General features: G+C 38.2%; 76 protein-coding genes, 5 long non-coding RNA genes, 6 other non-coding genes and 5 pseudogenes across 141 annotated transcripts; 49 read left to right on the forward strand and 43 right to left on the reverse strand.

Annotated features, from left to right (window-relative positions):
• Positions 1 to 18,147: 18,147 nt before the first annotated feature.
• Positions 18,148 to 21,726, forward strand: LOC110767156 (plasma membrane fusion protein). The gene is made up of 7 exons (XM_088247067.1): positions 18,148 to 18,456; positions 18,538 to 18,645; positions 18,746 to 18,876; positions 19,490 to 19,590; positions 19,886 to 19,945; positions 20,148 to 20,239; positions 20,999 to 21,726. Exons 1-6 carry the CDS (start codon positions 18,225 to 18,227, stop codon positions 20,230 to 20,232), a joined length of 717 nt encoding a protein of 238 aa, XP_088103193.1. The 5' UTR covers positions 18,148 to 18,224; the 3' UTR covers positions 20,233 to 20,239; positions 20,999 to 21,726.
• LOC110767148 (Leucine carboxyl methyltransferase) lies at positions 20,815 to 22,908 on the reverse strand. The gene is made up of 2 exons (XM_021970604.2): positions 22,204 to 22,908; positions 20,815 to 21,746 (listed from the first exon to the last, which is right to left on the reverse strand). Exons 1-2 carry the CDS (start codon positions 22,664 to 22,666, stop codon positions 21,118 to 21,120), a joined length of 1,092 nt encoding a protein of 363 aa, XP_021826296.1. The 5' UTR covers positions 22,667 to 22,908; the 3' UTR covers positions 20,815 to 21,117.
• A 1,576-nt stretch (positions 22,909 to 24,484) lies between these two features.
• LOC110767139 (methyltransferase, putative (DUF21)) lies at positions 24,485 to 28,620 on the forward strand. The gene is made up of 12 exons (XM_021970593.2): positions 24,485 to 24,975; positions 25,466 to 25,542; positions 25,624 to 25,707; positions 25,805 to 25,918; positions 26,053 to 26,139; positions 26,333 to 26,472; positions 26,566 to 26,653; positions 26,779 to 26,852; positions 27,025 to 27,215; positions 27,442 to 27,665; positions 27,833 to 27,879; positions 28,127 to 28,620. The coding sequence occupies exons 1-12, from the start codon at positions 24,798 to 24,800 to the stop codon at positions 28,356 to 28,358; spliced, it is 1,536 nt and encodes a 511-aa protein (XP_021826285.1). The 5' UTR covers positions 24,485 to 24,797; the 3' UTR covers positions 28,359 to 28,620.
• Positions 28,621 to 29,129: 509 nt separating this feature from the next.
• LOC110767279 (S-adenosyl-L-methionine-dependent methyltransferases superfamily protein) lies at positions 29,130 to 34,004 on the forward strand. The gene is made up of 8 exons (XM_021970783.2): positions 29,130 to 30,823; positions 30,931 to 31,080; positions 31,475 to 31,745; positions 31,858 to 31,950; positions 32,439 to 32,613; positions 32,817 to 33,059; positions 33,161 to 33,355; positions 33,511 to 34,004. Exons 1-8 carry the CDS (start codon positions 29,999 to 30,001, stop codon positions 33,707 to 33,709), a joined length of 2,151 nt encoding a protein of 716 aa, XP_021826475.1. The 5' UTR covers positions 29,130 to 29,998; the 3' UTR covers positions 33,710 to 34,004.
• Positions 34,005 to 35,748: 1,744 nt separating this feature from the next.
• On the forward strand, positions 35,749 to 39,968 carry LOC110767167 (uncharacterized). 3 transcript variants are annotated; one of them, XM_088249461.1, is made up of 3 exons: positions 35,749 to 37,141; positions 37,331 to 37,744; positions 39,595 to 39,968. In XM_088249461.1, the coding sequence occupies exons 1-3, from the start codon at positions 35,749 to 35,751 to the stop codon at positions 39,966 to 39,968; spliced, it is 2,181 nt and encodes a 726-aa protein (XP_088105587.1). The 3 variants fall into 3 exon arrangements, with proteins under 3 accessions (XP_088105587.1, XP_088105558.1, XP_021826322.2); XM_088249432.1 differs by having other exon boundaries at positions 35,749 to 37,139; positions 37,227 to 37,744; XM_021970630.2 differs by having other exon boundaries at positions 35,749 to 37,744.
• A 505-nt stretch (positions 39,969 to 40,473) lies between these two features.
• Positions 40,474 to 44,555, forward strand: LOC110767288 (flavodoxin family protein / radical SAM domain-containing protein). The gene is made up of 8 exons (XM_021970791.2): positions 40,474 to 41,551; positions 41,661 to 41,776; positions 42,144 to 42,319; positions 42,711 to 42,901; positions 42,988 to 43,074; positions 43,411 to 43,568; positions 43,651 to 43,861; positions 43,949 to 44,555. Exons 1-8 carry the CDS (start codon positions 40,700 to 40,702, stop codon positions 44,087 to 44,089), a joined length of 1,932 nt encoding a protein of 643 aa, XP_021826483.1. The 5' UTR covers positions 40,474 to 40,699; the 3' UTR covers positions 44,090 to 44,555.
• A 1,862-nt stretch (positions 44,556 to 46,417) lies between these two features.
• Positions 46,418 to 48,531, reverse strand: LOC110767312 (uncharacterized). The gene is made up of 2 exons (XM_021970821.2): positions 47,647 to 48,531; positions 46,418 to 46,592 (listed from the first exon to the last, which is right to left on the reverse strand). The coding sequence occupies exon 1, from the start codon at positions 48,071 to 48,073 to the stop codon at positions 47,663 to 47,665; it is 411 nt and encodes a 136-aa protein (XP_021826513.1). The 5' UTR covers positions 48,074 to 48,531; the 3' UTR covers positions 46,418 to 46,592; positions 47,647 to 47,662.
• Positions 48,532 to 50,950: 2,419 nt separating this feature from the next.
• LOC110767221 (Erythronate-4-phosphate dehydrogenase family protein) lies at positions 50,951 to 54,677 on the forward strand. 2 transcript variants are annotated; one of them, XM_021970700.2, is made up of 3 exons: positions 50,951 to 51,363; positions 52,251 to 53,062; positions 54,109 to 54,677. In XM_021970700.2, exons 2-3 carry the CDS (start codon positions 52,355 to 52,357, stop codon positions 54,340 to 54,342), a joined length of 942 nt encoding a protein of 313 aa, XP_021826392.1. In that variant the 5' UTR covers positions 50,951 to 51,363; positions 52,251 to 52,354; the 3' UTR covers positions 54,343 to 54,677. The 2 variants fall into 2 exon arrangements, with proteins under 2 accessions (XP_021826392.1, XP_021826400.1); XM_021970708.2 differs by lacking the exon at positions 50,951 to 51,363 and adding an exon at positions 51,486 to 51,675.
• A 232-nt stretch (positions 54,678 to 54,909) lies between these two features.
• LOC110767237 (Sec14p-like phosphatidylinositol transfer family protein) lies at positions 54,910 to 58,045 on the reverse strand. Of its 3 annotated transcripts, none has more exons than XM_021970720.2 (6): positions 57,762 to 58,045; positions 56,653 to 56,767; positions 56,377 to 56,553; positions 56,196 to 56,294; positions 55,866 to 56,111; positions 54,910 to 55,488 (listed from the first exon to the last, which is right to left on the reverse strand). In XM_021970720.2, the coding sequence occupies exons 2-6, from the start codon at positions 56,713 to 56,715 to the stop codon at positions 55,189 to 55,191; spliced, it is 885 nt and encodes a 294-aa protein (XP_021826412.1). In that variant the 5' UTR covers positions 56,716 to 56,767; positions 57,762 to 58,045; the 3' UTR covers positions 54,910 to 55,188. The 3 variants fall into 3 exon arrangements, with proteins under 3 accessions (XP_021826412.1, XP_021826419.1, XP_021826429.1); XM_021970727.2 differs by lacking the exon at positions 57,762 to 58,045 and adding an exon at positions 57,120 to 57,533; XM_021970737.2 differs by lacking the exon at positions 57,762 to 58,045 and adding an exon at positions 56,956 to 57,099.
• A 6,498-nt stretch (positions 58,046 to 64,543) lies between these two features.
• LOC110767174 (uncharacterized) lies at positions 64,544 to 69,186 on the forward strand. 2 transcript variants are annotated; one of them, XM_088247319.1, is made up of 5 exons: positions 64,544 to 65,156; positions 65,749 to 65,810; positions 65,914 to 68,073; positions 68,187 to 68,286; positions 68,365 to 69,186. In XM_088247319.1, exons 1-5 carry the CDS (start codon positions 65,048 to 65,050, stop codon positions 68,985 to 68,987), a joined length of 3,054 nt encoding a protein of 1,017 aa, XP_088103445.1. In that variant the 5' UTR covers positions 64,544 to 65,047; the 3' UTR covers positions 68,988 to 69,186. The 2 variants fall into 2 exon arrangements, with proteins under 2 accessions (XP_088103445.1, XP_021826336.1); XM_021970644.2 differs by having other exon boundaries at positions 64,546 to 65,156; positions 68,371 to 69,186.
• Positions 69,187 to 70,188: 1,002 nt separating this feature from the next.
• LOC110767181 (Glycosyl hydrolase family 17 protein) lies at positions 70,189 to 72,864 on the forward strand. Its single transcript, XM_021970657.2, has 5 exons — positions 70,189 to 70,454; positions 70,607 to 71,271; positions 71,372 to 71,695; positions 71,963 to 72,308; positions 72,461 to 72,864. The coding sequence occupies exons 1-5, from the start codon at positions 70,370 to 70,372 to the stop codon at positions 72,496 to 72,498; spliced, it is 1,458 nt and encodes a 485-aa protein (XP_021826349.1). The 5' UTR covers positions 70,189 to 70,369; the 3' UTR covers positions 72,499 to 72,864.
• Positions 72,865 to 72,940: 76 nt separating this feature from the next.
• LOC110767195 (protein LIKE COV 3-like) lies at positions 72,941 to 75,297 on the forward strand. Of its 2 annotated transcripts, none has more exons than XM_088252936.1 (7): positions 72,941 to 73,269; positions 73,551 to 73,603; positions 73,930 to 74,039; positions 74,259 to 74,426; positions 74,508 to 74,732; positions 74,836 to 74,958; positions 75,062 to 75,297. In XM_088252936.1, the coding sequence occupies exons 1-6, from the start codon at positions 73,120 to 73,122 to the stop codon at positions 74,940 to 74,942; spliced, it is 813 nt and encodes a 270-aa protein (XP_088109062.1). In that variant the 5' UTR covers positions 72,941 to 73,119; the 3' UTR covers positions 74,943 to 74,958; positions 75,062 to 75,297. The 2 variants fall into 2 exon arrangements, with proteins under 2 accessions (XP_088109062.1, XP_021826368.1); XM_021970676.2 differs by having other exon boundaries at positions 72,956 to 73,269; positions 75,059 to 75,297.
• A 403-nt stretch (positions 75,298 to 75,700) lies between these two features.
• TRNAE-UUC (transfer RNA glutamic acid (anticodon UUC)) lies at positions 75,701 to 75,772 on the forward strand. Its single transcript has one exon. It is a non-coding gene; the product is annotated as a tRNA-Glu (tRNA).
• A 289-nt stretch (positions 75,773 to 76,061) lies between these two features.
• Positions 76,062 to 83,833, forward strand: LOC110767254 (Sugar isomerase (SIS) family protein). The gene is made up of 24 exons (XM_088252942.1): positions 76,062 to 76,473; positions 77,231 to 77,309; positions 77,395 to 77,471; positions 77,635 to 77,716; positions 77,810 to 77,857; positions 78,055 to 78,210; positions 78,288 to 78,384; positions 78,533 to 78,575; positions 79,205 to 79,272; positions 79,369 to 79,453; positions 79,767 to 79,815; positions 80,322 to 80,394; positions 80,473 to 80,533; positions 81,041 to 81,107; positions 81,465 to 81,521; positions 81,608 to 81,661; positions 81,739 to 81,867; positions 82,087 to 82,150; positions 82,249 to 82,322; positions 82,600 to 82,653; positions 82,727 to 82,795; positions 83,082 to 83,171; positions 83,328 to 83,435; positions 83,607 to 83,833. Exons 2-24 carry the CDS (start codon positions 77,259 to 77,261, stop codon positions 83,655 to 83,657), a joined length of 1,707 nt encoding a protein of 568 aa, XP_088109068.1. The 5' UTR covers positions 76,062 to 76,473; positions 77,231 to 77,258; the 3' UTR covers positions 83,658 to 83,833.
• Positions 83,834 to 83,937: 104 nt separating this feature from the next.
• On the reverse strand, positions 83,938 to 85,058 carry DUT1 (DUTP-PYROPHOSPHATASE-LIKE 1). The gene is made up of 3 exons (XM_021970758.2): positions 84,670 to 85,058; positions 84,478 to 84,569; positions 83,938 to 84,363 (listed from the first exon to the last, which is right to left on the reverse strand). Exons 1-3 carry the CDS (start codon positions 85,005 to 85,007, stop codon positions 84,119 to 84,121), a joined length of 675 nt encoding a protein of 224 aa, XP_021826450.2. The 5' UTR covers positions 85,008 to 85,058; the 3' UTR covers positions 83,938 to 84,118.
• A 1,632-nt stretch (positions 85,059 to 86,690) lies between these two features.
• Positions 86,691 to 95,046, forward strand: LOC110772300 (GYF domain-containing protein). Its single transcript, XM_088251223.1, has 10 exons — positions 86,691 to 86,871; positions 87,892 to 87,980; positions 88,123 to 89,046; positions 89,134 to 89,245; positions 89,340 to 89,531; positions 89,967 to 90,737; positions 90,877 to 93,520; positions 93,728 to 93,921; positions 94,003 to 94,062; positions 94,381 to 95,046. Exons 1-10 carry the CDS (start codon positions 86,802 to 86,804, stop codon positions 94,749 to 94,751), a joined length of 5,427 nt encoding a protein of 1,808 aa, XP_088107349.1. The 5' UTR covers positions 86,691 to 86,801; the 3' UTR covers positions 94,752 to 95,046.
• A 976-nt stretch (positions 95,047 to 96,022) lies between these two features.
• LOC110772301 (uncharacterized) lies at positions 96,023 to 97,470 on the reverse strand. The gene is made up of 3 exons (XM_021976737.2): positions 96,933 to 97,470; positions 96,600 to 96,830; positions 96,023 to 96,308 (listed from the first exon to the last, which is right to left on the reverse strand). Exons 1-3 carry the CDS (start codon positions 97,245 to 97,247, stop codon positions 96,231 to 96,233), a joined length of 624 nt encoding a protein of 207 aa, XP_021832429.1. The 5' UTR covers positions 97,248 to 97,470; the 3' UTR covers positions 96,023 to 96,230.
• Positions 97,471 to 99,901: 2,431 nt separating this feature from the next.
• LOC148297934 (small nucleolar RNA R16) lies at positions 99,902 to 99,988 on the reverse strand. Its single transcript, XR_015833329.1, has one exon. It is a non-coding gene; the product is annotated as a small nucleolar RNA R16 (small nucleolar RNA).
• A 587-nt stretch (positions 99,989 to 100,575) lies between these two features.
• LOC110772307 (DUF620 family protein (DUF620)) lies at positions 100,576 to 102,335 on the reverse strand. Its single transcript, XM_021976744.2, has 3 exons — positions 101,796 to 102,335; positions 101,358 to 101,702; positions 100,576 to 101,259 (listed from the first exon to the last, which is right to left on the reverse strand). Exons 1-3 carry the CDS (start codon positions 102,093 to 102,095, stop codon positions 100,759 to 100,761), a joined length of 1,146 nt encoding a protein of 381 aa, XP_021832436.1. The 5' UTR covers positions 102,096 to 102,335; the 3' UTR covers positions 100,576 to 100,758.
• A 2,106-nt stretch (positions 102,336 to 104,441) lies between these two features.
• Positions 104,442 to 105,608, forward strand: LOC110772312 (uncharacterized). Its single transcript, XM_021976750.2, has one exon. The coding sequence runs from the start codon at positions 104,619 to 104,621 to the stop codon at positions 105,606 to 105,608; it is 990 nt and encodes a 329-aa protein (XP_021832442.1). The 5' UTR covers positions 104,442 to 104,618.
• A 42-nt stretch (positions 105,609 to 105,650) lies between these two features.
• On the reverse strand, positions 105,651 to 110,498 carry LOC110772295 (uncharacterized). The gene is made up of 7 exons (XM_021976732.2): positions 110,250 to 110,498; positions 109,979 to 110,044; positions 107,721 to 109,322; positions 107,554 to 107,641; positions 106,288 to 106,661; positions 106,082 to 106,180; positions 105,651 to 105,997 (listed from the first exon to the last, which is right to left on the reverse strand). Exons 3-7 carry the CDS (start codon positions 109,245 to 109,247, stop codon positions 105,824 to 105,826), a joined length of 2,262 nt encoding a protein of 753 aa, XP_021832424.2. The 5' UTR covers positions 109,248 to 109,322; positions 109,979 to 110,044; positions 110,250 to 110,498; the 3' UTR covers positions 105,651 to 105,823.
• A 3,452-nt stretch (positions 110,499 to 113,950) lies between these two features.
• On the forward strand, positions 113,951 to 116,292 carry LOC110772305 (outer envelope pore 24B-like protein). The gene is made up of 3 exons (XM_021976741.2): positions 113,951 to 114,225; positions 114,312 to 114,671; positions 115,991 to 116,292. The coding sequence occupies exons 1-3, from the start codon at positions 114,028 to 114,030 to the stop codon at positions 116,069 to 116,071; spliced, it is 639 nt and encodes a 212-aa protein (XP_021832433.1). The 5' UTR covers positions 113,951 to 114,027; the 3' UTR covers positions 116,072 to 116,292.
• Positions 116,293 to 116,731: 439 nt separating this feature from the next.
• LOC110772297 (DNA ligase-like protein) lies at positions 116,732 to 121,422 on the forward strand. Its single transcript, XM_021976734.2, has 12 exons — positions 116,732 to 116,778; positions 116,996 to 117,663; positions 117,752 to 117,806; positions 117,932 to 118,031; positions 118,142 to 118,295; positions 118,576 to 118,629; positions 118,717 to 118,856; positions 119,010 to 119,613; positions 119,807 to 119,918; positions 120,006 to 120,055; positions 120,292 to 120,435; positions 120,691 to 121,422. Exons 1-12 carry the CDS (start codon positions 116,769 to 116,771, stop codon positions 121,042 to 121,044), a joined length of 2,445 nt encoding a protein of 814 aa, XP_021832426.2. The 5' UTR covers positions 116,732 to 116,768; the 3' UTR covers positions 121,045 to 121,422.
• A 137-nt stretch (positions 121,423 to 121,559) lies between these two features.
• Positions 121,560 to 123,894, forward strand: LOC110772298 (putative membrane protein At1g75140). Its single transcript, XM_021976735.2, has one exon. The coding sequence runs from the start codon at positions 121,813 to 121,815 to the stop codon at positions 123,730 to 123,732; it is 1,920 nt and encodes a 639-aa protein (XP_021832427.1). The 5' UTR covers positions 121,560 to 121,812; the 3' UTR covers positions 123,733 to 123,894.
• A 709-nt stretch (positions 123,895 to 124,603) lies between these two features.
• COP8 (Proteasome component (PCI) domain protein) lies at positions 124,604 to 128,446 on the reverse strand. Its single transcript, XM_021976745.2, has 14 exons — positions 128,163 to 128,446; positions 127,916 to 128,061; positions 127,546 to 127,649; positions 127,390 to 127,450; positions 126,956 to 127,048; positions 126,756 to 126,856; positions 126,340 to 126,448; positions 126,181 to 126,225; positions 126,003 to 126,071; positions 125,822 to 125,913; positions 125,690 to 125,732; positions 125,529 to 125,588; positions 125,118 to 125,177; positions 124,604 to 124,949 (listed from the first exon to the last, which is right to left on the reverse strand). Exons 1-14 carry the CDS (start codon positions 128,290 to 128,292, stop codon positions 124,875 to 124,877), a joined length of 1,188 nt encoding a protein of 395 aa, XP_021832437.1. The 5' UTR covers positions 128,293 to 128,446; the 3' UTR covers positions 124,604 to 124,874.
• A 315-nt stretch (positions 128,447 to 128,761) lies between these two features.
• Positions 128,762 to 134,745, forward strand: LOC110772306 (alpha-1,6-mannosyl-glycoprotein 2-beta-N-acetylglucosaminyltransferase). 2 transcript variants are annotated; one of them, XM_088247495.1, is made up of 17 exons: positions 128,764 to 129,077; positions 129,511 to 129,583; positions 129,672 to 129,883; positions 130,268 to 130,420; positions 130,507 to 130,617; positions 130,726 to 130,827; positions 131,003 to 131,111; positions 131,207 to 131,407; positions 131,845 to 132,013; positions 132,189 to 132,270; positions 132,360 to 132,453; positions 132,624 to 132,720; positions 132,914 to 133,007; positions 133,161 to 133,233; positions 133,479 to 133,652; positions 133,747 to 133,869; positions 134,259 to 134,745. In XM_088247495.1, the coding sequence occupies exons 3-17, from the start codon at positions 129,819 to 129,821 to the stop codon at positions 134,418 to 134,420; spliced, it is 1,809 nt and encodes a 602-aa protein (XP_088103621.1). In that variant the 5' UTR covers positions 128,764 to 129,077; positions 129,511 to 129,583; positions 129,672 to 129,818; the 3' UTR covers positions 134,421 to 134,745. The 2 variants fall into 2 exon arrangements, with proteins under 2 accessions (XP_021832434.2, XP_088103621.1); XM_021976742.2 differs by lacking the exon at positions 129,511 to 129,583 and having other exon boundaries at positions 128,762 to 129,077; positions 130,284 to 130,420.
• Positions 134,746 to 137,669: 2,924 nt separating this feature from the next.
• LOC110772304 (zinc finger protein GAI-ASSOCIATED FACTOR 1-like) lies at positions 137,670 to 141,181 on the forward strand. The gene is made up of 4 exons (XM_021976740.2): positions 137,670 to 138,140; positions 138,231 to 138,627; positions 138,740 to 138,963; positions 139,879 to 141,181. The coding sequence occupies exons 1-4, from the start codon at positions 137,996 to 137,998 to the stop codon at positions 140,751 to 140,753; spliced, it is 1,641 nt and encodes a 546-aa protein (XP_021832432.2). The 5' UTR covers positions 137,670 to 137,995; the 3' UTR covers positions 140,754 to 141,181.
• A 1,274-nt stretch (positions 141,182 to 142,455) lies between these two features.
• CYP721A1 (cytochrome P450, family 721, subfamily A, polypeptide 1) lies at positions 142,456 to 144,739 on the forward strand. Its single transcript, XM_021976733.2, has 4 exons — positions 142,456 to 143,065; positions 143,299 to 143,543; positions 143,719 to 144,082; positions 144,234 to 144,739. The coding sequence occupies exons 1-4, from the start codon at positions 142,577 to 142,579 to the stop codon at positions 144,651 to 144,653; spliced, it is 1,518 nt and encodes a 505-aa protein (XP_021832425.1). The 5' UTR covers positions 142,456 to 142,576; the 3' UTR covers positions 144,654 to 144,739.
• Positions 144,740 to 148,245: 3,506 nt separating this feature from the next.
• LOC110772302 (Protein phosphatase 2C family protein) lies at positions 148,246 to 151,731 on the forward strand. The gene is made up of 5 exons (XM_021976738.2): positions 148,246 to 148,771; positions 148,991 to 149,951; positions 150,108 to 150,432; positions 150,733 to 150,882; positions 151,210 to 151,731. The coding sequence occupies exons 2-5, from the start codon at positions 149,194 to 149,196 to the stop codon at positions 151,504 to 151,506; spliced, it is 1,530 nt and encodes a 509-aa protein (XP_021832430.1). The 5' UTR covers positions 148,246 to 148,771; positions 148,991 to 149,193; the 3' UTR covers positions 151,507 to 151,731.
• A 462-nt stretch (positions 151,732 to 152,193) lies between these two features.
• Positions 152,194 to 154,680, forward strand: LOC110772293 (arabinosyltransferase RRA3). The gene is made up of 2 exons (XM_021976730.2): positions 152,194 to 152,862; positions 153,303 to 154,680. The coding sequence occupies exons 1-2, from the start codon at positions 152,677 to 152,679 to the stop codon at positions 154,416 to 154,418; spliced, it is 1,302 nt and encodes a 433-aa protein (XP_021832422.2). The 5' UTR covers positions 152,194 to 152,676; the 3' UTR covers positions 154,419 to 154,680.
• A 420-nt stretch (positions 154,681 to 155,100) lies between these two features.
• JAC1 (J-domain protein required for chloroplast accumulation response 1) lies at positions 155,101 to 159,137 on the forward strand. 2 transcript variants are annotated; one of them, XM_021976728.2, is made up of 9 exons: positions 155,101 to 155,983; positions 156,210 to 157,024; positions 157,104 to 157,516; positions 157,619 to 157,724; positions 157,908 to 157,963; positions 158,234 to 158,299; positions 158,388 to 158,465; positions 158,659 to 158,835; positions 158,940 to 159,137. In XM_021976728.2, exons 1-9 carry the CDS (start codon positions 155,499 to 155,501, stop codon positions 158,976 to 158,978), a joined length of 2,235 nt encoding a protein of 744 aa, XP_021832420.1. In that variant the 5' UTR covers positions 155,101 to 155,498; the 3' UTR covers positions 158,979 to 159,137. The 2 variants fall into 2 exon arrangements, with proteins under 2 accessions (XP_021832420.1, XP_021832421.1); XM_021976729.2 differs by having other exon boundaries at positions 156,222 to 157,024.
• Positions 159,138 to 161,046: 1,909 nt separating this feature from the next.
• Positions 161,047 to 164,795, forward strand: LOC110772289 (PPPDE putative thiol peptidase family protein). Of its 2 annotated transcripts, XR_015835995.1 has the most exons (5): positions 161,047 to 161,337; positions 162,541 to 162,794; positions 163,049 to 163,336; positions 163,873 to 164,245; positions 164,370 to 164,795. XR_015835995.1 is itself a non-coding variant. In XM_021976722.2 (4 exons), exons 2-4 carry the CDS (start codon positions 162,584 to 162,586, stop codon positions 164,115 to 164,117), a joined length of 744 nt encoding a protein of 247 aa, XP_021832414.1. In that variant the 5' UTR covers positions 161,047 to 161,337; positions 162,541 to 162,583; the 3' UTR covers positions 164,118 to 164,323. The 2 variants fall into 2 exon arrangements, 1 of the variants encoding a protein (XP_021832414.1); XM_021976722.2 differs by lacking the exon at positions 164,370 to 164,795 and having other exon boundaries at positions 163,873 to 164,323.
• LOC110772288 (Phospholipid/glycerol acyltransferase family protein) lies at positions 164,540 to 168,235 on the reverse strand. 3 transcript variants are annotated; one of them, XR_015835991.1, is made up of 9 exons: positions 167,474 to 168,235; positions 167,241 to 167,360; positions 167,026 to 167,063; positions 166,803 to 166,867; positions 166,491 to 166,559; positions 166,083 to 166,216; positions 165,531 to 165,671; positions 165,009 to 165,379; positions 164,540 to 164,914 (listed from the first exon to the last, which is right to left on the reverse strand). XR_015835991.1 is itself a non-coding variant. In XM_021976720.2 (9 exons), exons 1-9 carry the CDS (start codon positions 167,996 to 167,998, stop codon positions 164,895 to 164,897), a joined length of 1,176 nt encoding a protein of 391 aa, XP_021832412.1. In that variant the 5' UTR covers positions 167,999 to 168,235; the 3' UTR covers positions 164,540 to 164,894. The 3 variants fall into 3 exon arrangements, 2 of the variants coding, with proteins under 2 accessions (XP_021832412.1, XP_021832410.1); XM_021976720.2 differs by having other exon boundaries at positions 165,316 to 165,379; XM_021976718.2 differs by lacking the exon at positions 164,540 to 164,914 and having other exon boundaries at positions 164,916 to 165,379.
• PEX11A (peroxin 11A) lies at positions 168,045 to 171,221 on the reverse strand. Of its 5 annotated transcripts, XR_002529061.2 has the most exons (3): positions 170,319 to 171,221; positions 168,349 to 168,418; positions 168,045 to 168,185 (listed from the first exon to the last, which is right to left on the reverse strand). XR_002529061.2 is itself a non-coding variant. In XM_021976726.2 (2 exons), exon 1 carries the CDS (start codon positions 171,126 to 171,128, stop codon positions 170,340 to 170,342), a length of 789 nt encoding a protein of 262 aa, XP_021832418.2. In that variant the 5' UTR covers positions 171,129 to 171,221; the 3' UTR covers positions 169,014 to 169,199; positions 170,319 to 170,339. The 5 variants fall into 5 exon arrangements, 4 of the variants coding, with proteins under 4 accessions (XP_021832418.2, XP_021832417.2, XP_021832416.2 ...); XM_021976726.2 differs by lacking the exons at positions 168,045 to 168,185; positions 168,349 to 168,418 and adding an exon at positions 169,014 to 169,199; XM_021976725.2 differs by lacking the exons at positions 168,045 to 168,185; positions 168,349 to 168,418 and adding an exon at positions 169,014 to 169,202.
• A 512-nt stretch (positions 171,222 to 171,733) lies between these two features.
• Positions 171,734 to 173,410, reverse strand: LOC110772287 (UDP-glycosyltransferase 72E1 pseudogene; annotated as a pseudogene).
• Positions 173,411 to 177,951: 4,541 nt separating this feature from the next.
• On the forward strand, positions 177,952 to 180,331 carry LOC110772286 (DNA glycosylase superfamily protein). The gene is made up of 4 exons (XM_021976714.2): positions 177,952 to 178,643; positions 179,189 to 179,330; positions 179,453 to 179,594; positions 179,742 to 180,331. The coding sequence occupies exons 1-4, from the start codon at positions 178,280 to 178,282 to the stop codon at positions 180,081 to 180,083; spliced, it is 990 nt and encodes a 329-aa protein (XP_021832406.1). The 5' UTR covers positions 177,952 to 178,279; the 3' UTR covers positions 180,084 to 180,331.
• Positions 180,332 to 180,621: 290 nt separating this feature from the next.
• Positions 180,622 to 182,218, reverse strand: LOC110772284 (BES1/BZR1 homolog protein 1). The gene is made up of 2 exons (XM_021976712.2): positions 181,725 to 182,218; positions 180,622 to 181,549 (listed from the first exon to the last, which is right to left on the reverse strand). Exons 1-2 carry the CDS (start codon positions 181,965 to 181,967, stop codon positions 180,908 to 180,910), a joined length of 885 nt encoding a protein of 294 aa, XP_021832404.2. The 5' UTR covers positions 181,968 to 182,218; the 3' UTR covers positions 180,622 to 180,907.
• Positions 182,219 to 182,676: 458 nt separating this feature from the next.
• On the reverse strand, positions 182,677 to 184,779 carry LOC110772285 (putative NEDD8-conjugating enzyme Ubc12-like). Of its 2 annotated transcripts, none has more exons than XM_088246615.1 (6): positions 184,646 to 184,779; positions 184,298 to 184,411; positions 183,565 to 183,673; positions 183,358 to 183,436; positions 183,125 to 183,241; positions 182,677 to 183,033 (listed from the first exon to the last, which is right to left on the reverse strand). In XM_088246615.1, the coding sequence occupies exons 2-6, from the start codon at positions 184,404 to 184,406 to the stop codon at positions 182,893 to 182,895; spliced, it is 555 nt and encodes a 184-aa protein (XP_088102741.1). In that variant the 5' UTR covers positions 184,407 to 184,411; positions 184,646 to 184,779; the 3' UTR covers positions 182,677 to 182,892. The 2 variants fall into 2 exon arrangements, with proteins under 2 accessions (XP_088102741.1, XP_021832405.1); XM_021976713.2 differs by having other exon boundaries at positions 184,573 to 184,779.
• Positions 184,780 to 184,929: 150 nt separating this feature from the next.
• Positions 184,930 to 185,001, reverse strand: TRNAD-GUC (transfer RNA aspartic acid (anticodon GUC)). Its single transcript has one exon. It is a non-coding gene; the product is annotated as a tRNA-Asp (tRNA).
• A 3,276-nt stretch (positions 185,002 to 188,277) lies between these two features.
• LOC110772294 (Methyltransferase MT-A70 family protein) lies at positions 188,278 to 191,441 on the reverse strand. Its single transcript, XM_021976731.2, has 9 exons — positions 191,083 to 191,441; positions 190,761 to 190,974; positions 190,396 to 190,535; positions 190,262 to 190,295; positions 189,866 to 189,941; positions 189,189 to 189,366; positions 188,999 to 189,088; positions 188,789 to 188,891; positions 188,278 to 188,568 (listed from the first exon to the last, which is right to left on the reverse strand). The coding sequence occupies exons 1-9, from the start codon at positions 191,362 to 191,364 to the stop codon at positions 188,429 to 188,431; spliced, it is 1,257 nt and encodes a 418-aa protein (XP_021832423.1). The 5' UTR covers positions 191,365 to 191,441; the 3' UTR covers positions 188,278 to 188,428.
• A 1,640-nt stretch (positions 191,442 to 193,081) lies between these two features.
• On the forward strand, positions 193,082 to 196,325 carry LOC110772309 (uncharacterized). The gene is made up of 6 exons (XM_021976746.2): positions 193,082 to 193,223; positions 194,283 to 194,491; positions 194,637 to 194,863; positions 194,974 to 195,135; positions 195,340 to 195,664; positions 195,827 to 196,325. Exons 2-6 carry the CDS (start codon positions 194,332 to 194,334, stop codon positions 196,099 to 196,101), a joined length of 1,149 nt encoding a protein of 382 aa, XP_021832438.1. The 5' UTR covers positions 193,082 to 193,223; positions 194,283 to 194,331; the 3' UTR covers positions 196,102 to 196,325.
• Positions 196,326 to 201,066: 4,741 nt separating this feature from the next.
• LOC110772311 (histone deacetylase complex subunit) lies at positions 201,067 to 204,703 on the forward strand. The gene is made up of 6 exons (XM_021976749.2): positions 201,067 to 201,490; positions 202,929 to 203,055; positions 203,562 to 203,701; positions 203,805 to 203,867; positions 203,950 to 204,018; positions 204,260 to 204,703. Exons 1-6 carry the CDS (start codon positions 201,290 to 201,292, stop codon positions 204,329 to 204,331), a joined length of 672 nt encoding a protein of 223 aa, XP_021832441.1. The 5' UTR covers positions 201,067 to 201,289; the 3' UTR covers positions 204,332 to 204,703.
• Positions 204,704 to 219,113: 14,410 nt separating this feature from the next.
• On the forward strand, positions 219,114 to 221,033 carry LOC110772310 (calcium uniporter protein 5, mitochondrial). Its single transcript, XM_021976748.2, is given in 3 exon segments — positions 219,114 to 219,876; positions 220,231 to 220,659; positions 220,661 to 221,033. Coding segments are annotated over 3 exon segments (1,074 nt in total). The 5' UTR covers positions 219,114 to 219,291; the 3' UTR covers positions 220,721 to 221,033.
• Positions 221,034 to 227,983: 6,950 nt separating this feature from the next.
• LOC110762610 (metalloendopeptidase / zinc ion binding protein) lies at positions 227,984 to 234,190 on the forward strand. The gene is made up of 18 exons (XM_021965260.2): positions 227,984 to 228,283; positions 228,364 to 228,540; positions 229,263 to 229,619; positions 229,730 to 229,873; positions 230,098 to 230,230; positions 230,362 to 230,475; positions 230,577 to 230,650; positions 230,727 to 230,801; positions 230,947 to 231,039; positions 231,224 to 231,284; positions 231,549 to 231,881; positions 232,027 to 232,153; positions 232,254 to 232,353; positions 232,520 to 232,589; positions 232,685 to 232,837; positions 232,923 to 233,018; positions 233,159 to 233,484; positions 233,589 to 234,190. Exons 2-18 carry the CDS (start codon positions 228,460 to 228,462, stop codon positions 233,841 to 233,843), a joined length of 2,592 nt encoding a protein of 863 aa, XP_021820952.2. The 5' UTR covers positions 227,984 to 228,283; positions 228,364 to 228,459; the 3' UTR covers positions 233,844 to 234,190.
• Positions 234,191 to 234,684: 494 nt separating this feature from the next.
• On the reverse strand, positions 234,685 to 235,753 carry TLP-3 (thaumatin-like protein 3). Its single transcript, XM_021965268.2, has 2 exons — positions 235,613 to 235,753; positions 234,685 to 235,497 (listed from the first exon to the last, which is right to left on the reverse strand). Exons 1-2 carry the CDS (start codon positions 235,668 to 235,670, stop codon positions 234,806 to 234,808), a joined length of 750 nt encoding a protein of 249 aa, XP_021820960.2. The 5' UTR covers positions 235,671 to 235,753; the 3' UTR covers positions 234,685 to 234,805.
• A 2,059-nt stretch (positions 235,754 to 237,812) lies between these two features.
• Positions 237,813 to 240,502, reverse strand: LPAT4 (lysophosphatidyl acyltransferase 4). Of its 2 annotated transcripts, XM_021965262.2 has the most exons (5): positions 240,135 to 240,502; positions 239,784 to 239,988; positions 239,085 to 239,687; positions 238,462 to 238,592; positions 237,813 to 238,285 (listed from the first exon to the last, which is right to left on the reverse strand). In XM_021965262.2, the coding sequence occupies exons 3-5, from the start codon at positions 239,654 to 239,656 to the stop codon at positions 237,825 to 237,827; spliced, it is 1,164 nt and encodes a 387-aa protein (XP_021820954.1). In that variant the 5' UTR covers positions 239,657 to 239,687; positions 239,784 to 239,988; positions 240,135 to 240,502; the 3' UTR covers positions 237,813 to 237,824. The 2 variants fall into 2 exon arrangements, with proteins under 2 accessions (XP_021820954.1, XP_021820953.1); XM_021965261.2 differs by lacking the exon at positions 239,784 to 239,988.
• Positions 240,503 to 241,758: 1,256 nt separating this feature from the next.
• LOC110762614 (fatty acid elongase 3-like) lies at positions 241,759 to 243,052 on the reverse strand. Its single transcript, XM_021965264.2, has one exon. It carries the CDS (start codon positions 242,812 to 242,814, stop codon positions 241,900 to 241,902), a length of 915 nt encoding a protein of 304 aa, XP_021820956.1. The 5' UTR covers positions 242,815 to 243,052; the 3' UTR covers positions 241,759 to 241,899.
• Positions 243,053 to 244,571: 1,519 nt separating this feature from the next.
• On the forward strand, positions 244,572 to 246,231 carry LOC110762615 (RING/U-box superfamily protein). Of its 2 annotated transcripts, none has more exons than XM_021965265.2 (2): positions 244,572 to 244,729; positions 245,269 to 246,231. In XM_021965265.2, exon 2 carries the CDS (start codon positions 245,271 to 245,273, stop codon positions 245,976 to 245,978), a length of 708 nt encoding a protein of 235 aa, XP_021820957.2. In that variant the 5' UTR covers positions 244,572 to 244,729; positions 245,269 to 245,270; the 3' UTR covers positions 245,979 to 246,231. The 2 variants fall into 2 exon arrangements, with proteins under 2 accessions (XP_021820957.2, XP_021820958.1); XM_021965266.2 differs by having other exon boundaries at positions 244,580 to 244,729; positions 245,259 to 246,231.
• Positions 246,232 to 250,002: 3,771 nt separating this feature from the next.
• On the forward strand, positions 250,003 to 251,598 carry PARVUS (Nucleotide-diphospho-sugar transferases superfamily protein). The gene has a single exon (XM_021965263.2). It carries the CDS (start codon positions 250,061 to 250,063, stop codon positions 251,189 to 251,191), a length of 1,131 nt encoding a protein of 376 aa, XP_021820955.1. The 5' UTR covers positions 250,003 to 250,060; the 3' UTR covers positions 251,192 to 251,598.
• Positions 251,599 to 256,053: 4,455 nt separating this feature from the next.
• LOC148297935 (U2 spliceosomal RNA) lies at positions 256,054 to 256,249 on the forward strand. The gene has a single exon (XR_015833173.1). It is a non-coding gene; the product is annotated as a U2 spliceosomal RNA (small nuclear RNA).
• A 1,768-nt stretch (positions 256,250 to 258,017) lies between these two features.
• Positions 258,018 to 258,213, forward strand: LOC148297936 (U2 spliceosomal RNA). The gene has a single exon (XR_015833365.1). It is a non-coding gene; the product is annotated as a U2 spliceosomal RNA (small nuclear RNA).
• Positions 258,214 to 258,448: 235 nt separating this feature from the next.
• Positions 258,449 to 259,512, forward strand: LOC110762642 (putative calcium-binding protein CML41 pseudogene; annotated as a pseudogene).
• Positions 259,513 to 259,605: 93 nt separating this feature from the next.
• On the reverse strand, positions 259,606 to 264,787 carry DA1. Of its 4 annotated transcripts, XM_088246785.1 has the most exons (13): positions 264,186 to 264,771; positions 263,950 to 264,112; positions 263,447 to 263,598; positions 263,191 to 263,281; positions 262,600 to 262,861; positions 261,922 to 262,042; positions 261,705 to 261,788; positions 261,467 to 261,586; positions 261,089 to 261,301; positions 260,727 to 260,789; positions 260,498 to 260,616; positions 260,236 to 260,294; positions 259,606 to 260,107 (listed from the first exon to the last, which is right to left on the reverse strand). In XM_088246785.1, the coding sequence occupies exons 2-13, from the start codon at positions 263,954 to 263,956 to the stop codon at positions 259,791 to 259,793; spliced, it is 1,608 nt and encodes a 535-aa protein (XP_088102911.1). In that variant the 5' UTR covers positions 263,957 to 264,112; positions 264,186 to 264,771; the 3' UTR covers positions 259,606 to 259,790. The 4 variants fall into 4 exon arrangements, with proteins under 4 accessions (XP_088102911.1, XP_088102912.1, XP_088102913.1 ...); XM_088246786.1 differs by lacking the exon at positions 261,089 to 261,301 and having other exon boundaries at positions 264,186 to 264,787; XM_088246787.1 differs by lacking the exon at positions 263,950 to 264,112 and having other exon boundaries at positions 264,205 to 264,781.
• Positions 264,788 to 266,047: 1,260 nt separating this feature from the next.
• 5PTASE11 (inositol polyphosphate 5-phosphatase 11) lies at positions 266,048 to 268,400 on the reverse strand. Its single transcript, XM_021965316.2, has 8 exons — positions 268,243 to 268,400; positions 267,917 to 268,085; positions 267,671 to 267,801; positions 267,462 to 267,538; positions 267,215 to 267,340; positions 266,873 to 267,060; positions 266,533 to 266,670; positions 266,048 to 266,448 (listed from the first exon to the last, which is right to left on the reverse strand). Exons 1-8 carry the CDS (start codon positions 268,275 to 268,277, stop codon positions 266,287 to 266,289), a joined length of 1,026 nt encoding a protein of 341 aa, XP_021821008.1. The 5' UTR covers positions 268,278 to 268,400; the 3' UTR covers positions 266,048 to 266,286.
• A 363-nt stretch (positions 268,401 to 268,763) lies between these two features.
• Positions 268,764 to 269,301, forward strand: LOC110765640 (uncharacterized). Its single transcript, XR_002528055.2, has 2 exons — positions 268,764 to 268,989; positions 269,100 to 269,301. It is a non-coding gene; the product is annotated as an uncharacterized LOC110765640 (long non-coding RNA).
• A 2,293-nt stretch (positions 269,302 to 271,594) lies between these two features.
• Positions 271,595 to 272,863, reverse strand: LOC148297937 (protein FAR1-RELATED SEQUENCE 5-like). The gene has a single exon (XM_088249029.1). The coding sequence runs from the start codon at positions 272,861 to 272,863 to the stop codon at positions 271,595 to 271,597; it is 1,269 nt and encodes a 422-aa protein (XP_088105155.1).
• A 2,004-nt stretch (positions 272,864 to 274,867) lies between these two features.
• Positions 274,868 to 274,942, forward strand: TRNAE-UUC (transfer RNA glutamic acid (anticodon UUC)). Its single transcript has one exon. It is a non-coding gene; the product is annotated as a tRNA-Glu (tRNA).
• A 35-nt stretch (positions 274,943 to 274,977) lies between these two features.
• LOC110762676 (F-box/FBD/LRR-repeat protein At1g13570-like) lies at positions 274,978 to 277,362 on the forward strand. Of its 11 annotated transcripts, none has more exons than XM_088245103.1 (6): positions 274,979 to 275,169; positions 275,249 to 275,367; positions 275,578 to 275,648; positions 275,777 to 276,607; positions 276,717 to 276,872; positions 276,981 to 277,362. In XM_088245103.1, the coding sequence occupies exons 4-6, from the start codon at positions 275,777 to 275,779 to the stop codon at positions 277,257 to 277,259; spliced, it is 1,266 nt and encodes a 421-aa protein (XP_088101229.1). In that variant the 5' UTR covers positions 274,979 to 275,169; positions 275,249 to 275,367; positions 275,578 to 275,648; the 3' UTR covers positions 277,260 to 277,362. The 11 variants fall into 11 exon arrangements, with proteins under 11 accessions (XP_021821036.1, XP_088101229.1, XP_088101233.1 ...); XM_088245107.1 differs by having other exon boundaries at positions 275,255 to 275,367; XM_088245101.1 differs by having other exon boundaries at positions 274,979 to 275,160.
• A 3,028-nt stretch (positions 277,363 to 280,390) lies between these two features.
• Positions 280,391 to 283,987, forward strand: LOC110762617 (MATE efflux family protein). Its single transcript, XM_021965269.2, has 9 exons — positions 280,391 to 280,824; positions 280,916 to 281,111; positions 281,979 to 282,324; positions 282,420 to 282,506; positions 282,609 to 282,665; positions 282,807 to 283,045; positions 283,132 to 283,250; positions 283,369 to 283,455; positions 283,575 to 283,987. Exons 1-9 carry the CDS (start codon positions 280,570 to 280,572, stop codon positions 283,632 to 283,634), a joined length of 1,446 nt encoding a protein of 481 aa, XP_021820961.1. The 5' UTR covers positions 280,391 to 280,569; the 3' UTR covers positions 283,635 to 283,987.
• Positions 283,988 to 286,917: 2,930 nt separating this feature from the next.
• Positions 286,918 to 291,601, forward strand: LOC110762550 (putative E3 ubiquitin-protein ligase ARI2). 2 transcript variants are annotated; one of them, XM_021965198.2, is made up of 6 exons: positions 286,920 to 287,313; positions 287,902 to 287,934; positions 288,040 to 288,319; positions 288,740 to 289,223; positions 290,265 to 290,810; positions 290,964 to 291,601. In XM_021965198.2, exons 1-6 carry the CDS (start codon positions 287,185 to 287,187, stop codon positions 291,142 to 291,144), a joined length of 1,653 nt encoding a protein of 550 aa, XP_021820890.1. In that variant the 5' UTR covers positions 286,920 to 287,184; the 3' UTR covers positions 291,145 to 291,601. The 2 variants fall into 2 exon arrangements, with proteins under 2 accessions (XP_021820891.1, XP_021820890.1); XM_021965199.2 differs by lacking the exon at positions 287,902 to 287,934 and having other exon boundaries at positions 286,918 to 287,313.
• Positions 291,602 to 295,814: 4,213 nt separating this feature from the next.
• Positions 295,815 to 298,711, forward strand: LOC110745094 (uncharacterized). The gene is made up of 4 exons (XM_021945171.2): positions 295,815 to 295,848; positions 296,113 to 298,217; positions 298,305 to 298,370; positions 298,454 to 298,711. The coding sequence occupies exons 1-4, from the start codon at positions 295,815 to 295,817 to the stop codon at positions 298,709 to 298,711; spliced, it is 2,463 nt and encodes an 820-aa protein (XP_021800863.2).
• A 713-nt stretch (positions 298,712 to 299,424) lies between these two features.
• Positions 299,425 to 299,820, reverse strand: LOC148297938 (uncharacterized). Its single transcript, XM_088249039.1, has 2 exons — positions 299,728 to 299,820; positions 299,425 to 299,643 (listed from the first exon to the last, which is right to left on the reverse strand). Exons 1-2 carry the CDS (start codon positions 299,818 to 299,820, stop codon positions 299,425 to 299,427), a joined length of 312 nt encoding a protein of 103 aa, XP_088105165.1.
• Positions 299,821 to 303,837: 4,017 nt separating this feature from the next.
• On the forward strand, positions 303,838 to 319,252 carry LOC110762579 (uncharacterized). Of its 3 annotated transcripts, none has more exons than XR_015834545.1 (2): positions 303,838 to 307,313; positions 307,588 to 319,252. It is a non-coding gene; the product is annotated as an uncharacterized LOC110762579 (long non-coding RNA). The 3 variants fall into 3 exon arrangements; XR_015834546.1 differs by having other exon boundaries at positions 303,838 to 304,175; XR_015834547.1 differs by having other exon boundaries at positions 303,838 to 304,175; positions 308,970 to 319,252.
• Positions 319,253 to 324,174: 4,922 nt separating this feature from the next.
• LOC110762584 (uncharacterized) lies at positions 324,175 to 334,835 on the forward strand. Of its 2 annotated transcripts, XR_015834548.1 has the most exons (3): positions 324,249 to 332,468; positions 332,639 to 332,748; positions 332,872 to 334,835. It is a non-coding gene; the product is annotated as an uncharacterized LOC110762584 (long non-coding RNA). The 2 variants fall into 2 exon arrangements; XR_002527602.2 differs by having other exon boundaries at positions 324,175 to 332,748.
• A 13,205-nt stretch (positions 334,836 to 348,040) lies between these two features.
• LOC110762581 (uncharacterized) lies at positions 348,041 to 355,559 on the forward strand. 5 transcript variants are annotated; one of them, XR_002527594.2, is made up of 3 exons: positions 348,096 to 353,297; positions 353,410 to 353,451; positions 353,616 to 355,559. It is a non-coding gene; the product is annotated as an uncharacterized LOC110762581 (long non-coding RNA). The 5 variants fall into 5 exon arrangements; XR_002527597.2 differs by having other exon boundaries at positions 348,096 to 353,094; positions 353,229 to 353,297; positions 353,410 to 355,559; XR_002527598.2 differs by having other exon boundaries at positions 348,096 to 352,889; positions 353,029 to 353,094; positions 353,229 to 355,559.
• A 2,107-nt stretch (positions 355,560 to 357,666) lies between these two features.
• LOC110762636 (exocyst complex component SEC3A) lies at positions 357,667 to 367,658 on the forward strand. The gene is made up of 25 exons (XM_021965297.2): positions 357,667 to 357,961; positions 359,063 to 359,133; positions 359,556 to 359,636; positions 359,799 to 359,866; positions 359,999 to 360,101; positions 360,442 to 360,587; positions 361,020 to 361,137; positions 361,679 to 361,783; positions 362,295 to 362,396; positions 362,500 to 362,637; positions 362,900 to 363,028; positions 363,122 to 363,202; positions 363,296 to 363,370; positions 363,730 to 363,903; positions 363,992 to 364,133; positions 364,275 to 364,339; positions 365,017 to 365,187; positions 365,275 to 365,354; positions 365,614 to 365,695; positions 365,884 to 365,981; positions 366,067 to 366,175; positions 366,521 to 366,589; positions 366,943 to 367,008; positions 367,085 to 367,174; positions 367,418 to 367,658. The coding sequence occupies exons 1-25, from the start codon at positions 357,787 to 357,789 to the stop codon at positions 367,526 to 367,528; spliced, it is 2,649 nt and encodes an 882-aa protein (XP_021820989.1). The 5' UTR covers positions 357,667 to 357,786; the 3' UTR covers positions 367,529 to 367,658.
• Positions 367,659 to 368,156: 498 nt separating this feature from the next.
• Positions 368,157 to 370,626, forward strand: LOC110762633 (putative E3 ubiquitin-protein ligase ARI8 pseudogene; annotated as a pseudogene).
• A 413-nt stretch (positions 370,627 to 371,039) lies between these two features.
• On the reverse strand, positions 371,040 to 373,017 carry LOC110762634 (uncharacterized). The gene is made up of 5 exons (XM_021965295.2): positions 372,452 to 373,017; positions 372,143 to 372,220; positions 371,924 to 372,023; positions 371,677 to 371,810; positions 371,040 to 371,557 (listed from the first exon to the last, which is right to left on the reverse strand). The coding sequence occupies exons 1-5, from the start codon at positions 372,803 to 372,805 to the stop codon at positions 371,318 to 371,320; spliced, it is 906 nt and encodes a 301-aa protein (XP_021820987.1). The 5' UTR covers positions 372,806 to 373,017; the 3' UTR covers positions 371,040 to 371,317.
• A 627-nt stretch (positions 373,018 to 373,644) lies between these two features.
• Positions 373,645 to 375,988, reverse strand: LOC110762635 (cytochrome C oxidase assembly factor). 5 transcript variants are annotated; one of them, XR_015833153.1, is made up of 5 exons: positions 375,766 to 375,987; positions 375,574 to 375,625; positions 375,207 to 375,447; positions 374,717 to 374,805; positions 374,313 to 374,600 (listed from the first exon to the last, which is right to left on the reverse strand). XR_015833153.1 is itself a non-coding variant. In XM_088247656.1 (4 exons), exon 3 carries the CDS (start codon positions 375,429 to 375,431, stop codon positions 375,216 to 375,218), a length of 216 nt encoding a protein of 71 aa, XP_088103782.1. In that variant the 5' UTR covers positions 375,432 to 375,447; positions 375,574 to 375,625; positions 375,766 to 375,988; the 3' UTR covers positions 373,645 to 373,663; positions 375,207 to 375,215. The 5 variants fall into 5 exon arrangements, 4 of the variants coding, with proteins under 4 accessions (XP_088103782.1, XP_088103780.1, XP_088103781.1 ...); XM_088247656.1 differs by lacking the exons at positions 374,313 to 374,600; positions 374,717 to 374,805 and adding an exon at positions 373,645 to 373,663 and having other exon boundaries at positions 375,766 to 375,988; XM_088247654.1 differs by lacking the exons at positions 374,313 to 374,600; positions 374,717 to 374,805 and adding an exon at positions 373,668 to 374,059 and having other exon boundaries at positions 375,766 to 375,985.
• A 352-nt stretch (positions 375,989 to 376,340) lies between these two features.
• Positions 376,341 to 378,543, reverse strand: LOC110762558 (tRNA-processing ribonuclease BN). Its single transcript, XM_021965205.2, has 5 exons — positions 378,389 to 378,543; positions 378,207 to 378,273; positions 377,690 to 378,061; positions 376,761 to 377,101; positions 376,341 to 376,676 (listed from the first exon to the last, which is right to left on the reverse strand). The coding sequence occupies exons 1-5, from the start codon at positions 378,467 to 378,469 to the stop codon at positions 376,458 to 376,460; spliced, it is 1,080 nt and encodes a 359-aa protein (XP_021820897.1). The 5' UTR covers positions 378,470 to 378,543; the 3' UTR covers positions 376,341 to 376,457.
• A 2,492-nt stretch (positions 378,544 to 381,035) lies between these two features.
• Positions 381,036 to 382,920, forward strand: AOS (allene oxide synthase). The gene has a single exon (XM_021965255.2). The coding sequence runs from the start codon at positions 381,146 to 381,148 to the stop codon at positions 382,712 to 382,714; it is 1,569 nt and encodes a 522-aa protein (XP_021820947.1). The 5' UTR covers positions 381,036 to 381,145; the 3' UTR covers positions 382,715 to 382,920.
• A 973-nt stretch (positions 382,921 to 383,893) lies between these two features.
• On the reverse strand, positions 383,894 to 388,382 carry LOC110762586 (wall-associated receptor kinase-like 14). The gene is made up of 3 exons (XM_021965230.2): positions 387,175 to 388,382; positions 385,680 to 385,757; positions 383,894 to 385,391 (listed from the first exon to the last, which is right to left on the reverse strand). Exons 1-3 carry the CDS (start codon positions 387,935 to 387,937, stop codon positions 384,109 to 384,111), a joined length of 2,124 nt encoding a protein of 707 aa, XP_021820922.1. The 5' UTR covers positions 387,938 to 388,382; the 3' UTR covers positions 383,894 to 384,108.
• Positions 388,383 to 395,579: 7,197 nt separating this feature from the next.
• Positions 395,580 to 397,585, forward strand: LOC110762587 (Transducin/WD40 repeat-like superfamily protein). The gene has a single exon (XM_021965231.2). It carries the CDS (start codon positions 395,887 to 395,889, stop codon positions 397,318 to 397,320), a length of 1,434 nt encoding a protein of 477 aa, XP_021820923.1. The 5' UTR covers positions 395,580 to 395,886; the 3' UTR covers positions 397,321 to 397,585.
• Positions 397,586 to 397,708: 123 nt separating this feature from the next.
• On the reverse strand, positions 397,709 to 402,265 carry LOC110762585 (inactive protein kinase SELMODRAFT_444075-like). Its single transcript, XM_021965229.2, has 8 exons — positions 401,971 to 402,265; positions 401,709 to 401,842; positions 400,566 to 400,660; positions 399,271 to 400,316; positions 398,954 to 399,111; positions 398,588 to 398,664; positions 398,136 to 398,460; positions 397,709 to 398,031 (listed from the first exon to the last, which is right to left on the reverse strand). The coding sequence occupies exons 1-8, from the start codon at positions 402,146 to 402,148 to the stop codon at positions 397,882 to 397,884; spliced, it is 2,163 nt and encodes a 720-aa protein (XP_021820921.1). The 5' UTR covers positions 402,149 to 402,265; the 3' UTR covers positions 397,709 to 397,881.
• Positions 402,266 to 403,669: 1,404 nt separating this feature from the next.
• On the reverse strand, positions 403,670 to 405,693 carry LOC110762619 (cytochrome P450 CYP82D47). Its single transcript, XM_021965271.2, has 2 exons — positions 404,678 to 405,693; positions 403,670 to 404,595 (listed from the first exon to the last, which is right to left on the reverse strand). Exons 1-2 carry the CDS (start codon positions 405,623 to 405,625, stop codon positions 403,969 to 403,971), a joined length of 1,575 nt encoding a protein of 524 aa, XP_021820963.1. The 5' UTR covers positions 405,626 to 405,693; the 3' UTR covers positions 403,670 to 403,968.
• An 18,400-nt stretch (positions 405,694 to 424,093) lies between these two features.
• On the reverse strand, positions 424,094 to 424,207 carry LOC148297939 (small nucleolar RNA R71; annotated as a pseudogene).
• A 2,625-nt stretch (positions 424,208 to 426,832) lies between these two features.
• Positions 426,833 to 428,965, reverse strand: LOC110762620 (strychnine-10-hydroxylase-like). Its single transcript, XM_021965272.2, has 2 exons — positions 427,982 to 428,965; positions 426,833 to 427,896 (listed from the first exon to the last, which is right to left on the reverse strand). Exons 1-2 carry the CDS (start codon positions 428,927 to 428,929, stop codon positions 427,273 to 427,275), a joined length of 1,572 nt encoding a protein of 523 aa, XP_021820964.2. The 5' UTR covers positions 428,930 to 428,965; the 3' UTR covers positions 426,833 to 427,272.
• Positions 428,966 to 432,286: 3,321 nt separating this feature from the next.
• On the forward strand, positions 432,287 to 434,764 carry LOC148297940 (uncharacterized). Its single transcript, XR_015832840.1, has 2 exons — positions 432,287 to 432,528; positions 434,460 to 434,764. It is a non-coding gene; the product is annotated as an uncharacterized LOC148297940 (long non-coding RNA).
• Positions 434,765 to 439,850: 5,086 nt separating this feature from the next.
• On the reverse strand, positions 439,851 to 441,588 carry LOC110762618 (cytochrome P450 CYP82D47-like). The gene is made up of 2 exons (XM_021965270.2): positions 440,635 to 441,588; positions 439,851 to 440,554 (listed from the first exon to the last, which is right to left on the reverse strand). Exons 1-2 carry the CDS (start codon positions 441,586 to 441,588, stop codon positions 439,931 to 439,933), a joined length of 1,578 nt encoding a protein of 525 aa, XP_021820962.1. The 3' UTR covers positions 439,851 to 439,930.
• A 3,140-nt stretch (positions 441,589 to 444,728) lies between these two features.
• Positions 444,729 to 446,655, reverse strand: LOC110751860 (cytochrome P450 CYP82D47-like). The gene is made up of 2 exons (XM_021952392.2): positions 445,576 to 446,655; positions 444,729 to 445,414 (listed from the first exon to the last, which is right to left on the reverse strand). Exons 1-2 carry the CDS (start codon positions 446,518 to 446,520, stop codon positions 444,791 to 444,793), a joined length of 1,569 nt encoding a protein of 522 aa, XP_021808084.1. The 5' UTR covers positions 446,521 to 446,655; the 3' UTR covers positions 444,729 to 444,790.
• A 15,415-nt stretch (positions 446,656 to 462,070) lies between these two features.
• Positions 462,071 to 462,885, forward strand: LOC148297941 (uncharacterized). The gene is made up of 2 exons (XM_088249050.1): positions 462,071 to 462,809; positions 462,875 to 462,885. The coding sequence occupies exons 1-2, from the start codon at positions 462,071 to 462,073 to the stop codon at positions 462,883 to 462,885; spliced, it is 750 nt and encodes a 249-aa protein (XP_088105176.1).
• Positions 462,886 to 466,284: 3,399 nt separating this feature from the next.
• LOC110762574 (strychnine-10-hydroxylase pseudogene) lies at positions 466,285 to 466,752 on the reverse strand (annotated as a pseudogene).
• A 1,776-nt stretch (positions 466,753 to 468,528) lies between these two features.
• On the reverse strand, positions 468,529 to 470,478 carry LOC110762644 (cytochrome P450 CYP82D47-like). The gene is made up of 2 exons (XM_021965306.2): positions 469,411 to 470,478; positions 468,529 to 469,255 (listed from the first exon to the last, which is right to left on the reverse strand). The coding sequence occupies exons 1-2, from the start codon at positions 470,353 to 470,355 to the stop codon at positions 468,632 to 468,634; spliced, it is 1,569 nt and encodes a 522-aa protein (XP_021820998.2). The 5' UTR covers positions 470,356 to 470,478; the 3' UTR covers positions 468,529 to 468,631.
• A 4,969-nt stretch (positions 470,479 to 475,447) lies between these two features.
• LOC110762667 (cytochrome P450 CYP82D47-like) lies at positions 475,448 to 477,415 on the reverse strand. The gene is made up of 2 exons (XM_021965330.2): positions 476,310 to 477,415; positions 475,448 to 476,164 (listed from the first exon to the last, which is right to left on the reverse strand). Exons 1-2 carry the CDS (start codon positions 477,291 to 477,293, stop codon positions 475,541 to 475,543), a joined length of 1,608 nt encoding a protein of 535 aa, XP_021821022.1. The 5' UTR covers positions 477,294 to 477,415; the 3' UTR covers positions 475,448 to 475,540.
• An 11,600-nt stretch (positions 477,416 to 489,015) lies between these two features.
• Positions 489,016 to 490,622, reverse strand: LOC110762562 (xanthotoxin 5-hydroxylase CYP82C4-like). The gene is made up of 2 exons (XM_021965212.2): positions 489,969 to 490,622; positions 489,016 to 489,747 (listed from the first exon to the last, which is right to left on the reverse strand). Exons 1-2 carry the CDS (start codon positions 490,587 to 490,589, stop codon positions 489,124 to 489,126), a joined length of 1,245 nt encoding a protein of 414 aa, XP_021820904.2. The 5' UTR covers positions 490,590 to 490,622; the 3' UTR covers positions 489,016 to 489,123.
• A 7,581-nt stretch (positions 490,623 to 498,203) lies between these two features.
• LOC110762557 (putative transcription factor KAN4) lies at positions 498,204 to 501,548 on the reverse strand. Its single transcript, XM_021965204.2, has 6 exons — positions 500,341 to 501,548; positions 500,163 to 500,239; positions 499,821 to 499,860; positions 499,479 to 499,560; positions 498,671 to 498,770; positions 498,204 to 498,589 (listed from the first exon to the last, which is right to left on the reverse strand). The coding sequence occupies exons 1-6, from the start codon at positions 500,831 to 500,833 to the stop codon at positions 498,407 to 498,409; spliced, it is 975 nt and encodes a 324-aa protein (XP_021820896.1). The 5' UTR covers positions 500,834 to 501,548; the 3' UTR covers positions 498,204 to 498,406.
• A 5,179-nt stretch (positions 501,549 to 506,727) lies between these two features.
• On the forward strand, positions 506,728 to 508,839 carry LOC110762630 (seven transmembrane domain protein). Its single transcript, XM_021965290.2, has 7 exons — positions 506,728 to 506,887; positions 507,023 to 507,092; positions 507,243 to 507,302; positions 507,498 to 507,612; positions 507,748 to 507,863; positions 508,133 to 508,257; positions 508,492 to 508,839. The coding sequence occupies exons 1-7, from the start codon at positions 506,811 to 506,813 to the stop codon at positions 508,613 to 508,615; spliced, it is 687 nt and encodes a 228-aa protein (XP_021820982.1). The 5' UTR covers positions 506,728 to 506,810; the 3' UTR covers positions 508,616 to 508,839.
• Positions 508,840 to 509,170: 331 nt separating this feature from the next.
• Positions 509,171 to 512,103, reverse strand: LOC110762628 (B3 domain-containing protein REM6-like). 9 transcript variants are annotated; one of them, XM_088247398.1, is made up of 7 exons: positions 511,740 to 512,103; positions 511,106 to 511,609; positions 510,846 to 510,990; positions 510,700 to 510,733; positions 510,294 to 510,381; positions 509,785 to 510,178; positions 509,171 to 509,705 (listed from the first exon to the last, which is right to left on the reverse strand). In XM_088247398.1, exons 5-7 carry the CDS (start codon positions 510,311 to 510,313, stop codon positions 509,379 to 509,381), a joined length of 741 nt encoding a protein of 246 aa, XP_088103524.1. In that variant the 5' UTR covers positions 510,314 to 510,381; positions 510,700 to 510,733; positions 510,846 to 510,990; positions 511,106 to 511,609; positions 511,740 to 512,103; the 3' UTR covers positions 509,171 to 509,378. The 9 variants fall into 9 exon arrangements, with proteins under 9 accessions (XP_088103524.1, XP_088103519.1, XP_021820980.1 ...); XM_088247393.1 differs by lacking the exon at positions 510,700 to 510,733 and adding an exon at positions 510,569 to 510,663 and having other exon boundaries at positions 509,785 to 510,162; positions 511,740 to 512,101; XM_021965288.2 differs by having other exon boundaries at positions 509,785 to 510,162; positions 511,740 to 512,101.
• A 788-nt stretch (positions 512,104 to 512,891) lies between these two features.
• LOC110762629 (B3 domain-containing protein REM5-like) lies at positions 512,892 to 514,392 on the reverse strand. 2 transcript variants are annotated; one of them, XM_021965289.2, is made up of 4 exons: positions 514,218 to 514,392; positions 513,908 to 513,995; positions 513,400 to 513,777; positions 512,892 to 513,307 (listed from the first exon to the last, which is right to left on the reverse strand). In XM_021965289.2, the coding sequence occupies exons 2-4, from the start codon at positions 513,986 to 513,988 to the stop codon at positions 512,993 to 512,995; spliced, it is 774 nt and encodes a 257-aa protein (XP_021820981.1). In that variant the 5' UTR covers positions 513,989 to 513,995; positions 514,218 to 514,392; the 3' UTR covers positions 512,892 to 512,992. The 2 variants fall into 2 exon arrangements, with proteins under 2 accessions (XP_021820981.1, XP_088103398.1); XM_088247272.1 differs by having other exon boundaries at positions 513,908 to 514,134.
• Positions 514,393 to 516,520: 2,128 nt separating this feature from the next.
• LOC110762661 (B3 domain-containing protein Os01g0723500-like) lies at positions 516,521 to 520,250 on the reverse strand. Its single transcript, XM_021965325.2, has 6 exons — positions 519,899 to 520,250; positions 519,037 to 519,502; positions 518,680 to 518,873; positions 517,492 to 517,987; positions 517,118 to 517,281; positions 516,521 to 517,010 (listed from the first exon to the last, which is right to left on the reverse strand). Exons 1-6 carry the CDS (start codon positions 519,986 to 519,988, stop codon positions 516,717 to 516,719), a joined length of 1,704 nt encoding a protein of 567 aa, XP_021821017.1. The 5' UTR covers positions 519,989 to 520,250; the 3' UTR covers positions 516,521 to 516,716.
• Positions 520,251 to 520,529: 279 nt separating this feature from the next.
• On the reverse strand, positions 520,530 to 526,072 carry LOC148297942 (uncharacterized). The gene is made up of 3 exons (XM_088249056.1): positions 524,698 to 526,072; positions 522,734 to 524,605; positions 520,530 to 522,514 (listed from the first exon to the last, which is right to left on the reverse strand). Exons 1-3 carry the CDS (start codon positions 526,070 to 526,072, stop codon positions 520,530 to 520,532), a joined length of 5,232 nt encoding a protein of 1,743 aa, XP_088105182.1.
• Positions 526,073 to 531,947: 5,875 nt separating this feature from the next.
• Positions 531,948 to 534,730, reverse strand: LOC110762680 (B3 domain-containing protein REM14-like). 2 transcript variants are annotated; one of them, XM_021965348.2, is made up of 5 exons: positions 534,548 to 534,728; positions 534,383 to 534,447; positions 533,665 to 533,926; positions 533,484 to 533,581; positions 531,948 to 532,554 (listed from the first exon to the last, which is right to left on the reverse strand). In XM_021965348.2, the coding sequence occupies exons 2-5, from the start codon at positions 534,440 to 534,442 to the stop codon at positions 532,273 to 532,275; spliced, it is 702 nt and encodes a 233-aa protein (XP_021821040.1). In that variant the 5' UTR covers positions 534,443 to 534,447; positions 534,548 to 534,728; the 3' UTR covers positions 531,948 to 532,272. The 2 variants fall into 2 exon arrangements, with proteins under 2 accessions (XP_021821040.1, XP_021821041.1); XM_021965349.2 differs by lacking the exon at positions 531,948 to 532,554 and adding an exon at positions 532,561 to 532,961 and having other exon boundaries at positions 534,548 to 534,730.
• Positions 534,731 to 541,861: the final 7,131 nt, after the last annotated feature.

Consider the following 541,861-nt stretch of genomic DNA (forward strand, 5'->3'; position numbering starts at 1 on the left):
GATTATACCGTTGCATAGAGCGCAACAAAACGAGTCCGTAGACACGTAGTGGACTCGAATCATACTTGTAACGAAGAAGTTACGAGCAAATTACACAAGAAGTGCAAAATTGTAAATTTCAAAAATCAGATTTAAAAATCTGATTATGTCTCTCCTCACTTCCTCTTCTTTTTCTTCGCGAAACTTCGCCTCCCCCCTGTTGCATTCCTAAGAGGACACAAATTAATGTGCAAACAACCAATTAAAAATACCCGCAAGTGCACGAATCTATCGAAGTATAGATTATGTAAGTACGGGGTCGATCCCACGAAGAACTTGTCGGCTTCCTATAAGTTCTAATTTGAGTACATAAAGAACACTTATTTAACACACCACAAATGCACAAATGAAAGAGGGAAACTAGAAATGAGTAAAGAAGTGTAAAAGAAATGGAACAACACAAGAAAACTAGAGAAAAACACAAACAGCACTTTCTATCGCCATTTTATCACATGTTTATCACCTGTGAACAGTGCCGTGAACAGTGAACATTGACATGAACAGTGCCGCGAACAGTGAACAGTAACGACCGGTCGTGAACAGTAACGACCGGTCGTTTTTGGGCAGATTCGTTTCTCTGTTTTTCAATTTCGACCTCTGTCCAGTGTTTTGCCTATAACTTTCCAACCGTACGTCGAAAATTCACGTTCTTTATACGGTTGGATTCAGAACAGAAAATGCAAGAACACAGCGCGGACCAAAAGTCCAAAACAATTACGGAAACAAATAAAATTCAGTATCAAAGACACACCACGTATCAAACACACAACTCACACACACATTGGGGGGGGTTTTGATTTGTTTCAAGTGACCTATTTCTATTGCATGAAAGTAAATGGACTTTGAATTTAAATGAGAAAGGCAGAGATGAAATATCAAAGAGTGGAATTAAAAAGTAACAAACACTAGGGTTTCGGAATCCACCCTAAACAATTCTACCCAAGTTCATGAATACTCAAGTGATGAACTCTAAACGTGTTGATGAAAATGTTCGCAATCAAGGCCATGGGTCGTGGCTCAAGACGCATTGATTCTCTCTAATATACGTAAAGTGCATGGTTCGTGCTACAATACTTGTGCCCTCCCCATAACCGAACCTAGGTATGGTTCGTACTTTGATTCAATTACAAGGAGAACCCATTAAGTTCAAAGAGAATATGAACATCACAAGAATCCTAATAGCATGGTGTTTACATTAGGTATTCAAGAAACCAATTCACATGGATGATTCTTACTTCATCCATTTATTGCTTAGGATAACATGAAGATACACATAATCCCAACAATCTCAAGAAGCATGCTTTCAAAGATGATCAATCAAAGAAGAACATACATCAAGGATAGATTAATTTGGTGAATTGGAATTCATCAACAATATCTAGAAATTCATACACTCAAGCATCAAAACAAAAAGGTAATCATGTTTAGGGCTTCAACCTAAGCCCTAGCTATGGAGTTTAGTTCCTCATAATCATTTCAAACACAAATTCAAAATGAAATTAGAAAGAGTTTACAGATTTTCAGAAAATGATGAAAGCTTCAAGATCATCAATGGTGGAAGTCTTCTTCTCCACTTTTCTTGACTGCACCTTGGCTTTCTCCTAGCTCCAAGCTCCAAAATCTGCTCTCAATTGTGTAGAATCTGGAATAGCCTGATTTCCCACGATCAAAAGGCTCCCAATATCAGATTGCAATTTTGACTTCTCCTCCCTCTCTCCTCCTTTCCAGCTTTTACCTTTTAATATAAAACTACCACCTTTGATAAAGCCTTAGCCCATTGTCCCCTTGCCATGATGGAGCTTTGACTTCACAAAGATGCCAAAAGCTCAGAAAATATCTATTTTACAAATGTAATTCCTTGTTACCAAGAGTTATGGTAACAAGAAGTTAAGATGACACAAGGGAGGTAAAAGCTGGCCAAATCCGGATTTCCAGAACTGTGGTAACATGATGGATTGGTTGGATAGGCAATACTTGTCCAATGGAGCTAAAATTTGGATATGTTGTAGTTAACATCCATTGGAACAAGTCTCATGAAGATCATGACCTCATCCGAGCACCAGAGCATGTTGATCCCAGGCCAAGAAGTTGACCTACGAAAATGAACAAAAACAGAATTTATAACTAATAATGCACTTTTAGCTCATTTTCATCCCAACCAAGGCAAAATCTAAGAAAACACAAAAAGGAAGTAAAAAGCTATAAAATGTCAAGAACTAACTCAAAATAGTGGGTGAATAACATGAAAAATCATGTGTAAAAATGAACCGAACACCCCCCCCCCCCCGCCCTGTTTTTCTTTTGCTCCAGCCAACACCCCAAACCGCCACTAACACCCAGCCACTAACCACCTCCAACCACCAAACTGGCCAAGGAAGCATCGCCGCCACCTCCGCAACCCAGCCCAGCCGTTAGCCGCCGCAAGTTTCACCGGAAAACTGCAGAAAAACGGGCTGGTTTTTGCTCAAACTTCTCACCACTCGTTCTTCCTCCTCCGGCCACCAAATTGGACGAAATAGGCACCCGGGCACCAGGTGACCCGCAGGAGGGACCTTCAAATGGTCCAGCTAGCTCAGAGTATCTGTGAGTGGACTGTTTGTTTTATAAACGTTTTATGCATTTTAATTTCATTATTTGATCTTGAATAAGTTTTACTGAATACGGCTTTCCTAGCATGACTTGATAGATTTAAATATTTATGTTTATTTACATGCTGCCTAGTGGAACATTTAAAAAGGGATTTGGAAAGTCAGAATTGAGGTATTATCAGATTAAATGGCAACAGGATTTAAGGAATAGTTTTATAAGTAGTTTTATAAACTTTAATCTTTTTCAGAATTATATATATATATACATTTATTTTAAGCCACCATAGGTACCCAAGGTTACCTTCAGTATAACAAATGTTGCCTCGAAAATAAGGTTGCCTTCGGAATAAATTATGTTGCCTTCGGTATTATTGATGTCGACGGACATCCAGTTGCCTTCGGGTAGGTCAGCATGCTTGACACAGCCCCACGAGTCTCGGGGACGCTCGAACCGTGTGGTGCTAGGATTGCGGATCAGGCCGACCAAGTGTCCCCTGAATTCTGCTAGGATTGCGGCTTGGGTGACCTTGTGTTTCCCGAGGTCTGCTAGGACGTGTCACTCCGGTGGCACAAGGATGGAATTGACGGATTATATGGAATTGACGGATTATAAGGAATTGACGGAAACTAAAGGAATTGACATAATTATAGATGGGTACACCTGGTGGTAGATTAAAAGTTGATTTCAATACTTTCAATGATTTAATGCTTGATCAAGTATGTGATTGATTATATATATATATATATGAATGCAGTAATTCCAGTACGAGTATTTATATAAGAAATGATTTAGTTTTTATAACAGTTTTTACAGTGGGGTTAGTATGTTCTTATACTATGTTTTAAAACCTTGTTTTTGATCCACTCACCCTTTTTAATGTTTTACGCCCCCAGGCAGTAAGCGTGCAAAGTGAGCCACCACTGGGCCGAGTCTGTCTTCCGCCACCTTCCTTGACAAAGTAGGGTTTTATTTAATTATTTTATACCTGAAATCTAATCTGTGTAGAGCTCTGATATTGCCCTAAAACACTTGTCTAACTGTTAGTATGTAAATTTTTGTATGCTGGCAGTTGGTGTATATTTTTATATGCATGTTTGACAGGTGTAATCTTGGGTTTGGTCCGTTTCAGGGAGACTCTGTTGAGTTTTTCAGCAAAAGTCAAACCCTAGTTGTTTTTGAAATTTGACTAGAAGGGCAATTTGGTCATTTGTGCTCGGCACTTGCCAGGTGTCGGACACGCACAGGGTTCAGCTCGGATTCCAAAGTGGAATTTGGGTCGGGTCCTGTCAAAAATAATAAGAGTATTTGTGCCAAGTCAAAATGAAATGAAATGTTATTATATATATGATTTTTTTTTCTTCAATTTAGGCAAGTTATAAAGTCCACAAACCAATACTTGTGCCGGTTATAAACTAATCACTTAATGAAATTTTATAGTCTATTGAGTCAAAATTTCGTTCATGTACATTGATGAAAATAATATATATAAGGAAAATTTATATAAATACCACATGAATTTTTAGGCACCATGCACAGTTACCACATGAACTTTTAATTTATACTATTAACCACCTTAACTTTATAACGTGTTGCAATTTACCACCTACGTCTAACTCCGTTAACATTAACATTAAGTCAAGTCACATGTGTAATAGAATTTAAAAACAAACCAACCGAATTATCCAACGACCATTTCCACCTTTTTACCCCATTGTCTAGCAGCCAGTGACTGACCTATTAAGGCGCAAGGAGGTGCAGCTGCAACTACCCTCACCGGAAAAGTCATTATAGGTGCTACATATTGCACCTTAACTCAACCTGGGAGGTGCACTCTAAGTGTTCGATGAAAAGCTTAAACGAAGTCCGTTTGCTGCTGCACTGCGTTATAGCATTCGAATGCAAGTACTTTCAAGGGCAAAGATTAAATGTGATTTTATTATTTATTTATTTTATTTCGATAACATAACAAATAAAATAAAATATTAAACTCACCACTTTTCCAGGTAACATAAATGTAGGCTAAAATCTCTCCATCTCCTCCAATCTCATTTATTCTCACGTTTTGAGTTTGAAATTTTTTCTGATTTAATTTTTTTTTTCCATTGTCTGGAAACAAAGTTTTGAGTTGATCTCCAAACACGCAAGGATCTGTTCCAAATTTTTCCACTCCAACACTTCATGCAATTTTCGCTAAATATTCTGGAGATTGTTTGAAAATCTTAATTATTAATTGTGCTAAGAAGCTATGGATACTTTTTGCTGCAGTTAGATGCTAAACTGTTTGAGAATGAACTTGAACTTCTCATGGTTGTAATTGGCTTTCGGTTTATCTTTTGTCATGTAAAAGACATTAAGAAATCCACACATGTAAGACGAAAAAGAAATTCGAATAGAAAGTAATCCAAGGATTTAGAGACTCAAAGCTCAAGAATAGAACAAAAGAACCAACATACAAGACCGCAAGATAAACCTCTCCAAATTTTGCTGCAAGATAGAGAGAGACAATAGTTGAACCAAACCCCAAACGAATGAAAAAAAAAAAAAAGATCAGAAAAAAAAAATCATACTCAGAGAATTAGATCATACCATTTATTTATTATATTAATTGAAATCTTAGGGGGAAAAAATTAATGGCTAACATGTGAAATATGGGAGGGAGAAGAGCTACTGTTGCGTCGATTCAGCTGCACCAAAATAGATTCAGCTGCATCCTCAACTTGTGATACTCGCAAGTGCACGAGCCGTTTGGTAGTATAGCATATGTAAGTGCGAGGTCGATCCCACGAGGATTGGTGATTGAATAATCCAATTCAGTTTTCCTACACAAAACAGAAGAACAATAAAGAAAATAAATAAAACAAGAAAGAAAGAAAAGAAAATAACTCAAGTAGATAAGTTCCCAAGTTCAATTAGATTAACGGATTGATTCTAGCTAAAGTATGATTAAGCCATGGTGTTTGGTCATAACCTTGTGTTCCTAATTCCCTAATTTGATCATTTGTTGTCTAACCTAAAACTAAGCATTAGGAACCCATTAAGCATAGAAGAACAATTTAAACAACCAAGCATGTATCTAATCCCTGTTGTCGAATGTCCATACATACTCTTCTTATTCATAGTTCAATTCGAATTAAAGCATGGTGTCTACTCTTAATTCAAACCAAGATAGCTAACATGCAAGCCTAAATGGTGATCAATCATTCAAACTAGCCTATTAACTTATAAGCATAATGAATAAGAACAAAAACCATAATTGAAACTTGGAAACTAATTAAACTTGAATACTTAAGAAAGAATGTACATTACAAATAAAAGTAAAGTGAAACTAAGAAAAACTTGAAGGAAAATTAAGTAAACTCATTTTACTACAACAATTGACAACTTGAAAGGAAACTAAGAGAATTTGAGGGAGAGAAGGGAAGGGAGCTCTAGAGAAGTGTTTGAGAGCTCCCCCCCTTGGGGTGTGATTTGAAGCTTGAAGGCTTCTCTATTTATAGGGCTAAGAGGGAGGAACATCATGATGGATTTCCACACCATCCTTCATCTTTTGCTGCTGCACCTCAAGCATCTTCACATGGGTTCAAAGGTGATCAGTTGTGGCTGCCTTTGCTGCCAACCCATGTGGTTGCCTTTTGGTTGCTGAAAAACGAGTTTTCTGAACCAGTCTTGGTGTAGGAAGGCCAGAGGTTTCAAAACGTATCCAATGGTGCTCAAATTTGGATATGTTATACTAGACACCCATTGGAACAACTTCTATGAAGAAAGTATTCCCATCGGAGCGGTAGAAGTGTGCGTTTTGGGCCTTGCAAGTTGGCAGCTGAACAGAGACTGGAATTGACTTCATTTCATTTCTTTGCTTTACATGCATGCACATGCTTTCTCTATAATAACTCCAGCATGTACCAACTTGCTCCTTTAGAATTTCATAGCTGGAATGCCTCCCCACTTCACTCATTATGTTGGATCCAAAGTCAGTTGCAGCATGGGTGAGGCACATGGCTTAAAGGAGGAGACAAGGCTCAAAGCTGGCAGCTGCAAATCCTCCTGAGCAGGGTTGGGTGTTGGACAGGCTGAGCACTCCACAAATGTCCAATTGGGCTGAAATTTGGATATGTTGTAGTAGACACCCATTGGAACAAGTTTCATGAAGATCTTCACCTCATTCGAGCCCCATAGCATGCTGATCCAAGGCCAAGAAGTTGACCTACGAAATTGGGCTGGAAAGGGGTTGTAGCCAAAATGTGTTTGTCTTTAAGCTCATATTCCTCATATGCCAATCAGCCCTTAACATGCATGGATTGCATCAAATGTTATCTCTTGCTATCTTAACCTACAAAATACACAAACATAGGTAAGTGACTCAAAATAAAGAGAAACTAAGCAAAATCACTAAGTAAAGAAGGCATGCAAGTGTATGAAATTATGGACTTATCAAAATAGAAAATGAATTAAAAGCACAAGTTTAACTCAATAACATAACCAAATCATAAGCTAGAAGGGTACAAAATGATATACAATTATGAACCGATCAAATACCCCCAAACCTAGATTTTGCTAGTCCTCGAGCAAAACAACACAAAACAAAGTTAAAAACAAAACAAGAAGTTAACTAGACCACTTTCGTAGGTAACTCGATTGCATTGAGCGTATGCAACAAGCCTTTAAACCTCTAGGCATCCCTAGTAGGAGGAGTTGTGTCTCCTGAGGGTTTAACAGAAACGATACCCACAAACGTTTTACTAACTCTACAAAACAAGGTGGTTAGAAAACTTATTAGATTTGTTAGTCTTTAAGCAAAATAAAATAAACACAAAATCCAAAATAAAAATAATTACAAAACCAAAATAAATAAATAAATAAATAAAAAATGTAAAAAGTAAACTCAAAACAATCTTTCCGAACATTTTCTGAAGAGAGATGACTCATGCACATAACTCAAAAGTTTTAACAATAAAAGCTCAATTTTAGATATTATTTACAAGGCGGCAAAGTTCAAAACACAACATGCTCAAAGTGTAGTAGTGTGATAGCCAAATGCAACAAATTCCCCAATCTTAGTTTTCACACAATTTCAAAAATCATACCAAGCACAAATGCAACTTCAAATCTCACCAAAGTTGTCCTCTCACAAATGAATTACTCAGAAGAGGGCTACAATGCAACACTCAGTTATAAACATGAGATTAGAGTTAAATCATAAAGGAGTTAACTCAAAATAGGAAGATGAAGAACTTGCATTAATATGATCTCAAGAAGGATGCCAAACACTTAAAAGTAAGAAAATGCATGCAATTCAACCATATGACATTTAAGATCAATTTAGGTCTTTATTATAGGTTGTAATGGGGCCAAGGGTGTAAGGTGAGTAAGAAATGAAAGGTATGGATAATACAAAGTCCAAGGAACTCAAAATGTAAGAGCATAAAATAATAGTTTACAAGACTTCGAATCATCACGATTAGATTTTTTCTTTTACATGATCAAAACTCCTTATACCTTCATTTACATTGATTCACACTTCTTTCCAAACAACAATTATTTTTGAAGGCCCAAAAATGAATTTTCAATCAACCACCACTTAATCACAACATTTTTTTTTTTTTTCTTTTCTTTCACCAATTGTGTGAATTTCTCTTCTTCTTTTTTTTTTTTTTTTTTTTTCTTTATGTAATATCCCTTCCCAAACTTAGCATGAAAAACACATCCGAATTAGAGCTCATGAGTTCCTTAGAAAGGTAAATATTTGTTTTTCGGGCTAAGGTGAGGAAATATAATTGGTAAAATGAAAGAAAAGGTTTACATGTAGGCTCAAAATGGTTAACAATGGAAAATCATGCTTAAGCATGCATAAGGTTAGCTTGAAAGGCACAAACGATCCAAAGAGGGCCTTAATATCATTTCTTAAATGTCATGAAATCAAATTGCAAAAGAATGAATGACTTTTAAGTGTTCAACCAAATCAATGAATAATGAGATCAAACAACAACTTTGATGACAAGAAAATAAGAGTATGTGTATAACACTCATGAAATGAAGCACAAGGCTCAAAAGCTCACATTATATGGTTATATAAGTCTAATTTATGCTTGATACAATTCTTTAGGTCATGCAAATCCTTTAATTGGAGAATTATGAAACAAATGGCAAGTGCAAAGAAGGTTTCGAACATATCATGCTAGAACGATGCCAAATTAATTAATTAATTTTTTTTTTTTTTTTACAAAAAAAATTTACAAGGAAAATAAATAAATAAATAAATAAAATTCAATTTTCATTTAAGTCATGCAAACATTTATCACAATCTCATCAAATGTGTTCGGAAAGTGAATAAAATCAAAATCAAAATAAAATCAAAATCAAAATAAAAATAAAAGCAAGACTTAAACAAAATAAAATAAAAATAAAAACAAGCAAATAAAAAAAAAATTAAAATTAAGGAAAAACCAAATTTACATGCTAAACTCCAATACCCCCAAACCTAGAAATGAACATTGTCCTCAATGTTTAAAAATTAGCCACAAGCAATGTCATAACAACAAATGAAGGTATTAAAGCAAATAAAAATAACAAAATACAAAAATAAAATAAAAGAAAATAATTACAAAATAAAAATTATAAAAATTAAATTTAAAATAAAAATAAAAATAAAAAAAACAGTAAAACACTCGAAATAGAAAGCTCTAAACAAATAGTCTTACACAAACCAAAACCCAAATAATTGAAAACCCAACCCAAAAGAAGTTAACACACTTTGAAACCTAACAACGGTGAAAACCCGACCCGCAATGAAATCCGAAGCCCACACGTTTGTTTTATTTTTATTTTTATTTTATTTTTATGAAAAGAAAGAGTGTGGTCCCTGCTGCCTCGGTTCCTAGGAAGTGACAGGCAAAAGGAGTTAGGGACGTGTCGGCGCGCAGAGGCCGCTTTCACATACCCCAAGCCTGAATTACTGGCCTCTTGGGTGAAGCGGGACGACTTTTTCACTTTGAAGGTTGTAAAAGGTGAAAATGCAATTAAGGGGAGGTTGGGAAATGGGTGCGGCGATATATAGAGATAAGCCGTAAGGGCCGCACATAACCCAGAACCGCAGCGGCTAGGGTTTAGCAGACTAAGTCTATAAAAAGGTAAAAAGAACGGGTGAAAAACACAAACTCAGAAACACACAAAACAGAAAAGAAAGAAGAACAAAGAGTGAGAAATCAAATGGCCTCTTCCTACCCTTTTTCGTTGGATCTCAACCTAGCTCCACCGACTCAGACACGAGGCCAAGCAGCGGCACCAGTATGGATGCCCTACTTTGCTTCCGCACGGGGGCCTGTGACAGTAACTGACTCAATACTCCTGGACAACGATGTTGCCATTGGAGTGGCTAGAAATTTAGTGACTCCTAAAGATATACGTGTGCTGGGGACAAGGGATGACAACCGGGTCGTGAGCGATGCCCTGGCACTGAGCGTGCAGAGTACGGCAACAATCGCAAGTTTGGGTCATCGCCTACTTGCGAAGTCCCATGAGGTAGAGGTGCTAAAGGGTCAGTTGGCGGCGGAGCGAAGTATGGTTGAAGAGTGTCAGAGTGCTATAAAAAGCTTGAAAAGGGATAGGGCAAGGATAGTGGAGGTGAATCGACACCAGCTAGAAGTATTGCGGGACGAGAATAAAAACCTATCAAAAATGGTAGAGTTGTACTCTCGCGACATGCGAAAGCAGCTAGAGGACCTAGACCGATCGGGTAAACACAAACAAGCAGATCGCGAGAGTAGTTACGCTCAAGCTAAGATTGCGATCTTTGGGAGCTCAAGTGATGAGCCCCAAGAAGCTGTGCGTGAAGCCCCGGAAGAGGACAGCCAGAGGGCCAAACTCAAAGCTCCAATGGTTGAGACACCAAGCACCGAGAAGAAATGATTTCTACTGCTAATTGTTGTTTTTATTTTATTTTGGTTGTTTTTATTTTTGGTTATTTTGTTTCGGAAATAAAATAGTAAAGTTGCAGAAGGAAAAAGAAAACGGAAAAGAAAGCGCATCTCCCAAACTTAAATCAAACGAAGACGACAAACGGAAAAGAAAGCACAGTTCCCTAACTAAAATAAAATAAAGATGATAGCCGAAAGGAAAAAGCAGAAACACAAAACTCTAGAAAATGAAAGTAACGGGCAAAAATATAAAACACCAGAAAACACGGAGGAAAAAAAAAAAGTAAAGTAAAGTAAAGGTGCTCCCCCTTGAAGCGATTAGGTCGAGCATGCCCGGGAAATCCGAAAGGGTGTCGACTCCTTCATCAGCATATGTCTATTTAAAGCACACCTCTGCAAGCGGATGATACCCAGCATTTCTTCCTGCAAACTCAAGGAAAAACATCAAAAAAATTCAGAAGCAAAACAAATGGCATCCTCATGCACTCACCTTGATGATCTCAACCTTGAGCTCTCACTTGCACCACCGAATACCCAGACAAGGGCTTCTCCAACTCCTGTCTTCCCAAACTCCACATATCATCACGGCACGGCCTCAAACTTTGCTGAGGCAATACCGAACTTTGTTGAGGCAATGCCGAACAGAGCAGTGCTACTGGGTGGCATGATTAGTAGTATACTCACACCGGCAGATCATCTGCATGTGGCACAGCGGTCGGACAAGGTGGCAGTGGAGGAGTCCCACACTTTATCTGTGCTCCATGCGGTCTCGGCTACCAATTTGGGCATGCGATTACTGGCGAGGACACGTGAGTGTGCCGCGCTGAGCGAGGAAGTGGCTTCCTTGAAGGCTATGGTGGCAGACTTGCAGAAGCGACTTTACTGTGCCAATCAGCATGTGGAAGTACTGCAGAGAAAGAATGAGGACCATGTAGAGCTGCTGCAGATTCTACAAGTGCGAGACAATAGAGGCAAGCCATGATGATGATGAAGATGAAGATGAAGAAGAAGATGATGATGATGTTGTTTTTTATTTTTATTGTTTTTGTTTTTGTTTTTTGTTTTTTGTTTTTTTTGTTTTTTTGTTTTTTTTTAATGTAACGTTTGAAATAAAAATGTGTTTTAACACTCAGAAATAAACTAACCAACCAAACCACGTAAATAAATACATAAACTAACTTAACAAAACAAAAACAAAAACAAATCAAAAACAAAGACACAACAGAAAAGAAAACAAAGAAAATAAAAATAAACTTAATTTAAAAACACACGAATATACAATCAACTCACGGATGACCAGTTAAGGGCCTCAGAAAACACAGCCAGGGGATCCGGGAAGGTTGGAGGGGTCACAATGGTCCCGCTTAAAACCCAAACTTCTTAGACACCGAAGGTGTCGCCTAAAGAACTCCTAGACACTGTATTGATGAAGGTGCTCACTGGGGTTACCAAAAGTTAGCTTATATGAAAAATCTTTTCTTTTTTAAATTTTTAAGATAAAAAATAAAAACAAATTAAGATAAAATGAAACAACAAACCATAAATGAAAATGAACTAAGTACTCTAAACAAACTCAAACAAACGAAATAAATTGTTGTACTAAAAGAAACAAACCAAGAAACCAAAGAAAAACACAAACAGCACTTTCTATCACCTATTTATCACCATTACGGAAATAAACAGAAATCAAAGAAGAGAAAGGATTGAAATGCTTCCCCTTGAAGCGATTAGGTCGAGCATGGATGCACTTGGAGGGCGCGACTTCTCCCATTGCTCCACACTTCCCATTTTTATGATTGAAGTTGCCATCTCTCTCCATTTTTATTAAGCTATCATAAATTGCTAAAACAAACACACACACTTGAAATGGAATTAAAAGGATTAGGAAATAAAAACTAAAATAAAAAGGAAAATCAACACCATCCAATTCCATGCTTCAAAGCAACAAGCACCAATGGGTTGTGTAAGCTGGGACTTAAACCCAGTTCTCTTGCTTGTTGGGCAATTGTCATTTTCTGTTGGACTACAAACACAACTTGTCCATTAACGTCATTAACTTTAAAACAAGAAATTGTGCAGTTAAGAAAAAAAATAAAATAAAGTAGGAAAGGCAAATAGAATCAAACAATGTTACCGATCCCCGGCAACGGCGCCAAAAACTTGTTGCGTCGATTCAGCTGCACCAAAATAGATTCAGCTGCATCCTCAACTTGTGATACTCGCAAATGCACGAGCCGTTTGGTAGTATAGCATATGTAAGTGCGAGGTCGATCCCACGAGGATTGGTGATTGAATAATCCAATTCAGTTTTCCTACACAAAACAGAAGAACAAGAAAGAAAATAAATAAAACAAGAAAGAAAGAAAAGAAAATAACTCAAGTAGATAAGTTCCCAAGTTCAATTAGATTAACGGATTGATTCTAGCTAAAGTATGATTAAGCCATGGTGTTTGGTCATAACCTTGTGTTCCTAATTCCCTAATTTGATCATTTGTTGTCTAACCTAAAACTAAGCATTAGGAACCCATTAAGCATAGAAGAACAATTTAAACAACCAAGCATGTATCTAATCCCTGTTGTCGAATGTCCATACATACTCTTCTTATTCATAGTTCAATTCGAATTAAAGCATGGTGTCTACTCTTAATTCAAACCAAGATAGCTAACATGCAAGCCTAAATGGTGATCAATCATTCAAACTAGCCTATTAACTTATAAGCATAATGAATAAGAACAAAAACCATAATTGAAACTTGGAAACTAATTAAACTTGAATACTTAAGAAAGAATGTACATTACAAATAAAAGTAAAGTGAAACTAAGAAAAACTTGAAGGAAAATTAAGTAAACTCATTTTACTACAACAATTGACAACTTGAAAGGAAACTAAGAGAATTTGAGGGAGAGAATGGAAGGGAGCTCTAGAGAAGTGTTTGAGAGCTCCCCCCCTTGGGGTGTGATTTGAAGCTTGAAGGCTTCTCTATTTATAGGGCTAAGAGGGAGGAACATCATGATGGATTTCCACACCATCCTTCATCTTTTGCTGCTGCACCTCAAGCATCTTCACATGGGTTCAAAGGTGATCAGTTGTGGCTGCCTTTGCTGCCAACCCATGTGGTTGCCTTTTGGTTGCTGAAAAACGAGTTTTCTGAACCAGTCTTGGTGTAGGAAGGCCAGAGGTTTCAAAACGTATCCAATGGTGCTCAAATTTGGATATGTTATACTAGACACCCATTGGAACAACTTCTATGAAGAAAGTATTCCCATCGGAGCGGTAGAAGTGTGCGTTTTGGGCCTTGCAAGTTGGCAGCTGAACAGAGACTGGAATTGACTTCATTTCATTTCTTTGCTTTACATGCATGCACATGCTTTCTCTATAATAACTCCAGCATGTACCAACTTGCTCCTTTAGAATTTCATAGCTGGAATGCCTCCCCACTTCACTCATTATGTTGGATCCAAAGTCAGTTGCAGCATGGGTGAGGCACATGGCTTAAAGGAGGAGACAAGGCTCAAAGCTAGCAGCTGCAAATCCTCCTGAGCAGGGTTGGGTGTTGGACGGGCTGAGCACTCCACAAATGTCCAATTGGGCTGAAATTTGGATATGTTGTAGTAGACACCCATTGGAACAAGTTTCATGAAGATCTTCACCTCATTCGAGCCCCATAGCATGCTGATCCAAGGCCAAGAAGTTGACCTACGAAATTGGGCTGGAAAGGGGTTGTAGCCAAAATGTGTTTGTCTTTAAGCTCATATTCCTCATATGCCAATCAGCCCTTAACATGCATGGATTGCATCAAATGTTATCTCTTGCTATCTTAACCTACAAAATACACAAACATAGGTAAGTGACTCAAAATAAAGAGAAACTAAGCAAAATCACTAAGTAAAGAAGGCATGCAAGTGTATGAAATTATGGACTTATCAAAATAGAAAATGAATTAAAAGCACAAGTTTAACTCAATAACATAACCAAATCATAAGCTAGAAGGGTACAAAATGATATACAATTATGAACCGATCAGCTACTTGTTGTTTAGTGCCGGTAGTGATAGGGAAATTGTCAAAGGCGTAAAGAAGGATTGGAAGAAGAAGAAAAAACAGAAGTGGCATAAAGAAGAAGATGATGTGAGAGAAAATGTTAATGCCTTTAGGAGGTTAGGAAAACGTAAATGAAGAGAGAGAAAATATTATAGCTAGTTAATTAAAATTAATTTCAACAAATAATTATCTATATATATAAAGTAAAAGGCAGAAAATGGTAAAATATTCAAAATACCAGAAAATGTCATTGGTTAATGCAAACATTAAGAATTAAAATTATTAATTAAGTGAAGATAATATGGGAAATTCACACCTTTTCATATTAAAGAAAAATAATTAGTTTGTTTCATCTTAACCATTCATTATAGCCTAATCTAATAGTTAAAAAAAATGTGTCAAAACTTGTGTCAAATTTGTGGTGCCACATATCTGCGCCTATATATATCTTCCAAAGAGAGGAAATCATGATGAATTAAAAAAGAATATGAGTTTATGTAATTCTCTATTTGTGTACAGGTGCAATTTCCCCCATAAATAAACTATGGTTTTTTATCTCCAGATTTGGTGTGTCAAATCTATTCTATTCATAAGATCAAATCATTACCATATTGATGAACAACTTGGCGGCTCTCTTAAGGTATAGATATGTTAGTTGTACAATAGTTGTTTGTGCAAAAATCTTCGTCAGAGAATATTCGCTTTGTGATTCTTCAACCTTTGATCTATCTTCTCTCTCTTCCTCAATTCCTATAAAAAAAAGACCGGAGTAAATAGACCACACCCGGGGGTATTATCTTCACTCTCTTATCTAAATTAATGGTATTATCTTATTAAATAAAGATAATATCCTATAATTAAGATATTATCCTTATTAATTAATTGGCCAAATAAATTGATTCAATTAATTAATTTAAGGGATATTATTCTTTTTCACGTGGCGTGCTATAATTGAAGACGAAAATATTTGCTCCTACAATAGTGTTTGGGTGTGATTAAGTAATCTAATGCAGTGGCGGATCCATAAATTTTCATTCCATGGGTCAACGTGTAAAAGGTTAAAAAAAATTCAATACAAAATAGACCCATCAAAATGAAACAATAATATTATAATTCATAGTTAATAGATAAAACCATACAAAATATTTATGTTCATTATCAAAGAAAACTGCATCAACTTCAAAAAATAGACACACACTGCAATAACTATAAATATCTCTAAGAATGTGATAATAAACCAAAATTTTAGCGCAATCTTGTTCATTTTAGGGCATTTACGTCATTTTTTAGGTCCGTCGTCATTTTGATTTAGAGCTTTATCTCCATTTCTTTTGGGCTCTAGCTTTCAAACTTTGGACCTTTATGAGTACTGTCTTAGGGGGAGCTTATTCAAGCAAATATTTCTTCAATACGTAAGAATTAGGTTATTCTTGTAAAACTCTTTGTGAATTGAACATCTAAGGCTTTTTACCTAGATTGACCTTACGTCCCTTTATTCATACATGAAAAGTTGTTTTATGTAAAACTATTGGCTAAGTATGAAAAATGGTTTTTCGGAATAATCACTTTCTCAAGATAATTTTTGGCGGCTTTTATTCCTTACACATCAAATAATAAAACTTGAGGGGATTTTAGTATGAAGTATTTACTGACTTAATGAGCCATCATTTTTAGACTAAATCGTATTTTGCACTAAAACCGATTTTCCATATTTGGATTTGGTGGGAATTTGATTTTCTAGTATTTTTATTTGAATCCAAATGAGGAGTACTTTCTTATTTACATTGTAAACCTAAGTAAATAGAGTAATATAAAAATAAATGAAAGTAAAAGGACAAAGATATTTACTTAAAAGCTGAAAATGAAAATAAAGTAATCTATACAACTTTGTCGTTTTGACGTCAGGAGCATTACATCAAGTAGTTTGTGGGCAATTTGCAGAGGTCAACATATTTGCCTATAATGGTGGATTCCATGCTTGCATGGAGTCAATTGACCCCTCTTGCCTCTATGTGGATCCACCCCTGATCTTACATGCTAATCTATTGAGGTCTTTGGGGACATAACAAAATTTTCAAAAAAGAAACGCATGCATGCATAACCATGTTAACATTGAATTCGTTAAAGAGAGAGATATGGAGTAGGGAGGGTAGTTATCTATGCAAATGGTGGGGATGGGGTTGCTGGGCAGTGGGGGAGAAAGGTGTTGGAACTTGGAAGGGATTGTGGAGGTCCCCGAATAATTAGTTTAGTTTAGTTATCACATACGACTTAATGGAAATTTTAACAGTGTTAGACATAAGCATTTAATTGTAACACTTTACAAAGTTCATATAGTTAATAGTTAAAATTAAAATTCAAGTGATAATAGTACACATACTTAAAGTTCAGATGATATTTATGTAAATTTTCTATATACAAATAAGAAATTTGATACCAATGACTATTCGGTCTAGTAACATCTAATCCTCCAGTTATTGAAATAAATTATAAATTCAATTATTAAAGGACACAATATTTAAAAAACGAATTTTGGTGAATTTTTTAGAGCATCTCCAAGACGCTAAACCCACTTTTTAAATGACCCAATCTTATTAAAAAAATAATTAAATATGTAACGTTACTCAACATGCTGGATGGGTTTTACTTGAAATCTGGTGGGCATCGCATAAAAAATGCACTCCACATACACATGCGTCCAAAACTAAAACAATTGATTGATGCGTCAGCTCAGCTCTCTCTCTCTCTCTCTCTCTCTCTCTCTCTTAATTTTCACAAGCAACCTGCACAGCGAGTCCACGAAGGACGACGCATACCCACGAAACCATAACAAGGAAAACGTGCACGCCTTCTCCCAAAAAACAAACAAATTCAAGCCCAACAGCTAACGCCTAAAATTATTGTTTATTTATAAATTTAAATTAATTTATTTATTCCGTTCACTATCACACTCAATATTGTTTATTGGCATTGCTGTGCTGTGAAAATAATCGCTGTCAGATTTGCTGTGAGAGAAATCAGCTATGAAGGAAAGCAGTTTGGCATTTGGTAAATTTTTTGTTAAAAGTGTTGTTGGTATTGATTTCCTCATAATTAGAAAATGATTGTGACATAATCATTAAACCCAACGCCTCTTCAAAATTGATTCCTGCATAATTAGAAAATGAAAGCACCTTATTAGCTGCTTTTCTTTATAGCTTTCTCTCACAGCAATTTTTAACAATAAGTGATTTTCTCACAGTTTACCAAACGGGCTGGACTTCTCAAAATTTTTTAAAAATCACTTATCACCCTAAATAAGCAGTGTCAAACGGGCTCTTACTATAAATTAAAAAAATAATAGGATCTCATTTTATGAGAATAATTGAGCTAAAAAAAGATTTTTTGTATTTATTTATAAAATTTACATAGGGGACGAAAAGCCCAAGACCAACTAAGCCTAAAGGTTCCTAGCCCAGTAAACTTAAAAACTCCCCTTGAGGCCCATTTACAAGACAAATAAAGTGGATTATTTTTAATTAATTTGTTCTGGCTAATAGTATCCCGCCACGTCAGAAGTGCGAAACGTCTAGTTGCATAGCGCGCTGACTCACCCCCGCCACCACACGTCGTCGCAAAAGTAAGAACCGAAACGCAAGAACTATGGCACTTGCTGGGCACCGCCTTATCTCAAGCTCCTCATCATCCACTGTAACTGCCGTTTCATCGTTCCCTCCAAAACCAAAACCCCCAATTTCAAATCACAACTTCTCCTCCAACCATGAAATTCCAAACTTCTTACACAGTCGCAGAGACGTTGCTTTGCTCTCCTTCATCGCTCTAATTCCTTCTCTTTCGCGACCCGACCCGGCATTCGGAATCTCCTTCGGCATTTGTTAGCACGCATCATTTTGATTCTTAATTTACTTTTCTAGTCATTTGCTGTCGAATCTTTAATTTGTCCATCTTTGCGCAGCAGGACCAAAGGATTGGCTCCGAGAACAAAAGAAGAAGGCCTCCAGGTTCCTCTTGGCCCCAATTGATGCCTCTAGAGAGAGCCTCCTCACTGCTCATCGAATACTCAGTCTCTCTCTCTCTCTCTCTCTCTCTCAATATATATATAAATCTATATACAAATATGTAAGTGTATTTTTTCATGGTGTTAATTTGGTAGTTTTTGACAGCGGCTACCGATTCTAATAGTACAAATGAAGAGATAGAGGAGGTTCAGAGACTATTTAAATCTGCTGCGAGGGATTGCGTTCCAGAAGACAGGAATTCATTTGTTGCATTTCAAGCCAATACAGGGGTTGAGGTTCGGCATTTCGCTCCCTTCTCATTTTTGTTTAATCTGAGTGATTACGCCGCTCTTAATTTCTAATTAGTGCATACGATAAAAACTGTACTCATGGTGAGGCTTCTAAGGACGTGTTTGAAAAATCGGCCTAGGCGGCGGGCCTTATATTTTTTATAATTTGTTTTTTCCTGACTTTAAAGAAAACCTACCTAACGCTGCCTCTCATTTCAAGTATTTTTCTTTGTAGTACTATTATTTTCTTTATGCTTAACTTTTTCCCTATGTTTTATATCAATTATGGTACTTTATAATTTAGATATCCTTTTATTTTGCATGATTTTGGTATAAATTTATATTTTGTAGTACAAAATAATTTTTTTATAAAGAAAAGCCTAGGCGCCCGCCTAGGCCCCGATTACTCCTCTAGGCGCTAGGCCCCTGCCTGCCGCCGGCCGCCTAGCGATTTGTCGAACATTGCTAAGCAGCATCTGATGCTAATTTGAAGGAATTTTTAAGACTATTTTGCATGACATTGAAAGCATCTTGTTGTAGGATAATGGAGCTGTTGAACTTTTGCTAATTGACCTCATATTAGCTATAGCTTTATTGTCCAAATTCATTTACTTCACAGGTTTGCACATTCCGTCTGGTTGTAAAGAATGCGGCGTCGTTGCTTGGTGATAAGGATCCTGTAAAATTGGAAGCTGAATCCATACTAAATGATCTTATAAGGTAGCCAAGCCAGTGTTCCTTGCCTGTATTATCCAGGCTGGTGTACATTTTATGTCTGACATATTTTCATGGTCAAGATTACTATAAAAAAACATGTTTTTTTTTCTGCATATATGTTTGGTTGTCCATACCCTGGTTTTTTTTTTCTGGCAAAAAGATTATTGGATAAAGCATTCTTCATTTCATCAAATTTTATACCCTGGTTATCGAAATTTATTGTTTCTCTATAGAATTGTTGTATTATTTCTAACATTTTCATTTTTGTTTCTGTTTTCCATTGCTTATTGTACTGCAGATCATTCACTTCTCTTAATGTTCTGGTAAATGAGACTGACGTTCAATTTGCCTCTGAAAGGTATGTCTCTTTTGTCAAGATAAACATGGGCAAGGGAGAATTTTCTTGAAAACATGCTATAGGAATTGCATGTAGAAGTTTATTTACTTTCAGCTTTCTCTTTACCCTTAGATGGAATTTTGTGAGTAACCTGTTTGGGTTTATAGGCACCAAGTTGTAGTAGTAACCATTCTATCTGACTAATTTTTTTGTTGGGCTGCAGAAAGAAGGTTGCAGATTCTCTTATGGATACCATATCATCCCTAGACAAATTTGAGCAGGGAATTAAGGACTGCCTTGAAGCTTGACCAATATGTATTTGTTTTCCTTGCAGAAGAAAACTATCTTGTGGACGTCATGTTTGAAATTCTGCAGATGCATGTTTATTCCAGATTCAGAAATCTCTCTTTGCTCTGTCTGTTCGGTGTCTTGATTTTTCCTCTGTCATGTTCTTTGACCTTATTTTGGTGCATTCTTTTTCCTATAAGATAGATCCTTATAATTTAGTATCGTTATTGAATTAAGTAAATGCTAGTTCTGCTCCAACCAAAAAGGAAAAAGAAAAAAGAAGTAAATGCTAGTTTTGTTGCGAAGTCTTTGTGTTGCAGTCTCAGTTTCTCATTGTAGAAATATCATTCTGGTCGTTGTTATCAGAATGGGATGCAATTAGCTCTGTAGAAATGTACATTTCGTCACATCTTAAGTCATTCTAGTCATTCAGTTCAATCTAATTGTGAACATGAATCCACAAACTAACTAAATGTCTGGCTTGAAATAAAGCAAAATGCACACTTATAAATTTGTGTACTTTGCATACTGAAGGTTACCAATTGTCGGTGAGCATTGTTGATAATTTGCCTAACATAATTGAACAACTGAATATGTACATATTTGTTTGCTAATGAAATTGTCAGACATCTTAAATTCATTTGAGTTCTCATTCCAATGGAATATATTTTCCTTTGACAGTACTACAAATATTGATGCCTACTCCTGTGCTGCTTTAATTTTGAGTTGACACTTGTGGTATCAAATTATAAATGACCTGTTGGTCCCTGTGGAGTGGTCTAATAGGTAATCAGATGTTGCTACACCAACTGGCTGTGAAGTGTTCCATCATCTGGCTGTGTTTATACTGACCTAGACAAGCTGCGCAGCTAGTTGGAGATATTTAGTGAACATCAGCTGGCCATCTATGGAATAGTTTGCTTTGGTGAACCAGAAGCCTCAACCAAATACAAGCGACAACATGGTGTTCCATCATCTGGGTGGGTATATACTGACCTAGGCAAGCTGCGGAGCTTGTTGAACAGATTTAAGGGATCGTGCATGAGCCCAAAATGAGCATCTGGATCACCAATTTGTGAAAGTTTAACATGAGAAAAGCCAAGAGATGGCAGGAGATGATCAGGCCAATCGCTGTAGAAATGGAAGATGGAACTGGAGAGACTGGTTGATGGTTTGTTCATAAAATCTGCCAAGAGCACTGTGTTAGTAAGCGAGCACTTGTCTGCTATGATTTCAAGTACTTGTGTGGCCTCAGAGTGGGATAGGTAGTAGAGGATGCCTTCCAGAACCCACACTGTGTTCTTCTCTGGCACAAACCCTGATATTTGAAGTTTTTCGAGCCAGTCATTGCTTCTGATATCAGCCGCCACTCTGGTTATGGATTTTGCTGTTATCTTTAGATACTGGTGATCGTTTGTAGAATCCATCGCTGCTTGCAGAAGAGTGGCTTTAATTTGCAGGACTTCAGGAAAATCAACTTCAAACACATTGCTTTCCTTCAAGCAACTCAATCGGTAAGCCCTTGCATCCATTCCTACAAAAAGAAGTGCATATTTCATTTTGGCTGAATTTTTACTTTCTATACACGTGAGATTTGAGAAATTTACGTTCCATATACATGCTATTAATAATTCAATATTCACTACAATTAGTATCTCAATGCATGGTCCAAAAGTTTGTCCTGGTTTCCTAAAGCTAGCACGCATAAATGACCAATAAATCCTGACCTGCATAAGGGGATCAGTTTTACTAGAAATGGTCACAGCTCTACAAGGATTCTCCCAGTAGATTGTGATAAAGCAATGTAAATGAACAACTAATACAGTGTGGGGATTTTCTAGTACCCAGAACTCATATGCTTTGAAATCTACTTTACAGCAAAAAATGCCCCAACATCATGCATCGTAGGCACGAAGTTCACCTTGATGCATGCCGCATTGGTTCAATAAATGCTGTTAACAAAAAAAACTTGTGGTAGAGTAGTTACCAACCTGCCCCAAGAAGAACTACTTGTGCTTCTCTGTCATTGAAGGAATGAAGTGCTGCTTCAAGTTTTGAATCAAACCAGAGGGTTCGAACTGCAAGAATGACTCCAGAGATTTCTCGTGCTTTGTTGACACAGTCTTTCTTTATCTTCTCATGAAAATTTTTTAGGTACGTCTCTCCAGCAAGTATGTCTGCCAGGGGATCATGAATCACATGCTTCCACAAGGCTCTACCGGCTGCAGTTTGGCATGCAGACAGCTGAAGGGGATCCCATTCATTCTCAATTGTTGCATGGACTTGTCGAACGGTGTGCGTAGACAACAAGTCAGGAAGCTTGAACTCCGGCCATGTTGGGTGTTCAGAAGAGCCATTTTCTTGACTTGACATGGTCTTTAGATTGCAAGGAAAGGTCTTTAGAGTGCAGGGAAACTTAGAAACTAATAGAAAGGAATGAAGAACATATGGCATGCTATGTGTAGGGATCAAAGGTTGCAGGTGATATAAGGGATAAGAAAAGAGAGCCACACACAAAAACCAAGGGTTTGAGGAGAATGGGTTATAAGTCGCATCCAGTTTTTTTTTTATGAAGATTTTTTCCTGGATGAAAAAGGGAGGTAGCAATGTAGTCCACGACTACCACAATTCACGCTGTATACGCTTATTACTAGTAGGCTAAGTACTTTTTATTGATAATTGACGACTGACGAGGAAGAGCTCCACAGAAAAAGACATTATCTGATGCGAGTGGCTCCCAGGAAACTAATATTAGATGGCTAATAAAGGAAGCACCAGTACGTGCTCATATAACAAGTACTCGTTTGTTTGTTTGGTTTTTTCGCATACGACAAGAAGGCATCATACTTGGAGCTCTTGGTGGTACAACTTTTACTTTGCGTTGCACCAAGGGCAAATTGGCGTGAGGCTATTCGCGGTTCCAAACAAATCCCCGCAATTGATTGGCTAATTGGGTCGCTGCGATTGCAAATTTGCACCACACTCATCAATAGTTAGCAAAAGATCTTCAGCCGTGCTGGTTAATTTCTCTAGATTATTAGAAATAAGCTCATTTTAACATGACATAATAAATAAATAAACCGCATATAGAGCCTATTTGGGGAGAAAAACCCAAAACTAGAAAATGACAATGACAACAAGTGGCTAGTTTTGGGTTTCTCTCCAAATAGACTCTAAGGATTTTTGTTTATTATGTCATGCTAGAATGAACCTATTAATGAAAAGCCATGACCCTCCATTTGGATGAGGGAAAATAATTCGGAATTTAGTTAAAAGTCGAGAATTTAATAGGAGAAATTGACAATTCTCTTGTTGGCAACTTAAGTACGGAATTTATTAAATGACGCATGGAAAAAATCGTGAAAATTGGGGCATCAAATTTCCTAGTTTAATTTTCATCAAAATAGACGTCATTTCACAATTTTCATAGTAACATTTATAAAATTATGTCATTTACAAAATTTGACATGCATAAATCCAAATATTGAAATATTCAATTGTCAGAAATTCGAGTGATAGAAATCTAAATTCTGTCATTTTAGAATTCTATGTAATTTTTATTTTAGTCAACGTTAGAGTTATTTTATTATCAAGGTGCTTGGGGACCATACAGTGAAATCGAGAGCCTTATTACATGAGAGCGACATACATTTGTTTTATAGTCGGGTAAATCCAACTGTAAAAGTGAAGGAATAATGCTACTATTATCACATTTGTATACCACATTCTTATACCACCTTATGTGGCAGATGAAGTGAACAACACATCAATTAAATTAAATTAAATATTTTTTTTTCTTTAGTGATTTATTGACACTTTTTAATTGATGCGGTTGTCCACTTCATTTGTCACATAAGATGATATGAAAATGTGAGATAAAAATGTAGTAAGTGTAGTTGTACTCTAAAAATGCTCAAAGTCAAAGGTCTCAAACTTGTTTTAACAAAATTGAGAACATCTGCGGGGAAAACGAAAAGTAGGTTTGGCGCCCTTTTTTTTTAAGATAGAGTTTTTAGTATTTTTAATAGAATTTACGAAAAAAATGGTTAGGACAACATAACTAGAAAAAATATTATTTTGATTTGCTTTCTGGTTGTATTTTGTCTTTTAGTAGGGCCAGGATGAGTAAAGTGACAAATGGCTGGGTCCACAGGCAGCGAGGCATTGGCGCATAGAAGTAAAAATGGCCGGAAATGGGAGGCAGTCGTGGCATAGAGAGGACCGTTACTTATCTGCAAAGATACCTAACATATTCGAATCCACGGCTGACGAGGTTATTATTATTCCCGAATTAAATTATCATCGCTCAATGCAGACGTCACGTAAGCGTATCGTGTAAAATCACAAATGACAGGCCCAAGTGGGTCACACAGCAGCAAGACTCTTCCATTCTCAACTACCGCGCTGGTGAAAAAAAGAAGACAAGTGGTCAAAATGGGTCGTGATAAAATCGAGGGAAAGGAACCGGCAAAATAGTTATCCAAGAGACAATCATGTGGTACTGAGAGACAAAACCCACACGCACCGCTACAAATTTCGGTCTTCGGTCTACAGTCTCCAGCAACCCAACGAGCGAGCAACAGAGATGGCTGCGGAGGTGACCTGTTGTGGGACGAAGTTCTGGCTGTATGTGCTTATCATCATAGGGCTGGTGTGCTTTGCCGGAATGATGGCTGGGCTGACGCTGGGCCTCATGTCTCTCGGCCTCGTCGACCTCGAGGTCCTCATGAAGTCCGGTCGTCCTCAGGATCGCAAGCACGCCGGTAAACTCATACTCACTCTTAATTTCATTGTTTTTTGCTTGCCTTTTCGAGCTCATCTCTCAAGTTTTAAGACGAAGTAACTCATAGAATTTCGCATTTTAATACTTGTTACTCTGGGCCTTCTATGATCATCTGGGTTCTGAGCTAATCGGTGATGACGACTATTTCTCTATTGAATCCATTCAAAGGATAGTTGGTGTTAATATTCGCTGCAATTGGCTCAGTTGGGCTTATTGTGGTTCTGTGGAGGTTTTAGTTGGACGGTGTAAATGATCAAGTAACAGATGTAGCTTGTTCAGCAGTTTTGCCTGGCTTTAAGAACGGTTTGTGGATTGAAAATGATATAATTGGTTTTTCAAGATGTCGGACACTAGGCAAAAGTACTAGATGACTGAGTTGATTGTAGACCAAGTCGAACCAATAGATGACTGTATGAATCTGCAAAAACTAGTTTATGTTTAGAGGTCTAAAACTAGTCTGATTTTGGCAGCTAAGATTTATCCAGTGGTAAAGAATCAGCATCTGCTACTTTGTACACTTTTAATTGGCAACGCCTTGGCGATGGAGGTAACTATGTGATTTTGTGTCTTTATATTGGCATTCAGTTCTGTTTTCTTACTAATCAATGAACGGTTCTTTTGATATTAGGCTCTTCCTATATTCTTGGACAGTCTTGTGCCCCCTTTGGCAGCCATTGTGATATCAGTCACTCTCATCCTCGTGTTTGGGGAGGTGGGTTGTTATAATAGCTTATTACGAATGATTAATTTGAGAAGTTATATACATACAAAAGATATTCACTTCTATTTCTTTGTACACATTACTTCAGATATTGCCACAAGCAGTCTGTACTCGCTATGGATTGACAGTTGGGGCAACAATGGCCCCGTTTGTGCGCGTTCTTCTTATTCTTTTCCTCCCAATTTCTTATCCAATTAGTAAGGTGATCTTAATATGTGAACTCACGTAATGATTACCACAACTCTAAATGTATGTTAAGTTGTGTTATGCAGCTTAGCTGAATATATTCTAGCCTATCATGTTATTTTCTCTATTCTAAATATGTTCTGTCAGCAGGTTCTGGATTGGATGTTAGGTAAGGGGCATGCCGCCCTTTTAAGGAGAGCAGAGCTAAAGACTTTTGTGGATTTTCATGGTAATGAGGTATATAACTCAACTAAGCTCTGGCTTGTAGCAAGTTCACTTTAGGCACTATATTGTTAGGAACTATACTAGTAGTCTAGTGGCATATGTTAGGAAATTTTATGTTCGGACCTATGTTTTAACTCTCTGAAATTCCTCCTGTTTCCCATGTTCTCTGATTAAATATCGGATATGCATATGATTTGTTATTTAGGCCGGGAAAGGCGGGGATTTAACACATGATGAAACTACCATCATCGCTGGGGCACTTGAGTTGACTGAAAAGACTGCAAAAGATGCCATGACTCTCATATCAAGCGCATTTTCCCTTGATCTGGATGCACCTCTTACTTTGTGGGTTTGTGGATTCCAGTTTGTTCTCTCTATCATATCTTATGCATTCTTCCATGCTTCTAAACCTTGCTCTCTCTCTCTCTCTCTCTCCAGGGAAACACTGAATGCAATAATGACAAAGGGTCATAGTAGAGTTCCAGTTTATGCTGGGAATCCCAAAAATATTATTGGACTTGTTCTGGTAATGTCATTTTGACTTGATTATATACTTTTGTCAAAGTTGAAGTGATGCTTCATGTCTGACCGAGAAATAAGAAAAGGTGAGGCTGTGCGAAAACTTATCAGTTCAATCTCATCTACGTTCAGGTTAAGAATCTCTTGATGATTGATCCAGAAGATGCAGTTACTTTGAGAAAAATGATGATGAGAAGAATTCCTCGGTATGATAGTACCACATTATCTTTTTCTCTTTTGTCATCTGATAGAAGACATGAGTTCCTGTGATTTTGAGGGGTTCACACACCTGAGATAGTTCATTTCACCATCCGTGTATTATTTCTTGTTGGGCCAGAGTTGAATTATTCTTGACTGAGCTTTTCATTTGTTCCACAGGGTTTCAGAAGACATACCTCTGTATGATATTCTAAATGAATTTCAGAAGGGTCACAGCCACATAGCTGTTGTATATAAGGATCTAAATGGGAGAAAGGAAGCACTAAAGAATGGCAAAGAGGGTGAAACATCCGTGTTTAAGGATGACTGTAAGATGCAAGGAGGCCAATCTGAGGCCCCATTGAAGAATGGTGTGTGCATACGTTGTATTTTTTTTCCCCTCAACATCCTCAAGGAGTATTCCTGATAAATTATGGCGATATCACTGCAACTTCTTTTACATGCTTTCTTCCTCAACATCCTCAAGAGATGTGTTCTCCAATGACTCTAATCTGATAATTTATGGCTGAACCACTGCCACTTCTTATTATGTCTTTCATTTCAACTACGTAATTTGTGTTTTTGGGAAATTACCAGATGGAAAAGTGGGTTTAAACAATGCTCAGATAGCAATGGACAATGGTGACGGAGGTCAACAAAATAAAAAAAGCCCACCAGCTACTCCGGCTTTTAAGAAACGACACAGAGGTTGTTCGCATTGTATTCTGGACATTGAGAATACTCCTATCCCAGTTTTCCCAGACAATGAAGAGGTTGTAGGAGTAATAACCATGGAGGATGTCATTGAAGAACTTCTTCAGGTAATGGTGGTGTTTGAACATGTTAGATTTATATATTATAGGATTAAGTAACTGAATCTGCTTCTGCAGAATTTTACTAAAGTTGCAAGTATTATATGGATACTGGATTTTTGTGTTCATAATTGTTGCATATGTTGATGCAAATTGTAAATTTTTCCTTATGCCAGGAAGAGATATTGGATGAAACGGATGAGTATGTCAATATCCACAACAGGTAAGATTTAAGTGATTTTCACCTGCACATATTAGCACCACACATTTCCTGTTAAATCATCGGTGCCCTGTCATGGTATGGGTTTGTCCATCATTCTGCTTAGAGAGCAGGACAACAAAATTGCTGAAACTTCCCTGCTTGGATAATGAAGGAAGAACACATTCCCCTTTGATAATACCTGCTACTTTGGGAAGTTAACACTATCAAAGCTTGGACAGAAAGATGATAATAATTCTTGGACATGCAGGATTAAGGTCAATATGCATGCATCTCAGGAAAAGGATTTTCACTTGAATTCACCCCAACTTTCCCCAGAAGGGTCATCTGCCACTCCAACGATAACATCATCAGTGCCTACAGATTTAGGTTCTACTCAACATCAAGACTCTGCTAAGGTTACTACTATCGGTCCCATGCCAACCAGCTCACATACCCCAACACATCAAGGTTCTGAAGGTGACATGTCGAGGGATCGGTGAGATTTGTCATTGTTTTGTTCCTCGTACGAGTCAAATTTGGATGCAGAAAAGCCAAATTTTAATTAAAAGCTCACGTAAAATTAACCAAGACTACCTACAAGTATGGTACTCTAATTATGTAGAAAGAGATACTCCACTCCATGTTTGATCAAACCCGCTTTAAAGACAGCTCTCTCTTTGTTTTTTATTTTTTGAATGTAAATTCTACTTGAAGTGTTACCAAAAGGGTAATTAATGACAGGCGCGGAACATTTTTTTGATCTATGCATTTTGGGAAGTGGATTAGGGTTCTAACAGCAAGCCTGTGATCCAAGAGGCCCTCTCTTCCAAGAGGAGACCTATAATTGGTGCAAATCGAAGCATGTTTTTTCAAAGATAATAAAACTTCAAAAAAAATTTCCCGAAAATCGTATTTCATATTCACGTGTTTGCTTTCTGCAAAAGATAATAATCATTATATCTTATATTAATTTCAGCAACGGAAAAAAGAAAGAAGAAAAACTAGAGGAAGATTGTGAGACCAAGGAAGGAAGATAAATAGTACAAAGCAAAGCATTCCAAAGTCTACCGTTAGTTGGTATGTAAACGATTTCCGTTTTATTTATTTATTTCTAAATTTGATAACTACTTAAAATATCTTTTGAGAGTTATATCAAGAAGAAAAAGGAAAGCAAACGACTTTTCAAAAATTAAAAGAAGTTAATTTTTCTTTATTTTGCTAGACTTTTGACGACTATAACAAACAGTCGAGACGAGAGCATACCCATTGCTCAAACCCAAAGGAACCATGAATTTGATTGATTGAAGATCCAAGTTCCAACTATGAGTAAAAATTGATTTGGCAACTGCAATTTGCCAACTAAAACTTAAAATACCAAAAAAATATACTTTTTATTTTTATTTTTTGAAGCAATCTTAGAGCACAACGCACCATAGCGAAACTTGACAGAAACCCGAAACTTGTAAAGCTGGTTCTTCCCGTTGATGGCGTTAGCTGCCAAACGCAAATATATCTGAGTTCTTCCACATGTGACGTGCTTTCTTTGCTACTCTTGACTTCGAGCCTCCAAACCTTTAGCAGCAATGGCCAGACAATATAATTCTGTCATTCCGACATAAATATATGATTTTCACATTTTCAAAAGTTTATTACTTTATACTTGATTATGCTTATTTCCTCAGTTAACTCGTTCTTTCACTTTTCATTTTCCTTTTTGTTTTCTGGGTGACGGATAAATTTCTCCTGCGTTCTGTGTTTTGGATAATATACCCAAGTGAAGCTCTTCTTTAATTTCTCGCCTGAAAGAAAAAAACAAAATGAAGCTAATCTATCCATGTGCTTCAGATTATAAATTCTTTCAGGGGTGATCTTGATGTGGTTTTTGTTCTACTTTGATCCAGACAGTGACTTTCCCATTTGGGTTCCCTCAGTTTCAGTTTCAGTTTCAGCTTCTCTTGCTTTTCTTTTCTTTTCTTTTTTTAGAAATACACCATAGATCTATCTTACCTCCTGCTCCAGATTTTTGTCAACTTTCCGTTTTTAGTAAGTTTTTATACTGCTATCTTTCTTATTTGATATTCTGTCTCATTTTGGCGGGGTTTTTCATTGGGGGTTCGGATTTCATTGTTTAGTTAGAGTGATGGCCGTAGCTCGGTTTGGCCGCCAAGTAAAACGCCCAGGTGGGTTCTGTATAAAAATGACTGCGGTGGCCATCTTAGGCCTCTGCTTTATATTCGTCTGGTCTATGTTTTCTTCTTCTTCCTCCTCTGTGACTACTCGAATAGAAAGCTTTGACAACATAGGCGCGCCTCCTGGATCAAGGAACACAAGGGTAAACATTCCTGCTGCACAATCTTCTATTAAGGGTGAGGATGAGAAAAAGTTCAATGGGTCTGTGACTTTGTCTGCCCATGAGCATAAATCTGAGAAGAAGGACCAGAAAGAAGTAGCAAATGTGAAAAAAGAGAAAGGTAAGAAAAAGTTACCAGAGAAGGTGTCGAAGGAAAAACATGGGTCTGAGGAATCTGAGAGTGAAGATTCAGAGAAGGAAAAAGAAGATGAAGATGAAGAACGAGAAGTAGTGGATGGAAAGGAAGAAGCTTTGAATGATGAAGGTGAAGTAAATGGGGAGGAAACAGGAGGGGAAGGTGCTTTGATTGTGTCACTGGATCAGGAATCTGAGGAGAAGCTGGAAGATGACGGTGGTGAATCGGAAGAAAGGGGGAAGAAGAGATATAAGATTAAGGGTCCATTGTTTGATCCCAAAGCACATTATCATTGGAAATTATGTAGCACAAGGAGCAAGCATAATTACATTCCTTGTATTGACATGGAAATTACCACTGGAAGGCTGCAATATAGGCATACAGAGAGGAGTTGCCCGAGAACAGAACCAATGTGTCTTGTACCTCTTCCCCGTGATGGTTATGGTCGTCCAGTCCCCTGGCCTGATAGCAAAGTACAGGTATATGCTTGGGGTTTCGATATGTTTTTCTCTTGTTCTATTGTAGTGCATTGAGAGTTAAAAATATTTTCTGATATTTTCTTTTTGTAACTTCTCATGTTTTGCAGATATTGTATAAGAATGTGCAACATCCAAAACTTGCTGCATTCATCAAGGAACATAGTTGGGTGATGGAGTCTGGAGAATATCTTACTTTTCCTCAAAACCAGTCTGAATTAAGGGGTGGAATTCTTCACTATCTTGAGTCCATTGAAGAGGTGAACTTTCTTCGTTGTCGTGAATTTGAGTTGTGCTATCTTTATGATGCTTCTTTTATTCCAACCTGAAATAAAATGATATAAATTGGACAGGATTGTTTAGGTAGATAGACAATTTCTCTTACAGACATCTGTTTTTATATATGAAATAGCACCTTTGAAAATCTTATATTTCTAGAATAAGGAGTCTAATTGCTTTCTGTCTACAATTTTCTTGCATCCTAGTATTGTGAGAGATGGGAATTTTTGAACGCAGCGGCTATTTATAGATAGAAGTTAAACTCCACCATACACATATACTGATGTGCATATATATGCTTTTTATCTCCTAATAGTAATTTAATGCTGTCAGTCCTACCATAAATAGCAGTTTGAATTTCATTTCATTTGATAGATGGTACCAGACATCGAATGGGGAAAGAATATCCGTGTAGTGCTGGATATTGGTTGTACAGATTCTGCCTTTGGGGCTTCTCTCCTTGATAAGGATGTCTTATCATTGGCATTGGGCTTGAAAGATGACCTAGTTGACCTAGCTCAAGTTGCCATTGAGCGTGGTTTTCCTGCTTTAGTTAGCCCTTTTGGAAATAGAAGGCTACCTTTTCCTAGTGGTGTTTTTGATGCTATTCACTGTGGAGGGTGCACCATACCTTGGCATTCAAATGGTTTGAGTTTACCCCTTTTTTTGTCCCTGCCTTTCAATTTTTGTTTAAATCTTTTCTTAAATTTTCGAATCCTACTTCAAGTTACATTCGTGTGGTATTCTTTCATTTGCAGGGGGTAAGCATCTTCTAGAAATGAATAGGATTTTAAGGCCTGGTGGATACTTTGTCTTGTCAACTAAACATGACAGCTTTGAGGATGAAGAAGGTTTGCCCTATGCTACTATTTATTTACTTTTTTGATATGCTTGAAAGCTGGAACGGTAGACTGTTTGCTTGGAAAATCTTACTGTTTATACTATTCTTGCGAGGAGTGATTTCCTTAGTTAGTGCATCTAGATCTGTTTGCTTGCCGGTATTCATATATTTTTACCCTGAATGCACCTGTGCTGAAAAATTGAAAGTTTCATTTCTATGGAACTGCAACTTGTTTTATTCCAAGGTTATGGTCCACTTGTACGGATTGACTGGAACACCTGTCTCTAGTTACTCTGAAGTTATGTGCAGATCTATGCATTGTATTGTAAGATAGCTTTGAAGCCTTTATAGACTCAGATCCTCTATTAATTTGTTTACACTTTTCTAGTGTCGTTCATATGAAGTTAACCCGAGACTAGTATTTACACTTGCTGTCTAACAAGGTTTCTTAGGCTCTTTGATATTGAATAACATGCAGCATTTTTTTAAATTTTCCAGTCATGAGTAAATTGGCAGCATCTATCTGTTGGAATATTTTGGCACATAAAACTGACGAAGTCAGTGATGTGGGTGTCAAAATATACCAGAAACCGGACTCAAATGATATATATGAGTTGAGGAGGAAGAAATATCCACCTTTATGCAAGGAAAATGACAACCCAGATGCTGCATGGTAAGCTTAAACGAACTTGCTTTACAATATTCATTTTCGTGGTTTTTAACATTATGTCCGTATTCACTTTGGGTTCGTTAATTTGGTATATGGAATTAATACGTTCATTGTTTTTGCATGGAAGACTACTTTTCAATTTATTTGATTTGGAAAGCAATTGTTGTATATAGAAGGCACACTTAACCTTATGTGCTCCTTAACAGGTATGTTCCTGTGAAGACTTGCTTGCACGCCATTCCATCTGCTATTGAACAGCACGGGACAGAGTGGCCAGAGGAATGGCCCAAGAGGCTTGAAAGGTATCCCGACTGGTTGAGTGATAAAGATAAGTTGGTTGCAGACACCAAGCACTGGAAAGCCATTGTTGAAAAATCCTATCTCACTGGACTGGGTATTGACTGGTCAAATATTCGAAATGTGATGGACATGAAAGCCATCTATGGAGGGTATGTAAAGAAAAACAACTAAACGGTGTCTTTTCCTCTCGTTTCCATAAAAAGTACATCAAACTTGGTCATTGAATAAAATTGTAATGTTCTGTATGCAGATTTGCTGCAGCCCTCTCGCAACAAAAGGTGTGGGTGATGAATGTGGTCCCTGTCCATACACCTGATACACTTCCTTTCATATTTGAACGCGGGCTTGTTGGCACCTACCATGACTGGTGTGAGTCTTTTGGTACTTATCCCCGATCATACGACCTTTTGCATGTCGATCATCTGTTTTCACGGCTTAAGAACCGGTGAGAGTCGACTTCTCCACTTAGAGTTCTTTCATCTTGCTTATGCAACTAATACATTCCGTCATAACAACCAACAAGTTGAATTTGGAAGATAGCTGCAGCTAGTTTTTCAGTTAGGCCTATATCCTTTACATCTTGAATACTACTATCTGTAGGTGTAAGCAGCCGGTATCGATTGTTGTTGAGATGGATCGCTTGTTACGGCCTGGAGGCTGGACAATTATACGTGAGAAAGTTGAGATACTGGAACCCTTGGAGGGCATATTGAAGAGTTTGCATTGGGAGATCCGGATGACTTATGCTCAGGGAAAGGAGGGCATATTATGCGCACAGAAAACCATGTGGCGGCCTTAAACTGATACCGCAGAGCCTAAGTCATAACACTATGAAAGCCGGCAAAGCCATGCTTACTGCCGGATGCTTCATTTTTCCAGCGAAATATACAAACCTGCAACCGGTGGTTATTGTAAACACAGACATTAATTTTGATACACACCACTTGTTAGATTTTGTGGGTTCTTGCACTTTGTGTAGAGGATGAGGCTGAGTGTGAATGAGTTCTTCACAGGAGATGACATTATTTACGTTTTTGTAACCATTTTCAGTGATGGTTTTTTCTCTGTATAGATTTATATGTTTTCCGTAATGAGATCCTAATCTAATGAATAATTTTCTTTTAGTCAAAAAGAGAGGAGAAGCTATACGAAAGAAAAACAGTTTGGCATTGCTATGCTGAAAATAATCGTTGTTAGATTTGCTGTGAGAGAAATCAACTATGAGATAAAGCAGTTTGACGTTTGGTAAACTTTTTGTTAAAAATGTTGTTGGTACTGATTCCCACATAATCAGAAAATGATTCCCGCAATCCAGCATCTCTTCGAAATGGCCAAAAGTCACTTTTGGTCCCTGTAGTTTGGTACTTCAACCACTTTTGACCCTGTAATTTCAATTTTGTCAATTTTGCCATTGTAGTTTCGTATTTGTAGCAATTCAAGGACATGTTAGTATTCTTGTCAATTTCTTTAACGATATAAGGGGCAATTTCGTCATCCCTAAACCCCTGAGAGTAAAAGCTTGTCTGAAACTCCAAATTCAACCACTAATCCCAATTTTTGAAGAACCCTAAACCCATATGACCAATTTCAAGCCCTAATATGAAATTATGGGAGTTTCAGACGAGTTTTTATGCTCAAGGATTTTGGGTTGATGAAATTGCCCCTTGCACTGTCAAAGAAATTGACAGGAATACTAACTTGTCCTTGAATTGCTACAAATACGAAACTACAGGGTCAAAATTGGCGGAATTGAAACTACAGGGTCAAAAGTGGTTGAAGTGCCAAACTACAGGGACCAAAAGTGACTTTTAGCCCTTCGAAATTGATTCATGCATAATCAAAAAATGAAAGCACCTCATTAGCTGATAAATTGGCAGTATTTCTCATAAATATGGAGAAGGAAATTGCCTTGCGGATAAATTGGCAGCTCTAAGCTCAAACCTAGATTTGGGGTGTAATTTTTGGGAGGGTGTGCCTGAAGGGTTTGGAGATTATCTACTGGAAGATTTGAGTGGGGTTGCTAGACCCAAAAGTTTGTTTATGTAGTTTTTTTTTTTGAGCTTTGGCTCCCTTCAGAGGCGGATCCACCATGGGGTCAATGGGGTCAGACGACCCCGTGGCAGATCTGGAGGTTAGTGTTAGGGACTGGTTTTTGCCCTTGGACGCCATGGAAATGACCCCATGGAGAAGAAGAAGCTTCGGTGGCTGGGGTTCTTTTCAGTTTTTTTTTTAAAAAAAAAACTGCCTTGCAAAACGACGTCGTTTTGGGCAATGCAATTTTGTTTAAATGACCTAGCCAAAACGACGTCGTTTTGGTCTAGGACTTTAAAAAAGAAAAGAAAAAAAACGGGCTGCAACTTCTTAACAGCAGACAGACCCGAAAACAAACCCTCCAAACTCCAAATTTTCATATTTCTCCTCCCTAACCCCAATCTCCCCAAGACCTCTACCACCATCTCCTCCCTTGCCACCGCCGCCAAGGGTGCTAGCTGCCGTTCACCACCAGCCGTTCCCGTTGCCGCCACTATTTTTGTGAAAGTTTACAATTCAATTCAAGTAAGTTCTAATTTCTAAATCCTAAGCCTAAATTAATGTTGAAGTATGATATATTTAATTAAATTGAAATCAAATTCGTAATTATTTAGATGAAATTGATGGTTTGAACTTTGATTATAGGTTATAGATTTATTAGTTGATGTATGTATTGATTTGTTGAATAATTGGTTATTTTTACATATATGGGTTTAATTTATGAATTTTGTTGTGCTTAATTGGTATAGATTTGGTGTGTTCTTTAATTGATTGAGTTTTTATTTTGATTAATTTATGTGTAGAATTATGGAACGATTTTTTAAGAGAAAGTCATCTTCGGTTAGTAGTTCGAATAATGTTGGTACTTTGGGTTCAACTTCAAGTTCAAGACAAAGTGAGTTAGATGGGGTTTTGGCTAATCTTCAGGCAGACCCTGGACTAAGAACTCGAATGATTGATTATGATTCTAATATTAGAGATGAGATCCGAAGGGCATATCTACAAAAAGGACCTTGTCAACCTAGAGGTCATAATTTCCCACAAAGTAGCATTTCGGGAATTAATAGACGATTCATTCCTAAATGGTTTGATGAATTTGATTGGTTGGAGTATAGTATATTTAAAGATGCTGCATTTTGTCTGTATTGCTATCTCTTTAAATCCAATTTTGAACAAGTGGGTAGTGAAGCATTCATTGGAGCAGGCTTTAAGAATTGGAAGAAGGGGAGAGAAAGAATGAAGACATATGTTGGACCGGTTGGTAGTGCTCATAATCAAGCTAGAGAAGAGGCTACAAATTTGATGAATCAAAATGCACATATTGAAATGGCCGTGAACAAACACTCTGAGCAAGCTCGTATGGCTTATCGCACATGCTTGATTGCATCAATTAAGTGCACTAAGTTTTTATTGCGACAAGGTCTTGCTTTTCGTGGCCATGATGAAAGTGCCACTTCAAGCAATAGGGGAAATTATTTGGAGCTATTGCAATTCCTTGCAGACAATGATGAGAAAGTTAGGGCCGTTGTGTTTGAAAATGCTCCGGGGAATCTCAAGCTAGTAGCTCCTACCATTCAAAAAGATCTTGTCAATTCATGTGCCCTTGAAACACTTGTTGCTATAATGAGTGATTTAAATGATAGATTCTTTTCTATAATGGTGGATGAAGCACGTGATATTTCGGTAAAAGAGCAAATGGCTATGGTGTTGCGTTATGTGAATGACAAAGGACATGTAATTGAAAGGTTTGTGGGCATCCAACATGTTACCGATATCACTTCAACTTCACTAAAGGATGCTATTGACACATTCCTTTCTTCCAATGGTTTGAGCTTTTCCAAGCTACGAGGACAAGGTTATGATGGAGCGAGCAATATGAGAGGTGAGTTGAATGGCCTTAAAACGAAGATTTTGAGAGAACAACCATGTGCTTATTATGTTCATTGTTTTGCTCATCAACTTCAACTAGCTCTTGTTGCCGTGGCAAAGAAAAATATTGACATTGCTTCTTTCTTCACAACGGCTAATAGCATTGTTAATCATGTTGGAGCATCTTGCAAGAGATGTGATGCACTAAGAGCGCAACTCCAAGAAGAACTTGTGATAGCTTTTGAAAATGATTGTCTTATAACGGGTCGAGGCTTAAATCAAGAAACAAGTCTCAAACGTGCCGGTGACACACGATGGAACTCACATTATGGTACCTTAATTAGCATCACTTCTATGTTTTCATCCGTGATTCATGTGCTTCAAATGATTATTGATGATAATCCTAATGATATTGCCGGTGAAGCAAATAAATTAATGAGGGAAATGCTTACTTTTGAGTTTGTATTTCACCTTTTCTTGATGAAAGCCATATTGGGAGTGACAAATGATTTGTCACAAGCATTGCAAAAGAAGGATCAAGAAATTGTGAATGCGATGGCTTTAGTGAAATCATGCAAGGAAACGCTACATTGGATGAGGAATAATGAGTTTGATGCATTGGTTGATGAAGTATCTTCATTTTGTGACAAACATCATATTGAAGTTCCTAACATGGATGAGGCATTTGTACTTCCCGGAAGGTCAAGGCGTAACGCTCCAATTAAGACAAATCGTCATCATTATCGTGTGGAGCTCTTTATTTATGTCATTGATGAGCAACTTACGGAGTTAGATGATAGATTCAATGAGGTAAATACTGAGTTGCTTAATTATTTGGCATGTTTGAGTCCGGATGATTCATTTGTAGCTTTTGATAAACAAAAGTTACTTCACCTTGCTCAATTTTATCCTCAAGAGTTTTCAGATATGATCGGTTCATAATTGTATATCATTTTGTATCCTTCTAGCTTATGATTTGATTATGTTTTTTGAGTTAAACTTGTGCTTTTAATCATTTTTGTGTTTATCTTTCAGTTCATTGAGCTTTAGGTAACAATGATGGCTTTGAATAGGAAATGATGCAATCCATGCATGTTAAGGCCTGATTTGGGTGAATGGAAGAAAAGCTTAAAGACAAACTAATTTTGGCTACAAACCCTTGTCAGCCCAGTTTCGTAGGTCAACTTCTTGGCCTTGGATCAGCATTCTATGGGGCTCGGATGAGGTGAAGATCTTCATGAAAGTTGTTCCAATGGGTGTGTACTATAACATATCAAAATTTCAGCCCAATTGAACATATCTAGAGTCCTTAGCCCGTCCAACACTGAACCCTGCTCAGGAGGATTTGCAGCTGCCAGCTTTTAGCCATGTGCCTCCTTTTAGCCATAACTGACTTTGTACCCAACATAATGAGTGAAGTAGGGAGGCATTCCAGCTATGAAAGTCTAAAGGAGCAAGTTGGTACATGCTGGAGCTATTAAAGAGAAGCATGTGCATGCATGTAAAGCAAAAAGAAAGAAATGAAATGAAATGAAGTCAATTCCAGTCTCTGTTCGGCAGCCAACTTACAAGGCTCAAAACGCATACTTCTACTGCTCCGATGGGAATACTTTCTTCATAGAAGTTGTTCCAATGGGTGTCTAGTATAACATATCCAAATTTGAACCTCATTGGATACGTTTTGAAACCTCTGGCCTTCCTACACCAAGTCTGGTTCAGAAGAATCATTTCTTTTCAGCAATCAAAAGAAAACCACATGGGTTGGAAGCAAAAGGCAGCCACAATTGAACACTTTTGAAAACCCATGTGAAGAAAGCTTCAAGAGCAGCAAAAGAAGTATGGGATGGAATTGATTCCAACCACACTAACATAGACAAGATGAAGTGAGAGTTATGAGTTGTATTAAAAGAGGAATGGTGGTGTTGGAATTCATCATGATGTTCCTCCCTCTTAGCCCTATAAATAGAGAAGTCTTCAAGCTTCAAAACACACCCCAAGGGGGGAGCTCTCAAACACTTCTCTAGAGCTCCTTTCCCTTCTCTCCCTCACATTCTCTTAGTTTCCTTTCAAGTTGTCAATTGTTGTAACAAAATGATTTTACTAAATTTTCCTTCAAGTTTTCAAGTTCTACTTTAATTTTATTTGTAATGTACATTCTTTCTTAAGTATTCAAGTTTAATTAGTTTCCAAGTTTCAATTATGGTTTTTGTTCTTATTCATTATGCTTATAAGTTAATATGCTAGTTTGAATGATTGATCACCATTTAGGCTTGCATGTTAGCTATCTTGGTTTGAATTAAGAGTAGACACCATGCTTTAATTCGAATTGAACTATGGATAGGAAGAGTATGTATGGACATTCGACAACAGGGATTAGATACATACTTGGTTGTTTAAAATGTTCTTCTATGCTTAATGGGTTCCTAATGCTTAATTTTAGGTTAGACAACAAATAATCAAATTAGGGAATTAGGAACACAAGGTTTTGACCAAACACCATGGCTTAATCATACTTTAGCTAGAATCAATCCGTTAATCTAATTGAACTTGGGAACTTATCTACTTGAGTTATTTTCTTTTCTTTCTTTCTTGTTTTATTTATTTTCTTTCTTGTTCTTCTGTTTTGTATAGGAAAACTAAATTGGATTATTCAATCACCAATCCCTGTGGAATCGACCTCGCACTTACATATGTTATACTACCGAACGGCTCGTGCACTTGCGAGTATCACAAGTTGAAGATGCAGCTGAATCCATTTTGGTGCAGCTGAATCAACGCAACAAGATAATGATCTTTTGGCACTTGAAGATCAACTTGAGGTTTATATTCATTATGTGCGTTTGAGTAGTGACTTCTCTCAATTGAAAGGGATTAGTGATCTTGCAAAAAAAATGGTGGAGACAAGGATACATCTAGCATTCAATTATGTGTATTTGCTTATTGAATTAGCTCTAGTTTTACCGGTTGCAACAGCTTCAGTGGAGAGGGCATTTTCCGTCATGAATATTATTAAGGGTCCACTTCGGAACAAAATGGGAGATGAGTGGTTGAATGATAGCTTGTTGGTTTATATTGAGAGAGATGTTTTTGCTTGTATTGAAAATGAAGCTATAATGCTACGTTTTCAAAATATGAAACCTCGTCGTGGACAATTGTAACTTGTAATATTATTTTTGACATTAATTATGAGTGAAAGTACTATCGTTTCATTTTCAATATTTTTTTCATCTTAAAAAATTATTTGGTAGTTTACACTATGACCCCATGAGTGGTCATTCCTGCATCCGCCACTGGCTCTCTTAGAACCAAAAAAAAAAAACACACACACACACATAATTAACTGCTTTCCCTTATAGTTTTCTCTCACAACAATTTTTATCAATAAGTGATTTTCTCATAATTTACCAAACGGGCTAGGTTTCCCATTTTTAAAAAAAAAATCACTTATCACCCCAAATAAGCAATGCCAAACAGGCACTTAATTTTAAACTGTTATAAATATATGAGAATGTGGATGACCACCATAGCAATTAACTATAATTTGTGAGTAAAATGCCTATAATAGCAAGTTTTAGAGAATAATTTTTATTGTCTTTCTCTATTTTTCATTTCAATTTCCCTTAATTATATAACAGGTTATCAGCATAACACGTTATTAGCACGAGGAATAAGAAGAAGGAATAGACCCCCAAAAATTCGAATCATATTTTTGGGCCGAACAAGTTTGCGCACCCAAATTCCAATCGCCGTCTTCTGCTTCCTCTCTCACTCTTCGCGGCTCTGAAATTGAATCACTCTCACGGTCGCGGGCATGACTCTTATTCGCGCCTCCTCCACAACACTCAGGTGAATTTCCGAAATAACAAAACCAGAAATTTCATTTCCCGCCATGCCCCTATCCTCAGTCCCAGCACGGCTCACTCTCCTAGCCCTCCTCTCAGCCACCACCTTCTACTGTTTCTACAAATCACGCCGCCTCAAGCAACTCAAACTCTCCCTAAACCCTAACCCTAGCTCTTCTCCTCGCAAAGGCAAGCTCTTCTTCATCTCCCAAACGGGTACCTCCAAAGCCCTAGCTCATCGTCTGCTCGATCTTCTCACCTCCAACGGCCTCGCTTTCGACCTCGTCGACCCCAACCACTACGAGCCCGAAGACCTCCCTAAAGAGACCCTCGTCCTAATCATCGCTTCGACCTGGGACGATGGGAAGCCTCCGGCGAACGCCAAGTTCTTCTCCAATTGGCTCGCTGAGAGCGCGGAGGACTTCAGAGTGGGATCACTGTTGCTCTCTAATTGCAAATTCGCGGTCTTCGGCGTTGGAAGCCGAGCCTATGGCGCTACGTTCAATGCGGTGGGAAAGGACGTTGCAAAAAGGATGAGGGCGTTGGGCGCTTATGAGATATTTTCAATTTGGGAAGGTGATGTGGATGGCGGTGATATAGACGAGGTCTTTGAGGCTTGGAGTGGGAAGGTGCTGAGGTTTTTGAAGGGTGGCGTGGCTGAAAATGGTGGGGTTTTGAGTAATGGGGTTGGTGCTGAATGCGAAGCTGAGAGTTTTGATGGGTCAGACGAGGATGATGAGGAGGAAGATGATGTGGAGTCGGAGGTTGTTGATCTTGAGGATATTGCAGGTAAAGGACCTTCAAGAAGGAGGACAGTGACGGTGACTAAAACTAATGGGACGGTGAATGGTCAAAAAGAGATGGTCACTCCAGTGATTCGGGCAAGCTTAGTAAAACAGGTAAGCTTGTTTAGTCAAACTCTTTCTGGAAGATTTTCAGTTGTGTAATTGCCTTTTAGGATTTGTATCCTGTTGTTTGGCTTTGATTTTATTTGTGATAAAAATCCAGGGGTATAAAATTATTGGTTCACATAGCGGTGTCAAAATCTGTAGATGGACAAAGTCACAGCTTAGAGGTCGAGGAGGTTGCTACAAGCACTCATTTTATGGCATAGAAAGTCACAGGTAACTGAAATTGTTCTAGATTTGGAGCAGATTTTGCACCATCCTTTCGCATATGTGCATGTCTGTGTGACTGTGAATACATGTCTATGTGCAGATTTTTTGCTTATTATTTAACTGTTATATGTCAGTTTTCATGAAGTGAAAAAAAAAAACATAAGGCCCCCCTTACAGTTTTCATAATGTATAGGTTTGTTGTGTATTACATAAGCTTTATGTAATGAGCGTGAATTGCCAGTCTTTTTATAGCTTATAAATTCAAATTGCTATATATTACATAGTTTCATGTACTTGTATATTGGCAGTCTTTTTATGTGTTTCACATTGCCTCAACTAGCAGTTTAAATTTGTCAACTTTTGAATGGAACAGGTGCATGGAGACAACCCCTAGTTTGGCATGCGCGAACAAATGTGTTTTCTGTTGGAGGCATCACACAAATCCTGTTGGAAAGAGTTGGCAGTGGAAGATGGATGATCCATTAGAGATTGTCAATTCTGCCATAGACCAGCACACAAAAATGATCAAACAAATGAAAGGAGTTCCTGGTAAATCTTGTGTGTGTCTTTGGGAAGAAATACTTTCTTGGATAATGGACTAGGTGTTTTGAGTTCCACAAGCCTGCCTGACTCAGTGATGAATTAAAGAAATTTTAGGCAGACATGTGATTTTGTAGGGTTCCCAAACTATTTGGTTATACTATCATCAACTATCCAGTAATTGACTGAAAGCAGTTAACTGTGATTCATAGTTGGTATCATCAACCTTGAATTTCTCCTTAGTAATTCTTTTAAAGTCGTTGATGTCCAACTGCTGAACTAATTAAATCTAGAGTTCTAGATTTGTGATTTCTACTTTGGATCTTTTAATAAATCCTTAGGAAATTTAATACTGTCTAGATCCACTAAGTTTATTGTTGTGAAATATCTTCTCCTGCAGGTGTTACATTGGAGCGATTAACAGAGGGTCTCTCTCCCAGGCATTGTGCCTTATCACTTGTCGGTGAACCTATCATGTATCCAGAGATTAATGCACTTGTAGATGAGCTGCATCGGAGACGGATTTCTACGTTTCTAGTCACAAATGCTCAGTTTCCTGAAAAGATTAAAATGCTGAAACCCATTACACAGGTTTGTGTGCCCCTGTTTTATTGTCTTACATCACGGTATTTGTGTATTTTTTGGGAATTGTTTGTTGACTTCTTCAATGCATTCAGTTATATGTAAGTGTGGATGCTGCAACTAAAGAGAGTTTGAAGGCAATTGACAGGCCACTTTTTGGGGATTTTTGGGAGCGATTCATTGTAAGTATCTGATCCACTTGAAACTTTGAATTCCCAATTTTTTATGCCTTTCTTATTTTTTTGTATGCCCTGAAGTACCAAATGTTTATACCAAGGGTATTTTGCTACATAATATTTTACTAATATAACTGGTTCAGAATTTTGATTCTCATGGAGCTTGTTCTTGGACAGAAAAAATATGTTTCAACCTATTGTCAGAGTCTAAATTCTGTATGAGTTTCAATAGTCAATCAATGAAACAGTATCTAAAAAATCTTATTGACACCATTCAGTTTCCTCTTGTATGATTTAGTATTTTTGGTGTTACTTATGTGCATGCTTGAATTTTGTTGCAAGGATTCCTTGAAATCTCTTAAGGAAAAACAGCAACGAACTGTTTATCGCTTAACTCTGGTGAAAGGGTGGAATACAGAAGATATTGATGCTTATTATAACATCTTTAGCATTGGAAATCCTGATTTTGTTGAAATCAAAGGAGTTACATATTGTGGATCGTAAGTTTTCTTTTCTTTGGTTTCTAAGTAGTCTTATCATTTAAAATGGTCGAGTTCTATAATCAGAATGATCTATTGACAGGTCTGCTACATCAAAGTTGACCATGGAGAATGTGCCATGGCATGCTGATGTTAAGGCCTTTTCAGAGGCCTTAGCTTTGAAAAGTAACGGGGAATATGAGGTGGCATGTGAGCATGTCCACTCATGTTGTGTTCTCCTGGCAAAAACTGACAAGTTCAAGATCAATGGCCAGTGGTTCACATGGATAGACTATGAAAAGTTTCATGATCTGGTGTGTGCCTCTAACAATTATATACTCTTAAGAGTGCCTTTTGGGTGATAATATTTGTTCATTCATCGGTTCTTATGGAAAATTCAGGTGTCTTCCGGAAGACCTTTTGACAGTAAGGATTACATGGCTGCCACACCTTCATGGGCTGTTTATGGTGCAGAGGAAGGTGGATTTGATCCGTATCAGTCTCGATACAAGAAGGAGCGTCATCACAGATCAAACCAGTGACGACCAGGTTTGGATCAGTATGGAGTTTTAGGAAACAGTTTTGCTTGTAGTTTACTTCTTTGAAACAGTTTTGCACAACATGACTACAGTCTACTGATATAGGCACAAGTTATTGTTTAAATGTTGAAATAGTTTATCCCCCTTGTATTCTAGTTATCCTCTGCTTGTTTTTGGGAAAATTTTACTCTCTGATGCTTTTATGTTTCAGCAAAGTCTTTTAAGTTTTTCTATACACCCTTCGCAGTCGAGTCGATGAAAATGTTTTTCCTGTGCTCCTACCGTGTTGTCAGCTCAGCATCCATTTTGGCTCTATTATCCTTTGAACCTAGTAGTAATATTTGGCGATGTATCCTGCCTCAGTGGCCCCTGTATTATTATTGCTGATGTTTTTTTTACTAATTATGTAATTGTTGTTCGCTGGGTCATTCTATAAATGGAAAATTGTCATCTTCGGACCCCCTCCAAATATCGTACACGTCTTTGACAAAAAAAAATATCGTACACATCTTTACACATCATCCACCTCGTTCTTGCATTATTAGTATCATGTTGTCTCCTCCGGGTGTTTATTTAATAATTTGTGATTGCTACAAGGCCAAGGAAATTGTGTCATATCAGTGAATTTATTTCACGAGCATGCTTCAGTCAATTGTGGATATTCCCATTCATGAGAATTTTCAGTTCATTTTCAACCAAACAGACCACCCAAAAATTGAAAGGAAAAAAAGACCTCTTTCAAAAGATTAGCCCGACAAAATTAGAGGCTCATGAATGAAATATTTTGATATTATCCACATGATCATTTCATTAAACTTAAGTTACTATTTAGATGAATCTTGTGCTTAATATGAAGTTAGATAAATTATGTGGTTAATATAGAGGTTCACATTTATGATCCATATATGGCATCTTCACCATAGAATGACTTGTGTCTTCATCTCTCCTGTCTTGTTCTTGTGTGTATAATAATGTTCTTATACACAGAAAACGAAGATGTATAAAAAGAGGTTTTAGTAAGTTCAGTTGATCATGCGTTTGCCGATTTGAAAGCAGTCTAGTTTAAACTGTTGATGCCAATTTGAAACAGGCATTAATTTTAGATTTAATTATTGTTTTACCCTCTGAAACGGGTACTCAATCTCACTTTATCTATGAAACTGAAATTCTCACTTAACCCCCTAGAATCTCTAAATATTGACAATTTTCTCGCTTTATCACTTCCGTCTATTTGACCCCATAAAACCGTTAAATATTTTTCAACCGAAAAATACCATTAAATGAACTGACGTGACATGTGCATTTAAATAATTTTAACTATTAAAAGACTTTAATTAAGACTTGATGAGATATAAGATCTCCATATGCGTCAACAATCAGAAATCGCAATGCCTATGGACCATCGAGCTCACCACAACTCTAATCCTATTCAAGCTCTCTCATCCTAATATGTTTCGGAAAATGCTAGAGGCACCAACTTTGGGCACCAACTTGCTCACCAACTCTCTAATAGAGCGTGGGACCCGTTGTATTGGCGGGCTCCACCTCTATTAGAGAGTTGGTGAGCAAGTTGGTGTCCAAAGTTGGTGCCTCTAGCACCACCCATATGTTTTATGCTAGCAACCTTCTCTCTAACCTTCTCCTTTGGACCTTCTCCCCTCTTTGCTTGACATGTGTCATTCTTTCTACACTTAAAACAATGCCATGAACATATTATACAAGCTAACTTTTGCTTTCCAAGTTTACCCTTATTACATGTATTCAATTTATCCAAAAAAAATTCACAACTTTCTTACCATCTTATTAATATTTTTTTAATGTAAATTATATTTTTTAAGAAAATATGTGCTTTTTTTCTTAAAAGAGGAAATGTCCCTTTTTTTTATTTTTTTTTATAAAACACAAAGGGTTTAGATTTTTTTTTTTTAAAAGTCTAAACTTGACGTTAAAAAAAAAGGGGACATTTCCTTTTCTTTTTTTTATAAACAGATATTTTCTTTATATAAAAAAATAATAAGATGGTAAGAAAGTTGAGAATTTTTTTTGGATAAATTGAATACATGTATAAGGGTAAACTTAGAAAGCAAAAGTTAGCTTGTATAATATATTCATGGCATTGTTTTAAGTGTAGAGAGAATGACACATGTCAAGCAAAGAGGGGAGAAGGTCCAAAGGAGAAGGTTAGAGAGAAGGTTGCTAGCATTTCTCATGTTTTTATTAAAAAAAAAACAAAAAGTTACTTAAAAATAGATGAAGAAAATAAAAAAGGCCCGCGATGACATTGCGCAATTTAATTTGCTTTTGTAGGAAGTGTCATACAACCCATCGCGCTTCAATCAAACAGTGGCTGGTTTGAGTTTATATTCAGGTGGGCACAACAAGTTGATGAGTGGAAGCAGGAAATATGGACCCCACCCCAAAAAAAATAAAAACCACGTACAGACGCGGCTTCAGCCCTGCGCCAATCCATTCCATCCTACTCTCTCATCTTCCTCGAACAAAGTTTCTGAAACAATAAAAGAAAATTACTTTGTATTAATAAATTGGACTTTTCTACTTCTTTTTTTGTTGCCCACAGGAAAATAAGAAGCTGCTTTGTGATTAAACACGTCCTGCTGTAACTTATGACCTTTACTTCCACAAGCTACATCTTTCTTTGACTTTGTCCTTCATTAAGACTCAATGGACGAGACAGTAAGCTAAGGCACCTAACGCGCCCATGTAACCCCTAACTGCCACGTCCTCCCTATCAAAACCACTTATTGGGTTCCTGAGGCGGCTAGAGCTATATTTATAAAAGCAGCTTTTTCTGGTAGCTTGGATTGGAGTGTTTTTCTTTTGCTTCTTAGTATTAGAACGTGAGCATCACGTGCCAGATGCAGCGACTTGGAACTTGGCATCTACTGGGAATTACTCAGAGCTGGCACTGGCAGTAGCTAACTCAGCAAGAATACGATTTCTGTTTCGATCTTCCCCACCTCCAGATTGCAATCTTCTTCTTTCTGAGAACCCCAAACGCTTTCTCACTCCTCATTCATTGCCCCCAATTCCCTTGTACTTATTTCATTTTCATTTCTATTGTTTTTTTTTCTTTCCCCTTTCAACCTAGAAGTAAAATAACACACAAACCTCCATTTTCCTCCAATCCTCAAATATACACATGTGAAAGAAAAATAATAATAATAATAATAATTTTGATGATAGGAAGCTGAACTAATATATTTTCATCAACCAAACAAGACACAACAAACCCAGTTGCTCAATCTCAATACATGAGCTACTAGTCAATATAAAAGTATCAAATCCATGTCTTTTTAATCTTTAACTACTTGGAAAGTTTTTTGCATACAGAAAAGAAGATGATTATGATAAAAGCCAAGTCCACCTCTTTCTCTTCTCACGTGTTGTATTATCAATCAATTATGCAAAAGAGAAAGAAAGTGAAATAATATAATCAAACCCAGGAGCTGCAAAACGAAGGGAACATCTCAAAGATCAAAACTTTTTTTTGTTGCAGACATAACGTAGAAAGAGGGAAGAACAAGAACAACAAATTTTACCATGAAAGTAACTAATTTAGCTACTCTTTCTGGGTTTGCTTTTCCGCCTAGCTCTACTTCTTGAAGGCTGCCTAGCTTGTCCCTCTTCCTTTTTAGCACCTCCTCTCACAGAAGCCGATGAGGGTTCTTCTTCTTTTATCTTTGGCTGCTCTTGTTGTTCTTCTTGTTGTTGATCTTCATCCTCCGTGGCTTTTGCTTTTTTAGACTGTTCTTCAACATCTTCAGCTGCAGCAGCAGCTTCTTCTGTTTGTGGTGTGGATTGTTCTTCAGTGCTTTCAGTTTTCTCAATGATCTTGCGAGGTCTTCCTCTCTTTCTTGGGGTATGAGGCTGAGGCTGTGATTGCTGCTGCCCTTCATCTCCAGTTGATGGAGCTTCAGCTATAGCTACTGAAAGCTCCTTCGTTTTCTGAGGCTTCTTCTTACCCATAATAGAATTTTTTTTCTCTATCAAATAAATAATAACAATAAAGCTTTTGATAATTATAATTCCAAGACAACAACTTTTCTCTTAATCTGAATTCTCAAGAGAAAATTAAACCCCACACCGCCAGAAATAACCCTTAGCTTCTCTCTCGCTCGCTCTCTCTCTCCCTCCCTCCCTGAGGTCTCAATGGGGAGAGCAACTAGACTCGTATCTTTGACCTGCACCTAAATTCTGGAAATCCCATTAAAATAATTTCTTTGAGTCATATCCAAGACCCAATAAAAATCGACCTCCTCCTACTATCTACTGATTAAAATAACCAAATAATCTTTAAAAGCTCAAAGGCCAATGAAATAATTATATTTCCCTTTTTTCCTTTGTCCATTTTTCTATATAAATAAAGAAGCTAGAAAAGACAAGGAGGAGGAAATGAGGTCGAAAGGCAGTGAGAGAAAATAAGAGCCTCCATCCATCCATCAGCCTCTTATGAAAATATATGGGGGTGGCTGAGCCTCAGGGTAACCATATATTTACCATGGTTAGTGTCTTTTTTCTTTTTATATTTTATTTTGTTTTTGGGTACGATTATTAGCTAGCTACAGCTAGGGCTTCAGGGTTGGACCAAAGGGCTAATGGCTTGTTTTTGTTTTTGTTTTTTTTATTAATAATAATAATATTATTATTATTAGTATTATGGTGATGAAATTTGAAAAGAGGGGGAGGGGCATGTGCTTTGTATTTTTACGTGGGTAAAGATGGGATGCACTTGTACTGTGAGACTCAGTGTTGCAGTCTGACCACCTGTGTCGCTTCCCCGGGTTTCGCGCCTTTTGAGCTTTGATACCCTACTTCTACTTCTTAGCTGTACCCTACAGACTACCTCTTGACCCTTGATGTTTGATCTTTCATCTTTGATGGATTGATGGATGGATGGATGGATAGAAATCGATCATCTTCATCAATATTCGTTTGAGAGTGTGCCCCACTTTATCAGCCTTCATCATTGATGCGTATGCGTTTGGCACCTGTCCCTTTGTTCTTATTTCTATTCCTACGAAATTAATTAATTAAAGGAAGAAAAAGAAACACACAAAATCCACTACAAAATTAATATATGACTTTTTGAGCAAGCCTGCTTATCCAAATGTCGAGTTCATTTTTCCACTCTCTTTTTATCCATTTATATATTATCTTCCTTAAAAAGAGTAGCCATGCGTGACAATGATACTAACAGTTCCAACTAGTAATATGGTTTGTCACTCATTAATCATCACCCATCCTTTGGGTTTTCTTATATAATAAAATTAGAATTCATAAAAAAAAAATTCAGAAAACCAGAGGGTTTTTTTATTTTTTTGAAAAAAAGGAGGAAGTGGGGGGAGTTCATGATCTTCTTGCAAAGCTCAAAATGTTTTGTGGGCCTGACATGCACGCTATTGATAAATGAAGGAATTCAATTGAGTTTTCCATACTAGTGAATGTCAATATAATATAACAAAAGTACTAATAAACATTTTGCCTATTTTATGATAATAACAGTACGAAAAAAACATTTCATTTATATATATAAGGTTGGGTTGCCGAAAGGTTTTTAAGATTTATTTGACCGACCAACAAGGTCAAAGTTTGTAAATAGTCCCCGTAAGTTCGTAACTCGCACGCGACTCGTGGAAAGTTGCGTAGACGCGTCATCCGACTTGTCTCGTAAGCATTTGACAGCTGCCGACGGCGAATATGTGATGGCCGGTGGGTCCAAGAACGGATAAATCAACTATTACAATTTTAATCCTATAATTTTTCCAAACTGATTTTAATTTATTTTCGTCTAGAAACAAATGGGACTTCACATATGATTTGTTATCGTGATGTGGCATTAGGAAGCTGCCACATGTTGTCAAGGTCAAATGGTCAACGAGAGGTTGAGCAGCTGCCACATTTCTTGTTTCTTAAAGGAGGCTAAATCAACAATATAATAATGTATGACATTCTAATACAACATATGTTATATAAACTAAGCAGGTTGTATTAAACATACGTTACCAAATTCAATAAGGCCAGATTGGGTTTGTTCTTCACCTACACAAACCTGTAATGGGCTATTTCTGTGCCCTATATAATGAACGCTTTGAAATGCATTACAATTTTACTTCAAGCCCAAAGCATTTGGACTAGAAATGGCTATTATGATCCTTAGTTTTTGTGTTATCAGGCTTGTTTAAATTGCACCGACCAAAGAAAGATAAATACAAAGAGAAGGTGCTTCCATACATCGAATCATTGCAGGCTTAGCAAAGTTTGCTAGAGTGGGTGTGCTTCTTATTTTATATCTGAGTTTATAAAAGATTTGGTGTATTCAATTCAAATTTCAATTTACTTTAAAAACGTGAGAAAGGAATCTTCCATTTCATGAACTGAACAAGGCCTATAAACTTTAAACATGCTCTACACTTTCTATTCTTTAAACGGGTGTGCTTGTCAAGTGGAGGTAAAAAAATCTCCTATTTTTCTATTACACTTTCATATATGCATGATCTCTTATCAATAGTTTTCCCAATAATTATTGTTGTACATCATATATCATATATCTTCGATATCGATATTCTTTGAACGTGTGTTCTTCTCTTTGAATAGTTGCTGTTGTTGTACAACATATATAGATGTACAGTAGCATCCCAATTATTCCTTCTTCTTTTTTTATTTTTTATTTTGGTTGCTGTTATTTTTTATTTGTTTATGTACATCATTAGTTTACATTCATTTAAGGTAGATTATCGTATATATATATAATACATTGAATCCTTAGTTTTATCCTTCAAAGAAGGAAAATAAATAAATTTAAAGACATTAATTTTTTTTTTTGGTTGAAATAAAGCCATTAATTTCTCACTAAGCTTTTGGCCATGCCTATCCCTTTCAGAGACAGCAGCCTCGTGAGTGCAAATTCTTTGCCTCCCAATCGGATAAGAAGATGAAGATGAGTAAAGGTCAGAGAAGGCCCATATCACCATCCTCCTACAAAACCCATCACCCCATTTCAGACATTTCTTTGGAGACTTTCAGAATACACACACTTCAACCTTTTTTCGACCCAAAAAGAGGAAATAGACTTTGCTTTTTTATTTTGTTTGATTTTTTTGACGACTTGGGTCACTAATATTGGTAGCCACGAATTCTGGGCGAGTATCAAAAGATTCAACCTTGGAGTTGGAGGTGGACACCGGAAAGCGATTTTGTTTTTTCGAGAAGTCAATCTCTTTTGCTGAGATTGTGGATGGAATTGAAACAATTACTTGGTAAGTTTGGTTTATTTCAAATTTCATTTCATAGCCATTTATTTGTTTGTGGCTCTGTATGGTTCGAGACCGAGAGACATTTGGCTGCTTGCGTGACGTGTGCTTTGATGGCTAATTGTGGGCGGTTTTGCAGCATATATGTATATGTGTGTTTTTTTTCTTTTCAGTACTTTGTAATATTGTCTTGAAAATAATTACAGAGTTGTATATATTGAGTTTCAGTTCGTTTGCTTTCTTTTGAAACTGCACGAAATTGAATTTGAAGACGGAGATGTGAATTGTTCAGTTCTTGTTTAATTCCAGGAGCTGCTGGTGGGTCTCCCTGTTTCAATCCCCTGAACAAAAAATATATATATCTTCTTTGTGTTTTTTGGTTGAAGTTTCTTTTTCGTGGAAGATTATGTCAGTGCAGTGTTAAGCTCTAAACTTTAATCTGTAAAACAAGTGTTTTTCCTATTTTCTCAGCTTGTTCAATTAGTTTTTGTGGATATTTGATTCGAATTGGATTGATTTGCTATATTTTTTGGCTAACTTTCTCTGCTAATCCTATTTCTGTACATATCTTTAGCTTTTATGAAGTTAGGTTTCTGTTTATCTTTCGCAAGGAGAGTGAGAATGTATATTTTTCTTTTCAGATTCTATTTATGAGCCTGTACCCTTTCAGTTGTGAGTTTGACTTATTTTTTTCCTCATTCCAAGGGTTTCTGTTCCTAAATTTAGGTTTCTATTTTTCTTTTTCCCCTTAAAATACGTTTTTGCTTGGAAAGCCAACCTTTTCTTCATTATGTTCTGGTTTCATGGATTGGAGTTGACCATCCGGATTTCTGGGGTTTATTTTTTGGTGTGATTATCTGAACATAGAAAATATTCTTGTCTTTTGTTAACAGGTTTCTTATGCCAGTCTGAGTTCACCTTGTATAGTTCATACTACAATGACATCGCCATTTTAGTCAATATTGAGGGATTTGAGTAAGGATCACCCTCCTTAACAATGGATGGTTTGAATGGAAGAGCGAACAATGGGGATGTTGCCAATCCTGACCTCCAGATTATTAGATACTCACCTTACCAGCCCTGCAGTAAATTAGCTTCATCCTGGTTTGATCTGAGAGTCTTCTATGTGAGGGTTAGCAACTTTAAGGTCGATGATTCAACCCCAAAGCATCTTACTCTCAACCACATTCCTCTATTCCCAGATACCCTTTTGGAAATCAATGGTGCTAAAAGTAGCATTTTTTCCGAAGGTGTCTCTTCACATCTTAGAAGGGATCGGGTCGATAAGAAATCTGAAGAAGCCACATTTGTGAATACAGACAGCATAAGGCTGACGGGAAGTGCAAAATTTGAGGTGTTTGACAAAGAAGATCTCATCCTGTCTGGGGTGTTAGATATGTCTAATAGCAATGGTTTCACTGGTGAATCAAAAAGCAATGCCAAGCGATGGAGCATGAATTGTGAATCAGAGATTACCGCTGGCACTGGATTTTTGAAGGGGAAACAACTTGGTGGCGCTGAATTACCTGCACCAACCATTGAGGTTTACATCACAGGCTGCTTCTCTGGGACACCAATCATCTTAACCAAGACCCTGCAGCTTAATTTCCGGAAGAAACATAGTAGGATGAGCACGCTGGATGCGATCCCCGAGTACGAGACAACTGAATGCCAGAAAGATGTCTCTCCTGGGCTTGCTATGGAGGTACATACTGAAATTTGTGTGATAATATGTTCTCTCAGTTTTTTGCCTTAGTTGCGTTCATATGGTGTCTTAGGGCAGTGTTGGCATGTGCATGTTGTAAGGGGCTAGGTTCTGATTCTCCAAAATAGTTTCCTGTGTTCATCTAGTGCTTCAGTCTAGGCTCAGTATTTGTTTGTTATCATGGAGAAATTCATCTTAAGTTTTGTTCTCCAGTCCTTATAGTCATATGGGTAGATGAGGTTATTGAACAATCTCGTCGTGTGAGAGGCAGGGCTCCGTGATCTGAAACTATATAGCGGTATGGGGAAATTGTTGCTCTTTGTTACCTTATTGTTGCGGGTCTTTTGACTGCCTGTGCTTCCTACTCAGAAACATGTTTCTTGTTACTGAAATCCCTTATTGTTATACAAGCACTTGGAAACAGAATCTTATCTTAATGGTTTGTCATGGCACATGGGTCTCATGGGCAGGGCACAGTTTTCAAGTGATGGGGTTATACTCAATTGCCCATTTTGTTTTCTGTTGCATTGTTTTTCAAATCCTTGTTTTTCTGGAGTCAGACATGGATTGGCCTCGTCCAAAGACATGTGCCGATGGCCTGTCGTTGTGGGGACCACATTCTGCTGGGTAGTTGTAGACAGTGCTCTGAGGTTGGATTGGCCTTTTATTATCTTGGATTGTTCATAAGTTGTGTCCTGTGTCCATTAAAAAATCGGACTGAGCTTGTTAACTTTGATCCATAGTTTGTACCCTAACTCTCCCTCTTTTCCTTTAGATCGGATAGGTAATGAGGGCAAGAAGTTAGTAGTTGAGAGCTTTAATTACCCTGGTTAGGATGGCATCCATGAAATTTTTTCAGCTGGTTTCCCTCCTTCTTAAAGAGGGTAAGGAAGGGGTAAATAATTAGACCTTATGTCTTCCTTCATTTGTTGGATATCATTCTTCGTAATCCTTATCTGATGCGTTTAACTGTTTCTATCTCATTTATTTTCATTATTTATTCTTTGCTTGGGGTGTTGGATTCCCTAATCTTTCTTGAATTACAGGTAGCAGAATACGGAAACTACAAGCCAGAGAATGAGGAAGAGTACAGCAACCTGTACTGGAGGAGGACAGAATATATGGATGGGGAAGATGGCGAGCTCTCATGGTTCAACGCTGGTGTGAGAGTTGGCGTCGGTATTGGACTCGGCGTTTGTCTCGGAATTGGTATCGGGGTCGGTTTGCTGGTCCGTACTTACCAAACGACCACTCGAACTTTCAAGAGGCGGCTGGTGTGATTCCTTTAATCTGGGCATACCGAATTCCAAAGGCAGCTAAGTTCGTCTATGTCTGACATGCATCGTGAACTACAGATTTTGACTTAGCACTGTTTGTGTAGCTGACAGTTATTTGTTTTTGTATTTTCTCTTTAATTTTCTCCATAAACGCTTGATGAGAGGTTTGTTTAGAAGGGAAGGGTATGATAGATATCTAGTTCCTGGGTAATGGAAAGGGATAACAGTCTTTTATTTGGCCGCCAATGTATATACCTTGTCTAAAGATTGTATTTCGTTGTAAATAAGATCTCTTTCTCCAAAGCTAGTAAAGGCAAAGCTATATTGTTTCATTGTTACTTCCGCGTATACCTTCAAGAGATTACATTCACATGAATTTCCCAGACTTGCTTTAATGTCAAGGAAACTTCATTGGGCAGGGTAGAGATGGCGTAATGGTGGGGTTCATTACGAAAATTTGATTAAGTTGGGATATGATGAGACATAAAAATGTATTTCAAGATCTGCTTTAATTTCTCAGTTGAAGTCAAATGATCCTACCACTTTGGCATAGGACTTGAGAGGTATATATCAGATGAGGAACAATATCCATATAATATAATAAAATAAAATCAGATTGCTACTTTGTTTTTTTAAATGGTAATGTCTAGCTGTAATGTAGTCTCTCTCGCCAAGGCACTCAGATACCTCTCCTGCAAGAGAAAAGGTCCCCAAGGAACTAATAATTTCCTGCCGGATTGTTGCTTGCAGGCTTTAAGCTCATGTTAGCTTACCAGCACACCCAGTTGGTCCATCTCACTTATTCTCATATACTTATGAGCTCCTGCTATGGAGGTTTCCGGTGACGATTCAGCTGGCTACCGGTGCAAGGCACACCGGTTCAGGAGCCACCTCAGCTCCAGAATGCCCGTTACCATAATGTGGTAGCTTGTCATCGCGACCCCAAAAGGCAGCTGATCTCACATCATCTTGAGTCATTAATTTCGAGAACTCCTCATGGTCATAGTTTAGTATGGCATGCCCTCCAAACTCAGTAGGGAGATTTTTCTCATCAAAATATTGCTTCATAAGCTCCACGCTGTCTTTATTCTTGGGGTAAACAAACTTGACCTTGTGGAATGTCTTGTTGTCCAAGAAGTACTTGACAATCTGCACCAACAGAATAGGGCAACACAGCTTCTCAGATTCTCAATTGAATTCTCTCATGAATTTGAATGATTTCAAAATCATAACAGTAATTCAATTTCATATTGTTGACGGAAAAAAAAACAAGCGTGAAGCAACTCTTAAAATTTAAAACAAGTTAACTTGGAACAGCTGCAAAAAGATCATAAGTTAATGGAGATATCTGCTTCATATCAACAACAAACTCATAGGCCTAGTAGTTTGTCTTAATTTGTACTGTCTGGGAGCATGTGAAGGAAAGGACCACAGCGTTAGCATGAACCAAGAAGACTATTGATCCTTGTGGCAGAGGTGATATTAATGAAGCCGTGAGAAGCAACTAGGAAGAATAAAACTCAAACCTTCCAAAATGCTTCAAAAATCCGTGGGGGGTTGTAGAGAAATGCTACGCCTAATCTCTCAGGGTAGTGGTTCTGTAAAATATTGATGGTGTCTCGTGCAGATTTGACAGGCACGGTAGTACTTAGCGTCCACCCGGTGAAGTCTATCAACCACGCCATCTGCTCTTGGCCCTCAGGAAGGTTGAAGACAGCATTCTCTATGAGATAGACTAGATGACGCATTTGATTGTCTATTGAAACCGTGTTCTGCGACATTTCTAGCAGCATTAAACTTCAGCCTAATGAAGAAAGCTGAAGGAATTAACTATATGAATTGACAACGCTTAATACCTGCATTCCTGGTCTCAGTATAAGAACAGTCCTCCCACTACGATCACGAAAACTTGCTCTGTAAACTTTTCCAGTCTCACCCTCATTTGCAACTTCGCGCTGACAATATAACCCATGTAAATAAGTCAGCAGAAATTTAAAGCACGAAACAGAGACCATTATAATATGGAAAGCGATTTACCCAGCAGATTTCCTCAGGCTTGTAGGTTGATCTCCACTTAAGTGTTTCTTCCAACATTTTCTTGGCTTTGTCTACGTTCCAATTCCGTGCCTCCAAATATCTCCTGAAGCATGCATCAGTGCAGAACTGTAAACTACGCCCGGATAGCGGTCCAATTGCAGCCTTCAGCTCGTTGATCTGCACTTAATTGCAGTATGAAGTCAACTAAGAAATATTTCTTGGCAAGGTGAACATCATTTTCCCTTCAAAACTTTTAAATTTCAAACTTGTCATTACCTTCACTTCATGCTGTAATGGATCATTGTCTTGGTGCTGGGAACTGCTCCAGCGGCGAAACATGCTCACGGATTATTTGATACCACAATCGTTTGGAAATTGAGTTCAAATTCACCTAGAACATCAAACATCACACAAGATAAGAAAGTACCATGCGTAATTAAGCAACAGAAAAGATTGAAATCGCATCACAAAGAGAGGCCAGATTGAACATTCAAGTTTGTTAAACAAAACACGAAGCATAACTTTGCTGAAAACCGCAAAATAAAAAGCAGTAATTCTGCATTTAGCAGTGAACCTCACCAGCCAACAAGTAATTTAGCCACAAGGCCATAAACTTGACGACGAGGTAATATATTCTAGGATGTTTAGTTTCATGTCGTCAAAACTACGTAGTTTCCACGGTGAGATTTTGACTTCTAAATAGGTTTTAGTGAATAATATAATACTGTAAATCAGAAACTAACCAGACCAGAGTGGTTCCAATTTCCACTATCTCAAGAGTTGCAGAAAAAATGATAAATAAATGAAGAGCAATCACGCAAATTGCGCTACACATCAACTAATGAAACGTGATTCAACCAAACCCATCTTCCAAGAAAGAAAAAATCAGACAAGACCCAGAAGTCAACAATGAAATAACCCAATGCTCCACAAAAAACTGAACCTGAATGAAAAAAATAATGACCCGAAAGAAAATTAAATGAACAATATTGATTGTTGACCGTTCAGCAGGAGATATTTCCACATATGGGCCCCGGAAATACAAGGTCTCTGTTTTATATGCTTGTCTGCCTATAATAATCAATCCTAGGTAGTCAAAAGGTGACTGTTCCATTTTCCAAGCTCAATTCTTTTGACTTTTATTAAGGCAATCCGGAAGGATCACAACAAACCCAGAAATCAGAATTGCTACTATGCATTACAAAATAAAACAAAAATTCATTATTAAGGAAACGAAAAAAATCCCATCTTATGCATCAAACAATTTTCAAGTGAAATATGCAACATAAAAAAACAGAATAAAAGACATGAACAAATTGTTAGAAGGCAGACACATGAACAGAGAAAAGGAGCTCCAAAGAAAGATTTAAACAGAGAAAACTTACCTCTACCTGCAGCTCCAAACCTCAAACTTTGCCAATTGCCAGGAAGAGAGAGAGAGAGAGAGAGAGAGAGAGAAGGGGGGCTGTTTTGTTCACGAAAATGTCATGACTTACACATGAGAAGAGAGCCGGTGACGAAAAATGAACAGGAAAAAGGGGGAAGACTGAAACCCTTTTGGAGTGGCTTGCGTCCTGTTATGACAGGTCCAGATATTTTGGCCCTCCAGAGTGGGAGAGAGTGGACTCACTCTCGTCTTCTATGCTGCTTGCTGCTGCTTTCTTCTTCTTTCCTTTAGGTGGCGGCAATATTAAAGGCACTGTCCGGTGTCGTTTCAAGCAATGACAGGCGGCCAAAGCCACCCCCACGTGTTATCTGGAACAGGTCAAGACAAGACGCGACAGGCAAGTGGGGCCAAGTGGTGACGGGTAAGTACGTACGCCTGTCAGTTTTTCAACCTCTTTAGTTGCATGTGTGGCCTGTGCGAGAGAATCAACGGTCCTGGTTTGCTGCCATACAACGTGGCAAAATCTTAGTGGAGGATTTAATGATCTTCTTGGACCTCTCTCTGTTGGGTAAGTTGAAAAAGTGGAGCATATGCGAACACCGACCCCCAAAAAAAAAGTTTGTGGTTGTGGAAAAACTAAAAAGATGTGGATTTTTCAAATAAAAATGGATTCTAGAAGGAGGTGTATTATTAATGAAAAGGAGATGACTTTAGAGCATCTACATTGCAAAGAATAAAGGGAAATGTAAAAGACATTTACACCCACAATTGTCCTAATAGTGAGATGTAAATATAGTATTTGGCCAAAAAATGTAAAAGAAATTGACATTTACATCCCCACTTGTTGGGCTCCACAGGCGAAAAAGAAGGAGAGAGAATGCAGAAGTGGCGGTTCCACCAAACATAGAAAAGGTGAGATAGCTATCAAAATACCAGAAATATCATTTTACATCTATCTCATTGAAGAAAAAACGATATTTACGTGTAAAGGAGAATTTACACCTCTTGCAATGGAGAAGGATTTTAAGGGTTTTACAATCGGAAGGCCTGTCTGTCTGGTAGCAGGAGCCCCGTTCCCCATCGGAAAAGTAAAACCTGTGGGTCTTGTCTCTGTTTGTTTGTTTGTCTGTGTGGGCGTCTTCGATACGTGGCGGGTTCTCTACGTCTTGTTGGCAAGGGGCAAGTCAATATCTGCCAACTTTAAACTAGAAATACTTTTATTTTCTGTGGTTCATCTGTTGCGTTGTGTTGCATAACTTGTTTGAATTCAGGCATCGTACAGGCTGTACAGCAATTTGGTGTTGGCCTTTTGCACTGATAGCAAGAATACGATTCCCCATTCCCAGCAAAAGAAGCTACCACCATACTATTACTGAAACATAACTCACAAGTAAATAGCAAAAGATTTTTCTTCGATCTAAAGACTTCGCAGATAGAAAAATACAATATCTCTGACTTTGCAATGCAATCCCAAGTTATTCCAGGCGTATCAGGTTCTCTTTTTCCTGCATAACATAAGTTTACGGAAGCAACACCCCTACAAAATAGTTTCATTAAAACAGCCGAAATGATTTCATATAGAAAAAAAATGGAAAAGTCGCTTGAATTGGTATCTTAAAAATTGATTTAGTCAGTTGATGTAACGGATCCAGGTGGATTCGAACCACCAACCTCCCAAACCTCTTATAGTTTGGGCGCTCTAACCAATGAGCTTATGGATCCACATAAATAGATAACACCCCTCCACGACCAAGCCACACCCAAATTTTAGAAGCCCAAACAATATATATATATATATGCACATCATTCTAATAAAAATGGAGCTCACTTGGAGCCCACCAATACACTGAGACCCAAATATATTAAAGATGTAGCACTCACAATATGATATATAAATGTCATATCCCTAGCATTTTCCAATTTTTAAGGAAAAGATGTTGAGTTAGACACTGCATATTAATAATCACCTCCATTGACAATAATTTCTTTGGAACCAAAAGCATCAATATAATTACATAATATTTCAGTCCCCCTCATGGTCACATTAACACATTACTTAAAGGGAGAGGGAGACAAGAGGAAGGGCAAAGAGAACCGCAGCATGATAAATAAAAGGCAGTTCTGTAAGTTAAGTCAACAATGGGCTTTATATCCACACAACAGACAACACAATACGGCTAATTTCAAATCGATGATAAATACGCATGCATTGTGGGTTCCCATGGAGACAATTCCAGAACTAGTTGCAATTTACCTTTGATCCAAACAAACTGAATTTCAATCTCCTTCAATAAAAAAAGAGACAACACTGAAGGATAATTGACAAGGCGAAAACCAAATTTCAAAAAACCACACGATTTATGTCGTCTTTTGCTGATCACCAAATACTAGAGCACAAAAGAAGCGAGCATTTCCATTATGTTGTTGTTGCCTCTGATGATCACCAAATTACAAAGGGAGGTCCACAGCACAGCACAAGAATAGCAGCAGAGATCAACAAATTACATCTCCATCGTGTTATAGCTCCATCCATGAATAGCTGAACAGCTACAGACAAAAGCAGATGCCATAATATTTAGTTCAGATCAATGACTGGTCAGGAAATTAGTCAGTATACTATAGATGAATGCCGGTCATCAAACAGGAAAATTAAGTAAATGCTAGTATTTCACTTACCAATTATATATTCAACCTCAAAACTGTGTTTCCAATGCATCAACCAGTAGGACAGCCTCTGAACTCTTCCACACGAGAAGTTTGTCGTAAACCAACTCTCAGATCAGAACTGCATTCTTCCACATGAGAAGTCCATGGTGGAACATATTGTTTTAGGATTCGTGAACCATACAATTCTATTATGCTTAGAGAGACAATGACGTTCCAAGCTGGTAGGAGAGTAAAGTTTTTATAGGTACATATGGAACAAACTAATCACAGACCATCCCCAATTACAGCACCAAGGATCATGTCTATCACTCTCCCAATGCCATTACACAAACAAACCAAAATAATGATACATTTTGCCTTGAATACTGTGATAACATCTCACATCCACATATTGACAAAATAATCAAACTACCAAATATAGCATACAAGTCGGGAGAAAATCAAATTAATAGCAAAAAATAACTCGGCTCGAAGAGATTGAGAATTCCCATAAAAACTTTTATTCAATTCAGTGAGATATTCTCCTGGTTGTTATGTAAAACTCAAATGGGGCAAAAGTGCACAGTAGAAGTGTTTCTTTATATTGTTATCCACCAGGAAACATGAATATGGCAAATAAATGCGCACTGGGCATGTAAATTAAACGCAGATCCACACTAGGTAATAGTAATTTGAAGGCCTTGCAAAAAATGCTACATCTTCACAATTTATATAAACACAATGTTGGAATGTTTTTTGTTACAACTATCGTATATGTGTGGGAACAATTCCATTTTGTAGATTTTCCCGATTGCTATGATAGATTGAAAAGGAGCTTCCAATAGAGCTTCAATAGTTTACCTCATTTCTATCTGTAGCCATTAGGAAACATGAATATGACAAATAAATAGCAAATGCTTTCTTGATGTCGGTGTGTGCAACTAATTCCTACAGAAGATGAGATACACGGTTTTGGAATGTTTGCTGTTAACCTAACTATATGTGAACTAACTGGCGAGAATGTTTCTCTTGATCGTTGTTAAACTAACTATGTTCTAAGAATGATTTTGTTTTCTCTAGATTTTCTGCACATTGTTTTTGAAATTAAAGAATCAATAAGTGCGTTGAGAGCTGTTAATTACCTTCTCCGTGAAGCCAGATTGGTATCCTTGTTGGCCTTATCCGTGCCAGCAAATTATGATTGGCGTGCAAATGTAGATATGCAAGCATAGACCAGACAGAATAAACGAGAGAGAGAGAGAGAGAGAGAGCGCGCGCGCGCGCAGAAGGGGGAAGAGCCGGGCGGGAAAAAAAAATATTAACCCCGTGCCTCTTCCCCCCAAAACCCAAAAAAATAAATTTATTAGGGATTTTTTGACCTGCCATGCAAGCGCACCTGCAATGGCAAAGGTCTGAGAACAAACACTCATAATATTAACAGATCATATACCTTGGATCTCACTCTTTCCTAGCTTCCCTCGGTCAGCCTAGATCCATTGTCTTCATGATTAAATTATTATAACAACTTACAAAGAGAGTATCAGTTTCATGATTATGTGGATCATCCATCGTCTTCATCACAATCCAAGCAAGTTAAGCAGAGAATCGTACGAGCAAAATTAAGCAATTACTCCGTTGACAATTAGCGACGGTTTATCGTCTGAAAAAAATAATAAAAGAACAAAGTAAATGAGGAAACAGGCAAGCTCAAGAAGCATAAAGTTAAATTTAATCGGATCCAATATATACCTTGACGGATTGATGAGGGAGAATATTCCGATCTTTCCCGATTCGAAATGGAAACGAGATTGTTACGTTTCGGTATGAACAGATCCAGAGCCACGACCGGTAAAATTCATAAGGGAAGATTTCCGGTCTTTCCCGATCGGATAAGAAATTGAGATTGAGCTGATGTTATGTGAACAGAAATCGGAAACGAAACTGGATTCAGGAAGAACGATTTCCGATTTGCGGATCGGATCGCTCAAACTTATCCGATCCGAAACGAAAACCAGAAACTGAACATGTGACATAGACAACAAATTCATAGCCAAAATTGGCCGCGAAACTTTGAGCGGGAAAAGAAACGAGTTACCGAAACGTAAATCAAGAAACGGTACGGTCGAAATTTGTTTGAGAAAAATCAAGAAGAAAAGATCAACAAGAAAACAAGAGATCTATGATAAAGGTTGCGAGAGGCCGAAAGAAAACAAACGATCTGTCGGCAACGGTAAATAATGATGAAAAATGACCTGGGGTCGTGTATTTATATTGGAATGTATGCACAATCCAACGGCTGTGGTGATTGGCTTAAAATATCAACCGTCGGATTCACATTGTTAAGGAAACACCTGAAAATTTGGCGATTCAAGCCCGTAGATTTGGGCAAGGAATCGACGGCTCTTATGCGAAGAAGGTTCTCGATGGTTGAGATATTTTTTCTAACCGGCACACGTGGTTTGCATGTTGCCTGGTGGTTGGTTCAAAATAGACGAACTTGGGTTCGAATTCGGAAAACCAGTCGTGGGCTGGGCTTTCTCGAAAAGACAACTACCTTGCACATAGGGTTCGGAAAACCAGTCATGGGCTGGGCTTTCTCTAAAAGACAACTACCTTCCACAGAGGCCCAACTATAAATTCTTTGTATTTGTTAACGAAAAGCAAGTTTTTGTGTGTGTGTGTGAAAATAATAAGGGCCCTTAATTCGAATGGAAATCAAATTAAGATTATTAATTTCTCAACAGTGGTCTTAATTAGGGGTGGGTATCAATCCGGCAGAATCGATAAAATCAGCTTAATTAAATCGTAATTATTTGTATGGTTTGGTTTTGAAAAAAAAAAAGGTTAAACGGTTTAAAAACCGAACCAGATCGTATATGACTTGGTTTAGTTTGATTTTGAGCTTTTGTAAACTGGCCTAAACTAAACGGGACCGTTTATGTGTATATTTATTATATTTTACACGTGTAATACTCTAATTAGGTAATAACCATATATGAATATTTGAATTGAGCTATATTAGTAATTGAAATTTGAAGTTTTATGACATGTTAGGCTTTAGGATGGTTTCGTACTCTTAAAAATGATTTAATTATGGAGTAAATTGTGAATTTTTTTGTTGTAATTGGGCTAGCAATATTTAAAAAATGCAAAAGGAAAGAGAATTGGGCTTAGGCCCTAACCAGCCAAACCAACCTGAAATCAAACTGTCTTAAATTGGGTTGGTTCGGTTTGGTTTTCTTTCGGATTTTTATCAAAATCGAACCGAACTAAACCGTTATAGTGTAATTGGTTCGATTGTGATTTTAAGGTGAAAGAGATCCAATCTGGATCATGTCCGCCCCTAATCTTAATCAACAATCACACGCAAGTAGGAGTAATGTGATGAAAATTAAGTATGATGAGGAAATCTAAGGAATGTGAGATAATTAAGAGTGAATGGGTTTCTCTTTCAATTAAAACAGTGTTTGCTTTAAGAGTAAATATTAGTCGGATAATATAAGAAGTAAAATTAGACACTAAATGCCAATGGGTTCCCACCACAGTGGTGGTGGATTCCCCCTTCCCCCCATGGCACCCAGGATCGAACCCCAGTGGGGTTTCTTTCCTCCAATGTAACCAAAAAAAAAAAATTAGACACTAAATAGGAACGGTATAAGTTTTTTGTTTTGTTATTATTATAAAGAATCGAATTATAAACTTTTTTCAACATTGGAAAGAGAAGGATGGTTAGTCAATTGAGCATGCGAAGGTTATGTGTGAGAGGAGGCAGTCGGATCTGCTGTCTCCATCTTTGCTTTATTTTACTAATGTTATGAGGTTAAATTTTATTTTTTTAATAAAATTTTAAATTCTATTATTCTAAAATTATCTTGTTATAGAAAGCAAAGCATAAAAAACTCGGTGAATGGAGATGACATCACAAACGATGCTTTCCATGAGTCACGACGGAGAAAAACTAGAAGACACTCAACCAAACGCAGATACCATATTTATTCATGGAACCTGCATCATGCACTTAATAATAGTGTCATTGTTTTTTTTGTTTTTGTTTTTTTGGAAAGTCGTCTCATCCGAACTCAAGATGTTAATTGCTTATTTAGTTGTCAATTTCAACCCTTCATAATTGATTATCCTCTGTCGTGAGTTATACGTTTCCCATTTTCCACTTTCTTCCGAATCATCATGAAGAGTAAAAGTTTCAGAGACTCTTCCCATGGAGAGAGAAGCAGAAGCAGATACTCATACCCATTTTAAGACCAAGCGAAACAGGAAAAAGTTGCTGAAAAAGAAAGCTTGGAAGAGAAGCTTCTTGAAATCTCAGCCATTGCTTAGATTGGAATATAAGTCAGGCACACGAATGTCACACAGATAGAGAGAGAGCTGACGTTCACTCAAACCTTTCTATGCTATTATGATCAAAACAATTTCTATTAATATTATTTTTATTTTTATTTTAGCTGGGACTAGACTTCCCACCTAAACCAAACTTTGAAAGGATCCTGCCACCCACAAATTAAAGTAACAGACCATCCCTTCTCATTTCTGTATTTGTAAATGAAATCTACCAATTTGTAGCTGGATGATATTGGAGAGAGCTGAAACAGAGTTGCTGCACTGCAAGTCTGCAAGCACAACATGGCGAAGCGATCGGATTTTGCGCAGAAGCTGTTGGATGATCTGCGCGTCCGGAAGGAAAAAATGGCTGCACCTCAGAGCTCCAACCGTTCTAACTCAATGGCCATAGGTAAAGTATTTAAGAATTCCACATTTAATTGTTCATCATTAGCAAAGAGCATGAATTAAGGCTGCAGTTTAAGCTATATTACTTAAAGCAGAAAGAAATACTTCTTGAAGAAAAGCTAAAACACAAACACAATTACCTTGTTTGTACTTTGTTTGTGAGAGCTAGAAGTGATCAGGTGATGGGCCAAGGAACATCCTTTTACCAGGGCTGCAAGTAATCATAAATTCATTGTTGTTGTAGAAGTAGACATGTTTGGGGTGTTTGTGTTCTCAAATTAAAATAGGTATAAAAAATAAAATATTTAGGCACTGCAACAAATTTGACAAGCTTAGATTTCTAAGTAATCTATATAACTCAGCACTTTTGAAATTTTTTAAGGGGTTGGGGGTGAGTTATTGGATAGTGATTTTAAGTTTTATCTAAACAAACGGCAAAGGCAAAGAAGGATAAATAGGCAAAAATACTCTGTTTTTCTTTTGCTATTTTCTACTTCTGAGCCAAAGAAGGTGTAACAGGGCAGATATCTACATGGAGAAATGAATGATTGTGCTTACTCCCATCTCACTCTGTCAACTTTCATGTCTTGATACAGATGCATATGCTTATTCCAAGCAAACTCATAGAGGAAGAGGGGATATGAGGACAAATGGAACAGTAAGAAATCATTACCTGAAATTGTTCTGATCTGATTATTTGCTAAGCAGACAAAATGAACTTCATTTAGTCTAAGTGTTTTTCTTTTTTTCCACTTACGCAGATTGGCTCAAGAACTGGGAACCCCCAAAACAGTTATAGAGGAAGTGGTAGAACACCTATCATTCAAGAGGCTTCAAATCAGATTGTTGCCTATGGGAGAGATAGGAGCTCAGGACAAGTAGGAGATCTGTCCATGGCCTTGGCTTTTGCACTTGAGAATGGAGGAAAACTCGGCAGAACAGATTCATCTAGCAGAAGTACAATGCTGGGATTTTTGAATCAATTTGGAAGGGGATCCATAGACTTCAGAAAGCTGGAAAGAAAAGGAAGTGTAAATAGTTACTGGGGTTCAACTAACCAGTTTCCAAACCTTTCTAATATCCATATTGAAGAAATATCAAGAGGGGCACAGAAATTAAACCAAATCCTAAGAGCATGCTCTAATGGCATTAATGTTGATAATTTTTCAATAGAAATTGGGAAAGAACTCATGAAAGGAGCCATGGATTTGGAAGAGTCCTTGAGAATGCTTGTAAACCTGCAGGAAGCTTCAGAATACATGGTCAGCTCACAGAGGAAAAATCGGATCACATTACTAGATGAAGATGATGAGGATGATGAAGACAACACTGTCAAACCAGCTGAACAAATGCAACTGGATCTGCCAAGGTTCTCCTTCGACAAGTCCTCAAGACACGCTCATAAAATCCGAGAAGTTGGAAGGACGGGCCTCAAGCAGAAGGTGACTGCAGCTCTCACTTACTCTACTGAAGGTAGTAGCTTCAACCATGAAAAGCAAGGCAAAATAACCTCCACATCAGTTTCTCAGAGGAAATCAGTCAGCTATAGCCCTGGTGTCAAGAACCAATCAATATTTTCAGACCAGAAAGAGTCTAAACCAGAAAAGGAAAGGATTCCTAACGTAATTGCAAAACTAATGGGGCTGAATGAGCTTCCAGAAAATGAGAACTTGAAGCACACCGCACAGAAAGTCTCCAGTTCCAAACCAAAAAGAGAAAGCCGGGCGATAGGGCAAACAATACAGGAAACCAGTAAGATTTCTGGAGTTAGGACTAAGGATATTGAGAATCTGGCATCTACAAATAGACAAAAAGTTGTAGAAGGCAATAAGTATCCTTTGTTGCAGAATACTAGTTTTGTTTTGCAAGCAGAAAAAGGCAAGATTGCCAACAATGTTAGCCTTGAGGTGGTTATTCATGATGGGAAACCACCCTGGAAGGACTTGGAAGGACCAAAACCTGTGAAAGGACCAGGAAAGACAACCACCAAAACAGATAAGCAGCAGAAATCCCCTCAAATCATCAAACCAGACAAACCTATGGGACATAACAGTTTTGAAGCTGAACTTATGATGCAAGGAAAAACAGGGTTCAAGGTTCTCCCAAGCAATCAGCACAAGTCGCAGAACAATCATGAATTTCAGCAGCCATCCATGCTTTGGAGTTCAGAGTCACCAGAAGAAAAGTGTAGAGGAGAGGTGAAGGAGCAGCAGAGTGCACAACAAAAGCTGCAGTCGAGAAAACGAGGAAGTGAAACGATATCCAAGAGTATATCAAAAGGAGCAGTAGATTTGCAGAAGAAGCAGCTACATACAGACCAAGCTAGGGTAAATAGGAAAAGTGCGAGAGAAGCCGTTGCTGCGGTGAAATCCAAAGGAGTTCCAAATGGCACCTACAATGGAAATCTGGCCAGAAGAAAAAGTTCTGCTGAGTTGAATTTGAGTATGAAAGATTTTTCTCCAAACGACCAAGGCCCTGAACCAGCAAAAGAAAATTTTGGCATTCCAGCAGTTATGGAGGAGAGACCTGTGAATGTAGCACCCTTACAGAAAGCAAAATCTAGAAGAGTGAATAAAAGCGAAATCCCTGGAAGGATCGACGAAGTAGTGACCAGAAGAAATGGAACGGTGAATAACTTGACAAGGCCACTAAAACGTCAGAATTCCATTTTGCAAGAAGTTGCACACAGAAGCCATGAAAAACTCGGTGGCCATAATGTAGCAGAAAAAGTCAAAGCCAGCAGGTTGAAGCAAGCAGAGCCACGCATCATCAAATCCAACAAATCAACATCAAGCATTCAACCATCAGCTTTGGCACAAAACATACAAAAGGAAGATGAGCAGGCTTCGACTTTGTATGATTTCAATGAACTTGAATGCCGAAGCCTCAAAGAACCACAAAATCTCGTTCCAAATGACATTGTAAGTTCATATTTACTCCAGGACACATGAAAATATACTTTTTCATTTACATTAATTTCGCTCAATCCAAAATAGATGGGGAATTGAACTAAGCTTTGTTGGATGCTATGCAGTGTCAAAACTCAGTCCTAGTAGTAACTGATAATCAGCAAGATCAAGCACAACTAAGCTTTGGATATGACGAGTGCACAACTGGACCAAATACACTTAATGGTAAGTAGAACCTCTGCTTTCAATTCAACTTCCCATCTTAGATTGTTGAAGAAGCAAAAATCGTTACTTTCCTGAAAGTTGCAGGAACCCATGAAGAAAGCTTGGACATTTCTCATCCAGTGCAATTGGAGCACCAGAAAACTTTCAACTGGAGAAAACAAGAGCCACTTACAGAAAGTGAAGACCGCCTGAAGCAGATAGTGATAAAGAGTCAACTTTTCCTCAACACAGCGGAGGCACTTTTCAAACTTGATATCCCATTTGGCATTCTTCATGACAGTGGTCGTGATTGCAGCCAAGATGAAGATAGCAAGCTCACATTAGACTGCGGCTATGAAGTAATGAAAAGAAAAGGGAGAAGGCAAGAGCTCAGTGTTCATCCTAATTGTGTGAAGATATCAATAAGTTTCATCCAGACACAGTCCTTGGATGACTTGGTTAAACAATTGCATAAAGATTTCGAAAAGCTCAAATTATATGGTAGAAATGGAAAACTGGAATGTGAAGCTGAAGAGTATGTGCCGAAAATGCTCCAAAGCGATATGCATAACTTGGAGCCTGACATAAGTTGTATGTGGGACATGGGTTGGGACGAGACCATGTTTGCAATTCTTGAAGTAGATGAAGTTATAAAGGATTTGGAGAGGCTTGTGCTCAGCGGACTTGTAGACGAGCTTACCAGAGACCTCTTTCATGCGTGACACTCTTTTCATTGCTGCAACAAGTTGAGAAAAGTTTGTTTCATTATTCAACTGGTTTACTTGGTTTTGTAAGAGATAAATTATAATGCAATCCTTTATTGAAGGATTTCTCGTTCTTACGTTGAGCTTGTAATGAGTGCACTCTTTTGTTTTGTTACGAGGAATTATTCCAGCAATCAAAATGTTCATCACAGTTTCATATTTGGTTTTTGAAGTCCTGAGTACGTTTGCTTCATTGGGTTTAGTTTTTTGCTTCATGCGTATTTCTGTTTCTTCATTAAGTTTGGGTTTGTTCAGCTTTTTGTTTCATTGGTTCGATTTTCCCTTCAAACCATTCAACTTTTGGTTTTTTTCTTCAGAGTTATGTTTTGGCTTCACAGAGTTCATTTTTTGGCATTAGGACTCAAGATCTCACATTGGAAAAATAGCACATCATATCGTGGCTTTAGAGTTCACGACCACCCTTCCTTTACAAGCCGAGGTCTACCCATGGTTCTTAACATAAAGTTCGTACTTTTACTTGATTGGACCTTTCAAAGCCGAACAAACCAAACACAATAATGCAAAAAATCGAACTCTATGTATGAACCCAGTAAAGCAGAAATTAAACCCTATTAAAGAAAAAGTCGAACCCTATGAAGAAAAATATCTTAACCCTATTAAGCAAAAACCAAACTCAATAAAACAAAAGACAGAACTTTGTTAAGCAAAAAATCGAACACTCTGAATAAAAAACCGAACACATAAGATTACTTGTGCACCAATTATACCCAACTTCTTAAAGTTGGCTTACCTTTACGTGTTTGTTCTTGAAGTAAGCAATTCATATTCTACTATTATATAAGAAGCTTTTTTTTTCTTTTTCCAGTGTGCTTTAATGGCAAATGCCTTACTTTTCTATGTTGCTCAAAGTTCTTTTAAGCTGGAAATGTCGTCACGTTCTAAAAAGGAAATGCCATTGCTTACTGAGTAAGTAAAATATGGTACATCATAGAACATAGATCAACAACAAAAGAGGTTTTTTGCTTTAGATATTTTTGTCTTCTTTTGATTAACATATTGAACTGCCTTATAAATCAAATGCTTAACTTAATCCGACATGTCTTCTTCCTACGTTGGATCCGTACCACATGTCTGATAACCCGGCCCATAGCGGGTTTGTATTATTTGTAACGGTCATGATGGAAGTGTATTTACGATTTTAGTTCCACAGTGGAGAGAGACTAGCAGTGGTGCCATTCTTGCTTTTGTAAAGTCGAAGCCCACCGAAAGATCACTTTACGATTTTGCCCCAAGTCCTGTTGCTGCCTGCCATCTATTAATTCCTTTGCACACTGCTTCACTCTGCTTCACCTTCAGAGAAACAGAGCACTCTGTTTACCATGCGAAACAGAGACCTTTCTACAGCCATGGCGATTATGCTTCTTCGTACTCTAGCGTTTTTCACTCTGGCCGTTAACCTCGCAAGTAAGCTCTTAATTCTTGTTCCCATATAATAAAATTCTTTTAAAGAAGAAAAAGTGTATCTTTGTTTGAGGAATTAAATTACTGAAAGAAATGCTCTGTTTGGCAGAGCCGCAGAGCTATAAAGTTATGATTCTTTTTCTTTTTAATTGCAGCCTGCCAATCATTTCTCGGCGTAAACTACGGCCAAGTCGCCGACAACCTCCCACCACCTTCAGCCACCGCAAAGCTACTACAGTCCACCTCAATCCAAAAGGTCCGGCTGTACGGATCCGACCCGGCCATAATCAAAGCTCTAGCGAACACGGGCGTCGGAATTGTTATCGGAGCGGCGAACGGCGACATTCCAGGTCTTGCATCCGACCAGAATTTCGCCAAGAGCTGGGTCGACGCCAACGTGGCCCCGTTCTATCCTGCAAGCAACATCATTCTCATCACCGTCGGCAACGAAGTCTTGACCTCCGGCGACCAGGGCTTGATTTCTCAGTTGGTTCCGGCGATTCAGAATGTCCAAAACGCTCTCGATTCCGCATCTTTGGGCGGGAAGATTAAGGTCTCCACCGTCCATTCCATGGCGGTGCTTAAGCAATCTGAACCGCCATCTTCTGGAAGCTTCGACCCCGGTTTTGGCGACGTCATGAAGTGGTTGCTCGCGTTTAACTCTGCCACCGGTTCGCCTTTCGCAATCAACCCGTACCCCTACTTCGCGTACCGAAGCGACCCGAGACCGGAGACGCTAGCTTTTTGTCTGTTCCAACCGAACGGGGGCCGGTTCGACTCGAAAACAAATATTAAATACATGAACATGTTCGATGCTCAGGTGAGTGAACCAGGTTTACTCGGTTAAGTAAATTGTCTGGGCCGGTCGGTCCGGTCCAAGACCGTTTAATTGTCAAGTAAAAGTGGCCAATTCTGTGCAGGTGGATGCAATAAGATCTGCATTGGACTCAATGGGAGCCAAGAATGTGGAAATTGTAGTGGCTGAGACTGGTTGGCCCTACAAAGGGGACAGCAATGAGGTGGGTCCCAGTGTTGAGAACGCCAAAGCTTATAATGGTAACCTGATTGCACACCTTCGATCAATGGCTGGGACTCCATTGATGCCAGGGAAGTCAGTTGACACTTACCTCTTTGCACTGTACGATGAGAACTTGAAGCCTGGCCCTGGTTCTGAGAGAGCTTTTGGTCTCTTCAAGCCTGACCTCACCATGACTTATGATGTTGGCCTCTCCAAGACAAGACAGGTGAAAAACTGAAAATCATCATGATCAAGTATCAAATTTTCGATCTTTAATGTGTACATTTTAGATATGGTGTAGATTTTTTTGTTAATATCAATTATATCATGTCATTAATGGCGCTTGATAAGAACAATGAACAAGAAAAACTTACCAATCTAAAGGTTTCAATTCATGGATTATGAGCTACTTATATGTTTAAGCAGTTTTTGATAATTGTCATTGGTATTTTTGTTGTAGCCATTGAATTTAACTTGATTTATTTTGCTTCAGACCCCTTCCACGCCTTCCTCCACGCCGTCAACGCCTTCCACCTCGCCCTCCACGCCCTCTACAGTACCCAAAACGCCAGTTAATCCATCTGCGCCAAAGCCAAAGAAGGCAGCGTGGTGTTTGCCGAAGGCCGGAGTATCAGATTCCCAGTTGCAGGGCAATATAGATTATGTCTGTGGACATGGTTTTGATTGCAGCCCAATTCAACAAGGCGGGGCTTGTTTTGAACCCAACACAGTACAATCCCATGCTGCTTATGCCATGAATCTCCTCTATCAAACTGCTGGTGAGGATCCTCGGAATTGCGATTTCTTACAAACAGCTACACTCTCATCCAACAATCCCAGTAAGTGTTTCTCTGAAATAGCCGCACATCTGAAATAAAAATCTGTTCCCAACTCTTTTGTGTGTCTTCAAGCATTGATCTTGATCTCCTTTTTTAAATTTTTTTTTTTTTTAATTAAAAAAAAAAAACTTGTTTTGTTTTCTGTTTTGTAGGCTATGATGGCTGCCACTACCCAGGTGGAAGTACCTAAAGATAAAGGGACAGGGGGGCTTATATGTAACCAGAATTACCAAATAAAGGTTGGCAATGGCATGCAGGTGCTAAACCTGCAGGAACTTGAGAAGAATTTTCAGTGTTGTGGCTCTCCTTTTATGTATGCATAGGAATTAGGATTCTTTGTGAAGAAATGTTTTTATATTATTTAGCTCAAGTTAGAAACTTTCCCCCCTTCATGTAAATTATTTGTGATTTTTCTGAGAATGAGAGTGAGAGTGAGAGCTGCAGAGTTTTATCTTTTATGTTTATAAGACTGAACTCTGTATCTGATTCTGAATGCTTCCTTGGTTGTGATTATAATATTTCTTCCTATATATTATAAGATATGCTATTTGAAACATGGTTTTTCCTATATGCATTGGCTTGGTGTATTTCTATTGACAGACTTTGAGGAAAAAATGAAATGAAAAAATAAATAAATTTATTCTAGAACCGGTTCAACCCGGGAGGGATTTATAAGTAACAGGTGAGGAGCTATGATTGGTTAAATTTGATTTTCAGTTATAGTGGTCCTAGTATTTCTGCCAAACTCAAAGGGAGGCAGAAGAGAGAGAGAGAGAGGGAGAGACAACCCCAACACCCAAACAGCAAAACAATGGCGACGAGAGAGAGAGAAAGGGAGAGGGATCTAGAGCTCCTCATCCCAGTTGCACCAAGTAACGAAAATGCAGATTCCAAATCCTCCTCCCCAGCCAACTCTCCACCTCCTACCACATCCCATCCCCATCATACCACTGGCCGCGAGGTGATTCACTTTCTTCAATATTAATTTGGATATATTAAATGATCACAAATATGCATGAAATATATATATATATACATGGCATAGATTTTATGTTGAATTTGGTTTGATCGATCTTAGCCCTAGCCTGCAATATCGTGATCTCTTTGTCTATGTTCTCGTTACTTGTCTTATGATATGTTGGATGAAATATTTTCTTCTTGACCCAGAAAGAACCCAAAAAAAAGATCAAAATATTTTCTTGGGAAAGTTACATGAATTCTATGCTTATTACTTTTGTATAGGCATTTTCAAAAGTCATCCGCAGCTGGGCCTCCAAGAAGTTTATGACAGGATGGTAACTTCTTATCTCTTCTAATTCCAGTTTTTCTTGACTTAACAATGTTTAGTTCCTTTCGTGGCATTCTGCAAGAGTTTAGGATGCAAATAAATTGTCCGAAAAATTGATGCAGTATTAACACCGTAATTTCCCATGTTTATGGAGCCATTTCCAACTACTTGGTACTTGCCATGAAGGCTTAGTTAACTAGTGTTGAACTAAAATTTAATATTTTAAAGCTATTTGGTTCATATTTACCATTGCATTCTCTTGAAATGCATACACTGCAGTAAAAAAATATCGACTTTTCCTGATATGTTTCCTGATTTTTTTTTTCTTTACAGTGTCATTCTTCTTCCAATAGCTATTACATTCTACATCACATGGCATTTCATTAAATTTGTGGATGGTTTCTTCTCCCCAATCTACAATCGCCTAGGGATCAATATTTTTGGTAAGTAGAATTACTTCATTTGTGAGAGGTAGCTTACAAAACAAAAACATGCCTGTAGTTGCCAGGAACTTTTCTGTATGGTCGGGGATAGTGGAATAGATTGTTGTTGCATGTTAATGGCTGAATTAATCAACCAGTAACATGTGATTTAATAGTCTCTTCTTGTCTGAACTCTGAACCATCTTATTATTTTTCCATGTGACTTGTTTGAATCTGCAGGTCTTGGATTTGCCACCTCCCTCACATTCATCTTTTTCGTCGGTGTTTTCATGCAATCGTGGTTGGGAACGTCTGTTCTTACTCTTTGGGAGTGGTTTATTAAGAAAATGCCACTTATAAGCTATATCTATGCTGCCTCAAAGCAAATTAGTACAGCAATATCACCAGGTATATGCTGCTAACCAACCATATATTGTTGTCTGAGCTTCCGGATTCTGAAACTTTGAGCCATTTGACCTCACTTTACAGATCAGAGCTCTAATGCTTTCAAGGAAGTGGCTATAATAAGGCATCCAAGAGTTGGGGAGTATGCATTAGGATTTATCACTTCAACAGTTGTTCTTGATCAAAGGAGTGTAGGAGAAGAACTCTGTTGTGTTTATGTACCTACCAACCATCTTTATCTTGGAGATATTTTTCTGATTAGTCCCAAGGATATTCTGAGACCCAACCTGTCTGTTCGAGAGGGGATTGGTATTAATTTTTTGTACAGAAAAGATTTGCAAGATAATGTACTATCTGATTATGAATATTGACTTCTTAAACTAGTTTGGCTTCTGCTGTTCATGTGCTGCAGAAATTGTAATCTCCGGAGGTCTGTCAATACCGCAACTGTTAACGACGGTGGAAGCACAAGTCCTTACACCAAGAAGAGTTCCTCACTTTGAAGAGCCAAAAGTATGATGATGTTTCGAGGATGGTAAGAAATTGAGAATCTACTTCACTGCTTTTTCCTCATAGATTATTTGTCCTTGAGGTTGATGTAATGATACTTAAACTAGTGTTTCATGTTGCTACAGAAGTTCTCAAACTCAAACAAAGTTTTGCAGACGAAGCTTAGAGGCTTGAATCTAGATCAGGCCTGGAATGAAGTGAAGAAACCGTAGCAGAATCCTGAAAAGCAGTGAAGCCCCTTTAGAAACAAACTTATATACAGCTACAACTGATGCTAGCTTACATGCTATATTTGTTTACAAGGGAAATACCCCTCTTAAGTACACCATTTTATGAATTTTAATTTGTAAATGTTTTCCTTTTATCCCGTCTGTTTATTTTTGGTCCTAAATATAAGCGATACTGAGAAATGGGAGACTTCGAGTACATAGTTATTCGATTTCGTCAAGTCAGCACAGTCACAACTTCACTAAACAAAAATGATTCAAAATGGAAAGTAAGATTGACTAGCAATTGAAATGATAAAATGACCAAATATAAGCATGAAATGGGGGAATTCGTATTACACATGCTACTGTTTTTGAGTGCATGAAAAGCATGGACAACAATTACAACTTTCTACATTCACCAATATTATGATGGAAGGGTTAAATAATATTTTTTTCATTAAAAAAATAAAAACAATATAGAATGGCAGGGTTACATTCTTGTCTCACATTGTTAACGCAACAATTTAAAAATATTTTACGTTGTAATCATAACAACAATCCGTTGTCGTCCAGCGGTTAGGATATCTGGCTTTCACCCAGGAGACCCGGGTTCGATTCCCGGCAACGGAACTTTTTAAAATTTACTTTTTTAGTATGCTGACGTGGCATAAGCATTTTTAGTAATTTTAACTATTAAAAACGTTATAACTCCAAATTAAATATAAAAACAGATTTTAAATATGAGTGGTGCTAGAGGCACCAATTTTGGGCACCAACTCTCTAATAGAGGTGGAGCCCGCCAATACAACGGGTTCCATGCTTTATTAGAGAGTTGGTGTCCAAAGTTGATGCCCAAAATTGGTGCCTCTAGCATTTACAATACAAAATAATTATAAAAAATCCCTCTTCCCCTTCTTCCCTTACCCGTCACCCCACCAGACCCCCAACCCACTCATCCCTCTGTTCCTCTCTCTCTCTTTCTTTCTCCCCCTTGCACTCATAGAACTTCGAAGCCAAACTCAAGCTCCCATCTTCTCTCTCTTTCTGGCTCCTTCCTCTCTTGTTCTCTCTTCTCTCTCCCCTTCTCGAACTCTCTGAAAAGTAATTAAGCCTTAATACAATCGGGTTTGCCACGTGTCAAAACATCTGAAAAGTACCCCCGATTTCACGTGACGACAGACACGTCACCGGGTCACCGGGTCACCGAGTCACCGAAAGTGACAGTTGGAGCCCGAAGCTTCTCTTTTCCCTTGCGTAATTCTAAGGCCTATTTCCATCTGCAAATCTATCTTCTTCTACACCAAGGAATTTTGACATTCTCAAAGTCTCAGGTACACTGACATCATCTTTATCCTATAGTTTAGTCATCTCGATTCTGTTCTCGCAATTTCTTTGTTTTCACTCGGATTTGATTTCCTTATTTCCTTCGTTTTCTTCTTTTGCATCGTTTTTTTCACGCCACCTTTTTTTGTCGAAATTTTGGTATACCATCGAGTACGATGTGCTGTTCTTGTTACGGTCTTAGATGATACGCAGTCAGTAAAAATGTCGATTTTGTCTGTTGTTAGCAAAGAAAGGATCAGCTAAACGAAACAAAAAATGAAGGAGAGAAACATGGCAGGTTGATTATATGTTCTGTTTGGTTTGAGAAACGCTGGGAAAAAAGATAGAAACATTGTTCTACAGCTTAGATTATCCGAGTTTTCTTCGGAAACCAGGGTATTTAAATACAGTTTGATCGGTTTTTTGCATTATTATCTGTCTCTGTCTCAAGAAATAAGTCCATGGAGCTCTGCTGCTGGCTTCGACTCTAGATTGGACATGAAAAAATTGATTCAGGGAATCAGTGCTGATGTGCCCTTTCACTTTGTCACTTTGAGCTTGCTAGAGAGGGAGAGAAAAAGTTGATCCAAAAATTTAAAGAAAGAAAATCTCTTATTTCTTCCATAGTCAATGATTTGCTAGATGGCTTAATTGTCTTGAATTTATCTGTTCCAAACAGTACGTGAGAGTAATTTGCACATATTTGCATTTTTTTACTATGAAAATGGGGCAATGGTTTATTAGTAATAACGCATTTCAACGCAGGAATTTGGTTGTGAAGTGTTTCAGCGTCATGGCTTCATCTGTTCTGATCTCTGATACTGAGCCTTGGAAGGATTTGAAGGTATTTGAGACAGTGCCTCTTTGCAATGTGCAGTATGAAAGTTTTCTGATCTCTGTTCTAAATGTGGATAGTTTTCATTGTTCAGGCCCATGTTGCGGACATAAACAAGACCCATTTGCGTGATTTGATGAATGATGTTAAGCGGTCCCAGTTAATGACGAAGTAAGGCGTCTGCTGGAACTTTTTGAAAGCTTTAATCTTACATCATGTCATCCTTGTTTTATATGATACATGAAGTGTATGACATGAATATTGTTGTAGGCTGTATCAACTATTATATGTGAAGTCATGAATAACTTGATAATGTGTGTGTATATTCTAATAGTGAGTTTGATGGGATATTATTGGACTACTCACGGCAACGTGCCACACCTGAAACCTTGGAGAAGCTTTTCAAATTAGCAGAGGTGGGGTTGGCCCATTCATAACTAGTCTGTCTTGGGGGGCAAGGGATTGGGTGAATGTGTTTTCTAAGTAATGTTGTCTATGCCACAATGCAGGCTGCGTCCCTCAAAGAAAAGATTAACCGAATGTTTGGTGGAGAGCATGTAAGTTCAAGTTTATCTTCCTTTGGTAGAGTGCGGATAAATATGGAATTAAAATGCTAATTTGGACACTTTTTATCTGCAATTGGCGAGAAACTTTTTTGTGAGCACAACAATAGACCAGCTTATTTCTGAAACCATCATGTGATTCTTTTGCATTCTATTTATTTTTCTTTTTTTCTTCTGGGTGGTGCCTTCAGATAAACAGCACAGAAAATAGATCAGTGCTTCATGTAGCTCTACGTGCTCCAAGGGATGCAGTTATACAAAGTGATGGGAAAAATGTGGTCCCAGATGTTTGGGAAGTTCTGGACAAGATCCAAAAGTTCTCTGAGAGTATTCGAAGTGGATCTTGGGTAATCAACCACAATTTTTTTAGTATCCGTTTTGGGTCCATATTGCCTGAATTCTGAAGTAATTGCAATTGTGGTAGGTTGGAGCCACAGGAAAAGCCCTGAAGGATGTCATTGCTGTTGGTATTGGTGGCAGCTTCTTAGGTCCTCTGTTTGTGCACACAGCTCTTCAAACAGGTTCAGATGATGCCTTCCATATTATCCATTTATAACTCTATTTTGCAGTCTTATTTACTATTTAGTGTGAGTTTCGTTGTGAAAATTGATTAAGCTTGCTTTGGAATAAAGTTTGGGCAGTGTTCATTGGTTTGATTACATCTTACAGATCCAGAGGCTATTGAAACAGCAAGGGGAAGGCAGCTGCATTTGTAAGTACTTACATATTGATTTTTTAATTGATTAATTTCCAGTTCTCTATATCAATGACTTAAAATCTGGTATGATATTAATAGTAAGAATCCATGTCTTGAGGCTTTTGAAGTGATTTCCCACTACAGTTGTCAAACATTGTGGATTATCTTTCTTTTAGCTCCTTCTACCTGATTGGTTTTTTTGTGTTCATGAGTTTATTTCTATGGCATAGTTTTTGAAGGAAGGATGCGTTCATCTGTTGAAGACATGTAGAGAAGCATTTTGTATTTGATACGGCACATAAGATTTTAGGACACCACAAGCTTTTGCTTTTGTTTTCAAACTTTCTTTTGTTTTAATTTTGAAAGCAATCTGTATTCTGTGTGTTTGGTTTTAGTTGTGGTGGTTGAAGAAGCATAGCCCATACTCGGGGACTATGTTAGATGCATTATCTGTGTAAATATTTGGTTGTATTTTTGGTGGTTGGGTTAAAAGATTAGATGCATTCTGTAAAAGCCAGTAACATGGCCCAGAACGAGTGGCAGTATTCCACTTCTGATAATTATGTGTGGCATATTTTTTTTATCCAAGGATTGATGATTCCGGTCTAAGGGTATTCTAATCTTTTGTTTTCCTCTGTGTGCAGTCTTGCAAATGTTGATCCTATTGATGTGGCTAGAAATATTGCAGGATTAAACCCAGAAACTACCCTCGGTAAGCATAAGTTTACTTATATCACTAAATATTGACTTTTGTAAACTTAGCTCTATGTTGGGTATCTTATCGTTTGTATTCTTTTGATATTTGCAGTTGTGGTAGTTTCGAAGACTTTTACAACAGCTGAAACTATGTTGAATGCTCGAACCCTTAGGGAATGGATTTCATCTTCTCTCGGGTTAGTGCACTGCTAACACTTCTTCAAGTATATGAACAGTTATTTCAGATTAAGGATTTGCTTCATATTTGATGATTTAATTTAGACTTAGTAAGTAAGCTTTGGGAGTGGGCAGAATGAATCATATTTAGAATAGCTTAGTAATGCTATAATTGAATAATTTAGTACTCAAGATATTAATGATGGAGTGAAGGTTTATTATGTCTTTTTGTAGTTTAATTATTGATTTTGTCAGATAAAATTTGAGTTTTGAAGATCTGCCTGCCCCTCTCTCTCTGTGTCTCTCTCTCATGATTGAGCGTAACATTTTCAGGCCTGATGCAGTTGCAAAGCATATGGTAGCAGTCAGCACTAATCTTACAGTATGAGTTTTTCCCTTTGTCCTCGTGCCTTTAGTTGATTAAACATTCAGATTATCATTAATTTTAATTAACTATTTTTCATTATTCGTTGGTCATTCTAAATTTCTGTGCTTTTTTCTTTTCAGTTTTTATGCTGATGCTATTTATTGAGTTCATCAGGACTAAGGTTGTGTTTTTAGATGGAAATATTGGCAGATTTAGGTGCTCTATTGAAAACCTGTGAAAAGTGTGCATTCCATCTTCATGTGTTCCTTAATTGTTATATAAATTTGATCTTAGTCCCTCATATAGTTTTATACAAACAGATCTTAGTGCCTTTTATTTGTGATGGATTATCAAAGATTCTCTAATACAACCCGTTAATTTACAGTATGCGTATTTTTTTTTAAGTGGTTATAAAAACAGATATGATTTTGTTCCATCTACAATCTTCGTAGACATTGAAGTTTGGTCTATTCGCAACGAAAGCTATCCTTGTGTATTATCTTTGTGTGTTTCTGTTTCAGCTTGTAGAGAAGTTTGGGATTGACCCAAATAATGCTTTTGCATTTTGGGACTGGGTTGGTGGCCGGTATAGTGGTAAGTTATTTGCCCTCTTGTGTATATATTTTCAGCTAACTTGATGTTTAATTATTATTTTTGAATTTCTGGTTGCAGTGTGCAGTGCTGTTGGAGTGTTGCCTTTATCTCTTCAATATGGGTTCTCAGTTGTTGAGAAGTACGCTACTCATGGTTGTTTCAATTGTATTTTAATCATTTCTGAAGTTTGTGATACATAGATTCGATTTCTACTCCATTAGTCAATGCGGATTAGGTTTAAATTGTTTATCCTGTTTTCTTATGTAGAAGAAAATAAATTTGTTGCTTTCTCCGGTAAATATATGTACTTGAGAAACAATTTTGAACCTGCACTTTGAATCAAAATGACAAACATAGAATGCATTACTCTTTCCAGAAAAAAGAAAAACCTGAAGATAATATTTCAGATAGGGCGCGGCATGATGTTTTAAAGATATTTTATGTTATTTGTTAACAGTAGCTTTGAAAACAATATCTACATAAACACTGATGCTGATGTAACTCGGTGATCTGATTCTCAAAAGGCATTTTCCAGTTCTCTATCAATGCCTTTTTTTCTTAGGAAAAAAGGCTCTTGTTTTGTTTCAATGGTTGTTTAAATGATATTTGTATATACTAACTAGGATGTTATATTTCCTACGCAAAGGTTCTTAAAGGGAGCTTCAAGTATTGATCAACACTTCTACTCAACACCATTTGAGAAAAATATCCCTGTAAGTGCCCACGGTTGTTATCATCATGATTATTGCTAGAGTGATTGTCTTGCATTTCCTACTGGGAATGGCAAGGATGGTACCTGTAACACTGGTGAGTTATAAAAATACCTGTAACACCGGTGGGTTACAGAAATGTCGGTGCACAATGAATCTCATCAGAGTTTGAGTTCATTCATATAATCATTTTGTTTCACCTTTTAGTGTGATTCCTCTCTAGTTGAGTGACACCTTAGCCACCTCTATATTCAAGTTTGGGGTAGATTGTTGTGGTTACCTATTTAGATAGGTAGCTTAGCTGTAAAGCTTTATGAGATAATTATTGGTGTGTTATATACCGTTTCATCCCTGCTTCAGGTTCTCTTGGGTCTGTTGAGCGTATGGAATGTTTCATTCCTTGGATACCCTGCAAGAGTGAGTGTTACTTTATCCTTTCTAGACTTCAAATTTGTAAGTCTCAATCAATTTTGTCTTTTAACTTCTTTATGCTTATTTTTTAGGCTATCTTACCTTACTCCCAAGCACTGGAGAAGTTTGCTCCGCACATTCAACAGGTAAGTTTATACTAGTCATCTATCTGCATTTTTATATCAAATGCTCTTATACCTTCCAATTTTTTTCTGCAATGTAGGTTAGCATGGAAAGTAACGGCAAGGGTGTATCAATTGAGGGTGTAATACTTCCCTTCGAGACCGGAGAAATTGACTTTGGTGAACCTGGAACAAACGGTCAGCACAGCTTTTACCAACTAATTCACCAGGTGATCAACGTTCTATTATTTGTTTAATTCTAACAATTTTCAGTGATCTCATGTATGAAAACTGATTTTACATTCAAAAGTGTTACCAAACCTTCAGCTTTTCAGTCTTATGTGAAGGAACACTGAGCAAATTTCTGAGCTTCAGATAATTATTCTTAGTATTTTGATTTATGTTGTGATGTACTTTGATAATTAATTTTTTCCTTCTTGAATGTTCAGGGCCGTGTTATTCCTTGTGATTTTATTGGTGTTGTGAAGAGTCAACAACCTGTTTACCTGAAAGGTACCTAATTTAAAACTCTTATGTCTTGCTCGAAGTTTTTATTTTGATGTTTGGTTTGTGGGGTATGCAATATAGAATTCCTCACGTGTTTGCTGCAGGTGAAGTGGTGAGCAACCATGATGAGCTCATGTCTAACTTTTTTGCACAGCCAGATGCCCTTGCATATGGGAAGGTATGTTTTATGCTTACTCCTGGACACTGGAAGACTGGGTTTACATTTGAACCAAACACCGCCCAGTATTCTAAAAGCTTTATATGTTAAAACGACAACATTTTATACCCTTTCTTTTGAGGTAATTGAGTTTGCACTATGATTCTAGAAACAAAAACAAAAAAAATGATAAAACCAAGATTAGCAAAGAAATTTCGCCATTTCTCTCACTAATATGAGAGCACATATTACTACCTTGGATTTTTTTCATGTCTAACCAGAATTAAGTTTCTTGTAGCACCCAGAACAGCTGCAGAAAGAGAATGTTCCAGAGCATCTTATCCCGCATAAGGTGAGTTCCTATTGGCTTCAGTCTTTGGCTTATAAGTGAATAAGTGGCGCTAATTATAAGATCTCTCTCACAGACTTTCTCTGGAAACCGGCCCTCTCTCAGCATTCTTTTTCCATCACTGAATGCTTACAATATTGGCCAGGTTTGCTATTTGATTTCATTTTCTACCTTTTGTTATGCGTTTTGGTCATGCCTAATTGTTTGACGTTTCAATTTCAAATGGTTTTTCTGCTTCTGTGTGAGCATATGCAAAGTCAAACAGTAAATTGCTTGATGAATTGTCATTTACTACATATTTGCTAACTTCTCAATTCTAAAACATAACATTCTAGGCCTGCATGTTTAGTCCGAGTGCTTGTTCATGTGCTATGTGAGGTCTTCATTTACTGCTCTTGTATTCTTTCTAATACCTACTTGCCTGTATCCAGTTGTTGGCAATCTACGAACACAGAGTTGCAGTCCAAGGTTTCCTATGGAGGATCAATTCTTTTGACCAGTGGGGAGTAGAATTGGGGAAGGTACAATGGAACCTTATCAGTGTTGTTCTCGTACTGGACCAAAATGAATATAAGAATTGCATCGACTTTCATCTGTCCGCTGATCCAATTTGAAGTTTATTTTGTTTTGCCCCCTTCATATATTTTAACATATCTATTTCATGTTTGTTAACGCAGTCATTGGCCACTCAAGTTAGAAAGCAACTCAATGCGTCTCGTACAAAAGGGCAACCAATTGAAGGCTTTAATTACAGTACTACAACATTGTTAAAAAAATACTTGGAGGTAAGTACAGCCAAAAATAAAAATAAAAATAATGCTTGGGAGGCATCATGGCAAATCACATTTTCATTTGGAAACACTCACACAACTAAAATGCAATTAATTGATAATACATTTTGATATTTACTACTTATAGGATCTTCCTGACACTAGATTACTGTATCAATTTGGCAGGCAAGTTCAGATATTCCTGCTGATCTTCCTACGCTTCTGCCGCGGATATAGTTACCTTCTTCTGGAAATATTCAACTTTAAAGTCAGTTGAACAAATAAAGTTTTAACCTCGTGTATATGAACCCAGTATGTAGCGATCTGGGTCTTAGTTATGCTTGCAGTTTTTCTAATGTTTAACTTTACATTGAGCATCATTATAATTAAATTGAGGCTACTTCAGGTACGAAGCAATGCTGCCCAAACAACTCAGTGGTAATCCATTTTAGTGATTAACCTTCATGTTGCTATTTTTCTACTTTCATGAATCCATTTTGGTCTGTCTGAAAGCATGTTATGAATGTGCAAAACAAAACCAGTTAGCCATTGACTGAAAATATTTGCATTACAAGAGCAGACCAGTCACCTATGACTTGCAACAAAATTAACCCTAACTAGCTTGATTCACCAGTCCCCGATCTCAAAAACACAGTTAAGCCCAGGAAGACATCTCTCGTGGCTGATAAACAGGCAGCCTAGATACCGGTGGATCCAAACCCGCCGGCGCCCCTGGCAGTTGAGTCCAAATCCTCAACCTCCACGACATCAGGGGTGATGATCTTCTCAATGATCAGCTGTGCAATCCTATCGCCCTCCTTGATTTCAAAATCAACATCAGAATGGTTGAACAATATCACCCCAACTGAGCCCCTGTAGTCAGCATCTATGACTCCCGCTCCCACATCGATCGAGTGCTTCCAGGCCAACCCTGACCGCGGCGCTGTACACCCAAGAGAATGTTAGTGAAACACATTTCTTCAAAAATCTAAAAAAATCAAAGTTTAATTTTCTTTTTTTTGAAATTTAACAGGAAAATTGGGGATCCGGGTTTTACCAATTCTTGCATAGGTTCCTTCAGGGACCGAAATGCTCAGATCAGTCGGGACCAGGGCTTTTCCTCTGGCCGGTACCTTCGTCTCCGTTGCACTACACAAAATCAAAGAACCAAAGAAAAACCCACATGAGATTACAATAATTTTTCTCGTAAAAATTGACCATGGGAAAAAGGGGGGGTTTCGGGGTTTACCTTGAGAGGTCATAGCCTGCAGAGAGAGGTGAGCCTCTCGAGGGCAAGACGGCCTTCTCGGCTAGCTTCTTCACCCTGAAAAATGAGGTGGGGTTTCCCGAAACGTCGCTCTTTTCGTGAAGCTTGGCGATCTTAGGAGTTGGCTCCTTGACTTCGTGGCTTCCGTTCTGCACGTCTTGCTGGGCCATTCTGAGTAGCTGAGAAAGAGGACGGCGGTAATGTGGGTATTTGCAAATACCTGGTTTTAGGGGCAGATAGGAAGACGGGGTTCTTTTAAATAGAGAAAGTACCGCCAATAATGGCGTTTCCCGCGCGATGGCGCCAAGTTTTCCCGCCATTTTGATGTAGGTACGAATTTCGCGTGTTGTGCGCAGACATGCATGTAAATGGTCTCTTCTCTCCACACCTTTCTCCTGCACCACTTCCAGCATCATTTCACTTCTCATTTTTGGGGATCTTGGGCTGAGGCTCATGTTATAAGCAATGGAGGCCCTCCTACGTTCACAGCTGGACCATAAATTTCAGCCCAATGGTCAAACAAGAAAAGATCGAAAGCCCGGTCAAGTTGTATTCACTTTCATTTTCAGTCCAACCAATTTTTTTTTTTTTGGGTGAAAACCAAGGTATCCCCCGCGCGATTGCGGAGACTAACCCTCGATGTACTGTCGGGCGCAAAGCGGGGACCTCTCCCAACAAATTCTGCTCTATTCGCAAGCGCCTGGGATCGAACCCAGGACCTCTTGTTTAAAGGATCCAAGCCCCTTCCACTTTGACCAACTCCTGTTGGTAACCAAATTTATTTTAATGTTACGATACCTTGAAGTTCACGTGGCGATCTTCCAAGGTTCATGTGGATGTGGCTATGAAGTATGAAGTCATTGGCTATGAAGTATGAAGTCATTCTATAGTGAGGGCTTTATATAACACCATTAGGTGATGTTTTATCTCTTAATTGTTAGATCAAATTGATTAACTGTAGGATTAAATTAGTTAGCCTAATTCAACGATTAAAAGATAAGATCTCATATAAAAGCCATATATAAGGCCCTCGCTATAGAATTCTTGATGAAGGATGAAGCATTTTGACAAACAAGTTTGAATACAATTTCTAAAGCTAAGGGGCATTTTATTGAAGGTTCATGTGACGATATCTTGAGGTTTACCTGACAATTTTCTAATATTCAAACAATTATTTAATGTTCACACAATTATATATAGGATTCACGCGAGAGAATATGACCTTTAGTTTATTAGAAGCATGAATCATTGTATGTATTCATATAAGTTATAACTATGCAAAAGGCCATACAAAGAAATTCAATAAAATCCTTTTTTTATGTTCCAAAAATGTATAACCATATATCTTCTTTTCAATTATTTAATTTACAGATCCAAACGGATTAAAAAGAAAAACATAATATATTTTTTTTTCTTTTTTGTTGGAGAGAAAAACATAATTGAAAAATTCAAATTAACCTAAAAAAGACACGGTGAAAATCGCCCCACCTCCTATTGTACAGAAATCCTATTTTTATTATTTTTAAAAAAATATTAAATTAATAATGAGTTCGAGTTGGGCATGACCATGTCCCAATAATTTAGATCGGTCCGCTTACCCCTTCGTTGATGAACCAAGCCGTTGGATCAGCTCCACGTAATGTACAGCAACTCAACTGCAAAACGGTTAGGAACTGAGGTCGTTTAGTCCCTCTTGACATGCGCGGCTTACGGCACAGTACGCACCCCTCATATGCAAAACCCAAACAAAATGCGAGGGAAAAACGAAAAAGTCACCTGGCATTAGCCTTTTGTCACCTTGGTAAACTTCTGCGTAAGCGTGTTTTACAAGGCATTATTCAGACGCGTGTGGATAATATCTCATGGAGTAAAAAAGCAAAATACGCATTCGTTCAACACTAAAGTAGGGTGAGGTGGGAGACAATAAAACGACGACACGCTAACATGCGCCCGTAGGTTAATTGTTTTAACCTACCCCTCTCACATTTTATCTTTTTCTATTTTTTTGCCCTTAAACTTATATTCCCACCCTTCGCCTTCTCTCTGTCTCACCTCACTCAAAGCGCAAAAGGGTTTCTTTGCTCGCTCGCTCTCTGCAACTTAACCGATCATCAATGGCCGACCTTACCAACTCCGATTCCCGCCACCACCTCTCTGTCACCACTCCTCCCCAGATCTCCAGAGGTATTTATTCTTTCAAGCTCCATTTCCTTCTTCGGTTTTTCACATTCGCCTCCATCATCTAATTTTCCACCAAAACCCTAGATTGTCACAGAGATTCTTGCTCTTCTGGCACATTTATAGTTTTCGTTGCCGTTTGTGTTGGTGTTGTTGTTTTAGGTAGCTGAGTTTAGGGTTTTGATAAATATTTCGTACTTAGGGTTTTGATAGATATTTTGCGCTCAGGATTTTGATTAATCTTAGTAAATTCAATTACTTTTCTTTGGTTTTTTAAACGCGATTTTATATTTTTCCCGTTTATTGGTTGGGGCAAATAATATTATGCAATCGGTTTTTTAAAATTCTTCTATTATTTTTTCATAAGTTAAACTGGTTTTTGATGGAATGTGATAGTGATTGTATCCTATGCCACTGTTCGTGTTTTCCAATTTTCGATTAAACCCTTTCTTTTTTTGTTGATCGCTGCATTTTATGTGGCGTAATTGGGACACAGGGCTTATTTAGTTCTTGTAAAGCTATTTAAGCCATTTTGTGGTAGAATGCCTTTTGCCACTCAATTACAACGGGTCTGCTGGAGTTAAATTTTCGCTGAAATTGTGTCAATATATGATTGGAATTTTTGGGGATTTTAGGGGACATGGTCCTACAAGATGTTAAAGGAACCTTGGGTTCATGTAAAGTCTATGAAGAATGTCTTTAGTATTTCTGTAAAAAAAAAAAAAGGGGAGTCTCATTCTAGGAATATTCTTAAATCATAAAATTTATCATAGTTCTAAGTTCTGAAAAAGTATTTTCTCAATTCATATTTTGATTGATTTCGATAAGTAATATTATAATGTTTTTCAGTCAATCATGCTTGGGTGTTTAGGTTTCTCCTCATCTCTGAAATAATGTATTCTCACCAAATCCACGGTGGTGCTAGTTGGATTTGTTTGATAATTGTTTGGTGGCAGTAATGCAATGTCTTTGCATTATATGTGTATATGACATATTTAATCCAATGCTTATTTCTGATGTACGCAGCTGGATCAGGTTCTGAGAATCCTATTCCACTGTCACCGCAATGGCTTCTACCAAAGCCGGGGGAGAGTAAACCTGGAATGTTAACTGGGGTGTGTTATTGTAACTTTCATGATTTTATATTAATCTGCTTTCCTCCGTTGCTGCGTAGTTGCAGAGGAGAAGTTTATTACATTGTTTCCAGTTAGCATGCACTTCTATCTTAGCTCTCATAATTCTTAACAAAAAATGCAGGAAAAACCTCCCAGCCCAAATCCATCCTTTGGCAATCGCTCGGATACCATGAAATCATCAGGTAATGGTGAGGAGATTCATGATACCCAGAAGAAGAAGGATGTTTTCAGGCCATCATTGATGGATATGGAAACAGGTGGTCGTCGTGAACGCTGGCGCGATGAAGAAAGAGACACCAACTCCTCCGGACGCAAAGATCGGTGGAGGGATGGGGATAAAGAGCTTGGTGACCCTCGCAGGATGGATCGACGAACAGAAAATTCATCTGCAAAACACTTTGGAGAAGCACGCCGTGCTCCACCCGAGCGGTGGACTGACTCTAGTAACAGGGAATCCAATTATGACCAACGGCGAGAGAGCAAATGGAACACACGCTGGGGGCCTGATGACAAAGAGGCGGAAGGTTTGCATGACAAGTGGGCAGAGTCTGGCAGAGATGGCAGCATGCATCTTGATAAAGGTTTGCCTCATGTTGGAAATCATGTAAAGGATGAGAAGGATGGGGATCTCTACCGGCCTTGGAGATCGAACTCCTCCCAAGCCCGAGGAAGGGGAGATCCTTCCCATAATCAGACTCTAGCAGCAAGCAAACATGTTCCTGCGCATTCATCTAGTTGGGGACGTGGGGAAAATACACCACCAACTTTTTCTCTTGGTCGTGGAAGGGCTAGCTCTGGTGGAGGCTTTATGAACAGTAGTCCTACTATTCCTCAGTCTATAGGAACTGTCTTGGACAAAGTTGAGAGTGAACATGGAGAGCCTTCCCCTTTAAGGTATAGTAGGACAATGCTGCTTGATGTATACAGGAAGGCTGATATGAGATCATATCGAAAATCAGTTGATGGGTTTATAGAAGCAAGTTCTCTTACAGTGGATGAGCCGTTGGAGCCTCTGGCGCTTTGTGTACCGAATCCTGAGGAACTGGTAATGCATATTCATTCATTAAATTTTGTGAACATTTCTTATACTTTCATCAGTTCATTTCATTTGAATGGTTTTCTGCTTGAGCAGGCTCTTTTGAAGGGAATTGACAAAGGAGATATAGTAAGTAGTGGTGCTCCTCAAGTCTCTAAAGATGGAAGGAACCCGATAGATTTTACTCAATCAAGAAGACCAAAGCTTGGTAGTTTACTTGTAAAGAATTTTAAAACTATGTATTCATGTTTTTTTTTTTCAAGTGGGGATTGACTTGTGTTGGAACTGTTTTGTTTGAGCAGGCAGTAGGGAAGATTTACCCCTCGCACTTAATGATTCTAAAGATGAAAGCACTGGTAGTTCAAAAGGTGGTATTCCAAATTATTTAGAGGGATCTTCTCATGAAAGGCAAGTTTTCCATCAAGGATCCAGCCTAAAAGCAGAAATAATGCAGGATCAGAAGACGTACTCAGAGAACAATTTCAGAGCAGAAGGTATGTTAATTGAAGATAGGAAAAGGATTTTGAAACAACATTTCTTGTGATTGAATTGCGATGCGCATGTTGGTTACTATTGTGTGGGCTGTGGGAAAAATAATCTGGATAATATAAACTCTACCATGTTATGTTGATTCAAATGGAATGGGAAAATGGTAACCTCTGGGTCAGTGCTCATGGGGAACTGTTTTATTTGATTCTTAATAAACATTTTTCCTTTTGTTTTCAAATTTTGTATCAAAGTTCCTCTTGCATGTGTTTCTATTTCTTTATATGAATCTGGGTGTAAGGATGATGATCTCTTTTTCCTTTAGATTTTCTTTTAAGAAAAAGAAAGTGAAGAAGACTGGTACTTGAATCGCTACATGCGTTACTAGCATGAGATAGCTCTCCCCATTTAAACATTTTACTCAATGTAATTTCTGTTTGCAGCTCTTAAAGAAGACAGTGGTCCTTTCAGAAGGGCGGAGGAGGCACCTGTTAATACAGATTTGACCATGAAGGGAAGTATTACTCCCCATTCTGGCACTCCATGGAGATCTCCATCACAGGGAGAGCGTTTGCATGCAGGCTTGCATGATTGGAAAGAGATTCCAGGTGATATCAAGTCAAGAACCCCTGATATGGGCTGGTCGCAAAGACAGAAAGATCTTAATAATGAATGGGAAAGTAGAGATGAGGCAAAATGGAAAACCAGTGAGAACCCTATAATTAGAAGGCAGCCATCTGGAGTTCTAGATAGGGAGCAGGAAGTGAGAAAACCTCTGCAGCTTTCTCCTGAGGATCTACAGCTTTATTATAAAGATCCTCAGGGTATAATTCAAGGCCCTTTTGCTGGGGCTGACATTATTGGCTGGTTTGAGGCTGGATATTTTGGCATAGATTTGCTAGTTCGCGTGGCAAATGCATCAACAGATACACCGTTTTTGGCACTTGGTGATGTTATGCCTCATTTAAGGGCTAAAGCTAGACCACCGCCTGGATTTAGTGCCCCTAAACAAAATGAAGTTACAGATACATCAAGTAGGCCAAACTTTGGTAATGTGGGGAAGATTCATGCTGGTTTAAGTGAGACAGATATAGCGAGAAATGAACCAAGGCATAAACAGGGTTCGACAACAGAAGCTGAGAATAGGTTTTTGGAGTCGCTGATGTCTGGTAATACAAGTGGCTCACCTCTTCAGAAGTTTACTTTTTCTGAAGGTTGGTTTTATTATCAAGTCTTTTTACATTTTGAGTTATAAAATGAGGGAGTTTATCAATAAGCTTATTCATATTATCATTTTATTTGTCCTACTTATCGCATGATACCTTCTTGTGAATCTCTTTGTTTTATTTTTAGGTTTGCAAGGACTTATTGGAAACAATTCTCATGGTTTGCCTCATTCTGGATTGGATAATCTGTTGGCCAAGAGAATGGCGCTTGAGCGACAGAGGTCTTTTCCTAATCCTTATCAATATTGGCCTGGGAGAGATGCTTCATCTGTAATACCCAAGTCGGAGGTTGTCCCAGATCCAAACCTCCTCTCTTCAGTGGCTGAAAATCAGCCTTCTCAAACCCAAAATGCTGAAATTATGTCCATCCTTCAAGGATTAACTGACCGGTCGTCATCTGGAATTAATAATAGTGCTGCTGGTTGGTCAACTTTTCCTGTCCAAGGTGGGTCAGAACCAACCCAGAGTAAGATGGACTTGTATGATCAGAATTTTCCTCCCCAGGCTCCACTTGGATTCCAAAAGCAGAGGCTGCAACCTCAGAATCAACCGTCTTTTCCAAATCTACTTTCTCAAGCGGTTGATAGTTCTAGTATTGCAACACAGGAGAAATTACTCTCTTCTGGTTTATTACAAGATCCGCAACTGTTGAATATGTTGCAACAGCAGTATTTATTGCAGTTGCATTCCCAGGCGCCTGTTCCAGCGCAACAAATGTCATTGTTGGATAAGATTATGTTATTCAAGCAGCAACAGAAACAGGAGGAGCAGCAAATGCTGATAAGGCAACAACAGCAGCTGCTTTCGCAGGTTCTGTCAGAGCATCAATCTCGCCAGCATTTTACTGAGCCATCTTTTGGACAGATGCAGGCTTCTGCAATTCCGAAAGGGAATGCATCTATAGATCCTCCCCGGCTTCAGCCATCACAAGAAATGTTTCCAATTGGTACAAACGTTCCAGTTCCTAATATGCAAAATGAACTTGTTAATAACTTCATGACTTTGCCTCCACAAGGTACCCAAGATATCTCTCAAAATGTAAGTGAGGGAGCCGCCTCGTTACCTTTACTGCATCAAATGTTTGGGAATATTACCCATCAAAGAACTTGGGATGTTACTCCTGTGGTACCAATTGCTATCCATCAAGAGTCGTTGCCAGTGTCGACAAATGTTGAGAGCTCAACTTTGCTTGATGTGACGACCAAATCTAGAAAAGAGCCCCTTGTGCAGAAATCCATACCTGATTCTGACTTTCATGCTTCTAAAACTATGGAGCAGGCATCTGAAAACACTTTCACAGCTAACGAAACTGGTTTGGTTGCAATCTCTGAGGGTGTTGCAGATTCTATTCCACCAGTAGGTGCTTCTGAGGGAGATATGCCTGAGCATGTCAATGATGTGAAAGTTCAATCAGATAGTCAGGTTGAAGAACAGCAGATTCAAAGGGAAAAGAGCAATGATGAGGTTCCTGCAGTGGCTGATATGAAGAATGTTGAAGCACGTGGGCAAAGAAAGACTTCTGAGAAGAAGTCCAAGAAGCAAAAATCTTCCAAGGCACAGTCCTTGAGTGACCAACCAAAAGGAGTATCCAAATCTGTCTCTTCACAGCAAATAAAGCAGTCTGAAACTGAGAAGCCTGTTGTTGGTGACACAAAATTGGAGACAAGAGGCAACCAAGGCAGTAAATCTGAAATTGTTACTGTAGAGGTTTCAGAGTCACGACAAGCTGAAAGATTAGAGCCACTTTCCGGAGGTGATACTGAACCTTTTGAAGTCAAGGGTGATTCTAAGCTTGTTGAGTCTGGACAAAGTACCCAAATACAGATTGGGCAGAGAGCTTGGAAACCTGCTCCTGGTTTTAAGGCCAAATCTTTACTAGAAATTCAGCAGGAAGAACAGAGGAAGGCACAAACAGAAGTGATAGTACCTGAGGTTTTCAGTTCTGTCAATTCCTCAAGTTTGCCAACTCCTTGGGCTGGGGTTGTAGCCCATTCAGAACCAAAAGTATCTAGAGAAACTCCAAATGATGCAGGTATTAATGAGTTAAATGTTGGGAAACCCAAAACTTCCCAAAATTCAAAGAGCAAGAAGAGCCCATTACATGATCTATTAGCAGAGGAGGTTTTGGCCAAGTCTAGTGAAAAAGATGTTGAGATTCCTAATGGTGTATCAACTCAGCCTTCTCCACAAGTTATGCCCGCCCAATCAGAATATGTAGATGACGATAACTTCATTGAGGCAAAAGACACGAAAAAGAGTCGCAAAAAGTCAGCAAAATCAAAGGGTACTGGAACTAAGGTCTCAGTGTCAGTTACCCCAGTAGATGTGCCTATTAGTTCAAGCCCCACTGAGAAAGTCAAAAGCTTCCGTTCTGTACAGCAAGAAAAGGAAGTATTGCCCGCAATCCCGTCAGGGCCTTCGTTCGGAGATTTTGTTCTTTGGAAAGGAGAAATGCCTAATCCAGCTCCTTCTCCAGCATGGTCTACTGACTCTGGGAAGCTTCTTAAACCCACATCTTTAAGAGACATCCAAAAGGAGCAGGAGAAGAGGGTTTCTTCTGCTCAGCACCAAAATCAGATTCCAACACCTCAGAAATCCCAGCCAACTCCAGCCACCCACAATAGTGTTCCTTCATGGTCACTTTCGGCATCATCTCCGTCTAAGACTGCATCTCCCATCATGATTAATTCCCATGCTTCTCAGTCGAAACACAAAGTAGAAGATGACTTATTCTGGGGCCCAATTGACCAATCAAAGCAAGCAAATAAGCAGTAAGATATTTACTCTTTTACTTATTTGATATTAATTCATTGAGTTAGGTTGTGTAGGCTGTGTGTCGCTCTGAGATAGAAACCTTAATTTGCCTCTCATAATTGTATTGTGGGATGCATGTGGGAGTTTGCTCACATCTTTTATGTTGGTAGGGAACTAATTTGAGCTGAGCTTGTCTTTTTGTTTGTTTATTTCTCTGTGAGCAGGGCAGATTTTCCTCATCTTGCAAGCCAGGGCAGTTGGGGAGTGAAAAATACTCCTGTAAAAGGAACTTCAGCTGGTTCATCGAGCCGGCAGAAATCAGTGGGTGGCAAACCAACTGAGCGATTACTTTCATCCTCACCTGCCTCTTCTCAGTCATCTGTAAAAGGAAAAAGAGATGCCATGACCAAGCAATCAGGTGTGCTATCATGATACTGTTAATTCTTCTGTCAAAGATATTAATTGATGCCTATTTACCCCGTCATATTTTTCTTTGCAGAAGCCATGGACTTCCGAGATTGGTGCAAGAGCGAGAGCATTAGGCTTATTGGGACAAAAGGTAAGTTGACCTTCCGGCCTGCTTAATAATTTGTATGTAAGTGCCTTAATTAAATTATGCGTGAAATCCATAGCATAAGGTTGGTATTAGGAGTTGATTTTCCTTGTAGCTTAAAAAGTGAATTTATAGCAATCTTTGCACCCCAAGAAATGAAAACCGGCACGCAGCAGCACACACACAATTGAGGCATGTGGCTTCCTTGATCAGAGGTGTAATACTAATATAGGCTTCTTTTTTTGTTGGTCCAAATGCGTTCTTCTTGCGATATTAATTGTCATAATTAATTGTATCACTGATTTAAATTAAAAAATTTGCTAGATACGAGTTTCCTTGAGTTTTGCTTGAAGCAATCCAGATCAGAGGCTGAGTTGCTTCTAACAGAGAACCTTGGGTCGTACGATCCTGATCATGAGTTCATCGACAAGTTTCTCAACTACAAGGAGTTGCTATCAGCCGATGTCCTTGAAATTGCGTTTCAAAGTCGGAATGATCAAAAGCTCACCGGGTTTGGTGGTGGAGATGTGAATTCGTACGGTGCAGAGGCTGGGGATGTTGACCAAGATGGGTCCTCCAAGGGGGGTGGCAAGAAGAAGGGAAAGAAAGGGAAGAAGGTTAGCCCTGCTGTCTTGGGATTTAATGTGGTGAGTAACCGCATCATGATGGGTGAGATCCAGACAGTGGAGGATTAGAGAGTGGTTTTAAGAGGCAGGCAGGCAGGAAGGAAGGCAGTTGTAAATAGATTTTGGCTTTTGGACTGTATATGGCTTTTTTACCTTTTCGCCCTTAGAATTTTTTGTTTTTCCCTTTTTGTAGTGCCACAGCAGCAGTGCTAATTTTATCTGCTCGAGCGATTTTGTGTAATGTTCCTTCCAGTGGTAAGAGTACTTTTGTTATTTTTATTCGCTTTACTTTAGTTGAGAGATCATCCTGCGGGAGACTTTGAATCTCCTTCAGTCGAGGTACCCTTTCCCTTTGTTTCATTCATTTGCTTGCTTCCCATCTTTCTGTCATCTGCTATCTTTTATGTCGCAGTTTAATGATCGATTTGAGTTTTAACTCCCTTCTTATTTTCATCATGCTATCATGGATTTTATTGCAAAAAAGAAAAAATAAATGTTATTTCAAGTTCAGTCCTTATATCTCACCAAGTATAGAGGGTTTTCGGTTAATTTTATTTCTTTATTTTTCGTCACATTTTATTTTTGTTGGACCAGACAATAAATAAATAAATAAAATCCAAATAAATTCAAAATTGTCATTGAAAATCAACATTGATCTATTTTTATGACAGTGAAAAGGAAAATAAATACGGGGGTATTTTCTGATCCAATAATGAAGTTACGTGACGAGTCTCGTGGATTTTGTGGTCATTTGCTTCTCACTGTCACTTCTGCAGTGGCGTGGGGGCAGTGGCATCGTCTGAAGTTTACGTGGACGTGGGACCCACTGGAAGACAACTTTTGACTGACATTTCTCTACTCTCTTATTTGAAGCTCAGCCTTTTCTTTCTTTCTTTCTTATATATTAAATTAAATCAAACTCGAAACATATATCTTTTCTTTTCTTTGGTTGAACTGGGGAAAAAACCCTAAGCAACACAGCCACATAAAATCAACACAAACAAGACGGGGACGAGACATCCCAATCAAGTTTTCAATAACTAAAGAACCTATCCAACTTGGAGCAAAATCGCCAAGACCCATGTTATTGCTTCAATTAGCTAATACGTCCAGATATCTTTTGATACAGTGGAAAATTTAAAGAAAATAAATATTAATCATGTGACGCAGGATCGGTTTCACGCTTCCTCTCTTTCTAGCAGTTGAACGCCTAATTTAGTTTATTTTATTTTATTTTAGCAGAATCATACCACAACTTGATTCGGGAATTCAAAAAAAACAAAAAATACTTGGTACGTAAATGTCTGACTATTTTGTAAAACTTTCTGAAAACACTAAAATAAAAACAAACAGTTGAATTCACCGCAATCCTCCTTAATATAAAACATGGTACATGCATGGGTTCAGATTGTAATACAGATCAGATGGGTCTTCGTCTTGCTCTGATGGGCAAATATTATATATAAATTGTGTGTATAGTCCAGGTGGACTTCTTCTGAGCAGGAGTTGAATGAGTAAGTAGCAAAATGGAAGGCAGGATTGTAGTTTTCAGCTACTTGCTACTGCTGTAGCTACCTTGTTGCTTTCCTCTGCTTTCTTGGATCTCTTTTTCAATTCTCTATTGCTCTGGAAATAAATAATTAAACAGCATAAGTCTAGTAAATTTTTATATTAAGGATCAAACAGAAACTTTGCTATCTATGACTGGTGAATTTTCTTTATGATTATGAAATGCCCATTTTGATTCTAGGATCAAACAGAAGACAACAAAACAAAACAGAAGACAACAAAACAAAAGCAGAGGACCCCTTGACCTCATGTGTCAAAAAGCAGTGAGTAAAGTTTTGAGAGATCACACCACCAAATTTATCTAAAATTCAACTTGGATGTAAATGAACTTAAGGAAGATGTACTGACCGCTGAATGAAGTTGAACGGGAAAGGGGTCGAGTATGATGGAGCGGATGGACATCTTGGCTATCTCCAAAACGGCAGCGTCCCGAACAGAGGCAACATCACTGCTCAAATGCTCGTAAGCTGCTTCAAAAGCCTCCTGCCAAAACCGAGGCAATCGATTGCTGCTACTTCTGCTGCTCTGGGTGTACAAATCCCACATGTGCCTCACCACCTTCTCTCTCTCCTCCACCTCCTGTGTTTATATACACAAATTAATTTATACTACACAGTACAGTAATTTAATTTGATTTGATTAAACCATGAAATTGAACAACATATGCAAACATATTAGTACCAGAATATCAAGATCGTCGAAGGATGGAAGGTCCAAGTCGTCGGAGAAGCGAGTTAAGTTGCCGGCGGACCACCTGAGGGTAACGGATCCGGTGAACATGGACCAGAAAGCCAGCAGGAGAATCGCAGCTAAAACCCAGAACTTGTAGCGAGTCTTGTCCAAAAAGCTTCTGCCTTTGGATGATGGAGAAGAAGAAGAAGAAGAAGAAGAAGAAGAAGAAGAAGAAGAAGAAGGTGATGTGTCCTTCCTGAAGACCTTTGGTGTGGCGGTGGTTGATGGGATTGTTATGAGTGTCGGTGGATCGTTCTCTTTCATTTTTAGAAGATGGAGGAGTTAATAATCTTCAACAGTGCGCAGGCTAAAGGCTGAAGAGCGGAGGAGACAGAGAGACAGAGACTGAGGAGAGAAATTATTTTTTGGTCTGCGAGGCTCTGTGGACTTTTTGGGACACTAGTGTGTGTGGGTGTGGCCCTGCCTGTAGACTTGTTGGGTGGGGGTGAGTAAATGTTTGGGTGTAGAATTGTAAATTAATTAATGGGTGGCATGGCATGGAATGGGGTGGGTGAGGAGGTGAGCCATCAATGTATCAAATTCGATTCGTCATGCATGGTATCATTAATCACACTGACGAAACGGCCATGGATGATGGATAGTGTTTGGCCATCTACCATTCCAAATTTAGCCGGTGGAATTTGTTTTGTTTCTGCTAATTATGGAGATGTGGGGTCCAGTTAAACGAGGGGCGGGCGGGAGGGAGGGAGCATATAGCACTTGCCGACTAGCTTTGACTCTTGGTTCAAAGAATCGTCACGTCAAGTCCTTCCTCTCACCGTCACGACTCACTCTGTTAAGCTTTTTTAATTTATTATTTCATGGAATTTATTTATGGATATTAACCCTGACGAGATGACTGGAAATTGACAAATCTTAAATCCTCTTATTTTCCCATCGTCCCATCGATATTTAAAGAATGCTGCTAAATGAACCCTAAAATTAACTGAGTACACCCTATGATCTAAGTGCACCCTAATATTTAAATTAAAATGTAAAATTAACTAAGTACACTCTATTTAACTACCAAAAATACCCATAGTACACTTTAATACACTCTATCTTGCCAAAAAAAAAAAAAAAACCAACAACATTCATCGATCTCCCTATGATCCCTTTTTCTCCATGCTTTGATTCTCAAAAATTTTAACTGTACAATCTGGACAATATTGTTCCTTTTGATATATCCTAAATCTAACTAATTATACAAAAACGTTCTCATAATTTTTTATTTATTTAATGAATCCAATATCTAAAACCAAAAAACAACTCTGATTGCCTTCTTAGTCAGGGGTTGACAAGGTTAGGCTATCTGTAGTCTCTGTCTTTTTTTCAATGAAATCTTTGATTCATGACCACCCAAAAAAAAAAAAAACTGATTGCCTTGCTTGCTGATATAAGCCCCAATATGATTGGTGTGGCTACTTTTGACGAGGGAAATTGGAGAAAACAAGTTTTTACAAGGAGCTTCAAATATTTTAGGGAATTTTCTGAATTGAAAGATGAGAAAAATGAAAAAATTATAAGTTTGGAGAAGAAGAGTGATTGAAAGGAGAAAAGGCTCTGCTAGGCTTGGTTTTGAGAGATAAAAGAGTTCGGCTGTCCAAATGCTAAGATGGAGAAGAAGAGAAGTGTAGGGAAAAATATGCGGTGTCATATTTTAGATGGTGTTTAAAAAGTGCTGCTAAACGAATCCTAAAATTAACTGAGTACACCCTATGATCTAAGTACACCCTAAAAATATGTGGTGTCATGTTTCACAATTCAAGATATCCTTTTTAGTCATTTTATATTAGGATAAATTAGTAATCCAAAAAATACTTTGATAGTAGGGTGTACTTAGTTAATTTTAGGGTTCATTTAGCAGCACTCTATTTAAAACCTCAAATCAATCCGAAAACAACAGGATGGAGGATGATTGTGTAAAGTAACAGTTTTAACCCCTTTCTAAATATTATCCCTCCCGTTTAGTCAGACAACCAAAACACTCCATAATATTATGGACGAAACGCAACGGCTCGTCAACTTTCGAGGCCCAATGGGCTTCCCCTGCCTCCACAACTTCAGAACATACTCAAGCCCTAACACTTTTTTGCCCATTTCTGATTGGCAATGAATTATTGAACACATCGACCTAAACCACACTTTATTATAAAAGCTAAATCAAATTTATTGATGAATAGATGATTTTACAGACAAACCCATTCGAATTCCAGTACACTTAATAACCATAATCACACAAGTACATAATTTATAACGTGTAATTTCTCACATACTAGATTACAAAAATACATTTGGGACACGATTAAAATACAAATGAAACAAAGCTTATGAATCCTCCTCAAGAAACAAGTGTGTGTGGCAAAGGGAAAATTCACTGCAACTGAATTCAGCTCAAGTATAATATAATTATTTATTAAACAAAAGAATTAGATGAATCACGAATGCAACCTCAACCAAAAGAAATGTATATGGCGCTCAGAAAGGGTGCATATCATATCATGGATTATCTCTCATATGTCCAGACATAAATTAGAGCAACCTCATCATAGCAGCCAGTCTCCCAATGCACACATATCTAGAAAGAAACCATAACACATTACACAAGATCAAACAAGTAGAATTATATAAAATTCAAAGATCCTCAGAGCCATTCCACAAGTGGAAGTTGCAGACAATCTACATAGCATCAGATTCTGTCCGCCCGTCTGCTTTTCCTCATCATTGAACATTTTCTTCAAAACTCAAAATCAACGCCAACAGAAAACAAAAACAGGGCAATGCTTCACATAATAAGCGGAGTAATTTTGTCCACATTTATTTCGGTGATTGTTATTTGTAGCATCATATGCGTTGCCCATAGGCCAGAAATAAAATAAACAGATAGTAATTTACAAATAAATAAATAAAATTTTGAAAATGGCATCAGATAATAAGCGGAGTTTATGTCAACACAAACAATCAGTATATCAATAAGCGGAAAAGATTATTCATCACTTGCCATTTGACTCCACCAACATTAATAAACAGAAAATCAAAAAATAAATCTGCAAAGGAGAAAAAAGGAAGTTTCGGTAGGTCCATTTGACCCCAAAGCAATCCTATATATGCAATGGGCTGGTAAGCCAACCTTGTCGCTCTCTGCATCCGTTATAGCTCCTCCAGCATTGATTTTTCGCATGGAAGGAGCGGGTAAACAGATGCACACACAATCAAAACCTAAATACCCAAACAGACGCTCAATATATAGATCCAGCAGGAAGTAAGGCAGGCAAGCAGAAACCAAACAAGGAAATTTGATTCGGATTTGTATTGAAATCAGGAGAGTGATTGAGAACTGAGAAGAATGAGAGGCGTCAAGCAGAGCTTAAATAGGGGTTTCTGTGAATTAGGGTTTTTTTTTCCCTTTTGGGCTTTGAAATCTGAGGACTTTCATGGGCTTTTACATAGCAAGCCCAAGCCCATATTTCAGGCCTGGTTCACCAAATTAAGTTAATTTCATTATTTGTTTTGTTGGTTCAAATGAAATGAACTTTTCTAATGGTTAGTATTAGAGACACACTTGGAAAAAAAAAATTAATTAATTAATTAATTTCTTATTGGAGGAGACCAAAATTAGATTAATCTTGGTTGTTGTCTAATTGATCAAAAACCACAGGCTTTCAAAGCAAAACCGATTGCGTTTTACCTATATGTACATGCAGTTCTTTCTTTCTATTTTGTACTTTGCTTCTATAAAATAAATTGAACAAAACGCAATGCCGTACGTACTAGCTCACTCCACTCCTTGTTGATCTCCACCGTCTTCTCTCTTAAGATCCGCAGGAGGCAGAAAGCACTCCATGGACAACCCACAAATATTGAAATCAACCTCTTCAATCTTCCACGTCTCCTCAATCCTTCTCTTCTGGTTAAATGCATGCCCGTACCTGTACAGCAAGGCAGACGTCTTGCCGCCGTGTGCTATGTTGATCCCGTCCACGTATCTATAGTCTCCGATCACCGTCTCCATCGTCGTTTCCCAAAACACATTGTCGTATCTTGACTTCATCTTGACCAACTTGGTGTCGTCGAATTGGATGAGCAGCCCCGTCCGTTGGCTGAAATAGCCCCATATGGTGTGGTGAACAATTTCCGTCTGGGGTGTGCTTTGGGATTGTAGGATCTCTGTGGGGGTCTCAAGCTTGAGTATGAAAGCTTCCTCTTTGTTAATGGTTTTCTCCCCTATGCATACTGCGTCTAGGAACAGGTTTGCTATGCTCCGAGGGTCCAATCCCTAAGAATTTAATCATTAGTTTGAAACATAACTTAGTATATGTAACATTTTCAATGTGAGCCAAATATGTTAATATATTATTCATATGTGATCAATACCTGAAAGAAGCGACGGAGGGGTCTTGGGGGGCCTTTATTGGCATGGCAAGGTTGAGAGCCGGATTGATTCCATGCAACCTTGCCGTCGCTTCCGGCGCTGACCTTGAAGCCGGAAACAACCAATTCCAAGTACCACAAGTCGGGATTCTTTTGCCATAGAACAAACCCTCCAACCTCACTATTGCCTTTGGTTTGCACATGCACAGAGTCATCACCTTGACGCATTTCCGATCCCACCATCTTCACCTCGCCCACGGCGTACATACTATTCACCGAGTTCAATACCGCCAGTCCCCCAGTCGCCGCTACATATTGCTGCACTATATATTTTGCCGTAGAAGCCTCCTGCATGCATGCATGCAAATTTCATTTATATTTCCGTCATAATAATGAAAAATGCACATAAATTGATATTGTTAATGTAATTAGGTTACGTACGATGGAACAATCTTTAATGGGGCGGGTGAGGGCATTGTCGCAGTGAACCTGGAGGGGGATGAGAGGAGAGCCCACAAGCTTAAGCAAGGCCATGAACTCATTGTTGGATCGTGATGAGAAATTGGATTTACCATTTGAAGACCTGTCGACGTGGGACTGAGCTTTCATGAAAGAGCGTAGGTTTGCCCAACGCAACATGGCATTGCTGCCCATGTTGTTGAACATTTCCTCAGGAATTGGCACCTCAAGGACGGTGTCGAGGCCATCTTCTTTGTCAAGGTTAGGGCACAGCTTCCTCATAGATATTAGGTTATTAATTAATGAAGGATTGTGGAAACAAGTTAATTAGTAATTTATTGAGAAACACATGCATGTAGGAGGGGTAGAGGAGGAGGAGGAGAGATTAAGTTAGAGAGAAAGAGGAAAAGGGAAACTTTCCCCTTTCTCGCCCTGAAGGGGCTTTAGGGTGTTTGAAACTTTGAATGGATAATGGGGTGTTTCTATTTTCTATCGAAATTTCAATTTTTAATTAGTAGGAGATTAAGTGGGTATTTGGAAATGAGAAGGGAGAGAGGGAGGGAGGGGGGTTTACTTTATTGCCTAGGGTGATGCTTGCGCGTAGGTGTCGCATATGGCTTTGGTATGATAATTTTAAGGACACATATATAGTAACCTTATTTTAGGAACCAACCACCCCTACCACAACTAAATTCAACAATATGCATAGCAGGAGGTCAAGATTATGTTATGTTATGCTGATATGCATCGAATTCATTGAGATTACGTAGACAAATTCATCATTCATTGTAATATATTCATGTCTAAATTTATTTTATCTGCCAACTTCCAAATATAAAGTTGTAAGCATGCACATGTGATTTCACTGCCTAAGCTTTGAACAAGTCCTACATCAAAAAAGAATTTGAAGAGAGAAAACAGAAGGGTAACGAAAGCGAACTCATTCTTTATGCTTTTGTTGCCTCCTCCCTCCGGCTCGATCCATAATGCAAAGTCAAAAAGCCAAACGCGTGTGTATAGTAGTAAAAATGGTAAGCATGATTTTGTTTCTACACATGTCACAAAATTGTATCTTTCTGGCTGTCTGGTCCTCAACCATATAGTATAGGTTGTCCATGTTTTCTTTTATTTTTTTCCGTGGGAAGAATAGGTTGTCTTTTAATATAATATATGAAGTTGTAAGAATGAGTTAGTTGGGCCATGAACATGACCATGGCTACCATGAGTGAATTTTATGGGTCTAAGCTCAATTTACTAGTTAACGTGTTATGTGGATGTGTAACTAATGACACACATTGAATTTGGAAAGATCTTCAAATGGTTGTAATGGATGTAGGAATTAATTTAGAAACTTATTTGAAATTAAATATTAAATTCAACATTAACATATTAGTAACGTTTTGGTTTATTAAATAAATTTTTGTTGTTGTTTTCCTTTTATGAATTATACTACTAGTAATCTATTTTATTATAGTTTTATGAATAATAGTGTACATTCTAATTATGTTGAAAAATATTTTGATAATCTATTTATTGTTTGTTTTATGAAAAACATTTTTTTAAATGAACCTATTTTTTCTCTAAATAATGTACCTATTTTTTTTCTCTAAATTATGTACCTTTTTTTCTCTGAATAAAGTACCTATTATTTGTTTTATGAAAAACAATTTTTTTAAATGAACCTATTTTCTCTCTCCAAATAATGTACCTATTTTTTCCTCTAATAATATACCTAGTAAAATAATGTACATATTTTTATAAATGAACCTATTTTTCCTCTCCAAATAATGTACCTATACACATTTATAGGTATATTGTAAAATAATTTACCTATGGGTAAATAATGTACCTATATTTTCTATAAATTATTGTGTACCTATTTTTAATTTATGAAAAATGTACGGAAATTTCAATTACAAAGTAACTAACTTAGTTTTTTTTTTAATTTGGTAAATAATATACCTATATTTTATTTAAATAATATATTTATATTTTATACGTATATATTTATATTTATATTTTTTTATAGGTACATTATTGGATATGTAATTTACATATATTTTTTTTGGTTTGCAATTTTAGGGGGCGGTATGTGAGAGGGAATGACAACCAATAGAAATGGGGTGATTGATATGCTATTAATAGGGAGTGTTAATTACAATTATGATAGTTAATGAAATGCTTGAAATAAATTATAAATAAAATATGAAGTTTGGTAGCAACAATGTAAAAATATAGGAATACTACGAACTCTTATATCCTACTGGTCATTTAAATTTGAAATTGGGTTTTACATATAGATTTATAGAGTGATGGGTATATGTCTAGGAAATAGAAAATGTAGAGATCTATATTGAACAAGCCCTTTAATATAATATATGAAGATGTAAGAATGAGTTAGTTGGGCCATGACCATGACCGTGGCTCCCATGAGCGATCGAGTCTTTGATGTGTTCTGCATGGAATTCGTCAAACCCATCACTGGATACAACCAAATCCTCCGCCTCCTGAAGAGGAAATGAAATTCCTTAATTTGATACGTAGCTTTCAACCCTCATTTGAATATTATAAACCCAGCCATATATCTAACACACATTTTCGAACCAAACAATCACTAATTAAACTCCATGCATCCTTAATCTCTCTTAATTAACCATCCGATCACTTGGATTTAGCATCATAATCCTACTTTCTGTGATTCTATGGCCGGCCTCAGCCTACTATATATATATATGTAAACCCCAAATCATCATTCTACTATCGCAATTCACAATTCCCAAGCTTAGCTTAATTTAAAGGTAATTAATGGCTAAACACTACTTCAAGCTCAAATTCCCTCGGGTTATTCCTCTAATCCAATTCTGTCGTCCCAAACACCATGCCACTTTACCGGCAATTTACCGGCTGTCTCCCGTCAACTCCAAAGCCTTGGACATCGGCTACCCCAACCTCCTCCCCGCCCCACCACCATCCACACCCGAACAACCCCGCGTGTCAACCAAGACGACGACCAAATCCTCCCGCATCGGCTGCGGATCATGCAGGTCCAGGTCATGCACGCGATATATCTCTGACTGCAACGTCGAGATCAAATCATCTGCAGATTACGAGCGCAACAACAATTATATGTCCCCGATTTCGGAGACCGAAAAGTACTACAAGAAGAAACGCAAGGAGAAGAAGAAGAGAGCCAAAGCGAAAGCCGAGCTTCCTTTTATAACTACTTCTTCGGGATACTACGGTAACTGGTTCAGCGGCGAATTCGAAGGAGACGAAGAAAACAATGAAGAAGGCGAAACCCCAGTTTACTCTTCCAGAAGCTTCTCGAACGAATTCTCACTAGTGTTAGAGAGTATAGCAGAGAAAATGTCAGACAAACAGAGCAGCCTGCAAAAGAAGAACAACAAGAAAACTAATAATGTTGATTATAATAACAGCACCACAAAGAAGGTTCGGAGAGCCAATTCGGATTCGGATGTGAAGAAATTGACGAGTGGTGAGATTGGGAGGATAAAGACGGTGATGAGGGCGTGCAGGGGAAAAGCAGGGAAGGTGAGAGAGAGCATGGCGGTGGTGAAGAAGTCGGAAGATCCGTACGAGGACTTTAAGAGGTCGATGATGGAGATGATCATGGAGAAGCAGATTTTCGAGGCTAAAGAGTTGGAGGAGCTTCTTCACTGTTTCTTGACTTTGAACTCCCACCACTATCAGGGGGTTATTGTGGAGGCCTTTTCTGAGATTTGGGAGCTCTTGTTTTCTGATCCTTCAGAACAATTGGGAAAGTTGAAGAACTGAATATATATAAGATGCTATATGTTATGAACTTAAGATGCTATATCAGAAATCAGAATCATCCATTTTCAATTTATACAAAGTAATGAATGTTACACGGAAACAGAATTGAGATGAACCTTGCAGGAACTACATGCACTCTATAATATTAAATTGTGCAGCCTCAATCATGCAAAAAATAAAATGTACATGTACAACAAGCAAGCAAGCTTTTCAAGTTATTTAAGCAGAAATTCCTGCTCTTGATCGCCATCAATTCCCGGAAATGATGCCATGTCATTCTCAAAAAATTTGACATGACAGAGCTTTTCCCCAGCTTCATCAGCAAAAGTAATCTTCTTCTCCTTGTTTGCAACATTCTCAGAAGCATTAGAACCATTGTCAGCCAATTTCTGCAATTGATGAACGGAAATGATCAAAGTGATGCCACGGACCAAGAAAAAATTATATAAAATAATTCAGGATGAGGAGCAAACCATGATTTTACAAAACCGGTTACAGTCCCTCGACATCATGGAAAGCAATCTTCTAGCAGATGCTTCAACTCTTGTAACATTCTTGATTGCCATCCTCGCCTGCCACCATTCAAATCTCATAGATTAGCATAAAGAATTCATGCATGTTCGCATAATAAAAGGGTGCAGCAGCAAACGTATGTGAAGAAAAAAGAATATTGGCGCACCTCATTTGCATTGTATCTCAAGGATGTAGCAGGATAGGCTTCACGCTGTAATCTTTCTTCTGCAATTTCCTTCATGGTCTTTAACTCATTTGACAGTTTTGTTGTAAGACATTCAATGTCGTGCATCTGGCGTTGTGAGAATGCGATGGCACTCTCTGAACAGGCTCGGATAGAAGTGCATCCGGTGCTAAAACGCGGTGCTGCAGCAGAAACATTAGAACCTTTAGGGATGCCTTTAGGATGGGAATGAATCTTCTCGTATTTGGGATTCCTATTGTTTTGCGTTTTGATAGCTCTCCTGATCTGATCAGGGCCTCCAGCTCCACCAACTGTATTCTCGGCTTGTTTTCCAAAACATAGATTCCCCTTGCAAGCTGAAATAATCGGAAACGCATGAAAGTCAAACACATGGAGAATGAAAGAGAAATAACAGCATGCGGAGGAGGGATTTGATATACATTTCAAACCATATGATAAATGGAGTAATGATCATAAAACCAAATAAAATTTCAAAGTACCCGAAAAATTTATCGGCATCTCGAAATGAATTTATTTCAGAAAGGAAAAAAGAATTGAAAGGAAGTTTAAACATTAAGAGGCTTTAATAAAATTGTGTTTCTTTGAAAAAAATAACAGAAATGAGTAGAAACGGAATCTACACAAAGTTGTAGAGGACACAGGGTGTCGTTTGACAAGCCAAACCTAACAGCTACTTTGCACTGCAATTAACAGCCATGAGCATGTATGAATTGCAACACAATAAACAGCTTTTAAATAACAAAAAACAAACTTTAATCCCTGCACCTTCTTCCCTAATGTTATCAAAAGTCCCATTCCTTTCCAGCCACACTATCAGAAACCCAGCAAGCTAACCACATCTCCCTGAATCAAAATGAAAAGAAAAAATACACAGCCCCCAATCTGGACACCAAAACTTTTTTTAATTTAATTAAAACGGATGGAAAGAATTCTGGACGATCATACAATACACCCTGTTGTCTACTTGGCCACACGTCAACAGACTACAAAACCACAGTAGAGAATCTGAAAGCACAGGTGGAGATCCCAATTAACCCATCAACTGGCTTTCCTCTAACCAAAAAATATATATATTCCATGCTAAAGCCTCAATTTTGTTAATAAAGTCAAATATCTAATATACTTTTAAAATTAAACTTCAACTTTACTGTATACTTGTAGCATCCTAGCTCACAGAGTATGTTATGATTGTAAGCATTCGATAGGCACAACATGCTTTACACTTACTGCGATGTATCTTTGAGATATCTTCGTCCTGTAACTCAATTGACTTCATAGCCTTACACAATTTTTCTTGGGAAGCTGGTGAAATGATCTGAACATGAAAACAGTTCATAAGAAACAACCTCCACACAACAATAAAGCTATATAAACAGCCAATAGATATTATGTACCTTTCTGGTCTGAAAGAGCCTTTGAGGAGGACGTTGCTGCTTTAAATCAGGACTCCCACCATTCACCAGTGTTGTAAGCTCGTCATTAGCATCAGAAGAAAAGATCCCCGGAGACAAGTTTCTTTCTGCAACAGCACAGGGAAACGTTTGGGATTGCTTCTCCTCCTCAGCCATGGGAGAATCAGCAGCAGCAGAAACCAAACAGCTACCAGAGCCCAAGCCACAGTCACTAATGGAGCTAGTGCCGGCTTCAACATTAGACGTTACATCAGCTCTGTTGTCAGCCTCAGGCAGGCATCCATCAGTTCCATTAATAGGTCCCCTGCACTGAAAGGAATCATCAACAGCCATATTGGACATTTGGACCTGGGTCTCGCTGTTAGTCTGGTATAACCTTCCATCCCCAGAGGAAAGAGTGTCATGTGTATCAAAATTATGATCTTGCGATGAAGATATTGCTTCAATGAAGATGTCAGGGTGAACTGAATCCGTGATATATCCTTCTATGTTATATTCTAATAAAGGAAAATCGAAGCACTGGTAACTGGTTATCTCTGGATCATCCACCTTAATAATATCCCAACCTGAGGTAGTTAAAATCTGAATTGGCGTGGGATTATCATATTCCATATCTTCGTACCAGTCTTCATCAACACCACAAATCTGACATTCTTTTGTTAATGAAATTGGTAACCTAGTCCTGGAAACACAATCAGCAGCTGTCTCAGGTAATTCATTAGCGATCACTTCACAAGAACCCACCTGATTGTCACAAGCCAAAGAGGTATTACCGAGAAAACAGGTTGTGTTTTGGAAATCTGAAGAATCAGTTTCAGGAACCTCTACTTTAATGTCAAGAACAGGTGTAGGCACATCTCGACTGAATTGGAGTGTCTCCGGCTCACTTGGGATGTGTTCCAATTTGGTAGTCAATATGGCACTTTGAGACATAGTAGAGACACAATTTTTCATACACTTGCTCTTAGTCTTGGCATTTGCCTTCTTTGAGAGTTTAACTTTCCAATTACTAAGAGGCTCTACGAGATCACAATCCTCTTCATCAGTTTGCAACTCAGAATACTCTTGCTTTATAGGGTAGCACATTTCAAGTTTTTTCTTCAAATCAACAGATTTTGAACGCTTTCTTTTCTTGCTCTTGCATGTCTCTTTGATCTGCTTCAGTGTCATATTACCAAAGCCATCCAAATCATCCCTTCCATCATTGTTGTCGCTACTATTAAAACCAGAATCTTCACGTTCAGTTTTGACTGTTATATTTCGCACAGTACAGTTCCTTGTACTTTCGCCCATGACCCAATCCCTGTCCATAAACAAGCCCCTGAACTCATCTTTTGGTGGAATTGCTGGAAACGAATCACCATTTTTGGCATCTAATGTTTCACATATGTCTATCAACTTCTTGAATTTGAGAACTGGCCTTCCACGAGCCACATTCAGAGTTTTTACCGGTAAACCACCTTTCAGAGCTTGGATGAAGTGCAAATGAGTGCAACTTCTTAACTCCATCAGAGCTTTTACAGGTAAAACTCAATTCTTCTTGTTAGTACTGGAATGATTGTTACAATGCATGAGATGCTTTTCCTGCAACAAAGGCCAACTTTACTCAATATAATGATAGTTTCAATAATGGTAACCATCGATTTCATCACATACAAGGCAATGCAATGTAACGCCCAAAGAAAAATAAACGATAAACAATATGAACATGCAGTGAAATTCATATTTACACATATAGTATAACCATAGGATATCATGAAATACTAAAAAAATTGTTCTCAGAGATAAAACAAACTTTGCAGAATTTGATTATATAAGTGGGTCATTATGGGTAATTACAAATTGATCAAGTATGCATTACATTTTCAACTAATTCTTAGTTCTCAAACCAGTACTGCAACCCAAAATGCACAACAGCCTGAAAACACAGATACCCACGAAGTGGAAAAGCAAAAAAAATCTAATTTCAGGAAAGAAGATCATGTGTCAAGCTTAGAAGCAAGGCCCATACCTTAAAAACTTAATATACAATCCACACACCAAATCACACTAGTGATAAAAAAAAATCCGAGTATTGAATATTCCAAAACTATTAAATCAAACTATTATATCAACACGGAAAACATAAAAGTGACCAGTAACTATTCTAATTTAGCAGCACGTAACAGTAATTTAACGAAAATCAAACCCTAAGCCCCAAAAAGATGATGATTAAAAAAATTGAAAGACAAAAAATTTACCAGATTCCTCCACGAGGAGCACCACTGCTGCTAGGTCTTTGCTCCAGCCAATTGAATCGGAGACGCCTGTAGGGAAACAAAAACTTTCAGACGACCCCCATATTACACAGACGAATTTAACTTTAAATAAATCGTAGATCCAGAATATTAAAAATGAAAACCTTAATTGAAGCCCTAATCAATTAGTGGGTTTCAACTGTAAACAAATCAAAATCAAAACTTCAAAGTGGAAATTAAAATTAGAAACTTAGGTTAGCTAGAGAGAGATTACCTTCTATAAGATACCTCTGTTTGGGGATTCCGCACGAGCGAAGAATGGCAATAAGAACAAGGGGTAGAAAGGGGTAGGTGAGAGAGAAAGGGCGCAAACGGAACCACAGAGAGAGAAGCTGATGAGCTGAACAGGCTGGGCTTGTTTGGAGTTCCAGTGAGAGCGAAAGAAGGAGAAAGTTGAGATCTGAGAGGTAGAGGGGCCTGCAAGGGCTTTAGCTCGGGGAAAGAGGGAATTTAGACAAAAGAAAGCGCGCCAAATTCTGTTTGGCGGGAACTCAAACGTTCTCTCCATTTAATATTCGGGTGGGAAAGGGGATAATAGGGTACAAAATCAAGTATAGGATTGATGATACGCTGTTCATATCCAGCCGTTGATCTGTCTGTCTCTCTTTTTCGTTCTTTTTAAACAAAAATTCGTATTTTGCAAATAGTAGTAGGTAGGGGCAGGATGGGAAATGGAAACATACTTTTTTAAGAAACAAAATTACCTTTTCTAACTTTTTGTTCTTCAACCCTTTTCTTACAACATGTTAAATGTTAAATCCTTAAATAAAAATAAAATTTAGTAAGTGTATTAACAAACGACAGTCCCGTTCTTTTGGACCCCTATGGTCCAAGGAACTTGTGGTCACCCACTCTTGAATCTAATCTAAGGGTTCAGAAAAAACTAGTTAAAAATCAAGATATTAATTTAACTTAATCAAAAATCCAAATTAAAAAAATAAATTATAAAAGTTCACTGTAACAAAAACACGTTCAAAGGAGAAAATCATGAACGTGTTCTTCCTCCCATCACTGCCACAGCACCTCTGATTCCGGCGTCGTAGACGACCCTCTGTAGACATGATGTTACTCGAGCCACCAATAGTCAGTTGAATGCAAAGGCATAATTAGAAGAATTTTTTTTTGCAAACCTAAAAAGTTTTTCTAATTTGGCTCTTTCACTTTTTCGGTTTCTACAATTGGGTTTCCTCCTCTTTTACTAGTTAACATGATTTCCATGAATCTTATACCATCAAGAAGCGATTAACATGTGAATAGGAAGCGATCTTAGGTGGGCATCCTGCAATTACATCATATGAATTTTATTTTTTTTGCAGACCTTCATTCATTTGTTTCTTTAATTCTAGTTTTCCCTTTGTTTATTACATAGTGATCACTTTAAATTGCAAGGGGATGGGTGGATTTGGATTTTCTTATGGGAAACCAGAGTTGGGGTTACTGTGGCGGCGATGGAAGGAAGAACCCATTCTTGATTTTTTCTGCCCTGAACGTGTTGTTTGAGTGAAGTGTTATTATTTCTTTTTTAACTTTTAGTTTTTGGTTAAGTTAAATTAATATATTATGCAGCAAAAAAAATTTTATTTTAAAATATATTTTTTTGAACCCTTAGATCTAATCTAAGGGTGGGTGACCACAAGTCCTTAGACCATAGGGGTCCAAGAGAACGGGACTGTAACAAACGAATATGATAAAATTTGAAACAAAACATCATAGCATCTACAATGGTGAGAGTCATTTCAATTTTATTTTAATAAATTGAATTTTTTAACTTGCAGTTGTAAAATTCAGTTCATTTTAAAGATTAATATTTCATTTCAAGGATCAATAGTTCATTTTAGAGGTCAATAAAAAGAACTTTGAAATGAAATTCATTTCAATAAGCTGGTACACCATAATCACTATACAGCCTCTCTCTTATTGATACATGTACAATATTACTTTTTACTTTTTCTATTACATTTAATTTGTGTAAACTAGCTGTTACTTTTTTTTTTCAAAGCAACTAGCCGTTTCTGATTTATTTCACTCTTAAACACAAACAAATATCTAGTTAATATATATACTAGCCATTACTGATTTGTTTTCAAAAAAAGAATAGCTAATTATATATGCTAGCCATTGCTAATTTATTTCACTTTCCAAAACACAAATGGCTAGTTCCCTTTTCAAACATATTTACCCATAAATACATATGTAGAAAACAACTCTCCCACAACTTCCTACACCCACAAAAAATTATTTATGTTGAAATTTATTTTTCAATAAAACATTGTTTATGTTTAAATTTTATTTGTCAATAGGAATTTTGTTTGTTTTAATATATATTCAAAATTGGTATCTTTTTAAAGATCTCTTTGAAACCATTTTAATTGTATAATTCTTCTCGTAATTAACTTTATTCATTTTATTTTATTCAATCATTTGAGCATAAAGCCTACAAATACTAGTTGATTTGATGATATATCAAATATTAATTAAACATTATCACGAACTAGCAATTAGTATATCGAGATACATTTATCACTTAGTTGGAATATATTTTCATAAAAGAAAAATAAAATTATTATGAGAGCATTCGAAATGGTTGCTCAACTAAACACCCTCCGTTTGGATGAGGAATTCTAAAATGAGGGAATTTCAATTTCCATCATTTCAATTTATGGCAATTGAATATTTCGGTGTTTGGATTTATGTATGTCGAATTTTGTAAATAACATAATTTTGTAAATGACACTATAGAAATTGTGAAATGACGCCTATTATGATGGAAATTTAACTTGGGAATTTGATGCTCCAATTTCCACGATTTTTTCCATGCGCTATTTAATAAATTCCGCGCTTAACTTGCCAAACAAGGGAATTGTCAATATCTCCTCGTAAATTTCCGACTTTTAGCTAAATTCTGAGTTGTTTTCTCTCATCCAAATGGAGGGTACAAGTAATTAACCCTAATAAGGTGCATGCCTTAATCCTCTTTCATTTTATTGTTTTAAACTAAATTTACAATTATTTATGAGATTTAATTGCAAATCATAAATCTTCATATATACACAATTCATTCATTTATTTCTTAGTTGTCGTTCATCATTCGTCATCATTGTTATTCGTCGTTCATTATAGCTGTAATATTTTCTTTTAAATGTTTACATAACATATATACGAAAATTAGTTAGTCATCGTAGAAATGTGAATGTCACCATAAATTACATGTGTATTGTATCTTTGATAGAGTAGATACAGTGTTGTTGACCATTTCTTTTTTGTTTTTGGTTTCATATTGTTTTTCATCGAAAGTTTTTTTGTTTGTTTTTGTGTGGTCTGAACCACGAGGTGGTCCTGAATGGGCCCCAACTATGGGTGGCACCTTTAAGCCTTAACCATAACCCAGACTAATCCCCAATCACACCGGGTCGGCCCGTAAGGGGTAAAGTGCTGGCCAAAGTGGTGACTTCATACGAGAGCAGATCAAAAGTTTTTTTTTATGAGTGAAATCCTAAAGAGGAATTATAATTATTTTGTTTTCAATTAGGAGCATAAAAGCTCGCCCACACATTCATTGAACCTCTCACACCCCAAGTCAATGCAAAATAAATCTCCTACAAAAGCAAGACTCAAATTTTCATCACTATATTTATTGCAATCCTTTAGCAATAAAATTAGGCTGTAATTTGAGTCTTGGTTTGATGGAGATTTTTTTTTTACCACAATAGAAAGTAAGGAGGAGTTTCTCCTTATGGATAAGGAGGGAAGTATCGTCATTAAATTTGACTTATTTTTATCGTCTTGTTTATTATCGAAAATTATAGATAAATAGAAATGAAAGTTTATAGGTGAAAAACCCGAAAAGGACACGAAGAGGCGCCACCAACCAAAAGTGACATGCCCAAAGTTAATCGGGAAAAACACCAAATAAAACAAACATTTGCGTTCACAAAAAAAAACCATTTGAAACCCTCAACAGCATTAGTCCTCACCTTCCCACCTTGTCAACGATGAAGGCATCTCTGAAGGGCAAGTACGAGACAGACAAGAGCGGCGCGGCAGCAAACATCTCCGTTTTCGCCAGCGATGTCAAGTTCCGAGTTTCACTTACCGACGCCACCTTCGCCGCCGGACCCAGCTTAAACGGCTTGGTTCTAGCCGTAGAAAAACCCGGCTCCTTCATCGTCGATTACAACGTTCCCAAAAAGGTAAACAGATTTTGACAACTGGGTAGTGTAGGAATTGGGTGCCCTGAGTGATTTTAACTGTGACTGTGGTGTCTTTGGGTGTGCAGGACTTTAGGTTTCAGTTCTTGAACTCAGTTAGGGTTGCTGGTAAGCCGTTGAATTTGAATTACATTCACAGCAGAGGTGACAATAGAACTATTTTGGACGGAACCCTGGTGCTCGATTCGGCCAACAAGGTCTCGGCTAATCACGTGCTTGGCTCGAGGAATGGCAAGTTCAAGTACTCTTATCTGCACGGCGGCGTGACCACGTTTGAGCCCTCCTACGATTTGGCTAAGAACTCGTGGGATTTTGCGGTTTCTCGGAGGGTTTATGGTGATGATGTGTTCAGGGCTTCGTACCAGACGTCGAGCAAGCTGTTGGGGTTGGAATGGTCGAGGAATTCAAAAATTAATGGCTCTTTCAGGGTAATTGACTTTTGTTGTTGCGATTTCTTGGTTCTTTGTTTGGTTTTTTCTTTGCTTTATCTACTTGCATTAGAAATTTGAATTATCAACCAAGCATGCGCTTTGAATTTTGGATTATCAATTTAATGAGAGCTGTCTGTTGCGTGTTGCTTGCTTTCTGATTCTGGTCTGAGCTTTCTTTCGGTAATTTAGTGTGTAATAGCTCAATTGTGCTTCAATCTCTGCACGTATATATCTATCTATGTATGTATTTTGTCATGTGGTAAAATTGTTTCCATTGAAGGCTTCCCTGAGTTTTCACTTGAGATCCCATGAGACAGGGAGGTAATGCGGAATAGGATATGCTTTTATCACTTCGAACAGTTAGTTGATGGCGCGTAGCATGCATGTTTTCGAATCGTTGAGGTTCATTTCTAGTATGCATTCAACTTGATTATACGCTCACCTACTGAGGTGACAGGCTAGTTTTGAGGGAACTCTAAATCTGTCAAGGAATTGAGCTAACCTTAATTTGGGGACACTAGGCGACCTTGTCCTTTCCAGATGAGGGTGCTAGAGGAGTTGATGATTGTGTAATTGGGAGTGATTTGTGACACTCTGGAAAGGGCGCTGTTGGAAGGGCTGCAGTTTGGAACATGAAGGTGAAGTATTGGGGATTTTATATCCTTTGGTATGTCGGTCAGCCCAAGTACATAGTATAGGCATATAGATTTCTTGTAACAGTTTATCCCGGGAATTTACGAGGAATTAGGATCAACAGGTCTCAACTCAAGTCTGTTGTAGAGGCAAGGGATCCAACTTTATTCTCTATGTTGCCACCTATTACGAATTCTTTTAATCTTGTATATTGCCAACAGGGGTTAGAGGTGTTGAGGTTGTGGTAGTGACGAGGGCTATGTTAGTGGTTTTTCTTTTACTAGTGGTGAGTTGGATTTAGTTGTTGGCGATGGCAGCATCAAAGGTGAAAGCCACTTGTCCAAAATGGGAGTAGTAGTCTTTGCGTGGCGGAGACGACTGCAATGATCGATAGTGTCTATAGTGTCATTACAGTGGGAGGAGTTCAATTGTTTTGAGTCTAAATACGCAGCCATCCAATTCTTGGGAATGTTAATAAATGCTGTTAACTGGGACAAACCGGCTTGTGATTTTTCTTATGATGGGACTATTGAGAATTCAATATGTATGTTTGTGCTTAACTTGTAGCTGTCTGGACTCTGTTGTGAAACTATTTTTAGGTTTTAACTTTTTGCTTTTTATTGTTTTTGAACGATACTGGACTCAAGCTTTTGCTAATAATGTTGTACTTGGATTTTTTCCAGGTTTCAGCATCCGTCAATTTGGCTGAGGAAGAAAAAATCCCAAAATTAACTGCTGAGAGTACCTGGGATTTCGAGATGTGATTGTTATAGTAATTATCTTGTTTCATTTGTCATTAAAATTTCGTAGTCTGATAAACAGCTTACGATTGTCTCCTGATGGCTGTAAACATCATTGTGTCATTGATTAGTGTGTTTTCATCATTGGGCTGATTCACCTGATATCCAAAATATGAATTGTGGATCTCTCATGTTGTAACCATAAATCTTCATTCGATATCGGAAATAATTCTCTCTTGGAGGAACCGCGGGTTATTTGCGACTTTTTATACTGAAATTTTACGTCTTTATTGGCTTGAGAATGGTCTTCAGAACTTTTCCAACGAAGTTAATATTGTGATTCAAAATCCCTAAATAAGACAAATTGGATTATCTCCGATCGAAGAGGCTAGAAGGAGGGGTTATAATGAGAGGTCCTTAATTACCGTTCGACTCAGTGCAAAGTTATTGTTAGATTGAACCCCATCATTGTAACCCCTGTTAATCTAAAAATAAAAATAAAAATAAAAAATAAAAAATGCTATTTTTCTATAGCAATGAACTGCTCCGGCCAGACCTGTTGACTGCTAATCTAAAGTGGGCCTTAAAGCCCATTATCTGCTTAAGTGGAGCCCAAAATCGAACCTATCATACTTTGGTATTATATATAGGGCACGATCTCGCCCTTTAATCACAACCGTTTACCAAAACCTAAAGAATCTGACGGTTCAGATGTTTCGTCATGAAAACAGGTAATTTTGGCGGTACTACCTTCACGAAAAGAATTTTGAACCATTTGGCGCTTAAATTAAATCCGAGAAATTCCTACTACCACTAGTCTTACAACTGGACAATAGAATCACACTGCGTTTATTTTTCAGGAATTAGAGTAGATCCGCCCTAAAGTTCCATTGTCTGATAAACCCTAATTTTTTTTCTTCAACTATTACGCTGAGAAATTCATTGCAGAGATGGACAGCGACGAAGATTTTGAGCTCTTTTCCGAGGAGGCTGCCCCTCCAGTCCGCGAAACGAAGCTGAAGCGCTTAAAGAAAGCAATTAGGAGGGTTTCCATTTCTGAAGAGCCTCTCCTCGATAAATCTGAAAGTGACCGAGTGAATTCCTCCGAATTTGAAGCCCTCAGTTTGGAGGAATCGAATGAGCTATCGAGGTTAAGGATCGGATCGGAGAGTCTGCGTGGTGAGAGTGAAATAAATCCCGGTTTCGATGGTTTTGGTGGCGAAGCTGAAACGAATTCCGGTTTTGATGGTTTGGGCGGCGAAGGTGAAGCTAATTCTGGTTTAGATGGTTTGGGCGGTGAAGGTGAAGCTAATTCTGGCTCTGATGGTTTGGGCGGTGAAGGTGAAATGAATTCGAGTTTCGATGGATTGGGTGGTGGGGAAGATGGCTCAGGAGCTAAGAGGGTCTTGGATTTTGGGTCTGTAGTTGAGGAATTCAGCGATGAGGGTGAAGATCGAAACCAAGAGATGCCAGAAGAAAGTGGGGATATGAGGATGAATGAACCGGATAAGAAACGGCGTAGTTCTGATGGCTTCGAGGAAGACAAAGACAAGAAGAAGAGTAAGAGGGCCAAGAGTGAAATCACCGCTGCCAAGGGCAAGAGGAGAACCGAAAAGGTATTCAGTTTTTTCACATTGTATCCATAAATTGCACTGCAATTAGTTTATCTTCTTCTGATTATGTCGTCTTGTTCTGATCTTATAGGAAAGACAAGATCATCTAAAGCAACTCCATGCTGAATCTCAGAGACTTTTGCGAGGTATAAACCTTGTCTGGAGCTATTTTATATAAATTAATACATGTGTATCTTCAACTAATGCCAATTATATTAGTACTCATTTATAAATTATTGTAGTTATTTGTGTCTATCTGCTCACTTGTTAGAAACCAGAGATGCGGCATTTAAACCTATACCACTTGTTCAGAAGCCAATATCTTCAGTTCTGGAGAAGATTCGGAAAAGAAAACTGGAGGTTTTGCAAAAGTTAGTATTTTACTAATGCATCTAGAAATGATCTTAGGCTTGCTGTTTATTCAAATAATAAATGTCATAGTAATATGTTATTGAATATTTTTTTTTTGGGAGTGTTGCAGATGCAGTGGTACAATAATGGGCAGCCAATTGCATGCCATTGAGGAGCCAATTGCATCCCAGACTGAAATGGGTAGTATTGCAAATGGGGTAAGCATGGATCGGTCTAATGATGATGAGGAGCAGTCAAGTGGTGAAAATGTTTCTTCACAGATGGTAATTGAAGACATGTTTCTTGATCAATTTTGTTTTTGCATATCTAAGAGTACACTAATAGGGTGTTTCTTCTAACCACAAATAGTGGGATTTGAGAGAATGTTGCAGTTTTACGAATGAGCTATGCTTATGTGATACCTGAATTATGCTTCTAATATTATGTTAATTGCTGTCAAAATGTTTCATGGAATCCTTTTGATACTTATTATTATGGGAGTTTTCTGCATTAGGTTGAGACAGATTTTCCATTCATTATATGGTTGTATTTGTTGAACTGCAGGATGTTGATAAGGATTCCAAGCAAGCATTTCGAGCACCTATTGATGATACTCAGGTTCTTTTCACATTACAACCAGTGTTATCAGTCTTCCAACAGATTGTGTATTTAAACATGACTGTTTCACCTTTTGCACTGTTGTAGGAGCTGTTTTCGGATTTCCAGACTACTGATTCCAAAGATGATCTGCCAAATGATGCTCCCAGCAGCCCTCTGGAAGAGGTTTTTGCACCGTCCATACTTGCAATGAACTTAAAGCTTGACTCTGCGCCTTCTTATGATATGTAAGTGTTATTAATATGTCTTCATATCTTGTAAAGGGAGCACTCAAGTAGTTTGTTTCGTTTTGCATTCCAAATTATCTCTATAATGAAGTAAGTTGGATCACTTCTTTGAGTTTTTCTGATGAATGGGCAATGACACTGTTCTCTTTATAGTTCTTCTGACGAGGACGACAATGACAAAGAGAATATTAATCCCCATCCTACTGGAGTGTCTGACTTGCCTTCATCTCCAATTGGCGATCCTGTCAAAGCTTTTGTAGATGATGAAGCCGAGGAAGAAGATGACAGTGATCATGACCTGTTTCGGTTCCAAGATAGTGAAGAAGATGAGGAGGATGGTGATGCTGCAGAGCTTAATGATATGATAGCAACTGGATATGAAGAAAGGCCGATGGATAGTGAAAGACGGAATGAACACCATCAAAAGTGGCTTGAGCAACAGGATGCTTCTGGAACAGAAAAACTTATGCAGAAACTGAAGTTTGGTTCTAAGCTAAAAGAAACAACATTACCTGAAGAGAAGGATGCAGACAGAGAGGAATATGCAGATGGAGAGGAGGATGCAGATGGAGAGGAAGATGCAGATGGAGAGGAAGATGAATATGGAGAGGAAGATACAAATGCTGTGCAAATGAGCTTAAGACAAATTAAGCAAATGATTCCTCTAATGTTTACTGATAAGGATGATGCGTACTTGTCATCTGATGATGATGAAACAGAGAAGAGACTAGCTAAACAGCGCCTGTCTGAGAAAGCTGTGAGTCCTTAGCGGTTTATTGGATGCGACTTTTAAAATTTAGGTCCATTATACCATATGACGGTGGAAATTCTTTTTACTGTTTCAATCATGAATCCACTATTTTTTCTGGAAATACTCTTTTAACTGCATGTCATGCTATTTTTTCTGGAAATATTCTTTTAATTTACAAGAATATTTTGATTTGAAACAGGAAGAGCAGGCTACTTTCTTGTCACCAGCAGAGGATGAAAGTTGTAGGGAAGTTTTTGGTTTTATAAAGAAGCTGAATGTTGTGCCTGATACTAAGAAGGCCAAAACACCTTGTAAGATCTGTCATTTGTCATATAATTTATGAGTGTGTAAAATTTTGCTTTGTACTCTGCTGATTTCGTTGTTTTCCTATTTTGCAGCCTTTTCTAGTGTGCCGCTCATGGGAGGAGACAGGGGCATATCATCAAAGGTAACTTGTGGTTCTGGATGTTGAATGCACATATATTCTCTGCATGTAGTCTCCCTTTTGCGTTCAAACAAGCTTGAACCTAGGACACCTTATGCATACAATCATTTCAGTCATTTTCATTCCAATCTTTATATAGAAATTGATGGAACATCAAGGATGATAAATCATGGCTGATTTTAGCAAGGTTATTGTACGATGATATTGATCATAAGCTCTGCCATTGGTAAATGTTGCAGTCATCCTTCTTAGGCCGGGGATCTAATCATTCACTGCCCTCATCCCGCAAGCATGGGTTGGGCGCAGTTCGCTCTATAATTTTTGGACGAGGTGGCAGCAATAGTAGGAGCACAAGTTCAGTGTTGGAGGATTCTTCAGATACGGTAGGGTCTTTATACGGAATTGAAGTGCATCTAGTTCTTAATTCTTTCCATATGGTTTTTCTGAAAGTTGCACTAGGTTCTTTAGCAGTTTAATTTTCTTCTGATTGTCAAATCATCAATGGCAAATGGAAATAGGAATAACTTCTTGTTGTTATGCCTTGACTCTTTAGTAAGTACTCAGTATTAGATAGAAACCAAAACCATAAATTTTTACCAAATGCTGAAAATGTCTATTGGTTATGGGATGAAATGCAGATTCAGAGAGAGAATCCACCAACCAGGACTACTTCAGCCAGGCTTAGCAATTCCAAAGTAACCACTAGTTCTCAGAAATCGTCACCTGAAGCTGTTGTGCAGACAGACTCATCAGCTGAAGCTGTTCCCAAGGCAAACACATCTGCTGAAGTTGTTGCGCAGACAGACGCATCAGCTGAAGCTGGTGGGAAGAATACGGGCACATCACCTTCGTTACTCAAAATATTAAGGCAGTCTTCCTTGCATGCAAAGCGCTGCACTGAGGAGACTATGATTGGCCAAACCCAAATTGAATCCGTCTTAGCTTCATTCAAGGTGGGCAGGAAACCAGTGCAGACAAAGAGAAGAACTTGATTGTCAAACATTCTTGAATGATGGTGACGTGGACAAACTTTTTAATTGTAGCTTTTTTGTAACCCTTGCCCCTTGATCCGTTAAAAAATGCATTAATTAAAGCATAGCTGACATTTTACCATTTGTATACCAAAGTCCCATAAGAGGTGATGAGTTATACCACCTGCCCGTATTACGATACCACACTAATTACCGGTGAGGAGGCCTTTGCGTTTCGAAGGGACAATTTGTTATTGTTTTGGTGTTTTGGTAAAGGGAAAGAAAATGATGTGCTTCCATAATTCCATGCGGGGAGCGAGGGCCAAACTAGTCCCCGGCCCCAAAGCAAAAAGCTTAGGAACCATTTCCGTGTCACCTTGTTACAGGTCGGTGAGCTGGTAACATCTGGTATATGGATAAATCTGTTGCCACCGAATCTTTCCTCTTTTTTTTTTTTGGTCCGAATCTTTCCCATCTATTACATAATAATTACGCCGAAAACTGAAATTGTTGCCCTAAAATCGAAAATCTAAAATCTAGAGTCTGAAATCCAATCCAGCTCCGTACAAAAAAGAGACCCAAGTCAAAAGCTCACAGGTCCCTCAGCTGACCCGCACACGACCGCACCGCAGATTCCTCAAAATCTAACACAAAACTTGATCCAAATCCCTCAAATCGCAGATCCAAACACGTCGCAGATCCGCAGCTCAAGCTCTGCTCCAATGGCGAAACTCAAACAATAGCGAAGCAAAATGATTTCCGAGCTGTAATATAGCTTCTTCTGCTCCAATGGCGATTAGTTCTATCAAAGGCAAGCTCATTTTGCTCTACTTCCTTTTCATTTTTTCTTCTCCCTCTTCTGTTTCTAAGATTTTCGTGAAATCTAACTCCCACGATCAAGATCCTTACCATGAACCCGAACCCGATCCCAATCAACAACAGCTCGTATTGCAAAGGCTCGAAGAAGTGGTGAAAAACCTGACCGAAATAGTTGCTAGATTAGAACATAAATTATCGGACCCTCCGAAAAGCTTAGCACCTGCCGATGAGGGTTTGACTTTGGCTCTTCAAGAGAAGGAAAGATACGATGGTCACAAATTGATCAAGCAAGTTCCAGAAGAGGGCTCTGATCGGCGTAAAATTGGAGAGAGGGCGAGGTCAGTTTCGGTAACCAAGTACAGTCCGTTCTGGTCGGACAGGTTTCAGTTTGTTTCGGCTGTGAAATTGGATTCGCAGGCGACTTGTATTCATGTCCTGCCGTTTCGGGATTTCGAGGGGGTTACTAAGTACGTTGCGGTTGGAGATGAGAGAGGGAGGGTTTATGTGTTTCTCAGAAACGGGGACGTTTTGGTTGAGTTTGATACGTTGTTGGGTTCACCCATCATGGCCATGGCTTCCTTCTTGTCGGTTTACAAGAACGAGAGTTTTGTGGTGACAGGGCATAAGAATGGTGCAATTTTGATGCACAGAGTGTGGGAGGGAGTGAGTGGAGAAGAGTGGAGCTCGCTTGTAATGGAAACTGTGAGCAAGTTCGATACTGGGGAAGATGGATTGACCATTGCTATTTTGGATGTGCACCATGTTGGTAGGGTTAGTTATATATTGGCCAGTGATGTTAGTGGGAAAATTACAGTGTTTCGAGAAAATGGTTCGGTTCATGGTTCCACCATGCCCTCCAGTAGGCCACTTGCCTTCTTGAAGCAGCGCCTTTTGTTTTTGACGGAGACCGGTGCAGGGTCTTTAGACCTGAGGAACATGAAAGTCAGGGAGTCTGAATGTGAAGGGTTGAACCGTTCCCTTTCTCGGTACTATGTTTTTGATGCCACAGAGCGGTCTAAAGCATACGGATTTACATCAGAAGGTGATCTGATTCATGTGTTGTTGTTAGGGGATATAATGAACTTCAAATGCAGGGTTAGGTCTAAGAGAAAGTTTGAGATTGACGAGCCTCTTGCTTTTCAAGCAATAAAGGGGTGTTTGCTTATTGTAAGTGGGGAGAAAGTTTTCGTGTATAATGTTTCTACCCAGCATTATGTTAGGGTAGGTGCTCCTCGGATTATTTTCTCCGCCGGTCTCGATGAGATTAGGTCATCTTTTCTTAATTATCAGACCGTGGATGTTGATGCTGAGAAAAGAAATGTGATGCCCTTAATAGCCAGTGACCGGGAAAAGCTTGTTGTTCTTGGTCTTGGTGGAGGGTACGTGGGAATGTATCGTTCCAACCTTCCGGTATTTAAGGGTGAATTTAACACAATGCTATGGACCAGTCCTGTATTCTTCTTTGTGCTTTTCCTGTTTGGAGCATGGCAATTTTTTGCTAAGAAGAAGGAAGCACTCACTTCATGGGGACCAGACGATCCTTTTAGCTCAACCTCGGCTACAACCGGAGCTCCATTGGGGGAAAGCAGCACTGGAGATAGGTCTTTTGTGGACTCCTCATCAAGAAATAGTGACATGATGGATCTTAGAGTTAGTGGTCTCAGAGGTCCATCAAGGAGGTATGCCTCTCCTCCACGGTATACAGGGGCAGCAACCAGTTCATTTAGGCCAGGTACTGCGGATCATAACCCTAGACCATCGTCTGTTGATCCTAATTTTAGAACAGCTTCAGAACTAAAATTTAGAGGTTCCGGGTTAGATTCTTCAGGTTTTCCAAAAAGGAGAGAGAGTTTGTTTGTAAACACCCAAGTGATGGATGATAGCAGTTAGACCTTTATAATAAATTTCATCAACTTTAACTTCAGAGGTTTGTTCAAGGCTTAGTTCCTAGACCATTCATTTGGCAAGTCAGGGCCATTTGAACTTGCACTAGCAGTATTTTGTAACACTACTACAAAGTTTTCAATCAAAATAAAATTATAGAACACTCAATATATTTATAATTAAGAATGTTCTCACTGTATGTTATGCTTTCGCTCTTCCAATAAATGGCCTTGCTTCCTGTAATTTGGTACTGCTTGATTATGTTTGTGTTTTTGTTTTGTTTTTTGTGTGTTATTTATTTATTTAAATATATTTAACTGTTTGTTTATAAGAAAAATTGGCATTTTCCCTACTGAATAAAAGTTGCAACCTGCAGCAATAAACAGCGTCCTTATCAGCAATTTAATTTAAATTATGTTTTAATTGCACTCGCGAAATACCAAATTAAAAAGCAATGATAAAATTGATTTCAAGTTGCCTTGCAAATTAAATAGGAGTGGGAAGTTATGCATAATGTTCACTAGGAAATCTATCAAAAGATCTCCATGTCTGATTATCAGGACGGGTCGGGTCAGGTCAGGTGCTTCTCGTTCAACTATTAAAGCGACCATAGCTATATATCGGCAAAACCAAGTGTTTGAGAAACCTATACTTTCACATAAAAGCCCTGATTTTCTCGACGAAGAGTTCAGGACCAGATAGATAACTAGATTTGGAGGTCAGTAGAAAGCAGCAATGGGTTCGACGTTGCTTAGCCGTTGAACATTCGAAGCTTCATTTATGGCCGTTAAATTTAGAGCGTCAACCACACAACAGAGCGAAATAAGTAAGCTATAAAGCTACAACTATATGCTCTACTTGAAATGACGGGGCAATGTGACCTCCCTCCTATGGGGGCTGCAAAACAGTGCTTGCCATTAACAGCCACAAACAAGTTATGCACAAATCACCTTCCAGGGGATATTTACGTCTTTTTCACAATATATGAAATTTACGTCTGAAGCTAATCTAAACAATTAATTCTCATAACAAGTAATTCTCAAGAAATTGGAATCGCTACAACATGTAATGGGAAAGGGACACCTATCAAAATGTATAGAGGTGAAAACAAATTCACTGTTCAATTTCTGAATCAACGTCAAGAAAGATCAGACAGGAATTGGCAAGCCCTTCTTTGCCATGCTGTCCAAGACGTCATTGAGCGCTTGACACAGGCCAACAATCTGCAAATATAGCCAGCAAATAAGAAGAAAATTTGAGCATTTATATGATACATGTGGTGCTTAAAAACTACCTTACAAAAATGACAAGGCAGACACATTGACATCAGTTTGTGAATTTTGAAATTGGACACTACCATATCTGATGCTAATTAACGCAGACAAATTTACCTGCTGATCCCATTGTTGCAGCTCTTCAGTGTCGTCCTCAAAATGTATGACAGCTTCCACCTGTTATAAACTTATCAGATACATGCTAAGATGTGCGCTAGAATAAAAGATTGTCACAAAAAGCCACATATTTAGAATGGATTACAAAATCAAACATTAATCTGAATCTCATCCCAATAAAAAATTTCCCTTGCATCAAATATTGGAGTTTTAAGTTCCTCATAGTGGAAGCAGCATTCATGAAAACAAAATGAAACTCTGGGTCATACAGTGGATTGATGAACACTTAACATTCTTCCATATAATGAAACTGGAAGAGGTTCTCACAACTAAGGAGGCCTGATTTCTACGTCATAAGCACTGATGATTTAAAGTCCTCGGTTGGCATACACAACAATTTGTAATTCATACCTGATCAATAGATCCCCTCATTCTGTCCTCATAGATCATTTTTGATGCAATCTTCTCAGCCTGCAAGCCAGATATATAATCCATTTGAGAAACATGAATGGTAATATAGGGAGAGACAGAGAGGGCAGCAAAGTGCCCAACTCGACAGAAGAAAACTGTACCTTATGAGGTTCAATTCCCAGCAAAGTGCCCAACTCATCAAAACTGCCACATAACTCGGGATAATTAGACCAAGTTGTCCCCCTAGAATAACATAAATCAAAAAGAAAAATCAACAGCAACATCTCTCCAACCTTATATTTGTGTAAAGTTTGCTGGCACTGAGAAGATTATGTTCAATCATTGCACGATCTAACACCGTAAAGTTGTCCGGCAGAAGCGCTTTCTGTTCAGATAAATAAGACAACTGTTATGGCCAACGAAAAGTAGTTTGCAGATACAATATCTGAAATAGAGGAGAAGAAAGTTTATAACCTGATGCGGCTTTAACTCTTCAGAAAATGCATCAATTTCTGGTTTCCTCAAAATTCTCTCCAAATACACCTAAATATATATCCGTTAAAGCAACAGTTAAAGTGTAATATAGAGTCAGGAGAAAAAAAGAAGAAAAAAGTAAAAGATAAAATATATATATGAACCAGAGAGCAAGCACCTTTTGTAGTATTGGATAAATTTTTAATTTTGAGCATCTCTCATCCTGAACCAAAACCCCAAGGTATCAGAATAATGTGAAATGAAGAACCGCATTCATATATATATATATATATATATATATATATATATATATATATCTCCCGGTAAAGAAATTTACTTTGTACAGAGTGGCAAGAACACGAGAACGTTGGGGTCCTGCCGCGGCCAAAATTGTACACGTAACTGCAGCAGACAAAGCTTGCTCCAATGCTTCCTCATCAATCTCTCTGAAACAAAATGAATGAACTTCTATGATCCGTCATTCAAATGTTACGGCCAACAAGAATGAAAAAGTGGGGAGGATAAAGGGGAGGGGAAAAGCAAACCACAACTATTAATGAGTCTACCAGATAAATTATTCATACACAATATGCTCAATTTGCAAAAGTCTAGATCAGTTTAACTTGGCATAGTCATGTCCTAATGGCCTCTTTCAGAAACCACAACTATCAAGTCAACCAGATAAACTATTGATACTCACATACAAATCAAAAGGAAATTTTGCACAAGACTAATCAATTCAACTTCACATACTCATCTCCTATTTGCCTCTTTTCAATCTGAGAAAATTCATAATAACGTAATGCTGCCTCCAAGAACCTCCTCTTTAAATCTAAAATCCTCGCGTAACAAACCTGATAAGAGGGAAACAAGGGGGAAAAGCGATTAAAAAGTGCTTTTAGCATGTAGACTTTGATGCAAATGTTTTCACTAACTACCCAACAATGTCAAACCTTATACTGTAAATTCAAAACTTCATGCTGAATAGAGGTAATCAAGAATGAAGCTTTATGAATAAAAGCTTCTGCATTGACGGCATCATCATCCTGCAAAACAAACATACAAAACCTTCAATTACAATTACACGATCACCTATATTATTAGCATCCTATAGACAAATCTTTTGATTCCAACATCAATAGCAGAAAATGTGCATAAAAAAATAGTCATAGTGGATACTGAGGCATATTTCTCCAATGAGAAGGCAACCATCTAGATAAAACAACTCTTAACAATCAGAACATGGGAATATTGCAGTCATCAACTTGTCAAAAGTTTCTATATGCAGACGCTCATGGTCCAGTCTGGTATCTTATCAATTGAGGATCACAACAACCACCATTCCAAATCACAACATTTGTATCAATGAAGAAAAATAAGCCAATACCTCAAGATATAGGCGAGCAATTTGGACACACTTTGATAACTTGAATGTATCATCAACCACTCTGAAGGAATACCACGAAAACATATAGACTGTTAATTCCAGAGTCCATTATGAGAAAAAATACACACTAAAAGCAAAAGTATCTTACTATCAGACCTCATTCCAGAGTCTAGATTAATGCCACTGAGCATCTGAGCTGCTTTTGACCATTGTTGCTCAGACTCGTACAATTCCGCGAGTTTCTCTCTTATGATTAGCACCTGCAACACATGAAACCATATGGTACTTTCTAAATCAAACTAACCCCAAAGTTCTAAAATTAAAATAAAAAATATTTCCTTAAATGAATGGATTGGTCACCACCAGCAATCCCTATATTCTGTACATGGGAGAATGACATCTACATCATTCCTAACAATGCGGGTAATGTGAAATCCAATCTCAAAGAATTTGAAGAAAATAAATACAAAGGACTGATTCTCGATATTAATATATAGATGGGGACTCATAGAAGTTCCAAACGAACCTGCTCTTCAAATGAAACGGCTCGAATCTGAGAAAGGGCATAATGGGCAATCTCCTTCTGGGTCTCCGGCTCCCACCGCCCTAACTCTTGAGCAAAATTCTGCAAAAGTTGCCGCGAAACCACCAAAGGAACATCCTCCGACAACACTGGAGAGTAGAGTAAGATATACAAGGCTCAACAAGCTGCTAAAAGGAAAAAACGAAGTCTGCAAAAGTTAAGAGAGGGAGTGAGAGTGAAGGAATATAACTGTGATCGATGAACTTCTTGGCCTGAACGACGTCGCTTGAGGAAATCACGGTGGAGAGAATGTGCTTGTACTGCTCGATCTTTTGCCTCTGGTCAGAGATCGCAGAGGCGCTCGCGAAGGCACTCTCCATGGTTCTTCGGCCTTGGCTTCGTCACTGGGGGTTTGGTTATGGTGCAAACCCTAAACCCTTTGAGAAAATTATCGTTCGGTCCACTTCTTCTACAAGGCTACGGTGGCGTTGGTTCCGTAACCTCTTTTGACGGTAAGTTTCAGGGGCTCATCATAGAACAAGGAGCAGTAGTTGGGCTATTTGCATCCAAGTGCAGTGTTGCGTTATTTTCCAGCTAATCCAGAAACGACACGTAGTGAGTACAAAGGGTAATTTTGTCACTAGATTATTTATCCATTGTATCGGGCCCCGCCTGGCCCTTTTGGGTGGAATATTCCTATTTTTGATTATTTTAGAGGAGTGCCATAATAATTTTCAGATAAAAAACCATAATGGTTAATTAGTAAAAAAAAAGACTAAAAAACAAAAGAAAAATATAAAACTTCATCTGTTTCGACTTTTCGATGCTATTTTATTTTTTTGTGCAACAACTCCTCACAGGGGAAAAAAAAAATGAATAAAGAGGCACAAACCGCCATCAATTATTTGTTTAATTTCTTTTTAGATACAAGAAGTGCATTTAAGAAAGAAAAAAAAAACTGGAATACTTACGGAAACAAAAAGAAACGGAAAATTCTGGTATAGTTGTATCATTTGGCTTTCTGCAACGGGATCGTTTCTCTCAGGCTCAGGCGACCCTTTGCTTCTTTACCTGAAAAGTGAAAACGGAGAACGGAGAACGGAGGAAGAGACATATCGATCTTCTGTGAATTGCAAATTGTAATTGCCGGAAATGGATGACTCAGGTTAGTGCCGGCGATTGTTTTACCTTTCTCTCTTCGCTTTTCTAGAGTTAGTTTAATATTTCCTTCAAGTCGCTGCTGTTCAATTTTTACCGTTATCTTGACGAATTACTCTGTTTCTTGATTCCTCAATGCACTGTTTGGTTCCTGAGAAAAATGGCGGAATGAGGTAGAAAATATAAGAAATTAAACTTGAAATCTTATGATCAACGGTTATAGTTCGACATCAAATGACGTTTAAAACTTTTCTTTATTTCACTTGTAATCACCAGGAAATTGAAATTTTTTTCTTCTTTCTTCTTTTTAATTTTTTTGTTTTTGCTTCTAATCGTGTAGGGCCTTTTGCATTTGCGTTGCTGTTTTTACTTTTTGCTTAGGCGATCGACAATGGTTATTTACTTGAAAGCTGTTAGTAACTTCCAATTTTGTTTTGTAGGGTTTACGATTTGGTTTTTCTGATTGGATACAGATTACAGAGAGCCTTTAAGTTGAATTTGCCTTCAAATTGAGTAAATACTTTTGAATGTAGAGATGCTTATGTAATTATTTCATATGAACTGATTTGCTTTATTCTTTGAACGTTGATACACCTACCAGGGAATCCTCAGGACGTCAGTGTACCACCAGTTGAAGGTGTTGCTGGAGGAGGGACGGCATATGGATGGACTGATGGCGGCTTACAAGGTTTAAATCCACACAAGGGATCAGTTGACCCTACAGAGGTTCCAACTGCTGATTTAGTGCATGTGTGGTGCATGCCAAGTACAGCAAATGTTGGGCCACAAGAAATGCCTAGGAATTTGGAGCTGGTATGTATTGTTCCATGATTTAAATGGTGTCTTGCTAACTAGCTTCTGAATAGTACGAATTTCTTGACATTTATTCAAGAGCTCAGGTGGCTTATTGTCACACCTAATGTAATTTGGATTACAATCCTTCACCAAATCTAACAATGTGTAGTGAAAATTTTTATTTTTTATTGTATCAATTTGCACATCAATATTTTCTTTCCTGGCTATATGCATATTCACTTGAGACTTACTTTTGTTTGTTCCATTTAGTTTCTGTTAAAATATTTAGGAGATATCATACATTGTAAACACCGACATATTGGTGACTTCTTTACTTAATAGAAAAGGGTAAAGCACATGTCCTTCTGTTTTTTGAGGTATTCTAGTCTTCTGGCTTCTAAGGTGGGCTTATTTGAAGGTTAATCTTCTGGCTGCTAGAAACGAGAGAGAAAGTATTCAAATTGCAGTACGTCCAAAAGTTTCCTGGGGTGGTCTTGGAAATGCAGGGGTTGTGCAGGTCCAGTGTAGTGACTTATGCTCCACATCTGGTGATCGGTTAGTTTTTTGAAGTCATATTTTTCTTGCTTCAGGTTTACAATTAATTTTCCAATTCCTTATTTTTTGATATTGGCTGCATGCAGGTTGGTTGTTGGACAATCAATAAAGATGCGGCGTGTGGTGCCCATATTGGGTGTCCCAGATGCTCTTGTGCCTCTTGATCTTCCAGTTAGTCAAATAAGCCTATTACCAGGGTACTGACCACATTAGTAAGCTTTATATTTGGCGTGAAATAATGCTATAAGACAAGTTATTGCAAGAGACTGACACAATGTGTTTTGTCTCCGCACTGGTGCCTCCAGAGAGACAACTGCTGTCTGGGTTTCCATTGATGTTCCTAGTGCGCAACCCCCAGGACAGTATGAGGGGGAGATCATCATTACTGCTACAAAGGCAGATGCAGAGTGAGTCTATTCACATTTTTTTATTTCAGTTGTTTGAGTGCTGTGCTTTTGTTTTTACTCAATAAGTTATTACTCTCTTAGCTCTCTAGCCATTTAGTAGTATTGAATTCCTTTCCATATACGTTGATATATGAACACGGAATTTGCTACAATTATTGATTCTGACTTGGACCAGGATCCCTTCACAATGTTTGGGCAAATCCGAGAAGCATCAGATTTATAGGGATCTTCGAAGCTGTCTTGAAATGGTGGAGCCCATTGACGGAAAACCGGTGGATGAACTGGTTGGTTTCCGAATTGAACTTCGTACATAATTGTATTATTCTATTTAATTTTGGCGGTGTTATTAACTGTCCATTTTACCATTTTTCCTTTTTAGGTAGAAAGACTGAAATCTGCAACAACATCTTTAAAAAGAGTTCTTTTGTCGCCATTATTTTCAGAATTTGTTTCATATAATGGGTCAGTTGATATGATGGAGGAAGATGCTATTTCGAGCCTTTCAGTACGTGTGAAGATTCATATGACAGTTTGGGACTTCATTCTTCCTGAAACTCCATCACTTCCTGCTGTATTTGGCGTATCCTGTCTTAATTTAATTTTTTTTTCTAAAGTTGGAGATTCGTTATTTAACTTCTGACATATTTAGTGGTAGTTTGCTCATACAAGCAGAGGTCTAGTCAATATGGAATTTAAAGGAAATAGAGGCAAATGTGCACTAGTTGTTTTAGTATAACTAGATTTGATATCTATACATGACATGAGCTTAAGAGGGAAGTTCTGAACTATATACTATATTAATTCAAGTAACTGGGAAGCATAAAAACTTATTAGTAAGTGTAGAATTTAGAAGTGGAAACTTGAGAATTTCTGTCTGCAAGATAATACCCACATGTGAAGATGTAGATGTGCTATTCTTATGACAAAGACCAAAGCTCTGTAGAAAATAATATAATGTTCCATGTTCTACCAATGTATGATCCTAATCATGTAATTGCATCTTTAACCATATGTTAGATATCTGATACTGTAATTGAGGATCGTTTTGGTGTTGAACATGGGAGTGATGAGTGGTATGAGGCATTGGATCAGCATTTTAAGTGGCTTCTTCAATACAGACTCAGCCCATACTTTTGCAGATGGGGTGATAGTATGCGTGTCTTGACATATACCTGCCCTTGGCCAGGTACTTATGAGCAAGCCATAAGTTACTCTTCTATTATCAATTACTTATGCTGTTAGCTCTGATTGCTTAAACTTTCTCATTTTGTTGCCATTAATAAATGCCTCCTAAGAAAGATGCATTAATTGCTTTACTGAATCTGATGTATTTTGGATCCCTTTATTTCTTTCTGTTGTAGCTGATCATCCAAAATCAGATGAATATTTTTCAAACCCACGATTAGCAGCCTATGCTTTGCCATATAGTCGATCTGTCTCTGGGTATACAGCTAGTCATCCAAGTTCACTTCTATCTGGTATATGTGTGATGAAAACTGATGAGGTTGTACCCATTTGCTGATGTGCCACAGCGGTGATGCAGCGAAGGATTACATGCAGAAACAAATTGAGATATTGAGGACAAAGTCTCACTGGAAGAAAGCATATTTTTACTTGTGGGATGAGGTATGAACACTATTTTGCAAACTGATAGGAAAGTGAGCTTTTTTGGATTATGTTGATGATTCCCCCATTTCCCTTAATTCTGCATAAGTTTTTCAATTTAGAATTATTACTTTTTCCAAATGGACAATTAATTTGTAGAAAGTTAATATGCATGCAATAATATATGCCAGCCACTGAATTTGGAGCAATATGAGTCCCTTCGCAGCATAGCCAGTGAGATCCATGCCTACGCTCCTGATGCTCGTGTTTTAACTACTTACTACTGTGGTATGAATTCATCCGTTCCTTATAATTGAATGTTTTTAATTATTGTATAAAGTTCCATGGGTGGTAGTATGACTCTGACTGTTTGTTTTGTTATGGTGAATGTGGTGTATATTTTACTATATTTTGGCCCCTTCTACTTGGCTAGTCTTTTATATTTGAAGATGTTCTTATATTGCTCTTTTCTGCCATGTAGGACCAAGCGATGCACCTCTTGCACCCACTGCATTTGAGGCTTTTGTAAAAGTTCCAAAGTTTTTACGCCCACATACTCAAATTTATTGTACAAGGTGGTGTTTTCCATTTGTTTTGTATGTGTTCACTAAGGAACCTTTTATATATGAAAAGTTGAAATTAAAATCTGTGGTATTTGACTTCTGTTGCTTTCTAATTTTTGTCAATGCCAATGTCTGAATAAATACAATTTGGTTTGAAATTTGCAGTGAATGGGTGCTTGGTAATCGAGAAGATTTGGTCAAGGATATTATTGCTGAAATACAACCAGAAAATGGCGAGGTGATATGACATAAATTTTGCTTGACTCATCTAATTTCTTTGGGGAACTTTCTTAAAATCTGGGCTCCCTTTATTTTATGATTGTGGTCTTTGTTTTTGTGGTTTGAATTTGTTCTTCCTTAATGATTGCAATTAGGAAAACATGGTCACTGTACATTTTCTAAGAATTACGTTTTGATGCCTAGTTATAATCCTTGCATCTCATTTGTTACCCGCTGAAGAATGTGAACTCGTCAATGTTGTAGGAATGGTGGACTTATGTGTGCATGGGACCGTCTGACCCCCATCCCAATTGGCACCTTGGGATGCGAGGTACTCAGCACCGGGCTGTAATGTGGCGTGTATGGAAAGAAGGTGGAACAGGTTTCTTATATTGGGGTGCCAATTGCTACGAGAAGGCAAATGTTCCAAGTGCAGAGGTACTTTCCTGGCATCTAGATGATTTATGACATTAATTAACAATTATAAAAAGCTACTTCCTTACAATTTGCTGATAAATGTGCCTTTGAGCAGATAAGATTTAGGCGCGGTCTTCCCCCTGGAGACGGAGTTTTGTTCTACCCTGGCAAAGTGTTCTCATCATCAAATGAACCAGTGGCTTCAGTCAGACTTGAGCGCATTCTCAGTGGCTTGCAAGTAAGTGAAGCTTATTGTGATAATTAGTTTATCCCAAACCGGTTTGTTTTATTCTTCCTTTTCTTCTTCTTTAACGCATATAAAACAATCTTGTACAGCAATCCATGCATAGTTCCTTGAAAATGTTGTTTGGTAATATATCTAAATCATTAATCAGAATTACTGAAACTTTTACCCAAAGAAAATTCATGCTTTAACCATCAAATTCATTTTCATTATAATTAACCATTAAATTAGTCTTCCGTAAAATTTCACCCAACGTTTATGGATCTGGAACTCTAAATCCTGATTCTTTTCCTGCTCCAAAAGTTTTGAATTTTAAACTAGTGTGGTGTTTCTTTCATATAATTCCTGTTTCATGCTGATTAGACATTTGTGTGGGTTATCAGGACATTGAGTACCTCAGACTCTATTCTTCAAGGTATGGTAGAGATGAAGGGTTGGCTCTCCTTGAAAAGACGGGCTTGTACCAGGGTCCGGAGCGCTACACGCTTGAGCATATGCCAATTGATGCGATGCGGGGTGAGATATTCAATGCATGCCGGTCATGAGAAAATGCTGTATGCAAAAGGGATGTGGTAGAGTTTTTCAGGTCAGGCATGATTAGGTCTTGATGGTCGGCACACACTTCCAGACATGCCTAGACTTGAGATCAACGTTTTTGCAGCCAAGCCTGCACACGATCATAGATGTTTTTGTCTTCCACAACTACCAGTTTTGCATTTTCCTAACTTTCATAATCATTTCATGTTAATGTTAATGTACAGAGATCATCTAGTCGGATCCTTTATTTTTTCCCTAAATTTGATTGATTGACTGTATAGATGAGAAACATGAAAAAAGAAAAAATGTTTAGAAGCTAGAATCTTCTTGCTACTTTTTTGTGTGTACCCCCTTGTGAAAATCTTATGCAAGCTATCGTCCATAAATACGAGACGGCCTATTTTCTGCCAAACATCATCATCTCACTGATAGATACTGCTGGTTCTATGCATTTAGCAAAAACCCAGAAAACAAGAGAGATATGGGATCTTGATCCCGCAAGGGTCAAACAATTCAAAAGGTCGACATATTCTCAAATCACCCAGCTTCCCTCTTTTTATCTCACCCCCCCAAATAGCCTCTTTTTACCTTCAATAATTAGTAGGCCATTGACTCCTGCATTCACAAAGCAAAGTATTGTGGACCCCCACACACACACAGTGCAACAGACCATTGTATAACAAAGGGGAAAAAGGCAAGGGAAGGGAAGGGAAGGGAAGGGAAGGGGGCCATGTAAAACTCAAGATTCAAGGTGGACCTTTTGTAGCACATATTGGAATCAGAAAAGGGAGGAAAAGCAACAAGAAGATAATCAAACTAGTGATGATTGCCTGTTGCTGTGTGTAACTGTGCAATCTCATTTAATCTTTTTGATATAATGCCAAGCCTCACAACCTTACAGCTGTGCATTTGTACAATCATTTTATCTCACTGGTCAGGAATGAATGCACATATGAGAAAGTCTCTTCTCTATTAATAAGAGATGCTCAGCCTTTCCTTCCTTCACCTTAATAAAACTTGTCAATAAAATAAAAAAAGATTGCTTTGAATTTGAACAACATGTTCTAAAATTTCAGCTTTCTATTTGCTTTGAGCCCATAATAATTTCGAATTTTAAACCAAGTCTTTGTTGCAGCACCCTTTGTAGACTCTTGTTTCCTGTCACATCCTGGTTTTGCTTTGAATTTAGTCCATGAAGAAATTTGAAACTCCTATCCAACCACTCTTTCCCTTCCCAAAGTGAAAGTTCCACGTCTCTGGTATTGGATTGGCTGAACTTTAAGAAATGTACTTATCTGAATATGCGTAATAGGACATAATTAAATAGATGCGTAGACGCAGTGGCCTTTTTTGTAGAAAATGTTTTTCTCTTTCCAAGTCAAATTTACAAGGATAAGTAGTAAGTTTTCTTTGAACATAATCATTCCAAGTTTGATCCCATTGGGTATTGAATTATGATCTTAGCAGAAATTAATTCGTTTTTAAATCATGACATTGATTAACATTTTCTTTATTTGGTAAGCTTTCATCAATCCCACTTGTCTTTTTCTTTGATGGATTATATATATATATATATTATGTTTTTATAATAAATTCATTATAAAAACAGCGGAAAGCTGTGCTTGTTTTTGGGGTCAGAAGTCTCTCAACACTATGAAACAAAAAGAAAGAACCAAACGAAACAAAAATAAAATATAGAGATTAATGTTTCGGCTGAGCCAAAAGGCCCCAAAACAAAACAAAACAAAGCAAGCAAACCAACTTTGTTTTGACTCATTCAGTTTGGGAACAAGTTTGCTTTTGCACAACCCAGGTTGTGGCTGCACTGTTTTCTTCCTAAATTGGCAGAGCATAAATGATGAGCTTTAATGTTAGGTGGGATATAAAATATAAAATATAAAAAACAGAGGTTCATAATCGTAATTAAATAATTATTTGGGGCTAACTTCCTTTAGATTATGTTTAGATTAGATGGAAATCTGTGTGTAGTGTGTTCATACTAAGTACAAACAAATAGCAGATCAGATGCAACTTTCTTTACTTTCTTTTCTTGCTTTTCTTGCTTTTCTTCATAAAAATAATGTCCATGGTTCTAATTATTTGAGTATAATGACCATCGCAGATTAAAACAATAGCATAAAAGTATCTGTCAACGATTTTAAACAAATACTAGGGCTGTGTTGGCTGAATGCATCTGGGCCGTCCATCTCAGCATCTGGAAGCTCCCAGTTTGTGGGCCCCAAGTTCTACGGACCGTCGACGGCCTGCAACCAGTCCACTGTGTCTATTTCTGATTAGTATATACTATACAGCAAAAAGTCCAAATTGCCACTGGGGCTTGTTCTCATGATCGGACTTTTGAAAAAGATGGTGGCCTTTGCGTAGCTGTCCATTTCGAGATTTAGGGTCTACTGGGAAAGACAAAAGGGTATTTGCCTTTTCAGGCAACATTATATTATTCCACCATCTTCGCTTTGCATCTGCCCCATCTAACGTCCACAACACCAGCAAGTCCATTATATTATAATGGGCTTTGAAGCAGGGTATTGAACCTCTTTAGTGGCAGACTCAAGCACGTGCTAATGACTCACGAGGGCTTCAGTGACATTTGACCTCCATTTGGTACTGTAGACTGTGAAGCACAGGTAAGCCCAGACCCACAAGGGCAGTAATTTTGACGAGGAATATGCCCTATAAAAAAAAAAGCAACAAGAAATCAGACAAGGTTTTCAAGAGAATCACAAGAAAGCCACTGTGGATCGGGAGTGTGGGCAAAACGTTTAAATTGTCTTGTCCACATTTCACTTGCTCGTCCTTATCGGCTCAGTGGCATTACTGGTAATTCAAGGATAACACAACTCACTGGAAAGACCGAAACATCCTGCGTTGCAGAAGCAAGACGGTGGGTTCAGTAGGGTTGTAAATGTCTTTTTTAGGCAATGAGAATTAGGCAAAGTTTATGTCTCTATATAAAAAGGTTTAGTAATAGGATAGAAAAATAGTTGGGTTTAGCCTTTTGTGCTAAAAGACAAGCACCGCCTAGTCCGACTTCCTCCGACAAATGACATCTGCCAGCTTATTGTGACACGTGGACGGCCAGATCGAAACTATCAGCGACCGGATCAGACTTGGCTCATTGGGCTCAGGTATATTCCCTAACCACGGTTAAAAATATACTGCTTCAAACCTTAACCGTGGTTAAATGCCGCCGCTTCAACCCATTTTTCAATATATTTAATTTTTTCCACTCCGTTCAAATCTCTTTCTCTCTCTACTTGTATCTCACACTCTCTCTCTCTCTCTCTCTGTCAGCTTCCTTCATTTAAATTCCAGCTATGGAGCCGCCGCCTAATGGGACTTTGGTTCTCCGTCCATGACCTCGATGACTGAGTTGAATCGGTGTTCCCGTTGGTTTTCGTTGAACGAGCAAAGAGTCTAGTAATTCAGCTCGAGCAATTTGGTCGGTTTTTCTCGGGAACAATCAGAAAGTGTTTGCTTATTTTAAACAATCAGAACTAAAACCCCAAGTAGTTAGCTTGTTCTATAGGCTTTGAGCTCAGAGATTGAAGTGAAGGGAACAAAAATGGGGGACCTGGACAATTCCTCATCCCCGTTACTGACAGTTTCAACAGCTTCAGGGGAAGCTAGTTTATCTTCCTCTGCTCACGAAACCATGACTCTTCCAGAGCCACCTGCGAAGAAAAAGCGAAACCTCCCCGGAATGCCAGGTATACAAGATCGGAACTCGATAAGCCTTTAATTTTTGCTAATTGACGCTAAAATAACATCTAATATCTTGTTAATTTCAAAATTTTCAGATCCCGAAGCGGAGGTGATCGCTCTGTCGCCGACAACGCTCCTCGCAACCAACCGTTTCGTGTGCGAGATCTGCAACAAAGGGTTCCAGCGTGATCAGAACTTGCAGCTCCATCGGCGAGGCCACAACTTGCCGTGGAAGCTGAGGCAAAGAACAACCAAAGAAGTCCGGAAGCGGGTCTATGTGTGCCCTGAGACCTCCTGCGTGCATCACAACCCGACACGAGCCCTTGGCGATTTGACGGGAATAAAAAAGCACTTCTGTAGAAAGCACGGCGAGAAGAAGTGGAAGTGCGAGCGGTGCTCCAAGAAATACGCCGTACAGTCCGATTGGAAGGCGCACATGAAGACCTGTGGTACCCGAGAGTACAGATGCGATTGCGGAACTTTATTCTCTAGGTGTGTTTGGTTCCCGAGAAACTAAACGAAAAAAATTTCCTCTTTTTTCTAGTATTATTTTCTCGGAAACCGCCGATTATTAAGATGTTGTCGTTTTGTTTGGGTTTTGAAGGAGGGATAGCTTTATAACGCATAGGGCTTTCTGCGATGCGTTGGCGGAGGAGAGCGCGAAGGCTCAAACCCTAGCGATTGACGGCTCAGATGGAAATCAGAACTCCAATCTCAATAATCAGAGTCCGAATCCGAATGCGAAGGGTGTGGTGGCTTCGCCGCCTCCACCGCCTCTCACGCCGTCAAACACTGTGGTGTCCCCGGCTTTGTCCATTCAGAGCTCAGGTAACAATAAATAAAGTAAATAATTGTGTTTTTATGATATGATATGATATGATAATCCATATGATCATAATGCCACATGGCCGCCTTTAATATCGTATGTACGTCAATGCTAAGCTTGGTAGTATTTGATACGTAAAATGAGTTTTGGGTGCATTAGTTTTAGAACATGGGGTCAACGACAATCTTAGCGTGACTTAATTTGAAGAGTAATTAATTCTTGAACACCACCAGATTAATTATGAACGTTGAAGTTTCAGTTCAGATCATGTTTTGAAATGCTTTGCCTAGTGATTCAATTCAAGTTTCAACTGCGGCATTTTTAATTATGTGGCTCGTTTTCAAAGAAAAACAATTATTGTAGTTTAAGAAATAATGAAGGCCGTGCATTTTATGGCTGTGTTTTGTCTCTTCTTTGATGTCGTTCTCGCGTGGCTGAGTAGGCTTGGAAAAATGCAACTTTCACATTAGGTATGGATGTAGGGATTGAGAGAGAGAGAGAGAGAGAGAGTAGTTGTCCCACGGCGACAGGCAATGGATGGATGCACGATTGATAAGGGAGCTCTAGAATCGAGGTTTAAAAACATAAAAAAAAGAGAAAAAAGTTGAGGGAAAGGACGCCATTATTGTCTGAGCCTCTCCTTTCTTCTTTCTCCTTTTTGCTTATAAAGCAGGGAGTTTTAGCTTTCAAGTTCTAAGTTGTTTCCAATGACGACTTGGCAAAAAATTTAAATGAATTATGCGGCCCTATTCATGTCTGCGCCTTGCTTTCACTTTGCTTTTTATATTTGGATTGCAACATTGCCCGTGTATCTTTCCATGCCTGCTTTTGTACAATTAAGTTTTGTTTAGTTCTTCTTCATTATATGTATGTATTTTATATTCATAATTATTTAATTATCTTCTGTTTGTTGACAGAATTGCCGGAAAACCCAATAGGCCTCTCGCCGCCAACGCCAGCCACAACGTGCTTAACCACCACAGCAATTAGCACCACCACTACCACCACCACCACCACCACCACCACCTCAACAGGAAACTGCAACAACGGCAGCAGTGTATTTGCAAGCATATTTGCACCTTCCACAGCCTCAGCATTGATCTCACAGCCACCTCAAACATCATCACCATCCTCATTCTCCAATCAAGTCTCCACCTTGGGACGCCCCGATGGCTCCACCACAATCCCAACCGTTTCCTCCATTAATGAACCCACATCCCTCTCCCTCTCCACCTCTCTTTACCTATCCAGCAACGGCTCCTCCCTCTTCCCAACACCTGAACCACAAGACCATCGCCACTACACTCAGCCCGCTGTCATGTCCGCCACCGCATTGCTCCAAAAGGCAGCCCAAATGGGCGCTGCCGCATCAAACGCGTCATTGCTTCGTGGGTTTGGCTTGGCCACGTCATCCTCGTCCCCATCTCAAGAAAATAGCACGGCGCTGCAGTGGAACAAACCGGAGAGCGGTGGTGGTACTACCCAGATGGCAGCTGGGGTTGGGCTCGAACTTCTCTCAACTGCAAGTGCTGCCCATTTGACTGATCTAATGATGGGCCCACCTTCCCAATTTGGGGGCCAGCCCATGACGCGTGACCTTCTTGGGCTCAGCATAGGTGTTGGCAGCAGCGGCAGCGGTGCTTCCACAGGCGGGCTTTCTGCGTTGCTAAATTCCTTTGGTGGTGGGGGCAGTGGCTTCGACGTTGCAGCTGCAGCAGCTGCTGCGTATGGAGGAGGAGGAGGGGCTGGGAGTTCTCAGAGAGAGTCATGGGAAGGTGCACAAGATAGATAGTCCAATGGGCCTGCCTTGCTCTAGAACAGCCTCATTTTCGTTCCTGTGATTGATTTTGTTGGCATAGGTAAAGAAAGAGAGCGACTCTGGGCAACTCGCTGGCGCTCCTGCTTTTGAAGAATCTCCAAGCGCAGTGGCCTTGTGTGTTTTGTGCTGCTGATTATAAATATATTGCCTACATTTTGTCTTTTGAATCGTAGCTGTTTTGAGTATTAGCTCATTTAAGTTGTAATCTTTTGATTTTTCTCGGTCGAAAAAAAGTTGTAGTCTGTAGGGATGTGAATGGGAAAAAAAGCAGTGTACAGGAGCTTAATTTTCAAGTTACTAGCTAGCGTAGCAAAAGTGCACAGCACAAAATTAAGGGAAAACATGTAATGTGCGTCCGAGTCTGCACTACGTAAAAAGTGAGAGATTCAGTTGTCTTTCAAGTTCCTTCTTGTGCGATTGTTGGAATAGTCTTGTGTGATCAGATTCATCTTTGCATCTAGAAATCTAAAACAACAAACTTGTGCACGCAACTGTGACGCTTACGGAATTAAAGATCCACATGGACTGTGGATCGCAATCCGAGAGAGCTGAGGGTTGGACCAGATATTAATTAGACAGAGAGTGAATGATGTGAAGATGAAGATGTATTTAATTTGTGAGCTGGCGGATGCATTTGTTTCCTCCCGCCTGACTGCTCTGAATGAATCTGATCACGAGTGGGTCCGGTGGGGTTAGCTCCTGACGGTTGGTCTCGTTTGGTAGCTGCATTTGCTAATGCCACCCAGCTGCCTGTGCAGTGTACGGTACGTGCTATTTTTCCCGTCAAACGGTCACGGCGGATAAACTACTAGATTAGTAGATTAAAGACAAACTTAATCTCGAGTGAGTGTGAGTTTTATCTTATGGTTAAGAATAAGATAACCCCATTAATGATAGACATCTCTTTACAAAACCCCCACGTGTAACTGAGAAGATCCAAGAAATACATAAATAACATAATCACCAAACAAAAAGGTTCTCTCTGTTAGATTTTCCAATTGATTTGTTGTCGGTAATGTTATATAGGATATTTCAAGACTTTCCATTACTTCAAAACCAGTGGGAAATCAAAGAAAATGTTTCATTCACAACAACACAAACATGAGGACACTTGCACAGCATAATCCAAGGAAATGAATTGGATCAAAGATTGACATTTCATTAAGTTTCTGGATATGATACCAAACCAGGGAAGAAAATGGATTTGCGGTTGCAGAGAATTTGAATGAGCTTTAAGATTGTAAGTTCAGTATTTCAGTTTCTTCCTATGCAAGTATTTCAATGAGTTAAATATACAGTCACTTTTGCCTAATTTGACGTTAATCGCGAGCCTTATCGCTTAATCTAGACGGGAAATAACCAAAATCGTTAACAAATTAAAACACAATGAAAATTAAACCAGAAATAGGTATTTAAACTAATTTGAATTATCGATGCTCACATGTTTTTCGGTGCAACTCAACCCTTCGCCGGCTATGTTTCTATTAAAGCAAACATCAGAGAAGGTTAAGCTTGGGAGCCTTAACATCCCTGCTGGCACAATACGATCTATTTTGGCATTGTACGTTGTCCGTCACTTAAATTGAGAAATATAAGAAAACTTGGCAAATCTTGTAGAATTGCTTAATACTATTTTCTAATCTTTTGTGTTTTCAAAGATACTTTTGTCTACGTCATGCATGATGTATGTGTAGCAATTAGGAAGTGTAGGCTCACTCTCTCATTAAAAGTAATAAATCTTACCCTCTTCTCAAATCTCCATATTTTTCACTCTCTTCTGTCTCTGGGATTTCAAGATGCATCTTGTTCTTCTCCTTGTTTTGCTTGTCCCTCCTCTTATCCTCCTCTTCAAATTTGTGTGCTCAACCATATGGGTCCCACTGAGGACACAAAGGCACTTCCTAAATCAAGGCATAAGGGGCCCGGCCTACCGTCCGATCTTCGGCAACTCGGCCGAGATCCGCCGTCTGTTTGCAGAAGCTCAGTCAACGCGAGGCGTATTTGACCACGACATCCTTCAACGCGCGTCCCCATTTTACCATCGGTGGTCCCGTATGTACGGGAAGAATTTCCTGTACTGGTTTGGGCCGAGGCCCAGGCTGGCAATAGCAGACCCGGATATGATCAAAGAAGTGCTTATGAATACGAGTGGGTCGTTTCAAAAGATACCCTTTACCCCATTAACCAAGATTCTATTTGGAGAGGGCCTTGTTGGGCTCGAAGGCGACCAGTGGGCTTTTCACAGAAGGATTGTGAACCAGGCCTTCAAAATGGAGAGAGTCAAGGTAACCCAAACGCAAATCCCCCTCTTCGTATTTGTAAATTAAATTAATTTAGAGTAGTTTATCGCTTGTATTATATTAATAGAAGTGAAATTCCGAAAATGGGTATTAATTTCTGATAATGTAAGTTGTACTATGTGTAATATAGTCAAATTTGATTTGCATAATAAGTTGTACATCCCAAGTGCTTTCTATTTGATGTTGTTGTTGGGTTATTTTTCTTTTCTTTAATGCAGGGTTGGGTGCCAGAGATTGTGGCTAGTACCATGAAGATGTTGGAGAAATGGGAGGATGTAAGAGGAGGGAGAGATGAGTTTGAGATGGATGTGCACAAGGAACTTCATGAGCTCTCAGCAGATGTTATATCCAGGACAGCTTTTGGAAGCAGTTTTGAGGACGGAAAGCGAGTTTTCAACTTACAAGAACAACAAATGCATCTTTTCTCCAAGGCAGTCAGGAGCATCTACATTCCTGGCTTCAGGTGACTTTACTTCTCAAATTTAAAGGCAAACTGAGACTGGTTTAGGCCTCATAGGTTGAGTGAACTATAAAGCGTGCTTTCTTTGTTGTATATTGCATCAGGTGGTTTTCTTTCAATAATTGAAAAAGGGATTCAATATCCACCGTGTTTTCTCATCAAATTCATTTGCAAACAGGTTTTTGCCTACCAAGAATAACAGAGAGAGATGGAGACTAGATAAGGAAACTCGTGAATCAATACGGATGTTGATTGTGAATAACCGCAAAACAAGAGAAGATTCAAGAAATCTGCTTAGTCTGTTAATGTCTTCTTACAAGAATCAGGATGGTGAAGAGGAGAAATTAGAGATACAAGAAGTTATTGATGAATGCAAGACCTTCTACTTTGCAGGAAAGGAAACAACTGCTAATCTTTTGACTTGGGCACTTCTCCTTCTTGCGCTGCATCCGGAATGGCAAAGCAAGGCTCGAGAAGAAGTAAATCGCGCTTGTGGAAGCAATAAGCTTCCGGTTGCAGAGAATTTGAATGACCTTAAGATTGTAAGTTCAGTATCTCAGTTTCTTATAAGTTCCAAGATATTGGCAGGGAAATAATTTATTTTTGTGCTTTGGATTAAAGTAGTACTTAAATTATACAAATTTGTTGCTGCTTCCTCTCACATGTTGTTTATTGATGTCCCCTTTTGAACAGGTAAGTATGATAGTTAACGAAACACTTAGACTCTACCCTCCGGCTGTGATGCTAATGAGGCAAACATCAAACAAGGTTAAGCTTGGGAGCCTGGACATTCCTGCTAACACACAACTTTACTTGGCCTTGACTGCTGTCCATCACGACACTGAGATATGGGGAAAAGATGCCAATGAATTCAACCCGATGAGGTTTTCTGAGCCTCGAAGGCATTTAGCGTCATATTTTCCGTTTGGTCTGGGGCCTAGAATATGTGCAGGTCAAAATTTAGCTTTGGTTGAAGCAAAACTGGTCTTGGCAATCATCATCCGGCACTATTCTGTCACGGTGTCACCTACATATGTTCATGCCCCAATGTTGTTTATAAGTTTACAGCCCCAGTATGGCGCTCAAATCCTCTTCCGGAAGATTCCGAACTGAAATTTTTTGGGGTTTATATGTCTTTTTGTACATCAAATGAAATTCTGAAATGAGAAATAATTGAAAGAAGGTTTGTTTATTATGTACATTATCTTAAGGCTCGTAACTTTAGCTAGTAATTCCAACAATACGAACGCTCTTTGGGCTGGTCAGTGAGAAATGGGCTCTTCACATGTGGATTGCCAACCAGGTTTCACCATGGCGCAAGTCGATAGCCACCATAATCATATTTCTTGTTGATTTCCTAATTTCAAGCAAATCCACAAAACTCTCTGACTCTTAGTTGGAATAGGCACGAGCATCTTCAAGAAAGACGACAAAGCCACCACCTTCATTCTGCCAAAATGTGTAAAGGAGAAGAAACAAGAAAATACAAAAGGAACTATTAGAATCCACTTAAATTCTTTTGCATAGTTTAACAATATATTGAAATCCAATGATAATTGATAGGCATATATCACACTTTAACTAAATTAAAAAAAATAAAAATTCATCAACATCCCACTTCCAACTATTTTATACTTTTATTCTCATTTTGCTTATGATATATCTTACATAATCTTATTCTATTTTAATTCTCATTGTACTACACGTGTAAGATCATTATCAGTTTTTTTTGGAGAGTGGGGGCTTTTTCGTTCCGACAATTATAGATGAGCCTGGGCTGCTGTAAAGAGCAAATGGGTGGACTTGCCCCTGTGTCTGAGTTCAAGAATCATACCCCAAGAGTGTTTCGAAAGAGTTGTGGAGCCTTAGGAAATACCTTGGTTTCCTTCACCAACAAAACCAACAGTTGCTTACAGATAAATATATGGCTTGCCTTGAGAAGTTTGTGGTATGGAAGCTAAGCATTCATAAGTTTAGCATCAAAGAGAGAGAGGGCTTGGATTTCCTATGAGAAATAAGGGTTCGAAGTAAGGGGAGAAGGAATTTCGAGAGAATTTGTTGAGGGGAGAGAGGAAGAGATGAGAGAGGAGAAGTGAGTAGTTTGAGCAATTTTCCGGCAGCTTGACGAAAGCTTCGTCAGGCTCTGGAATGGCTTGCCAGAAAAGAAAATGGAAAGAGATAGAGGAATAAGGCTTGAAATTAAAAGGTTTCAGGGATGAGAGGTGATGCTTGCTCTCTCTGGATGTGGTTGTTTTGCTGGGTATGGAATGCCTCTTTTTATAGGCGCTAGAAGCTCATTCTTCCTAAGAAACCCTAGATGGTTCCTCTCCAATCTGCCAAGTCTCCCCCTCCCTTTCTCTTCTCTTCCTTTGATTCATCCTTATTTTGTGAAATCCTCCTTAGTCCAAATATACAAAGACAAGATTTTTGGAGGCTCTAAAGCCTTCCCGTAGCTGTTCCAGTGGCAATCTCCTATCTTTGGTTACCATCTCTCCTTCTTTCCTCCCCTATTCATGGCAAGAGCTGGTAGGAGAAAGAGATGGATAACAACGTTGGTCTGAAGGGTGCTTTTTATCCTAGCAACCTGCTCGCGCTAATATCCGTTGGTTCTTTGAATGGTTTGCCTTGGGTTTGCCTTTGGCCATGTGCTGGAGGCTCCCAGCAGCCTGTGCATACAAATATCTCTTGGTTTTCTATCGTGGCTTTGTCTCTAGCCATGTGCTGGAGGCTTTCAGATATTTTATAAGCCACTTGAGCCATTCCCTAAGGTGATGGGCTAGTATACTAAGAGGATGGGCCAACTTTCTAAAGTGATGGACTATTTTTATTAAGGCCATCTCCAGCCCTGGGCTATTTCCTAAATATAGCCCTAAAATAATACCAAAACCATCTCCAGTCATGGGCTAAACAAAATTTTGGCCAAATTTGGAGGGCCACATTTGGCCCTTAGCCCTCCAACCAGGCCATATGTAGCCCAACTTTAGGAATGGGCCAAATTTGAAGTGGGACCCATAATCTGCTTCTCAACTGCCATCTATCCCTAGGATGCTACATCTGCTGGATCTATATAGATTTTTAAAATAATAAAAATAGTCAGCTTTTCAAATTTGAAGTCATATTTTTAAAATGACCGTTGGACCTAACCACTCCCTTTTAATATATATATATATATATAATATGGTTAGCTTTTCAAATCTTTTCAAGTGTTGTTTTAAAAAAAATTATAAACAATATATTAGACAGTAATTAAATTAAATTAAACAATATATAGTTGTTGAATGTATGAGTGTTGTACCATAGTTTTTCTCAAAATAATAAAATATGAAGGACCCTAAAATATAGCCCTGCATGGCTAGAGATGGAAAAATTTAGCCTTGCACTATTCTTTAAAAAATTAATATTTTGGGGGGCTACATTTTTAGCCCTGGACTGCATTTAGCCATATGGCCGGAGATGGCCTAAGGTGATGGGCCAAATTTCTAAGGTAATGGGCTACATTTTTCTTTCATTCATGTTTATCCACATATTTATGCTCAAGAAATGAGCTCGAGTTTTGGGGCTCTCAAGCAGCCCAAAATTTTCACTTCTTGGCCCATCAATGGGCCTCTTGAATACTCGTAACTATCCATACCACAACCCACTCAGCAAGCCCCAGGCATTTGCGTGGCTTGGGCTCACTTAAGCTTGTAGCATGGCTAGGTGCAAAATAATGGTTTTCCGCTTGGCATGGCATGTCTATTGGCGTGCTCGTGCTCTAAGGTTATGACGCTTGATGAGATAATTAGTATGGGTTCATAGAGCCAGTGCATTTTATAGGCTCGCTTCAACTCTCAGCATGACGGATTACATATTTATTTGGCATGGCACGTGGATCATAACTTGTACGAGCGTGTATGACAAACTTTCGCATGCCCATACCGCGTTTCTTTTCAGTAAAGTATCGCATTGGGCCGGGAATTTATTTGGGTACAACCTTGGATTTTTTGGGCCTCAACAAGGGGTAAACTGGAGGGCAAAAGCCCAGCAAGAACACTAAGGAACAATTAGTATAAGTAAAGAAACTCTACACAAATCATTAAAACTCAACTTGTTCGCAGGTGGAGGGGCAACATCCCAAATATAAAGACCCAAGGGCTTGGTGACTCTGTGACTCTGATACTAATAGCAAGCATATCAGCAAACAGAATTACTTTCTCTGAAAATATGTTGAATTTAACACACAACACCAATCATTATAGCTTTGCAGCTAGAAATAAGGCTGAATACAAGGTGAAGAATGTCACAACAAGGCGCATTCACAAGCTCCACAACCAATTGAGAGTTGGACTCCACAATCAAAGGAAAACAGTTAAGTTGGTTAGCAAGACGCAAGCCATAGTCGAGAAACCACCAATCCAGTCCCATTGACCATTATGGTTTATTTTATCTTTAACTGTTTTATTTTATAAAATGATCACTATAGTTAAAAGATTAAATTTGATTAAGATCTGGGGTTATTTTGTCATAAGGGTAAAGTATGGGGTTGGTTTGTAAGCATATGGAGATCATTTTGCAAATATAAGTAAAATCCGACGGCGGATGTATTTTCCCAAAACATAAAGTATATTCGCAGCGCACCAAAGCGAACGAAGACCACCAGCTTATCTTCCTACTATATTGGACAAAATCATGAAAATATGGTAAAAGCATATAATAGATTTCTTCACGTACCGGTCCAATCTGGTTGTTTAGTTGTCCTCATAATTACCAAACCCCCCTCGTTTCAGATCAGAAACGAGCAGACGTGTTCCGTAAATATCAGTACGACCAGTGGTGAAATAGTCACAAAACAATCTGAAGTAAAAACCCTAGCATAAAACCCGCACCATAAGAAACTTCTGGACTCTTACCTTTTTTTAACCGTTGAAGGCGATCGTGAAATTTGTGGGAGTTTGAAGGGGAAGAGAGTTGGATATGGAGGCTCGTGGTGCCACCTAACTCCAAGATTGACATCTAGCCCGAGCTCTGTTTCGTATAATATAAGTGGAGATCGTGAAATTTGTGGGAGTTTGAAGGGGAAGAGAGGTGGATATGGAGGCTCGTGGTGCCACCTAACTCCAAGATTGACATCTAGCCCGAGCTTTGTTTCGTATAATATAAGTGGAGATTTGGGATTCGAAGAACTCGTAGTGGTTTTTGGGTCTGCTTCTTGCTTTTTAGGGCTGGAGTTTCGATTCCGATCAATAAGCTTGGTGAGATTTCCATTTTTTTAATTTTTCGGCTATTTTCCATTATTTTAACTATGGCTTCTGGGTTTTTTGGTTAATTGTATTTTTATTTTACTGTTTTCCGGGAATTTTGTTATATCTTGATGTTGATAGATACGTGTTAGCTAGCTACTGTATTTTTTTCTTTTCAAATTTTCTGATTTGTGTGTGTGATTATATATGTTTGTCTGTGGCTATGTGCAGATACGAATTGTGCACCATCTTTGTTTATTTCTCAGGTTTCTGAATTATTGTGATATATTGGTGGGAGAAGGGGATCACGTATTGAATTGATTTAAGAATAGATGTGCAGATAGTTATGAGATTTAATTTTGGGCACAGTGGTAACCTTCGTGTTCTCTGCACTAGAGGGGTTGAAGCTAAGCTCTTTTGTTTAAGTGGGTAAGATGCCATCTTCTCATTTGTCAAAGCTTAGGACTGCATTACAGAGATCGATTGTAGGGCAGGAAGGTGTGCTTCAGGACTCACTAGATGGGCTAATTGGGCAAGGAAAATTGTTGTTTGGCAATTCTAAGTTGTTCCAATCCAGACCATTTTCAACTATCTCAGATCTCCATGCGTTTCTTTCACCAGGCACCGTTTTCACTGCGAGGTCGGATTCGCAGTTAGTTAACCAAAGAAAGAACATATCTGTCGTTGGAGAGATTTCGCGTATTATTTCAACCCCATCTGTGTCAGGGCCTTCACTTCAGGTTTGTGGCTATCATATTGATTGTGCGCTTTCCGAGCCCTGTCAGTTTATAACCAGAAGCAAGTTTCAGAATAAACCTATGGCTGCCTGTGGTTCTAGAACTGTAGTTGGGGGATGCTACCCAGATAATTTTACTTCAAGGCGTGGGCTTCTTTCAATGGTACCTGAAAGTTCATGTACATTTTATAACAACAGGAAAGGTTCTGACTGTTTTCAAGCAGCTAGCATGAGTTTGAAAAAAAGAGGGCTATCCAACACTAATGCAATTTATGGATATTTCATATATGAAGTTGGAAAGAGATGGTCGTCTAATTCCTGCCCAACTAAAGGATCAGGGTCAAGAGAATTTCATAGTTCGTCTACATGCTTATCTGCTGGGACTGCCCATGACGTGTCTTTTGATAATTCTGCTCCTGAGGAGCAACTTTCAAGTTCTGCAGATTCATCTGATCAGTGAGTAGCATTCTCTTATCAAGAAAATGTTTTTCCATCTTTGTTTCTTAGATTCTATTTATTTGTGGTTTTATGTAGTTGTACTGGGATTTAAGTTTGTATTTAAGTAGTGCAATAAGTCTCAGCATTTGTTAAAGCATGTTACAATGATTTCAGGAAGATTACAGATGGAAAGTCCCTAAAACTAACTTCAGGATCATATTACCTGCCCCATCCTGATAAAGAGGAAACTGGCGGGGAGGATGCTCACTTCATTTGTGTGAATGAACAAGCAATAGGGGTGGCAGATGGTGTTGGTGGCTGGGCAGATCTTGGCGTTAATTCTGGATTGTATTCCAGAGAACTGATGTCTAATTCTGTAGCTGCTGTTCAGGAGGAGCCCAAGGGTTCAGTTGACCCTGCTAGGGTATTAGAGAAAGCTCACTCAAGCACAAAGGCCAAGGGTTCCTCAACAGCATGTATCATAGCACTCACAGAACAGGTATGGAACTTCCCTTCATTTTAACCATGTCTGTCAAAGTGATACTCTTGCTTCATGCTAGTCAAGGGAACACATATCCTTTTTTTCTGAGGCCATTTAAAAAATGGCTTATGTTGAACTAATTAACTCTTTATGTAGCCGGATGTAGTAAAACTAACTTCGGAAGTCTAAACTCTTCATTGTTTTCTTGTAAGAGCAGTTTGTGTTCATTTATTATATATTCAAGAATCTTGAAATATTGCTATCTTATCATACTGACTATTTAGAAACTTAAATTAACCGTTTGCGATTTCACTGCAGGGTATTCATGCAATTAATTTAGGTGACAGTGGGTTCATAGTGGTTCGAGATGGGTGCACTGTCTTTAGATCCCCTGTGCAACAGCATGATTTTAACTTTACCTATCAACTGGAGAGTGGAAGCAACGGTGATCTACCTAGCTCTGGCCAGGTCAGCAACATATCTTCTTTAGGACTGTTAACTAATGGCTTACGTATTATTCTTCATCACATTCTTGGTTTGTAATATATCTTCCACTTGTGAGTTTCATTCTTGATTTCTTTGCAATACTTGCTGTCCGATATCTGGTTTTTGTTTCTCAAACTTTTTTACGATGGTTGATTATTATCTTGAAATAGATCTTTTTGAGTTTGTAGTAGAAACAAGTTACAACTAAATTCGGACAATGTGATTTCATGATTTTTCAGCAATGTGTCAAATGAGACCTGGAATGATTGTAGTACATATCACAAGCTAAGTTTCCTTTGTTTGATTCAGGTTTTTACAGTTCCTGTTGCACCTGGGGATGTTATAATTGCCGGAACTGATGGCCTGTTTGACAACTTGTATAACAATGAGATTACTGCAGTGGTAGTTCATGCCATAAGAGCTGGCTTGGGGCCTCAGGTGACAGCGCAAAAGATAGCGGCATTGGCACGCCAACGAGCTCAGGATAGAGACCGGCAGACACCTTTCTCGACTGCTGCTCAAGATGCCGGGTTCCGTTATTATGGTGGCAAGCTCGATGATATAACTGTTGTAGTTTCATATGTAACCAGTTCGAGTGATGCATGACACAAAATTGGACTCTCTCTCTCTCACACTCCCTCATTTGTATATGCTACGTTTCACTCTTTTTTTGTAAATTTTTTTTATTTAGTTTCATTTCTCTCTCATGTGTGGATAAAATCCATACGCACTCTTCTTGGTTCTGAGTCCCATCTGTGCGAATGGTATCAAATGAATGTAGAGATATATGGTGGGCTCTTTTTGGAAATATATCTGGTTGTCCTTGTCTTATCTCCCATGTACACGGTTTTTTATTTCTTTCAGAAAATGTAGATGAGATAAGTAGGGAATATTCCCTACCAAGTAGAAAGCCTTGCTACTACTGCGTTTCCTTCTGCTTTTTTCTTATTTTTTTTTGTCTGAATCATGAGGTGGTCCTGGATGGGCTCCAACTATGGGTGGCACCTTTAAGCTTTAACCACAACCCAGACTAATCCCCACTCACTGAGCTTTTTTCTTTTTTCGGTAAATTTTTTCGGTAAAGCATTTCCTTTCGCTTTTTTATTTTGGCGTAATATTGAACTTTTTCTTTATCATATTCTTCGTTTTCTTTTTTATTTATTTGTTAACTGTTTGAAAGGTAAAAGAGTTTTGTTTATTTTTTGGGGTCGAGGAAAGGTAAAAGAGTATTATGGTAAGCATTTAGACGGTAATTGGAAAATTTGAAAAATACCACCTTCACTTCACGCACCAGATTTAAAAACTGCGCGGGGCCTGAAGTGTGAGGCCCACTGGGCCAGGGCCCGTCTGCATTACTCCCTTCCGTCTGTCGAATTTTTATTTTATTTTCCGGGTTGTCGGATGTCAAAGTCAAACTACAGCAGCATAAAAAACCACCGAATCTTGGCCGATATGCCAAAAAACGAGAGCAATGATGGTCCTTTAGTTCCTTGTATGCAAAGCACCGTATCCTTGCCCGCTCGATCCAGCTCGTCTCTCTGTCAGACTCTCTTAGAGAGGAGAGAGTAAGCAACGACAAAGCCTTCCTCGTAGCTCCGCTTGCATTTTCGATAATTCATAAAAGGAGAGAGAGAAGCTCCACCTTCGCTTCCCTGACTTTCAGTTCAAGCAGCAGCACTAGAACCCTAATCAGCGACTGTGTTATTCAATCTCTCTCTCTATCTCTTACTCTCTCAAGAACGACTGTGTACGGCTCGAGGGAAAGGGAAGGAGGGCATGGCGGGTCGTAGAGACGGGTCGTTGATGCGGGATAAGACCCAGTCATTTCGTGGATCTCGAATAGTGACAGCCATTGTCGTCGGAGTCCTTCTTGGCTCTGTCTGCGCCTTCTTCTTTCCTCACGGATTCATCAGCTCGGATCCGCCTATCCAAAGCCGTCGATACGGGAAATTGGATCTCCAGGTTCGGATCTCGGTTCCAAATTGACTGACCTTTTGCTCCTTTAATTTTAATGTTAATTTAATTTCTTTAACTTTGAATTTGGCGCTTATACAATCTTAATCGCGTCATTGAGTGATTTGGTTATGCCAGTTTGCATTTGCTGGGATTTCTTTTCTTTACTTAGATTTATTGTGATTCCCTTTTAATCTTCAACGGCATTAAGCTGACGGTTGAACTTATATATGTAGAGTGAAACTTATATATAGAGCTTACGCTTTGACCATATGGGTTAAATTCACCGATCAATTCTAGTCCGTAAAACAATAAGGAACTGCATTATATTTACAGGCTTGTTCAATGATTGGTGTTTTAAAAAGAAAGTATTATAAAGCTGATCTCTTTAACTTTCGATATAGTATAGCTTATGTTATGGGGCCTTACTTGCCCACCTGCATTTGCAGACTAGCTCATCCCAATGTGAATCAACAGAACGGATAAATATGCTGAGGTCTGACATTGGATCACTGTCGGACAAGAATGATGAGCTGAAGAAACAGGTTCAAGATCTAACTGAAAAGCTACGGCTAGCTGAACAAGGAAAGGATCATGCACATAAGCAGTTTTCAGTATTAGGTAAACCGCATAAGGCTGGCCCTCTTGGTACCGTCAAGGGCTTGAGAACTAACCCGACTGTCATTCCCGATGAATCTGTGAATCCGAGGTTGGCAAAGATCTTGGAGGACGTTGCAGTTCAGAAAGAGCTTATAGTTGCACTTGCAAATTCAAATGTGAAAGCCATGTTGGAGATATGGTTTACTAGCATCAAGAGGGTTGGTATAACCAATTATCTAGTTGTAGGATTAGACGACGAGATTGAAGAATTTTGCATAGCTAATGATGTTCCTGTATACAAGAGAGATCCAGATGAGGGTATTGATTCAATTGCAAAGACAGGAGGTAACCATGCCGTCTCTGGGTTGAAATTTCGTATCTTGAGGGAGTTTCTGCAACTAGGTTACAGTGTTCTTCTCTCAGATGTTGATATAGTATATTTGCAGAACCCCTTCAATCATCTTTATCGGGATTCTGATGTAGAGTCCATGAGTGATGGTCACAATAACATGACAGCTTATGGATTTAATGATGTGTTTGATGAACCTTCTATGGGTTGGGCTCGCTATGCTCATACAATGAGGATATGGGTGTATAACTCTGGTTTCTTTTACATAAGACCTACACTTCCTTCAATTGAGCTTTTGGATCGTGTGGCTGGACGGCTCTCTAAGGAAAAAGCATGGGACCAAGCAGTGTTCAATGAGGAACTCTTTTTCCCTTCACATCCGGGTTACGATGGGCTTCATGCTTCCAAGAGAACTATGGATTTCTATCTCTTTATGAACAGCAAGGTCCTCTTCAAGACAGTCAGGAAAGATGCTAATTTGAAAAAATTGAAACCAGTAATCCTTCATGTAAATTACCACCCAGATAAACTTCCAAGGATGAAGGCAATTATGGAGTTCTATGTTAACGGCAAGCAAGATGCGCTGGAACCGTTCCCCGAGGGTTCTCAATGGTAGTGATAGTTCTACAGACCCATGGATGGGCTAAACAGTACACACGCTCTGTAATTCAACTGATACAGGTAGAGGCGAAATTGATTGCATCTTCTGAGGCCAATTCAAAGTCTCTTTTTTTCTTCTTCTTCTTTTTCCCCCTGAGTTTCCTTTCAAATTTTTGTTTTGTATGGATAGTAACTTTCTGAGTTTCACTAGAGTATCTCCTGAGATGACATTTGTTCTTTATCATATATACCAAGAAATGTCACATAAGGGTTTGCCATCTTTGGTGATTGACAATTTGACAGCTTTGTCATCTGTATATTTACTTGATTGAATTTCTTCTAAAGTGGATTTTGTGTATACAATCTCGTTGGGTTGAATTATCATCGTAACGGTGAATTTGCTCATGATCAACTTGCATGATTCATGAAGAGACTTTGCTAATGACGTTTCAGAGTAATCAATTTAATCAACACAATACAACATTTGAGCATGAAGCCCGTATAATTCACATCATTTCTTACCTTTTCAATAACTTTTATCCTATTTTTGATCACCACAAAAGATATCACCAAGAGATCTGGTCCCTTCGTAATCAGGATTTCTCAGCATTTGTAGGCAATCGTCGCAATTGCTGACTTTGCTTGAATGGGATAACCAAGTTCGTTAGAGTCACAAAAAAATTCTGAATAATGGTCACCATGAGATGCACAGCAATTAACAGATTTTCCAGTGCATACCAAAACAAAATCCTAAAATCCTAATTGCCCAATAAGGCAATACTTTCCCCTGTAGTCTTTTGGACTCTTCCACTTATCCTAAAAAACTCATATCCACTGTCCTTGTGTTGTGTGGCTTCAAATCCCACTAAAACATTCTTAACCTTAAAGCCCAATCTGTCTCCATCTGAATTTTCCGACACAAAATCCTCTGCGACTGTTTCAATGAACTTGTACGGCCGAACCCATTAATTGCCGTTCTTCACTTCAGCAGAGAGATTTCAAGAACAGCTGCCCGCCAAATTTTCTCGTTCAAATTGTCTTCTGGTTGCATGCTTTGTTTCAGTGAACAGCTAGTGGGTGCTGGGTAGGGACCAAGATGGAGAGATTTTCACAAAGAGAGGGCCTTCTTCTGGGCTACAGTCCTCAAAGTTCCTTCATGAACTCTGCTTCTTCTTCGCCCAGTACTTCCAACAAAAACTCAGATGTTGATTTTCATGACGTGTTTGGTGGGCCACCTAGGAGGTCATCCATTCACGAAACGAGGTACAGCTTCAGCATAGTTACAGATAACAATGCATTGAAAAGGGTTGTTGATGACGACGACGACGAAGACGATGAAGCTTGGTCTGGTTCCACTGAGAAGCCAGTGTTTGGGGATGAGTCTATGAACAGAAGGAGGACCCAGAGCGATAACTTCTTTGATGACATATTTAGAGGCAATAGCTCGGTCAGCTCCAGTCCCAGGAGGCTTCAGCGGGACCCTTTTTCTTTAGCACCAGGTTCCAGGGTTTTAAGCCCTGCCCGGCCCCTGCCCCCTAAAGCCGAGCCCTCTGCGGCTTCTTCACTGCCCAGACAATTCAGGTACCATAGAATCTTGAGGGAGAAGAAATACAATATGTTTGAGTGGCTGCAATTTTTGTTCATTGTAATTTGGTATACTTGGCTTCTTCACATCACTCTTCTACCAAATCTGTTCTGGCTATGAACACACTTCCATGTTTTGTGTTCTGATTTGCACATGATGTTTTTATGTTTTTGGGCGTTGCACATGATGTTTTGATTACCTCAATTGCTCTAAATTTCTCAGCCTGCCTGCCAGATTAACCAAAGGGGTGGACCTGCCAACAATTGGTTCCACTAGTCGTACTACATCCCTTTCTAGATTTTCAAGCCAATCAATCCAAAGTCCTGAGGATTTGAAAAATGATATCCGATCCCGGGAGTTTTCTGGTAGTGGTGAGGGGTGCTCAGACTTGGCCACATCTGACAAAGCAGACACAGGAGGCAATTTGGAGCAGGATTCGAAGAATAAAGAAAGTCCAACATCTAGCAGTCCGTTTCAATTTCATTTCTCAATATACAAGTGGGCAAGCAAAGGAGTGCCAATTGCGATGCCTCTTAGGCGACGGACTGGTTCAAGAGGGCAGAAAAGGACTAACAATGAGGAACACTCAAATACTAATGAATGCGCTGCTAATGAGAGTATGGCAAGGCAATCAACCAAATCCACTCTGCCTAATATTGATTTTCCCTCCGATGACCATCCACTTGCGGATGCGGATGCAGATGCTAGGTCTCCCACCTTGGAACCAAACAAACAAGAAAATGACTTGCTTCTTGATGAAAGCGGTCCTGCCAAAGTAGAACCATGCCAATTTTTTGAGGAAGCAATTCTTCCAGTAGCTGAATCAGAACCCTTCAGCAGACTTCATAAAACTATTGAAGATGTTTCTGGTAATACGGCCTCATGCCGTAGAAGTGAAGATATAGAGCCTTGTCCTTTACTTGAAACAGCTTCTGGCAAAGCCCCACAAAAAGAAAGTCCTGTGCTTTTGGAACAAGTTCGCGAGCCTGATCTAAAACCTACTAGTTCTTTGTTTTTTGATGATGATTTTCAACATGGTATGTTGTATTATGTATTTACTGTTACGGGGTTCATGATATACTGCCTCTGACACCACATTTGTATTTTCTTATGCAGGCAATGATGAGATATTTAAAGTGGGTGGTAGAAAGGAAAGTGTGGTCAAAGGCACCAAAAAATCATCTGTAGATGTTGGCTCTAACAAAATTGCAAACAATCAGAATGGAAAAAGGAGTTCCTTGACGAATGTTGATGTTGATAAAGCTAGTTTCCAAGGTTCACCAAGGTACTCAAGAGATAATCTTGGAAGAAGCAAAGTTAAGGGTAAGGTCAAGGACTTTGTTAAAATGTTCAACCAAGAAGTTTTGTGCAAACCCGCATATGATGGTGACCTTGGAAGTCAGAGATCTAAAACGAAGGAGAAAGGAGCTTTCAGAGCAGAGAATGAAGTGAGTATTAGCGCAGCAAGAATGTCCGAGGACTTGCAAAAGTCCAATGTGAAAAGCCCATTTCCAAATGCTTCCATCATGGTAATAAAGTTAGAATGGTTTGAGTTCACATACCCAAAAACTAACAATATGTTTTCTTCAACATTTTGCTAAGTATCTTATTCTGTTTTCTACTCTTTTCAGATGAATGAAGATCTCAAACAGTTAGAGAAAGAATATTGTCAAGCAAAGACTACTAGCTATGTACTTAGTAATGCTCCTGGGCAGGACGTCTCAGCATCAAGTACTGGTTAGTTCTCTTAATCCTATAGAATTAATGTGGCTTAGCTAAACACTTAAGTAGAGGAAGAAGTGGTAGACAACAACACTAGAAATCGTTAGTCATTATGGGGAAATTTCTGAGCTAAGCCTGAACAGATTGCTAGCCTATGCAAACAAAACAACGTACATCTTATTCATTAAGTGTTGACAGGATCAGTTCCTCACGACCCCATGGCTATTACTGGAGATGCAGATGAGTGCTTCCTGGTATGTGGTTCTTCCGTAAAACAACTGTTTTCATCTTTTCTTGTATTCTTATAACGTGCACTCCTTTGCCATGAATGAAGTTTCGTTCAGTCCATTCTGTATTTTTGATTGAAGTAAACAAACTCGGAATTCCCATGCCAATTATGTTTCTGCATACTATGCCTAACAATAATATTAAGGAACTAAAATTTGAATTTGAGCAATGTTATACTTTTTGTGAAAGTCATAGTTCCTACCAGATTTTCTGATGAGCTATTACATTGTTGGCAGGTCAAAGAATTGACTCAAAATGAGAAGAAACAGCCGCAAGCTGGCGAAAATCATGAAGAAATCCAGGTAAAATACAAAGCAAACAAACACAGCATGCTGCTACAATTCTGTCTTTTATCCTGCTAGCAGTAATGTACTAGTTCATAAAATGCAGGCGATTGATGCGAAGATACGACAGTGGTCAAGAGGAAAGGAAGGAAACATACGCTCATTATTAACTACTATGCAATATGTGAGAGCATTGATTTGTCAAACTCTCGTATTGTCATTTTTCTGTTTTCTTTGATCAGCCTCTAATATTGCATAATAATAGTATGCTTCAAGGCATAAAAACTTGGTTGCCACTCTAAGAATGGAACTGACTAAATATTTATCTTAAGGCAAGGTAGATGCCAACTAATTCCTGAGCAACTAATGCATGGCAGGTTCTTTGGCCTGAGAGCGGGTGGAAGACTGTACCTCTTGTTGATGTAATTGAAGGAAACTCTGTGAAAAGAGCATACCAAAGGGCTCTGCTATGTTTACACCCAGATAAGCTGCAGCAGAAAGGTGCTGCTTCACATCACAAATACATTGCAGCCAAAGTTTTTGATATCTTGCAGGTACCTAATTTACTAAAAATCCCATCATAAACACTTGTGGGGCATTGCCAATTCATACTTTTTCTTTTGTTTCTCATTTATTTTTTGTCTTTTTGGGCATACAGGAAGCCTGGAATCATTTCAATTCACTCGGCGCACCTTGAGAATTTGAAGTTGAATCCGCCCGTCAGAAAAGCACACGGGTTCAGTTCTTGTTAATTTGAGGTGCCCATAAATGTTTATATCATTTTTGGTATAGCTATATATGATGGGCCGCATGCATAGCCCATTAACAATTTGAAGAAAGAAAGAAATTGCCTAAACTATCACCACCACACCACTATTGGATTAAAACGACAGTGCACTGTGCCCAAAAATGGAAAATTATAAAAGAAAGACAGTGGACACTGTGACCGGCTGGGTCCCATCCTAATTTTAAAAAAGTGATTTGGGTTACCAGCTGTACCACTCCACTCGACTCGACTCGACAGCTTTATTCACATGAATACAATACGCTTGTCGTTTCTAGCGTTTCATTTTTTAACTACATTTGTCGTCTCGCGCTAAAACGACACTGCAATCTGGTGAATACACAATACTAACACCTTATTGTTTAGATGATCGACACGATTGATTGATGCCGCCGACTGTCGCGGGACCCACATACTCATAATCAAAGTGTAATAAATTTTTATTAGATTTTATTTTTTGAAAATAACGATGATTCTAATTCTAATGTGCGAATAAGATGTTCGAACTCGGATGTAATGTGGCAAATATGCTAACTTTGTCAACTGATATAACTTACATTTGCAATTTAATATTAGCTGACTTAAGTGGATTTGTTAGGATTTTCATTTTCATTTTCCCCTTAAAAAGCTATGAAGAAAAGAAACTGGTGGTGGATCGTTATTATTTGCAAGCTTGCTGCAGCTGATCATATTATAAATGAGAAGGATTGTTCAGAGTCTTCAAACAATGCAAGTGGGACATACATATTTCACTTGACTTGACTCATAATTTAGCGATCGCTGTCTAAGTGTCTATTAATTAATTAATTAATTAATTAATTAAATTATTATTATAGATATTTTTCAGGGTAGTGGTGTTGAATGTTCATGGGAGGAGGAAATTAGAAAGTAGACGAAGACAGGCAGCACAAACAAGATGTCCGTGGAGGCCTTAAAAGATCATCTGCCAATACTGTTGCCACCCACACATTTATCAATACTCACTTCCTTGCTATAATCAAAAGACATACTAGTAGGAAAATTGTTTGAATTGGTAAATATCATTCTCTTCGCTATTAATGTTTAAGTTTGAGTCTCGTTGTCGACAATCTCTTTTGGTGGGTAATTTGTAAAAACTAAAAAATGGGATAAGACTTCCTCTGTAAGTTCTCAAAGAGAACTTAGCATACCCTGAGTAGCCTCCTCTCCCGCTAAACTTTATTTCAATAAATAAAAAAATAAAAAAAGACATAATAGTGGTAATAATTCAAATTTTAATACCAAAAATATGTAGTTTATTATTATTATTATTATTGAGCAATTATTGAATTATAGAATTGGGTTTTAAAGTCATTAATCATCTGCTTATTGTTAGCTTAAAACAATTAGTCTTTTCACAAAAAGAAGCATCTTCTTTTGAAAAGAACACTATGATTTTTCTAATCACGTTTAAGTATAAACTTTATGGCAATTCCTGTTTTCACATGTGTTTAAATCTGTAAATTGTCCTTGTGCTGCTGTTTCTTTTCTACTTCTGTTTTCTTTGAAATTTATTACCCGCAAGTCAAATTGACTAATTGTCTCACCGTCTGGCTGCAGAAAAAACTATTATAAAGCCCCCACAATAATTATGGGCACATGTGGATGTGACACCTCAGCAATTGTTTACGTAAAAAAAGAAAGATAATATCATTAAGTTGTTTATTTAAATTTCTTTTTTCTTTTGATCAATCATATTCCAGAAGAAATACAAACAGAAAACGACGACGCACCAATCCGTTGAGAAAGGGAAGTTACTTTACTCGAGTCTGCTTCTTCAGGTCACGGAGATATATCCATTAACACCAATTCAATTTTCCCTAATTATTGTTTTAGTTGTTGCGTTGGTGAGCTTAAATTGAAAAAAAGTAAAAATAAATGAAGAAAAATAAAAATAAAAATAGGTAGACTTTGTATTAAGCAGACAGTGATATTTGCCACTGTAATAATAATAGAGGTGAGATGACTGCTTTCTTACACTCTAATGATGATATTCCTCTTGCCATCAGAATCAGATTTTCCCAAAACATTGTGATTTAACAGAAACACAGCACAACTTACTAGCACAATAGCAGAGAGAGAGAGAGAGAGAGAGAGAGAGAGAGCTGGCAGCAGGATACAAAGGCCTTTCATTTCATAGCAGTTGGTTGGTGGCATTCTGGCTCTGAAAATACTGAACTGAAATACAGCTGTTTTACTGTTTAGACAAGTTTGGTTTTGCTCCTCTCTAATGACTACTGCCTTCTCTGAATCTGTGAGTCCCCCGATTCTCCATGCTTTCTTAGAATATTTCTTTCGTTTTTTCTTTAAATTACTTTCGCTTTATTACTTCCTCTATCTGCTGGGTGCTGATTATCTTTTGGGTCCTCCTGTTTGGTAGCTGAGAAATCTCGGGAAAACGAACAATTAAGTGGGAATTTTTTAATGGACTGAGTTTCGAAAAGACTGTTAAATTCCATGTTTTTTCCTTCTTTAGTTTTTCCCAGAAACCAAAAGTCTGCCATTTTCTTTTTCTGGATGAATAACTCTGCTTTTTTTTCTTCCTTTGTTTTTGTATTTGTTTTAGCGTAAGATTAGTGGCTACAATGTTTGTTCTTGGCTGCCTGTTAAGTTGTAATGAAAAAAGCAGGCTCATTTATTTGTTTTTTTCGTTACGTATTTCTCTGCTTCATCACTCGTCAAACTAGATCTGATGTAGATCTCTGTATACGGTGAGATCTGCACTGGAGAGCCTGTTATCTTGATTATCCATCTAAATTGTTCATTTTCTTCTGTTGACTTGAAGATAATGCTGCAACTCTGGTCAAAGCAGTACTTAAAATTCACGTTTAGGGTTATATTTATTGGATTAAATTTTCTCTTTCTCGATAATAGTTTAGTTAGACAGCAGGAAACTTTCTTTCTTTCTTTCTTTAAAAAAAATAAATTACAACGAATTGTATGATATTGATAATCTGCAATGACTGGAAGGTTGTTCAGAAAACTCTGTTGAGTTTGATTTCTGTTGCATGCAAATGAACCAAATTTGTGTTGAGCTTTTGGTGTTAATACTACATTTCATCCTTGGGTTGTAATACTAATTTAGGGTCATCAACACTACGTATTTGATGCATTTGGGTGATTTCAATTTCAGATGTTCTTGTTTGCCAACTGTAATTAGTTGGATTACTCATTCTTAAGATTTTTGAGTTGACTAAAAAGCCACCCTCTCTCTCTGCCAACCTCATATGTATTAAAACTAACTAACTAATTTTCAAAAGAAATTAGAACTAAAGTCAACCTGTGCGGTGCTGTGATGGTTTCTGACATGTTAACAAGTCTGTATATGGAGAATAATAGGCTCTGTTAAAATCTCTTCTTCTTTCTTTCTTTCTTGCCGTTTCCTTAATCATCCTCCGGATTTAGTTGGAGTTCTTTGAAACATAACTAATGCCTTTATGTTCACCCATATGCACAGGCTGGAAGCATTGACTGAATTCTGGCTATACTATCAAAGAAACATGAAATTTGAATTGAAGAAAAGATGGAGAGCCATTGCCCCACATCAATTGAAAAACAAATCAGCTGGCCGTTTTTGTTTATTTCCCAAATCAAAGTCAGATCGCTCTGATCCGAGAAAAGCACCAGTTTATCTCAATGTATATGATTTGACACCCATGAATGGCTACGTCTATTGGGCAGGCCTTGGAATTTTTCACTCTGGTGTTGAAGGTAAGCTTATGTTCGGTTTATATTACCTGCCTAATGTACATTGTGTTCAATACGAGCCATACCTCTGTTTGTCCCTGGGTTTGTGGGGGTTTCGAGTCTTATGTTTCTTCTTGTTTTACTGAATGCTATATAGGTTTGGTGCTTCTGAAATTCCAAGGGAATAAAGTACCAAATTACTATTGTTATTCTTCTTTTTATGCTGCTTCAATTCAATGTAATTTCTGAGTTTCTAATAGTTCACTTGCATTGTGCAGTTCATGGTGTAGAATATGCATTTGGAGCACACGACTACCCTACCAGTGGTGTTTTTGAGGTTGAACCTCGCCAATGCCCAGGATTCAAGTTCAGGAAGTCTATATTTATTGGGACCACATCCTTGGACCCTACTCAGGTTAGGGAGTTTATGGAGCGCCAGTCTTTGAGCTACAATGGTGATACATATCACCTGATTGTCAAGAACTGCAACCATTTCTGCAGGGATATCTGTCACAAGTTAACTGGAAAATCGATTCCCAAATGGGTAAATCGACTAGCAAAAATAGGTATTCTTTCATCACCCACTCTTTTCAGAGTTATATGAAATTTGATTTGGTGAATTGTTTGCACACAAAAATTTCCATCAAGAATTGTTCTTAGCCATTTTGGGTTTAAGAACTCATTTGACTATACTTGAATCATTGTTAGTTATTTAATCTCTTATTTGTTTTCTACCTCCCCATAAGTTCAGTGAGAGAGACTTTCCATTACCTTGCTTTTAAAGCTGCGTAGCCTGCCTGCCATGTCAGCCAGAAAATTTCAGAGTGAAAATTTTAGCAAACCTTAAAACATGTTCCGGATGAATTACTAATTAACCCAGTTCTTTACTTCAATAGTTGTTGGTTGCTAATTGTATCGATTGATTTTACCATAGATTTATAAATCAGTGTATGGAATTCTGATTGTCGTTTGCTAAGATCTTTCTTTGAGTGAATGCTTACAAATTGTGTTTCATCTGGTCCTCTTTGTATATTTTGGAGGAGTGTGTGGAATATCAAAAGTGAAATTAACTTTATTCCATGTGATTATTAATATGTGGTAGGTTCAATATGCAACTGCGTACTTCCTGAAGCCCTAAAGATTTCTGCTGTGCAACACGACCCAAACTGCCAGCCATACGACAGCGAGAAGAGGAGTTTGAGAAGTACGTTCAGTTGTCTGTCTTCTATTTCAATGCGGCAGAAGCAATTGTCATCATCATCGTTATTTCTACAGTCACCCCTAAAAGGCTGCTTACCGCCATGGGAATTGAGAAGGTCGAACAATGGTTCCTTGAAGGAAAGGTGAGAGAAACTGTTCTATAGTATGATGACTGGCGTGGCGTCCATAACCTTTAATGAGGGGAATTTGTTGCTAAGTTTTTGTGCGTCGGCAATTGAAAGCTGCCATCACTCAGATTGTTTTTGTTCTCCCAGGTTTGTGGACTGATGTTTGTGATCGTTGTAACTCTAGTTATTCATGAAGAAATTGCTAATCAGTTCTCTTTTTCTCCAGTTTTTTTTTTTTTTTTTAATGCCTGTATTTCCTTTTCTTCCATAGGTTAGACGTGACAAAACTCCGCCAAGTGTAAATTGTGCTGTTAGCGTAGCTTGTAACATCATTGTCTTGGCAAATGAATGCATCAACGTGCAGAAACTTTGATTCCCATCTCAAGTAAGGCTTAGGAGGCGGGAATGGGATTCACGTTTGATAAAATGTACACGAAGCAGTAGAAAGGAAGAGATTGAGATAGATCAAAAAAACAACCACAACCTAAACTGTTGTACTGTTAATGGATATGAACAATGCAATACAATATAGACCAGCTCGGCAATTACCGGCATAAAGCAACTTCCCCTATCCCATTCCCTCCATTAACTGATAGAAGAACATACAAGAGTCAGAAACGAGAAAATGCCTGCTTTAAGAATGCCATGCCACCATCAATCCACAGCTACCCATCTTATAAATACAAAATCATCTCATCTGACCAAACAAAAATTACTCTTCTGCATTCCATATCCATTTTAATTTTTCCCTATAACAAATAGAATCATACAACGAATATACAGATGGCGATCCGAATTAGCATTGAGAAAACAAACCTGCAGGAACATGAAAGAGATGCTTCAGATTTACAGGTGCAAAGTTTCGTCTAAAGGGGTTGCAATGCATTAAACATGTTGAATATACAAATACCACACACTATACTCTCTCAGATTATTGGATGCTTTTAGCGTTAGAGATCCACCAGCACATTAAAACCCCGTTTCCATCAGCTTGGAATTACAAGTCAATAATGGCACACCATGGGCTTAGCTCAGTAATCGCACATCATTACAAGTTAATAATGATGATTACCAACCCCTCACTGTGGCTGTGCAATCATGATCGAATACCAACGAAAACTATGAAACTCAACTGCCACTAGATATCATTTGGGAGCGAGGCGATGAAATTTATCAATCGTCTTTCTGATGCAAAACACTAGGACGGCTATTATTACCATTAAGAGCAGCATGATATACCCGCTTCTCAGCAAGTCCAATATCCGATTGAGTCATTTTACCCTGTAAACAAAACAGAAACACAGATGGAATCGAGTTACAAACACCATAAGCTCCCATGATTAATATCTGCCTAGTTGATCATCACAATCTCAAGCGAGAAAAGGAAGATGTAATCTTATTTTCATAATATACTTTCAAGGGGAACATATACCTCACTGGCCATCAACCTTCTGACATTATTCGCGTAGAGTTTTGGGTCATCCTTTTCTTGCTGTGAGGGGTAATAAACAGGCAACCTTGTGACCTCTATGTGATTCACAAATTGACAGAAAAGAAATATCACATGGCGCACCTGAAAACAAAGTAAATCCAGAAGACTGTGATAGGAAGTATATATAATGCATTTGACTGGGAACTAAAAAGTAAACACTCTGTATAATTCATTTGGCTGGATTTGAGCGGCCCAAGTAAAACAGAGTATTCAAGCCTGAGAGTCTATCAGCAGCACTGACTGCAAGCTCCAGTGCCTAGCCAGTTCTGTTATAAGTAACAACTCAAAATAAAAATAAACAAACCACCAGCTCTCCCAAGATTTTACTGAACTAGAGCCAAGACAGTGGTTCAGTAGGAGGACATTGAGAGACACATTCAGTAACTTTCCCAAACCCAAATTTCCTATTATTTGTATTATGTATAAATTATTGTGCATGATATATGTATTTTCTTTATAGGTAATCATGGAAAATGCTTAAGAAACACTCACCCCAGATATTGAGTCCCATGCAGGACTAAATCTCTCGTAAGGATACCTAAGAATAACTGGAAGCACTGGAGCTTTTGCTAGAAATGCTCCTGTCTTGAATGGCAGAAGAAAGTCTCCATTTGTAGTAGTGCCCTCTGTAGAAAAGATTAAAGATAAACAGTTAACAGCATAGTAGCACACAGACAACAGAAATGCTCCCAGTATAGTTACATGATAATTCATAGCTTGGTAAATGATGATTCAGACATCCAAGAATAAGAACAACTCAAAACTCATTATATTAGGAAATCTCTTCTACTGTCATGATTTGATTATAACATAATCTTGCAAAGTCGCCCCCAATCCGCCAAATAATCAGTCATGCAAAACGGGAAAAATAGAATGGCAATGGATTTTTAAAATTATAACCTGGGAAAAGCATCATTGGTGGGGCAGAATTATTCTGATGTGCCTCTTTAACTCTTTCAGTCACAAGGCCTGCAAATGATACACAAACATTAATCAAACAACATCATCACATAAGTAATATAACATCAGAAAGCAAAAGATTTGTTTCAGCAAGAATTTCATGACTTCAATATGTCTGGCATGCTTGTGTCCAGGTCACTACAGTTATCAAGTACAAGGAACCTCCCAAAAAGAATAAGAGCATCCGCAATGTTCCACAAATTTTGAGAACAAATATTACAAAGAGCATGGAAATATCCACAATTTAAGTACCTGCAACACCCTTGAAGTCAGATGACTTTGACTCCCGCTGAACATAGACACAACCGAGGCACTTGCTGTAAAAAATAAGGATCCGAAACTAAATTGCATTCCCTCCCGTAAAATTTATGGTATACTAATACTATACTAGAAAAAGAGAAATTAGAGGTATTCACAAAGACAAAATGGTGCTCTTATAATGAAATTGAAGGAAGCCAAAACGAATTTAACGAACCTGATGAGGCCAACTAGAGGAAGTTTAGCCACCGATCTCTGCACCAATAAAATCCAGACCCAAACAGAAATGCGTCAGTGACTAGATCAGAATGATTACATAGATACATAAGTAAATAGATAAGAGTGGATTCTGTCTGAAAATTTTGATAGCGGAGTGATAATTTTTATTATTATTATTTTTTAAAGAATAAAAATTTGAAGAAAGCAACAGACCTTAGCAACGAAGCTCGGAAAGGAAGAAGACATGTGATACAGGACATCCAAATACGAAACGTGATTGGATATAATAGCCCCAGGCCTTTCAGTCCCTTCTTCTCCGCTCTCATCTTTGCACTAATCCAATCAACAACAAAAAATTTATAAATTTAAAAATAAAAATAAAAATCACTACTCAAATTTCACAAATAAATTTTATTTGTGTGTGTGGTGTGGAAGAGAGAGAGTACATCGGCGGTGGGCTTGGGTTGAGCATCTGACGGTATCCGATAGGTCTCGTTGATCCAATAGAAGCCGAGGATGAAGAGCATAAGTCTGGATAAGGAGCGGCCGCACTGGACAATCACGGCCCTCCTCCAACCGCCCATGTGCGCGTAATCCTCCTGCTCCTCGTCGCGATTCGGGACGGAGAAGAGCGTACAAATCCTACAAATCAAGTAATAGATTACCAAGATGGTCATGGCCAGCACCACGCGAATCGGGACCAGAGTCACCAGGGCAAGCCCCAGCAACACCTTCTCCTTCACCGTCAACTCGCCGCGTCCCATGGTGCCGTACGCATCGCGCCGTACGTACGCCGCGCATTTCTTCTCCAGCTCCTGGAGCTCCTCGTTGGAGACTTGTGGGGCCGGGTCAGGTTTAAGGAGCGGGCGGTCATCCTTGCCTGAGGCATCTTCGTGGGCCGGCTTGCCGGAGCCCTCGTCGGCGACGGGCTTTGCCGGTTTGGAATTGAGGTCTTTGAGTTCGGACTCCATTGGAAAGTAACTGGGGAGTCTCGGAGGTTTCTAGTGAAGGGCCATCGAAACGATGACGTTTACGAGTGTTTAGATCTGGAAAGAGGAGTGTCTCTGTCTCTCTGTCTCTCTCTTTTTTGATCTCGTGAAGAAGGTCAAGGTTGTGTTGTGTTGTGCCGGGGACCGGGGCTGGCTTGCAGGTTGCTTGCTGCACGTCAAAACTCGTATTAAAAATTTAATTATAGGCCTTTAAAATAAGCTAAAATAAAATTACCACCAGGGACAAGATGAGGAGTCCATATACGAGAACGAGAATACGAACGAAAATTAGAATACGAACAGGAACGAAATGGTGGCGATTTGTAGCGTACCATGTAAGCCGCTGATGCCCGCGAACTGGAGATTGCGGGTCCCAGTTTCATTGTCCGATTCCCATCCCAACTGTAAAAACAAAAAAGTATTTTTATATGTATTTAGGCAAAAAATATATATTTATTTCTATTAAAATGCTTGGTCGTCAATGGGTCAGGTTGAGGAGGCCTGACATATTGGGTTGGTCATGGTCAACTATAAAGTAAACGTTGCTGATGGGTCAATTCAAAGGTTGGGCCTGGACCAAAGGTGAACTATTAAGTTTGGGTTGGGTTGAATCAAACGACAAAGTCAAAAACCAAAATCATCTGTATTAGAGAGATGTCTTGATTGATCCCAGAAAAAAAAATAAAAATAAAGAGAAGAGGTGTCTTATATGTTATACAGTTGTACTTGTGGCATTTGTGTTGTTGTTGCCATTAAAGATGAACATATGTTTTCGGCGGCCGGAGATCAGAATCTCCATGGCTACAATCATCCCTGATTTTCTTGAATGTTTCGTTGAATTTTAGGTTTAGAGTTTGCGTTTTTTATTTATTTATGCAACACTAAATGAAAAAGGGATTTATTTTATTTCTGGTATGTGATATCTAGTAGAATTCTACAGGGAGAAGCATGAGGCGTTCGGTTTCAAGTGAATCGGGAGGGTCAAACGAGAGAAAGATTTGTAAAGCCATAGTAAAATGCGGCATTCTAGATATATTCATAATAATCCAAATAAACAAACAGTCACCAAAGGATCAAAATCAGCTTTTGCCTCTTCATCATCCGTGTCCCAGTTCAGTTAGAAGAACAAGTGAGTTGCTTGCTGCCTTTGCTGATGATAATATGCAGAGTTTATGCCTCCACTCTGCTATTACCAAAACAATACAAGTGAGTTGCTTCTGCTCTTGTTCTTGTAGCACACCCACCCGTACTTCAAATTTGTGCACTAGTTAACAACATGAATACGAAAGTATTAAGTTGATGCCGAATAACACCAGCACCATTGACTGTGGATGCCAACATTAAGTCGGCTGGCAACTTAAAAGTCCCTAGAGTTTCTGGTATAAGACGGCTGACATACAAAATGAAACAGCAAATTTAAAGATAGACAGGAAAATATTTTCTCAGACTAACCGGCACTTGCCAATAAAGTAATCGTTATTTATACTCTTTTTCATCACACAAACCCATCGATTGATGATTGAGAGAGAAGACTGCACTTGTCACCACTCCGTTAGTTTAACTGATTAGTTAAACCAATTTTGAAATTTCTTTAAGCACTGTGTTTGTTCATGTTCTTGAAAATTAATGATAACACAACACTGCATTAAATCATATGTCAAAGCAAAGTCAAGTCCAGAAAGAACAAAACCTACCCTATATGAGCACTGTAATTGGTGAATAATAGGAAGGAACTGTGGCAACTGAATGGTAAGAGATTATAGATTTCAGATAAACAGGGTAGGAAGGAACAAGAGGAGTTTCAATTGCACTTTATCCTCATATTCTTCCACAAATGTAGAAAGGAAATATTGTTCCCCCCCCAACTAGTCAATATGCCAAGTACCAACGAAGATGCATAACACAACTAAACATGAAAATCACAAGCTTCATAGTCCATTATTGGTTTTAAATCCCAAACTTGGACCTTTTGAAATCTATCCAAAGAAGTTCCTTTCAGTCTCAATTATCTAAAAAATAGACATACTAATAAGTTCATGTACCAACTCTTGATCGATTGGTCTGAGTTTTAATCAGCTAGAAATTACATACATCCCAATTCCCAATTCCTACAAAGAAACATTTAAAACATAAAAGAAGAAATCCTTATTGAACCACTGCCTTTTACAGCCTGTATGTAGTTTTATTCATGAGAAATGTAACAACCAGAAAAACAAGGACCTCTTCCTTACAATTTGCAGTTTCAAGCTCTAAACTGATCATTCAATAAGTAAATTAAGGAACAAGTTTCCAGCAACCATACCTTGTAACAAGGACATGAAACTCAGCAAGACACCCAATTCTTGTGAGTGCTAATTATCGCCGATAGCATCCCGGCTAATGATAACGAAAGCGGCCCCAAAAACGGCCCATCGCCATCACGAATATCAGCTAATGCCATTAACGCGTCGGCCGCATCTTGAACAACAGAAAGCCTCTTCATCAATTTCTTTTCACACAATTTACTCAATCTCTCCTTTTCTTCCTGGCACTTATTTCCCCTCGTAATTGCGATCTCAATGCTCGATTTCAGGCACTTTTCATCTTCGGAAATTCGATTCAAATCCCTAAATTTCAACGAAATGCTACCGACGTACCCAATGAACTCGGCCCAAGCGCTGATTTTTTGCAAACTGCGCGAGTGTTTGCTATCGATCAAACCAGATTTGGCCAACCAAATGAATTGCTCGACGAAGAAATACAAGCCCTCGCCTCCGTAGGCGATAAGGGAGAGGACGAGGTCTTCATTCGAATCGAAATTCGAGTTTCTCAGAGCGTTCACGTCCTGGACGAACTTGCCGAGCCTAAAGGCTTTGCGGCTCACCCCTACGCTCGACTCGAAGCTCTTGAGGCGGTGAGTTAGGGTTAGGGTTTCGGGGAGAGCAGATGAGGCGAGAATGATCTTGGTGGCGTACCTGGATATCTTGAGGAGCTTGTCCACGCCATCTCTCTTTGCGAGGTACGCTTCGACGTGGTTCAGGAAGTCTCTTTCCTTCTTGGGATTTGATGGAAGATTATTAGGTTTTTCCTGGTTCAGTAGAGGAGTGGCAGTTGTTGAAGCTTTGGAATCCATGTGAGTTGCAGAGAGCGAGCGAGAGAGAACCAAACTCTTGCTTGGTCAATTGTTCGTCAGGAGAAAATGTATCACCTACAACCAAACGACACCGTTATGGCTCCTAAAATAATAAATTTCACGTTTTTGAAGCCCTACGGCGCGAAAACCGTTCCCCTTCTTTTATTGGGTCGCGTGCCACCAGTTGTCCAAGATTCTTTAATGGGCTTTTGTGCCGGGTAATTGGGCTAACTAAGAGATCGCATTAGTTAGTTACGAATCCAATTGATTTCAACTTGCACAAATTACACTTAGCCCAACTTGAGCCCGATTGGACTTTGTGGCAAGTGGTCTAAGTGTAATTTGATCAGAGATTGACCAACTCCCTCGAAACAAAACAAAGCTTGACATCATATTAGATTGATCAGATCAGAGATTGACGAACTCCGTTGAAATCTCAATCAACGAACGGATTTACAATATTTTATTCAACCAAGAAAAAGTTTGCAATATTTTCAAGTAGATGTAAAATAGAAAATTCGTAATGGTGTCATCAGTTTATTGCTAATGACAACCTTTAGAATTTGGGCACAACACACGCTTGCATGACGACTTGTAATTTTAGGATTTGCTATGTTACATAGGGACTCGAGTCCTTATATTTAGAGGTGGTGCATTTATTTGGTATCCGTTACATATATAACAAATCAAGGTGAGCCTCCCGCCCTCCATTCGTCCGCCAGGCCTGCCAGCGATGCATTAGACGACCCGCCTAAACCCAAAGCTTTGAGTGCAGTACCTTGAAGCTCTATCACCTTCTGCCTCATCGCCTTTCCTTGTTCACTTTCCATAACAGACCTCACCACCCTCTCAACCTCACCTCGCCCCACCACCGCTCTCTCCCCAGCCGGCTTCGGCCACACAGCCACTCCCATATCCACCAGCATCCTCGCGTTCATGCTCTGCTCAGCGTACAGAGGCCACGCAATCATCCCTACCCCTTGAGCTATGCTCTCCAACACAGAATTCCACCCGCAGTGTGTCACAAACCCAGCAACGGACCCATGACTCAGCACCGCCACTTGCGGGGCCCACGAGGATATCACCAGCCCCCGCTCCCTCGTCCTGTCCAGAAACCCATCTGGCAAATACGACGCCGCACCCTCCGCATCATAACCGGCTTTGAAAAAGCTCCCCGACGCACTGACTTCACTCGGGGGTCGCGCCACCCAAACGAACCGTGTTTGGCTCAGTTCCAGTCCCCAAGCCAACTCGCTCATCTGTTCACCAGACAGCGTCCCTCCGCTCCCAAACGACACGTATACAACCGAATCGGGTGGCTGCTTGTCCAGCCACGTCAGCATCTTCTGCGATTCCTTTGTTGACGTCAGCGGTTCGTCTTCATTGCCCTTGGTCAAGGGTCCGATGGGATAAACCGGCGGGGCTGGTAGACCAAGAAAGAAAGGATTCTTCCTAACAGCGCCAAGGGTGACCGGCTCAAGTTCTTCCCATGTATTTATGAAAACGCCCTTGACCAACGGAATCCGGTTGCATAGAGGCAGGACTTCTGGCATCAAAACCCCAGGGACAAGATCGTCAAGCAACAAGGGGTTGCAACCGGGGACAAGAACCTTCTCGGCGATCCTAGAATAATCGCCGTCAACCTGTGCATGAAGCGTGGGGAAGTACATGGTCAACGCCGTAAACGAAGCGGAAGTGGTCAAGAAAAGGTACGTGGGGATGGAGAAGGCGGCGGCGAATTCGAGGGCTTGCCCGCAAAATGGATCGACGATGAGAGATTGGATGGGCGGTTGCATATTGGTTATGACTGAGGGTAGATAGCTGAGGGTCTGCCGGACGACGAGAATGATGCGAACGGAGACGCCCGTGGAGGCGGTGAGTAGATTTGACACGTCAACATGAGGGAGGTGGATGACGTGGAGGTCGGGAGGGAGGGTGGAACTGTTGAGGAGCTGAATCTGGGCGGGTGGTGCGTCGGTGGAGATGGCAAGAAAGGTGACCTGGAAGCCGTGGTCAACGACGAGTCGTTTGGCTAGCTCAAGGAGAGGGGTGACGTGTCCCATGCCTGGGCTTGCTAGGACAGCTACATGGGGCTTCTTCTGGGTCGTCTCTCTGGCCACCATGTTTGTAAAATCGCAGCTCTAGAGTTTTTAATGTGAATTAGAAAAGGCAAAGCAAAGAAGTTGGTTTATGAATCGAGTGAGGAGCAAAAGCTTTCTCCACATGATGTTTCTAACTCCAACTCACCATTGTCTACTCTTTTGAGCTGATAACATTATCTTATTGTATTCATGTGCATACTCAGCTGTAAATCATCCAATTAAATAGAATACTACATCCTTCATCGAGAAGGTCAATGAATCAGCAACACACACGGAGAGAGAACATGTTTAAGAAATAATAATAAAATACATGTTCGTCGTCCCGTAACTTACGTTGCCTTACAAGTATAAAGCATTTGTCTCCTTGTACTACGCTAGCAAATTCCTTACTTACATTACAACCTTTGTTCATTTTGCACAAAAAAGACCAAGAGCCTGTTGGTTTGGTTTTGTTTTTGTTTTTGTTAGATTCTTCAAGAAAGTACCTCGGAGTTATATTATAGCAAAACAAAACCTCATCAACAACTATACATAAAAAAACACAATGTCCCTCTCCAGATCTGGGATATACTCGTCTCATGCTGCGCATGTTCATGCCCAATATTATTATTGGATTAACAAAATATTTGTACCAACAGACAGACAGCAGTTCTAAGGTAGCGTTTGGCCCCGCTTAAATTTTAAAAAAAGTGGCTTTAATAAAAATTTGGCATGAGTTGGGTGTTTGGTAAACCCAAAAAAACACGCTTATTTTAAAAACACCCATCATAAAAAGCAAAAACTCAAAGTCGCCAATACCCAGCTTTCAAAAGCTGCTTAAAAAAAAAGCCGGTTTTATGATTAATGAAAGTTTCATTATTCCTATAATGCCCCTAAACATTTTACGAAAGGACAACGTTTGTCCCTCTCCCAAAATAGATATCGCGACCTTCACTCTCTCTGAGACCTTCACTCTCTGCTCTTCTCACTTTTCTTCTTTCTTCCTCCCCTATCTCAAAATTCCAGTCTCGATCAAGGAAGAATTCATACTCAAGCGAAGTCAAAACGTGGAGAAGTAAACACCTAACACCAAACAACCAAGTTGTGGGCTTCTGTTGAAGATTGTGCCCAGAAATTACTTGCCCTTTGCATCATATCACATCTGTGATATCTTCACAAGTATAAAATCTCACTGCTTTGTGTATAAAAACAGAGACCCAGATGAGGAAATTCGCAAGCGGCAGACTCTCACCAAAATAAAATCCAATCTTACAATCCCACTCACATACATAGAGCAAAGGACCATGAACTCAAACCTCTCTTGATCTGGGTTTGGATTGAGTTTTGGGTTCTAAAATTCTTGATCTGGGTTGTTTTTTAATCGGTGTTTTGAGGCGATGGAGAAGAGAAGAGGAGAGAGAGAGAGAGAGAGAGAGAGAGAGAGAGAGAGAGAGAGAGAGAGAGATGGGGTGGGTACGGTGATGGGTTTGTTTGTTTTTAATTTTAATTTTGTATATATATTTTTATATTTTATTCATATGACAGTATATATATATATATATATATATATATATATATATATATATATATATATATATATATATATAGTTATTCTCTTATGCGGACATCCGGACATTATTATCGTGCGGATCCTATATATATATATATATATAACAATATTTTTTAGATTAAATTTTTTGATAAAAAAAAGTGTAAATTAAAAAACGAAAAAAAATTATGTAGTGAAGTTGGGTTTCTTTAAAAAAAATATAAAAAGAATAAAGGAAAAAACAAACAGATTTATCATCATGCCTTTTTCAGTCATTATACACACTAAAAGCGCTTCTGATAAAAATTTACCAAACACTTTGACTACTCACAGCAGTTTTTCAAAACCAGTTTACCAAATACCTAGCTGCTTTTTTTCACAGCTGATTATTTTCGCAGCACAGCAGAAGCAGTTTTTTTTAAAAGCCCAGCAATGCCAAACTAGCCCTAAAAGGGATCACATTCACAAGACACAGAGGTGAAATGTGTATGCTAGCAATAGAATAATTTGATGGTGTGCGCCTTACCTGCCTATTTGCATATGTGATGCAGGACCGTGTGACTTGCCATATATCTCATGTCGACACCCAAATGCATACTAATAATATTTAGGACGACACTTTTTGTCAATCAATTTTTAACAGTTTTAATATTTTGTCTTGTTTCAATTTTTACACGCTCACTTTCCCCTCTCCCACTCTTGTATTTTATTTTTATATCTCACTTATTCTTTAGTTAGAAAAAGTTGAAAAGTCTTGAACAATCTGCCATAGGATTGTAGACCCCCTAGCTAGCTAAAAAAGCCACAAACAAGAATTCAAATAAATCGATCAGGTGTAGCGGGATTAATGGAAGTTGAGGTTCCATCCCGAAATTAATTGGCAAAGGAGGGAGTAGCCCAACTCCTTATAAATCCAGGTTAGATCTCTTAATTTTTTAATATGCGACAAATACTCTCATATTGTGGGGGGCGGAGGAGGTCAGTTTGGGCAGCGGAGGATTCGGTGGTGATGTTGAGGAAGCTGACATGGTGGAGGACGAGGCGCCTGGAATTCTATTAGTGACTGGTCTCGTGATGTACGTATATATAGAGAAGAGAAGAAATGAAAGAAGATGTAAGTGCGTCTCTTTTTGTTTCTTTCTTTGTTGCTTTAATGGTACATGGGCTTAAATTAGACAATAAGCCCCTGTTTGTTACATTACATATTATTAATTGTTATGACAGGAATATTCAGCTATTTATCACTAGGACTATTGATTTCATCTCTCGTCGCACTCCTTCAGTACTAATTCCCCAACAAATAATTGTTGACTAAAGTCTAAATCAATATTTGCATTATTTGATGCTTTATGAAGGTGACCTCTTTTTTGTTTTTTTCCCATAAAAAAGGGCGGAAATCTTAATACGGTGGAATTGTCCTTGTTGACCTTAAGCTGATGATATTATTTCCCAATCATACCACACAAGCGCGACAGCAGCCTTTGCCTCTTCTCACTTGGCAACACAAATTTTTATTCAAATTTATTAACTAATTAATTAATTACGCTGTGTTGCGTGTTACATTTTCTTACCTAATAATTATCCACTCCATATCATATATTCAACTGATGGATTTTTTTAACAAACTCTCGACTCTTTTTTTTTTTTAAAAAAAAAATTTATATATAATTGTTTTGGGGCAGAAAAACTCTTAACTTAAGCAAAGCAAATACATAGATTTAAGGCTGTCAGTCAAACACGACGGCAGTCGCTGACCACAGTGAGATTCGCTTTTACTGTGTTTAGTTAAATGAGCAATAGCAATACAGGCTATATCTCCTAATTATTTGATCAAATTAACTAATTTAATTCAATAGCTAATTAATTTAATCAAACGGTTAAAAAGTATGGTCTCATCTAATGATGTTATTAGATAACGTCCCCACTAGAAATAGCAATAGGAAGCTGATCACGCCTCCTCTCCTCTCCTCTGCTAGGCCCAGCCCAATCAATGTTTAGCATACCGATTCCGATACGTAAATAGCCGTTGTATACCCACTATTGTGTTTCTTCTCTTTTTGTTCAACTTTGGATTCTTTTACTCAACGGTAAGGAAGCTAACTTCCCACCAAGAGTCCAAAGACCAAGCTTATATATATATATATATATATATATATAGGGGCATTCTCCAATGCGAACTCTAAGATGCGAACTCGTTGCGAACTTTTGTTTTTAACCGTTGGATGGCTTGTGTGGCTTTATTTTCTTTCTTTTCGCTCTTCTTCCAACGGTTTAAAAACAAATGTTCGCAACGAGTTCGCATCTTAGAGTTCGCATTGGAGAAGCCCCATATATATCATCTTTCATTCTCATCGTATCTTATAAGTTATATGCAATGCAAGTTGCAACAAACACGTAACACATAACCACGTAACCCATTTCGCAATTTACATCATCCCCCAACGTTACCAACTGACTGCGACTCATAGCCTAAGTTCCTCCAACCGCCACTTCCGCCTTCTATGGTTTCTGGTGGTGCTTCACTTTGAGTACCTGAAATACCCTTTCAATCAACTCATAACATGATGGACCCCCATATATATATAGACTAATGAATTTGATAGATTGTTTATAAAAAATAAAGGCAGCTTCATTAATTATGCTTTGAAACAAACAGTAATTTAAACTACTTTAAATTAATATAATTTAAAGAGAATTCAAACTTATGAATGGTCAGGAAAATTAATTAAATTCAAATTTGCATGTAACCAACAACAAAGGAATTATTTTACCTTAATCAAGTAATTTTGGTTCACTTCTCATTCTCGTGGCCCCATTTCTTGTTCTTGTTCTTGTCCTTTTAATTTTATTTTTTATGACAAACTTAAATACAATTTCAACAAAATTGTTACACTAACTATGATTCATTAAGCATATTTTCTGTACATGATATTGCTTTTTTATTGAATTAAGGAGAAAAAAAAATCAAATATCTCTTTCAAAAATTGTAAATGTAGAATATTAGAAAGTTATTTGGTACCATGTTCTAGTTTTGAAGCAACTCACAGCCAATGCAATTCAGGGAACTGCATATGGGCAATTTGGGCATTTCGGGAAAACTTTGCCCATACCATCGATTTCAAAACCAAAACGGTTCAATGTCTGTCACCGACACGCAAGCACTATTTACCGGGTGTTACCGGTGCCTTACCCATTCCGGCAATCCGTTTTAAATCCGCAGAAAACGGTCGTTTTGTCGTCACTTTGCGCCCCTCTGCTCTCTCCACTCCACGCTCACGCTCCTCACACCTCACACCTCACCTGCTCTGTTTCTGCTCTCAGCTTCACTCAACCTTGTTTCTTACCGTTTTACCCTGCGCTGACGCCCTAATATCCTCTCTAACCACCACCACAACCCCCAAGCAAACACACGCAACAGAAGCATAAACTTTCTTCTTCACGAGAAAATTCAGCTGAAGCGTCGTCGTTTTCGAGCTCAAAAGCAAACCCAGCTGGGCTCTCTTTTGAAACTATCTACAGCAATGTCTGTGGCTACAAAGCTTCAATCTTCGATTTGTGAGCCCCGAGCTGTACTCGGTCCCGGCGGGAACAGAGTTAGGGTTTCAGAGGCCCCGAAACGCAAGAACGAGGGCTTGAAGAAGCCATCGCAGAGCCCGAGAAAACCTGTATCGGAAATTCCAGAAGCGGCTGTACGGAAAAACGTTTCGGTGGACAGCACCTGCTCTTCTGATACCTCGTCGAGCTGTTCATCTGCCAAAACGGTGAGTCCTAGAAGGACTGTGAGGCACAAGAGCTTGAGGCCTGGGAAGCTGGTTTCGGACAATATGGAGGTCGTCAAGCCCGCGGGTCCACCTAAACGGTGTGAATGGATTACACCAAACTCTGGTAAATTCGCCGTGCTTTTGTTAATTTTCCTCTTATTTATGTTTGCCTGCTGCGAAATTGACGACAAAGATATGAAAATTTGGAATTTTGAGTGTAAAATGCTTTCCTTAATTTTTACATGCAAGAAATATGAACTGTTTTTTTTTTTTTTTTCTTCTTCTCATTTCATAAAAAGATTATAACGTTTCTTTTATAATTATATTGCTTTATATTGATAATTAGGTGGACTTCTTTACTGTGCACAATTGTTTGATTGAGGATAGGGTAGAGTGTTTGAGAATTGAGAATGTTATTTAGTTTGAGTGACATAATTTTATTACCAAGATGATGCAAATGTGTTTCTTGAAGAAACCAAAAACTCAATTAGGAATTAACACAATTCTATGCCTGAAGAGTTGCAACATTTCTTTACAAGGGCGTTGGCTTCCACCGGAATATGATCCTTAACATTTTTTTGACTTCCATTGATTAGCCCGCCTGAATCGAAACTATGCTTTCTGGCCTCTAATGAAATTTCTTGCTTGCTACTTTAACTTGAACAACAGACCCAGTTTATACTTGTTTCCACGATGAAGAATGGGGGGTTCCAGTTTATGATGATAAGAAGCTGTTTGAGTTGCTCGTCCTTTCACAAGCTCTAGCCGAACTCAGTTGGCCAGAAATTCTACACAAGAGAGACATGTTCCGGTATGCTTGTTTCCATTTATCGTACTCCATATTGCATCTATAGTTTAGCGAGCTTTGTGAAGAAAGGTATGCCTGTATGCTTATAGTTTTATACTTGTTTTGTCCCCTTGGGCTCCTTGCAGGAAACTTTTTGACGACTTTGATCCGTCATCCATAGCAAAGTTCGAAGAGAAGAAGCTACTATCTCTCAAAGTAAATGGCATTCCATTGCTATCTGAACAAAAGCTTCGTGCAGTTGTGGAGAATGCTATGCAAATGCTCAAGGTAAGCAATATGCATTGCATGATTCATTGCTTAAGCACGCGTTCATAATGTGCTTTCCCTAGTTTCCAAAATCAACAAATGATCCCTTTATTGAAATCCTTCTAAAATAATAGGTTTCCATGTGATTCACACATTTGCACTTTGCAGGTTCAGCAGGAGTTTGGTTCCTTCAGTAACTACTGCTGGAGCTTTGTGAACCACAAGCCAATAAGAAACGGATTTCGTTATGGACGCCAAGTGCCGGTGAAGTCGCCAAAAGCTGAAGTCATAAGCAAAGATTTGATGAAGAGAGGCTTTCGTTGTGTTGGTCCTACTGTCATTTACTCGTTTATGCAAGTGGCAGGGATTGTGAACGATCATCTCCTAACATGCTTCAGATGCAAGGAATGCAATGCAAATGACAAAAAATTAGACCTGAAACTTAAGACGGAAGGGAAGACGGAGGTGCTAAAACTAAGTGAAGCTATGGAGATTGGAGAGCACAAATGACAGCCAAACTTTGTTACTAATTACACAAATCCACATAATTTAGAAATTACTGTAAGAAGGTAAAAAGTAGATGTTTTCCATTTTTACTTTGTAGTCGTTGCGTGCTTTTCTCATGCCACTCTGTGTCTGTGTCTGTGTCATTAAACTAACCAACCAGAAAAGTATTGCGTTAGACTCTTACCACTATGTAAGAAGCTGATGCTTTGTAGAGATCAGTTTGAGTTGTCAAATTTGCTGCGTTATCGTCATTTTGGTGTCTAGTAATAAATATTCACATTATCATAGAAAAGCACGTGTTTGTGATCTATAATGCTTGTTTGGTGCATTGTGTTTAAAATTTTCTTCAACGTTTGCGATTGAATACAATGTTAAAAAAGGTTTAATACGATGGATTATAATTAGGCACGAAGAACGAAACCTCTGTATATATAAGCACGCGGACACATAAACCGCAAAATAAAACTTTCCAATGTACAACAACATTCCCATTTTGCTGTGGGTTTTCTGAGTCTACAAATTTGATTATAAAAATAAATAATGATACAAAAAAAGAACTGTTAATTTGAACAAGAAACGGTACACAATATTCTGAAGCTGAGAACATCCCAAACAAATTCGAATTGAGACAGAAGGAATAAAATTAACTTAAATCGCAAACGAAATCTATTTTCTTGCAAGCAATATAACCAAGTATGGTTCGAGATATGCAGTTTGACCCAGAAAGGGTTGTGGCAGATGAACAAGTACAACCTCTTTTCTTTCTCTTCCTTCATAACTCAGCAACTCACACTCTGAATTCAAACCCCCCCACCCAATTGCTGGGCTTAACTTCGAGGCTTACCACTTCCAAGTGTGAGCTCCAAATCATCCAATCCCACCTCATGAATCTTCTCTCCAATCCACGGCTTTACCTCTGGGATCTCACTGTCAGGCAAGTTTTGGTGAGCAACAACAGGCTTCATAAGATTGAAGGTGGGAGAGGCTGGCATTGCTGACAGAGAAGGAGCAAATCTCTGGAAGCAAACCCATTGCCCAGAATCAACAGTGGAAGTATCAGACTCGTCACATTCGGGAATGGTAGCAGCTGGAAAATGGAGCTGGTGACGGGTAGGGCTTGCCGGAGCAGAGACAGCATAAAACGGGTAATCGAAAGAGGCCATGGACTGTTTAGCAATGGAGTCCCAGTTTGGAATTGGGTTGGGGTTTCTGGAGGTTGGGGATGAGAGCGGTGGGGTTACAGGGGCACTATTGGAAATTCGCAGAGGAGGGAGAGACGAAGGAATTGCAGAGCGCAGATAGTGACTGGGATTGGATGAATTAGTGCTGGGATCGAAACGGCTTGGGCTTGGATAGGAAGACGACGAAGGACTGGCTTGGTAGGATGGGATTGGACTAGGATTTAGAGAAGAGTAAGGGCTGATCATGGTTGATGTGCCTGGTGTATCAATTTGGGTTGGCTTCAATCCCTGTACGACAACACCACCATCACATTATTAGAATTCATCAGTAAATTAATTTTCAGGTGGATTTTTCCTTTGGATCTGAGCTATGACAATTATGGGAAAATAATTAGAAATTAAAAAAAGAAATTGAAGAATTGGGACAATTAAAGTGAATTGAAGAAGAGAAGGGAAGAGGGACCTTGCGATAGGTGGTGCCGTCGTCTTCGACGGTCCAGCCAGCCTGGAGGCAGAGAGCTTTCAACACCTCGTTGTTGTCGCAGTGCTTGGGCAAATTGAAGTTGCCCTGAGCTCGGAGCCCTGCGAATATCTTCGCAGCTATGGCTCGCCTCCTCCTCTCTCTCCTCCGGTTGTTCTCTCTCTCCCTCCACGACGGCTTCCTCCGCGCCACCGTCGCCGCAGACGTGGCTCCATCCGACGTCATTCTCCGATCAATTATCTTCCCTCTCTTTTCTCTCTCAGTATCAGGCGCTTTGCAATGTCGAGCTCTGCGTAAGGTGCGTCGCAGGCTATTTAAGCTCGGCAGAATCAGAGATGGAGATGCGTGTGTTCACGAGGAATGCGCTTTCGCTTTTTCGCTGGTTTGTGTAGAAGAATCTCTCTCTCAGTGGTAACAAAAATAAAGCCTGACTCGGGCATGTTGAAATGTGTCGCGTGTGCACTCAAAGACCTTGACGGCGTCGTTTATTACTGGTGGGTGCACGCAAGTCCATTCTGATGCGAGTGAGAGAGAGAGAGAGAGAGAGAGAAAAACGATTTGCCGCGTGGAGTTTTTTTATATAACTGTTTTTTCTTTTCGCCGATGACCTAATAATTCTCTTGCGGGTCCGGCCGTTGCAGTGGGACCCACTTTCTGAACACTGTGGATTTTTCTGTTTGCATATGGATTTGGGTTCGCAACATAAGAGAATAAAAAAAAACAGTTTTCGAATAAATAATGGGCTTTTGAGTGCCGACATTTAATCGACAGGCCCAACCCAAATTTTCCAGGTCTGGACCAAAAAAGACTACAAAACTGATTGCACTGGGGAATAAAGGAGGAAAAAAAAGAAGCTCTCAGGTTGCTTCATGCATGTGTAAATTAAATGGTGATCATTTTGTTTAAGTTAATGTGAAAAACCAAAAACCAAGTCTTGACATGACGCCTTGTTTATTAATGGGAAGAGAATTTGAATTACTCTAGCACACAAATGGCCTCCTACTATAACAAGTATCGGCTGAAAATTGTGACACAAAACAATCTCCCTGCTCACCTGAAATGTAGAAACACTCTAGGAAAGACAACCTTCACCCCTATACAGCCTTGGACCTTGAACAAGCAACCCTAGATAACCGGATTGAAAATCTTCTCAATTGCACCCGGAGAAATAGTCGGTTCCCACCCATTGACGACCATCAATTGCTTTTCTCACATTTGATTCAAACAACTTTGGATCATCCCTCAAAACATCGGCTGCCTCATGGTTCAAGGGATCCTCATAATTGGGTTGCTGCATAAGTAGATACTCAGGATTTGAGTAAGCAACAGGGGAAAAGGGGAACATACAAATAAAACTTAGCAGAAAAAAGAATCGGAGATACCGTGAATAGGTGAGACAATCCATAAATAACAGTGTTTATGTTGAGGACAGGTTTCCAATCTTCTCGAAGAATGTTAAGACAAACATTCCCTTCCAAGTCAATGTTGGGATGGTAGATCTGCAAATGGCATACAACATCAGAAATTGTAGTGGTGAATAAAATAGTTTGCAGCATTAATACCAATAGACTGGAAAATAAATTTGGCCCAAAATGGGGCACCTAGGTTTCTTTACCTTTGTTTCACACTTGACCTTTGGAGCTTCATGAGGGTAGATAATGGGAACATGAAATGAGAAGACAAACCTGCCACCACTGTCACAAGAGGTAGAAAAGGGAGGGCATTCAGCTAGATGACATGAAATTTGCAATTCGAAACAATTTCCAGAAACCAAATTAACTTTAAGCAGAAGATTTAAATGTCCTGATCAAAGATAACTTACGTATAATATCCCTCGTCAGGTTCAATGGTGACCTCAAAGTTCATGAGATCGTCCTTTCCATTAGGGAAAGATATTTCACATGCTTTTGGTAGGTTCAACTCACTTATGTCTACAAGAAACAAAAAGGTAAAATTCATAATCTGGTCTCAAGATAGATATGAGAACAGAATAATACAATTCAAGGACTACTTGAAGGAATTAAATATATACCAAATTGTTGCTTATTCAAAGTTGCAGTTAAAAACATATTCAGGAAGCTGATAGGGTGGTATTGGCAGAGCTAACACTACATAAGTTGAATACCACATTGCAAGAATTTGATAGTTTGATCGTAAAATGGGGCAAGGAATGAGTTCGATGAGACAATGGGAGCAACAAAATAATCATAACAGAGTCGTATAAAAATTTGATTTATGTAAAATGAATGTTACAGGGGAGACTGATGGAAATTATGTGTGCAAGTACATGCTCCGGAACTACAAATACGAATAATTACAACATGTAAGTAAGCTGTTTATGAGGATGCACCAAATCATCATTGGACATGATGATATCACTTGCTGCCATCCAGATTATTCCACGCAGACAGAAAAGAAAGATGTCAATTATATGACATATCTACATTCCAAATTACTGATGAATAGGCAGGGATTGCATGGGTTATGCACATTGTTGTGAACATGCATGGAAAATAATGGTCACCAACATATACTCAAAAATGAAAGGTAAAAACCTCTATGAAGACGTAATTCCCCTGCACTTTGCTTCTTGACTAGGCCCTTCTCCTTTGCATTTTCTTCGATTTCCTTTTGCTTTTCTTTAACTTTAAATAGCCTGATCATTGTTTCTGGCAATTTATATATAAAAAAAGAAGATATATGAACAAATTAATTCATGGGAATTAACATGCGCATAAACTATAACGTCAAAGAAAATACAAAGACTGCAAATTGTTGATCATGCGCTTTGGACAAGGCAACTGACCAAGACAAAGAAAATGAAGCTAACCTGCTCGATGAAAGGCCGCAGAAAAGCAAAAGGAAATAAGTTGTTAAGTAAGCAAAGATGGACAAAGATGTACAATTTGAATGGGGAGAATCAGAAGGGAGGAGGCTTCGCTTGTCGTCCTCATTTCTCCTACTAAATACTCTCTCTCTTTTTTTCTCGTCTGCTACTTGTTCGCGGGCGCTATTTTTATTTGTTGGTTTGCTTTGATTTGTCTTTTTTTTGGTCACCCTTGAGCCTTCCATTTTCTGTTTAAATCCGAAAACCCAGGGTCCACGGGCTCCTCCTCTGATTATTAACGACATGTCGTATGCTGTATTCAATTGTGAAAAATAAAACCATCCTCTATTAAAAAGCAAACGCCGTTGCCGGGGATCGAACCCGGGTCACCCGCGTGACAGGCGGGAATACTTACCACTATACTACAACGACCTTGTTGTACATGTTTCATGTTTTCTTCTATGTTACTTTTTTACACCATGTGCAAAACAGATGGCAAGAAAATGGACGTAACGAATTTCATTTTCTTGCAGCTGAGCAGGCCGAGGTTATCAGTAACCGTTTCTTCTATGTATCCAATATTACGTACAGTTGGGTGTCATTTCCGAAATTTGTATTAAAAAAACCATTAAAAAGAAAAAGGAAAAAATTAAGGAAGAGGCCATGGCGTTGTAAGAAGCTCGCATTGCATATATGACATAGGTGTGACGTAATATTACCCAAATATTCTTTCAATTATCTCGAGTAAAAACTCATGAGCACCAGTTACAGCCACTTCATGCCCATGCACGATACAATATTGCAAAGGATCCAAACGTAACGTAGCAAATTCATGTCATGAAATGAAAGAATTACCAGAAAATTAAAGGAAAGACGATGATGATGAACCAAATTAAAACGATAGAATCAAACAGAAGATCTTCATATCTACTAGCTAGTACTACTAATCTTCCGATGTAATTTCCTTCTGGGCTTCTCCAACGGTTGAAGATGACGCCACGTCACGATGTTGATCAGTTGCTAACAGCGGCTCCTTTTCTGCTTCTTTTCCTTTTGCTTCTCCTGCTTGTTCTTTTTCTTTTGCTCCTCCTGCTTGTGCAAAATCTTGTAATTCCAAGTCTTCTTCTCCACCAAGGCTGATGATCCAATTAACGTAAACCAAAAAATTCATCAAACGAGGAGAGAAATTGGCAAGACGAGTTTTGACGGCAGGGAATAGCTCATTCGTGATCACCGCATATAATGTACGCTTTACTTCTCCGTTTTTAAACTTCTCTCGTAGTGGGTTCCTTACAAAGATGAGAATAAAGCTGACAAAACCCGTGGCTGCCGCACTCAATTTCTCGTGCCTTTTGCTGAAGTAGACCATGAAGACGGAAATTATAGCAAGAAAAAGATCCGCTACGCCCAAGTCCATCGTCGATTTGATGATTAGAAAAAACGTAAAAATCACCACAAACAGCGCGAGTATTAGCTGCAGACAAGGCCAGCCACAGTGTTCAGGATCTATAAATCCCTGGAGAAAGAGGCCTGCGATGAGAACGACGAGGTCAACGACGTCTCTGACAAAGTCAAGGTGCCGCGGCGGTGGCGAAGAAGTAAAAGAATTACTGGCTCTGGCTCTGGTGTAGTAGCGATAGGCAAGGTTGAGGAGAAGGATGTCAATGCCGAGGAAGAACAAGATGGAGGAGGTTCCAAGGGAGGCTCATTTGGTGGTAAAGCATATCTCCAACTGGGGTTAGCCAAGCAGCTATGGCTACGCAGAGAGATGCGATCAGGGATGACATACTCAGGCGACTTGGGATGCAGAAAACCATTGATATTAATGGAGATGATGAAGAAGCCTCTGCTTCTGCTTCTGTTTCAGAGAGAGAGAGAGAGAGAGAGAGAGAGAGAGAGATTCTAAAATGAGAAAAATGTGAAAGGTGTGTGTGAACGGAGCTCAGGTGGTTATTTATGGAGGCGGTGGAGGGTCTGGAATAAGAGAGAATTAGTTACAATATTACAGTATTGCAAATTCCCCCCCTCTAAAAAACAGAAAGTTCTAGAAACATCTGTAGCTCCAGCACGAAGGACTATATATAAAGTTAAGTAAGACAATCGTAGTATCAGTATATTCTTCAAAAATGTAAACTCTATTTGAGGTGTGTGAATTTCTCAATTTAAAACTTTCTTATTCTTTTGAAGCTTCATGGCATGGGGAGGTTGATTATCCTTCATTATTTTGGAGAACAATAATGTCATCAAAGAATACAAACCAGGAAAGCAAGTAAGTAGAGTACACTACTAGTTCACATATGATAAAAACTAGGGTATTCACTGTCTAGCAGGGGAAATAGATTGAATGGATGCAGGGTGTGATTAAATTCTTTAAACCAGGTTCACATTGGAGTACATGATGAGATTGTCATCCGTGTGGCACGTTTCATTTTCCACAACACAATGAAATCATGCACGCTACACTCGACTTACAAAGAATGACCTTGTTGTGCATTTTTTATGTTTTCTTGTATCTATGCTAAAGAAGAAGATTGCATTGCATATATATATATATGCAGAAACTCATAAACTGTACGGGGTACATCTGCGTCTTTGAGCTCCTCATAGTGGTTCCTTGCAACGAGCAGAAGAAAGCAGAGGTAGAGAAGTGGCAACCGCATTCAAGACCTGGTTGAGTGTAAAATGGAATGCATGCAGTGCAGACAGTTGATCTGGTGAAGTATTTAACAAAATTTCATTCATTGCAGTTGCAGTTGCAGTTGAAGTAGCCATACTCATCGATCAGTAACTGTTTTCGGTTGAAAGCTGGGCCAAGCAAATGCATCGTGGAAAATTGAAGGAGACAATATACTCATGAGTATCATTTCTGAAATCCCAAATTCTACTTTTGTTTTTACCATTGACACAGGATTTAGGCCGATGATTAATACTGACATAATTTTGGTTAAATGTTGATCGATACCCTTAAGCGAATCGGAGAGGGGACGGCAATTGCAAAAAGAGAGCAGAAACTTATATGAGCGTTATAATATAATATTTTAGTGTCATTTCCTAAATTTCCCACGTAATAAAAATCCTTTATAATAAAATCAAAAGAAGAAGGGATTACTACTTTAACAAACAAGGGAAAATAGATGGCTTAACATTAAGTCCCTAAAACCACATACACGAGCAGATGGATTTAGGGCCCCTAGCTAGATTTAAATTAATCAAATAAGCTAGCTACCACCAAGGATTTGGTGCGAACCAAACAGGTGAGTACCAAACGGCCCTAGGTTACCTCACGAAGAATCATGAACAACTCCATTGATGTAGAATCTTGTGTGGACTCTCAATTTTTTTATGTTTCACCATTTTGTTTCTTTCTTGTGATTGGGTGCTTCTTTTAATGAAAATTGTAGGGTTTAGTTGCAAAATGTAGATTCCTGAGGATTGGTGCTGCTCTGTGAAGCATATTTTCAGTGAACAAAATTGCTCTGTGAAGCATCTTTTCCGTGAACAAAATTGTGCTTCGGATGCCCTGGCTGCGAGGAGTTATGATTTTGGTCCTGGCCTAGGCTCCGGCTTTTCTTAGTGCTACGTTAGCTGCTGATGTTTGAGGTGTTGCTAGACCTCGTCCAGTTTTTTATTAGTTTCTTTTTGGTTTGGGGCTTTAGCCCCCTTTGTACCCCTCCAAAAAAAAAACAAATAGCCCACCACAATGACAAATTTCTTATCACAATACCGAAGAATATAACTAAACCCGCTGGGGTACGGGAATTGCAAAATCCCTACAGGAAGTAAACGAAAACTTATCTAGGCGTCTGCTCTGCAACAATAACGAGGCCTTGGAGGGAAGTAGAATAAAATGAATGTATAACTATGTCTTCATAAAATTTCTGGACTCCTGAAAATGGAGGGGTTCATTCCCCCAAGAAATCCATCCGGCGGTCATCTCTCTAGCAAAAAGTTCAATACATCGACCACGTTGGAGCCTCGGAGCATACTCATGTAACAATCCTGAAAGGAGAAAAGAAAGAAAAAGATGAACCTACATTGGTAAATGTAGTCTGTATTGCCTATTTGAAAACCAGATACATGAATTGCAAACATGCATCCAACAAATGATTAGTAGTAAGTACATAACTACTACAAACGAAAGAGTTATAGTGTGTTGTTGGTTAGAAGACTAAAGCTTTAATAAAGGACTGCATATCTAATAATATAATCAGTATACCACCTGCAATTGGGGGTTTCCTTGAGTAATCTCCCGGTATGCTTAACATGATTTGATTATCCGGTAGTTTAGGTTTGGTACTTGATAGCTGTTTTGAATCTGTAACCTGCAAAGTACCAACATCACAATCAGTAAACAGATTACTAATTCAAAGAAGAAGAAAAAATTGAACCCTTGCAAAGAATCCATGATGCTGCAATGGTAGTAACTAACCTTCCCATGAACGAGGCCCAATAGAAGGCACTCGTATGGCCTGTGATGAAAGAGGTCCAAATCGCAAATCAACGAACCATCTGCTTTGACCTGCGTCAGTTCAATAGAACCAGACCTTAGCAAAATGAATTTGCAAAATCGCACTCAAAAGAATTCACTATATAAACACACACAAACACCGAGAGAAAACCTTCAACCAGAAAAAAGTAGCAACATATTTGACTCCCCATGCAGGAAATAGCTCTTTCTCAACAAAACCACGCAACTTCTCCCTATTTGTCACCCATAAAGCAACAAGTGCTCCATCCTTATGACAAATTTGCTTAACAGGAAGGGATAAGAAATATCGGTTTGGCAAAGTTGAGTACCTATAAGAATGAAAAAAACCACCCCATCCAAAATGAAAGTATTATGAATAACATCACCGTATTAAAATCTGTTGTATAATATTAGTTTCAAGCAATGCTATAAAATCACATGGTTATTCAAGAAAACAACGTCAGGCATGTAGCCCATCAGAACAACTGGGCCAAACCACACTATATATTAAATTCGCATCAATCACTCATCTACCACTCCAATTTGTTTCAATGGACTTGGATACCAAAATTCTTAACAGAAATTTAGAAAAAATGTCTTGATTGCTCTGATACAATTTGTTTTAACGAGAGTCAGTTGGATAAGCATCCCTTTAGAGTCAATTATCTCTAGGGTGTGCCCCTTACTATATACATTTAAAGAATAGACATACCTTCAAGTCAAATAAAATGTTCAAAATACAGGAGATGCAAAGATATGGTAATGGTATTAGCGAACAGGCTTGCAGGTTCTTTTAAGCTATAAAATACAATAGGGTAATATGCCTACCTCTGCTTTTGACGAGCACTTCCATTTTCCCATGGTGGATCAATAACAATAAGATTGAAGCCGCAATCAGACTCAGCTACATTAAAAAATATAAAAATATAAAAATATAAAAAGTTTTAACTACAATCAGAATGCTAGTAAAAATGAAAATAAGATTTCTACCAACTTCCATAAGAACATAAAAGTATGAGCACATTGAGAATAAAAAACAACACGAAATGGTTGTGAAAACTTAATAAAGTACTTCAGGTATCAATAACCTTGGAGATAACATGAAATACTGTTGAATGCATAATGACATTTCCACCACTAAGCATCTAGTTTGGGCAATTTACTCCTACAAACATTCAGAACCAGATTCTGCAGATAAATATGGGTTTGAAATGGAGGAATTACCAGGAATTAGATTGTGAATCTGCCCCAGATCAGACTTCCACATGATAGAAAACAAATCATATAAGAAACATGGTAAAGTAGCTTGCGTTGTTTCTCTATTTTTAAAAAGAAAAATAGTCAGTAAGTCGGCATACCATGTAGAAGGAACTCTCTGGAGGTAAGATATATCGACTATTCAAAAGTTCAGCCTCCACATCTTCACTGGTCTCATTAACGACTAAGTTGTTAAACACAGGGAATGCAGGTTGTTCACAGTATTGAATAGTAGGGGCACCTAAGAAAACAGAGTAGGAGTCATTTTCAATTTCAGAAATTTGCAAAACCACTCAATATGAGAATGATAAAGGGCATGGACTTCAAATAATTAACCAACCTCCATTGTCGAGCAATCAAGCACCCTGATAAGCCAATAGTCTCGATAAAACAACAAATGACCAACATTTCAATTTACCCAAAAACAAAAGAATTAAAGGCAAAAAATTTAAATAATAAAACCAACCTCCATCTTCCCTTGCGTTGTCATTTGGATGGAAATTCAGAGTAATCTCATAAAGCGGTGCCTGCCAGACCCGCCCGAGTTCAACAAGTGACTGTTCAGCTCCAGGAGACGATGTTGAAGGACCCAAATTCCCCTTCAAATTGCTCACAACCTCTAAAAGCTCAGTTGCTCTAACTAAAGATTCATGCGCCTTCAGCAAAAAAGGTCTCACTTCCTGCAATAATCAACATCAAATCAAACACTAAGGCTCCGCTTGGAAAATCTCAAAAACATTGAAGTTTCAAACATGCAATCGCACTAAGGGCAGTGACTGTGTAATTACCTGATGGCGTTGATCGGCGGCTCGTTCTCTGTCGTTGAGAGGCTGAGGTTTCTTCTCCTTCCGCTTTCGCTTTCTGAAATTTGAAGAAACCCTAGCCTCTTGACCAGCGTGTTTGGAGTCGAATGAGCGAGAGTAGTAGGCGGAAGGCGAGACCCTAAACCGGGTGTAGGAGCGGTTGAGGACGCGAACCGGGTCGATGAAAACGGCGTTCGAATCTTCCAACCGATAAACACCGGATTCCAAAAACTCCGATAGCTTATCGCTGGTTTTCGAGTCCTCCATTATCAGGACTGGCCAGTCCCGCTAGGTTTCGCCGTCCAACTTTCGCTGTGAGAAATCTCCCGCCGCATCAAATGGGCCTACAATCCAAAGGGCCCAAATGGTCTGAAGCCAAGTTCAATAAATATGCTGGCCCAGCCCAAATAAGGCCCACATTTGAACCCACAAAAAAATATCTTTTTTTTATAATAGAATAATGCTACTCTTATCACATTTGTATACCATATTCTAAAACCACTTTAGAGCACCTCCAGCGCTCCCATTTTGCCAGGACAGAGGGGGCCTAGTGCCAAGGCTTGGTATCTAATGCGCAACAGAAGCCTGGGCAGCTTGTGTGCTCCACAAGCTTGGCCAAGCCCAAAGGCAAATCTTGCCTGGGCTATTGTATGGGTTTGCTGATGTCATTGATGATGTCAGCAACGGGAAAAAAAAATCTTTAAAAATACCGAAAATTTCAGATTTTTTTATAAATAAATACCTAGTCATATTCTTTACTTCCCACACAAAAATAATGGTTTAAGTATTATTTTTATAAATAAAATATTTATTTTAAGTGAATAGTAATTGCCATTGCCCTTGTCTTTTGAGGTGGAAACTAAAAAGGCAGGGGTTGCCACTATTCACATGAATAGTGATAAACCTTACCCTGCCTTGCCTTTGCCTTTGCCTTGTCCTTGCCCTTTGGGGTGGAGGTGCTCTTATGTGGCAAATGAAGTGGCAATAAATCATAAAAGAAACGAAAATGTTAAATTAATTTTAATTAATGTGATGTTCACCTCATCTACCATATAAGGTGGTGTGGAAATGTAGTATACAAATGTTATAAGAGTAGCATTACTCTTTTTAATATTCGGTGATGATGAGATCACTGTGTCTTACTTCAAAGTATTTTTTGTATGATATATATTTCATTTTTATATGAAACATACAAATAATAGTATTAATGGTTAGACATTTGAATCAGGCAATTACCGTTTGACCCTACCAAACCTTTGGAAATTTTTAACGATATGTGATTATCAAATTATCAAAGTGGCAAATTCAATTCGATACGGTTGAGGGAGGGAGGGAGGGAGGGGAGCTTTGCCTACGTCTCCTCCTGTAGTCTGTTCTAGAAGACCGCACACATGACATTAAAAGTCATGTCGTCACAACTTGATATTTTGACTTAATATTAGCCACCAGTTTTGTTTATCTTGTTATATTTCGCACCATTAAAAGGTGACATGGTAATTTTTATTAACGTGCCAATACATTTATCATAAGGTTACACCACGTCATATTAAATGTGACATGGTAATTTATGGATCAATACACTTACAACTAATTAAGTATCAAATCTTGACCAACTCAAAAAGGAGGTATCGAGCTTTTATAAATAAAAAATATTAAATATCAAGCTCATTACAAATATATATATCGTCATTATTATTTATGTGAGTCAAATATGAGACCGCCTCTAATTAAGTATAGACAAGTTGGTAAGAAGATAGTAATTGATAGAAATCAAAGGCTGACAATGTTATATCGTTAATATATCGCGAGTTGGGTTGAGCATGGAATTTTCCAGGAAAGCGCGGCAAAGTAGTAGGAGGAGGGCATGAGTTGGGGTGCAAAAGATTAACGGGATTGCGTGACTCGGCCAATGCTGAAGCAACACGTAGTGGTTTCTTATTTCTCAGTGGCCAAAGGTAGAAACGACGATGAAATGGGTAACCCGGGTTAACTCACCCTGGGCTTCGTTCACTAACACAGCAGCCCTATAAATACCGATGACCCCAACCCAACTTTAATTGTTTAGAGGGGAAATTAAGGAACGAGCAGGAGAAGGCAGTGGCTCTCGTCGTCTCAAAACCCCAAAGGTTAGAACTTGATCAACTTCTCACTAATGTTGTGTTAATTAATTTTGTTACTATTATATCAGATTATTTATATGATAAGTAAACAAAGTGTATGTATAATAGTTTTTGTTTTAATTTGAAGTTGGAGAACTCTCCTGGGATATTCTTCTTCTGTTCGTGGCACGCTTTCTCTTTTCTTTTATCTCTTTCTGATGTTCTTCATGGTTTTGAATCATATATCAAACTGTTTTCTTGTTAATGAGGAAATGAAAGGTTGAGTAAAGAGAAAGATGAAACTTTTGTTTTCATGTTAGCATGAGTCAGTCATCGTCAATGGGTATGTTCGGTCCTGTTGACTCCAAGTCTTGGTTCCTCTGAGAGGCTGAGACCCAAAGTTTAAGATTTTGGAATTTTGAAAACTAATTTTCTTGTTGCTCTGATACATTCTCAACTTGATCATTGGCTTTTTGACTGTTTAACGCAGATGGGTTGCTTCTGGTTGTTGTAGTAAAGTAATTTGGTTTATGGATGGTTTGTGTTTTTTGGATGACACCCCTTTCGATTCGCCTGTGAATTATTTGAATTTTAATGGATTTGTGTGATGGATTCGTTTCAGACTTGAAAAGAACAAAAATTTCAAATGTTGTTGGTCAAGTATTTTGCCCAGCAATCCGACTGGATTCAAAGAGACTCAAAACATGAGCATTATCATATCAGTGATGTAATTTAATGTTTGGTTTATTATTCTTAGATCGCTGCTGTCACATCTCGAATATTAGTTGATGATGTTATACTAGTCTAAGGTGCTGCTTGATTGTATTAGCGATTTTAAGATTTGATCTAGATTTGATCCAAGATTTTCTTGCTCCTCTTTATTTTTTTGGTGAACTCTTCTTCAGTAAGTTTTGTCATTAATTCAATATTAGTCTGACTAATTGGACATATAAGCTGCTTGAATCTTGATATTTGACTAATTCAATATTATTTTTCTCAAACATTTAGGTTACAAATAGCTGCTTCAATCTTGATACTTGCTTGACTTTTTCAATTGGTTCTTTGTGTTTAACCTTCCTTTTGCAGACTACCGATCAGAGACTAAATTCATCAGATTTTTTTTCCATTTTTCGTCATGTGTCCACAATCTACCGCCCTGCCTGCTGAGATTGGTTTTCAGTGTACCGATGAGGAGCTCTGTATTTCTCTAGGGAAAATAATTAGTGGATCCCCTCTTCCAGGCAATGTGATTGAAGATGCAAATCCTTACCAACTAGAGCCCTCAAATTTACCTGGTACTTTTCAGATCTTTGAAGCTATAAACCCTTCAATGTGGTGTGGGGAATACTTATTTTGATTTAATCAAGTTGATTAGTTGAGTTATCTGCAGATGTTATTTGGTACTTCATTCACTCTAATGACAAGACTGTTTATATGCAGATGGTTTTTGGTACTTCATTCACTCTAATGAGAACAAACCTACAAATTTTGGATATTGGAGAACCAAAGGGGAGGCCTGCAGAATATTCTCAAACTCTTCCATCACTGGTTGGAGAGCTACTCTTGAGTTCTATCAAGGCCAAGCCCCTCATGAAAGTAAAACTGATTGGGTGATGCAAGAATACTGGCTAATTCAGAAGAAGTTGTCTGAAGACAGCAAGGCAAAGGTAATTGATTGAGGCTTCCAATCCTGTATTTCTTTACCTGATTCGTTCTATTTGTTTTGTTCTCTACCCAACCTGCCAGTCAATTGCCAGTTTGGTTGGATAATGTGCAGGAACCCAGGTCACTTTGCAGAGTCTTTTGTAGCAATGAACAAAAATTGAACTGCAAAAATCTTCAGAAAATGGTTAGTTCTGATAGTGCTAGTTACTCAACACATTCAGCTGTTCCACGTTCCGAGAATTGTACTGGTCACAGTTCCACAAGCAAGCCTCAGGTTGGTTAATTAGGATCCTACAGGTCATTAATTCTGGCAGCTTGAAATATATATTTTGCAGTGACAGCAGCAGCTGATTTCTTGTGCAGAATTTTAATTTCTTTTAAACAACATTCTTTTTTATTAGCTTTTGTGCGGATGGAACCATGATGCTTCCTTTTGATCATTCCTCTGATGGATGTGTTGGCTTGCTATATCTTGTAGGTGAGCAAGGATAATGAAAGGAGAACATTAATAGTTACAGAAAGAGTTCCAGATCATAATGTACAACTTATGCATGAAATCGATTACGTTTCCAGAGGTGACTACTTGGAACTGCTGGATCTTGATACACCAGCATCCTTTTCTTTTAGTTCAGATTCAAGTTGCTTGACTATGTCATCGGATGAATGCTTCGATTCTCTGGCATTGTTAGAAGAACTAGAGCCCAAAAATGGCCAAGACTTGGTAAACAAGAATGCAGGTTGCAAGTTCAGTATCTCTGCACCTCAAAGACCAGATGAGTTGGTCATGTTTGCAGCCTCTTCAGGTACATAAAAATACTTCTTATGTTTGGTGTAGATGACACACTCAGTCAGCTCCTGTTTTGTTCTTTTCTTAGTTGTAATAATTTCCCGAAAAGATTAAAGTGCTTCTTATGCTTGTTATTTTGAAGAAGCCTAAAAATACCAAATTTGTTTTTGGTTAATAGGATCTTTCAGCAAGTCTCCAAGTGAAGAAAGAGTCAAAACTCTTTCTCCAATTCCTGGTTCAGCTGTTTGTGGCAAGAACTCAGGAAAGACTTCAAACAATATGAGCAGAATTCAGAAACCAGTTTATAGGAATGAAGGAGGCCCATCAACTTCTCATAATGTTGATGTCTCACCCAGTAGCCATACCGCATCCCAAGAAGGAAAAAGGAGGGCTAGAAATGTTGGCAGACCCAAAAAGCTTAAGAAGCAGTATTTCTGCTTCATGCCATTTTAGTTCCTCTCTCCATTCTACACGTGTATTTATTATGTATATTAGTGATTTGTATTAGCAAATAATTAATACGTTTACAGTACTTAGAGATGGTTCAAGGTTGGGAAGGGGGTAGGTCAGTAATGTTCAGGAAGAAAGGAAAAGGGTAGGAGATTTGATTAAGCCGTTCTTTGTTGAAAAATACATTTTTCGACATTCATTTGTAGAACGTAAACTTAATTCTGCTATTTGTGTGCTTGATGAATGAATCTACAAACCAAAAGAGATGTTTCTTTTACTCATTTTTCAGTTATTTGTTTGCCTTTTCTCATTGGGTACTGATTTTCCATTCCTCTTTTATCCACTTACACTCCATTTTTTTAAAATTGTATGTTCTCACTCCTCTTTTATTCACTTATACTCCCTTTTATTTTACAATAAAAAGTATTAAAAAACAAAAAAGAGTGTAAGTGGATAAAAGGGGAGTAGGAAAATCACCACCCTTCTTTTTAGAGTTTTTCTATTTAAACATCACACATTTCTTTGTTCACTCCAACACTTAAGTCATTAAGCTCTTAAGTTTTATTATTATGTAAAAAGACAAAAAAGGACATCCAACTTAATACTTAACCCTAATACATCTATACACACACCCCATCACTCTTCATATTAAGTTTTAGAAAAACACAAACTCCTCTACACCCAATTACTCTTCTCTTTCAACCTAAACTCTAAACCTGATTCTTGGCTTCCGCGTACTCAACCTTTTATGTGTCCAAATCACTCTCTACCATCTCCTATTAAACTCTATATTAGAGCCATCTATAACCTAAAACACAATCCAATCTATCCAATGGCCTCTGAATTTGTTTTGTTCCAGAAAAATCAGACAATAGCATTGTTCAACTTGCACATAGACAACATTCCGAGCATGGGTTTCTTGGCCTAAACTCAAGACTCTTAAGAAGCCCTTGTACAATTTTCAGCAATAATACAAAGAAATAGCTTCAGAACTCCAAAACAAGCGCTCCACTATACTGGCATTGATTGAAGACTCCAACAGTTCCTATTCAGATTCAAAATTTCCATCAAGAAAACCTTAAAATGTTCAATATAAGCTAAAACTGGAAACAACAAGACCCAACTTAATCGGGAAAGAAAAACAATCAACTACTCTGCATATAAATGATTTAGTTAAGCTAAGCTCTTCTAAGTCTTTCCAAGAAATTTTTTAATTGCTTAAACAATTTCTAGGCAACCAAACAGAGCGTTAAACCCAATGAAAGAATTACCTTAGGGCATTACAAAAACAATGTTGGTGACTGTTCCTTTTAAACGTTCAGATCAAACAAAACACGTATGATAAATGGGTACAAGCACACAAGACAAACCAGATCATAAGAAAAACCCAGAAACTCAAAAGCCGAAATCTTTGGTTTCATTCTATTAGATACAGAGAAATGTGTAGCAGCTTTATTTTAATAATAATAATAATAATAAAAAATAATGCTGCTACATATTTGACAACAGTGTTTTTATCTGTGGGGTGTGGGGTGAGGGTTGATGAGTTTTTTATTTTTTATTTTTTCTGATAGTGAGGTTTTCTTATTTTGATGTAACTCATCAGAAGCAGCCCAACCCAAAGCAACAGAAGAGCAATTGGGTTCACCTCACCCAAAACCCCAAAAAAAAAGTAGAATAATCCCAAGTCCAAACTAACACAGCACCCGCCCAGCTTAAAGAAATATATAAAACTAGATACAAGAACTGACCATTGACCTAATCTATACTCTCTGTCACATGTGTTTGCTTAACTATAGCTGTGGAAGTCAAACTTCCAAGTTAGGCGGGCATGTAACATGCTTTTGAATGTGACGGCACACCAAATAAAACCCCTTTCCAACTCCACTACTCCTATCTCTACTGTGTTACTGTGTTACTGTGTACTGTGTTAGCAATCTCCAATTGTTGACCAATGCCATCAACGGTTGGAAGACCGCATGAACACACAACTGAATGCAAATAATACAAAGCAATTAAGGTACTATGATCTTTTGGCTATGGGTATCATGCGAAGCCACTAAGAATGAGCAGCAAACGATGGTCCACGACATGAAAAATGCATGCTGGTCTTCTTGTGGTTTTCCCCACATATGATCGTTTCTGCATAGGTTTATTTCGATGATGAGGAAGGGGTGTGAATTTCGATCCATTTTTAGGGCAGACAAAATGTTAGGGGGCCCTTGGTAATGTTTTCAAGGCTCCGTTTTTATTTTCTATTGGTATGATTGATTTCTTTTTTTTTTTTCGTTGAACTGATTTTGTTTTTAAAAAAATTTCATCTAGGTTTTTCTAATATTAGAATTTTTGTATTATTTTAATTATATATTATTATTCTCAAATTATTAAATTTTCATTGTTTGTAATAATTTTAGCCTTTAAAATAAAATAAAAATTAGGACAGATATTAGCAAAAAATATACTTGAAAAATAATTCACGTATTATTATTCTCAAATTGTCCTACCAGACACGTTTTCACTATTTTTATTTTCTGAATATATTTTCCAATTAATTTACCAAACGCATTTAAATCCTAAAAATGCAAATTTGTTTTCTCATTTTCATTCTCAAAAAACATACTCTGAAAATGTTACCGAACCGGTTGGTGTGTGAATGCACACACTCCTAACTTGTTTTATTGAACTATATTCACCAGTACCAGGGGCCTAATTGTACTGTTTTGTGTTATTTCCCTTTCAAACGAGGAGCAACATGGAATGTAAGGCAGAAAAAAATAAACTAGTTAGACAGTGGAGCCCAATGTCTTGTCTGCTTCAGCTATCACTCCTCTGAGCTGGGCCTCCTCTTACTTGCAACTTACAACCAGGCCTCTTTCACATCGCAAACTTCCAATTTTATTTCTTTCTTTTTCTCGGTCTGGCATTTGTGTGTTTTTTTTTAATAAATAAATAAAAACTTTCGTAATTTGGTGTATTTAATTTAAATATCATTAAACAAAAAAATTAAAATTCATAACACCCTTATAAAATAAAAATTTAAGAAGGTGACTATCACATAAAATTCATAAAAAATAAAATATAAAAAATTGTTGGTTCCTTCCTTCCTTCCTTCCACTGAGAAACCTTTTGCAAACTTCTGGAAGCTTTTCAATGGATCGGTAACGTAACCGATAAGAATCGCATTGTAGTCATACTACCTCTTTCACCGGTCGCCACAAAAGGACAAATAAAAGTATAGCCAAAAATAGCAAAAAATACCCCGAAATTGAACCCAAAAATAAAAAATTAGCCACTCCAAGGGGCTACAAACCACTATTATATTATTTATTTTTATCTTTTATATTTATTATTATATTTTATAAAGAGTATGCGAGAAAGTAGAGATAATATTACCTCTTTACTTTGAAACCCCCATATAATATTGTCTTGTTTGAGAGAGTAGATATATTTTACCTACTCATTTATCTCTTCCGTTGGAGCATTAAAATATTTATGCGACAAAGCAAATGAGGTTTGCCTACTCATTTGCCTCTTTCCTTATAGATACTCTAAGTCTAAACACTACTTTTGTTTTGTATTTAGCATTGGGACCCTTCAGCTTTAGTAAATTTACTAATACCACCCACTTGATCCAGTGGTGCGCTGCTCTATCAAGTCTGATGGCTGAGATCCAACGGGATGGGTCATTACAAAAAAGAAAAGAAAACAACAAGTTTGAAATTTCCATGTTTTGGTTTGTCCCTTTCGTTTAGCTTTTATGCCGAGGTGTCCGAAAGGTCCACCGCTCTTTCAACTTTGTGATCATTACACATGCTATAGGAGCATGTCTGCTTTTCTTAATACTATCCAATCCAATCAAACGGCTGGACTAATACTCCCAACCATCCAACGGTACCCACCGCGGCCCTCCCAAATCCACGGCTGCTAATGCTTGTTTCTGGCGGGAAATTGTACCCCTAAAAGAGGCAAGAGATAGATAAGTTTACCTTATTTATTTAATCTAATTAATTGGTTTTTGTTTGGGTAAAATGTTGTGTTGTTTATAACTGTGTGTGAGTGAGGGACAGATGTACAAGTCCCATGTTTGGATAAGACAACACCGACGGCAGGTAGAGCCTTCCCTCCTCAGCGCCCAGTGGGCCCTACCTCCTCCCAACGATGAATTTCGGATTTCCGTTACGTTTCCAATCCCATGTAACGTTTCTCCCGCTTTTTTTGAGAAATTACCAACCGCCCCTTTTTCTTTTTAATTTATTTCCCCACCCATCTATTTGAATGTAACACCAATTTCTTATTAACTTTTAAAATTTAAAGTAACAAATATCCACAAGCTGATTTAGTTCAAATGGTTAAAAGTAATTATACATACACTAAAATCATGTGTTCTGATTTTTCCTCCTTTAATTAATAGCGCTTGTATAAAAAGGAAAAAGAAAACTGACAAGTATTCTATTATGAGATTTTACCAGACAGAAACATTACTATACACAAATCAATATTAGCATCATTACTTAATAATCATATGGGTTAAATTAGATAAACACATAGTCTAAATCAGTCTATCTCCTTAAATTGTTCCAGCTTGAGTCTTGGCCATAGAACTTCTATTTTCGTGGACACATTTATTGAATGAGTTCAAAATTCAAACCCCCATGACATTTATAGTATGGAACCAGATAGCATAGCAGCTCCAATAATTCTAGACTGAAAAAAAAAACCTCCTGCGAATGGAATATATAAGGGTATTTTCGTCATTTAACAAGACCCACTATCTCATTCACCTCCAGTCAAACGGTCAACACCCAGTAACTCTGCTTCAAAAATCCAAACCGCTAGTGGTATTGCATCATGCCGCGACCTCAGCTTACTGTGTAAAACGCATAATTAAGGAGAACTACAACCGGACGTGGCACTCTCCGATTCGTCACTTGCGAGTCTTCGGGATTCATAGCAACACACCAATAAAGAATACCAGTCACTCTCATCCCTTCTCTCTCTCTCTCTCTCTCTCTCTCTGTCTCTGTGTTTTTTATCTGCAAAAACTCCCAATTTTGGCTCCAATTTCCCTCCTCTCTGTCCTCAAAACTCCCAAATACGTAGAGAGCAATGCATGATCTTTCGTTTAAATGCAATTTTGAGTCCTAATACCAACGTTTTCACCGACTAATTCACTCACTGAGTTCAAGCGGAAATGCTTGAGGCAATGGAGAGTTCCGTCCATGGCGGTTTCTCTCACTTGCAGAGTTGTGGTGACAGTAGTGAAGAGGAGCTCTCTGTGCTTCCTCGCCACACCAAGGTGGTGGTGACTGGGAATAACAGGACCAAGTCTGTGCTTGTTGGTCTCCAGGGCGTGGTCAAGAAGGCTGTGGGGCTTGGCGGGTGGCATTGGCTGGTAATTCCCTTCTTCTATTTAGGTTCTTTGGAAAAATAGAGTTTTGGATATTGCGGTCCATCTGCGCCTTCTTTTTTCTTAAATTTCTTTTGTTTGCATTTTGGAAATTTGAGTTTAATTGGAACTTTTTAAATCTAATTGACATTGTTTAAGCAATGCGGACCAATTTTTGTTGTTACTGGGTTTGGTGTTTAATCTACTGTGCTATTGTCTTCCCAATAACTTTGTTTGGTCATTCTGTTAATCAGTTTCAACGCCTCTTTGGTTATTGAATTTTTTTTCTGGTTTATTTATTGCAAATTCCATTAAGCTTGCTTTTTTTGGGGTAAATTTCCATATTTTTGTGCTACATGCGTAAATTATCATGAATTCAGATTTCTGTGCAAGTATCAAGAAGTTATGAATATTGAGTTCTCATTGCATGTTGCATTTTTTAAAGGGATCTGAGGATTTAATAGATTTCTATTTAAAGTGGGATTGAAAATTGGGATTTCAATACGGTTTTGTTCATTCCTTTCCGATTGCTTGTGTTAACATCAATAGTTATTTTCTTTTGATTTATTTGGTTGTTTGAATTTGAGATTATTTTCAGGAGTATAAAAATTCGAAATTTGTATGTCTTTTGTGGTAAATTTGCAGTATCTATGATTTGGTTTAAAGGTGGATCACCGTTGCGTTTATTTTGGATTTTTCATTTTAGCTTTTCGTATCTTTTATTCCTCGCATATTGCGGACTTTGATGGCTTGGTAAATTACAGTTTGGGTAAAGATGTTCCAACTTTATCTTGTAGTTCTTGCATGTTTGGATTGCTGCTAGTTCTTGCATCTGCAACCCTTGTGTTGAAGTTTTTATAACAGTTTATGGGTAATATTTATAATATTCTAGAACTGTTTTGTTTTCTGGGTGATTTATTAAATTTACAAATTTTGTTTCAATCTGCTTTGTGATCGTTTACTTGTCTATTCCCTCCAACCCCAATTCTAGGGATTAAGTCATTTTGACTCTATTACAAACAGTTTATCCCTTGGTTTTAATGAACTGCTGTTCTCTTTGAAAATGTGAAGCTAGTATGTTTTTTGATGGCGTGCTTGAGTAAGTTCCTTTTGAGCAGTGGAAGATGAATGGGGGTGCAGGATTACTGATTTTAATTCTTCTCTTGACCTTTGAAAACTACTCTTAGAACTTCTGTAAGCGGTTAAGCCAGGAAATTGAGTATGCTTATCTGGATTTGTCATTTAGAAAATTGGATTTAATATGGATATATTTTATTCCTAAACATTTCAATTGGTTTACTTAGAACAGGATTTGTGCTTCTCTTTTTTTTCTTGCCGATGTCTTGAAAGTTGTGTGTGAATCTGTTCACTTTTTGGGTATTTCTTTAGGCATCTGTACCATGCATGAGAATGGCACCTAACATCCCAATCAATGAATCTACAGGTTCTTACAAATGGCATAGAAGTTAAGCTTCAGAGGAATGCCCTTAGTGTGATTGAAGCTCCTACTGGTAATGAGGAAGATGATGACCTTGATTTTGAGAATGTCCAGTGGAATGGATCAGATATGGGTGAGTTTGGTTATGCACCTTAAACATTTTACCTGAAATTATGTTCTGACTCTTCTCGACCAGTTGGAACCATGATGCTTTTGGCATAGTGGGTTTTGCAACCACCAAACTCTCTCATTATTTGTATGTCCTGATTTGCTTTTCAAAGCATGATTGTCAAAAGCAGTCTGAATAATGACTGATATGAGTTTTGTGCTTGACTAGAGTACTATTAGTTGTGTGACTGCATCTGTGCATGCCCTTTGGACTTCGTTAGAGGGTCCCTAGTGCTTTCATATTTTAATTAACTGTTCTCCGGAACTTCTCTAAATGTGAACTTGGAACAGTATGTTTTATAGAGAAAAGTAGTCGAGGTTGGTACATAGGATCCATTGTGTCTCTACCTTTTACTTTTCCTATCTCTAAATTAAAGCTTTATTGCCTCACTTCTTTATCTTTTTTCTTTGGTTGGTCCCACAGTGCTTTCTGATTGTGCTTTTTTCTTATAACTTATTTTTTATTCCCAGCGTCTGATGACACTCAAAAGTCCCACAGATCAAGGCAAAGAGTGCATAAATCATCTGGATCATCTCACAAGACTATGTGTAGAACTTTCTCTTGTGACTCTCAGTCTAAGGGTTCTATTTCTACTCCACGAGGGTCCACGGTAAGTACAGTTGCCCTGTTGACTTTATACTACTTCTTTCATAGTTTGGAAATAGAGGTTGAAGTGCCTGGGTGATTTGTAATTTAAAATATCTCCTATTCAGAAAATTGACCTTGGCAAACTGGAGCTGGCTGCTTTATGGAGATATTGGCGACACTTCAATCTTGTGAGTACTTATACCAGCCAAGATCAAATGATTGCTCCCTATTTACATTTTATTTATTTGTGTACTGAATGAATTTTTCTAGGTGGATGCCATTCCCAACCCATCGAAAGAGGAACTAATAGATGTTGTCCAGAGGCATTTCATGTCACAGGTACTCACACAATTGCTTGCCTTGTGCTTCTTTTTTCTGGTTCAGTGTACTTTAGCTATCTTGCAACATTGAGCACAAGTTGAAATGAAAGATGCCAAATTTATTGACAACATTATAAAGCTTTCATGTTTTTAAATAGCTAGTTATGTTATCAAATCCAGCAATGCCCTGTAATCTGATAAGTTTCCAATGTTATTGACAACATTATTAACCATTAAAAACTTTTGTTCATCTGCTGTAGCCAATTGACGAGTTGCAGGTCATTGTGGGGTTTGTTCAGGCTGCGAAGAGACTAAAGACTGTCTGCAAATGACATGGAGAGAGAGAGAGAGAGAGAGAGAGATGTTTGAGTGTGGTAGTCGATGCTAACAGATACCTGAACCCCCAATGTCCACTTCCCGTTGGTGATATTCTGTAACATATATGTATCCAGGCTTGTTTATGTTTACTTGTTGGTTAGTGGGTTAGTATTACTCTGCTTCTTCTGAGTTACATAGAGGTTCTTACCGTTTTGGTAGCGTAGCTTATGTAGATATTGTAAACTGGTGGGAAGACTTCTCAGAAGAAGACCCTGTGGCTTTCCTTCCAAAAGCTTGGATTAATGTATTGCTGACTGGGGAAGTGGTTTTTTTTCTTTCTAATATGTAAATATTCTTAGTTCTCAACTATCATCTTTTCTTGGCAACCCTTTGCTGTCTTTCGTTGACTAAGTTCTGATTGCTTTTTTACTGATGTTTTTATCACTAGGTGCGTTTTAGAAAACCTTGTCTTTTGATTTTTGGCCAGTGCTGCAAGTCCATTGCATTGCATGAAAGGAAGGCCAAAAAGAAATAGGGAAATTTATTATAACTCTACGTCGCTTTACTAATATGGAGTCATTCTGTAGTGCCCTTAGGTGAGGTTCTATGTTTTAACTAGGCAAATCAATTTGATTCAATTTCTAATCAATATGATCCAACGATTAAGAGGATCTCACCTGATGTGGCCCGCACTATAGAATTCTTGTACTTTTGTGATGTCTTAGTCATTTTAAATATTAGTGGCATAAGCATCTGTCGAGTCACGCACGTGATTTGGAAAATTATAATCGGGAGAGGAAGCAAGCAGTAAGAAAATGAAAGGGAAGCGTAAATTTATGAATTTCCATTTATCTTTGTCTATACGTCCTTCTACAAGTCAAAATCAGGAGATTTGAATATCAAAACGGGTCCCATGACTCCCATTGATATTTCTGTCCTATCCATTTCAACCCCTGCTAGCCTCCGACAGAGAGGCCCTCAAAGCTCAAAGAGCTCCAAGTGTCCAAATGTAGGGTCATGTTTCCCACAACCTCACAATTCAAAAGGCAAAACTGGACGACATTAATGGTATGTTGACTAATCTGTAATCGGAAAAAGTAGGAATTGAATTGAAGAGTTGGATTGAGAAATTAGAATTGGGGTTAATGTTGCTTAAACTAAACTAATTACCATTTACTCAAAGTGTGACATATTATTATTGTTCATGATTTTGCATACAAAAAATGCATTCTGAATTTTGGTGGGTCGGGCTTAATTGCTTGCTTGCTGATATGGTAGTGTCCTTGAGATTGAAATACACAAATCTAACTTTAAAGAAATGTCGACGACTTGAGTTATGAGACCTAATTGTCATGCCCTACTATTATTAAAGGTTGCTTGGAATTAAAGCGTGTCTTTATCTATACCTTTGGAAGAATTCAAACCCAAACCAAACCCCACTCACTCACTCACTCTGTGTCTTGGTGCTGTGTTCCACTACGTACGGAACCATCTAGAAAACATCAATCTCTAGTGAGTTAGGGAACATTAATCTGGTTTTCTGCAACTATCATATACTAATTAATTAAAGAGATATCTGCTGCAACTTGCAAGTGTCAATCTAGTCCTTGTTACTCAACAGTTTAAATAAATTCCCGCCGGAGTTTAAGGAAAGAAATTTAGCACGCCGAAAAAGTTTGTTGGAAGGTTGGTGGCTTGGTCCCTATCAAATCTTACATTTACATTTATTTATATCCATGGCCAAGTGGATATAAATAACCATAAATTCCTTCAATGCTACAATGTAACCAGTTGTAACCAGTAACCAACACCAAGGCGCCCTTCCTCCAAATCCAACTTCCAAACTAAGTAAAATGAGCTGCTTTATTACGAAAATGGGGGCTTTGTTACTTTGGCTACTACTGTTCTTCAATGCATTTGCACTTCATTTCTCGTATCCTATTCCTCACCATGGTAGCCACTATCGAAGAATGTGTCCTCCACGGCGAAGGCCACAGCCGCCGCCACCTCCAGCTTGGTTTTACTTCTACTCTCCTCCTCCTCCAAGTCCCCCACACTCTCCTCATCATCCTTCCTCACCACCACCCAGGCCTCCAAATCCTTGAAGGCCAACTAGTGCTTGTATTATTCATGTTTTATTGTTCTTTGCTTTTGGCAACCCAAGTGTGTGATTTTCTTGTAGCTGGTTTGTTTGAGCTATTTTAATTCACTACTTGCATTGCACAATCCAAATGAATGAGTTATACATGATTCTTACTTGCAAGTTGCATAAACAAACAAGTGATATTCCCAAGTCCATGTGCCATATAGAAACCACATGGCGTTTCTAATCTTTTGATTGTGGGCCGGCTACAAGTCCCTTCGACTTGGTTCAACTGACAAAAACCCGGCCTGAAGAAAACAGCAACTTTTCATTAGTTGGGTTAGGCCCACTACAACGAATAAGCCGGGCTGTTTTCTAGCTCAGTCCTTTTGTTTTTTTTTTTTTGGGGTCTGAAAATTACTTCATTGAAAAAAGCCAGAAATGGCTCAAGCTACAGCGAACAGAAAATTGCAAGAAAGAAACATGCAGGGGGAAGGGGAAATCCCCAGCCAGAGCAATACAAGCAAATCACAGGGAGCCGAAAGACACGTCATGTTTGACAGAGCTGCAGCAGCATGCGCAGCTTGATTTGTTTGCCGAGATACCTGTGGGAGCAAATATTTTCGTCTCCAATCAGAGCACGCCACGTGGAAAAGAAGATTATCCCTTAAATTAATTAATTAAACTATTTATTGGGATAATTAATTAATCTGGATAATATCTCAATTATATGGTATATCTCATAATTAATAAAGATAATATCATTAATTGGGATATTATCATAATAAAGGGATATTATCTTATAATTAATGAGATAATATTAATAATCTGGGTATTATCTTATTAAAGAGATAATATCCTAATTATGGGATATTATCTTATAATTAACGAGATAATTCAGATATTATCAAGCCCGACTCGATCTCTACCAAACCCTAGCCCCGATGCTCCTATAAATAGATAACTTCAGTCATCATTCAAGGTACATCTAAACCTACTCCTGATACCCGAGAAAATACCCGAAGCTCTCTTCTCTCTCCCTCTCCACTCTCCAGTCTCCATATTTTCTCCACACGGCTCCGCCCACCACACACGGCTCCGCCCACCCGGTTCACACCATACATACAAACTCCGTACCCTTTGCTTAGCTATTGTTTTCCTACAAACAATCGAACTAACTTAGGCATCGGAGGGCCTTTGGCCAACACCCCCCAGGTGTGGTCTATTTACTCCAATCTTTTTTATAGGAATCGAGGAAGATAGAGAAGGAAGATCAAAGGTTGAAGGGTCTAGAAGCGAATATTCTCCCGCGAGATTATTTGCACAAACATTTGGTGCTTTCATTGAGAGCACGAGTTATACTCAACGCGTGCTCAAGGAATCCGTTCCTCCTATTTTCCAATCCACCGAAGCCTTCCAAACAACCATGGTTGGAAGCAAGCGCACGAGGAGCAAGACCGCCGCAATAGCTCAATCCGTGATGGCCCAAAGCTACTCCTCCCATGAGCCCACAATCGACATGGTGGCACCACCACCTCTCGGCGCCGTGAACCCGCAGCAAACCCTTGTTGCCGCACCACAGCAGCCACCCCGTGTGGCTGGAACCACCGTGCCACCTGCCGGACTCGCAGCTGGGATCATCGCACCGGCCTTTGCCATCGTCGTACCATCTCAAGGCCCCGTGGCTGGATCTAGCCACCTTCATAGCGCCACCACCGAACATGGAGGAACCTCCCATCAAGGTGGGCTCACGACCACCGCCGACTTAGGCCCGATCTTGGAGCAACTTCAAGCATTCCCTCCATTGCCTCCGCGCTCGACGTACACTCTTGCGTACACCTCCAATGAAACCTTAGCCCGTGTGCAATTGGGCTCCACACACTTCTCTCCTCCCGATCCACGAAGTCAAGTAGACCTTAATCTGATAGTTGACCAACTAACTCAGAGAATGGATGACCAAAACAATTTGATGAGGCAACTCCTCAATCAAATAAACTTGGCTCAAAACATTGGCCTTGGACAACAGGGCGAAGAGAGAAGGATGGACGAACGCGCCGATATTCAATTCGATGGGTGCCAAGCAGGTCGAGCAGGAGTAAGCATACAAGGAGAGGGACAACAACGCGATCGGCTTGCCGACATATCGCAAGCATATGCAAGCTACACTCAAAGCAGACGAAGTTTCTCATCCGGATCGAGTTCAAGGACCAATGTTCACAAAAGGCCAGGCCCCCAGAGAGGTCAACCTGACGACTCCCACAGTGAGGATCGTGAAGAAAGGCGCTCCGCTACCCGCTCCCGAAGAACCAATTCCCGTCGACATGCTACAAGAAATTCCTCGCAAGCGCAGTTCACCAACACACCTCCTAGGTAGCACAGCCGAGAAGGTCGACACTTGCGAACCAACGAGGAAGTCAATCAGCGTCGCCCAAATCGCAAAGGTCACCAACGTGACCGACCAGCTATGTGTACGGAAGATGTTGAGAAGCTTGTAAATAACCGACTTCGAGATTTAAGGATTGGCGAAAATTTTGAAGATGCATTACGCATGGAGGTAGACCAAGCAAACTCCTCACCTTTTACCGCCGAAATAGAACAGGCTGCTCCCCCGAAACGATTCTCAACTCCCTCTTTCACATGCTTCAAAGGGGATTCTGATCCAGAAAGTCATCTGAAGCACTTCAAGAGCGTTATGATCCTCCACAAGGCTGAAGACGCGTTAATGTGCAAAGTGTTTGCAATGACTTTGCTAGGAACAGCTTAGGATTGGTTCCACACCCTGCCATCAAGGTCGATCAGCAGCTTCAAGGAGCTTGCCTATGTCTTCACCAAAGAGTACACTTCTTACCGGACGATCAAGAAGAACCCTGACCACCTGTTCAACCTACGCAAGAAGCCCGATGAATCCCTCCGAGACTACATCAAGAGGTTCAATGCAGAGAGGGCAAAAATCATAGGATGTGATGACCAAGTTGCTTCCTCTGCCTTCAAGAGGGGCTTGCCAACTGAGTGTGAGCTGACCATTTCTCCCTGCCAAACACTGGTAGAAGTTTTTGAAACAGCAGAGCGCTACGCACTTTGGGACGACGACCGAATTGCCGCAAAGAAGGCTGCCAAGCAAGCCGATCAACCGGCTGAGCAGGCAAGCCAAAGGAACGGCAACAACAAGGATGAAGGCAAGCGCAGATCACAGCCTGAAGGAGGTACTCCTAAGTCGTCGCCAGCTACCCAGTCATGGAAGACGATCCTGACATCATCTTTTAAGGGAAAGAGGTACTAAGACAATGGAATGCCCATCACCTCCAGGGGTATTATGCACGAAGCTCCTCACCTATCAGCTCGCCTCTAAGCAGGCGGCCGAGCCTCCCTCACCTTCATTGAAGCCAAGTTACTTTTGATGTTACCCGTGCAACTCATTTCTTTTGTTCAATAAAGCAATGTAGTCACATAGACATCAATACAAGTTCAAGCTTTTCTTTCCAATGAAGTGTTCACATAAGCAATCGACACGTCTCCGGACGTAGGCCAAACGGGCCACACTCTCATCGACACGTCTCCGAACGTAGGCCAAACGGGCCACACTCATCGACACGTCTCCGGACGTCGGCTAAACGGGCCACTCTCATCGACACGTCTCCGGACGTCGGCCAAACGGGCCACACTCATCGACACGTCTCCGGGCGTCGGCCAAATGGGTCACTATCATCGACACGTCTCCGGGCGTAGGCCAAACGGGCCACACTCATCGACGAGTCTCCGGGCGTAGGCCAAACGGGCCACACTCATCGACACGTCTCCGGGCGTAGGCCAAACGGGCCACACTCATCGACACATCTCCGGGCGTAGGCCAAACGGGCCACACTCATCGACACGTCTCCGGGCGTAGGCCAAACGGGCCACTCTCATCGACACGTCTCCGGACGTAGGCCAAACGGGCCACTCTCATCGACACGTCTCCGGACGTAGGCCAAACGGGCCACACTCATCGACACGTCTCCGGACGTAGGCCAAACGGGCCACACTCATCGACACACAGTACAAATTCTCCAAGATCTTTCTCAAGCTAGAAAGTAGAGAAGTTAAGTTTGCAATGTGAGAAAGAGTGAAGAGAAGCCCTGTATTTATAAGTTGGACAACCCAGGTCAAAGAAGGAATCGCAAGCTCATTCCTACTGGGAATCCAACTCCAAGAACAATCAGAAGCCTACTCTAATTGGGAACCTGATCTGCAAAAGAGTCCAGCTCACAGAAGAAAGCCCAGACACAGTTGGAGAGTCCGAAAAATAATTTCATCTCCTACATGCCACACAAGCGCCATGCAGAAGCTGGGGGGCATTTGTGGGAGCAAATATTTTCGTCTCCAATCAGAGCACGCCACGTGGAAAAGAAGATTATCCCTTAAATTAATTAATTAAACCATTTATTGGGATAATTAATTAATCTGGATAATATCTCAATTATATGGTATTATCTCATAATTAATAAAGATAATATCATTAATTGGGATATTATCATAATAAAGGGATATTATCTTATAATTAATGAGATAATATCAATAATCTGGGTATTATCTTATTAAAGGGATAATATCCTAATTATGGGATATTATCTTATAATTAACGAGATAATTCAGATATTATCAAGCCCGACTCGATCTCTACGAAACCCTAGCCCCGAGGCTTCTATAAATAGATGACTTCAGTCATCATTCAAGGTACATCTAAACCTACTCCTGATACCCGAGAAAATACCCGAAGCTCTCTTCTCTCTCACTCTCCACTCTCCACTCTCCATATTTTCTCCACACGGCTCCGCCCACCACACACGGCTCCGGCCGCCCGGTTCACACCATACATACAAACTCCGTACCCTTTGCTTAGCTATTGTTTTCCTACAAACAATCGAACTAACTTAGGCATCGTAGGGCCTTTGGCCAACACCCCCTGGGTGTGGTCTATTTACTCCAATCTTTTTTACAGGAATCGAGGAAGAGAGAGAAGGAAGATCGAAGGTTGAAGGATCTAGAAGCGAATATTCTCCCGCGAGATTATTTGCACAAACAATACCCATTCCCATTTAATCGAGGCGAACCAAGAAGAGAGCCTCCTGATTTCCAAGATGAGCGGGATAATTCTCCAGTTGCCTCGCAGATTTTCGTTTCCCATACAAGAGATAACTTCCATTGAATCACTTTCAAGAATAATCTCCTGACAGTTTTCCTCTTTAGCCAACTGTAACCCTTCTAGCTCAGTCTTATGTCATTGCCACCAAGGTAATGATATCGGAAATATCGGTAGTCCAAAAACGTGGAAATTTCGATGGAAATATCGGGATATTATCGATATCGATAAAAATTGAATAAAAACCACGGAAATTGTGAGAAAAACTTGGAAATTTTTATTGAAACTTTGGAGAATGTTTATTTAGTCAATTATCTATTAGTTTATCACAAAAAATTAGAAGGAAATGCATTGCATGATGGAATTAACTGATTTAAGTTGATTATACAGCAAGTTGGCAAACACTGTGAGTGTAGAAAATATGTAGTAATTAATGAAAAAAGATTAAACACACCAATCATTTATATATAATGATTTACCACAATATTTTACACTTTATACATTGCATGGTAAGATACATGAGTGACTTAGTACCATATAGAGTTTCTATGAGGTTCAAATTTTTCACTATCTTCATCATCTCTATGTGTAGAGTAAGTGTATTGTGAAGAGCAGTCATCAAATGATAAATCCCCAAAATAATTTTGCATGTAATTGTTAACATGTCATCCATATAAATATAAATATTTTAGCATATTATCACAAATCCCCTTTGTGTTTTTTTTAAATCCCTTTTTTTCCCTTTTTTCTTTTCTTTTTGTTTCCTTTTTTTCCTTTACATTGATATTTTCGATATTTTCGATATTTTAGCGATATTAAACTGATATTTTGACAAAATATTGCTGAAGTGTGAGCGAAATTATCGACATCGATAATTTCCGATATTATCTTCGATATTGTCGATATTTATACGATATGTACATGGATATGTTCCCAAATATCCGTGATTCGAAAAAACCGAAATATCCTCGATATTTCAGACTATGATTACCACTACTAGCTCATTCAGCTCAAATTTCTTAAATATTTATTTATTTATTTTTCATATTATTATAATTTGGTTATTAATTTTCCCACTAATGTCGTTTGTCCATCTATATAATATACCTTTTAGGAAAATTTGTGAGTTTGTATTGGAGAGATGGTATAAAGTGAAGTGATTCCAATGAGAAGAGAGCCTTTGGGTCAAAGATTCAATTTAGAACCCACAATGCGGGGACGTCTTTATGTTCAATCAATTTGCCACTAGACTTTATGATCATATCAGCTTTTGCCCAGTCAACACAAACAAACCCATCTTCTTTCTTTACCCCATTAACTCAAATCCAAAACTCCACTTAATCAATTTGCCACTACGCTTTTAGCTCTGTTGCCTTGCCACCTTTATACTGTAAATATTATTTTTATTTATTTTTTAGTTCTCTGTTTTGAGTCAAAATGCAAATAATGCAAAAGCACAATTCGACAAACACAAAAAGCAGCCATTGTGATTTGTTTGTATTGTAACTTCTTTAACTTATGCGTAAACACATTTCCAAAGTTCCCGTAAACCTTTTTGTTGCGTGCAATTTCAGGCATAGAATGCAAAAGGTGTTACTTTGAATTTGCTTGTTATCGTCCATCGTTCCTTACTGCTATCTTAAATTTGTGATTCAGTTCACCAAGTCTCTGGTTCATTGTTGATGTCATTTTTGTTGTTGATGGATTGCTGTCTCTATCTTCGTTTTCTTTTCTTTATAATTCGAACTATGCTGTTTTAAAAATAAAATAAAAAAACTCATATGCTGGATGATTCATTATCCTAACATTTTAAGTGTGGGCCAAAGATGGAGGCTTATCAAGCTCGTGAGAAGAGAACATTCTGAATTGAATTTTTTTCTGTGTTAAGCTTCCAATATCATGGCATCTGAATCTATTCTTTTCGCCTGCACATGATGCATGCATACTTCATATACTTTTCCTGATTCGCATCTAACTCTTGACGTAAGTTTTGCTCATCCAAGAAAGATTCAACCACACCTAAATGGGGCTGCAGCTCGAATTCATAATTATATTCCAACACAAATAATTCTAGGCGTAAGCATCTCTCTCCACAATCTTATCATATATATTTGGTTGTACATATTATATATAAAAGGAATTAAGGTAAGGAACCTTTATGATCAAGTTCAAGAATTATATATATATATATACATATGACAAAACAAAGTGTAAGTGGTGCCGCCTTCCCCACAGCAGATATATGGATTCTCCCAAATCCAATACTCCAGGGGCTAGATGGGGATATGCCCTAACAACTCTGGAATTAGGGCAACTCTTGGTTCACCCAATAGCTAACATTGACATTATGGCATATGCATGCATGGCAACTCTTGGGAATTTTCACAGCGAATATTTTGTAGCCACCAAATCGAAAGATTTATCCGAATCGATCGAAGGCTCGATGAGATTCAATTTTCCCACATGAAATGAAGGATGACGTATATATCCAACTTGAACTTCCTTCCTTGCTTGCTTGCTCCTATATATTGAATCAGAAGCTGATTCTTGGGAGTGCTTTACTTTAATTATATATGAGAATAATGATGTTGACTTTAATTGCCCCATCATTAAATCCGATTCCGATCCATATGCATGCCATGCTGCCTTGCCTTATCTTGTCTTTGCATTCTCTTGCCTCGCCTTCGCCTTGCCTTGCCTTTGCCTCCCTCCCGCACTCACTCCTGTCATTTTACACTTTTGCTTTTGTTGTCTTCATTCTTTTTAGTGCGTCAGATTCGGACAGCAATATTTCCATGCAACAGGGATCCGTGAATCGATCTAGCAGAAAATCCACCTTTGTAGAATTCAGGAGGACTTTATATAGAGAAATAATTATATATATAATGAATTTTTAAATGAATTGTAATAAGACAATATTGTGAGAGAAGATTTATTCCCCCCACCCCAGGAAAAGAAGTGAAAGATTCTTATACATATATATATATATAATGGTGTCCTTGTATCGATATCTCCCTTGGAAGGCACTAACATCCTCCATGACATTGATATAACTTATTGTTTAGGTTAGAAAACGAAAATCACCACACATTTTGCACATAATTATATTATTTAATAATGAATTTTTAACCTTAGATGGGCCACCCCATCTAACAATCTTCCACTTGCCATGTGGAAATTAACCTTATATGGGTAGAAATTGAAGTTAGTGTGCGTGCGTGTATCAAAGTAATGTCTTTTTTTTATTGAGATATTTAGTCATATACTTATTTTTAGCACTAATACTATAGATAAATTATATTATATATTAATTTAAATTATTCTGTGGATAATAATTAAGTCCAAAAGGATTGCAGCATCCCACTTTTCTCCCCGCTCCCAGGCTTCGATCATGTTGTCACTCACTGGTTGTGCATTAACATTAACGCTCTATTAATTCTCCATCCAAGAATTAGAGGAGTTCAATCTCTTTCAAAATTTCCAATTGTATTATGTATATATACATCTTTTTTGTCCCGACGTGGACCACCGGCAGAATTAAAGAAAGGTGACTTAGTGGACCTCGTAGGAAAAATGCATGGTTTTGTCACCAAAGTGGCATCACCACGGTCCATATATAATAAAATCCTAGTGGGCTTACGTACCAATATAATATAAATATTTCGGGTAACAAACGCAAGATATTTTTCCAATAATAACCACAAAAATAAAGAAAGTATACAATTATAATTGGCCAATATAGGAAGGTGGTGCCGAATGAGTCATGGGTGATTCCACGCATGCAGATCCTAAGACTTTGAGAGGTGAAGGCAAATGGTACCTTTGGTTACACGCTAATTGTTTGTGTACCCCCAAATGCCAACAAACACAAGACTTGATATGAAATTAACGGTGGGATTTGTTTGCAAAGCAAATTGTGATGACAATTGGATCTGCAACTGGCCTGCCGCCTACAACCCACCAAACACACGAATTTCAAACTTGGCTCATCCTTTCCCACGTACCCTAGACATGCCAAATTACATCAAATGGGGGTACTAGACTTCCACTACTAGTGTCATCCAAGAATCTCAAATTTGGAAACTAGCTAACAGCCTAAGCTAATAACCCCCAAATTTGTTTGGGATTCTTTTATTCTTATTCATTTTATCAAATTATGAACCAACTACCAGAGGAATTCGTGGGTTAGTATTTACTACTTTTTTATTTTTTTTTAACAAAGCGATATTCTATATTACTCTAATATACAGGGAGAAAAATTCCTAACAAAAGTTGGTACGTAATTAAAACAATCTCGTAGAGGTATATGTATTACCAACACTGGCCTTTTCATCCCGATCGATCTATGCCGTTAATACAAGTTGTATGTTTCATAATCCACCACACGAATTGGGTGGCAAGCTGGGAGTCCGCGTGGTTAGGAGCTGTTGGTGATATTCTGATAAGTGCATACAGACCACGGAAAACCAAGTTGAATTAGAAACCTAGTACGGATGATGTGACAAGGCTCACATTGCAGATCACTTGTGTTGCAGATAATCACGTAACCATTATTTGAAGGATTGTTTTAGAGATTAATGTATATCCAAAATATTTTCCCTACACGTTTCTTTTGTAGTGTCAAGTCCCAAAATTGTATTCGTAACTCAGTATACCCTAATTAAATCAATCATAATGTGGAAAGGTTTTGACGAATACAGAAAAAGAAATTATTTTTCTTTTGTAGTGTCTAGTCTTAATTTTCTTTTTTAGATACTTGTCACTGTCGCCCGAAATGAAGAGATATCACCCCTCCCTTCCTTGTTGAATTGATTCAGTCTCTCTCAAGAAACTGACATATCTTTCATGTACATTTTGATTTGTAAGGCTTCTTCAAATTTAGTCTTTTGACATGCGTGTGATTCTCAAATAGTCTTTTTGTCCCACTCATATTATGGAAAATGTTGCGGATGTATTATATTTAAAGTTGAAGTGTGGAATGAGGAGAGTATACGAGATAATAAATAACTATAGATTGCAGTTAATAGGTGAAATAGGTCTCTCTCTTTTCAAATTCTCTTTAATCACTTTATTTTTATGATTTTACCCTCATATAATGAATAGTATTCTCTTTTATTTGAGAGGGAGAGAGAGAGTGTGTCATTTTATTACGTATACTTTGAAAGAAAATTGTGTGGAATTTTTCTATTTAAACCCCGTACTTATCTTTGTTTATCCCAACTTTTAATTCAAATTTTCCCAATTTATAAGAAAACCCCACTATCTTCCTAAACTACCCCTAAATAGACACCTAACATATAAAAAACAAAAAAAAACTTATCAACCTCATACCTTGCTATCTTGCCCCTTACCATTCTAAATTCACCTCAACCTCACATTATACTATAAGAACACAGTTAAATTGATTTATAAGTTGAGTTCAATATTAAAAACCTGCCTATTCATCTTCTTCCTCTATCCATCCGAAAGGAGCCGCTGCCACCATTGGGAAGTTGAAGAGCAGTAGTAAATCGTTTGTTGATGGTTGTTGAACTCTTGTTTGGGTCTTTCAACTTCATTCACATTAAAATCATGGCCAATTATTACTTTGGCAATTAGGTCTGTTTCTATTCCTCCTATTCTCCCAAATTCTAATTATCTTTGACTTGTTTTATTATTAAGACGGTGGAAGAGTGCCAATTTGGGCTTTATCATTGTTTCAAGTTCTTAAAGGATTGTGAGCCATTTGAACTTTGATCGACGGGTTTTTCTCATTCGGTGATTAGAAAGCCAGAGGAAGAAGATGAAGAGTCCATAAAAATAAAAAATGTTTCCTTGATCAATATTTGTTTTATTATTCAACCGAAACAGGAAGGCACAGGAAAATTGCTCTCATATAAGTTACCATAATCAAAGATGAAGAGTGGAAGTGTGGGGTGTATTGGGTGTGTGTATAGATGTATTAGGGTTAAGTATTAAGTTGGATGACTTTTTTGTCTTTTTACACAATAATAAAACTTAAAAGCTTAATGATTTGGGTATTGAGATGAACAAAGAAAAGTGTGGAGTTTAAATAGAAAAACTCAATTGTGTGATGTCGATGTGATCACATTTTATAATGGCCACATTGTTTTTATACTTTCTCTGAAGAAAAAAAAACAATATACTTTTTGATAGAAAATCTATCCAAATAATTTAAAACTAAACTGCGTGTAATGTAGAAATATATATATGCATGTCAAATTTTTATCTTTTACAAGTTGAACCTTTAATTAATTATTTTTCTCTGATTAAGCACAGAAGCACAAGTTGAATCTCTCTAATGAACAAAAAGAAACAACGGCATCTTCTGAATGTAAATGCCAGGGAAAAGTTACTGATTAGGGCCTGATAAACATAATTAATATGTAATTTGAAATTTGTTTTGCAAATTAATTAGCCCCTCTCTCCTGGCCAAATTGAAATGAGCCATCAGCACCGAGACAGCAAACAGCTTGGAAGAAGGAAGGCAAATGGCAGGCATGTGAGAAGGAGAAGAGCCACAAGGCTGACATGCAGGTGCAGCAGAGAAAGGCTCTGGAGAGTGACATGTATATGTATCTCTGAGAAACTGCGAGAGTTACAAGCTTGAACTGACCACCGCTACTTTTGTTTTGGGAATCTCCATGAGTGTCTGTAATTTATGAAAACAAATATCTCCATGAGGGTCTTTTAAACATCTCTTGTCTTTCTCCTTTCATTAATTTCCCCCCCTACTTGTACTATGTTTCAAATATGTAAATATTCTCTTTAAGTTAAAACAAATATAGACTAGTACGTACCACTTGCACGGTTCTCTTTGTACTTTTTCAATTGATCTAATAAATTATTATCGCTTGTTAAAAATAAATAAATACAGAGTATTGTTGATGTCATAAGAATGAGATAAATAAAGGGTAAGTATATGTTGATTAATTGACACTTTCTATTGCAAAAAGTCTCCATTAATGTAGGAGTAGGAGAAACAATCCACGGATTGTGGAAGCATGCAACAATGGATATGATGATTAATTGAAGATAACCAAACACATTTTACTGCAAAAAGTCTCCATTAATGCAGGAGTTGGAAAAACGATCCATGGATTGTGGAAGGAAGCATGCAACAATGGATATGTTGATTAATTGAAGATAACTTACTGCAAAAAGTCTCCATAAATGTAGGAGAAACGATCCACAGATTGTGGAAGCATGTAACAAATGGAAAGTTTCAAACAACTTCAGAACCTGAAAAATCAAAGTCAATTCATTACACAAATCCACTTTTTCTCTGATCAATTTATTGAAATCGGGTTGGTAATAATGTTTTACGAAATAAAATCAAGTCTTAAGGATCGAAATATGAAAGTAATAAAGAAATGCTTTTAGGAAAGATAGAAAATGAGGCTACATTGGTCATCTCGCAAAATATCTCAACGACGTCAGTTTTCTTTGTTGGTAACAAGAGCGGGTACCAGCACACGCAGTTAGAGTCGCGTGGTCTGCGATGGTTCTCGTCCATGTAATTACCCAAGGATTCTTTTGGCTACGTGCATTTGCATTTAATTAACAGCAGATTCTTCTACTCAAACCTCCAAAAATACGAAAGTTATAATACCAAAAATTCCCAAACGTTATTGTTAATATTCCTTCAAGTTCCGCTTACGTCGGACCCTCAGCCTATATATATACCAACATCTCATCACCATTGCTCAATACTCAGAGCTCGCTCTCTCTCTCTCTCTCTCTCTCTATCTCTCTCTACTCTATCACTTATCATGGCGCTCCGGAAGGCGCTTGCCAAACGTCAATTTGACGCTATCAGAGTCACGCTAGCCCCGTCCTCGGTGGTTCTAGAGCACCAAACCATTGTGCCTCCAAATGCTGCCCGGGCAAATTTCCACCGCGAGTATCTCACCGCAACCGGTTCCGCCGGTAAAGGCTTTTTCCGGCGTTTTCTTCACCGGCGAGCGCTAAACCAATCGTCGGCGAAGCTCCCGGAGTTCCTCACCATACCAGTCGGAGAAAAGCTCCGGGAAAAGCTCAGAGGCATCAACATTAGCAGCGATCGGCTCCGGCTAGCCGGTCTCAGCCCTCCGCCGCCGGATCTGGCCACTCCCAACGACGCTCTGTACGGAATCTCCGTCAGCGACGCGAAGAAGATTCTGAGGCTTTCTCAGGTGGAGAAGCTAAAAGCGAAGCTAAGGGAGATTCCGGAGAGCTCCATTTCGTATTCGGAGTTTGTTCGGATCTGTGTGGAAGGCTGCGAGGACGAAGAACAAGGTGCTGAGTTTTCGAAAATGCTGGACGAGTCCGGAAACGTCATCGTTTTGGGAAACGTAGTGTTTCTCCGACCGGAGCAGGTTGGTTAGCTTTTTTCCCGGCCACGTCATCTCTCATTTTTCGTATAAATTTCTCTTTGTTTTTCCTTACGCTGTAAAATTACCAAATTAGCCTTGTCATAAACAGCAACTGGTAGGCAAGTCAGGCAGAGTTTGTTACTGTGAGAACGAGGCTGGTGGTGCTCCAAAACTGTGGAGTTTTGGAGTTTAGTTGGTTTGGTTTGAATTTTCATCACCCTCCTCGACCCTTGTCCCTAACCGTTTGACACGTGTCCAGGGGATGGATGCCCTGCTGAGTTGTCGACGATTTAAAAACCATGCAATTGCTGTGGCATTTGGTGACGTCTGACCAGGTATTTTTTTTCATTTTTCCAGGTGGCAAAATCCATGGAGAGCATAATTTCAGAATCCATGGCCATGCCGAACGATCCAAGGAGAAGAGAGCTCCAACAGTTGGAGACGCAAAAGATGGTAATTGACCAAAAAGCCCGGGCCTTGGTCCGGGGCGAGCTCTACTGTGGGCTGGGCTTTTTGTTATTTCAAACAATCGGTGCCATCCGGCTGACTTTTTGGGAGCTGAGTTGGGATGTGATGGAGCCCATTTGCTTCTTTGTCACCTCCATGTACTTCGCTTTGGGCTATGGCTTCTTTCTTAGGACATCCACGGAGCCCACTTTCCAGGGCTTCTTCCAGCGTCGTTTCGAGGCCAAGCAACAGCGGCTTATGGAGGCTCATCAATTTGATGTCCAAAAGTACAAGCAGCTCCGCAAAGTGTTTTATCCTAATTCGGATCATTCGGCGTCGTTTTCATCGCGATGAAGGAATGGCTCTTCTCTCTTCTCTTGGTGGTGCTGTATATCGTTAAAACAGAGTTGTGGGATCCATACCGTAGGCTTAGGTTTTTTTCTTTTTTTGGGCCAAAACCGTAGGCTTAGGTTAATACCAAAAAAAAAAGAAAAAAAGAAAACAAAATGTTAACTGGGATCGTTTCACGAAACAAAGCCTGTTGGTTTTGACCTTTTAAGGACGGTTGGGCCAGTTTCGGCCCCGGGCCGATGACGGAGGAACTTTGATCGGTGGTGGTGATGAGAAACTGGGAATATTGTAAAGAGGTTGAGTTCTCATTGTTTGTGTAGAGTAGAGTGGAATTGCCAAGTAAAATATGAAAGTTTTGTTAAGTTATTCTTACTGGCAGGCAAATAGCAATGGAGGAGGTTTCTTGCTGTTAATTATTCTGCAGGATATAGTAATATGCCAAATGATTATTAAATTTATAATTAATAATATGATATTATGATGTGTGCGTGTAATGTTGGTTCTTATTGACGTTGATATTTTTCATCAGGACCATAAAGATCATAACTTGATCAATAAGGTGCTCTCGAGCTAGTAGCTACACATACCCCTTTGAAAAGTCAAAGAGAGCTTTGATTAAAACAAAAACAAAACAAAAAATCTGCAAATAAACTAATGTCAACTGGTTACAGAAGGGTATCTTGTCTTCGTTTTTTTAAGGCCAATTATATTTTGGGTGGGGAGTCGAATGTTTTTAACCAATTGAGCTACCGATAAAAGTCAAGTAGATGATAATGATACAAAGGTAAGCACACCATTTTATATATTGTTAATCATGTAAATCTATTATCCTCGCCATAGAATGACTCAAATAAAAAGACTTGTATACTGTCAACAACTCATGGCCCAAAACGAAAAGATATGTCCTTTGGGTATAAAGCCCAATACTTATCTTATTGACCAGAAGAGCCCAAGGCACTAATCATCACCTCCGATTTCTAATAACTTTCCAATTCTATTTTTATTTTAGAAATATTATACTTTAGCTTTCATCAAAACTTTAAAATAAAATAAAAATAAATGTAGATGGCCTTCCACCAGGTGTAAATAGCAATACCAACTTTTTTACTTTATGCTCGAATTGACTATTGAGCCACAAGTATTGGGGCTCGACCCAACAAAGCCAATTTGGATTAGTCTTTAAAGTTGGGCCGGTTTCAACTTCAAACAATGCCTATTTTCTTTTTCTTTCTTTAAATACAAGCAATAGTATTATTCTGCTAAGGAAGCTCCACTAGTTTGTAATGGAAATGGAAATGGAAATAGCCCCACTTTTTAAAGGCCCATGTTAATTCAAAAAACAAGCCATTACGTCAACATTTTCCTTTTAGACGAATCAAGAAGGTTTTCGGTTTTTAGTTTTTAGTTTTTAGTTTTTGTGAGAGAGAGTGTTGGATGTTCATTTTCACGGCACGTTTCGCTTTCACAAAAGATAGGGGTTGCACGAAGGAAAGCTCAGGACAAGGAGGAGTTAAGGATTTCGCATGCAAAATTACTCATTCTGTCTCTCTCCCAAGAAAAAGAAGTTCCAACTCTTATGGTCTCGGCCCTATCAGTTGAGTGAAACTCTGAAACAAATATCACTAAGGTTTTTGTTTGTTTGGTACCCATCACCTTTTCTTTTGTCCTCTCCTAACGTTAAGGACATTGTGCTGAGTAGGAGCACACCTAAACCTAACTAATAAACTTGTCAAATTTTTAATAAGAAATTCTTATATACATTTGATGTGTATATCCAGAACAAACAGTGAGTGGCCCACTGAATTATGATATTATAGCAGATGGTGTTAAGAGGTACTCTGATCATCTCATGTCTCCATCACATGATTTATAGACTATGCCATGCCATTGGCCCGTTGCCAATTTTCCATACCAGTTTCTAATTACGGAAGCAACAGACTTTATCAATGTTATGGTCCCAGTAATATCTAACAGCATCATGCGACTTTAATGGAGGTCGCTCCAATCTCAACATATCTACTGTTGGAAAATCTCGACCTACCTGCTCTAAGATTTTAACGTATGTTTTGGTCAATTTTAACAATAAATTCTATGACACATAACATTAACAGTCAGTTTTACAAAGAAAATCATTTCTGTTATTTATATATCTTGAATAATTTCAAATGCGCAACCAACAATCCTTCCTTTTATTCCATTGCAACCTTTTTGCATCACTTAAATTATACTTCATCAAGCATCTTTTCCTAATTATTATAAATACAGCAGTCGGCAGCAGCAGGCACATCCGCTTACTCAAATTCAAACTTGAAACTTTCTGGGCCCAGTGGCAATGGTGGTATAACTAGCAACCATGTGGGCAACAATGAGGCCCCACCACAACCTGTTATTCTGGGCAGACGGAATTTATTTTAAACCCAAGTTGCAATCAGATTTGTGGGTTCTGTGCTTGGCTAAGACTCAAAGACACAATTTGTGTTTGGGGGGGGGGGGTGGGGGGTGGGGGGTGGGGAGGGAAGCTTCCTCATCCTCTATGCTTAGCCCGGATTCTCAGCAAAACATTCTCCCTTCCCCAGTAATAAATAGAAAATGTTAATTGAAATAAATAATTTTGAATTTTGAATTTTGAAAGCTACTTACTTCAGTTCATATATAAAAGGTTAAGCCTGCATTTACTGTAAATATACATCATATAAAACGGAGCCTGTTTTAATGCAAGTCAACAGACTATATATGAGTATGAGATTAGGAAAAGAATTTGTTAAACTCAGATTCTTTCTGGCAACCCAAAACAGTGACCCGCTTGTCTTCTTGTACATTCTTGTTTACAAATACCAAACCAAAACACACATATACGAGTTTATAAAAAAAACACAACAATTAGGGTTAAATATATGTAAATGGATTTGGTGCATCAAACATTTTCAGTACAGTTCCACTGAAGCAACTTGGACTGGGATTTAGGGCCATTTGGGGGCCACATATTGTTGTGTTTGCTTGCACTTTGCTTTTGCCTTTTTGGTTAAGAAAGATACAAATCATACTAGCTAGCAATACTGCCACACAGTCCATTATGCTGGTTGGGTTACTGGGTACCTACCAAAATTATGAATTCCATATGAATAATGGGGTTGGGGGGTATCGCAACTTTGTTGAATTTCCTTTTTATATTTGGTACGTTCAGCTTTTTGCTTGCTGGTATGGCCATTGCCAGTGGTGAGATCCGCTACTTCCCTCCATGCATGTCTGTTTCTGTTTGTAATCTCTCTCAATGACATCTCTTGCTACTTATACAATTAATCCAATCTTATGTCCATTAATCAAGGTATTACACCCTAACTGGCAAGGAGCTACCCTTACATCTAAGATCTTATCTTCTTCGAATCCCTCCTCAACATTTCTCGTACACTGATAGCGACTTTTTTCTATTGGGTTTGTGCCAAATTTGACTGTTGTAGAACCATGCCACGTACGTGACAAATGCAAAGGCCACATTGCCACAATAGCATGCATGGAGATAAAGAAGGCATTTGGCATAAAAATAGACAAGGAGGTTATCAATTCAAGAGGGAAATGTACGTTGCATTCCATCACAATCCTCAAACCTCTGCTTAATTACGCGTATGGGTACTTGTGTGCCCTTTTTTCAATATCTTTGTCCAAATACTTACAGAATTTCAGGCCAAAAATGGAATTATTGGAGTATGCATTAATTTGTTTTGATTACAGGAGTGATAATCTCAAACATGCCAAGCCCAAGGGTGTGCAATTGATTGAATTTAAATAAAATAACGCATGTGAATAGAATCTATTTTCTTGTTTGTTCCCCCTCTTCAAATAATATTATTTCATCATTTTAATAATGAGATTTTCAACTAATTGCAAAATCAGGAGCTCAATCAAACATGTAATTAAATTAATTTGCTCGTTATCATCATATCCCCTCACCAAGCGAATTGTATAATATAGCAATTTGGCGTAAACACTCTGGTACTTTTTATGAAGACAACCTTTTACTGCAATAAGAAAATGTCAAGCGAGTGAGTATGGTACACTTTTCAGAAGGATGTTGATAATTAGTGAACTTTTGCTGTTTGCTTCGTGTATATAACCCAAAAGAGGAAGAAACATGTAGAGATGGTTCTATAATTCGATGCACCACTTTTGATCAAAGCTTCTAAATCAACACCAAAAAAATGAATCCAAGCTTTCTTTCGGACTTCACATAAAAAACCCAATTATGGTAGTTGAATAACAAGTTCTCCCAACTTACATGTGCAAATTTGAAAACATTCAGCATTCGTGAGTACGAAAACATTTAGGATTCATGAGTTATTGACAATTGTTGATGATATGTAAGTAATATTCGTATTATCATTAATAGAAAAAAGCGCTCTTGCGTACGTACATAAGTGATTGAAGTTGGTTAAATTTGTGCAAACCTGTGCAAAGAGGCTTCCTGTTGGACTTGTTGTTTTAGGTCATGCATCAAGTAGTTGTTTTTGAAGAAAATAAAATTATCAATAGCATAGCTATTTAATTAGATAATGGTGAGACCTAAATAAGATTACGGCAGTGGACCTAACCGGGACCATTTTGTACCCGACTTGGTTAAACTATCCGTGCCGTTAGGGTAAACAGTATTGATCAACAAAAACAACACAAAATAATTGATTAAAAAAAAAAGGAATTTAATATTCTTTTTTCATATGTTTGATGAGCTGTATTCTAACTAATATCTGTAAATCAACCACCTTTTGGAGACAATGATGGATTAGTTTTTGCTTAAATATTATAAACAAAATACCTAATCTGATTAAACAACCGCGAAGGAAAGAAGGTCAAAGTATCAAGAAATTAATAAATACTTGAGCTGAGGATCGATGCAGGTCAGCAAAATACCAAACCTAACTACCCTTCTCAAATTTATGCGCTTGCTTCCTGGGTTTTTGATCTTTCCTTGCTTTCGAGGTTTTAATTTGTCTTTGCTTCACCCATCCCATTCAAGTAAGAACTGTTCCAAATAAACAGTACTCTATATATACCTTGTTTCAAACTTCTGCAAACATAGATTACTATTATTGGTTAGAGAGTGCCTTTCCTGCCCTATTCCCTTGCCAATGTTCAAAGTAACCCTTAGGACTAGTATATATATATATATATCGATCATAACTGAAAAAAATAATTAAAGTGCTAACTTGATGTTTAGGCCACCATGTACAAGCTAAGAATGACAAGAGAAAAATAACTTGTCGTTTGTAACTTCATATTATGCCTTACATTGTTAATGTTTAAGCATTTTTCGTACTCTTAACAGTGAAAGTTCGATTCTCTTTTTCTTTTCATCGCACATTAAACTTGAATAATATAAAACAAGTAAAACCATAACTATATATGATTTTTTTTTCCCATACATATTATATTTGCTGGGAACCTTGTAATCATAATAGTTTAGTCCAATTTTCAGTGTAGAGGTTTGAGGATAAGAATCCATTTCTGCATTTTATAGAGCAAAATGTCATGGGAGTCGACATTGTTCAAGTTGAGTGGGGCCCAAGGACCTTATAATGCTGTCTCCCAAGAAACCTGTTGCTGGCTAAGCCTAGAATTGTAGGGCACGAGCATGACATTCGTAATATTGGGTCACACCGTCACAGTTATATCAAGTTTTGACCAAAGTCCATTGGCTGATCAATCAATGAATAAAATTGAGATTTGTGGCCAATAATTCTCAATCTCTGATGAACAGTCAAACAACACTACATCTAACTTCGCAAACTTTATTTCTAGATTTGCCCACACTATATCAAACCCTATATTTTTTAAGACGCGGTTTTGGTTTAAGTAATTAATCCTGTTGTTAGTTATAAAGTAGAACGATAAACTAATCTTAACTTGCATGAAACGTTTCAAAGCCAATAAGTTCCACATTTTCCAAACAAATAATTATTTTTCCTTTTTGTTTTTGTACGTTCAATTATGTTTTTGGGTGGTAAAGGAATAATCAACTACCAAAACCCTAATTTTAAAAACGGAAGCAATATCCGTTCAAACTTGAAAGCCAAGAAACAGAAACAAAATAAATCGGAATTATTTTTAAAAGATTAAGAACATAATTAATAGTAAACCATTTTAGTATCCTATTATATTATGAAATCAAGCTCATATCATATGTGCGTAATTAATGGCATCAAACATAAAATAAATAAGAACATAATTATGGTGAATTGCTCAGCCCATAAATAATTATTTTATTGTGATTGTCAAGCATTTACTATTTTCTTCCCTGGAACTGTAATATGCTTCATTTTTTGCAGAGAAATGTTAGAATGTTTTGCTTGAAACTCCCTTTAAGGATCTCAGCTACATTATGTAATTTCCTTTTTCACTAATGAACAATTTCTTTAAATAAATGACCAACTAACAATTTCTCTAGTAGGTAAAATAAAAATAAATTAGTTTGCATCGATCATCAACCTTTAAAAATAAAATAAAAATAAAAATAATCATATAGGGTGTTGTGTAGCTACAATAGAACACATTGGCCATACACTTTAATACGTCAATGGCCCCTAAATTCAACGATTGTGACGATTAAGGTTACGCGAATTAGGTTACCAATAAATTCAACATAAAAGGCCAGGTCATGTTGTAAGGGTTGAGGATTTGGATGCCAAGCCATATTGTCTGACCAAATATTAGTGAAAGCCATGGCAAACTGCCCTGTTTTTCTTCCTAATATTTTAACATAACACTAGAAGGAATGGGTTTGAATAGTTTGCAACATTTTTTAAAGTTTTTGTTGTTGATTATACAACGTTAGAATAGAGTCGCAGTTGCTTACCGCTAATAAATTGTCAAATATGTTCACCAAAAAATAAAAAATAAAAAATAAAATGTCAAATATATATGATATGTAATGTGTACGGTCAAAATAACAAGAAATGATGCACTACCTATAAAAATAAAAAAATGAAATAAAAATTGAAGCATATGAATTGTTTATTTTTGCTAATTAAAAACTTGTTTAATACTTAATCCACATGTTGCGGTGGTGAACCGTCAAATGACCAGAATCACCTGATCCACTGACATTATAAAAAATCGACATGAATTTCCTTAGTTTATACTTTAGACATAAATTAAAAGACCCTTTGAGACATTAAAAAAAAGAAAGAAAAAGAGATTAGCAACGTTGAATGGTGCTTCTCGTAAATCTGCTCAACATGAAGGTCGGTTTTCCTTTCCGATTTTTCTAATTATAAATAAGAATAATAAAAAACTAAAGAAAGAAAAAAAAAATCCTAAACCAAAAAGATTAATAAAATCATCAGCTGTACCCACCCCACCCAATCCATATGATTTTGAAGGACCTCTTCTTCCCCTTCTTCTTCTTCTTCTTCTTCTTCTTCGTCTCCACTGTCACTGATTCCGTGTTTCGCCTTTCGCCTTTCTGAAAGAACAAAGCTTTCAGTGGCCGTACGAGACATTTAGAGCTCCTTGTTTGATTCAGTCTACGAAAGTAGCATTCTTTTTTATTTTATGTTCTCAAATACCGAAGACCCACACTCTATCTCTCTCTGTTTGGTGTTTTCAAATCGAAGCACAAGGGGTCTCTCTCATATTTATTTCTCTTTTATAAGTGGAATATATATTTTCTAGATTAAATTATTGAGGCGATTTGAAATGCAGAAGAGCCAGCGATTTTTCTGGGTTTTAAAGCCGATCGGAGAATCGCCGGCGATTTGATGGAATCGATGCCCTTAGTGTTAGAGTTTCCTACATTTCATGGAGGTAATGATACGGTGCCGTCCATGTACCTCTCTCAGATTCGGTTCTAAGCTACGAGTCGCCGTCGTTATCCTCAAGGTGAGCTCTCTCAGTTTTTTCACTTATTTTCTGGTTAGAAGAATTTGGGGTTTAAGTTTTGTTTTTTCTCTTGCAAATTTCAGTTAAAAATTTCTTGTTATGCTTGGTTTCTGAGAAATTCGGGAAGAGACGGAAAAATTTGGGATTTTGGCACTGCACTGACCCTAAATCAGTTGTTTGTTATCCGGTTTCTCATTCTCTTTTTTTTCCGGGGAACCTAACGGCAGATTAGGGCTTCAGGTTAAGGGAAGCAACTGTCTTTAGTACGTGATGGATTTATTGCTTTTGATGTTTCCACTTTCTAAGCTATTTCCTCTTGCTTGTTTCTGCTTCCAATTAGTTTTTTATTTCCTTTTCTGGAAACTGTTTATTTGTGTTTGAGGGGGAACATTTTTGTTCCTTTTTTTGGAATAAATTTCAGCTGATCTGTGGGTTGGGTTTGGCCAATAGGTAGTATTAATGTTTTCTTTTTTTTGAGGTTGAAGCAGATTTGGGTTGCTGGACCAAACAGTGGCATCCCCTTTGATGTGCTATTAGGATTGAGACACTTTGTATTTTATTTTCCATATTATTATGAGACTAAGTTTGTTAGATCTGCTCTAGAATGGTTGATTTTTTTTCCTGTCCACCTTGTGCGTGAACAGTAAGTTTGTTGAAAACCAAGGTCTTAAGTTTGCACATTTTCATCACATTGATGGTTCTTTTGTTTTGTTGTGCTTTAGGTTATATTGCTAGTGATATGGTTGGAAACTAGTAATGCACAATCCCAAGAAAACACACTGCAAGGGGAGGATCCAGAATGGTTGTCCGAGAGTGTCGCTTCACATTCCTGCATCCATGACCAGATACTTAAACAACGGAGGCAACCTGGTCGCAAAGTGTACACTGTTACCCCCCAGGTGTACGAGGGGTCTGGTATATCACGAGCCCTTCACCAAAAAGGTAGGGCATTACTTGGAATTTCCAAGGGCTCGGTACAGCAGAAGGATGTAAAACGGCCTATTAGAATATATTTAAACTATGATGCTGTTGGTCACTCGCCCGATAGAGACTGTCGAAATGTTGGTGATATTGTTAAGGTGGGTTTAACATCAAATTGGTAAATTCTGAATCTGCACATTGTTGACAACTATACATATTATGTTGGAATTGACTTCTCTGTTTTTCTTGCTATTCCCCTCCCTATCAGCTTGGGGAGCCTCCTGTGACGTATTCTGTTCTTGGTTCTCCTTCTTGCAATCCTCATGGTGATCCTCCAATTTCTGGTGACTGCTGGTATAACTGCACTTTGGATGATATAGCTGGGAAGGACAAACGGCAGCGCCTTCGCAAGGTTAGATTGTACTTTGTTATTCTTCTGTCATATTTTTCCCACTTCGTACATCATGTAACCTTTGTTTATCGTTCACTGCTTCATGTCTCTGGGTCTTGCTTAATAAAACTTCGTCTATGTCAATGTGCATAGTTGGATGACTTTATTGTCAGTAATACATTTGATGTTACTCATGCTGGGTAAGTATGCATGAAACTTATTTTCAGAGAGGTATTTAAATGCAGGCTCTAGGGCAGACAGCCGACTGGTTCAAGAGAGCCTTAGCTGTTGAACCTGTGAGGGGGAATTTGCGGTTGAGTGGGTATTCAGCATGCGGCCAAGATGGAGGTGTGCAGCTGCCACGTCAATATGTTGAAGGTATCTTTTATTGCAAATTGGATGTTATTTTTCAAGCTCACTGTGTGACTTGATTCTGGTTTTTAGTAGCAATTCTTGACATGTCCACATACGCAAGTATCCAAGTAATCATAATGTTGATCTTTTTCCAGAGGGCGTTGCTGAAGCAGACCTGGTTCTTCTCGTGACAACAAGACCTACCACTGGAAACACTCTTGCTTGGGCAGTGGCTTGTGAACGTGATCAATGGGGTCGTGCAATTGCAGGTAATTCCTTCATTGAGCACTGTTTCCTATTTGGAATAGTTGTGCCTTGCTTGCAATAGAAATCAGAATTGATTTTTTCTTTTTCTTTTTTTTGGATGTAGGACATGTAAATGTTGCTCCTCGCCATTTGACAGCAGAAGCAGAAACTCTACTTTCTGCTACTCTCATACACGAGGTCAGTTGGCTTGTAATGAAATTAAGAAAATGTAGGATGTAATTTCTTACTGATAAGAATATGTGATCTTTTCCAGGTTATGCATGTTCTCGGTTTTGATCCCCATGCCTTTGCTCATTTTAGGGATGAGAGGAAAAGAAGGCGTAGTCAGGTAAAGGCTACTACTAATGCATCAAAATGCTCCTTCACAACCACGAGAAATCTATGTCCAAACTATCTGCTGCTTAATTGTTGTTTGGGTATGGAAAGTTCACTGACACTCTGGCACCAAAATGTTACTTGTTATCAATTTTCAGGTTACAGAACAAATCATGGATGAAAAGCTTGGGCGTATGGTGACGCGTGTGGTGCTTCCACGTGTTGTCATGCATTCACGATATCATTATGCGGTAAATTTCAACTCTCTTTGTTATGCATGGAATTGTGTGCTGCTCTTGAAAACTATACATTTTCATAGAAAACTATTTTGAGACATGGTGTTGCTTTAATTCTTAATATTCCAAAACCAGAGCACTGAAAAAATGGTTGAAGAATTTCATAGAAAATAATGGTCCAAGACTAATCTTCTGGCAGGCATTCTCTGAGAATTTCACTGGTTTAGAGCTTGAAGATGGGGGAGGACGCGGCACATCAGGTTTTTTACTTTAAATGTTTCTGTGTGTAGTCATGCATAAATGCATACAATCATATGCTATGCTGTGCTTGGCATGATTTTATGGAAGACTTATTATATAACATGAGGAACAATATTCAGGGTAGTGTAAAATGCCAAAACAAAAAATAATAGTTGATATATAGTAAGAACTGTACCAGATGTGTTTTTTCCCCTGAGTGATACCAACTGAGTTGTCATAGTATTTAGAAGTGTAATAATGATTGTACATCTAATTACTTTCAGGGTCACACTGGGAAAAAAGACTTCTAATGAATGAAATTATGACGGGTTCAGTGGACACAAGATCCGTGGTTTCAAAAATGACACTGGCGTTATTAGAAGATAGTGGATGGTACCAGGCTAATTATAGTATGGCGGACCATCTTGATTGGGGCCGCAACCAAGGAACTGAGTTTGTTACCTCCCCTTGCAATCTCTGGAAGGGGGCATATCATTGCAACACAACACAATTGTCAGGATGTACATACAACAGAGAAGCAGAGGGTTACTGTCCAATTGTAAGTTACAGTGGAGACTTACCCCAGTGGGCACGCTATTTCCCACAGGCTAACAAAGGTGTGGTGTTTTTGCATTTGTAATTATTGCATTATATTTGAAGTTGTTAATCTGCATCCCATTGTTTTGGATATTAAAATATCTATAAACCTTAATAGTTGGTTTGAGACTTTATGTGAATTATGTTATCTTATAACAATTGCAGGTGGGCAGTCCTCACTGGCTGATTATTGCACCTATTTCGTTGCTTACTCTGATGGATCATGTACTGACACTAACAGTGCACGACCACCTGACAGAATGTTGGGTGAAGTACGAGGAAGTAACTCTAGGTGAGATTTACACTAGGAACATTTCTTTCCCATGTTCATGTTGGTTGCAGTTAAAAATAGCCACATCTTGCTAATGATTGTTCTTCTTTGTCATTTGTAGGTGTATGGCTTCATCCTTGGTACGTACTGGGTTTGTACGGGGTTCTATGACCCAAGGAAATGGATGCTATCAGCACAGATGTGTTAATAATTCATTAGAGGTATGCTATTTCAGTGGTCGCGTTCTTTTTCATCTGCTGTAGTTTATCAGGTGCACATGGGTGTCATGGTCAACTTATCAACCATAAATTGACGAGCAGCATCTTTATATTTGAACATGCTTCATCTTTTCTTTTATCACTTTTTTAATTGTTTATTTATTTTCAGGTTGCTGTGGATGGTATGTGGAAAGTATGTCCTGAAACTGGTGGACCACTTCAGTTCCCAGGATTTAATGGTAATCATGCTGTTCTATCAATTGTTTTTTTCTTCTTAATCTTGTTATGTGTATTTCAACATTGATTAAAACTTGAAAAATGTTCCTTCATTTAGGTGAATTGTTATGTCCGGCGTACCATGAACTCTGTAGTACAAGCCTAGTTCCTGCGACTGGGCAATGTCCAAAATCATGTAATTTCAATGGAGATTGTGTTGAAGGAAGGTGCCACTGTTTTCTAGGGTTTCATGGTTCTGATTGTAGTAAACGTGAGCTCCTAATTTCCTCTTTGCCCTTCTTTATAATCAGCACCATTATACGAAGTTAGAGGTTTTGAATTTATGATCTTTGCAGGCACCTGCCCAAGCAACTGTAGTGGACGTGGAAATTGCCTTTCTAATGGGCTCTGTGAATGTGGAAATGGATACACAGGCATTGACTGCTCCACTGGTAATGCCTTTTGTTTTTTTTTTTCTCTCTTTTTTTCCCTTTTTAATACTGCACACCGTGTCAAGGCTTGTGTACGATGGCTGCTAATATTATGCAATTTGCTGTTCTCTGATAACGTTGCTCTTGTATATGTCATGCAGCTGTTTGTGATGAGCAATGCAGTCTTCATGGAGGTGTCTGTGATGATGGAGTCTGTGAATTCCGATGCTCTGACTATGCAGGCTACTCTTGCCAGAACAGCACCATGCTGCAATCTAGTCTTAAAGTTTGTAAAGATGTGCTGGAGAATGTCAACTCTGGTGCTGGTCAGCATTGTGCACCCAGTGAACCAAGTATTTTGCAGCAGCTAGAGGATGTAGTGGTCATGCCCAACTACCATCGTTTGTTTCCTGGGGGTGCTAGGAAACTTTTTAGCATCTTTGGCACCAGCTACTGTGATATGACTGCGAAGCAGCTAGCTTGCTGGGTAAGTTTCCTCTCACTCCACAATACAACCTTTTCTTTTCCCTTTGTCAAGAAGCATTTGTTATGTTTATCTGCTTGACTAAGAATATGCCCATGTAATGCCAGATCTCAATTCAAAAGTGTGACAAGGACGGGGACAACAGGCTCCGTGTATGCTATTCGGCTTGTCAGTCGTATAATTCGGCATGCGGAGCTTCACTGGATTGCTCGGACCAAACCCTGTTCAGTAGTAAGGATGAAGCAGAAGGTCAATGCACAGGGTCTAGTGAGATGAAAACATCATGGATTAGCAGCATATATAGTTTGTTTTCAAGTAATAGTTCCTCAAAAGGGACGTCTGTAAAAAATAGGCAGCTCTAGTGTTAACTTTTGATTTTTGTTTTTTCTTGTAATTTTTTAGGGTTTCATTTTAGGAAAAGGTGGCATTTAATGCTGTGTCTTAGATGTAGGTTTTCCTTCTGCAGGGCCCAATAATCATTAAAAAAAGTTGGGCCGGAAGGCGAGAGTTGTGGCTTTCAAAGATGAAAGCCGCTTGTAGAGAAAATTGGAAATGCATGAAATGCAAGGTGAGTAGAAAAAGGAAAAAAAAAGAAAAAAAAGAGGAGGAAGAATCCTGTTAAATTGCTTGCACAGTTGTTTTGTTTGTTAGGCCGAAGGCCTTGAAATTTGAAAGAGAGAAAAAAAAAAGCCTTGTATTTCTTGGTTTATTGTGTTATTATCTTTAGAGTTGTTTTTGGTTAGTTTCAAGGAAAAGTTAGTCAAATACGCCATCGTTTTAATTACTTGAATAACAATTATATGCGTGGTATGGTTGGAGAAGAAAGTAAGAAACAAGGTGAAGCTTCTTCAGCTCCAGAATGAGGAAAAGGATATGCAAAGATCTCAAACCCACACGTTTGCGTAGCCTTTGCAATTAAGAATTTAAGATAAGCAAATCAAGGATATGCAAATAAAATAAACCAATCAACATCATTAACATTGCTTGTCTGGTTGGTGGATGACTAGAGGTGCCAAGATTCTTCCAAATTTTTCCCCATCCCACCCATGCATGCGATGCGATGCGACCACCACAATTAACCAACTTATTATTCTCATATTAAACTAACCATTTGTTAATTAATTCACTCACCAATCCCATCCAGCCAGAAGAATCTATTATTTCATCAAATCCAACTGCTACTTAATAATAATAATGATAATCTTGAACCAATAAAATCATATCAATTCATTAATATAACCAATGAGGAACAAAACCACCGTAAAACTAGTTCCTTCCATTCCATGCGCTATCTAAGAATTTATACCTACTCAACTCAACTAGCTTATGATGACCCGGTTGGGCAAAACGTAATCAAGTAGTCCGACCCGGCACACGTACAAGTGCTGGAAGCGTCATCATAAGCGTAACTATAGGCTGTGGGGCATGCACTCTTGAACATCACCGAGTACTGAGTCGGGGAACAGGTCTGAGGCGTCGCGTGGTCCCCGGTGCAGCAAAACTCCGGCGCCTTAAATGCCTCGCACGCGCTCCTGCACGCCACCACCTTACCCGAATCCGTCACCCGAAGCTCCGGTGGGCAGTTGCCATTCAAGTCGGCCACGCATCCCGCGTACTGGCAGTCGCCGGTTCCTCCGTTTGCCCGCAGCCCCATGGCCACATTGTAACCGTCCACCAAGCTTACGTCATAGAAATCCTTCTCACCCGGGGTCGAACCTATCGTGAACTCCGCCAAGGTAACTGGGGGCGCGCCGCCCCCGACGCATTTTAGCGAGCCGCAGTCGCCGGTGAGGCATTTTCCGTTTCCCGAGTCGTCGAAGTTACAGCCGGTTCGGGCCCAGAACCGGCCGGACCATCCCCGAGGGGCCGTGAGCTGGACGGACGAATCCGGCGCCAAGGCGAAACCGCCGTGGCCGAGAACTGCGGCGCCGTTTCCGGAGAGTGTGCCAGGCCAGACTGTGTAGGTGCAACGGTTCTGGAGCGTGAAAATGGTTGCGTAGACCACATTGCCTGCAACTGGATTAACAAGAAGAGTAATAACATTAACCCAAAAACAAAAAAAACAAGTTAAGATTACGTTAATCAATATAATTAGCGTAAGTAGTTGATTAAGAGGCAATTAGGAACATACCTAATGAAAAGAGAAAAAGAAGAAGAGAGAGCTTAAGCTTGGAGATGAGCATGGCCATAACTGGAAAACAAGCGAAGAGTGGGAGCGGAAGTTATAAACTTAATTTGATTTTTGATGCTCAAAGCTTTTGCTTGACGATTGGTATTTATATTTGCCTGTGCTGATATTTTGGCATTATAATTTCGTAACTCTCTTTCCGTGACGAGCATAAGATAGTGGGGATGTTTTCCGGTGCGCGCAAGCATTTCCTGTATTTGCGGAATGCAGCAATGGGTTGCCGCCACGTCATCAAGTTAAAGACGGGCCACCTTTCGCACCACTTTCTTTCCAGCTTTATTATGAGGGAAAGAGTTTTGTGGTTGGATTTGGTTGATCGAGGGTGTAGATTAATTTCTGAGCTGAGTGTGCAACTTTACCTCATCTTACTTATGCTATGCATCGTTTTCATTTCAGTTAGAGCTTCCACAGTAAGGGTGTATTTTCGGAGGTATAAAGCCACTTTTACATCCTCTTTACACCTACTGGGGATGTAAATATGTTTTTTGCTCCAATGAGAGGGTGTATTTTCGGGGGTGTAAAGCCACTTTTACATCCCATTTATACCTCATTGGTGTGTAAATACGCTTTTTGCTCCAATGAAGGGGTGTATTTTCGGGGGTGTAAAGCCACTTTTCTCCATTTTTCCTCTTCTTTTTGCAGCTGGATCCCACCTGCAAGAGATGTAAAAAAAAAGATGTACAATTGCATCTAAATATACATCTCAAGGTGGTGATGTAATTATACATTCATATACACTCCCCCATTGCGGTTGATTCCGATCACAACGGGTGTATATTTAACATACACCCCCTTGTACACCCCCACTGTGGATGCTCTTATGCTTTCCTTACTCGAATGGTAAATCTGATGTGTAATCGTATCATCGATTAATTACTGTGGGGGAAAGCATTGCGTAATTAATTTTTTCTTGTTAATTTGGGTAAGGGGATGATAAAATATGAGTATTGGTGTGGCACGTGACGTGGCAGGCAGGTTGGAGTATCGAGTCACGCAACAAGGACGGTCCCTCGACAAGATCACATCACATAAAACAGCAACGTGGCAAACATCATCAATCGCACGACCTCCCACTCCCACTCTCAGTCTCTCAGTCGACTCTCACACGGTCTTGGGCTGGCAGTTGAGCTTGAGAGTTAATTCGCACGTGTGTCCGCTAAGAAAACACAATTCTTTTGATGTTGGCTTCTTGATAGTTTCATAATAAAATGCCACAATCTTTTTACACATTTTGGCGTGGTAATTTGGTTAAATAAACACAATCTTTCACTTGTAATTAATTTTCCTTCGAATGAATGTTTGTAGTATTTCATGTCCTTTCTTTTCCAAGCAAACGTTTCTTAAGTAAATATTTGCTAATACAAAGTTAATCAAACGATGTTAACAGTAACTTGTTTCTTGTTTCTCTCACATATCTTATTCGGCAGCACAAAAGGAATGGTTGGTTGGCCTTTCGCTTTAATCTTATACTTATATATGTTTGGTGCCTTGGAATGGATTGGATAGTGTGACATTTCGCGGACCAGCCTGCTCCACCCAATACCAATTAAAGCCTTGGTTTCACATGTTTGGTTGTTAAAGTCAGGATGGTTCCAATTTGCATCCCTATTTATTTCTTGACATAATTTGTGTTCTGTATGTATATGAATACAAGTACAAATCCACCAAAAAGTTAGAAAGACAAAGAAAGCTGCTCACACGAAAAGGTTGACAAGATTCCTACCCATTGCTTCACTCAATTAATCTCTACGACTACTTAGTTAACACCTGCATTGTCTTTTGCATAAAGTTGATCAGAACCAACCCCCAACCTCTCATTTGTTTGATTTTCTCTTGATATGATCTACTTGTTTACAATTTGTCTCATGACAGATCACACTTTGAACCACATTACAGCAACATAAGATTCAAGGCTGACATGTTTGAAAATTTGTCACTGAAGACTAGTTATTAGAAGTCTTCTTTTTGTAAAGTGAAACTGTAATGCTGCTTCTAGGGTTAATTATGGGCTGCAAATGAAGCTTCAAGCCATAACCATTGACGGCTAAAAGAGCTCAATTTGAAGCTCTGTTTCAATTTGGTGGCAAACACACAGGTGCAACAAATATAGGAATAATCAAACATTCGCAAAACACCTCAAAAATTTGCAGTTCTTCTATTCACTTCTTGGTCTATTGCAAACACATGTTGCTTTAACAAAGTCTAAAATTGGCATCGGTTGGATTTCAAAATAAGTAGCTGTAGCAAGGTATGCACATGATAAACCGATGTATATTTTAAACCAGACGGTTGAAAAAATGGTAAGGTAAATGAGCACGACAGTTAAAACAACTACCAACATAAAATTTACCAAGCACTTCAATGTGGACAGTTCCTCTTCGCCTCCTCCTCCTCCTCCTTCACTAGGGAAATGGCCTTGAGTATTGAAATCAGAGAGTAAGTTGTCCTTGAGCTGGAATGTGTCCGTTAACCAAGAAGCTGCATCCGCGATAGACTCTGGGATGTCTTCGATAGGGATACGGCGAACATGAATGTGAACTTCTGAAGGATCCACGCCAAACGCATTGTCCATAAATGAAGGGCATTGATTCTTGTATGCGATTGTCAAGTCATAAACTGCAAGACAATTTGGAATATGAATGCACATATAAATATAACAGGAATGGAATGTTAAGACAAGATAAAATGGAGAGAGAGAGAGAGAGAGAGAGAGAGAGAGAGAGAGAAAATGGGGTTTCAAACACATAATTTCCAGAATACCAATAAGAGAGTGGAAGTCTGGTGTAAATAACCTGCATCCAAAGAACTTCTTAGAGCTTCCAAGCAAGCACAAAAACCTTTCGTTCTTGGAAGCAGGACATGTGACAGTACAGGAAGTCCAGTTTCAGCAGCAAATATCTGACTCTTTTTGCATTTTTCTTCACTGTATACAAAACAAGGGGGTAAAAAACAAAACAACTAAATATCTACATACATTAATCTCTTAAAATGAATAACGAAGAATATTTTGAATGCACTATAAAAATTTGCAAGTTGGAAATATGCCTTATGACAGTATGAGATGAAACCAATGTTAGAAAGGTGACTGGTGAATATAGAAATGGGGTCCAAAGGTAACTCAGCGCAGAGAAGTGCATCAAAATTAGGCAATACTGTGGGTTTCAGAGAATCGGATTCTAAAAAAATCTCATTGCAGAGCATAAACGTGAGAAAGGATTCTCAAACTCATTGTCAAGTGTCAAAACTGTGAAACTAACAGTCTAAGTTCAAACAATATGGATTTTCTTTTGCTGAAGTTAGAAATAGAAGCACATGGAGGTCAAATAATCTTGAATATGATAAATTCAATATAATAATCTGAAAATACATGCACATAGATTGATAAGAAAGGCAGGGTGGGGGTAATAAGCAGTACTTATAATCAGTTCCTTCAGGAAAAATGGCGAGCCACAGAGGGTCTGCAGGATCAGCAAAGGACGAAAGCAATTTGCGCATAACCGGTTCATCAACTTCCCACTTCCTCTTCAAAGGGATAAACTCCAAAACATGAAAGCCCCAACCGAAGACAGGCAGCTTCATGAGGCTGCTCTTGAGGACATATTTGATGTGGCCGAGGGACCCTTTTCGCAATGCAAGATCCCACAAGTACATCCAATCAACCTCAGTTTTATGATTGGCAATGAGCAGAGTGCGTTCTTTCGGGGGCACGGTGTCACCAGTAAAAACCACTTTGGTCCCATTGATCTTTTCAAATAGGAAGGGCCACAAGGCCAGCCAAATACCAAAGAGGAGGGATGTTGCTTTTCTGCTGCAATGTATGCTCAAAAGGCGCAAAATTACAGCAATGATAGGCGCAAAGCACACAAGAATCATGAAAGCAGTAGAAAGAAACACTACTAAACATATCACACCCCTCACAACTCTAAGTGGCGTTAAGGGCCTATGCTTCAGTTTACTATCAGGTTTCAAGGGACTGCAAATATCCATCTCGTTCCAGGAAAAACCTCCCTCAATGCAGCTGCAATATTACCAAAATATGTCTTTAAGAAACAGAAATTACTTCCCATTTCCCTTAAATAAACATGAACAAAGAAACACAATAATAAACATGTACATGAACGAATAATGAGATATTCTAAACTAGTCGTGCAGAGGTTTCGAACTCGGGTGAAATGGGGAGGTTACACTGCTTCCGCCAATTGGCCTAACCCCACATTTGCACATGAACGAATTATGATTGACGTGATCAAGAATGTTGGTTTTCCTTTTGAGACATCGATGCCATTCTGGTTATCCAGGGAGGTAGATCAGATGCCTCCCTGAGATTTTGATGTTTCAATTTCAATCATATAATCACGAAGTAAAAAAAACGACAAACGTAAAGACGATTTCCAGAGACGCAATTGCAACAAGAACGACAACAACCATAACCTTAAATCTGCAGACAACAAAACAATGTTGTTACCTCATGCGAACGTAGATTTAGAGAGAAATTTTTGCTCCGAGAACGAAGAGTACGTTTGTGTTGTTGTTGTTGGGTAGAAGGAAATAAAAGATCAGCGTTTCGAATAAATGCCAAAAATAATATTAATAAGGGATTTATATACAAGAGAGAGATTGGTGGCTTCATGTACACAAAAAAATGATTGCCAAAAATAATAAAAAGCCATTTATAAATATTGGATTGAATTCCTTCATATATAGCCAATGCAAAAATTATTATAAATAGGCAACGCTGAGCAAAAGTGCGAATATGGAAGTATTATCACACGGCAAACAAGTGCAGCACAGACATATTATTCATTCATTCACCATTTGTTTTTGTTTAAAGTTTAAACCAGAGAACGAGTCAAACCTAATAAAAGCTAGCTGTTGTTGCCAAAACAAAAAAAGCACTCTTAAGATTTGTTGGATATAATTAGATTGGGTTACACCTCTAATCATTATATTATTAAAACTAATAAGAATTAAATAGATAAATAAACCAATCTTTGTTTGCACTACTTCTACTCCAATTCTGGAGTGTTGATGTTGGTGAACGAAGAAGTGTGACGGAAGATTGCCCCCGTAAGTGGGCCGCATCGCTGAGTTGAGCAGCCTGGTGGATAAAATTGTAAAGTTGAAGCCCATCGTGGCCTAAACTACACTTGAAAGTGGAACTATGTAATTTTTTTTAATCCCTATGTGTTAGTAAACACATCAGAAATCAGCACATAGTGGAAAAATGAGTCAAACTCTCACATCCCCCAAAGTGCATTCGGGTTCAATTCACGTAGGATACAATTTTGGGGCAACCTAATATAATACTCTTCTCTCTCCCTCCCTAACGAATGACAAAACACATCGGAAATCAGGAATTGAAATCATTCAATACCTATTCCTTATAAGTAAACATGCTAAATTTATACAAATACATGGCACTTAAAATGGGAAAAATATAATCATGGCAATGAAGGAGAACATCGAGTAGCCAATTGGAGGCGATTAATGCATGACGATGTTGCTGAAGATTGATAGAGGTAATCAAGGTACGAGTTAACGAGATCTCCAATACATTTGGCCAAAAGTTTGTTGGATTAATGTAGGCGCGAGGAGTTGTGTATCTGGGGTTTTTGTATTCTACCATGCATCTGGGTTTCTTTTCTCATCCTCTTTGTGTTGGGCCTTTATTATTGAAGTTGGTGGACCTAGAACACTTTTGTTTTGGGATAGGTGTGTTTCTGTTTGTCCTCCTTTTTTTGGCCCCAATTAGTTCACCAAAATTGTGCCTGATAACATTATTTTTGCGTCCTTTCCTTTTCTCTTAACGGGATGTCACGTTTTGGTTTACCATATTAATTTTGATATTTTACGCAATCAATGAGCAAAAATAAAGAGACCAGAATATCATATCAGTGACGGCATGTCGTCGGTCATTGGTCAATCCGAAACTTAACAATAGAACTTTTCTTGCAGAATGGACAAGGTATCAAATTCGTATAATTCTAAGTTTTCTTCTCAAGCGGCACCTTCCTCATTTCATTTGATTGACTATTCAAATGGAAGTTTCAAGAATCCAAGAATAGAGTCTTCTTCTTTGAACATTTACCTTTATTGAGTGAAAAAGATATATATAATATATATATATACATTTACATATATATCATATTCACAATGAATCTCATTTCCACCTAATATATTTTGTTTGATAAAATACAAACAAAATGTAAAGAAAATCTCAAAGGCACAAATTAACAACGTTTTTCCTTAACAATGACAACCTCACGTTCATGCTTAGGGTTTGACTCCGAACCAGAACCCAAATGCGTGCCCAAACTCTCCACTTTACCCACATTTGAATTTGTCAAATACATCTTCACGTAGAACTTCAAGAAGAGCAAAAGAATGGCGCCGTTGAGCACCGAATTGCACACCCAAGCTCCCATCCCATTGCACCCGCCTTTCAAAATGTGCAGCGAAAGCACCCCAACATGGCAAACCAAGTTGCAGCCGAGCAACACCACCTGGCAATTCACCACGAACGGGAAACAGGCGCCGGGTAACCCGATTGCGGTCCAGAACCGGTACCCGTAGACCACTGAGTAAAGCAGAGTGGTGGAGAGTATGGCCAGGACCTGAAACGACTGAGAGAACTCGAGCCAGAGGAACGACATGAAGATGAGGATCGACTGGTTGAAGAGGTGGAAGAAGGTCAGCCTACGGCGGCGGAGGACGGTGAAGAACGTGCGGAACAGGTGGAGGAACCGAGAGAGGTAGAAGACGTAGGACCAGAAGAAGACGCGACCCGAAGGGCGGGTCCCGAGCGGGAAGCAGAGGAACCACTGGAATGGGGTGGTCTTGGTGCGCCGCCATAACCAGCGGGTGTCGCGAATCTCGGCAGCGGCGGAGACCAGGATTCCCGCGAAGATCACGGCAGAGATTAGGGCCATGCCGAGGCTATGGACGGCTGGAATTATGCCGAGTGGGACGGGGCGGCGGCGGCGGAAGACGGTGAGGATGAGGTGGAGGGTGGTGGCGACGGCGATGTAGGTGGGGATGGCGGTGAAGAGGAAGGACCACGTGGAGCCCCATGATTGGGTGGTGCTCCATCGGAAGTTTACGATTGTTGGATGCTCCGATAACCAGTACTTGATGCTCTGCGTCATGGGTTGCTTCTCAGGTGTTCGATGAAATGCGTGAATGAATATAGAACTGGAGATGATGTTGAACAAAAATCTGGAGTCTAAGAGATGTTTTATGAATGCGGGCGGATGGCGTTGGAAATAAAAGGCAATTTGATAGAGATGGGATTTTGCTGAACGAATTGATTTGAGAGGTCAGCGGATTATTATAAAAGGAGAGATAAAAAATGGTGTTGACTGCGGAAGTTTCTTTCTTCGAGTGCTTTTGTTTTTTGTTCTGTTTTTATGCCAACCATTATTATCAACGCAACGCACCGCCAATAATTAAATGAGTTTGGTGTCTTGGTCCCAAAGGCATTTTTGTTATTTTTCATTTCTCTAGAGAAGGATTTGGGACCCCTGCAAGAATAAATCTGGACCCATTAAAGCGTGTCTCCTGTGGAGCATGAGTTACATGAGTATTTTGAAACTTTCTGAGCTGAAAAATATGGTTGTTTGGACTTTAGAAATGCGCCTTTTTTTTTTAATTTAAACAAATGAAATATGAATCATGAGGACAATAAAATTCCATTTGCGACAGAAGATATTTTGAACATAAATTTGATGAAAGTAATTGTGTATAGATATTTATGAAAAAAGTTAGGCACAAAACCACATGTGGCCAATTTCAAACCACATTTGTGCATCGCCCACTAGACTGTTTACTCCAGATAATAAGATCCACTAGAAGCCCACCATTGTTATGGTGGTTGAAATCGTGAGCTGTCCACCCGATTTTCATTTTGAGTGGAGAAGGAGGAGAACCATGGAGCCTGTGAAGCGCAGGGTTGTGGTCAAAATGTCAAATCAATACCGCTGTCTTGGAAATATGAAAGCAGTCCTTAAGCCAAGGTTCTTCATTTTTCTTATTTTTGGGAAGACTTTTTCTATTGAAATTGACGATAACATATTAAATTCACACATATTTTATGAATGCTAGAACTCCAACTCGTGACATTTCTTGGACAAATAAATAATTACTCTAAACTACTACACTAATAGATCATTTTACTTTTCTTTTTCTTCTTTTACATGGCAGATTTGTTATAACTTACAAGTTCACTATGAACTTCTAGAAAACAACAAAAATTGAGAAAGGAAGGTATTCGAATTTAGTATGTCTTTAAACATTAAAAAGAGAAGTAACGTTCAACTACAAGTTAGTTGATAAGTTTACTATGAACTTTAAATCTTGACATGATGAAACCAAAAATTCTTCACATTACTAACAATAGTTAACAAATAAAGTCAAATTCAAATAATATGTTTCTCTTGTATATGAGTGGTTCGTGCAAAGTCATTTGAAACCATGATATATATATATATATATATATATTAGAAATGATATTTTGACTACTCTAATGTACGGGAAGGGAGATCGAATTCGGATGTAAGGGGTCCAGCACAATACATTGGACAACTAACCAAATCCATATGTGAGATAACCAAATTTGTTTTAGGGTCCAAAACACCATGACTATTTCACCTTTGTTTTTAAAACCATGAGTTATTCAAATATGATAGGCCTAGTCAGGACCAAATGCCCCTGAAACGTAAGAAAAAGTCCATAGTCATCAAGGACAATGCAAACCAAGTCCAGAGAAAGCCCACGGTCATCAAACCTTACGCAACCCACTGGCCCAGAACAAGTCATTTTAACATCGTTGATTTATGAATCCATAATCTATCCGACGGCTAGAAATCGAGGAGTCACAATATACCATTGGAAAGTTGCCAGCTGGGCAAGGAAAACAATCTCCTGTCCGGAGATCTCCAAACGCGTCAATACCGCATCTCCCACCAAACACAAAGTTCTTTGCTCTTGCTTCCCGTCAACGGATTTCTCTCGCCAATACTCGTATTGAGTTGGCTTCGATTCGTCTACTTCTTCTATGTGAAGGTCAGTGGTAATCTCTGCCCTAAGTTTTGTTCATATATTTGATCGGAATATTGAATTGATTTCTTTTTCATTTGTCTCTGCATTTTTTTTGGATTGTAATTAGCAGATTCTGAGAATCGATCGAGAAAGTTTCAAATTCATATTAAAAAATATGCCTTTGGCTTCTCGTATTAAGATTTTAAGAGATCCAGGGGGTATTGAATCGTTATGTATGAAACATGAAATGTTGAGACTAAATCTTTTACGTTCATGATCAAGAAGAAGGGCCAAAGAATTATGTTTTATAGAAATTTGTTATGAATTAGAAATTATTCATGCATTTTTTTACAATTTTGGTTGGGTTTTAAATCGTTGTTGTGCTTTGGCTGGAATTATGAATAGACTTCATCTTCTAATTGAAAAAAAAATTCGTGCAAACCCAGTGTAATTGGGGCTTTCCTGTATATAACGATGCTTATGAGTTGTGTTTAAGGTAATTGAGATGTTGCAGTGGCTGGTTTTGATTTAATGTATGGACTAATTTATTTAGGCTCTTCCAGGGATGGCAAGTGGGTTCGGGGAATCAACGAGCAGGCCATCCCAAGGGCCTTCTTTCTCCAGCAGCAACAATAACAACAGTGATGCTGGTAATTTTGAATGCAATATCTGCTTCGACTTGGCCCAAGACCCCATTGTCACCCTATGTGGCCATCTCTTCTGCTGGCCTTGCCTTTACAAATGGCTCCACATTCACTCCCACTCTCAGGAATGCCCTGTTTGCAAAGCCCTCATAAAGGAGGAGAATTTGGTGCCCTTATATGGTAGGGGAAAGACATCAACTGACCCAAGATCGAAGGCAATACCTGGTATTAATATCCCAAACCGTCCAGCAGGACAAAGACCTGAAACAGCTCCTCCACCAGAACCAAACCATTTTCCCCCACGTGGGTTTGGATTCATGGGAGGCTTGGGGGGTTTGGGAGGTTTTGCACCCATTGCCACCACAAGGTTTGGGAATTTCACCTTTTCCGCGGCTTTTGGTGGCCTTATCCCATCTCTCTTAAATTTTCAGCTACATGGGTTTCCTGATGCTGCAATGTATGGTGCAACTGCTGGATTTCCTCATGGGTTCTCAAATTCATTTCATGGCGGCCATCCACATAGATACCATCTTCACAGGGCTACAGGTCAACGACAACAAGATTATTTCCTGAAGAGGTTGTTTTTATTTGTTGTTATTTGTGCACTTGTGGCTCTTATGTGGCAATAGATTGAATATGCTATCAGTTTCAATTTGCTAAGTTGCTAACTAATATTTAGGGCGTGGTCAACCTCGTGGTAAAGTGTTCATATTTTACTATTACAAGTCATGTTGTAGAGTTTTTTACGTGTCACTGTCATCAGAATGGCAATTGTGGTTTACTTGACATGATAGTTATTGTTTGTTTGACATGATAATTGTGGTTTGCTGGATTATTAGCGAACTTCACATGCAATGTATGACATTACTTTGTATTCTTGAATGGTATGAAGTTCTCCTAAATCTCATGATACTTTTATCTCCTGAATCCGATGTATACTGTCCATACCCAAATCTCCTGCATAAGGATGACTGCGATGAGTCCTGTTTTCAAATCTTAAAGTTGTGTTTTCAGTTAAGCAATGGCCTGCATGAGTGGTAGATCTGATTGTCATGGAATGCGTACCATTTTTGACATGTTTTTTTTATAAGTTCACACAAGTATACAAGAATACAAAGCAATTATTATTTTGTGGTCAGAAGAATACAAAGCAGTTAGATATGCATCAATCTTGTCTAAAGATGCATTGTTTATTTGCAACATAAGTGTTCAAACGGTTTTTCTGTCGAGCTTTTTGTTTGTCTTCTGATTGATAATGGATACGTACTGCCTGCCTGTGGCCCCTTTTTATAGCTCTTGATTTGCTTCCTTCAATTATTTATCGACATTACTTGTCGCCATTGAGCTATATGTGTGAGCATGAGGATTGAATTGATCACTTGTCGTCGGGCTAAAAAAACTTCTCGATGAGCATGAGCAAGCTCTTGTAATTTATCTTAGGCCATCTCTAATCCTCCTCTAAACAGTTTCCCAAGTTCAAATTGGTTGTTTGGGGCTCCTCTCCTCAAGTTTGATTCATCACTGAAATACTCTTGTCAAAATTTGGCTTTTACCTCTACCATATGCTTTTGTTAGAAAAGAGAAAAAGGAAAGAGTTATGCATTAAGTATTTAGATTTATTTCCATGATCCATCCAAACTTGCCTCTAAAATAAACGATTTTTTATACTTTAATGTGATAAGAGGCTGGTTGGGCATATATACTTGCAGTGTGACAGAATGCTATTGAAAAACGCCAATACAACACCACCTCAAAGGAGAGGCAAAAGTGGCACTGGCTTGGCCTAATTTGCCTCAACGAATTGACTTGTAAATTGTCTTCTCTTCTCTTCTTCACAGCAAGTTAGGCACACACAGCTAATAAATAAAAATAAACTAAACTAGTTTGCATAGAGCTTCTCTTTTAAATAAAAAAAGTAGTGTCGAGTTCATGAGGTTGTATAGGTTAGGTTTCCAAAAAGTAGATAAAATTATTAGGAGGCGTGAAAGTCACCTCTCAATATTAAAAGGTTTGACTTTGAATCTTTGAACGTACCCACCACCATGACCATGGAGGGTGTTCTCCTCTCCTGCACGCGAAACACGACTGTAATCTACTGTATACTACTACTACTACTACTAGGGTATGTATATGCATCAGCCACCGACAAATACAAATTGTATGCACTTTGAAGTTCGTGCACTTTGATGATCCATCATCCATGGATGAGGAGGAGAGGAGATGACTTTCGAGCATGTACTATTATATTTAAAACAAATTAACACTAATAATTATTATTATTATTTTATACTAATCAAGCGCAAATTTCATAAGGATTCGAAATTGTAAAATTAATTGATGCAATAATTATATAGTTGGTTAATTAATTCTGTGCATGCAATATTATGCAAATCCCAATCCCTAGTGCCTATATCTTTAGATAGAGGAGAAGCATTAGCATGTGCATGGTGAAGTTCATTTAAGCTTCCTTTTATGACGACCATGACCCACGCACGTTTTGGGTTGTCGGTGACTGTGTGACCACTCAAACTGTTTAATGTATACATTTATAATCAAAATATCTCAACCTGCCTATAATTTCATCTCTGTTCATTCCGTTCTCCATTGTTTTTAGCGCAACTTAACTATTTTCATGCGTTGTTCTTGAAAATGGAGATCATTGAGAAAGATGAAGAAAACCTTCGTGATATGAAATTGAAGAACATGGATGAGAGTTGTTTATGACATCATCATTTATGGTTAATCTTAAATAATTTCCTCCAAATACCAAAACATAAGAATCATGATAACGATGCTTTGGATATTGACTTTTGGGTATATTGGTAATGATGACATCGTGTGACGGTGATGTTCACCATAGGAAATAAATTGTTTAATTCTTTTGGGTTTTGTTGCTTTTATTCTTATTTGAGTAATAAAATCAGATGAAGTGTACCAAGCGTGTTCTAACGAATCTGGAGAACGAATTTTGAACGTTTCTTCCTAATTTCTGCTCACAAATGCCTTACTAATTCTGATCTAACCTGCAAAATGAGGGGAACATTTGTTTAACATGATTTAGCTGCGAAGAAGAATTAAAAGAAGAAGGAAAATCAATTATTGAGTATCTGTTAAGGAAAGTCCGAGTAGAAATTTACTTAATGACACGTATAATCCACAAAATTAAACACTAATAATATGTGTTGCTAACGATGGTCCAACAATTAAGTAGGTTTATAATTGGAAGGGGAAAGTTGGCATCTACGACCACATCACATAATTAATTAGTTTAATACAATTGAGCTTTGCCTGACTCTTTTAGCACATGATATGATTGTGTTTGTGACATAAAATATTTTATCATCGTCTCCTCTCCTCTGGTCTGGAATGGAGTATTTTAGGAGAAAACTTGGTAACCAAGTATGAACTTGTCTTTGTTCGTTTCCTTTGAATTTTTATGTGCCTCTCTCTGTCTCTCTCTCATTTGGTTTGCTCAAAAATAGTTTTCCCGACTGCGATACATCAACGCTTTGAGACAAAGAGAGATATCGTCCTATTATTATTGTATAGACCATCAAATAAAAGTGAGAAAAATGAGAAAAATATTTTTGATGAGAAAGATTAATTGTTACGAATCCATGAGGAAGCATCCACGACCATGCGATTTGACAGACAGAAAGCTTCAATTCAAGACGTGTACAAAAGCTGTGGGGCCCCAATGAAGAAAAACAAAGGGTGAGAAATGATCCGATCTATTCAATTCAATCATTCCCAGCCTTTGCATCTCTCTACGCCGCCCTTTTACTTTTTCTTATGTGCATAATCATATATGAGTAATGATTTATTTACATTCCTGATGATAATTTATTTTCTTATTATTCTTTGTTTGTCAAGACTCAAGACATATGTTGGATAATCATATCTTACGACTCAATTTGTTTATGGGCCAAATAAGTCAGACATTTTCTAGGTCCTACTTACTTATATTACGAGTTAGTTTTTGGTGAACTGTCCGTAGTCAGTCAATAATAGTATAATAATAAATAAATAAATAAATAAAAAGAGGCAATCAGTCTTTATAAAATCTCTAAAAAGCTACTAAATCAATTCTAATTCTAATTTGGTATGAACAAAGAATAACCAACTTGGCAATTTCAAAATAGAAAATTTACCTACTCGTACGAATTTGAATCCACTTACCTACTACTAATGTAATTCTTGCTATGAATCCATAACAAACTAGAGAAGAATATCGGCTAACGAAAAAAGGCATTGATTTGCAAACTAGTGGTCTTAAATTCGAACACCTTGGTAATATATATGTATGAGAAATCCCCTCCTTCTTATAGTTTATAATATTACTTGTGTTTTTTTAATAAATAAATAAAAAAGGGACATTGAACTAGAAAGAAAGAGATGCATTGCATCATCATTCATCATAGCTAATAGCTATAGCCTAAATGTGAACTCAACAACTCCCTCTTCCCATAATATTCTTCACTAAAGAGCCTAAGCCCCTCCTTTCCCATGCCCTGCACACGCTGCACCCCATCCAGCTATTCATTCCAATTCTCCTCTCTTTATTTATCTTTATATTTCAAAAAACAAAAAAAAAGTTACATAGAATACAAAAGCGTGTTGTTTAAAGTTTAAACCCCCTGCCCATATATAAAGCTCAAGCTATCCCAATATATACAGATCTCACTCTCTCCCTCACTTCCCTTTTCAAACTATGCCCATGCCTACCCCTCAGCCACCACCACTCCTCCCCCTCCTCCTCCTCTTTGCCTTCCTCATCCTCCTACTTCCCGCTCCCTCAGTCTCTGCTACCACCACAACCACATCCAATGCCACCACCACCACCACCACCCAACAATTTAGGGAGGCCCCTCAATTCTACAACTCCCCAGACTGCCCTTCCATCACCTCCCTCCACCACGACGACGTGGACCCCGACGAATCAGACGATGACCACATGATGATCTGCTCCTATCAAGCCGTCCATGTGGCAATGACACTAGACACCGCCTACATCCGCGGCTCCATGGCCGCCATCCTCTCCGTCCTCCAACACTCCTCCTGCCCCCAGAACGCCGTCTTCCACTTCGTTGCTTCAGCCACCGCCAACGCCTCCCTACTCCGCGATACAATCTCCTCCTCCTTCCCTTACCTGAAATTCCGAATCTACCCCTTCGACGACTCACACGTCTCCGGCCTCATCTCCATCTCCATCCGCTCCGCCCTAGACTGTCCCCTCAACTACGCCCGCAGCTACCTCGCCGACCTCCTCCCCCTCTGCGTACGACGCGTCGTCTACCTCGACTCCGACCTCATCCTAGTCGACGACATTGCTAAGCTCGCCGCCACCCCCCTCGGCCCCTCTTCCGTCCTCGCCGCCCCTGAGTACTGCAACGCCAACTTCACTACCTATTTTACCCCTGCCTTCTGGTCCAACCCCTCCCTCTCCCTCACCTTCGCCGACCGCAAGGCCTGCTACTTCAACACCGGCGTTATGGTCATCGACCTCGACCGCTGGAGAGGCGGCGACTACACCACGAAGATCGAGGAGTGGATGGAGTTGCAGAAGCGGATGAGAATCTACGAGCTCGGCTCGCTACCACCGTTTCTTCTGGTGTTCGCCGGGAACATAGCGCCGGTGGAGCATAGGTGGAACCAGCACGGGCTGGGAGGTGACAACTTCAGAGGGCTTTGCAGAGATCTGCATCCTGGTTCGGTGAGTTTGTTGCATTGGAGCGGGAAGGGGAAGCCATGGGCGAGGCTCGAGGCCAACAGGCCTTGCCCTCTGGATGCTCTCTGGGCTCCTTATGATCTCTTGGAAACGCCATTTGTTTTGGATTCATAAAAGTGTGGAACAAAACGGTGCGTTATGGGTTTGAGATGTGAAGCCGCCGCAGACTGTGAATTGTGCGTCGTTGTTGGATGATGAGCTCGCTCGCTCGTAATGATCAGTCTTCGCTTGGAAATTCGATTGAAGAAGGGCGGTGGAAGGAAACATAATTGAATTGTATGTAGATGATGATACAGGTACATCTGGAAAATATGTATAAAAAAAAAAGACAGATGATATATACTCAAAAAGTAATAAAAATGAAATAAGTCATGAATTTTGTCACCAATAAAAGTGTGATATATAATGCGTAATTGTATCATATTCGTCTGTAATTCATGCATAGCTAAAAAGATCTGTCTTAATTCACGATATTTTGATTTCAATTAGTAAATCAATATTGTTATTCAGTTTTTGTTCAATATGAGTCTCTTTACGCAGGTGGTGGAGAAAGTGATATGAAGTGAGATTTCAATTTTCCCGCTAAGCTAAACTGTATGTGATTATAACTATAAACGAGTATTTGATTTAATGACATTTATCTCCACTTAGTTAAACTTAAAAGAGGTTTGAAGTTCGACTCATACGAGACAAAGATGGTAGTGTTGTTGTAATCGATAGAATTACATTCAGTTAGTAAGTGAATCAGTCATAGTGAAGACTCGAGATTAATGTCTTATTATGGAATCATTTTCAAACTGCATTAAATGCAGTCTTTGAAGTTTTTTATTCAAAGGTTGTAAATATTGTCCATTTTTTTATTGGGTGGGTTTGCTTGGAATGAACGTATCAGCTGGAAAGACATTTGCCAGCTTATTTGTCTCTTTAACTAAGTAACAAAAAAAAGGTCGGTTGAGTACGTAGAAACGTACTCTAAGTCTATCTAGAGGCATTGAGTCAGTGTTAATCAAATCATCAGTGAACAAGTTTCTTTCTATTCTACCAACAAACTTATGCATTCCCATTCCCATTCCCATTCCCTTCACTTACGATTTGTACAAAGTTTGACTCAATAAAAAGGCCAACCTATGGCTATGAGGTTCTTCATTCCAAGCCTTCCCTTCCATTGGCAGAGGGAGAGAAAAAAAGTTGCACGGAACCAAAACTTACCCAACTGCTTGTCAGTATGCAGTGCAGGCAGCCACAAAAGGATGACATTTTTCTTTTGCTTACCCTACTAGGGCCTATCCCTGAACCTTTCAGCTACAATCGCAAGTTGGAGTTGAAGAAAGAAATGACTCCATTAATAATAGTGTCTTTGAATAAGAAAACAAATGAATAAATTACATATTCAAAAAAGTAATGAGAGATTCACTATTATACCCAATATAAGAGCCCAAATTATATATAAAAAAATCATATATAAAATGAACTTTAGAAACACACCCACAACCCATTTACAACATAACAAAAAGGCTTTCAACTTCTTTTAAATTACAAAATTGCCATTGATTTCTTAAAACAAACTCAATCCCAAAACCTCATAAAAAAATCCAAAACACTCAATAGGGTATCAAAGTAATTTAATAAGCAAAATTAAATTCAATATGGCCAACTATCAATTTTTGGGTTTTTTTTATAGTTTGTTTATATAAATTAAATGATGTAGGGTTTATCTATAGTATTAGTGCTATAAATTAGTATATAATTAAATATCTCAAAAGTAATTGTCATCCATCGTGGCTTCAACTATTTTATATATAGCTTCTAGTCGAATAGATCATTCAAATGCGAATGCTTGCCAACCTGTTAGTTTTCTATTTTAAATTCTACAAGTATATATTTATTCGAGACAAATGATATAGAGTGTCGGTGGAAGAGGCAAAACGACAAGGAAGAAGGTCCCAACCCGTAACTAAGAGTAAGACCAAGAAAATCAACACGCGGCAGCATGCTTTTATATTCAAGAGGTTAAAAATTTGTACGGCACTTTCCCATTCTAGCCGGATGAAGAAGAAGAAGAAGAAGATCGTACTCATGTGGGTCCCACGTATTTTTAGGTACTGTTTTACAATTAACGACTCCCCCTTCTCTGTCTCTGCTCCGGCCAAAGCACACAAATTTATATAAAACGGAGATAACATTGTTATTTTCGACCAATCACGTTATGTTAAGTGGTAAAATTATTACTTGTGGTATAGTATGATTGGCCGAGACGGTCCCGTTCTCTTGGACCCCTGTAGTACAAGGAGTTCGTGGTCACTCACCTTTGGATCTAATCTAAGGGTGTAGAAAAACTGATTTAAAAATTCATATAAATATTTATATTATTTTACTTACCCAAAATATGTTTTCTGAAAAAAGATAAAAAGAAAAAGAAGAAGAAGAACACGTTTCTTATTTGTTATGTCGCTCATGAACATCCATGATTGTTCACAGCCTCCTCCATCCAAAAGGGTGACCAACCGATCATTAAACATCCATGATTACTCAAAACTAGAGCCCAAATCGACAACACTTTCGCAGTCGAAGATCAACAAGTCTTGATCTTGGGCGGTCTCTGAGGGCGTATCTCTCGTACCCAAATCGATAAATTGATTGCTGAGTTCATCTTTTGATGATTGTCAGAAGAGAAAGCTGTAAAACCATGAGATTTATTCCCATTGATGAAAACAAAGGACAATCAACCTTGAACACTGCTGCACACCATTGCAATCAAACCCGGAAGAAAACTACAACAGTAGAAGAAAATCTATTGTGGTTTACTATCTGTAACCGAGGAAAATAGTATCTGAAAACTAAAGATGAATATGTATGAGAGTTTCGTGGATGTTCAATGACACGTTGGTCACACTTTTTGGAATCGGCGACGCTAGGTTGTGTAATTGAAGCCGCACCTACCTCCACTGCGATGGCAGAATCTGAGGAGTAGGGCAGCGGCTACAAGCTTCTTTAGATTAGATCCAAGGATGAGTGACCACAAACTCCTTATACCACAAGGGTCCAGGAGAACGGGACTGTTGTCCGAGAATAACAAACATTGTTATCCCCGTTACACACAAGTGTTTCTCCTGCCAAAGAGTTGTCGTGTCGATCCTCTACGCTTTCTATTTCTTTCCATTTGCCTGTCTGTTTTCTTTTGTTATACTAATTTGTTTTTAGTAAATAATTTTCTTTTAATACGCGTTTTCAATTATAGGAATAATTAAGGGATGTCCTCAACTAAATATTCTGTAGTAGGTGTTTACTAAATCTGCAACCAAATAATTCAGGCTGATTTCTTCCAACCAAAGATACAAGATGCGAGGCATGATTATAACTTAAAAAATAAAATACAAGGTAAGTATATATATATATATATATATATATATATATATTCCTCTGTTTATTATTAATTAATCATATGTCCGCGATAGATAGATTAATCTACCGACCATGATCATCACAACAACCCTGGACTTGGAGAATACTCCTGTTCTACTCTTTAAATATATATATATATATATATATAAGAGTTATCATTGACTTTCGTAATTCTTCTTAAGTACTTGTTTCAATTATTTTTAGAAGGAATTAGTTAACACGATCCAGCATTACTGATAAGATGGAGAACATGAATGAAGTATCCATCTCGCAGGCTCAAAGCCTTGCGTTTTTGGACCACCACTTTTCGCTTATGACAACAACTTGGGCAATTAAAAAATGATGCTTGATTTTAAGTCTGCGGTGCAAGTATGGTGAAGTGGTCTTCATCCACGGTGGTACCTAATAAGTTTATAATAGACGTTTCATAAATAGCTATATAGCGACATTTCATATAAAGATTGGATGTCATTATTAATCCGACTAATAAACGCCCCTCCATGAATGTCACTTGTATTAAACACACAAAATTTAAAAACAACTACACAAAAAAGAAAGCTGAAAGCCTTGGTAGGGCTTCAGTGCTAAGTGGGATGACCTGAAAATACACTGCTGCCCTGGTTGCTGGTGAACTTTATATCCTTCTTCACATGTAGGTGTTTCCATGTTTCTACGCAGAGCTCAGCTGAATGCTGATGTTGGAAATGGACATCGCATATTCTTTGTGCCTGCCTGCCTGTCAATTATGGAGGTGCCTGTAAGTCTACGTTTTTATTAACACGACGCATACCTCCTACCAAGTAATAAATAAAAAGATGTGACATGACTTTCTCTTATCTTTTTCTCTTTTTGTTGGAGAGGGAAAGCTTGTTGTTGCTATTAGGTGTCTGTCCTGGATTTGATGTCGATAATCTTAATTTAATCAACAAAATTAAAGTAAGGAGGGACAATGATGTCATGTTAAACCCATTCATGAAGTCAGTGGGAACTCCAGTCTACTAAAATAATAATTGTGTTTTTAAAGTCCACATGAAGGAGGCCCAGTTTACTAAAAATTGAATTGATTGAAGGATCTCTTGAGTGGACTAAATGTAGATGTGCAGAAAGAATGTGAACATCAGAAAAAGATATCAATGTACTTCCACATTTAACTCAGATGTGTTCTGAGAACGCACTCATAGCTTCAGACATGTAATGTGTTTCAGGGAGGTCCTTTAATATTTGAAGACTAGAATCCCAATGAGAAAAAACCAAGAGAAGAGAAGAGAAGAGAAGAGAAGAGAGCCAACCCCTTCCGGTAAAGTTTACGGAAAAGCCTCTGTGCTCGATCCAAATTTCCTCAGTTGGACAAGCCATTTTTAAGACCATTTGATTCAACGGAAAAGAGAGAGCTTTCGCAATCGTTCAATATGTTTTTGTAAAGTGACTGTATGTTAACCAATGGTCTCTGTGAAATTAGTAGGAGCCAAGTGAGTCATATTTTGCGTTTGCGACTTTGGTCCCACATCGGAGACATCCAGAAGTAGCGAAGCAGCTGGGCGTATAAAACTGAATGAGGTGTTAGGTTCCAACTCATACCTTTTTCGGCCTTTTGGCTAAGATCAAGTGTAGTATCTGTTCTTATCAGTTTAATATCTGATACGTGGGCCAATGGTCCACACGATATTAAATTAACTTCTTTAAGGGGAGAGCCCACTACAGTAGCTTGCTATTGGGGTTCTCGCGCGTCGCCTAAGCGTTGCACTACAGCATGGGCCTGGCGCACCCCACCAAATCCAGTTTATATTTTTATTTGGGCCTTCAATCTCTTAACAAAGAAAGTAGAAAAAGAAACCGTGTGTGAAAATGTGAAGTCAGCATAAGCTCTGACAAGCGCATGAGCATCGCAAACCATAGGCTGAATAATTTTTCTTGCCAAGACAGACAATTGATTCAAATACGGTTTGGGTTGGTCATACATTTGAGCTCTAGACTATATATATGAACAAGAGTTTTTCTATTTAAACCCCACACTTCTCTTTGTTGACCTCAATACTTAAATCATTAAGCTGTTAAGTTTTATTTTTTGTAAAAAGACAAAAAATGTCATCCAACGTAATACTTAACCATAGTACATCTATACACACACCCCATTGGGAACAAGTTCAAGTGCACGGCTCAATATCCCACCGTGCACCACCCCTCCTACTCCCCACGGCCTTGCCCATCAAATCCAGAGGATTGTAACCAGCTAATATATCGCCATGGTTCAACTGCTTAAACAACGAGAAATTGGGATTTTAGGGTTTTGGTTGGTGAATTGATTTAAGTTTTGGGAGATTGATAAAATGGGAAATTGGGAAACACCCCGAACTGCTAGGCATGGAGCTTCCATATCCCTTAACGGGGGTTTTGAGCTGCATCCCAATTGAAAAACTCAAGGGAAAGAACATAGTCCTGCTTAAATCTTTAGCAGTATATGTTTCACTCTGAAAGCAATTAGACCATTAGACAAGGAATTGAGCTTAGCCCAGTCAGAGTGAATTAGATGGCTGTTTGCAACATTAACAAAATCAAGTTCCTGCCCCTTGGGTTCATGAATTGTTCTTTGGGGTATAGGAGGTGGGTTCCAATTCCTTTTTCCAAATTTCCCAGAAATTGTGGGGTTTGTAAAGGTGGATTCTTTTGCAATTGAATTGGGCAAACTACAAAATTAACGAAATACGAACTTAATAAGTTATTAAATCAATCCTAGGGTTAAGTGGGGTGTGTGTAAATTAATACTTAATTTGAGGGTAGTTTTGGGAAGATAGTGGGGTTTTCTTAGAAATTGTGAATATTTGAATTAGAAGTTTGGGTGAACTTAGAACATTGGGTGAGCAAAGAGAAGTGTGGGGTTTAAATAGAAAAACTCTATGAACAATTATACAATTAAGACTTGAGGTTTGGCCTGAACTTTTGGTGCTTTGAAGCCAGTTTTTGAAAAACCTTAAGCAGAATCAAGGTGGTTGGTGTGAGTGGTTCGGCACTCTCATTCCTTAAGAGAGGTTAGGGGCTGCTCTTGTATGGAGTCACCACTTTGGCCAACACTTTACCCCTTATGGGCCGACCCGGTGTGAGCGGGGATTAGTCTGAGTTATTGTTAAGGCTTAAAGGTGCCACCTATAGTTGGGGCCCATCCAGGACCACCTCGTGGTTCAGACAAAAAAAAAAAAAAAAAAAAACCTAAGCAGGGTTTAGCTTCAGTTTTCGGAGAACGGTGTTAAGGAGTTGGTCGGAGAACTCGAAGGACAGCTTTTTAAGGGCATCGTACAGTTGGAACTAAACTTTTCTTCTTACTATTGTAACGAAAAATAATAATAACTTTAACAAGCCAATGCACTGTGTGGTGTTTCTAAGCAGACCATGAACTTGTGAAATGGATGGAAAAGAGAATAATGATCGTAGGGAAAAGAGAACGCTTCATATCTTGCGTGTTTTTTCGTCCCATATCGCCAGCATCATAAAACAGGGAAGCTTGCATGCCATATAAAAACGAAAACGTGTTGGTGAACAAAGCATACCTTTCTCGGCCTTTTGGCTAAGATCAAGTGTAGTATCTGTTCTTATCAGTTTAATATCTGATATGTGGGCCATCGGCCCACACGATATTAAATTAATTTCTTCAAGGGAAGGACCCATCACAGTAGCTTGCTATTGGGGTCTTCGCGCGTCGCCTCTGCGTTGCACTACAGCAATGGCCTGGCGCACCCTCCAACTCCAGTTCAAACTTCTGTCAATGTTAATATTCAATTTGACTATTGGTGAGAGAAATCAGTCATGTTCCCCGCAGGCCAATTTAGATGTTGCCGCAAGTGGCTGAGAGAGTGGCAAGTCACAAGTGATTACGTAAATGTTATTTATTTTAACAAAGAATTTCGAGGTTGCTTCGCCTCATCTAAACAAAGCTTGCATATAAATCAGCTTAGTCCATAGCTTTATAAAACCCATTGCAAAAGTAAGTCAATCTCGCAAGTGTCACCCAATTGCTATGCTGATGACTCGTGAGAAACTACACTGAAGTTTCATGTAACCCAACTTTCCAACTTACATTTACTAGGCAACTTCTTCAACTTGTTTTCCACTTGACAACTTGTTGTCAATATATATATTATATATGTCCTACTAGGCTATATATATGTCCTACTAGGCTCTAGCAGGCTATAGCTATAGCTGTAACGTTTTATTTATCAACCCTTTGTTTCTCCTATACAATTTGCAAAAAATGAAAATCATGCACAGGGAATCCAAGCTCTCCAAATGGTTCTCTAATAGCGAGAATTTCAAACTAACACTCCCTTTCCTTCGTTCAAAACCCAAAACCCAGAGCCCTTGTCCTACTCAAAATCAAAACAGTAGCATCGCAAAAGATGACGAGCTTGCAAAGGTTTTTGATCATTTTGACACCAACAGAGACGGAAAGATCTCGTGTGACGAGCTTCAGGCTTACTTCATGTCGATAGGGGAATCCATGTCCAATGCAGAGGCTCAGAGTGTGATCAACGAATTTGATAACGATGGTGACAACTTATTGGAGTTTGAAGACTTTGTGAAATTGATGGGGAGGGAGGGTGATGCCAATGATGATCTTAAAAGGGCTTTTGAGATGTTTGAAGTTGATAAAGGCTGTGGGTGCATAACACCAAAAGGGTTGCAGAACATGTTCAATCGGCTAGGTGAAGCCAGATCCTATGATGAGTGTGTGTCCATGATTGGAGTCTTTGATCTCGACGGAAATGGAGTCCTTGATTTTAATGAATTTCTCAAGATGATGATTTCAACTTAAAATGAATTTCTCAAGATATGGCCGTTTGTGTGTCCTGTCCGGTGAGTGTGTGGTGGGGAATTAGTACTTTCTTGAGTTGAAGTTGTTTGACTTTCATGTGTTTTGTCGTGTAAGTAAAGCCATGTTAAGCTTCTCGTGCAAAACTAGTTCTTCTCAACATAATGACATACTATTATATTACTGCGAATACCATTTCCACGAGTAACGTTTTCTTTTCCAGACATGCTTATATTCTCAAACTGTAAATCTCGCGTGATTGCATTTTATGTACGATTCTCTGGCATCAAAAGTAGAGAATGAAAATTCTGTAGAGACATTGTGAGACAGGAAAAAGATTATAAATCAAATCATTAAATTGATTCATGGCATTACAGCCACAATCACAAAAATCAGCTAATACTATGTAGTCAATACCTATGCACTTTGGCCTTGGGTTCTAATATGAAAGGCAAAGTTGTAATTATGTGAAAGAGACGGGCCTCCAAAAAAAATTCAAGGATTCAGTCCTCAATAAGGAAACGTCCCGGTCATTTTAATATGGTCTAAGGTACTTCGAAGCCCATATTTCTGCACTGCCTGTTGACCAGCCCGGAATCCATCTCCATATACTGGGGACATGTCTGATTCGACCTGGTGTTTAAAGAACCCACCGAGCTTCATCTCAAACTGAGATCTTGTACCCTTCTTCGATGCCGAGGAAGCGGAGGAAGACGAGGTTGATGCCACATTGCTGCCTGAGCCAGATATAAGCTCGGCCTCTAGCCACATGTAAGCTAGAACCTGACAGATACCCTCTTCAACAGCTTGACTAAGAGGTCGGTAACCTTCAACAAGTATTAATAATCTAGTCATTAATTTGCACCTTGATGTCATGTTTCATCTGCAATTCCTTTGAGAAGGAGAAAAGAAAAGGAACTAAACAAACATATAAATGGATCCATCTAAATAGCACCTTTAAGCCGCAGCCATGCATGCATCATCTCATGTGCTAGAATAGACCCAGTCAGCAACCTGTAAGCAGAGGTTTCCAGTCATGCAACAGATTCAGCCATGAATTACAATTGTAGAACTAAGACAGCCACGAAGGTCTTAGTCAACATCCTTTTCTCATTTTATACATAAAAATAAAGTTCGCAAAATTTCATCATACATGAGGTGTAGATATCTGTCTGGGCCATGCCACACAAAACAAAAACTATAGATAGAAATCATACCTTGGAAGCCCATACAAGATTAGAATTGCAGTCACCTCACAGCGACGAGTTAGCTTGTATGGCTCTGTTACCATTTCCATGGCATGGTTTCCTCCCCCAAACCGTGGCCGCTTTGAAATCTGGTGGTTCTCAGATAAATATTTAGATAAGTTGCTAACGAACGAGAAAATACCTTATCAAAACTCAACCATTGTAGAAATCGAAAAGAATATATTCGCAAAACTCTTACCGTGCTAATAGTCTGTTCTTCAGAAAGGCAAAGGCCTCTGGTCTCAGGCATGTGATAATGGCCCTGAAAATGACAAAAAGTTTATCAAAGTCAGACGTAATTTGTAAAGCTTAAGAGTAAAAACTACGACAACAGCAGATGGGTAGTTTTGTAAGGGTCCAAATAACAATTTGTGATCCACTTCTACACGTACTCCTCTGTAATTTGTAAATCAAAGCAGATTCTTTAAAGAGACGTAAAAAGGTATCAGAGACAAGTGAAAAAAGGTCACTAATTAACATGTCTGACTTCCCAATTATAACCGTGGAAAACTGTCCTACTTATCATACTAAGTAGATATTGTTTTAACTAATTGCCCTTACATTTCTTTCTCCTTCTCTTGCTTCATTTAACGCTTGTCTTTCAACCAAGAGTAACGGAACTTGCTGCTCCAATTTCATATTTAAACCTTCATAAAATTCCTGTATATCAAGATACAGGGGTTGGCATTCACTGGTATCCATGATTGCAGAGTCCAGACACTCTAGACAGAGTTTCCGACCATCATTAAGGGGCACATATTTTGTGTCCTGTGGCTGCATTTAATGAACATAGACATCTTGTTACCTTTCGACCCCCAAAAAAAAAGAAGACATCTTGTTACCAACTCTTTTGCTTTGCTAGTCCTTTTTTCTTTTAAAACAATCTGGCCAGTCATATTTCATTGCAGAATTGCAGTAAAGTAATTTATTCTGACTGACCTCCATTCGCTCACAGCTGCAGCACCGAGGAGTAGTATCGTGTTCATGAGAAGGGCAGTATTTCTGGACCCAAAATGGATGTGCCCTATATTCAATAAGACCAGCAGTGTTGGTTGGAATCTGTCAAAAGATATATATTACAAAAACGAAGACCAACCTAACAATGAACCATACAATCGAAGAAAAAAGATATTAGATTATAATCAATGGAATATTGTCTTGATATTGCGATACTTACAAAGTGCTTGCAAACATCACATTTTGGATGGTAGCTCTCCTTATAGCAAGATTTATGGTAAGGGTAATGCCCAGATGTAGAAAACTGCATTAGATGAAATATATGTAAGCTAATATGGACGACCAAAAGTTAACTTGCAAAAGTACCATTGCAAAAGCTAATATGTTCAAATTCACATCCACAAACCAGACCAAATAATAGGAAGTAATTTTTGCACCTCATAATCAGAAATTGGTAGGTTGCATGCACGACAGCGGAAACATTCTGGATGCCAAACTGCATTCAGGCAATTCAAATATCGTCCAAAACCAATCTCAGCATTGCAACCAGCACAAATCCTACCACAAAGAATGAATATGGTAAATCAACAATGGTCAAATAAGGAAAATAATGTGAAGTTGCAGATTATTGATGCATCAACAGGCAGCTTGGTGTTCAGTGTGGTTGATGCAGAGAAAAACAACTAGAATTTCAAAACTTACATCCTTTAACACTGAATAAATTGATAAGATTTCAAATGTCATAAACTAACATCACATCAACTCAAGTTTCTGACCCAAAAAAAAAATTTCTTTTTTTGTCATTCTCAAACACAGTGATTTGAAAATGCCATCATCGTACACAATCAGGTCAAGCAAAAGAAATAAAAAACTACAAAGTAACGGAAGCATAAAAGAATGATTCAGGGTACAAAACAGAGAGGGTAAGGACTGAGAATACTAAGGAGCATCAAGAAAATATGTGAAATGAGATTGCTTCATACAATTACAAGTTATAGTTTCAAAGACCATTCTATACATCCATGGGGTAATCAAGCACTAAGCAACAACAAGGAATAATGAAATGAACTAGCACCAAAGTTGACAATATAGTTTTCCATCATATAATCATATACCTGGATCCCATTGGGTAGTACATGGGGATAGGTTGATATGTATTTCCATTTCCATATCTGGGAGGAGGGATAGGTTGATATGTATTTCCATTTCCATATTGGGGAGGAGTGATAGGTTGATATGTATTTCCATTTCCATATTGGGGAGGAGTGCTAGGTTGATATGTATTTCCATTTCCATGTTGGGGAGGAGACTCCACATTCAGACTTTCTTGTAGGGCTCTGGCAAGTTGTTCATCTTCTTCCAACTGAGAATCAAAACCTATCCACGAATATGAAATTCTTATTAATTCATATTGTATCATTTGACATTACAAGGACAGACATAATGCATCAATAGCTCTGCCACGACATGGAAGCCAAACCCACCGTCATGCAATGTATAATTCAAAATGCCACTGCACAAATTTTGGTATGTTTTCTAGACTCCGAATGGTAAGAATAATTTCATTTTATCGGCAACTGTATGCAATCAAAATACCATAACAATATAAAAACAGTGACTAAAGATGTAATGCCTAAAAGAGCACACAAGAAGGAATATACAACATGAAAACATTTACAATAGCATCCGTACGAAAAATCACTCACCAACCACAATTTTTCCTTTTTGATTTTCTTCTAAAAGAGATAGTGCAATAGCACGGTCTATATCTTCATTCTCGTTTTCTGACCAGACCTCCTACATTGAAGTTCCCACGACAAACTATTAAGGGAGTTCAAGCATACCAATGAAGATTAAAAAAGGCTGAGATTTCCCAACTAAGGCTATCAATACACTTTTATATGCATACATACAAGAGTGTTAGTTGTGTTACAAATACTAAGAAGTGGTAGAAGTTATTACCCCGGAACAAGAAGGTCCACAGTTATTTGGATCCTCTCCATAATTCTCATGACAATGCTCTTCCGATAACTTGTGGCTGGAGCCTTTAAAAATCTTGCTAAGCCAACCCATAACGTTTAATGTCATCTGCTCATAGTCAATTAAGTTTTTTACTGCACATGAAGCAACCATCTAAGTCAATGCATTATCAACAACGAAAACAACAGATGCAGTACAAGTTCAACATATTTCCGATTAGTCTGAGTAAATTCCATAACCTTCAAACGTAGTATGGGAAAAAAAAAACATAGAGAAGAAAATTCATGCTGAACATTTACATCTGGAAAAGAAAATTATGTGTGAGAATGAATACAAATGAAAACAGCACGCCTGGGTTAACACGCCTGTGTTTTACAGATGTTGCATGGACAACCCAATTCAAATAACAGGGTAATCAATGCCATTGCATTTATTTTCAATAAACATATCAAAACAAATTAAAACTGGCAAGGCAATTCACCCACCAGGCATTATGGCACCCCCTATAATGTTCCAGCTACAACTTCGAAATTCGAAATTTAAGGTTTGTCAAGTCAATTATGACTAAACATCCACACATAAAGAGAAGAGAGAGACACAGAGAGAGAGGAGAGGGAGAGATTCTTCCAGGTCAACATGCCCACTAATCTGATCACATATAAACGTTTAATCTCAGGTAAAAGGAAAAGGCAGAGAATCAAATAGTGGAGAAGTGACTCACCTCTAAAAAATCAAGGGACTCCAAGAATGGTGAAAGCTAGCAGAGCAGACCCAGATCAGATAAGATCCCAACTCGATCAAAAGCAACATTCTTTTACAGGTCATCAGAAAAATTTACATATATAAACTCCATTCACACCCTTTTCCCTTCTCTCTTTCTTTCTTGGGTAAATAAATAATCAATTCGAGAAGGAAAAGAAAAGCAATCCTTTACTCTTTAAATTCAGAGCAGAATATGGCAGAGGCAGGAAAGATCTCAAGGAAAATTGGAAGAAGAAAATTCAATATCACTTAGATACAGGATTATTCATGTGTTGAAAGGAAATTCCCAACAAAATATAAACAGGAGAAGAAATAAACAAAGAATGGAGGAGGACATGAACTGTACGCAATTTCAAAGTCAAAATATTGAAAACCCAAGTGTAAAAACTCCAACTTTATTTGACTTTTGTCTTAACCCAAAAGGGATTGACGAATGTTCATCAAACCCAGTTGGGCAAAGCTCATAATTTGCTTATTTTTATCCGAAGGCTCTTTTAACTCTTCCACCTGAAGGCCCCAAAAGAAAGGTTTTTGAGGAATCGTAAAGAAAAAAAAAACTGTCTTTTAAAAAATTAGAAAAACAAAAACAAAGAAAGGAAAAAAGAAACAGTAAAAATAAAAGTTGGGCAATGGCTTGTTTGCTTTTGGCTGGCTGGCGTCGTGTGGAGGAAGCGAGCGGACGTGGGTTTAAAGTTTAAACTAAACTACGTAATAAAACAGCTGAAAAGCTGGATTTTCTGAAGATATTTTTGAGAACGAAAATGTGTCAAAGCGGAAAAAGTGGTAGGAATCCGAAAAAAGGAGGTGAATTGTTTGCTTGGATAAAAGATTCCATACCTCACCTACCCATTAAGGCAGTACTAGCAGGAAAAATGAAAAATAAAATCAATTACTTTTTTTTTTTGGTAAATACCATGAGGTGTCTCAACACCCCGAAAGTGAGATTAATCCCCATTCAAGGTTCGGCTTGTCTTTGGCTACAAAGTGCTTCTAACGAGTTTCGAACCCCTGCCATTGAGGCACCAGGTAGCTCATCAACTGAAAAATCAATTACTTTTTTGCAACCGGAAAATATAAAAATTAGTCAACAGTGTAAGTGGTGTCACAAATTGATTATTTGCTACAAATATATATATTCTTATTTTTTATCTAACGTTTGTGTCAATCAAACGATGTAATGTATTAAAAGCTCAATGACAAAGGATATTAATTGCTCGTGATTTCTTTTGTACGTTTGAGCCATTAATTGAAGGCCAAGTCATGTATGTTATCCGCGTCTCGCCATTACTTAAATCTAATAGCTGAGTAATGCTATTTGGACACACAACATTGACCTAATCTACAATATTATTCAATGAATGCATCATCGACTATGTGTTATTTTAATTTGTTTATGAAATTAATATAATTAAGTGTGAGCACGCACACAAAATGTCAATTTCTCATGTGCCGTTAATTGTTTTTATTTTATATTTTGTTGATAAAAGGGTGTGACAATATCAATATGTTTCCTCCTCCTGGCATTAAATTTAAATTGGTAAGAAACTTAGAGAGAAAGGAAAATGGTTGTTACCACACCAAAAAAGAAAAGGGAGATGGTCAACCATGCGTTTATAAATTTAGCGCTTTACTATTTTTCTCCGACTTGGTTTCTTCCAGAAGAAAATTGGGAAGAATGGAATGGTCAAGTGATTTAATTTTTGAAATCTTGCTTTATTTAAGCAAATTGAAATGATGACGGGTCAATGTCAACAAGGATGGCCTTAATAAATTAGGTGAAACAAACGAGTGAAAATAAATATAGCTAAACAGAGAGAACTCTTCAAAGTCAAACAACTTCATATTCTAATCAAGATTTTATCATTAAAAGCAATGCACCAGAGGCCCATGTCAAAGTACATAGCACAAAATGTTTCTTCTTTTTGGCGGCCTGGTTTTGTTTGGGCATGAAAATTGCTTTCTTCCGACTAAAACAAAAAAGAAAAAGAGGCCCGAATAAGAATTTTCTTTTCTTTTGTATGTACACATGAATGAAATGAAGCAACAAAAAAAGATGAATGTTATGATGGTTTGCTGAGCTTTAAACATATATGAGCTTTGACAGGCTTGTGATCAGAACTGTGAATGTCGTCCATGGCTTCGTAGGAATGCAACGTTGCATGGATTTCCTCCGTGTCTTGGGTCTTGAACAAAATCCGATCCGTCCACGATGGCATTCTCACCTGTGCGCAGGTACGTCAACATTGAACTGATAATTCATTACAATTGCAAATGAGAAAAGTGAGAGATGAAATATTGATGTATACCTTGTAACTTGTATCATAATTGCTGCTTCCGATGTTATATTTATATGTGGGCTTAAACGTTAATGTGCCCTCGCTATAACCTTCGAAGATCTGTCCTCTCTCAGCCTCTTGTAAGAGCTGGTCATTGTTAGTGAGTAGCTGTATTTAATCAGAAATAAGTAAGCTATGTTTTGGTGGATGACATATATATCGATACCTCGAGGAATATATATATGAAACAAAAATCTTGATGAAGAAATGTTGAATTAACCTTAAAAAAAGAGGAAACGGACCCCTATGATGAAACGAGCTAAGCATGAAGTGAAGGAAATTAAATAATTTTGTTATGAACACAACTTACTCTGTGAAGATCATTGTGTATGAGATCTCTTGCGGGATAGTTGCCGATCCCTTGTATCCTGTAGTTGAGATCTCCCAACCAAACAGTAATTTGAGCAGGTGTTGCATAAGGGTTCAGTTTCTGAGAGAAAAGAGATTCAGATACGTTTCTGAATTCAGAATTCCTCTTCTCCACGTTCTGAGCATGAGCTACACGTATTGTACACACAAAAACACGCACACAAATTAGGAAAAAAAGACCACAAAATATCATGGGCTCAAGTGTAGTGGGTGACTTGGTAGGCCCAAATGTATGCCCCAAATTTTAGATACTGGGAAGGGAAGGGAAGGGATTATTAATTACCAGAGAGATGGCAAGAGATGAACACCATTGTAATGCCTTTGTAGTTAAGGCGGATTGCCACGGCGCCTTTCTTTCTCCTAATTAGTCCTCCAAAGCCCCCTACTGGACTCTTATCAATCTTCACTTCTGTATATCAGTAAGTATATCAGGAAAAAAAAGAAAAAGGAAACATTCAATCGAATCGAAACATATTCGTGATCGAAACCTTGACTTTCTAGCTAGTAGAGAATTCATGTATACCCTTTACCTTTGGTGAACAAATCTGAGTCCTTTAGCCCAAACACATAGAGGTGTATAGATTGCATGATGGATTTTCCCAACAAGCTTCATGCACAAGGAGAAATGAAAGGTCAAGCTTAATATAAAGTTATTAGTTAGGGTTAAGTACATACAAACATTTTAATTAAATTAATAAAACTTGAAACAAAAAGAAAGGACTTTATGTGTCTGTCTCACATGTGAGAGTCGAGCAGCGCTGCCCGTAAAAGTCGTGAAATATTTTTGCGGGGCACTTCCTGCAGACCTATAACCAGAAGATCAAACTTCCGATTGTTCCCAACCAGCTCTGCCAAATCTTCGTAGGTGACCTATTATCTCCAGACAAACAAGAGTAAGAAAAACTGTTTAATATTTAATAATCACCATGATTCATGAAGCTCAAATTATTATGTTTGTAATTAAGCAAGCATGAAGTTGAGGTACCTGGCCATTCATATTCCAGGTGACGACGCAAATACAGAGATCTGAATAGCTTGAGAAATCACAACGGTTGTCTACTCTTACTGTCGTTATTCCTTCATGCGACATCGTTGCACCGTGGCTGTCCAGGGAACCCAGCTGTATTGGTTTTCGCCTTAACTTGAATATTCTTCTACGGAGTTTTACGAAACCCATAATAATTATAAGTTGTTTTCCAAGAGTGAAGAAAGATATGAATCAATCTTTCTAAAAAACAGGATAAAATCCAAGAAAACAACCCTACTAACTTAACTTAAACTGATATAATTAAGTAAGAAAATGCTCAATACCCTTTGGCAGCGTGAATGGAACTGAAATTTCCCATGGTCTTGCTTCTTCACCAAAGCCTACAGGTGCGTTGTACCGTATTGCTTTCTTTCCTTTTCTGTAAAATTCAATCGCAAAATTCAAAACGGACAGAACCTTGAATGCTAGAGTGGGATGGGCACACATTGACTTGGACTTATATAATTAATAGCAAAATGCACCGTATATATATACAAGCTGCAAGCAGAGAAAATAACTTAGCCACAATTATTTTCCAATTGGCGGTGCATGCGTATGAGAAAGGAAAGTCAAACTTGTAAATTATTCGCATATTGCCTTTTATCACATTAGTTCTTATTTGTCCACAAGTTAGGTTAGGATGTGGAAAATGTAGACAAGTTAAAATAACACTTGAAAAGGACCTTTCATGAATGATCGATCCCCTCGTAAGGAGAAATTATACAATAGTACAGTACTACCACGTGTCAGTTACAGGTGGTAGTACGCACCAATTGTATAATGACATGTGGCATGGCTGCTTTTTAAGAGAGAGAATGTTAACATCCAAATTTAATTGTAACACCGTTAGTAACCAACTCTCTTTTTTGTTTTTGTTTTAAAATATAAAAAAGAAACCCTATGACACGTTCTGAGAAGAAGGACGAGTGGTGCAGCCACAAAACTATATTCTGAGAAGAAGGAAAAGTGGTTGTTTTCCAATTTCTGAGAAGAAGAAAGACTGGTGCAGCCATACCGTTCGATTGCTGCAGGTTATTTATTTTCCGATTTTTGAATGTCATTTTTATTCGCCCAGTTTGTCTCTTGTTTTTATTTTTTTGCCGATTGCTTCATGTTTTTTTTTCTTTCCCGACTTCTGCAGGTTATTTATTCGCCCACAACTGTTCGGAAAAAGACGACGCGAGATCTCGTCCTCGGGCTACAAATCCTACCCAAGACCAAACTTTCTCCGTCTCTCCTGTGTGCTCTTCTTTCTTTTTCTTGTTAAATAATTCCGATTTGGGGTTTAATACTTTTTGGCTTTTCTTTGTCAAATCTGAATCTTACTGCAATTTCTTGTTTAAGTTTCTTCAATTTTTGTCAAATCTGAATCAACTGCAATTTTTTGTTCTTTTTTTGGCATGATTTGCTTCACTTTTGGGGTTTTGGTTGTGTTTTAAATTGTGAGATGGAAGGGGTTTGATTTAGGTTTGTTTTTTTGTGGCATTCCATTCAGGTTATAAAATGATATGGTACATTGGGGTTATATTTTCTTGTTGCAATTAATACATGTTGATTTTATTTCTTAATTTCTGGGGTGTAGAAGTTCATTCGATTTGGGTATATTATTAATGGATAATACTAATTGCTCTGTTCTTTTGCTATTTGTTTTAGCTTACAATTTGAGTATATTGTTGCTATCTGTTCTTTTTTGGCATATGTCCTCCCCTGAAGGTAATTGTTAAGCTGATGGGTCTTATAGCTTCTTTGTTTTCACTTTATTTCCTTTCATTTGATTAAATACAGTTCCTTTCTTTTGAGTAATCATTTTATTTCCTTTCATTTGATATGCTCTTCAAACTTTTATGGAACTGCAGCGTGTCATTTGGATTCCATGGAAGGAGAAGGAATGTTGTGGGAGATGGATTGTACATCTCTTTGAGTCTGTTTCTCTAAGTTTTTACGGGTTCAAGTTTGTGTGGCAATGTATTGCAAGAATGGAAGACAACTATAATTTGGATTGGATTTCTTTAGTTTCTTTTTCTGGTGCCTAGATTGAAATAGCTATTTGTTTAGTTTGGGTTTGCTGTATCACGACATGTGCTTCTTGTCATTTGTTTGTACTTTGTACAGACTAAAATTTATGTTTAATGAAAATTTCATTCATTTTAAAAAGTTATTGGTAATTCTTCAATAATTTTATAATTTTTTGGCATTGTACTTTCTTAGTGTTGTGCTACTTCTTCTCATTTGTGAAAGTGGTCCACTGTTCAATTTATATGCCTTACAACAATTCTCTACGAGAATTCCGTAAGAATAAGAGAAAATAATCATTGCTTTGTAATCTCAATGTTTCTTCCAACTAAAAAAAGAAAAGGTGGTAGAAGAAAAATATGATCATATATTCCATTAACAAATGATTACCATGAAGTACATCAAGTTTGAATAAAAAAAGTAACGACAGTAACAAACAATGACCATGAAGTACATCAAATTTGAATCAAAATAAGTAACAATTTCCAAGCATAAACGATTCTTGCATCTGCACCCAAAATTATACATCAAGTTTAGTTAAATAAGTAGACGAGTTAAAAGTAACTGAAAATAATTATAAATTATTTTAGTCTTAGACAATACCTTACGGAGACATTACTTCTATGGATTATGTTGCTGCTCATAAGTATGCGAATGTGAATCCTGCATTATATATAGCTTCATGTCAATCAAATATTTCAAAATAGGCATAAGCTATAGATAAACCATCCTGATTCAATGAATACCTTATTCAAATGTGCCATGAAATTAGCACTTTGTAGCATGCTTGTAAAGGACAAATTAGGTTGATATAATGTCCTTGTAGAATTGGAATCCTAAAGAGAGAGAAAAAAAAAAAGAAGTGTTACACCATTAAATTTTCTAGGTTCATAAATGAAAACACAAACTTGATTTTTAAACTAACAAATTGCATTACTTTGTTAGATTGAGGCAAATTTGCATGACCTTCGGTAGGTAACAATCTCATAGTTGGGTAGACCTATATAACAGTGGTGAGATTATACAATTAGTTGACTTTATAGAAGGAAAAAAAAAAAGAATTAAAAGTCTTTAAAACATACATGATTACTAATATTTGTACTCATTGGTACACTGACTGGTGTATGAGCTGAGCTATATGGATGACCTATCTCCCTTGATTGCTTGGTTTTCCCTACAAAACAATTTGTAATAATAAGCATTACTGATGAGAAGAAATTAATAATAAGAGATTGTAAACAATATAAAACAAGACATGGAACTTTCATACTTGATGAAGCAATATCTTTTGATGTCCTTTTTCTTCGTTTCTCCATAGCGCTTTTTAATCTGGCATTGCTTATACCTTTTGGCCTTACACACGGGGGATTCAGTACTGGTGTCTCATCAAATATGCAACCACTTGCATTACAATCAAAAACGTTATCAGAAGTTTTTTGATTAACTTCTTCCTTTGACTTTATCATTTCTTTTTCAATCAATTCTTCCATCTCTCTCAATTTTTTCATAGCAATTCTAGTAGTAGCTTCTGTCTCTGCTGCCTTACTCAATACATCATAAGTTGTTCGCATCAAAGCATTTCGTCGCAATGTGATCGATGATTTACCATTTACCTGTAATAATTCACCATGCCCATTTGCCTCCAATTCCTTTTTGGCATCTTTTGTCCATCGCTTCAATATATATTGTTCTGGTAAGGTTGAATTTTGCCAATAAGTCATCCCAAATAGATTGAAATTCCAATTCTGTCTCACAATATCCTTGAAGACACTTATTGAACATATGGTTAAACTCTTGATTACCATAATAACTTCCCAAATTTCTTGCAGCATTCTGAGATATGTGCCACGAGCATAAACGATGACATACCCCAGGAAAAACATTTTGAATGCCATTTGCCATTGCCTGACATTGATCAGTAAAAATAGTCTTTGGTTTTCGACCTCCCATTGATTCTAAAAATGTCTCAAATAACCAAATAAATGAATCAGTTTTCTCATCCAATAAGAAAGCACAACCGAATAGTACATTTTTCCAATGGTGGTTGACGCCGACAAAAGGAGCACATATCATGTTATACCTATTAGTTCGATAAGTAGTATCAAATACTACCACATCTCCAAAACAGTCATAGTCAATTCGTGACCTTCCATCTCTCCAAAAAAAGTTTGTCATTCGATTTTCTTGATCAACTTGAACTGTGTAAAAGAACATAGGATCTTCAGCTTGTTTGCGCTTGAAAAGGTTCATCAAGCTTTGAGCATCCCCTGCTTCAATCATGGCCATTTTCTCCTTGTTCACAACATTGTAGCAATCTCTTTTTGTAAAACCAACATTTTGAGACCCGCCAACTTCTTCTGCTAAATAAGAATATGTATTTGTAGTCCTTATTCCTGCACCCACCATTGTTTTAATGACACCCAAATTTGAATCTGAAACTTTTCTATTTGATCTCAAAAATTGCCTCTCTTCTGGCTTAGCAAGTTCATGGTTATGCTCAGGAACAAAATGAGAAACTTTCCACGTATCATCTTCATCCTGAAATGCAAATCGAATGCTAGCTTCGCAACCTGTTCTTGTCTCTAATTTGCTAACCTTGCTCAATTCCGAAGGGTCACTATCTAGTCGAAAACCTTCTTTTGAACAAAGATAACTAAATTGCCGTAGAACTTTTTTGGTATTGTATCTCTTTTGTCCCTTCCGAACACTAAATCCAACTCTCGTAGCATAATTGTTGTAGAGATTATAAGCTTCCTCTTCAGTGGACACAACCCTTCCAAGCAAATCTTCATCAATATTTTCTACACGGTTAACGATCATTGGATCTTTTTCTCTTACGTTTTCTTCATCACTTTCAACATCAATGAATACTGACACAACCCACAACATCATCTTATATAACATAGAAATAATGATAATAATAATAATTATATATATATATATAAGAGAAACAACCTGTATAACCTCCTACAATCGACAAAAAAAGAAGAAGCAGCAATAGACTGAAAAAACAAACTGCAGCAATCGACAGAAAAAAAAAAAGCAGCAATAGACTGAAAAAAAAAAACTGCAGCAATCGACAGAAAAAAAAAGGCAGCAATAGACTGAAGAAAAAAAAACTGCAGCTGCAGCAATCGACAAATAAAAGCTACAGTAATAAAATAAAAAAGTACGATTGCAAACACAAATCAAGGATATTTGTTTACCTCTGTCACTATCCATAGTTTTATAGCTGTAAGCTTGACCGAAAAAATAAATGGCTGCAAAAGTCTTCTTTTCATAACAGTGGTACAAATTTCGATAAAAGTAATTATGTTTTAGGGTTCCTTTTTTATATTTTAAAACAAAAACAAAAAAGAGAGTTGGTTACTAACGGTGTTATAATTAAATTTGGATGTTAACATTCTCTCTCTTAAAAAGCAGCCATGCCACATGTCATTATACAATTGGTGCGTACTACCACCTGTAACTGACACGTGGTAGTACCGTACTATTGTATAATTTCTCCCTCGTAAGTTATCGTGCGTCATAATAAAGATAACGTGAAGTCATGCATGGAAATTTCAATGGGATCAGCTTGATAGAATCTGTACGTAGTGGCTCGCGACGTAGAGCTCAAGCACACGAGATGAGACCGTCTGATTTCGGAAGTTCCTTGCCGGCCTGGGTTTTAGCTTGTGCAAAAATGAGCAAGGGCAAACGCAAAGGACAAGTGGAAGCTTGCAAGTTATTGCGGCCATATTTCCTTGTCAATTTGAACACAAATTCACACATCTGCATAATAATGAAAGTAAGTGAACCAAGTTTTGACAAATATGATACCAATCCCTCCGACCAATGTTTACCAGAAATAATATGTATCCAAGTTCATTTAGAATTTTGGTTCATCATAATATATTTAGTACTAAATATGCGTATGGAGGTCTCTTTGTTCAACATATATAGTAAGCATATTAAACCTAAAAACAAATAAATAAATAAAATGTTGCAATTATAAAGTTTTTTTGTTGTTGTTGTTGTTGTTATTGTTGTTGGAATAGATGTTTTATTAAAATAATAAGCACTACATAAGATAGCACTGAAAACAACCAATACTATTCAAAACCCAAATATGAGAGACATGAACAAATGCGTGATTTTTTTTAAAAAAAAAGACTTGCGCCTGAACAACTCAATGGAAAAAAAGAAGAAAAAAAGAAGAGGAAGCATGAACATCCCTTCAATTTGCTGGACAGCACCAGAAACTTGCAACCTACAACAAACACAAATTCAGATAAACAAGAAAAAAATGAGATAAAATTAAAATAAACTAAAAGATAAAACAAAAAAACACAAAAACACAAAAAAACAGAAAAAAGAGAACTAGCCAACAAAACCCAAACAAATCAATATATGCACCAAAAGACCAAAAAAATTGTTGTGAGCAATATCGATGCATCAAAATAAAAGAATTAAAAGCAAATATGAAACAGAGACAGAATTATGATCAACAAACAGAAATCATCACCCTGCATCAGAAAAATAAAATCAGAAAATGAAAACTAAAAGCATCATAAACCTATGCACGAACAGTACTTTGAAGTTAGAGGGCAAGTAAAATTAAACAAACTAGAACACCAAACAACAAAACTTATGCACGAAAAGAAAGTTAATTGCTGTTGTTTTTCAAACTCAAATTTGAAATATGAATGTACGTAGTTATTCAAAAATATATAAAAAAAAATGTTTTCTAATACACCAATTTTGACAAATGAATCATTTTAACAGTGAGTCTGTGAGAATTATAAAACTTTGGAAAAATATTTAATTTGTGGACAAAGCCAAAAGTTGGAAGTCGTGGATTTCTCTCGAGTAAAAGACTGGTTATATAATTTTAAAGATGTTGTAAGACAAAAATCCATTGTCGTCTAGTCCGGTTTAGGATACCTGGCTTTCACCCAGGCGACCCGGGTTCAAATCCCGGCAATGGAAATAAAGATTATCTATTTTTGCTTTTTTGTTTTTAACAAAGTTTCCTAGGCTTTTGATTTCAGCGGGTTCGTCTAGTCTATATATCAGCACTGTAAGCCGAGCTTTTTCCTTCAAATCTACTGATACTGAAGACCCATTTCGAATTTTCGATTTGCAAGATTTCTTTTATTCCACAAAGCCCCTCGTCTGATCCCGCACTCTCACTTCCTAAATAATTTGTATGTGATGTATGTTTTTCTTCTCCATTTTTTCGGGTTCAACTTCTTGCTTATCGAATTTGATTCTTAAAATGTCTGAAATTCTTAGTTTTAGTTTGGTGGATCCGCTGCCAGACAACATGATCGGCTAACTGGTACTTGTCTTGGGAATCGAAACTTGCCTGGCTTATTATCTCCATATTTTTGGGACAAATCGAAGGCGATATGGTAAGCCGCCGTTTGTTTTGATTTTGTATAATTTTAATAATTTCATTCGATTGGTTATATATTATGGGTGCTTTGCTTGTGATTCCTTAATCCTCTTTGTTTGTTAATCTACCCTGTGCCCTAGCTTAAAGCTGGTAAATTTATTTGTTGTTGGTTATGGAAAGTATAAATTTCTCCCCTGTTAATCTTCCTTTCTGGTTGGCATTTCAGTGGTCAGAAAAGGATGAAACATACTTCTTTTGTATATATGACCATATGAAATCTGGCTATTGGTTGTGAGAGTAAGAATATGAACTTTGTTTGCTTAATCTCTGTCTCAAGCACACAAGTTGCAGTCTAAATGATCTAGAAACTACTGTTCTTTGTATTAAACTAATGATTATGTTTTTCAATTCCTTGAATATCTTAGATGCAAAGACAACCATTGAAGTCCCCTTGCAAACCGCAGATGGAGTTGGATAGGATTAGCAACTTACCGTGTCATGTTGTAGAACAAATTCTGTCGTGTTTGCCGATTAGGGACGCAGTGAGGACAAGTGTTTTGTCAAGCAAGTGGAGGTACAAATGGGCTATGGTTGCGCATCTTGTGTTCGATAATCACTGTCTCTCGGCTCAAAACCGAACAACCTTTGTCAACATTGTGGATCATGTACTCTTACTTCACATTGGCCCCATACACAAGTTCAAGCTTTCAAATCGAGATTTTCTAGCCACTGGTGATATTGATCGATGGATTCTTCATCTATCAAGAAGCTCTATCAAAGAGTTCATACTTGAAATTTGGAAAGGGAATCGCTACAAGATGCCCTCATCTTTATTTTCTTGCCAAGATATGTCTCATTTGGAGTTATTTAATTGTTTGTTAAGACCTCCGCCAACATTCAAAGGCTTCAGCAGATTGAAGAGCCTTGATCTTCAGCATGTTACCTTGGCCCAAGACGTCTTTGATAATATGGTTGTTCGCTGTCCTCTGCTTGAGAAATTGACTGTGATGAACTTTGACGGTTTCACCCTTCTCAACATTGATGCACCAAATCTCCAATTCTTTGACGTTGGAGGTGTTTTTGAAGATGTTAATTTTAAGAATACCTTAAATCTTGCTGTAGTCTCCATTGGTTTGTACGAGCATGTTTGCAACTACCAAAGACGAGGGCCTCCTGGCAGTTCTAGCCATTTGCTCAAGTTTTTTGCTCACCTGCCTCGTATTCAAAGACTGGAAATTCAGAGTTACTTTTTAAAGGTAATTGAGGGTTGTGTAGTTTTACTTTCATTTAGTGAGCATTCACATGGCCATGAGAATCTGAGTATATTGATTGAGTTCGCTATTTTCTATGTCCTTTCCTCTCCAGTATTTGGCTATTGGTACCTTGCCAGGAAAGCTGCCTAAACCATGTCTAGTTCTGAATTATCTTTCTATTCGCATAAGCTTCACTGATTCAGATGAGATCTTAACTGCTGTATGCCTTTTGAGAAGCTCCCCTGCTCTACAAGAATTAGAAATTTTGGTGAGTTTTATTCTACTGGTGCATGCAGTATTTTTCTGTTGAGTTAAAAATTTCAAACCAACTGGTCCAACTCTACCATATAATACCATAGACCTTGTCCTTCTGCAGGTCCGGCCAGAGGATACAACTTGTGCAGGAACGGTTAACTTTCAGTTAGATGACAACTGGAATGGTCCAATTGCCCGACTGCGCCGTGTGAAAATAAACGGCATCTCTGGTACCAAACCCGAACTAGAATTCATCAGACTTCTACTTTTAGGTTCACCCGCGCTTGAGAAGATGACTGTTAAGCCCGCTTCTGTCACCTGTGGTTGGGAGATTGTAAAGAAGTTGCTTCAGTATAGGCGCGCCTCAGTACATGCAGAGATAATCTACTTAGACCCATGACATGACTCATTAATGAGTTTTGGCAGCTATGAGGACTTTCCTGCTGAAAGGAATGTTGGTTTTGTATGAAGTATTAATGATGTATGTTTATTTTTCTGAACAATGTCTCATGTTGGTAATGCCCTTGCATTTGTGGAATCTGATATCAGTAAGCTCTGAGATCTGGATTAACTTTGCATGAATATTGCATAATGCATGCGATTAGGAGATATGATATTTTGTAGGGGAATGCTAGCAACCTTTTCTTTAACCTTCTCTTTTGGACCTTCTCCATTCCCAATGCCCCATGGCTGAAGCGGTTTGGTGTCACTGCTCCTGTTGGGACTTTCTTCAGAGGGTGGTGGCTGTGGACCTCACAGCTTGGTTCTAAGGTGTTGCCCTCACCCGTTCAGCCCTTGAGTTAGAGCAAGTCATGATGCGTATGTGGGCTCTGTGGAACGAACGTAACCAAGTGGTGTGGAATGAACGTCGGCGGAGTGTGGCAGAATTTTTTAGCGGAGCCATCCGGCTTCTGCATGAATCTCATGAGCTTCAGCACCATTCTCGGATTCCTCCGTCTTGAGTCAAGGCAAAATGGCAGCGTCCTTCCTTGGGGATTATCAAAATCAATTTGGGAGGGGCTTTTCGAGACGCGACGGGGATTGGAGGGATTGGACTTGTGGCTCGTGACCATCAAGGCACTTTCCTTGCATGTAAATTGGTGGCTGTTCAGGGGGTCTCCAACCTTCTACATGCAAAATTACTAGCTTTAAAGGAGGGGCTTTTGTTTACCCAAAGATGTTGTTTACCCAAAGATGGCCTAATGTGCAGTGGCTCATTGAAGGAGATGGTCAAGGAGTTGTTAACGTTCTAAGCCAAGTATCACAGGACTTGTCCCACTTGGGTTGTTTAGTTGACAACTGCAAACTATTACTAGCGCAGCATGACAGTATATTGTTACAACATGTGATGAAGGAGGCTAATGAAGCTGCTGCCAGGCTCGCTAGGATGGCATTACACTCCTCTGGGGAGGCTGAGTGGCTCTGGAACACCCCAACAGTTTTGTATGATGCGTTAGTTGCAGACTCTTTTTAATCCCTTTGTTTCCAGATATCGTATTTTGTACGGCTGGCAGGTGTGGTACTCTTTCCTACCCCGGGGTTTTATCCCACGTGGTTTTCCTTGGGAAGGTTTTAACGAGGCCACCTTTACATGCCCTTTTGTATACACTTTTCACAGTTGAATGGAATGAAACCCATCACTTCCCCTCAAAAAAAAAAAAAAACCAATATCATTAATGCATCACACAAGTTAGTTTCTGTTTTTCAAGTTTACCCTTATTAAATGTATTAGCTTTTATATTTCCTTCAACTTATCCAAATTTTATTACAATTTCCTTAGCATATTGTTAAAAATTAAATATGAAAAAATAAAGTTTATTTGATGACATTGTTATCATGAAAGTGATATCATCATTATTTTGTGTTTAACAAAACATACGTCCTCTTTGGAAAAAAAAATTAAAAAAAACTACAGTCTTTATTTTCTTATTTAATTTTTTAACGAGGTAGTAAGAAAGTTGTAAAAATACTAGCTTGTTAGAGCAAGTCCACCCCAAAAGGCTAAGGCAAGGCAAGGGCTGCCACTATTCACGTGAATAGTGGCGGCCTTGCCTTTTTTGGTTCCACCCCAAAAGGCTAGGGCAAGGGCAAGAAAAAAAAAAGATTATGCAACAAAATATAAACAATTTAGAAATGTAAGAAATAAAATGATTATACAAGAAAAAAATAAATATGGAAGAAAATATAAAAAATTTACAAATGCAAGAAGAAAAAAATTATTATAATTTACAAATATTGAAAGGAGAAGAGTTTGTATGAGGATTTGGTGTGGAAAGTGAATAAAATTGTTATGTATTTATAGGAAAACATCCATAATTGTTTGGTATTTTTATTTATTAAAAAAAATGAATTTTTTTTGGATTTTTTTGAATTTTTTCTGCTCGTTGACGTCAGCGTGACATCAGCGCTGACGTCAGCGCCTTCGAGCTTGAGCCTAGGCAGGATTTGCCCGTGGGCTTGCCCAAGTTGGTGGGTCCCATGCCTTGCCTGGGCTGTCTTTTGTGCGCTAGAGGTCCAAACCTTGCTTGGGGGGGGGGCCTGTTGCCATGGCAACTGCCTAGCGCTGGACTTGCTCTTATTAAAAAGAGTTAATAAATTCAATAAGGATAAATTTGGAAAACAAAAACTAGTTTGTGTGATGCATTAATGACATTATTTTAAGTGTAAAGAAAATGACACTTGTCATGAGAAGAAGGGAAAAGATCCAAAAGAGAAGGCTAGAGAGAAGGTTGCTAGCATTCCTTTATTTTGTAACTATGAAGCAGCTAATTTACATCTACCAATCAACCAGCTAATCTGTCCCCAAAAAAAAAAACCAGCTTCCTTCTACGCCGTCGGTTGTATTCGTGTACCATGTACTATTACATGTTTTTTCATATCACATCAAAAGATTTGTTGATTCAATATATAGAGAGAGAGTTTCTGTACATGGTGTTCGCTGAAGATATTTGAAAGTCAAAGGCTCAATCTACCCTTCTACACTTACAGTCAAACTTGAGCCGAGCATTTAGTTACCCACCTAAATTTTTTAGGGATATTCATTACATGAAAAGTATAAATAATATATTTACTTTTTGGGTATTTACCGTTTAGCGAGTCCGGTCTTGCTTGCACTGAAGAAATCTGAACGTGGCACAGGCACAGAAAGCATGTAAAACTCATGGGAATAAGGCCTGAAAATAATTCATGAAACGCAAAAAGCATCTGAACAGTAGGATTTATTTGTTCATTTTATTGAATGGTTATAAACTTATAATAAAATCGACATGTGCGGGGGATGGAGGAAATCTGAACTCTATCTCTAATCCATTGGGTGGGGCCCACGTTACATTCAGAGCTATGAGTCTGATTGGATTTCGAGACCCACAACCACTGAGTTGGTGAGACGTGTTGTAAAATCGGACGGCTCTAGGGCCTGCGTGGAGTGTGTCGTAGCTCGTCTGGACGTCGTATATAAGTCAAAACGACCAGTCAAACTATTATCACGCATACCTTACCAACGCGCAAAATGGTAAGACAAGCGGACACGGCTCACTCACTGTATCTGTGGGCAGCCAGTCCACCCACGACAACCAAGAACCCCCTACAATCTCACGTTCTATTCTAAATTCTAATTGGGTTGGGTTGATATAACACACACACACAAAACAAACCAATAAACCATCTTTGGCCTTCTTCGGACTCTGCTCTGCAGCACACAACACAGAGTCATGGACAATGATACCCCGCTCCTCGTTTCGAACCACAGCGACCATGAACAAGAAGAGAAAGTCGGCATTGTTAAGGAGTTCGGGATCGAGTCTAAGAAGCTATGGAAGATTGCGGGCCCGGCTATCTTCACCGCCATATGCCAGTACTCCTTGGGTGCTCTCACTCAGGTCTTTTCCGGGTTCGTCGGGGATGTCGAGCTAGCCGCCGTCTCCGTCGAGAACTCCGTCGTCGCCGGCCTCGCTTTCGGTGTCATGGTAATTAATTTTCATATAGGAAATTGTTTTAGCATTAATAATATCTGTAAATATAGGGAGCTAATTGATTGGTTAATTAATAACTTGGCAGCTGGGAATGGGGAGTGCACTGGAGACGCTGTGTGGGCAAGCATACGGTGCGGGGCAGATCAGGATGTTGGGGATATACATGCAGAGATCGTGGATCATTTTGCTGGTAACAGCTTGTGTTTTGGTGCCGGTCTATGTTTGGTCGCCTCCCATTCTTGAGCTGGTTGGAGAGACCGATGAGATCTCAGAGGCCGCCGGTTTGTTTTTTTTTTTCTTTTCCCCTTTTCTTTCCTGTTTAATATAAATATTTATATATAAGATTATATGCGAAATTAGTAAAATTCTTATAGATATTTATAAATAAACCCAATCCTAGACATGTATTTATAAAAAAACTCAAATACTATTTAAATATAGAAACACACCCAAAATCAACCCCACAATCAATAATTGTATATTTTTTTGGTGTGTTTATAAATGGGTTTTGAGTGTGTGTAATGATGGATTTTGGGTGTGTTTATAAAGTGTTTTGGGTGTTGGGTTTTTTTATAATTTCAACCCCCTATTTTGAGTGTTTTAGTGAAACTCCCAAATTCTTATCACGTGCAAGAAAAATATGTTTGGTTTTTGTCCGTATCCATTAAAGAAGGCTAATTATTAATTATTAATTAATAGAAGCTGGCCAACACATGGCAACTCCTTATGGAAACAATCCCACTGAAAAACAAAGTAATCTTTTTTTATTTAAAGACTTGGATTTGTGGTGTTAATTAATCATATCATTCACAAGTTTGGCCCAATCTCTCTTTCCTTCTTTCTTTAATCAAAAGATTATTTTCGTCCAAAAAAAAAATCAAAAGATTATTACTTTCTTTATTTCTAGAATTGTTCATTAATTTGCTGAAAATGGGCTTGTCTCAAGGCTATCAACACCTATAAGTCTTCCCAGCCCCAAAGCCAACTTGTTTGCCCAAAAATGAAAGTCACTTTTTCTTTGCCTTTTTAAATTTTCTCCTTTTCGGAAGACTGCCCTTTAGGTTTTTTCTTCTCTGTTTTCGTAACTTCCCATTAGTGAGTTGGTATTTCTGTAAAGTTTGACAAGTATTGGGGTCTTTATGGTACAGGAAAGTTTGCTGTGTGGATGCTTCCACAATTGTTTGCCTACGCACTCAATTTTCCCATACAAAAGTTTTTGCAAGCACAGAGGAAGGTCCTTGTCATGGCCTGGATATCAGCTATAGTGCTAGTAATACATGCGGTATTCAGCTGGTTGTTAATATTGAAGCTTGGGTGGGGCTTAACTGGAGCAGCAATCACACTCAACACATCATGGTGGCTAATTGTTATTGGCCAATTGTTGTACATCTTCATCACCACGTCAGATGGTGCTTGGAGTGGATTCTCTTGGCTTGCATTTGCAGACTTATTTGGCTTTGTTAAGCTCTCTTTAGCTTCCGCTGTCATGTTATGGTATTTTTCTTCTCCTTTAAGTCCTATGGTCTATGTGAAGTACAATATTTTGTTACCATATGCTGATTAAAGGTTGCTTGCTGTGCAAAATGCAGCTTGGAATTCTGGTACTTGATGGTGCTAGTGGTTATAACAGGCCGTTTGAAGAACCCTTTGATCCCAGTTGATGCCATCTCTATTTGGTAATGTGCTTTAGTTATCCAGAAAAATAGTGATTTCATGGGTTTTTCACAGAACCATGAACTTTTAGTGTTTTGACCTTACCCTCACAACAATATATGCAGCATGAACATAAATGGATGGGATGCAATGATTGCAATTGGGTTTAATGCTGCAATAAGGTATAATTATGCTCCCTTCATCTTCTTTTTGTCCTTTTTTATTTCTTCCATCCCAATTTGTTCTGTTTTTAAACTTTTTATAAAAATAACATTCCATGTTTCATGAAAAACTAATTTACCTTGTGATGTGTGCTGCAACAGTGTGAGAGTATCAAATGAACTTGGAGCTGGAAATGCCAAGATAGCGAAATTTGCTGTGGTAGTGGTTTCCACCACTTCGATTGCTATAGGAGTGGTTTGCTTGGCTGTAGTTTTGGCAACAAGAGATTATTTCCCCTACCTTTTCACCAACAGTGAAGCCGTTGCTGAGGAAACTACTCACCTTGCACTCTTGCTTGGAGTCACAGTCCTTCTCAACAGCCTTCAACCAGTCTTATCTGGTAAATACTAAACACAAAAACACAATATATGTGTAAGTAAATTTTCTTGTTCTTAACTGTTTATTGTCTTTAAATTGTTTCTGCAGGTGTTGCTGTTGGAGCTGGATGGCAAGCTCTTGTTGCATACATCAACATTGGGTGTTACTATATCGTCGGATTGCCAGCTGGAATACTTCTTGGATTCAAATTTGGTTTTGGAGTGGAGGTGATACAAAGTTCCTTCCTCTGTTTCTTTTTCACTTGGAAACGATATCTTATATGGGCCAATTAATTGTGTTTAGTTTCCCTCCAAATTCAATTTTTTGAACTTGTGTGTTCTGTAGGGTATTTGGTCAGGGATGATTGGTGGCATTGCCTTGCAAACCATAATCTTGATCGTGATCGTTTCCTTAACTAACTGGAACAAAGAAGTCAGTATTTCTTACTTAACTCTCTCTTTCCCTCTCCATCCATATCCACTCTTAGCCTCAAATCACGTTCTTTTGCTTAAAACAGATAAATATTTATTTATGTTTTTTGAAATGTGCAGGCTGATGAAGCAGAGAGCCGTGTCCAGAAGTGGGGAGGAGGAGTAGCTGCACCGGATTAAATCAAAGACTAAACATAAAAATTGAAAGAGTGCCACAGCAGTCACACAGGCTCTTCTTGTATCTGTTGCTTTTGCAGGCAACCATTGCCAACGCAGTGCAATGCATCATTGTGCTAAATCAAGATTTTGATGCTGAAACTTAAATTGATTGGTAAGTACTTGAGTGAGCAACGGTGACACGCATCGATTTTTTTGTTGTGAAAAAATTTCCATGCTAAAATGGTGCAGCATCAGCAGTGTAGTCAATTTTCAAATTTTCACGTGACATAAATATAACTGTACCGCTTTGGACCTGTAGTACAATTCAGGCATTTCTTGTCTTTGTTAATTTTTAGGGGAGTTTTGTTTTTGTACTTTTATTTGTTTAGCAATAAAAACTATCGCTTGTCCTAAAGAAAAAAAAAACTTGAACTATTGTTTCAAATATTTGAAACCCCCAACCCAATCCTTGACCCAAAGAAAGAAAAAAGGAAACACGAATCGAGTCATCCTATAGTGAGGGCTTTATATATTTAACCCCTATATGAGGTTCTATCTCTTAACAATTGGATTAGGCTAACTAATTTGATCTAACAGTTAAGAAATAGAGTCTTACCTAAGAGCCATATATAAGGCCCTCGCTATAGAATTCTTGAACACACATCCCAATTGAAGTGCAACCTATGGGCCTGTGGAGGAATATACAATGAGATTGGCCCAACAAATGTAAAACTTGGGTTATTAAGCAATTTGGCAAGCGATTGAGGAACCGGGCCGTCTTTAGAAATAGGCTACCATGTATAGCAAAGCCACATTTAAAAATAGAGTGGTGATTTCCCCACTCCAATTTTATCCACTTACACTCCATTTTATAACTAAAAAAGGAGTGTAAGTGGATAAAATTGAAGTGAGGAAATCATTATCCTAAAAATATAATATATATATATATATATATATATATATATATATATTACAAGCCTCTAAATTACAACAAATAAGCTAGTGACAAGATAACACTCATGGTTGATTGGACATAGTCAAGATTTTGTGAGACATAACACGACAATGAGATTGGCACATTGATAAAACTTTTTACGGGTTATGATTTTCCTTATCTCATTATTTATTTATGGGTTATGATTTTTCCATTTCCTTTTGTCTACTTACACATCTTTTTGTTTTCTATTACTTTTTATTATTATTATAATAAAAAAAAAAAAAAAAGTAGTGTAAGTGGACAAAAGAGGTGCGGAAACATACACTTTCCAACGAAGGGAGTGTAAGTGAACAAAAGAGGAGTGAGAAAATAAATTCTTTTTTTTTTGTGTGTGAACATAGTAGATTCATTGATATGAAGGCATATACAAGATTACACAGGAAGAACACTGCCCCCAGAGGAGGGTTCTTGCATACAAGAAAGTAGAAATAAAACAATAAAAACAACCAGTGCAAGAACAATGAGCAAATTCCATATGTAATTAACCCCAGCTCACTTAGAGTTGAAGATGACAGGATCCATGAGAATTCAGGAACTAGTGTTGAATAGAGATTGTGTGGAAAACCAACTCTAAAGCATCATTGGGACTGGAAACACCAAAAAGTGAAAGAACAATTACCACTCAAATTCCACATTGACTTTCAAAGGAAGTCACAGTATCTTCAGCAACCCCTCACGATCCCACAACACCAAATGAGTAGATCCCACCAGATCCATCAACTCCACCTCCATGGAAAAGATCTTAGAAAAGCTACCACCAAACCCTTAAAATTCAATACCACAGACAACAAAAGGGCAAATGTGGAGATCTACCAAGATCAAGCAAGATCAACCCAACAGGCTGAGAAGCATCCCCTAAAATCCTAGGGGGGAAGACAAAAGCTTGCCAAACGACAAGGGAGCAAAATCCCAGCAAAAAACAGGGGGGAAAACTCTTCACAACATGACAGGGGGGAGAGAAGCCCGGTTTATTAGTCGAAAGGAAATGAATTTAGGGGAAACCCTTTAGATTCAAAAAAGTTTGCAATAGCTTTAGCAAGGTTTTTGGTTGAAGGAGAAAAAAAGGAAGTTTCAGGAAGAAGTTATTGGTTCCTTATTTATTTGTCCTACTTCACACTTTTCTTTAAAGTCAAAAGAGTCTTTGCTATAAGGTGTTCACAATCTTGTCTTGTCATACTTCTTATGAGCTCAACTTGCAAATCATCATTTTGGGTAAACAAAACAAGCTTTAGATGTAAGAAATATAGCTAGAACAATGGCGTATGAAAAATAGGGTTTAGGCCATCTCCAGCCATAGGGCTAAATGTAGTCCAGGGCTAAAAATTTAGCCCCCCAAAATATTAATTTTTTAAAGAATAGTGCAGGTCTAAAATTTTCCATCTCTAGCCATGCATGGCTATATTTTAGGGTCCTTCATATTTTATTATTTTGAGAAAAACTATGGTACAACACTCATACATTCCACAACTATATATTGTTTAATTTAATTAAACTATTGTTTAATAAATTATTTATAATTTTTTTTTAAACAACACTTGAAAAGATTTGAAAAGCTAACCATATTTATTATTTATAAAAAAGAAAAGAAAAAAGGGAGTGGGTAGGTCCAATGGCCATTTTAAAAATCTGACTACAAATTTGAAAAGCTGACTATTTTTATTATTTTAAAAATCTATATATATCCAGCAGATGTAGCGTCCTAAGGTTAGATGGCATTTGAAAAGCAGATTATGAGTCCCACTACAAATTTGGCCCATTCCTAAAGCTGGGCTACATATGGCCTGGTTGGAGGGCTAAAGAGCCAAATTTGGCCCAAAATTTTGTTTAGCCCATGACTAGATATGGTTTTGGTATTATTTTAGGGCTATATTTAGGAAATAAGCCAAAATTTTGTTTAGCCCATGACTGGAGATGGTTTTGGTATTATTTTAGGGCTATATTTAGGAAATAGTCCATGACTGGAGATGACCTTAGAAAATCTAGACATTCGAATAAGATCAGAATTATATATTAAAGGGGTACATTGACATTTTGTGGTAATAGGATGCAACATGTTAATTTTGAAGTAAGGGCATCTCCATTGCAAAGATGTAAAGGGAGATGTAAAAGACATTTACACTCATAGTTGTCGAAAGTTGCTCCAATAATAGTGGGGTGTCAATGAATACAAATATAGCATTTGGCCGGAAATTTTTTTTTTTTTATAAAAAAAACATAAATAGTTTGTATCCGATTTATTTTAAGCAAAGACTTTTCTCCACCGCGGGAAGAGGAGAGGTAAGGAGAGGTTTTAATTGACGTGATCGCATACATTCCCTTTTCGGAGTCATTTAAATTTGGCCCTCCTCTTCTCACTCTCTCTTTTTTCTTATCCTTCACGGAGGAAGAGAAGAGAGGAAAGGGAAAAAGGCTCTATCTTTCTGGGGGTTTTACTTCCCCTAGAAGATTCTCTTTTTTTCCCGGAAAATTATTCTCTTTCTTCAGTGCTTGAGCGGAGGACCGCTTCATCTTTGTTTATCTGCAAAATATATACATCTTTTTTATTCCTTTGTCGGTTTTTTTGGTAGATAAACAATGGAGGACGACTATTATGTGAGCAGTGACGATGACTATTACGACGAGGACGATGATCGCAACAATATGGAGCTGTTGGAATACGTTGAGAATTACGAGAATCTCAGGCCTGAGGCTCCGACGAGTAAGGTAGCGATAATTTTTAGCTTCGTTGTAAATTGATCGACGAAATTTGACTGTGTCATTGTATTCTATCACAATTTTCTACAGTTTTTCGTTTCTTCAGGTTGATTTATTCGTATTAAATTTTCAAGATTTTTCGAAGTAAAATTTATTTCTTTTTTTTTTCGCCAACCAAAAAGGAAGCCCGGTTCCTGTTTGGTTGATGAGAATGTGGTTGTCGTGAAGTTTCGAAAAAGAAAAATGTGTCTTTTTAGATGATTAACAGCTCGAGTTTATATTCAATTTGCAGCTATGGTTTTATCTTTGTAAGTGAAATTCAAGGGAACTGTGGAATTGATTCAAGTTTACGTCAACAGAGTCTTACATAACTTAATCCCGTTCTCCTCTTAAATTTGCAGAGTCAACAGAGAATTGATTCAATCTTTTTTAAATATACTTTGAAAGTTCTCCTCGTAAATTCAGTTCTATTCCGTATGCTGTCTGATTTCGTATTAAAAGTTGTGGCTTCTAGTTCTAGTCTCAATTTTTGCTTTCAGTATTTTATGCTTATCTCCCTCTCCTTCTTCATTTATGACCCTTACTGGTGTTTGACAGGTTATTTCAAAAGAATCTCTCTTGGCTGCACAGGCATGGAATTTTTGTTTTTGTTTTTGATTGTATGAGTGTTGCTGTCGTTATGTATGTGTTATGGTCGACTAGGTTAATGTTAAATGTTGGCATTAAAATGTGCAGAGGGATGACTTGCAAAGGGTAATGGATGTGTTATCATTGAAAGAATACCGCGCCCGAACCTTACTCATCCATTATCGTTGGGATGTTGACAAAGTGCTTGCAGTGCTTGTAGAGAGGGGGAAAGACAGATTATATGCCGAAGCAGGTGTGACTGTGGTAGAGGATGACAATCTTGTCTCATCACAGTTTTCATCTGAGGTTATGTGTGGTATTTGTATGGACGAGATTCCTTCTGATCAGGTGACAATAATGGATTGCGGTCACTACTTCTGCAACAATTGTAAGTACTCTGCTCTGCATTATCTCTTTTCAGAATCATGGCATCCGTTGAATAATTTTTTTTCTTCTTTTTCTTTTGTTCCGTAAAACCACATGAAGTTTAGCTTAGCAAATCCTAACTTGATTACAGTCCTTGGGGAAACAAATTTTCTATTTTTATATTCAAGAGGATTTCAGTTGTAAGTTTTTAATGTGTCGTCAATTTGTACTTGTTCTTCTAGGAGATTATAGCATGTTTACTTGTAAAAATCTGTGGACTGAATCAGATTTTTAACATGGGAATATAAACCAGTAACTGCATGGAATACTACTATCCATGTTGGTGGGTTGCCATCCTTTATTTATGTATTTATGAAATGTGTGCATCTTACTGATTGTATTTTCTTTTTAATGAAATAGTTTTGTCTAACATTGTGCTTAGGTTGGACAGAGCATTTTATTGTGAAAATAAATGACGGTCAGAGTAGGCGCATTAAATGCATGGCACACAAGTGCAATGCTATTTGCGATGAAGCAATAATCAGAAATCTAGTCAGTGCAAGGGATCCTAATCTGGCAGAGAAATTTGAGCGTTTCCTTCTGGAATCATATATTGAGGACAATAGAAAGGTGAAGTGGTGCCCAAGTGTTCCCCATTGTGGAAATGCTATCCGTATTGAGGAAGATGAATTATTATGTGAGGTTGAATGTGCATGTGGGCTGCAATTCTGTTTTAAATGCTTATCTAAAGCGCACTCCCCTTGTTCATGTCGAATGTGGGAACTATGGTGTCAGAAGTGCCAAGATGAATCAGAGACTGTTAATTATATTGCAGTCAATACTAAACCTTGCCCAAAATGTAACAAGCTGGTTGAAAAAAATGGAGGATGCAATCTAGTTATCTGTGTCTGTGGACAACCATTTTGGTGAGTGTCTGTATTTTCTGCTTTTTTTACTCTTGTACCCTTTTTTTTTTTTATGGAATCCTGGGGGTGGGTTGGGGAGCATCTTACACATTTAAAGGGTCTAACTTTCATGTGGTTGCTTTTCAAAAACTATATCTGAGGTAAGATCCTTTAAATAGGATTTGTATTTTTGCTGCCTTTTGTGAAGTGTATGTTGATATCTGACTTTTGTTAGGCTGGCAGTTTATAGTCTAAGCTTTTCGTGAAGATTTTTTGTTCGTTATGCAATTTAGGATTGATTAGCTGTTTGCTCTTTGCACAAGCTTGCTCTGCACAAAGTATGGGTTCTCACTTTCTATCTGATAAAGCTTTCTGTTTTCTGTTGCCTTTCACATGTTAACAATTCATGGTGTGTTAAATCTCTACCCAACAAGTTCTTTTAATGTTTTGTACATAAAATTGTTGGTTCTAACTTACTTAATAAGGTACATGTCATTTTCTAAGATGTCATGAAGAGCAATATTGTAAGACAGAATGTGACCTAATATGCTCCATGATTAAGAATGGAGCTCCTATATTTATGTTACTGTTCATAACAGCCATTTGTTTAGGTTCTTGTGGGAAATAAAATATAGATAGTGGTTTTGGTAGGGTAGAGATTTGATGATATTGCTTTGATGTTTGAATGAAACAGTTGATGCTATTTATGGTGCTTAATCGGGTGGTGCATACTGGTGTTTTCCTAGGACTCATTTTTGTATCATCCTTTCTAGATCAGTTCTGTTTTCCTTTTCTATTTTTTGAGTCATTTTTCAAGTTTGGTATCCCATTCTATATGTTTAGTATTTTTCTCTTGGGCTCAGTTATATGCCCTCAGGATTAATGTTTCTTGCAGACTAAACAATCTTTTCCCAATTTATATTATAAACTTATGTACTAAATTATGTTCTATTCCCTTTGGGTTTTTCTTTACAGTTGATGATCCATTTCTGTGTCTTTCCTTGCCTTTGTGTTAGTAGTAGTAACATCATTTGATGTTGGTTTCTGTACATGTTTTGACAGTTGGCTCTGTGGTGCTCCAACTGGTTCGGATCATACATGGGATTCCATTGCAGGACACAGTTGCGGACGATTCAAAGAAGACGAGGATATGAAACTTGAGCTGGCCAAGAGGGACCTATTCCGTTACACTCACTACTTCAACCGTTATCAAGCTCATACAGATTCATTTAAGCTTGAATCTACACTGAAGAAAAGCATACAAGAAAAGATATCACGTTTGGAAGAAAAGGAATTGATGTTTAAAGATTTAAGCTGGGCAACCAAAGCGCTCTACAGACTCTTCAGGTCAAGGCAGATTATTTCATATTCCTACCCATTTGCATATCACATGTTTGGTGATTTATTCGAGAATGAAATGACGGCAGAAGAAAGGACAATAAAACAAAATTTATTTGAGGACCAGCAGCAGCAGCTTGAGGCAAATATGGAGAAGCTTTCTTTGTTTACAGAGGAGCCTTTTCATGAATATGGACATGAACAAATTATGGAATTGAGAATGAGGATCTTGAATCTTTCTACGCTTACTGATAAGCTCTGCGAAAAATTGTAAGTTTGCCTTTAAGACTTGAATTCTCCTATTGAGTAGTCATCAAAAGTCTTGATGGAAATGGATAGTGCAGTCCTCCATCTAATGCCTTACCCTGTACTCTAAGATCCGATCTCAATGTATTTTCTTATAAAGTAACACGTGTATTGCAGGTATGATTGCATTGAGAATGATTTGCTGGGTTCCCTCCAGTGGACAAGACACAGTATTGCTCCTTACAATTCCAATGGCGTGGAGAAAGCTTCAGAACTTACGGTTTCTAGGGACACCACCACCTCTAACTCTGAAATTGATTTGGCCACCAATGGCATGGATATTTCTTACACTAAGTAGGAGCTTTCCAGTCTTGTGTAATATATATCCTTGTTCATGTTCTTGTTTACTTTTTATCATAGTTGACTAGAAGAGAACTTGGAGATAAATAACAACAGGTCTCTCAGAAGCTGCTGAAGCATGCATAGAGGAGTAACAGAACAGAATGCTGAAATGTGATCTATAAGAGGTGGTTTCGCCGTGGTGCTCATAACGTATATGTATCCTTGCATTAGGGTGGTCTGTTCTTGTTACCAACTTAATTTTGCCAACAGAATCACATTTAACCCCATACCTTAGGAACTAAGCTATCTTTTGATCAGATTTTTTGATTTTTTGAACTTAATAACCTCGCATCGTTTCTCAGTTGTTTTCCATGAAAGTTGCTGTACATAGCCTATCAAGAGGTCCATATGCTGATGCTACAGATTGTATTCATTTTTCAGAAATGAAATAATGACTTTATACATCATACAAACAGGGATGTCTTCTCTCTTTTCCCTCTTCTCTTTCTGAATTTGATCTATGAATGATGAAGTAGACGCAGTGAAAAAACTGGCCGACTTTAGACCCCTGCTGTAATCTTCCCGTGCTTCGCCTACTTTTTACGCATACATGTATGCACATTAATTTTTATTTTTATTTTTACGCATGCATGATGATTCTTATTCAATATTTTTTTATTTTTTTTTTCAAATCCAACTTTATTTAATGATCTGTGTAGCTTTCCTAGTGGATCGAGGATTTCACCAGTGCATCTCCCATCCGAGAAAGAATTCCAGGACTTTACATTTTTGTCCTGATTAATTTGTATTTTTTCAGTTTTTCTAAATGTAAAGAGACAAATTATAAAAAAGAAAAAGAAAAAGAAGGGCTTCCGGATGTCATGATTGGCCCAATCTTTGATTTATAAGTAAATATTTAGTTTACACAGGCCAATGTTTCTTCCTTTTTATGTCTTCATTTTTGTTTTTCAGTAGTCAAAGTAAAAGAAGAAAGGCGCAATTCATTTTTATGTGTAGTAAAATGCTCCACCACCAAATTTTGATGTGGAACAATTCATTTTCCATTTACTTATAATTGTCAGTGCCGCTCTATATCTCATGGGAAAACTGAATTTACCTTCTTTATTTTCAGGGTTACATGGGAGGCCTAAGCTGAAAACAGAAATTACATTTTTTTTCTTTTATTCCCTTTAGTAAGTGACTTGTGCATCTTTCATAAACAGATTGATGAAATGCTTGATTAGATTAACTCAACATAATTATGAAATAAAATCAAGAAGAATAAATTGAACTTGAGCTAAACTACAAGATCAAAAAAGTGCAACATGTCCAAATGTTAACTACTTAATTTTTGGATCAATGTTACACCAATGTTCAAATCTCAATTTAAAATAATGAAGTCGATTATTTTTGTAATTATTAAGAGATAATGAAGTAGTTGTGATTGCAAATGTGGGTTGGCTCACAACAATGAGTTTGCCCCCTTGTTCGAATTTTTCTTTGTAAATTATATTAGTTTAGAGTAGTTTACACTATCATTTATACTAGCTCCTTGGAGCATGTGCCAATTGGTTTTCTTTTTTCTTTTTTCTTTTATTTTTAGAATTAAGAAAAGATAACATGGGTAGTTAGGTTCCATAAAAGTAGGACCTATTATCTGATTTTATTTTTAATTTAATTTTTTTTAATATAAAAAAAATGAATTTACCATATTATCCTTATTTTATTAATAATTTCAATTATTAATGTTTGAATTAATTAAGGGTATTTTATGGTATTTTGAATGTTTCACTATTCTCTGCTTTTTGCTATACTAGACTCTCCGCACGCACTTCTGCGCTTGCGAATTTTAAAAATTTTAAATTTTATTTTAGAATTAAAAAAGATAATGAGTAGTTGTTTTCCATAAAAATCGGATCCATTATCTGATTTTTCTTTTAATTTAAAATTTTTTAAATATGAAAAAGTGTGAATTTACCATATTGTCCTCATTTAATTAATAATTTCAATTCTTAATGTTTGCATTAATCAATGGCATTTTCTGGTATTTTGAATGTTTAACCTTTCTTTGCCTTTTGCTTTATATATAGACTAGCCTCTCCGCACGCGTTTCCGCGCCTGCGAGAGGCTTTTTTTTTTAAATTTAAATTTTATTTTAGAATTAAAAAAGATAATGAGTAGTTGTTTTCCATAAAAATAGGATCCATTATCTGATTTTCCTTTTAATTTTAATTTTTTTTTAAATATGAAAAAGTGTGAATTTACCATATTATCCTCATGTAATTAATAATTTCAATTCTTAATGTTTGCATTAACAAGGGGCATTTTCTAGTATTTTGAATGTTTAACCTTTCTTTGCCTTTTGCTCTATATATAGACTAGCCCCTTAGCACATGCTCACGCATGTGCCAATTGGTTTTTTTTTTAATTTAAATTTAAATTTTTATTTTTAGAATTAAGAAAAGATAATATGGGTAGTTATGTTCCATAAAAATAGCACCTATTATATGATTTTGTTTTTATTTTTATTTTTTTAATATAAAAAATATGAATTTACTATATTATCCTCATTTAATTAATAATTTCAATTCTTAATGTTTGAATTAACCAAGGGCATTTTTTGGTATTTTGAATGTTTCACATTTCTTTGCCTTTTGCTTTATATATATAGATTAATTAATAATTTCAATTCTTAATATTTACATTAACCAAGGACATTTGCTAGTATTTTGAATGTTTAACCATTCTCTGCCTTTTGCTATCTATTTGTACCATATTTGTGTACCAACTGATGTGGCTGTTGAGTTGGCTATGCCACATCATTAAGTGAGTTTTTAATATTTTTAATATTTTTTTATTTTTTTGACCTTTCACTTTATAGACTCATTTAAATCATATTTAAATCATTAAAATTTTTAAAAAAAATCTACGCTCTCTTCTCCTATCTCCTACCGAGCCAACCCTCTCTCCCTACTCAACCTTACCTTTCAGCCACCCCTCCCCCGTCGCCCATCCTTCCCTCAGCCATACACTAGTCATTGAGTTTGTTAGATTCTCATTATAGGTCCCAAATGTTGAAATGGGCATCTTTGATTGGATATTGTTAATTTATTTTTGCCATTATTTCACACATACCTAGAAATTTCAAGTGCAGTCAAGTTTTGAGTTTTATTGATATTTTGAGTATGTAACCCAGATCCTGAAATGGGTTTTTGATATCTGATCTTGGACATTTTGCAAATTTGGAAACAAACAAACCGAAGTTGGGTTTTGTCTTTTTTTGTTTTTGGTGGGAAATAGATGGCTCATCCGACAGACCATGGGTTTTGTACTAATGGTGCTGTGAGGTTGGTTTTTGTTTAGTGGTGGTGTGTTTGGTTGGGTACACTATATGTCCATCTTTGCACTGGAGCTTGAAGGAGAAAGGCTCCTGCCCTCAGTGTCCTTGTGATTTTTCAAAAGATTTCGACACTATACCTGTAGGTGAGATTCACTTTTTAATGTTTGTTTGGGAAATTTGGTGTATGGTTGAGGGTAGGTACATGTACAAGAGTATGGCTGAGGGAAGGATGGGCAACGGGAGAGGGGTGGCTAAAAGGTGAGGTTGAGTAAGGAGGGAGAGAGGGTTGGCTGGGTAGGAGGTAGGAGAATAGAGTGGAGATTTTTTTTTAAAATTTTAATGATTTTAATATGATTTAAATGAGTCTGTAAAGTGAAAGGTGAAAAAAATAAAAAAATATTAAAAATATTAAAAACTCACTTAATGATGTGGCATAGCCAACTCAACAGCCACATCAGTTGGTACACAAATATGGTACAAATAGATGGTCTCTCTAGCATTAGATATATAGATTATATAAAAAAGGGTAATGCTAAGGAGACCATCTATTTGTACCATATTTGTGTACCAACTGATGTGGCTGTTGAGTTGGCTATGTCACATCATTAAATGAGTTTTTAATATTTTTCATATATTTTTTTTTATTTTTTTCACCTTTTACTTTACAGAAACCTAAGCCCCGTTTAGTACACAGGATTGGCTTGGACTAAATTTAGTACCATTGGTACTGCGGACTGTTATGAACAGGACTAAATCCTTTGACTATCTTGGATTAGCTCGGATTGGCCTAAGCTGGATTAAGTACTGACCTACGTTTGGTGCTGCGTCGGACTAAGAAGCTGGATTGTAAAAATAGTGAAGAACTATGTTTGGTGCTCTGTCGGACTAAAAAATAAATATTTAATATTTAAATTTAATTAAAAAATTTAACCTATAAATAAAATTATAATATTTATTTTTGTGGTCAATTCATCATTTCATTAAGGCTAAATTATTGAAATGCCCCCTATAACTCAATTTCAGTCTCAATTACCCCCCTGAAACTCTAAGTGTCTCACTTTCCCCCCTGAAACTCCATGTAGTGTCTCACTTTGCCTGGATTCCATCCAACCTAACAGAAATCGTCAAAACTTGCACACGTGAAGCCCATGTGCCATTTCTCTGGGTTCTTCTGTACTTGTAGGTTTTGAAGTGCCAAAAAGGCAGGACCCACAACAGATGTAAAACATCAACCATATCTTCAATTAGGGTAAAATCTTCGCACAAGGAGAGATATTTTGGGTGAATTCAAAATCTGAGTAAAGCAATAGAATCTTCAACAGTGAAGGTGTAAACTGAATTTGACAATGACAGAAGCAGGAGGACCTTCAGCTTTCACAGGTAAGTGGACCTTCAGATTCTTTATTTATTCTTGGCCTTGGGTTCGAATCTGACTATTAGGCTTTGTTTGTATTATTGTATTTGGCTTTGAACTTTAAGGAATATTAAAATGGTTGTTGTCCAAGTAGTGATGAGTACATTACTTTATTAAGTTAGTTACTCTCATAAAGATGATGCTTTTAATTTGACTTTGTGGCTTTTTACTGCTGCAAATGATTGGTTGGTAGAGTAAATTCAGGTTTTATGCTCTATTTTGTGTTGTAGATGTAGAATCAAATTGGACAGGTGAGGAAGAAGAACAAACAAGCAGCGAGAGTGACGAGGATTTGGATGAAGACCCAGATTTTGTAGACCTTGCCTATGCACAAAGTGAGGACGATGTCAGATTGTTGAGGGATGATGATAATCTGTTTCAGGGATATGTAGACCATGATGCAATTGACATAGACCCTAATGCAGGTGAAGAGGATGAGGAGTTAGATAATAACCCTGCTTCACCTAGGATGTGTACACCAGAGCACTCTTCTTCTGAGTCTGAGGTTGTGACTGGAAACTGCTTGAGAAAGAGGAAGCTCCCTAACTTTAAAGACTTCATCCCATCCGTCGATATGAAAAATCCTCGATTTGAGCTCGGTTTAAGATTTCCTAGTCGTGAAATCTTTAGGGCAGCTGTGAGGAGGCATTCTGTCCTAATTGGTAGAGAGCTTAAGTTTAAGGTGAATGATGGCACTAGGATTCGAGTAATTTGTGATGAGAAGTGTCCATTTCACCTATATGCATCATCTGTGCATGGAAGCAAGCATGTTCAAGTGAAAACCTATGTTGGGAAACATACTTGTGGGCAAGGGAATGCGAATATTCATGCCAATGCAAAGTATTTTTCAAACTGGTATGAAAGCAATTTAACAAATCCTAACTGGGATGTGGGATCTTTTCAAGAGAAAGTGAACCAAGAAACTGGTTATTATCCTTCTAGGGCACAAGCTTATAGGGCAAGAAGCTTAGCAACCAGCAATATTGAGGGGAGTTATACCGAACAATATGAACTTTTATGGGATTATTGTGAGGAGTTGAAAAGGACAAATCCTGGTAGTTCAGTGGTGGTAAAGTCTGAGTTAGAGGGTGATATGCCAAGATTTCAGAGGGTTTACATTTGCTTGCAAGCTTGTAAGCAAGGGTTCTTGGATGGTTGTAGGCCTTATATAGGGTTGGATGGTTGCCACATCAAAGGCCCTCACCCTGGCCAATTGTTATGTGCTGTAGGAGTTGATGCAAATAATGGGATGTTCCCATTGGCATATGCTGTAGCTGAAGTTGAGAGTTACAATACTTGGAAGTGGTTTTTGGAGCTATTAAGTCATGATTTGAAGATAGAGAACAGCCATGGCTATTTGTTTATGACTGACAAACAAAAGGGATTAATTGATGCTGTGGATAATTTATTCCCAAATGCTGAGCATAGGTGTTGTTTGAAGCATTTATATGCAAATTTCTCGAAGGAACATAAAGGATTGGCCCTACACCTACAAATGGAATCAATAGCAAGGGCCACTACACTGCCATGGTTTGTTGAGGAAATGAAAAAGATGTTAGAGTTAGATACAGCTGCACATGCTTGGTTATGTGAGAGGGATGCAAGTCAATGGGCTAGATCCCATTTTAGAACTGACTTTAAGTGTGACATTTTGATGAATAACTTAAGTGAGGCTTTTAACTCATCTATAATGCCTGCAAGGAACAAGCCTGTGTTGATTGCATTGGAGAGGATTAGAATGTATTTAATGATCTTAATGGCTTCAAGGAGAGTAGCCGTGGATAACTGGCATGGTCAAGTTGGGCCTAGAATACAAGGGGTATTTGAGGTAAATAAGGCAGCTGGGCAGTGGTGCATTCCGAGGCATGCAGGACAAAATAAATTCCAAGTGATGCATCACAGTGGGAGACAGTTTGTGGTAGATTTGAATGCCCATACATGCTCTTGCAGAGCATGGGATCTCAGTGGTCTTCCTTGCCTCCATGCTTGTGCTGCAGTGAGTAGATTCCATGGGAATCCAGAAGATTATGTGCATGACTTCTACAAGAAGGATGCTTATCTAAGAACTTATAGGGACATGATTCACCCCTTGCCTAGCCAAGACTTGTGGCCTAAAAGTGGTTTACCTTCTTTGAAGCCTCCTTTTTACCATAAACAACCTGGTAGGCCAAAGAAGAGTAGGAAGAAGGCATCTGATGAGCCTAAAAAGAAATCAAATCCCAACAAACTCCAAAGATACCACACTGTCATCAAGTGTAGCAATTGTGGGCAAGAGGGTCATAACAGAACTAAATGTAAGGAGCCAATGAAGAACCAGCCAAGGCGTAAGCAATCTGTAAGTATTGCTTATTATATTTCATTACAATTGCACCATTTATTTATTATATTTAGAAAAACTGATACTAATATATCATTTGTGTAGGTGAGGAGAGCTAATACACTAGGACAATCAGGCCAACCTCATTCACAGCCAAGACATAAGCTTCCTGTAACTCAATTGATATATTAGTTTTACAAAAACATACAGACTAGTTTTTCAAAAACATACAGACTAATATGTCATTTATGTAGGTGAGGAGAGCTCGTTCAAATTCTCACTCAATGGAACCTAATGCACAGCCAAGCCAATCAACTCATCTTTCACAACCAAGCCAATCAACTCATCTTTCACAGCCAAGACAATCATCCCGAGCTCAATCACAATCATTGCAAGCCCACATAATTTCTGATAAAGAGGGAGGTCCTTCAAAGAAGAGGTTGACATCTACTACAAACAACAACGAGTGGCTAAAGAAAGTTAGGGCCAATATGCAACCTTGGCAGTGGTGATTTTGATGTCCATGAAGAAGTTTGCAATTGTGTTGACTTCAGTTGATGTGGAATTATGTTTTAATAAGGAAAGGGAGAAAACAATCACCGTTGTTCATGTGAAAGAACTAATTTTGGCATTTTGTGTTTTTGATGTGGAATTGTAAGCCTTTTGAAATAGATTTGATGTACAATTGGCTACAATTGGGTTTTTGATGTGGACATGGTCTTTTCTTGTCGAATTAGAATGTGTAAATTGATGTTCACAATAGAAATGTACTTAATGAATTAAGCCTATGTTGGCATCAAGTTTATTTGTCAAGTAAATTGAGCCAGTGGTGATTTTTTAGTTTCAGAATTCATTTACCTATTTGTTTAGTTTGCTCAGTATCTCAAAGTATAGTTAGTTGATACAAAAAAAAAAAGGAAAGAAAAAAGTAAGACCACTTTACAGAGAAATATTAAACAACAACAAAAAGTATGACAATATTCAAATACCATTGGATTAACCATTCTAAAAAGCACCCGATTACATAACGCACAAATGCCATTGTGCTCAACCATTCCCAAAACACTTGCAGATTACAATCACCATTGGATTTACCATTCTAAAAAACACCAGATTACCTAACACAAATGCCATTGTGCTCAACCATTCCCAAAACACTTGCAGATTACAAACCTACCTCCTCCCCTTTGTTACAGTTAAGATTACTAAACCTACAACTCTAAACCTAATGATGATTATCCCTTAAACCAGCAACCATCATGGAAATCAACATTATCCAAGAAAGAAACAGAAATCCCCACAACAATTTCTCTCTACTTCGAAGCTTGGCTAGATCTTGTTCCAGTCTTCCCCTATTCTTCAGCAACCCAGGTATTATATCCTTTGAACGAGAACACATCTGTGGATCAAACCACTCAAAGAAGCAACAACCTCTGTTCCTTCCCTGTAACACCATAATATCATCAAAAACTACCATAAACAAGCAAAAATCTACAAAATTTAAAGTGGTTGTTACCAGTGGGCATACTAGAAACCTCCGACCTGGGTTGGAATCTGTCCACGAGGTCTGAACTCGGCAGAGCTTTCCACAATGGCAATGCTTTCGTTGTCGACCCTCCATCGCTTGTTCAATTCAATTGTTGAAGGAGGTCTTTAGGGTCCACAATTGTTTGCAATTTAGGACCAATTTTTGCAGAGTTAATTAATACCCATTAATTCTTATATGGACAAATGAACCAAGAAAAATGGCACATGGGAGGCACGTGTGCAAGTTTGACGACTTCTGTTTAGGTTGGATGGAATCCAGGCAAAGTGAGACACTATATGGAGTTTCAGGGGGGAAAGTGAGACACTTAGAGTTTCAGGGGGGTAATTGAGACTGAAATTGAGTTATAGGGGGCATTTCAATAATTTAGCCTTTCATTAACTTGTCTGTATGTAAAGTGGGAGAGTGAAACGTTTGTATCTTCTTTTCTCTTTTCTTTATTGTTTATTCTTTCTCTCTTCTCTCTCTCTCTTCTTTCTGATCTCATTTTCTTCTTTTCTTTTCTTCCTCTTTCTTTCCTTCTTTCTTCTCTCTGTTTCTGGTTTCATTATTTTTCAGCTTTTCTCTATTTGGAACTTCTACGAATTGGAACTGCTTTTCTCTTCTTTTTTTTGGGTTTCATTATTCTCTGTTTCTGGTTTCTTTATTTTCTGGTTCTTCTCTTTTACCAATTCCCTAAACCCTTTTTGATTCGTGTATTTCTCTTGTGTACAGACAGAGATGACGAAGAGAGATGGTTCTGGGTTCTGCGGGTGGCTGGGGTGGCGAAGAGAGATGGGTCTGTGTGTGGCTTGCGGGTGGTGGTCATGAGGGAGAACAAATTCAGGGGAGAAGGGGGGAGCACTGGGTATTGGGTTTTGCCAAAGTCTTTCGATTAGGTCTCTGGTGGTGGGGTTTTGATTCAAGGCGTAAGGAAATCCAGTCCGACTCGAGTGTTCGAAATAGCGATGGTGCTATTTTGCGAAGTGCATTTGGGGCTCGCTGTGTAAGACATGCGAGTCCGGTTATTTTTTCACTGTTGGACTATGGAATCTCATTTAAGTTAATCCCCTTCCTTACCAAACATGAGTTTTAAGTGTTATTTAGCCCAATCCAGTCCAGTGAGGCATAGTGAGGCACTGTTTGTTTTATCTAATCCTAGTCTTAGATAGGATTACTAATACCCGGCCCACCAAAAACACCTCCTTAGGAGGGGACTACTAATCTCATGTGGAAAGGAAGGATTAGTTAGTCCCAATGCTCACCAATGTATAAAATGCATATATTAGATTGTAAAATTAATAACATATATTATTATTATTAAACTTATACTATAATGTACATATATACATGTATATACACATAAATATATCATATATGTATATATGTATATATATACATACACATATATACATATATAATATATAAAATATACATATACATATATACATGTATATTATGATTATAATATACCCATATACATATACATATTAATATTATAATAATAGCATACGTGTATATATGTAATATATATTATAATATATATATATATGTATATATACATATATATATATATATATATATATGTATATATATTATACCCATGTATGTATTATAGTATACATATACACACATATATACACATATACATTATATATGTATTATATATATTGTAATATACATATATACATGTATATATATATATATTATAAAATACATATATATATATATATTATACCCATGTATATATTATAATATACATATATACACCTATATACACATATATTATATATGTATGATGTATATATATATATATATATATATATATATAAATATAAAATATACATGTATATACATGTATGTGTACATACATATATATATATATGTTTATATTATTTAGGCTTATTATCACAAAAGGTCCCTAAGGTTTACAAAACTATCAGATTTCATCCTTAATGTTTTTTTTTGTCATTAGTGGTCCTCAAGGTTAGTATGTATGATCACAAATGGTCCCTGCCGTTAGATTCCGTCAAAAACTCCGTTAGTTTGCTGATGTGGCATATATATATATATATATCACAAAACATCCCTGAGGTTTACACACCTATCACAAATGGTCCCTGCAAATTTTTTAAATTTTTTAAATTTAAAATTCATAAAATTTTGGTTTTATTTTTTAAATTATTTTAAAATATATATTGTATTTTAAATACACATGACACTATATTATTTTAGATGTGGGCTCCACATAGATGCCACATCAACAAACTAATGGAGTTTTTAAAAAATAATTTAAATTCATAAAATTTAAAAATGAAAAAACCAAGGGTTTAGGGATTATAAATGGTCCTTAAGGTTAAAATCCTTATATAAATGGTTTTTTCATTTTTAAATTTTATGAATTTTAAATTATTTTAAAAAAACTTCATTAGTTTGTTGGTGTGGCATATATGTGGAGCCCACATCTTCAAAAATATAGTGTCATATGTATTTAAAATACAATATATATTTTTAAATAATATAAAAAAGAAAACCAAAATTTTATGAATTTTAAATTAAAAAATTAAAAATTTTCGCAAGGACCATTTGTGATAGATGTGTAAACCTTAGGGATGTTTTATGATATGTATATATGCCACGTCAGCAAACTAACGGAGTTTTTGACGGAACCTAACGGCAGGGACCATTTGTGATTATACATACTAACCTTGAGGACCACGAGTGACACAAAAAAACATTAAGGATGCAATCTGATAGTTTCGTAAACCTTAGGGACCTTTTGTGATAATAAGCCTATTATTTATAATATACATATATACATGTATATACACATACATGTCACATATATTATAAAATACATATGTACACATACATAATACATGTATTTATACATACATACATATACATAGATAGTTTTGAAAAAAAAATAAAAAAATATAGTCCTAGTCCAAGCGTACACCAAACGCAGGATAAATGTTATCCAACTTAGACCAAGCCAAGCCAAGCCAAGACAGTCCCTAAGCATAGTCCATACCAAGACAGTCCTATATACCAAACGAGCCCGAAGTCTTTGGTTCTTTCTACGGATGGCTAATGTGGTGGTCTCATAACTAGCTATTTTTGATTCTTTGATCAGAATCTGGGATGTGGCTGTGTTTATGGCCGGATTTTTGGGTTGGGTGGAGAGAGAGAGAGAGAGAGAGAGAGAGAGAAGGGGTGGTGGCGTGGTGGTGGTTTTCATGAGGGGCTGGCTTGTGCAATGGCGTGAGAGGAGAGAGATGGTGGGGCTGTGGACTTTTTGGTAAAGTGAAAGTTGAAAAAAAAAATAAAAAAATAAAAAAATAAAACTCATTTAATGATGTGGCATAGCCAACTCAACAGCCACATCAGTTGGTACACAAATATGGTACAAATAGATGGTCTCCCTAGCATTACCTTATAAAAAAAGTCACCCCTTGATGGGCTTCCTTCTTTGTGTCCGGATATACTCTTGGCAATTGGGCTTCATGAAACTAGAGATCTTGGGCTTCATGAAACTAGAGATCTTGGGCTAATCACAGGGTGTTGACAGCGCCAAGAATTAGCCTAGGCCAGTATTGTTACACTGCCACTTGCTTCGAGAATTTTCAAAAAAAGACGTGGCAGCTTTTCTTTTCTTTTATTTGTTTTAATTTTTTTCATCCAAACTTTTATAGGAATCCTGGTCCAACAAGGTCTGGACACGTGTCAGTTTCCTTTTATTTTTCTCAATGCGAATGTGTATAGGAATCCTGGCGCAACACGGATTGCGAGTCTTCGCACAAAAACCACGTGGCAGATTTTATTTTTTAGTTTAATTTTTAATTTTTTCCATCCAAAAGGAATCCGGATCCAACAAGGCGTGCGCGTCCTCACCACCACAAATATAGAAAGTAATAAAATAAAAAAAGAGAAAGTAGCGTTGATTTCAAGTCATTACAACCGACCAAGAAAAACCGCGTTGACAGCTCATCACTGTCCGTTACAACTTACACATCCACCGTCTATTATTTCCATCAGCGGCTTAATCTTGGCCGTTCATGCCGACCCCTTCTCCTCATAAATACCCTTCAGACGTTCTCACAAATCATTCTGCTGTTCCCTGAACGAAAGGGCGATGGCGATCAGGTTTCGTTTTGTGTAGATTATCGGATTTTGTTGATTCGCTTCTTCTGTTTGGGTTTGATTTTATGATTTAGATATGGATGGATGGGTTTTTTTTCTATGATTTAGATATAGATGGATTAAGTTTTGTTTATCGCTATGCTGTAGTGTTTGGGGATGGATTTTGCTACCGATTAAAAGTGGAATCTAATGACCGTTGAAGGTTGTGACGATATGAAGAACCAGAGGTTGTGTGTATTTGCAGGCTTGTTTTATTGGTTCAGATGAGACCCAAACAAGATCGTCGATCATGGTGAAGTAGGTGTTTGGTATGAAACTCCTTTGAATTCGATTTGGATCTTCTAGTTGTTTTGTATAGATAGAATTTGTTGATTTGAGGCCGAAGTTCGTCTTTATTGATATGCGTATGTGTTTTGATTGGCCTGATGGTGAGATGTGCCCTGATGGTGATGTGTGCCAGGGCATCTAGTTCTGCTTGCGTTTTGATTTGGACGGAAAACTGCATGATTTTGTTCTGAAGTTTAGAATATAATGATTTGGAAATTTCCCTCGTTTTTTATCAATCAAATAAGCGGAGCTTTGCTGTTATTTTTCAGGCCTCGTTTTCGGTGTTTGACACACGAGGGTTAGATGTTATGGTTAGCTGATAACTCCATAGGTTCTTATGGGATCTGATTGGATGGCTATGAGGTTGGATTTTATACTGTTTTGCGGATGCAATGGAATGTTGAATTTCAAAATTGTCAATCTGGATCTATTGATTTGCAGGAGATATAGTAATAGTGTCGCGGATTTGAGCTTATGTCTGCACCTTTTCAGTCTGTCTTTGGATAGGGGTAGTGCACTCCATTTGTAAAGGTTTTCATTGGTTTGCTGCGTATGGATTATTGTTTTTGGTTACGTGCTTATTCTTTTACAGTTTGTCAAAATGCACGTCTTTATATATCTTTCAAGTCACTGAAATTTGCAAGTAATATCATGTTTATGTCCTCCTTTTCCCTATAATCATGCCGAACTTTCTGCTCTTATATTGACAGATACTAATTCCAGAATTCGTGGGGTACATTGTTAACCTTCTTAGTTCATAGCCTTTCATTTCGATGTGTTTCTTGTTTCTTGGGTATGTTCTAAACGGGTTTTTATGTCCTCAGTTTTGGCTTTCTATTGATTTTCTCAGTTGGAATGAAAGGGTCTATTTTAATTTCTTCTTATCTCAAAGATATAGTAATTGTTTTTTTTCAAAGATATAAAATTATTCAATGTTTTGATTACAGACCCCGAGTATTTCTCACTTACCTCTTTATTCCCATGTATGGTCTATATATTTTGCTTTATGGTCTTTGAGCTATTAATAATTACAACCAAAAGTGGTTTGGCGCTTATCTTTTAGCGTTATGTTTTTTTAAAGTTTGTTCATTTCTATGGTTGCCATTGCATATATTTGGGCTTCGAATTTGTATAGCAGTGTGGTTAGGTATTGTCTTGATGATTCACTAATTTTGTGATTAAAGTGCTTATGGAGACTAAGTTGGATGGAGCTAAAAGTTTAGGACACTGTTATGGGAGCTATTCTGGTTTGGTTAACATGTTAAATCTTTTTCTTTTAATTTTTTAATTTTTTTTTTATACAAGTGTCTCTCTCTCTCTCTCACCCTAAAATTAATATTAGGTACTATGTATTTTTCAGGTTTCTTCCATTTGTTTCGAATTGGCATACTACCTAAGAGGGGGTTTAATGCTGTTCCCTTTCGTTTCCCTTTTAAAATTTTTATTAAATTTGGTATTGATTTTTTAGCAATATCTTATGTAGATGCAACCTAATTTTTGTCTTAGGGACAAAGTTATACCATGGGGAAACGTTTTGAGAGCTCAAGGCTGCTTGTTTTGTTTGTTACCCTTCGTTGGTTTCTTATTTTTGTTACTTGTTCAATATCGTGAATTATTTGGTCTGTCTTTATGTTGGTGTCTTGCTTTAGTCCACATTATGTAGTGATTATCAGGATTTTGAACAGTTCCTGGGGTTACCTTGTTTGCTGATGTTTTGCAGGAATTTGGTTTTAACGCCACAGTTAATGAAGGAATTGGAATTAGGTTATTGGGAGAAAATGTTAAATCCTTTATCTCTCAAGTTTTTTAAACTTTTTATACGTCTCTCTATCTTTCTGTCTATTTCACTCCTTAATTAATATTATGTATTATGTATTTTTCAGGTTTCTTATGTTGGGTTTGAATTGACGTACTACCTAAGAGGGGGTTTAATGTTGTTGCCATTTGTTTCCCATTCCAGAAATTTATTACATTTGGTGCTGTTTTTTTAGCAATATCTTACCTTAATTCTTGTCTTAGGGACAAAGTTTTACCTGGGGGCACGGGTTTGAGAGATCAAGGCCACTGGTTTTTTTTGTTCACCTTCCTTGGATTCATATTTTCGTTACGTGTTCAATATCTTGAATACTGTTTTCTGTCTTTCCATTGATGTCTTGCTTTAGTCCACATTATGTAGTGATTATCAGGATTTTGAGCAGTTACTGCAGTTGCCTTGTTTGGTGATGGTTTTTTTTTCTCTTATTTATTTTTAAAATTTTATACAAGTCTCTCTCTCTCTATCTCTCAATATCTCTGTATTTCACCCCTAAATTGGTCAGGTATTATGTATTTAACAGGTTTCTTCTGTTGGGTTTGAATTGACTTACTACAATAAAAGGGGTTTAATGATGTTTCTTTTTTGTTTCCCATTTCATTTTTTTTATTTATACATTTGGTATTGTTATTATAGCAAATATCTTATGTAGTTGCACCCTAATTCTTGTCTTAGGGACAGAGTTTCGTCTGGGCGCACCAGTTTGAGAGCTGAAGGCCGCTGGTTTTGTTTGTTCACTTTCCTTGGTTTCTTATTTTTGTTACTTGTTCAATATTGTGAATTTTGTGGTCTGTTTTCCGTCGATGTCTTGCTTTAGTCCACATTATGTAGTGATTGCATTTGCATTGTTTGGTGATTTGTTTTGTAGGAATTTGGTTTTAGATGTTTACGCCTCAGTTAATTGGAAGTGGAAATAGGTTATTGGGAGAATATGTTTGCGTTTGGTTTTTGATGAAATTGTTTAATTCTCTACTTGTTCAATGTCCTAAATTATTGTGAGAACATGTTAAATATTTTAAGATTTATATAAGTCTCTCTCTCTCTCTCTCTCTCTCTCTCTCTCTCTCTCTCTCTTCCCCCTAAATTAATATTAGGTATTATGTATTTTTCAGGGTTCTTCTGTTGGGTTTGATTCGACTTACTACCTTAGAGGGGGTTTAATGCTGTTGCCTTTTGTTTCCCATTTCAAAAATTTATTACATTTGGTGATGTTATTTTAGCAACATCTTATGTAGATGCACCTTAATTCTTGTCTTAGGGACAAAGTTTCACCTGGGGGCACCGGTTTGAGAACTCAAAGCCGCTGGTTGTGTTTGTTCACCTTGTTTCTTATTTTTGTTACTTGTTCAATATCGTTTCTGTGGTTTTTCCATTGGTGTCTTGTGCAGACTTGCATAATGCAGAGACTTGTTTTAGTCCGCATTATGCAAGTCTATGTTTTATTCTCTGCTCGTTTGATGTCCTAAATTATTGGGTAGAACATGTTAAATATTTTTCTTTTATTGTTTTATTTATTTATATATTAAGTGTATATCTTTCCCTCTAACACTTAATTAATATTAGGTATTATGTATTTTCAGGTTTCTTCTGTCGGGTTTGAATTGACATGCTACCTAAGAAGGGGTTTATTGTTGTTGCCTTTTGTTTTACATTTCAAAAATTTATTACATTCGGTGCTTGTTATTTTAGCAATATCTTATGTAGATGCACCCTAATTCTTGTCTTAGGGACAAAGTTTCAACTTGGTGCACGGGTTTGAGTGGAGTTCAAGGCTGCTGGTTTTTATTCACCCTTCTTGGTTTATGGGGGGATATTTTCAAAATCACCATCAATCTTATTAATCTTTTTTTTCTTCGTTTGAAGATATAATATTATGTCCCTTACTTCCTTCTGTGCTGCCATGTATTTGTTCGATATATGTTGCTTTATGGTCTTTAAGCTATTAGATAATTACTGCCAAACAGTGCTTAAGCCTTTATGTTTTGTCTTCCTTTCGTTGGTTTATTTCTAAGGTTGTCATTCCATATATTTGGTCTCCCAAATTGTATAGCAGTCTGGTTTGACATTCTCTTAATGATGATTCCCTATTTTCGTGATTTGATGCGTATGGAGAGTTGGTTGCATTTAATGTTTTTGACTCTGTTGTGGGGAGCAATTCTGGTTTGGTTTCTTAACAAGATCGTGTTAACTTCCTACTTTTAAATTCTCTCTCTCTCTCTCTCTCTCTCTCTCTCTTACCCCCTAAATGAATATTGGGTACTTTGTATTTTTCAGGTTTCTTCTGTGGGGTTCTAATTGACATACCATTTAAGAGGGGGTTTAATTCTTCTTTCCTTTTGTTTAATTTCCCATCTTAAGGATTTGTAAGATTTAGTGCTGTTATTTAGCAATATCTGAAGTAGATGCATCCTAATTCTTGTCTTAGGGACAAAGTTTTCCTTGGGGCATGGGAATGAATTGAGCTCATGGGTGCTGGTTTTGTTTATTCACCCTTCTTACTTTCTTGTTTCTTTTACATGTTCAATATCGGTGAATTAGATTTTGAGTAGCTTCTGCAGTTGCCTTATTGACCCTGTTTGCTTTCTTATTTCTGTTACATGTTCAATATCATGAATTCTGTGGTTGTCTTTCCTTTCGTGTCTTATGCAGTGCATCTATTGCTTAAGTCCAGAGATTTTGAGGAGCTTCTGCAGTTGTTCTATTTGGTGAATTTTTGCAGGAATTTGGTTTTAAAGAATTCTGTTGCAGTTAGTTCTTGGCTTGTAATTTAATTTCTTATTTCTTTGATGTCTGGAACCATTCGTTTATGCAGATTGCAAATCTTATCTGTCTATGGAATCTCACTCTCCGTTGAATAAAAATGGGTTGCCTAACTATAAGAGGGGTCTTTTATCTGATCTTTTTTATTCGTACCGTCTGTATAATGTGGGGCACATTGTCTGAGCTATATTTCTGCCTGCAGGCGTATCCTAACTCGTGTCTGTATGTGGAGGTCTCACTTTCTCGAACAAGTTTTAAGAAGGGGTTTGAGTAGCTTTTGGCTTATGATTTTGTTTCTTATTTCTTGGTATTTATGAAGTATGGAACCATTATTTGAGCACTCTTTTATGCAGATGCATCCCAACACTTGTCGGTTGCTGGAGTCTCACACTGTTGAAAGAAAAAAAGGGGTTTTCTGAGTTGTTATCTGATTTTATATTATTGGAGCCCGTATGACATCCTAAGACATTTTTTGCTCAATGTCTTTATATGCAGACCATTACACTTGTCTTCTTGTGGGGTCTGATTCCTTGAAGTAGAACGAGCTGCTTTTAAGAAAGGGTTTGAGTGGTTCTCTGTTTATGATTTAACTTCTTACATGAGCCATTATTTGAGTAATGTTTTCTTTTAGAGTTTGATGCATCTTGTGTATTGGTGAAGAGTTTATAAGATCTGGTACAATTGTTGGAGCAATATTCTATGCAGATGCAATTTAACTCGCATGTGTATGAAGTCTTACTTTGTTTAAGGAGAGCGGGGGGTCTTTTATCTGATCTTTTTTATTCGTACCGTCTGTATAATGTATAGGGCACATTGTCTGAGCTATATTTCTGCCTGCAGGCGTATCCTAACTCGTGTCTATATATGGAGGTCTCACTTTCTCGAACGAGTTTTAAGAAGGGGTTTGAGTAGCTTTTGGCTTATGATTTTGTTTCTTATTTCTTGGTGTTTATGAGGTATGGAACCATTATTTGAGCACTCTTTTACGCAGATGCATCCCAACGGTTGTCGGTTGCTGGAGTCTCACACTGTTGAAAGAAAAAAAGGGGTTTTCTGAGTTATTATCTGATTTTATATTATTGGAGCCCATATGACATCCTGAGACATTTTTGCTCTGTCTTTATATGCAGACCATTACACTTGTCTTCTTGTGGGGTCTGATTCCTTGAAGTAGAACGAGCTGCTTTTAAGAACGGGTTTGAGTGGTTCTCTGTTTATGATTTAACTTCTTACATGAGCCACTATTTGAGTAATGTTTTCTTTTAGCGTTTGATGCACCTTGTGTATTGGTGAAGAGTTTATAAGATCTGGTACAATTGTTGGAGCAATATTCTATGCAGATGCAATTTAACTCGCATGTGTATGAAGTCTTACTTTGTTTAAGGAGAGCAGGGGGTCTTTTATCTGATCTTTCGTACCGTCTGTATAATGTAGGGCACATTGTCTGAGCTATATTTCTGCCTGCAGGCGTATCCTAACTCGTGTCTATATATGGAGGTCTCACTTTCTCGAACGAGTTTTAAGAAGGGGTTTGAGTAGCTTTTGGCTTATGATTTTGTTTCTTATTTCTTGGTGTTTATGAGGTATGGAACCATTATTTGAGCACTCTTTTACGCAGATGCATCCCAACGGTTGTCGGTTGCTGGAGTCTCACACTGTTGAAAGAAAAAAAGGGGTTTTCTGAGTTATTATCTGATTTTATATTATTGGAGCCCATATGACATCCTGAGACATTTTTGCTCTGTCTTTATATGCAGACCATTACACTTGTCTTCTTGTGGGGTCTGATTCCTTGAAGTAGAACGAGCTGCTTTTAAGAAAGGGTTTGAGTGGTTCTCTGTTTATGATTTAACTTCTTACATGAGCCACTATTTGAGTAATGTTTTCTTTTAGCGTTTGATGCACCTTGTGTATTGGTGAAGAGTTTATAAGATCTGGTACAATTGTTGGAGCAATATTCTATGCAGATGCAATTTAACTCGCATGTGTATGAAGTCTTACTTTGTTTAAGGAGAGCAGGGGGTCTTTTATCTGATCTTTCGTACCGTCTGTATAATGTAGGGCACATTGTCTGAGCTATATTTCTGCCTGCAGGCGTATCCTAACTCGTGTCTATATATGGAGGTCTCACTTTCTCGAACGAGTTTTAAGAAGGGGTTTGAGTAGCTTTTGGCTTATGATTTTGTTTCTTATTTCTTGGTGTTTATGAGGTATGGAACCATTATTTGAGCACTCTTTTATGCAGATGCATCCCAACGGTTGTCGGTTGCTGGAGTCTCACACTGTTGAAAGAAAAAAAGGGGTTTTCTGAGTTATTATCTGATTTTATATTATTGGAGCCCATATGACATCCTGAGACATTTTTGCTCAATGTCTTTATATGCAGACCATTACACTTATCTTCTTGTGGGGCCTGATTCCTTGAAGTAGAACGAGCTGCTTTAAAGAAAGGGTTTGAGTGGTTCTCTGCTTATGATTTAACTTCTTACATGAGCCATTATTTGAGTAATGTTTTCTTTTAGAGTTTGATGCACCTTGTGTATTGGTGAAGAGTTTATAAGATCTGGTACAATTGTTGGAGCAATATTCTATGCAGATGCAATTTAACTCGCATGTGTAAGAAGTCTTACTTTGTTTAAGGAGAGCAGGGGGTCTTTTATCTGATCTTTCGTACCGTCTGTATAATGTAGGGCACATTGTCTGAGCTATATTTCTGCCTGCAGGCGTATCCTAACTCGTGTCTATATATGGAGGTCTCACTTTCTCGAACGAGTTTTAAGAAGGGGTTTGAGTAGCTTTTGGCTTATGATTTTGTTTCTTATTTCTTGGTATTTATGAGGTATGGAACCATTATTTGAGCACTCTTGTATGAAGGTGCATCCCAACACTTGTCGGTTGCTGGAGTCTCACACTGTTGAAAGAAAAAAAGGGGTTTTCTGAGTTGTTATCTGATTTTATATTATTGGAGCCCATACGACATCCTGAGACATTTTTGCTCAATGTCTTTATATGCAGACCATTACACTTGTCTTCTTGTGGGGTCTGATTCCTTGAAGTAGAACGAGCTGCTTTAAAGAAAGGGTTTGAGTGGTTCTCTGCTTATGATTTAACTTCTTACATGAGCCATTATTTGAGTAATGTTTTCTTTTAGAGTTTGATGCATCTTGTGTATTGGTGAAGAGTTTATAAGATCTGGTACAATTGTTGGAGCAATATTCTATGCAGATGCAATTTAACTAGCATGTGTATGAAGTCTTACTTTGTTTAAGGAGAGCAGGGGGTCTTTTATATGATCTTTTTTATTCGTACCGTCTGTATAATGTGGGGCACATTGTCTGAGCTATCTTTCTGCCTGCAGGCGTATCCTAACTCGTGTCTATATATGGAGGTCTCACTTTCTCGAACGAGTTTTAAGAAGGGGTTTGAGTAATTTTTGGCTTATGATTTTTTTCTTATTTCTTCGTGTTTATGAGGTATGGAACAATCATTGGAGGGGCCCGCCTTTACACGGTACGCCCACCTCTCTGAAGAGTCGATCCCGACTTGGGAAGCAAGGGTCTCGGAGTTTGAGCACTCTTTTACGCAGATGCATCCCAACGGTTGTCGGTTGCTGGAGTCTCACACTGTTGAAAGAAAAAAAGGGGTTTTCTGAGTTGTTATCTGATTTTATATTATTGGAGCCCGTATGACATCCTAAGACATTTTTTGCTCAATGTCTTTATATATGCAGACCATTACACTTGTCTTCTTGTGGGGTTCCTTGAAGTAGAACGAGCTGCTTTTTAAGAAAGGGTTTGAGTGGTTCTCTGCTTATGATTTAACTTCTTACATGAGCCATTATTTGAGTAATGTTTTCTTTTAAAGTTTGATGCATCTTGTGTATTGGTGAAGAGTTTATAAGATCTGGTACAATTGTTGGAGCAATATTCTATGCAGATGCAATTTAACTCGCATGTGTATGAAGTCTTACTTTGTTTAAGGAGAGCAGGGGGTCTTTTATCTGATCTTTCGTACCGTCTGTATAATGTAGGGCACATTGTCTGAGCTATATTTCTGCCTGCAGGCGTATCCTAACTCGTGTCTATATATGGAGGTCTCACTTTCTCGAACGAGTTTTAAGAAGGGGTTTGAGTAGCTTTTGGCTTATGATTTTGTTTCTTATTTCTTGGTATTTATGAGGTATGGAACCATTATTTGAGCACTCTTGTATGCAGGTGCATCCCAACACTTGTCGGTTGCTGGAGTCTCACACTGTTGAAAGAAAAAAAGGGGTTTTCTGAGTTGTTATCTGATTTTATATTATTGGAGCCCATACGACATCCTGAGACAGTTTTGCTCAATGTCTTTATATGCAGACCATTACACTTATCTTCTTGTGGGGCCTGATTCCTTGAAGTAGAACGAGCTGCTTTAAAGAAAGGGTTTGAGTGGTTCTCTGCTTATGATTTAACTTCTTACATGAGCCATTATTTGAGTAATGTTTTCTTTTAGAGTTTGATGCATCTTGTGTATTGGTGAAGAGTTTATAAGATCTGGTACAATTGTTGGAGCAATATTCTATGCAGATGCAATTTAACTAGCATGTGTATGAAGTCTTACTTTGTTTAAGGGGAGCAGGGGGTCTTTTATATGATCTTTTTTATTCATACCGTCTGTATAATGTGGGGCACATTGTCTGAGCTATCTTTCTGCCTGCAGGCGTATCCTAACTCGTGTCTATATATGGAGGTCTCACTTTCTCGAATGAGTTTTAAGAAGGGGTTTGAGTAATTTTTGGCTTATGATTTTTTTCTTATTTCTTGGTGTTTATGAGGTATGGAATCATTATTTGAGCACTCTTTTACGCAGATGCATCCCAACGGTTGTCGGTTGCTGGAGTCTCACACTGTTGAAAGAAAAAAAGGGGTTTTCTGAGTTGTTATCTGATTTTATATTATTGGAGCCCGTATGACATCCTAAGACATTTTTTGCTCAATGTCTTTATATGCAGACCATTACACTTGTCTTCTTGTGGGGTTCCTTGAAGTAGAACGAGCTGCTTTTTAAGAAAGGGTTTGAGTGGTTCTCTGCTTATGATTTAACTTCTTACATGAGCCATTATTTGAGTAATGTTTTCTTTTAGAGTTTGATGCATCTTGTGTATTGGTGAAGAGTTTATAAGATCTGGTACAATTGTTGGAGCAATATTCTATGCAGATGCCATTTAACTCGCATGTGTATGAAGTCTTTCTTTGTTTAAGGAGAGCTGGGGTTCTTTTATATGATCTTTTTTATTCGTACCGTCTGTATAATGTGGGGCACATTGTCTGAGCTATCTTTCTGCCTGCAGGCGTATCCTAACTCGTGTCTATATATGGAGGTCTCACTTTCTCGAACGAGTTTTAAGAAGGGGTTTGAGTAATTTTTGGCTTATGATTTTTTTCTTATTTCTTGGTGTTTATGAGGTATGGAACCATTATTTGAGCACTCTTTTATATGCATTCCAACGCTTGTCAGTTGCTGGAGTCTCACATTGTGGAAAGAAAAAAAGGGGTTTTTTGAGTTATTATCTGATTTTATATTATTGGAGCCCGTATGACATCCTGAGACATTTTTTGCTCAATGTCTTTATATGCAGACCATTACACTTGTCTTCTTGTGGGGTCTGTCTGATTCCTTGAAGTAGAACAAGCTGCTCTTAAGAAAGGGTTTGAGTGGTTCTCTGTTTATGATTTAGCTTCTTACATGAGCCATTATTTGAATAATGTTTTCTTTTAGAGTGATGCATCTTGTGTATTGATGAAGAGTTTATAAGATCTGGTACCATTGTTGGAGCAATATTCTTTGCAGATGCAATTTAACTCGCATGTGTATGAAGTCTTACTTTGTTTAAGGAGAGCAGGGGGTCTTTTATCTGATCTTTTTTATTCGTACCGTCAGTATAATGTGGGGCACGTTGTCTGAGCTATATTTCTGCCTGCAGGCGTATCCTAACTCGTGTCTATATATGGAGGTCTCACTTTCTCGAACGAGTTTGAAGAAGGGGTTTGAGTAGTTTTGGCTTATGATTTTGTTTCTTATTTCTTGGTATTTATGAGGTATGGAACCATTATTTGAGCACTCTTTTATGCAGATGCATCCCAACACTTGTTGGTCGCTGGAGTCTCACTGTTGAAAGAAAAAAAGGGGTTTTCTGAGTTGTTATCTGATTTTATATTATTGGAGCCCGTATGACATCCTGAGACATTTTTTGCTCCATGTCTTTATATGCAGACCATTACACTTGTCTTCTTGTGGGGTCTGATTCCTTGAAGTAGAACGAGCTGCTTTTAAGAAAGGGTTTGAGTGGTTCTCTGTTTATGATTTAACTTCTTACATGAGCCATTATTTGAGTAATGTTTTCTTTTAGAGTTTGATGCATCTTGTGTATTAGTGAAGAGTTTATAAGATCTGGTACAATTGTTGGAGCAATATTCTATGCAGATGCAATTTAACTCGCATGTGTATTAAGTCTTACTTTGTTTAAGGAGAGCAGGGGTGCTTCTATATGCAGACACATCCTAACTCGTCTTATACATGGAGTCCAACATTGTTGACACAGAAGAGCTTCTTCCAAGAGGCGGTTTCTTGTCTTATTATCTATTTTCTAGTCTGGAGATTGTATATGATCTTGGGCCATGATTTGCACCATTACTTTCCATTCTATGCAGATCATCTCGTCTGTATATGGGGTCCAACTTTGTTGAAGGAAATCGCTTTTAAGAGGGAGTTGAGTATTATAGCCTTATGATTTATTTTCTTCTTGGGTTGATGAGATTCGACACTTTCATTTGGCATTCTTTTGTGCAGATGTATCGTAGCTCTGCTTTGTTTCTGGATCTTTTTCCACAGATGTTGGGCTTTGTTGATTTTTGTCTTGTGCTTTAATGTCTCAGTTTTTAAGGAGTTATGAGATGCATCCTTGTTCTTGTGTGTGAACCAGTGGAACTTAATTCATGACTGGACTAATTTCTTAAGGAGGGTATGATGCGTCTGATCTTTGTTGTGGCTCTCTTTTTCGAGGAGGGTTTTAGGAGTTCAATTTCAAGTTAATGTTAATGGCGAAACCTCAGGAACAAGTGTCATGCTGAGTTTTGTTTTCCTTTTATTCAATTCTGTATGCTGAACCTTTGGGCAATTCTTCAGTCATTGTCTCATGCAGATGCTCGTTAAGTCTTACTTGAGTTACGTTGATGAGGATGATTTTTTGAGTGACAATCAGAACTTGTGGCACGGCGCCTGGTTTTTCATCCACTGCCTTCTTGTTTTCTTGTTACCTACATTTCTTTTCAACTGGTGATATGTTATGATGTTGTCAATGTTTTTTGCTGTAGTTCATGGATTTTCCTGTGCGGAAGTTTTGTAGCTCGGAGTCTTACTTGGATCTCCGTTGATTCCTTGAGAAACAGACTCCACATTTGGTTTCTTATTCATGGTCTTATTTCATAGGGTCTATCCTTCCTGGCTTGATAGTTCAACATATTCTTATGGGTGATGGGTTCCTATTTTTTTATTTAACTTAATATTCTTCTCTCAAAATTTACTTTATTTCTGTTTTTCAAAAGATTAACTTATTAAAGATTTTGAATTTTGTGTAGGGGCCTCAAGATCCTTAATTAATTCACACATTTTAAGGTTCGGCAGATGCTTGTCTTTATTGGTATTGCTGTTTTGGTCTGTTTAAATGTCTGTTTTGTCTGGTTGAAGGTGGATTCAATGCAGTCTGTTCAGCTTTGTGCAATACTTTGGCCATTCAGGGTTGGATATTTGTTCGTGCTTCTCTCTTTTTTCCCCTCTTTGACCTTTTCAGAAGGGCACTTGTTAAGATATTTGGTCGTTCATTTGATATTTTATTTCTGAGTGTATATGATCTGGCACCACCATTTGATCTCATGCAATGTGTTTGCAGTTGCAACCTAACTTGTCTTTTACTGGAGTCGCACTTTGTCAGAACCTAGAACATCTCTTTTTAGGGGTGGTTTTATGTTCCTTTGCTTGCGATTTAGTTTTTTGTAGACCATAAATGTGGCATTTTTGAGCAAATGTATTATGCAAATTCATTTCGCATCTTTTTTACTTGATTACATATTAATGGAATGGGTAATCAAGCAAACTAACGGAATCATGGATTTGGGCATGTGCGACAATCAAGAGGAATGGGAGTTGCCTTTGTAGAGTGTACGTCTTTCCTTTTGGTCTTGTCTTCATTGGAATGTGGACTGCTTTTAGTAGTGTCCTGTGCTTCTTGGCTGACCATTCTTCTTGGATATTGGGTCTGTATATTGTCAGCTTGCTCTTGAGGCCTGGGAGAATGGGGATGCTTTTAAGAGGTGTCTGGTACTTCCTGGCGTATGGTCTATTTTTGTTAGATTTTGTCAGATATGATTTGAGCAAAAAGTTTTGTGCAGCAACATTTGTCTCTTAGGAGGGAGTGGGAATGTGGTATGCAGATTGACGTCTTTGGATGCAGTGAAGTATCATTGGACCGTAGAGCAGCACTTGCTGACACATAAACTGAGTATGACTTTGATCTTCGTTGATGGAACTGTTTTGTGATGGGTCGTGAGATTTGATTTTGTCTTTTACATAGTATCTTTTTTCCAATATGTTTCGAAGTTTTATTCAATGATCTCGTTTTAGCTGAGGTTCACTGATGTTCAGGTTGATCTGATTGATTTGGCAGCTGAAATGGATAGGATGACTTGTTTTCATTGTCTTTGGATTTCAGCATTTCCGATCTTAATTAGCTCACTTCTATGTCTTGCTCGATTTTTCCAGACTATGGGCTGAGGGTTGTTTCTTTCCTTTGATTTAATTGCTTCTCTCAAAGTCTCTTTTCGTATATATATATTTTTCTCAAGTACAGATGCTAATACTTGTATGTACCTTTTCTGCTTTTATAGTGTTGGAGGTGGTGGTTTGTGGTCTGCTAAAGGGTTTGGCTTTTGTCTTAAACATAGAGACCTGTTGGCATCTTTCGGTGTGAGTGCCTGGTTTGCTTTTGCTGGTTGTTTTGTTGTGGCATGTTGCTTTTTCATTCTGGCAGGCTGAAGTTGCTCAAGTTCGTGATGGATCAGTATGTTGGATAATTGAAATTTCCGTGCAGAGTAGTCCATTGTAGAAGGAAGGGTTTTTAAGCTTGAAGTGTGCTGATCCGTTTAGGTTACACATGGTGTATGCTTTTGTGTATCATTTGATTTGTTAGTTTCATCAGCTGATAGTCAATACTTTTTTCTATAACTGTTCCTTTATATAGATTTTGTGTTCATTTGAGTGGCTTGATAGGATCTGCCGTTCTTTTCTTCACTTGGTGCTTCTCATGCATAGTCCAACTTATTGAACAATGCATTGTGACACTGTTTCTATGATCAATTTGACATTTTAAAAGGATTTGAGTATTAATTATATTGTTCATTGTTTCTTTTATTGGTTCAATAATGCTGTGGTTGAGCGTTATTCCCAGCTGGTTGCTAATCCAAAAATGTGAATGTGAGTCGTGCTTTAATGCATGCATAGCTTATTTTGGATCTTGCAAAAACCTACAATATAACAATGAACAAATATGCTTTAGCTGGATTTTAAGCTCGTGAAGTGTGGAAGGGATGAGGTCCTCTGAGAGATTGCACTAAATGTGATACTTATCTCTAATTTATGACTAAGTAATTAACTTACAAAGAGAACATGTAATGTATTGAAAGAATATAGCCCTGGTTTGTCATTGTGGAATGAGCCCTTTACAAAAATTAACTAACATTTCTCGAGTAGTTTTTCTTTTTGGATATTTGAAGTATATGTGTTATATGAGTTTTTGAAGTACTTTGTACATTTGAACTATGACATTGTTTTGTTGTTTACTGTTTATCAATTGTATAATGTCAACTTCTTGGTAGCTTTTTCTCTTTTAGATTTGTTTGGCTTTTAGTATGATGGTTATGTTATGTGCATTGCTTTGTCTTTAGCTGCTGTCTGTTGTGTGTATTTGTGTTTAGTTAGTTAGGTTTAAAGGGATGTAGCTCAAAATGGTAGAGCTCTCAGCTTGTAACCTGTATGAACAAGTTACAACACTTACGAGAAGATCAAGGTTCAAATCCTTGCGTCCCTGCACCCCAACATATTTGATAGTTTTTGACCTGCATGTCGATGGACTCGGAGAATCTAAACCCTTGCCTCTCTATCTGTGGTGCGGATGCTGTCGGTAGCTGACTAAAATGGTGGTTTGGATTATCTGTGGTCTTGGGAACCTGAATTGGCTGATGTGGTAATGCCCCACCACCAATTTTTGATGTGCAACAATTCATATTCCATTGACTTAAAATTATTAGGACCGCTCTATCTCTCACGGGGAAGCTGATTTACCTTATTTTTTCGGGGTTGCAGGGAAGCTGAATTTACCACCTTATTTTTTCGGGTTACATATATTACATTTTATCTTTTATTCCCTTTAGTGACTTGTGATTGTTTATTTTATCGGTTGGAGCATATGTTGGAAGCACCCGAAAAGAGTATAAAGATAGCAACTAATCTATTTGAAACCCAAATGTAAGAATAATCTTAAAAAAGATCCGCAGTCTGAACCAAACATTAAAACAAAAGAAATAAAAAAAGAAGTAGAGGAATCTTGGACACCTCTTCAACCACCAAAACAGCAGTGCCAGCGACTGAAATCAGCAGCATGCGGCTCAGCAAATGTGGATATAAAACAGAAAAACAAAATAAATATGTGCAAAAAAATAATAGAGAAACAAAGTACACCTGGGCTAAGCCAATAACAAGCCCAATACACTAGAAACCAAATGAAAGAAAATTAAGAACGAAAAAACTACTTCCTGTGCCAAAGAAATAACATGGCAGTGGAAAGCCAACAATAGGGGCGTCCGATCGATTTAATATGTAATTACCGAACCGTATATTATTTGGTTTGATTTTAATCAAGAAAAAGAAATGGTTTAAAAATTGAATCGAACCGTATATTATTTGGTTTTGAGTTTTTGTAAACCGACATAAATCAAACCAAATTGCGTACTTATATATTTATTTATTTATATTTAATTTTACATGTAACAACTCAGACCTTAATTAATATTTAATTAATAATTTAATAGAGGAAAAGACAATTATACCCTTAGAATATTTTATTAGGTTTTAAGTTGACTTTTTGACAAGGAAGGAATTTTGGAAATCCACTTGTACCGTTGCGTAGAGCACGACAAAACGAGTTCGTAGACACGTAGTGGACTCAAATCGGACTTGTAATGAAGAAATTACGAGAAAAATACGTAAAAAAGGCATAATTGAAATTTTGGAAAAAGTCAGATTTTTTTAAAAAAACCAGATTTCTTCTCTCTCTCCTCACTCTCTCTCTCTCCCCGCGTCTCTTCCCTCTCTCCCCCGACTGTGCTCCAGCCGACCACCACCAAGCCTCTCAACCACCACGCACGCCGGACAGGGCAAGAATGAGCCGGCGCCACCTCCCCCAGCCGTTCGACGCCTTCCCCGACCGTCAGCAGCACGGGTCTCGCCGGAAAACCATGGTTTTCGGCCAGATTTTCTCCGAATTTCCAAACCCTCGTTCTCCTTCCTCCGGCCACCAAATCGGACGAATTAGGTATGGTTTTTCATGTTCTAGCTGATGGTTGGGTAGGTTTTGAAAGATTTTGAGGTTTGATAGGTTAATTGTCGAGTTAAGTTTCTGCCGAGCTTAGGATGCCGGAATCGGTCATTCCGGTCACTTTTTGGTCATAGTCCAAGAACAAAAGTGATTCCAAATTAGGTGTTTTACCTAGACTAGGAGTTTGGGCCGGCGGTTTGGAGATTTTCCAGCCGCCGGAATTTACTATGCACACCCACACGCTGCCAGCGCGTGGGAGTGCGTGGACCAGGTAACAGGAGTCACTCTTTGTCCTAGAATAATCCTCGTGTCCTCACGAGCTCGTAGGATTTTGCGGATCTCAATTCGGATAACGTTTGAACCCCGAACGGATCTCGCATAGTGTGCAATTTCCGGGTTCAATACGTTCGGACCGTTGGATTATAGCCAAACTGGAGTATGTTGATCTAGGTATTTTAAGGATCGTGTAGGATTAAACGGATCATAAATCGAAGTCTCGGATGCTTCGAAAAAGCCAACCCTAGGGCTAGGTTTACGGAAAATCGTTCGTCCGTCCAATCGTGCGATCGTGAACAATCCGATCGTCCGATCGAGACCAAACTTTCAGGACATGTGTCCTAGGCTTGTTGGAATATCAAGGAACGATCGAATCAGAATTCTGAGATCGTGGACCCCACGGGGTCCCGAGTTGACTTTTTGGGACTTTATCGCTTTTGAGTCCCGAGTTACTATTAAGTCATGCCTTTTGAGAGAAAAGCTAATGTGGGCATAGGATTGACCTTTAAAGTGATGCACGCACTTTTAGGAGCCGGGGGTCAGGGTTTTTAATTTAATACTATATTACTGAGCAGAGTTTTTAATAAAATATTTTGATGGTTATACAGGCACCCGGGCATCAGGTGACCCGCAGGAGGGACCTTCAAAGGATCCAGCTAGCTCAGAGTATCTGTGAGTGGACTATTTGTTTTACAAATGATTTTATACATTTTAATTTCATTATTTGATCTTGAATAAGTTTTACTGAATACGGCTTCCTAGCATGACTTGATAGATTTAAATATTTATGTTTATTTATGTGCTGCCTAGTGGAACATTTAAAAAGGGATTTGGAAAGTCAGAACTAAGGTATTATCAGATTAAATGGCAGCAGGATTTAAGGAATAGTTTTATAAGTAGTTTTATAAACTTTAATCTTTTTCAGAATTATATATATATACATTTAGTTTAAGCCACCATAGGTACCCAAGGTTGCCTTCAGTATAATAAATGTTGCCTCGGAAATAAAGTTGCCTTCGGAATAAAACTATGTTGCCTTCGGTATTATTGATGTCGACGGACATCAAGTTGCCTTCGGGTAGGTCAGCATGCTTGACACAGCCCCACGAGTCTCGGGGACGCTCGAACCGTGTGGTGCTAGGATTGCGGATCAGGCCGACCAAGTGTCCCCTGAATTCTGCTAGGATTGCGGCTCGGGTGACCTTGTGTTTCCCGAGGCTGCTAGGACGTGTCACTCCGGTGGCACAAGGATGGAATTTGTTTGTACCATATCTGATCCTCTACTCATACAACGACATGTGGATCATGGGGACTCACCCAAGTACCCAAGGCCTTGAACAATCGGTATCGGCTACCGATGGCATTGTCTCAAAGCTACCAACAGCTGCTACAGGCCCATCCCGTCTACAATCGGTGCCCCCTACCGATTCTGCACAATCAACCTCGAAGCACCCGCCCGAAATATCTAAGGACTCGTGTCAACCTCACAGGGCCCTCCCACGAGTCCCACATCGAAAGAAAGTACTAAGAGCATACAAAATGCCCTCTATAAATACACCCCTTCACCACAGTACAGGGGTAAGACTTTTCAGCTTGACTTATATACTGATATATTGTCAACAACAAGAGCTCTTAGAAACCAAACTTACTTCGGCATCGGAGGGTCTTAGGCTGGTTCCACACCGGTTCCATAGACCTTACGAGTCTCGACTTCTTTCTATTCAGGATCAGCATCCAAGGACAGGAAGAATCGGCATCCAACGCTCAATCGATCTCTCGATCGTCCATCTCGCTTGTAAGTTGCACTCATTTCTATCTGTTCAGTTTTAGTGCAACCAGGGCGTAATTTTAAGGTGAAAGCTATCTAATCCGAACTATTTCCACCCCTAGCCAACAATACCAACATCCAACAACGAACCTACTAGTAACCACAAGCAAACTCATATCCAAAATTGACAAAAATCAACAACAAAATCGATGATAGAGGTAAAGAGAAGTAGGGAGAAAAACAAATTGATGAAATGCTTGAGTGATGAAATCGACTTGTGCATCTTTCATAAACATATTGATGGAATACTTGATTAAATTAACTAAATGTAATTATGAAATAAAAGATTAACTAAACGTAATTATGAAATAAAATCAAGAAGAAGAAATTGAACTTGTACTTGAGCTAAACTATATGATCAAAAAAGTGCAACATGTCTAAATGTTAACTACCCAACTTATGGATCAATGTTACATCAACGTTCAAATCTCAATTCAAAATATTGAAGTCAATATTTTTTTTGTAATTATGAAGACATAATGAAGTAGTTGTGATTGCAAAAATGGGTTGACTCAGTTGGTTATGACAGTGAGCTTCCCTTTGCACTCATGTTCGAATTTTCTCTTTATAAATTATATTAGCTTAGATCATCGTTTCTATTAAAGAAACTAATGATCTTGGGCTTGATGAACCTAATGATCTTGGGCCAAGCACTCATGGCTATTGGGCTTGATGAAACTAATGATCTTGGGCCAAGCACAGGGTGTCGACTAGCGCAAAGAATATTAAACAGCCTAAGTCCTTCTGTTCCTTTTAGCCCAGCCCAGTGTTACACTGCCACTTGCTTCGAGAATTATTTATTTTATGTTATTTGTTTTAATTTTTTCATCCAAAACTTTAACTTTTACGGCATGTTTACTAATCCGGAATTGGAATTCTCATCCGGAATTGAATTCCGCCTATGGAGAATTCCTGCGTTTACTTCACATTAAGGAATTGAAAAGTAAGCGGGGCCCACACAAAATTAGGAATTGAATTCCTGATTTTGGAGGAATTCAATTCCGGAATTGGAGGTGGTATTCTAATTCCTGGAGAATTCACCCATTAGGAATTCATCTTTTTTACTCATTATATCCTCACACAATTTTCAAAATTCCAAATATGCCATCTACTTTAACCAAAAAATGTGGACATTTTAGTAATTAGTACCACTCTTACCCCAATTCCATATGATTTAGTAAACAACTTCAATAGGAATTCGGAATCTAACTCCCCTCAATCCATATGGTTTAGTAAACAACTTCATTAGGAATCCGGAATCTAATTCTCCTCAATCCAACTCCTCCTCAATTCAATTCATCCTCAATTCAATTCCCCCTAATTCAATTCCGGATTAGTAAACATGCCATTATAGGAATCCTGCTCTCACAAGGTCTTGACACGTGGCAGTTTCCCTTTTTATTTTATTTGTTCTAATTTTTTCTATCCGAATGTGTATAGGAATCCTGGTGCAACACGAATCGCGAGTCTTCACCCAAAAAAACACGTGGCAGCTTCTATTTTTTTTATTTTTTTCCAACCAAAAGGAATCCGGATCCAACAAGGCGTACGCGTCCTCACCACCACCACTAATATAGAAACTAATAAAATAAGAAAAGGGAATGTAGTGTTGATTTCAAGTCATTACAACCGACTAAGAGAAACCGCGTCGACAGCGTATCCGTTACGACTTACACATCCACCGTCCATTATTTTCATCACCACTTAATCTTGGCCGTTCATCTCGATCCCCTTCCGTTATAAATACCCTTCAGACATTCTCACAGTTCACCTTACTTCACCGGTCCCTGTACGCTAGGTGGTGGCGATCAGGTTTCGCTTTTGTGTAGATTATCGGATTTGTTGTTTCGCTTCTTCTGTTTGGGTTTGATTCTATGCTTTCGATATCGATATCGATGGATTAAGTTTTGTTATCGCTATGCTTTCGGGTTTGGTGATGGATTTTGCTAACCGATTAAAAGTTGGATCTAATGACCTTCGAAGGTTGTGACGATATAAAGAACCAGAGATTGTGTGTATCTTTGCAGGCGTGTTTTATTGGTTCAGATGAGACCCAAACGTCATCGTGGATCATGGTGAAGTAGGTGTTTGGATTTGTATCTTCTCGTTGTTTTGTATAGATATAATTTGTTGGTTTGAGGCTGAAGCTCGTCTTTATTGATATGCTTATGAGTTTTGATTGGGATGATGAATGCCAGGGCATCGTGTATTCAGTACCTAGTTCTGCTTGCGTTTTGATTTCGACGAAAACCTCATAGATTTACCTTCTATGGGAGATCTTTCGTTTACTTCCTTTGATTTTGTTCTGAAGTTTAGAATATAATGATTTGGAAATTTCCCTCGTTTTTTATCAATCAAATAAGCGGAGCTTTGCTGTTATTTTTCAGGCCTCGTTTGCGGTGTTTGACACACGAGGGTTAGATGTTTGGTTAGCTGATAACTCCATAGGTTCTTATGGGATCTGATTGGATGGCTATGTTGTATTTTTTTTTACTGTTTTGCGGATGCAATGGAATGTTGAATTTCAAAATTGTCTATCCGGATCTATTGATTTGCAGGAGATATAGTAATAGGATTCCATTTCAAAACCAATGAAATTCAAAATTGTCAAAATGCGCGTCTTTATATATCTTTGAAGTCCCTGAAATTTGTAAGTAACATCATGTTTATGTCCTTTTCTCTATAATCATGCCAAACCTTCTGCTCTTTTATTGACAGATACTAAATCCAGAATTCGTGCGGTACATTGTTAACCTTCTTAGTTCGTAGCCTTTATTTTCGATGTGTTTCTTGTTTTTTTGGGTATGTTGTAATCGGGTTTTTATGTCCTCAATGTTGGCTTTCTATTGATTTTCTCAGTGGGAATGGAAGGGTCTATTTTAATTTTTTCTTATCTCAAAGATATAGTAATTGTTTTTTTTCAGAGATAAAATTATTCAATGTTTTGATTACAGACCCCGAGTATTTCGCACTTACCTCTTTATTGCCATGTATTTGATCAGTATATTTTGCCTTATGGTCTTCAAGCTATTAATAATTACAACCGAAAGTGGTTTGGCGCTTACCCTTTACGTTATGTTTTTATTTTTTAAAAGTTTATTCAATGGTTTTCGTTCGTTGCATATATTTGGGCTTCGAATTTGTATAGCAGTGTGGTTAGGTATTGTCTTGATGATTCACTAATTTTGTGATTAAAGTGCTTATGGAGACTAAGTTGGATGGAGCTAAAAGTTTATGACACTGTTATGGGGAGCTATTCTAGTTTGGTTAACATGTTAAATCTTTTTCTTTTAATTTTTTAATTTTTTTTATACAAGTCTCTCTCTCTCTTTCACCCCAAAATTAATATTAGTTACTATGTATTTCTCAGGTTTCTTATGTTGGTTTCGAATTGGCATGCTACCTAAGGGGGGTTTTAATGTTGTTGCCTTTCGTTTCCCATTTAAATTTTTTATTAAATTTGGTACTGATATTTTAGCAATATCTCATGTAGATGCAACCTAATTTTTGTCTTAGGGACAAAGTTTCACCAGGGGAAAACGGTTTGAGAGCCCAAGGCCACTGGTTTTGTTTGTTCCCCTTCGTTGGTTTCTTATTTTTGTTAGTTGTTCAATATCGTGAATTCTGTGGTCTGTCTTTCCGTTGGTGTCGTGCTTTGGTCCACATGATGTAGTGCTTATCAGGATTTTGAGCAGTTCCTGGGGTTACCTTGTTTGGTGATATTTTTTTTGCAGGAATTTGGCTTTAATGCCACAGTTAATAAAGGAATTTGAAATGGGTTATTAGGAGAACATGTTAAATCCTTTGTCTCTTAAGTTTTTTAAACTTTTATATACATCTCTCTCTCGTTCTCTCTCTCTCTCTCTCTCTCTCTCACTCTCTATTTCACTCCTTAATTAATATTATGTATTATGTATTTTTCAGGTTTCTTCTGTTGGGTTTGAATTGACTTACTAGCTAAGAGGGGGTTTAATGTTGTTGCCTTTTGTTTCCCATTTCAAAAATTTATTACATTTGGTGCTGTTATTTTAGCAATATCTTATGTAGATGCACCCTAATTCTTGTCTTAGGGACAAAGTTTCACCTTGGGGCACGGGTTTGAGAGCTCAAGGCCGCTGGTTTTGTTTCTTTACCTTCCTTGGATTCTTATTTACGTTACTTGTTCAATATCTTGAATTCTGTGGTCTGTCTTTCCATTAATGTCTTGCTTTAGTCCACATTATGTAATGATTATCAGGATTTTGAGCAGTTTCTGCAGTTGCCTTGTTTGGTGATTGTTTTTTTTCTCTTATTTCTTTTTAAAATTTTATACAAGTCTCTCTCTCTCTCTCTCTCTCTCTCAATATCTCTGTATTTCACCCCCTAAATTGGTCAGGCATTATGTATTTTTCAGGTTTCGTCTGTTGGGTTTGAATTGACTTACTACCTAAAAAGGGGTTTAATGATGTTTCTTTTTTGTTTCCCATTTCAATTTTTCTACACATTTGGTGCTGTTATTATACCAAATATCTCATGTAGTTGAACCATAATTCTTAGGGACAAAGTTTCACCTAGGTATGGCTGTCTCCAATATATGTATATGGCGGTGTTTCCGCTCGGCAACCCTATTTTGATTCAATCAACAACCAATTCTCACCAGTATGAGAGCTCAAGGCCGCTTGGTTTTGTTTGTTCACCTTCCTTGGTTTCTTATTTTTGTTACTTGTTCAATATTGTGAATTTTGTGGTCAGTTTTCCATCGGTGTCTTGCTTTAGTCCACATTTCGTAGTGATTATCAGGATGTTGAGCAGTTCCTGCAGTTGCCTTGTTTGGTGATTTTTTTTGCAGGAATTTGGTTTTAGAAGTTTACGCCCTAGAACGGAAGTGGAAATAGGTTATTGGGAGAATATGTTGGCGTTTTGGTTTTTGATGAAATTGTTTCATTCTTTACTCGTTCAATGTCCTAAATTATGGGGCGAACATGTTAAATATTTTATACGTCACCCCTAACTTAATATTAGGTATGATGTATGTTTCTTGGTTCTTCTGTTGTGTTTTAATTGACCTACTACCTAAGAGGGGGTTTAATGCTATTCCCTTTTGTTTCCCATTTCAATAATTTATTACATTTGTTCCTGTTATTTTAGCAATATCTTATGTAGATGCACCCTAATTCTTGTCTTAGGGACAAAGTTTCACCTGGGGGCACCGGTGATAGAGCTCAAGGCCACTGGTTTTGTTTGTTCACCTTGTTTCTTACTTTTGTTACTTGTTCAATATTGTTTCTGTGGTTGTCTTTCTGTTGGTGGCTTGTGCAGACTTGCTTTAGTCCGCATTATGGAAGTCTATCAGGATTTTGAGTAGTTCCTGCACTTACCTTGTTTTGTGAATTTTTGCATGAATTTGATTTTGAAGGTTTATGCTGCAGTTAAATGAAAGAAGAAATGGGTTATTTGGGGAATGTGTCGTTGTTTTGTTTTTGGTGAAATTGTTTTATTCTCTGCTCGTTTGATGTCCTAAATTATTGGGAGAACATGTTAAATATTTTTCTCTTATTGTTTTATTTTTTTATATCAAGTATATATATCTCCCTCTATCCCTTAATTAATATTTGGTATTATGTATTTTCAGGTTTCTTCTGTTGGGTTTGAATTGAAATGCTACCTAAGAGGAGGTTTAATGTTGTTGCCTTTTGTTTTACATTTCAAAATTTTATTACATTTGGTGCTTGTTATTTTAGCAATATCTTATGTAGATGAACTGTAATTCTTGTCTTAGGGACAAAGTTTCAACTTGGTGCACGGGTTTGAGTGGAGTTCAAGGCCGCTGGTTTTTATTCACCCTGCTTTGTTTCTTACTTTTCCATAGCCTTCCACTCTTTTGATAGGGTTATATGCTTGCTCCTCTACTCTTTGTCAAAGTGACTTTTTAAACCTCTATTGATACCCAAAAAATCATAAATTCATGTGTCTTTCTCTCCTTTTCCCTATAATCATGCTACGCATTTTGTTCTTCTATTGACAAATACTAAATTGTGATTTAGTTCAATAGTCTGCCTTCTGGTTATGCATCTTGTTCTCTTGGTATGTTCTAATCGGATTTTATGTCTTCAATCTTGGCATATGGGGGAATGTGTTCAAAATCACCATCAATCTTATTTATCTTTTTTTCTTGGTTCGAAGATATAGTATTATGATGTTTTGATTACAGATGCTGAATATGTCTTACTTCCTTCTGTGCTGCCATGTATTTGTTCGATATATGTTGCTTTATGGTCTTTAAGCTATTAGATAATTACCGCCAAACCGTGCTTTAGCTTTTATGTTTTGTCTTTTCTTCCGTTGGTTTATTTCTAAGGTTGTCATTCCATATATTTGGTCTCCCGAATTGTATAGCAGTCTGGTTTGACATTCTCTTTATGATGATTCCCTATTTTCGTGATTGCATTTAAAGTTTATGACATTGTTGTGGGGAGCAGATTCTGGTTTGTTTCTTAACAAGAACATGTCAACTTCCTATTTTAAAATTCTCTCTCTCTCTCTCTCTCAGGTATCTTCAGTGGGGTTCTAAGTGGCATACTAATTAAGAGGCGGTTTAATTCTTCTTTCCTTTTGTTTCCCATCTTTAAGGATTTATAAGATTTGGTGCTGTTATGTAGCAATATCTGAAGTAGATGCATCCTAATTCTTGTCTTAGGGACAAAGTTTTCCTTGGGGCATGGCAATGAATGGAGTAATGGCTGCTGGTTTTGTTTATTCACCCTGCTTGCTTTCTTGTTTCTTTTACATGTTCAATATCGGTGAATTCTGTGGTTGTCTTTCCTTTGATGTCTTATGCGGATGAATCTGTTGCTTTAGTCTGTCTTTATGGAGCTGTGTATCAGGATTTTGAGTAGCTTCTGCAGTTGCCTTATTGACCCTGTTTGGTTTCTTATTTCTGTTACATGTTCAATATCGTGAATTCCGTGGTTGTCTTTCCTTTCATGTCTTATGCAGATGCATCTCTTGCTTTAGTCCGGAGTATCAGGATTTTGATAGCTTCTGCAATTGTTCTGTTTGGTGAATTGTTGCAGGAATTTGGTTTTAAAGCTTTACGTTGCAGTTATTTCTTGGCTTATAATTTAATTTCTTATTTCTTTGATGTCTGGAACCATTTGTTTATGCAGATTGCAAATCTTGTCTTGTCTATGGAAATCTTGCCTAACTATATAAGAGGGGTCTTTTATCCGATCTTTTTTATTCGTACCGTCTGTATAATGTGGGGCACATTGTCTGAGCTATATTTCTGCCTGCAGGCGTATCCTAACTCATGTTTATATATGGAGGTCTCACTTTCTCAATTGAGTTTTAAGAAGGGGTTTGAGTAGTTCTTGGCTTATGATTTTATTTCTTATTTCTTGGTGTTTATGAGGTATGGAACCATTATTTGAGCACTCTTTTATGCAGATGCATCCCAACGCTTGTCGGTTGCTGGAGTCTCACACTGTTGAAAAGAAAAAAGGGGTTTTCTGAGTTATTATCTGATTTTGTATTCTTGGAGCCCGTATGACATCCTAAGACAGGTTTTGCTCAATGTCTTTATATGCAGACCATTACACTTGTCTTCTTGTGGGGTCTGATTCCTTGAAGTAGAACGAGCTGCTTTTAAGAAAGGGTTTGAGTGGTTCTCTGCTTATGATTCAACTTCTTACATGAGCCATTATTTGAGTAATGTTTTCTTTTAGAGTTTGATGCATCTTGTGTATTGGTGAAGAGTTTATAAGATCTGGTACCATTGTTCGAGCAATATTCTATGCAGATGCAGTTTAACTTGCCTGTGTATGGAGTTTTACTTTGTTTAAGGAGAGCAGGGGTGCTACCAAGAATGAATTTCTTCGCCCTATTATTTGATTTGCTGGTCTTAGAGATTTTGCACAACTTATTTGAACAGTGTTTCTATATGCAGACACATACTAACTCTTGTCTTGTAAATGGAGTCCAACATTGTTGACAGAGAAGAGCTTCTTCCAAGAGGGGGTTTCTTGTCTTATTATCTATTTTCTATTTCTGGAGATTGTATGAGATCTTGGGCCATGATTTGCATCATTACTTTCCATTCTATGCAGATCATCTTGTCTGTATATGGGGTCCAACTTTGTTGAAGGAAATCGCTTTTAAGAGGGAGTTGAGTAGTATGGCCTTGTGATTTAATTTCTTCTTGGGTTTATGAGATTCGACACTTTCATTGGGCATTCTTTTGTGCAGATGCATCGTTGCTTTGCTCTGTTTCTGGATCTTTTTTCCTCAGATGGTTGGCTTTGTTGATTTTTGTCTTGTGCTTTAATGTCTCAGTTTTTAAGGAGTTATGAGATGCATCCTTGTTCTTATGTGTGAAAGAGTGTAACTTAATTCATGACTGGACTAATTTCTTAAGGAGGTTATGCTGCGCCTGCGTCTGATCTTTGTTGTGGCTCTCTTTTCGAGGAGGGTTTCAGGAGTTCAATTTCAAGTTAATGTTAATGGCGAAACCTCAGGAACAGGTGTCATGCCGAGTTTTGTTTTCCGTCATGTATTTTATTCAGTATCCTGAACCTTTGAACTTTTGGGCTATTCTTCATTCATTGTCTCATGCAGATGCTCGTTGTTTTAAGTCTTACTAGAGTTGAGTTGATGAGGATGATTTTTCGAGTGACAATCAGAAGTTGTGGCACGGCGCCTGGTTTTTCATATTTGCCTTCTTGTTTTCTTGATACTTACATTTCTTTTCAAATGGTGATATGTTATGGTGTTGTTAGTGTTTTTTGCTGTAGTTCATGGATTTTCCTGTGCAGAAGTTTTGTAGCTCAGAGTCTTGGATCTGCATTGATTCCTTGAGAAACACACTCCACATTTGGTTTCTTATTCATTGTCTTCTTTCATGGGGTTTATACTTCCTGGCTTGATAGTTCAACATATTCGTATGGTGATGGGTTCATTCTTTTCTTTAACTTAATTATCTTCTCTCAAAATTCTGTTCTTTGAATTTCGTGTGGGGCCTCAAGATCCTTAATCTTTTATGACTCTGCGCCTCTCCCATTCATTTCTATATTGTGCTGGTCTTTAATTAATTCACACATTTTAAGGTTTGGCAGATGCTCGTCTTTATTGGTATTGCTGTTTTTGTCTGTTTAAATGTCTGTTTTGTCTGGTTGAAGGTGGATTCAATGCAGTATGTGCAGCTTTGTGCAATACTTTGGCCATTCAGGGTTGGATATTCTTTGGTGCTTCTCTTTTTTTTCTCCTATTCTTTGGCTGTTTCAGAAGGGCACTTGTTAAGATATTTGCTCCTTCATTTGATATTTTATTGATGAGTGTATATAATCTGGCACCACCATTTGAACTCATGCAATGTGTTTGCAGTTGCATCCTAACTTGTCTTTTACTGGAGTCGCACTTTGTCAGAGCCTAGAACATCTCTTTTAAGAGGTGGTTTTATGTTTCTTTGCTTGCGATTTAGTTCTCTGTAGACCTTAAATGTGGCATTTTTGAGCAAATGTATTATGCAAATTCATTTCACATCTTTTTTACTTGATTACATATTAATGGAATGGGTATTCAAGCAAACCAATGGATTTGGTCATGTGTGACAGTCAAGAGGAATGGGAGTTGCCTTTGTAGAGTGTACGTCTTTCCTTTTGGTCTTGTCTTCATTGGAATGTGGACTGCTTTTAGTAGTGTCCTGTGCTTCTTGGCTTACCATTCTTCTTGGATATTTGGTCTGTATATTGTCAGCTTGCTCGTGAGGCTCGGGAGAATGGGGATGCTCTTAAGAGGTGTATGGTACTTCCTGGCTTATGGTTTATTTTTGTTAGATTTTATCAGATATGATTTGAGCAAAGAGTTTTGTGCAGCAACGTTTGTCTCTTAATGGAGTCCTAGGGTTTATAGAAGGAGGGCAGGCTGCTGATTGTTTTAAGAGGGAGTAGGAATGTATCATTGGACTGTAGAGCAGCACTTGCTGACACATAAACTGAGTATGACTTTGATCTTCGTTGATGGAACTATTATTTGAGGGGTCGTGAGATTTGATTTTGTCGTTTACATAGTATCTTATTTCCAATTTGTATCGAAGTTTTATTCATTGATCTCATTTTAGCCGAGGTTTACTCATGTTCAAGTTGACGGGATTGATTTGATTTTTCAGCTGAAGTGGATAGGATGACTTGCTTACATTGTCTTTGGATTTCAGCATTTCGATCTTAAATGAGCTTATCTTCTATGTCTTGCTCAATTTTCCCAGAATATGGGCTGAGGGTAGATCTTTTCCTTTGATTTAATTGCTTCTCTCAAAGTCTCCTTTCATATATATATATATATATTTTTTTTTTTCTCAAGTACAGATGCTAATATTCATATGTACCTTTTCTGGTTTTATAGTGTTGGAGGTGGTGGTTTGTGGTCTGCTGAAGGGTTTGGATTTTGTCTTAAACATAGTGACCTGTTGGCATCTTTGGGTCCGAGTGCCTGGTTTGCTTTTGCTGGTTCTTTTGTTGTGGCATATTACTCTTCTTCTTTTTTCTGGCAGGCTAAAGTTGCTTAAGTTCATGATGGGTCAGTATGTTGGATATTTGAAATTTCTGGTCAGAGTAGTCCATTGTAGAAGGTTGGGTTTTTTAGCTTGAAGTGTGCTGAACTGATCCGTTTAGGTTACACATGGTGTATGCTTTGGTGTATCATTTAATTTGTTTCCCGTAAGAGATAAGATTTGATACCTGTTTTATGTGGACAGTCTTCCTGAAGAAGTGGGTTTGTTAGAGGTGGAGAAGTGCAGGTCTTTAAAAGGGGTTGTTTAACAAGTTAACAATCTGGCATAATTATATGGGTCGTGTTTTAAGCAGAAGCAATCTCATTCTTTCAGTGCTCCGTCTCAGATTCAAGTTTATGCGCAGAGCTGATAGAACTGTTTTTTAAACTGCTCATGGAAATAGATGGGGTATGACATGCGTTGTTTCCCTTTCCTGTCTTCTTAGTTTCGTGAGCTGATAGCACTTTTTTCTATAATTGTTCCTTATATAGCTTTTGTGTTCATTTGGGTGGCCTGATAGGATCTGTTGTTCTTTTCTTCATTTGGTGCTGCTTATGTGTAGTCCAACTTATTGAACATTGCAATCTGACACTGTTTCTATGATCAGTTTGACATTTTAAAAGGTTTTGAGTATTGATTAAATTGTTCATTGTTGGTATCATATTAGACATTTTGAACTTTGATGTGTTTTTTATACTTACGCCCATATTAGTTGCTGGGTGTGTTTCTTTTATTGGTTTAGTTGCTGGTTATGTTTCTTTTATTGGTTTAATAATGCAGTGGTTGAGTGTCATTCGACTATTCCCAGCTGCTTGCTAATAATACAGGTCCTTTTTTTAGAACTAATGTGAATGTGAGTCGTGCTTTTATGTATGCATAGCTTACTTTGGATCCTGCGAAAACCTACAATATAACAATGAACAAATGTGCTATAGCTGCATTTTAAGCTCGTGAAGTGTGGAAGGGATGATAGGGATGAGGTCCTCTGAGAGAGTGCATTACATGTAATACTTATCTCTAATTTATGACTAAGTAATGAACTTACAAAGAGAACATGTTATGTATTGAAAGAATGTAGTCCTGGTTTGTCATTTTGGAATGAGCCATTTACTTAGATTGCTTATTGTGGGAGAGAATTTTTGTTTTGCTTTTGTTAAAGGAGATTTCTAAACCATGCCATTTCTCTTGAAGTAGTTTTTCTTTTTGGATATTTGAAGTATATTTGTTATATCGAAGTTGCTTGGTTTTTGCATATATGGTCGGAGTTTTTGAAGTTCTTTGGACATTTGAATATGAGATTTTGTTATGTTGAACAATTGTATAATGTCAACTTCTTGGTAGCTTTTTCTCTTTTAGATTTGTTTGGCTTTTAGTATGATGGTTATGTTATGTGCATTGCTTTGTCTTTAGCTGCTATCTGTTGTGTGTATTTGTGTATAGTTAGTTAGGTTTAAAGGGATGTAGCTCAAAATGGTAGAGCTCTCAGCTTGTAACCTTTATGAACAAGTTACAAGACTTTCGAGAAGATCAAGGTTCGAATCCTTGCATCCCTGCATATTAACATATTTGATAGTTTATGACCTGCCTGTGGATGGATTGAAAGAATCTAAACCCTTGCCTGTGTATCTGTGGTTGCCGTTGATGTGCGGATGCCGTTGGTATCCCACTAAAATGGTGGTTTGGATGATCTGTGGACTTAAGAACCTGAATTGGCTGATTTTCCGGTTTACCACAAGATGTGGTTTATTATGTAAAAGCTTCAGAAAGCTCAAGTTTGTAATACGAATTATTTTATCTTCAAACTTGTTTGACGAGATATCACTGTCTTTATGTCTCTTGATCTTCTCATTTATTCATCTCATACACTTTCTCACGTACACCTTCACATTTGTATCAAAAAGGAAACAAAATTACCTAAGAGACAAATTTTCAATCTAATAAAAAATTATATAGAAAATGAAATAATGACTTTATACATCACACAAACAGAGATGTATTTTCTCTTTTCCTGAATTTGATCTATGAATGATGAAGTAGCCGCAGTGAAAAACATGGCTGACTTTAGACTCCGGCTCTAATGTTTCTCTTTTAAGCATATATGATTATTCTTATTCAATATATATTTTTAATTTTTAGCAGATAACTTTCTTTAATGATCGGTGTAGCTTTTCTCTAGATTAAAGATTTCACCAGTACATCACCCATCCGAGAAAGATTTCCACGACTTTACAATTTTGTCCTGGTTAATTTGTAATTTTTTTAGAGTGGTGCTAAATGAACCCTAAAATTAACTGAGTACACCATACTATCAAACTATTTATTGAATTACTAATTTATACTAATATAAAATTACCAAAAAGGATATTTTGAATTATGAAATTAATGTAATTTTAATAAGTACACCCTACTCACCATATTCAACTCTAATAAAACATAAATGAAAAACCCTACTCCAAAAACTCTGTTATTTCCTTTTATTGACAATAAAAAGATTAAAAAACCTCCAAATACCAAGCGAGTTCATACGTGCTTACTTGGAATTGAAACTGGAATTCGGTAATTGTGTATTGAAATTCTAAAAAATTGAAGAAACCCAATTCAATTTAGGTGAAAACTAAGAAAATAAAGATTGAAACTTTTGGGATTTGAGTTGAAGAATCTGCTTAATTGGGAAAAATAGATAGAAACCCTATTCCATTATGTGGTTGAGCGAGGTACATGGGCTAATTCATTCAAACTCGAATCAGGGAAAGTGATGCAGAGAGAATTCAAATATAAGGAAAATTAAAAGATAAAACTTAGGAAGGCACACTGATCATACAAAGATAGGATTTCCCAGGGGTATCCCAACAAGGTCATCATGATACATGCATCCCTAAATTGAACTTTTTATCTTTGTTTTTTCCGTTCTAATTTAAGACCCGGTAAACATCATTTATTCAATTAAAGAACCACATGGCAATGGCGTATAATAAATCAAAGAGAAAACAAGGGCCTTTATGCTGCCTTTGAATCAAAGCTTCTCAGCCATGATATCCGAATAATTTAGTATGCCAATTGACCTTGATGAATGTTGTTACCAGATTCGAATGGGTTTGCTGCTGTGTGATAGAGTAGATTAGGATGTATCCGGGGTATTTTTGGTAATTAAATATGGTGTACTTAGTTAATTTTACATTTTTGATTTAAATATTAGGGTGTGCTTAGATCATAGGGTGTACTCAGTTAATTTTAGGGTTCGTTTAGCAGCACTCTTTTTTTAAGGGCTAACGTCAAAAGACTCCATGAAAGTTTGGAGTCATTCTCAGTATGGGCCCTCGAGTTTAAATTTTATCAATTTACACCTGATGATTTTCAAATTTGATCAATTTAAGCCATTAATTAAGTTGACAGTTTGATCAGACATTAACTGATGATGTGTCCACTGTAGGACCCACCAATTTCTTAAAAAAAAATAATAAATTAATTATATAATATAATAAAATAACATTAAAAAAAATCTTTATTTTAAAAAAATTATATAAATAAAAAACCTTCCTCTTTTCATCCCTCCCTTTCTCTCCGTCTCCCTTTTCCTCCTAGCTCTCCCATCCCATCCCCCCTACCCCTCCGACGAGTCTAGCCACCCACACCTCCTCTCCTCTTTGAATTTTTTTCCAAGAGGCACCAGATGCACTCCTATATCTAAAACAAAAGCAGCCAAATTTATCATCACCATCACTAAAAGCATAACAACTACATTGCAACATTGTTCACCATATACAATAGTCAAGCATAAAAAATTTAGCTCTTACTACCCAAAAGCCAAACAAAAGTCGTAAGCAATTCCAGTTGATCCCATTGGCATTAGACTCTCTTAGTAAAAAAGAAACAAATTTCAAATTCAAAAACAAAAGTTGCAAACTTGCATGACACAAATCACTTACGCTTAGTGAAAATTCTCAATTGAGAGAGACCTAGATGTGAAAAAGCAGAGAACTATCGAAACAACACAAACCCAATAAGAAATCTCCATGGAAGAAACACCACTGCTAAGAATTGGGAGGTTGAACTAGTTATTAGGTGACAGGAGTATAATTATTTACGGAATTGGTGGGTAGATGGCGGAGCTATGCTTCGGTGAGGATGTGTGATTCGTCAGAAGGGGAGGGGGGATGGGGTGGGAGAGTTGGGAGGAGAAGCGGGACAAAGAGAAATGGAGGGACGAAGAGAGGAAGTTAAATTTTTTTTTTTTTATAAAGATTTTTTATAAAGTTATTTTATTATATTATATTATTAATTTTTTAATTTTTTAAAAGAATTGATGGGTCCTATAGTGGGCACGTCATCAGTTAACGTCTGACCAAATGGTCAACTTAACAGAAGGCTTAAATTGGTCAAATTTAAAAATCTTTGGGTGTAAATTGATGAAATTGAAACTCAATGGGTCATATTGAGAATGACCCCAAACCTTCAGCTTCAGGGAGTCTTTTGACATTATCCCTTTTTTTAAAGAGACAAATTTAAAAGAGGGATTTACTATTATACCCAAATAGGAGCCCAAATTACTATTATGTCCATATGAAATGGACTTTAGAAACACATGCAAAACACCATTTACAACATAAGAAAGGGGCTTTGAACTTCTTATAAATTAAAAAACTGCCATCGATTTCTTAAAACAAGCTCAACCCCAAAATCTTATAAAAAAAAACCCAAAATACTTGACACAGAATCAAAGTAATTTAATAATCAAAATTAAATTCAATGGGGTCAGTTATCCTATTTGTGATAAACCGATCCTAAATTAATATTAAATTGTTAAATTATTCAAGTAAAATACAATTTTACCCCGAGAATATTTTAATGGGCTTACAGTTGACTTTTTATTTTGAAAAGATTTTGGGGACGTGAATGACACCATGACGTAGATTGCGTCGAGATGAGTCCGTAGACATGTAGTGGGCTCAATTGGAGTTGTAACGAAGAAGTTACGCGACATCCCCACCTCCCGATTGTATAGCAGTGACGGTTATTCCTTCGCCGCCACCACCTCCGACCACCACTCAGGCCGGGACCAGTCCCAAAACAACCAGGCCACTTCCCTCTACCCATCCCGACCCTTCACTGCTGCTACAACCGCCTGTGCTCGCCGGAATATCTAGAAAAGTCGCCGATTTTACCCAAAACTTCCCACGTTCGTTCGGACGATTTCGGCCACCAATTGCTTCGATCTAGGTATGCTTTTTCATCCTCTCAATGTGTTCTAGCTGATGGTTAGATTGAATAGGATCAATTTCTACGTTTTGAAACTCAAATTATCGCTTAAAGTTTCAGTCGGGTTGGTTCGTATTTCCGACAAGTTTTGGTCATTTTTTGACCATGGTCCAAGAACAAAAGTTGCTCCACTTATTGTTTTGATTAAGTAGGTATAGGTCTTGACCGGTGGTTTGGAGATTTTCCGATCGCCGGAATCGCTTTGGACACCCACACGCTGATAGCGCAAGTGGCAGCGCGTGGGCCACTGTCGATCGGATATTGCATATTGGGTGTTATCCGGGTTCGATATGTTCAAACTGTTGGATCGGCTCCATTTTCAAATATGTTGATATGGGCACCTCTAGAATTGTCTTGGAATTCACGAATCGAGAATCGGAGCATCCGGGACTCCGATTCAATAATTCAATATTGCTCCGATTCAATAATTCAAAGATTTTTATAACGGTGCCGGGTGACCGTCTGATCGTGAACGATCCGACCGCTCGATCTGGACCAAACTTGCAAGGCGTGTTTAGTAAATTTTGTTGAACCTATAGGAACTCTCGGATTATTAATTGAAGGTTGTAGGCCCCACAGGGGGACCGGGTTGACCAATATGAGAATTTAATCGCATATTTAATCTCGGGTCTTTTCAGACCATTCCAACTATCAAAATTATTGAAAATGGGCCTAGGAACCTTCTTACGTTATGCACCCGCACTTTTAAGACCGGGGTCAAGGTTTTGTTTAAGTATTTGTGGTTGAGCTACTTTATTAATTAAATGTTTATGAGTTATTATGTAATTACTTTTACTTTTTGAGTATTTTATATTATGTTTAGTTGTGAAGAGTTGGAATTGGTTTGTTAATCAGATTTTGGGCGTGATTAATAAATTAATTAAATATATAAGTATATGTCTATATTTAACATATATACTCAATAGTTTGAAAATGATTAATTATGGACACTAGTTCTCAACAATATGTGGTGCAAATTTAAATGTAGTTGAGAACTGATTTTTGGAAAGTTGAGAAAAGATTTGAAAAATGGATTTGTGGAATAAGAGAAATTTTATGATAAGTTCCCCCCCCCCCCCCCCCCCCCCCCCCCAAAGTTGCCTTTGGAATAGTTTAGTCATTTATGATAATGGCCCACAAGTCTTAAGGATATCCGGACCGTGAGGAGCGAGGAATGCGGCTCAGGTTGACTAAGTGTCCTCTGAGTCTTGCGAAGAATGCAACTCAGGTTGACTAAGTGTCCCCTGAGTCTTGCGAGGAATGCAGCTCGGGTTGACTTTGTGTTTCTGAGGCCTGCGAGGATGTATCGCTTATGTGACACATTGAAATTGACGGTATAATGTGGAAAATAAATATAAAATCATGGAATTGACGGAATATTAGTGGAATTGATGGGTTATGAATGGGGGTACGCCTAGGTTGAGAGTATTTGAGTTTGAGATGTTTTAAACTGAGATTGATGAATTTATCTTGGTACTTATTGGTGAAGATTTTAATACATGTTTTCTGATTTATGAGACAAAGATTAAGAGTTTTTTAAGTTTTAAGGATTTTATATAATTCTCAATTATTTACCTAAGTGATGAATTTGTTTTTACGTGTGAAAGAGGGAAACATGTTTTATTTAAATTATTGATATTGACATTAAGGTTTCACGTGGTTAATTCTATTGTAATAATTTCCTCATTTTCCTACTTATCTGTAATAAGTTTATTATATATAATATTTGTATATGCACGTATGGGATGAGTGGAAGATTGTTCTGAAATCAACAGCCCTTACTTGAGTTTCAGTGGATTGATTTGCAAATTTCATTGAAAAATAACAATTGATGAAGATATACAAGTGCAAATGTGAAAAGTGAAAGAACTACGTATGGCTTGATCCCTTTGTAAGGGTATGTAGGCAACCTAGAGTTACCATGTGCAGGCACAGAAACAAGTGCTAAAATTTGCTCAGTTAGGTCATATTGGCAATTGTTAACATATTCATGTTGTTCTAAGAGTTGTAACCAGATTAAGATGACTGATTGATTTATGTGATATAATGAGGCCTGAGGCCATTGTTCGGTTCATTTTTACACATGATTTTTCATGTTATTCACCTATTATTTTGAGTTAGTTCTTGACATTTTATAGCTTTTTACTTCCTTTTTGTGTTTTCTTAGATTTTACCTTGGTTAGAATGAAAATGAGCTAAAAGTGCATTATTGGTTATAAATTCTGATTTTGTTCATTTTCGTAGGTCAACTTCTTGGCCTTGGATCAGCATGCTCCAATGCTCGGATGAGGTGAAGATCTTCATGAAACTTGTTTCAATGGATGTTAACTACAACATATCCAAATTTGAGCTCCATTGGACAAGTTTAGCCTATCCAACTGATCCTATATGTTACAGCAGCTCTGGAAATCCGAAGTAGGCCAGTTTTTTACCTCCATAATGTTATCTTGATTCTTCTTGTTACCATAACACTTGGTAACAAGAAATTACTTTGGTTGAGAGATATTATCTGAAACAAAGAGCATCTTGGTGAAGACAATAACAAAAGAGCCCATCATGGCAAGGAGACAAGGCTTAAGGCTTTAACAAAAGTAATTGTTTTATATTAAAAGATATTTTGGAAAAGCTGGAAAGGAGGAGAGAGGAGTGAAAAGAGCATCAGCCATTGAAGGCATTCTATTATTCCACAATTTGCAGAGATTTTGGAGTTGGAGATGAAGCTTGGAGCTAGGGAGCTCAAGGAGGAAGACAAGGGCAACAAAGCAAGAAGTGGAAGAGATTTCCACCATTGAAGACCTTAAGCTCCCATGTTCACAAAATCTGTAACTTCTTTCTAGTTTTGTTTTGAGTTTGTATTTGGAATAAGTATGAGCAACTAAACTCCATAGCTAGGGCTTAGGTTGAAGCCCTAAACATGATTACCTTATTGTTTTGATGCTTGAGTGTATGAATTTCTAGATATTGTTGATGAATTCCAATTCACCAAATTAATCTATCCTTGATGTATGTGTTTTCTTTGATTGATCACCTTTGAAAGCATGCTTCTTGAGATTGTTGGGATTATGTGTATCTTCATGTTATCCTAAGCAATAAATGGATGAAGTAAGAATCATCCATGTGAATTGGTTTCTTGAATACCTAATGTAAACACCATGCTATTAGGGTTCTTGTGATGTTCATATTCTCTTTGAACTTAATGGGTTTTTCTTGTAATTGAATCAAAGTACTAAGCACACCTAGATTCGATTATAGGGAAGGCACAAGTATTGTAGCACTCGTACTGCACTTTACGTACATTAGAGAGAATCAATGCGTACTGGCCTTGATTGCGAACATCTTCAACAACACGTTTAGAGTTCATCACTTGAGTATCCATGAACATTGGTAGAATTGTTTAGGGTGGATTCCGAAATCCTAGTGTTTGTTACATTTTAATTCCACTCTTTGATACTTCATCCCTGCTATTCTCATTTAAATTCAAAGTTCATTTACTTTCATGCAATAGAAATAGGTCACTTGAACCAAACCAAACCCCCCCCCCCCCCCCAATGTGTGTGTGAGTTGTGTGTTCGACACGTTATGTGTTTTTGTTACTGAATTTTATTTGTTTCTGTAATTGTTTTGGACTTTTGGTCCGCGTTGTGTTCTTGCATTTTCTGTGCTGAATCCAACCGTATAAATAACGTGAATTTTGGACAAACGGTTGGAAAGTTATAGGTAAAACACTGGACATAGGTCGAAACTGAAAAGCAGAGAATTTTGACTCTGTGCAAAACGACCGGTCGCTTTCACCTAACGACCGGTCGCTCATCACGTCCAAATTTGAGTTTCAACTCTGCCAAAAACGACCGGTCGTCACTGTTCATGCGACCGGTCGTCACTGTTCATTTTTCACTGTTCACAGGTGATAAATAGGTGATAAAAGGGCGATAGAAAGTGCTGTTTGTGTTTTTCTTTAGTTTTCTTGTGTTGTTTCATTTCTTTTACACTTCCTTACTTATTTTTAGTTTCCATTTTGCATTTGTGCATTTGTGGTGTGTCAATTAAGTGTTCTTTACGTACTCAAATTAGAACTTATAGGAAGCCGACAAGTTCTTCGTGGGATCGACCCCGTACTTACATAATCTATACTTCATTAGATTCGTGCACTTGCGGGTATTTTTAATTGGTTGTTGCACATTAATTTGTGTCCTCTTAGGAATGCAACAGCCATTCAGATTTATTTGTTTAATGCTTGCTGAATGATTGGGATTGATTTTCAACTTTAAATTGCATTTTTTTTTACATGTTGAAATGTTTGGGAAATGTTCGTTTTCAGGGGAGACTTTGCCCGTTTTTTGGTAGAAGTTAAACCCTTGAGGGTGTTCTTGTTTTGTGGTTCAGGGTAAGAGGGGTAGTTTCGAGACAATTGTGCCTGATACTTGCCAGGTGTTGGATACGCACAGGGTTCGACACATATTCCAAAGTGGAATTTGGGTCGGCTCCTGTCACTTTTTTGGGGTTTGTTTATAGAAATGAAATGATGTAGTGTTTATCTATATCACTAATGCTAAGAATAGGTATATAACTATGAGTGCTACTATTTCCACCTCTCTTGTCCTATTTCTCCACTCACTTTATTTTCAAAATTTTAAAGACAAATTTATCCATTTGAAAAATGACTTCTAAAGACATTCTCAAAACTTGACAGTCTATTGCTATAACCATACTTAAATTTTTACTTTTAAATCATTTAAAGAATTTTAAACCAAAAAATAAAGTAAAATGATATAAAGAAATAACTTTTTTTATTTTTTATAAATAAATAAAAAAACTATCTCCCTCCCTCACCTCCCAGCTCCCAATTAGCATGTCCGCCGATCCTTTCCCTTTCTTCCCATCAACCATCAACTCTGAACCCAACCCCATCACCGCTCATCTCTCCTTCTCACCGTCGCAGCGCAACTCCACCCCAATGTTACTGATGTATGACCAACATAAGAAGGGCATCAACCAGAAGGCCATATAAAACACAAACGTAAATTTCAGTCCCTTTTGCACTCAACAATATTGGCAAAACAAGATTTTGATGGGAATAACATCCCATGAACTCAAAATTGGAGGTTTCTGTTGGATCATTTAAAAAAAAATTAAAAAGGGAGGTTGGTGCATGTGTTTAACAATCTGGATTCTAGGCATTTTTTGTTTTGTTTTTATAATTCTTTTAATTATATGAAGTTGAGTCAATCTCTATGCTGAAATTGGGTATTTTTTATTTACTTTATTTAAATTTAATTTACTGTCAACAACGTGTAGAAAGAGGGAATTGTGGAGGATGAATGAGGTGGAGGATAGAATGGTGGCTGGGGTAAAGGTTGCTGAGAGGGGTGGCTGTAGAGAATAGGGCTTAGGGTGGGGGTGAGTCGGGAAAGGGAGAGAGGAGAGATAGCTATTTTTTAATATTATTAAAAGGTATTAGGAATAATGGTGGGTAGAAAGATAATATTGTGTTTTTTTTAAAATTTATATGGTGGATAGGAATATAAGGTGGATGGGAAAATAAAACAGGGGGTGGAAATAGCAGCACTCATAACTAAATATCTAAATTTAAAAAGAACGAATGGGCTCCCATATGTCACGATTGGCCCAATTTTGTCCCATTGATGTTTCTTCCTTTTTTTCGTTTTCTTTTTGTTATGTTTTTCAGTAAGTAAAAGTAAAAAAAGAAAGGCACAATTCATTTTTGACTTGTAGTAAAATGCTCCACCACCAAAATTTGATGTGGAACAATTCATTTTCCATTTACTTATAATTATCAATACCGCTCTCTCACGGGGAAGCTGACTTCACCTTTTTTCTTTTCGGAGTTACATGGGAGGCCTAAGCCAAAAACAAAAATTACGTTTTTTTCTTTTATTCCCTTTAGTAAGTGGCTTGTGCATCTTATTTTTGGGTTGGAGCATATGCTCTATAAAATAGAACACCCTAAAAGAGTACAAAGATAGCAAGAAAATTATCTGAAACCCAAATATAAGGCAAGGACAATACCGTAATCTTAAAAAAGATTAGCGGCCTGAACCAAATATAGAGAAAGAAAATAAATAAAAAAAGAAGAGGAATCTTGGGCACTTCTTCAACCACCAAAACAGTGTCAACGATTGAAATCAGAATCATGCACCTCAGCAAATGTGGATTTGAAACCGAAGAAAAACAAAATAAATATGCGTGAAAAAAAGAGAAAAACTAAATACACTTGGGTTAAGCCAATAACAAGGCCCAATACACTAGAAACCAAATGAAAGAAAATTAAGAACGAAAAAACTACTTCATGTGCCGAAGAAATAATGTGGCAGTGGAAAGCCAACAATAAGGGTGGGCATCAATCTGGCTGAATCAATTAAACAGGCCGGTTCAATCCTTAATTACCGATTTGGTTTGGTTTGATTTTGATCAAGAAAAAAATCAAATGGTATAAAAACTGAACCGGATTGTATATTATTTGGTTTGGTTTTGAGCTTTTGCAAACCGGCATAAATCGAACCGGCCCGTCTACTTATTAATTTTACACGTGTAATCCTCTAATTAGAAAATAACTAGATATGCATGTTGAATTGTGGCTATATTAGTTATTGAAATTTGACTTTTATGATATGTTGAGTTTTAGGATGGTTTGATACACTAGAAAATGATAAAAGTATGTAGCAAGTTGTGAATTTTTTTGTTCTAATTAGGTTAACAATGTTGAAAAAAAGAAAAAGAAAAGAGAATTGAAATTAGGCCCAAACTGGCCAAACCAAACTGTCTTAAATTGGTTTGGTTTGGTTTGGCTTCCTCCATGATTATTGTTAAAACCAAACCAAATCAAACCGTTATATTGTAATTGATTTGGATGTGGTTTTGAGGTGAAACCGATCCAATCCAGACCATACCCACCCTTAGCCAACAATACCAACATCCAACAATGAACTTGCCAATAACCACAAGCAAACTCATATCCAAGCGTGACAACAACCGACAACAAAATCGATGATAAAGAAAAAGAGAAGTAGGGAGAAATTTTTTTTGATGAAATCAACTTGTGCATCTTTCATAAAATAGATTGATGAAATACTTGATTAGATTAACTTAAAGTAATTATGAAATAAAATCAAGAAGAAGAAATTGAACTTCAACTAAACTAGATGATAAAAAAAGTGAAGCATGTCCAAATGTTAACTACCCAACTTCTAGATCAATGTTACACCAACGTTCAAATCTTAATTCAAAATAATGAAGTCGATTATTTTTTTTTGTAATTATGAAGAAATAATGAAGTAGTTGTGATTGTAAATGTGGGTTGACCCAGTTAGTCAAGACAGTGAGCCCTCTACCTTGCACTCATGTTCGAATTTTCTCTTTATAAATTATATTAGCTTATACCATTGTTTCTATTTTTTTTAAAAGAAAAGAGTCACGTTTGATGTGCTTCCTTCTTTGTGTCCAGATGTACTCATGACTATTGGGCTTTGATGAAACTAGAGAACTTGTGCCAATTGTAGAATTTCGACCAACGCAAAAAATATTAAACGACCTAGTCCTTCTGTTCCTTTTAGCGTAGCCCAGTGTTACACTGACACTTGCTTCGAGAGTTTAATATTTTATCATTTTTCATCCAAACTTTTATAGGAATCCTGGTCCCACAAGGTTTAGACACCCTTAAGAAATGTTTGTCCTTATCTTTTCAATTTTAACAATCACATATCCCGATCTTTTAAATTTGTTATAATGTGATTCCGCCGTTAGGGTTTCTGTCATATCTCTTTGTTAGTTGCCTACGTGACACTGTGGGTCCCATATTTTTTAATTTTTTTTATTTTTAATTGATTAAAGTACGAATAAAATATTAAAAACCAAAATAAATAAAAAATTTCTCTCTCTCTCTCTCTCTCTCTCTGCGTTCTCCTGATCAAGCTCCAACACCCAACCTTTAAACCCATACCACAACCACCCTCCACCGCAGCGCAACCACCCAACGCCCCCTTCCCCCGTGACCACCGCCCTCCAACCCCTAACAAACCCAAAACCCTAACCTAGCAGCCACCCCTCCCCCGAAAAAAAAAAAAAAAAAATTCCCTTTGTTGTTGAGAGACCACCCTAGCCTGCAACGAACCCCAGCATGTAACGAACCCAGAACCCAGCTCTCTCTCTTCTCCCTGCTCTCTACCCCATGACACCACCACTTGCAAACTATACCACACCCCACCCTGCAACCACATCCCCGCGAACCTAGAAACCCAGACTTGATTTCTTCTCCCTCCCCCAATTTCTACCCCCAACCCATATTTATTCTCTTCCCCTTACCCCCCCACTTCCCAAAAAAATTTCTTATCCCTACACAGATCTATTCTCCCCCACTCTCTCCGATTTCTTCTTTCCCCTCTCATCCCAGATTTTAATATGAATAAAATATTACAATATTAGAAAAAAATTAAAAATCAACGAAAATGGAAATGAACACCAAAACCCACAAACACCCACCTCTTATCTAATCTGTCCTCACCTCCCAATTCCTCTCTTCAGTTTGATCAGCGCACTCGCAAATATCTATGGGGCCTTATGGTTCCATCGTTTGCTCTGGCGTCAGCAGTAGCGCCAGCTCCTCGTCTTTCTCATGTGTCACCAAACCACTCGCCGAGATCAAAGGCTATTTGGCCGATGCCAGCTACAAGGTCCGCTCCTCCGACCTACGACATGTCACTCAGCCCCTCAAGCGCCTCGAGACCGTCATGGCCAACTCACCCAATGACCTCTCCTAGCTCGCCTCCAACGTCGTTCTCTACACACACACACACACACACACACACACACACACACACACACACACAGAGAGAGAGAGAGAGATTTATTTATTTTAATTTATTTTTCAATTTTTTAATATTTTATTCATATTAAAATTTAAAAAATAAAAACAATTTGGGACCCATAGTACCACGTAGGTAACTAACGGAGAGATCTGACGGAAACTTAACGGTGGAACCACATTGTAACAAATTTAAAAGACCCGGGTATGTGATTGTTAAAATTGAAAGATAAGGACTGACATGTCTTAAAGGTGTAACCAAAGGGTACTAAATTGTAATTAACCCTAATTTTTACTATCCAAACCTGTATAGGAATCCTGGTGCAACACGGATTGCGAGTATTCACCCGAAAACACACGTGGCAACTTTTATTTTTAAATATTTTTCCATCCAAAAGGAATCCGGGTCTGGGGGCTTCAGTTGGCTTGGGAGTCTGGCTTTCGTGTTGTGGAGGTGGAAAGTGACTCAAGTGTGGCTGTGGCTCTTCTTTCTAGCTCTATTATTTCCACACACCCGTTGTTTAGCCTTATTAGTTGTTGCAAGATTAAGGTGCAAGCTGGTTGGAGATGTTCAATTAAGCATATCTTCAGAGAGCAGAATGTGGCGGCGGATGCTTTGGCTTCTAAGAGCTCTGAGTTTGGCCCTGGGGTGCAATATTTTACTGAGGTGCCTACCTTTCTTGTGACTTGTTTGGCTGAGGATGCTAGTGGGGTGTCTAGGTCCCGTGTTGTTCGTGAGTAGTCTGTTTGTTCTGGGCTTTTAGCCTCTCTTGTTACCCAAAAAAAAAATAAAAAAGGAATCCGGGTCCAACAAGGCGCGTCCTAGAAAAAAAAGAAAAAAAGAAAAAAAAAGGGAAAGTAGCGTTGATTTCAAGTCATCATAACCGAATAAACCGCGTCGACAGCCTATCCGTTACAACTTACACATCCACCGTCCATTATTTCCATCACCACTTAATCTTGGTCGTTCATCCCGATCCCCTTCCCTTATAAATACCCTTCGGCCGTTCTCACAGTTCACCTTACTTTGCTGGTCCCTGAAAACAAGGGAGGTGGCGATCGGTTTCGGTTGGTGTAGATTGTCGGATTTGTTGTTTCGCTTCTTCTGTTTGGGTTTGATTCTTTGCTTTTGATATCGATGGATTAAGCTTTGTTATCGCTATGATTTAGGGTTTGGTGATGGATTTTGCTAACCGATTAAAATTTGGATCTAATGACCTTTGAAGGTTGTGACGATATAAAGAACCAGAGATTGTGTATATTTGCAGGCTTGTTTTATTGGTTCAGATGAGACCCAAACGACATCGTGGATCATGGTGAAGTAGGTGTTTGGTATGAAACTGCTATGAATTCGATTGGGATCTTCTCGTTGTTTTGTATAGATATAATTTGTTGATTTCAGGCTGAAGCTCATCTTTATTGATATGCTTATGAGTTTTGATTGGGATGATGAATGCCAGGGCATCGTGGATTCAGTACCTAGTTCTTCTTGCGTTTTGATTTGCACGAAAACCTCATCGATTTACCTTCTATGGGGGACCTTTGGCTTACCTCCTTTGATTTTGTTCTAAAGTTTGGAATATTTCCCTCGTTTTTTATCAATCAAATAAGCGGAGCTTTGCTGTTATTTTTCAGGCATCGTTTGCGGTGTTTGACACACGAGGGTTAGATGTTATGGTTAGCTGATAACTCCATAGGTTCTTATGGGATCTGATTGGATGGCTATGAGGTTGGATTTTATACTGTTTTGCGCTTGCAATGGAATGTTGAATTTCAAAATTGTCTATCTGGATGTATTGATTTGCAGCAGATTTAGTAGTAGTATTGCGGATGGCTCTGAGATTATGCCTGCACCCTTTTAGTCTTTGGATAGAGCGTAGTGCACTCCATTTGTAAAGGTTTTCATTGGTTTGCTGCACATGGATTATTGTTTTGGGTTACGTGCTTATTCTTTTACAGTTTGTCAAAATGCGCGTCTTTATATATCTTTCAAGTCCCTGAAATTTGTAAGTAATATCATGTTTATGTCCTCCTCCTTTTCCCTATAATCATGCCGAACTTTATGCTCTTACATTGACAGATACTAAATCCAGAATTCATGGGGTACATTGTTAACCTTCTTAGTTCTTCCGTTTCAATGTGATTCTAGTTTTTTAGGTATGTTCTAATCGGGTTTTTATGTCCTCAATTTTGGCTTTCTATTGATTATCTCAGTTGGAATGAAAGGCCTATTCTAATTTTGTCATATCTCAAAGATTAGTAATTCTTTTTTCGAAGATATAAAATTATTCAATGTTTTGATTACAGACCCGGAGTGTTTCTCACTTACCTCTTTATTGCCATGTCTTTGATCAATATATTTTGCTTTATGGTCTTTAAGCTATTAATAATTACAACCAAAAGTGGTTCGGCGCTTACCTTCTACTTTATGTTTTTTTGAAGTTTATTCATTTCTATGGTTGTCATTGCATGTATTTGGGCTTTGAATTTGTATAGAAGTGTGGTTAGGTATTGTTATGATGATTCATTAATTTTGTGGTTAAAGTGCTTATGGAGACTAAGTTGGATGGAGCTAAAAGTTTATGACACTGCTGTGGGGAGCTATTCTGGTTTGGTTAACATGTTAAATCTTTTTCTTTTAATTTTAATTTTTTTTTTTATACAAGTCTCTCTTTTGCCCCAAAATTAATGTTAGGTACTATGTATTTTTCAGGTTTCTTATGTTGGTTTCGAATTGGCATACTAAGGGAGTTTTAATGCTGTTGCCTTTCGTTTACCATTTAACAAATTTATTAAATTTGGTACTGATATTTTAGTAATATCTTATGTAGATGCAACCTAATTCTCGTCTTAGGGACAAAGTTTCACCAGGGGGAACCGGTTTGAGAGCTCAAGGCCGCTGGTTTTGTTTGTTCACATTCCTTGGTTTCTTATTGGGAGTTTCACTAAAATACCCAAAATGGAGGCTGAAATTATAAAAATACCCAACACCCAAAACACTTTATAAACATACCCAAAACTCATCAATACACACACTCAAAACCCATTTATAAACATACCCAAAACCCATCATTACACACATACCCAAAACCCATTTTGGGTATGTTTCTATGTTTAAATAGTGCTTGGGTATTTTTATAAATACATGTCTAGGATTGGGTATTTTTATAAATATCTATTTCTTATTTTCGTTACTTGTTCAATATCGTGAATTTTGTGGTCTGTCTTTCCGTTGATGTCTTGCTCACATTATGTGTGCAGGAATTTGGTTTTAACGCCGCAGTTAATAAAGGAAGTGGAAATAGTTTATTGGGAGAACATGTTAAATCCTTTTTGTCTCAAGTTTTTTAAACTTTTGTACAAGTCTCTCTCTCTCTAATTCCCTTCTTAATTAATATTATGTATTTTTCAGGTTTCTTCTGTTGGGTTTGAATTGACTTGCTACCTAAGAGGGGGTTAATGTTGTTGCCTTTTGTTTCCCATTTCAAAAATGTATTACATTTGGTGCTGTTATTTTAGCAATATCTTATGTAGATGCATCCTAATTATTGTCTTAGGGACAAAGTTTCACCCGGGGGCACGGGTTTGAGGGCTTAACGCCGCTGGTTTTGTTTGTTCACCTTCTTTGGTTTCTTATTTCTGTTACACGTTCAATATCATGAATTCTGTGGTTGTTTTTTATTTCGTGTCATATGCAGATGCATTTCTTGCTTTAGTCCGGAGTATCAGGATTTTGAGTAGTTTTGCTGGAATTTGGTTTTAAAGGTTTACACTGCAGTTAGTTCTTGGCTTATAATTTGATTTCTTATTTCTTTGATGTCTGGAACAATTTGTTTATGCAGATTGCAAATCTTGTCTGTCGTTGGAATCTCACTCTACGTTGAATAAAAACAGGCTGCCTTAACCATAAGAGGGGTCTTTTATCTGATCTTTTTTATTCGTACCGTCTGTATAATGTGGGGCACATTGTCTGAGCTACATTTCTGCCTGCAGGCGTATCCTAACTCATGTCTATATATGGAGGTCTCACTTTCTCGAATGAGTTTGAAGAAAGGGTTTGAGTAGTTCTTGGCTTCTGAGTTATTATCTGATTTTATATTCTTGGAGCCTGTACGTCATCCTGAGACATTTTTTGCACAATGTCTTTATATGCAGACCATTACACTTGTCTTCTTGTGGGGTCTGATTCCTTGAAGTAGAACGAGCTGCTTTTAAGAAAGGGTTTGAGTTGTTCTCTGCTTATGCTGTAACTTCTTACATGAGCCATTATTTGAGTAATGTTTTCTTTTAGAGTTTGATGCATCTTGTGTATTGGTGAAGAGTTTATAAGATCTGGTACCATTGTTGGAGCAATATTCTATGCAGATGCAATTTAACTCGCCTGTGTATGGAGTCTTACTTTGTTTAAGGAGAGCAGGGGTGCTACTAAGTGAATTTCTTCGCCCTATTATTTGATTTGCTGGTCTTAAGAGATTTTGCACAATGTATTTGAGCAGCGTTTCTATATGCAGACACATCCTAACTCTTGTCTTGTACATGGAGTCCAACATTGTTGACGGAGAAGGGCTTCTTCCAAGAGGGGGTTTCTTCTCTTATTATCTATTTTCTATTCTGGAGAGTGTATGAGATCTTGGGCCATGATTTGCACCATTACTTTCCATTCTATGCAGATCATCTTGTCTGTATATGGGGTCCAAATTTGTTGAAGGAAATTTCTTTTAAGAGGGAGTTGAGTAGTATGGCCTTATGATTTAATTTGTTTATGAGATTCGACACTTTCGTTGGGCATTATTTTGTGCAGATACATCGTAGCTCTGGTCTGTTTCTGGATCTTTTTCCTTGGATGTTGGGCTTTGTTGATTTTTGTCTAGTGCTCTAATGTCTCAGTTTTTAAGGAGTTATGAGATGCATCCTTGTTCTTGTGTGTGAACAAGTGTAACTTAATTCATGACTGGACTAATTTCTTAAGGAGGTTATGCTGCGTCTGATCTTTGTTGTGGCTCTCTTTTTCGAGGAGGGTTTCTGCAGTTCAATTTAAACTTAATGTCAATTTTGAAACCTCAGGAACAGGTGTCATGCTGAGTTTTGTTTTCCGTTATGTATTCATTTCAGTATGTCATTGTCTCATGCAGATGCTCATTGCTCAAAGTCTTACTTGAGTTAAGTTGATGAGGATGAATTTTTGAGTGACAATCAGAACTTGTTGCACCTCGCCTGGTTTTTCATCCACTGCCTTCTTGTTTTCATGATACTTACAATTCTTTTCAAATGGTGATATGTTATGATGATGTCAATTTTTTTTGCGGTAGTTCATGGATTTTCCTGTGCAGAAGTTTTGTAGCTCGGAGTCTGTCTTGTATCTGCATTGATTCCTTGAGAAACAGTCTCCACAGTCGTTTCTTATTTGTTGTATTCTTTTATGGGGTTTATCGTTCATGGCTTGATAGTTCAACATATTCTTATGAATGGGTTCATTCTTTTCTTTAACTTAATTATATTCTCTCAAAATTTACTTTTATTTCTGTTTTTTAAAAGATAACTGATTACAGATTTTGAATTTCATGTAGGGGCCTCAAGATCCTTAATTTTTCATGACTCTGCACCTCTCCCATTCATTTCTATATTGTGCTGGTCTTTAATTAATTCACACATTTTAAGGTTTGGCAGATGCTTGTCTTTATTGGTATTGCTGTTTTTGTCTGTTTAAATGTCTATTTTGTCTGGTTGAAGGTGGATTCAATGCAGTCTGTGCAGCTTTGTGCAATACTTTGGCCATTCAGGGTTGGATATTCTTTGGTGCTTCTCTTTTTTTTACCCCTCTTCTTTGGCCTTTTCAGAAGGGCGCTTGTTAAGATATTTGGTCGTTCATTTGATATTTTTTTATGAGTGTATATGATCTGGCACCACCATTTGATCTCATGCAATGTGTTTGCAGTTGCATCCTAACTTGTCTTTTACTGGAGTCGCACTTTGTCAGAGCCTGGAACATCTCTTTTAAGAGGTGGTTTTACGTTTCTTTGCTTGCGATTTAGTTCTCTGTAGACCATAAATGTGGCATTTTTGAGCAAATGTATTATGCAAATTCATTTCGCGTCTTTTTTACTTGATTACATATTAACGGAATGGGTATTCAAGCAAACCAACGGAATAATGAATTTGGGCATGTGCGACAGTCAAGAGGAATGGGAGTTGCCTTTGCAGAGTGTACGTCTTTCCTTTTGGTCTTGTCATCATTGGAATGTGGACTGCTTATAGTGGTCTCCTGTTTTTTCTTGGCTTACCATTCTTCTTGGATATTTGGTCTGTACATTGTCAGCTTGCTCGTGAGGCTCGGTTGAATGGGGGATGCTTTTAAGAGGTGCTGGTACTTCTTGGCTTATGATTTATTTTTGTTAGATTTTATCAGATATGATTCGCGCAAAAAGTTTTGTGCAGCAACGTTTGTCTCTTAATGGAGTCCTAGGGTTTATAGGAGGGCATGCTGCCGATTGTTTTAAGAGGGAGTGGGAATGTGGTATGCAGATTGATGTCTTTGGATGCAGTGAAGTATCGTTGGACCGTAGAGCAGCACTTGCCCACAAATAAACTGAGTATGACTTTGATCTTTGTTGATGGAACTGTTCTTTGAGGGGTCGTGAGATTTGATTTTGTCGTTTACATAGTATCTTATTTCCAATTTGTATCGAAGTTTTATTCATTAATCTCGTTTTAGCCAAGGTTTACTCATCTTCAGGTTGACGGATTGATTTGTCAGCTAAAATGGATAGGATGACTTGTTTTCATTGTCTTTGGATTTCAGTGTTTCGATCTTAATTAGCTTATCTTCTATGTCTTGCTCAATTTTTCCAGAATATGGGCGGAGGGTTGAATCTTCCTTTAATTAAATTGCTTCTCTCAAAATCTCTTTTCATATATATAAAGTTTTCTCATGTACAGGTGCTAATATTCATATGTACCTTTTCGGATTTTATTGTGTTGGAGGTGGTGGTTTGTGCTCTGCTAAAGGGTTTGGCCTTTGTCTTAAACATAGTGACCTGTTGGCATCTTTTTGTTTGAGTGCCTGGTTTGCTTTTGCTGTTTTGTTGTGGCATATTACCATTTTTTCTTCCTGGCAGGCTAAAGTTGCTTAAGTTCGTGATGGGTCAGTATGTTGGATATTTGAAATTTCTGGGCAGAGTAGTCCATTGTAGAAGGTTGGGTTTATTTGCTTGAAGGGTGCTGTTCCATTTAGGTTACACATGGGGTTGTTTGACAAGTAAATGATCTGGCATAATTATATGGGTCGTGTTTTATGCAGAAGCAGTCTCATTCTTTGAGGGCTCTGTCTCAGATTCAATTTTATGCACAGAGCTGATAGAACTGTTTTTATAAACTGCTGATGGAAATGGATGTGGGATGAAGTGTGTTGTTTCCCTTACCTGTCTTCTTAGTTCCATCAGCTGATAGTCATACTTTTTCCTATAACTGTTCCTTTAAATTGCTTTTGTGTTCATTTGGGTGGCTTGATAGGATCTGTCGTTCATTTCTTCATTTGGTGCTTCTTATAGTCCAACTTACTGAACTTTGCAATCTGACACTGTTTCTATGATCAATTTGACATTTTAAAAGCATTTGAGTATTAATTAAATTGTTGTTTGTTGGTATCAAATTAGACATTTTGAACTTTGGTGTGTTTTTCATATTTATGTCCTTATTAGTTGCTGGGTGTGTCTCGTTTATTGGTTCAATAATGCTGTGGTCGAGCGTCATTCGACTATTCTGAGCTGGTTACAAAGAGATGATAGGGATGAGAGATTACATTTAATGTAATACTTATCTCTAATTTATGACTAAGTAATGAACTTACAAAGAGAACATATAATGTATTGAAAGAATGTAGTTCTGGTTTGTCATATTTGTTATATCGAAGTTGCTCTGTTTTTGCATAGAGGGTCGGAGTTCTTTAGACATCTGAATGTCTATCAATTGTATAATGTCAACTTCTTGGTAGCTTTTTCTCTTTTAGATTTGTTTGGCTTTTAGTATGATGGTTATGTGCATTGCTTTGTTTTTAGCTGCTGTCTGTTGTGTGTATTTGTGTTTAGTTAGTTAGGTTTAAAGGGATGTAGCTCAAAATGGTAGAGCTCTCAGCTTGTAACCTGTATGAACAAGTTACAACACTTACGAGAAGATCAAGGTTCAAATCCTTGCGTCCCTGCACATTAACATATTTGATAGTTTATGACCTGCCTGTGGATGGATTGAAAGAATCTAAACCCTTGCATGTGTATCTGTGGTTGCTGTTGATGTGCGGATGCTGTTGGTAGCTGACTAAAATGGTGGTTTGGATGATCTGTGGACTTGAGAACCTGAATTGGCTGATTTTTCCGTTTTACGACAAGATGTGGTTTATCATGTAAAAGCTTCAGAAAGCTCAAGTTTGTAATACGAATTATGTTATCTTCGAACTTGTTTGACGAGATATCAGTCTTTATGTCTCTTGATCTTCTAGTTGTAAGCCAACCTCTGCTTCTCTAATTCGTGTTTCTCATTTATTCATTTCATACACTTTCTCACGTACCACCTTCACATTTGTATCAAAAAGGAAACAAAATTACCTTAAGAGATAGGACTGTACAAGATACAAACCAATCCACCAAAACTGACTAATCCAATTCAGTTCAATTCAATTCAATTTTATTGGTGATAATAATATTGACGGATTGGATTGGATCCAAAAAATGAAAAAACTGATTGGATCGGTTTGGTTAGCGGATGGCAAATATTTGCATCTTGTACAGTCCAATCCGTCAATATTATTATCACCAGCACACTAACACAACTTTGTTGATATTCTTTGGAAAAATATATTAATATAGCATAAAACTTCTAGATTTCTAAGTTTTTGTGTTGACTTTAGTGTTTCTTTTTTAAAGGAATGAATGTAACTTGAACTCTAAATGCCGAAGGTCATGTTGTAGTGTTGTTTTCTAAAACTTATTTATGTCTATTTAGAACATACTTAATGGGATTTTCTATTGGATTGAATTCTATATGATTATCTTTGCAATTATCATACTTAATGGTATACTTAATGTACATTGGATTGGATTGGATCCTAACATCCGAACACATTGGATTGAATTGTAAAATCTCAAATCCATTAAAAAATTGGATTGAATTGATAAAAATTCATTGATTTCGAATTGATGTACACCCTATAATTTTCAATCTAATAAAAAAATTATATAGAAAACAAAATAAAAACAATTTTCAGTTAAAATACAGTTAATTCACCTCCTGAAATTTAACCATAATCCATTTTTCATTTGTTGGATTTTTTTATTATAATAATTTCACCATCCATTTTTTGTTCGTTGAGTTTTTTATTATAATAATTTCCCCAATTTTTTCGCAGATACATCTATGAAGTTCATGATTTGTTATAAAGGAAGTCTAGCTATTTATTAGAACCTTATTTCTAAATAATGATATTCAAGCTAGCTCCTCTTGGATTGTAAATAAAATGAAGTTACTGTTTAGAGCATTTCCACCCATTTGTCATGGCAAAAGGCAAGAGGAGGCAATAGTTGTTACTATTCACATGATGGTGTCTGCCTTAGCAATTTTTTTGTTGGTGTGAGAAGTGAAGAATTTGTATAGAGTTTTTGTTATTTAAATTGGCTTATGACGTCACAATGACATTAGTATTAGGTCAGCTTATCCAAACAGCAGCCCAGGCAAGTCTTGTCTTTGGGCTTATCCAGCTCTTACCTTGACAATATTTGGGTGTTGGAAACGGTATTGAGGGCCTAGGGGGGCTCTTGCCCATCCTAGGGGGAACTTTGAAAATGCTCTTATGGGAGGAGGAGAGAGGGGTAAGGGATGAAAAAAGTGTTTGTCATGGTGTATAGAACTTCCCTCCCGGACCTACCCCCAACCTAGAGTAGCAAGAGGGGAAGTAAAATTAATCCTTGTTGTAGGAAATGAGCCACTTCAAATAGGATTGAGAAGTTATGGAATTTTAGAAACAATGATGAGTGGCAAGGTGGTGGTGAAATAATGGGACAAGTGGGTGTATTCACCCATTGTTTAGTTTTTATTTTGTTTGTTCTTTGATACAAGCTATACTTGAGAAAACTTGGAACACATAACTTCATGTCTAGGTGTAGTAATCGTTTAGTCTTCTTTCATATAAACTCACCAACTTTTTGGTTGAGTCGTCGTTTTTTATATTATCTTGCACTACTTTTTCAAGAAAAGAAAACAATCATTTAAACAATGGATGTTTAAATTGAATCAGATGCAAGAATAGATTAAACTAACCAAAATAAAAGATATTATCAACATTTTCTTTTGGTACAAAATCTAACATGTTAAATCAAAGTCAGTTCCTAATTACGAAATCAGATTAATTGATTGCAAAATCTTTGAGTTAAGTTTTGTTAACAAATTTCTACCGTTTCACAAATAACTAATTTTATATAATTTCGTTTCGACCCGTACCCGATAATTTCCGGAGCCTCTAAATCCAAACTCGAAACTTCCGTACGCCAGCTTGACCAGAGAACAAGTGCACAATGCACGTATATTTTCGCATTTTCGTCGTGGACCTCTTTTTATCTTTCCATGTCTTTTTCATCCCAGAGTCTTTTATATGTACCATTAAATCACACCAGGCTCCGATTGAGACCCACAGAGTGTTTCACCGGCAATGGCGAAATCGAGCGCAGACGACCAGGAGCTGAGGCGAGCCTGCGAGGCCGCCATCGAAGGGACCAAGCAGAGCGTCGTGATGTCGATCCGTGTGGCCAAGAGCCGAGGGATCTGGGGAAAAACGCACAAGCTAGGCCGTGACATGGCTAAACCTAGGGTTCTCGCTCTTTCCGGTACGCAATCGTTTCTCTATTTCCGCATATCGTTTTCACTTTGAAGATTCTATCTCCGACCTGAGATGACTCGTTAGAGAAGTGCGTGCGTGGCATCTGGACTGAATTGTACGCTTTTTCTGAAATTTAGAAGAGAAATTTAGCTTTATTTCCAAGGGCATTTTGTTGAAAATCACAGTGCAGACTTCATTTTAACTTGTCTAATTGTTAGGGGGTTTCTCACTGTTTTGGAATGATTATAATATGACCGAATTAATATAGATAATCACGATGCGGTTGGATAGTAATGTGGTTGGGTGCGCAGACTGGACAATTTTAAGAAATATGTATTTGCCTTTGCCGGGACTACTATGATCGACGGATATATATTATTCACAAGAGTGCCCAAGATTAAAAGAATGGTGTTAAATCCTTTAAGCTCCATAAATTCCCATTAATATTGATTTGCTTCAAGACATAAGTTGGTCAATCTTACAGAGAACAATATCGTTTTTGGAACTTGCTGAATCATTTATATCCACTTTTGAAAGGGGAGTAACCAGAACTAGATTATCTACGATAATGTTTTGAACAATCTTGGTAAATTGTCATAAGAAGACTTCGAAGCATTGTTTTTGCACATATCTTCCGATTGGGAGGACAATTTTAGTTAAATCATTAAACAGAACTGCACAAGACATGTCAAGTATCTTAGATGGCAGTGGCACAGTAACGACTTTATCAGTAAGGTTAATTTGGAATTGTGTGCTAAATTCTAAGGGTTTGTCTACATATTTTGTAAAGCTTCACTAGAATAACATGAAGAGCCTGCTACTGTATCACTATGGTAGTCGGTACTACTAACTGAGGCCACCCTTTCTATTTGTTCTATAAGCTTCTATAATACTTGGTTGCACTCTAGATTGGCTGACAGTGATCCGATATCAAATGAAGGGGAAATAAAAGACTTTTCTTTTGAAGCATTAGGTCAGAGGGTGTGTACATGTATGCATAACTACAAATACCCACACAAGTATAAATATTCAATTGGATTGATCAGTGTAAGCACTTAGTGATAATTTTTATGTTACTGATGGCGACTGCCTTTTGTGGTTTGTGCAGTAAAATCCAAAGGCCAGAAGACTAAAGCCTTTCTTCGAGTCTTAAAATATTCCACTGGAGGAGTCCTTGAGGTAAAGTCCAGTGTGTTTATTCTTATTTTTCTATAGAATTAAGATTCTTTAGTTTTAGGGGGGGGAAAAATTGGCAGTTGGTTTACAATTTGAAATGTAGTAGTTCTAGCTTTCATTTCTAGGCCTGCTGTGTGTAACGGTGCTTAGTGTTATTGTCTCTTGTATGTGTATGTGTAACGGTGTATGTGGCTTATCATTTATCATCTCATTTAATTCATGAGGACTATCTGATAAAGCTTTATACAATTTATGCGCAACTGATTTAGTCTTAATTGTTACAATTTTTCTAGTAAGACAACATAATTAATTTTAACAATGCAAATATAGAAGGAAAATAAATAAAGAAAACAGATCTGTGTGCTTGATTAGGGACTTGGCGTGATTACAATTTACAATTACTCATTAATTTTCTTTTACTGCAGCCTGCAAAGTTATACAAGCTAAAGCATCTTTCGAAGGTGGAGGTTTTAACAAACGACCCTAGTGGGTGTACTTTTACTCTGGTAAAGAAGATCCACCTTCCATATGCTTATGAAAAAATTGTACATTTATGTTGGGAATTCGTGCAAAGGAATAGAATTCTTGCAATTAAGAAAAACAAGAAACAATGTTTGAGAAAGATTGTTGTTCCATTTTCCATTTTGGTCTGACTGAATTTCTTATAGGGTTTTGATAATCTTAGGAGCCAGAGTGTTGCTCCTCCTCAATGGACCATGCGAAATATTGATGACAGGTATGCTATGGAGAACATGGGCCTCTTTTCAATGTTATCCTTTCCTTCAGTAAACAGACTGATAAGCTTTTGATTACTGATTATCATTCCTTTTTCTTTTCCTTTTTCTGTTTAAAAAAATCTATTGTGCAGGAACCGCCTTTTACTATGTATTTTGAACATATGCAAAGATGCATTGGGTCACCTTCCTAAAGTTGTTGGTATAGATGTTGTGGAGATGGCTCTTTGGGCTAAGGTGCATATGATGAATTTGTATTACTGTACTATTTTTAGAGTGTAGGATATTTATAATTGAAGATTTCACTTCCTTGCCAATCACTAATTGTGGGTACGACTTATTGATTTTTGTCAATGTTAATTTCTTTGTTGTTTTAGTTTTGAGAGAATTCTGTTATTATTTATTTTCGTAGTTTTTATGTCACTTCTTGAAATCAGTTCATTCCTTCTGTTCTCCTATTTTTTGGCTTCTTCCGTGTGGATATTTTGCTTAAACTCCATTTATTAGTTTTTAGTTTGTTAGATCAATATTTGCAGTGCATTTATTCTCTAATTTATTGTTTAAAAAAATGATTTAGGAAAATACACCAGCAGTCACTAATCAAGGCAATATGCAAGAGGGTCCTGCTGCATCAACAGTAACTGAACGAGACTTAAAAGTCACTGTAGAAAAAGAACTTGTCTCCCAAGCTGAGGAAGAGGACATGGAGGCACTTTTGGGAACGTATGTACAGTTTCATTGTTTTGTTGTGATGTAGATATTGCTTGTGCTTTATCTGATTTGTCCATTGAGGAGAATGCTAAGGTTTTTCTGGACTTTATGATAAACTCGGTTACTGGGTTTTTTCAATTTTGTTAGTTTGATCCTTGTTTTCGGACAAGAAGCATGAATTACTTGGTTATGGGGTCACATACTCTGTCATTAAGTGGGTTTTGGAGCACCAAGTGTGGGGGGGGGGGGGCTCATTCTACTTTAGTTGGTAGAGAGCAAATGGTTCACAAGTGACTCCAACAAGTTGATTTTTTCTCTCAGCCTCAACCATTTTCTTTCATATGTTGTTCTAAAACAAAAGGCATCACTCTTTAGCTACGTTCTGTTGGAACTTATCTTGATGTTGTTGTGATGTGGCATATTTTGACTGGGCGTGATGTGCAGTTATGTCATGGGTATTGGTGAAGCAGAAGCATTTTCTGAAAGGTTGAAGAGAGAGCTTCTTGCTTTGGAAGCAGCAAATGTGCATGCCATTTTGGAAAGTGAACCTTTGATTGATGAGGTGAGTGTTTTTCTATTCAGTTGTGTTTCTATGTATGATGGCATTTGCCACATTTCTTCCTTTTTTGGATTTGTTAATTTATTGTCCTTTTTATGTTCTTCTGTTTGGTTCTTGGTTTCACTCTTCTCAAAGAAAGTCATTTTTCCCCATTCATCTATCTCACCTGTCAGTATTAATACCATTAAAGTCTGTTGTCATCCATGTGACCATATAATATATATGGCATTAGACAGGTCTAAGCATGATACTTAGTCTGGTTTTCAACCACTGTAATTACTTAGCATCAATGTTCTCTCGTTCATCTTCTGACCTCATCCTTGTTTAGAGCCTTCAACTTGTTTTTGCTTAAACAGTGTTGCTTTCTGATTCTGAGAAACTTTATCATCTGTTTGAGTTACTTGCATACATTGCTTTATCATCGTCTCCATGAGATTTCTGTACAAGCTTCTTTTGCCTGCTTCTAGGACATTGATCGATGGTTGTCTATTTTCTGGAAGATATGTGATACTGTTATTGATATGTTCAATTGTGGATCTTATAGGTACTGCAAGGGCTTGAGGCAGCAACGAATTGTGTTGATGACATGGACGAATGGTTAGGCATCTTCAATGTGAAACTCAGACACATGAGAGAAGACATCGAATCGGTAGGGACTCTAGATCCTTTGATAATTTTTTAGATTTTTACTGATCCTTTATGGACTACAATTTATTTATTTCCAACCCGCAGTTTATTGGAATTGCTTTTAACTTGTTTCTCATGGAACAAACATACCATATACGTAGACCAATTTAACACTGTACATCTGGTCAAAGATTCCATTTGCCTGTTCTATGACATTGTATTTTAAGGGATTAACAAGAATGCCAGTGGTTCATTTTAGTTTCCTTTTCCCCCATATACTTTTACTATATGACATAAAAAACATAGTTGTTTACATTACATTTCCTGTTCCTTGTTGAACGAAATTCACCTGTATTGGTGCTAGTTATGGGTTACTTCAATCTCCTCATGGTTCTGACCAAGAGGTGGTTGTTCAATATCCCACGCCATGACATGGTTTTGGGATATCCACTTGGATATATGAATGTCTTCTACTTGAATGCTTGATCTATTCTTATGTTGGCTGCTAACTTTTTTTCTGTTGTGATGCCCAGATAGAAACCCGCAATAACAAGTTGGAGATGCAATCTGTAAATAATAGAGCACTCATTGAGGAACTCGATAAGCTTCTTCTAGGTTTGCGTGTTCCTTCTGAGGTATATTGCCCATCCTTTTTAGCTGTGTGACATAACTAATTAGTTTGAACTTGGGCAACTTTTTAAGGCTTAGAATCTTTTTAATGGCGTTTCATTGGTGCAGTATGCAGCATGCTTGACAGGAGGCTTATTTGATGAGGCACGTATGCTTCAAAACATAGAAGCATGTGAGTGGTTAGCTGGTGCTTTACGCAGTCTTGATGTACCTAATTTGGATCCAATCTATGCAAACATGCGAGCTGTATGCATTCTACCTTTCTCATTCATTTCAGTTCTTTTTTCTTTTTCTTTTTTCTTCAAAGATTTGTGGGCAGATGTGCAAACTATAGAGTTTTCATCACTGTGGTGTGAACCCGTCATCACTTTAATGAACTTTTTAGCTGGCTATGATGTCAATTAATCATGTGAGATGTTGAGATGGAGTGAGATTACAAATATCTGTTTTTATTACTGATTTTAAGACCATTTCATTATATTGGTAAAATTAATTGTAATTCTTACAGGTTAAAGAGAAGCGAGCTGAACTTGAAAAATTGAAATCTACATTTGTCAGAAGAGCTTCTGAGTTCTTGCGAAATTACTTCTCTAGTTTGGTGGAGTTCATGATAAGCGACAAGAGCTATTTTTCTCAGGTGCACTTTAGGGACTCAGGCTTTTATAAATTTGACCAAATTGTTCATTTTCTGAGTATTTATATTGCTCACTTTTGTGCTTGATTTAAACAGCGGGGGCAACTGAAAAGGCCTGATCATGCTGATCTGCGGTACAAATGCCGAACATATGCTCGCCTTCTGCAACATTTAAAGGTAAAATTTCAGCTTAATTGCATTAGCCATTAGTACTTCTGTTGTTTCAACTTGCGCATGTGCATTGGTGACTTTCTTCCTTTGCACTTGCAGAGTCTTGATAAGAATTGCCTGGGTCCTTTGAGGAAAGCATATTGTGACTCCCTCAACTTGCTTCTTCGTCGGGAGGTCAGAAACACAATCATTTTATTCTATCATTTGAGTGTTACCTGGAATGTATTTCTGAGATATCTGTGTTAGTTATATTTTTTGGCTGTTGTCTTTTATCATCTTTGATCATGGACTTTTTCTGAGTGCTTGAATTTTCCATCTAATCATCAGACTTCCTGATAAGATATTGACTTGGTTTGGTAGGTTCAGTGTAGCATCAACTAATAATCATATAAACCAAAGTGGTGGTGGCTTGATTCCGCATGCATTAGTAACCTAATCAAATCATTCTTGTTCTAAAAATTTATTGTTTTGTAAGAGCTTTGACAGTTAAGTGATAAGTTTGAAAATTTGAGTATATAATTTGATACCTACAGGCTCGTGAATTTGCAAATGAGCTTCGTGCTAGTACAAAGGCATCAAGAAATCCAACTGTCTGGCTTGAAGCTTCTGCTGGGTCTGGTCAAAATGTGAATGCTGCAGACACTTCTACTGTTTCTGAAGCTTATGCCAAGATGCTTACGATTTTTATCCCACTCCTTGTAGATGAGGTAAAAGTTAAGTGATATAATAGTTTCTTTGATCTAAATGGTACATATCTTTGTATTTAAAGCCCATTCTACAATGCCTCAACTGCAGAGTTCTTTCTTTGCACATTTTATGTGCTTTGAAGTTCCTGCACTTGTTCCTCCAGGAGGTACTGCTAATGGAGATAAATCTGATGACACCAATGATGATGATTTGGGAATCATGGACATTGATGACAATGACAGCAAAGCTGGTAATTTACGCTAATATCTTACTGTACTTTTCTGTATGTGCTTGCTTTTAGTCATATTTTTACACCGTCTGCAATGGATGCTTTTGAATTCTGCCAATTCTACTTCTCTCTGGAATTTGATACAATTGTCTAATTTTGTAGGTAAAAATTCAGGAGAGCTTGCAGCATTGAATGAATCTCTTCAGAATTTACTCGATGGAATCCAAGTAATGCACACAACATATTGCCTATCTTTTCGCACTTGCTATTGAAATTTTATTGCTTGGACGTTCTCTGTTTTGTGGTTGCATAGTTTTGTTGTCCATAGCTGAAAGAAACTTCCATGAATTTCCAAATGAGTATCTCATCTTATCTTATGGGTGTCATCCTCAAAGCTCAATCTGCTCTGTGCAGAACTTGGGAATTGGGATCCCTTATCTCTGTTTTAGGTGATAGTAAGGTGGATGATTCCCTGAGTAGCTTAGGAGATGGAATCTCATGTCCAGCAGTATCTTGTTTGGATGGCAAATGTTTGTTTAAAAGTTTTGAGCTGCAGAAATTTATCATGTCATAGGTTTGACTCTTGGTTGTCTGCTTAGATAGATATAGAATAAGCCAGTGTCTAATGAATAAAGGGGGTGATGTAAGAGAGGGTGGTTTGGCAAGTGGTCTTCCTCCAGAACAGCGAAAGACTAAATCTATGTTTCCTTTTATGATTTTAGCATGATAATATTGATGAGGTGGCTTGATTTGTGGTCTGGACTGACATCTAGATTTGTTTGGGAGTGAACCTTCCGTAATATTTTTAAATTTTTTTATTTACTTTTAATGGTTTGCACACACTTTCACCCTCTATCCTGGTCATGACTTGTTACTTAGCTGCATGCACTTATATGGTTTTCAGGAAGACTTTTATGCTGTGGTGGATTGGGCATACAAAATTGACCCCTTACGCTGCATATCAATGCATGGGATTACAGAGCGGTATCTTTCTGGTCAGAAAGCTGATGCAGCAGGATTTGTGCGTCTCTTGCTTGGTGATTTGGAGTCAAGAATTTCTATGCAATTCAGTCGTGTAAGTTCTTGTGTTTAGTGTCAATTCATAGTCATATGTTTTTAAGGTTATGATCTGAACCCATGTAATGTGTATGCTCCATTGCAGTTTGTTGATGAAGCTTGCCACCAGATTGAAAGAAACGAACGCAATGTTAGGCAAATGGGTGTCTTATCATACATACCTAGGTAAACTGGATTATACATTACTTATGTTCCTTTGTTGAGGAAACTTCATATCCTCTTTGAAAATTTAGTCAGTTATCAAGTTGAAGTTTGGCATGTTTTGGTCAGATTTTATAATTGAGAGAACAGAAATGGCAAAACTTTTGTATGTTTTCTAAAGGAATTTGTCAGCTTTGATTACTTATCCCATGCGATAGAATTTATTTCCTATGTGTTTGATTATTGTTTCATATTATATTTGATTTCCCCTCCTTTTACTTAGATTTGCAACTCTGGCAACAAGAATGGAACAGTACATCCAGGGGCAATCTAGGGATTTGGTTGATCAAGCATACACTAAATTCGTGAGTGCTTTTTTTTTTTTTTTTTCTGGAAACATATTCCTGTTATCTGCAGAATGTTATCAGATATCGTGATATACAAAGCAAGTTGTTTGCACATAGCCATATTGAATTAAGTAGGCCCATGCTGCAATGGGCATACAGCATAATTATTGTTTACATTTTCTTAAATAAGATCAATTGTTTGACAGGTTAGCATAATGTTTGTGACTTTGGAGAAAATTGCACAAACAGAGCCAAAATATGCTGATCTTTTTCTATTAGAGAACTATGCTGCATTTCAGAATAGGTACTGTTCTTTTTCCTTTCTACCATTATCAATGTTATTTCTTTGTCGGTCGACTTCATTCTGATTAGAAAAAGTCTGCTTGCAGTTTGTATGACCTAGCAAATGTTGTGCCCACGTTGGCCAAATTTTATCACCAGGCGAGTGAAGCTTATGAACAAGCTTGCACGCGCCATATCAGCATGATCATATACTACGTAAGTTATCCAGATGCCGAATCTTATATAAGTTCTTCTTCTCATATGGACGCTGCAATTTTGGGCAGATCTATTTTAGAATCTTATATCATTCAAAGTTACTCTCTGTGAACAAATAGACAAAACCGAATCTTTATGAAAGATAAAGACACTGAAATTGCTAAACTATTCTTTGCTGGTGAAAGCTAACGTGCTATAATTTTCATATAGACACTGAAATTTTCACACAGGCATCTAGCTTGTCTTGAATCAGCCATTTTTTGGCATAGATGTATAGCATAAGCCTGAAATACTCCTTGGACAGAATATTTTTGGTGGCACGCTCATTGTGTTTTCTTTTGGCAGCAATTTGAACGTCTTTTCCAGTTTGCTCGAAGAATAGAGGATTTGATGTATACAATTCCACCTGAAGAGGTTAGTGTGTTGGTGGTCCTTAAATGTTATCCTCAGTAGTTAAATTAATACAAGCGGCTGAGATGCATCTCAACTGTCCATATCTAATCTAACTTTGAAAAAGAAAACCTCATAATTATGTCACACTGCTAGATAATCTGTAACTATATCCATTGCTTTGTGCATCTGTATACTCCACCAAGAGTATCCAGTCCCATTCTGAGGATGTAGTGTTTGGCTGGTATCTGTGTTGTTGCTAGGACCATTTCTGCAGAGTTTTTTTATTTATTTCGGAAGTCTTATAAATAAAAACAATTGGAAGTCTTAACTTGCTGGATGTTATGGCTGATATCAACTTCCTTCTCAAATTTCAGATCCCTTTCCAGCTTGGGTTGGCAAAGATGGATCTGCGGAAGATGTTAAAATCAAGTTTATCTGGGGTGAGTTGGTAAATTTTCCAAAATAACTTGGTCTCGCATGTTCGTTGCTGACAGTATCTTGGCTTTCCTGATACAGCTTGACAAGTCCATCACTGCAATGTACAAGAAGTTGCAGAAAAACATGACTTCTGAAGAACTGTTGCCATCCTTATGGGATAAATGCAAGGTATGTTGGATAGTTTCTTTGTAAACATGTTAGGGTTCCATGGTTGCAGACTCTTATATCATATGCAAAAGCCTGACCTTTAACCAATGATAAAAGGGGAATAAAGTTCTCAATCTTGCTACTCTATAATTACACGGAGAGATGTTTTGGATTGAGTCTTGCCTATTTGTTAAACGCCACATACAAAATAAAGAAAGCATGTTCTTATTGAAAATATCTTATGGATGCTGTGGATTTTGGCAGAAGGAGTTCCTTGACAAGTATGAAAGTTTTGCTCAACTCGTCGCCAAGATTTACCCGACGGAGACCATTCCAACTGTAGTAGAAATGAGAGATCTTTTGGCATCCATGTAAAGTGAGAGTTTGTCTTGTATAATCTTGATAGCTTCTTTTGAGGGTTGTATTTTAGCTTGCTGTAATCTTTCTCCTATTTTCCGGAAACATTTTCCCTTAATTTGATTTATTAAAATTGTAGAGTTTTCAAGTGTCTTTTTGTCGATATAGGCGAATAAACAATATACCGTTAAATATATTTGATGTTCCCACTATTTATTTCGTGTCTTGTGTTCCGGCTCATAGCCATTCTATGGTGAGGGTGTCATATATGGACCATAGATGTAAACCTTCATATTAGCCACATGATTCATCTGAATAGTAACTTCACTTAAGTTTAATGAAATTATTCTATGGCTAATATGAAGGTCCACATGAGGGGTTCATATGCGACACCCTCATTATAGAATTTCGCATTTAAGATGATTCACCACAGGAATGTGGATGGCATCCTGGGCCTGGACCAAAAGGGAATGGTAGTTGAATTAAATGATACTTGAGTATCTTGTTAAAACACAATTATTAATTTATTACCATAATTTAGTATCTGGTTGAAATGATGTAAAGAATCAAAACTATTCTTAAAATGGCACTGAAGTTGCAGCGGTGTCAGGCCTGAAATAATATCAGACAAATACAACTGCAAGCCACAACAACGAAAGAGCTGAGGAAGAAGAAAAAGCCCCAAAAAGACTTATTATAAAAAAACTAGTTTCGTGCAGGAAAGAAAACCCCAAAAAGAAAAAAGATATCCATTTTCATATGCTTTGCGGACTAACCAACTTTTGCAAAAGTGAGTCTTTGTATGTTATCAGGTCAATGAGCAAGTTAATAGAACCAAACCTCTTTAAGTCTTTCGTCCATGGAGACTTGCTTTTCTTCCAGTTGTTGGCGTCATCTCCACGCACCCAGAAGTCCAGAAAACCCTAGTCCTGCACAGACATTTCCGGGAGGGTTTGAGCAAGCCAATGATGCCAAACATGGAATCTAATCACCATTTGAATAGGTTTTTGAGAGAAGATCAAAAGCCCTTGCAACATCTTCCGTACACAGTCTTGAAAGAAGCAGATATCAGTCAACGCCAGCTTCATGACATTACAGAGGTTTGCTCCACACTGTCTGTGTCAAGAGCCGCCGCGATCATCTTGCTACGCCACTGTAATTGGAATGTCAGCAAGCTGTTCGACAACTGGTTTGATGAGGAGGACGAGGTTCGAATCACGGTGGGTTTGTTTAAGAACCCACCTGTTGATCAATTCTCTACTGATGGTTCATTTACTTGTGAAATTTGCTTTGAAACGTTTCCTGGTGGCGATGATTTTGATGATCAAAGAATTAGCTCCACCTTTTGTGATCATTTCTATTGTAGAGCATGCTGGGTTGGTTATATTAGCAAATCAATTGCCAACGATGGCCTGGGATGCTTGTCTCTGAAATGTCCTCATCCATGTTGTGGTGCTGCTGTTGGTGAAGACATGATCTTTGTGTTGGCAGCAGAGAGTGCTGACAAGGACAAGTATTTGAGGTACCTGCTGAGGTCTTATGTGGAAGACAGTTACAGGAAGAGGAAGATAAAGTGGTGCCCTGCTCCTGGTTGTGACCATGCTGTGGATTTTGTGGATTATGTTGGTGGCAGTGGAGGAGCTTGTGATGTTTCTTGCCTCTGCTCATATAAATTTTGTTGGAATTGTAACGAGGAAGCTCACAGTCCGGTGAAATGCGATACTGTGGCAAAGTGGATATTGAAGCACAAGGATGAGTCTGAAAATACGAATTGGATTCTTGTAAACACCAAGCCTTGTCCAGAGTGCAGGCGACCCATTGAGAAAAACCAAGGATGTAGCCATATGAGGTGCAGGGCTCCTTGTAAGTTTGAATTTTGCTGGATATGCGTCGGACCGTGGGGCGGTAGCCATTCTTGTAACTCTTACCTGCAGGGGGTGAAGAATGAGAGTGATAAAAGGAAAAAGGTGGCGAAGTTGAATTTAGACAGATACATTCATTATTATGAGCGTTGGGTAGCCAACCATGAGTCTAGGCGAAAAGCTCTTGTAGATTTTCAGCTTGTGCAAGATGTTCATTTAAAGAAGCTCGATCGGAAATACAGGCAAACTAATCCGATTCTCAGTTTCATAACAGAGGCCTGGCTGAAGATAATCGAATGCCGGCGGGTGTTGAAATGGAGCTATGCATATGGGTACTATATCCCTAAGCATGAGCATGGTAAGAGGCAGTTTTTTGAGTACTTGCAAGGTGAGGCAGAGTCTGGCTTGGAAAAGCTCCATCATTGTGCAGAAGTGGAACTAGAAGAGCATATCAATGCCGATAAACCTATTGAAGATTTCATCGAATTTCGAACAAAGCTAGTCCAACTGACTGTTTTGATTGAAAATTACTTCAAGAACTTGGTGAGAGCGATGGAGAATGACCTTCCGGAGATAAGCTCTTGTGGGGATTATTGGTCTTGTTATATCTGTACCTATGTCAATGAGGGTTCTGCCACCATGTGTGTGATGTGTTCTTCACAGTCGCCAGTGCATGGCGAGGTCTAATCCAAGAAGAGGAACTTTTGAGCAAAATTGGTTATTTTGTAAGGTACGTGGGATATATAGTTTCTTGAAAAGAGAAGCCTCTTGTATCTTATGCATGAAACAGAATTTCTGAGGGAACAGAAAAGCTTCTTGAAAAGACAAACACTTGTTGCTACCATCATTCGTTCTTGTTCTTTTAACTGCCATCCACATTTCTATTCGAGCACTTGCAAGGCCACGCGGAGTTCAGCCTGGATAGGCTTCACACACGTGCAGAAAACGACCTGCGGCAGTTTGTCTCGGCTGATGCCCCATTGGAAAATTCCATGACTTCCGTTTAGAGCGTTGGAAAATGGCCTTTCAGAGATAAGCCCTTATGTTATGTGTGAGATGCGTTCAGACTCTTCGTGTGCCCGATGAGTTCTAATCAAAGAAGAGGGAACTTGTAGTTGGTACAAATTTAAAGCTCTTGTTGGCTATAATCTGTTCTGTTTCCGTGGGATTTTATTTTAGCGTCCAATCTAAATTATGTCACTAGAATCAGTGAAGCACTACATTGATGAAATGCCATAAATTTGATTACAAGCATATATATGCAAAAAATTGTTAACAAAGTAGATACAAGCCCAGGTTTAACAAAGTATATGAAGTGACATAACCATATGAAAATCAACCTCAACGAAGATGAAAAAATGAAGATTTACATTGCACACCAATGACCATGGATGTTAATGTAGAAATGTAAAGCATCGTAGGTGAAACGAGCGAGGAAATCCCGCCTTATAAACTCGAATGTGAGTTCCATTTTCTTTTCTGGGCAGATATTGCTCTCCAAAAATGAAACAGGAGGTGCACTCTGTTCTCCAAGTTTAGCTCGTAACGTTGTTCTCTTTTCAGTTTCTGTAAATCTCAATTTTTTTCTGAGCTATCAAAGTACGTAGGCTAGTCCGATATTTATATATGTAAAGAATCAAAGTAGAATTGATCCGAACAAGGGAAGATTGACAAATGAATACTTGTATATATAACCATCAACCTTATACTTTGATCGTGGTTGGATTACAACATGTATAGTATAGAGAGGGATTTAAGGCATTCTTCCCTTTGAGTGAAGTATATAATAATCTGACTTGACTATGCTACGTAGGTATTGGTATTAAATAGGTATATACTACAAAAAGAATGGGTTATAAATGAATTTAATATAAACCAACTGGACTGTATGTTGACTGTTGTGATGAACTTTTGAGCATTAATTTTGACGAGTTAGTTGTATGATCTATGTTCCATGTTGTACACCAGCAACAGCCCCGGAGGTGGTGGAGAGTCTGGCGAGGATGAAGATACCAGCAGAGGAAAGAAGCACAGCTCCAGCAAAGCAAGCGAGATCCAGTGGAGTAACCAGAGGTATGCTCTTGAACTTGTCCAACAATCCCACTTGAAGTATCATCACCACTGCATGCCCTATTTTCGACTTTGCTTGCGAAACCGATTTCATGTCAACCCATGCTGGAGGTGCCTGGAAATTATAATTCAGACATGAATTAGAAATTAAAGTATTCTAAAACTCCATAATCTAAAATACGAATATTATTTAGAAGATATTTATGTAATTTGTAAAAAGGGAGTGAAAGGTACCTTCATATAGAAGAGACCAAACAAGTTTGACTCTGAAAACCGCGGTCCTTTTTCTTTCACGGCCTTTGATCCCACGAACATGGCGTACAACCCAACCCCGAAAATAAGCATGGCGGTTCCTACCAGGAACATGTCTGTAGAAAGAATGAAAAAACATGAATTATTAGTTTTTGGGTAGGTTAGGGTAGGGTATATACAGAGAGCTGAGAGAGAGCTGAGAGAGAGCTGAGAGAGCGAGAGTAGTTACCAATGGCTTCAATAAGTAGATGCACCATATGTCCTTGATCTGTCTTGTGTGACAAGGCATGGAAATACTGGAAATATGACTCTAGAACAATAAAGCAACCCTGCATTTAGTCTAGAAATTAGAAAGAAAGTAGATACAAATAATTGGTTTTGTTCTAATAATTATTAATTTACACTACCAAAGATGGTGAATTAGGTAGGAGGAAAAAGAAAATGTTACCTCTACAAAGCACAAAACTGAGCCAAGTAAGGATCCCGCAACTGCAAGTAATGTAAAGAATCGACAGTCTATTATACCCTGCACAAATGAAGTAATATTTTTATTAGAACTTAACTCATTCAACTTAAACTTAATCAGACATGCTTAATTCTGTTTCAAACACCGACTTACTACATAATATTAATAAACAACTTTTGACAAATTAAGAAGAACATGCATGTAAGTTAGAGAATCTAAAAGCTAAAACTAGCATTCAAATTTTCAAAAAAAGAAAGTATTAATTGGGCTGAAATTAACATGCCTACTCACCCTTTCAATGAACATCTGGACCTGCTGTCTCGAAGGTTTTGGCTTGAGGACCGTTCTCAAAAGAATGAGCAAAGCACGGTTAGTCTTTGTAAGCAGGGAAACCAATTCTGCGAGCCTTCCCCGATTCACTTGTGGCTTCAAAGTGATGCTCGTTGTGTCTGAAGTGGCCATTGAGGCCTTGACAACCACCATTTGCTTTCTCTCATGATTATCATTCTTCCCACCAAGTCTCTTCTCTCCGCTTAAGCTTCCGGCCTTGCTCGAACACCGCAGCGTCTTCGGCGGCAAAGAAGAAGAAGAAGAAGAATGAAAAGTCATAGGCTTAAACGTGCGTAATAGTCTAGTGGCTGCCATTGGTCCCTTTGACGATACCAATTAACTTACTGGTTGGGTTTGGTGGGTTTATATATAAGTTTGCAGTGTGGTGCGGTGTGGTGTGGTGTGGTGTGGTCTGGGAAAAATAGAAAATTCGCAGCATCTTAGCTGTGGTTTGTCCTGGTATGGCTGAGCTTCTCGCTTTTTCCCTTTTGCTTCGAGAGGTTGGCTTTGAAGTTTGAACTATTCCCAACAATTGGACGAACCAAAACCAAAACCAAATCAAAGCCTGATGACTCTTGCCCTCACGTGGTCTGCGTGTGGGCTCCACCCCCAACCCCCCCCCCAATTGAGAGTACCGAACACGTGGCAATCATGTGTTTCGTGGTATATTTCTCTTGCTTGGGAATTACGAAGGAGGATTTCCTCCCTCGACGGCTTGGAATTTTGGAACTTTGGAAACAAAGTCAGAGATTTCTGATGTTTTCATTTGCTCGTGGTTTTGATCTTACGAAGCTTAGATTTGGGCTTTGATATTTGGGCTTTTGGGTTTCTTTCGACAAGGAAGGAAGAATGGTCGGCGCATCGTGCGTGCAAAACGACGAACTAGGATGTCGTATATAGTCGCTGTTGTTGTACCTACGCAAAGGCAAAGCAACGGAGAGAAAGATCTTGCATACGTATGCACAACAAAGCAGCATATATGCCTAGAGCTAGAGAGAGACACCAAACCAACGACCAAGAGATGGGTTGCGTAGCAAGACTCTGCACCTCATGAAACCGGCCACGAAATTGCCTTCCTTCTTCTTCTATCTCGTGCCTCCTATGTCATGCCTCATTTTATTGGCTTACAGATCATAACTAGAACAAAAATTCCCAATAACTATAGCTTAAATCCTGCTTAAGACCAAAATCAATCATTTAGTAATGAACTGATTGTTTTTTCCTCAAATTAATTGTTCACAACTAATGAAAATTCAATTCCTCTTACATGATCTCCAAACATTACCTCACAAACTCATCTACAAAGACTACATATAGCAGAAACTAGAGATGTATACAAATCAACTTCAATGCAGCTCTCTTTACTCCACAATGCATTCGTAACAGTCTAAACACAAAAAGGAAAGAGAGAAGAACGGAGGGGGGGAGGGGGGCATCATAAACAAGCAATCAACCATGCATAACCCCCCAAGGACCCCATGAATGAGACAAGAACCCATCCACATCCTAGCCATGGTCCCTGCTCTAACACACCACCATTGGTCAATATATTCAAAGCCCACAAGAAGCCTGAAACAAGTTAACAATCTGGTTATGCACCCCTTGTGAAGCATTGAACTTGAACAAGAACTATAACCCATGGTTTTGAGCTAGGCACTTTTTTATGCACCCATAAGAGAAGAAAAGTACTTCTTGCAATAACTCTAATTTTGAAAAAGATGATTAACAGGATTTACATCATCCTTGGTCAAACTAAATGATAACCAATACCCACTATTCTCTTGCTATAAGGGCAGGAAACCAAACAAACAAAGAAACTCAGTCACCAAAGTTCAGGTCCAAGCTTATTCAAATCCAATCACACAGAATCTCAAACATTACTGCCCAACATTCTCAAATAGGCACTTGAGACTTGAAACAAAAAAAAGTATACACGAAAAAAATTGATAACTTCAATTATAACGACACACAAACTGTCCTACTTCTACATAAATGTGGCTCAAAAAGTGCTTGAATTGAAAGCTCATCGTAGAGAATGCCTCCGTACATGGTCTTGATTCATCATCATTGCTACATTCTATTTCACAACATACTTCAAAAACAAATCAATCTGTACAAAAATTGGAAAATATTAAAAGAGAAAACTCAATCCAATTTCTCCCCACAAGGGAACAAGACATGCAAGCAATACAGCTAGCAGAATTATAGGACTTAAACTACAATAACCTGTGCACAGACATCGAACAGGGGCTAGATTATGGAATGATGGCTTGACCAACTAAGTGTGCTTGGCCAAGGTTTGCATAATGTGCTTTCTGTAGAAAGAATATGAGTAAAGACAGATGACTAGAAGAATACGTTCAGGATATCTAGAAATTTCAAAGTTATTTCTAACATAACAGCACAAACAAATTAGAAAATGGCTTTGCCAACAGTGCAACATTGAAAGTACAAGTAGAACATGAAGATGAGCACATACACCAAACATGCATTTGATTAAACTATAGATACCATCTACTACAATTTGTGGCCTTTATTAATTAGTTGTCTTCACATTCAGCAAGATTTTGCAGGTTACTACAAAGAAACTATTAATATTGAGGAAAAGGAATCAGTCGTAAGTACAAAAAATAAGGCTACAATTGAACTAACAATTTTGTAAACACAATCTTCAATTCAAGTACAAAACTTTGCTTCGCGATTTGGTAAACATTACCACGGTTCCTCAATAGCCTTTGTTCCCCCGAATCCTAGCTCTCATGTCAACCTGGCCTCTCTTGCAGTTGAAATATGTTTCCCTCAGACCAATGCATTCACTTGATATTGATGGACTCTTCTCCCCAGCGCATTCTCTGTACGATCGCTTCTCAACCTTAACGCAATCGCACTCACTAAGACACTTGACCAACTCCATTGCTAAGCCCTTGCAAGACTTTGCCATTTGGCCCTTGCCTCCCCTGAAAATGACAGAAAGCTACTTAACAAACAAGGCATTGAAATTGATCTACACACAAAAATTGCACCAAGCCCATCTAAACCCGCAACGAAGCAAATCGAACCCATAAAGAATCTCTCCAACTGACCTCTTTGGATGACGGCTCAGAAGCTTCAAGTTTAAACTTTTTTCCTCTGAACCTGGTTAGATTAAAGAAGTTTTATATTATTTTGATATTAGTTGCTTTATGCAGATTAAAAGCTCTAGGGAACAACCCAGAAGTTGTATGCTTGAGATTTTCTGCCCTAAGTGAAAACGAATGAGGGAAAGGTCGGTTTACCTCCAATAACGTACAGCTCGTCTAGATCAACGTAAAGTTCTACTTTCTCCTTTTCAGCTTATGCACGGTCTCGAATCGTCGGATAAGAGAGAACGAGAAAGAGGTGCAGAGCAGACTGCAGAGGAAACCACAACACCAGAAGAAAGTTGGGGAAGAAGAGAGAAAAATGGGAGTCTCTGTTCTTGCTGGCGGTTGGTTAGGCCCAAAGGAATCTCACTAACCACAGCCCAAGTGAGCTATGGGCCTGGGGAACCTCAACAATCCTATAGCCCAACACAAAGTTAAAGCTTTATTAAACCTATTTATTTATATTTTTCATCATTAAAAGATAGAAAACGGAAAATTAAAACATAGCAATAAAAAAAAGTCATATTTTTAATGTCGTTTCTGAAGCAATGATCTGTTTGTTTTGTTGTGTCTCTAATTCACTCTTGTAATTTACTCTAATATACTATTGTAATTTAAATCATCTAAGAACCTTTTTATTCTCCATAAAAGATGGATGTCATATCTTTGTATGTTGATGAACTCATTCACGGAAGAGGAACATCAAATCAGCGTGCAAATCAACCACATTAGTCAAGCGAATATCCTAATTAGAGTGGATAGAAGATTATCAAAATTAAGATTAAACAGATCTTGGACAAACAAGAAACCAGAACTAGAATATACAGCATCATCCCATACAAACATCAGTATTTCTCGGCAACAGGTCTGGAAGGAAAAAGCCTCAAAAGAAATGCCATCAGGGACCAAAGGCACACCACGCCGACGACTTGGAAGGTCACTATCATAGAAAATAGGGCACCGCTTCTTTCTAGCAGTTCCGGGGATGCAGGCATACCCTTCATCGCATACATCAACTTCTCAATAAAGTAAGCAGCTTTTGTCAACTGGTATAGTCTATAAACCTGCACACAGACTCAAAATATTTCAAACCCTTGAATTCAGCTTTGAAACAAAGAACATTCATGTATCTAAAGAACAATGTCTACCTCAAAAATAATGGGAACTAGAGGCCAACAAGATGACCCTTGCTTTTCAAGACCCGTCTCAAATGCAAGTTGAGCAACACAGCCAACTAGAAAGGGAACCACAGAAACCAAGGCCGGCAAGCCAAGCAATGGCCAGGTTACATAAACAGCAAATAGAGGGGCAATGACCTTGAAGCCCGTTGTAAAGAAAGCGGATGTCAAGTATCCTCTTAGGCCAGTAATGAGACCCCACCTCTTTGTACTGAACTGCAGATACGGCCTCTGTACTCGGTCAGTTACAAGCAGAAATATTGCAAGGCCCACGTAAAACGCAGCCTCATAAGATAATGAAGTCACGATTTCTGCATTGCAAGCAAAGTGATTAGCGGTGTGTTTTATCTTGTGATTTAAATGTAGACATATGAAAGCAGGCACATACACTCCTTTACAGATAAAACTATCAATAAATCAAGAGATTTAAGTACTAGACATACAAGAAAAGGCACATTACTTCTGTGCACAAACAAGTAGATACTTCACCAAACAGTAGTTTTCCACAAACTTCAATTTGAACTGCATAAAGTTCTCATTCGCAATAAACATCAATAGATACATAATTAGCAGAGACAGGCTCTTTGCTAGAATTTGGAAGGAAGAATATACTTATCCGATTATTTTAAATCAATTCATTCACAAAATAGGACGTTGACTATAAGTCATAGAAAACAAACCATACAAGACCATCTTCAGTGAGCAATGATAAACATTATTGATTTAGCTTCTGAAACAAAAAACAGGTTGTGATATGGTGCAGGCACGGTAAACCAACTTATACTATTGTCTAACCTAGTCATGCATTTCACTTATCAAGCACTAATTAACCACACAAAGGAGTGAAAATGCAAAGCTAATTAAATTAAACCAAAAAAAAAAAAAGGTTCAATAAATACCTATGATAATCTCGTCCTTCAAGAAAGCCTCGATTGCATTACCAATAAAGAATTGTGGAAGAAGCAACGATGAAATTAAAGCAGCAGGGGCAAAAAACCAAAGGAACGAGCCCTTCTCTTCATCGAAAGGGGCTGAAACCAACTTCCCTTCCTCTACCAACTGGTGTGTCAACCCATGGAATGAAATTGAACCCGATTTACCACGAAAAGGCTCCACCCCATCAACTCTTCTAAAAGGAACATTAGAGTTTTCCCCTCCTGAGAATTCCAGCTTTGCATCAGTAGAATTCGAAGCACACTTAATAGCTCCTCTGTTCAAGCTCTGTATTGAAGACTCCTTCACAAAACTTTTCAATCCTGGCATCAAATAGGCTGAAACATTTCTTCCAGTTAAAACATAGAAGCAAAACTATATCCTCCAAACATAAATTAAAACCCTGTTTTGGTAGCGAAGAAAAAGGAAAAATAAAATTTTCTGAGCCGAATAAATGGAGATTAAGGTGAAGGTTAAACGTACATTTGGAAGCAATTCCATTATGTTTACGGAGTCTTTGATCCCTCAGCCAAGCATGGCTTGCTAAAACCTTAGGAATTTACCAAAACAGAAACTGGTGATTACTTGACAAGAAAAGCTAATGCGAGTAAGATTGAAACATAGATTTTCATTTCGAAATGAATATGATGCAGAAATTTGCTTACAAGTTGATGAGGGACTATGCGGTGACTGGATAAACCGAAATTCGAGTTGGGAAACCCACGACAAACTGATTGCAGCTCCATTTTTGGGAATTTAGGGTTTAAGCAGAGACTCCCTTGGCTTTTCTTCTTGTTTTAATCAGCTTAAACCCTACTTGTCTCCCAGTCGAACAGGCACGTACGCTGCAGCTTAGCCCAACAATCACCTAGCGGATCAGAAATTTTTGCAAGGTAGCCCAATATTGTTGGGCTGTATGGAACAATTTTACAAGGTAGACCAATAAAAACCTAAAGGCCCATAACTTTACACAAACTTTGAATTCCATAAAACCCAAAAGCCGAAACAATCCCCAAACCAATGAAAATAAGGAAATTTGCACAAATATCACCTGAACTTTTAGGCATGTGCGTTAATATCACCTAAACTTTTAATTTTTATTTTTAACCACTTGAATTTTGTAAAGTGTTGCAATCTACCATTTATGTCTAACTCTGTTAAAGTTTCTGTTAAGTTTAATGGCATTTCCATCAACTCACTATAACTAAATATAATTATAAAAAATATAATTTAAAAAAATAAAAAAGAAAGTTAACCTAATTGCACCACACCTTCTGTACCCTTTTCCAATGCCAATTCTCCCCCTTACCCTCATGGGGAGCTAAAGATTCAAAACTCATTTTTATCTTTTTATACAAAATTTAAGAAAAAAATCATAAACTCATCCATTATTTAGACCACCTGTGATATATACCATTTCTATTATATTTAAGACCTGTTTGGGAGTGCTTCTGGAAAGGCCAAAAGCGCTTTCCGATAACTAAAAGCGCTTCTGACTGCGTTTGGTAGAAAATTTTAGAAACGCTTCTGGGTCATAGAAGCGCTTCCTGGAGAAGCACCTGCTATGTGCTTGTTCATGAAGCACTCCCAAGTGCTTTTCCATGAATCACTTTAATTTTTTATGAAAATTCAAGATTTTTATAATAAAAGCGCTTATGAGCAGAAGTACTTCCTAGAGAAGCAGTCCCAAACGAGCCTTTAATTTAGGCTCTAATTTTGATTTAGATGCATAGGCATAGCATGCTCATTCATGGCTAGGTCGGCGAGTGTAATTAGGTTAACTTTTTATTTTTTGGAAGGTGCTTTGTAATCATGTTAACATTTTTTTAGTTTTTTATTATGTTTTTTATAATTAATTTAAGTTGTACTAAATTAATAAAAATGCCCTTAAATTTAACGGAAACTTTAACATAGTTAGACATAAGTGGTGAATTGCAACACTTTACAAAGTTCAGGTAGTTAAAAATACAAATTAAAATCTCATATAGTATTATAGCATATGCCTAAAAGTTCAGGTGGCATTTATGTAAATTTTCCATAAAAATATATGGAATTGGGTGTTGTTACGGTTTTTTTTTACAAAATAATATTCTAAATTATTTTAATGTACACGGACAGAGATTTAATTCACTTAGATACAAGAAGACGTATACAATACATTAGACAACTGACCTACGTGCTCACATATAAGAAAGGTGTTGTTACAATTTATCCTTGACTCAAAATTCTTTATATAATAAATAAATTGAAAACTCATCAAAGAGTTTTTAGGCACGTTTTGCCAAAACATTTAATAGTATACGGCGGAGAAAGCTCCACCTGGTATGTCTGTCGTATCATGCAAAGCTCAAAAGATACACAGTAGTGGCACTTCCCCCACCGGCCATACTGGTCCGGGTAAATAAAAGGGTCGTTGTACAGTTGCTACTTATCTAGGTCCAATCGGAGGAAGGAAGTCACGTGAGATGCGCATGCATTTCGGCCGGCGGTGAGAACCGTACCTCAGGGTCAGGTGGTCGGAAGGGAAAAAGGTTCAAGGCTTTGACGCTTAGCCGTCTTTGACTTTTGAACAGAAAATTACATACCCATGACTTTATCATGGTAATGAGCTTCATTCAAACTCCGTCCACTGTCTGGCCTTGACGACGACTAAAAAGTGTTAGACCCACGCGCTCCTCTCAAAAAAAAGTCCCAAGGTGCAGCACAAAATTTCAAACACGCGCCACTTTGAAACGAGTGGAGAGCGTCGTAAAAAAGACAAACTCAAGTATAACATTAGACTATTCTTGTAAACGGGGATCCGTATTCCATGCAAGTTGTTTCCCTTTGCCATACCCCATGCAAGTTTTCCCTTTTACAAACTGCAAGACAATTAGTAACAAAATAACTGCGCAAATGAATACACGATACGAAAGAGTAATTATTAAAAATGTTTAGAACAAACAAAATATAACTATTCATAAACTTTACATGCGTTAACGATTTAGAGTTTTTACGTACATGACGTGAAATAACTTATGCATTCCTCGAAAATAAGATATATGTAAAGATGTAATAGATGAAGAATATTGTGGTCACTTACCGCCTGTAAGTTTTAGTCCAAAACGCTGCTATTTATATTAAATGATGGATCATGAGACATTCTGTATTCTAATAAGTTCGAACGTGGGACTCGCCATGCCGCACCAAACCAAGTATAACATAGACAATTTAATGCACACAATTCACGATCCCTATACTATTGAAGCTACACAAGTTTTGGGCTTCATGTACCCCACCGTCTTCCCACTCACCTTCCCACTATAAATAAGGCTGCTACCCACCAATCTCCATAACATTTTCACCAACAATTTCCCACTCTACATCTCTTTCTATCTCCAACAATAACAACTTTTATCAAACCCGAAAGTCATTGATACCCAATGGCTTCGTCTTCTTCTTTGGGTTTCCCTTCTCTGCAACTACAGTTCCAATCCCCAAGAAAGTCCTCCTCCTCCACGCGTCGCTTTTTAGTCCGTCCGATCTCTGCCTCCGTGTCCGAGATAACACCTTCCTCTGTTTCAGCACAGCCCCCGGAGCCAACCAACCTCCCCGTCAAGAAAATCCCCGGAGACTATGGCCTTCCCTTCGTGGGCCCCATCAAGGATCGCCTCGACTATTTCTACAACCAGGGCAGAAACGAGTTCTTCAAGTCCCGCGTCCAGAAGCACCAGTCAACGGTGTTCAGAGTCAACATGCCGCCGGGTCCCTTCATTTCTAAAAACCCCCAAGTCGTCGTTCTGCTCGACGGCAAGAGCTTCCCGGTGCTCTTCGACGTTTCGAAAGTCGAAAAGAAAGACCTCTTCACCGGCACTTACATGCCTTCCCTAGAGCTCACGGGAGGTTACAGAATCCTCTCCTACCTCGACCCGTCGGAGCCCAAACACGACAAGCTCAAGCGCGTCATCTTCTACCTCCTCAAGTCGAGTCGCGACTCCGTCCTACCTGAGTTCCACTCCAGCTACACGGAGCTTTTCGAAACTCTGGAAAGCAAGCTCGCCGACAAGGGCAAAGCCAACTTCGTCGAAGCCAACGATCAAGCGGCGTTTAACTTCTTGGCCCGATCGCTGTACCGGGCCAACCCGGCTGATACCCCACTTGGGCTCGACGGACCCAAGCTGGTGTCGAAATGGGTCCTTTTCAATTTGGGCCCTCTGTTGATGCTCGGCCTTCCCAAGTTCATCGAAGACCCCCTGCTCCACACTTTCCGACTTCCACCATTTCTGATCAAGAAAGACTACCAGAGGCTCTACGATTTCTTCTACCAGTCGTCCGGTCACGTGCTTGATGAGGCGGAGCGGTTGGGAGTCTCGAGAGACGAAGCGTGCCACAATCTGTTATTCGCCACGTGCTTCAATTCATTCGGAGGGATGAAGATCCTCTTCCCCAACATGCTGAAGTGGATCGGCCGCGCCGGCGTTAAGCTCCACACCCAATTGGCCGAGGAGATCCGATCCGTCGTCAGATCCAACGGTGGAAAAATCACGATGGGCGGTATGGAGCAAATGCCTTTGATGAAATCCGTCGTGTACGAAGCGTTTAGGATCGAGCCCCCCGTGCCGTTGCAGTACGGGAAGGCCAAGACGGACCTCGTGATCGAGAGTCACGAAGCGGCATTTAAGGTTAAGGAAGGGGAGATGTTGTTCGGGTTTCAACCGTTTGCAACAAAAGATTCAAAGATTTTCGAGAGAGCGGAGGAGTTTGTAGCGGATCGGTTTGTCGGTGAGGATGGTGAGAAGCTGTTGAAGCACGTGTTGTGGTCGAACGGCCCGGAGACCGAGAGTCCGACGGTCGGGAACAAACAGTGCGCCGGAAAAGACTTCGTGGTGTTGGCGTCGAGGCTTTTGGTGGTGGAGTTTTTTCTCCGGTATGACTCGTTTGAGATTGAAGTAGGGTCTTCGCCGTTGGGGGCTGCCATTACTGTGACGTCACTGAAAAGAGCAAGCTTCTGAGTTTTTCTCTTTTTTCTAATGTTTTATTTTTGGGAACTTGTAGATTTTTATTATTATTTACTTTTTAATATATTGGGGGGTTTTGTTTGTTTAGTAGTGGATTAGTGGGATATTCGACTGGTCCACATCACATGTGAGCAATTGGAACATTATATTTTTAGCCAAGGATAAATATAAATATTCAAGTTACATGTGGGAATTAATAATTGTGATTGTTTCACTTAAATCTTCTGAATCACATGCTATCCAACAATCAACAATGGCAATGTGCGTGTTCCCCAAGATATATGTTTCTTCGTTTCTTTTTAAATGAATTGAATTGATTGGCTAAGTTAGCTGTTGTTTCATTATTTTGTATTCGAGGTCATTCGAGTTTCTGTATTCGAATATTTCCTTTCAGTATGGCTTTGTGTAGGTGATCAAATTCTCCCCTCTTAATATCTTGTGTTAAAAACAGAAGATTGAGGTTGAAGGGTTTTTTGGGGAATGTTTTTAGCTAAAAAGCTGAATAGCCAAGGTTTTTAATCATAGAAATAAAAAGGATGTCGCTCCAAAAGCTGATTTGCTCTTAAATTACTACCACACATAATCCCACAACGTTTTCATATAAAATATGCACGTGGTAAAGTGAGATGCATTATTATGAAATTGACCTCCGTGAAACCAATCGCAGGTTTGGTTGACTTTTCGACAACAGTAGCCAAATTGCATTGTTATTATGTTTACCCAAGCTAATGTTGTTAATTACTTATTTCATTGAGCACATGTCCATGAAATTAGGCTCCTGAATGTAATTTCTTTCTCTTAACACGTTTTTCTATGGTCATGATAAAATCAGTATTTAAATACCAATAGGCAGTTCTTAAATATGCGTGTGTGCAAGAACGACGACATTCGTTTCGGGTTGAATTGTGCACAATGCACATGCCAGTAAAAGTAAGCCACCTTGCCCTAGATAGATTAAGGTACAGTGCGGACTAAGGTAAGCAGAAATTTTGGGCAACTGGTGTTTCAAATTCTTGACCAGAAACAAAAAAAATGAAGTATCAAACAAGCCTGGAGAAAGATCTTTATAATAATGCATCAAAAACTACTGTGTGATCTGATCAGAGTTTCCTCTGGTCAACACCATCACCAAGCCGCCTACAACTTTCTAGTCTGTGTAATTTTAACTACGAATTACAAAACAAAAAATAGGTACATATATGAAAAGTTGAAAAACAAAGATTTTTTCCTCTACAAGCTTATGCTTATTATCAGTACATAATGAACGACGATGAGGAAGGGAAAATTGAATTCCCCTGCTGTGATGCAAAACTACTTTTATGGTATTAACATAATGACATGAAGCTAGGCACCCAATAAGAAGAAAAAAAATCTAATCACCTTCAGTGTCACTGAATTGCATTACTTAGCAAGCTGTTTGATGAAGGTGAGCTCTGATCACTTAACCATGAATCCTGATGAACAGAAACTGGTGAATTATCCTTCTTCAACTTTTCTGTTGAGTTTAAGCTGCCAGCAGCTCCACTCTGCAGCAAAATGACACTTCGCTCTGATTGGGACTTGCTAATGTTCAGAGGTTTCTCGCTTACGCTAGACGAAGAACAGCAAGAGGATCCCTCTGATGAAGCAGTGTACGTGTTATCTTCTGATGAAGATGGCCATCTGCTTAGCTTGATTAGCTCTAATTCAGCTGTTACTTCCATCATTGAAGGTCTCATGTCTCTGTGAAATGCTAGACATCTGAATGCCAATTCACCTACTTTATGAACCGAAGAAAGGGTCCAAGCATCCATATGGGGCTCGAGAAAAGGGTCTATGATCTCATTTAAACACCCTCTTCCAATCCTGTCATTGGCTAGAGCAGCCAAGTTCACTTCATTATGGGGACGATTAAAGTCCACTGCTTTCAACCCTGTTATAATCTCAACAAGAACTACACCAAAGCTATAGACGTCGCTTTTATCGGAAAGATGGAAGTTCTGATGGTACTGAGGATCAAGATAACCTGGCGTCCCCTGTGGAGCTGTTGAAATGTGGGACGATTCAGCCATGCCAAGCCTTGAAAGACCAAAATCTGCAAGTTTGGCTTTGAAGTTGCAATCTAAAAGAATGTTGCTTGACTTGATATCTCTATGATATATTGGAGGTTTGACAGCAGAGTGCAGGTGAGCAATTGCTTGGGCGGTTTGAGTGGCGATGGTGAGGCGTATCGGCCAAGAAAGTCCGTCACCTCTCTCTCTTTGTAGATGTTGACATAATGTTCCATTGGCCATGAATTCATACACAAGAATCTGTTCACCACGTTCTATGGAACAACCCAACAAGCGGACTAAATTTTGGTGCCTTACAGATGAAATGAGTCTGATCTCATTCATGACTTGGTCAATGCTGTCATTACCTCTATGCTTAATTCTTTTTATGGCAACCCATTCATCATGGAGTTTTCCTGCATAAACAGTTCCGTAGGCTCCCGTCCCCAGCCTTTGTTTCTCTGAGAAGCCATTTGTGGCTTTCTCAATTTCTTTGTAGGGATAGAAGGGAATGTTGCAGTTGCCTGTAGCTTCAGATAGAAGGCGTTTTGTGCAGTGTCTTGCTTTCAGTTTGGATTGGCGTCGAATAAAACAGCATATTAGAGCCAGACTGATCATCAAGGAAGCTCCAACAAAAACGGCTGTGAAAGGAGATTCCAGATTAGGAAGAGAAGAGATATACATTGTAATACAAATTCATGTTTTTTGCTTTTGTTCTTGAACTTTTACAGATTTGTATAAAAACTTAAAAAGACTGTCATTTCTAAGCTGTAAGCCTGTAACCCCATCAAACAGTAGTGTATCCAAAACTGAGTTCCATTATGATTAGATGTAGTTGTCAACAGCAGAACCAGAAGTGGTGGTGGGGAGAGAAGCAAGTAAGATGTGTTGTTTCACATTATTTAGTTAAAAGAGGAGTTAATAATTACCTCCAATCAAAACGATGAACCTGGTCTTTCCTCCACATTGCCCAGACAAGTATTTTGCAGGGTTGCACACCAGTGAGCCTGTTTACAGAGCACAAGTCATATGAGTTTTTGAATAAATATCTCTATAATTAAGCCTTACATTTGTAATATTACATTCACATAATCACAATTTATATAACATTATGCGTTGAGGTTACAATTAATCTGGCTTTGGATTGATTAATCCACAAGACAAAACACACACACAAAGTCTTGGCCTAAGATGTTAAGGAAGATAGTTTTGTTTGGTTAGAAGTTCCCATGATCTTATTCAGGATGTAATTCCGTTGTACTATTTGAGATCCCTCTTTGAAAAAAAAAAAAAAAAAAAAAACTTTTCTTATGGAGTATAAGTGCTGACCAATTGAGAGAAATTTCATTGATTGACTAATCAATAAGAGATCATATCTGGTTTAAATCAAACTACGTGCCGTCTAACTCGAGACAACCTACGTTTTCTTCAAGTTTGACAAAAATATATTTGACCTCAATCTTCCATGATTTGGTGACCACCATTTTAGAAAGTTGACAACCTCGACCTTTGTCAAACCAAAATGAAATTCATTGGTGTCTGTGACAAGGAAGGAGCAGCAGGTGTGTCTATATGGACTCTGGGATAGAGGCCTTCGTGGCCCAATGAGGATTTTATTTAATTTCATACTAATTAAGTTAATTGCATTTCTTAAACATATAGTTGAACAATTAAAATTGCATACGCAATGAATAAAATATGGTTAAAGTTCATCTAACTTGATTGCATTAGGTAAAACAACCCATCTTTGATGGAGGATTCTTATCCCTTTGTTTTCTTATAAAGAGACAAAAATTAAAAAAGAGAAAAAGGAAAAGCTCCTCCTTGATAAAAGAAAAACTTGACTGCTCGCTTTCTTCGGGCTCATTGATTGGATTAAGTTGACCTCCACAATGATGGACCGGCCCCACAACAACTTGAGTAGGCATGATGTTAAGGATCACAAGCGCAGTTTTTCTGGGCCCTACGTTCGGGCCCAGTTCGTTAAATGTTAATTTGGTGTGTTAATTAAAATCTTAACAATAACAACTTAATATTATGCATTCTAATATGGCTGCTAACTGCTAAGCAAAGAAATTATTGTCCAATCCAAAATAATACAGACAAAAGGGAAAACAAATTATTGTTTATGCTTGTCTTTAATACCAGTAAATTTTAGATGTGATGTTATCAATTCACTTATACTATAACACATTCACATTGATTAATAATAGCGAAAAAAATGTGAGGCAAAGAATACTAGGTGGGACCCTAAGCATGCATTGGATGGTTTCTCTTTTTTATTTGTATCCTTCTGGTTTGTTCTTGGTTGGCCATATCCACCATGATTGAGTTAAAAGAAAGAACACATTCTCAAATAAGGAAGAAGAAGAAGAATTAAGAGTTAATTAGGCTGTAATTAAAGAAGAAGTAATTGATAATTACCTTTCCAGCAACCGGAGCCAGCCACATATCCATCTCCAAGAAGCCCATTATTACACTTGCACGTAAATCCTTGGGTCCCATTGGGCGACACAACAGTGGTACAATTGGCGTTCTTATGACACCCGCAAGTTCCTTCAAGCCACCACCCCAACTCCACCACCTCAACCTCCAAAAACAGCGGTGGCGCCGCAGAGCTATTCAACAGCTGCGGCGGCGACGCCGATATCGACGACAACAAGAACTTGCAATCCCTGTGCTTGACGCTCTCAAAATCCAAAAACCGGACATCCTTTCCGGTCTCCGCGTAGCAGCTGAGACTGCTGTTGGAGCTGCAATTGGGCGGCGCGTCGAACCGGGCCTTGACCAGAATGTTGGGTATCTCACAGCTGCTCGAGGGTTGCCCGTCGGTACAGTTCTGTAGGAGGATGGCGTTTCTGGACGTTGGGGCGTATCTGGGGCCGTAGAGCTGGCTGAGGGTGTGCAAGGGACGATTGCATCGGCTCTGGAGGGTGACTCTTATGCTGTCTGGGGTTATGATTTGGATGGGGAATTCGCCGATGAAGATTCCGGTGTGTGGGGTGCACTTGAGGCGGATTTCGCAGCCGGGTGAGAATCCGAATGGGTATTGGATCGGGTCGGTCCCGACGCCTGGGCACGACCGGTTGCAGGGGGAGGGGGTTGATGCATGGGACGTGTTTGCGAGAAGTACTGAAAGAGCAAAGATGGATATAAAGGAAAGGGTAGGATTGTTTATGATTTTCATGGAAGTAGGTTTTGATGAAGGAAAGTTTTTCTATCGAGTGATCAAATTCATATCAGGAAAGTGTTAAAAATCAATGGGTTTCTTAATTTAGTGATGAGGAATTAATGCTTGAGCTTTGGTTCTTCGACGGCAAATGAACTGCTGGCTTTGGAATTGATTGAAATGGATATATTGGAGAGAGAGAGTCGGAGAGAGGGAGGGAGAAAGGGGAGTTTCTTGCTTACACACTAGAGTCTAGGACACGAATCTGCTGTGGCCTTCTCTTTCATTTCATATGGAAAATAAGAAAGAAATAGGCGTTACAAAATACTATTTATTTATCATATAAAAATGAGAAGAAAAAAAACACAATTCCTTTGAAGCTTGAATGATAGCTTGGTTTGGAGAGATGAGACAAAGGGGATTAGTAGTAGTAGTTATGATATTAATCTTGTATTGCGACGACCAAAATGAAAAGTTAAAAGTCACGTTAGCAGAGCTTTTTTACAAGTGGGGCATAAATTGCTTTTTATATCAGAGCTTTTTTATAACATAATGATGAAAATATTACAATATACAGAGATTTTTAGTTTCTGGATCACAAATATTTGTAATTTTTAAGGGGGGAAACGACTTTTTTCTTTTTAATAGTTATTTTTGGTTTGAAACTGATATTCCATAAACCCAACAAAGGAAAAGCCAAAGACCCAAATTCAGGGCAAATGACGATACAAACAAAGCAGAGCTCAAACCAAGAGAAGGGCAAGATTGACCCAAATTACGTATATCTTCCAAATATATATATAAGTATTATGAAGGTTTATTTTTATTTTTATGTACCTTTCAAATTTCCTTTAATATTACAGGTGTCTTTCCTTTTTTTTTTGGGTGAAAACCAAGGTATCCCCGCGCGATTGCGGGGACTAACCCTCGAGGTACTGTCGGGCGTAAAGCGGGGACCTCTCCCAACAAAGTCTGCTCTATTCGCAAGCGCCTGAGATCGAACCCAGGACCTCTTGTTTAAAGGATCCAAGCCCCTTCCACTTGGACCAACTCCTGTTGGTGTCTTTCCTTTTGACCATAGTGCCCAAGGGAGCATTCCTCTCTTGGATTGAGAAGAACTGACAAGTCAAAGCTTTTGAATTCACTTCCTGTCAAATTGGGCAAATCCTGAGAGCTTTGCTCCTTGAGCTTATTCAATTTTTATTTTTATTTTTAGGAAAATATTTGAGTAAGAACTCCTATTTTCCTGCTAATCACAGTTTGACATGTGTGTTGAGATTCTTCTTTCTTGTTTCTGATGAATCATTTTTGTATATGTATCAAACTTTCATTCGCAGGAAATATGAATGTCTCATTTTATGTAAGGCGGGAAGCAATATCCTTTTTATTATGGCTAGCTTAAAAAGAAAATGAAAAAAACATAAAGTCAATGGATTGAATTTGTGCATTTTTGTGTTCCTTGTTCTTGTTTTTTTTCTTCTTTTGTTGTTGACAATAAAATCTTTGGTTTCATGATAAGAGCAATGACGATGAATTTGAGGCACTGTAATTTGTAAGAGAGGGGTGGGTGTGGAGTGTGGACAGTGGAAGTGGAGCCGCCACCTTTGAAGTTTGATGATGAAAATTGAACAAACGTAACATATTTCCCGTGATCCTTTCTTTATTTATAGTTTTATGTCTATGAATGGATATTTAACTAATTTTCTATTCTTTCTTAGCATTACATCCTTCTCCCTCCCTGTGGCCTGTATGATATAATAACTTAACCCAATTTGCAAATATTACACGCTATCGCATCCTTTATTTATACTGCACACGCATTTTGACCCATCAACTTTACTAGTACTAGTACTTGACTGTTTTTTCATTATTTTGTGTTTCTATTTCCTCCAAGCTATAGAAATGTTTGACTGTTTGGTTAACTGGTAAAAAAGAAGAGAAAAAAAGATCCATGATATATAGTAAAGAAAATTATGTTACTAATCTCGACGTGTTTATCGAATTGTATAAGATGATTTTAAACACTAATACAGTCATCAACAACAGTGACGTTCATGAAGAGAAAGAAGAAAACAAAAACCAAATTAATTATTGTGATTGAATATATGTTGATCTCAGCATTGCATATGCGTGATCTAATTTGTCGCAATTTGTGTTTCTAGAATCTGGCATTTAATTATACTTGAATCATTTGTGGCTTTTCAAACATTAGACCACGGGAACAATAGTGGTGATGCGAATTCGAAGAAATTTGATGGACACTCAACAACAGCTTGAGATATAGGAGTCAGACAACCCCACTCTCAGTGCGCACCTACTGCATATCTAGCTAGCAGGCAGCCCCATTTGATTGACTAAAACAAGTCTGATCAAAATAGGGAACTTGGCAAACTTGAAAAAACATAAGAAAATAAACAAACCTATCAAATTTGATTTACTGGATGGATAATAAGAGCAGAAGAAATTGTTGGCGTAAGTGGCTCGATACAATCCATGATATGTAAGTCCCACATCAAAGAAACAAATGAGGTGTTGATGTTAGATATAGAGAAGAGATAAATAGGGTAGGGTTGAATCTCTCCTTCCTTGGAGTGTGCTGGCCTTGAAGTTTTAGCCAGGAGAGTGGATAGTGTGGGTCAATAACTTAAAATACTGGAAATGAAGAGAGCACTAAGATTAGAAAAATATGAGAAAGTTGAAGCTAGTGAGGAAGTAGTTTAAAGTAGCAAAATAAACATAAAGCGTGATTCTTGCAATTAATTTAGGTTAGGGTAATTAGCACAGCAACTTGGCACGTTCCTCCTAATTAGATAACACAAACACAAAGTCAATATGGATTCCACCAACTAATTTATTTAACTAAGTTAAATACAAGAATCTAAAGGGCGCTAGTTTTGGTTCTACTCTCCCCACCACCACCACCACGGGTCTCTCTTTCTGTTAACTTTCGTTGTTTTGTTATTGGGAGTTTGTTGTTATTATTATTATTCTTCCTACTGTAAGTGATTGATTCAAGCAGAAAGGATAGAATGAGTGGTTATAGTGCGAGGTTATAATGAAGGGGTCATTAATAATCGTCCACTACAGTGCAGAGTTATTATTGAATTCAACCCCTCATCATAGACTCTAAAAAAAGACTAAGGTGGCGTTTGGGATTGCTGCGCTTAATAAATAAGCAGCTTATAAAAAAAGTTATGGAAACAAAAGCGTTTGGTAAAACAATTGAAGGCTGCTTATTTTAAAAACTACGGTGATCCACAGCAGAATCTCGAAGCAGCGTGTTGGCTGCTTCTTAAAACTGCTTTTAAAAAAAACAGCCGGTTCTTTTAAATGAATTTTCACGTTTCCCATAATACCCCTAATAATTTTCTAAATTGACAACTTTTATCCCTCTTGCAACTCGATTCTTCTTCTTCTCTCTTGCAACTCGACTTCTATAAGCAACTCGATTCATACCAAGAAAAAACCCAGCCCCTAGCTTTCTACGCTGTTATCTCCACTCCATCCACAAAAATCCAAAGCACAGCTTAAAAAAAAACTCAATCCTAGCTCCCCAGTTTGTGATCTCCACGCCAACCACAAAAGATCCAAACCCCAAATATATCTTCAAACATCTGTATGCGAATTGTGGAGGACCAAAATCGATAGCAACACAGGCATCTACCCTCCTTGATCAACGATTTTCACAAAAAATAGATTCTTGAATCCATCAACAATTCGTTGACCTTCTCTTGGAAACCAAAATCAAGGGAAAGTTGAAACTCATATCAAAACCACAGGAAAACAAAATTTTCATTTGTATTTGATTTCCTTCTTGTTGTTTTCTTTGATGACAACACAGTTTTTATTTGGGTTTGGGTTGAGTTTTTGGTTTTAAAATTCTCAATCTGGTTTTTTTCTCTTGGTGTTTTGGGGAGAGAGAGAGAGAGAGAGAGATGCAGGTGGGTACGGTGTGGGATGGGGTTTTTTTAGGTTACTTTCTTAATTTATTATTTTTATATTTGTATATTTTTGGTCACAATATTTGGAATTGGAACTAATTTTGTTACTTTAAAAATTTAGAATTTGTGGCAAAATAAGTAACAATTTCATCATGATGTCCTTTTTGGTCATTATACACACTAAAAGCACTTTTAATAAAAATTTACCAAACACTTTGACTCTTCACAGCACTTTTTCTAATACAATTTACCAAACGCCTAGTTGTTTTTTTTCACAGCTGTTTATTCTCACAGCACAACCTAAGCAGTTTTAAAAAAAAGCACAGAAATACCAAACTAGCCCTAAGCCCAAGAACAACACTTATTGCGGCGCTTTATAATAGCGCAACTCAGTCTTAAGACCTTGGGGCCCGAATCCCAAGCTCCATTGGGGTGAAACAAGCTTCATATTTTTGAAGGCTTGGCAGAATGCTAAAACGTAAAACCCCATGAGACGAATCACAAGAAAATGCTTTAAAAGAACTCATTAAATCGGAATGTGGAACATCTTTTGTAACAGATAAATTTACACAGCAGCAGAGATAATCAAGCAGACAGAGATTAATAATACGAAACGAATAACATGTACAAACTAGAAATGAAGCATCAAAGTATTAGACAATGACTGAAGAAAATACAAGGAAAACCCCAACTTAAGGAGCAGCAAAGGCATCATCGACCCACTTGTTCTCATGGACAGGGGGGGAGAAGGGAGAGCTGATCAGCAGGGCTTGCAGCGCGGCTCGCACTCTATTGATACGCTTGCGCTGTCTGATACGCCGCAAAACCACATCTTTGTCTAAGGGTTGGGAGGTGTGGGTGGGTTTTATATGCACATGGCTGCTCACGTAGTTACTAATACTATGGCCATGGTGGGTTGCTGCTGGGTCTTCTTGCTCTTCCTTCAAACTGATGCTTGCGATGCTCAAACCTTCTTCAGGTGCAGAGGATTTGAAGGAAGAGGAGGTCCAGGAGGACATTGTTTGGATTTGGAGTAGTAACTTTTAGCAAAGTGATGATGAGAGAGAAGAAGCTAAGAATGGAAAGGAACAACTAACTAGCTCAAGAGGTGAGTGAGTGAGTGAGTGATTGAGAGAGAGTATTTATAATTATAAATTGGAGGGAAAGATGTGGATTTTGGAGCAAGTGTAAAAGTTTGGTCGGTGAATTGATATATTCGAGACTGCATCGATCAGAGTTTCGGACAGACACCCACAGAGACAGCAAAATCTATGGCTTCTTCTTCTCTAACAAGGTCGGTGAACTGCCTTTTTCAGTATAAATATATAGAGGACATGCATGCTCTGTTCTGCTGCTGCAACATTACTCTCCCTATACTGAACTGATCTAGTAAAACACATTATTTAAAGCATGAGGGAATAGTAACAGAGCGTACATATCATATCATCTTTGAGTTTTTAATGGGACACGGCAGCTAGTAGCTAGAGTAGTGGGTTCTTCTGAAGATCTGAAATCACTTTTCTCAAGGATTAGATTCCGGATGCAGCACCCAAGGTCAGATCAACTGATTTGGTTCATTAGTCTTAGATTGGGCTCCGGCACTTAACAAACAGCCCGCCCATTTCACAGGCAAAGCCCTCGAATATTAGATTGTGGTCAAAAGGACCCAAATTTTAATATCATATGGATCATCCTACATAGGCCCACTACGTGAAATTATTTCCACACACAAAAAAAAAAAAAAACAAGAACAAGTTTTAATTAGTTTGGAAAATTATGTACTATTTTTTGAACGACCTTTCCTATTGAATGCTATATATGATTCGAATCCATGACCTTATCTGAAGGGAGCATTTGCTCCAAACCACTACACTAGCGGGTTGTTTATAGAAAATTATGTACTATTAGGTTAAGAGCTAGTTGGTAGTTGATTTATGTGATTTAAAACATGAACCTTTGCTTACACTTAAATTATAGAAGCTATGCGTATAAAATACAGAAATCATACATAGAGACATATACTTAATGACTAAAAAATGTTTGTTCATAGGTGGGTTACAAATCAGTAGACTTGGTAGGCTACAATCATAAAAAGACTAAAGAATCAAACATGAACCCATGTGATTCCAATATCTATGTACGTGCGTTCCACTACCACTAGAGATTTACAATAATAATAAAGTCCAAAAGAACAACGCATTTGGTTTAAAATTTTACAATGCACGCTTTGTCGCTTTAGTGAAATTGCGTAATTAAAAAGACATCGTTTAATTAATTTGTGTCTAATTAAAAAGTCACCAACTTAGCACCTCTTTCTCCGTTCTTTTTTTAATTGGTAATTTAGATGGTAAAGAAAAGAAGACGAATTGAAATTGTGATCGATGACTAAAACATGTGGTTTCTTTTCACTTTACACCGCACTGCCAAAATAGGCAATCAAACTGGGCTGTACTCTCTAGTGCTTGGAAGGAAGTGCCAGATACGTGGCCTCCCTACATTAGTCGCCAAATGGTCCTGCATCACGTGACAGAACAACAACAACAATGGCCGTGTACGTGGCGGCTGGGAAGGCGACCTTCGTACTTGGTCGCACACGTGTCCAACTCCAAGTGGCGGTCCCATACGCAGATCGGCATAGGGAGGATTACCAGAATTCAGAAGTGGCAGGTCGGCCTTTTCGGTCGGGTCTAATCAATTTCCTATCTGGGTAAAAGAACCAACCAGTTGAATGAAATCGACACCGAGTAACGGCCTCCAACGGAAAAAAGAGAGCAACGGTTTTCTTTCCCAAGATTAAGAAATTGCCAGATTCATCAGTGTTTTATTTTGAAAAGGTTTCTTGGCGGTTTGCCGTTGTCAGAAAACTATATCTTCTCGTATTGCTTTCGTTTGTTTGGGCCTTCACGTACGAACCATGAACAATTGGTTATTATTTTAAATTGTTTTATTATTAACTGATCATCTTGTCGTCACCTTCCACTTGACTTCATATTGGCAAAATAAAATGGTGCTTTACCCCACCATTTGTTTTGTTGCCAAAATATTTCAATCATGGAGCAAGGACGTCGCAGCTCCAATGATTCAACACACTTAAAACCCTAATATGTTTTTTATCTGCTTGTTGCCCTTTTATTTCTGGTGATCAGCAGCTCCTCTTATTTCTTATCCCATGCTTCGGGAACCCAGAAAAAAGAACAAAACATCTCTATTTAAACCAATTTCCTCTATACATTAATTTCAGATTTTAATTTATACGGTGAGTGTCATCGCCCTAAAAACGGGGGCAATGTGGCTGCGACGTTAAAGTTTCAGCTAAAAAAGCTAGGGATTGCATGGAACAAAATAATTGTTCATCATTCAACATGGTTTCTTTTTGTTATGCTAAAATGGCTAAAGGCAGTGGCTTTTCTTTTGTTATAACTTACACCATCCATGTTCATGCAAAATGGAGAAAGGGAGGAATACATTCAGATTGTATTCCATGAAGTAAAAGAATGGAGTTTTCTTAATTAAGACAATAAACAACCATTTAGTTTGGATTGAGACCAATTAGCAAAAGGGTAGTATTAGCTCACAAAACCTAAATAAATACTACCAAAAATAGCAACTCCAACTCCAACCGTAGAATCATCACAGCCAATCCCACTTACAAAACGAACCTACACGCCATTTTCAGCATCCCACCCGGATTACGTTCCTTCCCCACCACGTGTCAAAATCTTAGCGGCCCTCTCATTCCAACCATTTTACATATATATATATATATATATATATCATCTCCCGCCTTCTGTTGTTCATTTCGTAAAAAGCCCATATCCTTCATTTTGCAAGCAGTTTCGCCACCTCCCTCTATTTTCTCCTCACCATTAATTAACACCCGCATCTCCTCAAATCTTCTTCAAACCTTCAAAAAAATCTCCGGGTTTCAATAAAATCAATTCGTTAATGAATGTTATCTTTAGTAATTAACTTAACACACAACTAATCATAATAAAAAATTAAAGCCACGTCCGTCCATCGACACAAATGAAGGACGACGAGAGAGGAGGAGGGATGTTCGCCGACTCGGAAACCATACCCAGGGGCAAATTCGGAAACCACGCTCATTCTGATCCCAACATTTCCTCCACCATGTCCTCCGAAAGCAACGACTACTCGATGCGCAACAGCAGCGCCTCCGCCATCAGCCCCGCCTGCTCCCTCGACCCCAGCCGCATGAGCGGCGAGTGCTCTCCCATAACCATGTCTCCCTGGAACCAGACCAGCTCTTCTCCCTTTGCCAAGTCACCGTGGCAGCCGTTCGAAGACAACAACGCCCCTCAGAACGGCCTCATTGGCTCTCTGGTCCGCGAAGAAGGCCACATCTACTCTCTGGCCGCCACCGGAGATCTCTTGTACACCGGGTCGGACAGCAAGAACATCCGGGTCTGGAAGAATCTGAAAGAGTTCAGCGGCTTCAAATCAAACAGCGGCCTCGTAAAAGCCATTGTCATTTCCGGAGATAAGCTCTTCACGGGTCACCAAGACGGAAAAATTCGGGTCTGGCGGGTCTCTTCCAAGGACCCGAGCGTCCACAAGCGCGCCGGGACTTTACCCACCATGATGGATATTTTCAAATACTCGGTAAAACCCAGCAATTACATTCAGGTCAAAAGACAGAAAACCCTCTGGATCAAGCACTCCGACGCCGTTTCGTGCTTGAGCTTGAGCGAGGACAAGAAGCTTCTCTACTCCGCGTCCTGGGACCGCACTCTAAAAGTCTGGCGAATCGACTCCTCCAAGTGCTTGGAGTCCATCCACGCCCACGACGACGCCGTCAACTCCGTCGTTGCCAGCGTGGAGGGGTTGGTGTACACAGGGGCGGCGGACGGTACGGTCAAAGTGTGGAAGAGAGAGCAGAACGGGAAGATCATCAAGCACTCGCTGGTGCAGGCGCTGCTGAAGCAAGAGAGCGCGGTCACGGCGCTGGCCGTCAACGCCTCGGGCTCGATCGTGTACTGCGGGTCCTCCGACGGGCTCGTCAACTTTTGGCAGCGCGAGAAGCAGTTGTCACACGGTGGGGTCCTCAAGGGGCACAAGCTGGCGGTTTTGTGTTTGGCGGCGGCCGGAAACTTAGTTTTCAGTGGGTCTGCCGATAAGACCATATGCGTGTGGCGGAGGGAAGGAGTGATCCACACGTGTCTGTCGGTTTTGGCGGGGCACACGGGGCCGGTGAAGTGCTTGGCGGTGGAGCATGACCGGGATATCAATGCCAACAACGGCCATGGGCCGCGGTGGATTGTGTACAGCGGGAGCCTCGATAAGTCGGTGAAGGTGTGGGGGGTGTCGGAGCAGGCTCCGGAGCTGACGCCCGTTGCTATGGTGCAGCAGCGCATGGGATTCGATGCGGACTCGCTGCCGTCGGATGGTAGTTACTCGTCTTCTGCGGGTCGGAGCAGCAGTCACAACCGGAGGTACTGATGGATGGTGATCCATGGTCGCAATGACTTCTTCATGTCACTGGCCAGTAGTATGGCGCCAACTGTCTACTCGAAGGACACCTGTGAGGAGTGAGTCTGTTCTTTTCAATTTGTTTTTATTTTGGTTTTTATGTTTTTAATGATCGGGTTGACTGAGAATGAATAGGGGATCGATCATATTAATGTGATGGAATGGAGTGGAATGAAAATGAAGAGCATATGAATGATGTGGGAAATAAATTATGTTCTCTATCCTTAATTTCTTGCTTAATTTCGTAATGAAACTAGTGCTTACTGCTTAGCATGTCTTTTGTTCTCATAGCAGCAATCAAATTGGGTGCTTGCTAGCTTTTGATTAACTTAACATCTGCTTAACCAATCCCAGATCATTGTTTTGCAAAATCAGATTTACTGTGACTAAAGTTTTGTAAACAATATACATGTAAAGAGAATTTATTACAAGCTATATTTTTAACTCAGACCAAAAAAAATAAAAATATTATATCGGTGGAAGCCAAAAAAGCTGTCATGGATCAATTTCTCATCATAACCCAAAAAAGATTCAATGTGATAGCGTACGAGAATGGCTTCCTCTTGCTTCAGGTTGCCTTTGTGACCTTAGACCGTTCAAATGACCACTTCTACTACCAACTGAATTCAAGTCTAGGCCCAGAGGAACAACTGGGTCTCCTCCTTCTAGCACTCCCAGCACCTGCACCAAAGCCAGACAATTTCAACTCTTATCAACTTCCAAAGAAAAATGGGAAGGGATTTTTATTTCTATTTTTTCAAAAGATAGTAATTAAGCAAGGACACCTTCGACATTGGCGGTCTGGATTCAGGATCTCGACGCAGACACAGAGAAGCAGCGCGCGCCATTGTCTGTAGTTGATGGGGCAAGTCGAGATTTTCAGGGGAGGCCAAGTTTGGGTCCAGTAACTGATAGGAATTTGAGAAGATGTGGTTTGGCTCTAATGTAGCTAAGGGGTGGAACCATTCTTCCAAAATATGATGTCCCTTGACATATTGCAATTCACTGATTCGTCTACCTGTCATAAGCTCTAATAGAACTACTCCGAATGCATAAACATCAACTTTGTTTGTAATTTGCCCACCATCAACATACTCCGGTGCCAGATACCTGCAGTTCACATTGAGGTTAATCACATGGAATTGCTTCCTGTCTTTTCTTTATTAAGTGCATACATTTGCATTGCTTTTGTACAAAAATTTCTTGGACCTATAGCAAGCAGATGGGAAAAAATTACCCTGAAGTTCCAATCACGCGGTCTTCATTGCTCATCTCCCATTCAGAGTACAATCTAGCAAGCCCAAAATCAGCAACCTAAATAAATAACAAACAGAGTAAAACATATGTGCATGTTCCATAAGCATCAATAGGGGTGTATAAAAATATGGCAGGATAATATCTTCATTTCCAAGGGGTCCCTTCCTGCCATGCAATGAAGCATATTTCCAAGACAAATAATAGAATATTAAAAGTTTAATTGCAAATCGGAAAGAAAAGATAATATGCCTTGCACTGTGAACAAATTAGTGACCATTGGAAATCATAGATGGGCACAATGTTTCTGAAGTATATGCTATAAAATTTAAGAATCAGTTTCAAGTACCAGAGGTTCAAAATCATGGGTTAGAAGGATATTGTTGGGTCGCAGGTCTCTGTGTACTATACATCCCACTCTACAATCTTCATGCAAATACCGTAAACCACGAGCTGCTCCTGTGGCTATCTTTAGCCTTGATTCACAATCCAGAGAGGTTCTGTTTACTGTATGTCATTCAAACAAAATTAAGACCATGAGCATATGCATATCAAGTCCATCAAGCTGCAGATGCGTATATGCAAAGAGAATGCCATGTCTATGAACCTGAAAAGAGCTTTGAAATGTGTTTGAAATTAAAAACACGATGTAAGAAAATTGCATACCATGTAAATGGAAATCCAAAGAACTGTTGCAGATGTACTCATAAACCATTACCCTTGCCTTGCCTTCAATACAATACCCAATGAGCAACACAACATTCCTGTGTTGTGCACAGCTCAATACTCGCACTTCTCTGCAAAAGTCAGCATCTGCTTGAGAACCACCAAACTTCAACTGCTTCACAGCAACAATTTGGCCGTCTCTCAATACCCCCCTGTGCACCACACCGAAACCACCTTCTGCCAAGATGTTCATATCTGAGAATGCATCTGTAGCTTCCTCTAACTCTTTGTAAGAGAACTGTTTTGGAGGTTTCCCAAAAACCGGGGTTTTATGTTGACATAGAGAGCATAAAGGAGGAGGTACTGAGGAGGTTCTATCCAAAGAAACAGCATCCCTGATGCTTGAATTAATAAGGTAGCTTTTGTGATGGGTGTCCTTGGGCCCATGTTTATCTTTCCTTGTATCTTGATCAAATTGTGCATACTCGTCAAACAGAGTTTGAAAAGTGGGAGATCTTACTTTGTGAGCGTTGTTACAATTTTGGGGCGTTGGGGGATTTCCATGATCCACAATGTGATTTTGGGGGATCCAAAAGACACTCTGAGTAGTAACTACAGATGACGGTCGGGGTTTAGACAGAGTTATAAGCCTTTCTCCAATTGTCTCAAGCTCTTCATACGGATCCTCTGAATAATTTCGTCTGTGGTTTCCTCTTTGTGGTCCTTCAAAAAGAGGATTCTGTTCATAGACAAGAAAAAGAGAAGTCACAGTGTCGTAACTTGATGAAGAACCTTCTCCTGTGGTTCTTGTGTAGGAGGTACTCGGTTCTTCAGGACTGCTCACTGGAGTGGAGTGCTTCATTCTAGAAAGCCCTTGCAACTTTCCAACATGAGTTCCTGGTGAAGAAGCAGCAGAAAAGAATGGTGTTTGGAGTTCATCTTGGCACGCTAGATTGAGCCTCAGGACTTTAGGCTGAGATCCGTTCATCACCACGATGTTGCATCCAAGTTCTTCCATGCAATGCTTCCGCTCTTGCTTCAATTTTCTGTTAAAGGAGAACAATCTAGGGTGCTTAGCCACCCATTTGAATCTCACTCATAATGAAGAAACATAACTGGCACTTGGATATAAAAAGGCAACAACACTACAACACAAACTTAAGAATAACATGCTTTACTAGTTTTAGGATAGCAGAAGATGTGTGAAACTGTGAGGGATGCAATCGACCCGTAAAGCATGCACCTAAATCAATAGCTCGGAAATAAGAAATAATACTTTTTGTATGTTTAATTACTTGTCCAGTACGACCCAGTTGGCTCCATTGCATCTTGCTTCAGCCGCCACAGCACCACCTGGTGTACTTAAAACTACCTTAATCCTCACTGTTACCTGCAATATATGATCATAACTAGTTACATTATAGAACTAGTCGGGAGCTTATTAGGAGGTGAAGCTCATAGACTGAGTGAGTTAAAAATTAAGCAGGATCAAATATCACTGTAATTTATTAAAGGTTGTTTTTCTTCTTCTAAAGAATTATTCAGCAGACACATTCTTTTAGTGGATTTACACCAGTGCAGTGAATACAACGGATCGATCTGTTCCGAATTATACATTAGGAGAAACAAGTTGATTAGAAATCGAGAAAAAGAAAAGGCAAAAAACAGAAAACAAAAACTAAACTAGGGAAAAAAAAACAAAGAAGGTGCAAACAAATTCAAATGATAATAATCCCCCTACATAGTTCATATCATAAAGAAGATACGATTCTGGGAATCCGATTGATCATTTTTTATAAAGTTAATTCTCACTCCACGACATGTTCAAAGCACATAGAACATAGCATGTGCCACTCAAATGATTAAGTATTAACTTACAACTTGTTTGTGCCTAAAAACAAATCCAGAATCTATTAAATTCTGACAAGCCAATGATGAATGACAAGAGACACACAACCAGCCAAATGATTAATTTTTTTAGTCTTAAACTAAACAACTTTCTTCATCTTGATTATTATACAACAAAATCACCATAGATTGTTACTTTTATCAAAATGCATAAAAATAAATTATAAAGGAACTAATTTGTGCATTATTGGAGATGAATTACAAATAAATAATAAAGGAACTAGTTTTGAATTAATAAAGAAAAGGCAGACAACTATAGCATACATCATTAAAATGTCCAGTTGTGTACTACTAAAAACAAAAGCAAGAAAAAGCATACACAGCAAAGCAAATACGACAAGTTCCAACGGCAACGTCCACGTGGTCCTATCTTAAGCGCCAAGCAGGCAACCTAACTACGTGGTCTTTGTCGCATAAGGTTGAAAATTTTGAATTCCCAATGAAAAAACGAGTAAATTGACGAGAAAGGACTAAATAGAGAAAGGCGGTAAGTGGCATAAAGGTAAATTCAGCTAGAAATGACGAATCACCTGGATTTGGCTGTGAAACTGAAGCACCATCTGCGAACAAGACTCCGAGATCTGGCAAATCCGATCCGGCAAATCCTCCCGGCGACTGCTACCACAATCTCCGGTGAATCTCGGAAAGTTCCAGAATTTGCTACCTGCACTCACTCAATTTCACGCACAAATTCCACATTAGCAACACAAATTGAACGCGCAAGTTTGGGCTTCAATTTTCTTTTCTTTCTTTTTTCAGAAAAGAAGAAGATTTAGTTAGAAATTGAATTACCGGTTTTAACGGCGGAGAAAACAGCGAGCAAGGTTACGCAGTCGCCTGGGTGAACGACGTGAGTGAGAGCCCAGGCCAATGCCGTTTTTGAGATCACCTGCTCTGCTTTGACCGCCACTATGACTTTATCAGCACCTCCCATCCTGCTGTTGGTGCCGCCTTCCCCGAGCCCAACCATGAATTAATTGGTTCCAGAAGGAAAATTGAATTGAATTGAGGAGACTGAAAGTCTTGAAATTGTGGAAACTGTGGAGTGGAGTTGGTCTCAGTGTGTTCGTTTAGGACTTAGGAGGAGGAAGAGGATCATATTGACAACAAGCTACTGCTAAGCTGACCATGGTTAACTGACCCCGGTTAGGCCAGGAAAAATTAATAAATTTATTCTTTTTCAATTAACAATTTGGTATTAAAAATAATTAAATCGTTTTCACATTGATTTCAGATGTGATTGGAATTATTAATTCAGTAGCGCTACGGGCACCAACTTGTATACCAACTTTTGGTTACCAACTGATGTGCCATATGACATGGATTGCCATGTCATGTGCCACATCATCAATTTTAATTTAGTTAATTTTGTATTTTTTTTATAAATATTTTCATTTAAATCATTAAGCAGTTTAACAATCCCTCCCCCGCCACAACAATATTACCTCAACACCATCGCCGCCGCACTATCATCCTTCAAACATCTATGGAGCCGATATGGCTTTTCTCTTTTGCTGGGTTACCCACGTCCTAGAAATTCCAAGTTGATTTGGGGAAATACTATGATGGAATGGAGAGGATGATATGGCATCACGGATTAATCTCAAATAGTACATAGTATTCAGTTCCATGGATATGCAACCAAGCAACAATATTTTTCCAGATTTGAAGGGAGGGAGGATATGCCCCGATTTGGGTCTAAAGACCTTAATTATTCCTTGATTGGATTCTCATAGTCAATGATCTTTTGAGTTTATAGCCATGGAGGATCAGATCTGAAATTTCAGATTCAGTTGTGCATTTTTTATGTTTATTTCATTTGTATATCTCTTTCTGTAATCGATAGTGTTTTACAGGCCAAAAGATACACAAATAATAACTAAACAAAGAAGAAGAAGCATAAACAATTTTATGAGTTGAATGAAATCAACTAAATTAAAATGGTGAGAATGAATTTTGTTTATTTAGAAGATGATAAAATTAAATAAAATTAAAAGAGATGATGTGGCACATGATATTTATATGCCACATCAGTTGGTATGTAAAAGTTGGTATACAAGTTGGTGCCTATAGTATTATTAGTTGTTAATTTAGTAATACTCTCATTTTCAACACTAAATAGTTACATAAAAAACTGGAAGCATTTTTGCTCACCACTTTAATCATAGGTGTACCCTTATCACAATCCTCAATGCTTGACACGTGTCCATAGGTATAATTATGATTCCATAAATACAAAGCAAAAGTTAGCTATAATTATGTCTATGGACACGTGTCAAGCATTGAGAATTATGATTAAAGTACACCTATAATTAAAGTGGTGGGCAAAAATGCACCCTAAAAAACTTCCCCATTAATCGTAAGCCGCATGCGGATAGATGGCAAACTACAAATCAGAATTAAAACCTTGACCTTAATTGGGACACTTGAGTGACATTGTTGTCTCTCTGGTTAAGATCTTGGGGTGCGGACCACCAATTATGGAACCTCATTGTAGAAAATGTTACACAAACCACATGTGATGGTAGGTAATTACAGCAATCTCATCTCATGATTACAATCTTCTTTGTTTCACAAAAGAAAAAGGAAGAAGAGAAATGTTATTGTACAAGGACGACCAAAGGCTGTTGTCGTCCTAGTTAATAAGGCCCAATTCTCTGATTCAAGAAGTCCAATATTTTGTATAAAAATTTAATTGGGCTTGATTCTCCAGCTGAGATCACCTAAGAGAAGAGACCAACAATATTATACGGGTACAAACAACATTATATTTTAAAAAATGAAATATAACTATGAACTATAAAGTTGAGAGCGAAAACGAGGTTTGATGAGAACTTGAAGAGGGGTCGCCTTGACGTTTGTCAGTCCAAAGCTCTCACTCATATCAATCGGTGCACTCGAGGGGTTGGAGATTTCAAATGCATGCACAAAACTAGCCAACGTAAACTGCACCATTTGAAGGCCAAATCCCAAGCCAGGGCATGCTCTTCTCCCACTTCCAAACGGAATTAACTCAAAGTGCAATCCCTTAACATCAACATCCTTGTGGGTGGTCAGAAACCTCTCCGGCTTGAATTCGAATGGATCGGGCCATATTCTTGGGTCGGTTTGTATCTTCCAAAGGTTTGTGATCAACCGGGTGCCCTTCGAGACATGGTACCCTCCTATGGTGCAGTCCTCGGTGAACTCACGTGGTGCAGCTAATGGTGCTGCTGGGTACAAACGCAGCGTTTCTTTCACTATGGCTTGGAGGTAGACCAGCTTGCTTATATCTGACTCACTCACAACTCTTTGTCTGCCTATTTCAGTGTCCAGTTCGTTTTGGGCTCTTTTAAGCACATGAGGGTTGTTCAATAATAGTGATATTGCCCATGTTAATGTGACCATGGTGGTATCGCTACCTCCTGCAATCAAATTCTGCAAAAGTACAATTTATTTTATTAATTATTTATATTAAGCTAAATTATATAGATTAAGCTATAGGCATATGTTTGATTACCAAGCTTGTGGCTTTGTTGATTGTGTCAGCATCAAAACCGCCTAGGTCTGCACCATCAAGCACAGAAAGCATGGCGTCTATGAAGTCTGGTTCCCCTTTAGCATCACCTCTTGCCCTCCTTTGCTTGTGCTCTTCAACCCACTCTCCAACAATGGCATCCAGTTCCTTCCCAGTCTTCTTCATCGCCTTCTCATGCCCACCCAAGTCCAACCACCGAAGATAAGGCACCGCATCACCCACCACAAACAGCCCCACATAATAAAAAAACTCCCTCAATGCACTCTGAACCCTACGCCCTTCTTTCTTCTCATCCTCATCGGCAGCAACCGAATAACGCTTTCCAGCCACCATTCTAAGAATCACGTTCAAAGTCATGTCCCCAAACCACTGCTTCAACTCCACCAAAACTCCGTCGCTATTATTGCTCTCCCTTTTCTCCTCGGTGCTCCAAGTTTTGTACAATTCTTGCAAGAAAGTTGTCACTTCAGAGACTCGAATGCGTCTGAGCAGCTCAAGCCTTCGGTTCGAGAGCAGCTCCAAGGTGGTAATCTTGCGCATCTCTCGCCAGAAGGGTCCGGAGGGTGCAAACGCAAACATGGCGTAGCCAATGTGATCCACAACCGCGAGCTTTGGACGCGAGTTTAAGGCCAAGTCATTGGTTGTGAAGCATTCTTTTGCGATCTCACTGCTGCTTATCACCAGAGATGGATGGACGCCGAGGCGGATGGTGAAGAGAGGCCCGTACTGGTCCGCCATGGCTGCCAATGTGATGTGAGGAGGTGTGGATCCTCCTAGCAAGGGAAGATGGCCAAATATCGGCCATGCACCCTTGGCTTCAGTTGGTGCTAATTTGGCAGGTCTCCATCTGCGTGAGAAGTAATAGGAAACGATGATTATTGTAAATAAAAAAGCAGTGATAGAGTTTACATAAGGGAGAGAATAATCCATTGAAACTAATTGGTAACTGGAAACTTAGAAAGCTAGAGAATGAATGGCGTATGCATTGCAGGTGGCTCGCTGAGCTCCTTTACTTTACGTGCCAAATTTCCACAGTGGATGGTGATGGTAATGGACCGCACCGCACCGCAGGTCCGCAACCATATCTGAAAACGATGCGTTTAGTTTGTCCGCTAGTATAGCATGCTGTGAAGATTATTCAAACTTCAACGCCACGTGGCAGACAAGTATAATTATTGAACAATCAACAGAATTTTTTTTATTGGGGTATATCTCTCTAAAAGACTAAAAGTTTAATATTAATTATCAATAGAATTTGATATAATTAATATTAAGCTTCAGCAGCAGGTAAAAATTAAGATACAATTTTCTTATTTTGTTCCGATTTCAAACCCAAAGTAAGTTGCATGACTTGAAGAAAGAGAGAGATCCATGGTCATATCATTGTATTTGTTATACTTGGAAGGACCCTAATGTCATTAATTTGGACTCACCTGCTTCATTTCCATTTTGCAACTTAATTTATTGGTTCAACTTATCGGCAGCAAAAAAATGATTTTCACTGGTTAAAGGGGCGACGTCTGCTTCCCAACTTTACCTGCTTCATTTCTATACGCATGCATGGTGATGGTGATGGTGATGGTGATGGTGATGGAGGGTGGCGGGGCAGCCTCACATGAAAAACTATGAATCTAATTTGTTTGCTACTGCCGCGACACAGACCATTGCTCAAAAATCGATAAATTTATTATTTCCCGCACATAACTTATGGTAGTCAATTCCTTTCCAAGAATAACATTTGTCCATCTCATTTTGTAGATTGGTATCAAAAGGCTGGACCATCAAGTTAGATAAGATTATACACATGTATGATGTTTATATTATATCTGACCAGCCAATCAGAGAATGACATATGAAATTGGGGGACCCACAAAGGACCTATTAAATTTAGGCAATTTATTCTGTTCCACAAAATATCATCGATAGGTTGTGAGCATTCGGCACCCTGGCTTGCTAATCATGACTGGAAACCACGCTCCATTGGAGATTTCTCACAAGGACATATGGTGTGAAAGGACCCGCCTCGAATTCCCCCTTAGAATCTATGACCTATCCGAAGGCAACTGTAGGTCCGAAGACATCAAAATTGTCGAAGGAATCCGGGATGTCCGAAGACATCAATATTTCCGAAGGCAACCAGGATGTCCGAAGACATCAATATTTTCGAAGGCAACAATATTTCCAATTTCAAACGATTTAACACATATATAAAAATAAATATAGCTATATCATGCTTGGAAAGTAAATGCGATAGAACAATAATTCACAAATATTAAATAAAACTCTAATAGCATAAAACCATTTAAAAACAAACAACCAAATCACAACACCTCCTAACCAATTGGTCTCGATCGGGCTGACAAGGCCCACCATCTAGGTCGGCACACGGGGCCAACGACATCTGATTTCTTATTTGAAACTTTGGTCCAATAAAGTCTACTAAACAAGTCCCGAAAGTTTGGTCTCGATGGAGTAGTCGGATCTAAGCCAATCGGACGATTGGACGATGATTGGTTTACCTAACTCTAGAATCATTGACTCAGAATATTCATGACTCCGATTCTCAATTTGTAAGTTTCTACACGATCCTAAAGGTACAAAGAATAACATAACTGAAATTGGAACCAATCTAACGGTCTGAACCTATCAAACCCAGATATCGCATAACAGGCACAATATCCGTTCGATAGTCAAATGGTAACCAAATTCAAATCCAAGCATACCATCTTGCTCAGGACGATGTGGGAAACATTTTAAGATGGAATGGCCCGCCACACACAGTGGCCCATGCGCCATCAGCCGCTGTTGGCAATGGTGGGTGCAGTGGCGGATCCAGGATTCGAAATCCGACTGGGCGAAACTTACATTAAAAACTCGACGTTATGAGTGAATCTCATTAATAAACATAAAAAATATACACCTAGTTGGAGGACATAATGAGCCTTACCATCAAATGCATTTCTATATATAAATAAAAGTTTAGCAACAAAGAAAAAACTAATCTTTTTCTTTAAAAAAAAAAAAATTCCAACAAATTCTTTGTTTTCTTGGGGTTCGGATTGTGATCCGACATAACAAAAGATAAACTATTTAATCCAACATCCCAAAAAAAAATCAAATAAATTCTCATAATAACATCAATGCCTTTAATCAAACATTAACATATCAAGAACAAATCAAACATCTCAACAATACCAATATCAAATCAAACATCTCAAAAAAATTCCAAAAATCAAAGACCTTATTAATTTCAACAAAGTCAGCAAATTAAAATTCATTCTTAAGTAACCGCTAGAATAGATTAGAACACATAACTTCTAACCTATTTAAAATATGTTAGATTCAATGTTGTCATATACAACATCTTAAAATTTGAGGTAGGTAATTAAAGAGAAGATAATTAAAGAGGAGATAATTAAAGAAGAGAGAAATTTTAGGTTATGAATACATGTGGGTTGCTCTTTGGGTGGGCATAGGTTTGTATGTTTCACATGAGTTGGCCTATTATATATGGGTATTTTTTATTTTTTAAAATTTCGGGGTAGGCAGCAGCCTACCTTGCCCTAGGCATAGGACCGCCCCTGGGTGGGTGTCTTGAGTTAGGGTGTGCGTTATTATTGAAAACCTGATCGAACTGGCCGAACCAAACTGCTTTAGGTGGTTTGGTTCGATTTTTATATTAAAAAATAAAAAATCAGTATTTAAAAAAAACTGCCCGAACCGACTTGGAATCAGTTGGACCGGTTTTAATTCTCTCCAAATCGATGAAAATTGGACTAACATAATATTTTAATTATATTATTAAAAAAATCATTAATACACGTGTTAGCTTGTGATTCGTCCAATTTACGCAATTCCTACTCCTTGCTACATTCGATCCTCTGGCAAAACCCCAAACATTTGAAGGGCTTCCTTTTTTTTGTTATTCACCTCTGCCTCTTTCACTCACCTCTCCCCAAATCCACCGTAAACTTCTTCAACATATGAGATTTCTCTATCGCTCTCTCTCTCTCTCTCTCTCTCAGTCACAATCAATCTCTCAGTCTCAGCCGCTCTCGCTCTCTCTCAGTCACTCTCGCTCTCTCTCAGTAGCTCTCTATTCACCCGTTTTGATTTGTCTCCTGTGATGGTAGGGTAAAGTTCCCCATTGTCTTGAGAACCATTGACTGGTCAGCAAGTCAACTTTTTTTAGTGTGCGAGCGTGCCACTGCTAGCAATAATCCTAGCAGACTTCTTTAAAAATAGATAACTTGCGCCCCAAGTTACTGATTTTTGAACAAGCAATTGTGAATTTGGGTGAGGAATATCTCCCATGTAAGTTCTTTTCCTGCCTCAGACTGGTGAGGACTTCACAATTTTTTACAATACAAAACTGGTAGTTTTGGCCAGAATAAATGATGACAGAGTGAACCGCTTTCAGGCAGAACTCCCTTTTACAAAGCTCAAAAGGGAAAAACTGATTATAAAAAGACAAAAAGAGGGTCGTGCTTCCATTTCTGTCTGGGCAGATGCTTCTGATCCGGGCTGGACTGGATATGCCTGTACTGGACTGGACTTTCGACAACTTCAACTGCTAGGCTTCAGCTGCAAATTGATACCAAAGCTTGAGTCTGGCAGAGCTTTAATCTATTTCAAGTCCTAGAAGGCTTCTGGATGGGCAGAACTGGGACTTCTTCAGTCTGAAAGGGGCAAAAGTGGCTGGACTTGAGCTGGAACTGTGTTGTGGCACCTGTTCTGCTTAGTCAGGGCTCTCCATAAATTTGTTGAGGTTTTCGTATTTGTGAAAGCTCAAGCTCTGTTTGCCTTGGCTTTGCTGAACCAAATTTGTAAAGAGAGAAATCTCGTTTTAATTTATTTTCTTCTAAGTCTGAAAAACTGGAAGCTTTGACTTGTAACTGGCTTCTCTTGTGGCTTAGCTAGCTTCTGGTTTCTTCAATTTGCTCGAAGGTTCTCTGAGATCAAGTGATCATTTTGAGTGTTTGTCTTTTGACTGATTTTTTGGTTGTGTTGATTGTTTGTCTGCTCTGTTCACTCTCTCCTGTATTTATAAGAAATGCTTTTTGGAGTTTTAACTTTTTAATAATGGGCGGCAAACAATCTCAAAAGATCTTTAGTTTTAAAAGAAAAAGAAAAGGAGTTCTATCAATTTTCTGGCAGTTAGGCCCTCAATGATCATTTCCTGAGACAGTCACTTCCCTGTATTTTGATGGGGCGTCATACCTCCTTTTTCCAATCTAACTGCTTTTCAAACCGTGATGGTGAGTGTGATTTTCCATTTCAGCGGCTCCTTGTTTCCTGCTTATCTTTCTTTTAGAAAACACAGTCTGCGTATCCTTTGAGAATAGTGCCTGCCGAGTTTTCTATATATAAAAGGATTTTGATCTTTCTCTGCCTGTAAAAGTCTGGAGAATTTTTCTGCAAGCGTGTATTCATGAATCCCTGTAACTTCTCTCCGTGACTTTAGTTGCAATTTTTGACTTTTTCAAAGTCAGGTAAGTCACGTGAGTATGTCTCTCTTTTGGGCTTTTCTTTTCCTTCTTCAATTTTAAAACTTGCCAAGCCCATTTTGGTTTCGAGCTTGATTTGGGTTCCTTTCGAGGCCCAAGTCTCTTCTCGGTTTTGACTGCTTCCAGGCCTCCAATGTTTGGGCCGAGTGTATTGCTTTGGCCTATTTATTTGATAATGGGCTGAGCGCGTTGATGGGCTGAGGGCGTCAATTTTAGGTCCAAACAGGCGGCCTGAGAAATGATGTGGGCTTCTGTCTTTGGACTGGGCGCACCAATTTTAGGCCCAAACAATGCCCCCATTAAGTCTGAATCGTTTTTAAACGGTTCCAGATTTAATGATTTCGGCTATAAATTTGTGCGCGCCAGTTTAAATCAACCCACGCCTGCCACGTCTACCTACCACGAACTAGACTTCGTGGGAAATTGGTCAGTTACTAGCTAGTTACTAGCTTGTCTCTTCAGGTGGCATCTTGTCTTCTCCTTCCCATGATTACGAGCTCTTTTTAAAGGAATTCAAAACTTTAGTTCCTGTTCATCTCAAACCCCAGCTTCCTCAGACCTTGATTTTCTCAGACTTTACCAGAATCCTTCCCTTTTCTTTGATCGAGCCTTAGTCCTCTCTTTGTTTCTAGTCCAAAAACCCAAAAATGTCTTCTCCAAAAACTCGTGCCCAAAGCTCTTCCTCCTCAGTTCCTCCGGATTACATTACTGGGACTGGAATCGATGCTCATGCCATGGAGGTTCGAAGCAGGCTCCACCCTTTTGTCCAAAAAAAATTAGATGAGAACGTTCTTCATCTTTTCGAGAGTACTCTGACTCTGGGGCCTCGCTGGTTTGGTTCTGTCCCAGCTGAGATAGCAGAGCTAATAAAAAAAGATGCTGAAGCGCCTCTGTGTTTCCAAGGTACTTCTGCCTTGGCCTCTCATTCTTGGGTTAGGAAAAATTTGAGCCTTTCGTTTCCATCCAGTGAGGTGAGGAATAGTCCTGTGAAGTGGGCAGACTGGATTGATAAGCTTCTTCCAAAATTCGGGGCTCACTGGAGGAGGGCAGGGATCTACGACGCAATCCTGCTGTCTAAGCAGTCTATTAACCGGGATGAAAACCTGTTTGCTGTTGCCTTGTGTTTCTGGAATTCTGCCAGTAACACATTTGATTTTCGTGTGGGTCCAATGGCGCCAACCCTGCTGGACATGGCTCAAATTTTTGGGTTCAGACCTCATGGAAGACCTGTTGATGCCATTGGTGATTATCATCGAAGGAAGAATCAGGATAAGTTGGCCAAGCCTTTTACTATCTCTTCTGCTATCATCAACCAGAACTGCTCCTTCTCCAACTATTTGAGAAAATTCAGTGTGGAGAAAGACAAGGATCAGCAACACATGATATTCCTTATGTTGGCTGAACAGGTTTGTACTTCCAAACCGTTCTTCCGCTGTTCTGCTGGAATACAGGCGCTTGGCAGAAGCCCTGCACAATCATACTGACGTCGGACTTGGGCCTACAGTTCTGGCTCATCTTTTCAAGAATCTGCATACTGCCACTATTGAGAATCCCCTGAATTTATCTACTCCTGGCTCATTCTGGATGATCCAGATCTGGCTGCAGGTATATTTTCCAGAATTCCGGTTTCCTGACATAGTTCCGCCTGAAAACCAAGTTCTGGCTCTTCCCTTGATGTCGGCAGAAGTGCCCAAGCGCTCCATTGAAGAGTACCTGATGTGGTTCAGACATTGTACTAAACGATCTGCAGCTCAGTGGCAGATAGTGGTCAGAAGAGCATATCCTTGGTTCCAGCCTGGATACCGGCTCTTTGAAAAGGAGTCAGAAGATGAAGCTGCCTGGACAGAATTCAGGAAGATATTCCTGAGTGTATCCCTGCTAAGAGATCTGCCTCATGGGGGTGGAAAGCCTCCAAATTATCATATGGGGGCAGAAGTCTACCATCCCAACTTCTGTGCAAGACAGCTCGGCTGTCCCCAGGTTATTCCATTTAAACTCTATAGAAGCTGTAACCGAGCCACTTCCTGGAGGGACTCAGATAATCTGGAGGTGCACAAGGATGCTCGATGCGCAGTAAACAAGATCAACAATAATCTGGATGGCATCTATCCTTCCTGGGAGCCAAATTCCTCCAGTTCTGCCGATTTTGACGCTTGGTGGAAAGCCAGATTTCGCGGACTGTCTGCCTCGGTTACCGCACTCAAGGTACTTTTTTATGGCTGGAATTGTAGGAACATATATGCAGAGGCAGAGGCAAAAAGTTTTACAATTCAGACCATCCAGGATATCAATAATTAAGTCATAGAAGGTAGATTCTCGATTCTGTCTGCATTTTATCTGTTCTGCCTTTGTTATAATTTTCTAAAGAATCTATTCTGTCTGCATCAGATCCCTCTATGAAGAAGATCATAGGTGGACAAACGGCTCTGGCTGGGGAAATGTGTTGCGTAGATACAGCTGCACCAAAATGGATTCAGTTGCATCCTCAACTTGTGATACTCGCAAGTGCACGAGCCGTTTGGTAGTATAGCATATGTAAGTGCGAGGTCGATCCCACGAGGATTGGTGATTGAAAGATCCAATTCATTTTTCCTACACAAAACAGAAATGAAAAAGAAAGGAAATAAATAAAACAAGGAAGAAAGAAAATAACTAACTCAAGCAGATAAGTTCCCAAGTTCAATTAGATTAACGGATTGATTCTAGCTAATGTATGATTAAGCCATGGTGTGTGGTCATAACCTTGTGTTCCTAATTCCCTAATTTGATCATTTGTTGTCTAACCTAAAATTAAGCATTAGGAACCCATTAAGCATAGAAGAACAATTTAAACAACCAAGTATGTATCTAATCCCTGTTGTCGAATGTCCATACATACTCTTCCTATTCATAGTTCAATTCGAATTAAAGCATGGTGTATACTCTTAATTCAAACCAAGATAGCTAACATGCAAGCCTAAATGGTGATCAATCATTCAAACTAGCATATTAACTTATAAGCATAATGAATAAGAACATGAACCATAATTGAAACTTGGAAACTAATCAAACTTGAAACTAAAGAAAAGAATTTACATAATGAAAAGTAAAGTGGAACTAAGAAAAACTTAAGGAAAATTTCAGCACAAAAGATTTCATTACAACAATTGAAAACTAGAAAGAGAAACTAAGAGAATTTGAGGGAGAGAAGGGAAGGAAGCTCTAGAGAAGTGTTTGAGAGCTCCCCCCCTTGGGGTGTGTTTACAAGCTTGGGAAACCTCACTATATATAGGCCTAAGGAAGCTGAAAATCTGAATTAAGTATGGCTAATGCATACAACACTTGTTTTATAAAATCTGAAATGGTTGATGCACTTCACTAATGCATACAACACTTCCATTATAAAATCTGAAATGGTTGATGCACTTCACTAATAAATCCCACCAGCAGCCCTAGCTCATCTTCATGTCACCATGACCAAGCTTCCAACCAGAAATAATAGCTCATCCTGAGGTCAGCATGACCAGCAACTTCAAGGGCTTACGAATTGGGCTTCCCTTAAGCAAATTAAGACTTTAAGCACTCAAACTTGAAGTTCAGAATGTCTTCTTTCCAGCCATATATCATTTGGGCCAATCCAAGGTCGGAGGAGGAAGTTAAGGCCAAAACAAATTGCTAACTCATTTTGCGCGCTGATAAAATCCATCCTGAGCATGGCTCTGTATTTGCTAGGTAACAGACTCCATATTTATCCAATGGGGCTGAATTTTGGATATGTTATATTACACACCCATTGGAACAACTTTCATGAAGAATGTGGCCTCATCCGAGCTATGTAGGTTGCTGAAACAAAGCTTGCAATATGACCTACGAAACTGGACTGGCAGGGGGCTGTAGCCAAAATGAGTTTGTCTTTAAGCTCTTCATCCATTCATCCAAATTAGGCCTTAACATGCTTGAATTGCATGAATTATGCTCTCTAAAGCCATCATTATTACCTAAAGCTCAATGAACTGAAAGATAAACACAAAAAGGATTAAAAGCACAAGTTTAACTCAAAAACATAACCAAATCATAAGCTAGAAGGGTACAAAATGATATACAATTATGAACCGATCAAATACCCCCAAACCTAGATTTTGCTAGTCCTCGAGCAAAACAACACAAAACAAAGTTAAAAACAAAACAAGAAGTTAACTAGACCACTTTCGTAGGTAACTCGATTGCATTGAGCGAATGCAACAAGCCTTTAAACCTCTAGGCATCCCTAGTAGGAGGAGTTGTGTCTCCTGAGGGTTTAACAGTTACGATACCCACAAACGTTTTTCTAACTCTACAAAACAAAATGGTTAGAAAACTTATTAGATTTGTTAGTTCTTAAGCAAAACCAAAACAAAAAACAAACATAAAAAAAAAAAAACAAAACACAAAAAACAAAAAAAACAAAATCAAAATAAAAACTCAAAACAATCTTTCCGAACATTTTGTGAAGAGAAATGACTCATGCACATGACTTAAACGTTTTGACAATAAATGCTCAATTTTAGACATTATTCACAAAGCGGCAAAGTTCAAAACATAATATGCTCAAAGTGTAGTAGTGTGATAGCCAAATGCAACAAATTCCCCAATCTTAGTTTCCACACAATTTCAAAAATCATACCAAGCACAAATGCAACTTCAAATCTCACCAAAGTTGTCCTCTCACAAATGAATCACTCAGAAGAGGGCTACAATGCAACACTCAGTTATAGACATGGGATTAGAGTTAAATCATAAGGTACTTAACTCAAAAATAGGAAGATGAAGAACTTGCATTAATATGATCTCAAGAAGGAGACCAAACACTTAAAAGTAGAAAAATGAATGCAATTCAACCACATGACATTTAAGATCAATTTAGGTCTTTAGCATAGGTTGTAATGGGGCCAAGGGTGTAAGGTGAGTGAGAAATGAAAGGTATGGATAATACAAAGTCCAAGGAACTCACAATGTAAGAGCATAAAAAAAAAAATTGTTTACAAGACTTCGAATCATCACGATTAGATTTTTTTTTTTTTTTTTTTTTACATGATCAAAACTCCTTATACCTTCATTTACAATGATTTAAACTCCTTTCCAAACACCAATGAAACCCAAAAACAAAATTTCATTCAACTACCATTTAATCATAACTTTTTTCTTTTCTTTTCTTTCACCAATTGTGTGATTTTCTTTTTTTTTCTTTTTTTTCTTCTATGTAATATCCCTTCCCAAACTTAGCATGAAAAACACATCCGAATTAGAGCTCATGAGTTCCTTAGAAAGATAAATATTTGTTTTTTTGGGCTAAGGCGAGGAAATATAATTGGTAAAATGAAAGAAAAGGTTTACATGTAGGCTCAAAATGGTTAACAATGGAAAATCATGCTTAAGCATGCATAAGGTTAGCTTGAAAGGCACAAACGATCCAAAGAAGGCCTTAATATCATTTCTTTAAATGTCATGAAATCAAATTGCATAAGAATGAATGACTTTTAAGTGTTCAACCAAATCAATGAATAATGAGATCAAACAACAACTTTGATGACAAGAAAATAAGAGTATGTGTGTAATACTCATGAAATGAAGCACAAGGCTCAAAAGCTCACATTATATGGTTATATAAGTCTAATTTATGCTTGATACAATTCTTTGGGTCATGCAAATCCTTTAATTGGAAAATTATGAAACAAATGGCAAGTGCAAAGAAGGTTTCGAACATATCATGCTAGAACGATGCCAAATTAATTAATTAATTAATTATTATTTTTTACAATAAAAATTTACAAGGAAAAAAATAAATAATAAATAAAATTCAATTTTTTATTTAAGTCATGCAACATTTATCACAATCTCATCAAATGTGTTCGGAAAGTGACTAAACAAAACAAGATTCAAAACAAGAAAGAAATTTAAATTTTTTTAAAAATTTTTTTTTTAAAGAAAAACCAAGTTTACTTGCTAAACTCCAATACCCCCAAACCTAGAAATGAGCATTGTCCTCAATGTTTAAAAATTAGCCACAAACAATGTCATAACAACAAATGAAAGGTATTAAAGCAAATTAAAAAAAAATCACAAAATCACAAAAGAAAACAAAAACAAAATAATTATAAAATAAAAATTACAACACAACCAAACAAACAAACAAAAAAAATGAAACAGTAAACCCTAATCACACAATTCCGAAACCCAAAAAAATTTTGAAGCCCAAAGCCCACAATTTTGAAACACAAACCACGGTGAATTTAACCCACTTTGAAACCCAAACTAAAGTGAAACCCGACCCTCAATTTGTTTTCATTTCCGGCTTTTTATTATTATTTAGTTTTGTAAAAACAAACTATCGAACCGTGAATAGCAACACAAAGAGCGGGATTTTAACATGGGTCATGATGTCTCGGTTCAGTGTAAGGGACCAACAGACAGGGTGAGACACGTGTCGACACATAGAGGCGCCGCAGACTCCACAAGCAAAAATTACGGGCTCATGGAAAGGCGCGAAGACTTTACTGAACGCGTTCGTTCAGAAAAGACACGTCGTGATAAATGAGTTGGGTATGGTTGGAAGGCGAGAAGGTTGTGGGACTCAAGGAATGCTGGAGATTCAGAAAATGCTCAGATGCTGCAATGGCTAGGGTTTGTCAAAGACTAAGTCTATAAGAAAGGGTGAAAAAAAAAACGCAAACTCAGAAACACACAAAAGAGAAAAGAAAGAAAGAAGAAAAGAGAGTGAGAAATCAAATGGCCTCTAACTACCCATTTTCGTTGGATCTCAACCTAGCTCCACCGACTCAGACACGAGGCCAAGCAGCGGCACCAGTATGGATGCCCTACTTTGCTTCCGCACGGGGGCCTGTGACAGTAACTGACTCAATACTCCTGGACAACGATGTTGCCATTGGAGTGGGCAGAAATCTGGTGACTCCTAAAGATATACGTGTTCTGGGGACAAGGGATGACAACCGGGTCGTAAGCGATGCCCTGGCACTGAGCGTGCAGAGTACGGCAACAGTCGCAAGTTTGGGTCATCGCCTACTTGCGAAGTCCCATGAGGTAGAGGTGCTGAAAGGTCAGTTGGCGGCGGAGCGAAGTATGGTTGAGGAGTGTCAGACTGCTATAAAAAGCTTGAAAAGGGAGAGGTCAAGGATAGTGGAGGTGAATCGACACCAGCTAGAAGTATTGCGGGACGAAAATAGAAACCTATCAAAGATGGTAGAGTTGTACTCTCGCGACATGCGAAAACAGCTGGAAGACCTAGACCGACCGGGTAAACGCAAGCAAGCAGATCGTGAGAGTAGTTACGCTCAAGCTAAGATTGCGATCTTTGGGAGCTCAAGTGGTGAGCCCCAAGAGGCTGTGCATGAAGCCCAGGAAGAGGACAGCCAGAAGGCCAAACTCAAAGCTCCAATGGTCGAGACACCAAGCACCGAGAAGAAATGATTTCCTACTGCATTATTGTTGTTTTTATTTTATTTTGTTGTTTTTGTGATTTTTTTTAATTTTGTTTCGGAAGTAAAGTTGCAGAAGGAAAAAGAAAACGGAAAAGAAAGCACACTTTCCAAACTTAAATCAAACAAAGACGACAAACGGAAAAGAAAGCACAGTTCCCTAACTAAAATAAAATAAAGATGACAGCCGAAAGGAAAAAGCAAAAACACAAAGCTCTAGAAAATGAAAGTAACGGGCAAAAACATAAAACACCAGAGAACACGGAAAAAAGAAAAGTAAAGTGAAAGTAAAGGTGCTCCCCCTTGAAGCGATTAGGTCGAGCATGCCCGGGAAATCCGAAATGGTGTTGGCTCTCTCTCATCAGCGTATGTCTATTTAAACCACACCTCTGCAAGCGGATGATACCCAGCATTTCTTCCTGCAAACTCAAGGAAAAACATCAAAAAATTCAGAAGCAAAACAAATGGCATCCTCATGCACTCACCTTGATGATCTCTACCTTGAGCTCTCACTTGCACCACCGAATGCCCAGACAAGGGCTCCTCCAACTCCTGTCTTCCCAAACTCCACATATCATCACGGCACGGCCTCAAACTTTGCTGAGATAATACCAAATTTTTCTGAGGCAATGCCGAACAGAGCAGCGCTGCTGGGAGGCATGATTGGCAGCAAGCTCACACCGACAGATCATCTGCATGTGGCACAGAGGTCTGACAAGGCAGCGGTGGAGGAGTCCCACAATTTAACTGTGCTCCACGCGGTCTCCGCTACCAATTTGGGCATGCGCCTACTAGCGAGGACAAGGGAGTGTGCCGCGATGAGCGAGGAAATAGCTTCCTTGAAGGCTATGGTGGCGGACTTGCAGAAGCGGCTCTACTGTGCCAATCAGCACGTGGAAGCACTGCAGAGGAAAAATGAGGACCATGTCGAGCTGCTGCAGATTCTGCAAGTAAGAGAAAATAGAGGCAAGCCATGATGATGAAGAAGATGAAGAATATTTCTTTTTTTCTTTTTTTTGTTTTTGTTTTTATTGTTTTTGTTTTATTTTGTTTTTGTTGTTTTGTTGTTTTTTTTATTTTTTTTTTATGCAATGTTTGAAATAAAAATGTGTTTTAACACTCAGAAATAAACTAACCAACCAAACCACGTAAATAAAAACATAAACTAACTTAACGAAACAAAAACAAAAACAAATCAAAAACAAAGACTCAACAGAAAAGAAAACAAAGAAAATAAAAATAAACTTAATTTAAAAACACACGAATATACAAGCAACTCACGGATGACCAGTTAAGGGCCTCAGAAAACACAGCCAGGGGATCCGGGAAGGTTGGAGGGGTCACAATGGTCCCGCTTAAAACCCAAACTTCTTAGACACCGAAGGTGTCGCCTATAGAACTCCTAGACACTGTATTGACGGAAGTGCTCACTGGAGTTACCATAAGTCAGCTCATATGAAAAATCTTTTTAAAATTTTTAAGATAAGAAACAAAAACAAATTAAGATAAAATGGAACAACAAACCATAAACGAAAATGAATTAAGTACTCTAAACAAATTCAAACAAACAACATAAATTGTTGTACTAAAAGAAACAAACCAATAAACCAAAGAAAAACACAAACAGCACTTTCTATCACCCGTTTATCACCATTTGGACAGATTCGTTTCTCTGTTTTTCAGCTTCGACCTGTGTTCAGTTTTTAGGCTATAATTTTCCAACCGTAAGTCCAAATTTCACGTTCTTTATATGGTTGGATTCAGCACAGAAAAACAAAGAACTCATCGTGAACCAAAAGGTAAAAACAATTATGGAAATAAACAGAATTCAAAAAAAAGAGAAAGGATTGAAATGCTCCCCCTTGAAGCGATTAGGTCGAATGTGATGCACTTGGAGGTCGCGACTTCTCCCATTGCTCCACACTACCCATTCTTATGATTGAGGTTGCCATCTCTCTCCATTTTTATTAAGCTATCATAAATTGCTAAAACAAACACACAAACTTGAAATGGAATTAAAAGGATTAGGAAATAAAAACTAAAATGAAAAGGAAAATCAACACACATCCAATTCCATGCTGCAAAGCAACAAGCACCAATGGGTTGTGTAAGCTGGGACTTAAACCCAGTTCTCTTGCTTGTTGGGCAATTGTCCTTTTCTGTTGGACTACAAACACAACTTGTCCATTAACGTCATTAACTTTAAAACTTGAAATTGTCTAGAAAAACATGAAAATGAAAAATAAAAATAAAACAAGTAGGGAAAAGAAATAGAACCAAACTATGTTGCCAATCCCCGGCAACGGCGCCAAAAACTTGTTGCGTAGATACAGCTGCACCAAAATGGATTCAGTTGCATCCTCAACTTGTGATACTCGCAAGTGCACGAGCCGTTTGGTAGTATAGCATATGTAAGTGCGAGGTCGATCCCACGAGGATTGGTGATTGAAAGATCCAATTCATTTTTCCTACACAAAACAGAAATGAAAAAGAAAGGAAATAAATAAAACAAGGAAGAAAGAAAATAACTAACTCAAGCAGATAAGTTCCCAAGTTCAATTAGATTAACGGATTGATTCTAGCTAATGTATGATTAAGCCATGGTGTGTGGTCATAACCTTGTGTTCCTAATTCCCTAATTTGATCATTTGTTGTCTAACCTAAAATTAAGCATTAGGAACCCATTAAGCATAGAAGAACAATTTAAACAACCAAGTATGTATCTAATCCCTGTTGTCGAATGTCCATACATACTCTTCCTATTCATAGTTCAATTCGAATTAAAGCATGGTGTATACTCTTAATTCAAACCAAGATAGCTAACATGCAAGCCTAAATGGTGATCAATCATTCAAACTAGCATATTAACTTATAAGCATAATGAATAAGAACATGAACCATAATTGAAACTTGGAAACTAATCAAACTTGAAACTAAAGAAAAGAATTTACATAATGAAAAGTAAAGTGGAACTAAGAAAAACTTAAGGAAAATTTCAGCACAAAAGATTTCATTACAACAATTGAAAACTAGAAAGAGAAACTAAGAGAATTTGAGGGAGAGAAGGGAAGGAAGCTCTAGAGAAGTGTTTGAGAGCTCCCCCCCTTGGGGTGTGTTTACAAGCTTGGGAAACCTCACTATATATAGGCCTAAGGAAGCTGAAAATCTGAATTAAGTATGGCTAATGCATACAACACTTGTTTTATAAAATCTGAAATGGTTGATGCACTTCACTAATGCATACAACACTTCCATTATAAAATCTGAAATGGTTGATGCACTTCACTAATAAATCCCACCAGCAGCCCTAGCTCATCTTCATGTCACCATGACCAAGCTTCCAACCAGAAATAATAGCTCATCCTGAGGTCAGCATGACCAGCAACTTCAAGGGCTTACGAATTGGGCTTCCCTTAAGCAAATTAAGACTTTAAGCACTCAAACTTGAAGTTCAGAATGTCTTCTTTCCAGCCATATATCATTTGGGCCAATCCAAGGTCGGAGGAGGAAGTTAAGGCCAAAACAAATTGCTAACTCATTTTGCGCGCTGATAAAATCCATCCTGAGCATGGCTCTGTATTTGCTAGGTAACAGACTCCATATTTATCCAATGGGGCTGAATTTTGGATATGTTATATTACACACCCATTGGAACAACTTTCATGAAGAATGTGGCCTCATCCGAGCTATGTAGGTTGCTGAAACAAAGCTTGCAATATGACCTACGAAACTGGACTGGCAGGGGGCTGTAGCCAAAATGAGTTTGTCTTTAAGCTCTTCATCCATTCATCCAAATTAGGCCTTAACATGCTTGAATTGCATGAATTATGCTCTCTAAAGCCATCATTATTACCTAAAGCTCAATGAACTGAAAGATAAACACAAAAAGGATTAAAAGCACAAGTTTAACTCAAAAACATAACCAAATCATAAGCTAGAAGGGTACAAAATGATATACAATTATGAACCGATCAAAATGTTTGGTAAGCTTTTCATTTATCCTGTTCTTTCCATTTTTCTTTTGTTGGATTTGCTTCTGACTTTATATTTCTCTTATGCAGTCAGTTCTGTCATTGCTGCTGGCGATTTGGAGCCTCTTTCTGGTGATGAAGAGGATGAAGACTTGACAGAACAACCACCTGTTGAGACCATTTCCAGTGCTGGGAGGAAAAGAAAAGAAAGCACCCCTGCTCAGGGCAGTGCCGCCCAACCTGAAATCTCTGGTAAGATTCTGGTATTTAGATTTTATTTCCTTCAGTTTGTTCTATTCTGTCAGTTCTTCTAACCTTTACTTGTTATGTGCAGCTGAAAGTCCTCCTCCTCCTCCTCCTCTTACTAGGTCTAAAAGACTTAGGAAGAGGAGTGGAGTTGAATCTGATGAGACAGAAGAGTTTGCCGTTAATCCAACTGAGGCCTCCGGAACTGATGATGAGCTGCGAGAAGCCTTTGAGGCTGTTGAGCAGGAGAAGGGGCAAGAAGAAGCAACATAGGCCCCTTTGAAAGAGAAAGGGAAAGAATTTGAAGAAGAGGTGAGACTGCATTCTGGCCACATAGACATGCTTATTTATGCTTTTCCTTCTTTTCAGCTTCTGATTTTTGTTCGTTTATTAGGAGGAGATTCCGGCTAAGGTAATAGCAGAGAGTATTGCCTTGGCACAGAAGCAGCACGTCATTCCTGGGACAGACTAAAAACAATGATGAAGAGAAAGTTTGATAAATATTGAGGAAATGTTGATGGCATCAACAAGTTATTCTTTGTGGAGGTTATTCTAGATGGACATTTAGCTTAGGTGACTTGGTTTTTGATGAAAATGGGGTTAATGACATGTCATTGCAGATCAAGAAACTTTAACACAATTTGTATGATTATTATAGAAAGCAAAATCCAGTTGGTGCCCAAGTATTTCATGGTAATGTAGAGGGTGTTAGACAATGTGAAGGATCATTGCTTTTAAACAATGATGTTACTAAATCATCAAGGTTACAAAAGTTCTTGAAGTCAAGGAAAGATAAGGATGTTGTTGAGATAAGAAATGAAATTGACAAATACTTATTGGAACCTCCCGTGAATCTTAGCAATGAGGAGTTCAAATTGCTTGATTGGTGGAAGGAGAATGCTACAAAATTTTCAATACTTTCCAAGGTTGCAAAAGATGTATATGCTGTCCAAGCATCAACCGTGGCTTCGAAATGTGTTTTTAGCATGGGAAAGTGAGTTGTAGATCCTTTTAGGAGTACACTCTAAAAATCGTGGAGGCATTGATTTGTTGTAGTGATTGGTTAAGGGCTGAGGAGTTTAGCTACTACAAGGAACCTGTATGGGATGAGTTGGATTTCTACCAAGCTTTGCAAAAAATGGAAAAAGGTTTTCTTTTCTACATTAATAAAAAATTGTAGTTTCTTTATGTCATATTAATTAATATATTTATTAACTTTTTTTTCCTTGTGCAGATGTGATAATTTGATTTTAGGAGTATGAAATTTGATTTCTATATGTAATGGTATGTAATAATGATTTTCTTTTTAACTTTGCAAATATGGAGATTGTGATTGAGATTACTTTCACAATTTGCCATGGTTTGTAATAATTATTTATGGATTTGAACATGTGTGGTGGATGATGACTTTCTTAGGTTTTTCGTATTTGAATAATGATAAACTGTCAAATATGCAAAACTATAAAAACTGAAAAAATATACAGGAACCCTAAAATTTGAATGGGACTGGAAATCTGAAGGAAAAAAAAAAAAAAAAAAAGCGCCTGGAAACTTAAAAAAAACCACCTTCAATTGTTGCTTTCTTTGGCCTCAGCAGACATCTGAACCGAACCGAACCGAACCAACCCGCCATATTCCGATTTCGAATTAACTCAAAATTGGGCCTAAAAAATAGATGTGCGGTTCACTATTTGGGCCTGCCAACATGACTAAGTTTGACGTATGGTTTGGGACCATAACCGACCCAACCCAACCCGTGAACACCCCTAGTCTTGAGCGACGGAAAATCTCCAAACCACTAGCCAATACCTATACCAACATGTTCAGACTCATAAGGGAAGGTTGAGGGTAGCTGCCCCTTATGCAGTAGTTCTTATTTATCCGTATTTTGAGATTCGACGACAATGGCAACTCCCTCAGCAATCCGATGTCCTGCTATCGTGACCAACAATTTTGAGATTAAACCCTCCATGATCACCATGATGCAGAATTCATCCGTATTTTTTAGTCTGCCAAATGAAGATCCAAATATACATCTTGCGATAGTTTTGGAGATTTGTGACACATCCAAGTTCAATGGGGTAACTGATGATGCGGTTTGTTTAAGGCTATTCCCTTAAAGGATAATGCCAAACTTTAGTTATTGTCACAACCACAAGATTCCATCCGTATTTGGGATGATTCATTCAAGAAATTCCTTGCTAAATTTTTCCCTCTGGCCAAAACTGCAAAATTATGACAATATATTATGTCGTTCGTTCAATATGATAAGGAACCTCTTTATGAAGCATGGGAACGATTCAAAGATTTATTGCGAAAGTGTCCTCACCATGAGCTACCAACTTGGATTCAAGTTCAGACTTTTTACAATGGGTTGAGTCAAACAAGTAGGACATTAGTTGGTGCAGCAGTTGGAGGTGTTTTAATGGCAAAAACGGCTACCGAAGCATTCGAACTATTGGAAACCATGGCTTCCAATAGTTACCAATGGCGGAGTTAAAGAGTGCATTTGAAGCTAGTTGGGGTCTTGAAATCGATGCTATGGCTTTGTTAACAACACAAATTTCTAACCTTACAAAAAAAGTTGAATCTTTGAGTGTTAATGCTATGAACACTAATACTAATTTTGGTTGTGATTTTTGTGCAGGCCCTCACTACAGGGAACCCATTTGCGTCCGCTGAGCAAGTAAATTAGGTTGCAGAATTTAATCGACAAAGGAATGATCCTTATTCCAACACGTACAACCCCGGTTGGCGAACCATCCAAATTTTTCATGGAGCAATAATCAGAATGTGCAGATGCCACAAACTGGCTTTCACCTCAAGAGAAGAAAATAAATTTGGAAGATGCGCTTACTCAATTGATTATGTCTATCACTCAATTTATGACTGAAACAAAAACCCAATTTCAGAATCAGCATGCTTCTATTCGGAATTTGGAGGTGCAAGTAGGCCAACTAGCTAATGTTTTGCAACTATGGTCATATAGATGTGGAAGGGTATATAGATGCCGATTGGGCTGGTTCAGTTACTAATAGACGTTCTACGTCTAGGTATTTCATATTTGTTAGTAGTAATCTTGTTACCTGGAGGAGTAAAAAATAAAAAGTGGTGTCTAGGTCTAGTGCCAAGGCCGAGTACTGTGGGATGGCTCAAGATGTCTGTGAGTTACTATGGTTGAGAAGATTGTTAAGAGATCTTGGATTTGGACCCCAGAAATCCATGGATTTGTATTGTGATAATAAAGCTGGAATTGCAATTGCACATAACCCTGTGCAACATGATCGTACAAAGCACGTGGAGGTTGATGTTGATCGACATTTTGTTAAAGAGAAATTGGATGTTGAAATTATTTCTTTTCCATTTATAGCATCCGAGTATCAACTGCCATATGTTCTTATGAAAGCTGTGTCTATTATTGTCTTTCTCAACTCTCTTGACAAGTTGGGTATGCGTGACATCTTTGCTCCAACTTGAGGGGGAGTGTTAGCGAGATTAGCTTAATTAGGATATTTATTTCCTAGTCTATTAGAACTCTATTTCTTTCTTTTTGTACAGATATTGTGTAATTAGAATTTTATCTTGTTTCCTAATTTAACCATATTAGGGTTACATCTTGTATTATAAATACCTCTTTTTAAAGAATAAAATACAACATGAAAATATTCTACCCATATTGTTTGACTATTAATTCTCACTCCACGATATATTGTAAGCACAAAGAACATAGCATGTGCCACTTAAATGATTAAGTATTAACTTACAACTTCTTTGGGCCTAAAAACAAATCCAGAATCTATTAAATTATGACAAGCCAATGATGAATGACAAGAGACTCACAACCAGCCAAATGATTAATTTTTTTAGTCTGAAACTAAAACAACTTTCTTCATCTTGATTATTATAAAACAAAATCACCATAGATTGTTACTTTTATCAAAATGCATAAAAATAAATAAATCGTTTTCACATTGATTTCAGATGTGATTTTGGAATTATTAATTAGTTGTTAATTTAGTAATACTCTCATTTTCAACACTAAATAGTTACATAAAAAACTTCCCCATTAATCGTAAGCAGATGTGGTTAGATAGCAAACTACAAATCAGAATTAAAACCTTGACCTTAATTGGGACAGTTGAGTGACATTGTTGTCTGGTTAAGATCTTGGGGTGAGGACCACCAATTATGGAACCTCATTGTAGAAAATGTTACACAAAGCACATGTGATGAATGATAAATCTCATGGCGTAATTTATGAATACAATCTTTTTCATTTCACAAAAGAAAAAAGAAGAGCAATGTTATTGTACAAGGACAAAAGTAGGGGTGAATACGGGTCGGGTCGGGTCAGGTATAGGCCCAAACCACTCACCGAACCGGCCATGTCGGCAGGCCCATTGGGCAAACCGCACACCTCATTTTTAGGCCCATTTTCGAATGAATTCGAAACCCGATAAGTCGGGTCGGGTTAGGCCGGGTTGGCGGGTTTCTGCCGAGGCCCAAAAAGAGCAACTGAAGGTGAGTGAGAGCAGAGAGAGAGAGAGAGAGCGCGAGTCACTGAGAGAGAGAAAGCGAGATTGACTGAGAGAGAGAGCCACGCTGCGAGAGTGACTGAGAGAGAGAGGGAGCGACAGTGACTAACAGAATAAGAGAGATTGGAAGAAGAAGTCGACGGATTTGGTTTGGGGGGAGGAGGTTGAGTGAGAGAGGCAGATCTGATGGAGAGAGAGGAGGTGTTGCCAGTGGCGAGAGGAAGAAAAAATGGAGGAAGAAGAAAAAATAAAAAATGGAGAGAGAAGAAGAAAGTGACGGCTGGGAGAAAAGAATAGGAAAATGAGAGTTCGTGGGGTAGGAAACCTAACTCTTTTTTTAATGTTGTTTTAATTCTTTAGATTGTAATAAATATTATAATCGTACATACATTTCACAAGAAGACGCATCAGTCCAGTGGAATTTGGGCTTTGTGTCTGCACCCTGGAAAGAGTTCGACTCCCCATCACTGCACTTACTATGAAATTTTAGACAATTTTCATGGAATCGGTCCGGTTCGGGTTTCGATGATTTTAAAATAAAAAAAAACCGGACCAACCTGCCAAAATCGGTCCGGTTCGGCCGGTTCAGTCGGGTTTTCGGTATAAATGTGCAGCCCTAGACAAAAGGCTGTTGTCGTCCTAGTCAATAAGGCCCAATTCTCAAATACAAGGGACTCCAATATTTTGTATAAAAATTTGGGCTCTCATTTAAAATAATAGCTACTTGGGCTTGATTCTCCACCTGATCACCTAAGAGACCAACGATACGGGGACAAACAACATTTATTGCAAAAAATGAAATACAACGATGAACTATAAATTAGGATAGCAACGTTGAGAGCAAATAAAAATCCTTGTTTTATCATTTTATCCATAAAGTTGAGAGGGCAAACGAGGTTTGATGAGAACTTGAAGAGGGGTCGCCTTGACGTTTGTCAGTCCAAAGCTCTCAGTCATATCAATCGGTGCACTCGAGGGGTTGGAGATTTCAAATGCATGCACAAAACTAGCCAACGTAAATTGCACAATTTGAAGGCCAAATGCCAAGCCAGGGCACGCTCTTCTCCCACTTCCAAACGGAATTAACTCAAAGTGCAATCCCTTAACATCAACATCCTTGTGGGTGGTCAGAAACCTCTCCGGCTTGAATTTGAATGGGTCGGGCCATATTCTAGGGTCGGTTTGGATCTTCCAAAGGTTCGTGATCAACCGGGTGCCCTTCGAGACATGGTACCCGCCTATGGTGCAGTCCTCGGTGAACTCACGTGGTCCAGATAATGGTGCTGCTGGGTACAAACGCAGCGTTTCTTTCACTATGGCTTGGAGGTAGACCAGCTTGCTTATATCTGACTCACTCACAACTCTCTGTCTGCCTATTTCAGTGTCCAGTTCATTTTGGGCTCTTTTAAGCACGTGAGGGTTGTTCAATAATAGTGATATTGCCCATGTTAATGTGACCATGGTGGTATCGCTACCTCCTGCAATCAAATTCTGCAAAAGTTCAATTTATTATTTGATTAATTATTTATATTAAGCTAAATTATATAGATTAAGCTATAGGCATATGTTTGATTACCAAGATTGTGGCTTTGTTGACTGTGTCAGCATCAAAACCGCCTAGGTCTGCACCATCAAGCACAGAAAGCATGGCGTCTATGAAGTCTGGTTCCCCTTTAGCATCACCTCTTGCCCTCCTTTGCTTGTGCTCTTCAACCCACTCTCCAACAATGGCGTCCAGTTCTTTCCCAGTCTTCTTCATCGCCTTCTCATGCCCACCCAAGTCCAACCACCGAAGATAAGGCACCGCATCACCCACCACAAACAGCCCCACATAATGAAAAAACTTCCTCAATGCACTCTGAACCCTACGCCCTTCTTTCTTCTCATCCTCATCGGCAGCAATCGAATAACGCTTTCCAGCCACCATTCTAAGAATCACGTTCAAAGTCATGTCCCCAAACCACTGCTTCAACTCCACCAAAACTCCGTCGCTATTATTGCTCTCCCTTTTCTCCTCGGTGCTACAAGTTTTGTACAATTCTTGCAAGAAAGTTGTCACTTCAGAAACTCGAATGCGTCTGAGCAGCTCAAGCCTTCGGTTAGACAGCAGCTCCAAGGTGGTAATCTTGCGCATCTCTCGCCAGAAGGGTCCGGAGGGTGCAAACGCAAACATGGCGTAGCCAATGTGATCCACAACAGCGAGCTTTGGACGGGAGTTTAAGACCAAGTCATTTGTTGTGAAGCATTCTTTTGCTATCTCACTGCTGCTTATCACGAGAGATGGATAGACACCGAGGCGGATGGTGAAGAGAGGCCCGTACTTGTCAGCCATGGCTGCCAATGTGATGTGAGTAGGTGTGGATCCTCCTAGCAAGGGAAGGTGGCCAAATATCGGCCATGCACCCTTGGCTTCAGTTGGGACTAATTTGGCAGGTCTCCATCTGCGTGAGAAGTAATAGGAAACGATGATTATTGTAAATAAAAAAGCAGTGATGGAGTTTACATAAGGGAGAGAATAATCCATTGAAACTAATTGGTAATTGGAAACTTAGAAAGCTAGAGAATGAATGCCCTATCACACATATTATATAGGCGTGATATCTATGCTCATATATATAGATACCACCTCATGAGGATATAACATAATATTATTTTTATAGACAAAATTCTACGCTAAGGAAGTAATTCATTGATCACTTCAAAAGTAACATTATCATATGAAAAACGATGCGTTTACTTTGTCCGCTAGTATAGCATGCTGTGAAGATTATTCAAATTTCAACGCCACGCCACGTGGTAGATAAATCTAATTATTGAACAATCAACCGAGTTTTTTTTCTTGGGGTATATCTCTCGATCTAGTCGGGAAAATATTTTTTGGGATAGAAAACGTTTTGTGGATGTTACTTTCCACATTTGGAGGTATGCATCTCAATCTCGAGTAATTTTTGGGTGTTCCGAGTACACCACATGACTGGTGTACCATTCAATAGACGGATGACATATGAAATATTTCCAATGCAGCCCGCCACATGTTATAAAAAGAAATGCAGTAAGTTGGACAATAATTCCACATGTCCTATGTATATTGGATGATACACCAATCACGTGGTGTACCTGGAACATATAAAAATTTCTCCTCAATCTCAAAGACTAAAAGCTTAATCCACTATGAACATTCGATTAACTTAATACTAGAGAGAGGGTTTTTTTTTTTTTTTAAATTTTAATTTATTTTAGAATTGAAAAAGATAATGGGTAGTTGTGTTCCATAAAAATAGGATTCATTATCTGATTTTTCTTTTAATTTTCATTTTTTTAAATATGAAAAAGTGTGAATTTATCATATTATCCTTATTTAATTAATAATTTCAATTCTTAATATTTGTATTAATCAATGACATTTTTTGGCATTTTGAATGTTTTACTATTCTCTGCCTTTTGCTTTATATATACTAGCCTCTCTGCATGCGCTTTTGCGTCTGCGAGAGGTTTTTTTAAAAAAAATTAAAATTTATTTTAAAATTAAAAAAAATAATGGGTAGTTGTGTTCCATAAAATAGGATCCATTATCAGACTTTTCTTTTTAAATTTTGTTTTTAATATGAAAAAGTGTGAATTTACCATATTATCCTCATTTAATTAATAATTTTAATCCTTAATGTTTGCATTAACCAAGGGCATTTTCAATGTTTTACCATTCTTTGCCTTTTGCTTTATATATATATTAATTATATCAAATGGTTGGACCTTAATCTTCAGCAGGTAAAAATTCAGATACGATTTCTTTATCTTTGATTCTGAGTGACCAAAAAAGTAGTGCATACATTATAGATAGCATAAGCCTCCTCCTGACATTATTTATTAGTTCCGGTGCCGTTTTGGCCTTTTCTGCTGGCTTAATTGCTGTGACATATTCTCCATCGGTGCAATGAAATCAACATTCATAATTTCCATACGCATGCATGGTGGATGGTGGGTCAACAACCTCACATGAAAAACTATGTATTTGATTTGTTTGCTACGGTTGAAAATTCAATTCTTATCCAAGCTTAACATTTGTCCATGTCATTTTGCAGATTTATATCCCCAATGGGCGGGGAATTGCCTTGTTATATTGGTTTGTATCCAGAAATCTCACACATATCAACTGGTTAATCATCTTTTGTTTCAATTTCAAATCCAAAGTAAATTGCATGACTTGAAGAGCAAGAGAGATTCCTGGTCATATCATTGTATTTGTTATACTTAGAAGGACCCTAATGTCATTAATTTGGACTCACCTGCTTCATTTCCATTTTGCAACTTAATTTTATTGGTTCAACTTATTGGCAGCAAAAAAATGATTTCCACTGGTTAAAGGGGCGATGTCTGCTTCCCAACTTTACCAGCTTCATTTCCATACGCATGCATGGTGGGGCAGCCTCACATGAAAAACTACGTATCTAATTTGTTTGCTACTGCTACGAGACAGACCATTGCTCAAAAATCGACAAATTTATTTCCCGTACGTAACTTCTAGTAGACTATTCCTTTCCAAGAATAGCATTTGTCCATCTAATTTTGTAGATTTATATCAAAAGGTTGGACCATCAAGTAAGATAAGATTATACACATGTATGATGTTTATACCATATTGATAAGTGCATTATTTTCTATATTTTTATACAGGAAAAGTTAATTAAAAAGAGCATTGTTACCTTATTTTCCTTATTTTAAGCTATTCTGCACTCTTGAAAGAATTTCGATTGAAAATTGACTTTTTGAATGAATTTTAGCACAAGGACAATTGGAAAAGAAAGCTAAGACATTGAAGATCATTGTGTCAAAGTTTCATAATTTTCTACCACGCCAAATGCTCCAGACTTGCAAGTCAAGACAGCCTAAATTAAAATCTTGTCAGAACTGCACTGCTGTGAAAGATTGAAGATTTGAAGACCTTTCCAATTTTTCCTAGTGGCGTGTCATATATGCTTTGAAAGCTTAGAGATCAAGCTACGTTTCTCATATTTTTCCAGAATTTTCTAGAAAGTGGGACGACCCAAAAATGTTCGTGCAAGTTGGCTGACGTGTTTCCAAGTCAAAGAGGGATTCTTTCCTAGTTTGTTTCCTTAATTGTTTAGGATGTTGTTTCGCTTTAGGAGAGTTTTTGAAGGCTTTTTTAGAGTAGGGTTTAGTTGTTTTAAACTATGTAAGGTCACTCTAATCTTTTCTACCATAGACTTTTCACCATATTTCACTACACCCACAAATATATCAAAGAGAGAGCCAAGAGTTGCTACCACGATGCTTTCAGAGCTTACGAAGGTGTTGCTTGGGAGAATCCAGAGATCAAATCCATCTGCCAAATCGGTTTTATGACAACAATTCTCTTGTTTATCTTTTCTTTTGTCATGAACTAATTTCTCTTACTAGGGCTACGATGTAGTCTAACCATGAATACTTAATTTTTATAGTTATATTAATTTCTGATTACTATTCCATGTTAAGTATTTGTTACTATTCTTAATGCCTTAAATATCTAGCTAATATTTAATTGATGATCCAAACGGAAACCGAGATGAGATGTTTGGTGTGTAACATCCCGACCCAAAATAAAAGGAATAGTGAATTAATTATTTTCAAGAATTATGAATTTCCAATTTTGCCCTTGAAGTAGGGGTAATTTGGTCATTTTTTAATTCGGAAGGATTTCGGGGCAATGGCTAGTACCTTTACGTAGGTCGTACTGAGACGAGTCCATAGACATGCGGTAGGTTTAAATCGGAGTTGTTACGAGAGAGATACGATCTAAAAACTCTCAGTGGCACAATCGTAATTATTTCGAAGTTTATTTTTATTAAAAACAGAAAACCCTCTCTCTCTCTCTCTCTCTCTCGTGCGACCCCCCTCCCCTTCAGAATTTTCCAGCCGCCACTCACCCTCACAGCTGCCATCTCTGACAGCCACTGGCCACGGGACCAGACCAGATCGCACCCCCGCCACTCCCTCTTCCCTTCCCGGCCAGCCCTACCCTTGGAGACGCTGGAATCTCGCTGGAAAACTGCCAAAAACGCGCTGGTTTTTGACATAACTTCCAGCTGCTCGTTCTCCCTCATTTCTCCACCAAATTGGACGTGTAAGGTATGGATTTCCACCTATTGTTCCTGATCTAGCTGCTGGTTGGGTAGAATTGCTTCAACTTTTAGCGTAGGCAAGTCGATTTTCGAATTGAAATTCTGCCGGTGTTGGGATTGCGATTCCGGCCACTTCCGTCGACTTTTTGGGGTATGTCCAAGAACAAAAGTGACTCCAAATTAGGTGTATTACCTAGGTTAGGAGTCTTGGCCCGAGATTTTGAGATTTTCCGGCGATGCGATATCGCTTTGGGCACCCACGAGCTGCCAGCGCGTGTGACGACGCGTGGGCACAATATCAGAGGGGAATTTTGTCCCAATACAATTCTCTGGTTGTCACGAGCGTGTAGGATTTTACGGATCTCAGTTCGGATAACGTTTGAACCCCAAACGGATTTTACATATTGTGTGAATTCCGGGTTCGATATGTTAGAACCATTGGATCGCTTTCAAATTAATATATGTTGATTTAGGAATTCCTAGGATCGTTTAGGATTTCATGGAACGTGAATCGGAGTCCCGGATGTTCCGATTCAATAACTTAAAGTTTGTGTTTTACGATAACCGTCCGATCGTGCGATCGTGAGCGATCCGACCGTCCAATCTGAACCAAATTTGTAGGACATGTTTCCTAAACCTTGTGGAATCCATAGGAACGTTTGGATCGTAAAACGCAGGTCGTGGGCCTCGTGGGCCTGGTTGACCAAGTTTGGGCAGTTTGACCTTCGGTTGACTATGAGTCTTCCGAGGTAGTTTCACTCTTCAAGGAGTACTAGAACGACCCTTTTGGACGAGTCTTGACCGTCATTTGATTTATGTGGGTCTATGAGATTATTTTTATGGTTTTGTGATGGAAATCTTATGCTCTTGAATTTAATAGTTTATTTAAATTCGGTTTATATTTAATCGTTGAATTCTTTATTTTTGTAAAGTAGTTGCAATATTTGTGGGTTTGATATATTCGAGTGTCTTGAGTTTATATATAATATTTGAGAAAGTACTATCCTTGTTGATTTTGTATGGGGTACTTAGAATGTTAATTTGAGTGTTGTTAGCACTATCTTAGGTACCTCCCCGGTTATGGGTTTTATGTTTGAGAGTTTATTTTGCCCAGGCCCATCAGAGTTTGTCCAGGCCCTTCAGAGATTTATTTTGGAGATTTATTTTGCCCAGGCCCGTCGGAGTTTGTCTAGGCCCTTCGGAGATTTATTTTGGCGATTTATTTTGCCCAGGCCCGTCGGAGTTTGCCCAGGTCCTTTGGAGATTTATTTTGCCCAGGCCCGTCGGAGTTTGTCCAGGCCCTTCGGATGTCTTCTTAATACGATGCCTTGGGAAAAATTGGATTAAGGAAGGGAATATTACTTTATAATATTTATATAAGGATTACGAACTCCACCATCATACGTACCTCCCCCCTTGGATGATGATACTTGGAAACAGTGGTTATGGACACTGGGATACATGGAAATGGATATGGATTTGATATGGTATGAATATGACGGAACCCGGGGCATCCTTGACGGGATGTCGCTGTAGACCCTTGATTGGGTAGTCTGCGCGCGTAGGACGGTTCTAGGCGTACGAGTCTTGATTCTTCGTCCGTACGTGCTGGGTTAGAGTGTCAGTCCCCCAGTTGGACGACTCATCCCTAGCCACATGGACGTTTGAGGCCGGATAAGTGTGAGCTAGTCAACAATCCCCTGTTGGATTGTTTCCCCTGGTACATGATGATGGTGAGAGGTGGGTGTTATTATATTACACATATGTATATGTGGTTTTGATTCTAGTTTGAGATTTATGAGCTTGTACATGTATGAATGCTTGAGCCCTAGATTGGGAAGTGTTGTACGGCAACATACGCCGTGGATATGGTATGGTTGCGGGATTGAATTGATATAAAGGGAAGAAATTGATGATATGTTCATGATGTTTTGTCAGGTTTGGAGTGGTGATAAATCGGAAGTGTATCGTTGATTCTGCTTTAAATAGTTGTGGTTTGTTGATGAGAACTACGTGTGGCTTGATCCCTTGTCCAAGGGTACGTAGGCAGCATGGGGTCTCACCAGGTGCAGCCGCGAAATATTATTGTGTTTAAAAGGTTTGATCGATTCTGTGTGTGTGATTGGATTCAGATGTGGTTTTCGATGTGATTGTTGGTTCTGTTTCGAATTATCTGAAGGCCGGAGGCCTATTATGTGATTGCATGATGTTAACTTGTGCATGCTACCAGTTGGTGTTTTAAACTGTGTTTTGTTTGCATGTTGAAATTTTGGGGAAAGCCAAATTTTAGGGGAGACTCTGCCGAAATTTCGGTAGAAAGTCTCGGTTCTTAGTATGTGGGCCCGGCATCGGTGTGATGTCGAAAAATTCCCACAGGATTTGTCTCGGGTTTCAAGGAATTCGGGGCGGGTCCTGTGATGGTGTTTGCTTCTTCTAACAAATACCATGTCTTGAATGAATGTCTGAGAGGGACTAACATGACTCATGCAGTTTTCTTGCAGGTTCTCATATAACTTAATGGTTTCTTGATTTTCTAAATCCATTGCTCGATAAATAATAGGTTGTTAATTAAGAATACTTTTGCTTGAGCTCGAGAGGGGATATCGAATTAATTAAGAGAAACCAACTGTCAACATGGATAGTAATTAGGGTTAATTGTCTAAATCAACCATTCATTTGATCACAACAATTGGAATACTAGTATTTTAAGAATCTAAATCAACCATTCATTTGATCAAAATTGGACTCCTACGAGATGCCTTAATGCATAACACAACTTTCACTATATATTTCTAATATGACGAAATAAATTAAATTATATATTTGTAAAGTAATTCATATCATAAAAGACAATAAAAACAATTAAACAAGCATGGAATAATTTCAACAAATCCAAATCCACATCCACTGCCACCCCCAGGCAGCGATGGCAACATATCCAAATCCACATATATGCCTTCATCTTTTATGGTCCCTTCATTTCAACAAACAAGCCCTCTTCCCCCCCCCCCCCCCCCCCCCTTTTCTCTCTCTCTCTCTCTCTCTCTCTCTCTCTCTCTCTCTGCACCACCACACCAGATCCAGACCCTCACCACGTCCTCTGCCTCGACATTCCCGGGGTGGAGGGATATCCAATTCTTTAAGTAAAAGAAAACTTTTGTTTTCTGATGTGTGAGTGAGGATTGAAAATTGAAGGAAGTTGTACTTCGCATGTCCCACAAATATTCTTCATGGCCTGGCTATTCCCAAATCAATGTAATCCAAAGACAACAACGCTAGACCTGGCATTCGTGTCGTGTTATCAGTATTCGGGTCGTGTTCGTGTCAACCCGCTTTTCTTAACGGGTTGACACGACACGACACGATAAGAAAACGGGTTGGAAATGCTCAACACGAACACGACCCGTTACAATTCGCGAATCACACGACACGACACGATTTACACGATAAGAAAAATAAACAATTTTTCTAAAATATATTTTAAAATCTTCAAAAAAAAAATATCAATTACTGACAATACAATATAGATGCAGAAAAAAAATTCCCAAAAAAGCTTAAAATGTATTAAACATTTACAGCAAAATAATCTGCGAGGTTGTAGTTGGAGGTCTGACAGCCATTGGTTTCTTCCTGCCAATGTTGTGGAAATGTTTTCTTTGCCATCCATTGAAGATGGGACAACAGAAGTTGTATAGCTGGGCTTTTTGGGTGGTAAAGCTGGGGGCATGAAGTTGGTAATTCTTCGCAGAGGTAGCCTCGATTTCGAAGGAGCCAACGGTGGCTTCTTCTCTACAGTAGTCTTCTGGGCTGCTTGTTTCCGAAATGATGATGCTGAAGACTGATGAGAAGCAGCTGCAAAAGCTGTAATCTCTTGTTTCAGTCTTGTCTTCCTTTCCTCTCCCAATTGGTTTTCAAGGTCTTGACTTGAGAGAGTATTTCAGTCTCAGAAGAGAAATGATGATTGACAGAGAGAAAGTTTGAGAGAGATCGCAGGAAGAAGAAGAAGATGAGGTTTTGAGAGAGAGAGAGAAAGTGAACTACTGTGAGTGTGCGGCGGAATGATAGATGATTATGAATGCAGCAGAATGCTATTGCTAGGGTTGGTAAGGATTTTAGAATAGACAATTACAAAACTACCCCTGTTAACGGGTTGGTTAGTGTTTTTCGCGAATGGACACTGAAACGACCCGTTAGCTTATCGTGTGGCTAACGGGTTGACACGATAGCAACACGACACGATAACACGAACATGAATACTGAAATTTTTTTGCGAATTCGTGTCGTGTTATCGTGTTTCGTATGATATTGCCAGGTCTAAACAACGCCTCCATGAAGAATATTGACAATTGTACGGTGCAACATATTTATAGAGAAAATAACTGTGTGGCTGATTGTCTTGGCTCTTGGAGCTACAATGTGGACCTAGGATTTTATGCCTTTGCGACTCCTCCTGTTTGGGTGACCTCTATATTGGCTGATGATGTCTCAAAGGTGATTAGAACTCGGCTAGTCTGTCCTGTTTAGGCTTGTTGTTTGTCTCAAGAGTAACGCCTCCATGATTGCATCTATAAAAATAAAAAGGGATTGTCGCCACTAGGGTGGGGTGGTTGTGGTGGGTGGCGGTTGAGGTCCGAGGAGTGGCTGCTGCGTTTGATCTTTTACTTCAATTTTGAGTTTTTTTATTTATAAATAATTTGATTCAAAGTTGACAGTGTTTTGTGGCATATTAAGTGAGGACACATGTCAATAAAATAAGAAAGAAAGAGGTGGGAACAGGGAAACAACTCAAACTCAGCAGACCAAAGTACAAGCGGCAAGTTCTAACTGAGTCTCACTCTACTCCTTTGCCTCTGCTAGAACTCCATCGTCCCCTACCAACACCGACTCCAAATCCCCATCATCCAGCCCAACACCTTCATCTCCTCTGTCTCTATTTTGGTCAAAATGTTCTGTCTGCTTCTATTTTGCCCAAAATCGAGCAAGACTTGCTATAATCAAAGCTGCCTGTGAGGTTTTGTTATCTCGCTCTTCAGACTCAAGTCGGTGGCCGTAGAGATCCCCCTTATATCTTCTTCACTTCTTGAGTTTCTTGAGGTCCGTATCTCCATCCCTTGTTATTACGTTTAGCTTTTGTAGCTGTTTAAATGTTTATGGCTTTAAAGGCTTTTGGAAAACTTCATGTGGATTTTTAGGTGTTTTATTTTCTAACGATGTTTTACAAGACCTCGAAGTCAGATAAGTCTATCAATTCTCTCTTTGATTTATAAAGTTCGAGTAGTTGTGTTGGGTGGAAATTATTGCGTGTTAAGATATGACTTTTGGTATTCAGGGCATGTTTACGTATCAGTAATGGAGAAAGTAAGGAATTAGATAATTTAGGAATCGGGGAACTACTGAATCGGTATGGGAATAATCATTCCCATTAAGCTGTTTACTAAACATATGGAATTAGCAAAGGAATGGGGTTGATTCCCATTGTTATTGTTTACTAATTTGCATGAATCAGAATCCAAATTAATTTAATTACTAAAATGTCTTGCACATTTTCACCACAGCACATATATAATTCTCAAATTGGCTAACGAGACCAAACTAATCCTGTAGCAAACCAGTAATGCGGTGTAAACATGAGGAATCAATATGTTGAACAAGATGAATAGCAAGAGCTCAATTCAATGATAATGTTAATAATGCCTTTGTCCAGAGCAAATTTCAAATGAAAAAAAAAACTCCAATAAATATATATCTTTCACCTACGTAACTAGTAAACAATCAAATAATAATAACCTGCATAATCTTCATACGATTAAATACATAATCTTCATACTACCAAAAAACAGATATATAATCTCCACAAAAGTCTTTATCCATTACCGTACTTTGTTTTGTGATGAATGTGAAGACAGAAGATAGAAGAAGAATAAGAAGATAGATAGATAGATAGAATAACTTTCATAGCACAAGGCGTTGTTGCTGCTTCTGGGAGGTTGTGTCTGCAACGCTAACGTGAAAAAAGAAGTTGGAGCGTCTTGGAATTTCTTGGTGTGAGTTTTTATTTTTTTTAAGGGTTCGGGGTGTTTTGGAATTATGGTAAATTGGTAAGGGTATTTTTGGAAGTTAATAAGAGAAAATAGGAATGGGAATCGTATCGACTACTCCCCCCTAGTTGATCTGATACCTAGTTTTGAGGGGATGCGATTACGGATTTTGAGGTGGGGCCCACTTATTTTTTCATTCCTGACTGCAAGTAAACGCAGGGGAAGTCAGGAATGTAAATCATTCCCTTTCCTCCCATACCCATTACTGATACGTAAACATGCCCTCAATTGATAGGTTTCTGGGATTTGTTTTATAATAGGCTTTGTGGGTTGGATTTTTCGTTTCACTATGGCTGGGTTATAGTGTGAGAAGTGAGGGCTCATTTTGTAATAGAATAGCCAATATGCTGACTCATTTTGCTTTGATTCAGAATCTCTTGTTTGAGGAGTGTAATCTCGTACTTTGATTAATGATTGTCGTTCTTCTTTTAAAGTGAGGGAAGGGTGAGGATGCAATTATAGATTTTTGGGTCTGGGTTCTGTTTTTCTTCTTTATTTTGCGTAACTTTTGTCGAAATTAAGCCCACACTAATTTTTCTGTCATTATTGTCTTGTGGATGTTCTGATTTTGCATACTATCCTTCACATGTAAGAAGGCAGAAGTAAGGTGAAGATGTGGTGCATATCTTAAAGGTTTCTTTGGATGACTTGTATAATGGCAAACCAAAGAAATTCTCTCTCTCTCTCTCTCTCTCTCTCTCTCTCTCTCTCTCTCCGAATATTTTGTGTCTGAAATGCAAAAGGTATACCTCTATTTGTCACTCTGTTTACTTGTATTTAACTTTAGGCGGTGGCTCGTTACTGGTTTTTTTTGTTCAATCTTATTACTACTCACAACAGCTACATTGTATTAGTATTAGTTCTGCATGGGAAATCAAGCAGAATATGGTTGACATGGCTGCTGATCGTGGGTGCTACATTGATTAGAGTATAGTATGAATATTCTCTGCACTTGGGCTATAATTAGAGTAATTTTTGGGTGTTCCGGGTACACCACGTGGCTGGTGTACCATCCAATAGAAGGAGGACATATGGAATATTTCCAATACAGCCCGCAACATGTCATAAAAAGAAATACAGTAAGTTAGACAATAATTCCACATGTCATATGTTCATTGGATGGTACACCATCCACGTGGTGTACCTGGAACATATAAAAATTTCTCCTATAATTAAGAGACCAACAATACAGGGACAAACAACATTATATTGAAAAGAAAAAAAAGAAATATAACTATGAACTATAATTTGGATAGCAACGTTGAGAGTAAATACATCCATTAATTAAATAAAAATCCTTGTTTTATCATTTTATCCATAAAGTTGAGAAGGCAAACGAGGTTTGATGAGAACTTGAAGAGGGGTCGCCTTGACGTTTGTCAGTCCAAAGCTCTCAGTCATATCAATCGGTGCACTCGAGGGGTTGGAGATTTCAAACGCATGCACAAAACTAGCCAAAGTAAATTGCACCATTTGAAGGCCAAATGCCAAGCCAGGGCATGCTCTTCTCCCACTTCCAAATGGAATTAACTCAAAGTGCAATCCCTTAACATCAACACCCCTGTGGGTGGTCAGAAACCTCTCCGGCTTGAATTCGAATGGATCGGGCCATATTCTAGGGTCTGTTTGAATCTTAAAAAGGTTCGTGATCAACCGGGTGCCCTTCGAGACATGGTAGCCGCCTATGGTGCAGTCCTCGGTGAACTCACGTGGTCCAGATAATGGTGCTGCTGGATACAAACGCAGCGTTTCTTTCACTATGGCTTGGAGGTAGACCAGCTTGCTTATATCTGACTCACTCACAACTCTCTGTCTGCCTATTTCAGTGTCCAGTTCATTTTGGGCTCTTTTAAGCACGTGAGGGTTGTTCAATAATAGTGACATTGCCCATGTCAATGTGACCATGGTGGTATCGCTACCTCCTGCAATCATATTCTGCAAAAGTACAATTTATTTTATTAATTATTTATATTAAGCTAAATTATATAGATTAAGCTAGGCATATGTTTGATTACCAAGCTTGTGGCTTTGTTGACCGTGTCAGCATCAAAACCGCCAAGGTCTGCACCATCAAGCACAGAAAGCATGGCGTCTATGAAGTCTGGTTCCCCTTTAGCATCACCTCTTGCCCTCCTTTTCTTGTGCTCTTCAACCCACCCTCCAACAATGGCGTCCAGTTCTTTCGCAGTCTTCTTCATCGCCTTCTCATGCCCACCCAAGTCCAACCACCGAAGATAAGGCACCGAATCACCCACCACAAACAGCCCCACATAATAAAAAAACTCCCTCAATGCTCTCTGAACCCTACGTGCTTCTTTCTTCTCATCCTCATCGGCAGCAACCGAATAACGCTTTCCGGCCACCATTCTAAGAATCACATTCAAAGTCATGTCCTCAAACCACTGCTTCAACTCCACCAAAACTCCGTCGCTATTATTGCTCTCCCTTCTCTCCGCGGTGCTCCAAGTTTTGTACAAATCTTGCAAGAAAGTTGTCACTTCAGAGACTCGAATGTGTGTGAGCAGCTCAAGCCTTCGGTTCGAGAGCAGCTCCAAGGTGGTAATCTTGCGCATCTCTCGCCAGAAGGGTCCGGAGGGTGCAAACCCAAACATGGCGTAGTTATAGCCAATGTGATCCACGACCGCGAGCTTTGGACGCGAGTTTAAGGCCAAGTCATTGGTTGTGAAGCATTCTTTTGCGATCTCACTGCTGCTTATCACCAGAGATGGATGGACGCCGAGGCGGATGGTGAAGAGAGGCCCGTACTGGTCCGCCATGGCTGCCAATGTGATGTGAGGAGGTGTGGATCCTCCTAGCAAGGGAAGGTGGCCAAATATCGGCCATGCACCCTTGGCTTCAGTTGGGGCTAATTTGGCAGCTCTCCATCTGCGTGAGAAGTAATAGGAAACGATGATTATTGTAAATAAAAAAGCAGTGATAGAGTTTACATAAGGGAGAGAATAATCCATTGAAACTAATTGGTAATTGGAAACTTAGAAAGCTAGAGAATGAATGGTTTTTGGTTGAACGATAATTTCATTTGTGTTATTATAGCTAGCGCTCTGTCACACGTATTATATAGGCGTGATATCTATGCTCATATATATCGATACCACCTCATGAGGATAGAACAGAATATTATTATTATAGATAAAATTCTACGCTAAGGAAGTAATGCATTTATCACGTCATAACCGACATTATAATATGACTATTTTTTTTTTATTAACATCAGAAAATTGAAAATAATCAAAATACTGTTAAAAGTTTATAATGTATCTTTTGACCAGTTGGAATCGTAATTGACATGTGAAACAAAAATTGAAGAAACAAATTCGGTGTGCATGAATTTAATTTGTGTTTCTTTATAATTTTGTAAACTAAACAACTAAATTACATATGACTTAATCAGAGTAGATACAACTAATTTATGCATTTCATTTGTCAATGTGTTTCTTTTCTTCTTTTCTTTGGATGAAATGAGAATACATAGGACAAAAAAGCAATAAAGTACTTAACAATAGGAATATGAAAGAGATAATTAGTTATATACCCATTCTTAGCACTAAAACTATAAATAAACTCTACACAATTTAATTTTTATAAACAAACTAAAAAAAAATCCAAAAAAAGACAGCTGACCCTATTGAATTTAATTTTGATTATTAAATTATTTTGATACCCTATTAAGTGTTTTGGGTTTTTTTTTAATGAGTTTTTGGGTTGTGTTTGTTTTAATAAATCAATGGCAGTTCGTTGATTGACGGGAGTCTTACATTTGAATTTCATATTTGAAGATTCACTATTATATTCAATATAGGAGCTCAAATCATAAAAAAAATCATATATGAAATGGATTTTAGAAACACACCCGAAGCCCATTTATAATATAACAAAAAGGTTTTTAACTTAAATTAAAGGGTTAATCATTTTATTAGTCCCTAAACTTAGACCCAATTTGCATTTGAGTACCTCAATTTTTAAAATGGTTCCCGTGGTCCTTCAACTTCAATTTCGTTAGGACAAATGGTCATGCCGTTAATTTTGTTAACTTTTTTATTAAATACAGGGGCAAAATGGTATTTTTGTATCAAAATGGATAAAAATATGAATAAAAAATTAAAAAACAAAAAAAGTAAAATTAAACTCTCTCTCTCTCCCCCTTTATCCCGATTTCTACTCCCCCCAAACTTAATTTTTTTTTTGTTGGTTTTTTATTTGATTTTCTTTTATTGTTATTTTAAAGATATGATTTTTTATTCATTTTTTTTGTTTTAATATAAATATACTATTTTGCCCTGGCATTTAACTGAAAAAGTTAACAAAATTGACGGCAGAACTATTTGTCCTAACGAAAGTGAAGTTAAAGGACCACGGGAACCATTTTGAAAATTGAGGTACTCAAATGCAAATCGGGTCTAAGTTTAGGGATTAATAAAATGATTAATCCTTTAAAATAAGTTAGAAACCTTTTTGTTATATTATAAATGGGTTTTGGGTGTGTTTCTAAAATCCATTTCATATAGAATATTTTTTATGATTTGAGCTCCTATATTGAATATAATAGTGAATCTCCAAATATGAAATTCAAATGTAAGACTCTAAAAACTCTAAATAATGCTAAGCAGGACAAAGATGAGAGAGTTAGTCAAATTATATAATGAAAGGGTGACGTATGCATTTCAGGTGGCTCAAGGTAATTCGCAAGGTGAGCTTTTACGTGCCAAATTTCAACGGTGGGTGGTGAATTGTGATGATGGCAATGGAGGGCACGGCACGGCACCGCAGCCGGTTCTGAAAAACGATTCGTTTAGTTTGTCCGCTAGTATAGCATGCTGTGAAGATTATTCAAACTTCAACGCCACGTGGCAGACAAGTCAAATTAATGAACAATCAACAGAGTTTTTTTATTGGACGTATATCTCTCTCTCTAGTTGGCAAAATATTTTTTGGGATAAAAAACGTTTGGTGGAGGTATGCATCTCAATCTCAAAGACTAAATCCTTAATCCACTATGAACATTCGATTAACTTAATATTAATTATATCAAATGGTTGGACCTTAATTTCAGCAGGTAATAATTAAGATACGATTTCTCTAATTTTGAGTGACCAAAAAGTATCCGATGGTCGGGGTTGCCTTGTTATTGGTTTGTATCTATGAACTGGTTAATCATCTTTTGTTCCGATTTCAAACCCAAAGTAAGTTGCATGACTTGAAGAGCGAGAGAGATTCTTGGTCATATCATTGTATTTGTTATACTTGGAAGGACCCTAATGTCATTAATTTAGACCAATGTCTAAAATATTGATGATATCGGAAATATTGGTAGTTCAAAAACACGGAAATGTCGATGGAAATATCGGGATATTATCGATATCAATAAAAATTGAATAAAAACCACGGAAATTGTAAGAAAAACTTGAAAATTTTTATTGAAACTTTGTAGGATGTTTATTTAATCAATTATCTATTAGTTTATCACAAAAAATTGGAAGGAAATGCATTGCATGATGGATTTAACTGATTTAAGTTGATTATATAGTGAGCTGGCAAACACTGTAAGTGTAGAAAATATGTAATAATCAAAACAAAACCATGTATATATATATAAATATTTTAGCATATTTTCACAAAAACATAAGTGATATGGTGGTTAAGGTGTTGAAGGAGTAAAATGGGAGGGGTTCGAATCCCCTTGGTGTTTTTTTCAATATCGAAATTTATCCTAGATAATAAATGTTAGCTTGCAGACATTTTAAAGACGTTATAAATATTACACGCCGAAAATATAATCACAAACACATCCTCAGCGAGATGGATAAGGCGCTTGGCCTTTGACAAAGGGGGAGGGATTCGAATCCCTCTATGAGCAACAAGGGAGGCTTTTCAAAAAATTTCATGTATTTAATGCCCTACATCCATTTGATAAATCCCAGTTCACTCATGCTTTGATAACTGTTCGAAGTGTGCAGGTCTCCTCCAGAAGGTATCTCAACCAGGAAATCAGGTATAAGCCCAAGCCTTAATCCAGGTTCAGGCCATTCACTATACGAGAAGGCCTTATTTGGATCATGTCAAAAGTAGAGGAATTTATAAACTGGAACTGTTTAGTTTAACACATTCACAACATATATTGCATATGTGCATTTTATTCTCACTGTCAACTATTTAATCATACAAATTAGGAGATAAGCGTGGTTTGACGAGGACATCAAGAGGAGTCAATTTCATGTTCGTAAGTCCAATACTTCCAGTCATATCAACCGGTGTGTTTTCTTGAGTCGTGACATCAAACGAATGAAGAAAACTAGCCAAAGTTAAAAGTGTCATCTGAAGGCCAAAACTTATCCCAGGGCATGCTCTTCTACCACTGCCAAACGGCATCAGCTCAAATTGTTGACCCCGAACATCAACATCCTTATGGGTAGTGAGAAATCTCTTTGGAATGAACTCCATCGGGTCGGCCCAAACCCGTGGATCAGTTTGGATCTTCCACAGGTTCACTAGCAGCCATGTGCCTTTTGGAACATGGTACCCTCCTACAGTACAGTCTTCTGTGAACTCCCTCTGGCCTGAGAGTGGTCCAGCTGGACATAAACGCATTGCTTCTTTAACAGTGGCCTGCAGGTACACCAGATTATTTATATCTGACTCATCCAGCAGTCTTCCTTTGCCAACCTGCTGATCAAGTTCTTCATAAACTTTCTTCAAAACTTGACGGTTGTTCAAAAGCAAAGAGAGTGCCCACGTCAGGGTCACCATAGTTGTGTCACTCCCTCCAGCAATCAAACTCTGCACAATCAAAATTTTGCTGATTAATAAAAGAAATTTAGCCAATAACCATTTGGTTTAGCAGCAGCATACAGTATCGACTTTGTTGGACCAGGTGCTGAGTTGAAATATGACGGAAAAAAGTCGTTGTAAAAAAAAATAAAATAAAATAACATATATACCAAACATGTTGCTTTGATGACGGTATCAGCATCGAAGCCAGCAACATCTGCTCCATCGATGGCTGAAAGCATCACATCCATGAAATCTTGATCTTTTCCTTTAGTTCTTTTCTGCTTGTGCTCCTCCAACCATTCCGTAACAATACTGTCCAATTCTTTGGCAGTTTTCTTCATGGCCTTCTGTTGTCCACCCAAATCCAACCAACTAAGCCAAGGAACAGCATCTCCCAACACAAACAATCCCACCAAAAGAAAGAACTCTCTCATGGCTTTTTGGCACCGCCTTGCCTCCTTCTCCTCATTCAAACTCCCATTCATAAAGTATCTCTTTCCAGCAACCATCCTAAAAATCACATTTAGAGTCAAATCCCCAAACCATTGCTTCATCTCCACTAAAAGCTCCCCCGAGCTTTCTTTTCTTTTGGTCCATAAAGTGTACAGCTCTTTCAAACTCATCTCCACTTCTGATACTCGAACTTTTTTCAGTAGCTCAAGCCTGCGGTTTGAGAGTAGCTCGAGGGATGTGAGCTTGCGAATTTCGCGCCAGTATGGACCGTAGGGGGTAAACCCGAACATGGCAAAGTTGTAGCCCAAGTGCTTAGCTCCTAGCGTAGCCGGACGGGAGGAAACAACTATGTCGTTTGTGGTGAAGCAGTCCTTGGCCATCTCCCAAGTACTTATCACCAGAGCAGAGTGGATACCAATGTTGATGGTGAAGGCTGGTCCATACTTGTCAACCAAGGAAGCCAAAGCTATGTGAGGAAGCTGAGATCCTCTGAATAGGCCAAGATGACCTAACAGAGGCCACCCGCCTGCAACTTTTGGCAGTTTAGGACCCTTGGCTTTGGTAGCTGAGCTTGATCTCTTTATGATAAAGTAGGAAAATAAAAGTATGGCTAGGATTCCAGCTATGGCAGTGTTTAGGCATGGGAGATACAACTCCATTGTTGCAAAGGGAAGGTTGAGGGTAGCTATCACTTCTGCAGTAGTTCTTATTTATAGTCGATATCAGTGTTTTTTCTTCGTGGGACATTCAAGCCAGCGTTCATAAGTTTGTTTTGAAAGAGGGCCAATGAGGATTATTTTCTATAAGATAATTCATATTTTCAGAAATACATTTGACTCATTCAATATAATAATTGATGCGTAGGAAGCAAACTGCGAATTTTCTGTCACTACTTTGGGAAAATTCTGATCAGACAAGAAAATGGGTTATTTTAATAGAATTTGACGTCATCGCTGCAATTGGGAAAAGTACCCCTGAGGTGATGAAATAACCTTCATATTGAAGATTATCTTTTGACCGTTTGATACTTAAACTTATCTCCTTTGACAAAAAAAAGAAAGTATTTAAACTTATCTCCTTTGACAAAAAACCAATATATTTAAACTTAGCAGAGACTCTGTTTTTTTAATTTTCCTAGAAGATAACATCAACTTAATATTAAGCAGTGCTTTTTTTTATTTTTATTTTTTCAATGTAATTCTATTCAAATAAATTGAAAAGGATTACAAGAGGTGAAGGAAAACCGAAACACTAGCAAAACAAACAAACAAAAAAAGTACCAAACAGTAAAGTACAAACAGACAGAGAAGGCCCAAAAACAAAAGCCCAAACTGAAAAACAGAAAACCCTAGATCTGAGCAAAAGCCACAGCCGCGCCACCCAAAGACCACCTGCTGCAACACCATCGCAAATCCGCAATCACCGAGAAAGAGATATCCTTCCAAAATTGCTTTAGCAATAAGCACTTTCACTTTTGCCTTTCTTGAGCTCATTAATTAAATTATCAATCCGCACTAAAAGTCTCTCAAAACCAAAAGGAGACAAACATGCCAATTAGTACTAAGAAATAAGATTCCAAGTTATTATTCCCCTCAAACTTTCACCCAAGTGTCTATTTCCCCACTTTAGATTTTTATTCCTTACTCAAACACTTCATCACATATAGAGCTTATTTACCAGGAAGGCGTGGGGTGAGCACAACTTCTAATGGAGTCGCTTTCGGAATGGTCAAACCTGGACTCTCGGTCATGTCAATCCGTTGACTCAGCGGCAGTGGCGGAGCCAGGATTTCACATTAGAGAGGGCCCTTCAAAAAAAAATTCAAATAATTCGAATAGGAGCCCGCGCTATCCGAGTTAATAAGTTAATAATATTGTTTCATATTGATTAATCATTTATCCATTTATTACAATCATAATGGTCCTGAATTTCATATTTTAACACGGTTGAATATTAATCTCATCATCTACACTATTAAAGACTCAAAATTTAATAATTTATACTTCAACATAGAGAAGAAATATAAAAAATGTTCATAAATCCCAATATTAAGATGCCCTACTTAGACATGTAAAATGGGGGAAATGGGAATTCACAAAGCTTAAGTTAATCAAAAGAGAAAGAGAAGGTGAAAAAACATGAATTTTTACAGTTTTTACTTCAGGAAGCCAACATATAGTAACACATATAAGTAAAAATATGAGAAAATAAAAATATGAGAGAGGGCCTGAGCCCACACTGGTCCTTAGGTGGCTCCGCCACTGCCCAGCGGGGTTTCAAACTGAAATGCATGAAGAAGACGAGCAAGAATGAGGTAGCCGGCTACAGTGCAATCTTCCAGAGCTTCTCTTGGTCCCAAGAGGTGCCCTGTTGGGTATAAACGCAGCGTTTCCTTGATGATGGCTTGAAGATATACCAAGTTTTTAATGTCGGATTCGTCAAACTTGATTTTCTGTTCCAACTAAAAACAATAGTAAAAGAAGAAGAAGTAGAGAGAACTGTGGTGAAAATATTCTCCATCGGTGCAATGAAATCAACATATATTCATAATTCCATATGCATGCATAGGGCGTTGATAATGCAGCCATTATCAACCTCGCATGAAAAACTACACATTTAGGGCCCTTTGATAACCATTTCAGTTTTCAGTCTTTAGTTTTTAATTTCTATGTTTCAGTTTTCATTTTTTAAAAATTAAAAATTAAAAACTTATTTGGTAACTAATTTCAATTTTCCAAACAAGTGAAAACTGAAAACTGAACAAAAGTTGTTTGGTAACTGATTCAGTTTTATGTGGAACTTGAAAATAGAATTTTTGAGGGTCAAATTGTGAATTTCATATCGTGGAATGAAAGTGCATGTTACAAAGAGTTTGTAGTATTTTTCAGTGAATTTTTTGGATTTAGGATGATTTTTTGGTGAATTTTGGATTTGGAGGTTCCGAGGCTTGGATTGGGTATGTTGCCGAACTCAAGAATTGAGCGACTGGGTCCAAGTCGGGAGGTCCCAAATATTGAGTTTTGGTAATTAGAGTGCATTTCATGTGTGGTGATGTTAAAATAGTGAATAAAAAAGGAGAAGAAAAAAATGAAAAAGAAAACTAAAAACTAAAAACACTTTCAAATTATTTTTAAAAATAAGGGTGATTTTGAGAACTAGATTTCACTTTTTCGTAAATTGAAAATGAAATCTGTTACCAAACATGTTTTCAGTTTTCAATTTAAAAAAAAAGTGAAAAGGTTATCAAACAACCCCTTAGGGCCCGTTTGGTAACCATTTCAGTTTTTAGTTTTCAATTTCTAGTTTTCAGTTTTTCATTTTTTAAAAATTAAAAATTGAAAACTTGTTTGGAAACTAATTGCAGTTTTAAAAAAAAGTAAAAAGTGAAAACGAAATAAAAGTTGTTTGGTAACTGATTTCAATTTTCAGTTTTATGTGGAACTCGAAAATGGATTTTTTTGGGGTCAAATTGTGAATTTCATATTGTAGAATGAAAGTGCATGTTACAAAGAGTTTATAGAATTTTTTGGTGAATTATGGATTTGGAGGTTCCAAGGCTTGGATTAGGTCTGTTTTCGAATGCAAAAATCGAGAGGCTGAGTCCAAGTCGGGAGGTCCCAAATACTGAGTTCTGATAACTAGAGTACATTTCATGTGTGGTGGTGTAAAAATAGTGAATGAAAAAGGAGAACAAAAAAAATAAAAACGAAAATGAAAAATGAAAACACTTTCACATTGTTTTAAAAAATACGGGTGATTTTGAAAACTAGATTTCAAATTTTTTTAAACTGAAAATGAAACATGTTTTCAATTTTTCAGTTTTCAAAAAAAGTGAAAATGAAAAATGAAAAACTGAAAATGAATGGCCCGTTTGATAACCATTTCAATTTTTGTTTTTTGTGCTAGAGTGTAGAGGAAAATGAAAGTGAGGATGAGACTGAGGATGAGATTGAGAGAGGGGATGAGAGGAAGGAGCAAGAAAAGTGAAAACAAAAACTTGAAAATTGAAATCAGTTACCAAACAACTTTATATCTCCAATGGGCGGGGTTACCTTGTTATTAGTTTGTATCCAGAAGCCTCACACATATCAACTGGTTAATCATCTTTTGTTTCAATTTCAAACCCAAAGTAAGTTGCATGACTTGAAGAGCGAGAGAGATTCCTGGTCATATCATTGTAGTTGTTATGATGGAAGTTTGAATGAAATTCAAGAACATTTGTCCCACATTGGTAGAAAGAAGAAAGAGTGAGGTCTTTATAAGTGTGGAAGTCCCACACTTAGTAAATGAAAGTTGAGCCAAGTGGAAGCCAATTGAGCTTCAAAATCGATTTGGGCTTTAAATATTATATATAAATAATAAATAATATTTAATTGTAAAAAAGATGGGCCTTTCATATTTAAATTAATTTTTTAGTTTCAAATTAATAATTTTTTATTAATTCGGATTAGTTTAAATAACTGTTTTCTAACAGTTGTGACTCTTTTGATAAGGTTTCAGACATTTATTTAAATCAAACAAAGCCTCATTTGTTTAATACAGAAAAAGCATTCTACACGCATTTCACAATGTCTGAGAGGAAAACAAACAAAGTTCGTCAGATTCTAAGTCCTAGTGCTAGGGCTTATAATACAGATAGTTGAATCCTGGGAGGCAGTCACCTGTAGAACTTCAAGCACCGAGAAGGGGTGAAATTACTGTCTTTAGGACATTGCATCAAATATGCAAGCCTCTATCTCGAATCCAAATCAGTTTCATTTGTTATTTGTTTACTGTATTCTGAATTACAGTTTCATATAAATACAATTTCGTTGATTTATATATATATATATATATTGTTAATATATAATTATTTTATATAGTGTTGCATTCTTAAGAGGACACAAATTAATGTGCAAAAAACCAATTAAAAATACCCACAAGTGCACGAATCTATTGAAGTATAGATTATGTAAGTACGTGGTCGATCCCACGAAGAACTTGTCGGCTTCCTATAAGTTCTAATTTGAGTACGTAAAGAACACTTAATTGACACACCACAAATGCACAAATGCAAAATGGAAACAAAAAATGAGTAAAGAAGTGTAAAAGAAATGAAACAACACAAGAAAACTAAACAAAAACACAAACAGCATTTTCTATCGACATTTTATCACCACTTTATCACCTGTGAACAGTGCCATGAACAGTGAACAGTGCGACCGGTCGTGAACAGTGACGACCGGTCGTTTTTGGACAGATTCATGTGAGACCGGTCGTCTGAACAGTAACGACCGGTCGTTTTTGGGCAGATTCGTTTCTCTGTTTTTCCAGTTTCGACCTCTGTCCAGTGTTTTGCCTATAACTTTCCAACCGTTTATCCAAATTTCATGTTCTTTATACGGTTGGATTCAGCACACAAAAACGAAGAACACAGCGTAGACCAAAAGTCCAAAACAATTATGGAAACAAATAAAATAAGTGACAAAGACACATAACGTGTCAAACACGCACACACACACACACACAGTTTTGGGGGGGGGGGGGGGGGGGGGGTTTGGTTTTGGTTCAAGTGACCTAATTCTAATGCATGAAAGTAAATGGACTTTGAATTTAAATGAGAATGGCAGAGATGAATTATCAAAATGTGAAAGTACCAAGTAACAAACACTAGGGTTTCGGAATCCACCCTAAACAATTCTACCCAAGTTCATGAATACTCAAGTGATGAACTCTAAATGTATTGATGAAGATGTTCGCAATCAAGACCATGGGTCGTGGCTCAAGACGCATTGATTCTCTCTAATATACGTAAAGTGCATGGTTCGTGCTACAATACTTGTGCCCTCCCCATAACCGAACCTAGGTATGGTTCGTACTTCGATTCAATTACAAGGAGAACCCATTAAGTTCAAAGAGAATATGAACATCACAAGAATCCTAATAGCATGGTGTTTACATTAGGTATTCAAGAAACCAATTCACATGGATGATTCTTACTTCATCCATTTATTGCTTAGGAAAACATGAAGATACACATAATCCCAACAACCTCAAGAAGCATGCTTTCAAAGGTAATCAATCAAGGAAAACACACATCAAGGATAGATTAATTTGGTGAATTGGAATTCATCAATTGTTGTCAAGAAACCAATTCACATGATGCTCACTTAAACAAGTTCAATCATTTGTTGCTAATTAGAAATTATGTTCTTGGTTATCTTACACAACTTCTCAACTTTAGCTACATGCATACAACCTAAGGTGATTAAGCAAAGGAAGCAAACACATATCATAAGATTCAATTAGTGAATGCGGTTCATCAACAACATCTAGAAATTCATACACTCAAAGCATCAAAACAATAAGGTATTCGTGTTTAGGGCTTCAACCTAACCCCTAGCTATGGAGTTTAGTTCCTCATACTTATTTCAAATACAAACTCAAAACAAAACTAGAAAGAAGTTACAGATTTTGTGAACATGGGAGCTCAAGGTCTTCAATGGTGGAAATCTCTTCCACTTCTTGCTTTGTTGCCCTTGTCTTCCTCCTTGAGCTCCTTAGCTCCAAGCTTCATCTCCAGCTCCAAAGTCTCTGCAAAAATTATGGAATAAATCTGATTGCAATAGCTGATGCTCTTTGCACTCCTCTATCCTCCTTTCCAGCTTTTCCAAAATATCTTTTAATATAAAACAATTACTTTTGTTAAAGCCTTAAGCCTTGTCTCCTTGCCATGATGGGCTCTTTTGTTATTGTCTTCACCAAGATGCTCTTTGTTTCAGATAATATCTCTCAACCAAAGTAATTTCTTGTTACCAAGTGTTATGGTAACAAGAAGAATCAAGATAACATTATGGAGGTAAAAAACTGGCCTACTTCGGATTTCCAGAGCTGCTGTAACATATAGGATCAGTTGGATAGGCTAAACTTGTCCAATGGAGCTCAAATTTGGATATGTTGTAGTTAACATCCATTGGAACAAGTTTCATGAAGATCTTCACCCCATCCGAGCATTGGAGCATTCTGATCCAAGGCCAAAAAGTTGACCTACGAAAATGAACAAAATCAGAATTTATAACCAATAATGCACTTTTAGCTCATTTTCATTCTAACCAAGGTAAAATCTAAGAAAACACAAAAAGGAAGTAAAAAGCTATAAAATGTCAAGAAATAACTCAAAATAATAGGTGAATAACATGAAAAATCATGTGTAAAAATGAACCGAACATATAGTCATTGATGGTTGTTTATTTAACAATCTGAAAATAGTAAACGATGGATTCACAATCATCAGTGCCTGTGAATAGGGTGACTAAGAATCCTCATGACGAGAAGCCCGAGAAGTTCAAGGGAATTGACTTCAAGAGATGGCAACAGAAAATGTTGTTCCATCTCACAACCATGAATCTGGCACATGTTGTTAGAGAGGAGGCTCCTAAATCGGGAGAAAATCCAATGTCCAAGGAAACAATGATGACCATTGAGGCTTGGAAACAATTTGATTTCCTATGTAGAAACTACATCCTTAACAGACTTGATGATACTCTGTATGACATTTATTCGTCATATAATTCTGCAAAGGAAGTTTGGGAATTACTTGAGAAAAAATACAAAACAGAAGATGATGGTGCCAAAAAGTTCGTGATTGGCAAATTTCTCAAGTATGCCATGGTTGATTCGAAGACTGTTATTAAACAGGTTGAGGAACTTCAAATTCTGATCCATGATTTGCTTGCAGAGGGGTGTTCTATTAATGAACACTTCCAGGTTGGAGCAATCATAGAGAAACTGCCTCCATCATGGAAAGACTTCAAAATTTACTTGAAGCACAAGCGCAGAGAGATGTCTATGGAGGATATGATTTTGAGGCTTAAAGTTGAGGAGGATCACAGGAAAGGTGACAAGGGTGAAGTGCCTGTCATGGAAGCCAAAGCCAATGTCGTTGAGACATCAAAGCCAAAGTTCCAGAAAAACAAGGGCAAGAAAGTTGCAAAGAATTATGCCAATCCTCATGCACCAAAAGGCAAGGATTTCAAGAAAATCAAAGGCGCTTGCTAGGTATGTGGAAAATCAGGGCATAAAGCACAAGATAGCCGCCACCAAAGAGACCAAAATCCAACCAATCCTCAGGCCAACGTGACTGAAGTCAATGAGGATTTTGTGGTTGTAGTGTCTGAAACCAATATGGTTCCTGATACTAAGGACTGGTGGGTTGATACAGGTGCTACTAGGCACATTTGTGGTGACAGAAATCTGTTCACTGATTATAAACAGAATTCTGGTGGTGAGAAACTGTACATGGGAAATGCCTCTGTATCTGCAATTGAAGGCAAGGGTAGTGTGCTGCTAAAGTTCACTTTTGGGAAGGTTTTAACCCTTTTGGATGTGCTGCATGTTCCTGAAATTAGGAAGAACTTAGTGTCTGGCCCTATTCTTAGCAAGAATGTTGGGGTCTTTTTCCGTCGGAAGGCCCATCTGGGCTTGTTGATTCTTGGACCGTCATAGAGTGGCGGATCAAGCCTTCGTTGCCCCTTTTTCTGAGTTAGGGAGGACTAGGCCCAAAGTATCCCGAGGGAGAAGCAAGTCCCGAGGGAGTACTTTGTTTTTCTTCCATCGGCTGCGTGTTTTGCACTGACGTTTCCAGCAGCTTGACGAAGAGTTGAACATGATGTTGAACTGAGATTGTGTGAGCTTGGCATGAGAGCTTGGAGTGTGGGAGCTAAAGACCCACAAGTTTAGCAAATGAGAATATGCATATGCTTGGCTTGGTGTTGGATATGCTTGAATTTGGGTGTTGAAAATTTGTTGTTTGTGGCTATGGCTATGGGGATTTAAGAGTTTCAAGAGGAGGATGAGAGGAAAAGCTTGAGATTTGAAGGCTATGATGTTTATAACTTGAAAGGAAGGAAAAGCTTAGAATTATGCTTGGTGTGGCTTTATAGATTCAAGAGTTTCAAGATAAGGAGGATGGGAGGAAAATCTTGAGATTTGAAGGCTATGGTGTTTATAGCTTGGAAGGAAGAAAAAGCTTAGAATTATGCTTGGTGAGGCTTTATAGATTCAAGAGTTTCAAGAGAAGGAGGATGGGAGGAAAAACTTGAGATTTGAAGGCTATGGTGTTTATAGCTTGGAAGGAAGGAAAAGCTTGGAGTTATGCTTGGTGAGGCTTTATAGAGGAGATGGATTTCAAGGGTGAGAAAGTAGGAGACATGGCTGTGATGGTTGAGGATTGGCTGGGATGGCCGCTGGAATGCTTGCAGCAGCTAAAGGGAAGAAGGAAAGTGGCTTGATGGTTGCTGAGGTGCTTAAGAAACCAAGAGATGTTGGTCGATGGCTGCTAGGATGCTTGCAGTAGCTGAATGGAGAAAGGAAGATGAGTTCTCATGATTGCTGAGAAGCTTGCAGCAACCAAGAGAGGTAGATTTTGCCCAGCAAATGCCTCCCAATTTATAGAGGGTGATGGTTTTCCTTGAGTTCCAATAGGTAAAGGGAGGTGCTGGAACCAACCTATTTCCAATGGTTAAAAGGGAGCACTGGGGCATGCTATTTTCCAGTAGGTGAAGCTAGGTACCATAAACTGATTAAATCCTATGGGTAAAAGGAAGTGCTGGAAATGACTTGTTTCCAATGGGTAAAGCTAGGCATTTGGAAAATAACTATTTCCTATGGGTAAAAGGAAGTGCTTGAAAAATATCTCATTTGCTCACCCATATTGGAGAACTCTAAGTAAGGGGCTTGGACTTTGGTGCTCCCAAGTAACTAGCCCAAAGCCTCCATTATCCAAGAGCTTCCGTGGGCCTTGTGGACCTTAGTAACCTTCCACACCACAATCCCTCATGCAAGCCCCGTAAACCACATGACTTGGGTTCATGTGAGTTTGATAGGTGATTGACATATGAAAAATGTATTATTGGCTTGGCATGGCATGCACATTATTTCTATATTTATTTAATAAATTAATTCCCAAAATACAGCTTAGATTAATGCATGACCAATATTATATGTTATATTGGGCTTATAACGTCTTTGGGCTTCCCGTGACTTTTTTGGGCCTCAACAAAGGGTTTCAAACTTGTATTTGAATCTGACAAGTTCATCCTAACCAAATGAGGGCTATTTGGAGGAAAATGTTACCTTGCTGATGGCTTGTTCAAACTCAATGTAACTGGCAATGATGCTTTTAATAATATAAATAAGGTTTCCGTTTACTTTGCTGAGTCTTCAAATATTTGGCATGCTAGATTAGGTCATATAAATTATCGATCTATGCATAGAATGATGCATCTAGGTTTATTGCCTAAATTTGATATTGACTTTAATAATAAGTGTGAAACTTGTACAGAATCCAAGTTTTCTAGGCAAACCTTTAAAACTGTTCAAGGAAGGTCAAATGAATTACCTGGATTAATTCATAGTGACCTTTGTGACTTTAAATCCACACCAACTCGTGGTGGGAAAAATTATTATATAACATTTATAGATGATTGCAGTAAGTATTGTTATGTATACTTTATACATAGCAAGGATGAAGCCTTACAGATGTTTAAAACATACAAGGCAGAAGTTCAGAATCAACTTGATAGAAAAGTGAAAGTACTTAGATCAAATAGAGGTGGAGAATATGAGTCCACTACATTTTCTGATTTTTGTACAACTCATGGAATTATACATCTAACCAATGCACCATATACACCGCAAAAAAACGGTGTAGCAGAAAGGGAAAATAGAACTTTCAAGGATATGATAAATTCCATGTTGAATAGCTCTGGGCTTCCGCACAATCTGTGGGGTGAAGCCTTACTTACTGCAAATCACATTTTGAACAGAATTCCACATAAGAAGACTAAACAATCTCCTTATGAAGTGTGGAAAGGATGAATTCCTACATACAAGACATTGAAAATGTAGGGTTGCCTAGCTAAAGTACAAGTACCCTTACCAAAGAGGGTAAAACTTGGACCTAAAACTATTGATTATGTTTTCATAGGTTTTGCTAACACAAGTGCTGCATATAGATTTTTAGTTATTAAATATGATATTTCTGATATACATGTTAACACAATTATAGAATCTGTTGATGCTGATTTCTTTGAGGAAATTTTTCCTTACAAAGAAAAGAGGTCCGATTCAAATAAGAGGAAAGTACTTGATGGAAATCCTGATGAACCATCCTCTTCAGCTGTCCAAGAAAAAGACTTGGAACCTAGAGGAGGAAAGATGACAAAAACACCAAAAAGTTTTGGCCAAGATTTTGTGAGTTTCCTGACTGAAGAAGAACCACAAACTTATAAGGAAGCTATGGCTTCACCTGAGGCTCCTTTATGGAAGGAAGCTATTAATAGCGAAATAGAATCCATTATGCAGAACCATACATGGGAATTGGTTGATTTACCACCTGGTAACAAACCAATTGGATATAAATGGATTTTTAAAAGAAAGCTAAAAGCCGATGGTACTATTGATAAATACAAGGCATGTTTAGTTGCTAAAGGGTATTGGCAAAAGGAAGGGTTGTATTATTTCGACACTTATTCTCCAGTATCAAGAATTACATCTATAAGGATGTTAATTGCTATAGCTGCTATACATAATATGGACATACATCAAATGGATGTAAAAACAGCTTTCTTAAATGGAGAATTAGATGAAGAAATATACGTGGAACAACCAGAAGATTTTGTGGTAAAAGGTCAAGAAACTAAAGTTTGTAAACTTGTTAAGTCTTTATATGGACTTAAACAAGCTCCAAAACAATGGCATCAAAAGTTTGATCATACAATGATGTCACATGGATTTAAAATCAATGAATGTGACAAGTGTGTTTACATAAAGAACAACAAGAATTCTTGTGTTCTTGTATGTTTATATGTTGATGACATGCTCATAATGGGAACAAGTAAGGATGCAATAAATTCTACAAAGAAGATGTTGAATTCAAGTTTTGACATGAAAGACTTAAGGTCAAGCTGATGTCATTCTGGGAATTCAAATAAAAAGAAATAGTGATGGGTATATTCTTACTCAATCCCATTATGCAGAATTTTTTTTAAGAAAGTTTGGTCAATTTGACTGCAAACCAGCGGTGACTCCTTTTGATGTAAATTGCAAGTTAAAGAAGAATAATGGAGATGCAATTTCCCAATTGGAGTATTCCCAAGTAATTGGGAGCCTAATGTATTTAATGAATTCTACTAGGCCAGACTTAACTTATTCAGTAAGCAGGCTTAGTAGATACACAAGCAATCATGGACATGATCATTGGGAGGCATTAATCAAGGTGTTAAGATATTTGAAATACACCCAAGATTATGGATTGCATTATACAAAATATCCACCAGTTCTAGAAGGCTATAGTGATGCAAATTGGATTTCTAACAGTATAGAAACCAAATCAACTAGTGGATATGTATTTACATTAGGTGGAGTTGCAGTATCTTGGAAATCCTCTAAACATACGTGTATATCACGTTCTACAATGGAATCAGAGTTTGTAGCCTTAGATAAAGATGCTAAAGAAGTAGAATGGCTGAGAAACTTCCTAGAGGACATTCCAATGTGGCCTAAGCCTATGACAGCAATTTGTATACACTGTGATAGTATGGCAGCACAAGCAAGAGCCAAGAGTGGTGTATACAATGGAAAGTCAAGACATATCAGGCGTAGGCATAATACAATTAGACAATTGCTCTCAAATGGAATTATATTCATTGACTATGTAAAGTCAAAGGAAAATATTGTAGATCCCTTGACAAAAGGCCTACGAAGAGAGCAAATCAAATTTACATCGAGGGGAATGGGATTAAAGCCAATCCAATGAGTCAAACCTGGCGAAAACCTAACCTAGTTGATTGGAGATCCCATGGTCTAGGTTCAATAGGCAAACTGATTGGGTAAGATTCAAAAAGTTGAACACACAATTCAACTCATTCCTATGATGGTTAGTGTGTTTTCTGTTGATGTGTAGGTTATGCTTTGCATTTAATGACACTAATATCTTATTAAGAGGAGGCAGAAAACTCTTAATTGGTGTCACCTATATGGGAGTAAATGTGGGGTCACATTTATGAGAATGTAAAAAGGCTAAGTTCTCTAAAGCTCTCATGAAACCCGGGATATGTTCATGACCAAAATGAACAAAAACGTATGAACTAACGTTTGTTAAGATGTTATATGTGTGAGACATATTGTCTAGGTTTACTATAGCGGTGAACAATTCAAGATCAATTATATCCATTGCGTCACCAAGTAAATTTGATATGTTTTCACTAGGGTAAGTTCAAGTCCAAAAGACACTTTTCCTGATGCATATAACATATACTTCCTCTCAAATGCATTACATTCATTTAGCACTATAAGTATAACATTTCAAATGTGGGGTCTAGAATTTTGATTCAAATGTGGGGTATTGTTGGAAGTTTGAATGAAATTCAAGAACTTTTGTCCCACATTGGTAGAAAGAAGAAAGAGTGAGGTCTTTAAAAGTGTGGAAGTCCCACACTCAGTAAATGGAAGTTAGGCCAAGTGGAAGCCAATTGGGCTTCAAAATCGATTTGGGCTTTGAATATTATATATAAACGGAGACCGAGATGAGATGTTTGGTGTTTGTTAACTGTGTCAGCATCAAAACCGCCAAGGTCTGCACCATCAAGCACAGAAAGCATGGCGTCTATGAAGTCTGGTTCCCCTTTAGCATCACCTCTTGCCCTCCTTTTCTTGTGCTCTTCAACCCACTCTCCAACAATGGCGTCCAGTTCTTTCGCAGTCTTCTTCATCGCCTTCTCATGCCCACCCAAGTCTAACCACCGAAGATAAGGCACCGCATCCCCCACCACAAATAGCCCCACATGTTGAAAGTTAAACCAAGCAGGAATCCAAAGCTACTTTATCTATTATTTGTAAAAGCATGAGAGCATGCTGTCGGGTGGTATATTTTGTTTATTGGCTCAATGAGCTACTGTTATTTCACCCATGCTGTCAGTTGTTGGAGCTTTTCTTCAAAGTGATGGAGTACACAGATGTTGTATTAAATGGATTTGCAGAACCAGGAGATCAAGTAACTCTCACACAGAACCAGAGAGAAGAGTTGGTGAAAAATAGGAAGAAAGACAGCAGGGCCTTGATGTACATTTTTGGTGCAATTGATCCAGCAGTCTATGAGAAGATTGCACATGTCTCTACATCTAAGGAGGCATGGGATGTGTGTTGCATTCCTAAGAGGACACAAATTAATGTGCAAACAACCAATTAAAAATACCCGCAAGTGCACGAATCTATTGAAGTATAGATTATGTAAGTACGGGGTCGATCCCACGAAGAACTTGTCGGCTTCCTATAAGTTCTAATTTGAGTACGTAAAGAACACTTAATTGACACACCACAAATGCACAAATGCAAAATGGAAACTAAAAATGAGTAAAGAAGTGTAAAAGAAATGAAACAACACAAGAAAACTAAACAAAAACACAAACAGCATTTTCTATCACCCTTTTATCACCCATTTATCACCTATGAACAGTGCTAAAGCGACCGGTCGTCAGGTAAAAGCGACCGGTCGTTTTTGGGCAGATTCGAAACTCAAAATTTGACTTGAAAAGCGACCGGTCGTCAGGTAAAAGCGACCGGTCGTTTTTGGGCAGATTCGTTTTCTCTGTTTTTCAGTTTCGACCTCTGTCCAGTGTTTTGCCTATAACTTTCCAACCGTACGTCCAAAATTCACGTTCTTTATACGGTTGGATTCAGCACAGAAAATGGAAGAAATAAAATTCAGTAACAAAGACACGTAACGTGTCAAACACGCAACTCACACACACATTGGGGGGGGGTTTTGATTTGGTTCAAGTGATCTATTTCTATTGCATGTAAGTAAATGGACTTCGAATTTAAATGAGAATGGAAGAGATGAATTATCAAGATGTGAAATCAAAATGTAACAAACACTAGGGTTTCGGAATCCACCCTAAACAATTCTACCCAAGTTCATGAATACTCAAGTGATGAACTCTAAACGTGTTGATGAAGATGTTCGCAATCAAGACCATGGGTCGTGGCTCAAGACGCATTGATTCTCTCTAATATACGTAAAGTGCATGGTTCGTGCTACAATACTTGTGCCCTCCTCATAACCGAACCTAGGTATGGTTCGTACTTCGATTCAATTACAAGGAGAACCCATTAAGTTCAAAGAGAATATGAACATCACAAGAATCCTAATAGCATGATGTTTACATTAGGTATTCAAGAAACCAATTCACATGGATGATTCTTACTTCATCCATTTATTGCTTAGGATAACATGAGGATACACATAATCCCAACAATCTCAAGAAGCATGCTTTCAAAGGTGATCAATCAAAGAAGAACATACATCAAGGATAGATTAATTTGGTGAATTGGAATTCATCAACAATATCTAGAAATTCATACACTCAAGCATCAAAACAATAAGGTATTCATGTTTAGGGCTTCAACCTAAGCCCTAGCTATGGAGTTTAGTTCCTCATAATCATTTCAAACACAAATTCGAAATAAAACTAGAAAGAAGTTACAGCTTTTGTGAAGGTGGAAGCTCAAGGTCTTCAATGGTGGAAATCTCTTCCACTTCTTGCTAGGATGACTTTGTCTTCCTCCTCTAGCTCTCTAGCTCCCAGCTTTTAGAAAGTCTCTGCAAATTGTAATAAAAACTGAATGAATGATCCGTTCCTAGCTGCTGCCCCAAAGTCAATTGATTCCTCTCTATGCTCCTCTCTCTCCTCCTTTTCATCATGGCACACTTTTGCCTTTGTTTTCTTGTCTCCTCTCATGATGAAGTTTTGTCCTCACAACTAAAGTAAAATATTGTTACGAAAGGCATGGTAACAAGTAGAAGTAAGATCACACTAAGTGGAGGTGAAAACTGGCCAACTCGGATTTCCAGAGCTGTGGTAACATGCTGGATTGGTTGGATAGGCAATACTTATCCAATGGAGCTCAAATTTGGATATGTTGTAGTCAACATCCATTGGAACAAATCTTATGAAGATCATCACCTCATCCAAGGACCGGAACATGCTGATCCAAGGCCACGAAGTTGACCTACGAAAATGAACAAAAACAGAATTTATATCAAATAATGCACTTTTAGCTCATTTTCATACAAACCAAAGTAAAACCTATTAAAACACAAAAAAGAAGTAAAAAGCTATAAAATGTCAAGAACTAACTCAAAATAGTGGGTGAATAACATGAAAAATCATGTGTAAAAATGAACTGAACAATGTGTTGATCAACAGCTATATTGGAAGAGAGAAGGTGAAGAAGGTACGGTTGCAGACCATGAGAAGACAGTTTGAGCTACTGCAGATGGAGAAAAAAGAAACCATCTCTGATTATTTCACACGCACCTTGTCCTTGGCTAACCAAATGAAAGCCAATGGTGAGGATATGAAAGAGCTCCAGATTGTGGAGAAAATACTTCGAACCTTGACAGACAGGTTTGAAGGCAAAGTTACAGCCATTGAGGAGATACGTGACCTTAGTACTTTGACAGTTGATGAGTTGCAAGGTTCACTGCAAGCTTATGAGCAAAGATTAAATGAGAAGTCAGAGATTGGGAATGAAGAAGCGTTGAAGGCCCAAGTGAACGTGAAAAAGGAAAAGAATGACTCTAAGAATGAGGAGTCCTGCAATGAAGCAAGATCAGATGGCAAGAATCATAACTCAAATTATAGAAGGGGACAGAATAGATTTGAAAACAGAAGAGGAAGAGGCAGAGGAAGAGGAAGAAGCAACAATTGGAGCCAAGCCCGTGATAGCAACAGTTGGAGTCAAGCTCGTGATAAATCTAATGTTCAGTGTTTTAACTGCCAGAAATATGGCCACTACAAAAATGAATGCAATTCTCAGAGGTTTGAAAATAAGGGGCATCATGCTAAGGTTGCAGAAGATGGAAAGAAAAATGAAGAGACTTTGTTGCTGGCTTTTAATGCTGTAAGTGATGATGAGAAAAACAAGTGGTTGTTGGATACTGCATGTAGTAATCATATGTGTGGGCACAAGGATTTGTTTAGTGATTTGAATGAGTCTGTGCAGTCTGTGATTACATTTGGCGATCAAACAAAGATTCCAGCCAAAGGAAAAGGGAGAATCTCTATCAAGCTAAAGGATGGCTCGTCCAATTCCATATCAGATGTTTATTACGTGCCTGGTTTGCGGCACAATTTGTTGAGTTTGGGACAGTTGTCAGAGAAAGGATATGACATCCAAATTGTCAATGGAGTTTGCACCATCCATGCTGCCAATCATAGACTAATAGCAAAGGTAAAAATGACACCAAACCGGCTGTTTCCATTGTATCTCAGTTACCGTGAATTACCTTGTTTCAGTTCAATGATGGTTGATGATAACTGGCTATGGCACATGCGATATGGACATTTAAATTTTAACAGTTTAAATCTCCTTGCTCATAAAAATTTGGTATTTGGCTTGCCTCATATTTCTGTGCCTAATGATTTATGTGAGACCTGTGTTCTTGGTAAAAAGCATAGAGACAGTTTTCCTAAAGGAAAAGCCTTTAGAGCTCAAAGGCCTCTTGAAGTGATACACTCTGATCTGTGTAGTGTTGAGACAACCTCACACGGTGGTGGAAAATATTTCATTACATTTATTGATGATTTCAGCAGGAAGACTTGGGTGTATATCTTAAAGAACAAATCTGATGCTTGTGACACTTTCAAGAAGTTCAAGGCCTATGTTGAGAAACAAAGTGGTGAAATGATAAAAGTACTGAGAACTGACAGAGGCCAAGAATACATAGTCTGTGATGAGTTTTTAGAGAAGAATGGGATAAAACATCAATTGACAGCCAGGTATACACCTCAGCAAAATGGTGTGGCTGAGAGAAAAAACAGAACAATTATGGATATGGTGAGATGTATGCTGAAATTGAAGAATTTGCCTAAGTATTTTTGGGCAGAAGCTGTTGCTTGTGCTGTGTATATTTTGAATAGGGCTCCTAGCAGAAGTGTGAATGGAAGAACTCCTTATGAAGTTTGGAGTGGCAGGAAGCCAAATATTCAGCATCTTCGTGTGTTTGGATGTATTGCTTATTCCCATGTCCCAGATCATATTAGAAAGAAACTTGATGAGAAGGCAGAAAAATGCATTTTTATTGGCTACAGCACAGTCACAAAAGGCTACAAGCTTTATAATCCAAAGACAGAGAAGGTTATAATCAGTAGGGATGTCATTTTTGATGAGCAAGGAACTTGGGATTGGTCCTTGAATGAAAGCAGACCTGCAACATATTTTCCAGCAGCTGATAATTATAATTTTGGAGATGATCAACAAGTAAATGAACCAGAAATTCAACAGGAAGTTGAGCCAAGAAGGTCAACACGTGAGCATCGATTGCCATCTCGTTTCCAAGATTATCAAATGGGAACAGGAAATGTTGCCTCAGATGAAGAAATTGTGAATTTTGCCCTATATGCAGATTGTGATCCTCTATCATTTGAGGAGGCATGTGAACATGAACACTGGATCAAAGCAATGGGTGAAGAGATTTATGCAATTGAAAGGAATGACACTTGGGAGCTTACTTCTCTTCCTGAAGGAAAGACACCTATTGGAGTTAAATGGGTATACAAGACAAAGTACAAGCCAAATGGAGATGTGGATCGTTTCAAGGCAAGGTTAGTAGCTAAAGGCTACAAGCAAAAACCAGGTATTGATTATTTTGAGGTTTTTGCTCCTGTTGCTAGGCTTGATACTGTTAGAATGGTTATTTCTCTTGCTGCCCATAATGCTTGGAAGATATTCCAAATGGATGTAAAATCTGCATTTTTGAATGGAACTTTGGAAGAAGAGGTTTATCTTGAGCAACCAGCAGGTTATGTGAAAAAAGGGCAAGCTGATATGGTGTATAAGCTGAAAAAGGCTTTGTATGGCCTTAAACAAGCTCCAAGGGCATGGTACACCAGAATTGATTCTTACTTCATGGAGCATAAGTTTCAAAGGTGTCCATATGAACATACTTTGTATGTCAAAAATAATCAGCAAGGGGATGTTGTTATTGTCTGTCTGTATGTGGATGATTTGATAATTACAGGAAATAATATGAGATTGGTTGCAGAATTCAGGGAGGTCTTAGCATCTCAATTTGAGATGACTGATATGGGGTTGATGTGTTATTTTCTTGGTATTGAGGTGAAACAAACTGAGCAAGGGACTTTTATTTCTCAAAGGAAATATGCTGGTGACATCCTCAAACGGTTTAGAATGGAGTCATGCAAGCCAATTTCAACTCCAGTTCAAGAAAGATTGAAGCTGCAGAGAGATGGAGCTGGACAGTTGGTTAATCCAACATTTTTCAAACAGTTGGTTGGTAGCTTGCGTTATTTAACTGCTACTAGGCCAGATATCACATTTGGTGTTGGGCTAATTAGTAGATTTATGGAAACTCCAAGACAGTTACATATGCAGGCAGCAAAAAGAATTCTGAGATATGTCAAAGGAACTCAAAGTGATGGTATTTTCTATTCAGCTAATTGTCCTGTGAAGCTTGAAGGATACACGGACAGTGATTGGGCTGGTGATGTTGAAACAGCAAAAAGTACTTCAGGCTATGCATTTCATATTGGTTCTGGAATGATTTCTTGGTCATCAAAGAAGCAGCAAGTTGTGGCCCTTTCATCTACTGAAGCAGAGTATATTGCAGCCACAAATTCTGCTACACAAGCAGTATGGTTGCGCCAATTACTTGGTGATCTTCATCATGAACAGAAGAGCCCCACAACAATTTATTGTGACAATAATTCAGCGATTGCATTGGCAAGGAATCCTGTTTTTCATGGGAGGACTAAACATATACCTGTGAAGTTCCACTATATTCGGGATTTGGTAAATGACAAGGTGGTTGAAGTCCAATATTGTCCAACTGGAGAACAGATTGCAGATATATTTACAAAGGGTCTCAGGATGGATGCGTTCATGAAGTTGAAGAAGATGATGGGAATGCAGAGTTATGATGAGCTTGGTTTAAGGGAGGCTGTTGAAAGTTAAACCAAGCAGGAATCCAAAGCTACTTTATCTATTATTTGTAAAAGCATGAGAGCATGCTGTCGGGTGGTATATTTTGTTTATTGGCTCAATGAGCTACTGTTATTTCACCCATGCTGTCGGTTGTTGTCCCAATAGAACTTTTCTCTTTTGACTAAAAGTTTGTCTCTCAAAGAGACGTTGGTCTCTTGTTTTGTAATGAGAGAGTTGTAGTAAAAATCTATTATCATTGAATGCGAACTCGGCTAGCAGTAAGCTAGAGTCTTCTTCCTTCTATTCTCTTCCGTGTCTGTGAGTTTTTACTTGCTTGCTGTGTTATTTGGTTTGCTTGTCTTGAGTTAGCTGCCGTGAGTTTTTAGTTTGTTCTACACCACATAATATAAAAAAACTCCCTTAATGCACTCTGAACCCTACGCTTTCTTCTCATCCTCATCGGCCACAACCGAATAACGCTTTCCGGCCACCATTCTAAGAATCACGTTCAAAGTCATGTCCTCAAACCACTGCTTCAACTCCACCAAAACTCCGTCCCTATTATTGCTCTCCCTTTTCTCCGCGGTGCTCCAAGTTTTGTAATATTCTTGCAAGAAAGTTGTCACTTCAGAGACTCGAATGTGTCTGAGCAGCTCAAGCCTTCGGTTCGAGAGCAGCTCCAAGGTGGTCATCTTGCGCAGCTCTTGCCAGTAGGATCCGGAGGGTGCAAACCCAAACATGTCATAGTTATAGCCAATGTGATCCACAACCGCGAGCTTTGGACGCGAGTTTAAGACCAAGTCATCGGTTGTGAAGCATTCTTTTGCGATCTCACAACTGCATATCACCAGAGATGGATAGACGCCGAGGCGAATGGTGAAGAGAGGCCCGTACTTGTCAGCCATGGCTGCCAATGTGATGTGAGTAGGTGTGGATCCTCCTAGCAAGGGAAGGTGGCCAAATATCGGCCATGCACCCTTGGCTTCAGTTGGGGCTAATTTGGCAGCTCTCCATCTGCGTGAGAAGTAATAGGAAACGATGATGATTGTAAATAAAAAAGCAGTGATAGAGTTTACATAAGGGAGAGAATAATCCATTGAAACTAATTGGTAATTGGAAACTTAGAAAGCTAGAGAATGAATGCCCTGTCACACATATTATGTAGGCGTGATATCTATGCTCATATATATATCGATACCACCTCATGAGGATATAACATAATATTATTTTTATAGATAAAATTCTACGTTAAGGAAGTAATGCATTGATCACGTCAAAAGTAACATTATCATATGACTATTTTTTTTTTTTCTTATCAACATCAGAAAATTGAAAATAATCAAAATACCGGTTAAAAGTTTATAATGTATCTTTTAACCAGTTGGAATTGTATAACGGACATGTGAAACAAAAATTAAAAAAAGAAATTCTGTGTGCATGAATTTAATTTGTGTTTCTACGTCTTTATAATTTTGTAAACTAAATAACAAAATTACATATTACTTAAGTAGAGTAGATACAATTAATTTATGCATTTCATTTGTCAATCTTTTTCTTTTTTTGTTTGGATGAACTGAGAATAAATAGGGCGAAAAAGCAATGAAGTACTTAACAATAGGAATATGAAATTCAAATGTAAGACTCCCGTCAATCAACGAACATGCTTTTGACTCTTAATTAGTGCTAAGCAGGACAAAGATGAGAGAGTTAGTCAAATTATCTAATTAAAGGGTGACGTATGCATTTCAGGTGGCTCAAGATTATTCTGCAAGGTGAGCTCCATATAAAGATCTCCTTTACTTTACGTGCCAAATTTCAACGGTGGATGGTGAATTCTGATAATGGTAATGGAGGGCAAGGCACGGCACGGCACCGCAGCCATATCTTAAAAACGATGCGTTTAGTTTGTCTTCTAGCATGCTGTGAAGATTATTCAAACTTCAACGTCACGTGGCAGACAAGTCTAATTATTACGTTTTGTGGATGTTACTTTCCACATTTGGAGCAGGTATGCATCTCAAAGACTAAAGGCTTAATCCACTATGAACATTCGATTGACTTAATATTAATTATATCAAATGGCTGGACCTTAATCTTCAGCAGGTAATAATTAAGATATGATTTCCGCGTCTCTGATTTTGAGTGACCAAAAAAGTATCCAATGGGCGGGGTTATTGGCTTGTATCCAAAAGCCTCACATATATGAAGTGATTAATCATCTTTTGTTTCGATTTCAAACCTAAAGTAAATTGCATGACTTGAAGAGCGAGAGAGATTCCTGATTATATCATTGTATTTGTTATACTTGGAAGGACCCTAATGTCATTAATTTGGACTCACCTGCTTCATTTTCATTTTGCAACTTAATTTTATTGGTTCAACTTATCGGCAGCAAAAAAATGATTTTCACTGGTTAAAGGGGTGATGTCTGCTTCCCAACTTTACCTGCTTCATTTCCATACGCATGCATGCAGGATGGTGATGGTGATGGTAATGATGGAGGGTGGTGGGGCAGTCTCACATGAAAAACTATGTATCTAATTTGTTTGCTACTGCTACACAGTCTATTCCTTTCCAAGAATAGAATTTGTCCATCTCATTTTTGTAGATTTATATCAAAAGGCTGGACCATCAAGTAAGATAAGATTATATACATGTATGACATGTGTTCCTTATTTGGATCATATCAAAAGTAGAGGAATTTATAAACTGAAACTGTGAATATATATATATGCATATGTGCATTTTATTCTCACATATAGCTAAATTCTCACTCTCAACTATTTAATCATAAAAATTAGGAGACAAGCGTGGTTTGACGAGGACATCAAGGGGAGTCAGTTTCATATTCGTAAGTCCAATACTTCCATTCATATCAACCGGTTCATTTTCTTGAGTCGTGACATCAAACGAATGAAGAAAACTAGCCAAAGTTAAAAGTGTCATCTTAAGGCCAATACTTATCCCAGGGCATGCTCTTCTACCACTGCCAAACGGCATCAGCTCAAATTGCTGACCCCAAACATCAACATCCTTATGGGTAGTGAGAAATCTCTCTGGCTTGAACTCCATCGGGTTGGCCCAAACCCGTGGATCAGTTTGGATCTTCCACAGGTTCACTAAGAGCCACGTGCCTTTTGGAACATGGTACCCTCCTACGGTACAGTCTTCTGTGAACTCCCTTTGGCCTGAGAGTGGTCCAGCTGGGCATAAACGCATTGCTTCTTTAATAGTGGCCTGCAGGTACACCAGATTATTTATATCTGACTCATCCAACTGTCTTCCTTTGCCAACATGTTGATCAAGTTCTTCATAAACTTTCTTCAAAACTTGACGGTTGTTCAAAAGCAAAGAGAGTGCCCACGTCAGGGTCACCATGGTTGTTTCACTCCCTCCAGCTATCAAACTCTGCACAATCAAAATTTTGGTAATTAATAAAACAAATTTAGCCAATGACCATTTGGTTTAGCAGCATCCAGTATCGACTTTGTTGGACCAGGTGCTGAGTTGACATATGACGGACAAAGGTCGTAAAAAAAATTAAAATAAATTAACATATATACCAAACATGTTGCTTTGATGACGGTATCAGCATCGAAGCCAGCAACATCTGCTCCATCGATGGCTGAAAGCATCACATCCATGAAATCTTGATCTTTTCCTTTAGTTCTTTTCTGCTTGTGCTCCTCCAACCATTCCGTAACAATAATGTCCAATTCTTTGGCAGTTTTCTTCATGGCCTTCTGCTGTCCACCCAAATCCAACCAACTAAGCCAAGGAACAGCATCTCCCAACACAAACAATCCCACCAAAAGAAAGAACTCTCTCATGGATTTTTGCCACCGCCTTGCCTCCTCCTCCTCACTCAAACTCCCATTCATAAAGCATCTCTTTCCAGCAACCATCCTAAAAATCACATTTAGAGTCAAATCCCCAAACCACTGCTTCATCTCCACTAAAAGCTCCCCCGAGCTTTCTTTTCTTTTGGTCCATAAAGTGTACAGCTCTTTCAAACTCATCTCCACTTCTGATACTCGAACTTTTTTCATTAGCTCAAACCTGCGGTTTGAGAGTAGCTCGAAGGATGTGAGCTTGCGAATTTCGCGCCAGTATGGACCATAGGGGGTAAACCCGAACATGGCAAAGTTGTAGCCCAAGTGCTTAGCTCCTAGCGTAGCCGGACGGGAGGAAACAACTATGTCGTTTGTGGTGAAGCAATCCTTGGCCGCCTCCCAAGTACTTATCACCAGAGCAGAGTGGATACCAATGTTGATGGTGAAGGTTGGTCCATACTTGTCAACCAAGGAAGCCAAAGCTATGTGAGGAAGCTGAGATCCACTGAATAGGCCAAGATGACCTAACAGAGGCCACCCGCCTGCAACTTTTGGTAGTTTAGGACCCTTGGCTTTGGCAGCTGAGCTTGATCTCTTTATGATAAAGTAGGAAAATAAAAGTATGGCTAAGATTCCAGCTATTGCAGTGTTTAGGCATGGGAGATACAACTCCATCGTTGCAAAGGGAAGGTTGAGGGTGGCTGTCACTTCTGCAGTAGTTCTTATTTATAGTCGATATCAGTGTTTTTTCTTCGTGGGACATTCAGGCCAGCGTTCATAAGTTTGTTTTGAAAGAGGGCCAATGAGGATTATTTTCTATAAGATAATTCATATTTTCAGAAATACATTTGACTCATTCAATATAATAATTGATGCGTACGTAGGAAGCAAACTGCGAATTTTCTGTCACTACTTTGGGAAAATTCTGATCAGACAAGAAAATGGGTTATTTTAATAGAATTTGACGTCATCGCTGCAATTGGGAAAAGTACCCCTGAGGTGATGAAATAACCTTCATATTGAAGATTATCTGTTGACCGTTTGATACTTAAACTTATCTCCTTTGACCAAAAAAAAATATTTAAACTTATCTCCTTTGACAAAAAACCAATATATTTAAACTTATCAAAGACCCTGTTTTTTTAATTTTCCTAGAAGATAACATCAACTTAATATTAAGCAGTACTATATCCTTCCAAAATTGCTTTTGCAATAAGCAATTTCACTTTTGCCTTTCTTGAGCTCAGCAATTAAATTATCAATCTGCATTAAAAGTCTCTGTTTGTGCCTGATAAATCACGGCCATAAGTTGGCCGAAGGAGCCCTTTTTCTCGGCCCTGGCACTTGTTCGTAAAAACTGAAACGCAGCGTTTCGCCAGGGTACTTCGCCTTCCTAAAGACAAAAGAAGAAATGCTAAGGCATGATGATCTCGGCCTCAAGCGCAGGCCGAGGCCGAGGCCAAGCAAAATCGCGGCCAGAAATATTAAAGTCAGATCATCACGTGATAGCAGGGACCCAGGCTTCATTTAATGAAGTAGTGCCTGTTTAATGCAGCAAACCCACTGGCCACAAAGAAGCATTTAATGCATGAGGGAAGGTGGGAAGTGACTGAAGTCAGGATTTGGTGATGAGGATCAGAGTGATTAGACGTGGACATTCTCACAAGAATTCTGACAGCCTGAGATATTGGTTCACCAGCTATCCATGCCATAAATGCGTCTCCACGGCCAGAAGCTCAGAACCCACGATCAAGAGCGGCGGCCGAGATTCACCGGGATTTATGGGGTCACACCACCATACTTCACGATCCCAAATGTCGATTGGACTGCCCACTTGCTCCAATCAAGCTCCACCATGCAGATTTTTAGCCTCGATTACTCCTCCAGAGACTCTTCCTATAAATACAAGACTCGAACTACATTCAAAGGGTTCAACACCAAAACAAAGCCGCCCACGGAGCAACTTATTTTTTACTGTACTGCACTTTCAATATCTTTACTTGCTTTCCTAGGAGTAGTGTTAGATTGTAAGGAAAATCCATTCATCAATATATCATACAACCCTTGATTTTCAAGGCGCCGGAGCACCATCCTTGTTGTTCGTTCACTCACCCCATATATCACATGACCGTCGCTCCCTGAGCAGCGCGCCGGAGCACCGCCCAAAACCCACCACCAACACCATCACTCAACGGCCTTGTAGTTCAGGCCGTGAACCTAACAGCCGAGACCAGTTCCTCTCTCGGCTACAATCGTTTGATTAGGAAGACAGTTCAAACAGGCGCACCACTTATCCATCCAACACTCATCAACACATCAACGCACGGTAGACCGTACTGGCACGCCCGCGCACAACCGCACCGCACCCAAAAGTAAGAAACCGCGTGTTAACGCACATCCCCTCGGCCCGGAACTCCAGGCCGTGAGATTTGCGCGGCAGACAGTCTCTCAAAACCAAAAGGAGACAAACATGCCAATTAGTACTAAGAAATAAGATTCCATGTTATTATTCCCCTCAAACTTTCACCCAAGTGTCTATTTCCCCACTTTAGATTTTTATTCCTTACTCAAACACTTCATCACATATAGAGCTTAATTACCAGGAAGGCGTGGGGTGAGCACAACTTCTAATGGAGTCGCTTTCGGAATGGTCAAACCTGGACTCTCGGTCATGTCAATCCGTTGACCCAGCGGGGTTTCAAACTGAAATGCATGAAGAAGACGAGCAAGAATGAGGTAGCCGGCTACAGTGCAATCTTCCAGAGCTTCTCTTGGTCCCAAGAGGTGCCCTGCTGGGTATAAACGCAGCGTTTCCTTGATGATGGCTTGAAGATATACCAAGTTTTTAATGTCGGATTCGTCAAACTTGATTTTCTGTTCCAACTGAAAATAATAGTAAAAGAAGAAGAAGTAGAGAGAACTGTGGTGAAAATATTCTCCATCGGTGCAATGAAATCAACATATATTCATAATTCCATACGCGTGCATAGGGTGTTGATAATGCAGCCTCGCATGAAAAACTACACATTTAGGGCCCCTTTGATAACCATTTCAGTTTTCAGTCTTTAGTTTTTAATTTCTATGTTTCAGTTTTCATTTTAAAAAAATTAAAAATTAAAAACTTATTTGGTAACTAATTTCAATTTTCAAAACAAGTGAAAACTGAACAAAAGTTGTTTGGTAATTGATTCAGTTTTATGTGGAACTTGAAAATGGAATTTTTGGAGGTCAAATTGTGAATTTCATATCGTGGAATGAAAGTGCATGTTACAAAGAGTTTGTAGTATTTTTCAGTGAATTTTTTGGATTTAGGATGATTTTTTGGTGAATTTTGGATTTGGAGGTTCCGAGGCTTGGATTGGGTATGTTGCCGAACTCAAGAATTGAGCGACCGGGTCCAAGTGGGGAGGTCCCAAATATTGAGTTTTGGTAATTAGAGTGCATTTCATGTGTGATGATGTAAAAATAGTGAATGAAAAAGGAGAGAAAAAAAAAGGAAAAAGAAAACTAAAAACTAAAAATACTTTCAAGTTGTTTTAGAAAATAAGGGTGATTTTGAAAACTATATTTCACTTTTTCGTAAACTGAAAATAAAATCTGTTACCAAACATGTTTTCAGTTTTGAATTTTCAATTTTCAAAAAAAATGAAAATGAAAACTGAAAACTAAAAGTGAAATGGTTATCAAACAACCCTTAGGGCCCGTTTGATAACCATTTCAGTTTTTAATTTTTCATTTTTTTTAAAATTAAAAATTGAATACTTGTTTGGAAACTAATTGCAGTTTTCAAACAAAGTGAAGAATAGTGAAAACGAAACAAAAGTTGTTTGGTAATTAATTTCAGTTTTATGTGGAACTTGAAATTGGAATTTTTTGGGGTCGAAATGTGAATTTCATATCGTAGAATGAAAGTGCATGTTACAAATAGTTTTTAGTATTTTTTGGTGAATTATTTTGAATTAGGATGATTTTTTTGGTGAATTTTGGATTTGGAGGTTCCGAGGCTTGGATTAGGTTTGTTTCCAAACACAAAAACCGAGCAGCCGAGTCTAAGTCGGGAGGTCCCAAATACTGAGTTCTGATAACTAGAATACATTTCATGTGTGGTGATGTAAAAATAGTGAATGAAAAAGGAGAACAAAAAAAATATAAACGAAAATGAAAACACTTTTACGTTGTCTTAAAAAATAAGGGTGATTTTGAAAACTATATTTCAATTTTTTAAAAATTGAAAATGAAATTTGTTACCAAACATGTTTTCAGTTTTCAGTTTTGTAAGTGCATGGATTTTTTATTTTGCTTTTGACTTCCCTTGACAATTTTGTAATAGGACAATCATTGTATTTTCTCAAGCTCTAGTCTAGATTAAGAATTACATCTCTAGGTATGCTTAATTGGCTACATTATGATGGACAACAATGGGTTTGACAAAAGGTAAATTTTGCATTGCATTACATTGTGGCACTTATGATGGCACTTACATCTCTAGGTATGCTTAATTGGCTACATTATGATGGACAACCTACTCTATGGCACTTATGACTCGATTAGGCTTGGATACTCACATAACTCGACCTAGCATTTTATGATTAGTGTTTCAATTTCAATGTACAACGTAACCGTACCTAATCCTAGTTAGTTGTGTACGCCTTAATGTAGATTTGAACAAGTAGTTTGTTGTCGGAATCCCAATACCTCCCATTATAATGAGTTCCAGCTATTAGCTTTCTCAATCACTCTTTCTGACTTTAGTGTTCCAAAGTGATAGGCCACTCCATAAATGCGTTTTGAATCTAATTTTCCATGTCCTAAAAAAATTATTGCTGATATTTATTACTCTTTTTAACCCCTAACAAAAACATAACTCTCCTCCCATGTTTCTTCTAGGGTTAAAGTCTGAGAAATATATATGAGAGAGGGAAAGAGAGTCAACTCACAACTACTACTCAATCACACTAAAATACATTTTAAAAAAAAGGAAATAGCTATACTCTTATAATATATTCAAAATATTTAAATAGTATAGCCACGCGGCTATACTCTTTAAATATGTTTGCATATTTAATTTTTATTTTTATTTTTATTTATTCGAATACACCTATTTTATGGACTTTAAAAAATATATATTCTTACAAATTAGTTTGTTTAGTTTAATATTTGTAATTACACCAGATACTTTTGGACTTTATCTCAAAAAGTTTCTTATGATTTTGCTCACGTTAGTTAGTTGACATATATATCATTGTATCTGTTATACTTTGAAGGACCCTAATGTCACCAACTTGGACTCCCGAATGGGTGGATCGTATATATTCATGTTGAATTTAGATAAAGAAGGAGATTATCCATTTTGCGACTCATGAATTTGATTGTTTGAACTATGATTGGCTAGCAAAAAAAGTTTTTCACTGGTTAAAGGGCTGACGTCCGCGTTTGAGGTGGAACATCGACATATTTATGTCCACAGCTTTTTCTTAGTCAATTCTTCTCCGAGAGAATAACATTTGTCCATGTACATGCATCTCATATGCATATCTACGGTCCTTATTTCGTTTGACAATCAAAATTTCGTTTGACTCTCTCTCTCTCTCTCTCTCTCTATATATATATCCTGTCTAGTTTCCCTAGCGCTATACCAAGTTTTATGTTTTGCCATGGGAAGGCTGGTCCTGTTCTCTCTTGATTAATTTTCTTCTTGTTCATCTCTATTACTATTTCGATCGTGCATGTATGTTTTAACTAAAAAGTGGAACCCATTTGTCAAAACTAGAGGAAACCAAACTTTTTTAGATTAATACGTTCAGAACATGAACATATGCATATGTACTTTTCACATATATCTAAGTTCTCAATTCTGAACTTATTCATAAAGATTTGGAGACAAGCGTGGTTTGACGAGGACATCAAGAGGGGTGAGTTTCATGTTCGTAAGTCCAACGCTTCCGGTCATATCAACCGGTGCATTTCCTCGGGTCTTGACATCAAACCAATGAAGAAAACTAGCCAAAGTTAAAAGCGTCGTCTGAAGGCCAAGATTTATCCCAGGGCATGCTCTTCTACCACTACCAAACGGCATGAGCTCAAATTGTTGACCCCGAACATCAACATCCTTATGGGTGGTCAGAAATCTCTCTGGTTTGAATTCCATCGGGTCGGCCCAAACCCGTGGGTCAGTTTGGATCTTCCACAGGTTCACTAACAACCACGTGCCTTTTGGAACATGGTACCCTCCTACAGTACAGTCCTCTGTGAATTCCCTCTGGAATGAGAGTGGTCCAGGAGGACATAAACGCATTGCTTCTTTAACAGTGGCTTGCATGTACACCAGATTATTTATATCTGACTCATTCAGCAGTCTTCCTTTGCCAACATGCTGGTCTAGTTCTTCATAAACTTTCTTCAAAATTTGGCGGTTGTTCAAAAGCAAAGAGAGTGTCCACGTAAGTGTCACCCTGGTTGTGTCACTCCCTCCAGAAATCATAGCCTGCACAATCAAAATTTTGGTGATTAATAAAATAAATATATTCTATGACCATTTGGTTTAGCAACTCCGTTGAATGAGGCACTGAGTTTAAATATGATGGACAAAGGTCGTTGTAGCAAAAAAAAAAAAAGGTATATATATATACCAAACACGTTGCTTTGATGACGGTATCAGCATCAAACCCAGCAATATGTGCTCCATCGATGGCTGAAAGCATGACATCCATGAAATCTTGATCTTTTCCTTTAGTTATTTTCTGCTTGTGCTCCTCCAACCATTCTGAAACAATATTGTCCAGTTCTTCGGCAGTTCTCTTCATGGCCTTCTGCTGTCCACCCAAATCCAACCAACTAAGCCAAGGAACAGCATCTCCCAACACAAACAATCCCACCCAATGAAAAAACTCCCTCATGGCTTTTTGCCTCCGCCTTGCCTCCTTGTCCTCACTCAAACCCCCATTCATAAAACATCTCTTTCCAGCAACCATCCTAAAAACCACATTTAGAGTCAAACCTCCAAACCACTGCTTCATCTCCACCATAAGCTCCCCAGACCCTTCTTTTCTCTTGCTCCATAGAGTGTACAGCTGTTTTAAGCTTATCTCTACTTCAGATGCTCGAACGTTTTTCAGTAGCTCTAGCCTGCGGTTTGAGAGTAGCTCGAGGGATGTCAGTTTTCGCATTTCGCGCCAGTATGAACCGTAGGGGCTAAACCCGAACATGGCAAAGTTGTAGCTCAAATGCTTACCCCCTATCGTAGCGGGACGAGAAGAAACAACTATATCGTTTGTGGTGAAGCAATCCTTGGCCGCCTCCCAAGTACTTATCACCAGAGCAGAGTGGATGCCAATGTTAACGGTGAAGATTGGTCCATATTTGTCAACCAAGGAAGCCAAAGTTATGTGAGGCAGCTGAGTTCCTCCGAACAGGTAGAGGTGACCTAACAGAGGCCACCCACCTCCCACTTTTGGTGGTTTGGGACCCTTGGCTTTGGCACCAAAGCATGATCTCTTCATCATAAAGTAGGAAAACAGAAGTATGGCTAAGATTCCAACTATGGTGGTGTTTAGGCATGGGAGATACAACTTCATTGTTGCAAAAGGGAAGGTTGAGGGTATTGCCGGACCCATGAATTTTTCCGAGGCACTATTTAAAAAGCTAAAAGTATATGAGGGAAATCCAAGTGCAAGGAGTCCATGAACTACATTAATCAACAGGGAAGAGAGAAACTTTGAATAAATAAACGTGAAATCTGCATAAAACAAAATTAAATTATAAGTTGAGAAACTAAGGAATGACATATGCCAAATAAGAGATTAAAGCTCATGGATATTTATTAAATAGATATACACCATTAAGGGAATTTTGGGAGACACAAGTTTATGTGAAGCAGAAATAAAATTGAATATTACAAAGTCTCTTTGAGATAATTAATCACACACATGATAGGCACCAGTTGAGAGGCAAATTCCAACCACTTCAAAGAAATTTTCGGAATGTAGGTCCCCAGTGGTTGAGGGTAGCTATCCATTGTTGCAAACTCGATGTCGATTTCTCAATTATTCACTTCTTGGAAAATAATAATTGATGCCTTAGGAAAGAGGAGCAATGATGGAGGATTATTTTCTATAAGATAATTAATATTTTAAGAAATACTTTTGACTTTCAATATAATAATTGATGCCTAAAAAGCAAAACTGCGAAGTTTTATGAAGAAAAATTCAAATCAGACAAGAAACATCATCGCTCCAATTAGGAAAAGTATACCATGGTTGAAATATTTCTATTTCTATTCCTAGGGGCGTCGAACCCTTAAAGTCTGAGCCCAAGCTTACTTTTTCACTGAGGTGATGAAATAACCTTCATGATTGAGATTCGACCAAAAAAAATTCCCTTACGATTGAGAATTATCTTTTATCCGTTTGATACTAAAAATGTGTCCAATCAATGTTGTAAAGCTAGTGGGTGGAGGTGGAGCTCACAAAGAAAAGAAGAAGATTATGTTGGATACTTGTCTGCCAATTCCTTCCATGCATTCCCTCAAAGCCTTTTACATAGGCGAAAATGTTACTGATGGTGCTTTCTGAGGACGTAGGTATAATTTGTCGAGCCTTGTTAAATATTGTATCTCATTTATTTTATATGCAGCTTTATATTCCTATAGTCATACCTATTAAGACGCAAGGAGGTGCATCTGCACTTCCTCCCGCCAAAAAAACCATTGTAAGTGCTTCAAATTGCCATTTTGCTTAGTTGGTGCTGGTGCACTCCAGATATACAGATTACCTTTTTTTTATATTACTCAATTTACTTAAGTTTACAATGTAAATAAGGAAGTACCCATAATTTGGATTCAAATAAAAATACTAGAAAATTAAATTCCCACCAAATCAAAATATGAAAAATCGGTTTTAGTGCAAAATACGATTTAGGCTAAAAATGATGGTTCCTTAATTCAATATATACTTCATAATAAAATCTCATAAAATCAAGTTTTCTTATTTGATGGGTAAGGAATAAAAGCCGCCAAAAAATTTCTTGGGAAAATGATTATTCCGAAAAACTATTTTTCATACTTAGTCAATATGTTTACATAAAACAATTTTTCATGTATGATATGAATGCATAAAGGGACCTAAGGTCAATCTAGGTAAAAAGCCTTAGATGTTCAAGCGACAAAGAGTTTTTAGCCTTTTAAATTTGCACCTCCGCTAAAAGTTCATGGATCTTCCACTACCCATACATTTTAGTTTATTTACGACATCAAGTTGTTTTGAAAAGGATTCATATTAGCTATGCCTAGTATTGAAACTTATCCGATGCTGTGTGTTTTTTTTTTTCTCTAGAAGATAACATCAACCTGATAGCAGTCATATATCCTGCCAAAATTGCTTTTGCTATAAATCACTTTCAGTTTTGCTTTTCTTGGAGGAGTTCAGCACTAAAGTCTGTCAAGAGATGAAAAAACAAAACAATTAGGAGACTAGACGAGTATGTCAGATATAAATAAAAAACATACCAATTAGTACTAAAAAAATGAATTGAATATTCCATTATACAGTATAGTAAACTGTCATTATTCCGCATAAACTTTCACCCAGTGTCAATTTCCCCCATAAACTTTTTTTCTTGTAAATTAAAGACCTTTTTTTTTTATTTTTTATATATCGAAATGATACTTACATTAAGCTAGAAGGCAAGGCAAAAACAAGGATACAACAAGGAAAAGGAACACCAAAGCCAGAATCAGTCTGGTACAAAAAGAAGTTACCAGACCTGGACTAAAACAAAAGGAAACAAGGAAATTACATTGGTGGCCCAGGAAGGCCATCAGAAGTTAGAACCCGAACAATAGAAGGTGGTGGACAATCAGTCTAGTGTGTTACACCCACCGTCTGCAATCCAATCTTGGCAGCCACATGCTCTGCTTGATTTTGGTTTCGAGGGATCCATGGCCACTCCACAGAATCAAAGAGGAGTGATCTTCTCCTCATTGCCTTGATAAGAGGAAGGATGGTCCAAGTGTCGCTGCCCATATTACCTTTAAGACTATTGATCAAGATACGGGAGTCAGATTCGAATATGACTTTACGATCTCCCAAGTCCTAGGCCATTGAAATTCCAAACAGGGCCGCTTCTGCTTCAGCACATAGAGCAGAGCATATAGTTTTCTTTGCTGCAAGTCCTCCACCAAAATGGCCATAGGCAGTCTTTCTGATCACTCCAAGACCCGTCGAGCACGAAGCAGCAAGCCAAGCTCCATCAAAACTTACTTTGGTATGGTCTGTGATTAGAGATAGAGTGTTTCCAACAAAGTTACAGGGGGGGGAGAGTTATGGGAATCATGCTGAGGTAATTTTTGGTGGCAGACTTAAAAACATGAGCAGCAGCAGTGATAGTTCTTATAGGATCCAAAGGTTTGTTTTAAAAAATGAAGTTGCAACGGGGCTTCCAAATTTCCCATAATACGAAGCATACCATAGACAAGAACCAAGCCGAGTTATTGAAAGAGCCATGATTTTCCATTAAACTTTGGATCCATTTGTCAAAATGGTGATGCTTTGTCTGTTGAGCACATAGTTTAAAGGGGAACCGAACCACACAGCTTGAGCCCAGAGGCATAATAAAATCATGTGCTCAATGGATTCATCTTCCAAGTCACATATTGGGCAAATTGGAGAGACCGAGATCAATTTTTTGTAAAGAGAAAGTTTAGTGGATATGGACTTGTTGAGAAGACGCCAGCAGAAGAACTTGATTTTTGGCAGGGTTTTAATCTTCCAAATCCCTTTCCACACTATAGAGTGCACACAGTGGGAGGAGTTGGCTGGAAGGGTGGAGATAGCCATTGTCTCAGAGTGCAAGTAATGGTATTCAGATTTGACGGAATAGTGACCATCACTACTCCAAGGCCAAACAAAACGGTCGGCCGTAGATGAAGCACCAATTGGGATTTTGTTGATTGCCTCTATAGTGTTTTGATAAATGAAGGGTCTAACTCTAATATCATCAAGGTTCCATGCATGATTGTGAGAATCCATGATATCACAAACCAACTGAGGAATAGTATCAGGAATTTGGCATGTGGCCTGAATAAAACCCACATGAGGAGGGGGTGAACCATCAATCATTCCATATGCATATATCATTTCCACTAAAGATCTGTTTTCTTGCATTAGAGATTAGAAAATCACGACCAACAATTAAGCTTGCCCAAGCCCACGAAGCTCGGTGGCCAGCCTTGGCTTGCAAGAATTCTTCCAATGGGAAGTAACGACCCTTTAAAACTAGCACCCAGTAAGCATTTGGATTATTCAGTATTCGCCAACTTTGTTTACCTAGTAGAGCCAAGTTGAATTCTGCTAGATCTCTGAAACCCAAGCCCCCTCTTGCTTACTTTAGTACAAGTGCTTCCAAGATTTCCAATGAATTCCAGTATTAGATTGAAAGTTACGCCACCAAAATTTTGCCATATCACTGTTAATATCTTTGCAGAGAGTTGTGGGGAATCTGAAACACATCATAGAATATGTGGGGATAGCCGTTGCCACAACTTTAAGAAGGATCTCTTTACCAGTAATTGAGAGAGGATTATCTTTCCACCCCATTATCTTCTTTTGAATTCTTTCTCCAATAAAAGATAAGCCAATTTTTTTTATCTGCCCATAACATAGGTAGGCCAAGATAAGTACCAGGATTTTCGGCTCCCCTAATACCTAACAAATGACAAATGCCGGCTTTGTGATCGTCAGGTGTGTTTGAGCTGAAAAACATATTTGACTTCTCGAGGTTAATTAGTTGGCCTGAAGCATGGCAGTATATGTCCAAAACTTCCTTAAGACGAATACAATTCATCCTCTCTGCTCAGAAGAACAGAAGAGAATCATCTGCAAAGAAGATATGCGAGAGGGGGGACCCTTGCAATTTTTACACCTCGGATATAACCGGTTTCAAGACACCTGTTTAGGTTAATAGATAAAATCTCACACATGATTAAGAACAGGAATGGTGAGAGAGGATCACCCTGCGTAATCCCTCAGGTAGGAGTGAAAGACTTGCCAGGCTTACCATTTAAGAGGACAGAGAATGAGATAGTAGTTATGCATCCCATGACTAGGCGAATCCAGAAGTCAGCAAAACCCATCTTTGAAATTGCCAATCTCAAAAAGTCCCATTCAACATGATCAAAAGCCTTGTTCATATCCATCCTAAGACCCGCTTCAAAGCAGTTTTCTTTTTTTCTTTTTTCTTTTTGTTCTGAGGTTATGGAAAGCCTCATGAGCCAGAATGATATTATCTTGTATTTGTCTTTCCTGTAAAAATATGTTTTGGTTCTCAGAAATAATCAAAGGTAGAATGGACTTAAGACAATTGGCTAAGATCTTGGAGAGAATCTTATAAGAACTGTTACAGAGACTAATTGGTCTGAATTGGTTTGCTTGGTCTGGGGCAGCCACCTTAGGAAAAGCGATGTGAGTTTGATTTAAATCTTGAAGATTGGAGAGGTTGTGATACATATCCTTTGCTGTTCCAATCACTTCCTCCTTCATTGTACTCCAGAACCTAAGGTAAAAAAATACTTGGAAAACCGTCTGGGCCTGGGGCTTTAAGGGCTCCCAATTGTTTAGAAGCAGCAAGGATTTCATCTTCAGTGAAAGGGGCAGTGAGATTTTCATTCATTTCCTGAGTGATAACCAGCTACACATGCCCAAAGATGTTTCCCCAATCTCTCTCACCTGAGGAAGTAAAAAGGTTTTCAAAATACCTTTTAAGCTCAGCCCCAACAAGGTTTTCCCCACAGAGTCACACACCATCATCATTTTTTAGCTGAATAACATTGTTTCTTTGGCGCCTTTGTATTGTTGTGAGATGAAAAAAATTTGTGTTCAAATCACCTACTTTGAACTAGTGGACTTTTGCACTTTGAATCTAATAGATCTCTTCCTTTTCCAAAGGTCTCCCAAATTTACTCTTATCACCTTTTGGTGCACATTTGATGAAACAATATTCCTTGAAACCTAGATGTTATCCAGTTTCGTGATGAGTTGGTTAATTTGAACTCTAGTATTATTGACTTTACCTTTTCTCCAATTTTGCAAGGCAGATTTTCAGTTTCTCAGTTTCCCTATCCACTGCTTTTGGTAGGGGTCATGCATTTCTTTGTTCAGGCTATTTTTGACAATCACATCGCAGTCAAAATCCTCCATTTTGCTTCAAACTTGAAATTTCTTTTGCTTTTACTGGAAGTTGGATTACACTCAAGGACCAATAGGCTATGGTCTGATTCGATTCTTGTGCCAATTATAATAGTTGTATTGGGCCACTTTTCGCGCCATGAGGTGTTTGATAGAGCACGATCAAGTCTTTCTTTAACAAAAGATGTGTTACCCAGACTTCGTTCCCAAGTGAAGATATGGCCCTTATACCCCAAGTCCATAAGGTTATTGTCTGTCATGAAGTCAATCAAGTATCTTTTTCTCTTTGGATTCCAAATGGCACTGCCTTCTTTTTCAAAGTGCCAAGCTACTTCATCGAGATCGCCCATAACTACCCATGAGACATCATCTTTTGCATCCATGTCAACAAGAGAATTCCAAAAAAGTTTTTTTTCAGAGTGGTATGGTGTACCATAGAACCATGTATACCTAGCATGGAAATTTTCTCCAACGGAGAGAACAGTAGCATCAATCCAGTGTTTACAGTAATCACGTATCGTTACTTCAATTCCAGTTTTCCACCAGACACTTAGACTACCTGCATGCCCACTGGATCAACAGAGAAGCCTTTTCGAAATCCACACTGTCGTCTTAAAGAGATCAATCTATGATTACTCATTTTAGTTTCCATCAAGTAAACAACAGAGGGGTTTTTAGAGCGGATTTGCTCTTTCAAATAGAGGATTGTCAAGGGGTTCCCCAAACCTTGACAATTCTGGGATAATTGTATCATTAATTCCTTGTGGCTGCTTTAGGCCAGCCACCACCGCCATTGTTGCTAGGTGATTTTCTTCCTTCCTTGTCTCAATCGAGATTGTATCTCCTCAAGTTCCTTTGATGGACTTATAATAACATCCAAGATCTTAAATATTGAGGGTTTCGGAAATATCGGTGGTTCAAAAACACGGAAATGTTGATGGAAATATCGGGAAAATATCGATATCGATAAAAATTAGATAAAAACCACGGAAATTGTGATAAAAACATGGAAATTTTTAATGAAACTTTGTAAAAAGTTTATTTAGTCAATCATCTATTATTTTAACACAAAATATTGGAAGGAAATGCATTGCATAGTAGGTTTGAGTGATTTAAGTTGATTATATTGCGAGCTGACAAACTATGTTACTTAGAAAATCTAGAGTAATTAATGAAAGAAAATTAAACACCTGTAGTAATTTTTTTATCATTTTTACTACAATATTTTACACTTTATAAATTACATGGTAAGATACATGAGTAACTTTATTTCACGTTATTCACTGGACATCATGACATGGTACACGTTCTTATATTTATTATTTATCAAAAATTGAAAAATAATTAAAGATGTAAACCAACTTGATTTTTCATGAAAATTAAGCACTTTACCATGCTTAAAAAATAATAGTGAAGATTGAAAATTAACTAAGAACATAAATAAAGTTATCCAATGAAGAATTAAATAGGGAATAAAGAAAATGATTATAGAGATTTAAGTAATTAAGCAACAATTTGAAGGGAATTTAGTAATGTAAGTACTTATAATGAATAATAAAATAAGCAATAACATTAAATGGATTAAATAAGAAAGAAATAAATTATATTAAGTAATTAAATATTTGGTCAACAATATAGAACAATAAGTAATTATTTTCTATTTTGAGAAACAGCTTGGAAGAGTTATAAACAGCTTGGTCGTTCAACAAGATTAGCTGAACATATTTGTTGGGGCCTCCACTTGGGTCTCTGTTTACCACTCTTTCCTTGCCTTTCTTTTTCTTGCCATCTTGGTTGTTTTCCAAGTCTAGTGGACTGAACATATTTGAGTTTTCAATCTCTTCAATGGATGGCTAGGCCTTATAGGGACTTTTCTCTTCTATCTCTTGAATTGAATGCCCAAGTGTAGTCGAGGTTAAGGCCCATGGTGGTAGGCGATCAGGGTCACACCAATTGTGGTTTAGTGAAAGCCCATGGACCGCTAAGGTTAGAGTTCCATTTTTGTACTGTGTATCGTAGCTTTCTGGGTCCCATATACTGACATAGCTAGGGCGATTAGGTCTACTGCTCGACACCCCCATCTGCGTAACCACAGTTTGCGATGTCCCAGGTTGCAGGGCTTCAGTCTGATTCCGCTTAACTGACTGAGCCGTCTGTTGCGGCCTGTTTGTAGTAGTTGTCGCTTTCACTAGTGAGTTGACCAAAGACTCGTTACTGGTGTTCACATGCTGTTCCTCAACGGGATTATCGTACAGGCCCTCACCATCCTTCTCCCAATGGTGGCGCCAATGGTTCCGGTCGAAGATGTCGATTGGCCTGACAATGGGCTTAGCAACGGTTTTCTTTTCATGGAAGAGAAGACTCGATTGCTTTGTTACCACTGGGGCTCGTAGATCGTCATCGAATTGCCATCTGTCGTAAAGCATTTTTGTATTCGCAAACCATTAGCAGCCTCTATTGTGACCCAACCTCCCACACTTCATACAGAAGTCTTTTAGACCTTCAAAATTCAAGCAGATGCGGCGTTTTCCGGCGACTGGGCATGGCATGAAAAAATCGGGGGCTAATGGTTTAGCAGTGTTCATGCACATCCTCAGAAAGCCCTGGAAACCCGCAACGTTGGTATCTTCCATCTCCATTACTGCCCAAATTCTGGATCCAAGCTGCCGTGCATTCTTTGATGTGCATAGGTTTCGAGGCAAACCATGAGTTTGAACCCAGTAGATAGCTATGTCTGCTTGAATGTCGTCAAGGGAGTGGTGTAAATTAAAGACTTGAACGGCATAAAAAGAGTGCTGCTATTTCCACCTACCTGTCCTATTTTCCGAGAAATTATAGAATAGTACGGATGTACCACGTCAGCATGTGATACTCCCATTCAAATATTGCCATGTGTCCATTTTAAAATAGAAATTAAACTTTTTTTACAGCTGGATTTATTTCTTAATTTTTATCTTATGAAATAAAATTAGAAAATTGAAAAACTTAAGAAAAAGAAAATAGAAAAAGAGAATTCCCAACAACAACCCCCCACCCCCCTGAACCCAACACCTCTAATCCCAAAAACATGCCATGACCGTCACCCATCTCCACACTACCTGCCATGACTGCCACCCATCTCCCTTCCTCTTCCTCTTCCTCTTCCTTTTTCCCTTTGCTTTTCCTTCTCAACCCTTATAGTAATTGTAGGTAATGGAGTTTAAAGAGAGGTAGAGAAAACTAATATTGATGATGATGATGATGATGATGATGATGAAATGGAATAGTGGAAGGGTTGGTGTTTGTGTTAATGGTTGGGGAAATGTTAGAGTGAATGCAAAACAGAGAGACCCTTTGGGAGAATTCTTGTATTGTATTGATTGAAGTAATTGTTACCAAGGAGTTATAGTATTGGATATGGGTTTGGAAATAGTATGATGATGGCAAAGGTTGTCATGATCAATTTCAGAGAAAGGGGAATTAAGGAAGATGAGGATTTGGATGCCGGTGGCAATGGTGAAGAGGAAAAGAGACGGGGAGGAAGAGGAAGAGAGAGGGATGGCATCCATGGAACGCAGTGGGGTTTTAGGGGAGGGGCGGCAGTTGGGAATATTTTTTCTTTTCTTTTTCTAGTTTTCAAGAGTTTTAAATTTTATTTCATAATATAAGTCCAGCTGTAAACAAATATTTAATTTCTGTTTTAAAATAGACACATGGCAATATTTGAATGGGAGTATCACATGCTGACGTGGTATATCCGTACTATTCTATAATTTCTCCTATTTTCCCATCCACATTATAATTAAAGTTTTAAAGACAAATTTACCCCTTTGTAAAATTACTTTTAAAAACTTGGGGAAAAAACCTCAAACTCTCCTTAAAATAAAATAAAATAATAAAATAAGATTTTCTTTATGAAAAACAAATTCTCTCTTCATAGAGCACCTCCACCCCAAAAGGCAAGGGCAAGGCAAAGGTAAGCCAAGATTTGATACTATTCACATGAATAGTGGCAGCCTTGCCTTTTTTGGTTCCACCCTAAAGGGCAAGGGCAAGGGCAAACACTATTTACTTTACATTATTTTCTATTTTTTTTATACTTAACCCATTAATTTTGATAAGCTTTTCGAATAAGATTTACGGTTGCCACATGTCAATATTTATTATAAAATACTCACCTAAAAATTTAGATAACATTTTCAAATAAAATTTTCGGGCAAATGAATAATATTGGTAGGTATTTATAGAAAAAATTTCCATAATTTTTTTATATTTGTTTGCCTTTGGATTGGGCAAGATTTTTTTATCGGAGACTCCAAGAGAAGCCACATGGCACAACAGTAAAAAATAATTGAAAATCAATCGCTGATGTCAACAGCCTAAGGGCAATAGCCCAATCCATTTTTGCATGTGGCCTTGCCCAGGCTAGTGGGTCCCATGCCTTGCCCGGGCTGCCTTTTGCGCTCTGGAGGTCCAAATCTTGCTGGGGGGCCTATTGCCAGTGTAGAATGGCTTGCACTGCACTTGCTCTTATGTCTCCCCTTCCCAAGCCACCCCCAACCCATCCTTGGAATCTCCATAGACACCCCCTAAGCAACCCTAGCCATCATTCCCCTGCAGCACTTATTTATGAGTCTTGTTCAGCAGACTAGGAAACATTTAAGATTGTTGGGGCTTTTGGTATCTGAACCAAATCTTGAAGGAAAGCTTAAGATGATGTTGCCACCATGAAAGCTTGAAACTTTACTCGATTCTTAAGCAAGACCAAGTCAGGGCACACATAAATATAACAAGTAATAAAAGAAAGAAATTTTCATTTTTCTCTTTTCCTTCGGGAAGAAAAAATTGCCCACAATTTGATTTTTTGTTTTTAATAGAAAAATTGAAGCTCACTCTTCTAGAATCCAAATTCCTAAGAGGAGGGAGACAATGGAGGCTCTGGTTTGCAGAAAATTAGAGGACCCAATAATACCCATTTTAAAAGAAAGAGCATAGAAAGCAATAGTAATAGAGAAGAGTTATCTAATGCGTGTAAAGAGAGGGAATTATGGAGGCTAAACGGGGTGGGGGAGGGAATGGTGGCTAGGGTTGAGGGCTTCAAGGGTTGGAGTGGGTCAAGAAGGTGGGTCAAGAAGGAGAGAGACTTGTTTATATTTTATTTCTATGTTATTTTATTATTAATACTAGTCTCTCTGCACGCGCTTTCGCGCCTGCGATAGGCTTTTTTAAAAAAAAATTTAAAATTTATTTTAGAATTAAAAAAGAAAATGGGTAGTTGTGTTCCATCAAAATAGAATCCATTATTTGAATTTTCTTTTAATTTTAAATTTTTTTAGTATGAAAAAGTGTGAATTTACCATATTATCCTCATTTAATAAATAATTTCAATTCTTAATGTTTGCATTAACTAAGGGCATTTTCTGGTATTTTGAATGTTTTACTATTCTCTGCATTTTGCTTTATATATATAGATTTTACTTTATTTTAGTTGAATTAATACTTAAATGGTATTTTAGGAATAATGGTGGTGGTGGAAAAATAGGATTATATTTTTTAAAATTTACATGGTGAGTGTGGAGATAAAATGAGTGAGAAAATAAGACAATAGGTGAAAATAACAGCACTTGCATAAAAATAGCTAATTTGGCCCTTTCTATCTTGATTGAATCTTATGGGCTGCAATGTCCGATAGGTCCACATATAATCAAACTCTCACAACATAAATGGGCCTCACAATCTTAGTTTCCTTTTTTTTTTTTGGAGATTCACTAATATACCCAATATAGGAGCCCAAATTATAAAAATACCTCATATGAAATGGACTTTAGAAACACACCCAAAACTCATTTATAACATAATAAAAAGACTTTTAACTTCTTTTAAATTACAAAACTGTCATTGATTTCTCAAAACAAACCCAACCCCAAAACATATAAACAAGCCCAAAATACTCATTAGGACATCAAAGTAATTTAATAATCAAAATTAAATTCAATAGGGCCAATTGTCATTTTTTGGGTATTTTTTGGGTTTGTTTATAGAAATTAAATGGTGTGGGGTTTATTTATAGTTTTAGTGCTAAGAATGGGTATTTGACTAAATATCTCTTCTTTTTTTTGTTCGAAACCTCACAATCTTAGCTTATATATACTTTTATTTAATTGTTTATTATTTATCAATGTAAATAATACATTCGAAGACTCGTAGCACAAGAAGTAAAAAGCTGTTTAAACCTCCTCAATTAATCAACAAACAGTACATTTTTATTCTTTATTCAAACGCTTCATCACAGATAGAGATTACCAGTAAGGCGTGGGGTGAGCATAACCTCTAATGGAGTCGCTTTCGGAATGGTCAAACCTGGACTCTCAGTCATGTCAACCCGTTGACCAAGCGGGGTTTCAAACTCAAATGCATGAAGCAGACGAGCAAGCGTAAGGTGAAGGACTTGCATGGCAAACGAGACACCAGGGCACGACCGTCTGCCAGAGCCAAATGGCATCAGCTCAAACTGTTGACCTCTAACATCAACATGGCCATGGCTTGTCAAGAACCTCTCCGGTTCAAAAGCAGAAGGGTTTTCCCAAACACTGGGGTCCCTTTGAATCTTCCATACGTTTACCACCAATCTGGTGCCTGCCGGGACATGGTAGCCGGCTACGGTGCAGTCTTCTAGAGCTTCTCTTGGTCCTAAGAGGGGCCCGGCTGGGTATAAACGCAGCGTTTCCTTGATGATGGCTTGAAGATATACCAAGTTTTTTATGTCTGATTCGTGAACTTGCCTTTCTGTTCCAACTTGGAGCTCTAACTCTTCTTGTGCCTTCTTCATCACATGGGGATTGTTCAAGAGTAGTGAGATTGCCCATGTTAGAGTGCCTGCTGTGGTGTCACTCCCACCAAGGATAATCGCCTGCAATTCCAATATCAGGAATGGATATTAGAATGATTTCAATTTCTTCAACACATTCCTATTGGAATCACTTATGTTTACTAACACATAACGAGTCAAAAATTAGGTACGTTCAAATCCGTAATCAGTTCCCCGATTCATGGTAAGTAATTTGAGACTTGTCCAAAAAAAATTCATGGTAAGTAAACATGCATTAGTGGTATTTACCGAAAAAAACATACCAGGCAGGTGGACTTGATGCTGGTATCTGAACTATGCTGAAAATTTGAGAGTTGTCCTTCCTCCTGAAGAGACAACATGACATCAATGAAGTCCTCATCAGCTTCAGTCTTCCCTTTGTCACGAGAAAGTACTCTCCTTTGGCGATGCTCCTCCAGCCACCCTCCGAGTATGGCATCCAAGTCTTTAGCCGTCTTCTTCATTGCCTTCTCATGCCCCTGCAAATCCAACCACCATAGAAACGGCAGTGCATCCGAAACAACAAAAATCCCAATCAGATGAAAAAACTGACCAATTGCCTTCTGACACCGCCTAGCCTCATCGCCATCGTCACATTTTGCTGAGGCACCAAAGTAACGTTTCCCAGCCACCATCCTGACCACAACATTAAGGGTCAATTCCTCTAGCCAACGATTGAGCTCAACAACCACAGGACGTGACGAGCCATTTTGGACCCATAAATTTTGTAGCTCTTTTAACCCCGTGTCAAGTTCTGATGTCCTGACATGTTTGAGCATCTCAAGCCTCCGGTTTGAGAGAAGCTCAAGTGTTGCAATCTTCCTCATCTCACGCCAAAATGGACTGTAAGGTGCGAAGCCAAACACGGCATGGTTGTAGCCCATGTGTTTGGCAGCCACCGTCGTGGGTCGAGAAGCAAGTGCTGTTGGGAAAATGGCTCACCTAAGGATACAAGGTTGGTTTTGGCGCTGAAAGGAAGATTTTGAATCTGCCTAAAAGCGACCGGTCGCTAGGCATTTGCGACCGGTCGTTTTGAAGCAGATTCGAAATCTGGAGCAACATCAACGAGCGACCGGTCGCCAGTTCTTTGCGACCGGTCGCAGGAAGCTAGCGACCGGTCGCTTAGCATTTGCGACCGGTCGTTTAGAAGCAGATTCAAGGTCTGGAGGAAAAACCAAAAGCGACCGGTCGCCAGTTCCTGGCGACCGGTCGTCCCAGTCGTGCTGTGACGATTTCTTACGCGTTTTCAACAGTGTTTTCAATGGCTATCGCTTTCCACAAGATTTCAGAGGCTTAGTGGGTCACTTCTGAGTTAAATGAACGTTGACTACCTGCTGGATAGTTGGGAGAGCACTCATGGCTAATTGGTTATCTTATTTCAAAGATATCACTCTCCATTTTCTGGTGTAAGTGGGAGGTGGCTGAGTTGGATTCTATTTACCTACTTGATCTGACATTTAGTCTAAGTGGTGACTAAAGGGAAGAACGTGGAGGACAAGCTGATATCTTATCTCTTGTCTATTGGCTTGTGTAGGAAATGGGGTGAAGTAAGATAACACAAGAGGAGAAAACAAGTTGAATAATTGTAAGTGGAAGAAGCTGGTATTCTAAGTTGAGTTAAGAGCTGAAGTTTTAGTTGTGTGTTCAGAAAAACTAAGGGGAGAGCAAGAGAGTTCTCTAAGTGTATCAAGGTGTTGAGCAAGGGTGTGAGAGAAACAGATTGTGAGGGTAGTGTTCTAAGGGGGTTTCCTTTGTAAACCAAAGTTGTAACCTATCTTCATTAGTGAAATTTCTCAAGGTGATCATCAAAGAGGATGTAGGCAATTTGCTGAACCTCTATAAACACTTGTGTCATTTGTGCTTGGTTAATTTCTGTGTGTGTGTGTAAGACTCATCCATCATTGTGTTCTTTGTCCAAAGTCCATCAACAACAAGATCTTAAAAGGGCAGTGAGTTAGTCATTAATTCTCAACAAGTGGTATCAGAGCTGTGTTTGGCAGCTGGAGCTAGTTCTTCTCTTGGAGTGCTAGTGTGTTGAAGATGGCAAGTGACATGGAAGCTGAGAGTGGTAGCAGTTCACAGCATATGAAGCCACCACAGGCAGCAAGTATGAAGGTGGAGTTAAAGCCTTTCACAGGGAAGGAGAACTTCACTCTTTGGCAACGAAGGATGAAGTCAGCTCTTACACAACAACAGCTCCATGTAGTGTTGGTTGGCAAGGAGAAGAAGCCAGCAAGCATGACGGATGATGAGTGGGGAGTTCTTGACGAGTTAGCCAGAGGAGCTATCGAAAACTATCTCTCCGATGAGGTGCTCATCAACGTGATAAAGGATACAGCGAAGCAAACATGGGAGAAGCTCGAAGAGATGTTTGCAGGGAAATCGTTGTCCAACAAACTCTTCCTCAAGGAAGAACTCCTGAATCTTAAGATGGAGGAGGGAGGAAATCTAATGGAACATCTAAGTAGTTTCAATAGATGTGTTGCTGACTTGCAGAGAATGGATGTGAATTATAGTCCGGAGGATAAGGCTCTCATGTTGTTGACATCCTTACCTTCGTCCTATAAACACTTCCGAACCACTCTTATGTTCGGAAAGGTTACTCTTGATTTTGAGCCTGTGGTGCAAGACATCATGACACACCATAGGATGACTCAACGTTCGGGAGAAAACTCTCAAGGTGAAGGTCTAGTTGCAAAGACCGGAGAGAGAGGTCGTTCAAAGAGGCGTGAAGGCAAGAAAGGCAATAGAGGAAGGTCCAAATCCAAGGCGAAAGATGGTTGTTTCGAGTGTGGGTCAAAGGAGCATTGGAAAAAGAATTGCCCCATATGGAAGGAGAAGAAGAACAAAGGGAAGAATGCAGCGAACACAGCGGAGGATGTCACAGAAAGTGATGGTGAGCTTTTGTGTGTTAATAGCAATGTTAAAACAAATGCATTGGCTAATTCTTCAAGGTGTTCCTCTTCCGATTGGATTTTGGATTCCGGTTGCTCATATCATATGTGCTCAAACAAGGAGTGGTTTGACACGTATGAGAAAGAAGATAGCAGTGAAGTGATGATGGGGGATGGCTCAATGTGTAGAGTCAAAGGAACCGGTACAATCAAGGTGAAGATGCATGATGGGGCTGTTAGGACGCTTGGAATGGTAAGGCATATTCCAAAGTTGCGTAAGAATCTCATTTCCCTTGGAACTCTTGATAAGAATGGTTATTCATTCAAAGCAAATGGAGGGAAACTCATAGTCTCAAAAGGTTCACTTGTGATTATGAAGGGAGAGATACAACCTAACTGTCTATATAGGTTGTGTGGTACAACAATCATAGGTGGAGCAGCTGTATCTACAAGCAAGGACTCGGAAGATGAAACTCAGCTTTGGCATTTGAGGCTAGGGCACATGAGTGAGAGGGGCATGCAGGAACTATACAACAGAAAATTGTTGAAAGGTGTTCAAAGTTGCAAGCTTGAGTTCTGCAGATTTTGTACCATGGGAAAGCAATCCAAAATAGCTTTCAAGCAGCGAAACAAAGAGGAAGAAAGCACGGGTGTGCTAGATTATATTCACACGGATGTATGGGGGCCATCACCGGTTAAATCGAAGGGTGGAGCTCGCTATTTTGTGACTTTCTTGGATGATTTTTCCAGGAAGGTTTGGGTCTACTTCATGAAGGAGAAATCTGAGGTCTTCACCAAATTCAAAGAGTGGAAGGCGGAAGTAGAGAACCTAACCGGAAGAAAGATCAAGATCCTAAAGAGTGACAATGGTGGTGAATATAAGGACAGCAAGTTCCTTGAGTTTTGCAAAAGTGAAGGCATTAAGAGGCACTTTACCGTGAAGAAGACACCCCAACAAAATGGAGCTGCGGAGAGGATGAACCGAACTCTCATGGAGCGTGAGAGATGTATGAGAATTCATGCAGGGTTGCCCGAATCTTTTTGGGCAGAAACGGTTAACCACGCTGCCTATTTGGTTAACCGATCGCCTTCAAGAAATCTTGAGTTCAAGTGTGCAGAGGAGGTATGGTCTAAAAGGTCAATCGATTATTCGAATCTTAAGGTGTTTGGGTGCAGTGCATATGCACTTATTCCTAGTGATGAAAGATCCAAGTTGAAGCCAAAGTCTCTTGAATGTATTTTCATTGGATTTGAGAGTGGTGTGAAGGGCTACAAGCTGTGGGATCCAGTGAACCACAAGAAGATACTCAGCAGAAATGTTGTGTTTGATGAGAAGACCATACCTATGAACAAAGTCAAGAATTCAGAGGCAAAGGAGGATGTTGTTGAGAAAGAAACAACCTTTGAAGTTCCACTCAAGAAGGTGTCAAGAAAGACTACTCAGAAACAGCCAACTGAAGACGTTCAGGAGGAGGTGGAGTCCGACATTGAAGAGGAAGAAGTTGGGCAGCATCAACAACACACTCAAGAAGAAGAAGAGGCTCAAGAACAGGTGGAGCCATCATCTATAGCTCGGTCCAGGCCCAAGAGAACCATCAAACCACCTCAAAGGTTTGGATGGGAGATGGATGCAGTTCACTATGCCCTAAATGCTAGTGAAGAAGAACCAACCACGTTCCAAGAAGCTGTTGAGAACAAGGAACGGGAAAGTTGGATGGAAGCTATGATGCAAGAGATGGAATCTCTACACCAAAACTCAGTTTGGGAGTTAGTTCCTAAACCCAAAGGTCGCAAGGTTATTGGCTGCAAATGGGTGTTTAGGAAGAAAGAAGAAATGCATGAGAAGGGTGCCACCTTATTCAAAGCTCGGTTGGTGGCAAAAGGATTCTTGCAAAAGGAGGGAGTTGATTATGATGAAATCTTCTCTCCGGTGGTGAAACATACTTCTATACGACTACTACTCTCCATAGTAGCACAAGAGGACATGGAGGTGGAGCAAATGGATGTGAAGACTGCTTTCCTTCATGGTGAATTGGAGGAAGACATCTACATGAGCCAACCTCAAGGGTTCATTGAAGCAGGGAAGGAAAATCTGGTTTGCAGGTTGAAGAAGTCTTTGTATGGACTGAAGCAATCTCCAAGGCAGTGGAACAAGTGCTTCGATTCTTACATGATGAAGATTGGGTATAGAAGATGTGAATCTGATTGTTGTGTGTACTCTCATGCATTCAAGGATGGTAACTTCATCCTTTTGCTTCTTTATGTTGATGACATGCTAATTGCATGTAAGGACATGTCAAAAATCCAGAATTTGAAGACATTACTTGGAAGGGAGTTTGACATGAAGGATCTTGGTGCTGCACAAAAGATCCTAGGAATGGAGATAAGGAGAGACAGAAAGGAAGGCAAGTTGTGGCTGTCACAAAGCAAGTATATTTCCAAGGTACTTGAAAGGTTTAATATGATGGATTGCAAACCGGTGTCTACTCCTTTGGCGGAGCATTTTAAGTTAAGTGCAAAAGAATGTCCTTCTACGAATGTGGAGAAGGAGGAAATGAGTAAAGTTCCATATGCAAGCTTGGTAGGGTGTCTCATGTATGCAATGGTGTGCACACGCCCCGACTTAGCCCAAGCCGTTAGTGTGGTGTCAAGGTATATGGCGAATCCTGGAAGGCAACATTGGACAGCAGCAAAATGGATTCTCAGGTACTTGAAGGGCACCAAAAGGCTTGGGATATTGTTTGAAAGACAACAAGGAAAGGCATGTGTGTCGGGGTATGTAGATTCTGATTATGCAGGAGATCTAGACAAGAGGAGATCCACCACAGGATATGTCTTCACTTGTGGTGGAGGACCGATTAGTTGGAGAGCAGTGTTACAATCGGTTAGTGCCTTGTCTACTACGGAAGCGGAGTATATGGCTTTAACGGAAGCTTCAAAAGAAGCGGTATGGCTGAAGAGATTGGCAAAGGAATTCGGGATAGCTCAAGACTTGGTGGTGATTCTAAGTGACAGTCAAAGTGCTATTTGCTTAGTGAAGAATCAAGTGTTCCATGGGAGGTCCAAACACATTGATGTGAGATACCACCGGATAAGGGATTGGGTGAATGATGGAGACATCACAATAATGAAGGTTCATACAAATGAGAACGCTTCAGATTGCCTAACAAAGCCAGTCACAACAGCTAAGTTCAAGCATTGTTTGAGCTTGCTCAATCTTGTTACATGCTAAAGATTGAGGTGGAGTTCTTGAGAGTTATTAGGACGATTCTCAAGACATTACAGATGTCCTAGAAGGCAATGATGTCCACAAGGAGTATTAGGCTCGCCATGGTGGAGATTGTTGGGAAAATGGCTCACCTAAGGATACAAGGTTGGTTTTGGCGCTGAAAGGAAGATTTTGAATCTGCCTAAAAGCGACCGGTCGCTAGGCATTTGCGACCGGTCGTTTTGAAGCAGATTCGAAATCTGGAGCAACATCAACGAGCGACCGGTCGCCAGTTCTTTGCGACCGGTCGCAGGAAGCTAGCGACCGGTCGCTTAGCATTTGCGACCGGTCGTTTAGAAGCAGATTCAAGGTCTGGAGGAAAAACCAAAAGCGACCGGTCGCCAGTTCCTGGCGACCGGTCGTCCCAGTCGTGCTGTGACGATTTCTTACGCGTTTTCAACAGTGTTTTCAATGGCTATCGCTTTCCACAAGATTTCAGAGGCTTAGTGGGTCACTTCTGAGTTAAATGAACGTTGACTACCTGCTGGATAGTTGGGAGAGCACTCATGGCTAATTGGTTATCTTATTTCAAAGATATCACTCTCCATTTTCTGGTGTAAGTGGGAGGTGGCTGAGTTGGATTCTATTTACCTACTTGATCTGACATTTAGTCTAAGTGGTGACTAAAGGGAAGAACGTGGAGGACAAGCTGATATCTTATCTCTTGTCTATTGGCTTGTGTAGGAAATGGGGTGAAGTAAGATAACACAAGAGGAGAAAACAAGTTGAATAATTGTAAGTGGAAGAAGCTGGTATTCTAAGTTGAGTTAAGAGCTGAAGTTTTAGTTGTGTGTTCAGAAAAACTAAGGGGAGAGCAAGAGAGTTCTCTAAGTGTATCAAGGTGTTGAGCAAGGGTGTGAGAGAAACAGATTGTGAGGGTAGTGTTCTAAGGGGGTTTCCTTTGTAAACCAAAGTTGTAACCTATCTTCATTAGTGAAATTTCTCAAGGTGATCATCAAAGAGGATGTAGGCAATTTGCTGAACCTCTATAAACACTTGTGTCATTTGTGCTTGGTTAATTTCTGTGTGTGTGTGTAAGACTCATCCATCATTGTGTTCTTTGTCCAAAGTCCATCAACAACAAGATCTTAAAAGGGCAGTGAGTTAGTCATTAATTCTCAACAAGTGCCTTGTCATTGACTGTGAAGCACTCTTTTGCTACTTCCCAGCTGCTCACCACAAAAGCACGGCGGCTGCCTAGCCTGATGTTGAAAGCTGAGCCGTACTTGTCAGCCATTGCTCCAAGCGTACGGTAGAGAAGCTGGTCTCCGCCACCAAGAAGGTGGAGGTGGCCTATAATTGGCCATGCACCAGCAGGTTCAGGGGCCTCTCTAGACTTGGAACCTACAACAGCAGCTTTTCGAACAAATGCACGAAGGAGAAAAATTAGAGAAACAAACACACTGATGATAGTTAATTGAAAAGAAAGATTCATGATTAGAGAAAGTTAATATGAATTAATGGAATATCCCAGTTGATTTATATACACGTAGTTTATTTGGTCAGTGGGTTAGGCAGCATGAGACATGCCAAAGCCCAAGGCAAGGGGCATGCAGGTCTTGCCAAGAGCCCCAAACAACTCTTATTTTTCTTTGGTGGTTGGTGGAAGATTAACTGGCCTTTGGGGCTTGCTCACCCTAGCAATTCGCATGCTGAATTTTTGGTCCTGTCACAGTGTGACCCAAATTCAATTCAAAATGAATATGGTTAGGTCAAAATGAATATGGAAATCTAAAACTAGTAAACCAAATTCCAAACATCAAAGCTTCACAGAGAAAAAGTTACTGAGATAGATTATGGACTAGTGTTTGTTTGCCCGTGATATTTCTAAGGCGTGTTGAATGTGCAATGATGAAGAATGCGAATAATGAATACCTAAATTCAATAATTGTCTGACCTCTGGTGTTGTTGGTGCTCACTCAGAAATCATCTGTATCTCTGTCTCTATGTGTCCTAACTCCAAGCAATTTCTCCGAGCAAAAGACAAGCAGTCATCATGAACAGAACCACAACTCTCACTTTGCCATTTGACAAACTCCATCTGCAACTCATTTCTGACTTTTCTTTTTCTTTCTTTTTTTATATTCTTTTTTTGTAAGTATATGATATAAGGCCACAATATCATTGACGTGTAAGGCCCAAGTTGAATCTTATTCCAGTCCCAGTCCATTATTCTTTTTCTTCTTTATTTTTGTTCTTTTTTCAATTTGATGATAAAGGTTAAAAATAAAAACAGTGTATCAGACATTAAATAGTGTTAACTGTCAATTTAATATTCATGCATAAAAAATTTCAATCTAAATAGGGTATAATTATACCATGCATTGCCCTCCCCGTTTAATTTCTGGTCAAAAAAAGACAAAATTCGCATAAACATATGGAACCAACAATTACACGAGTGATGGATCAATGCGCATTAGATATTAATTTTCCGGACGTGCGCCTAAAAATTAAGAGGAAAAGATATGTAATTAACTCGATCTAGTAGTTTAGTTAACACTTGGGAAGCTTAGGTAGGTAGGTGGGTAGGTAGCTAGGGTTAAGTCATTTGAAGGTTGAGGCTATTGAGCACAGTCCATTCGGCAGTTGGCCTTCCAAGCGTGAACTCTAAGTTAAGGTACATATCCGAAGCTGACAAGGAGCTACAATCCAAAGTCGTCCTCCTTTCCTTCATGTCAATGCCATCATCACACACATGGCGGCCTGATTCTTCTTCTTCCACCTATATCAAATCAACTACTGTTCACAAGGACAATAATGCGCACATTTTTCTTATAGAATCATAAATATATATATATGTTACCTTGGTGCCATTTGATTGCGGGGAATGAGAATATGTCAAGGCATTTCCAGGACTCAAGTTACAGCTGCCATTTGTCTCCGATGAAGAAGGCCACGAACCTCTGTTCACAAAATTAGCAAGAGATCATCAAAAGCTCTTGAACAGGCTCAATAAAAACATAGATAATGGAGCTCTTAGAACAAATCCATTCTGATGAAATTATTAAATAAACGCTGACAGCAAATAAACTTTGTTTGCTTCTTTAAATGTAACCGGCAATAGAGATTTAGAAACTTAAATTCGGTAGAACCAGAGGTCAGTCGTCCAGTACGAAAACATTATTGCTCACTGCCATACATAATGGAGTCAACAAAATGCATCTATTGGGCAAGAAGATTAGACATGCCTGCCTATGATCTATCCTACCTAATAAGCTAGCTAGCTGAGGTCTTCGTTTCCTTTGTGCTTTGCATCAAAGATCATAACCGTCGGATTACAAAAATCCTTGAGATTTGTAGTAAATCCCCTTGACTTTGGGGACACATTGGGATCATCTCAACCTAAGTTCACAATCCAACGGATAACCTTCATGCAAACCCTAGCTAATTAACTCCAATGTTCATCAAAATCAATGTGCTTTAAGACGTCAATAGTAATTTCTCTGCACCATTAACAAAGACAGACACCATGTTGGACCAAAAAAAAGGTCCATATCTCCAAAGCCTTTGTCAATATTCGTGCATGTAAATATGTCTGCATTATTTAATTTTGATGCCATTTATTAAATTCAGATTATTAGGGAAGAGAGATAGGCTGCAAATACACTCACCTATTAGCTTTGTCACCAGATAATCCTCCATTGATCATCCCTGGCTTCTGGTTCAAGCCCATATCTGTCTGGCCTTCATGACCTGCAACATTTATAAGAGATAGAGCCATTGCTCTGGCTTTATCAGACACCCAGCAAATAATTCGCATCACATGGACTAGAAATGAAATTATCTCAACCACATTTTTGTTTTAGTTGGGACGACACAGTGGAACAAATGATAGAGTCTGCCTGTCCCACTTAGATCACCCGAGCTCCCAAACAAAGAGAATAATGGAAAAAGATAAATGAGAACATGGGGTCCTTGGAGATGAGAGAGAGAGGGATCGAACATCCAATTACCTGTTCCCTTATTGTCAGTGCTCTTCACTGTTCTATACATCTGCATGAGAAAACACCCAAACGAAAAAAATATGAGAGAGAGGTCCACATTTGCTACGATTACCCCCCCTCTAGATGCCTTTTTGTCATTACCCCTTTGTTCTTTACCCCCCACTACAAATAAATCATAACAATATTTGGAAAATACACAACATGTTTAAAAAAAGTACATTTGATAACTACTCTCTGAAAAGTTTGAAAAACTAGAAAGAAAACCAATATTTACTATTATTATTCATATATTTGTTTGAAAATCAAACAAATAAGAGAAGATTGAACAGCATGAGTGAGCAGTAAACCCACCTGCAAGTGACTCTTCACGTGAGCAAGGGTTAGATCCTTGACATTCATCAACTCTAAAACAGATTTTGGTGTTGCTCCTGCAGTCACAATTAATTTAATTTACATAAGAAATAGGAATTAACAACTTGCTTCATCAGTGGAAAGATGTTGTGAAAAAAGATTTGTATATATATATTACTTTCATGGCCGCCAAGAAGCTGGACTGCATGTACGAAATGGGCATGGAGGGTTGTAGTCCACCTCATTCTCGGAGCTCTGATGCTTCTTTTCACATTACCAACCGTTCTTGCGCTTCTCTTGAACTCGCGGCCATAGATTTGAGGGTGGTGATGGAAGTGATGGTTGCTGAAGTTTCTGGGCAGCTGGACAGGAGGAAGGCTCATGTGATCTTTCATTTCAAACCCTAAACTCAACTTGGGCTCATCAGCCGAAGAAAGATTATAGCCGTTGCTCCTCTCAAGGTGGTAGAAGCCATTTTCTTGGCTCAAATCACTTCCACTGCTGCCGGAGTCGGTGGTGGAGCTTCTATCTGTACTGTAAAGTGCTTTTCTTGATAATCCAATATCAGCTTGGTGATATTGATTATCTACGGCCAATGGAGGGCTGATCTGTAAAGAGAGATCGGGCAAGGGTGAAGCACTAGTTCTCATTATAGGGTTCATGAGGTACATGAGGAGGGTGATGTCCCTTAGTAGCTCTAGATTAGTACACAAGGTGAGGTGAAATGAAGAGAATTTTATAAGCAGGGAAGGGATCAGAACAAAACAAGGAAAGGGAGAAATGTGTAAATTAATAATTTGAAGGAAAAAGGTGCGAGGGGAAGTGATGAAAGGGTCTGAACTCTGATAATATGGTCATGAGTGCCTTATGATTTGCATTGGGGTTGAGGAAGTGATACAGAGAGAGATAGAGATATAAATTAGAAGTAGGTAGCCGGAGATAGGCTTTTTTTTTTAAGTAGTAGGATGGCTTTGATATTGATATAAAGGTAAAGAAGCAATAATATATGGAAGATCAAAGCACAAGTCGGAGAGAGAGAGAGAGAGAGATTAATGGTATGGTACTGGGAAAGGAGAAAGTAAGAGAGTTTTTTTGGGATGAAGGGTTGAAGGAAAAGTTAGTGAAAAGGGGAAGTTGTGTATTTAAGAGAGAGTGCAGAGGGATCAGAGACCTTTCCAGTTTCCACAGAGAGACTAGAGTGAGTCTAGAGAGAGAGAGATGAGAGGCTCCGTTTTATTTTGTTATCTTTTTTATGGTATAGAATGAAAAGGAGGTGCCGGGATATAATGGAGGTTTCTGCAGAGAAAGGGAATGGTTGGAATTCGAGAAAACAAAAGGGGCACTGTTCAATGGAATATCGGAATCGGAATTGACTCTCTCTCTCTCTCTCTCACTCTCTCTCTCTCGTTTGATGGATGGATGAATGGACGGATGGATCGCGACCCATTTAAATACCCTACTGTTTTTGTTACTATCAGATATTATTCTCATTCAAGTTTAATATTTCCATTTTACTTCATGAACGAGGATTGACTAGTAGCACCCTAAAATATCCCCTTATTCGTGCACCTTCTTGCGGACGTGGCATCACTCGCATGGCCATCTTAAGTTTCTTTTAATATGAGAACTTAACATCATATGCAACTAACATAATTACCAAAACTTAATAATTCAATACCATGCATACAAACTCAAAGACTAAGTATATTGGTTATACCTAATACAACTATATTGGTTCATGACCAAGTTTCGAGGCATACGATTAATGTTTTACGAGTTTATATCTTAGTTCTCGGAATTTTAAGAGTTTAAAATTAAAAAATTAAAATCAAAATCATACGCATAAATAGATGCATTTCAACTCAAAATAAACCAAACATCCTTTAAACACGATGACATGGACATGTATACTTTTAAGAAACTCATTTACCTTACATTTTATTTTATTCAGAATTAATACCACCACTAGCACCCGTTGCATAATTAAATTAGGATAGTTCATACTTAGGTTCCAACCCTAACTTAGTTAAGTAGTTAATAAAACCGACTACATTAATTGCCAGCTGATCTAGTGCTGCATCCCCTGCAATGTTGTCTCTCATATATAGTCACTGGTCCAAGTGGGCAATACCGGTTTGTCAATCATAGTCGAGCTGTACACGTGCGAACCCCAAGCACACAAGTATTTTAGCTATAGCCATAGCATTAGAATATATAATACATATCAGTCTTTGGTTATAAATAAGAAGATCATGAAGAGAGGGAATAAATATGAATTAATAGAATTAAGTAAGAGTATATATATATATATAGCTAGAGAGAGAGGAAGTGTCAGAATGGCTGGGGTGTCCGGCGACACGAGGGTGGCAGAGCCACATGCAACTCTCTCTCTCTCTCTCTCTCTCTCCCTTACCATTCAAGTTTTTCAAACATTCTTCATCCCACGCGCTCTCATCCTTATTTTCTTCACAATGTGGAATGAAAAATGTAATAGAACTTGACCAGTGTATTATCTTGATCAACTGACATAACTCATATATACGCGCTTTTTTATTTTAATCTTATAGAAACGATGGAAAAGGAACAGTGCGTGGGAAAAGAGAGCGCGTTGGATGAAGTAGAAGCCGATGAAGTTCGGAAATTTGATCGGCTAGTATTTGTCCGATCCAGAGTCTTCGATCGCCCCCAATATTCCCTCTCCGTGTCCAAGTATTCCTTGGCCAAAACCCATCTGTCGAGCCCCACCCGCGCGTGCATAGAAACCCACAAAACTGAATAAAATAAAATAAAAATGAAACTGAGTCTGAGAATTAGGACAAGTTAGGAGGAGGAGGGAGGGAGGACCATATTCCTCGGCGTCAACATGGGCTCCTGTCACGTGACATATGGACGTGACCTTGTCTAGGCAAGAGGCTCTTTCTTTGTTCTCTTGTATTGGTCTTTTTATGCTCCTCCTCACACAAATCATATTAATATTAATAAAATGAAGCTCACAAACTCAAACCCCCATGACTTTTCTCTCCTTTATAATTAATATGATTTGTTTAATAATGGGGTGATTACAGAAACAACAAGATGACTAGAAAACGTTAATCATTTGTTAATAATTTTGCCAAGCCGTGGTCAGCGCCTGATGCGCTCTAGATTCTCCGGGAAATGCAAATTTTGCATTACTTTAAATATATTATAAATTACCAATTAATATAATAATACTCTTTCCTTCCTTCCTTCCTGATCATATATTCTCTCCCTCAAATGCTCAAATGCTCAAATGCTCAAATCCTCATCTTGTTGGATTTATTTGAATAATAATAATAATAATAATAATAATAATTAAGGTTGCATTTGCAGCAGGGTAAATTATCCGGTCAACATGTCTCTCTATGGCCTCAATTGCTTGGGGCCATATTCTCATATAATTATTCCATGCGTTTGTTTGTCTGATCATATTTATTTATTTTTCTAATTAATTAATGCCTTTTCTGACAAGGACCCCATTTGGGTCCACGTTAAAACAATTCACATCAGTTAAATTTTCATTTTCATATGCCACCTACCTCAAAGAATATAATATATACCTTCCTTTACAAGATATCTTGCATTTTGCATTAATGGGTTACTAATTTCCAGTTGCTTCAGACAGGTGACAGATAAAACTATAAGCAATATTGCTTCCTAATTAATTAGAGAGGCGTTTAATTATTCTTGTATTTGGTTAATTCTCGGTTTAGTGCATCCCAAGTAAGAACTGACACGAGTTTAGTTTATAATTTACCAAGATTTATGCATGTGTCTCCTAAAATATGTATATATATGTTGCGTTTGTTTTACTGCTCCTTTCACGTCCATAGCACGTGCAGTAGACCAATACTATATGAATGACACCTAACTAACTAAACCAAATTGGAGTTTAATTTCATACTTAGGCAACAGATCCAAACTTAATAGGGTTATTAATGTGGCATTCTTTGACTGCAAGGCAAGAGCTAGCTAGAAAAATAGCTCCCCAGGCCCAGCCAAGTGGTTGTGGTTATACTAGAAAGGAAAAAACAGGAAACAGCTAGCACTTATATTAATTACCAGTGATTTAATTACTGTCATTGCTAATCATCAGGATGAATCATTTGTATAATGAATGAATGAAGAGAAGAATATTAGTTTGTTCATGGCGATTCGTGAGATTAGGATATACAGCCATACAGGCATGTGTTGCTTTGAGATTTGAATAGCATCACCTCACCACCTTCCCCTTCGCTTCCTTTGAGTATCGATGAAACGACAAAAAACAAAGGAAGGAATCACCGAAATCAACGCCGTTTAGGCTGACGTGCCCCATGACATTACATCATACCATCATATAAAGAATAAAACGAAGATGCCAAGATGCCAACATCAACATGCATGCATATATATAATATAATATGTGAGTGTGAATATGGGTGCCCTAATTCCTTCATTCATCATTCATAATGAGATAATGTGTGGACAAACTAACAATAATGCATGCAGTCAAACACAAACATAAAAAGGTTCATGTTTTGAAAACTAGATTTGAATTCTTCTTATCATTTTTGGTCCAACACCATTCAATCAATATCATCACCTCCATTTCCAGCTTCAAACAGAGGTGAAAGTGAACTCAATTTACCTAGAGAGAGAGAGAGAGAGAGGGAAAAAAAAAAAAAAAAAAAAGGAGAAAAGGAATGAGGTCAGAGCCTACGCAAAAACCTTGAAACTTGAGGCCTCTCTCTCATCATTTAAAACTGGCGGGATAATACCTTCATCCTCGATGGTACCTAAACCTCTTTAATCAATCCATGCACACACACCATAAATAATTAGAGGTCCACTGGGATGTCTATTTAAATTAGGTATAATATCCTATTTTGTATATATCGTGTCCCGAGTGGTATGAATTTTTAATCAAGTCTACGTATTTAAAGCATTTTCATGCTCCATCATGTCGTGTTTTTAAATAAACTCGTTTATTTTGGCATGACTTAATTACGAGCTCTAAACACTTTTTCTTCACTTAAAAGTTGTAATTTACTATAATTAAGTTTGCGAAAATTAATATTCCAAAATTAGGGTTGCAATCATTTTCTCTTCCATTTCCCAAGCTGTGAGCCTGTTAGCCTGTGATTCTGCTGCAGCTGATGATGCTCTCGTTTTAGTCCCATTTTCAATTATGAAGGGTTTGATGACATCCCACTGAACTTTTATTTGTATATAGGAATCATAGGAAGGAAACCCATCCCAATCACTTATATCTTCATCACCACCTCTTATCTTTTCTCTTTTTGAATTAAATAAACTTGTTGTTTGCTTGGGAAAGTCCTTTGAGAATTCCCGTGACACTGTCTCTCTCTCTCTCTCTCATTTTCCCCATAGTTGTCCCTGTAGTGGACCACACCACACCACACACAAAATTAAATTCGTGCAATTTTATTTTATATTTGTATTTGTTCCAACAATATATTTCCTTGTTTTGACTCTTTTCCCACACTGACTGATGTATGGGAAATTAGGACGCCCCATTTATTCTGGCAAATGTCAAGCTTCTCATCAATGGCATATAGGAAAAAGCCGATGAACCTTAAATGTCAACATCCACATTTCCTTTTCACAAGGGGAAAGGGATAACACTTGATCATATTCATCATGTTTTAGTTATTAATTAATTGTTAGTATAAGCAATTTTAATATTATAAATCACACACTGCATCTGCACTGATGATGACTAGAAAAATAAAAGGGTATCATTCTTGATGTTTATTGGCTAACAGTGCTCTAGCTACCCAGAAATGCCATGTGAACAGTCAATGATTCCTACAATTAATGCCATAATAAATTAACATTTCACAATTAGAGACGAATAATAAAACCAAACATATGGTATACTTCACAGAGAAAACAAATACAAGCTTTCAAATAACTAGTGTGGCCTGCAAGTACTTTATTTTTCTTTTTAATTCTGGAGGTAGCTTAGCTGCCATGGCATTAGACCTAGAGTTTTCTTTATAATGGTGGACCATGTGTTGCTTAGGGAGAAGTGGTGAACAGTCGAGGCCTTGGCATGTAAGACGACAGTCCTGGAATCTTTAATTTCTGGTAAAAAGATCAAACTCGATCTCAAATCAAATAGCCACTCCACTGGGAAATTTCTTGTGTTTGTTTGTAGTTATTTGATAACAATCATTTTCGTCACAAAATTAAAATTCATAATTAAACTTTTGTTATTGATATTTGATAATGAAAATTATTAACAACTATTGGCTCTGACCAAACAAAAAAGAAGAAAAGGTAAGTGGTTAAGAGCATTTGATTTACCTCTGTACCCAAGGTCGCGTGTTTGAATAATCTCCTCCAATATCGTTTGTATAAAAATAAAAAAATACAATAAAAACCACCAACCATTGATTCTTGTATTTTTGTTTGTTTGGACCTCGGACCATTTATAATAGCTAAGGCCATCTACATAGGTCCAGTTTGTTGTGTTATTAGTAAACGAGGCCCATAAGAAGGAACCGGGTCAAGTTGAGGGAACCCTAGATCCGAATAGATGGCTGGCTCTCAAGTCGTCATCCAACTCTAGTGGAGATCGCAGTGTCCCAAGTCTGAGACGGAGAAAGAAAGAAAGGAGGAGAAATGACGGTGTTTCACTTCTTCAACTGCGCGATTCTGACGTTTGGCCCTCACGCCGTCTACTACTCCGCCACCCCCCTGTATGCCCCACTAACTCTTCTCTTTTACTTATTTCTATATCTATTCGGATCTTATGCTCTCATAAATCATATCCAATTCAGTTCATCTTCTTTTCCAAATCAAACCCTAATCAATTACATGATTTACTTGTGCAGATCGGAGTACGATACACTTGGGACCTCTGTCAAAGCAGCTCTTGTTTATCTGGGAACAGCTTTAGTGAAGGTTCGTTAGTGTTCATAGTCAATAACAAAGGAGCTATACGTATAAAATCACGTTCTAGTAATTTTCATCTTGTGCCAATGGGGCAAAGCTTCCTAACACTTCCAGCAATGGCTGCTAATTGTTTTTCATTGTTAATTCTATGTTCTGCAGCTCGTTTGTCTGGCCACTTTTCTGAAGGTATCCGACAATGAAAGCTTCGATCCATATCAGGTACTTGGGTCTTTGATTTTAGTTGAAATGTATATTTCCTTATATAAATCTCCACAATTCAATAAGTCCATGCTACTTGCCACGCTTGATTTGGCTTGTTTCGAATTGAAAACATTTACTTTTCTTTCTCTCGTGGATTGTGGTTTTGACTGTGAGTGTAACCAACAACTTATTAATGCATATCTTTATATTCAGGAATTTTTGAAAGCTCTGATTGGTTTTATAGACGTTGCTGGCCTTTACTTTGCTTTGACTCAGTTGACCCACAGGAATATCTCTCAAAATCATAAATTCCAAGCAGTGGGACTTGGTGAGTAAAACATGATCAAGCCCACCAAAAACGAAAAATATCAGTTTCCCTTCCCTTGATTTCTAGTTTAATTTTGAACCTTTTACCATGATAGTGTAGTGTATTTAATAGGAACCTCTTATTCCCTGTTGGCAGGATGGGCTTTTGCTGATTCCGTTCTCCATAGATTGGCACCGCTGTGGGTGGGTGCTAGAGGACTAGAATTTACCTGGGATTACATTCTTCAAGGCCTTGAAGCAAATGCCAATCTGGTATACACTCATTTCTTTCTTGTTTGCATTGTAGTCTTCTTAGCTGCCCTGTCAGCCTGCATCCGCAGTCATAGGTTTGTGGATATAAATTGCTGAAATTTCCGTTCTGAGTCTGAAAGTTCATATAATGAATTTGTGTTAATCATATCTCAGACGATGGATATGTAAACTTGGCTAACATAATTCTGCCCTTTTTTCTCTTTAATTTGAATTTTGGAGTAGATTTGCCTTTCTATGTTATTAACTTACAGCACTCGCCCTTTATGCAGGTCTTGAGCATCTCCCTTGCTGCATTGGGCTCTTTGATGTGGCTGCGGAAAAACAAGCCTAAGACGCTGATTCCTATAATATACACCTGTGCAGGGATCGTGGCAACCATGCCATCTATCACAAGGTCTACTCCTTCCCTTAATTCTACCACTACTTGAAAAATTCTGTGCTTTAGTCTATTGCTATGACACATGGATACTTGGGGTACTCATGCCTCTCAAAATTCTCTCTCCCAAAAACTTCTGATCCTAATTCTGACAATTAGGGCTGGTCTTGTTCATCAATTGTCAAATGTAACAACTAGAGTGCACTCTTTTTACTTTTCCCTTTCCGTCTAACTCATTTATTGTTTTTGCAGCTATCTGAGGCGAGGCCTGGGTTGGCACTTTCCAGAGGTTGTAGGGTTTCAACTCTTTACCTCTCTGGTCATGGCCTTCATCAGTTGGCAGCTCTTTGCCGCATGTCAGAGACCTTCTGCCTGAAGCAACCAATCATAAGCCCCAACACTGGACTATCAGTCAGCAAAGGTCTTTTGGATCAGAATATCCTCCAATCTCCTTCGTATGGTTACCGTGTGGTTTCATTTTTTTAGATCATTGATATGTAGAGATTCTTTTTTATATCTAATTTTGATCAGCGGACCCTTACTCACATTGCAAACTGAGAGAGTATTCAGTATAACATCAAATCAGTTTCTATGGGTGAACTTGTCTGGAGTTTCAATGGAAGTTGAGATAAGTGGGTTTATATCTCATATTTCAACTTTTGTGAATTTTGCAACACACATCCAAACCCGAATTTTATTTGTCTAATCTTGTTCTTAAGACTAGCATGACCTTGTTTTCTGTATTTGCAAGTTGAAATATGATCCCACAGATTGCAAACTGTTGTATGGTTGACCATTAGCAATGGCCCTGAAATTAGTTGCATGATAAATAATCTCCATCGTGCTCAGATTTCACGAAACTCATTTGTTTTATGTTCCCCTGAAAATATCTCCGTTTGACAGTTCGGAACAATATTATGAACTAATCACAAATACAACCAACTTTAATAGAACAGCTAGATGAGTGGACAACAAAGATTCAGCAAGCATATTCGTTTTATCTAGTGCTCTCATCACAGTGAGAATTCTCTGCAAAACGCTTCTCTTCGGAAGGAGGAGCAATTCCGACTGCAACACTTGAACTCAACATAGGCAAGTTGTAGATGTTGCAATGTGAAAACTTGCAGTTAACTAACTGGCTATAGGTTTTTACTGGACTTCCGGGGCAGAACGCCTGAAAGAACCTCGACAGAAGAGCTATTGCCTTCGCCTCTGACTCTGAAAATATGAAGTAGTATCACACCTTGCTTCACAAACTCAAAAATGATGGTGTCCCCAAATGAAATCTGGTTTGTGGCTCGACATGTCTTCCATCCTCTTGTCATCACCAAACGACCATCAGAGGTGACATCAAGTTGAACAAGCCATGATCTCCCTGTTCGATCTTGAAGCACTATAGTCTCTTTGATCAAAATGCCTTCAGAGCTCATAAGTCCTTCAGTTACGGCTATAGACTTTGGAATCAACTGAAAACAAAAACATGTACTGATCAGATGCTTAATCAGAAAAGGTCTTCATATATTTTTGAGTGACCAAAAGACTCACTAAACTATATAGGTTATGGGGCTTAAAAGTTTTTGTAAAACACGCATTCTCCGATCTGAACAAGATGGGCCCCCCAGTTGATGTTTCTGCCAAATGATCACTTGCAGGCCTCTTGGCTGCTGCTTTTACATCCTTCTCGCAACAAGTTTTGTCATAGATGGTGACATCAAACTCTGAGCCACCATCATAATTGAAGATCAGAAAGTCCTCAGATTCTAAAAAATGATCCTTCACAAAACCAGGCCAACCATTATGGAAGAACAAGCCATCCCGTCTCTGTTCCAGTTCCACGGCCCAACATTTTCCAGTGGGGCCTCTCATAGTACATTTGCCAAGTCTTCGTCCATTGAAGTTCTTGATAAATGCAGGTGGTATACGCTGCAAAAGTTTATAGCTTTTAGAAAAAGCCAAAAAGAAAGAAAGAAAAAAAGGCTTTTACATTTTCAGGTTCTGAAATTAACACAAGGGCGTACACAAAAAGGAAACCAGAAAAGAGGTGAAGATGTTACCAGATGCTGAGAGAAGTCATCACCAACAAGGAACATTCTAAAGGATGGCATTTCTAGTCGACACTTTTGCTTCTTATCCATCCGAAATCTGAAATGTGTTATAAGTTGCCTTTGAGATAGATGATTCTTAGAGTTAAAATGAAAGCCAAATGGGCAACCAGGGCTGGGTTGAATTTTAAACACAAGAAACTCGTTGGAGAATCGAGATTAGGATATTACTATACTACCTAGTACCTACACAAGAAAGTTAAGAATGTACTTGAGGTTTCAACAACCTTGGAGAAAACATGATATACTGTGGACGACATTTCCACCATTACGCATCTAGTTTGGGCAGTTTACTCCTACAGAACTAAGTTGTTTACAGATTCTGCAGATAAATATGGGTTTGAAATGCAGGAATTACCAGGAATTAGATTGTAAATCTTCCCCAGATCAGACTTCCACATGATAGAAAACAAATCGTATAAGAAACATAGTAAACTAGCTAGCTTGCGTTGTTTATCTCTGTATTTAAAAAGAAAAATAGTCGGTAAGTCGGGATACGCATACCATGTAGAAGGCACTCTGTGGAGGTAAGATATATACCGACAATTCCAAAGTTCAGCCTTCAGATCTTCCCCGGCCTCATTAACGACTAAGTTGTTGTTAAACACAGGGAATGCAAGTTGTTCACAGTATTGAATAATAGAGGCACCTAAGACAACAGAGTAGGGAGTCAATTTGAGAATGATAAAGAGCATGGACTTTAAATAATGGAGTCAAGAAATGTCACGACAATTGAGTTGAAACGAGATAACAAATGACTTAACCGAAAGGACGAGACACGGAAAATCCATCAGTTTTTTGCCATTCTCATAACGTGGTTTTGTTTTATCCTCTGGGCGTCTCTTGGCTCTCACGTAACACTTACATGCTCAGACCAAAGGACATGACAACTTACTGTATCAGTACGGTACCTTCCAGTCCCCTGCAACTCAAGCTGCCCACGTCAACTTTTAATTATCTTCCTGAAATATGGTTCTATTGGGTCGTTTTCTTAGCTGCCCTTTTATTTATATTTTACAATAATAAGAATATATAAATATGGATGTTTTTTTTCTTCTCCATATCATATGGAGTTGGACAATTGGAGACGAAGCAAAACAAAATATGAAGTGGGCTTAAGGGTTTTTTTCGTCTCCATATCATATGAAGAACAAGCCATCCCGTCTCTGTTCCAGTTCCACGGCCCAACATTTTCCAGTAGGGCCTCTCATAGTACATTTGCCAAGTCTTCGTCCATTGAAGTTCTTGATAAATGCAGGTGGTATACGCTGCAAAAGTTTATAGCTTTTAGAAAAAGCCAAAAAGAAAGCAAGAAAAAAAAGCTTGGACATTTTCAGGCTATGAAATTAACACAAGGGCGTACACAAAAGGAAACCAGAAAAGAGGTGAAGATGTTACCAGATGCTGAGAGAAGTCATCACCAACAAGGAACATTCTAAAGGATGGCCTTTCTAGTGGACACTTTAGCTTCTTATCCATTTGAAATCTGAAATGTATTATGAGTAATCTCATAGAGTGGTGCCTGCCAGACCCGCCCGAGTTCAACAAGTGACTGTTCAACTCCAGGAGACGATGTTGAAGGACCCAAATTCCCCTTCAAATGGTTCACAACCTCTAAAAGCATAAAATGGTCTCACTTCCTGCAATAATCAACATCAGAACGAACACTGAGGCTCCGTTTGGAAAATCCCAAAAACGTTGAAGTTTCAAACTTGCAATCGTACTAAGGGCAGTGACTGTGGTTGAGCGGCTGAGGTTTCTTCTCCTTCCGCTTTCGCTTTCTAGAATTTGAAGAAACCATAGCCTCTTGACCAGCGTGTTTGGAGTCTCAAGACATGACAATTGAGTTGATACGACATTACAATTGACTTGACCGATAGGACGACACAGAAAATTCATCAGTTTTTTGCCATTACATAAGGTGTTTTTGTTTTATCCATTGGGTCTCTCTTGGCTCTCCCTTGACACTAACATGCTCAGACCAAAGGAAACGGGACAAATCTTGGCTCTCCAGTAACACTTACGCAAATACTAGATGTGACAAATGTACTTGTAAATGACAACACAAACATAAAGAGAGTTTGGTTTAGTTATCAAGTCAGCAAAGATTATTTTCCTTTCCTTCGTATGCTTTCATTTTTTTAGATCATTGATACGTAGCGATTATTTTTTATATCTAATTTTGATCAGCGGACCCTTGCTTACATTGCAAACTGAGAGAGTATTCAGTAAAACATCGAATCAGTTTCTATGGGAGATAAGTAGGTTCAACTTTTTTGTGAATTTTGCAACACTGACATCTAAACGCGAATTTTGTTTATCTAATCATGTTCTTAAGACTAGTATAGTATGACCTTGTTTTTTGTATTTGCAAATTGAAATATGATCCCACAGATTGCTAATTGTTGAATGATTTACCATTAGCAGCGCCCCTCGAATTAGTTACATGATAAATACTCTCCATCGTGCTCAGATTTCACGAAACTCGTTTGTTTTCGGTTCCCTTGACAATATCTCCGTTTGACAGTTCTGGATTTATAATATTATGAACTTGAAATCACAAATACAACCAAACTTAACAGAACAGCTAGATGAGTGGCAAGTTGTAGATGTTCGCATTGAAAAATTGCAGTCGAGTCAACTAACTGGCTTTAGGTTTTTGACTTCCGGAGCTGCGAGCCTGAAAGAACCACAGAAGAGCTATTATTGCCTTTGCCTCTCAAAATATGAACTAGTATCACACCTTGCTTCACAAACTCAAAAACAATGTCGTCCCCAAGTGAAATCTGGTTTGCCTTCCGACATGTTGTCCATCCTTCTGTCATCATCAAACGACCATCTGGCTTGAGATAAAGGTGAGTAAGGCATGATCTCCCCGTTTGATCTTGAAGCATTATAGTCTCTTTGATCAAAATGCCTTGAGAGCTCATAAGTCCTTCAGCTATGGCTATATCCTTCGGAATCAACTGAAAAGAAAAACATGTACTACTGATCAGATGTTTAATCAGAAAAGGGAAAGAAAAGGTTTTCATTTGTTTTTGGGTGATCAAATACTTACCATGGCATATAGATTATAGGACTTCAAAGTTTGTATAAAAAACGCATTCTCCGATTTGAACAAGATGGCCCCCCCCGTTGATGTTTCTGCCAAATGATCACTTGCAGGCCTCTTGGCTGCTGCTTTTACATCCTTCTCGCAACAAGTTTTATCATAGATGGTGACATTAAACTCTGAGCCACCATCATAATAGAAAATCAGAAAGTCCTCAAGTTCTATAAAATGATCCTTCACAAAACCAGGCCAACCCTTATGGAAGAACAAGCCATCCCATCTCTGTTCCAGTTCCACAGCCCAACATTTTCCACTAGGGCCTCTGAGAGTACATTTTCCAAGTCTTCGTCCATTGAAGTTCTTGATAAATGCAGGTGGTATAGGCTGCAAAAGTGTATATCTTTTAGAAAAAGCCAAAACGAAAGAATAAATGAAAAGCTTGTACACTTTCAAGCTATGAAATTAACACAAGGGCGTACACAACAGGAAACCAGAAAGGAGGTGAAGATGTTACCAGATGCTGAGAGAAGTCATCACCAACGAGGAACATTCTAAAGGATGGCCTTTCTAGTGGAGACTTTAGCTTCTTATCCATTCGAAATCTGATATGTATTATGAGTTGCCTTTGAGATAGATGATTCTTAGAGTTCAAAAGAAAGCCAAATGGGCAACCAGGGCTGGGTTGAATTTTAAACACAAGAAACTCCTTGGAGAATCTAGATTAGGATATTACTATACTACCTACACAAGAAACTTAATAAGGTATGCGTTGTTTATCTCTGTATTTAAAAAGAAAAATAGTCAGTAAGTCGGCACACGCATACCATGTAGAAGGCACTCTGTGGAGGTAAGATACACCGACAATTCAAAAGTTCAGCCTTCAGATCTTCCCCGGCCTCATTAACGACTAAGTTGTTGTTAAACACAGGGAATGCAAGTTGTTCACAGTATTGAATAATAGAGGCACCTAAGACAACAGAGTAGGGAGTCAATTTGAGAATGATAAAGAGCATGGACTTTAAATAATGGAGTCAAGAAATGTCACATGACAATTGAGTTGAAACGAGATAACAAATGACTTAACCGGAAGGACGAGACACGGAAAATCCATCAGTTTTTGGCCATTATCATAACGTGGTTTTGTTTTACCCTCAGGGGATATTTTTGCTTACCACTTTAACTAAAGGTGTATCCACACCACCATCTTCAACACTTGACACGTGTCCCTTGTCATAACCATAGTTAAACTTTTACTTTATATTTATGCAACCATAATTATGCCAAGGAACACGTGTCAAATGTTGAGGAGGGTGATAAGAGTACACATTTGATTAAAGTGGTGAGCAAAAATGCACCTTTATCCTCTGGGCGTCTCTTGGCTCTCACGTAACACTTACATGCTCAGACCAAAGGACTTGACAACTTACTGTATCAGTACCTTCCAGTCCCCTGCAACTCAAGCTGGCTACGTCAACTTTTAACTATCTTCCTGAAATATGGTTCTACTGGGTCGTTTTCTTAGCTGCCCTTTTATTTATATTTTACAATAATAAGAATATATAAATATGGAGGTTTTTCTTCTTCTCCATATCCAATGGAGTTGGACAATCGGAGACGAAGCAAAACAAAATATGAAGTGGGCTTAAGGGTTTTATATGATGCACGTAGGGTTTGAGAAATTTGATCCAACCAGTTATCACCAGCGCCAGTCCAATTACCACAACTTCCATTAAAAGAAGAAACCATTTGTTGTAAACTTTTTAAGAAGTCGATTCTGCTTAAAAGTAATTAAGGACTAATCAGGACCACTGATCCTCGTTTTAATCAACAAACAATACAACTAATATCCACTGTTATCTAAAGTAAAAAGAAAAAATCACACTATTCTGCATGTCAATTGCATTGAGATAAATCGGCCATAGAGAAAAGAGCAAAATCCCATTATCGGTCCAAAATTCGGAGGACCCAGCAAATATGCGCAAACTTTTATATTTAATGCAGCAAAACAAAAAACAAAGAGAGTTAAAAATACTAAGAGCACTTCTACCCATGGGCAAGGGCAAATAAGAACAAACACTATTCAGATAAATAGTGACTGCTCTATCTTTTTTTATTTTGCATTTCCACTCATTGCCATGGCAAGTAAAGGCAAACACTTTCCCATGAGATATGATGAGAGAAATTTGTATGGAGTATTGGTGTGGGAAGTGAAAAACATGGCTAGGTATTTATAATTAAAAAATCTGAATTTTTTGGTATTTTTTTAATAAAAAATTTGGTATTTAGCAAGAGCGGAACTAGAAATTTTTCAACGGGTGAGCTAGCTAAAGTTATTATTAGCTTAAAATTTAATGATAATTTTTTTTGGTACTTACAATTTCTACAGTCTTTCTAGAAATAAAAGTAAACATTAAATCATATAAATCACGCTAGTTCATAGCTCCATAGACTAATTTTTAATAAGTTTTAACATCATAGTGGATTGAACATCTAAGGCTTTTTACCTAAATTGACATTAGGTCTCTTCATGCATTCATATCATACATGAAAAATTATTTTATGTAAAAATATTGACTAAGTATAAAAAATGATTTTTCGGAATAATCATTTTCTCAAGATAATTTTTGGCGGCTTTTATTCCTCACGCATCAAATAAGAAAACTTGATTTTATGGAATTTTAGTATAAAATATATATTGACTTAATGAGCCATCATTTTTAGCCTAAATCATATTTTGCACTAAAACAGATTTTTCATATTTTGATTTGGTGGGAATTTGATTTTCTAGTATTTTTATTTGAATCCAAATAGAGGGTACTTCCTTATTTACATTGTAAATTATGTAGTAATATAAAAATAAATTAAAGTAAAATGACAAAGACATTTACTTGATGTCATGCTAACATCAGCAAACCCAGGCAATAACCTAGGCAAGTCTTGCCTTGGGATTGCCCAGCCTAATGGAGCCCACTCCTTGCCCGGGCTAGCCTTCACCATTGGACTTCGTTTTTGGGGGCTTAGGGGCATTCTGCCCGTGCTGGCCTGCTCGGGTGGGAGTGCTCTAACATATAAAAAAGGAAGCCCACCACTTAAGGAGATTTTGTAAGCAACAGATGCAAATACTAGATGCGACAAATGCACTTGTAGATGACAACACCAACATAAAGAGAGTCTAGTTAGCAGTCAACATTATATGCAGGATAAGATTAGAGAATCGCAAAATGCAATTTGGCATAGCTCAGCACAAAACATGTATTTAGAGGGATAGTTGAGCTAGATCAAGTGTCACAGAGAAGGTACATTGCCGGTAGATTACACAACAGCTACACTGCATTAGATGTTGCTTCTCCATCTTGATGGTCAAACCCCTTTTTACCAACACCAGAAATGTGCACTTGCATTTCACGCTTACCAACAAGCTCAAAAATGCAAATATCTCCAATGTTGACATCATTTCCGCGTACAAATGCCATCCATCCTCCACAAAATGTATGCACCACTCGCCCTTTCGAGTCTGGGACAGAATTCACAGTCCAACATTCCCCTTTTGAATTTCGAAGAACAATCTCTGTTTTATAGTTGGGGAGGTGTTCTGTGGAAAACTGGTATGGGATTTTCTGCACAACAATAACCAAGTTATAAATACAAACCAGTGCCAGAAACAATCTTCAGAAGATTAATAGGAACATGTTTGTTCACAGTAACACATATCTACAAGACTCACCAATGTATATGAACCACAGATGTTGAACTTCTTCATGATTTTCACAAAACTCGGGAAACAAGAAGTGAACGATCGAGCCGCTCTTTCTTCATCAAGTGTTAACCTCATTCTCAAACTACTTCCAGGGTTTAGTTCATCTTCAACAACTTTTTTCCTGTGATTGACTGTCCATTTTATGGGTAAAAACCCAATTTAAATAATATAATCATCATGAGTTTCTTAAATGTATGGAAAATCTAAATACAAGAGCCTGAATTTATAGATAAAAGTATAGCATGCAAATCTAGATGACCTTCAAGCTCATTTCAACATGGATAGCACTCATGACCCCGTCTTTGCAAGAAATTGCTAAGACGATTTAGGTGAAACCTTACCCAACTTTTTATTGGCAGCTTTTGACTGAGGGAGCGAAACTTTAGTAAGAGACTTTGATGTGCTACCATATTTCCTTGCGTCATTAGTGAAAGCAGCCTCTTGAAACTTCTTTGGTGCTATTTTATCAGCTTTCTCTATCTTTCTTATGCTCTTTGAATGGACTTTAGGAGAGTTCCCCGTCATTATCTTTGACAAACTTTTGAACGTTTTAATTGAAGGGAGAGCCAGCTCAGCACTTAACCAACTAGATGTTTCTCCACTTTGAACGTGGACACGGAATTCACACTCACGCACAAGTTCAAAAATGCAGATATCTCCAAGCTTTATGTCATTGTAACGGACAAAAGCCATCCATCCTCCACAGAGAGTATGACTTGTATGCACTCTCGTACTTGGCACAGAATTGACGGTCCAACTTTCTCCTTTCCAATTATGAAGGGCAAGCTTTACTTTGCAGTTGGGTAGATGTGCCACCGAAAATTTACATGGGATGTTCTGCAAACCATAAAGCAGTTTGTAAAAGAAAATTTGCACGTGCCCAGGCCAACAATCACATTCATGAACACACACACACTTTCATATCTATGAGCATATATGTATATGTGTATGTTTTACTAATTTAACTGGTGAAATTGTGGAAGAGAGCAACAAGTTCGGGACAGTAAGTTCATGTCAAGAAAATGAGAAGAACACCTTTAACACTATGAAACATCTATCCCAAAAATACCATATACACTTCTGTGTGAAGGAGAAAAAGTTGAGTACTGTGAACATTGTCCAAACTCCAAATATGAACAAAGAAATGAGGAATCATAGTCACATATCTGGAGCTTTATGGTTTAAGATTTACGAGGAAACCCTCTAAGTAATTCCACAGGGAAGCAGCAACATTGAAGATGATAGCAACCCACAAAACAATCTGTTTTTCTACTTATAATTTTATTTGTGATTAAAAACAAGATGATACATGGTTTTGAATTGTGGCCAAACCATGATGGAAACAGTAGATCACTTTTCTGGATGCATATGCAGATAACTCAAGCAAGAGAATACTACTTATTTAACACTGAGTATCAATACACTGGCTTCTCAACAAAGTTCACTGATGCAAAACCTACGCCTAACATAAATAAATAAGCATTACAGTACAAAAAGAAAAAACAACAAAACCAGAGGGAAGAACCCACCAGAGTATATGAACCACTGATGTTGAAACTTTTCATGATTCTCACAAAATACGGGTTAGAGGAGCTAAATGATTGAGCTATTTCATGCGCCGACGACATCTGCACACAAACTCTACCATTCACATTTAATCCATCTCCTTTTCCGCACATATTTTGGATGGATGCATTAGCTTTACAAAGAACAATATCCAAACCTGCAAGAAAGAATAAATCACTAATTGCATCTGTATGCATTCAATTTTGTTTGCACAGACATAGATAAACTCAGTATTTCATGGATTATTTTTTTCTGGTGACTAGAAGTTGCCTTTCAGTGGGAACACTGGAAAGAGCCAATAGATCAGGTGGTTTCCTCACCAGGCTTTTCAGCTTGCTTAATTTCCTTGGAACAAGTTGCTTCTTCACCCATTACACCCTCATGTCCGCATCCTTCCTCACTGCTGGAATCTCTCATTTTCTTTGCCACACCATCAACCAGTTTGCCAGATGATGCAGCCTCCTCCCTGGCCCTTTTTCGTCCCATATATTTTTCAAAGTTGCTAGAGTCTTGGCCACGTTCAGAATGAAATGCGGCTTCTTTCTCACACGCACTTTGATCAAAAATAAGCACAGTGAAACACAACTCACCATCATATCTGAAAATCAAGAAGTCACCACATTCTACAAAATGATCTCTCACAAATGCTGGCCACCCATGATGAAAGAACAAGTCACCATTTTTTTGAATCAAGTCAACATTCCATGCATTCCCGCTAGGACCAAACAATGAAACTAACCCAGATGTTATACCTTCCATGTGTATCATAAATCTTTCTGGTATTTTCTGCAACATAAGATCGCAATTGTGTCACCATCCAAAAAACGCAACAGACATTAAGCTTAGCCAACCAATACTTTAACTTAGGTAGACTGAAGCTAGAAAGATAAATTAATAACACTTTCCCATGATATGCCATTGAAGTCTCTCTTTGAGCAGTAACAGAGTAACATTCATGTGTGATAAAGAATGCATAATTTCAGTGGAAGATACTAAGACCAACATCCAATAAGCAATTTCACTGTTTTTAACTGTACACCGGAAATCCAAAGCCTCACTATTGACAAATTAATTAGCAAATTTTATGCAATAACCCTAATTCCCAAAGGAACATAAAAACAAAATGACCCAAAGTTACACATAGAATAATGGGAAAAAGAAGAGTAAGGGGGAAAAAAGTACCAGTCTTTCTGAGCTTAAATCAGCGGAATAAAACGCAAAGAAGTGAGGCCTTCTCGCATTCGACGTCTCTTTCTGAGCTTCTTCTGCCATTGGAGATAGCTTGCAAGTTTCTAACTCGAGATAGAAAATTCAGCCAATTTTCCCAGCAACCAAACAGGGACAAACATTGTCCTTCAGAATTACATGGGAGCAAGCATGATTAAATTAACCAAGCAAGAAAAGAAAGAGCCACACTAGATGCTTAGTTAGTGATCATATGACAAAACCATGGCCTTTCTTTCTTTTATTTTTTTTTTCTCAGGGAAAATTAGAGAGAAGAAATTAAAAGCCAGCCACTTTCTCTCACTTACTCCGAGACTTTGATTTGGAGCGAGATTTTTACACGTACGAGAGCCCGTTGGGCTCGTTCCGTGTTTTCACGCCGCCTATGGCGCGTGACTACTTATGTCTCTGACTAATAATGCCACGTGCTATAGGATATCAGAAAGATCTGGTATTTTACGCTTATATGTTTTATGTTGCAATCGTCAAATTTCAGCTAAAATAAATGCGCCACGTCATATAGGGAGGTGGTTTTGGTCTTTTTTTTTTTTGGTAGACTAGAGGGGAAAAACCCCGAACACAACAACAACTACAAAGAAACAGGACAAATTAATCTAGCTTTCGCTACACCAGTGATATCATCAAGGAGAAGAGAACCAATCCAAGCAGGAGCTTCGTCAAAATAAAGGATGCCCAAGTCTAAGTTATAGCTCCAGTTTGCCAATTCGTTAGCCACACTATTTCCTTCTCTATAAATATGAAGGAGGGTGCAATTATCAAAGAGCTTCATGGTAGCACAGCAAGCATTAATCAGGGGAGCAAAGGGGTGGTGGGCCAAGCCATCAACATTCTTGACTAAATGGACGACCACAGCAGCATCCATTTCAATATTAAGGCAAGTTATACCTTTAGTCATAGCAAGCTTAAGACCAAAATATAATCCCCAGATTTCAGCATCCAAAATATGGCCCTTGCCAAGGTTCACAGAGAACCCACCCATCCAATTACCAGAAGCATTGCGAATCACACCCCCAGCCCCAATACAACCAGAGGAGGTGCGTCTTGACCCATCAACATTAAGTTTAAACTGAGCAGGGCCAGGGGGTTTCCAGGAGATGAAAGAGTGCACCTTATCCACCTTAGCCACAGTAGCAAGGGAGGCTTTAACCCAGTCCTTAGCAGCAGAGAGAATTGTTTGTCTTGGATTAAAAGGACGATCCTCTTGGTTGTTGAAAATCAGTTGATTCCGCCATTTCCATATATACCAACAGGTGTACATAAAGGTAGTGTTCCAGTTCAAGCTGCCACTCTCCTTGGATGAAGGACAAAGATTGCTTAGAAGCCAAGGTTTAAAATCAGATCTGAAAAAATGAGGGGGAGCGTTGGTAGTCAAAGTTATCCTCCAAATCTCCCTGGCTTGTGGGCAGTCCCTGAGGATATGGAGAATAGACTCAGTGTGCCAACCACAAGCTTTACAGGAAGGATCCCCAGTTAGCTGCCATCTCATTCTTTGCTCATTGGATAACAATTTACCATGAAACATAAGCCAGCAGAAGAACATCAACTTAGGGGGAATCTTCATTTTCCAAAGAACTTTCCAAAGATGGTCAACCTCTCCAAGATCAGTAAAAAGCAATCTGTAAGCAGAAGTGACAGTAAAAGCACCATTCGCAGTGGCACTCCAAATCTGGTCATCCTGAGAGTCGCTATCACAGTCAACAGGATAAGAAATGATCTTTTGCACTAAGTCCTCAGAAACCACAGTCCTGAGTTTATCAATATTCCACCACCCATGTAGTAAAAAACTGGAGATATTGCACCCCATGTCACGCATATCAAGAGCTCCTTCATGAAGCATAAGAGGACTATCACAAATCCAACTATCTTTCCAGAAATTAGCCGTCTCACCATTCCCAATTCTCCAATTCATGCCTTTGGCTAAAAGATTGGAGCCATAAAGGACGCCCTTCCAGGTGGAGGAACAATTATGTCTAGTTTTCAAGGTCTGCTCAAGAATGGAATGACCTTTTAGGTATTTGGCTTTGAAAATTTGAGCCCACAGACCGTGGTCATTGATGTGCAGCCTCCAACCAATCTTTGCAAGGAGAGCTTTGTTCATATCAGCAGTTTTCTTAAAGCCCAGACCCCCAAAACATTTTGGTCTGCAAGCCAAATTCCATTGGCAAAGATGTATCTTCTGCTTCTTTTCAGTGCCACCCCAGAAAAAGTTCCTATTCAGACGATCAAGATTCTTGCAAGTACTGGCAGGTAACTTAGTAGTTTGCATAGCATAAACCGGGATAGCAGCAGTCACTGCTTGAATTAAAGTAGCCCTCCCTGCATAAGAAAGCAAATTACATTTCCAGGCAGCAAGCTTCTTCTGGACTTTATCAACCAAGCTCCCATAGGTGGCCTTAGTAATTCTAGAATGCAAAAGAGGCATGCCCAGGTACTTACCCAGGTTGTCAGTTATAGGAGAACCACAAATTTGGCTGATCTCATGGGCTAACTCCTTACTAGTATTTGGGGAGCAGAAAATAGAGGACTTCTCAAAATTCACAGTTTGGCCAGAAGCTTTACAAAACAAATCAAGATAGTATTTTAAAAGTCTTGCTTGCGAAGTAGTGGCTTCGGTGAATAAAATCAAATCATCAGCAAAGAACAAATGAGAGACAGCAGGACCTGACTGAGAGGATTTGACAGGTTTCCAACTCTTCTTTCCCACAGCATCATAAATAATATGGGATAATTTTTCAATGCACAACACAAAGATATAGGGAGAGAGAGGGTCACCTTGTCTAATACCGTTGCTGGGGGTGAAAGAGTCTGTCAGTTCACCATTAACGCTGACTTGGTATCTGACAGTGGTGATGCAGTTCATAATTAGATGGATGATTCCCGTGGGCAGCCCAATTTCCCCAAGAACACTTTCAATAAATCTCCAATTAAGCTTGTCATAAGCTTTAGATAAATCAATCTTCCAAGCGAGGAAGCTTTTTTTCCCTTTGGAGCCATGGAACTTGTGCATAATCTCCTGGGCAATGAGGATGTTATCCGTAATATGGCGACCAGGGACAAAGCTGACCTGATTGGGACTGATCAACTGAGGCAAAATATGGCGTAATCTTGCAACAAGGATTTTAGAGATCACTTTGTAGAGAGTACAACAAAGGCTAATAGGTCTAAACTGAGCCATGGAAACAGGATTACTCACTTTAGGAATCAGGGTGATCAAGGTGAGGTTGAGGTTGATAGGAAACGTCCCCTCCTGAAAAGCTTTGGAAACCAGCTCAAAAATATCATTCGCACAGATATGCCAATTATTTTGGTAAAAGCAAGCAGGAAAGCCATCCACACCGGGGGTTTTAAGACCACCAATATTAAATAAGCTCTCCTTGACTTCCATGATATCAATTTTCTTACCCAAGTCATTTAACACTGCGGAATCAATCAAAGGGAAGAGATTGGGGAGACAGAGATTAATAGCCGGGTGAAAGTCCTGCGAGAACAGACCTGAGAAAAATTGAACAGCCAGGGCTTTGATCCCATTAGCATCCTCTATCCAATGACCATTTTCATCCTTCAAGTTTTCAATCTTATTACGCCTTCTTCTGATGATAGTCGTCATGTGGAAGAATTTAGTATTTCTATCCCCCTCTTGCAGCCATTTAACTCTGGATTTCTGTTTCCAAAACAAAGCTTCTTGGTCAAGGATGAGATTGAACTCATGCATGAGTTTACCCTCAAGCTTATGCAAGTAACCATTAGGACCATTGCACAGAGTCTTCTGGATCCCAGTAAGCCGAGCCATAAGATGAGCTTTCTTCTGATGTAAGTGCCCGAAGACAGAGGTTTTCCACTGATGCAGAGGTTTTACTAATGTACAAGACTTATCAAGAGCATTACCATCCCCAAGTGGCCAGTGATGAGTCACGAACCCTTTAAAATCCTCATGTTTCATCCACATAGCCTCAAACCTAAACGGTCTGTTGTTGGGAGATAAAGTGAACTGGGAATTCAAGCTAATTTTAATGGGACAATGGTCAGATTTAGTCCTCGGAAGGTGTCTGACATGGGCCTCAGGAAAGGAACTTCTCCACCTCAAGTCGCAAATGGCTCTGTCAATCCTCTCGAAGACCCTTTGATTAGTCCAAGTAAATTTCGGCCCAGCAAAACCCAAATCAATCATTTCATTATCATCAAACCAGCATTTGAAACCTTTTAATCTTCTGAGAGTGGCTCCCCCCAATTTATCATCAGTTGAAAGCATATCATTGAAGTCCCCAGCCAGCAACCAAGGCATTTGGTGGCAACCAACCACAAAGTTCAGATACTCCCAAAGCTTCTCTCTTCTTTTACTGCAAGGCTTAGCATAAACTGTAGTTAGAAGCCAAGGGGACTGACCAGGCCATGAAACGCAAGCATTAATGGCTTGATCATTGGTACCAATAATGTCAACCGTGACTTTATTCGAATTCCACAATAACCATAAGCCACCCGAGAAACCAATGGGATCCACAATTTCATAAGAGTTGAATCCTAAGGATTGCACAACAGTCAGCGCCTTTGGCCCACCAATACGAGGTTCACAAATAAACAGGATGTCCATCTTATGAACGCGAATAAGTTCCTTCGCATTGTATTTAAATTTGCTGCAAGCAGCTCCTCTAACATTCCAGCAGACAATAATCATTAAAGACAGTGAGGTAGGAAATAGAAAAACTATGGTTCCGACCCTTACAGGCCAATAATCATACCTTCAACAATATCGAAGGTATTGTTTACTGCTTGGTCATAAATAGGCTTCTCTTGATCTTTAGTCAGGTTTATTCTCTCTAACGGAAGAACTTCCTCCTGGACAGCCAGCTCATGTTCCTTGGTAGTACCATGTTCTGTTCGAGTCTCCGAAGTTGTCCCATGGTCATCAATGTTGGGCGGTTGATGCCCAAAAATGTAGACACCATCGTTCTTCTTGGCCAGGTGACCATTCACCCATCCATCCATCTGCTTAAGAAAATTCTTTGGGGGGTTAACCTGTTCCATCCCAGTAGTCTTTTTGCCCTGTGTAGACACAGCCCCGTGATTGGGCTTGAAAACATTTTTCCCAAATTTCTCCTGAGGAGTCACCTTGCCGTTCTTCTTTAGATTGTTATTGGAGATATCGTTCAAGGCTAGGCGAGGTCCACCTTTAGTTGCCTTGGACTTGGTCCATATTTTCTGTCCAGCACCAGCATCCTTCTTAAAAATATCAGCTTGTCCCAAGTTTGCTTGGTCATCAAGCTCAGTCCCATTTGCATCCTTCTCGCCTGAGCTCTCCCCCTCATGCCTTAGAGCATCAAATCTTGAACCTGTAGGATTCGGTTTGCCACTCCAATCCTTTCCTCCGTTTCTGTTCCTCCTTCTTGGGGGTACAATCATCCAGGGGCCCCGTAAACCATCACTGACCAAGACATCATTCTCATTGCCCATTTCTGCATCCTTGCCCATGGCAGAGTCATTGCCATGTGAGGTAGCCTTATCTGTAGTGTGCAAGTCAACAGAAATGTCTGCAGCAGGTCTGTTTGTTATTTCGCAATTAATCCTACTGTGTCCATATCTCCCACACATGAAACAGATATCTGGTAGCCCTTCGTATTCGATATTATACCAGACATTGTTAATTTGCAAGAACGCCTCAAGTGGCTTCGATAAGTCTAACTCAATGCAAAGCCGAGCAAACTTACCACGATTTTGAGAGGTGGTAAGGGTGTCAATTTTTAGTAACTTCCCCAGCAGGTTCCCAATTCTCTTAAGTGCCCACACATCAAAACATTCTAGCTGGATGGCAGAGACTCTGATCCAGGCAGCCATTCTGGTAATTTTTGCAGTAGCCGGGCAAAATCCGGGAACCCATTTTTGCATAATCAAATATTGACCTGCAACAATCCAAGGTCCCCCTGTAAGCACAAAGTTGAGATCCTCTTCCAAGTCGAATCTGACTACAAAGTAATCATTCACCAGATCGATAAGTTTCCATCCACCCTTAAGACTCCACTTCTGCTGCAGTTTCGTTAGCATATAATTATAAGTATGGGAACGGCCCAGCAACTTAATAATTAATGCATTTTGCCAAGGTTTACAGAGGCGAGCCATTGCTCATTCAGAGAAGTTTATACTTGGGCCACGGTCTCCTCTAGAAATCAGCACATCTTCATCATCGTTGAGCTCCTCATGGGTATCACTCAAGCTATTAATATCCACCCCCAAATTCATCATTTGTGGCACCTTATTCATGAGAGTGTCTCGGAAGCTTGCCGGAGCAGCATCTGTGTTATTCGTCGGATCTGGGATGGGTTCAAGCGGCCGAATAGGATCTGAAGCAGCACCCACTTTGCTTTCAGTTTCATTCTCATCTGTTGTACGGCTGCGTTTAAGGAATCGGAGGTCTGGTAAGAACCCAGGAGATCCGTCTTCCATAGCCAAGGCAGATCCAAATCTGCGGAAATCACTGTAGCAGCCTAGGACTTCTATCACTGTAGCAGAGAAGACGAAGAATAATGTTTTTAGTCAAAGTTAGTCTTCTTCTCTTTAGCTCAAGCTACGAGGACATGAATCAGATATCTCTGTGGTTTTGGTCTTTTTATCCTTGTGACAAGGTATAAAAGAACCGGAGCTCTTAACCGATTTTTTTGGACGAAAGCTCTTTTTATTTTTATTTTTTATGAAAAGCAATAGAATATTATTGTATAGTACATCAGAAATAAAATCAGAAGGTTCCTTGGTCACAAGTTACAATCCTTGTACAGTACATCAGAAATAAAATCATGAGGTTCCTCGAACCAGCATAGAGAACCCCCGATATGCAAGGCAAAATGCGTTAAACGATGAGCCACACCATTGGCAGTACGACGAATATGGGTAAAACCTTCCCCAGTGACCTGTATTACCAAGTTCTTGGTATCCTCCACCACTAGTCCTATGACGGACCTATCTATAGAGTGACTTCGAAGTGCTGTAACGATCTGGAGAGCATCACTTTCAAAGACAACATTTTGAAAACCCCTTTCCATCTCCCATACTATACATGTTCTTGCAGACAAAGCCTCCACTTGTGACGCAAAGAAAACATTAGTCAATTTAGTTGCACAACCGGTATTTGTTAAATTATTATCAAGGTCATAGGCAATGACGGATTTAAGAATTCTTTAAGAAAGGAGCAATATTCGAATGAGGATTTAAACATTTTTTAATTATAATGGTATAAAATTAAAACATATAAGGATCTTATGTCTATGACTTCTTGACTATAGTCTATATATTATATCAATTAATATTAATAAAATGCATCTAACATCATCAATTAATTTAACAAAAAATATTATCAACTAATCTACGGTGGAATTTGGGATAAATAAAATAGAAAATTAGTTAAATACATATTCCTAGACATAAAACTATAAATATACCATATACTATTTAATGTATACTAGCCTCTCTGCATGCGCTTTCGCGCCTGCAAGAGGCTTTTTTTTAAAAAAAATTAAATTTATTTTAGAATTAAAAAAGATAATGAGTAGTTGTGTTCCATAAAAAGAGGATCCATTATCTGATTTTTCTTTTAATTTTAAAATTTTTTTAATATAAAAAAGTGTGAATTTACCATATTATTCTCATTTAATTAATAATTTCAATTCTTAATGTTTGCATTAACCAAGGGCATTTTCTGGTATTTTGAATGTTTCACCATTCTCTGCCTTTTGCTTTATATATATAGATAAACACACCTAAAATAAACCCAAAAATCAACAGCTATCAATTTTTGAATTACGGTTTTGACCTTTTGGTTTGAATTTTGAGAAACAGGCCCAAAACTCGTCAGCTAGGATAAGAATGTCTTGAAATTTACATTGGTGACCTCATAACTGAAACCTGTTTGGCAGCCTCGTGATTTCTGTTTCGAATATTCCAAACGAGCTTCGTTCACCTCTTCGAACGAAGCTCAATATGATCTGGTTTCAGAGCTCCTTTTTCGATTCTTCTGAGCTTGATTTTTGGTGTGAGGTGTAGATTGGAGTTCTATTGCTTTTTTTTTTTCTTGTTTGAATTGGTGATTTTTGGAGTGATATTGTGCTGCATGAGATTCGATTGGAGCATGGTGCGATTTGTGATCTTCGATATTTTCTTGTGAATTCATATTCGATTATATTGTAGTCTGATTTTTGGTGATTTCATGTTCAATTAATTAAGTTGCTGATTAGGTTTTTGTTTTTAGTCTTGGAGTTTAAATTTGAAATGCATATCCAATTCTTCTTGATTTTATCTGTTTATTTTTGTTATTGCTGATTTAAAGATAAGCTATTGGATTTTCTTATTTCGTTCTAATTTGTACTTAGATATTCGTTTGAGTTTTAAATTGTGATTTTAATTTCTTTTTGTTTATAATTTGGATTGATTTTGAATTCGGTTTGGTTGTGGATTTGCTCGTGTTTTGGTTTGAGTTGTGGTTACAAATTTGTGATATTCGATTTAGTTTTCATATTAATTGAGGTATGCCTTTTCAGTTGAATATGAGTATATTCATGTTTTTTCTGTTTATGCACTTTTGGTTTTTGAGTCGACTATAATTCACTGTTAATGCACTCGGCATCCACTGTTATTGCTAGTAGTCATTTTTGTTTTGTTTGTTGTTTTTTTGTGTGTAGAGATATGGATGATTCGAGAGTGGCGAAGTGCACCTATGGTGCTGAAACTTTAATGCTTATTTTGTCTTCAACTACCACTTTTGATTGGGTGTCCAACGAGTTGTGTAGTAGGTTTAAGCTTAAGTTAGGTCATTTTGAATTGAGGTACTTGTTTACGAATTGCTCCAATTGTTTATTGGAATCGGATGATGATTTGAAAATCATGTTTATGATATGCGGATTGATGAAGGATCAATTGATTCACATTGCTGTTAGGGATAAGGCTGTAGTGAATCATGTTCAAACAGTTAATACGAACATAATTGCTTCTCTTCTTTTGTTGGAGGCTGTTCCTAATAATGACAGTGTTGCGCAAGATGAGGATACATGTAAAGATTCAAGTGTGGCTGGTAGTATTGTTGATTCAAGTGCAGCTTCTTCTTGTTTGAGTATTGATTTTGATGGTATTAGCAGCGAGTTTGGAAATGACTATTTAGGCAAATATGGTAGTTGTGGAGGTCGTAAGTATTTGTCTACTGATTGGGAGGGTTATATTACTCATGAGGGTCAGAAGTTTGAGGGTAGAGTTTGTGAATTTTGTGATAAGTTGGCTAAGTACTCGATTGAGAATGGTTTTAAGATGAAGTATTTGAAAAATGAGCCTCGTCGTGTTACTACCGTGTGTGCTTAAGAAGGAATCAAATGGTTGTGAGTGGCATGTGCATGCCGTTAAGTCCAATGTAAATGGATTTTTTATATTAAGAATTTAAATAACGTACACAGTTGCAGTGGTTTAATCCGTGAGAAGAGAAATAAGGCAATGAGGTCTCGTTTGGTGTCTTCAATTGTCAACGATAAAGTTCGTAGCAATCCTTTGGTAAGGCCTATTGAGCTGATTATTGATTTGAAGGAAAATTATGGATCAGCTCAATAGGCCTTACTAAATGATTGCTACGAACTTTATCTTTGACAATTGAAGACACCAAACGAGACCCCATTGCCTTATTTCTCTTCTCACGGATCAAACCACTGCAACTGTGTATGTTATTTAAATTCTTAATATAAAAAAATCCATTTACATTGAACTTAACGGCATGCACATGCTACTCACAGCCATTTGATTCCTTCTTAGCACATACGGCAATAATATGACGAGGCTCATTTTTCAAATACTTCATCTTAAAACCATTCTCAATCGAGTACTTAGCCAGCTTATCACGAAATTCAGAAACTCCAACCTCAAACTTCTGACCCTCATGAGTAATATAACCCTCCCAATCAGTAGACAAATACTTACGACCTCCACAACTACCATATTTGCCTAAATAGTCATTTCCAAACTCACTGCTAATACCAACAAAATCAATACTCAAATAAGAAGAAGAAATGCACTTGAATCAACAATACTACTAGCCACACTTGAATCTTTACATTTATCCTCATCTTGCGGAACACTATCATTATTAAGAATAGCCTCCAACAAAAGATGAGAAGCAATTATGTTCGTATTAACTATTTGAACATGATTCACTACAGCCTTATCCCTAACAGCAATGTGAATTAATTGATTCTTCATCAATCCACATATCATAAACATGATTTTCAAATCATCATCCGATTCCAATAAACAATTGGAGCAATCCGTAAAAGAGTACCTCAACTCAAAATGACCTAATTTAAGCTTAAACCTACTACACAACTTGTTGGACACCCAATCAAAAGTAGTAGTTGAAGACAAAATAAGCATTAAAGTTCCAGCACCATAGGTGCACTTCGCCACTCTCGAATCATCCATATCTCTACAAAAAAAACAAAAAAAAAACAACAAACAAAACAAAAATGACTACTAGCAATAACAGTGGATGCCGAGTGCATTAACAGTGAATTATAGTCGACTCAAAAACCAAAAGTGCATAAACAGAAAAAACATGAATATACTCATATTCAACTGAAAAGGCACACCTCAATTAATATGAAAACTAAATCGAATATCACAAATTTGTAACCACAACTCAAACCAAAACACAAGAGCAAATCTACAACCAAACCGAATTCGAAATCAATCCAAATTATAAACAAAAAGAAATTAAAATCACAATTTAAAACTCAAACGAATATCTAAGTACATATTAGAACGAAATCAGAAAATCCAATAGCTTACCTCCAAATCAGCAATAACAAAAAAAAACAGATAAAATCAAGAAGAATTGGATATGCATTTCAAATTTAAACTCTAAGACTGCAAAAATTAAAAACGAAAACCTAATCAGCAAATTAATTAACCGAACATGAAATCACCAAAAATCAGACTATAATATAATCGAATACCTCAAAAATCGAATATGAATTCACAAGAAAAAATCGAATACCTTAAAATCGAAGATCACAGATCACACCAAGCTCCAATCGAATCTCATGCAGCACAATATCACTCCAAAAATCACCAATTCAAAAAAGAAGAAAAAAAAAAAAGCAATAGAACTTCAATCTACACCTCACACCAAAAATCAAACTCAGAGGAATTGAAAAAGGAGATCTGGAACGAAGCTCGTTTGGAATATTCGAAACAGAAATCACGAAGCTGACAAACAGGTTTCAGTTATGAGGTCACCAACGTAAATTTCAAGACATTCCTATCCTAGCTGGCGAGTTTTGGGCCTGTTTCTCAAAATTCAAAACAAAAGGTCAAAACCATAATCCAACATAGATACTGAAATCCAAAAATCGACATTGTTTATATACATTAAATAGTATAGGGTATATTTCTAGTTTTATGTCTAGGAATGGGTATTTAACTAATTTTCTAAATAAAAAACCTGAACACAAGGAGGCTACTGCAAGCCCTAACAAAAATTATTATCAATTAACCAAAAGCGATAATTAAAAAATTTTAAAAAACCTTGCAATTGGAATTTGGGACGGATGGCTGCTGCAAGAGTCTTAGCTCAAGGAGGCTTCTCTAATTCAATTCATATTGCAATTTGAACTCCACTTTATATTAATGGCAGCAGGTTCTACGGTGGAGGTAAGGAGTTTTACTTGGGTATTTCATCGAGCAGTTGGTGGGCACTTCCATGGCAGACCAGAGGGGCAAATACTACAACCTCTAAAGCATTTTCCAGTGAAGGGAGATGCAGCTACACCTCCTTACGTCTCCACCAGTGACTATAAGATTCAGTCAAGACACAAGTGAAAAAGCATCAACTTAATATCAAATACAAATAATTTGATTTCAATTCACCAAACTTATTTAAACGAGTGAGACTCAACTTTGGAATTTTGGCTAATGAGATACGGTCATGCATACAAACACAAGTGAACAGGCTGATAATGTTAATCTTGTATGATTTTCGACCCAAAGAAAAAGGCTTATTATAAATGATTAATTAAAGATATCAAAGTAGTTTAATTAGCACTCAACCGTTAACAGAAATTCAAATAAAACTGAGAAGGAAAGATTACAATTTCAAAGGTAGGCATAAAGGAGGTTTCATGCATCAGAGTTACACTCTTCTAGCTAGAAAGCAACAGCAGAAGAATTGCAGCATGAGCTAGATAGATAACCTCGTCACAGAATCAACAAACCCATCAAACATGATAGCAGCAACTTAGGTGCTTGATGATATTGTTCAAAATCCGAAGGACATCAACAAATTTTACAATGGACTAGGATCAACCGCGGGTTATCTGGACATCCATGACACGTGCTGATTTTGAACCTGATTTAGATGATACCGGTTTGAGGCTGAATGTGCAGACATCTCCATTTTTGAGCTTGTTGGCTTCATAAAACTTGTACCATCCATTTGTTCTGATAGCTATACGATGACTGCCCCTGGATATGCTTTCCCACCTACTTAAGATCAGTGGCCATGATCTTCCAGACAGGTCTTTGAGAATAATTCTGGATGTGGCCACAATGCCATTTGATCTTGCAAATCGCGCAGGAATAGTCTGTCATAAATCAACCACCAGATTTAGAGAAAATCCAAAAAAGAAAAAGAAATTTCATCATGCTAGTTGTAAGGATTGCAACTCAACCCTGAACAAATAATAACGTCAGAATATAGTCTTATGAGGATCCACATCAGAATGATCCACATTATTGAAGAAGCTTACTCGATCTATGTTAACTGGAACAGCCAGCATACACATGTATTGGAAAATGTTTTATCATCTCTAACTTCCCTTTTAACTAAGTTGATAAGAATAAATAAATGACACAGTGAACATATAAAAGTAGCTCCAGTCAGCTTCACATCAATAAAGATGGCTTTGGAATATTATTTAATGTGCAGAGATTATTGAACAATCTTGAAATGAATCTTGTTCTAATTACGGATTTGTACAAGTTGAATGATCTGCAAACACAGATTACGGAAGCATTTCAGAATGAGATTATTCAATATATATAATTAAACAATTATTGTTAATATCAGTGTTAATGAAAACTTAACGACAAAGCTAGAGAGAGCATCAAACGAATCACAATAAAATAATATTACAACTTTAAATCCCATAAAAAGGAACAGAGCATCAAGCATGGCTCCAACTGACCAAGTGCAAGTCAAGGAAAGAAAAAAAGGGGTGGGGAGGAGTCCTTTGGGGATCTACATAATTAGTAAGCTGTAAAGTATATTTTCCGGAGAAAAAGAAGGATGGCCTGCTCTTATTCAACACCCAACACTACTCTCTAAAGCTTAAATATTAAAGCTTTTTTAATTATGCAACAAATAATATGTTCTCTTACAGGCAACAAATAATGTTTTGTATATACTTTGGCAGATCTCCTTTGAAGTCCAATCATGAAATTGTATCTTCAATAATGTGCAAATAATAACACGACACACTTCATACAGCTAAAGAGAAGTTAGAAAACTTACCAAGTAAGCCTTATGAGGATCCCCATGGGATTTTTTCATCGTGCACACAAACGAAGTCCTTGAGGTTGAGGATGCAGTTGCTTCTGAAGGGCTTTTTCCTGAAAATAGTCCAAGGAACAACCCACCATTAGATGCAACGCAACACGGGAAATGCAGAGAAAGAATGTAAATTTTGACCCACCTTTGGAATCATACCCTTTCTCACTACCAAGTGCCTCATAGGCAACCACATTGAACACCCTTTTGCCGTTGTGTTTAAATATCAAAATTTCTCCAAGTTTCAGGCCATGATGGTTCACAAATTCCTCCCAACCTTCTTCAAAAGACAGCACCCCATCAACAGTCCTGCCAACTCTAACATGCCAGGATCCCAAGCAGCTTTTAATAACTGCTTTATCCAGTTTATTTTCACTCAGAGAACTACAAAACGCTACTGGAAGTGACTGTTCATAAGTAGAACAAAAATATTAGGTCACAGTTCCTAATCCTTCAATTTAATGAAAAATATAAACAACTTATAGTTATGTTAAAATGGATGGGCCTTCTCTAATAAGATGAAGACTAAATAAAAATATGCAGAGACAAAGAGAATGATAGAAACTTGAATGTCGGCTGGGCTATGCTATACCTAGGCAAATATATTTTCCCCCAAACCCAGACAAATTAAATAATTTTTGCTCTAGTAACCTGGTTGTACTCGCATACATATACATGAAAAAAAATATATGGTGTAAAAAGTTGAAGCATCAGCACTGGTACTCTAATGGCCTCCCACAGCTAGCTAGCTAGCATCAAAATCTACACATCCAGATATATATATATATATATATATATATATATATATATATATATATATATATATATATATTATACAGAGAGCGAAGAGAAGAGAATCATACAAGTCTTGTGTTGAACCCAGGAGCCAAAAACTTAAAAAACTTGGAGCATTTCACAGCCATGAATCCTGATGAGATGAGTTAACAAGAAAAAGAAATGTAAAGACAGAGATGAAGGACTGATAATTTCTGTGGCCTTACAAATCAAAATCTAGGGTTTGACCTTACCAGCTGAATACAAGGTATAAACATAGCCTCAAAGGGCCAATCTCTGCTCTCCAACGTAGCATTGGCTTACAGAGAAGTGACGCAAGCACCATTGATTGCGTTGGCCGGAGCTTGTACTTTGAGTACAGAGCGCAGGACATAAGGGTCGGAAAAGCCTGAAGCTTCTGGCTCTGTGCTACTAACGCCTAAATGGCGTATTGTAAGAAGCCAGCAAAATGGGCCTGCTAATTTAATTCACTGATTACCAAATGAAGAAAGAGGCCCATTACTCCCATTAACTCTCAAAGACAAAACCTTACACAAAGCTGGGCCCAATTGCACCCATTTCCGCTGTTGACTTGTACTGTTTCAGGTGTATTTATAAGGGTTTTAATTTTGAACAGGTGACTGGTTCAAAATATATGGTGTATAGGGTCCTGCCTTGGAGATTTGGTAATAAGTTTCTGCTTTCTTGGCATTGATTGTATTTTTGAATTTTTGAGTGCGTTTGGTGTGATGTGAAAATCACATGCACTGGAAAACACTGTACGAAACAAAATCCATGCGAAAACGACCTTGCTACTCATGAATTATTTGAATGTTTTTAGCTTATGGGTTATGACCAATGTCTCTTAACCAAGAAGAGGGGGATGAGATTTAGGGATTTCAAGAGAATAAGGAAGAGGGAATGTAAGAGAGAATATATCCTAGTAATTATGTATTTCAGATTATGATATCATTGAATGGTAAACACACACTTTAATACAATGCTTTTCTCCTAATATCACTCTAACAGACTTAACAAATACAGCTACTCTCACTAACAGATTTAACAGAGAGCACGTGAGCTGCACATGATGAACTAACAGACTCATGGTTAACATTTTCCCTACCCTGCTGAGCTCCTCAGTCTCAGATGAAGATAGTGTTGTAAGAAAATGGGACTGTGTAACCCCTTTGTAAATACATCTGCTATCTGTTCTTCAGTAGGTATATACTGCACAATAAGATCCTTTCTTTGTACCTTCTCTCTCACAAAGTGAAAGTCAATATCCAAATGCTTAATACGAGAATGGTATATTGGGTTTGAACTTAAAGCCAGAGCTGATAAGTTGTCACAGTACATAATAGGAGCATCAGGCAGAAACATCTTCAAATCCAAGAGAACTTGTCGAATCCATGCCAAGTCAGCAGCTGTGTTTGCTAGGGCCCTGTATTCTGCCTCTGTTGAACTCCTAGATACAGAACCTTGCTTCTTGGACTTCCAGGAGATAGGATTACTACCCAAGAATACTACACATCCGGTTGTAGACCTTCTAGTGTTGATATCCCCTGCCCAGTCTGCATCACTGTATGCATTAAGCTGCCAAGGACCTTTTGTAAAGCTGATTCCATACTCCAATGTACCTTGTACATATCTGAGAATACGCTTCACCAAAAAATAGTGAACCTCAGTAGGATTATTCATATATTGACACACATGATTCACAGCATAGGCTAGATCAGGTCTTGTAAATGTTAGATACTGTAGAGCACCTACTAAACTGCGAAACATAGTAGGATCTGCCAAGGGCTCACCATCAGTCTGTAACACTTGAGTGTGTGGCTTACAAGGTGTTGCACAGGCCCTACATGAACTCATGCCGACTTTATGTAGTAGATCTTTGGCATACTTAGTTTGACTCACGAATATGTCACCAGAGGAACTATAGGAAATCTGCAGACCCAAGAAAAAGGTGAGTTGCCCCATATCTTTCATTTCAAACACCTCACTTAAGTCTGTAACCACTTTTTGAATCAACTGATCACTAGAACCTATTATAATGATGTCATCAACATACAGTAGTAAAATGATAATGTCATTCCCAGTATGCTGCACAAACAGACTTGGATCAGAATGTGAAGATTTAAAACCAAGAGCAGGTAAGTAACCTGTGAATTTGGCATTCCAAGCCCTTGGAGCTTGTTTAAGACCGTACAAAGATTTTTTCAGTTTGCAAACAAACTTTGGATGAGAAGAATCTTCAAATCCAGGAGGTTGTTTCATAAAAACCTCTTCTTCAAGATCGCCATGTAGAAAGGCGTTCTTGACATCAAGTTGTCGTAGTTTCCACTGGTTCATAGCAGCTATGCTTAACACTAACCTTACAGTTGTATGTCTAACAACTGGACTAAAGGTTTCCCCAAAATCAAAACCAGGCTCTTGGCTGAACCCCTGAGCAACAAGTCTGGCCTTATACCTCCCTACTGTACCATATGGATTTCTCTTTATTTTGTAGACCCACTTACTTCCAATAATATTTTTATCACCTGGATTAGGAACTAAGAGCCATGTGCCTTGCATATGAAGAGAATCAATCTCCTCTTTCATTGCTTGTCTCCACTCAGAAGAAAAAGAAGCCACCTTAAAACTAGAAGGCTCATCTAATTCAGGAATAGCATGAAGACAAGTAAAATAACCTTGATAATCAGGAAACTGTTTGGTCTGAACTATACCATCTTTAGCCCGAGTAATCATTGGATGATTATTGATAGGCACTAACGAAACTGATGAGTCCTGAGTACTGGCAGACGAGGAAGAAGCATCTAAGACCTCAAAAGGAAACATAACCTGTAACTGTTGGTCATTCAACATAGGTACAGAAGTTGCAGAAGTTGCTGGAGTGTCATTCAATGAAGCTTGATGTTGGATGTGAGATAAAGACCCATGAGTAGATGAGATGGCCTGTGAGACTGAGAAGTGGATACTTGTGTATCAGAGGCGAGAGATGATGTAGGAACTTGAATAGGCGTTGAAGGCAAAGAAACAATGATAGGAGCCACTGATGCAGGAGAAAGAGACTGAGAAGATTGCACACATATACCAGGGTTGATTTGCTTAAAAGGGAATACAACTTCATCATGAAGAACATGCCGTGAGATCACGCATTTGGCAGTAATTCTATTGTAGCATATAACCCCTTTGTATCCAGGTGCATATCCTAAGAACACACATTGAGTGGTTCGAGGTTGTAATTTATGCACATTATAATGTCTCAAATACGGATATACCGCAGTACCAAATATTCGCAAAGAAGCAAGATCAGGATGATGGCCAAATAAACGAAAATAAGGAGACTGATTATGTAATACATAACTAGGCATTCGATTTATAAGATACACAGCATGAGCAGTGGAATGAAGCCAAAATTGACCTGGTAAGGTGCTGCAGTTAACAATGTAATGGTTGTTTCAATAATATGCCTATTCTTCCGCTCTGCTAGTCCATTCTACTGCGGAGTATATGGGCAAGACAAACGACGCACAATTCCTTTGGAAGCCAAGAAATCTGTAAAACCCTTGCTAATAAACTCACCACCTCCATCACTCTGAAAACACTTAATGGCAGCACTAAATTGATTTTGTATCAAAGCATGAAACTGTAGGAACTTGGAGAAAACTTCCGATTTATTAAAAAGTGGATAAACCCACAAATATCCAGTACATTCATCAAGGAAGGAAACAAAATATCTGTAACCCTCAACAGATTTGTAATGGGAAGGTCCCCATACATCACTATGAATTGTATGAAAAGGAATTTCAGACCTATTATGTCTAACGGGAAATGGAAGCCGATGCATCTTCCCTTGAAGACAAGCTGAACATAAGGGATTTGAATTGGAGGAATCACTCCCACACTGCAAACCAAAAGCTTTAAGCATTGATTGCACCACTTCATTTGTTGGATGGCCAAGTTTGTGATGCCAAATGGAAGTGATATAACCATTATTTCATACATTTTATTATCTTTCTCATAGATTCTTGCTATGTTCTTGAGTGAGTTTAGTCCATTTTTACTTAGTTTTGTGTTTTACTAGGTTTGAAGAGTAAAGATGGTAAAGCGAGCAAAAGGAGCAATTTTGGGATTGAAATATGATGTGCAATCCTGGGAGCAGAATGTGCTGTGCAGAACAGTAAACTTGACAGAATATACTGTACTTCCTCAGAGTGAACCAGATGTTGAGCCTTATATCTTTGGAAAGATACGGATGTTAGCTTTCTGTAGAATTTTACGGTTCGCGATTCGGACGTGTGTGGAGAGAGTTGTGGCCATTTTAGTACAGACAGTTCGGGCAGAATGTGTTCTGCGGGTTTTGCAAAATAATCCTTTTGAAGTTCAATCCTTGGAGTTTAATTTGTGTCAATCACATTTGGGAAGTGTCTACAAAGATGTGGAGTTATTTTCTAAGGTCTGATCCTATATTTAGTAGGATTTTGGATGCCAACTCATCAAAGACAATTGAAGCCAAACTAGGAAAGCATAGTTACCAAGTCAAAAGAGGATTTGTTCCTTATTTAAAGAAGACCAGAAATTAGGTCTCTTATGCTGGAGTTTGAAGGAGAGTCAGAGCCGCTGCCATCATCAAGTTCTCGAGCATCATCACAATCTATAAGTTTTATTTTATGTTTTCTAGTTTTTCAATTATGTTTTCTTTGAACATGAGTAACTAAGTTATTCTCTAGGGCGAGGATGACGCCCGAGCATGGATAGTTATGATTTCTAATGTTATTTAATGGATTCTAAGTTTCTTTTAGATGAATGTTTAATCACTATTTTAATTGTTGCTATTTGTTTAAGTTCTTTGACTGATCACCTTAGGGCTTTGCATCTAGTAAATTGGAAGATGAATTTGAGGCAGAACTCGCAATATAATTCAATTAGCTTCTTGTGATTAAGTGTGGTGAATTACATTATTGCTTGACGAAGAATAATGGTTTGCTTGGTTCTCTCGTTTTCTAGAACGTAATGAATCCAACTTGTTAAATGTATGCCTTAACCAGGATAGATTGCAGGATTGGGTATATGATCTTTGTCTGAACTAGAAAAGAATCTTACACTTAAGGAAAACTATGGTCTGAGTGCCTGAAAAGGACTTAGATACGGGAATTATCATCTAAAGAATCGAAAGAATCTGTTGAATGCATTGAAATCTAACTTGGATTGCTTGTGGTTGATTCCGAAACCCTAGACCTTCATCATTGTTTGTTAACCTTAAAATTCAACCTTTTTATTCTCAATTGTTTTTATTAATTTCTTTGTTTTCATAAACTTTCACAACAACAATCTCTACAAATTCACTTGCGTATCAGTTAGATTTAATTTAGGTATTTGAATATTAGATTAATTTGGAATCCTCGTGGGAACGATACTTGGACTTGTCAAACGCTATACTACATCAATCTTGTGCACTTGCAAGGACAGACCAGGAAGTCCTAACATGTTGACCAATCAAAGCCACTTTCTTGGACAGACAATGAGAGGGTACATCACAGGGAATAGGATACAATCCGTTGTTACTCCGACCTTTTAGAAGGATTGTCTTGGTGACTCGATCCTGTATCACAAAACCAGAAGCATCAAAGCTGATAACACAATTATTATCTTTGCACAGCTAATGCACAAACAAGAGGTTAGCAGATAACTGTGGAACATGAAATACAGATGGCATTTTAAGAGAAGTAGAAGCACAGGCAATGGCAGTAGTGCCAATATGTTTAATTTTCAAACCTTCTCCATTACCAACAATCACTTGCTCTGTAGATTCACAAGGAGCAACCTGATTTAATGAGGAAATATCAGACACCATGTGATGTGAAACCCCACTATCAGCAATCTAGACCTGATCAGGCACATAGGAAGTTTGTGCAGTTATAGCAGAAAGGTTGGAAGGAGGAGCTTGACCTTGATAGACATAGTTGGATCTATGGGAACAATCCAAGGCTCCATAACCCCTCTTACCACAGATTTGGCATTCAATAACCTGAGATCCATGCCTAGAAGAGCTTGCCTCATGGAGAAAATAACAGTTAGCAGCCGTGTGACCCCGTTTGCTGCATATCTGACATTCTGGAACAATTGCAGATTTCTGTGAAGAATTGAAACCAAATCGATTTCCTGAGAAAGATGAGCTGGAGCCTCTGCCTTGAAATCTGCCTCTTCTAGAACCAACATGATTAGGAAAACCTGAAAAACCTCCACGTTGACTATTGCCAATAAAACCACCATTGTTACCAAGAACGGGTCTTGAACCAGAATTGCTATCCAACGAAGACAACGCAGAACGATCATAGGACCCCATATAAGCAACTGGTAAAGAAGATGGAGTAGGCAGTAAACCCATACCAGAATTAGAATGGCCCATAGCATTCATAGAGGCATATGACGAAGAAGACGGAGTAACAAACATGGCTGAGTGAGGAACCAATCGAGCTTCTGCGGTTTGCTCTGCCGCCAGCAATTGAGCGCGAAAATCCTTCAAAGAAATTGGAGAATTCCTAGCAATCAAAACCGTCTTGATCATGTCATATTCCTGAGGGGGGGCCATTAAGAGTCGCAATCATAAAGTCATCTTCAGACACCTTAACCCCAGCTTGAACTAATGATCACGGACTGTTTTCTTACGCAAGAGAAAGCGCTCGATCGAATCTCCACCCTTCTGGGCCGTCTGTAATTCAGTCTTCAAATGATTGATTCGTGCCCTAGAAATCAACACATATCGATCGGAAAGACTCAACCAGGCGTCACGAGCAGTCTTGGTGCCAATAACATACTGGATGGCCTCATCAGAGAGAGTGGCAATGAGCAAACTAAGTAAAGCCTTATCAGTGCGAATCCATTCCTTGTAAGCAGCAGTAACTGCAGACGTAACACCCTCCTCATCAACAATAGCAAAACGAGGAGGAGCAACACCAGTTCCGTCAAAATGCCCAAAGAGATCATAACCCTGAAGAACGGATTCCAATTGAAAACTCCACTTGAGAAAATTATCATCTTTGAGACGAAGAGTAATCATCTCGAGCAAACCTTCAATTTTGACCGAAGAAGAAGAAATCGCCATTGATGACCAGAAATTAGGGGGAAACAGAAAGGAGGAAAGATGACCAGAAATTAGGGAAAAACCAGAAAGGAGGAAAGAACAATAGACAAAGGGAGGGAAGAGCACAACGAAGAGAGATTTCAGAAATTCAGAAACGGAGCGAAGAGATATCTCAGAAATTCAGAAGCGGATCGAAAGTGTCAAGCCACGATGGGCTCTGATACCATCTAACCAAGAAGAAGGGGATGAGATTTAAGGATTTCAAGATAATAAGGAAGAGGGAATGTAAGAGTGAATATATCCTGGTAATTATGTATTTCAGATTATGATATCATCGAATGGTAAACACACACTTTAATACAATGCTTTTCTCCTAATATCACTCTAACAGACTTAACAAATACAGCTACTCTCACTAACAGATTTAACAGAGAGCACGTGAGCTGCACATGATGAACTAACAGACTCATGGTTAACA

This window comes from Prunus avium, chromosome 1 (genome assembly GCF_965620075.1).
Source record: "Prunus avium chromosome 1, drPruAviu1.hap1.1, whole genome shotgun sequence".
NCBI classification, from domain to species: Eukaryota; Viridiplantae; Streptophyta; class Magnoliopsida; order Rosales; family Rosaceae; genus Prunus; species Prunus avium.

Bases quoted from the DNA above. Each gene is read 5' to 3' on its own strand.
- LOC110767156 (XM_088247067.1), top strand. From the start codon at position 18,225: ATGGCACTTGCTGGGCACCGCCTTATCTCAAGCTCCTCATCATCCACT. The intron at 18,877-19,489 runs GTTCGGCATTTC...TTTACTTCACAG, and splicing joins AAGCCAATACAGGGGTTGAG to GTTTGCACATTCCGTCTGGT. The intron at 19,591-19,885 runs GTAGCCAAGCCA...ATTGTACTGCAG, and splicing joins ATACTAAATGATCTTATAAG to ATCATTCACTTCTCTTAATG.
- LOC110767148 (XM_021970604.2), bottom strand. From the start codon at position 22,666: ATGCCATATGTTCTTCATTCCTTTCTATTAGTTTCTAAGTTTCCCTGC. The intron at 21,747-22,203 runs GTTGGTAACTAC...TTCTTTTTGTAG, and splicing joins AGTAGTTCTTCTTGGGGCAG to GAATGGATGCAAGGGCTTAC.
- LOC110767139 (XM_021970593.2), top strand. From the start codon at position 24,798: ATGGCTGCGGAGGTGACCTGTTGTGGGACGAAGTTCTGGCTGTATGTG. The intron at 25,919-26,052 runs GTGATCTTAATA...TTCTGTCAGCAG, and splicing joins TTTCTTATCCAATTAGTAAG to GTTCTGGATTGGATGTTAGG. The intron at 27,216-27,441 runs GTGTGTGCATAC...GGAAATTACCAG, and splicing joins TGAGGCCCCATTGAAGAATG to ATGGAAAAGTGGGTTTAAAC.
- LOC110767279 (XM_021970783.2), top strand. From the start codon at position 29,999: ATGGCCGTAGCTCGGTTTGGCCGCCAAGTAAAACGCCCAGGTGGGTTC. The intron at 31,746-31,857 runs GTTTGAGTTTAC...TTTCATTTGCAG, and splicing joins CATACCTTGGCATTCAAATG to GGGGTAAGCATCTTCTAGAA. The intron at 33,356-33,510 runs GTGAGAGTCGAC...TACTATCTGTAG, and splicing joins TTTTCACGGCTTAAGAACCG to GTGTAAGCAGCCGGTATCGA.
- LOC110767167 (XM_021970630.2), top strand. From the start codon at position 35,749: ATGGAACGATTTTTTAAGAGAAAGTCATCTTCGGTTAGTAGTTCGAAT. The intron at 37,745-39,594 runs GTTCATAATTGT...CAACGCAACAAG, and splicing joins AGAGTTTTCAGATATGATCG to ATAATGATCTTTTGGCACTT.
- LOC110767288 (XM_021970791.2), top strand. From the start codon at position 40,700: ATGCCCCTATCCTCAGTCCCAGCACGGCTCACTCTCCTAGCCCTCCTC. The intron at 43,075-43,410 runs GTAAGTATCTGA...TTTTGTTGCAAG, and splicing joins ATTTTTGGGAGCGATTCATT to GATTCCTTGAAATCTCTTAA. The intron at 43,569-43,650 runs GTAAGTTTTCTT...ATCTATTGACAG, and splicing joins GGAGTTACATATTGTGGATC to GTCTGCTACATCAAAGTTGA.
- LOC110767312 (XM_021970821.2), bottom strand. From the start codon at position 48,073: ATGGGTAAGAAGAAGCCTCAGAAAACGAAGGAGCTTTCAGTAGCTATA.
- LOC110767221 (XM_021970700.2), top strand. From the start codon at position 52,355: ATGGATGGTTTGAATGGAAGAGCGAACAATGGGGATGTTGCCAATCCT. The intron at 53,063-54,108 runs GTACATACTGAA...CTTGAATTACAG, and splicing joins CTCCTGGGCTTGCTATGGAG to GTAGCAGAATACGGAAACTA.
- LOC110767237 (XM_021970720.2), bottom strand. From the start codon at position 56,715: ATGTTTCGCCGCTGGAGCAGTTCCCAGCACCAAGACAATGATCCATTA. The intron at 56,554-56,652 runs GTAATGACAAGT...AATTAAGTGCAG, and splicing joins CATTACAGCATGAAGTGAAG to ATCAACGAGCTGAAGGCTGC. The intron at 56,295-56,376 runs GTAAATCGCTTT...TTATATTGTCAG, and splicing joins AGCCTGAGGAAATCTGCTGG to CGCGAAGTTGCAAATGAGGG.
- LOC110767174 (XM_088247319.1), top strand. From the start codon at position 65,048: ATGGCGAAGCGATCGGATTTTGCGCAGAAGCTGTTGGATGATCTGCGC. The intron at 65,157-65,748 runs GTAAAGTATTTA...GTCTTGATACAG, and splicing joins TTCTAACTCAATGGCCATAG to ATGCATATGCTTATTCCAAG. The intron at 68,287-68,364 runs GTAAGTAGAACC...CTTTCCTGAAAG, and splicing joins TGGACCAAATACACTTAATG to TTGCAGGAACCCATGAAGAA.
- LOC110767181 (XM_021970657.2), top strand. From the start codon at position 70,370: ATGCGAAACAGAGACCTTTCTACAGCCATGGCGATTATGCTTCTTCGT. The intron at 71,272-71,371 runs GTGAGTGAACCA...AATTCTGTGCAG, and splicing joins TGAACATGTTCGATGCTCAG to GTGGATGCAATAAGATCTGC. The intron at 71,696-71,962 runs GTGAAAAACTGA...ATTTTGCTTCAG, and splicing joins GCCTCTCCAAGACAAGACAG to ACCCCTTCCACGCCTTCCTC.
- LOC110767195 (XM_088252936.1), top strand. From the start codon at position 73,120: ATGGCGACGAGAGAGAGAGAAAGGGAGAGGGATCTAGAGCTCCTCATC. The intron at 73,604-73,929 runs GTAACTTCTTAT...TTTTCTTTACAG, and splicing joins AAGAAGTTTATGACAGGATG to TGTCATTCTTCTTCCAATAG. The intron at 74,427-74,507 runs GTATATGCTGCT...CTCACTTTACAG, and splicing joins TAGTACAGCAATATCACCAG to ATCAGAGCTCTAATGCTTTC.
- LOC110767254 (XM_088252942.1), top strand. From the start codon at position 77,259: ATGGCTTCATCTGTTCTGATCTCTGATACTGAGCCTTGGAAGGATTTG. The intron at 77,717-77,809 runs GTGGGGTTGGCC...GCCACAATGCAG, and splicing joins AGCTTTTCAAATTAGCAGAG to GCTGCGTCCCTCAAAGAAAA. The intron at 82,654-82,726 runs GTGAGTTCCTAT...TCTCTCTCACAG, and splicing joins AGCATCTTATCCCGCATAAG to ACTTTCTCTGGAAACCGGCC.
- DUT1 (XM_021970758.2), bottom strand. From the start codon at position 85,007: ATGGCGGGAAAACTTGGCGCCATCGCGCGGGAAACGCCATTATTGGCG. The intron at 84,570-84,669 runs GTAAACCCCGAA...GATTTTGTGTAG, and splicing joins GCAGGCTATGACCTCTCAAG to TGCAACGGAGACGAAGGTAC. The intron at 84,364-84,477 runs GTAAAACCCGGA...TTGGGTGTACAG, and splicing joins AGGAACCTATGCAAGAATTG to CGCCGCGGTCAGGGTTGGCC.
- LOC110772300 (XM_088251223.1), top strand. From the start codon at position 86,802: ATGGCCGACCTTACCAACTCCGATTCCCGCCACCACCTCTCTGTCACC. The intron at 87,981-88,122 runs GTGTGTTATTGT...CAAAAAATGCAG, and splicing joins AACCTGGAATGTTAACTGGG to GAAAAACCTCCCAGCCCAAA. The intron at 90,738-90,876 runs GTTGGTTTTATT...TTTTATTTTTAG, and splicing joins GAAGTTTACTTTTTCTGAAG to GTTTGCAAGGACTTATTGGA.
- LOC110772301 (XM_021976737.2), bottom strand. From the start codon at position 97,247: ATGAAAGAGAACGATCCACCGACACTCATAACAATCCCATCAACCACC. The intron at 96,831-96,932 runs GTACTAATATGT...ATATAAACACAG, and splicing joins TCGACGATCTTGATATTCTG to GAGGTGGAGGAGAGAGAGAA. The intron at 96,309-96,599 runs GTCAGTACATCT...ATTTATTTCCAG, and splicing joins CCGTTCAACTTCATTCAGCG to AGCAATAGAGAATTGAAAAA.
- LOC110772307 (XM_021976744.2), bottom strand. From the start codon at position 102,095: ATGAGGAAGCTGTGCCCTAACCTTGACAAAGAAGATGGCCTCGACACC. The intron at 101,703-101,795 runs GTACGTAACCTA...GCATGCATGCAG, and splicing joins CCATTAAAGATTGTTCCATC to GAGGCTTCTACGGCAAAATA. The intron at 101,260-101,357 runs GTATTGATCACA...TTAAATTCTTAG, and splicing joins CCCTCCGTCGCTTCTTTCAG to GGATTGGACCCTCGGAGCAT.
- LOC110772312 (XM_021976750.2), top strand. From the start codon at position 104,619: ATGGCTAAACACTACTTCAAGCTCAAATTCCCTCGGGTTATTCCTCTA.
- LOC110772295 (XM_021976732.2), bottom strand. From the start codon at position 109,247: ATGGAGTTAAGAAGTTGCACTCATTTGCACTTCATCCAAGCTCTGAAA. The intron at 107,642-107,720 runs GTACATAATATC...TTTCATGTTCAG, and splicing joins GGCTCTTTCAGACCAGAAAG to ATCATTTCACCAGCTTCCCA. The intron at 106,662-107,553 runs GTAAGTGTAAAG...CGATTATTTCAG, and splicing joins TATCTCAAAGATACATCGCA to CTTGCAAGGGGAATCTATGT.
- LOC110772305 (XM_021976741.2), top strand. From the start codon at position 114,028: ATGAAGGCATCTCTGAAGGGCAAGTACGAGACAGACAAGAGCGGCGCG. The intron at 114,226-114,311 runs GTAAACAGATTT...TTGGGTGTGCAG, and splicing joins ATTACAACGTTCCCAAAAAG to GACTTTAGGTTTCAGTTCTT. The intron at 114,672-115,990 runs GTAATTGACTTT...GATTTTTTCCAG, and splicing joins AAATTAATGGCTCTTTCAGG to GTTTCAGCATCCGTCAATTT.
- LOC110772297 (XM_021976734.2), top strand. The intron at 117,664-117,751 runs GTATTCAGTTTT...CTGATCTTATAG, and splicing joins GCAAGAGGAGAACCGAAAAG to GAAAGACAAGATCATCTAAA. The intron at 118,630-118,716 runs GTTCTTTTCACA...GCACTGTTGTAG, and splicing joins CACCTATTGATGATACTCAG to GAGCTGTTTTCGGATTTCCA.
- LOC110772298 (XM_021976735.2), top strand. From the start codon at position 121,813: ATGGCGATTAGTTCTATCAAAGGCAAGCTCATTTTGCTCTACTTCCTT.
- COP8 (XM_021976745.2), bottom strand. From the start codon at position 128,292: ATGGAGAGTGCCTTCGCGAGCGCCTCTGCGATCTCTGACCAGAGGCAA. The intron at 125,914-126,002 runs GTTATAAACTTT...TTATCTGAACAG, and splicing joins AAGAGTTAAAGCCGCATCAG to AAAGCGCTTCTGCCGGACAA. The intron at 125,178-125,528 runs GTATGAATTACA...AGTTTATAACAG, and splicing joins TGAGGGGATCTATTGATCAG to GTGGAAGCTGTCATACATTT.
- LOC110772306 (XM_021976742.2), top strand. The intron at 130,421-130,506 runs GTTAGTTTTTTG...GGCTGCATGCAG, and splicing joins TGCTCCACATCTGGTGATCG to GTTGGTTGTTGGACAATCAA. The intron at 132,014-132,188 runs GTACTTATGAGC...TTTCTGTTGTAG, and splicing joins ATATACCTGCCCTTGGCCAG to CTGATCATCCAAAATCAGAT.
- LOC110772304 (XM_021976740.2), top strand. From the start codon at position 137,996: ATGGGGGACCTGGACAATTCCTCATCCCCGTTACTGACAGTTTCAACA. The intron at 138,141-138,230 runs GTATACAAGATC...CAAAATTTTCAG, and splicing joins AAACCTCCCCGGAATGCCAG to ATCCCGAAGCGGAGGTGATC. The intron at 138,964-139,878 runs GTAACAATAAAT...GTTTGTTGACAG, and splicing joins TTTGTCCATTCAGAGCTCAG to AATTGCCGGAAAACCCAATA.
- CYP721A1 (XM_021976733.2), top strand. From the start codon at position 142,577: ATGCATCTTGTTCTTCTCCTTGTTTTGCTTGTCCCTCCTCTTATCCTC. The intron at 143,066-143,298 runs GTAACCCAAACG...TCTTTAATGCAG, and splicing joins TCAAAATGGAGAGAGTCAAG to GGTTGGGTGCCAGAGATTGT. The intron at 144,083-144,233 runs GTAAGTTCAGTA...CCTTTTGAACAG, and splicing joins ATTTGAATGACCTTAAGATT to GTAAGTATGATAGTTAACGA.
- LOC110772302 (XM_021976738.2), top strand. From the start codon at position 149,194: ATGCCATCTTCTCATTTGTCAAAGCTTAGGACTGCATTACAGAGATCG. The intron at 150,433-150,732 runs GTATGGAACTTC...ATTTCACTGCAG, and splicing joins TCATAGCACTCACAGAACAG to GGTATTCATGCAATTAATTT. The intron at 150,883-151,209 runs GTCAGCAACATA...TGTTTGATTCAG, and splicing joins ATCTACCTAGCTCTGGCCAG to GTTTTTACAGTTCCTGTTGC.
- LOC110772293 (XM_021976730.2), top strand. From the start codon at position 152,677: ATGGCGGGTCGTAGAGACGGGTCGTTGATGCGGGATAAGACCCAGTCA. The intron at 152,863-153,302 runs GTTCGGATCTCG...CTGCATTTGCAG, and splicing joins ACGGGAAATTGGATCTCCAG to ACTAGCTCATCCCAATGTGA.
- JAC1 (XM_021976728.2), top strand. From the start codon at position 155,499: ATGGAGAGATTTTCACAAAGAGAGGGCCTTCTTCTGGGCTACAGTCCT. The intron at 155,984-156,209 runs GTACCATAGAAT...TAAATTTCTCAG, and splicing joins TCACTGCCCAGACAATTCAG to CCTGCCTGCCAGATTAACCA. The intron at 158,300-158,387 runs GTAAAATACAAA...CATAAAATGCAG, and splicing joins AAAATCATGAAGAAATCCAG to GCGATTGATGCGAAGATACG.
- LOC110772289 (XM_021976722.2), top strand. From the start codon at position 162,584: ATGAAATTTGAATTGAAGAAAAGATGGAGAGCCATTGCCCCACATCAA. The intron at 162,795-163,048 runs GTAAGCTTATGT...TGCATTGTGCAG, and splicing joins TTTTCACTCTGGTGTTGAAG to TTCATGGTGTAGAATATGCA. The intron at 163,337-163,872 runs GTATTCTTTCAT...AATATGTGGTAG, and splicing joins AAATCGACTAGCAAAAATAG to GTTCAATATGCAACTGCGTA.
- LOC110772288 (XM_021976718.2), bottom strand. From the start codon at position 167,998: ATGGAGTCCGAACTCAAAGACCTCAATTCCAAACCGGCAAAGCCCGTC. The intron at 167,361-167,473 runs GTACTCTCTCTC...TGATTGGATTAG, and splicing joins AACCCAAGCCCACCGCCGAT to TGCAAAGATGAGAGCGGAGA. The intron at 166,217-166,490 runs GTTATAATTTTA...TCTTTTCTACAG, and splicing joins ACCAATGATGCTTTTCCCAG to AGGGCACTACTACAAATGGA.
- PEX11A (XM_021976726.2), bottom strand. From the start codon at position 171,128: ATGGATTCCAAAGCTTCAACAACTGCCACTCCTCTACTGAACCAGGAA.
- LOC110772286 (XM_021976714.2), top strand. From the start codon at position 178,280: ATGTCTGTGGCTACAAAGCTTCAATCTTCGATTTGTGAGCCCCGAGCT. The intron at 178,644-179,188 runs GTAAATTCGCCG...CTTGAACAACAG, and splicing joins ATGGATTACACCAAACTCTG to ACCCAGTTTATACTTGTTTC. The intron at 179,331-179,452 runs GTATGCTTGTTT...GGCTCCTTGCAG, and splicing joins CACAAGAGAGACATGTTCCG to GAAACTTTTTGACGACTTTG.
- LOC110772284 (XM_021976712.2), bottom strand. From the start codon at position 181,967: ATGACGTCGGATGGAGCCACGTCTGCGGCGACGGTGGCGCGGAGGAAG. The intron at 181,550-181,724 runs GTCCCTCTTCCC...GTTGTCGTACAG, and splicing joins ACGGCACCACCTATCGCAAG to GGATTGAAGCCAACCCAAAT.
- LOC110772285 (XM_088246615.1), bottom strand. From the start codon at position 184,406: ATGATCAGGCTATTTAAAGTTAAAGAAAAGCAAAAGGAAATCGAAGAA. The intron at 183,437-183,564 runs GTAAGTTATCTT...CTCTTGTGACAG, and splicing joins CCTGACGAGGGATATTATAC to TGGTGGCAGGTTTGTCTTCT. The intron at 183,242-183,357 runs GTAAAGAAACCT...TGCCATTTGCAG, and splicing joins AGGTCAAGTGTGAAACAAAG to ATCTACCATCCCAACATTGA.
- LOC110772294 (XM_021976731.2), bottom strand. From the start codon at position 191,364: ATGGAGGACTCGAAAACCAGCGATAAGCTATCGGAGTTTTTGGAATCC. The intron at 189,367-189,865 runs GTAGGCATATTA...TCATTCTTATAG, and splicing joins AGTGCTCGTCAAAAGCAGAG to GTACTCAACTTTGCCAAACC. The intron at 189,089-189,188 runs GTTTTCTCTCGG...GAACTGACGCAG, and splicing joins CTACTTTTTTCTGGTTGAAG to GTCAAAGCAGATGGTTCGTT.
- LOC110772309 (XM_021976746.2), top strand. From the start codon at position 194,332: ATGTGTCCACAATCTACCGCCCTGCCTGCTGAGATTGGTTTTCAGTGT. The intron at 195,136-195,339 runs GTTGGTTAATTA...TATATCTTGTAG, and splicing joins GTTCCACAAGCAAGCCTCAG to GTGAGCAAGGATAATGAAAG. The intron at 195,665-195,826 runs GTACATAAAAAT...TTTGGTTAATAG, and splicing joins CATGTTTGCAGCCTCTTCAG to GATCTTTCAGCAAGTCTCCA.
- LOC110772311 (XM_021976749.2), top strand. From the start codon at position 201,290: ATGCTTGAGGCAATGGAGAGTTCCGTCCATGGCGGTTTCTCTCACTTG. The intron at 201,491-202,928 runs GTAATTCCCTTC...ATGAATCTACAG, and splicing joins TTGGCGGGTGGCATTGGCTG to GTTCTTACAAATGGCATAGA. The intron at 203,868-203,949 runs GTGAGTACTTAT...GAATTTTTCTAG, and splicing joins ATTGGCGACACTTCAATCTT to GTGGATGCCATTCCCAACCC.
- LOC110762610 (XM_021965260.2), top strand. From the start codon at position 228,460: ATGGAGGTAATGATACGGTGCCGTCCATGTACCTCTCTCAGATTCGGT. The intron at 232,838-232,922 runs GTGAGCTCCTAA...TGATCTTTGCAG, and splicing joins TGGTTCTGATTGTAGTAAAC to GCACCTGCCCAAGCAACTGT. The intron at 233,019-233,158 runs GTAATGCCTTTT...TATGTCATGCAG, and splicing joins AGGCATTGACTGCTCCACTG to CTGTTTGTGATGAGCAATGC.
- TLP-3 (XM_021965268.2), bottom strand. From the start codon at position 235,670: ATGGCCATGCTCATCTCCAAGCTTAAGCTCTCTCTTCTTCTTTTTCTC. The intron at 235,498-235,612 runs GTATGTTCCTAA...TTGTTAATCCAG, and splicing joins TCTTTTTCTCTTTTCATTAG to TTGCAGGCAATGTGGTCTAC.
- LPAT4 (XM_021965261.2), bottom strand. The intron at 238,593-239,084 runs GTACTGCTTATT...TTTTGTATACAG, and splicing joins CCTGAAGGAACTGATTATAA to TGAAGAAAAATGCAAAAAGA. The intron at 238,286-238,461 runs GTTATTTACACC...ATTGTCTTGCAG, and splicing joins AAGAAGTTCTTTGGATGCAG to TTTATGACTTGACAATCGCA.
- LOC110762614 (XM_021965264.2), bottom strand. From the start codon at position 242,814: ATGACGCAGAGCATCAAGTACTGGTTATCGGAGCATCCAACAATCGTA.
- LOC110762615 (XM_021965265.2), top strand. From the start codon at position 245,271: ATGGCAAGTGGGTTCGGGGAATCAACGAGCAGGCCATCCCAAGGGCCT.
- PARVUS (XM_021965263.2), top strand. From the start codon at position 250,061: ATGCCCATGCCTACCCCTCAGCCACCACCACTCCTCCCCCTCCTCCTC.
- DA1 (XM_088246787.1), bottom strand. From the start codon at position 264,289: ATGACCTGTAAAAGAATGTTGCTTTTGATCGAGTTGGGATCTTATCTG. The intron at 260,790-261,088 runs GTAAGGGCAATT...TGTCATTTTCAG, and splicing joins CAAGAGAAGGAGAAAGAAAT to GGCCATTATCACATGCCTGA. The intron at 260,617-260,726 runs GTAAGAGTTTTG...GAGAACCACCAG, and splicing joins AAGAACAGACTATTAGCACG to ATTTCAAAGCGGCCACGGTT.
- 5PTASE11 (XM_021965316.2), bottom strand. From the start codon at position 268,277: ATGGGAAATTTCAGTTCCATTCACGCTGCCAAAGG. The intron at 267,539-267,670 runs GTGAGACAGACA...TTGTGCATGAAG, and splicing joins GCGCTGCTCGACTCTCACAT to CTTGTTGGGAAAATCCATCA. The intron at 266,671-266,872 runs GTAAGTTGTGTT...GATTAAATACAG, and splicing joins TACACAATGATCTTCACAGA to CTACTCACTAACAATGACCA.
- LOC148297937 (XM_088249029.1), bottom strand. From the start codon at position 272,863: ATGATGTTGTGGGTTGTGTCAGTATTCATTGATGTTGAAAGTGATGAA.
- LOC110762676 (XM_021965337.2), top strand. The intron at 276,608-276,716 runs GTAATTGAGGGT...TTTCCTCTCCAG, and splicing joins TTCAGAGTTACTTTTTAAAG to TATTTGGCTATTGGTACCTT. The intron at 276,873-276,980 runs GTGAGTTTTATT...GTCCTTCTGCAG, and splicing joins TACAAGAATTAGAAATTTTG to GTCCGGCCAGAGGATACAAC.
- LOC110762617 (XM_021965269.2), top strand. From the start codon at position 280,570: ATGGACAATGATACCCCGCTCCTCGTTTCGAACCACAGCGACCATGAA. The intron at 282,666-282,806 runs GTATAATTATGC...GTGCTGCAACAG, and splicing joins GGGTTTAATGCTGCAATAAG to TGTGAGAGTATCAAATGAAC. The intron at 283,456-283,574 runs GTCAGTATTTCT...TGAAATGTGCAG, and splicing joins TAACTAACTGGAACAAAGAA to GCTGATGAAGCAGAGAGCCG.
- LOC110762550 (XM_021965198.2), top strand. From the start codon at position 287,185: ATGGAGGACGACTATTATGTGAGCAGTGACGATGACTATTACGACGAG. The intron at 287,935-288,039 runs GCATGGAATTTT...TAAAATGTGCAG, and splicing joins AATCTCTCTTGGCTGCACAG to AGGGATGACTTGCAAAGGGT. The intron at 289,224-290,264 runs GTGAGTGTCTGT...ATGTTTTGACAG, and splicing joins GTCTGTGGACAACCATTTTG to TTGGCTCTGTGGTGCTCCAA.
- LOC110745094 (XM_021945171.2), top strand. From the start codon at position 295,815: ATGACAGAAGCAGGAGGACCTTCAGCTTTCACAG. The intron at 295,849-296,112 runs GTAAGTGGACCT...TTTGTGTTGTAG, and splicing joins AGGACCTTCAGCTTTCACAG to ATGTAGAATCAAATTGGACA. The intron at 298,218-298,304 runs GTAAGTATTGCT...TCATTTGTGTAG, and splicing joins AGCCAAGGCGTAAGCAATCT to GTGAGGAGAGCTAATACACT.
- LOC148297938 (XM_088249039.1), bottom strand. From the start codon at position 299,820: ATGGAGGGTCGACAACGAAAGCATTGCCATTGTGGAAAGCTCTGCCGA. The intron at 299,644-299,727 runs GTATGCCCACTG...ATGGTGTTACAG, and splicing joins ACCCAGGTCGGAGGTTTCTA to GGAAGGAACAGAGGTTGTTG.
- LOC110762636 (XM_021965297.2), top strand. From the start codon at position 357,787: ATGGCGAAATCGAGCGCAGACGACCAGGAGCTGAGGCGAGCCTGCGAG. The intron at 357,962-359,062 runs GTACGCAATCGT...TGGTTTGTGCAG, and splicing joins TAGGGTTCTCGCTCTTTCCG to TAAAATCCAAAGGCCAGAAG. The intron at 360,588-361,019 runs GTATGTACAGTT...CGTGATGTGCAG, and splicing joins ATGGAGGCACTTTTGGGAAC to TTATGTCATGGGTATTGGTG.
- LOC110762634 (XM_021965295.2), bottom strand. From the start codon at position 372,805: ATGGCAGCCACTAGACTATTACGCACGTTTAAGCCTATGACTTTTCAT. The intron at 371,811-371,923 runs GTAACTACTCTC...TTCTTTCTACAG, and splicing joins TCTACTTATTGAAGCCATTG to ACATGTTCCTGGTAGGAACC. The intron at 371,558-371,676 runs GTACCTTTCACT...TATAATTTCCAG, and splicing joins TTGGTCTCTTCTATATGAAG to GCACCTCCAGCATGGGTTGA.
- LOC110762635 (XM_088247656.1), bottom strand. From the start codon at position 375,431: ATGGCAAAGTCTTGCAAGGGCTTAGCAATGGAGTTGGTCAAGTGTCTT.
- LOC110762558 (XM_021965205.2), bottom strand. From the start codon at position 378,469: ATGGAGCTGCAATCAGTTTGTCGTGGGTTTCCCAACTCGAATTTCGGT. The intron at 377,102-377,689 runs GTATTTATTGAA...CTTGCAATGCAG, and splicing joins GAAGGACGAGATTATCATAG to AAATCGTGACTTCATTATCT. The intron at 376,677-376,760 runs GTAGACATTGTT...GTCTGTGTGCAG, and splicing joins TAGTTCCCATTATTTTTGAG to GTTTATAGACTATACCAGTT.
- AOS (XM_021965255.2), top strand. From the start codon at position 381,146: ATGGCTTCGTCTTCTTCTTTGGGTTTCCCTTCTCTGCAACTACAGTTC.
- LOC110762586 (XM_021965230.2), bottom strand. From the start codon at position 387,937: ATGAAAATCATAAACAATCCTACCCTTTCCTTTATATCCATCTTTGCT. The intron at 385,758-387,174 runs GTAATTATCAAT...CTCTGTAAACAG, and splicing joins TGGCTCCGGTTGCTGGAAAG to GCTCACTGGTGTGCAACCCT. The intron at 385,392-385,679 runs GTAATTATTAAC...CTCCTTTCACAG, and splicing joins GTTCATCGTTTTGATTGGAG to CCGTTTTTGTTGGAGCTTCC.
- LOC110762587 (XM_021965231.2), top strand. From the start codon at position 395,887: ATGAAGGACGACGAGAGAGGAGGAGGGATGTTCGCCGACTCGGAAACC.
- LOC110762585 (XM_021965229.2), bottom strand. From the start codon at position 402,148: ATGGTTGGGCTCGGGGAAGGCGGCACCAACAGCAGGATGGGAGGTGCT. The intron at 400,317-400,565 runs GTAATTAAACAT...CTCCTTTAACAG, and splicing joins AACTGGGTCGTACTGGACAA to AAAATTGAAGCAAGAGCGGA. The intron at 398,032-398,135 runs GTGTCCTTGCTT...GCTTTGGTGCAG, and splicing joins CCAGACCGCCAATGTCGAAG to GTGCTGGGAGTGCTAGAAGG.
- LOC110762619 (XM_021965271.2), bottom strand. From the start codon at position 405,625: ATGGATTATTCTCTCCCTTATGTAAACTCTATCACTGCTTTTTTATTT. The intron at 404,596-404,677 runs GTAATCAAACAT...GTACTTTTGCAG, and splicing joins TCAACAAAGCCACAAGCTTG to AATTTGATTGCAGGAGGTAG.
- LOC110762620 (XM_021965272.2), bottom strand. From the start codon at position 428,929: ATGGATTATTCTCTCCCTTATGTAAACTCCATCACTGCTTTTTTATTT. The intron at 427,897-427,981 runs GTAATCAAACAT...GAACTTTTGCAG, and splicing joins TCAACAAAGCCACAATCTTG to AATTTGATTGCAGGAGGTAG.
- LOC110762618 (XM_021965270.2), bottom strand. From the start codon at position 441,588: ATGGATTATTCTCTCCCTTATGTAAACTCTATCACTGCTTTTTTATTT. The intron at 440,555-440,634 runs GTAATCAAACAT...GTACTTTTGCAG, and splicing joins TCAACAAAGCCACAAGCTTG to AATATGATTGCAGGAGGTAG.
- LOC110751860 (XM_021952392.2), bottom strand. From the start codon at position 446,520: ATGGAGTTGTATCTCCCATGCCTAAACACTGCCATAGCTGGAATCCTA. The intron at 445,415-445,575 runs GTATATATGTTA...TTGATTGTGCAG, and splicing joins TCATCAAAGCAACATGTTTG to AGTTTGATTGCTGGAGGGAG.
- LOC148297941 (XM_088249050.1), top strand. From the start codon at position 462,071: ATGTGTAAAAATGAACTGAACAATGTGTTGATCAACAGCTATATTGGA.
- LOC110762644 (XM_021965306.2), bottom strand. From the start codon at position 470,355: ATGGAGTTGTATCTCCCATGCCTAAACACTGCAATAGCTGGAATCTTA. The intron at 469,256-469,410 runs GTATATATGTTA...TTGATTGTGCAG, and splicing joins TCATCAAAGCAACATGTTTG to AGTTTGATAGCTGGAGGGAG.
- LOC110762667 (XM_021965330.2), bottom strand. From the start codon at position 477,293: ATGGGTCCGGCAATACCCTCAACCTTCCCTTTTGCAACAATGAAGTTG. The intron at 476,165-476,309 runs GTATATATATAT...TTGATTGTGCAG, and splicing joins TCATCAAAGCAACGTGTTTG to GCTATGATTTCTGGAGGGAG.
- LOC110762562 (XM_021965212.2), bottom strand. From the start codon at position 490,589: ATGGGCTACAACCATGCCGTGTTTGGCTTCGCACCTTACAGTCCATTT. The intron at 489,748-489,968 runs GTATGTTTTTTT...TTGGAATTGCAG, and splicing joins GCATCAAGTCCACCTGCCTG to GCGATTATCCTTGGTGGGAG.
- LOC110762557 (XM_021965204.2), bottom strand. From the start codon at position 500,833: ATGTACCTCATGAACCCTATAATGAGAACTAGTGCTTCACCCTTGCCC. The intron at 498,771-499,478 runs GTGAGTGTATTT...TTTTGTGAACAG, and splicing joins TCTGGTGACAAAGCTAATAG to AGGTTCGTGGCCTTCTTCAT. The intron at 498,590-498,670 runs GTAACATATATA...GATTTGATATAG, and splicing joins CGCAATCAAATGGCACCAAG to GTGGAAGAAGAAGAATCAGG.
- LOC110762630 (XM_021965290.2), top strand. From the start codon at position 506,811: ATGACGGTGTTTCACTTCTTCAACTGCGCGATTCTGACGTTTGGCCCT. The intron at 507,303-507,497 runs GTACTTGGGTCT...CTTTATATTCAG, and splicing joins AAAGCTTCGATCCATATCAG to GAATTTTTGAAAGCTCTGAT. The intron at 507,864-508,132 runs GTATACACTCAT...CCCTTTATGCAG, and splicing joins TTGAAGCAAATGCCAATCTG to GTCTTGAGCATCTCCCTTGC.
- LOC110762628 (XM_088247393.1), bottom strand. The intron at 510,163-510,293 runs GTAACATCTTCA...AAACTTTTGCAG, and splicing joins ATGACTTCTCTCAGCATCTG to CGTATACCACCTGCATTTAT. The intron at 509,706-509,784 runs GTGAGTCTTTTG...TTTTGTTTTCAG, and splicing joins CCCATAACCTATATAGTTTA to TTGATTCCAAAGTCTATAGC.
- LOC110762629 (XM_021965289.2), bottom strand. From the start codon at position 513,988: ATGGATAAGAAGCTAAAGTCTCCACTAGAAAGGCCATCCTTTAGAATG. The intron at 513,778-513,907 runs GTAACATCTTCA...ACACTTTTGCAG, and splicing joins ATGACTTCTCTCAGCATCTG to CCTATACCACCTGCATTTAT. The intron at 513,308-513,399 runs GTAAGTATTTGA...TTTTCTTTTCAG, and splicing joins CCTATAATCTATATGCCATG to TTGATTCCGAAGGATATAGC.
- LOC110762661 (XM_021965325.2), bottom strand. From the start codon at position 519,988: ATGGCAGAAGAAGCTCAGAAAGAGACGTCGAATGCGAGAAGGCCTCAC. The intron at 519,503-519,898 runs GTACTTTTTTCC...CTTATGTTGCAG, and splicing joins ATTTAAGCTCAGAAAGACTG to AAAATACCAGAAAGATTTAT. The intron at 517,282-517,491 runs GTAAGGTTTCAC...TAAAATGGACAG, and splicing joins AGCTGCCAATAAAAAGTTGG to TCAATCACAGGAAAAAAGTT.
- LOC148297942 (XM_088249056.1), bottom strand. From the start codon at position 526,072: ATGGCTCGCCTCTGTAAACCTTGGCAAAATGCATTAATTATTAAGTTG. The intron at 524,606-524,697 runs GTATGATTATTG...GGAATGTTAGAG, and splicing joins TACCTTCGATATTGTTGAAG to GAGCTGCTTGCAGCAAATTT. The intron at 522,515-522,733 runs GTGACCCTCTCT...TGTTTTGTAAAG, and splicing joins CAGCAACGGTATTAGACAAG to CTTCTGGCCAAACTGTGAAT.
- LOC110762680 (XM_021965348.2), bottom strand. From the start codon at position 534,442: ATGGCTGTGAAATGCTCCAAGTTTTTTAAGTTTTTGGCTCCTGGGTTC. The intron at 533,927-534,382 runs GTATGATTCTCT...ACTTATGAACAG, and splicing joins CTGGGTTCAACACAAGACTT to TCACTTCCAGTAGCGTTTTG. The intron at 532,555-533,483 runs GTAAGTTTTCTA...GATTTATGACAG, and splicing joins ATCCTCATAAGGCTTACTTG to ACTATTCCTGCGCGATTTGC.